Source organism: Rattus norvegicus, chromosome 1, assembly GCF_036323735.1.
Source record: "Rattus norvegicus strain BN/NHsdMcwi chromosome 1, GRCr8, whole genome shotgun sequence".
Classification (NCBI taxonomy): Eukaryota; Metazoa; Chordata; class Mammalia; order Rodentia; family Muridae; genus Rattus; species Rattus norvegicus.
In genome coordinates this window covers 105,076,090-105,626,782 of record NC_086019.1, presented here as the reverse complement: position 1 = coordinate 105,626,782, position 550,693 = coordinate 105,076,090, and the positions used below count along the sequence as shown (strand labels likewise).

Below are 550,693 nucleotides of genomic sequence, written 5' to 3'. Positions count from 1 at the left end.
AGAGAGAGACTCTGGACTTGGCATGAACTTTTGAAACCTCAAAGCCCAGCCCCAGTGACACACTTCCTCCAATAAGACCACGCATTTTAATCCTTCTAATCCTTTCAAATAGTGCCACTCCCTGGTGACTACCCTTCCGAGTATGTGAGCCCATGGGGGCCATTCTTGTTCAAACCACCACAGGGCTAGAAAGGAGAAAGGAAGAAAACTCAGCGCCCTTTGTGTTCTTGTCCCAGGGACTGTGGCTCACCCAGTCACATATTGTGAGCCCAAAGGACCAGGCTTTCATGCGCCAGGGCTTGGCTCCCAACTAGAAATTGTCCAGGCCTCAGAACTATGCCCAGCCTCAGCCCAGACCTTGGAACCCCTTCACTGTTTCTGACCACCACTCTTGGGCTCAGTGGGGCTTCTCTGTCACCCACAGAGCTTCCGCCAGGAGCCCCTCCACCACCTGGCCACCTACCTGTGCTTGTCCCTGGTGGTGGCAGAGCTGGTGCTGTCTTGTCTGGTAGACCAGCCACCCTTCTTCTCGGAAGACTCCAAGCCATTGGTAAGTCGGTCCTGAACTCAGTGCATCCTCCCCTCCCCTCAAACCCTTCCTGCCAATGCAACAACAGCAATGTGGCCTAGAACACGAGTCGCATTTCCCTGTTGTTATTCATTTAGTCATTTGGCAAAATCTGAACCACAGGGGTCCAGCATGGTCTTAGCACTGGGAAGGCAGGAGGACTGCTAAGTCACAGAATACATCATTCTTATGACTGGTAGATTGATTACTGTCTCGTCACTGTGACAAAGTATCTGTCAGGAGCAACGGAAGAAGGTGGAGCTTAACCTGGATCACACTTGGAGAGATTGTCAGTCCATCAGGATATGGGAACAGCTTAGTTTGGGGGATGGGAGGTGGATTGGTGTAGAGGGAATTCCTCACACTAAAGGGGGGACTAACGGGAAGCTCTAGTCCTCAGTACCCCCTCCCTTTAACACACACACACACACACACACACACACACACACAGGCACGCACGCACACACACACTATATACACTCCGTCACTAGGCCCCATAATATGGTCCCCCTGCTTTGAGTTGTCATTTTGTGTTGTTTTAAGGTAGGCTTTCATATTGAGGTCCAGAGTGGCCTGGAACTCACTAGTTTAGTCCAGGCTAGCCTTAAACCCACATCGATCTTCCTACCTTCAGAGAGCTGGGGTTAAAGGCCTGAGCTACTACCATATCCAACTATTTGAAAACTTCTTGGTCTCTGTAAAATAATGGCCACTCTTCTGAGTAACTCTTGTTTTGAGTTATTGTCTCCATTAGCCCTCTAGCCCTTTCGGTCTCACTATGTCTGTGTGGAGGACCTGGAACTTAACATGGAAACCAGGTTGACCTTGAGCTCATAGAGATCTGCTGGAAGCAAAGATATGAATCGCCATGCCTGGCCTTCCAGCCCTTTTTGCCTTAACTACCAGGAAGTTCTCTGTTCACTGATGTCTCTCTGGTAAAGAGGCATCAAACTTTACCATTTTTTTTTTTAGCACTAAACTCATGTTCACTCTGTCTTTCTAACCTTGGCCACCTACTCACTATAGACTGTGAGACCCAGGCCAGCTGTCTTTTCTTCTCCTGGGATGGGGCCTTGCTATGTACCCAGGGTGGCCTTAAGCTCTCTTTCTTGCTGCCTCGGCGGAAGTGCTGAGACATTGGTAGACACCATCACATTGGGTTCCTCCTGGCCTTTTGTCTTTTCCAGAATCCATGTCCAGAGGCCGAGGCCTCTTTTCCCTCCAAGGCCATGTTCTGGTGGGCCTCTGGGTGAGTGAGGTGTAGGGCTGGGGTGGTGCCCTATGTGCTTTCTGTTTTGTGTCCTTCTCTGTCCTACCTAGACTCCGTGTCACATTGCTTGTCCCCCCAGGACTCCAAGGCAATTAACTATTTGCAGAGTGGCCTGTTGCTTGCTTGCTTGTTGTCTCATGAGGACACTTGGCAGGACCTAGAGAGACAGCCCAGCACCAAACGAGAGCTTCCCCTTCAAGTTGTTAAAAAGATCAAAGATCTGAAACAACTTTTGGACCCCGAACTTCTGACTCCAGAGAGGGTCTGTTTCCCTAGTATGCCAGTTGTTCCTTAAGTATTCAATCATTTTTATTTCCCATGTCTTTAAAAAGTAGCTGGGGGGGCTAGGGATTTAGCTCAGTGGTAGAGCGCTTACCTAGGAAGCGCAAGGCCCTGGGTTCGGTCCCCAGCTCCGAAAAAAAGAACCAAAAAAAAAAAAAAATAGCTGGGTTCTCCAGGGGAGCCTACTGCCTTCAAGACCCAACAGAGGTGGCTTCCCAGGTGTCACACAGCTACCTGCAGGGAGCAAGAAGGAGCATGGGGAAGGCAGGAAGAACTTACTCTGGTGACCCCTCTTTCACAGACTGCTATGGAAGGGCTACAGGAAACTGCTGGGGCCAAAAGACCTCTGGTCACTTGAGAGAGAAAACTCTTCAGAAGAACTTGTTTCCCAGCTGGAAAGAGAATGGAGGAGGAACTTCAGTGAGCTGCCGGGGTGAGTGGGAGGTGAGCCAGACCTTGAGCTGGAGCCTGGCAAAGAGCACTCATCGGCTGGTCTCTAGAGCCCTCATCAGCAGCTGACCTCTAGTACACCTGGTCCTGCTTCCGTTCCCCCAGCATGCGCCCAATCTGTCATTTGTTCCCACCAACCTCTAACTGATCACTGAACTCAAGGAACACTTCTTCCCAGAGTGCTTTGTTTGATCTAAACAGAGATTTTAATGGGGGATTCTCTTCAACACCCTAAAATGAGGGATCATGGAGGAAGGGCCCCAAGCAGTCCCCATCTGAGACCCTGCAGTGCTCACCTGGCATCCAGGGCCTCTATGTCACCCCCACATCCTACCAGAGCTCCTAGCAGTGCTCTGAGTTCAAGGCCAACCAGGGCCGCAGAGTGACCTCGTCTCAAAACATCAACAATCATCATATTTGGCAGAATTTGATTGTCTGCTGCAGCCACCGAGTGTAACTCAGGCCCCGTGCCCACATTTCCTCTCTACCAGGCACAAAGGGCACAGTGGTATGGGGACCCCCGAGACAGAGGCCTTCCTGCAGCCAGAGAGGAGCCAGCGGGGCCCGCTGCTCAGGGCTATCTGGCGTGTGTTCCGGTCCACTTTCCTGCTGGGGACCCTCAGCCTGGTCATTAGCGATGCCTTCAGGTTTGCTGTTCCCAAGCTCCTCAGGTAGGTCCTGGCTCCCGCTGAGTTGCTTCAAAGACATCTTGGGAGGAAGAATTCTGCCTCTGTGTGTACATCTGGGACTCAGGACTACAGCGCATGCACAATAAGTCTGCGGAGGTGGAGGACACATGGGGCGGGGGTGTGAATGATCCCAGGAGGGCAGAGAACTGTATGGTCCCCGAGGTTAGAGCTTAAAGTCACAGGTCAGTCACACTCAGCTGGTCAGGATGTATGGATCAGCCCCCTCAAGTGTTTGTGGCCAGTGGCTGAGAAGGCCAGAGACATCTGAAGTAGTCTCGCCTGGGCTTTGCTCCATGAAATTTCCATCCTCGAAGAGACTAGGACAGGCCTGTTCAAGCACTATTGGCCCTGGGAGACAGGACAAAATAACACACCACACACACACACACACACACACACACACACAAACACACACACAGACACACACACAGACACACACTTACACACAGACACACACACACAGACACAAACACACACACAGACACACACACACAGACACAGACACACTCACACAGACACACACAGACACAAAGACACACTCACACAGACACACACAGACACAAAGACACACACAGACACAGACACAAACAAACACAGACACAGACACAGACACACTCACACAGACCCACACACACACACAAACCCTGGTGTTGGCAAAATACTACCTTCTATGTCTGAACAGCCAAAACTGGTAGCCAGTCCAGGTTCAAGAGGTGGATTGTAGAGCCAGGCTTGGCAGGTGAAGAGCCGTCATTCTTACTCAAGAGGTTAAAGGAGGAAGATTGCAAGTTCTAGGCCAGCCTGGGCTACACCATGGGCTCTAGGTCAGCCTATGTCACTTACTAAAACCTTGTCTCAAAATAGAAAGTAAAGCCAGGCCTCATGTGGGTATGTGTGATGACAGCACCCAAGAGCCTGAGGCAGGAGGATCACAGCTTAAGACCTGAAGCACAAAATGAGTCCAACCCCCAACTAGTGCTAAACCAGGAGAGGGTTTCAGCTTGGTTTGTTGGTCAGTTGGTAAAGCGTTTGTCAACCAAGCTGTGGGTTTGATCCCCTAGCCCCTACATGCCTGTATCCTTAGCACTCAGAAAGGAGGATCATGGGGTTCATAGTGAGTTTGAGGCCAGCCTGGGCTACGTGGTCCTCACCCCCACCCTGTTTCAAAAAGAAAAAAAAGTCACATGGAAAAGAACCGTGGACAGAAGTGTTTGCAGCCATTCGTCCAGTCAGTCGCCACCCCCAATGACCCTGCACCCAGATGACTTAGGCCTCACTGCCTGCCCCTCTTTCTGCACCCCAGTCTGTTTCTGGAGTTCATGGGCGACCTCGAGTCCTCGGCTTGGACGGGCTGGCTCCTGGCTGTGCTGATGTTCTTGTCGGCCTGCCTACAGACACTGTTTGAACAGCAGTACATGTACAGAGTCAAGGTCCTGCAGATGAGGCTGCGAACAGCCATCACTGGCCTGGTGTACAGAAAGGTGAGCGCCAAGGGCAGGCGTGTGAGCATCCTGGGCTGTCTCCTGTCCTCCTACCTCCCTGCTTAACCCTCTGTGTGATCTGGCCCTGAGACTTCTCCAACCATATCTCTTCCATCTCTCATCCCATAGTGAGACCTCCGAGTGATGTCTGATGACTGTGGCTCCTTGGCCTCACTGAGAACAAATTGTTACTAGAATTATTAGGGTCAGAGCCTGGCCCCAGGCCCTAACCCCGGGCTGAGTACCTTCCCTAATCCGTCGATTAAACAGGCAAGGGACAGTGATTCCCCCTAAGTTCTTCTCTGGAATCCTGACTGTGGGGTTTAGATTTAAGTAGAGGCTAAGAGGTACTCATAGCTGTGCAGTTCTAGCTGGGGGTGCCCCTGTCTCTGGCAGGTTGTCAGGGCACTGTGAGATCACTCCCAAAGACAAGTTCCTCTCTGGCACCAGGCTACAACGTTTTCCTTCTCCCTGCATAAGGCTCCTAGGGAAATGGCAGTTTCCAGATATCCATTGTTTCTGTAGCCTGTTAGTACAAGGGAGGAGACACAGGATAATCTGCATTCCCACCAGGATGCTTATATCCCCCGCGAGTCTCTGTGACTGACTTCCTTTGAGCACCAGAGGAAACAAGGCAGCCTTTGATCCTCAGAAGAGGTCTGACTAGCCTGACCCCCAGGGAGACACCTTCTTGGCACTTGGCATGGCTGTCATTGAAATGAACTATAAACATCTTTGAACTCAGCTTCTGTCACTCAGACTCCAACTGTGCCAGCAATCTCTGAAGTTCTCAGGAGGCAGCATGGGCGGGGAGTCCCCGTGGGTGGGGCTGCAGCCAGCCCTCTGTGAAGACTTGCTGAGTGGCGAGTCCTACACATTGGGTCACACTAACTCTCACACAGTACAGAGCAGCAAGAAGAGCCAGGGTCCATCGTGCTTAGGGGTCCTGTGACCTCAGCAGCAGACAAATTAGAAGCCACCAGGGAAAGGCACTGGAGCCAGGGATGCTCAGGAAGCTCTGGCTGGGAGAATCTAACACCCTGTCCCACCTGTGTCGTGCCTTAGGGATCCTGAATTCCTAGCCTATGGGTCTCTGGCTCTGGCTCTGACTCAGGGCAAGTCAGTTCTCTGGGCCTCAGTTTTCTTAGCTGTAAAATAGGTACAGCATTGATTCCGGGATCACTTTTCACCTTTTAACAACTGTTACCATGCAACATACCACAGGCCTAGTTGCAGTCACCCCAGCATCCAGGGGAGAGCTCAGCGCAGTGTAGCCTGTATCTGCCCCTGATATCTGGGGAGAGGAGGCCGCTCTCAGCACAGACAGGGGCATCCCTAGCACTGGACAAATGAGCCCAGATCACCCAGGATCTAGCTTTTTGTAATTTTCACTAACGTGTCTCCCCAGATCCTCATGCCCAACCCCGGGAGGTTAGCTTGGGAAAGTTTACAGGTTCCCTGCATAGGTGGTAAACTGAGGTTGGGCCTGCACTCAGTGCCTACTCCCATTCCTCCCTCCTCTCGTGTCCCTCCTCCTCTCACCTGCCCAGGTCCTGGTCCTGTCCAGTGGTTCCAGAAAGTCCAGTGCAGCAGGGGACGTGGTCAACCTGGTGTCAGTGGACGTACAGCGGCTGGTCGAGAGCATCCTCCACCTCAACGGGCTGTGGCTGCTCTTCCTGTGGATCATTGTGTGCTTTGTCTACCTGTGGCAGGTATGGAGTAGGAGAAGTGGGTCTGGGCTTATGTATCCTCTTCCTTCTGGCTCTTCTGGTCCTTTCTTCCTTTCTTTCCTCCTCTTCCTCCTCCTCCTCCTCTTCCTCCTCCTCCTTCTCCTCCTCCTCCTCCTTCTCCTCCTCTCCCTCCTCCTCTTCCTCCTCCTCCTCTTCCTCCTCCTCCTCCTCCTTCTCCTCCTCCTCCTTCTCTTCCTGCTCCTCCTGCTCCTCCCTAAACCCAGTCTCCATCTGCACAGTGCAAGTTGACATAAAATGAAGAGTCTTAGAGAGGCCTTGACTGAAGTTCAAGCCCAGGCTAGCCCCCTCCAGCACTTAGTTCTCTCTCTTTCTCAAAATGCTAATGTCGATGGATTCACTCTGGAGTTTTAGTTTGGTTCAGTTTGGGGGTTTGGATTTTTTTTTTTTTTTTGAGGCAAGACCTTGTGTAACCCTGGCTATAGCCTCAAACTCACGCCATAGCCGAGGCTAGCCTTGAGCTTCTATCCTAATGCCTCCACCTTCTGAGTGCCAGAATTACAGGGGTGTGCCCATCCAGATGTGATCCTTACTACTGCCAAGTGTCAGTGGGTTCTCGGGGAACTCAGTAGGTGAATCCATTATGTTTTGGAGTGATTGATGTCACTGAAGCATGCTCACCAATGAAAGGCTAAAACATAGTGCTGGGGAAGAATCACCACCACGCGCAGAAAGCATAGCCGGGACGCTTTCCTTCCTTTTGCTTCACGGTACAAAAGCATCTGCTATTACTATTACCACTACTACTACTACTACTACTACTACTACTACTACTACTACTACTACTTCTACTACTACTACTACTACTATTATCACTATCATTATTATCATAGGCTCTGGCTGTGTATGGACTGCTGCCTGGGTTTAAATCTTGCTCTTACCATTTACTTGCTGTTAAACTTCACACTGCTAACTCACCTTCTCTGTGCTACAATTCCTTAGTTCCAAGAACAGAGGATAACTAGAAGCAGGCTCCTGGTCCTACAGGGGTGAGCCCCAGACAAGCTGACAGAGGTTGCGTAGCCTCTGTCTGGTCACGTGGGTCCAGTGGGGCTTTGGATTTGGATTCTGGAATGGTAGAAGTGCATTTGAGAGCTTGAGGATACAACCTGAGTCTAACAAGAAAATCATATGTGGTTTGTGGGCACCTTATTGGGGTAGCCCAGAGGGCATTTTGAGCAACGTTTTTAACAGCCCTGCATTGTGCCCTTGGCCCAGGGTGAGAGGAGGCATGAATTCCCCACTGTGGCATCGTGTTGGTGCTCAAAGCCTCTCAGAGTCTGGAGCACTTAGTTTCCAACTTAGGGATGCCCAGGCTGTGTGTCTAAGACACTGTGAACGGTACCCCGCACCCACTTGCTATAGCGCTGTTCGTCTGATGTGTGAGGGGAGCCATCGCCATGATCACTGACCACCATTGAATGCTTCCTTATTTACCTCTGTGGTGCCTCGTATATGCCACGCAGGCAGTTTTCCACTGAGCTACATCTTTGGTCCTTAAAAAAAATTATATTTATATATATTATATATTTATATTATATAAATATGTTTATATATGATGTTTATATATAAATATTTATTTAATATATATTTTTAATTTCAAGGCAAGGTCTCACTAAGAAGCTGGCCTTGCTGTACAGACAGGATGGTGTTTGTGATTCTCCTGCCTCAGCCGCAGGAGTACCTGCCATCATTACAGTGAGCTGTCCCACCCAGCTAGAGTTCTATTTGTGAACACTGACATTTGGATATTCCAAGGCTTACGCACAGTAGGTGGTCAGCAAGCATACACAGGCATCCAGCAGTGCCTGTGTGCAGTGTTGAAAAGCTGCCTGTTACCACAGAAGAGACAGGGAAGGAAGAAGGGCCTGATGAAAAACTGAGCAGGCCGAGGCTGATAGCAGTCAGAGACCTCAGTAGCTGCAGGTAACGCCCTGCACACTGCCTCTGCCCTGGCACCAGAGGACCACCATGCTGCCCCAGGCTTACTAAGATGGTGGGTTGGAGGTGCTATGGCTAAATGAAAATATTTGAGATGATGAGCGGGCCCTGGAGGGTGACCTTATTTTCCTTAAGAGTGTTCTCAAGGCTGCCAGTGGCTTTCAGGGCAGTTCTCCATTGAGCCACTAGGTGGCGGAATAGTCGCATGAATAAACCAAACTGGCCCACTTTAGTCCCGAGACCAGAGTTCCTACGGGCCTAGAGAGAAACTGGAGTTGGGGTGGAGGAAATCTCAGAAAAGCAGGATAGGACTTTACTTTAGAAAGCATTTAGCCTGTCCCCACCACCATATCTTGCAGGTAACTAGACCAAAGGCTGGTGTTTTGAAGCTGGTGGGAGAGAGTAACAAAACACAGGTGTCCAGTTAAATGTGACATTTTAAATAAACCGAATAACCGTTCAGTGTAACCATGTCTCCAATATTGCAGCAGACATTCTTACACTAAACACGCACACACACACACACACACACACACACACACACACACACACACCCCTCGGAAACCTCAACTGTGTGGATTTGTTTGGGTTTGTTTGTTTTATTTGTTTGTTTACATTTCAAATGTTATTCCCTTTCCCAGTTTCCTATCCATAAGCCCCTATCCCTATCTCCTCCCCCTTCCCCATAGGGTGTTTCCACCCCCTTATCTCCCCGAAACATTCTTCTACACTGGGAGTCCAACCTTGGCAGGACCAAGGGCCTCCCCTTCCACTGGTGCTCTTACTAGGCTATTCATTGCTACCTATGAGGTTGGAGCCCAGAGTCAGTCCATGTATAGTCTTTGGGTAGTGGTTTAATCCCTGGAAATTCTGGTTGGTTGGCATTGTTGTTCATATGGGGTCTCAAGCCCCTTCAGCTCTTTCAGCCCTTTCTCTGATTCCTCCAACGGGGGTCCCGTTGTCAGATCAGTGGTTTGCTGCTAGCATTCGCCTCTATATTTGACATGCTCTGGATGTGTCTCTCAGTGGATTTGTTTGTTAATCTGGTGACGCCCTACTGAGAGATGAGATGAAGGCTAGATTCATAGTGAGCCCTGAGAGGTGGGTGTGGCAGCACGTGCCTGTAATAGATGAATTTAGGAGGTGGGGGGCAGAGGATCGGGGTTTTCAGGTCAGTCTCAGCAACATAGAGTGTGCTGGCAAAATGGCTCAGGGGGCAAATTACAGTGCTTGCAGTCGGAGGACGCAATACTGAGGACCAAGCTGTGTCCTGGGGTCCATAGAAAAGTGAAAGGGAGAACTGACCCTGCAGCATCATCTCCTGACCTCCACATGCGTGCTGTGACCATGTCACCTCAATAAATAATCATTTTAAAGGAGCAGGGATAGGGAGCCAACGAAGTGCTTACTTAGCAGACAAGAGGACCCAAGTGGAGACCCCCGTGAGCTATAGAAAAAGCCAGGCACAGTGGCACACAGGGAAGTGGGGCGACCAAAACACGCGGGGTCTTATGACACCCTGCCTTCTGTCCCCAGCTCCTTGGGCCCTCTGCCCTCACAGCCGTTGCTGTCTTCCTGAGCCTTCTCCCCCTGAACTTCTTCATTACCAAGAAGAGGAGCTTCCATCAGGTTTGGCATTTGGGAATGCAGACGCCCTGGGCAGAGGAACGACCAGTGTCTGGTCAGTGACAGAGACAGGGACAGGCAAGAAGGGACTATAGGTCTGTCCTTGTGCTTCTGTGGTATCACCATGCCCCTTGGACAAGCCTCTGTTCCTTCTAGAATGTCCCCAAGCTATTGTCCTTCAGTGACTCCTGTCTCTGCCCCCCTCCACACTCAGCCAGAGGGACCTGTGGCAGCCAAGGAAACCAAACCTCCTTTGCTGATGTGGCTCAGTGTCGAAGCCTAAGACCCCACCATGGCCTCTGTCACTTTACCATGCTGCCTTCCTCTCTCCCTCACCAAACTCTGCTTCCTCACACAGCCACACTCAGTCTTTCGAGCGCAGTCTCCTTTGTCGGCAGATTTTATTTCTATAACACTTCCAGTAGAGAGCTCACAGCCATAAGACTAGAAGCCTCGAAGCACTGAGAATAGAGGCAGGCTCAGCGTCTGGGGCAGTAGATGGCATTTGTGCACCATAGGGACTGGTGAGATGGCTCAGCAGAGAGAGACGCTTGCTCACAAGCCTGACCACCTGAATTTGATACCACGACCCACATGGTGGACAGAGAGAACCAACTCTGGAAAGTGGTCCCTTGACCTCTTAATGCCACTGTGGCACGCACATGCTTATGCGTGTACAAAAATAAATAAATAAATAAATAAATAAATAAATAAATAAATAAATAAATAAATAAATGTGAAAACAAAAGCCATTGAGCAGGGTGTGGTGGTGCACACCTTTAACCCCACATGCAGCAGGCAGATATGGGGGATCTTTGTGAGTTCGAGGCTAGCCTGGTTTACATAGCAAGTTCCAGGCCAGCCAGGACTACTAGTGAGAAACAATCTCAAAGATAGATGATAGACAGACAGATAGATAGATAGACAGACAGATAGATAATAGATAGATAGATAGATAGATAGATAGATAGATAGATAGATAGACAGACAGATAGATAGATAGATAGATATAGTATAGATCCATCATCCCAGTATTATAGAGGCTGAGACAGGAGGATAGTTAGTTTGGGGCCAACCTGGACTGTGTAGCAGACTGATGAAAGGTGAGTAGAGTGTTCAGGAAAATGGAGGTAAATGAACTTGCCCTTCTTCACTGTCTCAACCATCCTCCCTGTCACCCACCCGCCCTGTCACCCAGCCTCCACTGTCACCCAGCCTCCACTGGCACCCACCCTCCCTGTCACCCACCCTCCACTGTCACCCAGCCTCCACTGTCACCCACCCTCCACTGTCACCCAGCCTCCCTGTCACCCACCCTCCCTGTCACCCACCCTCCACTGTCACCCACCCTCCCTGTCACCCACCCTCCCTGTCACCCAGCCTCCCTGTCACCCAGCCTCCACTGGCACCCACCCTCCACTGTCACCCACCCTCCACTGTCACCCACCCTCCCTGTCACCCAGCCTCTCTGTCACCCACCCACCCTGTCACCCAGCCTCCACTGGCACCCAGCCTCCACTGGCACCCACCCTCCCTGTCACCCACCCTCCCTGGCACCCACCCTCCCTGGCACCCAGCCTCCACTGTCACCCAGCCTCCCTCTCACCCACCCTCCCTGTCACCCACCCTCTCTGTCACCCACCCTCCCTCTCACCCACCTTCCACTGTCACCCACCCTCCCTGTCACCCACCCTCCCTGTCACCCACCCTCCCTGTCACCCACCCTCCACTGTCACCCACCCTCCCTCTCACCCACCCTCCCTGTCACCCACCCTCTCTGTCACCCACCCTCCACTGTCACTCACCCTCCACTGTCACCCACCCTCCCTCTCACCCACCCTCCACTGTCACCCACCCTCCCTGTCACCCACCCTCCCTGTCACCCACCCTCCCTGTCACCCACCCTCCCTGTCACCCACCCTCCACTGTCACCCACCCTCCCTCTCACCCACCCTCCCTCTCACCCACCCTCCCTCTCACCCACCCTCCCTCTCACCCACCCTCCCTCTCACCCACCCTCCCTCTCACCCACCCTCCCTGTCACCCACCCTCCCTGTCACTCACCCTCCACTGTCACCCACCCTCCCTCTCACCCACCCTCCACTGTCACCCACCCTCCCTGTCACCCACCCTCCCTGTCACCCACCCTCCCTGTCACCCACCCTCCCTGTCACCCACCCTCCACTGTCACCCACCTTCCACTGTCACGCAGCTCCTTAAGCACCTCACTCCACTCTGCGACCTCACCAGCCCTCCTGCCCTCTTCATATGCAAGTATGAAGCACTCCACCTCCCCATTTTTGCTTCTGCAGGTCCCTGGATACCTTCCCAGCAGACGTCCATGCTGTCTTTCCCCTTGCTGACCAGGTTGGCCACTCTCTGAGTGACCTCAAAGACTCTGTCCACAGCTGCCCCATAGACTCTTGCATGGAACTTGAAACCCTAAACTTTTCCGCCTGACCTCAAAGCCCTGCCTGCTGCAGTCTCCCCTCTCCTGAAGAACCCAGTTCTCTGTGTCCCTTTCCTGCGGTCTCCCTGGATTTCTTTTGAGTCCTACTGTTCCCTCTCTGAAGGTCCCCCTCGTATATCTACCTACTCCAGCTGCCTGTAGCTTCCTGTTCTCCTCATTAAGATCTAGTTCAAGTACACCCATCCCTCCAGAAAACCTTCCTGGTAACACCATCACTCCCATGGGGGCTTCTGATTGGCACAGGGATAGTGGGCTCAGGGGGCTGGGACAGCTCTGGGAGGAGTGAAGGCCCAGGGTGTGGGTGGTGTAGCTCAGGACCCTGGCAGAGATGCTGGGCTAGTGTGTGGCTTGGAGAAAGAATCTGCAGGGTTTGTGGCAGAGCAACCGCAGGGTCCACAGAGATGGAGAATTCCAGGCTGGTCTCTCTCTTGCCTCCTCTTCCCTGTCTCAGGAAGAACAGATGAGGCAGAAGGCCTCCCGAGCACGGCTCACCAGCTCCATGCTCAGAACTGTGAGAACCATCAAGTCCCACGGCTGGGAGTGTGCCTTCCTGGAGCGACTCCTGCATATCCGGGGCCAGGAGCTAGGTGCCCTGAAGACCTCCGCCTTCCTCTTCTCTGTGTCTCTCGTGTCCTTCCAAGTGTCTACATTTCTGGTGACGTCATTCTGGGCTCACTGCAGATGCCAGAGGGTTGGGAGAGGACGTGCCTGGGGTGGAGAGCGGGTGCCAGCAGCATCGCATCTCATGGACCGCAGAGACACCTCAGTGGGCTCTGCCCACCCGGAACGGGCAGCAGGCTCAGTGCCACCCTTGTGCCTCAACAGGTGGCGCTGGTTGTGTTTGCTGTCCACACCCTGGTGGCAGAGGACAACGCCATGGATGCGGAGAAGGCGTTTGTGACGCTCACGGTGCTCAGCATCCTTAACAAAGCCCAGGCCTTCCTCCCCTTCTCTGTGCACTGCCTCGTTCAGGTGAGGGTCCAGGAGGGTCCAGGAGTCATCACGCCTGCCCACTGTCAGCAACGACGGGGAGGGAGAGGGCTAGAGGACAGCCCGACGTCAGAAGTGAGGGAAACCTCAGCAAACATCCTGGAGAATGTGTCACTTTTACAGTCAGGAACTCATCCTGGGCCCCTCCTTGAGAGGGGAGGGACTTTTTTTTCTCTGCCTTTTGTCTTTGCCGACTCATATCCTGGGACTTGCTGAAAAGGAGGAAGAGTGAATGATTGAACTGTTTCCTCCTCCTCGAACCCTCTTCCTCCTCCCCTCCTCTTTCTCTTCCTCTTCTTTCTCCTCCTCTGTCTTCTGGCATGTGTGTTTGTGTGTGAGTGTGTGTGTTGTGTGTTGTATGAGTGTGTTGTATGAGTGTAGTACATATGTGTGCGAGTGTGGTATGTATGTGTATATCTGTGTGCATGAGTGTGCACATGTGTGTTATATGAGTGTGGTATGTGTGAGAGTGTGGTATGTATGTGTGTGTATTTGTGTGTATGAGTGTGTATGTGTGTGTTGTATGAGTGTAGGGTGTGTGTGCTATGTGAAGACAGTATTGTGTATGTGAGTGTGAGTATGTATGTGTGTGTTGTGTGTGTATGAGTGTGTGTGAATGTGTATCTGTGTGAGTGTGTATGTATATGTGAGTGTTTATGAGTGTATGTGTTTGTGTATTGTGTGGTAGTGTGTATATGTGTGTGTGTGTGAGTATGTATGTCTGTATGAGTGTTATGTTGTAAGACTGTGTATGTGTGTGAGTGTGTGTATCTGTGTGTGTGAGTGTGTATGTGTTGTGTGAGTGTGGGGTGTGTGTAGTGTGAGTATGGTGTGTGTGTATGTGTGTGCAGGTTGTGTGTGGGGTGAGTGTGGTGTGTATGTGCGTGTGAGTGTGTGTAAGTGTATATGTATGTGTATGTGTGTGAGTGTATATGCGTGTGAGTGTGTATGAGTGTTGTGTGAGTATGATGTGTGTGGAGTGTGTGTGTGTGTGTACGTGTGTGAGTACATATTGTGCTGTGTGAGTGTGTTATGTGAGTGTGGTGTGTATATATGTATGTGTGCATGTGTGTGTGTGAGAAAGTGTGAGATGTGTATGTGTGTGTGTTATATGTGTGGAGTATGTGTGTGTTGTGTGAGTGAATGTGTGTATGTATATATGTATGTGGAGTATGTGTGAGTGTGTGTATGTATGTGTGTGCTGTGTGAGTGTGGTGTGTGTTGTATGTGTGTGTTGTTTGAGTGTGGTGTGTGTGAAACACTGGCCAGAGGTCGATGTCCGATGTCTTCCTCTCCTACTCTCCGCCTTACTTTTTAGTATTAACTTTTTTATTCTTTGAGAATCTCAGTGTGTTTTGATCGTGTTCACGCCCACTCTCCCCCTAACTCCTCTCAAATCCACTCCCTATCCACTCCCAACTTTGTGGTTTCTCTCTTTTTTTTTTTTTTTTTTTTTTGGTTCTTTTTTTTGGAGCTGGGGACCGAACCCAGGGCCTTGCGCTTCCTAGGTAAGCGCTCTACCACTGAGCTAAATCCCCAGCCCCGGTTTCTCTCTTTTTATAACCCACTGGGTCTGATTTGCACTGAGCATGTGCTGCTGAGTGTGGGGCCATCCTCGGACCTACCTGAAGCCACACCCTTGAGTAAACTGTGTTAGTCAGGGTTTCTGTGGCTGTGATAAAACACCACAACCAAAAGCAACTTGGGGAGGAAACTGTTTATTTCACCTGACAGCTTGTGAGTCCTTATCTTGAGAAGGCAGGACAGGAACTCAAGGCAGGAAGTGCTGCAGAGCTGTGGGGAAGTGCTGTCTGGTTTGCTCAGCCTCTTTTCCTGTTACCTGGCTCGGAATTACCTGGCTGGGGCGGCTCCACCCTCAATGGACAGGGCTCTCCCACATTAACCATTAATCAACAAAATGTTCTGCAGATTTGCCTGCAGGCCTACAGTTTCATGATGTTTTCACAATTGAGAGTCCCTCTTCCCAAATGACTCTAGCTTATGGCAAGGTGACATAAACTAACCAACACACCTGCCTTCCCTCAGAAGTTATTAATCATCCATAGCTCCTTGGCTAGACATGGGGGCTCACAAGTCCCTTCCTTGGCCATGTTAGGTTGACCAACTAGGTCTTGAGCAGGCAGCCACGGCTGCTGTGAGTTCACAAGCAGCAGTCATGCGGCGTCCCCCAGACACTGTCTCCCTTGAGTCCTTCCTGACCTCTAGCTCTTACAGTCTTCCTGCTCCCTCTTCCATGACGTTGGCTGAGCCTTGGAGAAAGGGGGTGTGGGACGCAAGTCGCATCTGTAGGCGAGCTCTTTGCAGACAATTCTTATCCGCACTCCGACTAGGTGCAAGTCTCTGCATGAACCAAGGTCTGAGATTTCCGCTAACGTAAGGCATGGAGTCACACACTTAGAAGACAGTTTAATATGAAGTCCATTGGTAACACAATAATAGTAGGTTCACTCCCACAGCCTGTAAGCTCCCCAACCATGGGTTATTGGCCAGACTTATAGTACCAGATGTGCATTTCCGCCAGTGGAGCAGGCCTGAAATCCAACAGAAAACCTTACCCAATAACGTGCACACCACGACTGCGCATGGGCACATCCTTCCATGACAGTCATCGGAGCTCACAGGGTTCATAGCTAGGTAAGAGAGTCGGTAACTTTCCACACTAGCAGCCTGCGGAGCACCTCTCTGGTACACCAGCAGGGAGGAAGCTGCCCAATCAGCACCGACTTGGTTTCTCCGTGCCCTGTGACCAAAGTATGCTGTGCCTTCAGGTCTTACCATCAAACTCTGGTGGGCACTGAGAGCAACTGTTGTTTTAGGGATCTCTCTAGGTCAGAGGTGTGGTATCCCACATCTGACACTAGGCATCTTACTAATGGTTTATGACAGAAGCATTATCCCTTGTGCAGGGTAACTCCAATTAAATCGTATACACATGTACCTTTATGCATACATGCATGGAAGCTTCTAAAATAGCAGGGTTTTTTTTTTTTCATTAAAAAAATCCTTAGTGCTAGTTATCCTTCTCTCTACCCCACTTTAGTTTTTGAGACAGAGTCTCTCACTGAACCCAGAGTTTACCATTTGACCAGACTGCCTGGCCAGAAAGCTCGGGGAGTCTCCACTCTCCAAATGTCGGGATGACAGACATGAACTGCCATGACCAGATTTTACATGGGCTCTGGGGATTTGAACCCAGGACATTATACTTGCACAGCGAGCACTTCGTCCCACTGAGCTATCTCCTCAGTTCCAGGCTACTGTATTGCAATGATCACCTCCAGTCACCAAGTGTAGGTGTGCAATGGGTGCTCAAGAGCACCCCTAGTGGACAGAGTTGGAAGTTACTCCACATGGTTGCTGGGTGCTGCTACAGGACTTAGTTGGAGGTAGCTGGTTTGTTCCAGTCTCTCTGTTTGGGATTGAGAAGCAGAGAAGCCCCCACCCATGTCGAGGTCATTGTTTTCTATGACCTACAGACATCCCAGCACCTAACAAATGCAAAGTTTGAGCTAGGTGCTCAGAAAGCCCTTCTAATCTGGTGACTAGCCCACTCTCGTATCTCCAGGCTCGGGTGTCCTTTGACCGCCTAGCTGCTTTCCTGTGCCTGGAAGAAGTAGACCCCAATGGCATGGTCTTGAGTCCCTCCAGATGCTGTGAGTGCTGAGATGGGCAGGGGGAGGGGGACGAAGACATCATATGCAATGTAGATCTCACCGTCATGTCACCCAACATCTTCTGCTTCTGCTAGTGTACAGTGATGACTAGTGGAGCACTGTGGGGTGCCACCTAGGTGCTCGGAAGTAGGTACCCCATCAAGAACTTACCCTTATGCAGAAGTCTAGACCGAGAACCATGCACATATTGTTAAGCTAAAGACTTGAATCAGAGCGTCAGTGTGGGGATTCACAAACTCTAGTTAGTCAGCTCTCTCCTCCCCTACTCATTCACCCCATCCCCCACTCACCCCCCAATCCTCCACTCTTCACCCTACCTCACCCCCACACCCCCACCCCACTAAATCCTGCCACCTCCGGCCACTGCCTATGTGACTTTGATTGCCTCAGGGAAGAAGAGCAGAGAATGGCCTGTCACCAGATGAGCATTTCCCACTCAGTTAATATAATTGAGGCATCTGGTCAACCTGCTTATCTGGAAATTGTCCACTGGTACTTAAAATCCTGCCCTTGGGATGGATGCCCCACCCTAGAGACCTATCTGAATCCCAGCTCTGACATGTTAACCTCTTAGAGCCTCAGTGCCCATCTTCAGGGTCCAAGCACTCTGGAGGGTTGGGGGAGGCTGTCTTGGAGATCACATTAATTCAAGTAACACAGTCAGACTATAAACGTTTGCAAAATTAATACATGTATTTACTTATTTAAATTTTTGGCTTAAAAATTAGAAGGGGTAATTTATTTTTATTTTACATGTATAAGGGTTTTATTCACATAGATGTCTGTGTACTAGTGAGTGTCTGATGCCCAGGGAGGCCATAAGAGGGTGCCAGATCCCCTGGAATGGGAGTTACAGATGGTTGTGAACTGCCATGTGTATATATTAGGAATTCAGCCTGGGTCCTCTACAAGAGCAGCCAGTGCCCTGAGCTACTAACTCATCTCTCTGACAACCACCCCCCGCCCCCCATATTTTGGCTTTTGGAGACAGGATATTGTAAACCAGACTGGCCTTGAACTTGATATGAAGCTAAGGTTGGACTTGAACTCATGATCTTTCTGCCTTCACCTCCCAAATACTGGGATTACAGGCACAAACCACCACACTGAGATTACTTATTTATTTACCCAAATGCATAAATAAATAACTTTATTGATGATCTTCATATATAGCCCAAGCTGGCATCACACTTACTCTATAGCCCAGGCTAGCCTCCAACTCATTACCCTCCTGTCTCAACCTCCCAGGTGCCAGGATGACAGGCATGAGCCACCATATCCAGTTCAAACCTTATTTATTTAAGAAAAGAAAAGGTCAGCAGACAGGATCTGAACCCCTGGCTGAGGCCACTTGTCCCTGAATTACAGTGTTATTGAGGTAGGATTGCTGTTATGTCAGTAGGTAGCAGGACCACGGCCTTGCAATGAATGCTTCTAGCTGAAATGATGTTTTTCTAGCTGAAATGATGTTTTGGGGATGGAGCCTCTGAGGCCTTAAACACTGAACACTGGAATGCTGGGAGGGCAGTACCAGCCCCTGTAACTGTTTTCTTATGTCCTGTAGCCTCGAAGGATCGAATTTCTATACACAATGGCACCTTCGCTTGGTCCCAGGAGAGCCCGCCCTGCCTGCACGGGTATGAAACCCCACAGAGATGCCCTTGGCTTATGAGAAAGTGTTCCACCTAGGTCTGGAAGATAAGCCGGACCAGGGTTCTGTGCAGGGAGGCAAGGGTTCCTGCGTGCCACAGCCCTGTAGTGGGAACACAGGGTACCTGAGCTCCCCTATCAGGCAGGAGACACCCCTGTTTCCCACCTGACCAAAAGGAGCCTTGAGGCCCAGCCTCATCAGCTATGACCTTCTTCTGTGCCTCTTCTATCAGTTTCAAGGTCATTGTCACCCAGCCCCAAGATACCTCACAAAGAGAAAGAAAATCTGGCCATGTGTGTCCACCTCATCCGTAGTCTCGGGGTGTTTACTGAGCACTCCCTTGCTGTGCAAGGCTCTGTTCTGTATGCTGGGGACAGAGGGAAGGCTGGGGCTCTACTCTCTCGGGGTAACATTTGGATGGACATGGGACGCAAGTAGAAAGTCTGGGGAAGGGACAAAAGCTGGCGGTGTAGGTAGGTTGGCATTCCAGCAGAGGGCACAGCAGAGGTCAGGGGGAGGCTCTTTGAACAGCAGGAAGACCAAAAGCAAAGACAGTGAGGCAGAAGCATGTGAGGCCCAGGCTCTCTCTCTCTCAGTCTCACCCTGTGACATTTGGGCTGAGAATTCCTTATGGTGGGCTGTCCTGGTTCATGTAGTATGTTTGGCAGAACTAAGAGCTACTGAACTCCGTCCCCAATCAGCTGTGGGAATCCACCCAACTAAGGTAAAATCACCCCTGATGAAAGCCACTGGGCTATGCTTAAGAAGCACTAAGGGGTTGGGGATTTAGCTCAGTGGTAGAGCGCTTGCCTAGCAAGTGCAAGGCCCTGGGTTCGGTCCCCAGCTCCGAAAAAAAAAAAAAAAAAAAAAAAAAGAAGCACTAAGCTTAAGGTGGTGGTGCACACCTTCAATCACTGCACTCAGGAGGCAGAGGCAGGTGGATCTCTGAGTTGGTCAACTTGGTCTACAGAGTGAGTTTCGGGACAGCCAGGGTGACACAGAGAAACCCTGTCTTGAGAGAGAGAGAGAGAGAGAGAGAGAGAGGAAAAAGAAGGAAGAGGACAAAGGGGAAGGAGCAGGAGCAGAAGCAGAAGCACTAAGAGCATGACTGGGTATAACTCATGTTCACCAGAACTTTCCTTTTGAACCTCAGTCAAAGCTTGGAAGGGTTATGAACTGATTTGGTCTTTAGAAACAGTCTCGCTGTGTAGTCTTGACTAGCCTGACGCTCACTTTGTAGACCAGGCTGGCTTCAACTCAGAGATCCACCTGCTCTGGCTCCCTAGTGCTGGGACTAGAGGTGGACATCACCAAGCCCAGCCCTGACGTGCTCTTAAACAGGTCCCTGTGGCTTTGCTGGATCAGGGCTGACTGCAGAAGATGGGCAGGAGTAGCCTGGGGCAGAGGCAGGGAGAGCAGCCAGTCCTGTATTGCAAAGGCCTGAGCAAGAGATGACAACAGCCAAACCCTCACACCACGATCCCAAATGCGTGTGTGCATACGTGCCTGGATATGCATACAGTGGCATACGTGTAGGCACGCACATGTATACTGGCTGTACATGTGACTGTGTACACTGTCTGCGGCATGACTGTACTGTGGCAAGTACATCTGATGAAAGGCAGTTCAGATAGTCAAACAAAGATCAGGGAGGAAAAGCCTTGTGTATCCTCTTCATGGTCTCCCCAGTGCCTGGGCAGCAGGATGGGGTGGGTGTGTCTGGAGTTCCCCGCTTCTTCTGTACACACCCAGGCTGGACCTTCAGGGCTGCATCTCCCCTGGGTTGTCAGGATCAACCTCACCGTGCCCCAGGGCTGTCTGCTGGCTGTTGTGGGTCCAGTGGGGGCTGGAAAGTCCTCCCTGCTGTCTGCCCTGCTTGGGGAGCTGTTGAAGGTAGAAGGGTCTGTGAGCATTGAGGTAAGGCCATCCCCATTCCCCCCTGCCCTGGCTGCTAAGGTGTTATCTTCAGAGATGCTGCACCACCCATGTCTTCCCCTCACAGCCAAGAGCCCTCCATTCACTGGCTCTGCCTCCCTCCCTCTGAACACCGGTTTCCCCACTCTCATATGACCTACCAACAGTAAGGAGTGTTTCAGGGTTCCGTGGCCTACGTGCCTCAGGAGGCTTGGGTCCAGAATACCTCTGTGGTGGAGAATGTGTGCTTCAGGCAGGAGCTGGATCTGCCATGGTTGCAGGAAGTTCTAGAAGCCTGTGCCTTGGGGTCTGATGTGGCCAGCTTCCCTGCAGGAGTTCACACCCCAGTAGGGGAGCAGGTGAGGAGACCCTGGGATCATATGCCTCCCTGACCTGAGGGTAGGAAGATGGGGGACAGTAGGGACAGAAAGAGGGGAGGGAAGGAGACCCCAGGTCAGGGCCAAACATATGGCACTGTTCATTTATTGAGGAGAAACTAATTTTAAAAAATAAAGCAAAGACGAAGGGAGAGCAGAATGGCTGCTGAGTAATGATAATCAAACTGCTTCCCCTCTCCTGGCCTCACCAATGTATATGAGCAGAGATGGTCCCCACACGGGACACAGGCATCTGAAGCTATAGAACCAACAGAATCAGAAAACTATGTGCTAAGGATCAAGTCTGGCCCACTACTTGTTTTTGTAAATAAAGTTTTATTGGGACACAACACCTATCCAGTGACTTATGGTCTATGACAACTTTTGCTCTCAGAGGTCAGAGTTGGGCAACTGAGACAGACATCAGATGGCCCTCAAAGTTTACAAGAATTACTCCCTGGCCCATCCTAGAAAATGCGGTCTGACCCTGGATTAAGGAACTGGGAATCAATGCTGGGGATCAAACCTAGGTCTCTGCAGATTCTGAGCAACTGCTTTACTTCTGAGCTACAGCCCCTACTTTGCTTTTGTTTGAGATGGGGTCTAGGACTTTTGGGGGTATTCTGTTTTTGGACAGTGTCTCTTTGCATAATAGTTCTGACTGTCCTGGAACTTACTATGTAGACCAGGTTGACCTCAAATTCAAAGATATCCACCTGCCTCTGCTCCTGAGTTCTGGGATTACGTACCACCATGCCTGCCTGGGGTCTAGAACTTTTGATCATTTTGCCTCAGCCTCCTGAGTGCTGAGAGGACAAGCATGTGCCAGCACAGCTGACTCAGACCCACATTTTCTATCCCTTCTCCCTTTAGACCAATCCCAGTCCTGCAGGTAGAAAGCACTGGGCCAACGGGTCCTTACTCCCTCTCTCTTCCCAGAACCCTCAGGTTTCCTTTCTCTCAGAATCAGAGCCACAGTTTTGACCATCCCCATAAAAGCGTCCACGTGAGCCCATTTCTCTCTCTACATCCTCTCTGGTCATACATCCCCGTTCCTGCTCTCTCCAGCTACAGGGACCCTGCCATGCACACTCATAGTTCAGGGCCTGAGTACATCCTCGTTCCCAGCGAGAAAGCCATCTCCCTGGGGCACACAAGGCTATGCCCCTCCCACCTCCTGTCACCTTGAAGGCCAGGCCTGCCCTGTCAGCTTGACCAGTGCATACTCATTAGAAAGGGTCAGAAGGAAGGAACGTGGTTGCTCACTGCTAGAGCCCCACTGCCAGGTACATCCCAGCAGAGCAGCCATGGTGAGCATTGGCTGAATGAATGGATGAATGAAAATTAGGACTGGATGTGTAGGCGACAGGGAGCAAGCGATGTCCTCAGTGCACGTCGGCAATGGAGAAGAGGGAAGAAACTCTGGGCTGAGAGGGAGGAAGCCATAACCTGGAAGAGAGGGGAGATGGAGCAGTGCACACGGTGTCTCCAGAAGGGAGGCTGGGAAGTGGGGAAGCAGGCTCAGGCCAGCAAGGGCTCAGTGTTTACAGACAAGTGTGACCCAGGGCACCTTGAGCTGCCCCCTGACTGAATGAGCAGGGCCATCTCTTGCCTATGCCATTCTGCTTTGTTGCTGTCCTACTTTTGTTTTTTGAGACAGGGTTTCACCCTGTAGCCCTGGCTGTCCTGCAACTCAGAGACCCACTTGCCTCTGCCTGCCAAGCAGTGGGATTAGAGGTGTGCAACACCACTGCCCCGCCAACCGGTCATTCCGATGTCACCAGCAGATGTGCATCTGAGTCCCTGTCTCACTCATGTCCCCAGGGCATGAATCTTTCTGGGGGCCAGAAGCAGCGGCTGAGCTTGGCTCGGGCTGTGTACAGAAGGGCTGCTGTGTACCTGATGGATGACCCCCTAGCAGCCCTGGATGCGCATGTCAGCCAGGAAGTCTTCAAACAGGTCATTGGCCCCAGTGGACTTCTCCAAGGTACGGTAAGTGAAGTAGAGGAAGTCCTGGGAGTTCTGTCCTCACCAAGGACCGTCTCATGAGCCCTTCTTGAGTCCAGCTTTCTTCTTTGTATCAGTCAGTTTTTCCTGCAACAGTGCTGTGTAACAAACACCTCCCCAAATCTCCTTGGCTTTTGTAATGTATTTCCACTTGTTATATTTTGAACCAAAGGTGAGTTTCTCTGATGACCCCATAGCCCCATTACAATGAGAAGCTCTCAAAGATTGGCCTTAATCTCACATCCTCTGAATTTGAGATACCCCCACTATTCTCTTTGGGTGTGGTATTCTCTAGAAGAAGTGTGGTTGGAGGCATTGGAAGGAACATTCCCACTCCCTGACCTGGGGACACTCCAGCATGTGTAACTTCTGCCCTACCCTGTCCAGACTCGGATCCTTGTAACACACACGCTGCATGTCCTGCCCCAAGCTGACCAGATCCTGGTGCTGGCCAATGGGACCATCGCAGAGATGGGCTCCTACCAAGACCTTCTGCATAGGAACGGAGCCCTGGTGGGTCTTCTGGATGGAGCCAGACAGCCTGCAGGCGAAGGAGAAGGAGGTATTGGCTGGGCGCCACTCAGTCTCTGCCAGGCTCCCTCTGGGAGAAGGCTGCAACGGTCCCACTGGTGGGTGGAGTACCTTAACCATACCCATCTCGAGGGCCCACCCGGCACTGTAGCCCTGCAAACAGGCCACCCCTCCCCCACAAGGAGCCAAGGACACCTCCTGGGGCTCCCAGTGTCTCTCATCATCATGGTTCTCGTTGCGTGTTTACGTGTGTAGGTGCACATATATGTTCCAGTGTGCATACATATATGGTTGGAGGCCAGAGCTGAATCTCAGCTGTCAATCTCAGAAGTACTCCATCTTGCTTTCAGGGTCTTTTATTGGGATCTAAGGCTCCCTGATTCTGCTGGATTGGCTGTCCAGTGAGCTCCAGGGACCCTTCTGTTCCCATCTTCCTAGGGGTGGAGTTACAGGCATGCACTACCATGCCTGGCATTTTCTGTGGGTTCAGGATCAAGTGCTTTACCAACTTGGCCATCTCTTCGGCCCTAATTGTACAATGTTTCACTTGATCCTCACAAGAGCCCTCTGAGGTGGGGGCGGCCACTACTGCCCTTGGATGGATGAGGAAAATGAGAGCTACACCTGTGGCCCCAGAGTAGCATCCAGTGTCTATGCTAAGACGTTAAGAAGACACTTCAGGGAGCCTTTGCTCCTAGGTCCCTCTGTAAACACCAAACTTCCAGAAGTAACATTGCCCACAAGTACAGTGAGTAATACTGAACTAAGACACTTCACTCATTTCTGTTCACTGAGTCAGCATGGGGCCTAATTGTCTCTGTTTCACCAATGAAGAAACTCAGACCTGCAAGTTAAGAAATTAGCCCAAGGCTACATACATGTGTGTCTTGCTGGCAACAGGGTTAGGCCACAAAACCAAACTGCTAGGTGCCAGAGAACATGTTTTTGAATTGGTAGGACATGCTGTTCCCCATGTCCCCCATGTCCTCAACTCCTGCTTTAATGTTACCTCCGGTCTTGGTCTTACCTTGTCTAGAAACATCTGCTCAGCATTGGCCATAAATGATAGGCTCGGGAGAGTCTCAGGTGTCAAAGAGCCTTGCAACAGAAGGACCTGAGTTCAGTCCTCTGCACCCATGTGAAATGCTGGGCATGGTAGCATACACACATAGTCCCAGCTTTGGGGAGACTGATACAGGAGGACTCATGGGACTTGCTGCCGGGTCAGCCTAGCCTCATGATTTCTAGGCCAGTGAGGGACTCTGTCTCACAAAACAAGGTAGACAACACTCAAGATTGTCCTCTAGCCTTTGCATACATGTATACATATATATACATACATGCACACATGTGTACTCACACACACACACACACACACTTATACAAAAAAAGAAAACACCTGTCTTAGTTACTTTTCTATTGCTGTAATAAGACATCAGGACCAAGACAATTCATAGAAGGAAGAGTCTATTTAGGGCTTACAGTTCAAAGGCTTACAGAACATGACAATCATGGTGGGGAGGCATGGCAGCAGTCAGGCATGGTAGCTGAGAGCTAACATCTTGAGACACAAATCACAAAGCAGAGAGAGAGAGAGAGAGAGAGAGAGAGAGAGAGAGAGAGACTGGGAATGGCTTGGTCTTTGAAAGTTCTCAAAGCCTGCTGCCAGTGACACACCTCCTCCAATAAGGCCACACCTCCTAATCCTTCTCAAACAGTTCTAACAACTGGGGCCGAGTGTTCAAATGTTTGCATCTCAGGGAGTCATTCTCCTTCAAACCACCACAGCACTTAACGGTTGGCTCGCAGTGTCATTGTTTTTTAGCTTAAAGACGGTACCTTGAGTGCAGAGCTCGCCCATTTGGACAGCTTTTGCTGTGACAAGGCTGCAGCACAAACATTACCATATTTCGGTGGTCTGCAATAACAGTTCTTGTTCAGAGGTCTGGAGCCAAGCTATTGTATTTCTGCTCAGATCTCTGGGCCAACCTGGGAAACATCGTATGGGAGAGTATTCCTGGGGGATCTAGCCCCCCATGTGAGTTAGCTAGGAAGGAACATTCTAGGCACAATGCACTACTCGCGAGCATGGGGAAGAGAGGCGAGTTGACCCTTTGCAGTATTCATGCTATTTTCCAGCTCCATAGCATGCGTTCAGGGTTTTCTGAATGAGATGAAAGAGGGTGAACCAATAATGCTTCTGAGTGACCCTGGGGGAAGGAAGGGCTGAGAGCAGAGAAAGCTTGCTAGAGCAGCAGCAGGAGCCCTGCTAGGAAATGTTTGCTCAGAGAGATTAAAAGCACCACAACCGTGAGTGTCAGAGCCAACAACGGCACCCTACAGTGTGGCTGCATTGACATCCTTGATCCTTGCAGAAGCACATGCTGCAGCCACCAGTGATGACCTTGGAGGCTTTTCTGGAGGTGGGACGCCCACGCGCAGACCAGAGAGGTGCGTTCCCTGACGCTGAGCAAGGGGCGGCCAGGCTGAGGCCAAAATAAGATCTGCTTGTGGCTACTATACCTCAGGCAGAAGGGACAGCCACAATCATTTATAGAGTACCGGTTTAGTACCCCTATGGGCTCAGGGATGGATAATTCATTCTCCCCAAGTGATCCATCAGTCAACTGACAGTGATAAACCTCCAATTGTCACTTCTAAGACCAGTACCTTGGCGGGGGCCAATGCCAGTCATTAGAGCAGAATGTGATGTTGGCTGCCAGGAAAGCGCCTCAGCGTGACTGGAAATGTCTGTGCTAGACTGCACTGCTCCCATTTTGCCAGGCAGGCTGGGCTGGAGTCTGGCCAGCGCACACAGCTAGGGGACACCCAGAGGGAGTCCACTGTTCCCCTATTGCCAGTCCTCTGCACCCTGGACTTTGACAACAGGTCACTGTGTGCCAGGCTTCCATACCAGCTGTGGGGGAGCACACAAGGGAAGCTGGGCCTGGGGATAGCAAGGATGGGGACAGATTCTCTGATGTCGTGGCCACCCCGAGAGTGCTCCTGGGAAGCAGGGCAGTGCACAGGGACCTGAGAAAGATCAGGTAGAGGTGCACATGTGGAGGTGGGCGTGGATGTGTGATGGGGAGGGAGGGAGAGGGAGGGAGGGAGGGAATATGTTCATGCATCAACTGACAGGTTGGGATGGGTATGTCGAGAGCACGAAGGGAGTGTGGAAGAGCAGATGGTGGATGCATGGAAGGACAGAAAGATGAAAGGAGGCATGGATGGATGGATGGACAGATGGAAGGATGCTGGGCTGGATGGTGCAGGGAAGGAAAGAAGCAGAGATGGATGGATAGGAAAACGGATGGGTGGGGAGGTGATTCTTGAGAGATAATAAGTGATGGGTAGGTGCTAGGAAGACAGTAAACAGGTAATAAACGTAGAGAGCTCTATCTAGGGGAGAGAAGCACAGAACAGTTAAATCAGTCCACTGCTCCACAGATGACAGGAACGCGAATGTCTTTAGCATCAAAAAGTGAAACATGGACATTCAGGTGAGCTGGACCGACGGGTCTGAGGGTAAAGAGCAGGGGCAAACAATAGAATGGGAGCTAAGGCCAGAGTGAAACTTCAGAGGACGGAGTTCCCTGTGTGGACAACTGTTTTCATCTGGTGAAATGGCATCAGGGGACAGACTTGCTTGACTCTAGAGAGATGGAGCTGAGTACCATGTAGGAGGAAGGAGATGGAAGTACCATCCATTTACCCATGTATCTGTCCATGCACCTACCCACCCATGCGTTCACACCCACCCATGCATTCACACCCAGCCATGCATTCACACCCAGCCATGCATTCAACCCACCCATGCGTTCACACCCACCCATGCATTCACACCCAGCCATGCATTCAACCCACCCATGCGTTCACACCCACCCATGCATTCACACCCACCCATGCATTCACACCCAGCCATGCATTCAACCCACCCATGCGTTCACACCCACCCATGCATTCACACCCACCCATGCATTCACACCCAGCCATGCATTCAACCCACCCATGCGTTCACACCCACCCATGCATTCACACCCAGCCATGCATTCACACCCAGCCATGCATTCACACCCACCCATGCATTCACACCCACCCATGCATTCACACCCAGCCATGCATTCACACCCACCCATGCATTCACACCCAGCCATGCATTCACACCTACCCATGAATTCACACCCAGCCATGCATTCAACCCACCCATGCGTTCACACCCAGCCATGCATTCACACCCACCCATGCGTTCACACCCAGCCATGCGTTCACACCCAGCCATGCATTCACACCCAACCATGCATTCACACCCACCCATGCATTCACACCCAGCCATGCATTCACACCCAGCCATGCATTCACACCCAACCATGCATTCACACCCACCCATGCATTCACACCAACTCATACATTCACACCTACCCATGAATTCACACTCAGTCATACATTCACACCCACCCATGCATTCACACCCACCCATGCATTCACACCCACCCATGCATTTACACCCACCCATGCATTTACACCCAGCCATGCATTCACACCCACCCATGCATTCACACCCACCCATGCATTCACACCCACCCATGCATTCACACCCACCCATGCATTCACACCCACCCATGCATTCACACCCACCCATGCATTTACACCAACTCATACATTCACACCTACCCATGAATTCACACTCAGTCATACATTCACACCCAGTCACGCATTCACACCCACCCATGCATTCATACCCACCTATGCATTTATAACCAGTAATTCATTCATACCCAGCTATGCATTTATATCCACCCATGCATTCACACACACATGCATTCGCACCCACCCATGTGTTCATACCCAGCAGTGCATTCATACCCACCCATGTCTTCACACCCACCCATGCATTCACACCCACCCATGCCTTCACACCCACCCATGCCTTCACACCCACCCATGCATTCACACCCAACCATGCATTCACACCCACCCATGCCTTCACACACACCCATGTCTTCACACCCACCCATGCATTCACACCCACCCATGTCTTCATAGCCCTCCATGCATTCACACCCACCCATGCATGCACACACCCTTCTTTTTATCATCCATGCGACCACATCTCCCTTTTTCTATCCATCCACCTTGCACCTATCTTCCTTCTTCCATCCATGTATGCTTTCTAGCCATGCATCCATGTAGCCATCCTTTTTCTATCCATCCACCCATGTGTCCATGAATGCATAATCCCTCCCTCCTTCCTGAGCGAATGAATGAAGAGCTAGAAAGAATCCTGCAGAGCTCACTGGCTACCATCGGAGGGAGCTCACAGTCCCCCGTGGGAAGAGACACTAACATGCACTAACACGTCCTGATTTCCTCTCAACGATAGGCCCAGACCCAGTGACGCAGCCCCTGTGAAGGGCAGTACTTCAGAGGCACAGATGGAGCCTTCTCTGGATGACGTTGAGGTCACTGGACTGACAGCAGGAGAGGACAGTGTGCAGTATGGCCGGGTAACGACCAGTGCTTTTGCTTCATCTCTAACAGACCAGGGAGGACGCTCACCTTTCTCAAGTACCCATTGTGAGCCAAATGAGACTGTAACCTCCCTGATTCTTAATCCTCCTCATCTCAGTCCCTCAGAAAAGCCAGCCAGCAATAACCTCCTTTTAAAGATGAAGGAACCAGGGTCTTGTCTCTATGACCAACACCCAAGACTAGGGAAGCCCAAATCTGAAATCCATAGAATCGTTTCTCTCCTTCCATACTGCCTCGCTCTGTCCCTCAGACCATCTTATCCTGAACCCCTATGTGCACCCCTCAGCCAACCTTCATTCACCCACCCACCCAGACATGGCTTCCCGTGACCCCCATGGGTCTCTAGCAGGAGGATCCTGAGGCAGGGCTGTGGGGGAGATGGCATGCCCAGTGAGGCTCTGCTGAAGTTGCCTTTGGGACTCTGACCTGACCTACACCCAACTCACTCTCCCCTCATCCCCTCCTCTGCCACCCCTCCCTACATGTCTCACAGGTGAAGAGCGCCACATACCTGAGCTACCTGCGGGCGGTGGGCACACCGCTCTGCACCTACACCCTGTTCCTCTTCCTCTGCCAGCAAGTGGCGTCCTTCTGCCAAGGCTACTGGCTGAGCCTCTGGGCCGACGACCCGGTCGTGGATGGGAAGCAGATGCATTCAGCCCTGCGTGGCTCCATCTTTGGACTCCTTGGCTGTCTGCAAGGTACCCCGTGTCAGTGAGCATTGCTCAAACCCGGCCTCCCACCCCACCTCTTCTGTCCTTCAATGTCTGCTCAGAACATCCTAGGACCAACCATCCCTGTGTCCTTAAGGTGTGGCTGGAGGGAAGCGAGGCCTGGGGACAGTGTCTCCCTGCTAAGGTGTCTGTGAAGTTCACCAGCGAATGACCTCGATCTCCTGCCAATCCTCCCGGCACAGCACAGTCACCCTGCCTCCGCGCAGACCACACTCCTTCCCCAGTGCTCGCTCCACCTCTTTCACTGCCCGCACATGACCCCCTCTCTCGTTTTTCTGTCCCCTTAAAACAGCACCTGTTCCTTTACTTGCTAATTTTTGGGGTGTGTGTGTGTGTGTGTGTGTGTGTGTACGCATAGACACCGCAGCACATGCATGTTCAGGCCTGCCAGAGTGGGTTTTCTCTGTCTACCATGTTAGCCCAGGGTGGACATGCTCAGGCCACCAGACATGGCAGCAAGTCCTTTTCCTGTTGAGCCTTCTCACCAGCCCAGCTTAACTCACTATCTCAGTCAGAGGCAGTCTTTCCTTCCAGTCCAGGCTGGCCTCAGACTCAAGGTCCCCCTGCTTCAACCCCCTACATACTAGGGTTACAGGTCTGTACCACCACTCAACTCCTATAAAATAATGATGATAATTAATATGTTATTACTAAATAATAAAGTATATAATATTATATAACAAATCTAGAATATAAAATATATAATATATGACATAATATGTCATATATTGCATATTTTATACTTTATATTATATAATGTAATAATTAATATTATATAATTATTGTTATATTATTATAATTATATTAAAATTGATTTATATAATAATATATCATGATAATCATATGGTAGTATAATATATAATATAGTAATATATTATAATGATAAATATATAATTATAATTATGACTATATAATAATATTATTATTATTCCTTAAGTGATTGCAGGTTTACTTCTGCTGCAAAGCAAGGTGCAAAGAGTGCCCACGTGGCCTCTGCAGGGACACCAGGCTGCAAAGTGATATTGTCACATTGCAACACGAATATCGACTAAGCCAATCATCCTGTGACCTTATGTGGCATGGCATGGTTTATGGCTTATGTAGATGTCCCACAGCCTCCCCACTCAGGCTATTGAGCAGCCATGTCCCTGCAAGGACCGGCTGTGGTGCCCTTGCAGCGTCTGTCCTCCCTATTCCAGTGCCCATTTCCCTGCATTTCAAACATGGCCACAGTAAAAAGAAAGTGTTGCTGGGCACGTGGGTTTGGCCCCATCCTGAAAGTTGTTTGAGTTAGCCAGAGACAGTGACACACTCCTGTAACCCCAGCTACTCGGGAGGCTGAAGATAGGACCCATGCAAGTTAAGACTATCCTGGGCTCAAGGACAGCCTAGGTAACTTGGTGACATCCATCGCAAAATAAGCAAAATGGGGGGCTGGGGAAGATGGCTCAGTGTAAAGGCTCCTGCCAGCAAACCTGTTGACTAGAGTTCAACTCTTGTGAGTCATGTGGTACAAAGAGAGATCAGACTCCCACAGGTTGTCTTCTGACTTCTACACACATGCTACGGCAGGAAACACACACACACACACACACACACACACACACATGCACGCACACAAGTTCATACGCACACATACACAAGTACGAAATAAATTCGACTTTTAAGTGAAAAAGGGGGACTCTCTGAGGATATAGCTTAGTGTAGAGTGCTTGCCTAACGTGTGAAGCCCCGGGTTCAGTCTCCAGCACCACAGATAAAAAGCAGCTTCAACACGATCCACTAGGACAGTAGCCACATCAGCGAGATGCCGTGAGCCTCTGTCTCCCTTGTAAATAGGCATGCCAGCCCCGACTTTAGGGACCCTTACAGTTTGTACACCTGTCTGCCACAGCTCAGAGCGGTTGCTTGAATGCAGATGGTCGCTTAATCCAGCCAGACTATGAGCTATGTCAGACTATGTCAGTCAGCCATGCTGGAATGAACCATTTGGGCGGCACGTGGCTGCATGCTGGCTACCGAGCTAGGGCTAGCCTGCGCCGGTGGCATGCCCCTAAAGTCTCATCACTCCAGAGGTGGAGGTAGAAAGATTAGACATTCAACTTATCCTCTGCTACATCCAAAGCCAGCTTGGGCTACATATGACCTTGTCTCAAAAGAAACAAAATCTGTGACCGATACAGTATCTAGAATCACAGAAACGGATTCTCTCACAATACTTAGGTGGACCATTTTAAACCCAGCCAGCATCAGAGCTGGTTCCTGGAGGAATCTGGGGAAGACCTTGGGAACAGGTGCAAAGACTCAGACGCACCTTGTTCGAAACAGGGCACACCTGCATCCCCAACACTCCGCACTTCACTCCCAGCTCAGGCTTCATCCACAGGGAAGGTTCTGATTGGTCCCTTTATGAGTCAGGAGACCACCACAAACCAATCACAGTAATCGCCATGGCTAGTGTGCTCTGACTGGCTACTTGAGTCATGTGACTGCCTACACTGCACTGTGGGCTTTGATTGACAGTAGGGTTCCCCTGACAGTGACTCCCCTTGCCTCTCCTTTTCCAGTTTCTGGTGGCTTTTGGATCCTTTGTTTACCTTAGCTGTTACTGCTACTCCGGTCTCTATCTGTGTCTGTTATCTGTGTCCTGCCTGTGCCCAGTTCTTAAAAGGATACAAAGAACAGGTGTAGGCCACACCCTAAATCTAGAATATTCTTTTGTTGTATCTGTGAAACTTGTATTTCTAAATAAATTGTATTTAGAGGTCAAGGTAGGTATGAGTTTGGGGAGACACTATTCAACCCTCCAGCAGCGGGTCTATCACATCATAGCATGGCCATCCGGGTGCTGGGAGACCCGCCCCAGCCCAGCAGCGGGTTCCACTCCAACTCTCCCTCTGCAGCCATCGGACTGTTTGCCTCCATGGCTGCGGTGTTCCTGGGTGGAGCCCGAGCTTCATGCCTGCTTTTCCGGAGCCTCCTCTGGGACGTGGCTCGCTCTCCCATTGGCTTCTTTGAGCGCACACCAGTCGGGAACCTGCTGAACCGTTTTTCCAAGGAGACGGACATAGTGGATGTGGACATCCCAGACAAGATGAGGACCCTGCTGACCTATGCCTTTGGACTCCTGGAGGTTGGCCTGGCAGTGTCGATGGCCACACCACTGGCTATTGTGGCCATCCTACCTCTTATGCTCCTTTATGCTGGGTTTCAGGTATGGAGAGCCCAGGTCTAGCTGAGGTCCCTTCTGTCAGTCCCCTCACTGCCTCTGGGCAAGGTTCGATGGGAGAGTCACAGATCGCCGTGGGATGGAGAGATTAGAAGCCCCACCACCCCTCACACCCTAGGAGCAGACAGTACCCTGTAGAATCTACACAAGTCTCTGTCTCTCAGTCACTCCTCATGTCTAACTTTGGGTCCTACTGCTGCAGTGTCTCCTCCCATTTGCATGCGGCTGGGCACAGCACTGCATCGGAGAGGATTATACTGTGTTAAAATGTCTGTTTTCCTCTGCCTGGGCCAGAGGCCCTCTGAAATTGGCTTAACAAAAAGACCAGCATCTGAGCCAGGAATGCTGGGGCATGTCTGTAATACCAGCTCTTTGGGAAGCAGATATGGTCTCATTCTGGGTTGCATGAGACACCCAACCAGCTGGTCTTTGAGAAGCTCAGGCTAGCTCAGCCAGGCCTCAATTTCTACATGCTTTTGCCAGGGGACAAACAGACCTCAGCTGCCCTCTGCTCTGCCTCTCCCCAGTTTCCCCAACACCAAGGAAGTCTTTCATCAGTGCAACCAGGAACGATTTTTTTTTTTTTTTGGTTCATTTTTTGGAACCGGGGACCGAACCCAGGGCCTTGCGCTTGCTAGGCAAGCGCTCTACCACTGAGCTAAATCCCCAACCCCCCAGGAACGATTTTGATTGGCCTGTGATGAGCCCTGTGCCTGTCCAAAACCAATCTTAGGCTAGGCCATGTGACCATCTATATGTCCAGGACAATCACCATGATTGTTGGTGGCCCCAGCTGCCCAGGTCATCTCTCAGGCCACCTGATTTGGGGCGAATGCTTTGGCATCAGACAGAGATGGTTTGGAGCTGGTCCCATTGCTAGATTCAGCAGCTGTCGAATCCCCCTGCTACTGAGAAGGCAAGCAAGCGGTGCCTGCTGCTCCTTGTGTGCTCAGAGCTCCCCTCTGTCTCTCGCCTCCTCCCCTCTCCCACCACAGAGCCTCTACGTGGCCACATGTTGCCAGCTGAGACGCCTGGAGTCGGCCAGTTACTCCTCAGTGTGTTCCCATCTGGCTGAGACCTTCCAGGGCAGTCAGGTGGTCAGGGCCTTCCAGGCCCAGGGGCCCTTCACAGCTCAGCACGATGCCCTCATGGATGAGAACCAGAGGATCAGTTTCCCGAGGCTGGTGGCTGACAGGTAGGACCTGGGATCCCCCTCCCCAAAAGAGTTATACTGGGTAGTCACACAGCTAGGGACTATCTGAGGCAGAGTGCCACTCGGAGCGTCTGAACACAGAACAGCCAAGTCCCTGGTCTCCGATGGGTTCCAAGGTTCAGAAAGAATGGTTGCCAGGCAATCACGCCAACCGCTGTTTCCTTGATGGCAGGAAGCTGGTATCCTTAATCCTCCATCACCTTTTGGGACTAAGAAAGAGTAAGACAACTCCCAGTTCTTCCAGTTTCAAGCTGGTAGACCCTGACCAAGTTACATGACCTCTCTGAGCCTCATTAACTCAACTGCTGTCACACTCAAGGTGACTTTAAGGATTTGTTACAGGGAGTGCTGGCCCCATGCCTGGCACTGCTCCAGCCCTCCTTGAGCCTCAGTTTCATCAGCTATCAAATGGGAACAGTATCTTCTCCCCTCCCAGGGACACGAGAGGCACTTGTCCAGCTCTGTGAACATGCCCCGCTCAGAATACATTCTCACTCGCTATTAAAGGAATTAATGGTAGAACAGAACTCAGTGAGGCAGATACACTGTACCTATCCTTTGAGAATGCATTAGTTAAGCACATTCTTCATGCTGAAGTATGGACTGAAGCTAGAGCCAGGGATGAGAAAACAAGATCTTTGTCACCATGGAGCCCAGGACTCATAATGGTGACAGTAGTTGCCGACATTAAATGATTTGGCTGGGAAGAAATGCATGGGATGGAGGTCAGAGATGAAGAGAAGGAGAAACACAGTCAGGTTGGGCTCCCAGGAGAGGTCAAGGTGGCGCTGAGTGCATGCGAAGATGTGATCGTGGCTTAATAAGGAGGCAGGCCAGGGCTGGGAGACACTCGAGGGGTAAAGGCTTGCCTTGCAGTAAGAGATGTGCTCATCAGAGCTCACTGTATAAAGAATCCAGGGGGGTGGCATAAGCTTGTTGTCTCAGCACTTGGGAAGGGGGGCTTGGGATGGAGGCATCTCAGTTCCTGAGGCTCACTGGCAAGCCAGCCTAGCTCTCTTGACAAGTTCCAAACCAGTGAAAGACCCTGTCTCACTGGTAGAGCCATGTGGTATCAGTGCACACCTTTAGTTCCAGCAGTCAGGAGGCAGAGGCAGGTGAATCTCTGAGTTTGAGGCCAGCCTGGTCTACAGAGTGAGTTCCAGGATAGCCAGGGCTACACAAAGAAACCCTGTCAAATGAATGAATGAATGAATGAATGAATAAATAAATAAATGACATATGATACCTGAGGAAGGACAGTTGAGATTGTCCTCTAGCTTGCACACACGTGTACATGTAGCCACAAGCACACCAGGGAGGTGACTGGTGGGGTATAGGGTAGACCAGGGATAGAAAATACACATCTCTAAAACAGGAGCTCTATGGAACATACAGCATGTGTCAGGCCTGCAGCTAAATCACTGGGCAAGACAGAATAGTGTTACCTTTCCTCCTGCAGTTAGGTCCCATTGTAGGGCCCCCAGTGGGTGGTGAGCATTTACCACGACCAGGCCACACCACGCCCATTGAAGCAGGCCCTGCTGGTCCTGAGGAACCCTGTTTCCCTTTACAGGTGGCTGGCTGCCAACCTGGAGCTCCTGGGGAATGGCCTGGTGTTTGTGGCCGCTACATGTGCTGTGCTGAGCAAGGCTCACCTGAGTGCTGGCCTCGCGGGCTTCTCGGTTTCTGCTGCCCTCCAGGTACTCCAGCATCTTACCCCTGACTGGAGGTGGGTCAGATCAGAGAGGCACGGACCCCTGCTGGAGTAGTTCCAAGGACTCCTGAGTCTCTTCTCCAGAACTAAGCCGTACAGTTCTCAGGGAACTTTGACTGACCTCAAGCAAGTAGCTCAAGTCCCTCTGTGTGTCCATCCAAATAATGGGCCAACACTGCTGTTTCAGACACCCTGTAGATTAGCTGAGACGAGCGAAGACTGTTGAGAACCAGTTTCCAGCGGTGTGTTTGTTGTTAGCTCTTAGTCATATGTAATGTTGGTCACAATATCTGTGTCCACATACACACACATACACACGCTCTCATATACACATTATACACACATTCTCCTCTCTCTTACTCACTCTCACAGACACACTCATACATCCTCTCTTCTCCCTTACACATATACTCTCTTTCTCTCTCTCATATCTACACAGGCAATATCAGATAAATAAGTTGTTGTCCCAAGAGCTTCATAAATTTATGTTCAGATCACCTTTAGGGGTCAGTAGCAGAACCAGCAGCAGGAAAAGCCATGGTGGGTGGGGCACGTGGCTGCTGCCCCTGCTGTGTTAAGCCAGCACAGCTGGAGTAGAGAGGAGGCAGGGACTGCTCATAGGTCCTGAATGGAACCCACAGACCCAGGTCTTGCTGTGTGTTCTGCGAAGGCCAGGCACACTCTCTGATCCCCTCTCTCTGTTTTGTGCCAGTAGACTTGCTAGGGTGTCACCTGCTTGCTCTATGCAATGTCTTTATTAGCCAAGCCCCACCTCTGTGGTCCCAGGCCCCCAACTTCCCTTTTCCTACAGCCCCTCTTTCTTTGCCTCCCCTGGCACCTGGTAGGGAGGAGGGCTTATGGGAACCCAAGGAACCCAGCTGAGGTCTCGTCTCAAACCAGGTAACACAGACTCTGCAGTGGGTGGTCCGCAGCTGGACAGATCTGGAGAACAGCATGGTGGCCGTGGAGCGAGTACAGGACTACGTTCACACCCCCAAGGAGGTGAGATGGGGAGATGGAATGAGGGACTGTGGGTCCAGGGTGGTGCTTGCCCCTTCCTTTCCCACAAAGCAACATCCCTGTGTGCTGGAGTCACAGCCAAGACAGCAGGGATGGTGAAAAGTTAAAACCCTGCTTTCTGCTCGGCTGGGCTGGTCACTCATCGGAGTGCCAAACAGTAGTGACAGTGTCCCTGCAACAGCAGGAGGCAGGAGTGAGGACCTCAAAGTGGCAGCCACACTCCAGCCATGCAGCAGAGCATAAGACAGGACAAGACTGTCACTCAGGCAGAGAACAATGCTGCCCAGTGACATTTTAACCAAGCAGCAAGCCAGGGAGGGACAGGTCAGCCTCATGGCTGCAGTGTGCCAAAACAGACCAGTGGCGCATGACACCTCAGGAATATGGCAGCATTGCCACAGGAACAGAGCATCGATGTAAATGACATGGCGGCAAGCTGGCTGCAATAGCTCAGAACTAAACCCCGGCATCTGAAGGTGAGGCAGGAGGATTGCTGCTAGCTTGAAGCTAGCCTGATCTATGTAGTGAGTTTCAGGCTAGTCTGAGCTAAATAGTTAGAAACTATGCTGGGTAGAAAATTTGAAGTTAGCTTGGGAGACATAGCAAGTTAGAGGCTAGCCTGGGCTATATGGTAAGTTAGAAGCCAGTCTTAGCTATATAAAGCAAGCAGTCGCTACTTCACAAGTTAGAAGTTAGTCTAGGCTATATAGAGAGTTGGAGTGTAACTTGGAAAAATCATGATTTGGAGGACAGCCTGGGTTATATAGAGAGTTGGAGGTTAGTCTGTGTTAAAGGAATGTTAGAAGCTAGCCTGGGCTATATAAAGAGACTTTGTCCCAAAACAACAAAAAAGAGTGCTAGGATGACCTGGGGTGATTTCCAAATGAAAGGTTTGTGGAAAGCTGAGGTTCTGAGAAGCAGAACACCTGTGAAGTTGCAGGGTCCGCTCCTCTGACCTGTGCCCATCCTGTTCCTTGACCCAGGCTCCCTGGAGGCTGCCCTCCTCTGCAGCCCAGCCTCTCTGGCCCTGTGGGGGACAGATTGAGTTCCGAGACTTTGGGCTCAGACACCGACCAGAGCTGCCCATGGCTGTGCAGGGTGTGTCCCTGAAGATCCATGCAGGGGAGAAGGTGGGCAGCCCTCCTGTTCCCTCCTTGTGGGCACCAGACTCCAAGTCTGAAACCTTGCCCAGGTTTCTTAGATTCCATCTCACAGGCCCTGGTCTAGGGGTGGCTCCCTGATCTCCCTTGATCTCTCTGTACAAGGAGGGGCGTGTTGGGCTGCATGGAAGGATGGATAAGGGACAGGTGAGAGAGGATGCTCTGTAGGAAAGACTGTCAGGAATGACCTGAAGGAAAGATGGGGAGTAAGTGAAAGCAAACATGGACAGACTGATGGACAGGAGGAAGAAAGACCAGGGAGAAGCAGAAGGCTCAGGTAGGGGAGGATGCAGGGGAGGGTGCAAGGAAGTGGGAGGGGTTGCCTGGAGGGAGGGGAGTAACACAGAGAGGGGGGATGGGAGGTGGGATTCGAGGATGGGTGTTGTGGGAGCATGCCCAGCGGGAGGTGAGCCCAGAGACAAGTCCTATGAGGGAAAGAATCTTTCAGATAGGTCTCCATGAACCCCAGGGCTGGGACAGACCTGTTCTGTGTGGGTCTCTTCTGTTTCCTGGCAGGTGGGCATCGTGGGCAGGACAGGGGCCGGGAAGTCCTCCCTGACTTGGGGCCTGCTGCGGCTTCAGGAGGCCACTGAGGGTGGTATTTGGATCGATGGGGTCCCCATCACCGACATGGGGCTGCACACACTGCGGTCCAGAATCACCATCATCCCTCAGGTGAGGCCTAGCAGGCTGGGAGAGAGGCGGTGGAGGAGGGAGCTGTGGTATGTCCTGGTTCTGACCCAGCATCCCTCCGGCCAGGACCCTGTCCTGTTCCCGGGCTCGCTGCGGATGAACCTGGACCTGCTTCAGGAGAACACAGATGAGGGCATCTGGGCAGCGCTGGAGACGGTGCAGCTCAAGGCCTTCGTGACCAGCCTGCCTGGCCAGCTGCAGTATGAGTGCTCAGGCCAGGGAGATGACCTGAGGTATGGCCGTCCACCAATGGCAGGGCCAGAAAGAAGTGGGCAAGGGCAGGGACAGTCTGGGCCCTGCACAGACTCCAGGGAACAGCCTTCTTTTGCTAATACAGGCCCCAGTCCTTTCCTGCAGTTCCAGCTCTCAGGATTCCTACACCATGATCATTTTCCCATGGTGGAACCCAGCCTAGACTTTTGATCCTACACATTCATTTTTGAAAGGAAAACTATTGGCCCAGGACCCCAAGACCAAGTCCTCAACACAAAGGAGACTTATATGCCCCAGAGGGACAGAGTGAGTGCAGTGATGAGGGGCTAAATAAGGAAGAAGGGGAAGGAAACAGGGAGAGGAGAAGGGGTATTCGTCCCAGAGTGACAAAGGACTGCCTCCGGGTAGAGAGGGAACAGACTTGGCCCATAGGTAAATGGTGGTCCATAAAGGTTTCTAAACGCCCCTGTGTTGGGATGAGGTGTTTAATTGTGATTGGGCATGTTAATTAGGATGGCCAAAGGGGGATTTTGATTGCCCACTTCAATATTTTAATAGCTGGATCAGGAAGAGGAAGCAACCAAATAAGAGAATAGACCGTGGCTAGCTTAGGGAATATAGATTATGGTTTTTGGTGAGGCAGGGGGAGTGGGAGGGAAAGGTAAGGCCTGAGAGAGCCACACTCCCTTCACCTTCACTACACAAATACTATGCTTGATGTTTGGCCCTGATCTCGGATTAGTTGTGGCTGAGTGATAGTGTGTGTTCTTTCCATAAAGCGTGTGTGTGTGTGTGTGTGTGTGTGTGTGTGTGTGTGTGTGTGATAGCTCTCTACCTTATTTCAAGACAGGGTCCCTCACTGAACCCGGTGCTCATTGCTTCTCCTAGGCTGGGGGTACCAAAGGGCTCCCAGGGTTCTTCTGCCTCTGCATTCCCAGAGCTGGATTACGGATGTGCCATCGTGATCAGCTTCTATGTGCCTGCTGGGGATCTGATCTTAGGTCCTCATGTTTGCATGGCTGGCATATTCCTGCCTGAGCCATCAATTCTCTAGTAACGCCTTCTGCCACAGTATTTTAAGGATGAAATACTTATGACGTAAACAGAGGCTGAGAGATACGCTGTGCTGTTGGGGGTTTTCCTAGTGTGAGGCCGTTAATGAGGGCCTTGTTCAGCTGAGGAAATGCTGTAGCGCTGGGCTCCTCTCCAGCCCCAGCCTTTCCTGAGTGTGAGGTTAGACAGTGAAACATCCTTAGGCATATCTGGCCCTGTAGTGCAGGCCTGTGATCCCAGCTGAGCCAGGAAGATGTCACAGTTGAGTCCAGCCTGGGCTACATAGTAAGGTGAGACACACACACACAAAAAAAAAAAAAACAAAACCAAGTAAGGCTGTGTTCCACACCTTTAATCCCAGCCTTTGGAAAGCAGAGGCAGGCAGATCTCTGTGTGTGTGAGGACCAGTCTACACAGTGAGGTTCAGGCCCTCCAGAAGATCCTGTTTCAAACAAAGAAAACACAAAAGGGACAATAGTCACCTTCTATGGCTGGTATCCACTTAAACACTTAGCATGTTATGATGGGGGCTGGGAGATAGATGCTCGGTGGGTTGTGCTTGCTGAGCAAGTGGGAGGACCAGAGTTCGAATCCCCTGAACGCATGGAAGAGCCAGGCGGGCTAAGCAGCTGCCTATCATCTCAGTACTCAGGGTGCAGAGATGGAGGCCCCCAGAATGAGCTAGCTAGGCAGACTAGCTACGCCAGCCTGGGTTCAAGGAGAGACCACCTCTGTTGATAACGCTGAGAGTGACTGAGAAAGACACTCAATGTCAGCCTCTGGCCTCCACACGCGTGCACACATACATGCACCTTTTCATAGGCGGAGCCCCCGAGGCCCAGAAGGTGTGAATGACTTGCCACAGTCAACCTACCCCCGAGACAACAGGAATGGAATTGTCCCACCCCTGCAGACCTGGGTCCTCATGGTGGGATGGGGACAATCCATGCAGGCTCCATCCGCAGCTGTCCCCAGGGCCAGCCTGCAGACAGGCCTATTCTAGCTCATGACACCTACTCAGCCTAACCGCAAAGCTTATCCACAGTGTGGGTCAGAAGCAGCTCCTGTGTCTGGCACGTGCCCTTCTCCGGAAAACCCAGATCCTCATCCTGGATGAAGCCACTGCCTCCGTGGACCCAGGGACGGAGATACAGATGCAGGCGGCCCTCGAGCGCTGGTTTGCACAGTGTACAGTGCTGCTCATTGCTCACCGCCTGCGCTCCGTGATGAACTGCGCCAGGTAAGATGGCCCTCCTGACAGTGGTGCACAGGGCCAGGGAGATAGGGGAAGACGTGATGTGTTCATCTGCACGTGCCCTGGGATGGATCTCGAAGTGCCCGCTGTGCAGGGGGCATGACCGATCCCCCAGGGAAAGGCATTTGGCCCAGGTCCTGTGCATCCCGGAAGCTGGGAGCGGGGGAGGGGTGTCAGGTAGTGGCTTGGGAAGTCAGACATCTGGGGGAGGGAAAGTAGAGCTGGGCTCTCTCTCTCAGTGACAAAGGCCTCAGCTACTGTCACAAGAACTGCCCCATGTCTTCCTTGCAGGGTTCTAGTCATGGATGAGGGGCAGGTGGCAGAGAGTGGCAGTCCAGCACAGCTGCTGGCCCAGAAAGGCCTGTTTTACAGGCTAGCCCAGGAGTCGGGCCTAGCCTGAGTCAGGACTCTTCCCAAACCTCCTGGAGCCAGCCACAGAGCCTGCAGTAGCTGGAGATGCCAGAGACTCAGGGGCCACATGATGCCCAATCTAAACTCCTTTTTGGGAGGAAGATAGCAGAGAGAGTGACAGAGTATTGGAATACCAGACCCAGAAGAACCCAGCATGCCCAGGTTGGCTTGAGCAAGGCCACACCCACCCCAGGCCAAAAAGAACAGTGACTCTCAGCCCAAGCTGTCTACTTCAAGGCCATACCCACCCCAGGCCATTCAGGTTGGATGCCCTGGACCGGGGTGATGGCGTGCACATATCCCCTAACTCCTTATTTTGAGGTCATTGTAGAGTTCACTCACAGTTTTAAGAAGCCACATGGAGAGAAGCCGCAAACCCTCTGCCCTGTTTATTCCGGGGGTGACACCTTGTCCAACCCTAGGACAAGATGAAGCATCACACTGACTCCGACTGACTTGTCTTTACCTCTGCTGCGTGTGCATCAGTGTTTGGACTCCGTGCTTTGTGCTCTCATTGGTTTTTGAGACAGGATTTCACATAGCCCAGGCTGGCCCTGAACTCACTTTGTTGCTGAGGATGGCCTTGAACATCTGATGCTCCTGCCTTCCCTCCCAAGTGCTGGGATTATGGCCTGTGTCACCACGCCCTGTGTGGGGGTCTCAAACAAGGCTTTGTGTGTGCTTGACAGGCACTCACTCTAAAAACTGTGTTACAGCCCCGGCTCTGGATTCGGTTCTACTCCTGTTTAAAATTGTAGTGGTGAAGGGTCTCTTGCTCAAACTGGCCTCAAACTCGAGATGCTCCTGTCTCGGTCTCCAGAGTGCTGGAATGACAGACGTGTGCCACTACACCTGCCTTGACTCACCACAGCTAAGTAGTGACATCCCCATGGGCCAGGGCTGGTGAGTCCCGTGCGTGACAGTGTGCTGAGCAGTACCCTTCGCTTCTGCTCAGAGATGCCCTTCTAAAGCTGTGGCAAAGAGATTTCCACACACTGCCGTGCCCCCCCAGGACTGCATCATGAATTGATCCGCCCTAATAGCACCCATGACTCCCTGAGCAGTGATATGTTGGGTTCAGGAGAGGATTCCTGCTTGCTTCTTGGACAGGGCTTGCTCTTCCCTCGACCCTGAGGCTTCTCTGATTGGCTACCCTTAATAAAGGATTTACGGGATTTCCTTTCAGCTCAGAGGATTCCCCTTTGCTTGTACAGCCTGCAGCTCATTCTTAGGGTTTCTACCAAGCGAGGAGCTAACCTTAGTACCATGGCTACTTTTCTTGTGCAAAAGAGGAAACTGAAGCCAAAAAAATGGTGACACAGGGTATCGTATCTAGCGCCCAAGTGGAAACTTGCTCCTGGGCCTCTAGTCACCAAGTTCCAGTGGTCCTGTGGGCACTTCTGCCCTGGAGGAGCTAGACATGGGGCTGCCGTTCAGCAGCCTGGCCTGGACCAGAGGCTGCTCTGTGTCTGCAAATCCAGCAGGAGAGACTCTGTGGAGGCCCTACCTTGGTCTGGGAATAGAGCCTGACCCACAGAGTGTCCATCACACAGGAGCTCCAGGAAGGAAGGCAGGGTAATCCAGGCCATTAATCCCTAAGCCAAGGTCTCCTGCCTGCAGGGCCCAGCCTGTGGAAGGATCAGGAATCAGCCCCAGCAGGCCACAGGGCACACATTCTCAGGCTCTGGCTGTCCCTGTAGGCCTTGTTCTTTCCTGTGGTGTTGGGGATGGAACCCATGCCTGGTAAGCATTATCCCTGATCCACCTCCCCGTGACTCTGAAAGTGTCTGAGCTATGCCAGAGTCTCCCTCCACACTGCAGGTACAGCTGTGCACCAGGCCTGGCTGTAAATGCAGGTGACTCTGAGGAGGCAGGCACCATCATCCGACCCCTTCCATCCTGTGGATGTATTGAGTCACTAAGTCCTTTTAACAGAAGAGAAAACAGAGACCAGGGTGTTGGGGGCCAGTGTGTGCCCAGCAGGCCAGCTTCCCAGCCACCAGGCCTTCCCACATCCTCACCATGTGCCCGGAAATGACTTCCACCCTGGACTCCTGCTCCAGGGGCCAAAGCTGAGGGCATGCTTCCTTCAAGAGATTTGCTTGAGAAGTTGTAGGTTTGTCTAGTCCACCGTGTGTCTCCAGAGCATGCAGCATGGGCACATGGTACGTTCTGATTGGGTAAGCCAAGGGCAGGAAGGCGGAACCAGTGAATACAACCCACCTGTGGGCAAGTGGGCTCGGGGTCCAGGCACGAATCAGGTGCTGCACCTGTTACAAACTCATTAAACCCCAGCCACACCACCACCATACCAGTGCAGGATCTGCAGTACCTAAAGGGTTAAGTTCTAGAGGCCCTGGTGACAACAGGCCTAGGCTCTGTGCCATCAGAGAACCATGGCTCTGTGTGGGAGCTGTGTGGGGCACTGCAGAGAAGGAAACGGTCTGGAGTAAACACAGTTAGCAGAGACCAAAGGACCAAAGCCAGTTTAGACAGGACCTAGGGAAGGACACTGGAGGATTGTGACAGAATTACACCATTGACCCCTGTATTCATGGGGTCAGTGTGGCTGCTGTGCAAAAGACAGACTGTGTGACTGAGTGGGGTTGCTAAGGACAGACGTCAGGAGAGCCCTGAGGAAGAGCCCTTTTCCTGTGCTCTGAAGCCCTGATTTGATTAATACTTCCCTCCGTTGCCTCTTCACAGAACAGATTAAAATTGACCCTGGCACCCACTGCCCCATCCCAGCTAGTTCCTCAGTGAGCTCTTGGAGGCTGGAAGTGGAGTCCAGAAACATGTCCCACATGACTGTGAACAGGGTCAACCACAGGGCCGCAGCTCTACCACAGGGGCCTCACCTTGTATAGTACGTGATGGTATTGAGCTGGGGGGCAACAGCAGGCACGGTACAGTCTTCAAACTGTGTCTGAATGATGGACTGAATGGGGACATCTATCTCTAAATCACTGTGGCCCCATCAAACACTGGAATGTTTGTCTTCCTCAGTAGGGCCTGGGGTCAGCCACACAAGTTGGCACTGCCTGATGTGAGGAAGGGAAAAAAGTCAGTGACAGGAGTTCACACTACCCTGTACTGAACCAGGCCTAGGGTGGAAGAAAGATAGCAGACAGTTTGGTCGGCTTGTAGGCAGGGAACAAACCCACCTCTCATGTCCGCACCCATGGCAGACATTACTAATCAATCATACCACACCTTCTGGGGAGCAGAAAATGAGCTTAGAATCATTCCCAGTACCAGGCCCAGAGGTGATATTCAAAGTATTAGCCCAGTTTGGTATGGATGACATAATGGATAGCAAAAGTGTCTCAGTACCCATGCATCTCATTGAGCTGCAGGGGCCGCAGCACTGGCTGAGCTCAGACATGTGCCTGGACTTAGCTAATGGGATGCTAGTAGAATCCTGATGAGAGAATGAACACTGAGCATGCTCACTCTTGCATATCTCCCATCACCATGACAACTTGTTGTGGCCAGTCTGGGGAGGGGGCTAGTAAAATATATAGGCATTGATCTCATTGAGGCCAAGTAGTTCACTTTTACATATCTCCTATCACCATGACAACTCGCTGTGATGGAGAGGGGGGTGGTAAAATATATAGGCATTGGTCTCATTGAGGCCAAGCAGATCAAGCCAATAGCTAGCTGTCCTTCCCATCCCTACCTCCTGCCCCATGATTGAGCCCAGCCAAGATCAGCACAGCCACAGGCTGAGTACCCCAGCATGAGACCGGAATGGAGGCTGTTTGCCCAGTGATGAATGACTGAAGCTAGCACAGAGGCAAGAGGGCAGAATGTTCAAACGCTCAGCCCCTGCCTGCCTACCTATCTCGGGTTCTCCCTGCCTTCCCCACACTTGTGATTCAGCTTCTCTAAGCAAGGCAGAAATGAAACTCTTCAGATGAGGAAGCTCTGAGACCATGCAGACGCCATCAGAACCCCAGCTGAATGGATCCAAATTCATGCGGAGGGACCTGGAAACAAAACAGGGTCCTGTGCCAGGACAGTAGACAGCATGTGTGAAGGCTAAATCTAGAAGGTCCCCCACAGACCCTTGCCCCTTACCTGGTGGTGTTATTTGGGGGATTCTGAGGACCCCTTAGGAGGTGTGTCCTAGCTGGAGGAAGTAGGCTGCTAGGGCCAGACCTGATTCTGTTTTGGTTCCTACTGCCTGTTTGCCTGACATACAAAGTTGTCACCACACACCCCTAAACTATGACCATGCTCTCCCCGCTGTGATGGACAGCAACCCTGTGGCACTATAAACCAAAATAAACCCATTGTCTTACTTAGGGTTTTACTACTGTGAACAGACACCATGACCAAGGCAACTCTGATAAGTACAAGATTTAACTGGGGCTGGCTTACAGGTTCAGAGGTTCAGTCCATTATCATCCAGGTGGGAGCATGGCAGCATCCAGGCAGACATGGTGCAGGAGGAGCTGAGAGTTCATCTGAAGGCTGCTAGCAGAATACTGACTTCCATGCAGCTAGGAGGAGGGTCTTAAAGCTCACACCCATAGTGACACATCTACTCCAACAGGGCCACAACTTCTAATAGTGCCACTCCCTGGGCCGAGCATATATAAACCATCACACTCTCTTCCCTGCAGATGATTCTATCACAACTACCAGAGAAGTAATGAACAAGATGTAACAGTTACACCACATTGAACAAAGGTGGCCCACAGAGGTAAGGCACGAGATGCTCATACGAGAATAGAAAGGGGCCTGAGTCCCCCCAAAGCATAAACTTTGAGGGACAGTCGAAATATCTGGAAACCCTGAGTTAACTGGACTAAAACTGGTATTTTTGTAAAACTTCACCAATCGTTCAAAGGCAAATGTGCTGTTCTAGAAGGGAACTATGGCCTGGGTAATCCCTAAAGTACTGAGGATACCTCCTGCCATGGTTTAAATGCGAAATGACCCTCACAGTGTAAGGGTCCATGGTTTGACAAAGAATGATAGCCTGGACTCAAATAGCATGTAAAAGCAAAGAGTGTTTTATTCTGCAGAAGTCCAGCATGCTGGGGTCTCCCATTCCAAGGCAGAGACACCAAGTGAGCTGACAGGGGGTTTAAACACACAGTAGGGGAATTCTGAGGAGAGGTAGGTGACCTCTATCATCGGCTCTATCTCTAGGGAAAACTGCCGGGGAAGTCTGGAAACTGCTGCTTACTCATTGTCCTTGCCTCAGGCCAGGTGGAAGGGCAGCTTCTGAGACCTGGACTTGCCTGGATGTGCCCAGTTCTTGAAAACAGAGATTTAGGCCTAGTCTCCTGAACTACCAATATGAAGCCTGTCATGGAGCCAGCCTGTCTCAACAAACCCCAGGTGTCTGAATAATTGGTCCCACATGGTCATGCTGTTTCAGAAGGTTGTGGAACCTTTAGGAGGTGTGGCCTCACTTGAGGAATTGCGTCACTAGGGGGCAGGGTTTGAGGGCGTACAGCCCCATCCCACTTCCTGTTCTTCTGTGTGGATGGAAGGTGGTGGCTTTGCTTCCTGCTCCTGCTTTCATGCCTTCCCTGCCATTACAGACTCCGGAACTGTGATGCACCCCTTCTCAGAGTTGCTTCTGGTGCTGGTATTTCATCACAGCAGCAGAAGAGTAACTGACGTACGCACCCAACCCCTCCTCCAGAATAGACTCTCAGAGAAGCCGGAGGAAAACCACAGCCAGATCAATGCATTAGGGAACTGCCGCCCACAGGGATCAGCCTAGAAAAGTCTTCTTTGCGGCTTAGCTGTAGGAAATGCTAGAGAAAATACACTGACTCCTGTAACGGGCAGAGAAGACAGTGTCTGACCGAGCCCCTCACTACCCAAATCCACAAATGCTCTGCGCCCTTGAATGAAATGGTACACGTGTGTATGTTTATGTGTGTGTATCCCCATGTGTATGTGAATGTGTACATTTGTGTATACATATGTTAATGTGTACATTTTTGTGTTCACATGTATATATTTGCTGTGTGTAAATTTATATCTGTGTACATGTATGAATATATATGTATGTACATATGTATATTTGAGTGTGTATATGTATATAATTTTGTTTGAAACTATATTTATATGTACCTGCAGGTATTTATATGTATACATTATATATGGTTGTGAATGTATATTTATGTGTGAGTACATGGATACTTTATGTGTGTACGTGTGTATATTTATGTGGGTGCATGTGCTTCTGTTTTTGTGCATACATGTTTATGCTTATGTGTGTATATGTGTATATTTATGTGTATACATGGGTATATTTATGTTTATTTGTACATGTGTGTATTTGAATGTGTGTACATGTATAGTTTGTGTGTATATTTATGTGTCTGCATGTGTATCTTTCTGTTTGTGTACATATACGTGTATGCTTATCTGTGTGTATATGTGCATGTTTATATATGCATGTATACATGAGTATATTTATGTTTGTGCATGTTTGAGGGTACACATGTCTATTTGTATATGTGTATGTTTATGTGTGTGCATGTGTATACTTATGTCAGTTGACTACCACTTGCTCTGCCTCATTCTTCATCCCAATGCACTGATCTACTCCTAAAAGTAAGGGCTCGGCTATTCCAGCTTAAGCATAGGTGCAGCTGTACATGCATCATCTGCTCTGTTGTCAATGCACAGCACTTCACTACGGCAGTAGCAATCGGGTGTTGCATGATCCCTGCAGTGCTGTAATAAGGGGTGCCTGTGAACCGCCCTCACAGTACATCCTTGTTCATCCATCTACTAGCATATCCTTCTGTGCTCCTGTCTAGAACTTCAGTGAGCACCGACAGTCACATCCATGAGTCCTGCAGACGTATTACACTTGGGTACACTTCCCTAATAGCATTTGCACTCAGAAATCCTTAACTGCAGCTATAGGGGAACATGGAGAATAGTCCTGTTATACTGAATCCATGTGTTGGATTTCCACATGTGCTGGACGAGTATCCATTGTAGCCTGCTGTTCATGGACATCCATAACTATCCAAGTGCACCCCTCTACTCCCGCACAAGAGCCTCAGTGTCCAGGTGCAGTGCTGCATTCCGATAAATGAGCCGTCACTCCCGCTGCAGGCATTTGCGGTGCGTTAGTGGCGTAACTGTTCTTGCAGTTGTATGGTAAATCCCATTTGCATGATGCTCTGCTCCATCCCGGTTCACCGCTCTCACGTTATAACATGTGTGCTACTGCGCTCGTTCAGGCTTGCGTGGAGTTGCACATGTCCGTCCCTTGCTGTGTTGTAAACGCACATCAGTTGACACTGCAGCAGGAATACACTGGCTTTTGCAAAGACGCCATTGTGTAGAGATTTGGTGGTAGACACCTGTGTGCTGCCTGACCAGTGCACTCATGTGCAGTGGTGTACTAGTGTGTCCTCATGAGCTCCTGTCTAGTAACTCCATGAGTGTGGATGTCCAAGACCCAGTAGTCCTGCTTATTTTATTTGTGTGTTTTCCACTAATGGTACGGACAGTACTGTGTGCAGATGAATTCATTTATGCACGAGGACTGCTTTACAGGAACATTGTCATCACTTCTCCAATATGAAATCCATGCACGTGCCTTTGCTTGTACTTTCATGATCTACAACAGCTGGGCTGGGCTGGCTCAGCGGTTAGAGCACTGACTGCTCTTCCAGAGATCCTGAGTTCAATTCCCAGCAACCACATGGTGGCTCAGGACCATCTGTAATGGGATCCAATGCCTTCTTCTGGTGTGTCTGGAGACAGCTACAGTGTACTCACATACATGAAATAAATAAATCTTTTTTGAAAAAAAAAGAAGAAAGAACAGTCTACAATGGAGTACAGGTACAGGAGCTTGTATGAATATAAAGTCAAAGAGTGTTTGTGGATTCACAGTAAGAGACTTGATCACACATGCTCTCTGCACATAAATTATATTAGTAAAGCACTAGTAGTATCTTCTGTGCATGAATTATATTAGTAGAGCATCACACACACACGCACATGCACACACACACACGTGCACACACATCTAAAGCACCACACACAGCACCTTTGGTAAAAGCCTGTAGGAGACACAGCTGTCTCTGTGCTCACAGATAAAGCAGCACACCTGGATGCCCGAGTGCAGCCATATGCAGAAGTCTTATTTCAGAAAAGCACATGAATTTAATAACCCAGCAGGACTCCTGGATTTAGGGGATCAACATTCATGAAAGGACTCGACAGGAAGCCACAAAGGAGCATTAGTATTTTCTGCACATGACTCCTATTTTAGAGCCCCACGAGTGCATCTGTTACTAATGCACTACACAATGGCATCTGTGTAAAAACCTGTAGGAGGTACAGAGGTCCTTGCACCCACAGATTAGCACTAGGAAAGCCTGGAATGTTAGACACACAGGGTGCTGCAAAAAAAGACGGAGGAGGAGGAGGAAGAGGAGGAGGAGGAGGAGGAGGAGGAGGAGGAGGAGGAGGAGGAGGAGGAGGAGGAGGAGGAGGCGGAGGAAGAATGCACGACCAGGGGTGATTTACACAGAAGGCTGGGAGTGGATATGGTAACAGCCTGGGAACCTTTGCACTGTGTGGCTGAGACCACAGCGGGTCTACCCCAGAGCCTTTTCATAAGCTTCCTTTTCTCAGTCAATCTATAGAGCTCATCATTATGGGTTGCACAGTCTCGATAGAGTCACATCTGCTCCGTAGTTAGCTTACTTTGCTCCTCAAAGAGGCGTATGTATGTTTGGCTGTGCATGTGGGCTTAAGATAATTAACACCAGAATAAGTTTTCATGAAATCGTGCCGTGCTTAAATGTGCCTAAGTTAAACTACTCCAGAAGTTTGAACCAACCCTGGCTACTTACCTGTCATTGCAGCAGGACTAGTGTGCACTCATAGCAGAGCAGGCAGACATGACTGCCCAGCTCTGAAGACGTCGGCAATAGAACCACACCATGCACATTATCAGGGATTCATGGGCGGGCAGCGTACGTGAAAGTGCACAGCAGCAAAACTGGCTGCACCGCTGACGCACTTTGTGCAGGCGTCCTGCACCAGGGGTGAGATTGGGTTTCCTAGAAGTGCAGAGGAAATGTGGTCATGGCAACGCCCTGTGCCTTGAAAGCAGATGTCCTAACATCTGCACGCACATGTATCCAACAGTGCATCGAAGTTGCTAAGCACCAGTCCGTTTTGCACGCCAGTACACCCCGCACACCGGAAAGACAGCTAAAGCGGTGTCCGTGGGGGCGTGAATACAGCCGTGTGCAGCTGTACCGTTACAGGAACAAAAAAAGCATGCGCGATAGCTCTCCTGTTGAATTCATCTCTTGTGTTTAAATGTGGGCTGCTGTGTGAGTAACACCACTGGGGACTGCTGTTCGCCGATTTCCATCGGATTTGTTAAATGCTCATCAGTTTGAGCAGCGGTGGCAGCAAATAAGTTTAGGGAAAGAGGCCACTGTGTAATGCCTTACTGATACATCGGTGTGTGTGGCGACTACGACATCGTGTGCACCGAGGCACTACCGTACCTTTCAGTGTGCCTACGTATTACTTTCACTGACGCTTACAACTGACATCCATGAGTCCCGCTGTAAATACCACATTCATGTGCCTTTCAGTAATGCCACATCTGTGTATGGCTACACTCAGACATCCACATGTGCTGCTTTACAAGGACACGTGGTCTCATGCCTGTGACTTGGAACCCGTGCCCACTCCTTTGCGTGTATTGGCACGGATGCCGGATGCTGCTGTGTTAGTGGTATCCTTGTGTGGACTAAAGGTCCCCGACGGCTGGCTGTTTTGATATACTACTCCATGCGTGCAAACACTGATCCCGGGACTCGGTGTGCGTTGCTGTACGCCTGCATTAGCTCTGCGGTGTCCTGGTGGAGCATCGTAATGATATTCTCACATGCGCTGCTTTCTAGGCAATCTTCTATCTCTTCTGTTACAGCTCTGGTAAAGAGAGTCCCGAGGATGAAATCAAGGCTTCGCAGTCACAGAGAGAAACAGCCTCTGTGGACTGAACTGTTGCAGGAAATACTAAAAAAAGGGCACCATCTCACACCACACCCGCATATGGCACCGGGCAGACTCTGGACAGGAGCTCCCGAAAAGTCTCCATTTGATTCGCTAAGTTCCCATGGCGGGTCGCTACCACGCCAACCTCACGTATCCAAATGGTTGGGGTGCCCGTACCTTTCTCTTGAACTTAATTGAGTAGCCAGAGGAAAATACCACACAATTTAGAATCGACAGGCAACTCAACCGCTGGGCACAAATACCAGCATCCAATTAGTAGTAAGTCATACTAAATTAAATCCTCCGGTGGCAGTCCCTGCCGGATTTGCCTTCTAACCGGGAGCCCCTAGTTCATTATATCTTCTATCCCAAGCTCTCTCCCTGTCCAACAAACCCCAAGTCCCTTTTCTCTTCCACTCTTCCCCCCCCCCCCCCCCGCAGTCCGACCTGGAAGTCCCGCCTACTCCCTGCCCAGTGATTGGTCCCCTGAAATCTTTATTCATTAGGGGAAGGTCCGTGCCACACTGAACCCTGGACAGCCTTGCAGAAGGATATTTATTGATGGTTACACAAAACTTATTTTTTGAAGTAAAACAGATTCCTCATACCAAAACCCAGATCTAATCTGCGTGTTTCTTGAAGGAACACCTCACCCTTGCAATTTTGGTCCTCACCGTGGGTGCCGTTTGCAGTACTCAACAATGCAGCACGTTCCTGGCTTGCCAGGAGTGCCTTGTGACTAAAGTCATGCAAAGCTCCTTCAGAAAAACAATTCTATAAATCACAGAGAGCAATCACAATGATTTCTTCAAGGTCTAGGTATTCTTGGAAAACAACTACTTCATTCTGAGGTTCAGAGCAGACACAATGACTACTAAATCTCTCACCACATCACAGTTCATCTGTGCATGGTGCATCAGGACAACCATTCCTGCTGCCTTAGTTATTTTTATTGTACTGGGTGACTGGCCATCCCGGTGCACACCTCCATTCCTAAAAACGTGCGCACTGCAGGTCTAGTTCGGGCATGGTCATAGCCGTAGAGTAAATCCATCCGCTTTATGGTAAAAGCACACCAGCTCACACTACCGCAGTGCTAGTGTGTCGGGTTTGCCAAGACACCATTGCACGGCGCTTGCTTGATAAAGGTGTGTGCTACGGTCTCTGAGTATATTCATTGGCTGTGACGCACGGGATTAGCCTTGTGTGCTCCTCTAGCTCCACCATGAGTGCAAATGTCGTTGAAATTCGTGACCATTGAACATCGAATCCACGTACAGATCTTCACTTCTCTTTCCATCTCTGCTACTGTAATAGTAAACCTGTATGGACCGATGTTCGTGAACATCCGTGTGCTCTGATGTGCTGGTAAATGCATGGACACAGGCACTAGGACATTGGGTTACGTCTAGACTAGTGTTTCAACCCCAGCTGTGCTGCTATAATAATCCGTTCGTGTGCACTGCTTTCGAGGAAATCTGTGATCACTGCTATTACAGTGGATCTGTGTCCAGGGCATCGGTATTGAACTGTCAATGCTACTGTACCCAGACACTGATCGTCTCTGAATTCACAGCAGTTCTGTTCAGGCTGTGCAGAGCAGGACATGGTCACCCATCCGCTTGGTTGTAAGCTCACATTGGTTTACACTGCAGGAGTGGTGCATCAGTTGTTGAAAACAGGCCACCGTGTAGGGCTTTCGGACTAGATGTGTGCGCGACGCTCTGCAGACACATCCGTGCACGCAATGTGCCTGAAGGTTTTGTGCTGTATAGAGGTGACTGGCTAGAAGTCGATTACTTCAAGTCTCAGGGGACTTCAAAACTCCATATATGGTCAGCAAAACCCACGAGAGTCAAGCATCTGCGTGAGGTCTACATTACATCCCTGGAGGAAAGACATGGAATAATAAAACACTCCATCTATTTCACCTTGGATACACTGAAGCTTCCTCCTGGATATGAACCTAAAATGTGTAATGTTGTGAATGTGACCATAGTGGAAAGTGTTCAGCTTTTCTCTGTTTGGAGAGCAATCTCTATGACCCCAGTGGAAAGATCCTAGTGTGAATGAGGGTGACATTCAACTTCTGGTCCTCTCTCCCTCCACCTATCCAGCGCTAAGATTATAAAATGGTGGAGGTAGAACTCAGGGCCTCATAGATGCCAGGCAAATGCTACATCAGTGGACAGCCCCCTCAGCTCACGTTGTTTTCGTATGTGCAAGAAAATGTTTTAATAAAAAAATATAAGTGAAAAAAATAGTAAGTCCTTGCATGCTCCTTCACCCACATTTCCATGTGTGCTGCTATAATTATACACCCATGGGAGTGCTATTCACAGACCTCCATGTGTCCTGACGTAAATACGTGGACACACCAGTATTGGGGCATCAGTGAGTGTGTTGACTCCTGTAGTATTGGATCCATGTGCACTTCTTACTTGTATTTCCATGTCGCCACTGTAGTAACACCCTCGTGAAGTCTCCTGCTCGTGGACATCGATGTCCTCAGATTGCTAGGAAGCACTTAGACACAGTGAATAATACTCCTTGCTCTATTTTTGCACAGCGCCACTCCAAGTGCCTTGCCATGCCAGTGTTCTCATCCACACTGCTTTCGGCGACTCTGTGATGGTGTCTGTTGCCGTACAACAGTGCCCGGAGCTTTAATAAAACCGGGCTTGATTTTGCTGAGCAGACACGTGCATTTGTACTGAGCCCTTGTCCAGCCAGGTACACTGCTCCCCTAAAACTTCCATTTAAAATCAGAAGCCCACAGAGCAGCTCACCCGTCTACTAAGCTGTGAATGCCATCTGTTTACACTGCAGAGGTCAAACATCTGCAAAGACACCATCGGGTAATGCTTAAGAAATAAATGCATCGGGGCTGGGGATTTAGCTCAGTGGTAGAGCGCTTACCTAGGAAGCACAAGGCCCTGGGTTCGGTCCCCAGCTCCGAAAAAAAAAGAACCAAAAAAAAAAAAAAGAAATAAATGCATCACTGGGCAGTGGTAGCGCACAGCTTTAGTCCCAGCACTCGGGAAGCAGAGGTTCAAGGCCAGCCTGGTCCAGGACAGCCTTGGCTTCAGAAAAACAGAGGGAAGGAGGGACAGAGGAAGAGAGAATTCACGCGCAGGGATGTTCTAGGGCATCCTTTTTTTTTTTTAGATTTATTCATTTATTAAATATAAGTACACTGTAGCTGTCTTCAGACACACCAGAAGAGGGCATCGGATCTCCTTACAGATGGTTGTGAGCCACCACGTGGTTGCTGGGAATTGAACTCATGACCTCTGGAAGAACAGCCGGGTGTTCTTAACCGCTGAGCCATCTCTCCAGCCCTAGGGCATCCTTTTATGCTCCTGTGTAGTACGTCTGTGAGCACTGAGGTTGGAGATCTATGATTCCCACTGTACTTTTGCATCTCTGTGTTTTTGGTCTCTCTGTGCTCACCTGTACTTGGACATCCATGGGTGCTGCTTTGTGAGAATACGCATGATCTCCCCTACAACCCGTGTACGCTCCTCTACCTGTATTTTCGTGCGTGTGGTTGTACTAACACACCTGTGTTTGACCGCTGTGTGCAAACATCTACGTGCTCTGATGTGCCAGCAAACACATTTACACACCGATACTCGGCCATGCGTGTGCATTTGTCTGCTTCTGCACTAGCTCGGTGTCCAAGTGTTCTGCTGTAAGAACATTCTTCTGCACACCGCTTTACGGTGCGTGGTCGCTTTCGTTACAGCACATCTGGGTGTGGCGAGTTCCTAGTGAAATGCTTCCCACTGTGCTCTCATATGTCCTGCTGTGCCGCTTTACTGTTAACACCTTGTGTACTGCCATACTGCTTAGTTAAAGTTCAGAGCTATTCAAGTAGCTCCATCAGGTTGGCTGTCAGTACACGCCGGCGTGTGCTGCAGTAACAGTACGCTGACTGCAAAGACGCTGTCGTGCAGTGTTTTCATAATAGATGTGTCTGCAGCGCTCTCCAGGGATATCCGTGTGCAGTGATGTATTAGCATATTGCGTATTCCCCTGTCTACTAGCTTCATGGACGCCGACTTCATACATGCCTCCTTCTGTAGTTCTGCCACACTCCTGTGTGTTTCTGTCATAGTACACCTATGCATGGTGTCCTCTAACATCCATGGGCTGCTTTACAAGGACTTGCGTGCTCACTCCTGGAATAATGAATCAGTGTGCACTCTTTATTTGTGTTTCCATGTGTGCCGTGCACTGGTAGACCCATGGACATGTATGTGCTCTTATGTGGGTGTAGATACACTGACACCCTGATACAAGGACATCAGTGCGCATTGGTACTGGCCTGGCACTTCAGTTGGCTGGTACGCCGAGATGACGTTCTCGTATACGCTGCTTTCTGCTAAATCTGTGCTCACATCTCTCACAGAACGGCTTGCGTGTCTGCCTGAAGGATGTTAGTAGTTCTCGCTGTTTCCTGTTACTTCTGCCTGCCCTGTGAACGTGTCTCTGGTCCTCTGACGTTCTGGTGTGCATGCCGTGATGCTTTCTATAAATGCACTTTGGTTTATGGGTTTTTCCCCCAAAGACCCCATTGTATAGTGTTTTAGGTGGAGGTGCTCTGCGGTTACTAGGACACGTGGTTGCAGTGCCATCTTCGCTGTGTGTTTTCTCGTCTGGTGCACTCATCTATGGCTACCAGCTCCGTGCTGTTGTGACATCATGGTGTACTACTGTCCAGCACTTCCATAAGTGCCGGCGCTGTACATCCTCGAGTCCTGCTGTAGTGTTACATTTGGGTGCACTTCTGTAATAGTACATCCGTGTGTGTCTGTACTTGCACATCCTTGTGATTGATGTACAAAAACGTGTGCAATCGCTCCTGTCATACTGAATTTGTGTATGCTCCTTACTTACTTGTATTTCCATGTTTGCTCATGTGCTAGTACACTCATTTGAAATGCTGCTCATAGACATACATGTTTTCTGATGTCCTAGAAATGCATGGACAAACAGGCTAGGATATCAGCGTGTACCACTCTGCTTCTGCGGTCGTACTTCAGCATCCAGGTGCACTGCTAAACAATGCTCTCATGCACTGTCGTCTAGTAAATGTGTGATCACATCTGTTACAGTGCCTCTGTGTGTGCGATGCTTCAGTAGTGCGGCCTTGCTTTTGTTTTGTTTTGGTTTGTTTTGGTTTGGTTTGGTTTGGTTTGTTTTGTTTTGGTTTGGTTTTGTGACAGAAGCTCTCTACATAGCCCTGGCAGCCCTGAACTCACTATTGTAGACCAGGCTGGCCTCGAACTCACAGAGCAATGCTTGCCTCTGCCACCATGCCCAGACTGCCATTTTCTCTGTGTGCTTTTTCATGTAGTGCGCTCATCTATGGCTAACCGTGTGCTCTGTGCTGTTGTTGGTCAGGAGTGTGCAGAGCTGTACAAGTTTATCCGTCTGTATTGCTGTAAATGCACATCTCTTTATCCTGCAGAAGGAGTGGATCGTCTTTGGCAAGGGCACCTTTGTATGGCACTTCAGAATGAGTTGTATGTGTGTGGCGGTCACAGGTATACTGATGTGCAGGGCTGTCCCTTTGTACACTTCCATGATGCTGACTTTTGTGCATCAGTGAGTCCTGCTGTAGGGTTCTGTAATAGCACATGTCTGTCCCGCTGACCACCCATGTGGGCTGCTTTCAGAGAACATAGTGAGTTCTAGGGCAGCAGCGTGTCTTAGTTAGGGTTACCATTGCTGAGATAAAACACCATAAAACACCGTAACCAAAAGCAACTAGAGGAGGAAAGGCCTTATTTCACTTGCAGTTCCACACAACAATTCATCCTCAGAAGCAGTGAGGACAGGAACTGAAGCAGGGCAGGAACCTGGAGACAGGAGCTGAGGCAGAGGCCACAGAGGGATGCTGCGTACTGGCTTGCTCATCATGACTGCTTTCTTATAGAACCCAGGATGACCAACCCAGGGGTGACACCACCCACAATGGGCTGGACCCTTTGCCATCAATAACTAATCAAGAAGATGCCTACAGGCTTGCCTGCACCCAGATCTTAGGGAGGCATTTTCTTAACTGAGACTCCCTCCTCTCTGATAGCTCTAGCCTATGTCAAGTTGACATGAAACTAGCCAGAACTCAGGGATATGCAGAGAGCTCCTGTCTCAAAACAACAACAAAAGTGTGTCTGTGTGTTTTTTTAAGAAAGCATACAAGGGGTTGGGGATTTAGCTCAGTGGTAGAACGCTTGCCTAGGAAGCGCAAGGCCCTGGGTTCGGTCTCCAGCTCCGGAAAAAAAAAAAAGAACCAAAAAAAAAAAAAAAAGCATACAAAAGGAGTTGGGGATTTAGCTCAGCGGTAGAGCGCTTGCCTAGCGAGCACAAGGCCCTGGGTTCGGTCCTCAGCTCCAAAAAAAAAGAAAAAAGAAAAAAAAGAAAAAGAAAAAGAAAATTAAAAATTAAAAAAGCATACAAAATATGTTTATTTGGAGCCAGAGAGATGACTCAGCAGTTAAGAGCACTGACTGCTCTTCCAGAGGACCTGACTTTAACTCCTAGCACCCACATGGCAGCTCAGAACTGTCTGTAACTGTAGGATCCAACACCCACACACCAACATATATGCAGGCAAAACACCAACACACAAAAAATGAAAATACAGATTTAAAACATGCTTACTTGCTAGGTCCCACTGCCTCAAGAGGAGGGGTTAAAGCTTTAGGTGGTTTGTGAGCAGGTCTATGACTAATATGGTCAGAATTTATTTATTCATTTGTTTACTTACCATAAGCTATATAGGAAATAATTCCTGTTTATACTGTCCTGTAGATAATCTTGTTGAAGATCTGCGCTTAGCTTAAAATTCAGTAATAACAAGAAAACGTCACACCCACCATGACACTAGTGACAGAGTCCCAGTATACCCATAGTCACAGTTATCTTTAACCATCAATAGGGTTGTCTGCTGTGACTCCCAAACCCTGCCTCGCCCTGCCTGGCACTGTGCTGCCTTGCCCTCATAGCACTGCCTATCTTGCCTTGAATGGTTGTCTTCGTTAGGGGTTCATGGCTGTGACGGGACCACGTGACCTAGGCAACTCTTATAAAGGAAAATATTTCATTGGGGCTGGCTTACTGTGTCAGAGGATCGGTCCATTATTATCATGTCAGTTGTATGCAGGCAGACATGGCGCTGGAGGAGCAAAAGGTACTACTGTCGTGATCCAAGACGCCCAGGAGGAGGTTGTCTTCCACAGGCAGCCAGGAGGGGGACTAACACTCCATACTAGGCGGAACCCAGATCTAAGGCTTTGAGTCGGCCCGCCCAGCACCCACCCTAACTAGGAACTGCTACAGCGTGTGAAGGGGCTGGACTGCAGAACCAAAGCTGCAGGGTCCCCATCACACAGGGCAGCAATGGGATAGGGAGAGGAGTCCCAGTGAGGAGCCAGAGGCCTCGGACCAGACCAATGACTCACACAATGAACATTTGCAAGTAAAGATGCGTGGACCAAAGGGTTTATACTGTGGGACCCTCTATGGTTTCTACCACAGGTAGGTTTTGATATATTCACTTTGTCAATTCTTTTCTCTCTCTCTCTCTCTTTTTTTTTTTTTTTGGTTTTGGTTTTGTTTATGTTTTTGTTTATGTTTTCTCTTAGGTTGCAAGAGCAGAAGGCACCTATGGAGGGATGGGGGATGAGTGGGATTAGATGCATAATGTGAAATTCATAAAGAATCAGTAAAAAAAAATTAAAAAACCACTGCTTTCTAGAAATCTTGATACAATGTATCCTACCTCACCTCTAAACAATTACACTCAGTGTGACCAATACTCTGAATTATAAGCTATGAGGTACAACTCACGTTCCAGGATCTATATAGACTCATGATACATTCACTTTGTCAATTCTTTTCTTCCGCAGAACAGCTGCTGAGATGTACCTAGGCCAGTACAAGTGCGAGAACGTGATTCCACACTACAGCTGGAGCTGGTGGAAGAATCTGGCAGAAGACAGAGGCAGGTGGATCTCGATGAGTTCAAAGCCAGCCAGAGCTAGATAGTGAGACCCTGTCTCAAAGATAGATAGATAGATAGACAGACAGACAGACAGACAGACAGACAGACAGATAAACTTGACAGTCACCCGCTTAGTGCCATCTTGCAGGAGCTAAAAGGACAGGAGATATGGGTCATGGAGGCTTAAGCCTGGGCTGCAGAAAGCTGTGAGGCCAAGTAATATGTGGCAGAGTTAGATCCCTGTGGCGGCCCTGGGAGTCACTGAATGAAGGCTGTGAAGGAAGTGAAACCTCAGTTGCAGTGAAACCCAAGGATGCTAGAGATGCCAGGAGTGCGGGACATTGCCAAGAATGGCTGCAGGTATGAAGTGAAGCCAGCCCAAGAGAAAGGTCACTTGTAGGTGACAGAGATGGAGGGGTGGGGCTACTTGGAGCCAAGATAAAGAATGGAGTTGCAGGGTTCAGTATTCACTCCACTGGGTTTTGATCCGATAGTTCCTTGCTCTGTCCCTTTTGGGCTGTGAACGGTTACATTATGGCATTGCATATGGAAAACGTTAGCTTTACTGTAGAGAGGCTAAAGCTAAGAGCCTGCCTAATGTCTAAGCGCAGACATTTGAAGCGCTAGAACGGCTGAGACACTGGAGACTTCTGCAGACCGGCTAGACGCCCTTTTGCATTATGAGATGAACACGAGGCTGCAGTCCCTGAGGTGCGTTGTGAGGATTTACAGTGACGTACATGGGTGTCAACTCTCGATGGATGGATCCATGCGCCACCCCAGGCTGGTGGTCCTGGGCCAAGCAAGCCAAGGGGAGCAAGTCAGTCAGCAACATCCATCCATGGCCTCTGCCTCAGCTCCTGCCTCCAGGTTCCTGTCCTGTGTGAGTTCCTGTCCTGACTTCCTTCAGTGATGAACAGCAGTGTGGAAGCTGAATAAACCCTTCCCTCCCCAACCTGCTCTTTGGTCATAGTGTCTTGTCACAGCAACAGCAACTGTAAGATAAACACGGTGCCTGCCACTCTAACCGCGTGAAAGTGTGCTGCCCCACAGCTTCTGTTTCATTTTTTTTTTCCAGGCTCCTTGTCCAGTTCCAGAACCTTCTCAGTACCTTATCGCAGTATAATTTTAAAAGGCACACAACCAGTTCCCGCGAGTTCCCACTCCGCGCGGGTCCATGCGCTCTAGCCGTTTTTCTGTACCACCTTCACACACTGTCCCCTTGGCAGGTTGCTACCACTCCTGTTACCAGTGCATTCTGAGGGCCGTGTTAGCATGGTCCCACACCGTGCTAGCTCAAGCATTCTATAGCCTAGCACGGCTTCCAGTCACGCACTCTGCTCACACTCCCAACAATGCAGTTAGGTCGTGACTCAACAAACTGGGACCCAACAACCAGATTTACATGTTAAATGCTCAATGTACAATACATCCACACAATTAACCTACAACCAGTTGATAAGGATATAAACCGCCCACCTAGATAAGATCTAATTTGTTCATCTAGACATACAAAACCCTGTACCCATCCATCCCTTAAGAATAGTCATAACAACCTGTAAATGTGCAGAGAGGAATCTTAACATCCGCCTCCATGTTCTCCCGGCTGCTCCCTCTCTGGTCTTCCACTCTCTAAAACTTTTCTCCTGCCCATCCTTCCTTCTCATCCAATGGCAGGCCTCGTTCTATCCTGTACCTGCCTTCGCCTGCATAATGACATCAACCTACAGTACCTCACAGGAGATACCACACGCAGTAATCAACCACTACCCCTGGCCCCAGATTCGGCCAACCAAGAATTTGCCTCTGGATTTGCTACTCTGGATTGAACAGAGAAGACGACTTAACATTGCATGGCCTCAGGCACTTGCTCTCTGGTGGGGCCGAGGCCGCCGAGGCGTAACCATGCTGTAGTCTGGTTCAATGTTTCACACCTTTTTAACCACTGTGGAGTGCTCGCCTCTGTCAATGGCCACCTGGGGTTTTATCCGCCAGTTGCCTGGGGATGCTCCGCCCGTTTCCACGTTTGTCACTGCCAGTGCTGGTGCTCTGAACATTCATGTACAGGTTTTGGGTGGAACACTGCTTTTCAACTCCATGGGGTCTGCGTAGACTTACAGTAGTAACTGTTAGCTTACAGAGAAAGTGTGGTGCGTCTAGAAAGCTGACCTTCATCTCAGCCCCAGAGATTGTAAACCAGGCTGGGGAACTGCCTGAAGCCTCCTCAGTGGTTGCCATGAGAGGACACAGCTAAGGACCAGGGCAGTACTGGGAAACACCTAAGAGCTCACCGCAGACGCATGGTGGGACTAGGGTAGAACTTAATTTTTTCAGAACCTACTTTTAAATGATGGTTCTTAAACGTTTTGACCGACCTTTTAGCCCACCGCTTACCAGAGGTAATGGAAAAGAAAGGATACTGGGGAAGTGGACCTGTTTAGAAATGGTTCTTTGGCGCAACTCCCATCGGCACTGTCAGAAAATCAACAGTTCAGTTCCCAGGTCAGCAGCGGCAGCTCGATCCACTCAAACACACTTCACAGACACACCAGCAGTCCAGTTCAGTAGTGTCAGGGTAGCAAACACGAATCAGCAGTGGTGACATTACCTAGCAGAGACAGCCAGGCCTCAGCCTTGGCACAAGTCAGCAGGAGCGACCAGGAGACATGCGAGGAGAAGTTCTCCACTCTGCCCCTCTTGACAGAGAGAAGATCAGCGAAGACTCGAGACCAACAAGCATTTAGCTAATGCAAACAAGCCAAGCTCAGCCTCCATCACAGCCCGTCAGACCTATTTATACTCCCTCCAAACATCACGTGTCCTCCACAGGTCTCGCCTCAGCATGTGCATCTGCCTCAGCTGACATCACTCTGCCAATCAGCCTGAGTCCTCAAAAACGGCAAGAAGCCACAGCACAGCACCAAAAAGTTTTTGGTGCATTTCTTTCTCTGGAGTCTTGACAAATGCAGCTCAACTATGCGATGTAAGGCGAACCAATACATGCATGTGGCTAGCAAAGAATCCTTGATCCTTTCACAGGCTTGCATTAGCAGAACATCCTCTCTCTTGTGTCTGCTTCAGCAAAATGTTTCTTCATGAGTCTGCCTTAGCCTTTCACTGTGTCCACTTCAGGAAAACACTCCACATGTTTGCCCCAGCAAAACACCATCCAACACAACTGACGCTCAAAGAACCCTTAAGTTTCCACTTCACTAGGCTCATAAGAAAGATTACTTTTCAACATAGGATCTCCTATATTGCCTATGCTGACCTAGAACTCCTAAGCTCAAGTGAGCCTCCCACCTTAGCCTCCCATGTCCTGGGACATCGGCCACCCTACCAGGTAAAGGGGGCATTGTAAACACATATCCCTGAAGTTATATGCAGGCCAAACCTGAGGGAGACTGTGAGTCTTTTTTGTATGGAAGGGCTTTGGCTGCCAGCACCTCGCTCACCATACACAATGAGTGTGAAATGAAACTCCGTGCAGCCTTTCAATCGTGCTATGCGAACCTGCAAGTCTCCTCCCGTGCATGCAGCGGCCTCCCTTCCAGGTGACACCCCCTTGCTCCAGATACATTTTTGTCGGTTCAGTGCAAAGGGCAAATGGACGGCACTGTGTGTTCAAGCTCTGGGCTCTGCAGCACTGACTACCGGTACTCTTCCTGGCTTTTATTCTGGGCTGATGTGGCTGGTCCTTTCTGTGGCACTGTCCTTGTCCCTTCATGCCGTTTATTTCCTATAGACTCATGCATATGTCTCAGCACTGCCTAACATTTGTAAACGAATTTCCCAGTGTGTCCCCCAACAGTGGGGGGAGGGGGTTGGAGCTTACGACCCTCGCTAACCGCTAACCGAGAGTACAGAATTTGCAAGTCTCTGAGACCTGTCAGAAACAGACAACTGTCCTTCCTTTTCTTTCTGTCCTTGCTGCATTCTGGGGATGGATGAGACGCATTGACTTGAGTAACATGGGGAGTAATAGCAAGATGGTCCCAACAACTCCCTCAAAACCCAAAAGTTTTGCTCCCTGAGTGCCGGAGGCTAGCCCCAGCAGGGTTCAGGTCCCAAAGAGGAGGTGTGGAGTCAGCCGGGAAAGGAGATCAACACGATCTGAGGGTGAATCGGGATGGCTGTGTGTATCTGGGAAAAAAGGCTGCACCTTTTATGTTCCATATTTACATAGTGGCTTAATCACAGGCAATGCCAAAAGCAGGTATATCATCTTTTCTCAGACCATTTTTAACCCATTTCAGCCCGATCTTTCAACATCCAGAATGAGAGAGGTCGTCAACTGTATTACAGTATTTTTCCTTGAAGCAAAAGCAAAATGTCCAGCAAGCTTCTAAGCATTTTTTCCTAAGGTTCAACAACCCCCCTGGCTGCCCCTCCTGCATGCTCTCAGCCTCTGTGGTCAGGAGGTACCAGACACTGAGTCCTGAGAAACAAACCCAGGAGAGCAACTGTCATCCCTCGAGGGGCAGGCACGGTGCAGCGTTTGCACCGGGTAGCATCAGAAGCATTGAGCTGTCTCCCCACTGTGTTCTTCCTGTGTGCCTTGGCCTTCAGTGTGAGCCTGGTCTCCTCATGCGCTCCCCAGAGGGAAGTGTCCTGATATCTTTCTCTCCTTCCGTTCTGCCATTACATCCTAGTTCCCTCAAGGTATGATCCTGCCCACGGCAGAGGGGATCAAGCAGTCTAATTTCTTAACAGAATCTGCCTCTCGTGGGGCATTCCAGGTCTTCATCCCGTACGTCACATACCCAAGGAAACCATGGTGGGCAATGTTCTTTAGTCATTAAACTTTTGCCCTCAACTGCCATGGCCTCACACTCTGGGCCTGGGCCCATTGTTTCTCTCGATTGTGTGCGTTTGTCCTTGGGACCAGGTATAAGTGCCTAAGAGTTCCCAAACCATCTTTCAGTTAAGAGATCTTTAAGTTCTCTGTTCTTGGTACAAACAGGGAGGCACAAAAGGGATTTTTGTGTAGGGTAGGGGGAGAGTTATCATGGTATATGTTTCCACAGAGCTGGAGTTTTTCTTTTTTCCAAAGAAAGCTTTTGTTTAGAAAGATTGTGCATCCTCTACCAAAGCTCATTTACAATTCCCCAGAGGTTAAAGCAGAAGGAAACTCCCACAATGCATAGTGAGGATCATCAGAGATGAGAGGAAAAGGATGCTGGAGAACTGTGAGCCTCCATGCTGATGCGCTGGAACCTTGTCGAGCAGCCATGTCGCTATGTGGTCCACACCACCTGAGTGTGATGGTTTGAGTAAGAACGGTCCCCACAGACTCATATATTTGAATGACTAGTCATCAAAGAGTGAGGTTCAGCCTTGCTGAAATGATGTGTTACTGGGAGTAGGTTTTGAGGTTTCAAAAACCCAAGCCAGGCCCAGTGTCCAGCTTGTCCTTGCTCTTTGTCTCTCTCCCATCTCTTTGTGTTTCTCTGTCTCTCTGTGTGTCTATGTCTCTGTCTGTCTCTGTCTTTCTGTGTTTCTCTCTGACTCTGTGTCTGTGTCTCTATGTCTGTCTGTCTTTCTGTGTTTCTCTCTGACTCTGTGTCTCTGTGTGTCTCTGTCTCTCTCTCTGTCTCTGTGTCTCTCTGTCTCTGTCTCGGTCTGTCTCTGTCTTTCAGTGTTTCTGACTCTGTGTCTCTGTGTGTCTCTGTCTCTCCCTGTGTGTGTCTCTGTGTCTCTGTCTCTGTGTGTGTGTCTCTGTCTCTCTCTGTGTCTCTCTGTGTCTCTGTCTCTCTCTGTGTTTCTGTGTCTCTCCGTCTCTGTCTCCCCCTGACCCCCGATTCAGACCAGGATGTAGAGCTCTCAGTTCCTTCTCCAGCACCACACCTGCCTGCCACCATGCTCCCCACCATGACGACAATGGACTCACCTCTGAAACTGTAAGCAAGCCCCCCACCCACCCAGTTAAATGCTTTCTTTCATATGAGTTGCCTTGGTCATGGTGTCTCCTCACAGGATAGAACAGTGACTAAGGCACTGGGTCTGGGCTGCCGTGGTTTGCATTTCTGCTCTTGCTATAGAAGAAAGGCCCTTGCTTAGGTTAGTAAACACCGAGGGATAAGCCTGGCATGTGCTCAGGCTTTTCATAATCTTGTGTGCTTCCACACTGCTTTCTTCAGCAGTGAGAGCTTCAACTTCATCACATGTCCAAATGGTCCCTCCAAACAACAACAAAAACAAACAAATAAACAACAAATAAACAAAAACCTCTTGACTTTTTGCCTCTCACTGAGCAAGTTTATAGTAAAACCACGCTACAAGTGGATAATCAAAATTTTGCTGTCCTACTTTTGTATTACTGTGATAAAAGCCATAACCAAAAGCAAAGGAAGGCAAGGCTTTGTCTTACAACTATTAGGTCCCGCTCCATCACTGAGAGAAGTCAAGGCAGGAACTCAAGGGAGGAACCTGCCAGGAGGATCTGAAGCAGAGTCCACAGAGGAATGCTGCTTACTGCCCTGACCCCGATGCCTGCTTTCTTACACAATTCAGGACCACCTGCCCAGGGGTGGCACCATGTGCCCACAGAGAGCTGAACGCTTCCATATCAGCCGTTAATCAATACTACAGGACAGTCTTATAGAAGCATTTTCTCTAGCAAGATTCCTTCTTCCCAGGGATGTCTAGGTTTGTGTCAAGTTTACAAAAACAAGTGCGTTTATAGTTTTCTAATTCTTAATGTATTTGTAGACAACATGAGAAGCACGCGGGTTTAGATCCTTTCTTGTGCTTTTGTTTTGTTCTTATTCTATTGAAATATGGTTAAGAAATTAAAACTCGCCAGGCAGTGGTGGCACATGCCTTTTTTTTTTTTCTTTTTTTCTTTTTTTCGGAGCTGGGGACCAAACCCAGGGCTTTGCGCTTGCTAGGCAAGCGCTCTACCACTGAGCTAAATCCCCAACCCCGGCATATGCCTTTAACACTCGGGAGAAAGAGGCAGGTTTATCTCCAAGTTCAAGGCCAGCCTGGTCCAGGACAGCCTGGGATACACAGAGAGACCTTGTCTCAAAAGACAAAGGGGGAGGGAAGGGGAGAGAAGGAGGGGAGGGGAAGGGAGGGGGAGGGGGAAGAAATGATCAGTAAAGACAGGTCTAGTGAAGGGTGAACTTGAGAGCCCTGAGCCACCCAAACACCTGTGACACAATCACCTAATACAACGATTCATAAGAAAAGGCTTACTTTGATCCACAGTGTCAGCCCACAATCACCTGACACTGTTGCCTTTGGTCTTACGAGGAGGAACACAGGGGGAGCCTGTGTAGAGTGAGACAGATCACAGAGAGTCCAGGACATAGAGAGAGGGAATCACTGGAGCCCCAATATCTCCTTCAAAGGCACATCCCTGTCATCCGCTGTACATCTGGAGAGCAAAGTGGAGCCATGACAAATAGGTTCCACGGAGCTCTGGTCCATTCAGGAATGCTGGTAGTGTTACAGCACTTGGAAGTGAGGAGGTTTGGGTGGCCTTCACAGGGCAGGTGGCCAAGATCCCAGGTCTCTCATCAGCGACTGCAGCAGGGACAGTGCCAGCAACAGAGGGGCGGTGGCGGCAGCAGCTGACAGTCCTCTCGTGTGCTTGACTCCGTGTGGACAGAGATGATAGAAACACTGAGGAGTGGGGTGGAATTTGGGGGGAAGTGTTTGCTATCGGCTCAGTTTGAAAGGCTAGTGATGCCCTATCTGCACAGGGAAGGACTCTCGGTGTTCAATGCGTGACGGAGTGCCCGTGGTCCTCTCAGCGGGGTGTCATGGTGACATATTCCAGAGCAGGTACAGAAATGGGTAGGGAAGGGCTCCACCCCTACCAATCTCAAGTCTGAGATTCCTGGAGTCTGAGCTCACGCAGCCTCACCAGTTCTCCTGTCTGGTGGCACAGCCCACTTGCCTATACCCCGTACCCCCCAAGTAATCTCACTTCCCCCCATCCCCAAGGTCCCAGCTTCTCCTAATGTAGCCATAGGCTGATAACCAAACCTTCAACTTACAAACCCACACGCCAGACACAGAATCAACAGCCCTATCACTCAGTTGGTGGGGTGTGCCTGTCTAGCGTGCATGAAGTGATGGGTTAGGACCCCAGCACTGCAGGAACCAGACGTGCTGGTAACCATCTGTAACCCCAGCACTTGGGAGGTGGAAGCAGGAGGATAATCATAACGTCAAGGTCAACTTCTGCCATATGTCAAACTCAAGGCCAGTCAGGGTTGTCTGCAAAGCCCCATAGCTTCCCCAGCCAAGGCCTGTTCAGCTAGTCAATGTGCATGATAGGACCACTGGGTCCATGAAAAGCTCCAAGAGTTGCCGTTTTTGTTTTTTTTTTTTTGTTTTGTTTTGTTTTGTTTTTTGTTTTTTTTTTCTTTTCCAGGACTGCATCTCCAGGTTGAGGTTGTCCTGTCAGCCTGGGGCAAGAGCATGATGTGGAGTGGAGGCCTTAACGAACCCACAAAGAAGCAAGAATGTCAGAGCAAGAGAAACCTAGCCACAGAAGCGTCGGATGCGGAAGACGTTTGCCACTGCAGCATAACCCAGCCTGTCCTGATACAGATGCCGGTAGAGCCATAAAAGGGAAAACGCAGAAGATGGCTAGGTGTGTTAAGGCCTGGGTAACTGTTGCCTGTCTAGCCAGCCCTTTCGTGTGGTTACTAATGTTACAAGAAAACTTCCCCATGTGCTGACGCTCCTGCCTGAGTTGATTGCAGATTCTGTTACAGTTCTGTGTGTTGGTGTTCTTAGAGACCAATCACAATGGAGGTCAGTTAGAACTGCTTTGTATAGTAAGCCACAATAAGCTAGAACTGGAACCCACGGCCCAGCATCACTTCTCGCACTTCCATATGAGCTTTTTATGATGTTTGCTTCTATAAGCTGCCCCTGGGATGGACCCCGAGATTAGAGAGACACCTGCACCAATATAAGAAGCCATTTGGAGTAAAACTTCCGTTTTGAGTAGAAGTCAAAGAAAGTTTAAATTCCCAAGGCCTCCCTAGGAATTGACATTCTACTTGACAGAAAGAGGCATGGACATCCTGGTTGGCAAAGTTGAGACATGAACGTTAGGGAAGCCAAGTCCCGCACCACAGTTGAAGAACCCATCCAATGAGAACAGGATAAATGTAAAACAAAGACTTGTTCCTAAGAAGTCCTCTATTCCTATGTCCTGATTGGTGGAATAGCTTGGCACAGATATTTGTGGACCTCAGGCTTCAGAGCTCTGTAGAATTCAGGCTGGGGGTCGCAGTTTAGCTCCCGAGCCTGAACTTGGGCCGTGCCTTCAGTAAACCAGCCAGCCCTATTTGACTGAGATTGGTATCCGGGCAGTTCGTGCAGTGATTCCCAGACCCCGACAGATGGATTAATGCATGCATGCAGGGGTAGGCAGACATAGGGAGGGGCTCACAATTTTTTCTCTCTAAGCTGGAAACAGAAGGCATGAGGTCTGAACACACTTGTAGGAGCCGGGCTTGGAAAAACGGGGCTCTGACCTTTATTTCCTATTGTCACGGTTCACCTAAGTCAATGGAGGGAAATCCAGTTAGGAGACAGAGACATCAGATGAAGGGAAGCTTCGGGGAGAGGTTGAGGAGGGCAGAGACGGGAAGCAAGGAGGAGGAGGAGGGCAACAGAGAGTCAAGGCCAAGGCAGGGTAACGATGGGAGCAGATGGGAAGAGACGGAGGGAAGCTCAAGAGGCCTGGGCTTACAGGGATTGGAAAGGAGTCTCTGGGGAAGAGCAGGGCACAAATTAGAAAACCTGCCAAGGGTTGAGACAGAAGGGGACCTGCAACCCTAGTTATAGCCCCTCGAGTCCTTGCTGGTAGCAGAGCTGGGCCTGGAGGCGGGGGCAGCACTGGATGTCTGGCCACTGCCGGAGCTGAAGCCTCTACTCATCTCGGATCCCATGCTTTGGCTGTGACCGCCTCCTGTCCCGCTCTCGCGGCCTCTGCTGGTCTCTAGATACCCAGTAGACCCCAGGTAGCTGCTGGAGCTAGTGTGTTTGAAGGCCCCACGCCCCCCCTGAGAGCCCCGGCCGGACACAGGTAGTCCACTGGCACTGGTGGAAGCCAAGGTCACAGGGCCTGGAGCAGAAGCAGAGTCACCAAAGGTGACATGGCTTATGGAGCCAGTGCCACGGCCTCGGCCTGTCTTGTGGCTCAGGATAGACTCAGGGACTACGCTGGCCTTTCTAGCGTGCACAGAGGCAGCTGCTAAGGAGATGCGTGGGCTGGAAAGAGTCAAACTTGGGCTGCTGTCCCGCTTCTTTGGAGACCCCTCCTCATCCTGGAGCTGCACCTGGAAGTGGGCAATATTAGGGGGTCAACGGGTTTAGAAATCCTTCCTACCGCCCCCTGGCCCGAGAGCCCCTCTCTCACCAACTTCATGACTTGACTCAGCAGTTCCTCCTTGCTCATAGGGTAATCGTCTTTGATTACAACCCCTGAGGAGTCCTCCCTCAGGTGGGAGAAAGGTAGAAAGTCTGGTTTCATAGGTCTGCCTCATACATAGATCCCAGCCGTCCTGTTCCTGCCCCCTCCCCTTGGAGCATCAGCACCCCATCTTCGCACTCTATCCCGACCTCCCTCCAAGCTCTCATTGCACCCGTTGTGCCTGAGAAAGCCATATCCGAAAGCCATACCCATGCCCTCCACCCCACCCCTTTTGTCTGCCCCCTGTGGTCAGCCCCTTCCCTGCTGGGCCCAAGCCTCACATGGTGTCAGGAGGCTTGAGTGGGGTAGTCTTCTTTGGGGGTTCCTGTATGCTCTGACCCAGTGCCAGAAGCGCAGCATCAGCCAAAGGGACATTGTTCTGAGAGTGTGGGAGTCTAGAGTTAGTGCAGGCCTGGCCAAGCCTGATGCCAACACCCAAGTCCCTGCCTACTCACCTGGACCTCAAGGAAGGCCTGCACCGTGAGAAGCTGCACCAGCCGCTTCTCAATGGTACTCAGGAAGAGACCTATGTCCCTATCCCGCATGTAGGTCTTGACCCCAAGGAGATCCTTGATGACACTGTTGTCACACTGAGCCTTGTCGAAGAGAACCTGGATATCTGGGATCAAAGAGGAATATTTGTCAGGGCCCCTGTGCTCCCCTCACACGGTACATAACCACAGCCTCCCTGCAAAGGCAAGTTTCAAAGAGCGAATGACTCTGTGCAGCCCAGACAGCCAGGCACAACGTCCATTGGCCTAGCCTCAGGTTCAAGAGGGTAAAGGGAGAGTTACCATGACGCTGCCTTGGTGGTACACGTTGGCTGAAAACAAACCTCATTCCCACCAGCTCAATAATGCCAGGGCTCAGATCCCACCTGGAACACATGCATCCCAGAAGCCACCAGGTTACCACCCCTTGCCCTAAGCCCCATGTTTCCAGTTGTATTTAATTGGTGAACAGACTGATGGTAATGACAGAAACACCATAGCTGAGTCCTGTCTCCCCTCACAAGTGAGCCTGTCCCTCCAGCTGCCCTCCTTAGAAGCCTTGTGACATCCCTGGATATTCTTTAAACATATATCGTGATTGATTCTGGTTCATGTTTAACTTCCTAAAGGATGTCTTGGCTACTCTGCTAAGAGGAAATAACAGAAAGAGGGACAACTTTGTAACAGCCACTATTATAGGTGGAAGTGCATCCCTCTAGGTTCCTCCTTTGGAAGTCTAAACGTCCCCAGTGCCTCGGGATGTGATTTCTTAGGAGACAAGGCCCCTTGGAGTACGGTAACTGCTAACGCAAGAGGACACACTATGTGCTTCAGACACACCTAACCTTGTAAAACAGATAGGAAAACAAGCACACATATACACATACACAAACACACACATCTGTACCTATGTGCACACCTGTATAGCAGAGCACACACATGGACACCTACATGCAAAAACAAGGGAGACAGAATGGACCCACGGTGTAGACATTCAATGCGTCAAGTTGCAAGATGGAGGAAATTAAGCCATTCAGAATCAAAGAGGCACACAGGAGCACACCCGCCCTCACGCCCTCTGAAGGACCAGCTCTTCTGACCTCCAGACTGTAAGAAATGCCTACGCTTGAAGCTATGCAGCCCTTGGTTTTGATGGACAGCCCACAAGATGATGCTCACGCCAAGAAGTGGAGTATTCAGGAACCAAGATCGAGACAGCACTAGACATCCCCCAGTGCATTACCACCCTGCCGTGATATGATGTTGCTGACACCCTCCGAGACATTGACAAACAAAAATCAAATAAACGTGGCACAGCAGCTAATGTGCCACCATCCCGCTAGGTGTCAAAATGAAAGGCCAGCAGCAAAAGGTCAAAGTTTCCAGTGAGACAACGAAGTTACAGGCACATTCGTGCGTCAGAGAGAAGGGCCACCTGCTGAGCTCTGCTAGGAGCCACAGCACCCCAAACCTTTCTGTCCCTCTCCATCTTTACCCTCCACCATCACCCTACCCAAGCCCTGTAGACTAGACACAGTCATTTCCAGAGACTCAGAAGAGTTCAAGAGCAGGTGGCCCTGGGACCCACAGGCTATGTGGCCGGTCTCCTGAAACTCACTCAGCTGCACTGACACTAAGAAAGGGAGACAAAGGGGTTGGGGATTTAGCTCAGTGGTAGAGCACTTGCCTAGCAAGCACAAGGTCCTGGGTTTGGTCCCCAGCTCCGAAAAAAAGAATAAAAAAAAAAAAGAAAAAAAAAGAAAGAAAGAAAGAAAGAAAGAAAGAAAGAAAGAAAGAAAGAAAGGGAGACAAAACCAGATAACAGCACCAGTTCCTACACATGTGACTTCATCTGGGGCAGACCCAGACTCTCACATGGGGGTTGTACTGGCTGGTGCGTGTCAACGACACTAGCTAGACTCCTCGGAGAGGGAGGAGCCTCCATTGAGGACATGCCTCCATTGAGATCCAGCTGTAAGGCATATCCTCAACTGGCGGAAGGGGGTGGGGGGAGCCCTTTGTGAGTGGTGCCATCCCTAGGCCGATGGTCCTAGGTTCTGTAAGAAAGCGGGCTGAGCAGGCAGGCCGTGGGGAAGCAAGCCAGCAAGCAGCACTCTCCCATGGCCTCTGCATCAGCTCCTGCCTCCAGGTTCCTGCCCTGGCTTCCTTCGGTGATGAGCAGTGATGTGGAAGTGCAAGCTGAACAAACCCTTTCCTCCCTAACTTGCTTTTCGTCATCATGGTGTTTCGACACAGCAATAAAAACCGTAAGACAGAAGCCAAGCAAAATTCTAGTTAAAACCAGGAGAATACCTTTGCAACCTCAAATAGGTGCAGACTTCTTACACCACAAAGCCACTAATTGTACTGACAATTTTGGAGTTCTGGTTTCTTTTTAAAAAAAAAAAAAGAGCACAGAAATATTATAAGAATGTTTTCATTGTTATCCCAGGTGTGAGATATAGGGCTGCTTCAGACTCTGCCCAGCTGCTGATTTTCCAGCTGGGATCGTTTCTATGATTGTGTGACATTTAGAATGCTGGGGTCTTTCTGAGGGTCTATAAATGCTAGGGGCCACATTGTGGGTGGGTCTGAATATTCTTTAAACATATATCTCGATTAATGTTTGTTTTGTGGGTTGTGGTTTGTTGGTGGGTTCTTGGTTGATGGTTGGTTGCTGTTGGTCACGGTTTGTTAAGTAGCCATGCACCAAGAAGAAACAAGAGAAGATAAGCTAGCTACCCTGCAGGCAAAGATCAGACGTGCCCGAGGTTACCCAATGCACCTAATCAGCAGGAAGCAGTCTAAGATAACGGCGCCCCTTTCTGAGCCCTGACTTTACTCAGGGACCTCCTTCCTTCCCTACAAAAGGGAGTTGAGTCCATCGTACCAAGTGTTAGATAGAACAGTTCAGTTCATGCAGGAAAGTGAGAGAGTACACAACCATACAAAAAATTATTTCCAGAATCAAAAACAATCCCTATACTTAGAACAAGAAAAGCAATTTAATTCAATACTCAAACATAGTTGGAGAGATGACAGTTAAGAGCACTTGCTGCTCTTGCAGAGGACCCAGGTTCAAATCCCAGCACCTACATGGTTGTTCCCAACCATCTGTATCTCCAGTTCCAGGGGATTTCAATGCCCTCTTTTGATGTCTTCAAGCATTAAACATATATATGATATACATACATACATACATACATACATACATACATACATACATGTAGGCACACCATTCTTACATAAAATATATAAATCTAATGTTTAAAATGTTCAACTATTTAAGTAGCTATGTGTTAGCCAGGTGGCTCAGTGGGTGGAGGTCCTTACTGTCAAGGCTGACAACTTGAATTTGATTACAAGAGCCCATTTGGGGGAAGGAAAGAACCAACTACGGAAGTTGCCCTCTGACCTCCACATACGTGCCATGGCACATTTGTGCACAGAGAGAGAGAGAGAGAGAGAGAGAGAGAGAGAGAGAGAGAGAACAAAGCCAAACAGGAATGTCACGAGACAACAATAGGGCGACAGTCTTGGTAAACCCTGACAGCTCGAGAACCACATTGAGTGCTGTAGTTATAATGATGTGATGGGGAGACAGTAGGGGAGTGGACACATCTACATCTGTGACACACAATGTGCACACAAAGGCATAGAAGGAGAAATTGCCATCGTGACCCACAGCTTTAATCCCAGCACTTGAGAGGCAGAGGCAGGCCAATCTCTGTGAGTTCGAGGCCAACCTGGTCTACAGAGTGAATTCCAGCACAGCCAGCGCTACACAGTAAGACCCTGTCTCAAACAAACAAACAAGTAAATAAATAAATAAATCTAAAAGAAAGGGGAAGAAAGAAAAGAAAAGAAGAAAAGGAAAGGAAAGGAAAAGAAAAGAGAGAAAATGAGAGATTGGGGGCTGGAGAGATGGCTCAGAGATTAAGAGCACTGGCTGCTCTTCCAGAGAGTTCCAAGTTCAATTCCCAGCAACAACATGGTGACTCATAACCCTCTATAATGGGATCTGCCGCCCTCTTCTGGCCTGCGGGTGTACATGCAAATAGAGCACTCATAAAATCAATAAATCGTTTTTTAAGAAAAGGCAGAATTGCTCTGGAGAACTGATTTTCCAGTAAATATAAAAGTATTCTGGCCTATGATTCAACAGTCACACACCTGACATTCATGAACAGACAGATGGAAGAATGGATGGATGGACAGATGCACCCCTGATGGGCTGACCAAAGACATGGGATGGACAGAGAAACAAATGCACAACTGGCAGTGGAATGCCTCTTAACGACCAGCTCCCCACAGACTCATTGTATCCTTCCTAATGAAGAGCTTGGGGCTGGGAGAGGGAACTTGGGGGGTGGGGGGACTTACCAGTCTTGATCTTTTCCAGCTGAACTCGGAGAACCTGGAAGCGAGCCTCCAGCCGCTCCGACTCAGAGCACACTTTTTCCACATCCTGCTGCAACACTTTGCACTGCTGCTCTCGCTCCAGGCTCTGCTTATCCTGACTGGCATGCTCGCTGACTAAGGCTTCCTGCATCTGCAGCGACAGGGGTTGGAGCTGGATCCGCTCAGGGCTTGGGGAGAGGGTTTGGGAGTCTGGGCGGAAGGGCAGTGTGAGGAGGGTTGGGCCTTGCTCACCTCTTTAATCTCCTCCTGAAGATGGTATAGTTCCGAGTTCTGCTCATTGATGAAGTTAAACTCAGCAAAGTTGCGTTCCTCCACTGGGGGAGTGCAGGGGGGTCCAGAGGGATGGAGTTAGAAACAAAAGGATCACTAAGGGCTGAAAGACGACAGAAACAAAGGCAGAAAAACAGAGACAGATGAAACAGGAACAGCCACAGAGGGCACCCACCAACACACTGAGAAAGACAGGGACGGTAAAAGGAGATTTGGGAAGGCCCCAGGAAACAGACAGAGAGGGTTGAGAGACAGATATGAAGAGAGGGAAGAAACAGAGACGCAGATGCAAGGCAGGGACAGCCAAGCAACAGGATGAAAACTGGAGACAAGGTAGGGTCCCCAGGGCAAGGCAAGTGCGCCTTGCTGCGGGTGGTGCTGGGTAGCCCCGCCTCCTCGTCCACTGTGCCCACTCACACTCCAGGTATTTCTCCACCAAAAGGTCCGGGTCGCTCTCGCCGGTCAGCTGGGCCAGTTTGTTCAGAGTATCCTCGTAACGCAGCACTAGCTTCTCTTGGGAAGTCTTTCTGAGTCCTTCTGAGGTCTCCCATGCTATGGGTAACACAGGGAAGTTGAAGGCTTGTATCCTGGACAACACTCCATCCCCACCCCGCCCCCGCCCCCTCCACCGCCACTGCCACCCAACAGGCTCTGCTATCCTTTGGCCCACCTTCTCCCAATGGGCTTCGCCCTCTCCGAGGGCCTAGGGATTATAACTGTAGTGGCCCTGGGTTTGGTGCTAGGTGCAAGCATTGGCCTCACCTCGCTGTTCCTCCTTTTGCACCACACCGGGATCCGGCTGTCGGTCATGGTTCTTGAGCTTGAGGAATCGGTGCAGCTGCTCCAGATGCGATATCTGTCGCAGTAGGATCTGTGCCTCTGTGTCACTCTGAGCCAGCTCCTTCTCTGCACGCTCCTGCAGCATGCCCATCTTGGTCTTGGCCTCTTCCCTGGGGCAGGAGGGGCACGTCAGTCAAAAAAAGATGGCTGCCTGAGCTGGGGTCAGCCTGGGCCTACGGAACGACGGTACCAGCTGGCTTCACGAGGATGCTCAGAGAAAAAGCAGAGAAAGTTCTAGGCTGGAAGAGCTGGGTCAGGATTGGGGCTAGATATGACAAGACTGGTGGACACACAGGGGACACAGAGGCCAGGAATCATGTGATCACTTACTCAGAGGGTCAAAGGATGCAGGCAGGCCCTGCCAGAGAGTATTCCCAGACTCAGCAAAGGCGGTCTGGGTGACACCGAAGTCTGGGTGTTCTGTAGCTAGAAATGAGTAAGGCTGGGCAGTTGGGTCTTTACCACACTCTAGTAGGTCCTATTCCCGCAGGAAGACTCTTGTGGATGCCCCTGCCCTAGGCCATTCTAGTTCTGATCTCATCTCTGCCATCCTTGATGGGGGGAGGTCCTCCCAGAGCCAACCCTGAGGGCTAGTTAGTCACTCTCTAACATACATGGCCTCCCCTGACAACAGCAAGCCCCAATCCCAAGAACCTGTTGGTTGTTCAAGCCATAACTTCCCAGAACTGAAACCAGCCTGCCCCTGTGCCCCCTTGACGGTCCACTGCAGGTGGCTCAATGAACTACGTCACCGGGCAGAGAATTACTAGCCAGTCAGATTCCCTTCCTCGAAGTTAGAACTGAGAGAGCAAGTTGAGAACAAGACACCAAAGACAGAAGGACATCTAAATAGAAGGTCAGAGGTCAAAAGCCACCCAAGGTGTGGAGAAGCTGGACCTGGATGGCAGGGGTTGAGGGGTGGAGGGTGACCAAGGTAAGAGATCACAGACTTTGGTCAGGGAATTTGCCATCAAACCTGACAACCTGAGTCAGATCCCACAGGGTGACAGGAGAATGCTGAGCTCTGCAGATCATCCCAGCCTCCGCATGCACATCGTGAGCAGGCATGCGGGCATGCAGACACAGAAGCACAAAGTAAATAAGTGTAAAAAGATCAAAAAGAGAAAGAAAGTGCAGAACAACCAGCAGAAAGTGTATGTGCTCTGGATAAGAATGCACACACTCAGGCTGGAGAGATGGCTCAGAGGTTAAGAGCACCAACTGCTCTTCCAGAGGCCCTGAGTTCAATTCCCAGCAGCCACATGGTGGCTCACAACCATCTGTAATAGGATCTGGTGCCCTCTTCTGACCTGCAGGCATAGACGCAGTACAGAATGCTATATATATAATAAAATAAAAAAAGAATTGTTTTTTAAAAAAAAGAATGCATACACGCTGTTAGAGGTGGAACTATGTTTGTGTGGCTCTCTTCTTTTGGGTTTGTTTTTTTTTTTTCTTTTTTTTTTTTTTTTCGGAGCTGGGGATCGAACTCAGGGCCTTGCACATGCTAGGCAAGCGCTCTACCACTGAGCTAAATCCCCAACCCCCTCTTTTGGGTTTGTTGAAAGATTACTTTCTTGCTTTTTCCAGGGTGTAGTTTCCCTCCTTGTGTTGGAGTTTTCCATCTATTATCCTTTATAGGGCTGGATTTGTGGGAAGATATTGTGTAAATTTGGTTTTGTCATGGAATGTCTTGGTTTCTCCATCTATGTTAATTGAGAGTTTTGCTGTATATAGTAGCCTGAGCTGGCATTTGTGTTCTCTTAGGGTCTGTATGACATCTGTCCAGGATCTTCTGGCTTTCACAGTCTCTGGTGAGAAGTTTAGAGTAATTCTGAGAGGTCTGCCTTTATATGTCACTTGACCTTTGTCCCTTACTGCTTTTAATATTCTCTTTGTTTTGTGCATTTGGTGTTTTGACAATTATGTGACAGGAGGAATTTCTCTTCTGGTTCCCCCTATTTGGAGTTCTGTAGGCTTCTTGTATGTTCATGGGCATCTCTTTCTTTAGGTTAGGGAAGTTTTCTTCTATGATTTTGTTGAAGATATTTACTGGTCCTTTAAGTTGGGAGTCTTCACTCTCTTCTATACCTATTATCCTTAGGTTTGATCTTGTCATTGAGTCCTGGATTTCCTGGATGTTTTAGGTAGGAACTTTTTGCGTTTTGCATTTTCTTTGACCATCGTGCCAATGTTTTCTTTTTTTTTTTTTTTTCTTTTTTTCCGAGCTGGGGACCGAACCCAGGGTCTTGCGCTTGCTAGGCAAGCGCTCTACCACTGAGCTAAATCCCCAACCCCGTGCCAATGTTTTCTATGGTATCTTCTGCCCCTGGGAGTCTCCTATCTCTTGTATTCCGTTGGTGATGCTTGCATCTATGACTGCTGATCTCTTCCCTAGGTTTTCTATCTCCAGGATTGTCTCTCTCTGTGATTTCTTTATTGTTTCTATTTCCATTTTTAGATCCTGGATGGTTTTGTTCAATTCCTTCACCTGTTTGGTTGTGTTTTCCTGTAACTCTTTAAGGGGCTTTTTTGTATTTCCTCTTTAAGGGCTTCTACTTGTTTACCTGTGTTCCAGGGAGTTTAAGGGAGTTATTCATGAGGGACCAAAACACCAATCAATGAATACACATGGAGGGACCCATGGCTCCAGCTGCATATGCAGCAGTGGATGGCATTATCTGGCATCAATAGGAGAAGAAGCCCTTGGTTCTGTGAAGGCTCATTTCCCAAGTATAGGGGAATGCCAGGGCGATGAGGTGGGACTGGATGGGTGGAAGTGGGAGCATCTTCATAAAAGCAGGGGGAGGAGGAATGGGAGAGGGAGGAAAGGGGGTAACATTTGAAATGTAAATATATAAAATATCCAAGAAAAAATGTTGTGGGGGAAAAAAAAAGAAAGCACACACACGGGCTGGAGAGATGGCTCAGCGGTTAAGAGCACTGACTGCTCTTCCAGAGGTCCTGAGTTCAAATCCCAGCAACCACATGGTGGCTCACAACCATCTGTAATGAAATCTGATGCCCTCTTCTGGTGTGTTTGAAGACAACTACAGTGTACTCATAAGTGAATAAATCTTTAAAAAAAAAAAAGAAAGAAAGAAAGAAAGCACACACACTTCCCATGCCATCTGTGTGGCGCATTCAGGATACCGGAGACAGAGAGGAAATGTGAGGTCTGTGGAGGCCTTGGAAAAGGAGAGCTGCTGCTCAAGGTTCTGGATAGAGCGATGGCTGTCCACAATGGCAAATGTTCCGGGCATTTTTGTTGTCTGACATGGGGTCTCATGCAGCCCAAGCTGGCCTCATACTGCGTTTGTAGCTAAGGCTGGCCTTGAACTCCTACCCCTCCCTCCTGAGTGCTGGAATGGCAAGTGTGGGTGCACGCACCATCACAGCAGGCTGGCTGGACACTTTTAAATGCTGACTATTGTGAGCATTAGAAAAACGAAGAAGAGACAGGAGAGGGAGGGAGGTTGGGAGGGAAAGAGGGAGGGAGAGAGGGAGGGAGAGAGGAAGGGAGAGAGGGAGGGAGAGAGGGAGGGAGAGAGGGGTGGGAGGGAGGGAGAGAGGCCTTAAGGTGGATGTGCAAATGCTCCAGGACCAAAGGTCCTGAGAGAGAAAGCCGGCACTGAGCAGAAGGAAGAATAGGTGCAGAAGGGCTGAGAGCCAGCACCTGAGCAGCTTCCACCTGCCAATCCGACCTGGCACAGCTGTGCCTGCAGGCTGTGTGTCTGCTCCGGCAGCCACGGCTACAGAGTAACCTAACCTAGCCATTCTCCACTGCCTCCTGGGCTCCCAGCCCCTGGGACCCAGGCCTGAAGCTGTCACAGATGGAATTCCCCATTCCCCACCACCCCCCAAGGAACAGGGTGTGGCAGAAAAGTTGGGGATATCTTTTAGGTTCCTCCCTTCTTTATGAGTCTCCAGGCTTCCAAGCCTCTACCCTGCTACCTAAGTGCCCTGGGGGTTGGGGGCGCTTACCTGGCAGTATAAGCAGAAGTAGAGGATGTGCTGAGAGCTCCAACCATCTCCTGAAGTAGGTGGATCTCCTACAGGGACACAAGGAACTTGCTCCCTCCAGCTTCCTACCACTCCTATGCAGACCCTCCTACGTCCAGGAAAGGAATTTTTATTTCTGGTTGTGTTGGTGGGGATTGTTTTTGTTTGGAGTTATCTCTGGCTATCCTGAGCCTATGTAGACCAGACTGACCTTGAATCAGAAAAGGGGTTGCACTGAGGTCCCAAATGGGGATAATCAGGAGGACAGGTGGGAGAGGTAACTTGGGAATCATTAACCCAGGAACAAAGCACCAGCCCAACTTGCCCCTCCGGGTTTGGAAACCTGCTTAGGTGTCATTTCTATGCTGGGATTTGGTATGGGGTATCCACCAAAGGTCTTGAGATGGGAGCTTGGTCCCTGGGTGGCCATAGTGGGAACTACTGGGACTAGAAGGTAGTGCCTACTGTAAGGTTGCTAAAAAACACTGACCTCAAAAACGACTGAGGTCCAGGTGCAGCCCTCTGCTTCTCCCTTGATTTGACCTCTCCTCCATGCCTGTCTTCCACCCACATCTGCCATGATGTGCTGGACCAAGAAGGCCCTAGGCAAAGCAGTCCTGTGCGGTTTGGATTCTTCACCTCCACCACTGTGAGCTCAATGATCTCCTTTCTCTATAAAATCCCCCACCTCCGATACTTTGTTAAATTCACAGAGTAACATATACCATGACCTGCTGTTCTGTTTTCTAGCTCCTTGGAAGTAGCTACATATTTTCAATAAAGAGAGATGATTCAGCAGTTAAGAGCACTGACTGCTCTTCCAGAGTTCCTGAGTTCAATTCCCAGCAACCACATGGTGGCTCACAGCCATCTGTAATGGGATCCAATGCCCTCTTCTGGTGTGTCTGAAGAGAGCTACAGTGTACTCACATACGTAAACTTTTTTTTTTTTTGAGAGAGAGAGAGAGAGAGAGAGAGAGAGAGAGAGAGAGAGAAGTAACAGATGGAGAGAAGCAAACACACATGCATGTGGACACACACACAACTTTGCAAAAAGAATCTAGAGGTGGATACCCCCAGAAATTAGGGAAATAAGTAACACAAGGCATTGAATGCAACATAGAAGGGGAAGGAATGGTTCCTGGGATAGGTTTTGGATGTTTGGTTTAGTTTGGTTTGGTGTGGTTTGGTTTGGGTTTGGTATGGTGTGGTGTGGTTTGGTTTGGGTTTGGTGTGGTTTGGTTTGGGTTTGGTTTGGTGTGGTGTGGTTTGGTGTGGTTTGGTTTGGTGTGGTGTGGTGTGGTTTGGGTTTGGTGTGGTGTGGTGTGGTTTGGGTTTGGTGTGGTGTGGTGTGGTTTGGGTTTGGTGTGGTGTGGTGTGGTGTGGTTTGGGTTTGGTGTGGTTTGGTTTGGGTTTGGTTTGGTGTGGTGTGGTTTGGTGTGGTTTGGTTTGGGTTTGGTGTGGTGTGGTTTGGTATGGTGTGGTTTGGTTTGGGTTTGGTGTGGTGTGGTGTATGGTTTGGTTTGGTATGGTGTGGTTTGGTTTGGGTTTGGTTTGGTGTGGTGTGGTTTGGTGTGGTGTGGTTTGGTTTGGGTTTGGGTTTGGTGTGGTGTGGTTTGGTTTGGGTTTGGTTTGGTGTGGTGTGGTTTGGTTTGGGTTTGGTGTGGTGTGTGGTTTGGTTTGGGTGGTGTGGTTTGGTTTTGTGTGGTGTGGTTTGGTTTGGGTTTGGTGTGGTGTGTGGTTTGGTTTGGGTGGTGTGGTTTGGTTTGGTGTGGTGTGGTTTGGTGTGGTTTGGTTTGGGTTTGGTGTGGTTTGGTTTTGTGTGGTGTGGTTTGGTGTGGTTTGGTGTGGTTTGGTTTGGTTTGGTGTGGTATGGTTTGGTTTGGTTTGGTTTAATGGGCTGAGGGTCTGGGCAGGAGCTTGGGCATGAACTCCACAAAGCTTTTTCTTCTGAGACAGGGTGTAGATCTGTAGCCCAGGCTGCCCTGCACCGACCTTGCTGCCTCTACTGCAGAGAGACGGGAAGACAAGTGTGCACAGATGTGCCCGGATTTTTGGAACTGTTTTTGTTTGGCTTGTTAATGTTTTACAAATTTATAAGAAAAGTTAGGTCAACAAAGACAAGACAGAAAAGTAAAACTAAACCCAGGTGGGGCCGCAACTCATGGGAGAGTCAGTCAACCACCAAAATCAGAATAAAAAAAAAAACAACCTCAAACAGAGGTAAATGAAGTGAGCTGTGTTCTATATGAGAAATAGAACCATGTAGAAGACAGAAACAAGAACTGAGCCAGGAAGGTTCTGAACAGATGAGCACACCAAAACCCTCCTAGGGGAAGGAGGGACTGATAGCAAGGGTGGGCCATGCTAACAGGATACAGCCTGTCTGTAATGTTCTGACAGTCTGGGTGCTCTGTAGGGAGGAAAGGGCAGGAAAGGAAAACCCAACAACACAGACACAATGGGCCCCCTCGGGACCTAGATCTTGATTTTTTTTTCCAACCCTACTCCCTACCAGGGGTGGAGGGGCGTGGGGGGTAGGACTTGGGAGAGATAGCTCAAACGTTAAGGTTAAGAGGTCACTTCCAAACACCCACCCTGGGCCGCTTCCAACCACCTACCGCCAGCTCCAGAGGACCTCTATGTGCACATGTACAAACCCACAAGTAGACAGACATGCACATAATTAAATATTAAAAGATGAGTTTTTTTTTAAGAGAAAGAAAACGGAACTTGTTGGAGAAATAGTACCAGGAGAGGAGAGAGCAGGAGAGGGTGCAGGAAGGGGACAGTGAAGTGGCACCCAGAACCAGAGGGCCATGGCTGGTAACTGTGGACATTCACCCGGAAGTCACAATGCTGAACCTAGTAAGAATGTGACATCATAGTGGGCGTTATTCAGGCAAAGGTGGAGACTCCATCCCAGAGCATCTCCTCCTTGGCTGTGACGCCTGAACACCAGATCCCAAGGCCAGCTTCTTCCTAACGCACCCTGCCTCCAACAGAGTACTAAGCACAGCAATGGTCCACACAAGGGACCTCCTCTCCAAAACACAGCTGACCACAACACCAAGGTCATGGTGGGGAGGGGGTTGGGCAAGACTAACCAAGGTACAGGCAGAGCCAGAAAGAGCCAAGTATGATGGCTCAGATCCATCGCCCAGCAAGGGGGAGCCTGAGGCAGGAGGATGGGCAGAAGTTCAAGTCCAGCTTGGACTATAAAATAAGAGTCTCAACAAACCTATCCAAATGTACATACACATAGGACCTGAGCAGTTACATATATCCTTGTGAAGGATATATACGAGTTCTATGTACAGTTATAAGTTTAAAGTTGTTTTGAAAAAGATTTTTAAGGGGGGGTGAAAGGAGGGAGGGAAGGAGGGACAGAATGTTAGCTCTTCAAAGTGCTTTGAAGGTGCTCAGGTCCTGGGGGATGTGAATGGCTTGGTGGGCCTACAGGTTGCCCCAGATGACAGAGTCTAAAGTGAAGCTGGTGTTTGTGCATGGGAGTGAGATAAGGGGAGGTGTGTTCTTCCTTCTCTCCCACTGAGGAGGTGGACCTGGGCCTAGGAGCCCTGCCTGTGGACACAGAGAAGGAAAGGAGCACCAGGGTGGAGCCTCGAGCCCCCACCTTCTTCAGCTTGCGGTCCATATTCAGGTAGCGGCCCCTCTCGATGCGCAGCAACTCCAGCTCTTCCCGCAGGGCTGCATTCCTCACCAGATGGATGTCAAAGTGACAGGTGACCTGGGGTGGGTGTCGGAGCTCTTATGAGACCTGGTGCCTGTCAGAGGTGGGGACCACCCTCCTCCCTCCAGGGGAACCTGAAACCTACCCATCCCAGGATCCTTTTGCTCTCCGTCTAAGGGGACCCTCAAGCCCACAGTGCCTGTCCTCCCAACGCCCTTTGATCCGAGCCTAAGATCTATCCTGGAGAGCTGGAGGCCACACACCCTGTCCAACTGGTCCTCTAGGATCCTGATCCTTCTCTGGATCTTCATCTTCTGATCCAAGATGACATCAGGAGTTGAGATATCCTTACTCTGCGTGAGGATATGGGTCTCCCAGTCCTGGATCTGGAGGGAACGCAGCATCCGTCACATGCCTGGGAGAGATGCATCAAGGACATCTGCTGTCCCGGCAGCTCCAGCATCCTTCCTCCTTTCTGTAGCACCTAGCTCAGCCAAAATGCTCCTGCAGCCACCAGACACCCAAGTCTGGGCAACCACAAGAACTGTGGCCCATGATTAGCCAGCTCTACTTCTCTTCTGGTGGCCTTTTTTTTTGTTTGTTTTTGATTGGTTTGGTTTAGTTTGGTTTTTTTTTTTTTTTTTTTTTTGAGACAGCTTTATGTCCCTGGCTGTCCCTGAATTCGATATGAAGACCAGGCTGGCCTTAAACTCGGAGATCTACCAGTCTCTACCTCTCCTGGTGTTCTTGAAGATGCCCATGAGATGGAAGGGTTGGGTTGCTGCTATCATGTTCCCCAGAAAGAGGAGGATGCTGGGAGACTAAGGCCAGCAGTTAAAAGGGGTCTGAGATACTGAGGTTGCCTAGAGGCCCCGCCAGCTTCCCACATGACCTGGTTTCTGAGCTCTTGCTGTGTCTGGACTTACTCAGCAGCGTGTAGACTGAATGAACCATCTGACTGCTTCCCAGTCTGGCTGATATAGGCTAGATAGTACACCCAGAAACTCCTGTCAAACACCCTGAGGCCCAGTACCTCAGAATGTGACTGAGAGACAGATTATCAACAGAGACAGACAGAACTGCATAGTGAGATCCTGTCTAATACAAAAACAAAAACAATCCAACCAACTGAACAGAAATGGTGGGCAAAAAACCAGGAGCAGGGGACAGGTGCCTGCTGAGCACTGGGGAAACGACCCAGCCTGTACCTTGATCTTGGCCAGTGGTCTCCAGGGCTGAGAATCGATTTCAAGTGTACCGCTCCCTGAGGAGACCTCTGGCAAAAATAAACAGGCACCAACAACAAAACAGATGCCAACTCCAGACTCATCCATGAGGGCACATGGGCATAGGTCGGTTGTGGCCTACCGCATGCTCCTGGTGGCTTGAGGGATTACCACAAGGTGGCAGTATTTGCCTTTCAGTGAGGTGACATTCCCTCAAACCAGTTTTCAGCAGCAGCTATGATAGAAATCAAATGAAAAAAAGACCCAAATTGGGGGATCCTGAGTAAAGTGTACAGAGCAGACTCTCTTCACCACTCTTAAAACTCCATGTGGATCCACAATCACCCCCAATTAAATTTTCAATCACAGCAGCCGGGAGGTAGCAGCGGCAGTGCACACCTTTGATCCCAGCACTCAGGAGACAGAAGCAGGCAGATCTCTGAGTTCGAGGGCAACTTGATCTACAGAGTGAGTTCCAGGACAGCCAAGGCTACACAGAGAAACCCTGTCTCAACAGGAAAAAAAGTAAGAATGAAATACAGAGCCAGAGCAATGCCCCAGTGGTTAAGAGCACTTGTTGCACTTGCAGAAGACCAGGGTTCAGGTCCCAGCACCCACCTGACCTAACGCCCAAGTACCCATAACTCCAGCTCTAGGGGAGTCTGACGCCCTCTTCTGGCCTCCATGGGTACCTCTGTGCACATACTTCATACGGGCCCACACAAATAAGAGATAAAAAGAAAACGTAAAAAGAATTTAATGTGAACTTTTTCTAATCTATGCATATTATTTTTTACAAATGGCTCCTGAGTTCTTATTACACAAACACTTGGTGGACTGCTTGAACCATGCTGGGTAAAGCATAGCCATCAAAGGCGCACTGGGGTCAGCTGGGACAACTCAAAACCCACAGGACTACCGGAACTCTACGTCAGTGCTGCGGGCTGCTGCTGTGGGAACTGGCCGTTCTCACAGTTCTCTGCCAGCATTCCCCTTGCCTTGTATGCCTGCAGAAGGCTCTAGATAGGAATGGTGGGGAGCCAGCTTCAGAACAAACCCCCTCCCAAGGAGCCCAGATGCAGAGCCAGAGACTGAAAGACGGGATCCTGCTACTTCTTTCAAGGGTACATCCCCAGTAACCTCGCCACTTCCTACAAAGTCTCCTTTCTCAAGCCTCTGGAAATTGTCCTTTGGGTGCTCTATATTTAAAGTTATTTGTTTGGTTTTTTTTTTTAACGTTTATTTATTCTACGTATCTAAGTACACTGTAGTTGTCTCCAGACTCACCAGAAGAGGGCATCAGATCCCATTACAGATGGTTGTGAGCAGTCAGTGCTCTTAACCACTAAGCCATGTCTCTAGCACCAAGAGTTGGAATTTTTAAAGCCTGGGACTTTTAAAGTTTGGAATATGTTATGCCGTGATGATATAGTGGTTAGTACTCTGCGTTGTGGAATATGTTATATATTGTGATGTTGCTATTATTAACATGCATCTTAGGGGCAACAGGAAAGGGGAGGCTATGGTTTAACAAATGATATGTTTGTGTGTTAAACTGACCAGGGGTCAGTTGTGTATCAGTACCACATTGATTTCATAGTTCTTGGGCCTCTAGGCTCAGTATCTCCCGAAGCGGCCCAGTGTGAGATCTCTTGAACCTCATCAAATAACTACTGGCAGATATCTTAGTTAGAACTTTTATTACTGTGATAAAACACCATGAGCAAAAGACAACTTGGGGAAGAAAGAGTTTATTTTAGCTTACAAATCCTGAACACAGTCCATTGTGAAAGGAAGCTAGGGAAGAACCTGCTTACTGGCTTTGTCATGGCATCCTCAGCCTGATTTCTAATAGCTCCTGGAACCACTTGCCGAGGGTGGTACCACCCACAATAGACTGGGCCTGCCCACATCAACCATCAATCAAGAAATACACTGTAGGGCTGGAGAGATGGCTCAGCGGTTAAGAGCACCCGACTGCTCTTTCAGAGGTCATGAGTTCAATTCCCAGCAACCACATGGTGGCTCACAACCATCTGTAAAGAGATCCGATTCCCTCTTCTGGTGTATCTGAAGACAGCTACAGTGTACTTATATATAATAAATAAATAAATCTTTAAAAAAAATACACTGTAGACTTGCCTATGCGCCAATCTTTTTTTCTTTTCTTTTCTTTTTTTTTTTTTTTTTTCGGAGCTGGGGACCGAACCCAGGGCCTTGCACTTGCTAGGCAAGTGCTCTACCACTGAGCCAAATCCCCAGCCCCCCTATGCGCCAATCTTATGGAGGTATTTTCTCTATTGGGATTGGGATTCCTTTTTCCCAAATATGTCTCTAGTTGTGACAAGTTGACATAAAACCAACCAGCATAACTGACCCCTTGTCAACTTGAGCTCTCTCTGGACCACAGCTTCTGTGTGCTGACCCTGAGGAAATACTTCCAAATTTCACCTCAATGATTCTGGTCTCTTAATCACAGTGGAGTCTTCAGTCCCAGAAGACCAAAATCAATTGTCCCAGTAAAGTGAAGGTTTTGCTTCAGCAGTTCTTAATTCAAAATATCACAAAAGTGACCCTGGTAGAGTCTTTGAAAAATGCTCTGAAGCCAGACCTCCATCATCTGCATGGCTCTCAGGTTTATCTTTTTAGTGTCTACAAAAGATCACACAGCCTGAGCAGCCAATGGCATTTCCAGTCCAAAGTCCCAAAGTCCTTTCACAATCCTCCCCAAAACAGACTGTCAGGTCTGTCATGGCAATACCCGACTCCTGGTCCCAATTTCTATCTTAGTTAGGGTTTCTATTGCAATACCCCACTCCTAGTACCAATTTCTATCTTAGTTAAGGTTTCTTTCTTTTTTTTTTTTTTTAAGATTTTATTTATTTTATGTTTGTGAGTACACACTGTTGCTGTCTTCAGACACACCAGAAGAGGGCATCAGATCTCATTACAGATGGTTGTGAGCCACCATGTAGTTGCTGGGAATTGAACTCAGGACCTCTGGAAGTGCAGTTGGTGCTCTTAACCACTGAGCCATCCCTCCAGCCCCTTAGTTAAGGTTTCTATTGCTATGATAAAACACTATGGCCAAAGGCAAATTGTGGAGGGAAGAGTTCAATTTCCATCACAGTCCATCATGAAGGGAAGGCAGGACAGCAGCTCGAGGCTGCTGAAGCAGAGGCCATGGAGAACCACTACTTACTGGCTGGTCTCTCATAGGCTTGCTCAGCCTGCTTTATTATAACACCTAGGACCACAGTGGGCTGGGCCCATCCACATCAATCATTGTCTAAGTTGAGGTTTCACTGCTGAGAAGAGACAGCATGACTGAGGCAACTCTTATAAAGGAAAACATTCAGTTGGGGCTGGCTTACAGGTTCAGAGGTTCAGTCCATTGTCATCATGGCAGGAAACATGGCATCATGGTGCTGGAGACAGAGCTGAGAGAGTTCTACTTCTTGGCTGGCAGGCAGCAGGAGGGGACTGTCACTGGGCATAGCTTGAACATAGGAGACCTCAAGGCCCACCCCCACAGTGACACACTTCTTCCAACATGGCCACACCTACTCCAACAAGACCACACCTCCTAATAGTTCCCTAAGGGCCATGCATTCAAACCTACAAGTCTATGGTGGCCATACCTATTCAAACCACCACAATCATCAATCAAGAAAATGCACCACAGACTTGCCTACAAGCCAATCTTTTTTTTTTTTTCCTACAGGCCAATCTTAAGGAGGGATTTCTCAATTAAGATTCCCTCTTCCCAAAGAGGTCTAGCTTGTGACAAGATGACATAAAACCAGTCAGCACAGCAGCTTACTACACAGGGTCTCTGCCGTCCCCACCATATGGCTCTTTTCAACGTGGCACATGGTGGTGAATGGCTTCCCTTCTGTCTAGTAAAAGGGGGTCTTACTGACATAACCAATCAAGGGAGTGACTGCCACCATCCTGTCACATTCTGTGAGCTTAGCAGCTCACCGTGGGTATGACTCGGCTAGATCACCTTCAGACCATTCACCACCGCCAGGATAAGTGTCAGCGAGTACAAAAATCAGCCAAGCTGCAAATCAAGGCTTTGAGCTCTCAGAGCTGTCTTTCATCATGGCCCTGACTTCTTGAGTTTTCTGTCACATTAAAAACAAAACAAAAGGGGCTGGGGATTTAGCTCAGTGGTAGAGCGCTTACCTAGGAAGCGCAAGGCCCTGGGTTCGGTCCCCAGCTCCGAAAAAAAAGAAAAGAAAAAAAAAAACAAAACAAAACAAACAAAACAATAACAACAAAACCAACAAGGGCTGTAGAGATGGCTCAGCAGTTAAGAGCACTGATTGCTCTTTCAGAGGTCCTGAGTTCAATTTCCTGCACACAACCATCTGTAATGGGATCCAATGCTCTCTTCTTATTCCAAAAAATAGAGATTTTTGTTTTAATTCACCAAGGGGTTGGAGAAATGGCTCAGCGATTAAGAGCATTGGCTGCTCTTCCAGGGGACCCAAGTTCAATTCCCAGTACCCACGTCTGTCTGTAACTCAAGTCCCAGTGGACCTGACTCCTTCACACAGACATACAGGGAAAATGCCAGTGTACATAAAAATAAAAAATAAGTAAATAAAATCTAAAAGGGCTATAGACATGTCTCAGACATTAAGAGCACCAACTGCTCTTCTAGAGGTCCTGAGATCAACTCTCATCAACCACATTGTGGCTCACAACTATCTATAATGAGATCTGGTGCCCTCTTCTGGCCTGCAGGCATACATGCAGGCAGAACATTGTACACGTAAAAGAGTTTTAAAAAAAAAAAAAAAAAAAAAAACTTACTTAGAAATTAAGAGCTCCAAGACAAAGTTTAGGTATCATTAGTTCAAAAATACCTCTTGGGAAGTTGGGGATTTAGCTCAGTGGTAGAGCGCTTGCCTAGCAAGCGCAAGGACTTGGGTTCGGTCCCCAGCTCCGGGAAAAAAAAAAATACCTCTTGGGGTCCAGCGTGGTAGCCCATGCCTTTAATCCCAACACACTCGGAAGGCAGACTCAGACAGATTTCTATGAGTTTAAGGATAGCTTGGTCTAAACAGTGAGTTACAAGACACTATAGTAAGACGTTATTTCAAAAAACGAAACGAGAAACATTCTTTTCCAGTGGTTAAAAGTATTCAAATAGGTCTATGGTCCAGCTAAAATTTTAGTGTGAATTTGGGAGTATTTTCTTTTGTTTGGCACACATTGCAGGGGATGTGAATTGGGATTCAACGCCTGTACCCTTGAACCTTCCTGCCTCAGTTTCCCAGGGTGTCGGCTTTACAGGAGTACACGCTACCCCTAGCTCTGGATGGAGCTCTGGGTGGATGCTTTTGGTAGCTCCATTTTTTCAGATAAGATCCCAAGACTCAGGACAGTTACTGCAAGGTCTGATGGGATGGCAGCCAACTAGGAGAACCCACCTGTTTTTCCAGGGCCCGGTTCTGCTCTTGCAACGCCTCGATTTCGATCTGCACCTGGGCCCGGCACTTGAGAAGATGGTCCATGTCCGCCAAACGCTTCTTGTCTCCCAGTCGCTTGACCTGGGTCTGCGCTACGTTAATCTGCATCTGGAGCTTGGCTCGAAGCATCTCCAGCTGCCGAATCTCCTCGCTGTCCATGCGGGAGGAGCGGGCGGTCCACACAAGCAAGTGGCAGCTCCCGACAACCAGCTCCAGCCGGCGCCCCTCATTGAGTGAGCCCCGAGCCTCCCCGTGACCCTGTGCTTCTCGCAACCCCATCCTCCAAGGATTCCTCTCTTTTCTCTACCCTAGCACCTGACTCTCCAGAGATTCCCACAACTCTCAGACCCTGCACCTGCTCCGATGTTCCTACCTTTTATCCTGTCCCTTTCATGACCACTCCCCCTGTTCCCCAGCTCTTTCCCCACCCCTGCACTTGCCCTAGCCTTCTTCCTTTCTCCCCTCCTCCCAGGGCTCGGAAGTCCCTTTTAGGTTCTTTTCCCCAGCTTACACTTGCTTCCTGATGCGCTGGTGAACTTCCCTGCTGTATGCCCGCCTTTCCAACTCCATCACCTTGCGTTGTCGGTGCAGGCGGCTGAGTTCTCCATCCACTGTGGATGAGACCAGGCAAAGGACCCAAAGGGATCAGGACTGTCCATTCTCCACAGAGGGTCCCTTTAGGATCTCAAAAACTGCAACTGTACCCGAGTCCCAGCCCTGGCATCCTATGGGACCTCATCTCTGTCCCTGTGTCCCCAGTAGCCAAACTGACCCATTCCCTTCACAACCATTCTGGCTTAAGGATGCTCCTAAGAGGCCTCCGGGTCTAAAGCACCTGGGACTGGAGAAAATGGCTCCCTCCTGGCCTTCTGTGGGACTGTAGTGGCCTCTCTCCTACTCTCCTCTGGGCTCCATCCAGTCTCACACTCATCTCCCTACAAGGTCCTCAAGGAGTTCCTACACCCAGAATGGATTCCTCCTGCCTCTTGGATGCCTCAGCCCAGCATCCAAGGCCGAAGGAGCCTGTCATACCCATCTGTCTTAGACAGGTTTCCACTGCTGTGAAGAGACACCATGACCAAGGCAACTCTTATAAAGGACAACATTTAACTGGGGCTGGCTTACAGGTTCAGAGGTTCAGCTCATTATCATCAGGGTGGGGGCATGGCAGCATCTAAGCAGGCACGGGGTGGGAGGAGCTGAGAGTTCTATCTCTCGATCCAAAGGTAAACAGGAGAAGATTGACTCCCAGGCAGCTAGAAGGAAAGTCTCAAAGCCCAACCCTGCAGTGACACACTTTTTCCAACAAGGCCACACCTCCTAATAGTGCCACTCTCTGGGCCAAGCATATTCAAACCGCCACATTCCACTCTCTGGCCCCCACAGGCGTGTTCAAAACATGAGTCTGTGGGGGCCTTGCCTAGACATAGCATGACACTAAAACATTTAGTCCGACTAGAAAGGTCCCCATAGTCTATAACAGTCTCAACAATGGTAAAAGTCCAAAGTTCAAGGTCTCTTCTGATGTTCATCCAATCACTTAACTGTAATCCCCAAAGCAAGACCAAAAGCCAGCTGGGCAAACTCCAAACTCTGCATCTCCATGTCAAAGCCCTCTTCAGATCTCCAACCTTTCTCTGCTTTGTTGACTGCAGCACAGATCTTGCTCTTTGACTGGCTCCACTCCCTGTTAGCAGCTTTCTTCAGTGGGTATCCCACGACTCTGACATCGCAAACAACTTGGGGTATCCAAGGCAACTTAAACTTCGCGGCTTCTTCCCAAGTCTGGGATCCACACATGATCTTCTGGGCTCCTCCAAAGAGCTTGGATCACATCTCTAGCACTGCCCTCTGTAACACTCTAAGCTCTGGTTGACTCCACTCCACTGATGCTGCTGTTCTTGGTAAGCATCCCACGGCACTGACATCTCCAATTCGATGGAGTCTTGTATTGCAACTAGGCTTCACCAATAGCCTCTCGTAGGTTCCCTTCATGGTGCCAAGCCTCAACTTCTTTGCATGACCCCTTCAGTCCTAAGCTGTCACCTGCAGCTGAGGCTGCACCCTGACCAATGACCTTCTCTGGCCTCACACAGTGCCAACCCTCAGCTGTTCTCCATGACCTCTTCATGCCTTCAAAACCAGTACCACTTGGGTGATTCTTACACATCACCATGTACCAGCTAAGCACAAGGTACAACCTCAGCTACCTTTGGAACACAGCTTCTTTGTGCTCTCAGAAAACACTTCCCAGAAATTATCCCTTCAGTGATCCTGGTCTCAATACACCGCTAATTCCCTAGCTCTAGCTAACCAGGTCCAGTAACCCCTTCTAGACTCTGAAATCAGAGCCACAGGTCCAAAGCTGCCCAGTTCTACTGCTTGCAGAGGCTGAAACATGTCCCCTGTCCTATTATATTATCACCAGCCTTCTGTTTTCCAACTCCTTCACTGCTGTTTGGAAACTTGCTCTGTAGACTGACCATGAACTAGACCTGCATGGCTTTGTCTCCTGAATGCTGGGATTAAAGGCCAATACCACCAGGCCTAGACTTAAGCTTTTCTTTATCTGGAACTTGCTGTGTACCAGGCTGGCCTTGAACTCAGAGATCTGTTTTCCTCTGTCTCCTGGGATTGAAGGCAGATACCACCAACCCTGGGCCTAAGATTTCATGGTCACTATGCCTCAAGATCTGGATCCACAAGTATGTTCTCAATTTCTGGATTGTAGTTCGTGCCAGATTAAAAGTCCAAATGAGAACAATAACCAGGTAATAACACCTAACATAGCATAACTATTCCTTATTCAACTGCAAACAGAAACAGTAAGTTTAGTTAAGTGGGATCTTGCCCTGAGGTTACCACTTCCTTAATCTGTTTACCTCCTTGAGCACAAGATTCAGTTCCATTTCACTTCCTGGTGTCCCTTTATTCTTGAATACATATTTTGTATTTTTTTCTTTTTAAACTTGCTATGCTTGATCGAAATGTTCTTCATGAGAGTAAACCAGAGGACAAAGTCTGTGCTGGGCTTTTCTGAGACTTCCTTTGTCAATGTAATCTGATTCTCTTCACTTTAGCCTTAGCCTCAGGGAGACTCTTCAGAAAGGGGTTAATAGCAGTCACATTGTTCACCAATATATATAAGCAATCTCTAGGCCACATACTAGCATTCTTCTATGAAACCCTTGAGCCAGGCCCCCACAGTTCAACTCACCCTCAGCAACTATGTCTTCTATATTCCTACCAGGATGGCCCATTAAGCCCCACTTAAAGCATTCCATTGCTTTCCAAAGTCCCAAAATCCACATTCCTCCAAACAAAAGCATGATCAGACCTATCACAGCAATACCCCACTCCTGGTACCAATTTCTATCTTAGTTAGGGTTTCCATTCCTGTGAAAAGACACCATGACCAAGGGAACGCTTATAAAAAACAACATTTAATTGGGGCTGGCTTACAAGTTCAGAGATTCATGAAGTCCATTATCATCATGGCAGGAAGCATGGGAGCATCCAGACAGACATGGTGCTGGAGGAGCTGAGTTCTACGTACATTTTATTCCAAAGGCAAACAGGAAGACTGATTCCCAAGCGGTAAGAATGAAGGTCTCAAAGCCCACCCCCACAGTGACACACTTCTTCCAACAAAGCCACACCTACTCCAACAAGGCCACACCTCCTAATAGTGCCATTCTTTGGGCCAAGCATATACAAACCACCACACCATCCCTTCAATCTTTCCCACCAGCTTCCCACCCTCAGCTGAGGACTGACCCAAACCAGTGTCCACACTCCTACCCTAGCCACCCCTGCCATAAGCTGTATATGCAGTTCTCTCTCCTCCAGCGTTTTTTTTTTTTTAAAGACAAGGTTTTTCTATATAGCCCTGGTTAGCCTGAAACTCAAACTACCTCTGCCTCCCCAGCAGAGATGAAAGATGTACGCTGTCATACCGGTCCTTTATCTATTTCTGTTTTAAATTACACTTAGGTAGTATAGGAGGGGCCCAGGGGAATTAGTTGGTTTTCTTCTCCCACCACCTGGGTTCCTGAGAGGAACTCAGGCCATCAGTTTGATGCCAAAAGTCTTTGCTAGCTAAGCCACCTCACGGGTCCTCCCCTAGCTATTTTCTGGATGTCCTGGACCCCATTCAAACCTCTCCTGAAGTCCGATGTCTTCCGGGCCACCCCATTGCCAGGCCTGACCTCACCACATGCCAGAAGCCCCCTCTGTTCGGGCTCGAATCTGCCCCCAGGAGAGGGCGCTCCTGGGAGGCCTCCCACCCCGGCTCTGGAACTTGAAGAAGCTGAGGACAGAAAAGGAACTTCGGAGGAGACGAGGGAATCATGAATTACCTGGTCCCTCCAGGAAGATCTCGCTTCCTTCTTCGGAGCGGGCGCTCCTGGAGGACAGACCCAAACGCATCTTGGATGTAGTGGTGGCGTCCCTGCAGGGGACACTAGCCTCAGAGTGCGCAAGTCAGCGCACACAGCGACCAACAGCACCGCAGCCTCTCTGAGCCTCGACCCTTCAAGGACTACATCGCTCACCCCAAACACACACAATCTGGGTCCTGCGGCTTGACTCTGACTCGGTCCCTGGGCCGCCTCTCCGCACCTCTGAACCCCGGCCGGATTGGGATGGGGTGGGGACCAGGTCTCGGCTCTACCGGCTCAAGTGCCTGACCAGCCTTTGCAGCTCCACTCTCACTGTTGTAGTCTGGTTACTGGGGAGACAAGGGGCCAATAAGACCTGAGAACAGCGGAAGAGGCGGGCAGGAGAGATCAGTGGGAGACTCAGTAGACTCCAGTCTTGGACTGAGAGGGGGCCAGGCCAGAGAGGGAGCAGGCCAGAAGACTGGCTTGAGGGGACGGGGGCGGGGCTGAAAAGACCCTAGAGAACAGCGGTTCTCCACCAGTGGGTCGCGACCCCGTTGCGGAATCCAACGACCTTTTCACAGGGGTCACCAAAGACCTTCGGAGAACACAGATATCTATATTACGATTCATAACTGTAGCAAAACTACAGTTACTTATGAAGTAGCAACGAAAATAACTTTATGGTAGGGCGGGTCACCACAGCATGAAGAATTGTATTAAAGGGACGCAGCATTAGAAAGGTTGAGAATCCTCGCCCTAGGAGACAGGAGTCTAGAGAGCCGAGGCTGAGCGGGGGGAAGGGGAGGAGCATAGGTAAAATCAAGGGCGGGGCCACGGGAGATCTTCTTGTGAAAGGGGAGGGGAGAAAGTGTAGTACTGAGAAGAGGCGGAGCCAGAGGCTGTTAATAGCAAGGAGAAGGGGCTTGGATGCTTAAGGGGCAGGACTGCAGGCAGAATAGCCTGTAAGGGGCGGGGACTAGAAGGGAGCGGTCGGAGGGTTTAGGAAGAAGGCCGGGCTTTGGGCTTGCGGGCCGGCCCTGATATTTAAAAAGAGTCAAGTGAGGTGCCGGGGGATTGACTTGGATGCCTCAGAGGGACACTTTCCGGACGTCAATGTGGGTTGCGTGGAGCGCGGTACTATGGGCAGCGCAGCATGTATCCGGGGAAGCAGAATCTGAAGGAAAACGTTTAGAAGACTTTGGGACTAGGCGGGGTCCTTGGTGCTGATCCAAGAAGAGCGTGCCTTGGACTGGTTATTTGGGGGATTCATGGTTTAGAGGAACGCTCACCACTATCTCAGATCCTACACAGGTTCACTACGCGTGCGCAACCAACGGTTTGGGGACACGTAGGGCAGAGCCGGAAGTGGGCGTGGGCGGAACCTCCAGCGGTCCCATCTGACCAAGCTCTTCATCCCACGTGTTCGTCGTGCATGCGGGTTGTAGACGCCACTGCCTGAAGGCTGGGTGTGCCCAACGCCTGCGGTTTCCTGTGGGAGGAAGTGGCTGCGATGCAGCGCTCCTCCGAGGCTTGGGCAGGGGAGATCCCACCACCACCCTTTGACTCTAGATACTTCCACTTCTACTGGACACTATTGTTAGGGATTCCCTAAACGTCTCCCCTAGGTACCCCAAGTACTGAACTTTTGCAACTCTCAAGGAGTGTTAAAACTGTTCCCAGCTGGCTTCCTCAGCCCATTAGCATTTTCCTTGCTCCTGGTTCCAACACTCCTCTCAGGCCTGGGATGCAGCCTCCTGTCCCTGCAATCATAGACTCCATCCCAGCGCCCCCCCCCCAATTTTGTCCTCGGTGACCCTCTCTCTACTTCCCCTCCTCCAATCATCCTCATTTAGGATTCCAAACTTGAGATTCGGGACCCACTGGACCCACCCAAGTCTTTGCCCTTTCTCCAATTACTAGAGACTCTAAACCAGAGTTCCCCTGACTCCACTCGGGGCTCCAAAACCTGCTATAAGTTGTACAGAACTGCCAAGCACTGCTCTAGATCTAAGCTACCCAGTATGCCATCCCTCTTTTACAGATGAAGAAAAGCACGGAGAAGTCATCAGTAATACCCATGATCACATAGCCAATGAGTGGCTGCAAAATCTGTGCTGTGTGGTACCCAGCTCCCCATCTAATCACCAGTCTAGCTAGTCCTCACCTCTGCAGGCTTAGGTCATGACACCCATCAGCTCTGGCCCCATTGGATGCTCACACTTCTCATCATCCAGGTCCCCACTCCTAACTTCATCAGAACTAAGATTTGGTCCGCTACCAAGGGATGCAGATATACTCGTCATCACCCACACCCGCTAACTCAGTGCCCTGAGAATAAATTATAATAGTTCACACTATAACCCTGGGACTAGAGTGCTGTGAAAATTCTAATGGCCTCCCACAGCACTTACAGTAAAATCCTGATTCCTCCATGAATTTCCAAGTGAATCCTCTGATGTCCCACTCACCACACCCTAGGCTCCCTGTGCTCCAGCCACACTGGCCCTTTTGTCTGTTCTCCAAATAGCACAGGTTTCTTCTCTGAGCCTGGGACATTTTCTTTTCTCCCTAGTGTCCAAACAACTCAGGTCAAATATCACCTCCTCCAAGAGGCTTTCCAGGATTATCCTTTTTTATTAGCATCTGCCCACCTAGTCATTATTGCTATCACTCTATTTTCTTTACTGTGTGTGTGTGTGTTATACCCACTACACAGATTAGCAAACTTGAGGCCCAAGTGAGTGAAATAATCTATCCCAGGTCACACGACCTACAAATAGCAACATTGGCATTCTTAAAGGCATTCATTAAAATCCTGCCCCTTTCCATAGATGTATACTTTTTGTCCTGCCATGAGTCGGCCCAAAGTTTGATCTATGTCACAGGGATCTGGTCTTCTCCAGATTGCTTGTGTCATCTACTCTGCTCCAAACTTCATCAAAGAGAGCAGGCATCCAGTTCAAGGAGGTAACATGTCCCACCCCAGAGCCCCAAGGACTTCTCATCTGAGTCCTGAAAGGAGGTCCCAGAACATGCCTACTGTGTGACTGGGTGGGCAGAGAATAAGGAACCAAGAATTTGTGCCCTCCCCTGACTGGAGACCTCAGCTGGGCGAGGCTAAAGTGGATATAAAAGGGTTGGGATATATTGAGATCGAGAGAAGCAGAAAACCACCAGAGGAGAGAGAGAAAGGGAGGGAGGGGGAAAGCAGAGGGAGAAGGGTGGGTATTAAGGGGTGGAAGGAAGGCGGTGAGGGAGGCGGGGGCCTCAGAGTGGAAGGAGGGAGCAGAAGGGCGGGGCAAGAGGCCCAATCGAGGACAGACTCCAACTCTGACTTCTTCAGCGACTCTCGGTAAGTTTTCAATCCGTTATTCAGATGGGACTTTATTTACTGGGCAGCATGGCACCATGGGTGGGGCACCTCAGGCAGGAAGAAGCCCTCTGCTCTTAGCTCCAGAGGAGAAGTCTGGTAATTGAAGAAGTGATCTTGGCAGCCTTTGTGATAGGAATACAGGAAGGGGTAGGGCCGCCCATGAGACTTGTGGTCCCAGCAGAGCCCACCATGAAGAATGCCCTGTGGCTTCTCCCTGAGGTCTTCCACTCCCGCCTGAGGTTAAGGGGTGCAGGAGGGCTCCCAGGGCTGGCTGAGTTCTCTGGACACTGAAGGGTGGTAGGAGGTGGTCTCTCCACTCAGACCTCACCCTCCCTACTTCAAATCCATCTCCCTGAGTGTCCGGAGCCTCGGGTCTGCAGTCGGGTTGGGTGAGGACCACAGAGACTCAGCCAGGGGCTGGCATTTCCCTGGTGCTGGAGGGAGGAGGGGATGAGTCACCCATGACTCACCCCAGGAGAAGAGAGTGAGTGAGTGAGTCAAGGATGCCTGTCCTGGGGGCAATTCCTGCTCCTGATGGATTGGAAAGGGTGTCAGTTTCAACTTTCATACGGCGACCCACATGGTCTAGAGACAGAGCTCTGAAGATGCCCCAACTCATTGTTAGTCCTGTTCATTCCCCTGTCTCCCAAAAGTCCATCTAGGATGCTCTCCAGTAGCACAGGAGTCCCGGGGCTTACCCTTCTCCCCAGGGAGGAACTGCTCAGCCTACTCCCTTTCTCCCTCACACAGAGACTTCCCGAACCAAGCCGTCTTTCCTCAGACCTTACAGTCCTCCCCAGCCTTCCTCTCTGACTTAGAGAGCCAGACCCCAGCCCTCTTCCCCCAGGATTGAGTGCTCCGACCCTTCGAAGGCTTGCCTCTCCTGCTCTGAGCCAGCATCTGGCAGCCATGTCACTCCTCCTGTTGGTGGTCTCTGCCCTTCACATCCTCATTCTTGTCTTGCTTTTCGTGGCCACTCTGGACAAGGTAAGCTTCCAGCTCACTGGGAACCCCAGCTGCAGCCCATCTCTAAGCCCCCACCTCCCTTCTCCTCCTCTTCCCTACTTCTCCATTGCCTGGGTCCTTTGCCCTCGCCTTGCCCATGCATTTGGCCCATCAGGTGCCTCCAATCCCCACTCTCCCTGACATCTTTCTGTCCTGCTTCTCACCTCACCCTCCCCGGTCTCTGTCCCCTCCAGTCCTGGTGGACTCTCCCAGAGAAGGAGTCCCTGAACCTGTGGTATGACTGCACGTGGAACACCACCGCTAAAACGTGGGCCTGCAGTAACGTCAGTGAGAACGGTGAGCATATAGTGGAGGGCAGGGAGAGGCCAGCCAGGACCAGGGTTGGGAGCCTAACCTAGGCAGTGAGAACCTGGGGCAGCCATAGGCAGCTTGTCTGAGTGGAGAGGCACTGCCTCTATTCTGATCAATCCAGAGAGGGTGGAGGCCACATGCTGTAGCTTAAGGAACGGGGAGAAAGCTCCCCAAGTTCTGAGAAGTGGAGCTAGCGGTATGAATGTGGGAGCCATTCATTGAACCTGCGGGAGAGTAGGGGAAGGCCAGAGTTCTAAGAGATGGAGTTGCCTCCCTCCAGGATTCTAAGTGACAGCCAGGGGTGGGGGGGATGCAGCTCGTCAGTAGGATGTTTGCCTGGTAAACCTCGTAATCCTTGTAACATGTTCATGCCTGAAGCTTGCCTGGCTGAACCTGGAGTGGGTAGAGTCTAGCCAGCTCCTGACCTCCCCTGTGTCGCCCCCTGTAGGCTGGCTGAAGGCAGTGCAGGCGCTCATGGTGCTGTCTCTCATCCTCTGCTGTCTGTCCTTCATCCTCTTCATGATCCAACTCTACACCATGCGGAGAGGAGGGCTCTTCTACGCCACCGGCCTCTGCCAGCTCTGCACCAGTAAGCACTTCCCCCCAGCGTGGGGGATGGAGGCAAGGAATGGGAGTAGACCACTCAAGGCTCAAAACGCAAAGCATCCTCAGGACCCCAGCCCTCTCCTGAGAGCAGCCTCTGTGACCCTCACCGGCTAGTGCAGCTACGGTTCTGAGAGGTTCTGTGGCAAGCCAGTGCTTGAGAAGTAGGATCTGGCAAATGATTTGGGTTCCAGGGATGGAGTCAGCTAAAGGACCCGCACACAAGGGGTTGGGGATTTAGCTCAGCGCTTGCCTAGCAAGCGCAAGGCCCTGGGTTCGGTCCCCAGCTCCGAAAAAAAAAAAAAAAAAAAGAACAACAACAACAAAAAAAAAGGACCCGCACATGAAATATTCTGAATCTTATCAGCCAACTGCAGTTTCTTGGGTACTTGTTCAAGGAGTTGATTTTTTTCTCTCTCTCTCTCTTCTCTCAATACTGGGGCTACAACAAAAGGCCTACAGCATGCCAGATGGGCTCTCATCTCTGAGGCGTGTGCCCAGCTCCACAGTGGTGTGTCCTGGGCATGGGTTCTCAAGCCTCTTTATTTTTTAATTGGAAATAAGTTTTGATAAATAGTCCTAGCTGGCCTTGAATGTTTTGTCCTCTTGCCTCAGCACCCTGGGTCCCACTTTTTTTTTTAAGGTCAAATAAATTGAAGCTTGAGGCAGTGGGTGGATGAAGAGGTCAAGAAGACCTGAAAGCACAACTCTATTGTTTTTGTTTTTTTTAATTTTTTGGCTCCAGGCTGCAAAGGGCTGAGTTAATCATGGTGGTTTTGGGAACATCTTCCTGGATTCCCAGAGAACCCCCCTCATTTTACTTATCTCATGTTTGGCTCATGGATGCACAGCCATCATGGCCTTATTTCTCAGATGAGTGTTAGGGACCAGAGGTGGTGGTGGTTCTGAGAGACCACTGAGGACCTAGGGCAGTGCGGCCTCCTGTGCGGCCAGCCCCAGCACCCACCCTGCTGTTGGTGGTTCCACAGGTGCGGCTGTGTTCTCCGGGGCACTGATCTATGCCATCCATGCTAAGGAGATCCTGGCAAAGCACCCGAGTGGAGGCAGCTTCGGCTACTGCTTCGCCCTGGCCTGGGTGGCCTTTCCACTCGCCCTGGTCAGTGGCATCATCTACATCCACCTGCGGAAACGAGAATGAGCGCTGTGTCCCCCTAGAAAATAAAGCCCTGTAACCACGAGGCTGACTGGGTTCCTCTTCTTCACAATACCACGAGGCTGACTCTGTTCTCACTCCTCCTAACACCACCTGCGCTCCTTGGTCTCATCCAGAGCTCAACCCCCAGGCTCTGTGACCTGGGACACTGGCTGGAGCCAGCTTCCCCAGGGCACCCTACTTAGGTAAGAAAAGGATCCACCCCATTCCTCCCTGAAGACCTCAGTAGAGGTTCATGTCGGTCCCCTCTCCCTGATCTATGTGGTGTCACTCTCAGGAACCCAGGCTGCTGTGCATTTCTGAGTTGATGATCTCTTCTCTACCTCCTCTCTGGCCCAGGCACTGTGTGACTGGTTGTTTCCCGTTGCAAACCGTCCTCCCCTCCCTTCTACAACCCAACCCTTCCCTCGCCAACAAAGGCCACGTCTGCAGCCAATATGACACCCTCCTCTACTCTCAGGCAATGGGTACCAGCTGGATTTCCCAGCCATCTACTTTCTGGCTGTGTGACACTGAGAGTGGAGCAGTCTGCACCCCTGAGCCCTGTCTTCCTGTTTGATACCCAGACCGTTGCAGGCAAAACTCTCCTCGGGCATGAGTGCTTCTAAGAGTCCAGTCCCAGACCCAGCCACACACTCTTTCCAGGATTCTGATCCCAAACCTCCCTTTACCTGCAGCACACTAATCCAGATTTATTAAGCATGATTTATTCCTTTGGAAGAGGGTGAAGTGACACACAGTGTACAGATAGGGAGACCCAGGCTAACGTGATTTCTACAGCAAGGCAGAGCAGGCCTAGGAGCCTGCTGGGGCCTGAGCTGGAGTAATCCTGGGGTGGAATCCTGAAAGTCTTTTTTGGGGCCAGAAGTTTCCAGTGCCTCCAACCAGAACAGATCAGCTGCAGAACAGATGGCTCATCTCATGGATTCTGAGGAGGTTCCTCCACACATTCTGATTGGCTGCCTGTGGCTGAGGTGCCCTGTGTCTGTCACTCACTGTGTACCGGAACCAAACAGCTCTTGGGTTGCAGTGGGCCCTGCTCAGGTGCATGTGGCGGGCCATTCTGTGCAGGCTAAACAGATGACGAAGCAGGGCCTCCCAGTGCAGCTTTCACAGCCTGGCCCATCTCAGTGTGGCCAAGGCTGGCAGCTGCAATCCAGCAGCTGCGTCCAGCCTCTCCCCCGCTCCCCCCAGGCCCCGCCTCTTCCACCGACCTTGGTGAGGTTCCCGCCAGGGACGGGTCTAAGAAATAAAATAACAAGCCGAAATAAATGGCTTTGATTGGCTGGCCTCAGGAGGCTGCCTAGCAACTGCCAGCAGCCCTGATTGGCTACTCTTAACTCTATAGCATAGCAAAATTAATGGCCTAGCAGAAATAATAGCCTGTAAACAACTGAAAGTCCAGGAAGGAGATGCAGTTGCCACGATTGACAGCTTGCCACGGAGGAGGCGGAGCTTGGCACCCTGGCTGTGCAGGGCCTGGTAGTAAGTGGTCAGGGTGAAGGGTAGCTACTACCCAGTGCAGCCTGCGGGGCCTCTGGAGTGCCTAGGACCAGCGGGTCCAGTTGTGGCAATTCAGGTGGTGGGAACAATCCAAAGCTGGGGGTCAGGGCTTGCAGATGGGCCAGGGCCCGAGGTCCATTGAAGGTTACATCACAGCCTGACTGGGCCAGAAGCCAGCTTTCCACTTCAGACTGCAGCCACCTGGAGGTCTCTGAAGGGAGAGACTGTGTCCAAGCTGGAGCTAGAGGAAACCTGGGCCTGGGGGACAGCAGGGAGGGCCTGGGGGGACAGCAGGGAGTGCCTGGGGGACAACAGGGAGGGCCTGGGGGGACAGCAGGGAGTGCCTGGGGGACAACAGGGAGGGCCTGAGAGGTAACAGAGAAGGCCTATCAACAGCAGGAAGAACCTAGAAGACAGGGAAGACTTACCTTCAGGTGTGCCTTGGGGGCCCCCTGGCTGGCGACCTAGGAAGCTGTGAGCCAGTAGGGCTTCCTTGATGTGTTCCTCCTGTGCTCGGAGAGCCAGGGCACTGAGCAGTTCTGAGTTGTTGGATGTGCTTCGATAGTACAGCATGTGTGCCAGCTCCAGGGCCTGGGCGCTACGGCGCTGCCCAAACACCTGTGGGCATGCAGGCTTAGACACACTGATGCAGGGCCATGAACCAGAGTGCCCTAGCAGCGCCAGAGTGCCCCAGCAGCACCAGAGTGCCCTAGCAGCACCAGAGTGCCCTAGCAGCATGGCTTCTTAAGCTCAACTCGGGGGCTGAAGCTGGATTTAGGCTGAATCAGACTCCTTCTGCCAGTGGCCCACGGCTCTGCTTTCTGGCCACATGTTAATGGGTTTGTGCAAAAATTTCAAACATGAGTTTTTGCCTAGGAAATTCCTTGTGTGTGTGTGTGTGTGTGTGTGTGTGTGTGTGTGTGTGTTAGAATATTTTTATTATTTTTACTTATTCACTTTATGTTCTGCTCACTGCCCTGCTCCTTCTCACCCCCTCCCACAATCCTTCCCCCCTCTCTTTTTCTCCTCCACCCTGGCTATCTCCCCACGCTGGCACATCAAATCTCTGAGGCGAGGCTGTGAGGTTAGGTGCATCCTCTTCCACTGAGGCTAGAAGAACACATCCCATGTACAGGAAACAGCTTTTCGAACAAGCCCCGCTCCATGTGGTCTCCACGCAGAGACCAAGCTGCACGTCTGCTATGTATGTGCAGGAGGCCTAGGTCCAGCCCATGTATGTTCTTTGGTTGGGGGGGGGGGCTAGGAAATTCTAATCCCAGTATATCCCTGTCAAGTATTCTTCCATATTCCCAAATAGCACCTAAATTTGCTTCATAGAGACCTAGTACAGACAGATGGTGGGGTTACAGTGCAATCAGATTGTTGTGAACCGAACACTGGGTGCAGGTGACCCTATTTCTGTGTCTATTTGAACCTTCCCATTATTGAAAAAGAAACATCTAAGCTACTATGCTGTAAAGAAAACTGCAGGTAAAGGGTTCTGGGAGCAGCCTGGCCCCTCTGCCCCTTGGCCTGGCCCCTTTGCCCCTCGGCCTGGCCCTAGCCCACACTGCAAACCCACTGTTATCCAGGTTGGATGAGCTCCCAGCAGTCCTGTACCCTTGGGCTGCTTCTACCGGCTCCTACCAGCTCCACTCTTGAGAGTGGTCTAGAGCAGCACTGTCCCTTTGCAAGGGTCATACAGGAGGACCCAGACATCAGGATACACAATGGATAATGTAAGGACAGAGCTGCAAGGCCCATCCTAGCATGCCAAAATCCAGCCTGAACTGACACATCCGGGGGCCTCACAACATGGCTGTGTGGCTGGATGACCTCTTCTTCCTCCTCCTCCTCCTCTTCCTCTTCCTCCTCCTCCTCCTCTTCTTCTTCCTCCTCCTCCTCCTCCTCTTCCTCCTCCTCTCCTTCTCCTTCTTCTTCTCCTTCTTCTTTCTTTTTTTTAAAGATTTATTTATTTTATGTATACGAGTACACTGTAGTTGTCTTCAGACACACCAGAAGAGGGCATCGGATCCCATTACAGATGGTTGTGAGCCACCATGTGGTTGCTGGGAACTGAACTCAGGACCTCTGGAAGAGCAGTGAGTGCTCCTAACCACTGAGCCATCTCTGCAGCCCCTGTACCTTCTTCTTAAGAGCCCACACCATGGATTCTATCCCTGCCTTGGAGCCAATTGCCATAGAGGCAGGAATCTTTTGCTAGGGACCATCCTGCATGGGACAGCTGGGTCCCCTGTCTTCATTTGTCAGGACTGTAGTGCAGAGTCCTCAGGGCGGAGGGAGCAAGCCACACTGGCATGCAAGCATACTCCCCATTCTGGTAGGCCTACCTTCTGTGGGTCACAGGCCACAGCCTGTCATCATCCTCCTCCCTCCTGGCCAGCTTGTCTGTCCCTAACCCATCCTGATGCCTGCCTCTTCCCTGGCCCCATCTCCCCACCCCTGCTCATAGCCTCCCTAGCTCAAAATTTGAAGCACTAAACCCCATCCCTGGTGCAGCCCACATAGTAAACACTGCTGTGCCCAAATGCCTCCCTCCCCATCCCCTCAGATCATGGGTCTTTAACTGAGCAACACACCCCAGTCTGTTCTCAGAAAACACTGCCTCATCCTCAAGGCTGTTGGGAGAGCAGATGCACCCTCAGGCTCCCACAGCCCATGCCACCCAGCCTGTGTCCGCCGGCCTCCGCCCCCTAACAGGGCCTACATTCCCAGACTCCAGCTCCACACCCTCCAAGCTGCCCGGCCTGCTCTGCAGAAAGAGGGCAGGCTGTGGTGTCCAGAGACCCATCCCAGCCTCTATGATCCAGGAAGGTCTCAGAGCTGATGGCCTCTGGCCAAAAGATGAGGAATGATGAGGGGTGACCAGCCCAGTGAGAGAGAAGCAGCCAGAGGGGACAGCACATGCAAATGCAGAGTCTAGGGAAGCAGGAGAGGCGGTTAGGGGTCACAAACACACAAAGAGCAGAAACTGAGGGTCAGGTGGCATAGTGGTGGTAAAGAATGTGACTAACCACAAGGCAAGCTGAACAGGGACCCCACAAGGTAGTAAGAAGGCAGGGTAGGGCCTGCCCTGGTTGGGGTTGGGAATGGGCTATAGAAGCCACCTGGAGGCTGGAAACAAGGCAGGCACCATGGCTATGCCCCCACAAAGAGCAGATATGGAAGATGTTGGCTGTAGCAGCCAGTGAAAGCCACGGTTCCAGGCCCAGCTGGCCACAGAGAGTCAAGGCACAAGGGCTCCAGCAGAGTTCTACGAATCTGCTCCAAGACAGCAGCTGAGAAGCCAGGCAGAGAGGATATGGCTGTACACAGGGAGACAGGAAAGGCCCAGGAGAGGGACCTGTGGCACAGCAAACCCAGGGGCACTGGACACGGAAGCAATGAAGACTTAGAGATGTGGATGGCCGGGAGTTGACTGAGTGGGAGGTGGTCAGGACTGAGCTGCAGCTGGAGTATGAATGAATGAGTAATCAGAACACCAGAGAGGGATGAATGGGGCCTTCCACTCTGTCGGGCTCCACAGCCTGCTAGGGCCCCTGAGATGTGAGAGGAGGGCTCTCCTTGGTCAGTGTCCCCTCCCCAGAAGTCTGGTGCCACCCTCTAGACTCCCTGCTTTCGGTCCTGCCCTCCACAGTGCCTACGACCCAGCGGCTCCTCCCCTTTTAACTTCCTCCCTGCTACCCTGAGAAGCCCAGAATGATGTGTGGGCACGGAGCTACCACCCTGGTCCCTGCTGCTCTCCTCTCCCCACTCCTTGTGCTGGCCCTGGGTATCCAATCTCCCTGTGGCCAGTATGGCCTGGCCAACACTTGTAGGATTTACCACAGCGCTTCCTGAGAGAAAGCCTGTCAAGACTGCTGAAAGCAGGGAATGATGGGATACCACACAAGGCTCATGTCGGCCTACACTCCTGATGTAGTGCAACCACAGAAGAATTGAGAAAGGCCACCCTTCCCAACCACCTCAGCCAACAGGGCACGCAAGGGCAAGGGGCACACAAGTTGGGTGTCAGCATCACCTGACCTCTTGACCCTGAGTCCTAGCTGGTGAGCAACGCCAGTCTGAGGAGGCCCTGAGCTGCCACTCAGAAAGGGAGCTTATTAAACATACAACTTCCTGGCCCAGGCCCTGAGTTTCTAAACCTGTCCCTTGGGGCTAGGGCTGGCTCTGTTAGTGATCATAATACCCTCTAGGAAGGAAAAGTAGGGAACAAAGAGTCCCACTGTAGCAACCATCATCACCTCAACAGTGAGTTCACATGGTACTTCCTGTACTGTGCCAGGCTCACACTGACTTGTTTAATCCCTGTGTACGGCTCTACTTCCGGTCTCCTCATCATTATCACGTTGCAGCGTAGGAGCTGGGCTACAGAGACGTTAAGCAACTTGGTTTAGACGGAACAGTAGAACCATACTCAGATCCCGTCAGTCAAGCTCCAAAGTATGCAACCTTCGTTGTGTTCTTAAAATGCAAGTGAAGAAACTGAGGCACGAAGAGTGAGAGCCCTGTCCAGGGTAAAGGTGCTGATTAAGGGATTAAAAGGACGTTAGGGCACTGTGCGCCAGGGGCAGTGCAGGGAAAAACTGAACGTACAGGGGCCCTGGCTGCTCAGCCCACGAAGCGAGGTGCCGAGGGTGCTCACCTTGGAGGCCCTGATGCCCATGAAGGCAGCGAAGAGCAGCAGCAGCAGGGAGGTGGCCATCTTGAGGTCAGACAGTATCACCATGCCCACGTTGACGAAGAACACAACGCCCGAGACCACCAGCATCAGGTTGAGCAGGGCGCGCTGCATCATGGGCGTGCGCACCTTCAGCTCCGGCAGCAGCTGCTCTAAGCCCTCCAGTGGGGTGTCCTTGAAGCTCTTCAGGACCAGGTGCCCTCCTTTCGTCCGGGCTGCCAGCACCACACGCTTGAAATATCTCCTGAGGGTCAGAAAGGAGGGTGTGAGAGCAGGGCAGCCAGAGCCCTCTCACCTCGTGATGGCTAACCCTGGCTGTCACACTGACTGGAACCATCTTAAAACCCAAGCTTCTGGGCACTCCTGTGAGGAGATTTCTTGACCGGATTTTTGAGTTGGGAAGACCCGTTCTAAAACATGGCAACCCCCTTTCTAGTGATAGCTCAGATAAAAGGTCTGGTGAGATACACCTTGATTCTAGCATTCAGGAGGCAGAGGCAGGTAGATCTTCCTGAGTTTGAGGCCAGCCTGGTGTACACAGTGAGTTCCAGGCTAGTCAAGGCAACATAAGGAAGACCATGTCTCAAGATTAATAAGCGGACAAGAAGAAGGGAACTTCTGGGTTTTGCCTACTTGCTCTCACTCTCACTGGCAAATTTATCCTGCTTCTGAGGTTGTCCTCCTCCTGTATTAGCATGAACTTCAGGGTTCCAATCAGCAGCTCTCCAGAAACTTCCAGGACTGAACAACTACCGAGTCTTAACCTTTCCATCATGAGGCAGCCATTGGACTATCCTGACCACAGCCTGAAAGCCAGTCTAATAAATAAATCCAGTGTGTGTGTGTGTGTGTGTGTGTGAGAGAGAGAGAGAGAGAGAGAGAGAGATCGAGATCTGTTCCTTTAAAGAATTCTGACTAACACACATCTAAAAACTCCATATCTCCATGCTGCATGGTCTTTTAGAACACTATTTAATCACAAGACACTGGAAGTAAGTCACATGTGCAGCCATGGGCCTGGGGTTGGTTAATTATATAACCTCTTAATGGATGCTGTTCATCAGAATCATGGCTGTGCCACTTCTTCAGGGTATGTCCCTTCTCTGAGTCTCAATTTTCCTCAGTCAGAAAGTGGAGGGCTGACCCTCCCTCTCTTCCTCTGAAAACAGTAGTTCTTACTTTCTCTTGGGAAGAAAAGGCTGCATTTGAACAGTCTGTACCTCCCATCTCTGAACTTCCCCCAGGGGGCCCAAGACACCAAAGCCAGACACTGACCTGTCCGTCCCCTCTCAACTCAAACCTTGCTCTCTTCTGCTGCAACTGGGGAACAAGGGCCTCCTCACCTCTCCACAGGGGGCAACTTTCTGAAGAAGCCACGCTTGGAGCCCACACTGGACTTGTGGGGCATCTGCCCAACTCTCTGGCCCAAGGCCCAGAACTGTATGTAGATATACTGATCCAAATTTATTGTCACCTGCCAAGGGCGAAAAGGAAGCAGAGGTAGCTGAATGTGAGCCCAGTGTTACGGGCGAGGAGCCATAATACTTGACCCAGCCAGAAACGGTCCCTGCCTTTTGTTGCTCAGCATGCAGTGTGGATGGGTGGGTAGGTAGGCAATCACCCGTGGTCGGTTGTGTTGAGCACTGCAGAAGGGCACAGCCTCTAGGGTGGCCCTGTATGTAAGAATCTTCTTAGAGCCTAAGGTAGCATTGGTTTTAAGAGTCTCCGTTCATGAAGCAACTACAAGGACAAGACATTGTCACTTAGACTGTGTCTTACCACTACTGGCAGGACACACCACAAAACATGACAAAGTACATCTAAGAAAAATAGATCTTGGGGGTTGGGGATTTAGCTCAGTGGTAGAGCGTTTGCCTAGTAATCACAAGGCCCTGGGTTCGGTCCCCAGCTCAAAAGAAAAAAAAATATATATATATACATACATATATATATATGTATATATATACATATATATATATATATATCTTAAAGTTCATGAAGATGTAAAACCAGAAGATTTTAGTATTTCTTCCCCATTTTGATGACTTTAAGGAAGAGGGAATCGAGAGGGTTTTTTTGTTATTTCTCGGTGGAATCTTTGTAGACAAAAACTCTTCAGGGAATACTGAGACAGTGTCTCACTATGTAGTCCTGACTGGCTCTGTAGACCAGGCTGACCTTGAACTCACAGAGATCCACCTGCCTCTGCCTCCCGAGTGCTGGGATTAAAGGCCTGTGCTACCATGCCCAGACTTTGGATTATTTGTTTTTAAGATTTATTTTATTTTATGTGTATAGGGGTTGGGTCTTCATGTATGTAAGGGTATTGCACGCATGCCTGGTGCCCACCTGTAAAAGCCAGAAGGGGCAGTGGATCTCCTGGAATGGGAATCACAGACTGCTGTGAGTGACCATGTGGGTGCTGGCCTCTATAATCGCAGCAAGTGTCCTCAACCATGGAGCCATCCATGCAACCCCATGGAATGATTCTACACTGTTCATCACAAAATCCTCCTAGGTGCCAGTCCCAGCACAGGCCCTGAGACCCTCATCTGATGACCCTTGCCTGCCGGGTAAGGGAATGTGTGCTTCCTCTAGGCTAGCAAATATGGCTTCTCTGGGGACAGGTACCTGGACCTCATCCTGAGGGTGATGGACGACAAGTGCATAGGCCAGGGCATCTTCAGAGAGTGGAGAGAAGTTGGCCTGGGCCAGCAGGGGCTTCAGAGCCTGGAGCACTTCCTTCTCACTGGACAGGCGCTCAGGGTCAGTAAGGGACGGCTGGTCCAGGGTTTCCCTGTCAGGGTTAATGGGGTCATACAAGGCCTGAGGAGAGACGGTGGTAAAAAGAGAGGTCACAACATGGGTAGTGTGGGTCCCTAAGGACTGGGAAAGCCCAGAGCTCACTTCTCCTCTACTCTCCTCCAAGTGACTCTGTGTTAATTACCCTCACGCACGCACACACACACACACACACACACACACACACACACACACCTTAAAACATTGGCCAGCTGGATATGGTGGCACACAGCTTTAATCCCAGCACTCAGGAGGTAGAGGCAGGGGGATCTCTGTTGAGTTAAGAGGCCAGCCTGGTCTACATAAGAAGTTCCAGGTTGGGGCTGGGGATTTAGCTCAGTGGTAGAGCGCTTACCTAGGAAGCGCAAGGCCCTGGGTTCGGTCCCCAGCTCCAAAAAAAAAAAAAAAAAAAAAAAGAAGAAGAAGTTCCAGGTTAGCCAGAGCAACATAGTGTTTCAAAAAGGAAAAAAAAAAAATGGGGCTAGAACGATGACTGTTCTTCCAAGGGTTCAATTCCCAGCACCTACATGGCAGCTCACAGCTGTCTGTTACTTCTAAGGATCTGATAACCTCACACGGACATACATATAGTCAAAACACCAATATACATAAAATAAAAATTAATAAATTATTAAAAAGAAAAAACTGGGGCTGGAGAGATGGCTCAGTGGTTAGGAGCACTGATTGCTCTTTCAGAGGTCCTGAGTTCAATTTCCAGCAACCACATGGTGGCTCCCAATGATCTGTAATGGAACCAGATGCCCTCTTTTGGTGTATCTGAAGGTAGCAACAGTGTTCCTACATACTTAAAATAAAAATAAATAATTTTTAAAAATCTTTAAAAGAAAGAAAGAAAGAGAGAAAGAAAGGAAGAAAGAAAGAAACAGTGTTCCCACATACTTAAAATAAAAATAAATAATTTTTAAAAATCTTTAAAAGAAAGAAAGAAAGAGAGAAAGAAAGAAAGAAAGAAAGAAAGAAAGAAAGAAAGAAAACCAAAACACCATACAGACAACCTTAGCAGCACATCCAGCTTCCCTCTGAGGTCTGTGCTGAGCAATGACCTCTCCTTCTGCAAAGAGGCTGCAGAAGATGAGAGCCCAGAAGGCCCTGGGGGAGACTAAGATCAGGGTACTAGGAGATGGGTCCATGCAGGGACTGAGTGGAGATGACAACCACACCCCTGAACTCCTACTGCAACTTGTGCAAGCCTCGAACCCCACCTGGCCTGCTGAGCCTGAGAGCTTTAAAATCTCCCGTAGATTAGGGCACCCTGGGCTGGCCAAAACAAAACCTTTCAGACTGTTGAAGACATGGTCCTCGAAGGAGCATCATGGCCCAGCCAGAGCATGTCTGAGCAGTGCAAAGTGATCAATCAAAGCTGTCCCATGCCTCCAGCCCCTCCCGATAGAGAGTCATTTCCTCTGAGGCTTCATCCCAGAGCCAGGTGCCAGACCACCAGAGGCCACACCATACTCAGCCCACAGCTCCAAGCCTGCAGAAGCTCTCATCCTGTACAATCCTGAGTCCTGGCTGACCCAGGAACCCTAAAAGAGCTCCCACAATGCTGTGCCTACCTCAGGTAGCCCAACACAATGGGGTATGACACCTTCCTCTAGAATAGTGAGAAAAGTAAATGTCTTTTTCCTGGTCTCCTCTGTGTCCCCTGTTGTGGCTGTACCTGACTAACCTCCTCATATATGAAGATATAGCAGGGCTGGAGAGATGGCTCAGTGGTTAAGAGCACTGACTGCTCTTCCAGAGGTTCTGAGTTCAATTCCCAGCAACCACATGGTGGCTCACAACCATCTGCAATGGGATCTGATGCCCTCTTCTGGTGTGTCTGAAGACTTACATACACATAAAATAAATTAAAAAGAAAAAAATAAAGCAAAAAAAACATGTGGATAGGCATGTCTTCCCATCTTCTAAAGACACTGAAGCAAGAATGAAAGTCAAAACCAAAGTGAATGAATGAGTGAGTGAATAAGTGAATGAGTGAGTGAATAAGTGAATGAGTGAATGGATGAGTGAGTGAATAAGTGAATGAGTGAGGCATCTGATGAAGTTCGGTAGTAGAACATTTGTCTAGATTCCCCTGTGGAGGGCTTGGGGGCACGTCTCAGCAGGTAGAGCACTTGTATGTGTAAGATCCTGGAAAAGGTAAAACAGATAGACCCAGCAGGTCACCGCAGGGCAGAGGAGGAGCATCATGGAATGAACTGTATTCCCAGGGCCCTACGGGACATCCTGCCTCGAAACCTTTGTGTGAGATCCGTGTGGACAACCAAGTCTGAGCATTAATTCCACCCAACCATGCTCTCACGTGTGCTTCAATTCACTGCGGTCCAATATTTCATCAAAGTACTCTCCCCTTCCTTGCCAAACCTGCTGCCTTAGGTGTCCTTAGGTGTCAGTCTCTGAGGGCTTCTCCTACCAGCCTGTAACTCCCAGTCTCCTCAAGTTCTTCCCTTCCAAGATATTCCATCTGCAGATTCCTTCCTATGATCACCCCATACTCAACTCCTGAGGTCACAATCTGAACCCCCTTATCTCTCCTGATACCCCCACCTCCATGGGAGGGAACTTTTCCTACCTGCTTGACTTTTCCCACTTAAAACTCTCCCACAAAGCCATGCCCCAGAGCTTTCTACTGAATTTGGAATGAAGTGTGAATCTTTTCAGGACCTTAAAAGCCCCTCAAAAGCGGCCCTAGCTCCCTCATCTTCTGTACTGACAACCGCCCTCAAGGCTCTGGGAGAGAGGGAAGGAGTAGCAAGAATCCCAGCTGCAACCCTTTCCAGGTATGATGTGTAATTTGTCCTAGACGTTGTGACACGCCTTGGAGGCACCACAGAACAGCAGAAGGTAAACCATATGGAAGAGCCTGAGCAAAGGCTGATGGCTAGACATCCGATGCCAATGAGCAGGGAGATGCTGGGACCAGGATAAGACTCAAAGTCAGCCATAGACCACACCCACCGCCATAGGCCACACCCACAGCCGTAGGCCACACCCACAGTCACCATAGACCACATCCAGTCAGTCATAGACCACACCCACAGTCAGCCATAGACCACACCCACAGCCATAGGCCACATCCAGTCAGCCATAGACCACACCTACAGTCAGCCATAGACCACACCCATAGACCACATCCACAGTCAGCCATAGACCACACCCAAAGCCATAGGCCACACCCACAGTCAGTCATAGATCACACCCAGTCAGCCATAGACCAAACCTAGTCAGCCATAGACCACACCCATAGACCACTCCACAGTCAGCCATAGACCACCCACAGCCATAGGCCACACCCACTGTCAGCCATAGACCACATCCACAGCCATAGACCACACCCACAGTCAGCCATAGACCACACCCACAACTGCCCAGATTGACCTTGAAAAATTGCATGCCTGGGACTAAAGCTGGAGCCTTCAGGGCCACCAGCCAGGTTCTCTGAGAACTTCAAGCTAGAAACTTAAACATGGCATATGGTCTGATGCTCCCCCCCCCCCATGCTCCTCCTCCCTTCCCTCCCTTCTCCCTGCTTACCCCTCCTCATGTGTCTGTTGCTCCGGCACAGATGGATGCTTTTCCCGGTTCATCGTTCCCCACCAGCAATACAAATCTAGCCACCATAAGCTTCTCATTTGTGTTTGCTTGTTTATTTTATGTGTATGAATGTTTTGCCTGCATATGTGTGTGTGTGTGTGTGTGTGTGTGTGTGTGTGTGCCACAGAAGCCCACAGAAGTCAGAAAAAGACATCAGATACCCTGGAACCAGGGTTGTCGACAGTTGTAAACCACCATGTGGGTGCTGGAAACTGAACTCACGTCCTCTTCAAGAGCAATGAGCCTTAACTGCTGAGACTTCTCCCTGATTTGCACCCCCCACACCCAATTTGGATGGGCTCAAGACCTCACCTGCACCCTCAAGTCCCTTGGGCCTTGCAGCCAGCCCATTCTTTAGACAGTGCCATGAAATCTCCACAGAGGATAGAAAGAACGGGTAAATATCCTGTACATTTTCCTGTTATGCTTGAAGCAAGTTAGAGGCACGTTCCTAGCATGTAAAAATAGGACCATTGTGATCCCTACTTACAGATGTGAAAACTGAGGTGTGGGCATACCCAGATCTGCCAATTACTTACGAAAATCCTTTAGTGCTCGGGAGGCAGGAGGATTGTGCATTTGTGGATTTGAGGCCAGTGAGATCACAGGTCAATAAATAAATAAACAAAACCCTGCCAAGGTTGCCATTGCTCTCAGGAAGCAGAAACATATACCTGCGAGGCCCTATAAAACTTCTATGTAATTAATACGGTGTTTGTACAGGATGGAGGGACGCACATGCACCACACAGCAGTGGTCAGAGGCTAACATTGTGTCACTGACTCTTTCTACCTTTACATGGGGCTGGCAGCAGCCTAGAGGACTGCCAGACACAAAGTGCACACAGGGCTCTGAAGGGTTGTTACTGTTCAAGGCAAGGCAGGGAGGGCGGCAAGAGGATGGAGTGTGGCGTCAGCTCAGAAGTCTGAGAGGTCCCAACCTTATACATTTCAAGAGGGTCCAACCCCTGAGCAGCTGGGGAGAGGAAACCCTAACCTAGGGATATCCTTCATGGGGAGCATCTGGTTGACCTGCAGCCCTAACTACTTCAGGTGGCCTCCACTGTCACTGTAACCTAGGGCTGTGCCTAGACCACTTAGTTTCTGTCTCATCTATGGAAGGGCTAGAGAAAAAGATCAGCCTCCAGGCCAAGATGTGATATTAACAGAGTAGACTCAGGTGAAGATGAGCCAGCCCTTGTGTAGATCAGCATCCTTATAAGAAACCCCAGAGCTCGTGCTCACCCCTCCCACCTGTGAGGACAAGGCTGTGAGCATCCACTCTGAATGAGGAAGCAACCCTCACTAAACCCCAGATCGTGGACACTTGGAGCTTAAACTTAGAGCCTGATGTCCCTGAGGAGAAACGTCAGTCCCCAACCGACAGCCTTTTTGTTACAATATCCTAGTCTGAAAACCCTAATTCCCTTGACAGTCTCAGCATCAAGATCCTTCCAAAGCTTCTCCCTCATGACAGACCCGAGTCTTCCAGTCTCCCTCAGCTGTCCAACAAGCACTCAAATAACTAACTTCCTCCAGACACACATTGGCACATTCTGGTGCACACCTAATCGCAGCACAGAGGAGGCAAAAGCGTGTGTGTCTCTGTGAGTTCAAGGACATCCCAGTCCCTTCTCCCTGCAGATCCCTCAGCCAGACGTATTTTACATTCGTTTTAGTTCCTGTCTCCCCACCATCTCTATGTCAGCTCCATGAGGATGCAAGTATAACTGCCCTGGCCACCGCAGAGTCCTCAGAACTTAAAGCAGAGCCAGGCTCCAAGCAGGTATAGGCCACGGCATACTGAACAGACAACGGCAAACATGCATGGCAGGAAAAGAGCCGTCCTCACCTGCAGCCTGGCCAGGAGCTGATGGTAGTGAGACAGGGTACAGAAGTCCACATGAGCTGAGAATGCCTCCAAAGCTGCTCTCTCTGCTGGGCTGGAGTGGAACTCCTGGTGCCCAGAAAGAAAACCCAGTTAGGCCTCTCTCCTCATCCTCCAGAGGAACACTCTTAAGGTAACCCACCTTCAGGGTGGGAATTCTGAGCTTTTAAATTTGTATTTAAAAACTGATTGGGTCGATTGTACTGAGCCAGCATAGCACAGGAAAAGGAGCCGTCTTCAGGATCCAGGGGCTCGGCACCTGCTCTGCCGCTAACTGCATCTCCACAGAATCTGTGCTCTGTGGCCGCTGCTCTTCCTCAGCAGAACATCATCCTCCAGAGAAGGGCAGAGGTGAAAGGAATCAGAACCTCAGTTTTTCAAAAGGTTCAGTGAAGCCATTTCTGAGGGTCATGATGGACCCTTCTGACTGCAGGGAGAATTTATTTACCACCTACACGTGCTTTGATTGCGTGTATGTGTACCACATGTGTGCCTAGTGCCAGCAGAGGTCAGGAGACGGCACTGGATCCCCTGTAACTAGAGCTATGGGTGATTGTGAGTTCATATGTACGTTGCTAGAAACAGATTCTGGGTCACCTGCAAGAGTAACAAGTGCTCCCAACTGCATCTTCTCAGACTAACTAGAGAAAATTTTTTTTAAATATTTATTTTTTATTTATACGAGTACACTGTAGCTGTCTTCAGACACATCAGAAGAGGGCATCAGATCTCATTGCAGATGGTTGTGAGCCACCATGTGGTTGCTGGGAATTGAACCCAGGACCTCTGGAAGAGCAGTCAGTGCTCTTAACCGCTGAACCATCTCTCCAGCCACTAGGGGAAATTTTTGACGAGATTGTTTGTGCTAATATGTACACAGGTATAGATAAAAGCTAGCACAGGAGTTGGTATACACAGCAGGTGTTCAATAAGTAACTATTATATTAAGGAATGATCATCTTCTGACAGTAATGATGGGCTGAGAATTCAAGCTCTGGAATAGATCAGGGTGAGGTCAAGGGTGCACTCTGGAGTCAAGCAAGCATGCGTCACTCACTGTCTGTAGCTTCGGGTGAGTCCCTCCGCTTTTACACCTGTAAAATGGGATGATGGTGGCCTCTTTCTTACTGGGTTGTTCTTATGGTTCTATACATTACAAACATGCAGCACAATGTCACAGACTAAGATAATAATTATCATTATCGCTTTGCAGGTACAAATTTATTACGTAGTAGAAAGTAATGTTGAGGATGATAGTTATATCTATTTCAAGGGAAAAACTCATGTCCCGGAGTGCCTGTTCAAGGCCCCCAGAAGAAGCTCAAATCCAGAGCTCATTAGGTATCTCATATTTGAGCTCTTTCTTGCCCCTGCATTCCAACTCTCTCGCACCCACTAGGAATGCTAAGGAGACTAGAAACTACAACTCCCAGGAGGCGCTAGAGCTGTTCTCAAAAGCAGGTATAGTGGTGCAGTCGCAAGGTCAGCTGGAAATTGTAGTCACTAGGCTCTTAGACCACGGATGGGCGGTACCTGTATCAGGAGGCGGAGCAGCTGCTCCCTGGAGAATGGAATGAAGCGCTCGCGGTACTGCTGGGCCCAGTTGCAGGGCTCCTTGGGGTTCCACATCTTGCGGTACGCCCCCATCCTGTTCTCCAGGGACGACAGAGCCCGGGGAGTCCCGAGGAGAGCAGGCACCAGGGACCATACTCGGACCCTGGACCCCCAGGTCACATGCAACATGGCCTGCCCCTTTTCCCAGAGCCTAAACATAAGCAAATGAAGGGGGTTGTCAAAAGTCAATTGGAGGTAGTACCTCCACACACCCCTCCTTTCTGGGACAGTTCCTGTGCAGTCTCCCTCCCTCTAATCCTTTTCCGTTTCCTTCCACACTGCACATTTAGATTGGCTCCCGTGTAGGGTCAGAGGTCGTAGTTTGGAGTGTCTTGCAGGCCCAGGGGCTCTGTAGCGGTACAGATGGTCTCTGAGAACCTTAAACAACGAGGTGGATCTCAAGAGTGTTGGAAAAACTCGGAAAAGTTAATAGCGGGTGCTGGATCGTCATTCCTGGGTCATGCAATCCCCCACCCTGCCCTCACCTTAGCCAGCGCGCGACTGTCATTGAGCCTTCTGCGCATGTGCAAAAAGAGGTTCTGGGCCAGAGGATTGGCTTCAGCAAATAATAAGACGCATGCGCACAGCCTGGGTTTTTGAAACCATTTAGTAGCCTCTATGTCCACTGCGCATGCCTCACCTCTTTACCTCTTTTTTTTTTTTTTTTTTTTTTAGGTGATGCGCGCGCACGCGCCAAAGAATTGTCTCCCCGGGTCCGCTATTTGGATCTGGGTCCGGCCCTCGCGCGCTCCGGGCCAACGGCGACCCGCCCAACGGCTACCGAGACCACGCCCTTTCTCTGATCAATTCGGATAGGCGGAAAGGAAAGGGGCCGGACTTGGCTGCAGCCAATCATCTAATAGAAAACAGAAAAGGCGGGAAAAAGAGGAACCAAAAGGAGGCTAGAAGTGGCTCCCGGGAGCAGAAGAGGAAGCCAGGCAGACAGAAGAGTCTACCCTCCCAGAGAGGAGCACTGGTCCTCGGCCCTCGGAGAATAGGTGGTTCTCTTCAGACAGCGTCCCCCTGGGGTCTCAACACTTCCGCCCCCACGTCCTTAGAAGGGAAGCCCCTAGTCTAAGAAGGTTGCCATGACTCTCATACTGAGTGGCAGCTGGTTTCTTGAGGCTTCAGTCTGAGACAATATGTCATCCTGAGACAGAGCTGAAGCCTAAGCAAGGCTCGTGTAATGGAAAATGACCCAAGTTAAGGAACACCTCAAATATCCCTGGGCTCTTCATGGTCTTCTATACCTAGGGGCAGCTGCATTCCCTCAAGGACCAGTCTACAGCCCCCTCACTAGTGCCCCATGTCCTGAGGTCCCTAATTCCACTGCCTCAAGCCTCCATGCTGAGGGCCCAGCAGATTTGCCACCCCTTATCACCCTCACCCTGTATTCCCAAAATCCAGGACCCTCAGAACCCTCTGGCCCTTTATCGGCACCTGAGAACTCCAATAGCCCTGCAGCCTACATTTCCAACCTCTAGGGCCCGAAGCAGCCTTTCAGCTGTGCTCCCATTTCCAGACCCTCCCTCATGCCCTATCTCTCCAGCACCTAGGACCACCCGGCAGTTTCTCATTCCATATTCCTGACAACTGAAAACTGGAGCAGCCAGCCCCTTCATCTCATTCCCTCTGTTCCTAGGGCTCCTAACAGCCTCTCAGCCCATCCATTCCCACCCAAGCCTGGGCCAGCACTCCCTGCTCCCAGGACTTTGACCTTGACATTCCCATTCCTGTTGTCTTGCAGCAGCTGAACCCTGAGGTGGGCCTGAGGCACACAGGCAGTGGCACCCAGAAAGCAGCACCCAACAGCCCTGCTCCTTCTTCCCAGGACACTCAAAGAAGAGCAGCCACTATGCACCTCCCCGAAAGCCTGCAGGACCTGGCAGACAGTGAGACTGTGCGCTTTCTGAGGAGACCAAAGAGCGTCTCAAGGATCTTCGGAGGGGTGAGATCCTAGGGTTCAGGACACAGGAGACATCCAGGAATGGGGTGGAGGGGGGGGGGTTGGTGTGGTCAGTTAGGGAGACAAACAGACAGGAGCCCAAAGCTGATACCACCTTTTACTGAGTATCTGGTCACTAACCATTGTCAGCATCAAATGAGTCGTCACAAGAAAGAACCCCCTCATGCCTGGGCACAGTCTGTAACACCAGCATATGAAAGACTGAGATGAGAGGGTTGTAACAGGTTTGAGGCCAGCCTTGGCTACTGTGTAAGAAAACAAAAAAAGTGAAAGAACCCTTCAAAGGAGAAGAAAAGTAAAGCCCCCCCCAAAAAAAACCCCATAATTTTGATAAATGGCATCAGTGTTTGAAGACTGCTTGTCCAGTGGGGTAGCCACAAGCCACAGAAGCAACTCCACTTCCAACCCATTCAATTCAAATCATTAAATTGCAATCATGGTGGCCATATTTCAGATGCATGGTGGCCACAGGTGCCTTGCAACCCTCCAGTAGGACAGCATAGATTGAGGACATTTCATCATACCAGGAAGTTCCAGTGTACAACATCCATTAAAGTTACCACAGACAGGGGGCAGAGCCACTCAGTTCTCGGAGATGCTAGGACCCATCCATTCTCTACTTCTGAGGTCTCAGCACAGAGCCAGGAAGACCATGCACCAGACCCAGGCACCAGATGTGAGCAGTCACTGTGCCAGGCCTGATGTGGGTGCTCTCTGTGCATCCACTCCTGACCACCACATTCCCACTCATCCAGCCCACTCACGCTGTGTCACCTTGAAATGGAACCAGCCACTGCCCGTCTCTGAACATCAGTACAGGAGTGTCTATGGGCTTCGACCTACACTGCTTCCTTCTCCTTTGAAAGATTTTAAAAGTATATGTATGTGGCTTCATGAGTTTACGTGCGCCACATGCAAGCAGGTGCTGGTGAAGGCCTGAGGGGCTCAGGTCACCTGGAACTGGAGTTGGAGCCGGTTGTGAGCAGCCTGCTGTGGGTCTTAGTTACGTTTCTATTGCTGTGAAGAACGTAACCAAGGCAACTCAAAAAACGAAGGCATTTAATTGGGGGCGTGTTTGTAGTTTCAAAGGGAGAGTCCATGACCACCATGGCAGGGAGCAAGGCAGCAGCAGGCAGGCATGGCGCTGGAGCAGTAGCTGAGAGCTTACCTCTTACCTGCAAGTTGTGGGGGAAGGGGGAGAGAGAGAGGGAGAGGGAGGGAGGGAGGAGAGGGAGACGCACAAACTGGAATGGCACTTGAAACCTCAAAGGTGCTTAATGACATCCCTCCTCCAAAAGGCCACATCCCCTAATCTTTACCAAACAATTTCACCAACTAGAGACCAACCATTCAAACATATGAGTCTGGCCAAGGTGTGGTGGCTACACCATCAATCCTAACACTACAGAAGCAGAGGGAGAAGGATCTGCCTGCATTTGAGACCAGCCTGGTCTGTATAGCAGGCTCCAAAACTACATAGAGAGGCCCCGACTCAAAACCAACAAAAGAACAAAACAAACCCAAAAACTCAAACACACGAGCCTGTGGGGGCCATTCTCATCCAGACACCACACACAGTAAACACTCGTAACCACAGAACCATCTCTCACACACACCCGCTTCTACATCCGGGTGTCTTTTGTTTGTTTTTGTTGTTTGAGACAGGGTCTTATTTTGTAGCCTAGCCCAGGCCAGCCTTGAATGCACAATAGTCCTCCTGTGTCAGCCTCCCTGGGTGCTGGGGCTATAGGAATGAGCCACCATGTTCAGCCAGCCTGTACTAGTTGTGTTGCTACCCCTGGACAGAACTGACAACTCAGGCAATGATCAGATGGGACAGGGCTATGGGAGCAGGAGCAACCCTCTGACCTGGTTCTCCAGGGAGAGTCTCCAGGAAGTCGGCATTCTCTTCCTCCATATGTTAAACTCCAAAGTCTTTCCTCAGTTCCCAGGCCAGAGAGTCTTCTCTCCATCCTCTGGAACAGAGCCCAGACAGGGCTGGCTTTGAGGCCTGGCCTAGCCATGAGTCCATTTGAGGGACATAGTACCCTGTTAGCTGGGCTGTCTCAGGCATAACCAGCAGCAACAGCAGCAGCAGCAGCAGCAGCAGCAGCAGCAGCAGCAGCACCTTTCATTCCCAGACATGCCCTTTGGCTCAGTAGTTTACATGGTCAGACTCTACCTGTGTGGCCTGAAACAGCTTCTCTGAACTTTCGTGTCCTCATCTGGACCCTGAGAGTCCTCAACCCGCCTCCTGGGCAGGACTGCTGTGAAGATGAAACAAGGCAATACAGAGACAGGCTGACTAGTGGGGGGCTGGCATGTGCCAAGCTCTCCTTAAATAGCAAGCATTGTCACTGGAATAACTCTCAACTGTGAGGGAGGGGAGGGTTGGAGGAACCTGGCATGGCAGGAACCAGTGCCACACTGCCTTTCTTCCTTGTGAAAAAGGAGGAATTGTGACTGCCACACACCACTCCCTGGTGCCTTCTGTCCTCACCACGACCTGTAGCAAGGACATATTTGTATAATCCCAGAGGAAACTGAGACTCCTAGAGGTGGAGTGACTTGTCAAGGTGACCCATTTGATGAAGGAGTCAAATGCACTCACTGTTTCCAGTGCCTGGAAAGTAGAGGCAAGAATAAGGGAGCGGGGAGCCCAGGTGGGGATGGCCCAGTGCAAGCTAGGAGAGAGGCAGCCAGCCGTGCCAGACCATATGGTCACAGACATGGCCCATGCCACCATCTCCCTCTGCCATAGTCCTTCTCCTTCCCCTAGCCTGGTTCCTCAATGGGAGTCTCTGGGCAGCTGGTGCTTATGTCCTCCAGCCGCCTGCCAACCGGCGCCTTAACTCAGGAATCTTTGCTCTCTCCCTGGAGACAAGACAGGGGAGGTGCAGAAAAGAGACTGGACACTGGCTTCAAAGAAATGGTATCCACAGGGGCTGGAGAGATGGCTCAGTGGTTAAGAGCACTGACTGCTCTTCCAGAGGTCCTGAGTTCAAATCCCAGCACCCACATGGTGGCTCACAACCATCTTAATGAGAGCTGATGCCCTCTTCTGGTGGGTCTGAAGACAGCTACAGTGTATTATAAATAAACATTTTTAAAAAAGAAAAAGAAAAGAAATGGTATCCACAGACAGCTGACACCCTTCCCCACATTTCCAGTGCCCTAGGCTTTACCATAGACAACAGCCCCTGGGGCCTGGAAGTCAGGAGTGCAGACTCAAGCCCCACTCTAGAGCACTTAACGTTAAGGGTCTGCTTCTTCTTCTTCCTAGGTGAGTTCTGAGAACCATCGTTGTCCTGAGCACTTACTTACTAGGCCTGGGCCCCCACTGCCCTTCTTCACAATATAGACACTGAGAAACTGAGGTTCCGAGGTCTGAATAACTTGCTCAAGCCCACACAGCTTGGCTGAATCAGGCACATGTGGCTTTTCCTACTGCACTGTGATGTAGATTTATCAAAAATAGAAGTGAAGTCATAACACTCCCTCTGTGGACTGGTGCACAGTTGCAGGGAGGTAGCACAGGTGAAAAGAATATGAACTGAGGAATAATTGAGGTGCCTCCTCTCCTCGACTGAATTGTTCACTCCCAGACCAGTGGTTGTCACTCTTCCCAATGCTGCGATCCTGTAGCACAGTTCCTCATGTTGTGATGACTCCAACCATAAAATTATCTCCATTGCTACTTCATAACTGTAATTTTGCTACTGTTATGAATCGTAATATAAGAATCTGATATGCAGGATATCTGATATGTGACCCACAGGTCTGTCCCAGACTATCTTACAGCCTTCCTTCATAGATTAACCATAAAGTTCTTGGCAAGAAGAGAGACTAATTACTGTGCTTATAAAGCAATTAGAGCAAAGAAGAGAGGGGCAGGACAAAGGCAGGTAAATTAAGGTCAGCCTTCATCTCATACCCCCACCAAAGGACGCGAAAAGAACAAGGAGCCAGAGCTGCTGTTCACACTCATTTGCCGAGGCCTTGCTTACACTTGTTCGTGCAGACATACACAGACTCCTGCAGAGCCTGTCCCCGGGATACGGATTTATCCACATTTCCATTCTTCCTTCTGCACAACTTCATTGCTTATAGTCAATCCCATCAATCACCGGATCCAGTTTTACATCCAAAACGTCTCTGAATTGCTCAGGGCTCTGATTCCCCCTACCAACCTGCTCTGTGAACTTCTGCCTCACCCTTACCCCTTATCCAGGCCACTGGCCACATAACCCCAGAGAACTTTAATTCTTGGGTCTGTTCCTGGCTATCTTCTTAGAACATTCGATGCATGAGGAAATTCAAATGAAGGGCTAGAGAGATAGCTCTTGCTCTTCTAGGGGACCCAAGTTCAACTCTGAGCACCCACATTTTAATTTTCACATATCCGTAGATCTGTTGAGGTCTTTTGAGGACCAGCCCTTGCCAACATGTGAGCCTCACTTCACCTCTCAAGATCTCTTGTCTCTTTCTGATTCTTGAGGCAGAGTCTCATAAAGTCCAAGGTGGCCTGGAACTGGATATGTAGCTGAGGCTAGCTCCTAGCTCCTGCTTCCACTTTCTGAGTGCAGGTCCTCAATCTGTGAGTCACACCTTTGGAGGCTGATGACCCTTTCACAGGGGTCACATATCAGATATTTTGCTTATTTAGAGTTTTTACTGCTGTGACCAGACACCATGACCAAGACAACTCTTATAAAGACATTTAATTGGAGCTGGCTTACAGGTTCAGAGGTTCAGTCCATTATCATCAAGGCAGGAGCATGGCAGCATCCAGGCAGACATGGTGTAGGAGGAGCTGAGAGTTCTACATCTTCATCTGAAGGAAGCCAGGAACAGACTGGGCATCCTCAGGCAGCTAGGCGGAGGGTCTCCGAGCCCACCCACACAGTGACACACTTCCTCAAACATGGCCACACCTTCTCAATAGTGCCACTCCCTGGGACTAGCACATGCAAACTATCACAGACATTTACATTACAATTCAATACAGTAGCAAAATTAGTTACGAAGTAACAATGAAACTAATTTTATGGTCAAGGCCACAACACAGGAACTGTGTCAAGGGTTGCAGCACAGAAAATTGAGAAGCACTGGATTATAGGCACACAGCACTATATCCTGCAAAACTCCTTTAAGGTCCAGATCTTAACTTACGCCAAAATTCAGCCGAAGGACTTTGGATTCCACCCAAAGTTCAACTCCTGTCCACTCACTCCCCAGCCATGCAGACTTACCCCTCCAGCCAATTCTACACCATGTGAAGGCTGTTTCCGCACTAAGAACTGATCCCGTCCTGCCCTGCCCTGCCCTGCCCTGCCCTGCCCTGCCCTGCCCTGCCCTGCCCTGCCCTGCCCACAGCCCTCCCACACTATAGTCCCACTACTCAGCCCTTTTCGTCCTGGAACACCCATGTAGAAAGACCCTGAACCACTCCACTCTCCATCCAGTCGACTCACATGGATGGGTTCCTTCTATGCCTAACAGGGACATAACAGGACATAACAGTGTGACATAACTTGTCACACTGCAGTATGACAGGCTTCAGCCTTTCACAGATTTGTGCTGGTAGAAGGAACCACTGCTCCCAAGGCAGGATCAAGTTTGAGGCAGAGTCCAAGTCAGGCTCTGCAGCTTACTAGCTGATAAATTCATCTAGTTCTCCATCCTCTGTATCTTAGTTATTGTCAGAAAAGTGCCTGTGTCTCAGTGTGGCTTTAGGCTAGTGTCACAGAAGGCAGGTGCACAGATGGGGTGCAGGGCAGTGCTGTGTTGCTTATTTAGAATTCTAAAGCAAAAACTAGATGTAGTCCTACACCTGTAATCCCAGAACTTGGGAGGCTGAGGCAGGAAGATGATTGTGCGCTCAAGGCCAGACAGGAAATCCTGTGAAGTAAAAAAGCAAAATGTTGACATTTTAATCCTGTAATCAATACTGCATCTTTGTTTTGTCTTTGCACATTTTCCTGTATATTTTGACAATTTCAAACATTTCAAAAAAGTGAATTGAGGAGGGAGCTGAAGAGATGGCTTGACAGCTAGACGTCCAGCACCTACCGCACAACCTGTTAGCTCTAGCTCCAAGCAGTCCAATGTCCTCCCTCCCTTCCTGTGGCTTACACACACACACACACACACACACACACACACACACACACACACCACACACTCACACACTCACACACACACCACACACACACATATACCACACACACTCACACACCACATACACACACACCACACACACACTCACACACACCACACATGCACTCACACACACTCACACTCACACCACACTCACACACATACTCACACACACACACACCACACATGCACTCACACTCACACACACACACCACACATGCACTCACACTCACACACACACATACACACACACCACACACACTCACACACACATACACACACACCACACACACACACACACACATGACATAGATGTGTACAAACATGGGTAATTCAAAATCTTTTTAAAATGGGGGCCAGAATGCCAGGCAATGGTGGTGCACACTTACGATCCCAGCGCTTGAGAGATGGAGACAGGTGGTTCTATGAGTTTGAGACCAGCCTGGTCTACAGAGTGAGTTCCAAGACAGAGAATCCCTGTCTCAAAAAAAAAAAAAAAAAAAAAAAAAAAAAAGCAATGGGGGCTGGAGAGATGGCTCAGCTGTGAAAGCATTGGCTGCTGCTCTTCTAGAGGTAACAGGTTCAATTCCTAGCACCCAAAGAGTGGCCCACAAACTATCTGTAACTCCCCCCCCCCCCAAATACTGCATTTGTATAGTTAGTGCAAAATACCCATACATATTAAATGAATAAATTTTAAAACTAAGAAACAAGTTGGGTGGTGGTGGCACATGCCTTTATTCCCAACATTTGAGAGGAAAAAGCAAACAGATCTCTGAGTTCTTGGCCAGCCTGGTCTACAGAGAGAGCTCTAGGACACCAGGGCTATACAAAGAAACCCTGTCTCCAAAAACAAATGTTTTTTAAAAAAAATTAAAATGAATTGGGGCTGAACACAGAGTAGAGTGTTTGTGTGGAGTTTGGGTTTGTGAGCCAGGAAGGGAGAAGAGGGGGACACAGAGAGCTATGTATGAGAGCGGGGTTGGGGTACCTCTTATTAGCTTTTAGAAGAGCAGGGTGGGGACCTCTTTTATGCTTTGAATAAGAGTGGTGGCAGGAAAGTCTGGAGCAAAGCAAGGATGAGTGGACAAAGCTTAAGTTAGCAGGAGAGCTTCGGATGCCACCATGATGGGCTAGGACTGCCCTGCAGCACTGGGAGCCTTGAGGGACTGTGGTCAGGAAGAACAGAGGGGACTGGGGTTTCAGTCAGAGCCCAGAGGGAGGAAAGGAGGTGAAAGGCAGAGATGGGGCTCTGAGGCTGGAACAGGAAGGGCAGCTGCAGAATGGCCCATCCCCAGGGCGCCCACCCAAAGGGAAGGACATCTTGGAGGGGCACTGAGGCCAACCCTGTCTGTTGTGGTTCGCAGGTCTTTTCCCTGGTCATCTTTTCCTCTCTACTAACTGATGGTTACCAGAATAGGACGGAGTCTCCTCAGCTCCGCTGCGTACTCAACAGCAACCACATGGCCTGTAGCTTTGCAGTGGGAGCTGGCTTCCTGTCCTTTCTTAGCTGCTTGGTCTTCCTTGCCGTAGACGCCCATGAGAGCCGCATGGTAGGCACCCGCTTTAAGACAGCCTTCCAGCTCCTGGACTTCATTCTGGCTGGTGAGTTCCCTTCTTCAGCTCTCTCAGGCTCTTCCCTAGTTCCTACAGGTCACAGTCCTGGGCCACCCACCAACCTGTGCCTGATGGTCCTCCCACTGTAACAGTCTGACTATGGCTCCTCCCAGAAGCATCTTCTAGTCCTTGTCCCTTCCAGCCCCCTCTCTGCCTCTAGCCAGAGTTGCTTTTCCCTCACATTCATTTCTGTGGCCCACTAAACATAGCCTGAAAAGCCCACCCTGTGGCAGGAATTTGATTTAGAGTACCGAACTGTACCGGGTACTGTAGTCATGTGGACACCTACTGGGCACTTCCAGTGTTAGGCCTGTGCCTCCTCTCCTCTAAAGGGTAAGTCCTGCCCATCTTCTCATTTTACAAGAAAAGCTGAGGCTGAGGTGGTCATGTGACTGAACCACTGCTTCCTTGTAAGTGGCAAACCCTATGCCTCAAAGCACAGCACAGCCTCCATAGCCATGTCCCACTGTTCAGAAAGCGTGGTGAGCATTATTTTATGTAGGAGTGCTCTGTCTGCATGTACACCTGCCTGCCAGAGGAGGGCATCAGATCCCATTACAGATGGTTGTGAGCCACCATGTGGTTGCTAGGGATTAAACTCAGGACCTCTGGAAGAGCAGCCAGTGCTCTTAAGCACGGAGCCATCTCTCCAGTCCCACAAGCCCACTCTTTATACCCAGATTCCGGATCCTCTTCACTGCCCCTCTGTCCCTCCCCAGGAGCCATTCCTGGCACCTCAGGGCCAGAGGCTGCTTCTGTCAGAGAACCTCTGCAGTGGGAAGGTGCTGTCCTCAGGGTGAAGGACCCCTTCACATATCTATAGCTCGTGAGCATATGAGGTGTGGCTGGCCCACAGGGAACTGGGTTCCTTTGTGATTCTGATGAGGTTGAAGCTGAAAGGGTGCCATGTTAGACTTGGGAGCTCCACTCCAGAAGTTGGATTTTGGGGATACCAAGGGATTTGGGTTGGCACCAGGGGTGTCCCAGGACTCTGTAGCCCACCCCAGCACACTTTGCCCCTGCCCCAGCATGCGTTCTCAGGTCTCTTCTTTCCTTGCCCCTCCAGTCCTCTGGGCAGGTGTCTGGTTTGTGGCCTTCTGCTTCCTAGCCAGCCAGTGGCAGCATTCGAAGTCCAAGCACTTCCTCTTGGGGAGCAGCAGCGCCAAGGCAGCCATTGCCTTTTCTTTCTTCTCCGTCCCCGTCTGGGTGAGGACAAGCCCTGGCCCCACCCAGGGTGGGTTGGGAGGGCTGTACATCTAGTGACTACGGCCAGGACTCTCCCCGGGCCTCTGCTGTCATCTCTAAGCCTGCCTTCCTCAGGCATCCCCATCCCAGGCACCTCTGGGCAGTGAGCAGACAGCTATCCACTGCATCCCCCAGGCCAGTCCCAAGGCCTCCCTCCCATCCTAGCCAACTTAAACCCTGCCCTTTCCTGCCCACAGATACTCCAGGCCTACCTAGCCTTCCAGGACCTCCGAGAAGAGGCTCCAGTCCCCTACAAGCGCTCCCTGGAGGAGGGTAGTGTGGTGCTGAACACCCTCTCTCCATCATCCACCACTAGCCCCGCCAACCCTACCGTCACAGGCCCCAACAGTCTGAGTTACAGCAGCTCAGCCCTGTCCCCCTACATGACTGCTCCAAAGGCCCCACGCCTGGCCATGATGCCAGACAGCTAAACAGCCTGAGTACACGAGTAAACGGCCCCTCCCAGGGGTTTCTGAACAACCCTGTCCTGTCTGTTCCTCTCTCACCCTTGAGTGGCAGGAGGAGGAGGGAGACCCCTGCCACAGGTACATTTCTACTCCCAAGTAGTCACCCTGTTGAGACAGGACACCCTGCCATGTCACCTGCGCCTTGAGCCCACACTGGCCTTGAGGAGGGGGCACAAAGGCTTCATGCTACATCTGAGGCTGAGGCTGAGGGAGAAAAGACTGTCTCCTCAGAGTACCAGTGAGAAAGAGTGCAGCCCTGGCCCAGCAGCCCACGGTCTTCACCCCCATAGAGATGAAGGCAGTCAACAGCAATGTAAGGGCTCAGTCAGGGCGCCGAGGCCATGGATGAGACCAACTCAGGGGAGAATCAAATACATCCAAGGCTATCATGGGAGACAGGCAAGTGTTCTAGACCCCCCCAGGTCACCAGGCCACACACCTGCTGAGAGGGATCAGCAATGGCTCCTTGTACCAGAGAGATGATCTTTACCCACCACCCAGCCAAGGGGCTGAGGACACAGAAACTCTCAAGGTTTCATTGAGAAAAGAAACAAGTTAGTTTTTAATATATTTCATTTAACTTAATATATCCAATGTGTTAACTGTTGTAACAAATAATCAATATGAAAATTCAACTTTCCTTTTTCTCTTTGTAAAACAGGGTCTCATTGTGTAGCTCGGGCTGGCCTGGAACTTACTGTCCCCAGTCTCGTACTGGGATTACAGGCAGGTGCCACCATTCCCAGCAGGGACAGTTCCCAGGCAGCATTTTATATCCATTCTAACTATTAAAGTCCACTGTGCGCCTTCCCTCACCACACGGCTCACTCGGATCAGCCATGCCAAGTGTCATGGATGAGCGACCGACTGGCAGTGCCTCTCCTGATCCTTCTGGCGGTTTCTCTAGAACAACTTAAACATCTTTTTTGGTTGTTGTGGTTGTATTTGGTTTTGTATGTGAAATTAGTGGGTGACAGACTTTTAAAGGGAGCGAGGACTAGCTCAGTGGAGGGCTTGCTCAGCACGCACACCCCCGGGTTCATTTAATCTCCAGCATCACATAAACCAAATCGACAGTGACATCTATGATCCAGTCTCTCAGGACAGAGGCAGGAAGGTCATAAGTTCAAGTTCAGGACTAAGGGATTTGAGGCCAGTCTAGGATGTGTGAGACCCTGACACACAGTGAAACCTGTACAAGGGGTGGCATGACCTGCAGAGCATTTACAGAGTAAATGGACAGAGTATACACGTTATGAGATCACATTTAGGCTCCAGCATGTCCTTTTTGAGGGCCTCCTGTGTGTTAGGCACAGAAACCACAGAGCATTGGCCCAATGCAGAGGAGAGGATAGGAGAGTGACAGAGGCCCTCTGCCCTGGGAAATGGGCCCGAGCCTTCTATGCTGTCATGAGTAAAAAGCCTTCAACGTTTAATGTGATTTGTTAGATGGATACTCAAAGAGGCATCCAAGGATGAGCAGCCAGGGACCTGCCTACACCATGCTTTGTGTTCTACCAGACTTCTGGGCAAAACTTGTGAACAAGAGGACCGCTAAACACCACACAGTAGTTAAACACGAGGGCCAGAGGCAGGAAGCCCAGGAACAAGCCCTGTCCCCCGTCTTTGCCACTTATCCTCCCATGCCTCCTCACTTTTCTCATTGACGAAATGGGGCTGAGGACCAAATGGGAGCACCATGTGCTATGGAGCTTGGCAAGTCCACTGGAAGTTAGCCCCAGTCCCCTAAGCTTGTCCAGACTTGGAACAGATAGAACTAAGAACTGGGAGTTCTCAAAGGACAAATAGAAAAATCCAGAGGATGACTGGGGCCGAGCTCAGTGGAGGACCGCTTGCCCAGGATGCACACAAGGCCCAGACATTGATCCCCAGCATTGTAACAAACAAAAGATTATCCTGCCAGATAGAGCCAGGGAGAGCCACAAGTCAGAGATGGCCAGTGGGCAGCCCATCATTTATGGGGTTTGGGGTTTGGTTTTGTTTTGGGGGGGGTTGTTGTTTGTTTGTTTTTGTTCTGTTGTTTTGGTTTTCTGAGACAGGGTTTCTCTGTGTAGCCCTGGCTGTCCTGGAACTTGCTCTGTAGACCAGGCTGGCCTCAAACTTACAGACACCCGTCTGCCTCTGCTTCTCAAGTGCATGCCTGGCTTTCATTTCACCCAATAATAAATGGTTATTAAAGCTCATGGGCAAGATAGCGACATGGCAAATGCAGGTGTCCTATCTCCTCAGCTTCAGCCATCTGCTGCCATGTGAATGACGACCACCACTCTTGAATGGACTACCTTCTTTTAAAGGAGCCAGATATATAGACTGTGGTATAAAGATCTCATTTTTAAAAGTTAGCAACCTTTTCTTTGTTTCATTTTTATTAAACAGTATCAAAATGTCATGTTTGGAGTCTGGCTGGATAGGTGGCCCAGCCCTTAGGAGTACTTACTAGCTGCTCATGAAGAGAACCTGAGTTCAATTCCCAGCACCTACATAGCGGCTCACAACTGTCTTACTTCAGTTCCAGGAGATCTGACAACCACTCCTGGCCTCAGTGGGCACCAGACACACAAATAGTATACACACATACATGCAGGCAAAATACTCATACACATGAAACAATTTTTTTTTAAAGCCAATTGGGGGAAGGATGGGGGCTGTCCCATCCACAGGCTAGGATATGCACTGGTCTTCAAGGTCCTCTGTGGTAGTTTGGTCTGGACAGTCATCAGGTAAGTTTCTGTACTAAACAGAGCATCAGATTCTCCCAACCTCTTCCCTGCAGAACCTCAAGGCATCAAGGTGCACAGGAGAGTCCTGGGAACCCCATTTCTCATCTTCCTACTACCTCCAGATGATTATCCCCAGAAGGTCCATGATGCAAAAGTGGAACAGGCCCAATACAAACCAAAGCAGGCAGTGAGCAGCAAAGAGGACAGTTTTCCTTGGTTTATTTCAAGAGAACAAAGAGTCAGCCATCAAATTCTGTACAAAAACATGGTGTCAGAGTGTAGTTAGGTCACCACCTGGGTCAGCCAACCTCTTTCCCTTGCCTAAGCCCATAGCGTCCCCTTATTTATCAAAAACAGGACAAGCCTACCCTTCCCTCCCCCCACACAAAAAGCTAACAAATTCTGGGGGGGAAATCATGAAAAATTAGGAGACCCTCCTTAACTTTCTTCCTTCTTACCACCGATCCAGGAACTTGAAGGGAACATCGTGGTCACAGCCAAGGTGGGCAGGCAGACATTGGCAGACGTAGTGTTTGGCAACCATGGGGCTGGGGTGGGACCTTGGAGAAGGGGACAGACCTCCACCGGCCCTGGTCCAGAGAACACTCAAAACACAGTTTATAAAAAATCAGGGCCAGGTAGAAGAGAAAAAAGTCATCAGAATCAAAAACTAAATAGTGGAAAGATTTGTTTTTTGTTTTTCTTCTCTAAAAGGCAAAAGGCTACAAACAGCTCAGGTCCTGAGCTCCCCAGGAGAAGGGTCTTCCATGGACCCAAAACCCAGCTGGAGGGGCAGGGAGCCAGGAGAGGTGAGCTCTTCACAAAGTCAACTCTGGATGGGAAGGCTCTTGGTCTCCACAGCCTTTCTCTTCTCTGCCTCCTGCCCTGCCTCGGAGAAGGCTGGTGAGGCCAGGGTTACGCCGGCAAGCTCAGCTTCTTCCCCTTTAGGACTGTGGAGAGAGAGACAAGGTAGGCCTTACCTTCCACCTCCCACCCTGAGCAAGGGCCGCTGTGAGTTGTTCCAGGAAAGGGAAGCCCCAGAACTCTGCATCCTGAACTACTAGGTTGAGTCTAGATCAACCAGGAGTGGAACAAGAATCATGACCTTGTCACACGGCCTGAGCAGAGGAGGTCATAAGCACGCTTTGTTTTGCTATAGAAAGGGGTAGACAGACTGGCAGGGTTGACAAGATTCCCTACCCCTTCCAATGCGCCAAGCCTTAATTCTTGGGCCTGAGTACAACCTGACCTCCAAGCTCTTGTCTTGCTTGTCCCAGACTCTTTGTATTTTTGTGATGCTTAGGCTAGCCTGAAACTCAGCACAACCCTGCCTTAGCCTCCACGGTGCTGGGATAACAGACTGGGCCTTACTGCCTCTTTCCTTCACATACTGATTCCCGGCCTTTAGGTTTTTGCTTAATCATCACTTTAAGATGCCCACAGGCCGTGGTTAAGGCAGGTCCCACCCTGGTACCTCATCCCCTCAAGAATGCATGCCTGCCTTCACCCATTCAGTGCTCCTCTCATCGCTAGAGTCTTCCCATACGGCTCATGCACCACCATCCTCAGCAGGACCTAAGAGAGGATGGGCCTCGGCTACCGTCTCCACTACAGCTGACACGACAGAGACTCAAGAGTTCATACAATGAGATGAATGAATCTCACTGGACAAGAGTCCCTGCTCTGCCTGTTCTCCACTTGTAGTAATCCAGCCTGAGAGTCAAAATTTGAGCCTCAGGGACACAGGGTTTGGAGTCTAAATAGGGGATAGTGAAACCCCCAAAGCCAGAAAAAGAAGCCCCATCCCTCAAGTGATATTTAGGCATAAACAGACCCTGGGCCCATGGAATATAGGAGTGGGGAGGGAGCAGACCTTCCAGCCAGCCCTGCACCCCAGCTACCTTTGGTGATGTAGAGGTAGAAGAAATCGCAGTAGAGGACTGTCTGGACCAGGCCAGCAACAATGGCGATGAGGTCAAAGAAGCCCTCGAAGTGGTAGCGCCAGATCCAGTTGAAGAGATAGAGTGTACGGTAGACACCCAGTGCGAACAGGTAATGGCTGGTGATGGTCTCTGCCTCGCCCGTCTTGCTCACCATGAACAGCTGTGGCAAGATAGCCACTGACTCCAGGTAGATGGAGAAAGTCCAGAGGATCTGCAGAGGTAAGGGACAGGATGAGGCTCTGCCAGCAGCATCACAGGACAAGAACTCAAGATGTGCCCCTCCCGAGTGAGCCCATACTGCCAGGCCACCATCCTGACCTCATCCCAGCCTCTAACTGAAGCCTGAGGTGATCAGACCCTTTCCCATGACCACAGAGCTCAGCAGCAGGGCCAGGGGCCGGGCCAGAGCTCATGCGCACTTTCTACATCTCCACCTCCATGTCTCTGCCTCGTGAGGCAGAGGTAGGTGGATCCCTGAGTTCACTGGTCTACAGGCAAGGATACACAGAGGGACCCCTCCAAAAACTCCAAAATGACATACAGACTGTTATTCCCTTGCTTAAAATTCCTTGATGGCTTGTTACTAGTCAGAATAAAATCTAGACTGAAGACCTTTCCCTCTCTTCCCTCTCTGGGCAGCACAGACCAAGTTTCCTCCTGCCTCAAGGCCTTTGCACTCGCTCTTCCCCAGCTTATCATCCCACTGAGCCCTGCCAACCTCAGCAGCCAGTCACTTCCTGGAAAAGGCCCACCTTGGACATTCTTCCTCCAAGAATCATGACAATTTGCCTTTTTGGATTGTTTTATTTAAAATTAAAGTATGGGGCTGGTGTGATGGCTCAGTGATTAAGCATACTGGCTGCATATCTAGAGGACCTGGTTTTAGTTCCCAGCATCCACATGGCCCTCACAACTGTAACTCCAGTCTCAGGAAATCCAATACCCTCTTCTGGCCTGTGGGGTGAGGTGTATATGCACTACACAGACATACACGCAGGTAAAACACCCCCTATAGTGCTTTGAATATGCTTGGCCCAGGGAGTGGCACTATTAGGAGGTATGCCTTGTTGGAGGAAGTGTGTCACTGTGGGGGTGGCCTTTGAGACCTTCCTGCTAGCTGCCTGGGAGACAGTCCTCCCCTAGCTGCAGTTGGATCAAGATGGAGAACTCTCAACTCATCCCCCATCACGCCTGTCTGGACGCTGCCATGCTCCCACCTTGATGATAATGGACTAAACCTCTGAACCTGTAAGCCAGCCCCAATTAAATGGTGTCCTTTATAAGAGTTGCCTTGGTCATGATTGTCACAGCAGTAAAACTCTAAGAAGTTGGTACCAGGGACTGGGGTATTGCTATGATAGGCCTGACCATGTTTTTGTTTGAAAGAATATGGATTTTAGGACTTTAGATTTGAAAAGCCATGGAATGCTTTAAGTGGGACATAATGGGCCATGCTAGTAGGAATATGGGGGTTAAAGAGATGGCTCAGCAGTTAAGAGCACTGACTGCACTTCCAGAGGTCCTGAGTTCAATTCCCAGCAACTTCTCTGGTGTGTGTGATGACAGCTACAGTGTACTCAGATACCTAAAATAAATAATTCTTTAAAAAAAAAAGAGAGAGGCCATGTTCCAGCCCCAACAAGCAGAACTCCACAGCTTTGGCCATGTGGCTCTGGCTTTAGAGTTCAGAGTAAAAGGGACTGGTGGGACAGTTGATGCTGGTTAGCTGGAGCTCAGAAATTATCAGTGATAGAAAGAGACCAACATCAGTGAGGAGAAATCTGGTAAGTGTTTTCTGAAAGCACAAAGAAGCTGTATCCCAGAGGCAGCCAAAGTTGTACCTGGTGCTGGTAGCTAGACTTGATAATGTGTAAGAATCACCAGGTGTTAGTACTTTTGAAGGTCTGAAGGAGTCATAAAGAGGGGCTGGGGCTTGGCACTGTGAGAGGCCCTGGAAGGCCATTGGTAAAGGTTGAGTCACAGCTGCAGTTGACAGCTCAGGACTGAAGTTGTCATGAAAAGGAACTGAGGCTTGGCACCAGGAAGAGAGTCTATGAGAGGTTATTGGTGAAGCCTAGTTGCTATGGAAGACCCCAGTGTATTGGAGATGCCAGTACCATGGGATGATCACCAAGAACAGCAGCAGCCGTGGAATGGATCAGCCTGAAGTTAGAGTGCTACAGAGGGCAGAGCTGGAGAAGTGACCCAAGCCCTTCGGAGGAGCCCAGAAAATCATGTGTGGATCCCAGACATTGGAACAGAAGCTGCCAGGTTGAAGTTGTCTTGGAGACCCCAACATGTTCAAGATGCCAGAGCCATGGGACGCCTGCTGAGGAAAGCTGCTAACAGGAGTGGAAACAGCCAGGGAAAGTAGTTTGTTGCAGTCAACAAAGCTGAAAGGAGCTAGAGCTCCGAAGAGCGGTTTTACATCAGGCATGGAGATGCAGCGTTTGGAGTTTGCCCAGCTGGGTTTTTGGTCTTCCTTCAGTCTAGTATTTCCTCACTATGACATTTTGTAAAGGTAATGTATACCCTGTGATGTTGGAGGTATGTGATCTGCTTTTTAATTTTTACTTTATAGGGGATTAGAGAAGTGACTGGCTGACTCTCAGAGGAGACTTTGAACCTTTAACATTGTCAAGACTGTTATATGGAGTATGGACTTCTGAAGTTGGACTAAGTGTACTTTGCATTATGCTATGGGTAGGCATGGCCCCCAAAGATTCATATGTTTGAACAAGCCTATGGGGCCAGGGAGTGGAATATAGTGGTTTGAATGTGCTAGGCCCAGGAAGTGGCAACTATTAGGAAGTGTGGCCTTGTTGGAGGAAGTGTGTCACTGTAGGGGTGGCCTCTGAGACCCTCCTCTTAGCTGCCTGGGAGACAGTCTTCTCCTGGCTGCAGTTGGACCAAGACACAGAACTCTTAGCTCCTTTCCAGCACCATGCTTCCTGCCTTGATGATAAAGGAAGGGCTGAACCTCAGAACCTGTAAGCCAGCCCCAATTAAATGTTTGTCCTTTGTAAGAGTTGGCTTGGTCACGGTGTCTCTTCACAGCAATGAAAACTCTAAGGCACCCACACACATAAAAATGTTTAAGAAAAAGTTTATGTGGGGCTGGAGAGATGGCTCAGTGGTTAAGAGCACTGACTGCTCTTCCAGAGATCCTGAGTTCAATTCCCAGCAACTACATGGTGACTCACAACTATCTGTAATGGGATCTGATGCCCTCTTCTTGTGTGCCTGAAGACAGCAACAGTGTACTCATACATAAAGTAAAATAATTAAAAAAGAAAAAAGTTTATGTGTATGTATGTTTAGCTTGCATATGTATCTGTGCCCAACATGGTGCCTGGAGAGACCAGAAGAGAGTGGGTGCTGGGAATCAAACCCCCAGCACTGGAATATCAGCAAGTGCTTATAATGACTGAGCCGTCTTTCCAGCCCTATTTATGTGCATGTGTGTGTGCACCAGAGTATATGTGTGTGTACCACAATACAAGACAATACACTCAGTACAAGAGCATATCAGATTCCCTGACTTTCAGGCAGTTGTTAGCTACAATGTGCTGGATGCTGAAGTCAACCAAGTCTTCTGCAAAAATCAACACATGAAGAGGCATGTGCTCGGGAGGCAGAGCTGGCCACATTTGAGGCCAGCCTGGTCTACAGAGCGAGTTGCAAGACAGCCAGGGATACACAGAAAGACCTTGTCTTGAAATACCAAACCAAACCAAACCAAACCAAACCCGAAACAAGTGATCAACCACTGAACCACCTCTCCTGCACCCTTGTTTTGTTCTGGGGTGTTTGAGACAGGTGGTACTACCCAGCCTGTCAGGCCTGGACCTCACAGAGCACCTCCAGCTTCTCCAGTGCAATGCTCTGTCAAACTTGGCCTCTTTGTTTACTTTCTCAAAGAATCTTGGTCTAAAGCCTGGGCTGTCGTGGAGCCAGCACTGGACCCAGGAACCCGTTATCACTACATACGAGTTAGTCTACTGCACGTGGCATGCCATCCAGTCACGGCTCCTTTCTGTGAATCCTATGAGGCCTGGAACCTGTGTCTTGTTCACCTCAGGGTCCTCAGCACCAGGCACAGCTCCTGAACCAGGGCAATGAGTCACCTAGAGTGAGCAGCTGCAAAGGGTGCCCATGTACAACAGAAGCCCCCCTAAGGGAGCATGGCCAGCCACCCTGATGACCAGGTCATCACAGCCTCTGAAAGTCTCTCTCTGAAAGTCCCACCTGGGGCACACGGTCAGCTACATACCCGAAACCTCCCCTCAGAGAACAAAGGCAGGTGGCAGCTGTGGCTTCTCCCTGGTTGTTTTGGTTTGCAGGAAGGAAGTGAGAAAGACAGGACATGCTGGTAACAACGTCTGGTACACCATGGGACACCAAGTGGCCTCTGCCTTAACATTTCAAGGTGGGTCCAGCTGTGATCCTCATTATACAAATGAGCAAACTGAGGACCCAAGGACTAAGAACCCCACTCCTGGCAGGTGGACTCCAGGCCTGTCCCCTTCCCTGGCTACCCAGACTCCTCCGGGAGGTCTTTCAAGGGATAAATAGACCCATTAGGCTGCACAGCACTCAGCTCTTATCCCTGGGGGACCCTCGGGGACTGAAGCACAGCATTAAAAAAACCACTAAAGTTTGATGTCTGAATTATTTTTTAATTTTTTTTTTTTTTTGGTTTACTTCATGTGTGTTACTGTGGGGGTTTTTTCCCCCTTATTTTGTGTGTATGTATATGTGTGAAAAAGAGACAGACAGACAGACAGACAGACAGACAGACAGACAGACACTGACTCACATAGGCCAGGCTGTCCTTTAACCTGGAGATCCACCTGCTGGATTAAAAGCATGACCCACCATGCTCAGCTACATTTTTCTTTTTAAACGTGTAGCCCAGGCTGGCCTCGAACTCGTGATCCTTCTGCCTCTGCCTCCTTCAGTAAATCCTACCAGTGTGCACCACCACAACCAGCTCAGCCACATTTTTAAATTAATGTATATGAATGTTATGTTCATGCCTGGGGCCACAGAGGTCAGAAAAGGGTACCGGGTCCCCTGGAACTTGAGTTAGAAGGTTGGGATCAAACGGGTAAGCGTGTGAAAACTGGGCTACACCCTTCTGAAGATGCCCTTAGTCACGTCTCTCCAGACCCAGGAATGCTTTTTAAGATTTGTTTTTATTTTTATTTATGTGTATGTCTGTATATCTATAGAAGTGAATGCCACATATACATTGGGTGCCTGTGGAGGACAGAGAAAAAGCATAGGACCCCTGGACCTAAAGTGACAGTAGTTGTGAACGCCTGATCCAGGTCAGATTCTGGGGACCAAATCCTGCAAGAGCCGGGAATACTCTTAACCACCAAGCCTCTCTAGCCTGGAATCTGAACTTCGTTTTGTTTTATTTATTTATTTATTTATTTATTTTCTTTTTTTCGGAGCTGGGGACCGAACCCAGGGCCTTGCACTTGCTAGGCAAGCGCTCTACCACTGAGCTAAATCCCCAACCCGTTTTATTTATTTTTTTATTATTCTTCATTCATTCATTCATTCTTTTGGGGGCAGGATCTCACTATGTATTCTTGGCTGGCCTGGAGCTCACTGAGATCTACCTGCGTCTGCCCCAGATTAAAGAAAGGCACCTGGAGAGCTATGGTGGTACAGGCTTGTAACCGCAGCTCTTGGGAGGCTGAAGCACAAGTATTAAACTGATGGCCATTCTGGCGGGCACAACAAAATCTTGTCCTAGAAGTTATTTCCCCTCTTAAAGTGTACTACTTACTAGCATAGGCTCAGAAAACAGTCACCCTCTCTGCTTACCCCACCTCAGTCAGTCCCCCAACCTGGAAAGTAAGTCCTGTAACCCAGCTCAGCTGTGGCAGGGAATAAATCAACGGTTTAGTAATGCCCTGTGCAGCTCAGTGATAGTGGCGCGTTTGTACAGTCAGGGTCTAGCTGGGCTCCCACCACAACAGCCACCTTGCCTCTGCTACTTCTGGAGCCCATGGGCCAATGTTGACTTTAGCCCGCACAGTGCTCTTACTAATATATTTTGAGCTTTGCACAGTGGCAGTATCACAGCCAATGAAGTTTATCCAAGGTGCAATTATTGCTAATTGAAAACTCTTCTCCTGGTGTGGTATTGAAAACTCTTCTCCTGGTGTGGTAGTGGCACACGCCCTTTGATCCCAGCACTCAAACGTAGGAGACAGAGGCAGGCAGCTCTCTAGAGTTCCAGGGCAGCCTGGTCTACAGAGCAGCCAGGGCTACAGAGAAATCTCTTCTCAAAAAAACAAAAACAAAAACAAAAAAATAACAACAAAAAATAATTTTTTCCCAATATTCCACCATGACCATTGGCACTGGTAATTTTTATCAATCACTATGGAGACATAAAAATAAGAGAGAAGGGGGGCTGGAGAGGTGGCTCAGCGGTTAAGAGCACTGACTGCTCTTCCAGAGGTCCTGAGTTCAAATCCCAGCAACCACATGGTGGCTCACAGCCATCTGTAATGAGATCTGATGCCCTCTTCTGGTGTGTCTGAAGTGTACTCATAAAAATAAATAAATCTTAAAAAAAAAAAAAAAAAAAAAAAAAAAGAGAGAAGGAAAAAGAAATATATCTTGAATATGTGGCTAAAACTTTAAAGCTAGATCTTGTCCGAGGACTCCCAAATTTCAGCTTGTGTTGAAAACCTATCTGACCAGCCAGGGCTGGCTTCCCATAAGACAGGAGTGAGCTGCAAAGGAAGGAGTTCCAGTTGATGGAGGCCAGAGTTGGACACATACAGACCCAACCCTAACACCAAAGGGTTAAAAATCAACAGCTACCACCTGGCGGTGGAAGTGCCATAGAGTGCTAGCCAGTCCCTCAACAAATGCTGACTTTCTCATCTCAAACCAGACCGCTCCAAAAACACTAACCTCCCTCACAGCTGAGAGAGCTGGAGTGCTCAGGGGTGCACAGGACCTAGACTCCATCCCGCACATTACACAAGGGTGCTAAGTGGTAGGGACTAACTTCCTTTTATGGTTGTGTATCCTTTTAGCTGCTGTTAGCTTTTGATGGCTGAGCCATCCCTCCAGCCCCTCATTTCCCCATTTTACAAAAAACCCAAGTGTACATGGGTCCATAGTCCCACTGCTGTCCAGTTGAAGAAGCTTCCAGTCCCTGTACCTCAGCTGAGTCTCTGCATATAACCAACAGGCAACCCTGAACTCAGTAACCCTCTCATGGCCCATCTTACAATGGGGAAACTGAGGCAAAGACAAGACAAGCCACAGGCTGAAGTCATTAAAGTAGAAATAGGAGCTCCCAGCCAGGGGATACGACATACAGCTATCATCCAGGCAATAAAGCAAGAGGATTGCAAGTTCTAGGCCAGCCTTTGAACCAGAGTAAGCCCCTATCTCAAAACACCAATGACTGACAGTGGCTCGAGGACAAAGCACTGGCCTCTCATGCACAAGGCCCTAGACTTTATCTCTAACACTTCCTGAGAGGAAAAAAACAACTAAAATTCTGATGTGGATCTGAGACTTAAATTCAGGTGGCCTCACCTCAGAGCTCGTATTGCCATCCCTAACCCTATCAGCCCAGTTCTTACTGGACATTCGGATGACACAAGGACCGGTTTCCTCATCTGAAAACGGGGTGCTACTCGATGCAGAGCAGCACAAAGTATGCAGTGTTGTGACTGTCTTCACAATGTCTGCCACCATGAACCTAGGCTGGGCATGTAGCTCCTAAATGAGGAAGCCTCAGCAAACTGTGTAGAGGAAAACACCTGACAGAGCCTGCTGTCAGACACTCTGCCCCTGCCCAACCACTACACAGTCCCAGCAGAAACTTACCTCCAGAGGGGTGAAGTCATGGTTAACCAGGAACGCCAAAACAGCAGTAGGAACAACGAGGAACTCCACCCGGAAAGTGTCGTGGTTCCCATCATACGTAGCTTTGAACTTGCTGTAGATCATCCACACCGTGGTAAAGGAACAAGCTATGTAGACCACCTGATAAGAGGATAACAGAGCACCTCAGCTCACAGGTAAGGCCTCAGGTAGTGAGTGAGAAATCATGCTCCCAGCCACCTCCCCTCAGACCATATGTCTAGGCCCAAGCCTCTTTAGTGGCTCCTCCCTGATCCCTGGCCTGGAACCCTGCCACAGGGGGCTGACTGCAACTCTACCTTCATGCAGGTATTGTAGAGTGAAATGTAGTTGGTGAACAGGTCCAGATATCGGGCAGTGAACACCACAGCAAACAGGACTTGGCTCTTCCCTGAAATGCCTGGTTGAGACAGAGAACGAGGGGCAGGGTGGGGGGAGCTGGAGGTGGGCTACTTGGGCAATAATAAACTAGCATGCAGCGCCTGGGCCAGCCGGCTGGAGCTCTAGAAAACAGCGGTCCCCAAAGGCCTTTAAGCCTGAGCACGGCCCTTTCCCACCATCCACAGCCAGGGGGCAGCCGGCCCCAAAAATACTACAGACCGAGGCTCCATCCCAGGCTAGGCCTCGCCGGTACTTCTGTCTCCTTCAGGCTCCCCTGACAGTCTGGACCTACATTGGGACTTAGGAAAAGCCCTGCCTGACTTCAGCCTCCCAGTCGATCACCTTCCTCCGGCTCCCTTCCTGGCCTTCCACAGTCCACGTCACCAACTCCCAGCCACCTCCCCGCCTGCCATGGCTCCTGGTTCCCAGCCCCGGAACACCCATAGCTGTCCCAAAGGGTGCTGCAGAAGGTTGAACTCAGCGCCCGAAGCCACCCCCACCAAAGTATGTGTACCCCTTAGTCTAGGGAAAGGAGTTGACCCCCTGGTGACCCTAGAACTAGAAGAGTGATCCCCAGCAGGCAGTCCGGGAGGACTCTGACCTGCCGAGCTCCAACCTTCCCTGTTCCCCAGGGCGGCCCGCTCCCGCCCCCTCTCCGCGGGGGGAGCTCTCACCCGCACACGATCGGGACTTCCAGATTTTGAGCAGTAACAAGATGATAGCTAGGAGGTGGGAGAGGTCTCCCAGGAATCGGAAGAGGTTCATGACTGGAGGACTCGGGCAGGGCTGAGCTGGGGGGGAGGCTGGCCGGCCGGGCTGCCCCGGAGCTGTGGTGCTGCTGGGCTGAGGGCGGGAGAGAAGCCCTTTGGTAGCTCAGCTCCGGGGAAGGGGCTCTGGAAGGTGAGCCGAGGCCGGAGCTGGTGGTAAAAGCTGGCTGGGAGAAAAAGGAGGAGGGCCGAGGTGGGAAGGGAGGAGTCTGGGCTGGAGCGCCACCCCAAGGGCGGGTTGACTCTCTGGCGCCCTCTGGCGCCTGCCACCTGCCTTGCAGAGTCGTATGCAATAAGCTTTCCTCAGCCTTCTACAATTGCTGGAAGGGTCTTTAGGGCCCCACATTCCCAGGTGCCTTCTCTTTAGTAAAGAACTGTAGAGAGTCCGCCTAACCTCTGCCCTTAAGCAGGAATCCTGGAGTCTGAATTCTGAATCTAAAGATTCTAGCGCTGCCTTGTGTGATGGTGCAACCCAAATCTAAGTACTGGGAGGATGAAGCAGAGGGACTCGAAGTTTCAGGCCCAGGGCTTCACAGTGACCGTCTCTATTCCTGAACAAATTATTAATTCTAATATTAGTAGTAACAACAACTACAGTCTTGGAGATTAAGAGGGTAGACTTCTGGCTTTGTCTGTGATCTCTAGTCCCAGTTCAGTGAGAAGACCCAGGCCTCACTGCCACACACCCACAGGGATCCAAACCGAGACTACTGTCTCTACAATCCTATCCCTGACAATCACTTTATTGCTCAACATTCTAACCTGGGAATCCACATCCGTAATCCTATCCTCCTTGTAAGACCAAAATGTCAGGCCCTGGCTCTTTCAGAAACAGTCAGCATGACCTGTATCCTCCCAGATCTTAGGGCACAAGAAGCCACTCCAACAGTGGGCACGAGGGCAGAAGTCTGATACGATTGCTATAAACCTAGGTCCCAGGCCCTGCTCCAGAATTCTTCCCTCTACACATTCATACTCTCCTGTCTCTTCCCCTCCTCCCCCTCCCTCCCCCACCTCCAGCTTCCATTTACAGTGACCCAGGAAACCTGAAGCACACTCCTCCCATGTTACAGATACTAAGGACTGTCCTACCAGGGGCAAGATGGACAGCACTCAGAGACCTCAAAGGCAGGGCTGTGGTATAGGCTGTTTTCCTCCAAGGAACTGAGTACTCATGGCTGTGAGAGCCCAGTCCTTCACCGATCAAGTGATCCCTCAGTGAAGAACTCACGCAAGATTTGGTCTGACAGAAAAGGACTAAGGGGAGCCTGTGGTCTGAGAAAGGAAGGCTGGGACCTAAGATTCTGGCTCTGAGAGAACAGGGCCGGCATTGGTCCCTAGATCTGAGACAGGAGATCCAAAGCTTGGAGTCCAGGGAGAATCTGAACCCCTGGTTTGGAGGAAGAATGGCTGGGATCTAAACCCTAGGTTACAAAAAATAATAGTGCCAGAGTCTGGGTACCTAGGCCTGAGAGAGAAGGGCTGAGTGTGGACATCTGGGTCTGGGGGAGGAGGGAACTTGGATCCAGCCCTATCAGCCTAGGGGGAAGAACTAGGGTCTAGCCCCTTGGGTATGAAGGAGGTGGACTGGCATCTGGATATCTGGGTCCAAGGGATAAGGGACTTGAAGTCTAGACTCCTGGCTCCAAGATAGACAGTCAGCTTGCATCCTGCCTCTGGGACCATAAAACTCACAGGATGGGTCTCAGTATGGCGGATGTTGAAGTGCAGAAGAGGGAAGGGGCAAGTGGCAGTGACTCCAGCCCTCTCTCTAGGTCTCAAACTGTCTGTACCAGACAGTGTCCTTCCTTGTCCATCCACCTCTGCTTCCTCCCATTTCATCGCAGCCCCTCGGTCCCATGTCCCATGAGAAAAACAGAGGTTTCAAAAAGGGGTAAGGGCTGGCCCCCTCCCTCAGACCTAATGGGAGGAGGGGTCCCTAGGGAAGCCAAGAGGGGGGTGGCTGTGGGTCTCCTGGCAGGGAGGGACGGGGACTGAATGTTAATCGCATCCTGAGTGAGTGTGCGAGAACAGCGAGTGTGCGAGTCCCTCCCGCTCTGGCTCCTGCAAGCCGCGGCCGCTGCCGTTGCCACCAGCCACCCTCCGCCTGCGCCCGCAGCCTCCTCGGCCAGCAGCGCCCTGTTGAGGGGTATCAGCCTGGGTGGGTCCGCCTGGCCCCCAGGGGTCTCTCGCGCTACAGCCATTTGCTAGGTGAGGATGTGTGTCTTGGAGTGAGGCTGGCTGGTGGGGGGGGTGTGTCTGTAAGGGCTGCAGCGGCGGTAGCTGAGGGAGGAGGGGTCTGTCTGTCTGGACCGACCCTGAGCCTCCTACCTGCATCTCGAGGGGCCCCCAATCGGTTCCTTGAGCTCCCAAACCTGAATGGATGGTGTGCACCTGGGTTCTGTGCCTCCTGCCTGCATCCAGCCGAGTGTCTGTGTGTCCCCGGATGCCTGTGTCCTCCTGTCTGTCCAAACAGCCACTGAGAGCAGCGACAACACGCCCATGTTGGGGCCCTGCGCAAGCGTGTGTGTGTGTGTGTGTGTGTGTGTCTCCCTCATCAAGCTCCGGGGGTGTTGAGGGGGAATCCCGGGGAAGTGAGATTGTATGTGTGAGCATCTGCATGTGTGTTTCTGCCTGTGCTTGAGAGTGGGGGAACTAACGGGGGGGGGGGGTCTGGAGGTGGCCAAGCAAGGAATGGACAAGCAGTTCCCCTGACAGGCAGCCTCACACTCCTTATAAAACATACACACGAGCCATTGGCTTCAGAGGTGACCCAGACAGACAGACAGAGACAAGGGAGGGGGTGCTGTGAGCACAAAGGGGGTGCCAATAAGCTAGGGAGAAGTAATGGGACATGCCAGCCAGGGGAGGAGCCCAGACTGAAGCCGGCAGAGGGGGGCACCCCAGGTGGGTGGAGGGGGATCCCCATGGGGTCAGGCCGCAAGAGGACACCCCGACAGCCTCCGCAATGTCCGGGGCCCAACTTCCAGCGCAACATGTGTAGCCTCATCCTTGCCTAGTCTGGTGGCCGCAACCTTGGGGGACAGGGCAGGGCAGGATCAAGAAGAGGAGGGACAGAGCCGGGACAGGCAAAAGGTCCCCGCCACTGCTGCCTGCACTGCTGCTGCTGCTGCTGCTGCCTCCGCTGCCGCCCTGGGCCTGGCCCCCAACCAGCTCCCCAACACTCTACGGAATCTTTGGGTCTCTGGACGCTGGTTCCGGTCCTGGCCCCCCAGCAATTTCCTCCAAAGAACAGGGTCATGAAAAGGTAAGGCTGGGCAGGGGATGCAGGGGTGGGGGTGGGGACATGGCCCCCTCCAATCTAGGGCAGGGAAAGTTGGCCAGGGACCTCAAGGAGGGAAGGGGTTTGAATGCAAGCAAACCAAATGTCTCTGCCCCCTTGTCCCTCAGGGGCTGTCTTCCATCTGCTTGTGCTTGCTCTCTCTTTCTCACTGCCCCTTTCCTGGATTTCTACACCTCAAAACCACCCAAGCCTTCTATTCCTCCCACAGGCGTTACCCTGTCCCCGGCTTCCCATAGCTGAATCCCACCTCTGTCAGTCTCTCCACCTCACCTTCTCTATACCCCTCCCTGCATCAGTCTCCCCATGCCTGGCTATCCCTCTCTCCTCTCGCTTTCCCCTCCCACCTCGGAGCTATGAGTCTGCTATTAATACCCCTGCCAAGGACCTTGAGGGCGTCCAGTGACCGGCACCCAGCCCCAAGCAGCCACCCCTTCCTCAAGGTTCTGGAATGCCCTTCCAGAATTGGGATGGGGACGTGTGTGTGTGTGTGTGTGTGTGTGTGTGTGTGTGTGTGTGAGAGAGAGAGAGAGAGAGAGAGAGAGAGAGAGAGAGAGAGAGAGAAGTGGAGGGACAGGAAGCTCTCTGCAGCACAATAAGGAGAAGCTGTTGATCAAAGCTTCTCCCCATTCCCATGATGGATTAGGGGGCAATGGAGACACTGAGACCCTCTTCCTCCTTATACCATGGATAAGATATGAGGGGAACAACTGGGAAGGCCAGAGCTAGTGAGCTGCAAGGGTGTTGGGACTGATGGGGTCTGAGGCAAAGGGGGGGCTCCTTAAAGGAGAACAAGACAGGAACTAAGACTCTCAGGTGTTGGGACGGGATGATGCCAGGATGCCTGGGCCCTAAGAAAGATGAGTGGGCTGCAGTGCTGAGTGATTTGGGGTACCTGTCCGTCAAGTTCAGTCAGGAATTTAGGAAGGGCAAGCACTCCTTACAGAGCAGGCTGGGGGCTGGGGTGGGGGTTTCTTAGGCCCCTCTAGGATGGAAATAAAAGGCTAAACTCACAAGGTGGAGGTTGGTATGGACTTTGCCAACCCTGATGTGAGCTCTGAGGACTTTGCTTTCAGAGAACTGATAATAGGGTATGAGGGCTGGGTAGAAAGGTTGCCCTCAAGAGCCCTTTATGTGAAAACACTGCCTCCCAACAGGGGTGGGGCTGAGGCTGCCCTCCTAGGCCTCACAGTGACAAGGACCTTGGACCCCCCAAAAAGCAGAGGCCAGGGTCTGAGAAGTGGAGGAGGGGGCTGATGGCTGAGCAGCCACTAGGAAGGGAGAGAACCAGTATTAACCCCGCGGGGGCCAGGCCACAGCTGTGTGTTATTTTGGGGAGAAAGGGGGGCTATTCTGAGCAGGGACTGAGCCAGCTGCTTGGGAAGGGAAGGCAATGGGGAGGAGGACAGGGGGAGGTATGGCCTGCAGGAGGGGGCACTCCTTCCCCTGGGGAGACAGGAGTCCAGGACCTCCAGAAAGGTGGGGTGCTGATTTGGAAGATGAGGTCTCCAGCCAGGGCAGGGGTTGTGGGCCTTTGCCCCAACCCTTGCTGTCTAGAGTGGACTGGCCTGTGCTACCATGGCAACCAGACAGGAGACTGACAGCCAAGAAAGAACCCTTCTGTATCTGGACCCTGGCCCATTCAGGAAGCCCCCAGTGCAGGCCCTCGGAGCTTTATGGAGCAGAGATCAGGTCCCCAGAGCCCTCCTCAGGTCTCATACCCAGGAGCCTGGGATACTAGCCCACCCACTCCAGGCAACTAGTATTCAACAGGGGCCACCAGAGGCAACACTCTTCTTCCTTTAATTTACTAAATTGCTCTGGGCTGGAAGCCAGGGACCCCCCCCAGCTCTCCACAGCTGTGCCCCCAACCCCAAGACTGGCCTGTGACTCAGTTTCATCAAGAATGAAAATGAGGGGGCAGGGACAGGAGGAGGGGGCTAATGGCTTGGGGCGGTGGGTATTTTCTCTCCTTGGATACCCAACTAATTTCTCCCCTCTCTCTCCCCCCCCACACCTGGCCCCCTTTCCCTCTCCGGTGCCCCCTTTCTTTCGCCCTTTTATTCTCATTCCCTCACCACCTGGCTCTGCCTGGCTTTCATGTATGCTGGGCACCTCCCGGGTGGGGGTCCGGGCTTTGCCTTGCCTCGCTATTTCTGTCTTCTCTGTCTTCCATTTGCTCTGCTTGCCTTTCTCCCTCTCCACTCCTTCTTCCTGAGGTTGGTGTGTGCCTGACTCTGGGTGTCTGTGGGTCCCTGACTTGCCTTCCATACCCCCCAACTTTCTCATCTCTCCGCCTCCCTGTATTTCCCTCCGCATCTCTCCTCGCCTCACTACCATCCTCTGCCGTGCTCCCTCTCCTGGGTCTGTGTCCCTGTGAGCCTTGCCTTCCCATCTCTCTTCACTCTTTCCCCTCTCCTTGACCATCCTTCGCTGTCCCCCTCTCCTTTGCTCTCACTCTGGTTCTGTTCCTGGGTTTTTGTCCCATCTCTGGGTCTCTTTCCAATCTGTACGATCACTGTCCATTCCATCCCCGCGTTCTCCCCCCACCCCTTACCTCTGTATCTTCCCTGACCCCATTACTCACCCCCTCCCGCCTTTGTGCCTCCTGGTTCCCACATTCCATCCCTCCATCTCACCCCCCCCCCACCCTTCCCTCTATTTGGGTTCCATCTTTCCCTTCCACTCCCTCCACTGCCTTTCCCGCTGTCTCTTCTTGTCTCTGGTCTGTGTCTCTCTCTTGCCTCTTTCCTTCTATCTCTCCATTTCTTCCTGTCTCTCGCTCTTCATTTGTTTCTCTCTATGCTTCTGCCGCCGCTCCTTCTCTCACCCAACTTTCCCCTCTCATCCTGACTCTGCGTCTCCCTCACTATCTGGGTCTCACTGTCTCTGTCACCTTCCCATCTCTGTTTCTGGAGCTCTGTCTCCTCCCTCTGTCTCGCTCTCCCTTATCTCTGTCCCTTATCTCCGTTTCCCTCCGTGTCGGCCCCTCCCTCTCTCCATCACCCAACCTTCCCTTCTCGCCCCGTCTCTCCTGTGCCTCCCCTCGGGCTCTGCCCTCGCCTCCCGTCCACGCAAGAGGCCGCCCGGCGGGGCCCGCAGGCGATGCGCGGCGCCGGTGGCCCCCGCGGCCCTCGGGGCCCCGCTAAGATGCTGCTGCTGCTGGCGCTGGCGTGCGCCAGCCCGTTCCCGGAGGAGGTGCCGGGGCCGGGCGCGGTCGGCGGGGGCACGGGCGGGGCGCGGCCACTCAACGTGGCGCTTGTCTTCTCCGGCCCGGCATATGCGGCAGAGGCGGCGCGCTTGGGCCCGGCCGTGGCAGCGGCAGTGCGCAGCCCCGGCCTGGACGTACGGCCCGTGGCGCTGGTGCTCAACGGCTCCGACCCTCGCAGCCTTGTGCTGCAGCTCTGCGACCTGCTGTCGGGGCTGCGCGTGCACGGCGTGGTGTTCGAGGACGACTCGCGCGCGCCCGCCGTCGCGCCCATTCTCGACTTCCTGTCCGCGCAGACCTCGCTGCCCATCGTAGCCGTGCACGGCGGCGCCGCGCTCGTGCTCACACCCAAGGTGCGCGCGACCGCGGGGGGGGGCGGGCCGGCCTCGGAGTGGGGCCTTGCAGCTCGGAGGCGGGTCTTGCGGCTCGGGGGCGGGGTCTTGCGGCTCGGGGCGGGGCCTTGTGGCTCGGGGTCCGGGATCAGACGTAGTTTTGATTAACTTGGGGCGGGTGGTTCGTCGAGGGGCAGTGCCTGCGTAGGCTGAAGGGGAAGACTCTGAGAGGCGGACTTTGAGAGACGGGACCTACTAGGGGGTGGAGCTGTCCGTTGGTCAGTTTCCAGGTTGGTGGTTAAGACTCAAGTCTATATAGTGAGGAGTCTGACTTGAACAGATGTGCTCTATAGGATTCACAGAACCTTTCAGGGGTCACCTACAAGGGTCAGACCAATAATCAGGAAGGAAATGGGTTACAGTGAGTACTGAGAAAAGAAAACAATGGCAGAAGAGATAGATTTTAATGAGTGACCACAGGGTCAGAAACTAGAGTTATGGATCTTGGACCAATGAAGGGAAGAGTCAGTGTGAAGGGAATGGGGTTCAGAAAGAGGTGGGGTCTAGTGAAGAAGCTGTGTCCAGGAAGGCAGAAAGGTGAACCATGGGAGAAAAGAATCAGGTACTGAAGAAGCACATGGTGGGTGGCTCAGGTGGAGACTGGAGCCTAGAGGTCTAGGAATGAGAGCAGAGCCATGCATTCTGAGAGGTGACCGATGAAAGGCAGGCTAGACCCAAGGACCTGGCTAATGCTCAAGGGAGGAGACAGGAGGAATCCAGTGAAGGCTGAGGGAAGGCCCACTCCAAGCAATGTAATGAAAGGACTTTGCCGAGCGAGGAAGTCAGCCCTTGGAGTGGGGTTTGAGAAGAAGCTTGTCAAACGGTAAACATGTGGAAATGAGGATCTTGAACTCAGAGAAAACCAGAAACTTAAAGTGGAGTGGAGAGAAACTGGCCCTGATAGGTTAGAGAGAGGCTTTGGTGGGGCCCATGGGTTGTGGTAGACATTTGGTACCAAAGAAGAGCCGTGGACTAGCCTAATTTGCAGACTAAGATGAAGGCTGAGAAGGGGTGTACTAGATGCAGAGCAAGTGAAACCTAGAAGTAGGATTTGCTGAAGGATGGAGCCGCCTAGGTGGATGGAACCTAAACCAGCCAGTTGCCAGCTAGGAAGGCCTGTGGCCTTGTTCCCAGAGCACCATTGCATCCCAGGGCCCTCAGGTCTGTCCAAAGCATTCTGGGAAAGACCTCCATCTGGCTTATTTGTTCTTGGCTAGATTTGTAGGCCTGACTGCTACCTCCATAGAAGGCCGGCATACATGCTTCCATTGCTGGTGACTGTGCCCCCACTGAAAACTGCCATCCACTTCACCCATGTACAGCCTGTCACCTCCAGGGACACGTAGAGTTCCTTCATTACCCTTGGGTGGGAGAGCATTATCTTTGCTGCTCCAGCTGTGCTACAAGGAATGGCAAGACCTTCATTTCCCTTCATACCTGCTGAGGGGTGAGGTCTTCCATGAGTCTCCACTGCATGCTGGGAAGCTCCCTCTTTTCAGGACAGCTGTCTTGAACCCAGCACAAGGAGAAATCCCGATTGGACTGTTGTTTGCATGGAGTTGCAGGAAGGCCTGTGAGGCCTGGGACCTGTTTAGTTAGGTTTGGGATTATAAAACTGAGTTGGGGAAGGTCTGGCTATATGGAACTTGTGCTCTAATGAGAGAGACAAACTAGGCAACAGATAGTGAAATCTGCCCGAAGGGAAAGCAGGAACGACTGAGGCTAAGGCTCCAATAGATGGTAATCAAGAGAGGTCTCCTGAGGAGGTGGTGTCTGCACCGGCCCTGAGGGATAACGAAGGGGAGCTAGGCAGGGAGGAGCTGGGGAGTATGTCCCCACCACCACCCCCAAGAGGGACAACTGCTAAGGGCAAAGCTTAGAAGCCTTATGTGTGCACACAGAACAGGGCAGAGTGGCCACAGCCAGTGAGAGCCAGGACAGCAGATGAGCTCAGACTGAGGCTTGGTTCACGTAGGGCCCTGTGCATGGTTTCGATTCTAAAGCAGACTCATTGGAAGGTTTTCAATTGAGAAGAGATGTGTTCCAGTTAATATCCCCGAAATGGTCCCTTCGGTTGCTGTTTGGAGAACAAACTCAAAGACGTGAGCGGGATAAAGAACCCCCAGAGAGCTGCAAATGTCTAGGCAAGAACAACCATCATGGCAACAGGGGGGGGGGTGCGGGCGGGGCCATGGATCAGGTTAGAGCACCTAGCCTAGAGGTCTTGGAGCTGGCTTGCATGGAAGTGTGAGGGAAACAGAAAAGGACGGAGCTGGGGCTGTGTTCTTGCTGCTATAGTGCTTGCCTAGCACGAATGAGATCCTGGGTCCCACGTCCATGTGCATACCTGTAAGCCCAGCACTCTAGAAGGGACAAGAGAGCAAAAATTCAGGGTCATCTTCTGTCTTATTTGATGATATATGAGATCTTAAGGGGAGGGAGGGAGAGAAGGAGGAGGTTGGCTGGTTCTGCTGTAAAGGGGAGAAGGGTTGAAGAGAGTCAGGAAATTGCTTTTGACATGCTGGTTCCTGAGATTCTTGTGGAAACCCTGGGCTGGGGATGGAGATGAGAAAGTGGGGTTAGTTTGTCTGAAGCTTGCAGGAGTGGTTGTAACCAAAGATAAGAGCCTTGGGTACACTCCACTGAACGCCTGCTGGGATGAAGATGGCCAGGGCCTGCTCCATCCAGCAGGCCTCTGCAAAGCCACAGGTGGCTGTCAAGCACGTGCATGGTGCAGCTGAGGAACTATTTTTTTTTTCAGTTTTATTTCATTTTAATTTGAATAGCTACACGGGGCTAGTGGCTACCATGCTGGATAGTGCTGGAGGCAATATTTAAGCTCACAGATCTAAGTGACAGAGAGGGGACAGAAAAGGAAAGAGAACATCATTCAAACACTCTTATATTTCTTTAGGGTCCTGACTGAGGAACAGAGGCCAGTAAGAGAGACAGAAATGGGGGACATGGGGTCAGGAGGGAAGGAAGAGTACCCTTCAGCATCCTCACTGCATGCTGGGAATTGTAGTCTTGCTCTTTGCAACTGTGCATCAGGGATGCTGGGAAGACACGGGATGAATTCATGGTGGTGATATCACATGCAGCCACAGATAAACACTCAAACCTCAGCAGCTCACCCTGTATGTGTGAAGTTTCTCATTCATACAAATCCAAATAGGAAGTCCTGACTGGAGGTAGGCTCCTTCCATATGCTGAGTAGCACAGGCTGCATTCCCCCTTTAACTGTGAGACCCTACGTCTTCTGGGTCTCTACAGCTGCCCTCAGACAGGAGATAAGGTTCAGGGTGAGCTTTTTTTAGGTGAACCTGAAAGAACTCAGTTATGTGGCTAAACGTGACCTAGAGGAAGCCAGTGCCGCAGAAGGAAAAGGTGCCAGGCCTGGTGAGCAGCCATAGTGGAAGTTGTGGTGGCACTGGCTCAGGCAACTATGGTTCGCTCACTAGTCCTCCCTGTTCCCACAGGAGAAGGGCTCCACCTTCCTGCAGCTTGGCTCCTCCACAGAGCAACAGTTGCAGGTCATTTTTGAGGTGCTGGAGGAGTACGACTGGACATCCTTTGTGGCAGTGACCACGCGTGCCCCAGGCCATCGGGCCTTCTTGTCATACATCGAGGTGCTGACTGATGGCAGCCTGGTGGGCTGGGAGCATCGAGGAGCGCTGACACTGGACCCCGGGGCGGGTGAGGCTGTACTGGGCGCACAGCTCCGTAGTGTCAGTGCGCAGATCCGCCTGCTCTTCTGCGCCCGCGAGGAGGCAGAGCCTGTTTTCCGGGCAGCGGAAGAGGCCGGCCTCACTGGGCCTGGCTACGTCTGGTTCATGGTGGGACCCCAGCTGGCTGGAGGCGGGGGCTCCGGGGTCCCTGGGGAGCCCCTTCTTCTGCCAGGAGGTTCCCCACTGCCTGCCGGGCTGTTTGCAGTGCGCTCTGCTGGCTGGCGTGACGACTTGGCACGTCGAGTGGCTGCTGGTGTGGCGGTGGTGGCCAGAGGTGCCCAGGCCCTGCTGCGAGACTATGGCTTCCTGCCTGAGCTGGGTCATGACTGCCGCACCCAGAATCGCACCCACCGCGGGGAGAGTCTGCACAGGTGATTGGCGGGAATACTTGGAGTTAGCATGTTTTAAATAGGCAGAGCTTCTGAGTTTGTTTGCTTGTTTGTTTTGTACGTAAAAAACAGTGACAGTTGAGAGCTTCTTAGGCTGGATAAAACAAATCACTGTGAGGTGAGTCTCAGGGATAGCAAGACCCAATAATTGAGATCGAGCAGCCAGTGCAAGGCAGAAGTTTGTTCCTCTGTCACATAACAGCCCAGAGATAAGTGTCTGGCAGTCCTGATTGTCAGGAAAGTGGGGCTCCATGTAGTAATTCAGTGCCTCCCTACTCTCCATAATAGAAACAGGGTTGTAGGCGTGGCAGAATGAGCCTAGTCTAGGGAAGAGGGAAAGCCGTGGCAGAGAGCAAGCACATAACGTGGAGGACACAGGGCTCACATAAGTGAAGTCATTGTCACATGGTCAGGACTGACATACTGGTTGTACAAGGCACATTCTTTTTGGTTAAATATCTTCACTGATTGGGTAGGCTCCCAGCCTGGTTGGATAGTACCTGTGCTGTGCTGACTGTTAGATATTTTAGTGCCACCCCTGAATGTGGCCTGGATGGGTGGCCAAGGAGGCTGGCACCCTTGTTGTGGCCATAGGTCCAACTTACACCCTGTGATGTTGGAAGGAAACTCAGTGTCACAGCATCTGTAGCCCGTGAAGCTTTGGGAGTGGGGACACAGCGCATGAAGAGCAGAAGGAACGAGTCTGGGAGGGGGCAGTGGGTGCAGAAGAGGACCTAAGGGGTGGGGGAAGGACAGACAACCAAGCTGGGACCCCAGAACAAGAGGGTGAGATAAAGCATCCCGTGTTCATAAATACCGAGCGCCTGCCAGGAACTAGGGCTCACGCTGGGCCCCGGGAACACAGGGATGAATAAGACCACAGATTTCTTCAAAGAATGCAAGGACCTAAAGAGGTGACATACAGGGACGGGAATAATGGCCACACAGTGTGAGGCTTGCAGTAATGGAGATAGCAGCAGCCTTGGGGAAGGTGGGGGAGGAATCCTGCCCAACCAGGACAGTTTTTGGTCACAGAAAAGCAGTCTCGTTTAAATTTTCCCAAGAGAAAGAGGCTTCATTGGGAAGATAAACATACACTGAACAGACTCCTGAAATCGAGGCCAAGTGCCGGCCACCAACTCTTTCATCTCCCAGTCCCGTCTTCCTGACTCTATTCTCCCTCCCCTCAGGCTCACTTTCCCCGGCCACTGTTCAGACTTAATCCATGCTTTCTCCCTCCTCATAATTTAGAGCCTACAGGTCTCACTGTAAAAGAGCATCCCAGGGGGAGACTGGCGGGTGACTCCCAATCCAGGCTGCATAACTGGGGGTTCTTGGAGGCAGGATCCTCACTGAGACCTAAGAATGAACTACTCCTGGCCAAGTGCCCCTCCTCTGAAAAACCTGTTACTGAGAATCTATGTGCCACGCCCTGCTTTAGGCACAAAAGAATCAAAGCTGGGTGTGGTAGTATACTCCTCAAATCCCAGCGCTCAGACGGAACTCTATGAGTTCAAGACCAGCCTGGTGTACATAGTGAGTTCCAGCTTAGCCAAAGCTATATAATGAGACCCTAAATCAAAAAACCGAAATAAAGAAAGAAAGAAATTCCCTGTTCTCACAGAGCTGACAGTCTAATGAAGGGAGTGGGGGAAGGGAACAAGCAGTGAACAGGCCAGAAAAGAAAGAACTGTCCATGCCCACAGGTGGCAGCCTCCGAGGTGATGATAAAATGGGGGGGGGGGGAGCGGTGTGAGACAAAAAAGCCCAGGGGGTTAGGTGACACCAGGTAGGTACCACTTAGAGGCTAAGGGGAGAGCTGGAGACATGGCTCAGCACTTAGGAGCACTTGCTGTTCTTGCAGAGGGCCCAGGCTGGGTTTCTAACACCCATATTCCCATATTGCCATATTGGGTAGCTCACACACACACACACACATACACACACACACACACACTCACACAGACACACACACACTCACATACACACAGACACACACTCACACACATACATACACACACACACTCACACACACCAAACACACAGACACACACAGACACACATACACACACACACAGACACATAGACACACATACTCACACAGACACACACAGACACAGACACACTCACATACACATAGACACACACACACTCACACAGACACACACACACTCACATACACACAGACACACACACACACTCACACACACACTCACACAGACACACATACACACACAGACACACACACACACACACACATGCGCGCACGCATATATGTTTAGTATTCTCTTCTGGCCTCCATAGACTACTGTACATATGAGGTACACATAAACATACACTCAAATGCATACACACATATATATACATACATACACACATATACATACATAACACATATATACATACACATATACATATTTATCACCACTCTCTTCTGTCTTCCATGAACCCCTGCACACTTGGGTGCACATAAATACACACACACATACATACATACATACGCATATTTCTTTTAAATCAATATACATAGATGGATCTGAGCGCTGGAAGATCTGAGTAAAGAGAGAGAGTAGCAAGGCCTTGGAGCCATGGGGCTTCAGCCATCTTTGTGGATGGGAGTAGCCCAAAGGGGACGCAGGCAGGGCCTTCAGGCCAGCTTCAATCTAAGGGTGCTCTGCAGGTTCTCCAGACATGGAGAACATTCCAGGCGTAATTGAAGCATACCGAAAGACTCAAGGATTAAAACAAACAAAAAACATGGGCAAACACAGGGCCTCCATAGCTCAGACCAGATAAGAGGCTGAGAAGATGATGCCAGGAGGGTGGGTGGGATCAAAGCTTGGCCTTGAGGAAGGGAGGCAGACTCAGAGTCAGCTCTCAGTGTAGAGAGACTCCTCTGGGGTAGGATACAGATGGTAAGGCCAGGCAGGAGGCCCAGGGGATGGTGTGGAAGGACTGTAGCCTATGGAGGAGAAGCGGGGAAGAAGAATGGGGCCCTGCAGACTGGTAGCCAGATGGAGGGACAGAGAGCGCAGCTGGCTAGAGAGATGGTATGAGAGGACACTTACACTCTACAATGAAGATAATTAGGAACCCAGAGTTTCCCAGAGAACCTCATCCCAGGAGAAACTTACCCAAACTGGCCAAGACGAGAGACAGGGTTTTTTAGGTACAGCACAGCTCTTCAAAGGCCTGGTAGCATGGCACCTTTCCCACGAATAGGGGGTTTCAGAAATAGGCAAAACATGGCATACGATGACTCTACGGTATTAACACCAAGCTGAGAACATGGGACCTCGTCCTGGGGGTTCTGGCAACTAAGGGAAAAACTTGTGAAGACTGGGGATGGTCAATAGAAAAGAGGCCAAGCTCTCAGCAACCCAGGTCCTCACATGACCCCTCCCTTTCTCCTGGGCAGGTACTTCATGAACATCACCTGGGATAACCGAGACTACTCCTTCAATGAGGATGGCTTTCTGGTGAACCCTTCACTGGTGGTCATCTCCCTCACCAGAGACAGGACATGGGAAGTGGTGAGTGGCCAACCAGACCTTAGGCATCTGTGGGAGAGCACCTGACCCCTGGGTCTAAGGGAGGAGGGCTGGGGGGGGGTCTGATCCCCCGTGTCTGAAGGACGGGAGACAGGTCTAGACTCCCATGTGCTATGGAAAGTCATAACTGAAAGCACAGGTTCTGGTCTGAAGGAGGAAGGAGCAAGGTTCTGGAGGAAGACGGGACACAACCATCCTTAGTTCGAGGGACACCATGGAGTGCTCCCAGGAAGCATGGCAGTATGACTGTTTTGTTTGTTTGGTTTTGGTTTTTTGTTTTGTTTTTTGCCAAGGTGGGCAGCTGGGAACAGCAGACCCTCCGCCTCAAGTACCCTCTATGGTCCCGCTATGGCCGCTTCCTGCAGCCAGTGGATGACACACAGCACCTCACTGTGGCCACGCTGGAGGAGAGACCCTTTGTCATTGTAGAGCCTGCAGACCCCATCAGCGGCACTTGCATCAGAGACTCGGTCCCCTGCCGGAGCCAGCTCAACCGTACCCACAGGTGACAGCCCCGGGTCCTGCTGGTCCGGCCTCAGACTCCTCTTTATTTTCCCAGAAGCGCAGCGGGTCAGGCCCCAGCCCCTCAGCCTTCCCCCTGGGTGACCTGGGGAAGCCAAGAAATTCTTAAGCTTCATCTCCCAAAGAAAGCACTATCCATAGTTTTAACAGCTGCTTGTCCCTGACCTCATGGGAAAACCTAACAGTGGTCCCCAACCCCTTCAAGCCTGGTCGCTCCCCGCAGCCCTCCGCCTGACGCTCCCCGCCCGGAGAAGAGATGCTGCAAGGGTTTCTGCATTGATATTCTGAAGAGGCTGGCGCACACCATCGGTTTCAGCTATGACCTCTACCTGGTTACCAACGGCAAGCATGGCAAGAAGATCGATGGCGTCTGGAATGGCATGATTGGTGAGGTAAGACAGGCGGGGATGGAACCTGTGGGAGAGGAGTCTTGAGGATCCTAGGGATATAGGCCAAGAGGAGGGCGGGGTTTTTTGAGCAGGGGCGTGGCCAAAGGAGAGGGCTAAGGGCACCTTCAGGGATAGGACCAGAGCTTGGGGAAGGGCCAAGAGAATTGCCAGTTTATGGGAGGCGGCCCGAGGAAAGGACCTTAGAGGACAGTGGAGGGGACGGCTAAGAGGCCGGTTGTCATCCGGGAGGGATGGGACTAAGGGGTAGAACTCTCATAGGTAAGGGTTTTGGAGGGTGGAATTCCTAGAAGGGGGCGGGGCAGGAAGTCTGGATCCCTGGGCCTTAGCAAGTGATGTTGGGACAGTGGGTGGGGTAGAGGAGACCTCTTCTGCTCCTGCTTCTGCTCTCTCTCTCCCTTACTTCCCTTGCTCCTCTGTTCCCCTCCTCACTCAACCAGACCTCCTAGCCTGTCTCCCACACCATCACTGTCTCCCAGGGCCAGGCTTTGCCCAGCGCTGGCCTCTGTCCTCTGAGCTGCTCCCTTTGCCAACTCCTCGATCCACCCCAGGTGTTCTATCAGCGTGCGGACATGGCCATCGGCTCTCTCACCATCAATGAGGAGCGGTCAGAGATCGTGGACTTCTCCGTCCCCTTTGTAGAGACAGGCATCAGCGTCATGGTGGCACGCAGCAATGGCACTGTGTCCCCCTCTGCCTTCCTCGGTGAGCCAGCCAAAACAGAAAGCCATAGTTAGACAAGGCTGGAACAGCTGTCTCTAACACTGTATGGCCCAGGAGGTGACATCACTTCCAAGCTTCAGGTTCCTGACCTGTAAAATGGGAGAAATACTGTGCCTGGCAGGAATTTCAACAGATATTTGCGGCAAGCTTGAGCTCAGAGCTCAGGAACTTTTTCTCGAAGTGCCTTCCACAGCTCTGATGCTGGGTTTGCACCCACAGTTGTTTGGGGTGCTGTTGTTGTCATTTGTTTGTTTGTTTTTAAGAGAGGCCTCTCTATGTAGTCTGGCTGTCCTGAAACTCAGAACTCAGAGTGATCTGCCTGCCTCTGTCTCCCAAGTACCGGAACTAAAGGTGTGCCCTACCATACCCAGATTTTTGGTTTTGGTTTGTTTAAAGATTTTATTTCCTTTTATTTTCTGTGCATTGCTATTTTACCTGAACTGGAGTTACAGAGAGCTGTGAGCTGCCATGTGGGTGCAGGGAATTGAACCTGGGCGCTCTGGAAGAATACCCAGTGTTCTTAACCATTTACCATTAACCATGAGACATCACTCCATCCCAACAGTTTTGTTTTGTTTGGGGGGGGGTGAGGGAGGATTCCAGACAGGGTTTCTCTGTGCAACCCTTCCTGTCCTGGAACTAGCTCTGTAGACCAGGCTGGTCTCCAACTCAGAGATCCGTCTGCCCCTGACTCCTAAGTGCTAGGATTAAAGATGTGGGCCACCACTTCCCAGCTGATTTTTGGTTGTTTTGTTCTGTTTCAAGATATAGACTTAATTCATAGCTTAGGTTGGCCTTCAACATCCAAACACTCTTTTATGTCTCCGTCTCTTCCTGTCTCTAGAGTTCAAGGATTTGTATTTTTTTTCTTAAAGAGGACCCCAAGGCCAGGTGTACCCCAGCTAAAAATGTGTAGGGTTTTCTTTGTTTGTTTAGTTTGTTTATTTTTTTCCAGTGCTGGGGATTAAACCCAAGACCCAGAAGACCATAGTGACTAAGACAGACAAATTCTTGTCTCCTAGGAGCTGCCTACCTTTGAGAGATACAGACTAGACCACCCCCAATAGCTATCCTGGGAAATTAGGCTAAGGTGAAGAGAGAGAGGCACAGGGTGGCTGTTGGTGTGGATAGGAGAGGTTTTATTTGTTTTTTGTCTTGTGTTTTTTGTTTGTTTTTTGTTTTTTAGACAGGGTTTCTCTGTGTAGCCCTGGCTGTCCTGGAACTCTGTAGACCAGGCTGGCCTTAAACACAAAGGGATCTGCCTGCCTTTGCCTCCCAGGTGCTGGATTAAAGGCTGGCAAGGGGGCTGCGGCAAAGGTCTATGACACAAAGGAGAGAGGTGTGCAGAGCACATCAGCAAGGGCAAACTGTATACGGATCTGGGTGTGATCAGGAAACCACTTTGTGGTCCATCAGGTAGAAACACCAACTCCTGACCTGGGGACTACAGAAGTGGGCACAAGGACAAGGCCAGCAAGTCATGTCAGTCTGAGCAAGGCTCCTCAGAGAGAGAGAGAGAAGACAGAAGGAGAAAGATCCTTCCCCTGAGGGCCATGAGAGAAGACCACGCTTGTTCCTTGCTGGCCGTGGGGATGGGGAGGACAGGCCCACAGACCTTGAGGGACAGGATCAAAGAGCAGGGGCACCTTGATCCTGTCATCTGTGAGCAAGGGCAAGGAGTGCCATCTGGGGCTGCGGGTCATGGCTGCCAAAATACAGAACCTAGGATGGGATGGATGACCCCAAGGGAAAGCTGGTGAAGTGGAGACTCTGGTTTTGAGCTCAGGAAACATAGGAGACAGCTGAACTGGGGTTGGGGGGGTGAGAAGCACAGAAATGGTTATGGTAGCTCTCTTTGAGGAAGACTGCCAGGAGTCTAGGTGCTACTAGGCTGTCCCTGAAGTAGGGACCAGGAGAGGGAACAGGATAGGATGGAGTCAACTGGGCTCTCTCTGGTCCCCCAAGCCTTTGCTTGGCTGACGCCTCCCATGTCCCCAGAGCCCTACAGCCCTGCTGTCTGGGTGATGATGTTCGTCATGTGCCTCACCGTGGTCGCCGTCACAGTTTTCATCTTTGAGTACCTCAGTCCTGTGGGCTATAACCGAAGCCTGGCCACGGGCAAACGTGAGTCCCCTTCCTTAGCTGACCCTACACAGGACTATATCCCGGTAGCCCTGGGGTAGAGAGGTCCATGCCCTGTCCTGGTTCCCCACAGGCCCTGGTGGCTCTACCTTCACCATTGGGAAATCCATCTGGCTGCTGTGGGCCCTGGTCTTCAACAACTCCGTGCCAGTGGAGAATCCTCGGGGCACCACCAGCAAGATCATGGTGCTGGTGTGGGCCTTCTTCGCGGTCATCTTTCTTGCCAGCTACACAGCCAATCTGGCCGCCTTCATGATCCAGGAGGAGTACGTGGACACCGTGTCTGGGCTCAGCGACCGGAAGGTGTGTGCAGGGGTCAGTCTCAGCTGGCTTATAACTTGTCCCAGGGCAGAAGGGGCTCCTGGGAGATAGCCCAGGGAGAGTCAACTCGACTGCCCCCTCGTCCCCAGAGGAGTAAAGATGGAAGGCTCTGAAAGGAGCCGAATGATTTAAACATTCTTGGGGATAGAGGCTGTTCCCCAGTGTCCCAGGAGCACTAATGCCAAATGGGACGTTCTAGACAAGTGTATCCCTCCCACCATATGAAGATCAAGTTTCTGACACAGCTAATCCACTGGAGATCACGCTTGGATAAAATAAATCAGCAATGAATGACTAGTAATGTAGAAATAACACTGAATACCAGAACACACAGGAGTCACTCTCAGGCTAGTGTTGCATGTCTACAATCGCAGTCTTCCAGAGACTGAGGCAGGAGGATCATAAGTTCAAGGACAGGCTGGCTACATAGTAAGTCCCTGTCTAGAATGAGAACAGCAATAAAGTCAAGTCCAAATTCTGATTCAACTCGCATAAAATTATCCCATCAAGACACTCCAAATGCCCACCCTCTCGGTTTGTACTCTTGCCCACGGTGCCCATCCATAGCAGGTAGGGATGGCAGCCATAAGGGCCACTGGGAGACTACAGTGACCTCAAACTGTTAGCGGATTGCGGGATAGATGCAATGCGTTGCATTGGGCGTTGTCTTCAGTGGAATGGAGGTAGACTTATCAGCAAACAGTAAGTCGGTCTCACCTTATACAGCAAAGGAAATGTGGTTCTGCTGACACCCTGAGCCGGACCCTTACTTTGCAGGCTCCCCGCAACGCGGCATTCGGTTTGGGTGTCTCCCAGAGGGTACATTAATAACTCCCGCTTCCATTCCAGTTCCAGCGACCCCAGGAGCAATACCCACCTCTGAAGTTTGGCACGGTGCCCAATGGGTCCACGGAAAAGAACATCCGGAGCAACTACCCTGACATGCACAGCTACATGGTGCGATACAACCAGCCGAGAGTGGAGGAGGCACTCACACAGCTCAAGGCAGGGTCAGCGCAGACTCGGGCAGTGGGATCCCCAGAGCCTTTGGGGAGGGTGGGGACTCATGTCTGAGGTCATCCTGGGGCGGTTCCCTAAGGGGGCCTGGAATAGTCAGGACTGTGACTAGACCCCTTCTTGGCTTTGTAACTTTAGACACTTGACTCAGTGCTCTGAACCGGTTTCTTGTGTGCACAGTGAGGATCACAGAGACATCTCCTTGCTATAAGAACAAAGTTTGGTAGGGAGTGGTGGGTGGTATGCACGTTTAATTCCACCACTTGGAAGGGAGGCAGCTCTTGGTGAGTTCCAGGCCAGCCAGGGTTACATACTGAGACCCTGTCTCAAATTAAACCAACAGAAAGCTTAGTTAATGCACACAGAGCAGCGGCCAAGCACTTCCGGTCTTTGTGAGTTCTTATGTCGTTTGCATCGGCTCCGAACTCCACAATGAAGACTTGGATTATGGGAGGTGGTTTGTTTTTTTTTAAATGTTACCTCCCTAAATCTTAGGGCTGAAGTTAAAGTCAGTCCCCAAAATGCAGCTCTCAGAATGGCAAACCTAGTACGGGGCCTGGTTTGCGGCTCGGCAGTAGAGGGCTGGCCTGGTCTATCCCAAGTGCTGGATTCATCCTCCAGAACTGCAGTTTCCTCTGCTGCTCTCTTGCCACCTTCAGCATGTGATTCTTTTCTTATCCCCTCTTTGTGCTGGGCAGTGGGTAGCCATTTCCTCTTCTCAGTTACTGAGGATCAGAGATGAGCACAAAACTGGCAGGGTCACCAGGGTGTTAGAGTGGGCTTCTGGGAAGAGATAGCCTGCGTGAGCTCATGGGGTAGATTCAGAGACTTGCAGACAGAGGACATAGAGAGGCCCTGAAGTTGGCGTGGAGGGACATCTGGAAGACCAGGTGGATGAAGGGCATGGACCTAGAGTGAAAGGACAGAGGAGAGAAGGATAAACGGTGGCCCCCGAGACCATCAGGGTTTGCTTTGTGCAAAAGTGGCAAGACACCTTGGCAGGAGATTAAGCAAAGAAGACTTCACTTCTTGTTCCTGAGTGTTCTCCACTCAGAGGCTATAGGGGAGCAGGAGCAGTATGGAGGACATTATGTTATCTAGAACCTTCCTCAGGCCCCACTTTCTTGGTCATCCCTCAAGCAGCCATCCTGGCTGGATCTGTTACCCCTTTCTCTCGAGTGGATTGTTGAGCCACAAGAGAAGGAACGCAGTCATCTGGCACGGTATAGGGTCAGCCTGAGGATACAGTTCTGTAGCAAAAAGTATTCACCCACCTAAGCGTGGTACAAGAACAGTTCTGGGGGATCTGTGGTTCCTGTACGTAGAAACATGGTCAACAGCAAAGCAGTTACGCCTGGAGGTTGGGTAGAATGTAAACACACTGCTTTCTGTATCTTGTAAGATAACAAGTCCAGGGAGCCAATCATGGTGGTCCATGCCCATCATCACAGCACTTGGGTGGGGAGGAGGTGGGAAGGCAAAAGGATGGAGGGCTTACAGCCATTCTGAACTATGTAGTGAGGCCCTGTCTCAAAAGGAAAACAACATAGTGCTTGGCTAGTGGGACAGTTCAAAGATGCTATTAAGGATCCAAACTCTGTACACATTTCTGTTCTACCAAACTCGCGGTATAGACCTTCACGCTTGTTCAGTTGCCTCACAGTCGCAGGAAAGCTGTGGGGGCTCCATGGAGCATGACCTGGAGGAGGAAGAGTGACAGAGGGCAGGCTCTTCCCTTTGCCAGCCTTTGCCCTCTTGGGGACTTGTGCGTTCTTCTAAGAACCTATCAAGCGAGCACTTGTAACTGTCAGGGCGGCTGGGAAGACGATTCTCTGAGCTGAGAAGGAGGCTGTGGACTGAGATGTAGTCCCGCCATCGGCTGGAGCCTTGCCCTGTGTCTTGTGGGTTTGTGTTTTGTTTGTTTGCTTGCTCATTTGTTTGTGCCAAGCCCAGCAAAGTTCTCTCTTGTAGTTCTCCATCTCTGCCTCTCTATCCTCTTTCTGGGGTCACATGGACTCCGAATCCAAACTCTCAATGAGCCAGCGAGCCTCCCCTTGGGGTCTGAGCTTCAGCACTTCCTTATCAGCCAGCTCCGATTTGTCTCCTGCAGTCCTGTGCCCTGGCCACCAACCCTTGCTGAGACATCTCCTTCTCCTTCACCCTCTCCCTAAACCCATCTGTCATACTCATATGACAGATGTTACTGATGCTCTAGGCAGGCACCCTGAAAACCTTCCAGGGCTCCATGCAATGAGAAACTTCATACTTTAAGCTAGAAGCCACCAGCATGGTGGCCATCCTACATCCTACATCTTGACGCATATATATATATATATATATATATATATATATATGTATATGTATATATATGTGTGTGTGTGTGCGTGTGTGTGTGTGTGTGTGTGTGTGTGTGTGTGTGTGTGTGTGTGTGTGACTGCATGGTTCCATCCATCTCCTATAGCTACAAGGACTGACCGTCCTGTCTTTCCCTAAAGCGGAATCCTTGCTTGGAGAATGCCTACCTTCCTCCCCTCATGGCTCCCAATTGCTCAGGCCTCTCCTTGTTGACATGAATTGGAGTGAGTGTGGAGATTTTCCAAATTGCAAGGATTCCCAGAGCAGAAACTAAAAGGGAGTATTCTAGTGGGTATAACCCTTGGTCCCAGGGATTCTACTCTCTGCGGAAGACCCAGAAAAAGACCTCCTTCCCCCAAGGTCAGGACACAGCATACACTCCTCTGATTGTTTGTTTTGTTGTTTAGTTTGGTTCTTTTGATCCGGTCTCACTATGTAGCTCTGGCTGTCCTGGAGCTTGCTCTGTAAACCAGGTTGACCTTGAACTTGCAGAGCTCTGCCTGCCTCTGCCTCCCAGGTGTGGGGGGACTAAAGGCGGGACTCCTGACCTATTCATCAGTTGTTCAGCAAATATTCATTGAGTACCCTAATGTGTTAGTTCCTCTGCAAGATGCCCAAGACGCCATTCACTTGTAATTTCCATTGGAGAAAGGGAGACAGGAACCACAGGTGTTGGAGAAAGTTGTCATTTGCAGGGCTAGTAGGGCTGGAGAGATGGCTCATTAAGTAATGTGCTTGTTGTGCAAGCATGAAGACTTGTGTTAAATCCTGGACCTCTGCCCTGCCAGAGCAAAGATACGATGATCAGGTGCTCCCGGGCTAGCCAAACTAAACTCTCTGATAGACAAGCTCCCGACTCTCTCCTGATTGGAGAGATAACTTAGGTAGAAGCAATTTACTAAGCAAGCATGAGGACCTCTGATCCCCAGCATTAGCCAAACAAGCGTGGTGTGCCCATGTGCCCGCCTGGAACTCCGGCACTGTGTGAGGCACACAGGCAGGAAGGACAGCTGTGGAGTGCTAGCCACCAGCCCAGCTCTAGGTTCAGTGAGAGACTCTGTCTCAAGGGAATAAAGTGGAGTGTGCTAATGCAGATTATACTCAGCGTCTTCCTCGGGCCTCTGTGCACTTGCGCAGGCACACATACACCATGCCCGCTAACACACACACACACACACACACACACACACACACACACACACACACACACACACAAGGCAGACAGCAATAGAAGACATCCAGTGTTGACCTCTAGTTTCTACACATATACATGTGCACACACAGGTATATAAACATGTGCATATAAAACACACATACAGAAGGAAAGAAGGAAGGAGGGAAGGAAGGAAGGAAGGAAGGAAGGAAGGAAGGAAGGAAAAGATGTCCTTTGAAGTTATCTCAGCTCTCGGGCATCTGGCCAGAGAGACTTGGTCCAGAGAGACCTTGCCATTTGCCTCCATGCCGAGACCCTTTGGTTCTGGTTCCCCAATGTCCCCTATTCATTAGTCTTCAGGAATGCCAGCAGCAGGGGGTTCAGAACCAGCTGTCGGGGTCTGACTGGAGCTTGCTGGAGCTCCTGATGCACCTCACTTAAGATGAAGTGCTTTTCCCATGAGTTTAGCCAGGGGCTCGGGGGAAACAGGTTCTGTCTAAGAACTCTTCTTCTCCTGCCTCCTTTCCACCTCAAAGCTGGCAGCCCCCAGCCCTGCCCACTGCTCCTGTATTCTCAGCAACCCAAGTTTCATGGTCTCCTTTCTAAACTGCTTTCTTCTGCCATGAAATGGTCTGTTTGCTGAGCACAGGGCTTGGGTCTCAGTACAGCCTCCCTGGTCCTTACAGCGGTTTGTGCTGTTCCCTCCCATCCTTCTGGAATAGAGCTGGGAACTTCAGGTGTGTTCTAGTAGCATGAAAAGCGAGGTGAGGATAAGTTCATGTTTGTTACTCTGACAACTCCAAACTGTTACTACTCTTAACATATAACTAATTAATATGAACATTGATACAATACCCTATTATTACGGCTTTTTAACACAGGGTCTCACTGTGTAGCCCTGGCTGGTCCAGAATTCACTTTGTAAACCAGACTAGGCTGGTCTTGAACTCACAGAGATCCAACTGTCTCTACCTCTGGAGCGCTGGGATTAAAGGTGTGCACCCTCACAACCAGCTGAGCCCATCACATCCGACTCTCTCATTCTTACACTCCCCACCTCATCTTTTAAAGCCACATTAAAATTTTGATTTTTATTTTGTCAAGATTTTTACTTTTTAACTTCCATGAAACCTTCCCTCAGGGCTGGGGCTGTAGCACAGTGGTAGCACACTCCCTAACATGAGCTAGGCTCTGAGTCCAACTCCCAGTACCGCGTAATAAATAAATAAGCCATATAGGCGAAAGAGAGAGAGAGAGAGAGAGAGAGAGAGAGAGAGAGAGAGAGAGAGAGAGAGAGAGAGAGAGAGAGAGAGAGAGAGAGAGAGAGAGAGAGAGAGAGAGAGAGAGAGAGAGAGAGAGAGAGAGAGAGACCCTCCTCATTTTTTGTCTTCTTTTTTCATCCCCCTCCTTCCTTCCTTCTCCCGGCTCCTCCTTCCTCCATTTTCCTACTTGCCCCTCCCCTTCCGGTTCTCCCTGCTTCCGCTCCTCCTTCCCAAGTCACCCAGAGTCTCTGATCCGCTTTGAGCTCTAGATGCCTGATGCTTATAGAGCCCGACACTCTCCGTCCACCCTGGGGACCCACCTTTGTTGATTTAACTCACTTTTTGGACCATCTCATCAGCTGAAATGTAACTTGCAGCCCAGACGCCTAGGAACCCACGAAATTATTTGCGTAGGGGGACGGGCACTCCACAGCACTGTCTAGTAGGAGTGGCCACCATTCACGACCAGCAGCCACCTGGGAGATAAAAATAAGCAAGGGAAGGGTTTTTTTTGTTTGTTTGTTCCCAAAACAAAAAAGTAAAAAAATACTACTTGAACACATCAGTACAAACATGGTTTATTAGAGTTATTCATCCAGAGTTTAGAGGATGAAATACAGGAAGTTTTTTTCTTTTAGACATGGTTTCAGGTGGCCTGGAGTTAGCCTCTTTCTGAACATGGAGCTGAGGTTGGATTTGAACTCTTGCTTCTCCTGGTTTCTCCTCTGTAGTGCTGGGATTACAGGCCCCTGTCACTAAGTCAACACAAGACTTTTCTTTCCTAATGAAAAACATCTGTCTGCTCTGTAGTTCTCCCACCTGGAAAAAAGCACCCTTCCCCTCATTTGCTGTACAGTTTTGCTATTTATTTCCTTGTCTCCAAATACCACATGTGTAAAGCTAATCAAGTTTTGTTTTTAATGACTTTTATTTCATGGACTAACAGACAGTTCTGAGATGCCATGTGGGTGTTAGGAATTGAACCTAGGTCCTCTGGAAGAGCAGTTGGTGTTCTTAACCACTGAGCTACCTCTCCAGCCCCTGCTAATCTTGATTTTTTTTTTATTCTTTTACCTTTATTTTCTGTGCATGGTGTTTGCTTGCATGTATGTCTATGTGAGAATGTCAGATCTTGGGGGTTACAGGAAGCTGTGAGTTGCCATGTGGGTGCTGGGATTTGAACCTTGGTCCTCTGGAAGAACAGTCAGTGCCCTCAACCACTGAGCCACCTCCCCAGCCCCCTAACCTTGATTTTTTTTTTTTTCATAGCTGGGGACCGAACCCAGGGCCTTATGCTCGCTAGGCAAGCGCTCTACCACTGAGCTAAATCCCCAACCCCGCCTAACCTTGATTTTTTAATTTCACCATTTTACACTCACTTCTCACAATGGAATTGTTTGTTCTCATATTTAAGTCACAACTGTGATTCTAATTCCACATTTGTGTTAGGATCACGTAGTGCCTCACAGCTGTTAAGAGTAGAAAGTGATTACTTCCCCCGCCTATGGTTCTATGGTTCTTTGTTTTTCCTGGAGTTGATAATTGTCCCCACCCGCAGTTTTTTGTTGTGAGTGAAGCCTTGATTTTAAAGATTTATTTATTTATTATATATAAGTACACTGTAGCTGTCTTCAGATACACCAGAAGAGGGCATCAGATCTCTTTACAGATGGTTGTGAGCCACCATGTGGTTGCTGGGAATTGAACTCATGACCTCTGGAAGAGCAGTCGGGTGCTCTTAACCGCTGAGCCATCTCTCCAGCCCGTGAGTGAAGCCTTGAAATGTGGTTGGTGTCACCCGAGACACAGATTTCTTAAATCTTAAGATGCGAGTACAAACAGCCACACATGGTCACCACAGTGTCCTTTCTTCATTGTTGAGACAGGGCCTCCCTATGTAGCCCTAGCTGGCCTTGAACTCACAGAGATCCCACCTGCCTCTACTACCCAAGTGCTGGGATTAAAGGTGTTGGCCAACCAGCACCCATCACCTACAGTTATGGAGGCATTTTCTAGCTTGTGTCACGTTGACAAAACAAAAAACCAAACCAGGAGAGTCCTTCATGGAGCTTAAAGTCCAATGGTGGGACCAGAATACAAGCTGGGTAAAATGTTAGGGTATGCTGCCAGTGAGGCATGCTTACGTTATAAAAAAGCCAAGTTTGGGAAGCCTGTGGAGAGGCCTTCGGTGTTTAATAAGGGCTCCAGAATTTTCTTTGGAACAAACACTCGGAGGGAGTGAGAGGCCGAGTTGGGCTGCCGTCTGGGGGAATTTCCACAGAGGGAACAGGCAGTACAAAGAGGTGAAGGCCAGTGTGGCTGGAACAGGGTGGAAGTGTCCCATGGCACAGGACCTCTAAGCAACAGCTGACTGGTGGCACAAGGAAGCAGGACAAGAGGGAGCTGAAGAGAGAAAAGGCTGAGGAGAGATGGACGCTGCTTAGAAGGTTGAGCTCCTTTTGCCCCCAGGCTAGGAACAAACACTCAGGAAAGCAAGGGTAAAGGCAGGGAGCCTTAGTTATCAATATATACTCTATATACTCTAGCAAATGGTGGGGGGGCGGGGGGTCCTGTTTGTTTATTCTATTTTAGACAGGGTTGCTGTGTGACAAGATTTCTCCTAGGGAGATGTAACACACACATCTACTCACCACAGATAGTCAGCCAATGGCAAAGTACACACACCACCAAAGTCTAACTTGGTGAACCAGTGAGCCCCACAGAAGTCTGACTGAGGAGTTGCTTCCAAGGACAGACATGACTCAAAGACAGCTGCGTCACCAAGGCCCACTCCAGCACGGGTGACAGCTCACAAATGGTAGGAACCCGGAGCACACTGCACACCCTGCAGGCAGTCCCACGGGTTGGAGAGTGACCTTCCAGGTGCCTCAGTTGGTCCAAACCTCTCTTGGCAGCTCAATTTGCTATTCTTCCTGGCCGCCAGTCTCCTCTCAGTCTTCTTGGCAGCTCAGGGCCATCTTCCTGAGAGGAACTCTCAGCTTTTATTGCTTACTCTGACAGGCAGATGCCGAATGATCTACTCAGTTTCTGGGACTTCCTGAAGCTGATTTGAGTTGTTCACCTTCCTGGAATGTTCCAATCTTTGAGAAATTTGTTATATCGCACTCCACCCCTCCATACCCACCACCACACCCCCTCTTCATTCTTTCTGCCTCATCATCCACGATGACCCTTGAGCCTTAGAGGGGGAGATTATAGATGTCTACCTGTGGCTAAGAATCAGCCCACTGTGCCACATACGTGGTGTCTTGTTCTCAAGAGTGTCACCAATTGTTTTGAGTTGAGTATGCTCCCGTGTTTAGACAGCACACCCCGTCCACTTAGTAAAACCATATTCGTTGTTTCCCCACTGGAAACTATGTCCTCTCCAGTCACAGGTTTTTGTCCTGGCTTTCAGTACCAGATGTGAGTCCCCCCACCCCTTGTAGAGCAGGCCTTAACTCGAACTGGAAAGCCATTGGTGTTAGCCAATGGCTGTGCCACTATGGCGCAAGCAGGCACATCTTGCCTGGCATAACGGTATCTCAGTACTCAGGGTCCGTGGCCAAGCAGGAATGTTGGTGATAGTTCTCCACCAGCAGCCTACATGACCCTCTCTGGCAATGTGAAAGCCAGAGAGCGCAGCAGGGTGGGAGTTTCCAGTTCAGTCCCGGCGTAATTTCTCCATGTTCTGAAGCCCCTGCTTACGTATGCGATATCTTCAGGGATATGCTCTTACTGGCTAGTTCTGGCTTAACAGCCAGCAGCATTAGCAGTAAGTAGCCTTTATAGTCCCTGGGGCCTCAGGGGCTTTCCTGGCCAATAGCTCACAGAAGGCACTGGGGTTTTCATTCAATAACCTTATGACCTGTGGGCTGTCCTTTCCCAACTGTGTGAGGAGGCCTTTGGATTTAAACTCTCTAGCTATTGTTTTAACAACCCATTTTTCCTTTCACTTAACCCAGCCTTAGTAGGACTGTAAGGTAGGTGGAAGTAACATTGCACCTGTTTGTCATTCCAGTGGCTTTTCCAAATCTGCAAAACACTCAGAGGTCAGCGCCATGTCTGTCTGTCTATCTGTCTGTCTATGTATGTATGTGTGTCTATCAGTCTGTCTGTCTATGTATGTATGTATGTATCTGTCTGTCTACCCATCCATCCATCCATCCGTCTGTCCGTCCGTCCATCCATCCATCTGTCCATCCGTCCATCCATCCATCCGTCTGTCCGTCCATGAATAGGCAGGACAAGGAACATACTTAGCTACCATCCCATAACCCACAACAAATAGTGGGTTACAAAGATGACCTTGGTGAAGCTCTCAGAAAGTCTGTGGTCATCTGTCCTCAGACGTGTCAGGTGACACATCACAACCAGGAAAAACAAACACAAGCAGGGTCTAATACAGCAGCAGAGAAGGGTTCCATCCACTTGTATCAATTGCTCCTCCTCAGAGCAGGTTGGGTACGCCTTACGAACAGGAAGCGCTAACTTAATTAGCTCCCGAGATCCTCAGTCATTCTCGCTGAACCATGACATTTACATATCCTGCAGCTTTCTAGGAGCCTCCCGACATTTCTCTACACCTCAGAAACTCAGTGGGCATGACATGACCTGGTCAGACCTACTCAGAGCCAAAAGTGAATGTGTTCCCCCCCTGCTGCACCTGCTGCCTCCCTGGGTCAGAGTGCCCTGGGTTGGACCCCCATCCACCATACCTGGCTTTTGGGGGATGCTCTGGCTGGGAAAACCATCTCCATCCCAAGTATAATGTTTTCCTGGAGGGAAATGTACTCTCCTTAGCCTGGACTTACAATTCCCCAACCCTGTCTTGGTCATCTTCATCCATATTCTGTATTCTGGGAACTGTTCCTCAGGCTTTAAAGTCCCCCAGGAGCTCCTTAGACACAGTTGGTTTTCTCTCAACTTTTCCCCTTAGGAAGTCCACAGTCTCCCCACGTTTGTCTTCAAGCAACCCAGACGGACCTCTTTCCTCTGCTTGACCATCTCTCGCCTCCTTGACTGCACTCTCGCTTAAGAACACATTCCTTCTGTGTTCATCTAAGTCTCTGGGTTCAGACAAATCTTGCCCTACTTTTTAAAGAGCTTGCCCCCACCAAAGCTGCTAAGGCTCCGTACCAGCCTTGAGGTCCTGTCTGGATCAACCTTTTCCTTAACTCCTCTGTCAACACAGTTCTAACTGAGTGAACTGCAGTTCGAGCAAGCTCTCCCTTTCCCTATTCCCAGTTCCCCCAACAGCATCTTGCCCTCTGCTATGATTCTCCAGCCCCTAATATTTACAGGGACTCCAGATGGTGATAACCAAGTGTTCCCAATGGCTTTCCGACACCAGGCCATCAGGGACTGATTTCCCTCACACACTCTCAGGCTACACAGCCTTTGCCTTAAGGAGGGATGGGGAGTTTCGGGATTCAGTTTCTCTGCCCCCACAGCAGCCAGACTGACCCCACCAACTGCCATGGCCCACAGCCTGGCTGTAATTGGCTCTCTCATTGCTTAAGTCTTCCCTAATTTCCCTTAGCAGTTCATGTACTGAGCATTTCCTGCTCACCCTAGTTTCTCATGCTGGGAGAAGATGTTCCCTCTTCTCCTATTAAAGGTCGGACCCTCAGGGTACCTTCTATTGCTTTTACATGTTCTCTTCCTCACTCCCTAAATCTCCCCACGGATTCCACGTTCTTGGATCCCAGGAAGGGCTTCTGAGCACAGACCTAACTTGTTCTTTCTCTCTTTCCTTCTTGGCCCCCCAAGCTCTAAGGCAGCGGCAAGCCTGAACCACTACCACCACCCCCTTATCTAATTTACTTGCCGAATCAGAGGGTAACATGGAGGATGCTAGACACATCTCCTTTTCTGTTGCAATTGCTCCTTTGCAGCAATAAATCCCTGCTTGGCACTATCTGGGCCTCAGGTGCATTTCTAACTACAGGACGGGCGTAGCCAGGCAACTTCTGAGGCTGCTTGGCGACATCGACATGGGTGTCAACCCTGTGCACTAATCATGAAGACTGCCAGGTTTCCTCTACCCGTTTAACGTTTTCTTAGGGCATCTCCATGTTCACATGGTTAGACTCCACTCATCAAGCAGTCATGCATGCCACCACGTGCCGCACCGATGAAGGCTTCCTCCTGGGACTCTTCCTACAGAGCCTCCCGATACTGATGATGGCTCAACCTTAGTGGCACGTCTCACTGTAAGACCCTCGAAACCACAGTCATAGCACAAAGGCACACTACCACACAAAAGATGAGTTGTACATGGTCCTGGCTGTGAATAGTGAGGCACGCAGCTGAAACCGAGCGGCCTGAGGGAGCAGCACCCTCGGAGGACACTCCAGGGGAGTTGTCCTTTCTTGTGTGGTGTGGTTTTTGTTCCTGAGGAGGCAGAACACAAGTCTACTCACCCCAGAGAGGGATCCCTATGACAAAGAAAGTATGGATACCACCAGAGTTCAGCTTAGTGAACCAATGAGCTTTATTGGGGTTTACAGAAGTATGGGTGAAGAGTAGAAATGACTCAAAGACAGCTGCATCGCTAAGGCCCACCCCAGCAAGAATGATGGCTCACAAAGCTGGGAGCTTGGCACACACTGCACAGCCTGCAGGCAGCTTGTCAGGTTGGAAAGTGTCCTGGCCATGTGCCTCAGTTGCTCTAACCTTCTTCCGGCAGCTCAGGTGTTTTCTGTTTCTTCCAGGCAGCTGATCTGGTTTCAGAGTCTTCTTTGCAGCTTGGCTCCTCTGAAAGGGACTCTCCAATTTTATCTATTACTCTGGCTGAGAGGAGCCCAGTGAACCTAGTCAGTTTCAGGGACTTCCTGAAGCTGTTTTGGGTTGCTTTGTGTTTACCTTCCACATAGAATGGAGTATTTCAACCTCAGAGAAATCTGTTACACAAAGGTACCCTCATACCTCAGACTCTTACCTCAGCCTTACTGCAATCCTCCCGTCTCACCTTTCCAAGTGATAACAGAAGTGAGGCACCTGACTTAAATATGAATTTGTTTTTGCAATGCTGTGGATTGGCTTTGCACACTGGGAGGCGCTTTGCTGTTCTATTGCTGTGAAGAGACACCATAAGCAAGGAAATTCTTACAAAAGAAAGCATTTAATTGAGGGGTTTGCTTACAGATTTTGAGAATTAGTCCATGATAAGCATGACACGGGTTCGCCACCAGAACAGTAGCTGAACTCTTATATCCTGGTCCACAGGCAGCAAGAAGAGAGACTGAGGCTGGCCTGGGCTTTTGAAGCCTGAGAACCCACTGCCACTTGACCTAAGTGCTCTACCATTGAGACATGCCCCCAAGGACTTCACAGTGGGGTTCTAGGCAGACCCCCTACCTACTGAGCTACAGTTCCAGCGCAAGGATGAATTAAATAAGGATTTAGGGGAGAGGGATTGCAAATAGTAACTGAAGGAGGGGAACAGGCATTAGGTCAGAACTGAGCAAATAATTAAAATGAGTGCTGGGGGTGCGTGGGGAGTTGGCCTGTGGTCTTGCACAAGGCCCAGGTTCTGTTCCCAGCACCCACACAATGGTGTTTACCTGTAACACCAGTTCCAGATTCTGTAAAGGAGATCTTCTACAGGAACTGCATGCATGTATGTGCTGCACAAACATGCAGGCAAAACACTCATACACATATAATAATAAAAAGTAAATAAATCTTTAAAAAAATAGCAACTGGGGTTGGGGATTTAGCTCAGTGGTAGAGTGCTTGCCTAGCAAGCGCAAGGCCCTGGGTTCGGTCCCCACCTCCGAAAAAAAGAAAAGAAAAAAAAATAGCAACTGCTAGGCTTGACATGCAGCTCAGTGGGGGTGGGGGGATTTATTTCGCTCCAAGCTCTTGCTTCCATTAAGATGAAAAACTAGAAAGTAGGTGCTGTCTGATCCCAGCCCCTGAGACTCCTCCACTCTTTCCGTCTTGGAAGCTCTGCCTTGTTGCTCTCTCTGAAAGGCTCCTTGAGTCCATCCCACGCATTCCTCCAAGAAGACACCACATTATTTCCACTTAAATGTGGAGAGCAATTCACTTTTTTTTTGCCCTCAAGGGCATTTTCCTAAACAAAGAAAAACCTAGAGAGAAATTTCAGTTCACCTACAAGGCAGGAGTACCTAGAGGCAGCGGAAGCGGAGAATTGTGTGCCTGTGGAGATGGGCTCTCAGCTGGGATCCCTCTGCCCGGAAAGGAAGACCCTGTAACACTAAGGCTACAGTGGGCCTCTCAGTCACCCCTCCAAAGCAGAAGGTAATTCCTGGAGCTTCCCAAGTCTTCCCCCTCACCCAAGTCCTTCTCTGCTTTGGCTGTATCACTGCCATTCCAGGAGTCTGCTTTAGTCGGTCTCCCCAACAGAGGTGAATGCATGGCCAGATCCAGTCCTTTATTCACACACACACTGCATTTATGCATGAGAGTCTCTGAAGCTTAGTATAGGATTCCTATCAGTTGACAGACTAGGGAGGGTGATACAGTTCATGGGCTAGGAGAGGCTCTGAGTGGAACACACGCATACACACACACACACACACACACACACACACTCACACACACATATACACCATATAAAAGTCAAAGTTATATACTTCTTCCTAGAGGACCCTTCCTCTGTGACCAGCATCTAGTCTTGCCTTCTCACAGGTCTGTTCTATCCAGTAAGTAGTATTTTCGTTTTAAACAAAATCTAGAGAATAATATCTAAAATTCTATCTTTTCCTTGTCACACCAGCCACATTTCAAGGACTCAAGAGCTGTAAGTGGACAGCAGTTGCCATGTCTACGCACAGGCTTTATCTTGTCATGGCAGAGTTCTTTTGGACAACACTAGAGAAGGTGAAGCCCCTCTCTCTTAGAAGTTATCTGGGGGCTGTAAGAAATGTGACCAGAGTTTCGCCCCAGTATCTACGCATGCCATTGAAAGAATAGACATCGAGGGCGAGTCTGAGAGTCATCTCTGATACTTAAGAGGCTGAGGCAGGAGGATGTGAAGTTTAAAGCCAATGTCAGCAATTTTGCAAGACCCATCTTCAAATAACGTAATACTGGGTCTGAGCTCACGGCTCAGTCAGGAAAGTTCTTGCCTTGGACACACAAGGACCCGAGTTGAATCCTCAGAACCATGTAGAAAACCTGGAATGGTGACCCTGGTGCCAGGACATTTGAGATAGGCAGGTCTCTGAAGCTTTCTAGCCAGCCAGTCTGGCCTCCTTGGTGAGCTCTAGAACAATAAAATCATATGCCTCATTGGGTATGGAGGTGCACGTGTCCAATCTCAGCACTCAGGAGGCAGAAGCAAGTGGATCTCTGACTTTCAGGCTGGCCGGGTCTACAGTGGGAGTTCTAGACCAGCTAGAGGTATATAATGAGACCTTGTCTCAGAAAACAAACAACAAAAAAGACCTCAGGACTCAAAGAAGGTGACTGGTCCTTTAGCCACCACGCATATCACTTATGCACCTACAAACAACTGAACATGCTCACATGCATTACCAAAAAAAAAAAAAAAAAAAAAAAAAAAAAAAAAAAGCAGTGAAGGCCACAGATAGCTCAGCAGGTAGGACTTGCTGCTGAGAGAGTGGGGAAGGACCAGCTCCTGCAGGTTGTCCCCCGACCTCCATGTGCCTGCCATGGCCTCCCACATATAAGAGAAAATCTAAATGAATTAATTTTAATATAGGTCTATAGGTTGCTTACCTATCATATATAGGCACTGTATTCAATCCCCAGTAGCACAAAAATAAAGAGGGCTAGAGATGTAAATATGGCCTTTATTCATCTGATAAAATTGTCGTCTTCAAGGCTTACTGCCTTCATCTGCTAACCGAGGCCCAGTCCTGGAAGCTTCTAAGCTCTGTACTTCTCATCTAGGCCTAGAATGTTTTCAGCCTCTGGGACTTACTGTGAATGAGCTCACCCTTTCTAGTTCTCTGTGAACTCTGGCTGACTGATTTAACTCAGCTGTTATAACTCAAACTCCTCTCTAGGCCGACTGCTTCAATACGGCCACTCTCTGTTTTCTCCTGAATTGCTATGCATGGTCTCAAACTAACTCTAGTGATATGTTCTGTCTTCTGGCTCCTTCTCATTCTCTGGTTTGTTCTGTTGTCATCGGTGTCTAGCTTCTTCTCTCTCTGCAAAATGTCTCCCTGCCAGTGTCCCAGTGAGGCTGCCTTTCCCCCCTTCTCACTCTGCTCTCAAATAGCTTCCCTCTCCTGAGTTCTTGAGACTTGGGCATATCCTGCTCTGTCGAATCTTTCTCTGACTCGTTACTTTGTCTGCCATTCAACTAGACACCACTTGCAAACACCTGCGCTTCCTTCTATGAACTAACTCTACCTTCATTGTTTGGGATTAAAGGTGTGTATCACAGCCGTATATTCTAGCCAGAGGGGTTAAAGGTGTGTGCTAATGGCCGAGCCACACAACTGAAAACTGGTTATTTTCAGTAAGTAACACAGGGGGTTCATAGTGTGATCAGATATTCTGCAACAGAGAGATGTCTCAACAGTTCCAAGCGTGTACTTGGATTTGAGGATTTGAGTTCAGTTCCAAATGCCTTCTTCTGGTCTCCCCAGGCACCTGCATAAACAGGAAATGTACCTCTCACATATGCAAGTGAAAATAAAATCCTTAATAAAACCTAAAATAATTAAACATGGAGTTACAGTATCACTGGGATTCCACGACCAGTTTTATTAATGCACTCTGGACTTCTCTGCCTGTCAGGTCAGGAATATCATACACTGCACAGTGTTATGCCTCTTTACTGATGTGGACTGTTCATTCACACAACCTATTCTGTAAAAATATCACTGTGTGTGCCGTGGCTGGGCCAGGGATGAGAACAAACAGGTGCCAGCTCCCTGGGGCTGGCAGCCTTCAGAAGAAGCTGAGATTAAGAGGGAAGGGCAGTAGTGCTTTCCACACCTAGGGATGACTTTACTTCCCGATCCCCTCCCCACTACCCCCCCACCCCGGTCTGGAAAGAAAAGGAGGCACAAAGGTTTCAGTCTTACAACTCTTGCTGTGAGGGTTAAGTGACTCAGAGGGTCTGATGGAACAGTGAGCGATGCTCAAATGTAAGTGCTCACTGGTGTGTCTGTCATCCCCCCCCCCAAGTGTCAAACAAAGACACTAAGTGTCACACCTCTTTGTACTGCAAGATTGTGGACTGTGGGTAGCCTGCCTAGCACCCCAGTGAGGTCTCAGGGCCTGGCTCAGTCAGAGTGATGGCCTGGCTTGATGGCCTAGCATAGACAGGGGCTGGGTTCCACCTCCAGCATCACAACCAATGAAGTGAAAGGCCTTTTAAAACTGTGCTTTAATGTATGTGTCTATGTGAGGGTGTCACATGGGTGCAGTAACTGCAGAAGCCAGAATTGTAAGTGACTATGAACTCTCATGTTACCAAGTGCTGGGCCACCAAGCTACACCCCCAGTCCCTAGGACCTTTTAAAAGTGAATTTTCCATTAAAAACAAAACCCACAGGGTGGTGGTGGCACAGGCCTTTAATCCCAGCACTTGGGAGGCAGAAACAGGTGGATTTCTATAAATTCGAGGCCAGCCATGGTCTACAGAATGAGTTCCAGGATAACCAAGGCTACAGAGAGGAAAAGAAAATAAACCAGTATCTTCTTTGGAAAGAGATAATGAGGATTAAGAGCCTGTTCCCTTGATAGTTACAATGGCTGTCATTGCTCCAGCACTGATTTCCTACCAGGCTCTATCACTTCTGCAGAAGCTTGGCCTCGGTGGTATTTAGAACAATGCTTGTTTTACCAATGTTCAAAAGAGGCACGAGGAATATGTGCTCAGGGGCTCCTGGGCAGTTGCAGGTTATAGGTGTTCCTGGAGTGCTGTGAGGTTATCAAAATGGGACTGAACCTATCTTCCATGTCCCTGTCCACAGGAAACTGGACGCCTTCATCTATGACGCAGCAGTGCTCAACTACATGGCCCGCAAGGATGAGGGCTGCAAGCTGGTCACCATCGGCTCCGGCAAGGTCTTCGCCACCACTGGTTATGGCATCGCCCTACACAAGGGCTCCCGCTGGAAGAGGCCCATCGACCTGGCGCTGCTGCAGTTCCTGGGGGACGGTGCGGCTATGCTGGGCATGAGGTCCTACTCTGGAGAGGGGAGGGCTGGCCCTCGGTCCTGGGGAGGAGGGTTTTCAAGAATGGACGGGGCTGGGGCCTGCACTCCGTATCAGAGGAGGATGTGCTCATAAGTGACTCTGACTCCATCCTCAGATGAGATTGAGATGCTGGAGCGGCTGTGGCTTTCAGGGATCTGCCACAATGACAAAATCGAAGTGATGAGTAGCAAGCTGGATATCGACAACATGGCAGGTGTCTTCTACATGCTCCTTGTGGCCATGGGCCTCTCCTTGCTGGTCTTCGCCTGGGAACATCTGGTGTACTGGCGCCTGCGGCATTGCCTGGGTCCCACCCACCGCATGGATTTCCTACTGGCCTTCTCCAGGGTAGGAAAGGAAGCCGGGAGGCACCTGCAGAAAAGGGGAGTGGGAAAGCAAAAGGAGGCGTCAGACATAACAAACGGGGTCGCGGTAGGTCCCAGTGCACAGGGAAGAGGTAGTGGGTGCAGGCAACCCGCTGACCCCTCCCCATCCCTCACAGGGTATGTACAGCTGCTGCAGCGCCGAGGCTGCTCCACCGCCGGCCAAGCCTCCGCCACCGCCTCAGCCGCTGCCCAGTCCCGCATATCCCGCCGCTCGCCCGCCCCCTGGCCCCGCACCCTTCGTGCCCCGAGAGCGCGCAGCTGCCGACCGCTGGCGCCGAGCCAAGGGCACAGGGCCCCCGGGGGGCGCAGCGATAGCCGACGGCTTCCACCGATACTACGGCCCCATCGAGCCACAGGGGCTGGGCCTCGGCGAGGCACGCGCGGCACCGAGAGGCGCAGCCGGACGCCCACTGTCCCCACCCACCACACAGCCCCCGCAGAAGCCACCACCTTCCTACTTCGCCATCGTGCGCGAGCAGGAGCCGACCGAGCCCCCGGCCGGCGCCTTCCCCGGCTTCCCATCTCCGCCTGCGCCGCCCGCTGCGGCTGCCGCTGCCGTCGGGCCGCCACTGTGTCGCCTGGCTTTCGAGGACGAAAGCCCGCCCGCACCCTCGCGCTGGCCGCGTTCAGATCCCGAGAGCCAGCCTCTGTTGGGTGGGGGCGCGGGCGGCCCGAGCGCGGGGGCCCCAACCGCACCACCGCCGCGCCGTGCCGCGCCACCACCGTGCGCCTACCTGGACCTCGAGCCTTCGCCTTCGGACTCCGAGGACTCGGAGAGCCTGGGCGGAGCATCGCTCGGTGGCCTGGAGCCCTGGTGGTTCGCCGACTTCCCCTACCCGTATGCCGAGCGCCTCGGGCCGCCGCCCGGCCGCTACTGGTCGGTCGACAAGCTCGGGGGCTGGCGCGCTGGTAGCTGGGACTACCTGCCCCCGCGCGGAGGCCCCGCGTGGCACTGCCGCCACTGCGCCAGCCTGGAGCTGCTACCGCCACCGCGCCACCTCAGCTGCTCGCACGACGGCTTAGACGGCGGCTGGTGGGCGCCTCCGCCTCCACCCTGGGCCGCGGGGCCACCTCCCCGGCGCCGGGCGCGCTGTGGTTGTCCGCGACCTCACCCACACCGCCCCCGGGCCTCGCACCGTGCGCCCGCCGCCGCGCCGCACCACCACCGACACAGGCGCGCGGCCGGTGGCTGGGACTTCCCGCCGCCCGCGCCCACCTCGCGTTCGCTGGAGGACCTGAGCTCCTGCCCGCGGGCGGCCCCCACGCGCAGGCTCACCGGGCCATCCCGCCACGCGCGCCGCTGCCCGCACGCTGCGCACTGGGGGCCGCCCCTGCCCACCGCATCGCACCGGAGACACCGGGGCGGGGACCTGGGCACACGCAGGGGCTCTGCGCATTTCTCCAGCCTGGAGTCCGAGGTATGACGCGGCTCCGGCCCCCACCCCCACCCCCGCCGCCCCCTCGGTCAGCGCAGGCCACGGCCCGAGGGGGCGCGCTAAGTGGACAGGACCCTCATGGGTTGGGAAGGACAGAAACGGACCTGGCCGGACCCCGCCTGGAGCAGCGTCCTGCGCCCCCACCCCCTTCGCCTTGGGGGAACTATGAGCCAGAGGGGACTTGGTCGCCCAAATCTCACCCATCCTGAGAGCAAGGGGGCGGGGTTCTTGGAGCCCACCGACTCTTTTTTTTTTAAACCCGAAAAGGGCTTTTTAACGTCACCTGATTGGCGGGAGGTGTGGGGGAGTCACGCCGCGCCCCACCCCTACGCTCCGGGCCATGGCCCTCACATCACTGTGCAGCTCCCTAGCCCCAGACACACCTCTCGGGGAGCCTGTTTTTAACCTTTCATTCATCAGGACTCAAAACTGTGAGACGCGTATGCCAAACTGTGACTCCAGACCTTGGCCCCGCCACACAGAAACCCCTGACCCCAGACTGTGACTTCCAACACCTAAAATGATCATCTGACCCCAGACTGTGCCCCGACCAGACTGTGACCCTTCATGTCAGACCTCGATGACCCCTTCTTTTAGATCCTTGTTGGCTCTGACCTATGACCTCTCCTCCACGAAAGTCCTACCCTCACCTGTCTCCCCCACTTACCTACCACCCCAGATGCCATCAATCACATCTTCAAGTCCAGCCCTTATTTGTGACCCTTCAGTGATGATCCAGCAGACACTCCACCCCCAGGTCTCCTTTCCCAGATTTCAGCAGGGTCTGAGGCTGGGCTCAAAGGAGGGTCTGGGAGCCCACACTTGACCTTTCCTTCCCTCTCCCACTCCTACACTGCAGTGTTTGGAATAAAACCATGTTTTTACACCTCCTCAGTCCAAGCCTGAGTTCTGTGTCTGTCTCTTAGGTCCCTTCAACTTCTCTGGAGAAAAAATGGAAGCTGAACTAAGTCCATAGGGAAGACAGTCAAACAACAGAAACTGGGCTGGTGGTGTAGCCGAGGCAGAGTGTTGTACACTCAACCCCCTGAGTTCCATCCCCAGTCCTAGAAAACTGGAGATTGGGGAAGCATAATCAACCCCCAGGAAGTGGCAAGAGACCAAGGGGGAGCGGTTGAGAGGTGACAGGGCAGAGAAACACCCCCAAGAATAGTGGTAAAGATTAGGACCAAATCTAGAGAGCTATCCCTAAGGCTACTGGCAAGAATAGTTTGATTGGTTGTTTTATGCAAATGGAGAGTAGCCAACCCACATCTTGAATACCCTTAATCTCACCAGTGAGGATCTGTTTCCAATATTTCATTACTCCAATTAACCAAAACTCGGGTGTACATGGGTAGATAAAGAGAGCTGACTCAGTTGTAGCAGCAGCCTCAAGAGAGACTTTCTGATTAAGTGCCTGCTGACCAGAGCTGCCATGGGAACGCCTGGCTGGCAAATGGACTTCCCCTGGAGGATAGATCCAATCCACTAACTTATACATAATGTCCAGCCTGTCTACCCTAAAGCATTTTGAAATAATTTAAAGCCATCATAACAAGGAAAGGAGAAGAAATCGGCCTTAAAGGTCCTCGGGGAACAGAAACCCAGTCTCCTTGCCAGTAAGTGCTCGTTTACATACATGAATAATTAACTAAATGGAAGGGCAGCCCTGGGAATGAAAGGTGGAAGATGGAGAGGTCTCTGGATTCGAGAACTCCTATAGAACTACAACTCCCAGAAGGTCTTGCCACTGCTGCGCGGAAGAATTTCCAAGATCACACGAAAGACAAAACTGCTCCTAATACAAGTTTTCTCACTGAGCTAGGACCGTTACTTGGGTCGGCCATCTCTCTGCGCATCACCTTCTTATTGCTGGTTCACAGGTTTCCAAGGCAACAGTACAGTGGGACGGGTCTTAGACTGTGGGAGGCGGATCCCGGAAGTGACGCTAGTACTTCGCGTCCGAAGCAAGAAGGTTCGAAGATGGCGGCGCGCAAGGGCCGGAGGCACACATGTGAAACCGGGGAGCCCATGGAGGCTGAAACCTACGATCTAGGATCCGAAGGCCCATCCCAGGTCTACCTGCCCGGCAGAGGGCCGCCACTAGGAGAAGGGGAGGAGCTGGTAATGGATGAAGAGGCCTACGTGCTATACCATCGTGCGCAAACTGGTAGGCAGAGGGCCCTGACTCTTCGGTCCAGTGAAATGAAAGGCCTGACTTGGAGTCTGGGGGATTAAGGTCTGGAATCTAAGGATTGTGACCCTGAAGATTCCCGCCCTTTGTTGGAGGTAGAGGCCGAGTTCCCAGTATCTCGTCCCTACTCTGCAACTCTATGGTCTCATCTCCCCGTCCATCCCTAGGCGCCCCTTGTCTCAGCTTTGACATAGTCCGAGATCACCTGGGCGACAACCGGACAGAGCTCCCTCTCAGTCTTTACCTGTGTGCGGGAACCCAGGCGGAGAGCGCCCAGAGCAATAGGTGAGCCAAGGACCTTTTCAAGACACCCTCAAGACCCACGGGTTAGGGATCTGTGCTAATGCCAAACCTTAAAGTCTGGGTCCCCCACCTCCTTCATCCCTCAACAACCCGGCGGCACTGTTTCTTTTTTTCTCTTTCTTTCTTTTTTTTTTCTTTTCTTTTTTTCGGAGCTGGGGACCGAACCCAGGGCCTTGCGCTTGGCACTCAGTTTCTAACTCATTCTTTGCTTCCCTTTGTAGACTGATGATGCTTCGGATGCACAATCTCCATGGGACCAGGCCGCCACCCTCAGAGGGCAGTGATGATGAGGATGATGAAGATGAAGAGGATGAAGAGGAGCGGAAACCTCAACTGGAGCTGGCCATGGTTCCCCACTATGGTGGCATCAACCGAGTTCGGGTACAGCCTTCTCAGGGGCTTGTTCAGCATTCTTTGCAGCGTACCCCAATACTCAAATGTCTCTTAGCATCTCCTGCTCCTTGGCATCTTCTCTCTCTCTCTCTCTCTCTCTCTCTCTCTCTCTCTCTCTCTCTCCTGATTGTGGTGTGAAATGTAAGGGTTTTTACTTAGCTACTGTTTAGGAACTGAGGCAGGACAGAAGGAGTTCAAAGGCAGCTCAGTGGTAGAGCCCTCACCTCAAGCATGTAAAGCCCCAGGTTTGATAAATAAAGCACTTTATGATAGGGTAGATGAATAAAAAAAAACAAAATAAAGCAAAAAAGCGGAGATGGTGTACAAGGAGCTTGTAGAGCAAAATTTGGCCCTCAGCTGGGCCTGTGTCCGTTACATTATTACTTTGCCTCAGGTAAGGTCCTAATCCCAGAAAATTTAGCCTGCAGGCAGAAAGCTCTGGGTCCATGAACATAGGGAACAAGAGAAAACTTGTAAATATGTAGTTTGTTGCAAGATGCTAAGTGTAGTGGAAAAAAAAAACAAAGGCCAGTAAGGGTGTTCCTAGGGCAGAGTTGCTTTTGTAAATGGTGATTTGAAGGGGATTGGATAAGTCAGTGTTCTTGGTCTAGAGACCCACAGCCAGTGGGGGAGCTAGGGTGTTTGTGGAAACAGATTTGCAGAGAAGGAAAACGAAAACACCAAGACCCCGTGGTGACCGTACGCATGGTTCAGAAGTCTCAAGGAAAACTGGACAGACCACTGTGTGTAGCGCAGAATAGACAAAGGGGACAGTGACAGATGGTAGAGGGCAAGCACCTGGGAGACTGGTTGTTTTGCCCTTGTGGGCTAATGTAAGTCTTAGGTGTCTACTTCAGGGGAAACTAGGAATAAGTGGAAGACAAAGTAGAGGAATGGTCGATCTGGTACTTGTTTTAAGAGGCTTCCTCTGGTTTCTGTGTGGAAAATTGGCTGCAGGGGCCCAAAGTGTTTGATTACATAAGGAGCAACTCATAGGAAGAATGGCATTTCAATGGCCACAATACAGGTGGTTAGAAAGGTTTGAGGGGTGCTTCAGTGTAGGTGGGTGTGAGGAAGAAGACACAGCCACACATGGGTCTCAACGTTTTAGATCTAAGGTGAATGTCGTAGTTAGGGTCACTATTGCTGTGATGAGATGCTGTGATCAAAATTACTTGGACAGGAAAGGGTTTGCTTGGCTTACACTTCCGCATCACTGTTCATCACCAAAGGAAGTCAGAACAGGAGTTCACACAACAGGAATTTGGTGGCAGGCGCTGATGCAGAGGCTATGAAAGGCTGCTGCTTACTGGATTGCTCATCATGGCTTGCCCAGCCTACTTTGTCATTCTTTTTCGTGTTTTTTATATTTTGTTTTGTTTGTTTTGTTTTGTTTGAGACAGGTTTCTTTGTATGTTCTGGCTGTCCTGAAACTAGCCCTGTAGACCAGGCTGGCCTCCAACTCAGAGATCCTCTTACCTCTGATTCCCAAAGGTGTGTTCCACCACTGCCTAGCTAACCTGTTTTCTTATAGAATCCAGGACCAGTGCCCAGGGCTGGCACCACCCACAATGGTGTGGGGCATCCTACATTGATCACTAGTTAATAAAATGCTCTACTGCCTGTAGCCCTATGTCATTGAGGCATTTTCCCAATTGACGCTAGGTTCTCTCAGATTGACATAAACTAGCCAGCACAGTGGAGATCATCAGAGGGATGTGCTGTCTATGGTAATAAGGTAGCTCAAGTATCTTGTAGGGATTGTAGAGGTGAAAGGACTTGAGAACTAAGCCCTGGGACCCACAGTGTTTCAGAGACCATTTTCTAGAGCACCACCAAGCGCAGGGCTTCATCTTCTTGCTACTTCTGTTCCCATACCAGGAGGTGTGGCCATCAGCTGGTCTATGAGGTTGCAGTTTCCTCTCACAACACCATTTGGGAACTATAGTGTGTCTGTGGACATGCCAAGGTTATGGTTCTGAGGGGTCTATTGTCCAACCTTAGATCTCTCCCCTCTTTGTTTTGTGTACCCCTCTGGCAGGTATCTTGGCTGGGAGAGGAGCCCGTGGCTGGAGTATGGTCAGAGAAGGGCCAGGTGGAGGTGTTTGCACTGCGACGGCTCCTGCAGGTGGTGGATGACCCGCAGGCCCTGGCCATCTTCCTCCGCGATGAGCAGGCCCGAGTAAAGCCCATCTTCTCCTTTGCTGGCCACATGGGTGAGGGCTTTGCTCTTGACTGGTCCCCTCGGGTACCCGGTGAGTTTTGATTTTCTCATGGTTCAGGGAGGATGGGTCCTAGGACTCCTGGAAAGGCAGGAAGTACCTTTCCCACAGGGTGGGTAAGGTGGTTTCCTAACCCTTGTCCAGGCCGCTTGTTGACTGGTGACTGTCAGAAGAACATCCATCTCTGGACACCCACGGATGGTGGTTCCTGGAATGTGGACCAGAGGCCATTTGTGGGCCATACACGCTCTGTGGAGGATCTGCAGTGGTCGCCAACAGAGGACACGGTGAGGAAAGGCTGGAGGCCTAGACATATAGGTCTGATGGGGATGAGGGCAGGTTAGGAACCTGAACCCTGGCTTTGAAGAGGAGGAGGCCCAAGTTGGGCCCTGATCCAGACACGGAGACAATGGACGGTAGTGTGTTCTGTGGGTTGGGCATCTTTCCAATTCAGACCAATTCGACCCTGCCTAGGTGTTTGCCTCGTGCTCTGCGGATGCCTCCATTCGCATCTGGGACATCCGAGCAGCCCCAGGCAAGGCCTGCATGCTCACCACAGCCGCTGCCCATGATGGGGATGTCAACGTCATCAGTTGGAGCCGCAGGGAACCCTTCCTGCTCAGTGGTGGGGATGATGGGACCCTCAAAGTCTGGGACCTGCGACAGTTCAAGGTATCTTCCCAGCTGGGTTCCTAAGGGCTGTGGAAGCTCTGGGCATTAAATCCTGGTGAGGAGGCAGGTGTAGCAGGATGTGGGTGTGAGCAGAGGGGTTCCCCCCTCAACTCTGCGCATCCCTCCCCTTCTCTGTTTCTGTTCCTGAGTTTCTTGAGCACCCCATACATCTGTCTTCCTTTCGCACTTGGTCCTGCCTGCTTTCTTGCTGTCTGCACGGGGAGGTAACTACGCAGTGTTTTTGCTCCCATACCAGCCGGGCAGTACAGAGACTGTCATTTGTCTGCTTGGCACAGATACAGCTGGCCACATGGCCCATGGTCTTGGGCTGCTGGGAATTGTAGTATATTTTAGTCTGCTTTAGCATTAGTTGGTATTGTGAGCCCCATTCATTCCTTATAGGAGCAGAGGTGACATCACAGCTAAGTTAAGAGTTGTCTGTAGAACTGAGCGGTATTCTAGGCAGGTGGAAAAGGCATTTCCGGTCTCTAGAGGAAGCCAGGACCTGTCCTGGCTCCAGGCCTTCCTGCATCATCATGATGTCAGCCTCCAATTTCATCAGTTCTATAGATCATCCTGGGGAAGCTTCCAGAGGGAGGTGCAGTCCTCTGTGCCAAAGAGTCCCAGGGACTTCTGTTCCTAGACCACTTCTAACGTAAGTGCTGTCTTTTGGTAGCGTCAGGAAGCTCAAGGGAACTGTTACTGTCCTGTTAAGGCTTCATCCTTAGAGAACAGCCAGGCGTGTGCTGAAGAACCGCCTCTCTGCCCTGGTCATAGGCAAGGAGTGCTGAGGCGAGCTCAGGGACATGCAGGGCAGGCTCCTGTCACCTCGTTAGGCTAGTTTGTAGGTGAGAGCTCCCAGGAGCCCATAGACTGTCATCTTACCTCTGTCCTCTCCCTGTGTTTCTTTCTTGGGCTCTGGCTTTGTATGAGTGTATGAGGGGCTTCTGAGACTCGGTGTCTGGTTTCATGCTGAGGCCTGACTCCTCCACTCTCTCGTAGTCTGGCTCCCCTGTGGCCACCTTCAAGCAACACGTGGCCCCCGTGACCTCCGTTGAATGGCACCCTCAGGACAGTGGGGTCTTTGCAGCCTCAGGTGCTGACAACCAGATCACACAGTGGGACCTGGCAGTTGAGCGGGACCCAGAGTCAGGTGAGACAGAGACAGACCCTGGGCTGGCGGCACTGCCCCAGCAGTTGCTGTTCGTGCATCAAGGTGAGACTGACCTGAAGGAGCTACACTGGCACCCACAGTGCCCTGGGGTCCTGATCAGCACCGCCCTGTCAGGCTTCACCGTCTTCAGGACCATCAGTGTTTGAGATGGCCAACACTGGGCCTCAGGCCTTGGCTCTTCAGGGGAACCGGATCAGTTAACTTGGCAAGGATCATTAGGCCTGTAGACTGCACCTCAGAAAGGAAGACTTGTTCAGCTGGCCTCTGTGGAACAGAAGGAATGGATTCTACTGACCTACTATCTCTAATGATTTGGACTGAGCCTTGGCTCTGCCTTACACCAAAGACTAGGTTCAGGCAAAGACCCTTGCCTGTCCCAGATGTAGCCTCAGGATGAGACTGTCGGTGTCGACCCCAAGGACCTCTGACTGGGAACCCAGTTCTGACTGTTGATCGACTTCAGGAACTTTAAGGCTTTTGCCATGGCTGGGCCAAGTCTGGGTCTGGGTCCCAGTGGAATTTCTCTCTTTGCCTTCTTCTATCCATTTAGATTTGTTTGAGATCCAAGTTGGGAGCCATCTGGGGTGCCCTCCTGTGCTCACCACTGTTGTACTGGAGGATGGCCTGGGGCTTCTGCTACAGTAAAGGACCACAATAAGGCCCCAAACACTGAGACACCAGTCCTTGGAGCTTCTTTTCTGTGAGAAACCTAATGGTAGTAAGGAGGGAAATGGTACAGCTCTTATCCCGTGGGACTGCAGCCTTCTGGGCTTTTCCTTGTTGTTTCTGAGTCAGTAACTGCAGTTTCTTTTGGGACCACTGGCTTATTAAGGCATCATCCTAGGAGAAATGGGGACCTACAATTCTTCCCCTTTATTACTTCCTCAGTATTTCCTGCTAAGTTCCCTAAGCCATCAGCGCCCTTCACATGCCTCTATTTCCCATGTTCCTTATCCCTACTGTCCCTCCCTGCCTCCCACCCATTATCTGCACTGTCCTTTCCAGTCTGCCTGGGCCGCAGCCCAGTGCCCTGCCTGGCCAGCCTCCCTGGCTCCCCCTCTGCAGTGCTGAGCCGGCTCCACCCCCACCCCCCTCTGTTCATGCCCTGATCCGCTGGAGCTCAGAGGTTGAGTGTCCGGCTCAGGCCCCCAGGGGCCGAGGACAGACCTGAATACATTAGCACCCACAGAGGCCCCTCTCCAGCCTGAGCAGAGGAACCCCCAGTGCAGGGAATGGGGGTGGGCGGCCCCCCCAGGTAAGTACAGACATGAGCCAACCCACCTCATCTTCCCTCTTCCCGAAACACCTTCCCTGATGTTCCATCCAGAAGCCTTCCCGCTCTAGCACCCCAGGCTTCTATCTCTGGTCGTTACTGGGTTCATAAATTTTCTCACTGCCCATTCTCCCTTTGAAAGGCAGCCCCTCACTCTCCCTATCTGTCTACATTTTCTAAGCCATGAACTTCATTTCTCGTCTCATTCTTATTCAGACTTTGTCTGCTGACGTTTCTGGCTCTTGGCTGCCCCACCAACCTCCCGGTCTTTGTCTCTCTTTGTCTCTTTTTCTCTGTGTGTCTTTACCCCCCTCTCTAAGTCTCTTATTCTCTGGTTGGTCTTTGTCTGTCTGTCTGTCTTTTTCTCTGGGTTTCTGTTTGTTTCCACCTCTGGGTCTTTGTCCTCTCTCTAGGTCTCTGTACCACCACCCCACCCCACCCCCAACCACCTTGGGTCTGTCTCCTGGATCATGCCACTGAGACCTTTGGCTTCCGTCTGAATCTCTCTGCCTCCCCCTGTCTCTGTTTTTCTGTCTTTGTCACTTTCTGGGTCTTTATCCATGTACAACACTGACTTTGCATCTTCTTTGGGCCTAGTTACCCCAGTGTGGCTGGGTTATCTGGCTGCCTTGGAGACCAGGAAAGGACAGGGGTCCCTGCCCCCTACGGTGCCTCCTTTGGGGCTCTCAGCACCCCCTCTGTAGGGGTGGCACTTTGTGTGAATGGGAGGGCGGGGTTTTGGCCCCAGATTATGTAGTGACTTTGACATGGAGTTGAAGTGCCTTAAGCCCTGGGGCTCCTTTATATGGAAACAGTAAGCTGCTCTTGTAGGTCAGGTGGAAGATGGGGTGTGGGTCAGTATCCTCCACCCCATCTTGTGCTGGAGCCGCCTAGTGCTGGGCCGTGTGGGGTGCAGGCGGCTCTCTAAAGGTGTAAATCCCACCTAGTCCAAGGTGGATATAGGTCTACCTCAGGGCAGTAGCAGAGGGGGTCAGAAGTTTGGGACCCAAGCCAGCTTTCCACCCTAGCACGGGAGCCCCAGTGTGAGATGGGGTAAGGCCTTTGGCCCCTGGCACCCTGAGCAATCAATGCAAGGTGACCCCTGGAGACTGGTAGGTACCATGGGCAACTGTAAGTCTTCCATAGACACATTTGGCTTGTCCCACTGCCAGCACTGTGGTCATCACTGGGGTTTGGCATCCAAGGACTCATTGGTGTTTAAACTTGCCATCTTTCTCCAGCTAAGGGACTTGAAGGTGGGTGATTGCACTTTTACTCTCTCGCTGGCTAGCTCCTGGAAACCATTGCAAAGTAGGAATCCTGCCTCAAAGGCATGAAAGTTAATTTACACATTCCAACTATATACCCGCTCTTGGGAGACCGCTTACTTCCCCTCCCAAGAATGACCTTCAGCTCGGTTCAACTCGGTCCCTTCAGCCTCAGGTTAGCACCTGTCAGGTGGGCCTAGTGAGCCCTGGCTGGACTTCCTGGATACCACAGAGACCAGGGAAGGAGGCAGTCTTGGGCCATAAGTGCTGAACTTCACACGGCCTTCTTACATGGACCACTCAGATCCTCCCACCAAAGCCCGTGAGGGCCCTTAGGTCCAGTATGTCTCCAGAGTACAGAGCTCTGGATAACACTAGCAGCTCTTGGACCTCATCAGCCCTGCAGTGGTGGAGGGGAGCCTGAAGGCTCAGACCCGGCCTCCACTCTAGGCTCAGGAAGGTCCATAAACACCCATTGTACCCTCTGTCAGAACTGTGTTAGCCTGGGTTAGATCGGGCCCTGAGGGATTTTTTGTTTTGTTATGTTTTTTTCCTTTTTTAGATAAGGTCTTGATGTATAGGCTGGCTGGGCATTCTGAGCTCCACCTTCCTCCACAATGACCAGCATGGCCTGGGTCTTTATGACCAGAAGTGGCCTAATGGGACGTTCTTAATGGGACGATGACGTCCCTATCCTTGTTAAGGAAATGAGGACTAGTAGGAGTGGCCTCGGGTAGATGGTCAAGGCTGAACTTACTTATTAGTAGCTTCATTTGAAAGTAATTCCTCCAACAGCAGATCTGCTGTTTTTGTTGGAATGCTGGGCCTAAACCCCAGGGGCCTGAGGCGCGGAGCCACACGGCCTAACCCATCCAATGATCTGTAGTGTGTTCAGTTAAGCAGCCACCACTGCGGTCATGCTAGGACTTTGATCAGCTTAGAAAGAAACCCCGCATTCTCTCCTCAGATGGGGGTAACTGCCACACGCTGTCCTGTGTCCTTAGAGTCTCCTCCACAGCCGAGTGTAGTGCTTTAGGCCTATGATCCTTGCCCTCAAGATGTGGAGGCAGGGGGATCCCATCCGGGCCAGTCGGGGGTATGTGCAAACATTGTCTCAAAAACAAACACCTCTGGATTCCAATACCAAACAGTGCCATGCTATATACCAGGGGTTTGTTGGTTTGGTTTTACAAGACAGTTCCTCTGTAACCCTGGCTGTCCCGGAACTTAGACCAGGCTGGCCTTAAGTTCTCGGGGATCTGCCTGCCTCTGCCTCTCAAGTGTTGAGATTGAAGGTGTGTGCCACCACCACCCAGTTTTGCTATGTAGCTTTACTGTATTGTGCAGGGAATACAGATGTATAAAAGGGTCTGCGTGTTCAGTACCGAGGACATTGCTTTCCGTCTGAGTCTGGCGAATTCAGTGGGTACAAATGATGTGGAAGATACAGGGAACTGACCAATGCCTGGAATTGGCTGCTCCCACTTAAAATGTTTTAAGGTACACAGCCTGTGTTCTCACATTGTCCAGGGGCTAAGGAGCAAAGATCACTGGAGCTCATAAGGTAGCCTCAACAAAGAAATTGTTCATATTGTTTGATGTTTGTCCCTCATTTCTTTTTCTCTGCTGGATAGAATCCTCGTTACTTGTGTGAGTCATGGCCTTTTGTAGCTCTAGCTGACCTCATTCTCCATGCTTCTATATCAGTCTCAGGAGTTCTGGAACTCCAGAATGCACACCACACACCGGGCCTGTGGCTACAGTCACCTACAGGGACTCAGGAGCTAAACTGCTGGGCATTCAAACCCTAGCTTGAGTAGCTGTGGTCTTAAGCAGTTTATATCTATAAAATTATATTGTCTCAAAACTCTGTTCTTGGTGCTAGAAGCATGACACAATGGTAGCACTGCCTTGCATTCAGGAGTCCCTTCGTGTTCCACATCACACGCCAGTACCATATCAAAACCAAAAACCCCACGAATGTGTAAATTCATAAACGGTGCCTACAGCAGTGAGAGCCACCAATTTGACATACTTGACAATATCACTTGGACTGGAAACCTTTACTACAGTTGTACCTATACCAAGTTTCTTTTTTTTTTTAAATATTTATTTAATATTTATGAGTACAATGTAGCTGTCTTCAAACACACTAGAAGAGGACATCAGATCCCATTACAGATGGATGTGAGCCACCATGTGGTTGCTGGGAATTGAACTCAGGACCTCTGGAAGAGCAGTCAGAGCTCTTAACCCCTGAGCCATCTCTCCAGCTCCTATACCAAGTTTCTTATGACAGGCAGGATACTCTTGTCCCATGAGTACTGCTCTACCCTTTTCGTTAGATGAGGGTGCAGAACACATTATTGTGGCCGGTGGGTCCTCCAGTTCCTGGTACCCCTGACATTCCTACCTATCTTTTGTTCCTGCAGGTTTGGGGCGCCTGCCCCCCGCTAGGACAAATCTAGAGGGGGTCTCCCCACCTAATGGGCTTGGCCAGGGCCCTGCGCCGCCTGAGCGGCGCGCTGGAGCCAGGAAACAGTCGAGCTGGTGATGAGGAGGAGGCGGGGGCCGGGCTGTGCCGCAATGGGTGGGCGCCTGGGCCAGTAGCTGGGAACCGGCGCCGTGGACGCTTCGTCAAAAAAGATGGGCACTGCAATGTGCGCTTCGTGAATCTGGGTGGCCAGGGCGCGCGCTACCTAAGTGACCTGTTCACCACATGTGTGGACGTGCGCTGGCGCTGGATGTGCCTGCTCTTCTCCTGTTCCTTCCTCGCCTCCTGGTTGCTCTTCGGCCTGACCTTCTGGCTCATCGCCTCGCTGCACGGCGACCTGGCTGCCCCGCCACCACCGGCTCCCTGTTTCTCGCAAGTGGCCAGCTTCCTGGCTGCCTTCCTCTTTGCACTGGAGACACAGACGTCCATAGGCTATGGTGTGCGCAGCGTCACCGAAGAGTGTCCAGCTGCTGTGGCCGCTGTGGTGCTGCAGTGCATCGCAGGCTGTGTGCTCGACGCCTTCGTCGTGGGTGCAGTTATGGCCAAGATGGCCAAGCCCAAGAAACGCAACGAGACACTGGTCTTCAGTGAGAACGCAGTGGTGGCTCTGCGAGACCGCCGGCTCTGTCTCATGTGGCGGGTGGGCAACCTGCGCCGAAGTCACCTGGTGGAGGCGCACGTGCGGGCCCAGCTGCTGCAGGTGAGGAGGGGCGTGTGGGGTCTGGGGAGGGGACACTGTTGCTACAGGTGTGTGTGTGTGTGTGTGTGTGTGTGTGTGTGTGTGTGTGTGTGTGTGTGTGTGTGTGTTTAGAAGAAGACAGCAGGAGATGTAAACCCACGAGGCAAGTACCTAGAAACCTGGGCTTGACAAGAGTAGAACAACAACTGAGGAGCTTCCTGACCTGGAGGCTTCCTGATAGTTTACCCAGTGGTCTAGTCACAGGTAACCATACCTGCCCTCCCGTGCTGCTTCTGTAGCTCCCACCAGGATTAAGGTAGGGAAATACCTGTGTAGCAGCCTGAGTGTGGCAGGTGGGTGTTGGGGAGTGTGAGGCCTTGCTACTATCCCAGGAGAAAGGAAGACAGAAGCTCAGGACTTGGGTCCCAGGCTCTTCTACCAATCTTCCGCCCAATGAGTAGAGCAGTTAGGCTGGAAATAGTCGCAGCAAAAGGCCATTCTCCCCGGCCACTGGGACAGCAACCTCCAAGCCCTGCTGTAGAAACCTTGATGCTCCTGGATTTGGGGCCACATTGCTCAAGCATCTGGGTTCCCAACGAACCATTGAGCTGCAGTCAGCACTGGTCTGATAGAGGTTGCACTTGAGGTCAGAGGAGAGGGTGACTAACTGTGGGAAATAAAGCTTCCAGAATCCTCTGGGGCACAGAGAAAAGAGCCCCAATCATATTTGATATTTGAGCTCCTAGTCCTTTGAAACTCCCAAGATGACCCAGAAGGACACTTCTTCCAGATGTCTGTGGGGCAGTGACACAGCCAGTCATAGGGTAGGAAGTAGGAGGTGAAATTATCAGTACTGCACACACCTCTCCATGTGCTCACTCAGTGATGGAGAGAGAGGCATAGCCACCCGAAGCAGCCGTAGCATAGTCCATGTTGGAGCCAGATGTACCTCCTATATCCTCCTGTCACTCTGGGTCCCTAGCTCTCTAAGTCTTTATCCCTCCCTCTGCAGGTCTTTTCTGTCTTCCCTTGCTCCTGGGTTTTGGTCCTCCTGGCGGTGGGTTGGGGTGTGTGTGGGCAGTGTCTGCGTCCCCTTCTCTCTTTAGGGTTTGTGTTCTGCTTTCCCTGGGTTTGGGTCTATGTGCCTTTCCTTGGACTCTGTCTCTGCCTCTCTCTGGATCTCTGCCTCTCTCCGGGCCCCTGGATCCATCTCCTGGTTGCTCTTTGCTCTTTCTTTGTATCTCTGCTCCTCTCTTTCTGTAACCTCTGTTCACTTCTCTGACTCTGTCCTCTTGCTCCTGCACAGCCCCGTGTGACCCCAGAGGGCGAGTACATCCCACTGGACCACCAGGATGTGGATGTTGGTTTTGACGGAGGCACCGATCGCATCTTCCTCGTATCCCCCATTACCATTGTGCATGAGATTGACTCTGCCAGTCCACTGTATGAGCTGGGGCGGGCCGAGCTGGCCCGGGCTGACTTCGAGCTGGTGGTCATTCTTGAAGGTATGGTTGAGGCCACAGCCATGACTACACAATGCCGCTCATCTTACCTCCCAGGTGAGCTGCTCTGGGGACATCGCTTTGAGCCAGTCCTCTTCCAGCGTGGCTCCCAGTATGAGGTTGACTATCGACACTTCCACCGAACGTATGAGGTCCCGGGGACGCCAGTCTGCAGTGCCAAGGAGCTGGATGAGCGGGCAGAGCAGGCTTCTCACAGCCCTAAGTCAAGTTTTCCTGGCTCCCTTGCTGCATTTTGTTATGAGAATGAACTAGCGCTGAGCTGCTGCCAGGAGGAAGATGAAGAAGAGGACACTAAGGAGGGGACTTCAGCAGAGACCCCAGATAGGGCTGCCAGCCCCCAAGCTCTTACACCAACCCTGGCACTGACCCTGCCTCCATGACATAGCTGAGGCCCACTTCCCCATGTGACACCCCTTCCCAAAGATGACAGGGATGGAGAGCTTCCGGCCTCTGATGGGAGTGGGACAGGGGTTTCTCAGGACCAGTGGCCTGCTGAGATAACCATTAACCATGAGAATGTCTACCACAGATATACTACACCTTTACTTCTCTGCTCCAGTCTCACTCCCGAGACCCCCTTATGAGCTGGATTCCCACGTCTTACCAGAGCTGAGGGATCAGATTTCTGGACCATACAAGAGACAAGGTGTGGAGGCTGGATTTTGGTTGGACATCAGTGAGAGCCTCAGGGAGGAAGGTGTCAATTTATACAGATCGAGGAACAGAGATTCAAGCAATGATAGAATACTCCAAGGATTCAGGATCATCATAATTGACCAAAGATAGAACAGTGACTGGACTGCATGTGGAGAAAAGGCCCGGTGGCTCCAAAGAGCCCAAGAGTTGAGATTCTCTTGAGTCTGGGTTGACACTGGGGATTCTAAAACATGTTGGCTAGAGGAGAGTGGAGCTGCTCTAGAAACCACAAAGCTATGTTTCTAGAATACACAGAACATTGGTAGGTTTCTCAGTTTGGAAGGACTAAGGTTCCAGATGCTGGAGGACTCTGGAGTATTGGCTGTTTAGGGTCCGACTGAGGGGGTGGTTCTGGCTTCACCACGATCCACAGGGTGAATTTTGTTTTTGCTTGAAGTGCCATTCTTAGAACATCCAAAGGAATCAAGATTCTATGGTTCGGGGTTGGTCAGAGTCCAGGTAGGATTCTAAATGATTTGCTGGCTCCACTTTGCCCATCAGGGTTGAGGATCTCTATGATCGTGGGTAGCTTTCTGTGGTTCTGTAATGCCAAAAGGAATCGAAACTCCAGGGACCAGAGCTGTCCTTCCCCAAAGCTTAGAAGTCTAGTCACCTTCAGATGGGCAGCCTGATAAACTCTAGGAGGCAGACACTGTTCCCCGTGGAGCTTGCAAGCAAGAGCCTAGACAATCACGGGGCTAGCTAACGGAAAAGGGAAGGAAGAGGCTGAGGCTGGCAAGCCTAAAATATTCTGGATGACGATACCTAGTGATGTGTGTCTATTTCTCAGATGCTATGCGTACGTGTATTATATATGATATGAATACAGATCTCTATCTTTTCTGCTTGTTCCTGTAGTAAGATGTGAAAGATCCAAGCTGATCAGAGCCCTTTGCAGAGATCCAGGAAGGCTCTTTATTTAACTCCCAGCAGCTCCTAGGAACTTCAGGATGTTAGGCAAATCTTTCCTTGCGTTGCTTCCGTTTTTCCTGCAACAATAGCCACCAGAACTTCTCCGAGGGTCCTCTTAGCAGCCTCCTTCACCTAATGGAGGCTGAGATGCAGTGCAGGTCCTGGGATTTCCTCTCCCTACCCTCATGCTGAACTAGCCTTCCAGGGTAGAGGAGGGGACACTGACTTGACAGCTGGACCCATGCTGTATGCAGATTCAGAACCAGCGAAAAGCATGGGCTATCACCAGGGGCCAGTGTCACCACCTCCCTGCTCCAGCTTAGGGGCTGGAAATGGAAGAGGTGGCTATTGTCTCCAGGGTGTATCCACGGTGAGAGGAGTGGAGGAATTCATGGCGGACCCTGTCACTGCATTAAAGGCTCAGGAGCTCTGGCGCTGTGCCTGCATTTCTGAAATTGTGGGTCCTTGTTCTTGGCCTTCACCCATGGTGCAGCCACCTAAGTGCCCAGCAGGCTGACGGCCAGCCTCAGGGGAGCTGCCAGAAAGAGGAGGTGTCCTCGCTCATGTTCCCGACCAAAAGCCAGTACCATCACTGGCATTGGCTTGCCTGAGTGTTGAATCCACCCATGCCCTCTTTGGGTTCTCATCTTGCTTTATCCTTCAGAATCCCTAGGTAATAACCGGACAGGATTAATTAACTGGCCGCTCTCCCACCTCCAGGTCTAGGGCAGGGACTAAGAACAAAGGAGACCATGATGGAGAAAGATGCTCAGTTGGGCTGGACAGGCAGGGGCAGGCAATTCTAATGAACAGGAGAGAACTGGGTAGGACTGGTGTACCCAGGGTCTCCATGAGGGAGGGCATGGGTCAGGCCACTCACTCATAAAGGTCACAGAGGGGATTAGGAGGCTCCATGACTAATCCAAAGGCTTAACCAAGTCCTGGCCCAGAATCCACCCCCACCTGAGCAGTCCAGGGACACAAATGAGGGCAAGACCTGGAAGCCCCACCCATCATGGGCCTGGGATTTACAAGTATGCCAGAGTCCCCACCATGCAGGCTCCTCACCGCTTCCCCTGCAAAGGGGAAGAGAATTCTGGGAGGAGAGATGAGTTTAAGGGCAGGAGTGTGGGGACTGAAAAGGTTGGGTCGAAGGAAGACTTTAAGTACCGACTCTTGGAGAACTGCCAAACTTGACAGTGCAAAGCGGAAGATTCTGAGGGAAAAGGGGTGCCTTGGGAGAATGCCTGGGGAAGGCAGAGTTTTCGGAAGAGGAAGCTAAGAGGGAGAGTTTAGAAGAGAGGAAGAGCCTGAAAAACAGACAAAGCGCTGGGAAGGTAGAGCCCTTGCATTCACGGTACCCAATACCGTAACATTTGGAAGACAGAATGCTTTTATTTACCATCCTTTGAGTCTGAGATTTCAGGTGTGTAGGAAAGTCTAATGTGGTGGTACGAAAGGGGTTCAAAGATTGCGACCTGCTAAGAAGTACCCTGAAAAGGGGGCAGAAAGACGGGCCTGTGAGGCTCCCAGTTGCTTGGCAACCACTGCGGTCAAAAGCTAGCATGGAGGGCCAGGAGGTGTGGCTGGAGCAACAACCCAAGGTTGAGACCCGCCCTTGACAACAAAACTAATAAGGCACCGCCCCCTAACAACGAATGCCTGCGGAGGGGTTGGTGGAGGAGGGTTAGGTAGCCCTAGTCTGGCTTGTGCGCAGGCGCAATCTCCCCTCTCCATGAAGTCACACCTCCTGGTCACTTCTTTTTCAGTTTTCTTATTGGAGGGTAAAACTGCCAAGGATTTTCCTTTGTCTTGGAGGCGGGACTGAACAAACTACCCATAGTCCGATTGGTCAGCCTAGCAGTCTATTGCCAGCTGTACGTTCCTGCATCTGCTTCTCGTGTGCCTATTGGTCCTGGAGATGATCCTGTGGTGTCGGGGGGCGGAGCAGTCGGGGAGACCCGCAGCGGATTGGGTGGTGTCAAAGCGAGGGGCGGGCCCCACCGGCCGGGCGGTTGGGCCGTGAAGGGAGAGTCTTTTCGGCGCTGAGGACGGGCGCTGAGGAGGCGGCGGTGGCTCCTGGGGCGTTTGAGCGGGCTCACTCGAGCCCGCGGGCCGACGCGGACGCAGGCCCAGCCGGCGGAAACGCCCCGGACTCCCCGCGGGCCTTCCTAGCCGCCATGGAGGACGGTGTCTACGGTAGGCCGGGCGAGGCGGGCGGGCGGGCGGAGCGGTTCCCAAGCCCCGCCGCGGACAGCAGAGCAGTGGCGAGGCGCCTTTCAGCGCGCGGGACGGGCTTCCGGCGCGGTCGAGAGCCGGGGGTCCCGGGCCATTGTTTGGGCCGAGCCCGCTTCCGGCGGCGGCGGCGGGCGGGGCGCGGAGCGGGGCGGGGCGGGGCGTACACCCGCGGGAGCAGCGGCCTGGCTTTCTTCCTGCAGACCTAGGCTTAACGCCGTCCCTACCGACCCTGACCCAGGATCCTGCTGCCCTATCCTGACTCTACTGTGTACCCAAGATCCAGACCACAGTGTCCGCTATGGCGGAACCAGAACCTCGGGTTCTTTCCAAGAAATGCACCCAAGATTCAGGACCCCCAACTTTCCCACCATGATGGAGCCAGAATCGGGCCCCCTTACAAGAAATGCACCAAAGGTCCATATTGTGGTGGATCCAGAAGCCAGAGTCCTGATTTCTTTCTAAGATTTGCACCCAAGATGCAGGATTCCCAGGTCCTCAACCACGAAGGGACCTACTCCCTTCCAAGATCTAGGGTTCCAAAGCCCTTTCGATGATGGAGCCATGAGCCCAAGGCCTTCCAAGTAATGTTTCCAGTATCCAAGCACCCTGTTCTACTGTGTTGGAACCAAGGAGCCAGGGCATCCAAATAAAGCATTTAAAATTCAGACTTAGAGTTTCTGACTGTGGTGGGACCAGGATCCCAGGGAGTGGTTCCCTTCCGAGTAATGGGCCCAGAAATGCATCCTCAGACCTATGAGATGGGATTCTCAGGGACTTCAGCCCCAAACTAAGGACTTCCGGGCCTTACTCCCCAGAACTAATCTCTTGACCCTGGTCCCCAGAGCCCCCAGACTTGACTCCAGAGGAGCGCATGGAGCTGGAGAACATCCGTCGGCGAAAGCAGGAGCTGCTGGTGGAGATCCAGCGCCTCCGGGAAGAGCTAAGTGAAGCTATGAGCGAAGTGGAGGGTCTGGAGGCCAATGAGGGCAGGTGAGGACCGTGGGAGTTCATGGGACATGGGGCGTAGCCAGGGCTCTGGGTGCTGAAGCATCGACCCTTGGCTGCTCACCACCCTGCTCTTGCAGTAAGACCTTGCAGCGGAACCGGAAGATGGCAATGGGCCGGAAGAAATTCAACATGGACCCCAAAAAGGTTAGCAGGGAAGATACTCAGGCACGGTTTTGACATCTCTGGTTCTAGAAGTGTTAAGACAGTAGGTTTCCTCTAGGCAGCAGGCTGGATCCCTAGACATCTGTCCAATGATTGTGTACTGAGGCCTTTGGGAGCCTGGCTCTGTGCTTTGCAATGCTGAGAACCCTAAGACCCTGCCATATTCTGGGGGACCCCTCGATATAAGTGCTTACAGTTCAGGATGAGATAGGTAGTAAGAGAGGGGCTTTCATGCCACAGGAAGAGCCAGGTAAGGGATTCCATGTTCCTGTCTACGTGGGCAGGTATGTGGTGTCAGCGTCATTTCTTTATTGTAATGTGTAGTAGTGTATCCAGTTATTCTTCAGACCCATTCCTCGACAGGCCCAGTTGTTCATGCTGGAATTAGCCGGAGAGGCTGAGGGAGTAGGCTAGGGATGGCACGTGGGGGGCTATGTGAAGGTGGTCGTGCTTTGTTAGGGTGAGGAAGCTTCGGTGCAGGAACCTCTGCCCTGAGCACAAATCTGGCCCCCTCCCTCCAGGGGATCCAATTCTTGGTGGAGCATGAACTTCTACAGAACACACCTGAGGAAATTGCCCGCTTCCTGTACAAGGGCGAGGGGCTGAACAAGACAGCCATTGGGGACTACCTAGGGGAAAGGTGAGCTGCCAGGCCTGCACAGTGCTTCCACCCTCTTTAGCGTCTCATGGGGTACAGCAGGTTTGTGGCCTCCACTGGGTCATGATACAATGGACTGACTAGCTCTGCAGGGGCAGGGTTTGAGTCTTGGGAGGTGGCACCTGTAGGCATCCAGTGAGTAAGGGCACCCGTTATGTTTGAGGGACTACTGAAGTCTGAATGTTAGCACCTTAACCGTGGATACACAACTGGGTTGTCTGGAAGTCTTGAGCCATGGGCCAGAGCCCCACGTGTGTAGAAACCTCTGTAGATGCGTGAGTGCATAGGAACTGGGAATTGCTCGTGGGTTCTTAGATAAAGGCCAGCTCTTGAGATAAGGCTTGTAGGGAGCACAAGAACAGTTGAGAGAAGTGACATCAGGTCCTTTGTGTGCTCAAAGCTTCGACGGGCTACAAGAGCAAAGTGTCCTCCTATTCCAGGACCCGACCTGTGCTTAAAGCCAGGGGACAGGCTGAGCCACTGTGGAGGCAGCACAGTGAACAAGATGTGACATTGTTATCTGTCCTATCACTCTCCTGATGTGACTGTATCTCCCTCCAGGGAAGAGCTGAACCTGTCTGTGCTCCATGCTTTTGTGGATCTACATGAGTTCACCGACCTCAATCTGGTTCAGGCCCTCCGGTGAGGATGGGGCAGAAATGCACCTGCCAGGGCCTTCTCAGCTGTGAGGGTCGAGCCATACCAACCAAAACAAGCCACACTCACTTCAGGAAATGATTCTCAAATAAGACAAGTCCAGGGTGGGGCCTCCTTTTTCTACTGCTCTCAGTGGATCCTCCTATATGACAGCAAATCACCTGCAACCCCCAGTCCAATTTAGTAAATTTAGTGAATGGGCAAAAGGTTGCTTCTATATAGACCCACTGGAATCCATGGCCAGAGCGTACAGATTTGATCAAATTGCATGCCTCCTACTAAAGCTACCGCTGGAGAGATTTGGAGTCTTATTGTTTGGGGGTTAGGATTGAGACAGCATTTCATTGTGTAGCCCTGGTTGGCCTGGAATTCTGTAGACCAGGCTATCCTTGAATTCACATTCATCTGCATCTCCTTCTTGGGTACTGGGATTAAAGGTGTGCATTACCACACCAGACAAGGTTTGCATAATGATTTGCCTGCTTTTAACAGAGACTAAGATGTGAGTGTTTTCCAGCCCTGAAACCTATGCTGACCCTGTCTCTCTCCAAACCAGGCAATTCCTGTGGAGCTTTCGCCTCCCTGGAGAGGCTCAGAAAATTGACCGAATGATGGAGGCCTTTGCCCAGAGATATTGCTTATGTAATCCCGGGGTCTTCCAGTCCACAGGTAGGACCAGAAGACAGGGCGTGGACATAGTCTGAGAAAGAAGTGCTAGAACCTGAATCACCAAACGAGAGAGGAATAGATGAAGGGTCCAGGGGGGTCATGGTCATCACCCACTGCTGCCTTATTTTACCTGGTACAGACACCTGCTACGTGTTGTCCTTCGCTGTGATCATGCTGAACACCAGCCTTCACAATCCCAATGTCAGGGACAAGCCGGGCCTGGAGCGCTTTGTGGCCATGAACCGAGGCATCAATGAGGGTGGGGACCTGCCTGAGGACCTTCTCAGGGTCAGTGCTGTACCTAGCCCCACCCCTCTTCTAACCTTACCACCTTGTGCCCCAGTGGTCTCCCAGTGCCTGAACTGGTATGGCTGTTGACATGGTGTATGGACATGACTGTTGTTGTGCCTCCCTCTTCTGCTTCCGATTTTCTGGTCTGGCCCTTGGCTCTTGTTTGTGTCTCTTCTCAGGCTTTGCGGGCTCTTTCTCCCATCATCTCTGAGAACCTAGCAGGCTTTCCTACTGTTATCCCTTCATCTTTTTCTTCCTCCCTTCTCCCATCTCTTCCGTTTTGTTTCCCTTTCTCCCCTGGTAAGTGAGCAGTTGATTTTCCTGACCCTTGAACAGAAGGCTCAGGGGCCAAGAGTTGTTAACTTGTTTTTTTACCCCTCAGAACCTCTATGACAGCATCCGAAACGAGCCCTTCAAAATCCCTGAGGATGATGGGAATGATCTCACCCACACCTTCTTCAACCCAGACCGAGAGGGCTGGCTCCTAAAGCTGGGTACGTCCCTTCCTGAGCCTGCTGGCAACCTTGCAGTGACACTAGTGGCCCGGGTCAGAACTAGGCATCCTCAGTTTTTGCACCTTTGAGAACCTCAAGTTTCCAGGACGAAAAAATAGGGCTGAAACCAAGAGCAAACTTGCCTATGTGCTAGGCCTGTATAAAGTGGTCCTGGCCTCTCCTACTCATATGCTTGGAGCCCTCAATGTCAGGGCCTGATGAGCCAGGCTCTTAACCTCCCTCAGTAAAAATCTCCAAAGCCCAGGACAGGGTCAGATGCTTGGCGGACTGCTCTAGACTTGGCCTTGTTGTCAGCCAGTGAATGTCAGCCCAAGGTGAGCCAGCATAGGGATAATGTTGGGCTTCAGGCCTGGTTGATGAGGGAACAGGACAGAGGTAGGCAGATGGTTTTAGAAGACTCTTGAGTTCCCGGTTGGAGGGGAAGTCACAGGCTGTCCTTGTTGAGAAGTATGATATGGCACATGTGCCGTAACCAGCTGCTCAGTTACCCAGGGCCAGAGGGTCACCGGGAGAGTTGTTCTCAGCTGCGAGTGCTGTGTGAACCCTGAGGCTCACGCAGGCAGGATTTGGGTACGGGCCAGCCATTAGTAACTACAGCTCTGCAGACACTTGCAGTACAGCTACGTGTGTCTGTACTGAACTGGAGGGAAGTGATGAGGCTGCCTGGACACTGCCCAGACAGCGTGAGAGCTGCAGTGGGACACTAGGCACTTCATGCACAGTGAGGCTGGAAATGGGCCTCACTTTCCTTGGGCGTCAGCAGTGGCTTTGGCATCCGCCAGGTCTTAGGTCCCGTCCTGCCCTGTTGATGTGTGCTCTTGGAGCCAGGCACTCTGTCTTAACAGCCAGTGTACGATCCTGGCAGCTACACATGGCCCTGACCCCTTTGTAGGGTGCAGGGGAGCTGGTAGGATCACAAAAGATCAGGATCCCCAGCACACAGTAGTTTAGAGGGGGGAGCAAGAAGGCAACTGCCCCACAGGATGGGGTCGAGCTGCTCTGCCAACAGTATTTCCCATTTCTCATCTGAAGAACCTGAGGCTCAAAGGTGCCTTGCCTGTGAGATGCAGGGGTCTGTCATGGGCTTGATCCTGACCATCACAGCTCATGGAAACATCTCTATCCCCACTGGTTCATCCAGAGGCCACAGTAGGCCATCTTGTTACAGACAAGATATGGGTGGGTGGGTTGACATAGATGGCCAGGGGTTTTCTAAGACCACCTGTACTCCTTAGCTCGGAGTTGAAGGTCTCAGGGAACATGTATTTTCTAGAGCCATCCTGGCCAGGCTGAGCACTGTGGGCAGGGGGAGGTGGTGGCTCCACCCCATGTAGATGTAACTGGTTTTCTTCCTCTCTCCCCCTCCCCTTTGCCTGTTCTCTCGCTGTGGCTCTGGCTCCCTGTGCATCCCTTCCCCGACTCCCTATTTCTGTCGCTGCCGGTTCTTGGGGCACCCCATCCCTCCGCCTTCCCTTCCACACCTGGTCCTGCCTGCTTTCTCGCTGTCTGCCCCAGGAGGTAGGTACCTGGTTTTCTTGCCCCCACCCCCCCCCATCAGATAGGGAGAGGCTGCCTTGGCCCAGGGGGAGGGGCTTGGGCCTCTGCCAATAGAATAGCCAGACCCTTTGGCCCAAGCAGGGGGAACCAACTCCTGGGCGCCCCCCCCCAACCCCATCCCGCAGCTTGTCCTTGCCTGCCTGTCTTCCCTCACTGCCTCTGTCCTAGACCTAAGAACCCTACCTTTCCTGCTCTGCTCCCCCCTCCCTAGCGGTTCCCCGCTGAGCCCGGCCCCTCCCACCCCTTCCCTTGCAGGGGGCCGGGTGAAGACTTGGAAGCGTCGCTGGTTCATCCTCACAGACAACTGCCTCTACTACTTTGAGTACACTACGGTGAGGTGGAGCTTGCAGACACAGGCCAGGATGCGGGGGCAGGGTCCCCAGCTCTCATGTAAACCTGAACTCTTGACTTTGCCTCTTAGGACAAGGAGCCCAGAGGGATCATCCCCCTAGAGAACCTGAGCATTCGTGAGGTGGATGATCCTCGGAAGCCGGTGAGACTCATGAGGTGCCCTGTATCTCCATGTACTGACCCAGGGCTGCTCTGACCTGTCCCCTCCCCTGTATTCTAGAACTGCTTTGAGCTTTACATTCCCAACAATAAGGGACAGCTCATCAAAGCCTGCAAAACGGAGGCTGATGGTCGGGTAGTAGAGGGGAACCACATGGTGTACCGAATCTCAGCACCCACACAGGAGGAGAAAGACGAGTGGATCAAGTCCATCCAGTAAGCCTCATTGGGCTGGAGTCTGAGCCAGGAGGGCTGGGCCTGGGCTCGGGCCTGGGCCTGGTCCCCATCACACCTCTTTTTGCAGGGCTGCTGTAAGCGTGGACCCCTTCTACGAGATGTTGGCAGCAAGAAAGAAGCGGATTTCTGTGAAGAAGAAGCAAGAACAACCCTGACCCTGTCCCCAACTCCATTATTTATTTTGGAGCTGCCCCGCCTGGGTGGCAGGACCCCTGGGCCCTGGGGCTGTGGATCCTGGTTCCCTGTTTGGAAAATCACCACCTCTAGCTCCTGACTCCTTATTTGTAATTAACATGTTGGTAATCTTATTAATTATTTAACCCCTCGCGCCTGCAGATGCCCTCATTTCTTGGGTTTGGGAGAGCTGAGAACCCATCCTCCTGACATTAACCAGGACACTGGGCTTCATACAGCATGGAAGGCAGGCACATCCCAGACGGTGACTCCAGCCCTGGGGGTGCCGAGTGGAGGGAGAATCTAATGTCTTAGTGTGGTTTTAGACTCGGCCTACTCTCCATGTGCTCTACCCCACTGGCCTGGCCGCTATGTTCATGTTGGACCTGTGGTCCTTGGGGGACTTAGTCCAGGAGACTAAGACTAGAACAACAGGAGGCTCAGGAGGAGCGAGTCCCAAGAAAACCTGTGTCAGTCCCTAGGAACTGGCTGTGCTGGCCACTGAGTACCCCATGGTGGCCTGGAGGGGCAAGTGGTGTGTGTCATGAGGTACGCGGGATGCCATTGTGACAGTGGCTTCTGACCCCACGTCCAGCCACTTGTGGAGGTGTTTGTTTTTAACTGAAAGGCCTGGGCATGTGTCTCCTGACTCGTGGGAGGGGATCTCAGTGAAGGGATACTGCTGAGTCCCCAAGTGGTCCTGTCCTCTTGTGCTTCTGGTGGAGGAGAGGATAAAGGACCAAATGCCTGCTGCCCACCTCTAGTGGCAGGAAGCTTTTTGTTACTGTTAAGAGTCAAGCCTTGCCACCTCCTTCCAGTGCCAGCATGCTAGACTGCTAGCTGCCCTGCCAGACAGGAAGTAGTAGTTGTAAAGGAATTTGCCTCTTCCCAGCATGCTTTAGCATGCAGGCCTGACTGGGAAGAAAGGATTCTGCCCCAGGGCCTTCTGGGACTTGAGAGTCAGAAGGTGTGTGTGGATCTGCAACCCTGTGGGTGTATGCCCCAACAGCACTGATCTGGATAAATGTGAGCATCCAGGTTCTAATTTAGGTGGGCTTTGGCTCAGACTACTGTCAATAGGCTGTAGTCTCCGGGGTATCAGCTTTTCTGAAGCTTACCTTGACATTGGGAAAGGAGCATGAATTACCTCTCCCCCTCCCTCCAGGGGCTGGTGTGAAATGGAGATTCCCAAATAAAACAACTAAAGTGTCACCCAAAGGGCCAGGAAAGTGCTGGGCAGTGAGTATCAGGTTCTTAGCCGCCCTCTCACCTGTCTTGTTTGCCTCTGGGGTGAACCCAGGACGAGGGAATGGTGGCTGGGAGGTGCTGCCTGGGATATGGATTCCAGTTTCCCATTCGTGGGTGTCCTGAGCTTGGATGCTTGTCTTTCATACTTTACGACCAAGTTGTCTTGGCACAGGAGCTTGCACTGATTGCCAGGATAAGGGGTGGGTTTGAGCTGGACAGTATGTTCTGGCTTACAAGTTAAGGTGACAAAGACATGAGAGCAAAGGAAAACCCAGTGGCAGGGCTCCTCCTCACCCCAGGATCATTGCCTGCCAACTGGTGACTAACATCGGCCAAGGTAAGCTGTGGCTACAGGAGGCAAGAACAGGTTATACAGGCCTGGCTGTGGAAGCTAAGATGTGAGGCAGGAGAATAGTGTGTTTAAATGAAGTGGTGGCTGGGGTGATCTGAGAGTGAATAGAGGGGAAGGTGGAAAGGGAGGAGGTCTCCAGTCCTTGGGGACCCAGTGACTAAAGCAGGAAGCAGTGGAAGAGCCACCACCATGTGCCCAGGGCTGTGACAATCCACCATGCTTGATTAAGGATCTAAAGGGAACACTGCCCAAAGTTTGTGGAACATTCAAGTCATAGCAAAATGCTTAAGCCACCCTTCAGGCCAAGTGTGGAGGGAAAGGGACTCATTTCAATCCATGTGCTAGGTGAGGCAGAAGAATCAAGGTGTTCAAAGCCAGACGGAGTTATGTGAGACCATGCCTTTCCCAGTGCCCACCAACATACCCACATAAGTCCCCAAAGTGTGTGTTTGGACAGGAGGCCACAGAGGGTGCCACGTAGAGATGAATGCAGAGTAGGGGCAAAGCACAGACAAGCCAAGGAGTGCCGACAGTTACCTGAGGCCAGGCTTGCAAAACCACGGAAGAGATTTTTCCAAATACTGATGTCGATGGTCTTGGTCTTGTAGCCTCCACACTGTGAAGCAGTAAGTTTCTGCGGTTGAAGATAACTGAATATGAGTTTGTGGGTGAGGACTAGTGCGATAGTATACCCTCCTTCAGACCAGTGGTCCTGATCCCGGTTCCTCCCTCAGGTGCAGGGGTCCTGGCCTCTGCCCTCCCCCGCAGCCTGGGGAATTGGACCTCTAGCCCTGCTCCCTGAACTGGGTAGGATAATAGCATCTCAGACCTTGGATTGGCCTGGCTCTCACCAGGGGTCTGGCCCTCACTACTCAGGCTGAGGCATGGCGGTCCTGTCCCTCCCTCATATCCACCAGTTCAGGCCACAGCCTTCCTCCTCAGACCTAAAAAATCCTGACCCTTGCCAGGTGTGGTGAGGCCATTAGTCCCAGCACTCAGGAGGCAGAGGCAGGCTAATCTCCGAATTGGAGGCCAGCCTGGTCTACACAGTGGGTTACAGGACAACCAGGGTCACAGATCTTGTCTCACACACGGTACACATACAGAGTGAGACAGGCAGACAGCACATGGTCCTAGCCCACCTCTCTGGCACGGCATTAGGGCTCTAACCCTCATTCTTTGAACTAGGATGCCAAGACCTGGCCCACCCTACTACCATGGTTCCCTCCCCAACCTATGCGGCAGGCCTGCCTCTCAATCATGTCACAGCTTAGTAGGCAGCAATCCAATCCTATGATGAAAGAAAACCCTATGGTTGGGTTCTCCTGACCTCCTCCCCCCATGTCCTGTTACCCCTCTATACTATCCTGCTCAAACCCACCCTTGCTTGGGCTCTTCCACTGTGTAAGTTCACTCCCTTCATGTACCAGTAAATTTGATCCCCAAGTGTAGGGGATGAGGGACCCAAGTGCAGAGACACCAACAGCCTAGCCACTGAGAAGCTAAGAAACAGGCAGCCACGAGAGGGGGGAGGAGGAGACAGGGACAAAACCCAACATATAACTGAGGCAGAGAGAAAAGGGAGATGCATGGGAGACCACAGAAACAGGAAGAAACCAGAGCAGCAGTCATAGGTCACTGCGAGGAAGACTGGACAAAGACAGAAGCGTTTGGGCAGGTGGGAGAACATCTGTCTAGGGTCGGAAGTGGGTGGGGTGTGTGCATGCGTGGTCATATAGACACTATTTGTGTGCCTGCCCAGAAGGTGGGCAGTAACGGAGAAATGAGTAGATGGAGACAGGCCAGGGTGGGCAGGCAGGCCAGGCAGTGGCTAGCAGATGGCTTAGTTGAGTTTCAGCAGATCAGTTCTGAGTCCCTTCCCACCACCTGGTCACCCTGTAACAGCTTCAGATCCTGCAGGAACATGGTTACCCAAACTGCCCGGACCCAAGCCAGGGTTGCCACCAACAGCAAGGACCGGAAGGGAGAAGCAGGCAAACTCCACTGCTGCATGGGTGCCTTGCCTCAGGGCTATGAGGAAAGCACAGTGACTTTGATGCAGTGTCTACTCCTGGCATCTCCCTCCCACCTCCCCAAATACACACAGGCCCCATTTTCCTCCAAAAGTTGTTTTTGTCTTTTTTTTAAATAATGTGAAAATGTCACGCGAAGGTTTGAATTAGAGGCCCCCTCTAGGGGCCAGGCTTGGGGGAAGGGGAGACGCAAGATGGGGGCCCAGGTTCCTGAAGCCAGTGACCCTCATGAGGCCAGGAGGGGCCTCTGCTGTGCCAGGGGCTCTGGGCCCAAGAGTTCAGTTCAGTTCCAAGAAGTGTGGCTGTCCAGCGATGGGGCTTCCTGCCTCATGTGGCTCCGAGGGGGTCGGGGGGATCAGGGGGATCAGGGGACTCATCTGGGGGACTTGGGGGAGGGCCTGGGCCTCCCATTTGGCACATGGTGGAGGAGAGGGAGGGCCCAGCCTCAGGCACCTCCCCAGAGGCTGTGTCAGTGTCGGGGGCAATGGCTCCATCGTCCACACAAGATTCTGCTCGCAAACCCTCTTCTTGGGGTGCAAAAGGGCTGGGTCTTTGGGGAGTCAGTTCTCCACGGGGCCTGAGAACAGAGAGTAGAGAAAGGATGGGAATCAGGGGAGAGAGACAGGCTTATGGAAACCAACTCATTCAAGGCAAAGGCCCAGTAAGCGGCACCATCCCTTCCTCTCTGTCCTCATCCAACTCTGCTCCAGACACACTGCCCTCAAATGGTCCAGATACCATTCTACTCCAGGGTCTTTGCATCTGCCATTCCCAGGGTCTGACATGCTCTTCCTAGGGAGTTCAGGCCTCCTCTTTAGTGGTCTTCCACAACTACTCCGGTTTACCTTGTTACCCTGGGACAGCCTGGGTTACCACTTGCTTCCTCTTAACTTTTTCTCCAGCATCCCTTCCTGGTATTGAGTGTTAACTAAATATACCAGTTAGTGAGGAGGAACGTGGTGTCTGCATGCACCATTACTGCATAGGCTGACTATGGGGCCTGCGCTCAGGTCTGGGTCCTGGCATCCAGTCTGTCACACAGTACCTTCAACAAAATGTCGCAGGTCCATCCCCCAGCCTTCCCGGAGATGACAACCTGACTCGTTCTCTGGACCTAGAGCACCAAGGCCAGTGGGGTAAGGGGTCAGCCCCTCCCCCGTTTACACCTCTGTGCTGACAGCTCGGGTCTGGCCATGTTGAGGCACCAGAGACCATTTCCCTCCTTGAGTGGAAAATGTAGCCCTGCTCCTTCTCAAAGTACATGGGATGAGTCCCTCACTCAGGACCCAGCGTGAGGATGCAGCATGTGGAGTGCCAAGGGGCAGCCACTGTGCTCTGGGGAGATAGACATGTTCAGAAGCTGCCCTACCCATGCCTAGCGGGAGTATCTGTGAGAGTAGGCAAGGATTTGGGGCTTCATACCACTGGGCTCTCCATCTCCACTCCTGGTGACTAAGAGTGAGGTCACCTTGCCAGCAGCCTGGATCCTGACTCACTATCTAGCTGATGTTCCCACACCCTGGACCCACCCTGCCCTGTGCTCGTAGGGGTCCTGAGGTTAGATGGGGATTCAGTCCCAATCCTGCCTTTACTGCCCTGGACTCTGCTTTGCCCTCCTCTCTCCCTGTGCCTAGAGCATAAGCCTCCCCTCCTTAGACTCCTGTCCAGCCTCTCCTCAGGCACCCGCCTCCATTTGATTCCATTCTTAGGCCCTTCCCTGCTTACAGTCCTTCATGGCTCCCTAGCACCCTGTGGGCAAAGTTCTAAGTCCTTTACTCTTTATTTACTTATTTCTATAGTAGTATTATATATTTTGGTTTTCCAAGACATTGTTTCTCTGTGTGGCCCTGGCTGTCCAGGAACTCGCTCTATAGACCACGCTGGCCTCGAACTCAGAGATCTGTCTGCCTCTGCCTTCCAAGTGTTGGGATTAAAGGCGTCCACCATGCCCCCAAGTCCTCTGTAACTTGTCCCATTTATTCCCACAGCCCAACTCTGAACCCTGAGGAGCCCCAGGCCTGCCTTCTGCTTCTCAAACTAGCTAAACCCTCTGCCTCCATCTGTTTTGCAGGGTGTTCACAGCCCTGGGTCAGTAACACCATCGCATGACCACCAGGCGGCATGCCCAGGGGGGATTAGGCCATTTACACCCTCATAACACTCAGGAGCAGGATCCAATCTCATCCCCATTCTATGGATGAGGACGCTAAGGCAGAGAGAGGCTGGCCAACATCACACAGATGAAAAAGGAAGGGTTAATTCTAGAACTCAGAGGATTTGGGGAAGAGGGATAGAGATGTTCCTAACCGCTCCTTCCTCACAAACCTGGGCGTTCAACATAGTGGCCAGCAGGGGGCAGGAGAGAACTGACTTTCCATCAACAAAAACACCCAGCAGACGCTTACCCCGAAAGGGCAACAACACTCAGGACCAGCAGCTGGGGCGCAATTCCGGCTCTACCCTCCTTTCTAGGAAGTGCCTCAGTTCTTTCTGTAAAAACCGTGGAACTAAAATCCACCGCCAGGATCCCAGTGAAAATTAAGCGGGTAGCAATATGGCAGGTCGCTGTGAGTTCGCTGATACTATAGTGACTCCTGTCTCTGGGTGTCTGCCATATCCTCCTCTGGCTTTAAGTGCCCTGGGAGAGGGTATGGAGATCCATCAAGGTATCTGAGCTCAGAAATGGGGAAGATAGGCAAGGGAGTGTGTACGTAAGGATCCTTAAAGCAACAGAGATGGGTGTAACGGTCCAAGGATGTGACTGGGAACCAACTGGTCTGAGCTAGGAGATGCCAATGTGACTGAGAGGGTGAACCGAAGAGAGAGAAGCAAGGCAAGGGAGGGTAGGGAGGTTGGGGAGGGGTGGGACAGAGTCTTCTGGAAGCACTGTACCTGCGGGCCGGGCGTCGGGAGCCCGGGCGGGAGGCCCCGGGGTCTCCAGCGCAGGTGAGACGGAGAAGCGGGAGAAGCACAGGGGGGGGCCTGGTGGGGGGAGGAGGGGGAAATCCTCCGCCCACTCGAAACTGCCGCCTAGGAAGAAAGTGAACTAGACTTATACACCAGCTTTGCACACCAGCCCAAGGCCTTTAGCCCTACCCTTCAGCGAGGTCCCATCCCTCCCATTTCAGATATCCCCCATCCTGCCCTCCTCGCTCTACCAGCCCCTGCCTTCCTGAGCTCTTCCCAGCTCTAGCCTAGGAGTGGATAGACTCCTAGATCCAATCCTCTTCTTCCAGGTCCTCCTTAGCCCTGCCCTGCCCACAGGACACGCCCATTGCATAATAAGGCCACTCCCTCCATTCGCAAGCCCCGCCCTCTCGCCACCCAAATCTTGGGTTCCGCCCCTCACCAAAGCCGCTGTCGTTGTTGGGAAACCCATCTCCTGGGGTGGTGGGGTGGGGAGGCGTCGGGGGCGCTGGGGGCGTTGATGGCTCCGTGTCCCCCTCGGGGGTGCCCTGGACGCTCAACTCGTTGGTTGGAGTCTCCTGTGAAAACAAGTGAAAGGACGATAGGGAACCTATTGTCACACCCCAACCACCGCATCACCTAAGAGAAGTAAAACACAACGTTATTGCTGGGGCTTTTGGCACCCCAGTTTGTAATTGCTGACATTGTATTGTTTGGAGAAGTAAATGGAACCTTCTCCTGCCTTCCAAGGTTCCTACAAGCCCTAATCTCACTCTGGTCTTTGTTCCTTAACCTGGCTATAAAGCCCCGCCCAGCTCAGGAATTCCTAAATTCAGGGAGCACTTAACCCAAGACGCAGTTCTAAACCCCGCAGTGCCACCTCCAAGATCTGGGCTGCAGAGATCCAAACCTATGTCTTGGAGCTAACAGCCTGCTCCTGTAGCCTCCCAACCAATCGCTCCAGCCAAGCGATCGAGCACCAAGGGACAATTACCCCAGTCCCCACTCAAACTCTCAAGTTCCACCTTGAGCCCGGCAAGGTGGGGATCGCCTTAATTCCAGCACTCAGGAGACAGAGACAGGTGAATCTCTAAGTCTGAGACCAGCCTGGTGTACAAAGTGAGTTAGTTCCAGAACAGTCAGGGTTACACAGAGAAATCAAGATGCATATGAATCCCTGAGTTCCAGGCCACCCTTCTCTAGAAATTCCAGGACAGCCAGAACTATACAAAGAGACCTGTCTCAAACAAACAGACAAATAAAATGTAAAATGTAAAATGTAAAAGTCTTTTGGTCTCAGTGACTGAACCCAGAACCTGACTCTGTTTTCAATTATGGCCTCAAACTATGGAGTCTCACCGCCAGGTTTATCTAGCGAGGCTCAGGCAATAAACCCCTTTTTTCCGTTCAGGCAATAAACCCTTTTTAGAATATATAATATGGAGATTTCAGGTCCAGGTTACTTTGGCATTCTTATTTATTTGAGACAGGATTTCAGTATGTAGCCCTAGCTGTCCTGAACTATTCAGATTACATTAATTATAGATTGTCTCGCCTCTGCCTCCTGAGAGCAGAGACTACTGATCTGGGCGACCAAGCAAACTCACTCCATTTTAAAACTCCACGTGATAAGGTCCGCCCCACTTAAAGCCCAGCCTCAAGAGGCTGGAGATGCAGAGAGGCTAAGGTGTGGTCCTCTTCCTGACTACCAGAGTTTGTTGTCCAGCACCCACATCAAACACCTCTTTTCAGTCTCCACCCACTGAGCTTGCTACTTGCACTAGAAGATGCAAATCCCTCTGGGCCCGCCCCATTTACCTGGACCACCAGGAGGTCCACCTCCCTCCAGTTCTGACGCTACCTGCCCTAAGTGTCCCCCCCTCACCTGGTCGAAGAGGTAGACGGTCACGTCCCCGTGGAAGGAGACCATCTTGCGCTTCCTCTCCAGTTCGCTGTCCTCTGGCTCGTCGGCCGCGCGTGGAGACTTGAGCAGCCCCCGCAGCGGGCGGGCCGTGTCCCCGTCGGCGCTGCTCACCACGACGGGCACTGGGGCTTCCCGCGTCCTCCCGGGTCCCCGAGAGCCCGCTGCCTCCTCGTCCTCCTCGTCCTCGTCCTCGTCCTCCCCGTCCTCCTCCGCTGGCCCCGGCGCCCCCGCCCCGCCGGCCTCCCCGCCAGCTGCCCCTGCGTCCGCGCCCTCCCAAGGTGGCCGCCGCGGGCCCGGGCCCGGGAACGGCGTGAGCGTGAGCGGTGGGAGCGCCAGCGAGAGCCGGGAGAGTTTGGCTGCAAGGGGAGAAGACAGGTGAGCTCCTGCCCGGGACAATGAGTCAGGCTCTGCCCACAGCTCTATGCAGAGGGGCTCCCGAGGGCCTTTCTGTGTGCAGAGTGAGAGATTCCTCCCCACTGCAAGGCATGATCTCAGCACTCAGAGCAAGAAGCTTCTTCCTCAGCATCTGAGCCTCAGGCCCCTTGTTCTCTCCATTCTGAACCAGGCTCTTTAAGGACTCCCTATTTTCACACACCCCGACCCCACTCAACATTTATATATGCCATTCCCTCTGCCTGAAACTGGGTCTCTCCCGTTCTTCAGCTCTAGGGGTCCCCAGATCTGAGCCACCTCTAAGAGTCAGTCATCCATGCTCTGGCCACACATCTGCAAAGGACAGCAGCAGTTCAGCCCTGGTTAGTGTGCCTGGCCTCGGAACACAATGGCCCTGGCCCTCATGCAGCTTTAGGTCTGTGCTCGGAAGTGCTCACAATCCCTGGGGTTAACGAACCAGTTTTTCCCTGCAGAAGGGGAGTTTCCTTCTTCTTTTTTTTTTTTTCTTTTTTTTTCTTTTTTCTTTTTTTCGGAGCTGGGGACCGAACCCAGGGCCTTGCGCTCGCTAAACAAGCGCTCTACCGCTGAGCTAAATCCCCAACCCCGGGAGTTTCCTTCTAGGCCCTTGGTTGTCATCTTCTAGCACTTTCTCTGTCCCCAAGGCCACTTTCTTTTCTTCCAGTCCCACCTCACTGTTGCACTGTGTCCCTCAACAAGCACATCCACCTCTCTGGGCCACTGTTTCTCCCAGGGAAATGAAAAGGCCACTCCTTCCTCCACCCATGGGAAAGTAAACCACCCGCAGGCACTATGGTGGGTGACAGACAGTAGGGGGCAGAGAAGGACGGTGTAGGTGAGACCCATTGCAGCTCTCCAAATACACCATCTAGTGCCCACCTCCATCCTCCCCTGCCATCCACGTGCTCCTAGCTCCTTTACTGCTGGCTCAGAAGGTGGTGGGATTAGGAGCGCTGTGGCACCATGCTGTCAAGACGCATGGATGCCCACAATAAGGATGCAGTGACAGCCTCTAGTAACACGAAGGCTTCCCAGGGAGCGGAAATTTGTGTGGGATTTTTTCCCTGGGTGGAAGACCTAAGCCATTCCTAGCCTCTTTTCAGCCAGTAGCCCTAAGGCAACCCAGACTCTCTGAGGCATTTTAGTTCACCTAGTAGTGCCATGTGACCCGGTGTCATCTGAGACACCTGAGTGGGGTGCCAGTGCAGAATAGAAACAGGGCAGTATGCTCTGTAATGTTTCAGGAACTTGGGAGGACACTATCTCCCATGAGGGAGGCGTCACCATGTGACTCACCTTTCTGCCCTTAGCCTCTCAGGGGCTCCTCACCCTGTGCTACCCTAACACTTGCCTACTACAGGGGCCAGCACAAGGCCTGAGGCCCCCTGGGGTCCAGCCATGGATACCCCAGGGCCTGACACATTGGAGAGACTCTTTAGTTTACTGCTTCCTTTAAATTTTTTTCAATTAACATCTTGTTATTTATTTATTTTGGTTTTTTGATTGTTTGGTTGGGTGTTTGTTTGTTTGTTTTTGAGACAGTTTCTCTGTGTAGCCCTGGATTTCCTGGAGCTTACTCTGTAGACCAGGCTGCCTCTGCTTCCTGCTGCTAGGATCGAATATGTGTGTGCGCTGCCACATCCAGCCTTTTAATTAAAAATTTTTAAGTTTTGCTCATTTATGTCTGTGTGCATGTATTTATGTATGTGTGTAGGCACACATGGACCACAGCATGTGTGTGGTGTACAGGTAACAACTATGGGACTTACTTAGTTCTTTCCTTCCTCCATGTAGGCCCTGGGTATCAAACTCAGGACAAGTGCCTTCACCAGCTGAGCCATCCTGCCTGCCTTCAAAAATGTGTGTGTGTGTGTGTGTGTGTGTGCGTGTGCGTGTGTGTATAGGACAGAAGACAACCTCAGGATTCCTCCACACCATCCACCTCTTTTGAGAAAGGATCACTCACTGGCCTTGAGTAGCTGGGCTGGAGTTCTGAGCCCATCACCACACCTGCTTTATGTGGCTTTAGGATCAATATTTCACCTACTGAACCATCTCCCCAGCCTTTCTGTTTTGTCTGAGTCTAGCTCTCACTATATATCTTTGACTGGCTTGGAACTTGAAATGTAGCCCAGGCTGACAACTATCTTTTTGCTTCACTCTCCCAAGTGCTGTCACAGAGATGTGTGACACACTCTTGGTTACTCTCAACTTCTTAGAGCCCTCACATGGCCCTGATTGGCATCACCAGACCTCTGAGCTGGCTACAACCATTCAAACATCCAGAACTCGATCTAAATAAATAAATAAATAAATAAATAAATAAATAAATAAATAAATAGCAGCCAATGCGACAAAGAGCACCTGTGGCCTTCCTGGGAGTGGCTGTTCCTAGACAAGGGGCCTCCCCTGCCTGTTTTCCTAGCCCTCCCCAATTCTGGGTACCTCCTAGTTCCTGACTTGGAGACCCCCACCTATACAAGCTTAAATAATAAAGACAGGGCTCCATTACATCCCAGAGCTCAATGGTGACAATTTGGCAGTAACTAAGGACTTTGTCAAGGCCTGCCCCTCACAACCACCTAGCCAGGTGGTGGGAGAGGGGGGTTCCCTGTCATTCATTCTTGGCAGGTGGAAGAAAGTGAGACCCAGAGCAGTAAACACTGCAGATGGGAACACAGCCAAGGCCCAAGGTACAGTGACCCTTGGGTAGGCATTCAGTATCAGCCCATCCACTTTCCTTCCCGACCTCCTCACCTTTGATCTGCTCGCTGTTCCCCTGAGGTGGTCCCAAGTCCAAGAACAAGCGTGGCATCTCCGGGCCCTTCCTCTCCGGCTTGGGGGGGTCCTCGTCTACGTTGGGGGCCATGTCTCCGCCGAGCCTGTTGTCTGGGACCCCTGGCTCTTCCTCTGGGGCCACCTCCGGCCTGGCCTTCAGGGGCACTGGCTCCGGCCTCCTCTGCTGGGCCCCCAGTGGCTGAGGCGGAGGTGGCAGTGGTCTCGAGTTGTCTACCCATCCGGCCTTTGCGTCCACGGCGCTTGCGGGGCCGCCGGCGGGGACCGTCCCCGCGCCCCCCGGGGCTCGGCCCCCACTCCCGAGGTCCAGCTTCCCAGCCCCGGGGGCTCTCGGTGCCCCCCCACTCTCGGGGACTCTCCACTCGGTCCCGGGGTCCGGGTTCCCGCTCTTGGGGACTGGGCCAAGCTGGCCAGGGGCCATCTCCAAGCCGTTCTGGGGCAAGACTGCCTCGCAGGGCGCAGGGGCTCGATCCAGCAGCGTCTCGGGAGCTAGACCCCCAGTCTCGGGCATCTTCTCCCAGGGTCCTGGGACTCTCCGAAGTCCAGTCTCTGGCGGCCTCTCCGTGTTCCTGGGCAGCCTCAGGACCCCATTCTCTGCCACCTTCTCCTCGATCTTTGGGGACATCAGAACCCCATTCGCCAGCACCTTCTCCCCGGCCTCTGGGGACATCGGCTCCCCATTCACCAGGGCTCTCTCTCCTCTCTCCGGAGATTCCAGGCCATTCTCCGCCACCTTCTCCTTCATGTCCGGGACTCCTGGCTTCCCGTTCTCCAACACTGTCACCCCGTTCACTGGAAGGCTCCTGCTGGGGACTTTCTTCCTGCTGACCAGGGATGTCAGGTCCCTGTTCGGGCCTGGGCCCTTCTCTCTGTTCGCGGGGCTTCTCCCCGCCTTCCTGGGTCCTGTCTCCCCGGGTGTCGACCCCTTGTCCCCTAGGAGGTTCTTTGTCACATCCTCCCGTAGGGACATCAGCAGCTGCTCGGTGCTCACCTGAACTACAAAGGTTGGCTTCTCCTGGGACCCTGGGAGTGGGAGGGGACCCGGGTCTGGGGGTGGCCGGGGCGCTCCTGGGTCGGGTGGCTCGGGGGGAGCCCGTGGCCGAGGGACCCCTTCCTCCTCGGCCGGCCCCCCACCTGGGAAGGCTCCCTCGGGGGAAAAAGGGGTCTCGGTCTCGTAGCCGCTGTCCCCCGGCTTGGGGCCCGGAGACGAGAGGCCTGAGCCTGGACTGGCCAGGGCCGACGGGGGGTCGGGGGACGCGGCCGGTTCCGCGGAGGCCCGGGGAGGGGGCGGTGGAGGGGGGGGAGCGGGAGGTGGCCCCCGCCCGGGGTACTGGGGCGCTGCGGCCCCCATGAGGGGGTCCAGAAACTCGAGAGGGGCTGAGGTAGGGGGGACCAGAGGCAGGTCGGCCAGGGAGCCCCGCTCTGCACGCAGAGAAGAGTCGTCCTCTGGGGGGTGGGGACAACCAAGGGCAGGGTGGCCCCCCCAGCCGGCCACAGCGTCCCCCCGTTCCAATGGCAGGCAGGAGCAGGGACCCTCGCGGCTGCATAAGGGACAGGGCAGGGGTCCCCGGCGGCTGGGTCCCCCTCCAAGGCTGCTGCTGTCCTCGCCTGGGGAGCTCTCTTCCTCCTCCTCTTCCGCCCAGGGTGCGGTACCCTGTTCCCCAAGCACCTCGGCAGGATCTCCTGCCAGGGTCTCTCCTGCGCCCCGACCCTCGGGGTCCCAGCCACTCAGGAGGAAACCACCTGATCCCGAGGACTGGGCCGGGAAGGGTCGGGGCGCAGGGAAGAGGGGGGAGGCCCAGGTCTCGGACACCAGCTGGGGGACCTCGGAGGGAGCCTGGGCGGCCTGAGAACCGGGTACTCCTGGGTCCAGCGGGTCCCAGTCGTTGGGGAAGAGGGGCTCTGGTGGAGAACCATGCTCCTCCAGGCGGATATAGTACTCACTGCTCACCGAGGGACTGCGTGCGCTGATGACCGGCAGCACGCTAGGGGTGGACAGTGCCTCATAGAAGGGATTGGATGGATTGGTGTGGGGTGCAGGAGGCGCAGAAGCGGGCTGCCAGGGAGGTGCTCCCCCACCCCGGCCTGCACCACGGCGGGCCTTCTCCCACAGGCACTCAAGGTTGAGGCCACGGCTGCTCTCGGTGACTGTGAGTACATCATCTGGGTCAGCCCCGGGGAAGCCATCCAGAAGGGGGAACTGCGAGGACAGGGTCCCCGGGCGTGGCGCACTATGGGAGGGGGGCCAGGGCCAGGGGAAAGGCCCATCTCGGGGAGGGGGTGGTGGAGGAGGGGGTCTGGGAGGCCGCTCAGACAGCAGGTAAGTGAGTTGCAGCTGCAGATCAGAGGCCGAGGGGCGCTGGGCTGGTGGCCGCCAGCAAGACTGCAGGATGTCATACCTGGGGACCAGTGAGAGGATAATGAAGAGGGGAAACGTCCAGACGAGTGGGACAGAGGCCAATAGAGATAGCTAAAGACCAAGACCCGAGGCAGATGGAGTCCGAGATGCAGAGAAAAACAGAGGGGCGGGGTTGGCCTCGGGGAGGAGAGGGAATGAAGCAGAGCTTCGATGTGCCACTCCCCTGCCTCAGTTTGCCCACTTCAGGCATCAGGTAATGGGGAAAGGTGAATTCATGGATGCTCAGTTGCTGGGATACAAAGTTTGGGAGTCAAGTGCCTCACCAATAGTCAGCATAGGGCAGCTTGAGCCTGGGTCGGGCCAGCTTGACGTGCTGCTGGCGGACAACAAAGGCCAGGACCTCCTCATCGGATAGGTGACGATAGGGCTGTGCCCCAAACTCGAATAACTCCCAGAGTGTCACCCCCAGGGACCTGTGTGGAGGTCAGAAGTCAGAGGTCAGGGAGAAGTGGAGCCCCATCCCCCCCAGGCAACAACCATAGCCTCACCAGACGTTACTCTCACGGCTTTGATCCACTAGCACAAAGCTGCCGTGCAGCTCGCCCAGCAGCTCGGGCGCTGCCCAGCGCAGCGGCACCCATAGGCGCTCGGGTGTCAGGTAGTAGTCTTCCTAGGGGTGGGCGGGGTCAGCAGGTCAGCAGGTGACACACACTGATCCATACGCATAGACACATTCACAAGCTCTGCCCACCTTGTAGTTGCTATGCGCCAGCCCATAGTCTCCAATACGCACAGTCAGGTCTGAAGTTAGCAGGCAGTTGCGCAGCGCCAGATCGCTGCGGAGTAGGGATGGGGGAGGCGGAGTGAGGAGAAAGCCCTGCCCACAGTGCGATGTCTCTCCTTCCCTTTCACAACTCTGCACATCTTGTGCGTGCGTGCGTGCGTGCGTGCAGGTACCTCCTCTCCTAACCCCTTCCTCCCCCACCTTCCCCACCCGCCCCCCGCCCCTGCCATGTTCCTCCTCTTCTTCTGGGTCCTTCCTCTCCTGACCCCTCATCTCCTCTGGCTGCTCCTGTCCTGACTCCTCCCCTGAATCCCGCTTTCCTCTACTAGTTCCTCCCCCTCTCTCCTCACTCCTCCACCTTCTTTACTGACACCTCAGTCTTCCCTCTCTCTTCCTCTGTTAGCACTGCCCACCTTTCTCCGGTTTCTTCCCTCCCTAGACTCCCTTCTTTCTCTCTCCTGACTCCTCCCTACCTTTCAAAGCTCCTTTCCTCCTGACTCCTCTCTCTCCTCTCCCCCTCCCCATCAGGGTCTCACTTTGTATCCTCGGCTGTTCTGGAACTCGCTATGTAGACCAGGCTGGCCCCAACTCTGCTGGGATCGTCCTGCCTCGGCCTTCTGAGTGCTGAGATTATAGGCCAGAGCCACCACAGCCGGTCTCCTCCTCTTTCAGCTCTTCTCCTTTCCTGAAATCCCGCTCTACTTTCCTGCTCCTCCCCCTTTCCTGACTCCTCCCCTCCCCTGACTCCTCCCCTCCTCTGACCCCTCCCCTTCCTTTCCTTCAAAACTTCAGAGTGCCTGCCACTTTAGAGTCCTTGCTTGCTCAGTTCTTCCCCGTGTCTCCTGCTGTGGGTGCACCCAGCTCACCTGTGCACGTAGTTGTGGGAGTGCAGGTGTGCCAGTCCTCGGGCAATCTCTAGGCCCATCCTCTGTAATGTCCGAAGGTCTCGTGGGGGAAGTTCAGGGGACATGCCTTCAGGTGGCCGCTGGGCCCGAAGGTATCGCTTCAGGTCCCCCTGGGAGGGAAACAAGGGCACTTCAGCACATTTTGAAGAGAGCACAAAGCACCCCCTGCCCCACATTAGACAGCCAGCCCCTCCAAGCCTCAGTCTCCTCTGCTGCGTGCGTCACTTACACAGCCTGGATATGTAGCTTAGTTGGGTCAGATGCTCACCACTCATGCATGATGCCCGGGATTCAACCCCCAGCCCCCAAAATATAAAAAGTCAAAAAGGAATGCTAACACAGTCACACAGGTGACTGACTGCAGGGATCTGAGACCCTGGAGTCCTGAGACCAAAGCTGACTTGTAGCTCCCAGCAGCCACTCCCCCTCCCCAGACCCCTCACCAGCTGGCAGAACTCCATGATCAACAGGAAGGGCAAGGTCTCCACACAGACACCCAGGCACTGGAGGACGTTGGGATGCTGCAGGCTCCTTTAAGGGACAGGAAAGAAGCCTGTGTCTATCATACAGAGCCTTGCCTTGCCAAACCCTCTCCCAGACATGTAGACCTGACCTGAGTACTACACCTTCCCTTCAGATTGTCCCTGACCTCCCACTGGCATGTTTCCAGCTCTCTATGGCTTCCCAGTGGCCCCACGAGATGCTCACTGGTGTTCCAGTTACTCACTGGCCAGAATCTACTTTACCCAGGCTCTGCTCGGGGCCTCTGTACTTCGAGCCCTTCTCTATGGAGGGGGGGCGCCTCTCTCTCTCCCTCTCAACTCTGGGTCTCCCTACATAGCCCTGGCTGTCCTGAACCTACCTACGTAGACCAGGCTGGCACCACACTCACAGACATCCACTTGCCTCTGCATCCTAAGTGCTGGGATTAAAGGTGTGAATCACCACACCTGCCTGGCCTTCACTGTTTTTTTTTTTCCCCTTTATTTTATAATCGTATAGAATTATGTCTACATAGGTGTGTTTATGTATGGGTGTGTGCCTGCGAGTGCAGGTACCCATGAAGGCCAGGAGAGGGCATCAGATCTTCTGGAGCTGGAGCAAAGGGCACTTGTGAGCCATCTGACTACTTACAAGGTTCCCAGAACTAAACTCAGGTTCTCTGAAAGAGCAGTGCACAGTCTTAACCCCTGCACCATCTCTCCATGGCTTAGGCCCCAGCTGCAATCGGTCCCCCCAAACGGCTTCACTGCCTCTTCATTCACCCTTGCACCCGAATTCTTCCCCAGTCTCCCAGGGAAGTCACCCTGACTCCTTTGCTTATGTCCTCTGATGGATGGCAGTGGCTCCTGTACCTGTACGAGGCTCTGGACGCGCTGGGAGAGGGGCTATTTGTCGTACAGGTGGGTCGGCTACTCTATGTTATGGAGGCTGCTTGGGAACACACCATCCTCCCGCCTCGGCCTTCGGTGCTGAGATACATGGTAGGTGGACCAGGCAGGCCTGCTGCTTTTACTCCAACACTTAGACATATGCTTGACTAGGCTTTCACCCTCTATCCCAGCTGTGACTTCCAGCCACAGCCCAACCCTTACTCTCCGTTCCCTCTTACTGTAACCAGCTTCCCACAGTGCTTTGCTAGACTGCCAGCTCCTACAGAACCCAGACTCCTCAGTCTTTCAAAGTGACTCCTACAGACCTTTCCCCTCCTCATGACCCGCCTTGTTCTCATACTCCAAACTGCGTGGGGCTGGTAAAGATGAGTTCTATCTCTAACACTGCCCAGTAGATGCCAAGGGTTACTTTGGCACCAGGGCCAGCAGGGCTAGTATCTGTGTTACAACCACAGCCTGGCTGAGGCCTCAGCCCTTCCCCTCCTAGGATGAGTCTGCTGACATCCTGCTTGGGGGACAGTGCCTGTCACATGCTGGAACCTGAGGAATGACAGGAAGCAGCGATCTAGGGCAATGAGGAGAGAAAGCCTGGGATTCACCACAACTCTGTGAGGCAGAATATAGACCAGGGTGATCCAGAAGGGGACAGAGGATCGGAGAAGTGAAGCAACTTGCCTAGTGCCACATAGCTGGGATTTAAGTTCAAGGTCTATGTCTGGATCAGTCTGCTGAGGACTGATGGAACTTGTAAAACTCAGAGGTGGGAAAGACACTGAGCAGCCAGTCAGCCTGTGCTGTCCCAAGAGATTTCTGACATGGGTCAGCTATGAAGCACCTGAAATGTGGCAAGTGTCACTCAGGAAGTGAATATTTAAAGTCATTTGTTTGTAGCCTAAGTTGGCTTCAAATTCCTAGAGATCCTCCAGCCTCAGTCTCCTTCAAGTTCTGATTGCAGGGGTGAACCACTGACTACATCTGGTGTTCTGGACTGATTTCATTTTATTTAGCCTAAATTTAAATAGTCATGGTCTAGAGAAAGGCCTAGACAATACGCAAATAGTAAGGCAAAATTAAGACCCCAGCAAGCGTATACACACACACACACACACACACACACACACACACACACACACACACACCTTTTAAGACAGGGTTTCCTTCTGCAGCCCAGGCTGGCCTCAAGCTTACAATCCTCCTGCCTCAGCATTCTAAATACAGTTGAAGGTAACACCCACCATACCTGTAGAAGGCCCTCCTAACCTGGGCCTGGGACAAGGGCAGGCCTCTGAGCGAAGACTACAGGGAGCATGAACCCCCAGTTCTGCATTAGACAGGGCAGGTAAGATGTGGTAGTCTACAGAGCGGGAGAAGCAATAACGAAGGCCTTGGGGCAGGAAAGCAACTGTGGTATGTGTGGGGGCTGGAGGGAAGGGGTGGGAAGCGGGGGTCAGAAGGACAGAGGCAAGAAGATTGTAGTGTTCGACTGTGCAGGGCCAGTAGGCTCGAGGGAAATGAGACCGCACCCTGGGAGCACGAGGAACCATGGGAGGTCTTGCTTGGAACTATGCTGGGCCAGACTCTAAAGTTTGTGTCTTGATGGGTGAGCCGTATACACTTCCTAAGATTGGAAGCTCACTACATCCAAGTACAACAATGTGTGTTAAGAACAGATGCCTAACCAGGGTGCTTGTAAGTCTTTCCTCACAGTGGGTAAGGGAGGTAGGGCAGGCTCGGGGATAGCTTTGTCTTAACTGTGGCTGGGATGAAGATACCAGGTTCAGAATCCTGGAACCACTTCCCCATGCCGTCTCCAGCTTTCTCTAGGGAAGACCCAAGACTCCAGGAGGGAGATCCCAGCACCAGAGTCACACAGCCAGAAAGAAATCTAAGACCAGAAGCCTGATTTGACACCACACTGGCTTCCCTCTACTTCCGAAACTCACCTCCTCCACCTGGTATTTTGTTTTTAGAACCCCTGTCCATGGACATACCTGTAGGGCTGAGCCTCTGAGATGAACTTGCGCTGCTCCAGGGGCCCTGCACTAGCCCGGAGTTCCTTCACCACCACCTGCGCTGGCGAGTAGTCTGAGAAAACCTCCCCGAGGATCACCTGATCAAGGAGTCCTACGATCAATGCCGACCTGTGCCTAGCCGGTCCCCGGGGCAGCTCCCCATGTTTCAAACTCCCAACCACTCCCAGGCCTTCCCTTAATGTCCCACCTCCCTGTTCCCCTACCAGACACGGAGTGAGAGACTCACAGGCCCAGAATCCGATGCACGCAGGACGGATGGAAGGATGGACAGACTGACGGACGCGTGGAGAGCCGGGTGGCGAGGCGGAGTGGTCAATGGAGTGAGGAGGGAGGCGCTGACCGACAGATGTGGGGGTAGGTGGGTGGGAGTGGGTGCGAGGTGGAGGTGGAGGGGCAGGCTGAAGGGCATGGGACTGGGGAGGCCAAGAGCAGATGACAAATGGGGTAGACACAGAACAGGAGCACATGCCAGAGATGTATGGATAACCCCTCTGCCTCCCACCCAGGCCCCTCACCTTCCCAAACCAGCCGCTGCCAATCTCCTGCAGGTAGCTGAGGTGCTGGCGGCTCAGGCCCAGGGGGGTGCTGATGTCTGAGGAGGGGGCGGGAGGGGAGGCCCTGAGCTTCTCTCCTATCAAGGATGCCCCACACCACCACAGTGGGAGGGGTCTGAAGTCAGAGTAGACAACATTCTCCTTTTATTGGCTGTCTCCAACATTCCATAGCAGGGTCCAGCCTCCTCATTGGTTGCCCATGAGATCCCAGAGCCCAATCAGCCCTTCCCTTTGGCAACCCTAGCTCCAAGCCTGGTTAGTTGGCTTATAGACTGGCTCTCAGGTTAGGGCCATCCTGCAGGATTCTCTCGGATCTGGTGTTTTCTACAAGATGGTGTGTGTGGTTTCCCTATAAGTTACTTCCACGAATCTAGGACTCTGCCCTCTGCCCTCTACCCTCCCTGAGCCACGAAAGAAAACCCTCAGTGTTGGGATCGAAGGATCCTGGGGTGTAAGGGGCAGTACCTGAGTGTGCAGGCTGCGGGGCAGGCATTGGCAGTGAGACCTCTGCCAGCGGCAGAATATAGACATCAGGCAGCGACTGTGAGGAGGAGGTCTCCTCCGCAGGGGGGGTGTACTCCCCAGAGCAGTCCTCCCCTTCCGGATTCTCAAACTCCTGGGGTGCGAGAGGTGAAGAATGGGAGCATCGGGAGGAGGGTGCTGAGACGCCACCATCCTGCCTCCCTTCAGTTCACAGGCCTGTCCCTCAAATCCCAGCCCCATCCCTGCTGGTGTGCGGATCCCAAAGCCCTAGGTCTTAGGAGTGCTCTGGGACCTCCGGTCTCTTTGCTGCCTGGGGTCTTTCTCCCAGGTTAGTCCTAGGGCACCTCACCTTGAAACGAACATCACCCCGTTTGCAACACAGACAGGTAAGGAGGAGGAAGATGAAGGCCAGCAGACCCGAACAGGAAATGAGGACCACAGCGTAGGGCGGAGCCAAAGGGGCCCGGCTTAGAGCGAATCCATCTGTGGGCACAAGGCTGGGCTGGGGTCTGGGCTTCAAGACACTGGCTACCGGACTCCATGCCCCTCCCATCCTGGGCTAGTCTCGGACTACAACCCCCATGATGCTCCGAATCCAGGGGCCCCTTGGCAGAGGAGCCAGGTGGTCTAATGTATTGTGGGAGTTGTAGTTTAAGGCCTTCCCAGGTGGTTGGGGGTGGGGTCCCTTCTCTGGTTCCAATCTGGGACCCACCCCCCCACCCCAAACGCATCCCGTAACCCGGATACATTCCGGTGACTAGCAATAGTGAGGCCTGGAGCTCTGAGAATTTACAATATGCTACCATAGACAGCTTCATGACCACCATCCCCAAATTGCAGGCTGTTGGAAGGTATTTGCCCCGAGCTGAACCCACTGCCCACCCCACACCTGAAGAGTGACTGAGAACTGTTCCCTTTACAGACACTGGGAACACAGACTTGTCCTCTAGCCTCAGTCTCAGGCCTGAGGGAGGGGTCTCTGCAAAGCCTCAGAGCTGTGTTCCCCTTAGAAATAGGGTCTCTCTTCCCCAAAGGCCGCGGCCTTCCATCTCCCCGCGCACCCGTGTGCACTCGCGTGCACATGAGCTCACATGCACGCTCACAAGCACGCACTCGGCCCGCAGCCCACTCCCCACCCGCCCTGGCTGGTCTCCCTAGCCCTGCAGACCCGCTTGTCCCCAGGGACTGCGCACAGGTGCCGGGCGGGCCCGGTGGGGGTGGGGCGCGAGCCATGGACCGCTGGACATACTCACCCGGGTGCGCTGGGGACGCCAGGCAGCCGGAGGCGGAGACGGCCGCCAGGAGGATGAGTGCGCCGGGTGCAGGCATCTTGTCCAGGATGGAAGGGAGGTGGAGGAATCGGCGGCTGGGGAGGAGGGGGGGCGGGCCCTCAGCCCCCAGCCATGGGGACCTGCTCAACCCTGGCCTCCCCCAGCCCAGGAGAGGGGCGGGAGATGCAGGACAGGGGGAGGGAGGGGTTGCTTACTGTTTCAGATACCCCCCTCCCCCTCCTCGAAAGGACAGACGGATGAAGGGATGGAGAGGCGGACGGAGAAGAGAAGCTGGGGAGCCGGGGTTGCTGGGGTAGGGGGGAGGGGAAGATGGGGGGGGAGAGAACGAGGGCCCCGCCCCCGAGGACAATCGGGATTGGGGGAGCAGAGAGCCTGTCAGAGGAAGGGTGGGAGGAGGAAGGAGGGAGCGTTGTCATGGCAACTGGTTCCCGGTTGCATTGGCTGCCAGGCGGGAGGGGAGAATAGGGAGGGGGAGGAGGGACAGAGACCAACAGACCCTTGGAGGGGGGCAGGGTCCACAGTGCGTGGCCCTGACACCACTGTGACACAACACTGGTGCCCACACGTGTGCTACATGCTAAGATGCAGATATCAAGCCCACACAGCCTACACACAGCTGACACATGTCACAGGAACCTTCACAAGCGCATCTCATACAAAGGTGGACAGCCATCAGCAAACGGAGACACAGACACGTCACACACAAAGACACAGGGACAGACCACACTGAGAAGGCATAGGCAGTCCAGACTCTGGTTGGTACAGATTCACCCAGCCACACAGGAATACCCCAGCATCACATGCACGCACACGCACACGCACACATGCAACATAGAGCTCCAAACACAGGGAGCTATCACAAAGATCCATTCAGACCCTTTGGGACACGAGGAGGCATGCAGTCACTAACTGATATTCCACACAGGCAACAAAGAACACACAGAAATCACTAACTCAACACGTAACGACAGCTGCATGCACACAGATACAGGCTAATCAGTCACATATGTGAACACACAGAAACAACACATGCATGTATTCAGGCACTAGGTATTCACACTGCTCACCTTCAGGGACAAACGCATATCACATACATGCACACGGGAACACACACTTCATACATGCAAAGCCACATAGCTTATGCAAAATCACAAATACAGAACAGGGACACAAACACACCCTGTGCAAAAGTACAGTCACACGTATTACACACAAAGGCACACCACCTACCTAAACAGACAGCACGAATGGACACTCTTTAGACGTGATTACGAGGACTCCTTATCCACTGCAGCCTCACATCACATACACCAACACACATGGGCACAAAAGATGCATAAGCGTAGTTTATTTCATGTATTTATTCTTAGCAGGATTTACTTTGCGCCAGCGTTTCCCAAGATTTACGGTATTACCTTCCAATCATTACAACAGCCCCCGAGACAGAGGCTTTGATCATGCCCAATGTATAGGTAAGGAAACTGAGGCACAGAGGGAGACAGTCAACTGCCCCATGCACGGTACAGGGGATTGGCAAAGGTAAGGCTGGAACCTGGTCGGCAGGGACACCGACACATCAGACAAGACACACGCACACAAACACACAGACACACACACACATCACGTGCCAGGCTGCAGTCTCGGGGTCCCACCCTACGCGGCGGCACACAGAGCTGCAGACACACCCGGAAGCGCGGACTGCCGCTCTCGGCGAGGATGTCTCCATGGTCCAGGAATACCTGCTACTCGTCCCCCTCAATGAGGCTGGACCGGAGCTGCGCGCGCAACACTGCTCGCTGGGGGCACTGGAAGGAGGGGAAGCCTCACGGTGGGCTCACTGGAGAAACTGAGGCAGGATCATCGTGGAATGGAGGATCAGAAAGGTACAGGGAATGGGATTGGAGTGACCGGGAAGTGAGCAAGCAAAGCGGACCCCCTGACTGAAGAACCAGAACCTGGAGAAAGGGAGGCTTACAGGGAGTTGTGGGCCTGCGCAGGGTCTTCTGGGAAATGCAGTCCTTGTTGGTCCAGCTGGAGGCTCAGGTTGTGGGTTGTTCCACCTGCAGGGGTTTTAGCCTGAGGGTGACAGGCCGGGCATTGGCTACCAGTAATAAGGTCGGATAGCTTGCTGTTAGTTCATAAGTTCACTCAACAAATGTTTAAGTACTCTCAGTGTGATTAGTTCAGCTGTGTGCCAGAAGTCAGGACTGCCGGAAGAAGCCGGCTTTGATGCCCAGTTCCTCAACCACCAGCTAAGTTTTGTGTGTATTTGCTTTGTGGAGACAGGGTCTCACTGTACCCAAGCGCTACTGGAACTTCTCTGTAGCTCTAGACGTCCACGAACTAACAACAATCTTCTGGCCTTAGTCTCTTGAGTGCTTGGATCACAGGTGTGGGCCAAGCCACATTTTAACAATTATTATTTAATAATAATATGTATCGGTAACATATTACTGATATATTTTGTCTTTGTTTATTATTATTATTGTTATTATCATCATCATCATTATTATTAAAGTAAGGTAGAGCCGGCAGAGTGCACCTCCTGAAGAGACCATGTCAAGGATTTTCTCAAGGCTTTGTTCAGTATCGAAACCCCAGGACCAGTATGTCTGTGCCTGCCCAGAGCTCTGTCATGGGCATCTAGACTAACGAAAGCATTTGGAGACTGTTAAGACCACTCCTGTGGACTGTTCAACTGTGTGCTTAGGGCATATTTTGTTCCCAAATTTATAACAAAATTTAGCTTAGTGGTAGAGCGTTTGCCTAGCAAGCACAAGGCCCTGGGTTCGGTCCCCAGCTCTGAAAAAAAGAAAAAGAAAAAAAAACTTTGTCAAAGAATGTGATCCACCTGCTTGTGGATCCTGGATGCTGGGATCAAAGGCATGGATCAACACACAAGTGCTCTTAGCCACTGAACCATCTGCCCAACCCCAGCCTGGAAGGTTCACTTTTTAAGCTGGCCTCAAACTCTCAACAATCTTTTTGTTGCCTCAGCTTCCAAAGTCCTGGGACTGCAAATGTCAGCCGCTCCACTGAGTCTCTGCAGTCATGGCAAGGCACCAGCCTCCACACTTCACAAGACCCAGAGAGATCACCCTCAGGCCAGCTGTCACATCTCTCCAAGGAAGCTGGATTTATGTGGGGCAGGCGTCTCTGGGAAGGAGACTGATGGGAGAGGGGAGGGAAGGGGTAACCCAGAAGCAGGTCAAAGAATGTTGTCAGAGGGCACAACCCTGTGGGCAGACTTGGCACATCCTGAGGTCAGTGGGAGGCTGTTTAGCCAAACTGCTGGGGAATAGGAAGCAAGTGTCGTCACAGGATACACTGGGTGGAAGGCATTCGGGTTGATTCTCAGCCTCCTGGCAACTACTGAAGGATACTGAGCTGTGGTGTGCAGGACCAGACAACTGCAGTGAGAAATGGGGCTCAGGGAAGAGAGACAGCAGCTCCACTAGCTGTGGCCAGCAGGGCAGAAGAGCTTGAAGGGTCGACAAGAGGAATGGGGCGTAGCCCCCACCTCTGATGTTGGGGCCTGCGAGGCAGCCTTAGGAAGCAGCGTGGCAGTTACTCAAAGTGCTAAACACAGGCACCATGAGACCCAGCTAGTTCACATAAAAACTTGTACTTGCGATCCGTGGTAATGCATGCTCAGAGTCGTCAAGCTCGAGAGGCAGAAGCAGGAGGATCGGGAGTTCAAGGCCGGCCGGAGCTTCTGGAGGACTTGGTCTGTGCTTGCTTTCAGTTTTGTTTTGTTTCTTTTCTTTTCTTTTCTTTTCTTTTTTCTTTTTTCTTTTTTTTTTTTTTTTTTTTTTTCAGAGCTGGGGACCGAACCCAGGGCCTTGTGCTTGGTAGGCAAGCGCTCTACCACTGAGCTAAATCCCCAACCCGTTTTGTTTCTTTTTGAGACAAGTCTCACTATGTGGCCCGGCCTAACCTCAAATTCACAGAGATCTGCCTGCCTGTTCTTCTTGGGCACTGGGTTTTGTTAAAAGTAGGCACTACAGATTTGCTCCGCCTTTTGATTTGGTATCGCTCAAGCAAACGCAAAGAAACAAAGCTAAAAATCCCAAACCCTGCTCAGAAACGTCAGACCAGGGGCCTGTCTGCAGATGGGTGGACGGACATGATGTCCTAGTCTCGCAATGGATGGGGAAACAATGGAACACTGATCCCTGCTTAGTGTGAGCAGGCCTTGAAGCTATTACCAGGAGGGAAAGTCCCCAGCACAACAGCCCACACAGAACCCTACTTTCTCTGTCACCATCTGACACACTACGTCTCTCCCTCCTCCAGTTTGGTTTGGCATTTTTATCTATCCCTAGTTTCCCATTTTATTCCTGGTGCCTAACAGCGAGTCCAGCACACACTGAGTGTTTGATGGATGTTTGCTAAAGTGAAGAATTTGTCATCATTTGCTGTGTGGGCCAATTTGTTGCCTGATCCAGGCCACAGCCCTCCTGTGGCTCAATGACTTGATATCTTGACTGTTCATTCCAAGGATGGGCAAAGGGTCTGGGGACATGAGGCTATATTGGGTCAGGGTCCTTTGGGAAGGGGCTTTTAGTGAGGATAGCATTTGGGCTGCTGGAACGGGGTGAAGCTGGAACAGGATAAGAAGGAAGTCCAGGGGCTGGGGATTTAGCTCAGTGGTAGAGCGCTTGCCCTAGCAAACGCAAGGCCCTGGGTTCGGTCCCACTGAAAAAAAGAAAAAAAAAAGAAGAAGAAGAAGGAGGTCCAACTCATAACTCCAGGAAGTGTGGGACAGCTAGAGGCACTCAGGAAACACCCACTGTCCCTAAACCTCACAGTGCTGTGGGGTAGTCACCAGACAAGACTGCCCAGATACGGGTTTAAGACAATGGGAAGTCTTGATTATCTACTGGTGACCGCGCTGGGTGTTCGGGATCCCAGTACAGCCCCAAGCCTTTCTCGGGGTGAGCTTTTAAGAACAGAAACCATGTCCTAAGCTGACATACATCAGTTAACAGGAGCAGGTAGCCAGCAGCAAAACCACAGACGTGAAAAGGCAAGGCTAGTGCACTCACACTGGTCTTGCTTTTGTCTTTTGCAGACAATGCAGTCTTCGTGCTGAGTTTTACAACCTGAATGATACTCCCATCGTGGACTCGGTCCTGCTAAGGCTTAGGGCCCCAACACCACAGGGCGTGCGAGGGGCTGGGGATTTAGCTCAGTGGTAGAGCGCTTGCCTAGGAAGCGCAAGGCCCTGGGTTCGATTCCCAGCTCCGAAAAAAAAGAACCAAAAAAAAAAAAAAAAAAAAAAAAAAAAACAACAGGGCGCGCGATATGGCCCCATAGTCTCAAGTATCTGTGAATCTGTAAGTCAGTCTGTCCTCCCAGCTCCCAATCTACCCATGCTTCTCTTGTCTCCCAAAAACCCAAAGACATCCTTCCATCCACAGAGCACTTAACCTCTTCATATTTCTCTTTTTAAAGGATTTACGTGTTTGTTTGTTTGTTTGTTTGTTTGTTTAACGTGAATACACTGTTGCTGTCTTCAGACACACCAGAAGAGGGCATCAGATCTCATCGTACATGGTTGTGAGCCACCATGTGGTTGCTGGGTGGGAATTGAACTCAGGATCTCTGGAAGAGCAGTCAGTGCTCTTAACAGCTGACCATCTCTCCAGCTCTCTTCATATTTCAGTGCCCCACATCTGGTCTTCTCCCTCCCAATCCCATTCCAGCCACTTCCTTTTTCTGAATACTTTGAGCCAGTAGTGAGCTTCCCCCCAATGACTGCACTCTCCACGGCTGACGGCCATTTCCCGGTGGCACTACAACAACCTCTGCTCGCATCTGAGATGGCAGCCTCCACCCCTCCCTTCTGTTGCCCTTTGTTCTTTCTGTTCACTGGGGTCAGCTCACCTGACTTTGCTCCTGGCAGTGCGTTGTCTATATCGTGTCCAGCGAATGGTTCAGTCACTTGGGGTTGCACAGTTCCCTTATAAAATCTGAGGAACTCTGAGTCAAGGGGAGAAGAGGTACTGTGTCTCAGATCATCATTAACTCACTCACTCATTCATTCACCGTGCCCTTAGGTGTTGCATATGTATAAGTCTTGTAATGATTAGGTCAGGGGAGTCGGCCTATCCCCCACCTCAGACACCCCACACCACTCTGTAGTGAGAGCACTCTTTCCTGATGCTTTGACAGATACTGTGTGAGGTTCTGACCACAGTCTCCCCATTGTACACAGTGCACCCAAACCCGATCCTCCTGTCGGCTCTCCATGCTCACACCCACCCGAGCAGCCACTGTCAGTAATCCTCTTCACAGTGAGCGCGTCTGTGAGGTCATGCTTGCCTCTACACCCGGCTTGTCCCAGGACACACGCAAGGATGGCCTCTGGGCTGTGCCACCTTGCTGCAGATGACAGCATTTCCTGTTTGTGTCAGGGCTGAATAGTGCTCTGTTGTTTATGTCCTTCAAGGTCTCTGGGTGTCTTTCTCCGCCTCCCTCCCCACCACCACCCCCCTAGGGTGCCTAGGCTTCCTGTGGAAGCTTCTGGAGAGCAGAGCCACAGTGAGCAGGGGCTGCGGATGCTCCCACCTCCTCCCAGCACTCTGAGTTCACAGCCTGTGGCCCTGGACTCAGGAGCTGAGGTCTGTGCACCTGACTTTTATCTCACTAGAGAAGGAATGTCTGTGAAGAATTGGCTGCAGGTCTGAGGGTCAAACCTGCAGCCCCCACTCAGGTACTCCCTGTTAGTCATTCACTTCTTTTTTTTTTTTTTTTTTTTTTTCTTTTTTTTCGGAGCTGGGGACCGAACCCAGGGCCTTGCGCTTGCTAGGCAAGCGCTCTACCACTGAGCTAAATCCCCAACCCCTAGTCATTCACTTCTTATTTTTTTTTTTCAGCAGTGGGGCGGAACCCAGGACCTTGTCCCCTACTGATGGGTTACAGGCCACACTTCCAGACTACTTTTAAGTCTTTACTTTGAGAGACCAACTCATCAAGTTTCCCCAGCTGCCTGCTCCTTCTGCCTCTGTCTCCCAGTGGGTGTATTTTGGCAGCAACTGCACAGGGGTCAACAGCCGTGAACCTGAGCTGCTGGTAGTAAACGTCAGCTCTCATTTAGGACCTATCGTCTGCCCAGTGAGATGTGCTCTGGAGTTGTGGTTTAAAAAATAAAAACTGGCCAGAGCGGTGGAGCGTGCACCTGTAACTCCAGCATTCAGGAGGAAGAGTAGGAGGATCAGGAGTTCAAGACCATCCTCAACCGTATAAGACTTTTCCCAAAGTTTCAAGCTCAGTGGGATCCCCCATCTCCAAGGGGGCCCAGCGTTAGAGATAGTTATATTCACCAAGCAGACTGCAGATTCCAGGGCAGGTAGAGTAGGTACTGACATGGCTATGGCAGTGGACAGTACTTGGTGCTCAGTCCTGGGTACTTGGTGGCTACCCCACAGTCACAAATAAACGAGGGGCCACGGGCTGGTATTGGTCACATGATCAATACTAGTGATGGTTTGTTCTGCAATGTGTTACAGCAACGACTGAAGCCTGCGGTGTTGCCAGTCCCATCTGGCTGTTCCAGTTATTAGAAGTCTTGTTTAGCAACACCCCCATTTTGAAACAGCGGTTGTGGGTAAAACCCTATGTACATGTTTAATATTAATGAAGAAATTCATTATATATATCTTGAAAATATATCCTGTATATGTTTTTGTTCTGTTTTTTTCTTTTATTGGATATTTTTTATTTACATTTCAAATGCTATTTCCTTTTCCAGTTTCCCCAAACATAAGCGCTCTATCCCATCCCCCTCTCCTTTTTCTATAAGGGTGTTCCCCCTACCCATCCAGCCCCTCTTCCCATCCCCCTTTTGCTCTGTTTTTAAAGGTTTATTTTTATTACTTTAAAATTAAGTATATGTGTGACTTGGAGGACACATGCACATGTGGACAGTGCCCAGCGAAGCCAGTAGAGGACATCAGATCCCCTAGAACTGAGCTTACAAGAAACTATGAGCTGCTCAGTATGGATGCTGGGAACTGAACTTGGGTCCTCTGAAACAGTAGTGCATGTTCTTAACCTCTGGGCCATCTCTTTACCCCTGTGTGTATTTTAATAACTTTGTTTCCTAAGGTTTACTTTGCAAATCTACAAGCGATTTTTATTTATTTCCCTCTGTAGTGATGAGAATGGACTCCGGGATTCAGGCTGTTGACAGGTGCTCCACTACTGAGCCCTGCCCCAGCCCCTCACTGAGGATTCCTGCCAGATTCTCCACTCCTTAGCCACACCCTCAGCTCCTGTAGTTTAACAGTTTGTTGGGGTGTAGTTTAAGCAGTATAGGGAATCATTTTGTCCTGAGCCTGGCGTATCAAGTGGCATGCTCCTGCTACGGAAGGCTCTAGAGCTGTCCTTTTGTCTTTGTTTTGGGTCTTGCTATGACACCCTGACTGGCCTGGGACTTGTGGCAACCTTCCTGGCTCTAACTCCCATGTGTTGGAATCACAGGTGCACCCCCATAACCAGCTCTCATATCTGTCTTTAAGCTTAAAGTTCTTGAGGTGAAGGACCAGCAGGTGGCCCTGTGGGTAAAGCACTCGCTGAACACATGTGAGTGTCTGAGTTCTGGTCCTTTGTACCTGGGTAAAAGCTGGTCATGGCGACCTTTAACTCCACTGCGGAAAGGTGGAAAGGCAGGTTCCGAGAAGACCCTGGCCATCCAGCCAAGCTGAAATGGGTCAGAGAGGCTGGAGAGATGGCCCAGAGGACTAGGGAAGGAGAGAACTAACTCCTGATGTGTGTGTGTGTGTGTGTGTGTGTGTGTTCATGCACGCACACACACATGAGGGCGCACACACACACATTAAAAAAGTCAGCATCTGTCTTCCACACAAGCACACACAGATCAGCATACCTGTACATACATGTGCACACACGCAACCACCATACAATATACACACCAAAATAAAGAAATACATAAATACACAAATAATAAAGTAATGAAAACAAGATGAACTTCAGTCCCTCTGTTGCCCTCCCTGTGTTTCAAGGGCCCAGCAGCCATGTGGTGCCAGAGGCCTCCCCACAGTGCATGCAGATGTTTGCGTCATTGCAAAGGTATCTGCGGCCTGGCTAACAGAAGGTAGGATTTGTATGTATACACTACTCACTTGACTTCCAAGTTCTGACAACTGTGTTTCCAAACTGGCCCTACAGGCCTGCCAAGGAATCTCTTCTGATGGTGTCCCAAACGTAGTGGTTCACACGGTGGTGACTCATCACTCTCGGGACACCTGTGCAGACCAGGATCTGTAAGGTGCTCCTTCCCTGCCCTCATTTCATCATGCATCTCTGTGGTCAGGGTGGAGTTGGGTGGGCAGAGGACTCTTTGCTCACCTAGTGAGTGAGCTGGCAGAGGTGTCAATGGCAGCTGTCCTTGTGTCTTTTTTTTTTTTTTTTTTTTGGTTCTTTTTTTCGGAGCTGGGGACTGAACCCAGGGCCTTGCGCTTCCTAGGCAAGCGCTCTACCACTGAGCTAAATCCCCAACCCCTCTGTCCTTGTGTCTGAATCCAGCCAGTAGAACCCCAGGGAGGAATGTTCTGAAGAGTAGCCTCTGTGCACACAGATTGTATCCAGCTTCTGCTTGTCTCCTGCTTAAAGCATATCCCATGAGGCAAGCCCAGCATCTCATGGGGGGACCCCACAGGCCCAAGGTTCTGTGGATGTGGGTGCAGAGAGAGAGGACCAGAATCCACGGGACCTAATGTTATGCCCAGTTTGAGAGACCCCCAAGAGACCACCAGGGACCACAACTCCGATGCAAACACACTCGAGTCTTTTATTCAAGTTTGGACTTGGGATGCAACCCTCCCTGTACAACAGGGTGGGAATGTGATGCTCATGTCTAGGGGCTTAGGGTTTATAGGGGTAAAATGCACAAGCTGGGGCTCTCAAGCCTTGGTGATACATGAAGGGGTAAGGGGTAAAGGAATGCTGTCCTTCAAACTGATAACGTTTATTCAGACAACAAGGAGGGACCACACATCTGGAAAGGGGCATCTTTGACCTGGGAAGGAATGACCTGTCCCATTATCAGTGACCAGTGCAGGGAGAACCCTCTTTACACTAACATGCAGAACCCTCAAGTCTTGATAGAGACACCACCCTGTCACAAGGATGGGGACACTCTGGACATGGCTCCAGGACTCCATCAAAGACATAGCATGACCTAGGCTGATGATCCAAGTGGGATCTCATGCAGCCCAGGCTGGCTTCCATCCCACGTGCAGCCAAGGATGACCATGAACTGCTGATCCTCTTGTTCCCACTTCCTGAGAGCCAAGACTACAAATGTGCACTACCACAGCCACTGTAGAGTCTTCTAAACTCATTTTCTGGGACCGGGAAATAAAAAAAAAACTTAGTGGGTACCTGGCACCACACCTGACAAACTGAGCTCAGTCTCTGGAGCCCAGGTGGTGGAAGGAAAACTCCACAGGCAAGCCATGGCGCTGTTGCATTCACACAAAGTAAATAAACCCATAAATTAACATAAACTGATTTTCCATGACCATACTAACATTTGAAATCTAGAAGCCAGATCGGGCTGTAACTCACTCAGTAGAGTGCTGACCCAGTGTACAGAAAGCCTTAATTAAATATATATACATGTGCATGCATGCAAGCAAGCAATCGAGCAAGCCAGCTGGGGCATTGCGACACACGCCTTTAATCCCAGCATCTGGGAGGCAGAAGCAGGAGGATCTCCATGAATTCGAGGTCAGCCTGATTTACAGAGTTCCAGGACAGCCAAAGCTACACAGAAAAAACCCCGTGTCAAAAAACAAACAAATACATAAACTAGGAGTGAGACCCTGCATGATGATACACACCTCTGATTCCAGCACTCAAGAGGCAGAGGCAGGTGGATCTCTATGAATTTGAGGCCAGCCTGGTCTGCAGTAATTTCTAGACCAGCGAGGGCCATATAGTAAGACTCTGTCTCAAAAAAAAAAAAAAAAAGTAATGAGCACTGGATGGTATGGTGGCACACCCTAGCACTGGAGAGGCAGAGACTGGCAAGATCTCTGAGTTCAAGACCAGCCTCGTCTATTTAGCAAGTTCTAGCCCCCCAAAAAGAACAAAATAAACCTGGGCAAAGCTGGTTATGATGGCTGCACCTGTGACCCTGGCCCATGTGAGGTGGACCTGGGAGGAGCACTTCACAGGAAGTCTGAGGCCAGCTTAGCTGACAGCTCTACCCTGTCAGAAAGGACACGGGCAGGAAGGAAGAAGCTAAAACCTGGCCTGTTCCAGCCACTGTCTTTCTCTGAGGTGCCCCCTCAGAACTTTAGACGGTGGCTCAGGGAACACTGGGAAACCCCTGAGGCTTGGCTACTTCTTTCTTGGCACCAAACAAACATTCCCAACCCCAGGCAATCACCATTTATGATGCCACCATTTCTTAGGTGATGGCTGGGAGTGACTCTTCCCCATGATTAAGAGTTGAACCTAGGACCTCATATGTGTCCTGACCAGATGTTCTATCAGTGGTTCAAAGTCTTTTGATAGGCGAATGTTGGTTGGGGTCCCATGACCTGAAGAATTTGGTCTAGGCAGGAGGAGACCTCTGTACCATCTAGGCTTAAGCATAGCCCTCCCTGGAGCTGCTGGAGCAGCCCCATATATGGTGGCTGCTTCCCCAAAGGAAGACACAAGAAAGTGATTTGCCTTTTTAAATTTTTTTGAATTGTCCTTTCCTTCACTCCCTCTTTTCATGTGTGCGCGTCTGTGTGTGTACATGTGTGTGTGCGTGCATGTGTGTGTGTGTGTGTATGTATTTGTGTGTGTGTGTGTACATGAGTTCATCACAACACATGTATGGAGTTTCCCCAGTCAGCTCTCTCTCTTTTTTTTTTTTTTCTTTTTTTCGGAGCTGGGGACCGAACCCAGGGTCTTGCGCTTGCTAGGCAAGCGCTCTACCACTGAGCTAAATCCCCAACCCCACCGGTCAGCTCTCTTGTTCCACCATGTACATTCTGGAGCTTGAGCTCAGGTTCTCAGTCTTGGCGGCAAGCACTCTCACCTACTAAAAAATCCTCTCACCAGCCCGTGAGACGCTTTCAAAAAAAAGATGTATTTATTTACTATATATAAGAATACACTGTAGCTGTCTTCAGACACACCAGAAGAGGGCATTAGATCTCATTACAAATGGTTGTGAGCCACCACATGGTTGCTGGGAATTGAACTCAGGACCTCTGGAAGAGCAGTCAGTGCTCTTAACCACTGAGCCATCTCTCCAGCCCAAGATGCCTTTTACAATATAAGCAAGACTCCAAAATCCTTTGTGACATGTGGTATTTTCTAGGCTCTGCTGGTCAGCCCTGATGTCGTAGGGAGAGGGACAAACGAAAGACATGACCACTAGGTGTAGAGGTCATTACTCACCCCAGAAGGTGGTAGCACACCAGTTAGTCACCATGAACGCCACCAGTTTTCCTGCAGAGGCCGAAGGGCTCCCTGCTGATGGTGGCCACTCTGACAGCTCCTGAGGGCTGAGGCAGCTCTGTCCCAGCAGCCATGTTGTCTGCTTCCTTCTTGTATCACAGCGTCAAGTTTCCCTCTTGCTTGTCTGCTGCTGAATTGGATGAGACCCATACTGAACGTGTAAGGATGGATTCAAGAGTGTGCACTGTGTTTCAGGTTCCGCTTGAATGGAGCGAGGGGACACACGGAGATTCCCATTCTCTTCACAAGAGTCTTGAGGGAGGGAAGAGCCCAGTGGAATTGGAAGGAAGAAACTAGGAAGTCCCTCTCTGTGGGAATAAAGGTCAAGGTGACCTTGGCAGGCTAGGACCAGGGCCCAGCTTCTGTGGTAAGAACTGAAACTTGCTTGCTTGCTTTTCCCTTTTTCTTTCCATTTTCACGTTTGTTCATGGTTTGCATGTATGCGGTCACATGTGCTGGTAACATGAACGTGTGGAAGTGTAGGACCCAATCAGTCCTACATCCGGGAGGTCCCACTCACAGAGACACAGAGATGGAGATTGATGCAATAAGCAAGAGGTTTAATGATCCAGTGCACTGGGGTGACCCTGGCGACCCCGAAGAACAAAGGCCCACACCCTTTATACTGTTTCAGGGTGTAGGCTTTAGGTTACAGCATGAGTTGGTTATTTCTCATTGGTGGGGCCTATTACCTTTTGAATTCATTGCCTCCTATTGTCCTTTGAATTCATTGGAGGCCCTTGGTGGGGAAATACCTTTGGCATACAGAGGGGGTGGTGAAGGACCCCTGCTAAGGGCAGCTAGCTCATTTCCTGGAACAGGGTGTTATCCTAAATTCTACCTGGTGTTTGCCTAAGGCAGCCTTTGTCCTTAGGTTTGAATCTTACATTCCCCCCTTTCTCTTGTACAAGCTCCAATCCTGGAGCTGCGCTCAGGGGTCTCTGGTGACTAACTCATAATCTTCAGGTCCTGTCCTCAGGGTCTCACATGGTTGGCACAGGACCATCAGCTGTACCGCACCTAACTATTCTCTCTTCTATGAAGGCTCTAAGCTTGTTCAGTATGCAGGGTCCAAAGAGCAACAGTAGGAGAACAAATAGGGGTCTTAACAAGGTGGATATAAGGGTGGTTATTCAAGGGGATGAGTTAAACCAGCCTCTCGGGTGGGGGGGCCAGGGCGACCCAGCGAACACCAAGGGAGTTGGGGTACCAAACAGGATCTCAAAAGGGTTCAGGTTAAAATGGTAGGGGGTGTTCCGGGCTTGGAACAGGGCCAGGGGAAAGAGCACCACCCAGTCAGCACAGGTCTCCAAGGTCAATTTAATTAAGGTCTGTTTTAGGGTTCTGTTCATTCTCTCTACCTGCCCTGAGCTCTGGGGACAGTACGCACAAGGAAGCTTCCAATTAGTCCCCAATATCTTTGCCAATTCCTGACTTACCTTAGAAGTAAAAGCAGGACCGTTGTCTGATCCAATTACCTTGGGGACCCCAGATCTCCAAAAGATTTCTTCTAATATCTTCTTGGCTGCCATGGTAGCTGTTTCTTGCTTGGTGGGGAAAGCCTCAACTCATCCAGAGAAAGTATCTACAAACACTAGAAGGTATTTGTAACCATATTTTCCTGGCTTAACTTCTGTTCGACTTTCCAACAAACCCCCTAGGTCTCTTTGCCCTGTTTGCTTGCTAAGCACTCACTTGCTGACATACCTTACACTGTTCTTCTGTCTCTCTGGCTAAGCTTCTTGTCCTCTAAAAGAGTCCATTTGTGTATTTGGCAAAGTGAGTCTTTTGTTTGTTCTCTGGGGAGTATTGCTTTCCCCTTGAGTGTGCCACTGTTCTTCCTCTTCTAAGCAATTTGGGCCTCTTCTTCTGTTGTACATTCTAAGTGAGGCCATCCCTTAGTCCAATCCCAGTTCCCAGTGGCTGTCTCTTGCATGCCTGCAACCAGGATAGGCTCCTGCATAGCCAGTTCTTGAGCCACTTGATCTGCTTTGTTATTGCCCCATGCCACTGAATCTCTTCCCTCCTGATGTCCTGGGCAAAGAATAATACTCACAGTTGCTGGCTTCATCAGGGCATCCAAGAGATGGCAAAGACACTTGTGCTGCTGTGCTGGGGGTAGACGTTCAGCCATTCCAGATGACATTTGTGTTGTCCACCACAGCAGCACCCAATCATCTCTGACCTTCATGAAGAGAACTGTTCCTGTCTGTAAACAAGGTAGCCTTAGCATTCAGGAGGGTCAAACGCTCAGGTGGAGAGGTCTTCCCTCCACCCATGGGCTTCTGCCAGTACTTGACACTCGTGTTGTGGTGGCTCCAGGCCAGGATTGGGCAACAAAGTGACCAGATTGCCCCCAACCGGTGGAGAATCTAGTCCCTGTCAGCTGATCAGTGGTCCCATCTTCTGGGTCCTTCCATTCAAAGGCAAAGCATTTTTGACTTTGGGGTACCCAGTTCAGGCAGAAGAAAGCACCTTTCAAGTCTAAAATGGTGTACCAAATTCTGGAAGGCGGCGAAGAACTCAGAGTGTAGGGTTTAGGCACAGTAGTGCAGAAGTCAGCCATTCTACCACCGTTTATCTTTCTAAAGTTCTGGGCTGGGTGATAATTGTTAGTGCCCAACCTGGCAGGAGCAGTGTGGTGTGTTCCAGGCACAATGACACTAAGACCACCTCAAGCTGGAGGAGCCGAAGGATGTGTGGCTTACTTCCTTCTCATGCCTCCCACAACATCAGGTACTGGTGCACTGAGACAGGGTCAGCCTGGGTCTTACGCTCCACATACACAGCCTGCAGATATGCATACACATGGCCTTGCCCAGCCATTTCAGCCCACGTAAACCATTTTGGAGAGCAAATCTCTCCTGAGCAAGGGCTAGGGGCAGTCAGGGATGACCATGAATGAGTGGGATACCCGGCCCATGCTCAGGTCTACAATTCTTCGGGTAGTCCATGAATTTTTTTTTTCCTGGAAACTGGCCTGTCAGCTTGGAGGACTGAGTGTTGGGCTCCAGTATTCTGTCTTCCCCCAAGACTAACACCTTTGTGGGTTTTGGGAGTGCTTTTCCCAAGACCTGGGGTTTCCTGCCCCTCCCCACCCCCAGCTTCTGTTTGTTAAGGCTCTCTTGAGCCCAGTGGTCCCTCTCCTCGCAATAGGCACTCTTGTTCTTTTCTGCACTCTTGTTCTTTTCGATAGGTTCTGTCTCTCTCCTTTGTCTTCCCTAACTACTGTAGCCAGGACCCTACAGCAAATTCCTTTCCTATCACCTTTTTTTCTTGTATCTCCCTTTCATCTTCTTCCTTTCTTCTCCTCTGTCTCCCTGTTATGGTAGACTCGCTCATCAGCTTGCACTAAATCCCTCAATGACTTATCGTGTAGTCGCTCTAGCCTCTGAAGTTTTTCCTGATAGCTCTTCTAGCCTAGGCTATAAAAGCCACAGTCACAGTAGCTTTGGGTTCCTCGCTGCTGGGGTCATAGTGTGTATATCGGCGGAATGGAACCTCCATGAGCCACTCTAGAAAGGCTGAGGGTGACTTGTCTGGTCCCTGGTTAACCTCACATACCTTGATCAAATTGGTGGGTCATCCTGCAACCCCGTTGAGACCTGCCAACAGGGTCTGGCGGTAGACCTCAGGTGCTCTTTACTTCCTGCTGTGTTAGTAGTCCCAGTCAGGTCTAATCAGGGAAAATCCGCTGTCAATGACAGCCTGGTCAATCGGTGGTGCCCCCCCCCCCCCGTGTCTGAGGGGACATTCTTTCCTGATTGCCATCCTCATCCAGGTCCCCATGGCCTGTCCCAGTTCTGAGCCTCCCTCCCCATGCTCCCCCCTTGCTGGGGCCTGAGGAAGGGCCGTGGGAACTGGGACCATGGTAATCCATCAGCAGCAGATCTGCAGTGGAAGACTCCTGGGGGATGTTCTTTACAGACTCGTTGGTCTCTGTAGGGTTCTTTTTCATGGCCAGGACCTGTAAGAGTCTTGGAGACAAAAAAAAGCTTTTATACAAGAAGCGGGTAGGAGTTCCTCCACTTCGGCCTTCAAAGTTCTTGTTTGAATATTTGCTACTACCACCAAGATCTGCACTTGTGGTGGCTCTACCTGCGCCCCGGGCCCTAGTATTCAAGACCGGACCCAACACCACAAGGGGAGGGGCACGGGGGTCGGCTGGCCAAAGCCGATGCTCGACCCCAGGGTCGCACACCGGCAGCAGCTCCCATCCGGTTCCGACTGCTGGCGACGGCCAGGTACCGGCCGGACACTCCAGCGACATCCACTTTCAGGGCTAGTTGTTCTCCACTAGATCCTTCCAGGTCTTGGTCTGAGTACCCAAGGGATTCTGGCCTAAAGACCCTTTCCTCTAGTGGTTAACTAAGATGCTTAACAGGATAGATTCGGTCTGTCCCGTGTCCAAAAATAGCGTCAGTCACAGTCCAAGTCCAAGAATACAAAGACAATCCACACACAGTTTCACCCCTGCCACCGGTACAGAACAGGACTGAAGTCAAAAACAAAGAGAAAGACAACACACGGACAGCTGGCTCCTCTCATGGGCACAGAATCCAGGTTCAGGTGACCCACCAGCTTACGTTAGAATCAGTCCAACAGGCCAAACCAGGCCAGAGACTCTCTAAGACTTACAGACACTTGTGAGCAAAGCAAAAGCAAGCCAGAGAGCGCAGATATCTGTCCGAGTCTACATGCAAACAGACAAACAGCAAGACCAATGCGCTCCTCCCACAAGTGTTACAGAATTCAGGTGACCCGCCAACTTACGCTGGGATCGAGTCCACAGCCAACAAGTTCCAAAAGGAGTACAGTCCTCTCGACTCCCTCCAGACCTGACGAATGAAGTGGGACCCTCCTGGTCCCAGCTCCTCAAACGGGAGTCTAGAGCATCCTCCAGGACCCCGGTAGCCCATGACGTTCAGGCACCTCTACCCGCCACTTACAGCTACCTCTGGTTGACAACTCCTGCTCAATTACAACCCGAAATCAAATTTCCCAGCAGCTGCACAGACTGAGAGAACCAAGAGAAACTAAACAGACGTTTAGACAAGACACAGACAGAGACAACAGAAACAACTGTGGTACGTGCTGGAGCTTTCCTCCGATCTCCAATCACCAGTTCCTTGAGTGGGACGATTTCCCGGCCAATGCACCATATGTAGGGCCCGATCAGCCCTATGTCCAGGAGGTCCCACTCGCAAAAACATGGAGATGGAGATCGATGCAATAAGCAAGAGGTACAATGATCCAGTGCACTGGGGTGACCCTGCACTTGGGACAGAGGCGACCCCAAAGAACAACGGCCCACACCCTTTATACTGTTTCAGGGTGTAGGCTTTAGGTTACAGCATGAGTTGGTTATTTCTCATTGGTGGGGCCTATTACCTTTTGAATTCATTGTTGCCTATTGTCCTTTGAATTCATTGGAGGCCCTTGGTGGGGAAATATCTTTGGCATGCAGAGGGGTTGGTGAAGGACCCCTGCTAAGGGCAGCTAGCTCATTTCCTGGAACAGGGTGTTATCCTAAATTGTTTGCCTAAGGCAGCCTTTGTTCTTAAGTTTGAATTTTACAGAAGCCCAAAGTTGTTGCCAGGAATTACCCCCACTATCAATCAGTTTCCCTCCTTTCTTACCTCAGGCTCTCTCAATCAAACCTAGATCTCACGATCAGGTTTAGCTTGCTAGTCTAGCTTGCTTTGGGAATCCTGTCTCAGCCTTCCAAAGCTGGAATTACAAATTGGCCACCATGCCCACCTGGCATTTTATGTGGGCTTCAGTCCTCATGCTTGGGTGGTGAGAGCTTTAACCTCAAAGCCATCTCTCTAGCTACATGTCCTCTCTTTAAAACCAAAGTGTGGCCAGGCCTGTGGCTCAGGCCTTTAAACCTGGTAGTCAGGGGTCAAGCATGTTTGCCACTATTTCAAGGTATGACTGGGCTATATAACAAGACTCTATCTCAGACACACACGAACACACACACACACACATACACACACACATACACATACACACATACACACACACATACACACATACACATACACACACATAAACACACATACACATACACACACATATACACACATACACACACATACACATACACACATACACACACACATACACACACATACACACACATACACATATACACATACATACACACACACACATACACCGAGAGAGAGAGGAGAGAGAGAGAGAGAGAGAGAGAGAGAGAGAGAGAGAGAGAGAGCAAAAATATAAGGAATTAATTGATAAAGCTTTAAGTTTCTGAAATATCTTCTCAGGGCTGGCAGAACGGCTCAGCCCCAACGCAGACAGCCTGAATTTGGTCCCTAGAATCCACAAGATGGAGAGAGCCGAGTCCTGCATGTTGTACTATGACCTCCACCCTCGTATCTCGATTAAGTGTGCACACGCACGCGAACCATAAAATATAGTGTAAAATCCAGGCATGCTAGTGTACACTAATCCCAGCACTCAAGGGGCGGAGGCAGGCAGATCTCTGAGTCTGAGGCCAGCCTGGTCTACGGAGTGAGTTCCAGGATAGCCAGGGCTACCCAGAGAAACCCTGTCTCCAAAATGAAAACAAGTGTAATTTAAAAATAAAATAAATGTGAAGTATGTTCTGATGTATGTGTGCTACATCTCAATAGGAACCCTCAAAACCTTATAATGAGAAAAATGTCAAAGATAGCTGGTAGAGACGCCATTGGCAGATCTCTTTCCCAGCATGCACCAGGCACTGGGTTGCACCCTCTGCATTACATACACCAGGTTTGGTCGTAGTGCTTGGGAGATGGAAGCAGGAGGCACAGGAATTGAAGACCATTCTTCATCACATAGCAAATCTGAGGCCAGTGTGTCTAGCCTGGACTTCAGGAGACTTTGGAATGAGAGAAAGAGAAAAGAACTAGAGTATTCTGAGTGACTCTAGGGCTGTCTCTATTTGAACCACAGCTGTGTCATCAAAGCTGTGTGACTTTGAGTAACTTCATCAGCCTCTCTGACACCAGAGTTTTATTGTTTGTCTGTCGTCCCCCATTCCCCATCCTGTGCCCCTCCCCCGATCCTGGGCTCTCCACCCATCTACTGGTCCCAGCGTGCCCCCTTCCTGTCCTCATTCCCTCCTCCGCATTCCCTTCGCTCTTCCAGTGTCCTCTCCCTCCCTTCGCTCTTCCAGTGTCCTCTCCCTCCCTGTGCCTTCCCATCCCTGTCCGCCCACCCTGCCTCCCCATTCCCAGGCCCTCCCCTATCCCCCATCCCTTGGCCCCCACCCTTCCTGTCCCCCCAACCCTCACCCCAGTTCCTAAAATCTCTCAGTTTTATATCATCTGTGAAATGATTAGCAGCAGGTCCCAGGCGGGGGTTCCAGTGACCACAGGAATTAAGCAGCCTGCAGCCATCCCCAAGCAGAGGGGACTGAGTGAATACTACAGGGGCTGTAATGGGCGGAGAGGTAGAAAATGCAGCTAGGACACCGGCTCACACCTGTAATTCCAGCACCGAGGCAGTGAGGCTGCTTCAAGTTTGAAGGCAACCTGGGCTACAAAGTGAGTCCCTGTTTATTTCTCTTGTTGATTTTGTTTGTTTGTTCATTTGTTTTGGAGACAGCATTTCTCTGTGTAGCCCTGGCAGTCCTAGAATTCACCCTGTAGGCCAGGCTAGCCTCCAGCTTAGAGAGCCACCTGCCTCTGCCTCCTGAGTGCTGGGATTAAAGGTGTATATCACCACCAATTGGCTTCCATTCTTCTTTTTAATATCTATTTTTTTCTTTCTTTCTTTTTTTCGGAGCTGAGGACTGAACCCAGGGCCTTGTGCTTTCTAGGCAAGCGCTCTACCACTGAGCTAAATCCCCAACCCCTTAATATCTGTTTTAGGTGACGGTGCTGAGGGTTAGACCATGCACGTCAGGTTTAACATGCTCCTCTACCAAGCCATGCCCCCAGCCCTCTTTTACTGTCCCTTCTCAAGACAGAATCTGTTTCCTAGCCTGGCTTTGAAGTCATTCTGTAGTTGAGCTTAGCTTTGAACTTGCGGTCTTCTGCCTCAGTTTACAGCACTGGAATCAAATGTGGGAGCCACTAGACCCAGCCGTGCACAACAGTTTTAGTGTAAAATCTCTCCAGTTTGTTCAAGTACCATGGGTTCCTGCAAGTGAAGGGACTGGATTCGGTCGTCTGTTAGGGAGTCATGCTGCTGGGTGCAGGGCATGAGGGGGACGTAAGGAGTGGGAACAACACTCCTGCAGTCTCTAGCCACCTCGGCCTGGGAACCGGCCTCTCTCCAAACAGCCACATATTCTTTCTTCCTTTCTTCCTTTCGGGTTTTAGAGATTTTTCTACACGGTCCTAGCTGTTCTGGGACCTATTATGCAGATGCCTCGAACTTGCAGAGATCTGCCTGCTTCTGCTTCCCGAGTATGGGGATTACTTTTGTTTGCTTTCTTTTCTTTTAAGATTTGTTTATCGTTGCTTTATGTGCATTGGTGGTTTTCCTGCATGTGCGTCTGTGTGAAGGTGCCAGATCCTGGAACTTGAGTTGCAGAGAGGTGTGAGCTGCCACGTGGGTACTGGGAATTGAACCCACGTCCTCTGGAAGAGCAGCCAGCTCTCCTAACCACTGAGCTGTCTCCCCAGCCTCATTTATTTGCTTTCATTATTATTATTATTATTATTATTATTATTATTATTATTATTATTATATAAGTACACTGTCACTGTCTTCAGACACACCAGAAGAGGACATCAGATCCCATTACAGATGGCTGTGAGCCACCATGTGGTTGCTGGAATTTGAACTCAGGACCTCTGGAAGAGCAGTCCGTGCTCTTAACCCCCTGACCTATCTCTCCAGCCCCTTATTTGCTTTTGTAATGCTGCAGGGGAACTCAGGACCTCCTGCAAACGAGGGCAGCATGCACCCCTGAAACATACATCCTTCTTGCTTCTTTCTTTGTTTGTGTGGAGCCCTGACTGCCTTGGAACTTGCTCTATAGACTAGGCTGACCTCAAACTCAGAGGTCCTCTTGCCTCTGCCTCCCAAGTGCTGGGATTAAAGCTGTGTACCTCCATTCCCCATACCATACACCATTTAAAAAAGCCTTTTCCTTAAAATAAAAAAAAAGGAGAGATGGCTCAGTGGTTAAGAGCACTGACTGCTCTTCCAGAGGTCCTGAGTTCAATTCCCAGCAACCACATGTTGGCTCACAACCATCTGTAAAGGGATATTGTGCACTCTTCTGGTGTGTGTCTGCAGTGTACTCATATAAATAAAAATAAATAAATCTTTTTAAAAAAAAAAAAGCCTTCCCAGAGCTGTCCTGCCAGTAGAGAGCTGGTTGGGCATGTGGCTCAGTAGAGATGACTTGCCTAAAACCTTGGGTCCCACACTTAACTCCTTAATAACACTTAATAAATATAAATAATTTGTCAAATTTAAAAAGAAGCCTTGGGGGATTGGGGATTTAGCTCAGTGGTAGAGCGCTTGCCTAGGAAGCTCAAGGCCCTGGGTTAGGTCCCCAGCTCCGAAAAAAAGAACCAAAAAAAAAAAAAAAAAAAAGAAGCCTTGGGAAACACAATTATCAAAACACACATAAGAGGGCTGGGGATTTAGCTCAGTGGTAGAGCGCTTGCCTAGCAAGCGCAAGGCCCTCGGTTCGGTACCCAGCCTCAAAAAAAGAAAAAAGAAAAAAAAAAAAAAAACCACATAAGACACGTTTTTTCCTAGTGTTTCAACGTCCATACACTTCTAAACAGGAAAAGCTCTTCTGCAGAGGTCTGATTTAAAACGAGGGTGAGAATAAGCAGGATTTCAAACATCTGCAGCAGCCAGGACAGGACTGGACAGGTCAGGGGTTTGGTGATTACAGTAAGAGAGTCCAGGATAGAGTCACTGGTATTGGTCACGTGACTGGGGTCTGCCTTTGTGGCTGTGCTTTGGTACCAAGGAGCACGTGCAGATCTGACCACGACCACAGTTACTCATTCTGCCCTGTACCCTGTGGCCTGGATGGGGCTTGGTGGATACAGCTCGTCTCCCGCACCTCTGGGAGCCGGGAACCCATTCATCCTTTGCTCACAGCTCCAGGGCTTGGGCGGGGCCTCACTCCTCTCCCTGGGCGCTTCCTCTCTCAGGGATTTCAAGTGTTTCCTCAGAGCCCAGAGACTGAGTAGTAAGACTGGTCCCCAGAGAACAAGGCACGGCTTGGCATCACGTTGCCCACAATAACCTCAAACTTACTACGTAGGAGAGGGCGACGCTGAACTCATTAATCCTCCCACCTCTGATTCCTGTGTTGAGATTACAGGCGTGTGCCTCACAGCCCAGTCTCGACTTTTTATTACTTCCACTGAATCCTACGGGAGCCTTGGGTTCAAGGTGCCAATTTGTAATGCTCACCTCTAGGAAGGGCCAGGTCTCAAGGACATGTAGAAGAGGCTACTCGGACTGTACAACCTGCCTTAGAGCTTAGTAAGGCTTTCCAGGCAAGAGACTGCCTCACTTGTCAGGAACGAGTCTGCATTTTTGCCTTATGCCCAATCCATTGCTCTCATCGGAGGCCTAGAACAGCCTGACACCGGCTAGAATTAGAGCAGGTGGCACCCTTGTGTAGGGGTGGGAGGGGGCGGCTCTGCCTCCGTGAACTAGGGGTGGGGGTGGGGGGCTGGGGAGAGAGAGCTTCCAGGCAGTTAATAAGTAGCTATGTCAGTCTCTTGGCCAGGACTGAAGGAGAATGTCCCAGCTGTGTTTGACCAATGAATCTGACCATTTTGTTGTTGCAGTAGGGAACTGCGTTTCTGGGTGTTTCTGTGCCGGTGTTTCTGTGCCAGTGTTCCTGGGTATGTGTCCTTGTGCTGGTGCTGGCCTGGACAAAGACAAACTTTCAGTTTCCTTCTGTTGGGACAAAGTCCCAGCATCTGACAGGGGTTGGGGAGTGGGAGGGTGGGGGTGAGGGCTGGCTGCCTAGGGGCTCACCCTTACAATACTGTCTCCCTCTGCTACTCCACCTTCTTGAGCTGCCCCATCCTGTTTTCTTCCTCACCACCTGAAAAGCTGGTGACTTTTAGAGATTTTATTATATCATTTGTTTGTGTGTCCATCTGCACGGGGGTACACCCCAGTGTACTAGAGGCCAGAAGAGCGTCAGATCCCCTGGAGCTAGAATTACAGGTGGATGTGAACATCAGGTTGTGGATGCTGGGAACCAAACTCCACTCCCTCTGAAAGAACAGCATGGGCTTGTGACCACTGGACCATCTCTGCAGACCCCACTCTCGGATTTTAATGGAAAAGTAGCAGCCCCCCAGCTCCAAAAGACCCTCTGTCTTCCACCGGCCTTATTTTTTTCCCTATGATTCGGTATTTTCAGTCACAAGCAGCAGACTCCCATACCTGCTGCCTTTTCCATCAAGTCCAGCCCAGGCTGGCCTTGATCTTTTTTTTTTTTTTTAACATTAATTTATTATGTATACATCATACAGCTTTCTGCCTGCATGTATGCAACTACAGGCCAGAAGAGGGCACCAGACCTGATTATAGGTGGTTGTGAACCACCATGTGGTTGCTGGGAATTGAACTCAGGACCTCTGGAAGAGCAGACAGTGCTCTTAACCTCAGAGCCATCTCTCCAGCCCCTGGCCTTGATCTTAAGATATCCTGGCTTCAGCCTCCCGGGTGCTCCAGTCACCGGCATGCTCCACCATGCATCACTATTACAGGATCTGGGGAGATGGCTCAAGGGATAAGAGCGTGTATCGTGTGTGCACTGCTCTCGCAGAGAACCTAAGCTTGGTTCCCAGCACCCATGTTTCGCACTGGTCTGTAACTCCAGCTCCAGGGGACCCAACAATCACTGACTTCTGGCTTCCGAAGGCACCTGTGCTCACATGCACATACACGGATGCATAATTTAGAAAATAAAAATGTCTTTTAAAACATTATCATTAAGGAGCTCACTGTGTGGCCCTGGCTGGCCTTGAACCTGAGGAGATCCTCTGCCTCTGCGTTACAAGGCACGAGACACCCAGCCGAAGTAAAATCTTTACTTTTCTCTTTTTCATTTGAGAAATGGATGTCATCTGTAACGGACACACAGCTCTGTGTGGAGTCGCAACTTCTCCATTTGTCCTCAGCCACACCCCACGCCAACACCCATTTTCCTTCAGTTCTCTGGGTCCCTCTGACCACAGGCCCTCCACACTGGTCGTCCCCTCTATACCTGTATCATGTCTCCAGTCAGCCACAGTCTATGTTCTGACTCCAAAAGTTACCTTTTCCCAGATGCCCCCGCCTAAAATTGTCTGGGTGCACAGCCCAGCCCACTCAGTCACCCTACGTCTTCTTCTACTATTGTCACATGGTGTCAGTTTGTGTGACTGTCAGGTGTCATCTTTATCACCACTGCATCAGTAATGTGTGGCTGCCATAACAGAAGACGTTTAAATTTAGTGAGGGTGGGTCTTTGGTTCTTTGGTGGGGGGAGGTTTGTTTACTTGCATCTGTGTTAGGTTATGTGCACATGAGTGCAGGTGTTCAAGAGGCCAGAAGAGGGCGCCAGACTCTTGTGGCTGGAGTCATGAGCAGCTAAGAGACACCTTACCCTTGCATGGACACTGGGAACTGAACTTGGTTCCTCTGCTTTTAACTGTGGAGCCATCTCTCCAGCCTCACGGGTGGGACTTTTGTTTTAAAGCAGGGTCTCATGTAGCTCAGACAGGCCTAGAAGTTTATGGAGCAGAGGATGACCTTGAACTCCTGATCCTTCTGCCTCTACCTCCTAGCTGGAAGTGTTTGAGTTTTTGAGATCAAGTCCTACTCCAGAGCTCTAAGTCACCCAGGGTGGCCTAGAATTTGCAGGGATCCTCCTGCCTCGGCCTTTCTGGGCCATCGTCCAATTCATTTTCATTTCTTTCCCAGTCTGTCCAAGGGCCCTGGGCCAAGCACATAGCAGGTGCTCTGCAGAGCGTGCACTGAGTGCACAGTGAACAGGGAGAAGGAGGGAGGTGGAAGTTTAGTATAACAGGTTTTGGGGAACCAAGGGCCAAGGAAGAAGGGGGGCTGCTGAAGGCATGGGGGGTTGATCAGGGATGGGCAGCCTAGGAGGCAAGAGGTGGAAGGCTGAGCCAGGAATTGGGGTGTCCTGTTCTCCCACTTGAGTCGCCTACGCACCCTTTTCTTTTGGGCTGGGCCTTGCTGGAGATACTGTAGGGAAAGAGAGGAGGAGGGGAAGGGGGAGGGGGAGGGGGACAAAGGGAGGGGGACAGAGGGAGGGGTGCGCCTAACTGGCAGGGCGGGTTTGGCTGGTCCCTCCATTTGGCAGAAGACAGGGCCAGGGAGAGGCAAGAATGGTACTGAGACAATTCCTGGGCCACAGAGTGGAGGAAGAATTAGCACCTTGATCACTTGTCCTGCTCGCAAACCCGAGTCCTCCCCCTACCCACCCCTGCGAAAATGCCACACCCACATCTGGAACAGGCTGAGCCAGTGTCATCTCTGGCACACAGGAAATTCCTCTCCCTCAGGCCTATGGATCTAGACCTGGCCTTTCCTGGTCAGATTCAGGAGTTCAAACCCTAGACCTCCTCCCTCAGACTAGACCCAGGCTCCGCCCTCTGGCTCACACACTCACCTTTCAGTTAATCCTCACCTCTCCTGCTTTTGGCCTACCCGCCCACCTCTACCCATCTGCTCTGTGGCCAGGCAGCCTCTTGGGACCCAGGTTCTCTTGTTCTGAGACTCTCAGGGTCCACCAGCCCCGGTCCAAGCCATCCCTCTTGAGTAGTGACTCATGTGGGACTCCTATGTGGCCTTGAGCCCTGTGCCTCAGTGCTCAGGGAAGCAGAGCTGGGTGTGATCACTATGGAGCAATCAGGGTGGAGAGCAGGTGGGGTTTCTGCCATACCCCAAGATGGACTGGCTGATTAGAGGAAGGACAGGAGGAAGAGGTGGGGAGGCCTAGCTTAGGGTGTCAGCTGCCTCCTCTTTCCCCACACGATGGATGTGAGGTCGTCATTTCCTCCCGTGAGGGACTGTGCAGTAGCTGTGGAGACAGTGGAATTCCCCCTTCCAGAGCTTGCCCTCTTCCCATCCATCTCCGTCCGGGATTGGGATGTTAAATGTCCCTTCTCCTAGGCAAGTGCTCTACCACTGAGCCAAATCCCCAACCCCTAAATGTCCCTTCTCATCTGTCTGAGTCCTGGGGCTTCAGATGCATCCCTCAGATTCAGGACCCAGACTCATTCCTGCCCTGTCCCACCCCCCCCCCACACACACACTCCATTCAGATTCCTCCTCCCTGACTCAGGATTGGAGCCCCAGCCTCGCCCTCTGGGGAGCCCCGCCTCTCATAGACTGAGCTCTCCTGGTATTTTTGGCAATTACTGGATTTTAATGGAAAGGCTGGGCTCTCTGAAGGTGACAATGGCCTGATTCTTTGGATACATGACCTCATGACCCAGTGACCTCCCTCTCCCACGTGTGAACTCCATCAGCAAAGTGGCACAATGGAGTGCTGGGGGAAGGGTCTGATGGCTCAACCAGAGGAGGTTAAGAAATAACACTGAGGTCTGTGCCAGGGCTGCCAACCCCACTGTCACTAGGGATGATCTGAGATGGATACCCAGGGCCCAGAATGACATCCCTCCCCAAGGCTCCCCTCTGTGGCTGGAGGGACACCCCCTTCCCAGCCTTCACCTCAGCAGGTCTCACTCTGCTAAGCCAGTCAGTCTGTTCGAAGTTTCCCTCTACAGGCTGACTGTCCACACTGCTACCATCCTCAGTTGGTAAAAATAGCAGGGACACGGTGCGTGCTTGTACAGGCGTCTACCCAACTTTACAGCCATGCATCTCCAGTGTTCACACTCACACGTGCACGTGTGTGTATGTGTGTGTGTGTGTGTGTGTGTGTGTGTGTGTGTGTGTGTGTGAGCTGTCTTCTCTCAGGAGCATCCACCTTTGTTTGGAGACAATCTCTGTCCCTATGACCTGGAGCTCACAGGTAAGAAGACTTGGCTGGCTGACCAGCAAGTCCAGCATCTTATCTCTGTGTTGGGGTACACACCACCAACCCTGACTTTTTACCTGGGTTCTGAGGGTCCAAATTCAGGTCTTCATATGTGCCTAGCAGAAATGCTTTACACACTGAGCTGATCCATCACACAGCTTCCTCCTCCTCCATCTCCTCCTCCTCCCCCTCCTCCCCCTCCTCCTCCTCCCCCCCTCCTCCTCCATCTCCTCCTCCTCCCCCTCCTCCCCCTCCTCCTCCTCCCTCCCCTCCTCCTCCATCTCCTCCTCCTCCATCTCCTCCTCCTCCCCCTCCTCCCCCTCCTCCTCCTCCCTCCCCTCCTCCTCCATCTCCTCCTCCCCCTCCTCCATCTCCTCCTCCCCCTCCTCCCCCTCCCCCTCCTCCATCTCCTCCTCCCCCTCCATCTCCTCCTCCTCCATCTCCTCCTCCATCTCCTCTTCCTCCATCTCCTCTTCCTCCATCTCCTCCTCCTCCTCCATCTCCTCCTCCTCCCCCTCCATCTCCTCCTCCTCCTCCTCCATCTCCTCCTCCTCCCCCTCCTCCTCCTCCATCTCCTCCTCTTCCTCCTCCTCCTCCTTCTCCTCCTCCCCCTCCTCCTTCTCCTCCTCCCCCTCCTCCTTCTCCTCCTCCCCCTCCTCCCCCTCCTCCTCTTCCTCCTCCTCCCCCTCCTCCTCTTCCTCCTCCTCCTCATCTTTTAAAGATGTATTTATTAGGGGTTGGGGATTTAGCTCAGTGGTAGAGCGCTTGCCTAGCAAGCACAAGGCCCTGGGTTCAGTCCCCAGCTCCGAAAAAAAAAAAAAGAAAAGAAAAGAAAAGAAAAGAAAAAACAAACAAACAAACAAACAAACAAAAAAGATGTATTTATTAGCTGGGCAGTTGTGGCCCACACTTTTAAAGCTAGGATTCCAAGGCAGAGGCAGGTAGATCTCTGTGGGTTCGAGGCCAGCCTGATCCCAGGACAGCCAGGGCTACACAGAGAAACCCTGTCATGAAAATGTCTTATTTTATTTTCTGTATATGAGTATTTTACCTGCATGTGAGTCTGTGTACCCCAATGTACCTGATGCCCACGGAAGTGCAAACAGGAGGGGAATCCCCAGAACTAGAGCTGCTGGTGGTTGTGAACGACCATGTCAGTGCTGAAGACTGAGTGAGCGGCTGGCTCCTCTTCAAGAGCAGCTTTTAACTGCGGAGCCATTTCTCTTCAGCTTGTCATATAACATTTAAAGCTCTGTGACCTTTTCGGAGACAGAGCCTCGCTCTGTACAGCCAAGACTGACTTCAAAGTCAAGAGGCTCCTGCTCCTGCCTCTGGAGTGTTAAATCACAAATGTGCAGCACTACGCCATGCTTCTAATTCCTTTTAAAAATTATTTTATTTCTAAGCTTAGTTAGTTGTATTTGTGTGGCTTTGGACACATTCGTGCTTACCTCTGGAGGCCAGAAGAGGGTGTCAGATCCCCTAGAACTAGAGATAAAGGTAGTTGTGAACCACCTGACAGGTGTTGAGACCTGCACTCAGGTCCTCTGCAAGACCAGTTCCTTTCTTCCTTCCTCCCTCCCTCCCTCCCTCCCTCCCTCCCTCCCTCCCTCCCTCCCTTCCTTCCTCCCTCCTTCCCTCCTTCCCTCCTTCCTTCCCTCCTTCTTCCTTCTTCAATGCAGGGTTTCTGTGTGTAGTCCTGGAACTGGCTGTGGAGACAGTAGACAGGCTGATCCTGAACTCACAGTGATCCACCGGTCTCTGCCCTCTGAACACTGGATTGAAGGTGCACACCACCATACCTGCTGTCTGTGCTTTGACCAGTGAGCAGCCTCAGCAGCACCATCACATCTGCTTTCTTAAAGAGGGGAGAGGTTGGAGGGAAAGCTCAGCAGTTAGGAGTCCATGCTGCTCTCACTGAGGACTGGGCGTCAGTCCCCAGCACTGGAGCCACTCACCATAGTGACTGTGTTCTAGAGGATCCAATGCTCTCTCCTGTCGCCCCCTTGATACTCCTGCACTCTGCACATATGGAATACCGGACATAGACGTACACATATAACTTAAAAATAAAATAAAAGTCTTAAAAAGTACTTCTGAAAATTGAAAGAAGATGGGTGGGGTTGGGGATTTAGCTCAGTGGTAGAGGGCTTGCCTAGCCATGGGTTCGGTCCCCAGCTCCGGAAAAAAAGAAAAAAAAAAAGAAAGAAAGAAGAAAGATAAAAGAAAAAAGATGGGTGAGGTTAATTTTGGAAACATAATCTATTTAATCCAAAGTATCTTGGATTAAGTCATCTCAACATGCAATCCATTTCAAATTTATCGAAGTAGCTTACAAGTCTTGTATTTTCAATTCCATTACCCAATTTTCAGTAGTTTAACCAGCATATAATCTCACCAAGGTGTTCTGTTTTTTAAGTTACTTGAAAGGAATACGATGGAATGTTTTTACTTTCTTAGTGCATGAACTTCGGACCCAGGCTTAAACAGTCAGACTGGCTCAAAGCCATGTCTCTCACCTGACTTGCTGTGGGCCTCTCCAACGATGAGCTGGAGTGGGGAGCAGTGACTGAATAAGGGATGGATCAATTTGGGTAACAGGTGGGTGATTAAGTGGATGAGATGAGCTGACGGATAGATGGATGGATAAGTCATGGAGATGGATGGATAGCTGTATGCATGTGGGTGGTTGAACTGATACATTGAAAGATAGATATCTCGGCCGGAGAGATGGCTCATCAGCAAAGAGCACTTGTTGCTCTTCCAAAGGACCCAGGTTCAATTCCCAGCACCCACATGATGGTTCACAAGCACCCGTAATCCCAGATCCAGGGAGTCCGATGCTTTCTTCTGGTTTCCTTGGATACCAGGCATAGATGTGATGCCCAGACATACATGTAGGCAAAACACCAATGCACATAAAAAAATTTAAAGATCAACCTCTGAATGAATGGTGGTAGATCAATGATTAGGTGAATTAGTGCCCAGATGGGCAGGTAGATGGATGGATGGCAGGGGAGTGGATATGTGGATGGATGAGTGAAGGGGTAGATGATGGATAGGTGAATGATGTATAAGTGGATGGATAGATGGAAGGCGTGTGTGAATGGATGAATGAAGTGGTAGGTGTGTACATGGTGGGTGGGTGTGTAAGTGAGTAGATAGGTGGACCATGAGTGGCGAATGGATGTATGGATGGGTAGATGGATGGGTCAAAATATGTGGTTATCAGATGAATGGGTTGATGGATAAATAGATTATTAGATAGGTGGGTGGGTTCACTGGTTTATAAATAATTAGGTGGGTGGATGGATGGATGAGTGGGAGGATAGATGGGTGGGTAAGTCAGTGAGTAGATGATTTTTTGATAGGTGGTTTAGTAAATGAATGGATGAATGGGCTTGGTAGGTATATTGGTGGGTAGATGAATGGGCACATGAGTAGACAGATGCATCAAGGTAGGTAGGTAGATGAAGGGGTGAATAAATGGCTGCATTGGTCGGTGGCTGCATGGGTGGGTGGATGGGTAGATGGATGGGTAGGTGGATGGGTGGGTAGGTGGATGGGTGGATGGATGGATGGGTGGGTGGATGGGTGGATGGATGGGTGGGTGGGTGGATGGATGGATGGGTGGGTGGATGGGTGGATGGATGGGTGGGTGGGTGGATGGGTGGATGGGTGGATGGGTGGATGGGTGGATGGATGGGTAGGTGGATGGATGGGTGGGTGGATGGGTGGATGGGTGGGTGGGTGGATGGGTGGGTGGGTGGATGGGTGGATGGGTGGGTGGATGGATGGGTGGGTGGGTGGATGGGTGGGTGGGTGGATGGATGGGTGGATGGGTGGGTGGGTGGATGGATGGATGGATGGGTGGATGGGTGGGTGGATGGGTGGATGGATGGGTGGATGGGTGGGTGGGTGGATGGGTGGGTGGGTGGGTAGGTGGATGGGTGGGTAGGTGGATGGGTGGATGGATGGATGGATGGGTGGGTGGATGGGTGGATGGATGGGTGGGTGGATGGATGGATGGATGGGTGGGTGGATGGATGGGTGGATGGGTGGATGGGTGGGTGGATGGATGGGTGGGTGGGTGGGTAGGTGGGTCATGGATGAGTGGATGGATGGGTAGATGAGTGAGTATGAGGGGGTGGGCGCTTATGTGGATGTAATGTGCAGATAATGATGGATGGACAGATGAGTAGGGGGTGGTTGTGTGGGTAGATGAGTGGATCCATATATGGACAGATGTGTGTACATAAATGAATGTGTGGATGGGTCAGGTGGGTTGATGAGTGGGAGGAATAAATGAGTAGGTGAATGGGTGTGTGTGAACGGGTGGATCGTGAATAGATGAATGGATGGTTAGATGGATGGATATTAGTCAGCTTCCATTAATATAAGAAAATACTGGAGGCAGGCAATTAAAAAAAAATAAATAAAAAAAAAAAAAAAAAAAAGGTTGGTTTGAGCTCCCAGATCTGGAAGGGTCAGGTCTAAACAGAATCATGCATGTGGTTTCATGCCTGCATCTCTCACTTCAGGTGTGTGTGCAGAATTCTTTGTCCTGTTGATGTGTCTTCCTGTCCCAAAGCCACCTGGATGGGGAGGGGGGGCTCCACCTCGGTGACCTAATCATTTCCCAAAGGCCCCACCTCTCTACACATTGAGGTTGGATTAAGTTTCCAGCCTCCTAATACCAATGACAAAAGACTTTGGGGCTTGAACTCTTCAAGAGAAGAAATTGTATTCGCACTGTTCGTTGGGGGTGCTCCTCCAACCAGGTGCTACTGTCTTCCCTGTGTCCAGATGCCCTCAACTGCCACTATGTCTGCGGCATAGTGGCCTCCCTCAGTGACCCTCCCACCTGTCACTGCTTGGCAAGTTCCTCTGTGTCCCTCTTGTAAGCTCCGACTCTGCCTACTGCCTTTCACTTGCTTAGACCCCTGCACCCAGGCCCTGCCACTTGGCAGTGGGTGACTGCCCATCAGCAGGCCCACAACACTCTAATCCCTTCCTTGGGAAGCTAGTCAGAGCTGACATCCATGGGGCAGGCCTGTCCTTGTGAGGTAGGTGATAGACAAAGCATTTAGAAAAAGTGTCTCTGCCTTCGGGTTCCCACTGTCTCTTTGTCTCTCCCTGTTTCTCCGTGTCTCTGTGGGCTTCTATCTGTCTCTATCTCACTATGTATCTTTGTATCCCTGACTCTCCCTGTCTCTGTGAGCTTCTGCCTCTCTCTCTCTCTCTCTTACCACGTGCATACCTCTATTTTTTTTTTCCCCCGGAGCTGGGGACCAAACCCAGGGCCTTGTGCTTGCTAGGCAAGCGCTCTACCACTGAGCTAAATCCCCAACCCCACATACCTCTATCTTTCTCGCTGTTCTCTCTCTCCCTGTCTTTGACTATCTCTGTGTGTCTGTGTTTCTCTCTCTCTCTCCCTCTCTCCTTCTCTCTCTCTGTCTCTCTCTCTGTCTCTCTCTCTCTGTCTCTCTCTCTCTGTCTCTCTCTCTGTCTCTGTCTCTCTCTCTCTGTCTCTCTCCCTGTCTCCCTGTCTCTCTGTCTCTCTGTCTCTCTCTCTGTCTCTCTGTCTCTCTCTCTGTCTCTCTCTGTCTCTCTCTCTCTGCCTCTCTCTCTCTCTCTCTCTCCCTGTCTCTTTTCTTATCTCTGACCCTAATCCCTTCGTCCTGCCCTGGCTGCATCTCTATGTCTGTCTTTTGTCTCTCCCTCTTACAAAATCAACCCACGAGGTGGATCCCGCTCTTCCCCAGCATGGCCAGTGCTCAACACAGGGGCACCGGGACAGGAGTTACTTGGCAAAAATTGCAAAAGAGAAGGAAGGAATGTGTGAGCCGCTGCCCTGAGGCGGACAGCCAAGCTGGGCTGTGGTGGCCACTCGGGGTACAACCGGAAGTCCCCACTGCTGGCCCTGGACTCTGGTCGTATGGAGCCTCCACCCTCGCCCTGGGAGGGCACCAGCCTCTCCCTCCCTGCCGCCGGCAGGAGGCGTGGGCAGCAGCTGGGAGAACCGGCTGTGCCCCTCCCCTGGGCCGGCCTGGTAGGCACCTGGCACTGGCGGGCGCGGCAGACGCTGCGCACCTGGCCCCGACGCCCGGCTAGCTCCTGCCCTGCCCGCCATGGACGGGCCACAGCCCCCGGCCCTATGGGGCTCATTGGAGAACAGGGTCTCCGAACTTAGGTGAGGTGGCCTGCTTGCCAGGACCTGGGGAGGGTGGGGACAGGCTCTGGCTGTGAAGGGACTCTCATTGGATATAGTGACGGGGATGCCTCTTTCATGCTCTGGTTCTTCTGTCTTGGGATGGGGGGCAGGGCCTTTGCTCACCTAAATTGGGTAAGGGTACCCGGGAAGTCTGGTCCAGAGAAGCTGCAAAAGGCTAAGGTTGCTGAGTCAGCTGAATCTCGTATGGCAACTCCACCTGGGAGACAGCAGGGAGCATGGGATGCTCAAAGACCAGAAAGTGACTCTTGGCCGCTGAGAGAGATTAGGGCCAACCTCTTTCCTCATGTAGCCAATGTGCATAGTTCCTCTGTTTCTGGAGATGAGTCACTCAGAATACCCACTTATCAGATGGAGAAACTGAGGCTGGGTAGGAAAGTGTCCTGATCACAGAGCTCTGTCTTCTGGCATCTTTGGGCCTTTCCACACCCCACTCCTTGACTTCACTTCTCAGCTGAACAAGCAGAAACCCAGAAGGGAATGTAGCTCTCTCCTGTCTCACAGTTAGCTGCTGACCTCAACATCAGCCCTGGTATCTTACACTCTCACCCTGCCCTCCCATGACCTTCTGATACCCTGAGCTGTAAGGAGGGGGACAGCTAGGTCCTGTCCCCACCCGGGTTGCTTCATTCCAGTACTGTTCCAAGTCCTCCCTTCCCCTGCCTCAGCCAAGAGCCAGGGTGTGGAGAGGCACCCTGGAACTCAGACTCCAGGGACCAGTAGTTGAATCCCAATTGCTGTGTGACCTAGTCAAGCTTCCCAGGATCTCTGGGCCTCTCTGTAACCCTCATCCGACCTGACACCCTTCTCTGCCTAGTTGTGCCACCAAGTCCCTGGAATGCCCTCTGCAAGTGACAGTCACTTGCTCTCTCTGCATCTCAGTATTGCCACCCAGGATTTAGGCTTAAGTTCTTCCTCCTGTGACCCCCACAGTCCTGCTCGCCACTTTCCCTCGTATCTCTGCGGCCTGTCAGTCCCCACACGGACCTTCCCTATGCCAGACCTTCTCATGGCCGGCATCCCCTCTAGAGCCACTCCCCTACCTCCCTGACCCCAGAGGTCCCAGAGCTGCCCCACCCATCCTGACAGCCATGCTGTGACTTCGTAGCATCCAGGCGCCTCCAGGCCCCACCCCTTTCCCCAGCATTCTCCTCCCCACTGGCATTCCATTCACCCCAGGACTTCAGGGTCACACCCCGCTCTTCCCTGCCCCAGTGCCTTCTGCCTTCGCACGTACAGTTTTTTGATTCTGTAGAGACTTAAGTAAGGTTCACTTCTTTTTTTTTTTCTTTTTTCTTTTTTTTTCGGAGCTGGGGACCGAACCCAGGGCCTTGCGGTTGCTAGGCAAGTGCTCTACCACTGAGCCAAATCCCCAACCACGTAAGGTTCACTTCTAAACCCCAAACACCACTGTCCCCAGCTGGAGCATCTTCTGTGGCTCCCCAGCACCCAGGGCAATGGCCCCCGAAGCTGTTTTAAGGTTCAGAAGGGTTTTGTTCAGAAGGAACGAATAAGTAATAGAAATTGGAACAGGATGGATCTGGTTTGAGGTAGAAGCAGGTCTGGGCTCCCCCTCAGTCCTCTTTTGATGCATTTGAGCAATCTGAGCCCCTTGTGTCTCTCCTCGCCCTGCAGTGGGGCGTCCTCCTGTTTCTTCCTCTACCCGTGCCCACTACCCACCTCAGGCAGGACCTGTGTGCTTTGCCCTTCCCCTTCCCTGGCAACCTCTGTCCTCTCTTTTATTGGCCAAATGTTTCTTGGGGCTGAAGATGTAAATGTGAATTTCAGACCTCAGTTGTTTATGGTTTCTGGATAGGATTGGGAGTGACGGCCCTTTGAGCCCAGATTGGTATGGTCCCTCTTCAGATCTAGTCTGTCCTGGGCTCCATGACATCCTGTCATGGACAGGGGCCGGCATAGGAAACTCATTAGAGCAACGGCCAGGAATGAATGGAGAGAGATTAGGAAACCTTTGATCTTGGTGTGAGTCAGGTCTGCAGGTGGGGCGAGGTGTGGTGGGCAGAGGGCATCAGCAGAACCCCACAGGGCAAAGAACAGCACCTCATCCTACCACACCCCAGAGGCAACATGTGATTCCATTTTAAGTCTCCTAAACAAGAACAGGTGAGCCATTATCTGTTCCAGATTATGGGTCATGTGATGCAAACTGTCCAGGATTTAATTTGGGCTAAAGGACTGTCAGCAAGATTCAGCCCTTGGAATGTTCTAGATAATGGGGTTGGTTATGCAGCAGTGTGCTTTAAGTGAAGGTATCTCTCTCAGCCTCACGTGGACCTGGAGGACAGAATGGGCTGGGGCCATGGCTCAGTGCTGAGTGCACGAGGCCCTTGAACCACAGCAGCCAGGCATCCCAGAACTCTGAGATAGAGGTGGGATGGAGAACATGGTCATCCTTGTCATAGTGAGGTCAAGGCCAGACTAGGTTACATGAGGACTTTATCATTAAAAAACTAAAACAAGGTGGCTGGGCTGGGTGGTGGTAGTGGTGGATGCCTTTAATCCCAGCACCCAGGAGGCAGAGGCAGGCAGATCTCTGTGAGTTCAAGGTCAGCTTGGTCTACATAGGGAGTTCCAGGTTAGACAGGACTACACAGAGAAAGCCAGTTTCGGAGGTGGGGGTGGGGGTGGGAGAGACAGACAGAGAGACAGAGAGAGAGAAGGAGGAGGAGGAGGGTTGCCTAAGGTCATTCAAATGTAATTAGTGTGAAGTCAAGATCTCAGTCACAGAAAGCAAAATGTCTCCTGCCCTAGATTTGGGTATGAAGAAGGCTGGAAGGACAAAGGCCTCTCTGGCCAGGAGGCTCAGTGAGCATTCCACTGGGAAGATCCATACATGTTGTGGAAAAGAACTGAGACAAGAACCAGAGAAGCCACTGGCTTGTGTGCCTGAGCGCAGAGAAAGCTTCCCGCCCAGTAATCTCTGTTGGCTGCTTTGGTTTTTTCTGGTGCTGGGTATTGAACACACAAGCTACACAAGTGCCCTACCGCTGAGCCACACCCCCAGGCTGGGGGATTCTAGGTGGGGGCTCTGCCACTGAGCCACATCCCCTAGCCTTCTCTTTACAAAATTTGTACCATGTCTGTTTGTGCTCTTGTATGGGCTTGTGAATGTCACACCCATGTGAAGGTCAGAGGATGACTTTCTGGGTTGGTTCTCTCCTGTTATGCTGGTCCCAGGGATGGGACTCAGGTCATCAGATCGTGCCCCAAGGACCTTATCCCCATAGCCACTCCACTGTCTTTTTTTTTTTTTTTTTTTTTTTTGGTTCTTTTTTTCGGAGCTGGGGAACTCCACTGTCTTTTTACTTCTTAGTTTGGAACATAGTCTTAAGCTATTCAGGCTGGCCTTGTACATGGAATCCTCTTACCCCTACCCCTAGAACAGTTGGAATGTCAGGCCTTCTGGCTAGTTTTTATTATTGTTTTTTTCCTGGAGCTGAGGACTGAACCCAGGGCCTTGCGCTTGCTAGGCAAGCGCTCTACCACTGAGCTAAATCCCCAGCCCCTAGTTTTTTAATCTCCAGTTTTACATCTCAACATTGGGGAGATCTCACAGACCACATAGAACTGGGCTCTCTGCTCAAGGAGCTGTTAGAAAAGTTTTAAGCAATAAACACATGTCAGAGGTACCTACCTAGGGGTCGAGAGGCAAGTAGAGGCCCCTTGTTACCAAGGGTAAGAAGCAGGAGATGCTCATAGCCCAGATACCCAAGCCAGTCTCCTCTGTCATGCTTTATTGTCTCTCAGGGGACAGGGGCTGGAGAGTGGGACATCCCAGTGTGAGGGCTCATGCTAGGAGGAAATGTGGGATCCAGCAGACATTAGTAATCAAATGCTGAGCCAACAAGGGGTATCCTGGTAGCAATGAGATCTGAACCAGAAGCCTTAAAGAAGGGACCAGGGCCTAGGCACTAAGGACTGGGTGCTCTGAGCTCTGACCAGACTCCAGGGATAGATGGCTCAGAGAAGCTGCAACTGCTGTTAAGTGGGTGACACATGCACGCGCACACACACAAGAATGTGGGTGCCCACAGAGGTCAGAAGACTTAGATTCCTCATCTGTAGCCATAGGAGGTTGTGATCTGCCCAGTGTGGATGCCCAGAGCTAAACTTGAATCCTCTGGGCGAGCAGTGTACTTCCAAGCACCGAGCCATCTCTCCATTCCCAGTTTGGGTTTTTTCCAACAGGGTCTCACTCTGTAGCCCAGGCTGGCCTTGAACTATGGCAATCCTCCTGCCTCAACCTCCCAAGTGTTTGGAAATAACAGCAGTGAGTTGCCATTCTTAGCTGGTTTTTCCTACTTCCTTTTCCAAATGCCGGTAAGCCCACTTGAGCCCAGAAATAGGGGGCAAGAGGAGAGAGAGAGAACCAGGAGCTGATTCGGAGCACACCCCAACCAGGCCTGCTCACAGGTTCACTCTGTCTGTGCAGGGCCAACAGGACCTTCCTCCACCTTTCCTTCTTCTGTTTCTTTCTTTCTTTCTCTTTTGTGTGCATTTCTGGATGTGATGTAGGCACATGTGTGCACATGTGTGCTGGCATGCCCACCTGTGCGTGTGAAGACTTGGAGACTGCATCTTGGTAATAAGACTTTCCACGTGTCTATCTAAGCATGTGTGTGTGTGTGTCTGTGAGTGTATGTGCATGTGTTTGTGCAGGTGACATTGGATACCAGAAGAGGGCGCCAGGTCCCTTGTAGCTGAGTTATAAGAGGTAGCATCTGCCTGCTATAGGTTCTGGAATCCAAATTTATGTCCTTTTGCAAAAGCACTAAGTACTTTTTATTACTGAGCCATCTCTCTAACTCCACTATTTTTTTTTCGAGACAGAGTCTCTCTTACAGAAACTGGAGCTCTCCATGTCGATTAGATTGGTTGGTCAGAGAGTCCCAGGGATCTGCTTTTCTCTGCCCTACCACAGCAATGAGATAAGGACACACACCACAGTGATTGAGATACAGACACACACCACAGCTCTGAGAGAAAGATACAAACCACAGCTCTGAGAGAAAGACACACCACAGCTCTGAGATACGGACACACCACAGCAATGAGATACGAACACACACCACAGCTCTGAGATACGAACACACACCACAGCTCTGAGATACGGACACACACCACAGCTCTGAGATAAAGACACACACCACAGCAATGAGATACAGACACACACCACAGTGGCTGAGATACAGACACACCACAGCTCTGAGATACGGACACACACCACAGCTCTGAGAGAAAGACACACACCACAGCTCTGAGATATAGACACACCACAGCTCTGAGATATGGACACACACCACAGTGCCTGACTCATGGGCACTGAGGATCTGAACTTAGATACTCATGCTTGGACACAAGCATGTTAGCCGGTGGGCCGTCTCCTTAGCTCCAACCGTCTTCCTCCCCTTTGCTGTGTTAGGTGAGATGAAACCCGAGGCTTCCTGCACATCACTACCGTTGAACCACACCCAGCCCCACACTGACGGATTTGAGGCAGGGGCATTGCCACTGAGCATCCTCCGCAGTCCCTCACTGTGAAATTCTGGTCAGTGCCTTTATCAACACCTTGCTCATTTAAACTCAGCTAACTGTCTCTTTGACACCAGGACTAAAAACGAGCTCTGAGAGCTCCCAGCTGTCATCGCAGCATATAGGAAGTGTAGGCAGAAGGAGCGCTGTAAGCGGAGGCTAGCCTGGGCTACAGAGACCCTGTCTTTAAAACAAACAAACTAAAATATAAATTAGGTAGAGTTACTCCTTCCCACACTGAGCCCGAGCTCTGTAGTGTGTGCTTTCTCTGTCTAGTGACCTCTCAGGCATCTGCTCTGCATGGGGAGAGGTGCCATTTGCATTTTGATCTCATTGAGGTCACGGCTGACAAGTCGGCTAGGCCTTGGCTGTTCCCAGGCTGCTGCTAGAGCTTCCCACTGTCAAAACTTTTGCTAAGTCAGTAAGGGGACGGGAAAGTCAGAGCCTCTGTCCCCTGTCCCTGTGGTCACATTTCCAATGCTCAGGAGTCACATGTGGCTGGCAGCTGTGGCTTTCGATGGTGTGCTGTGCCTGTGTGATGCTCTGTACAATCAAGGCACACAGTAGGGGTTGACATGGGGGAGCATATCAGAGAGAAGTGGAAAGAGCCCCGGGCAAGAGGCCACTAGGAGATCTGGGGAGGTAGAGCGTGGAGCATTAGGGAACAGACTGAGCCCGACAAAAGAGGGTGGGTAGGAGGCCTTGCAGGCCCTTCAAGGAGACCGAAGGTCTGAAAGGACAGAGCTGGGAGAACTTTGGACCAAAGGTATGTCTCTGTCATTTGTCACTCCGTATCTCGCAGCCTCTGTCCTCCTCTCTCAAATGGACCAACAATGTGAGGGTTGTACGTCAATCTAAAGGAAGTGTTCCGTGCGGCCAATCAGCTGCTGGAATTTAAAACACCATTTATAAATTTTTGTTTTGCTTTGTTTTATTTTGAGGCAGGTTCTATAGCCCTGGCTGTCCTCAAGTTCAAACAATCCTCCTGCCTCAGTCTCCCGAGAACTGGGATTGAAGGCCTGTGTGACCCGGCCTATGACTATTCCCTTTTGTGTCTTTTTTTTTTTTTTTTTTTTTTTTTTTTTTGGAGCTGGGGACCGAGCCCAGGGCCTTGCGCTTGCTAGGCAAGCGCTTTACCTCTACCACTGAGCTAAATCCCCAACCCCCCCTTTTGTGTCTTTAACTAGAGGACCCTCACATTCTGGAATCTATACAGAGCCCTTCTACAGGTAAGGGCTCTTACAAATTTAGGAATTTCAATTACAAATTTACACCTTTCCCTGAGTAAAACCAGCCAGACACCAAGAAGTAGCTCTTAGGATGACATTCTATAAAGTCAGGGCCAGTCTCATTCACCCTGGAATGGAGAATAGAAAAACAGCAGGGACCGTCAGGACTGGTGGGTAGGGAACCTACATGTTGCCTGGAACGTCCTGTCTCCTGACCCCGGCTGGCACAAGAGCTTCTGCTTGTTAAATTTACTTTGATGGGTACCATTCTTCAAAATGAAAATGCTCTGTGTGTGTGTGTGTGTGTGTGTGTGTGTGTGTGTGTGTATGTATGTATTTATTTTTATTTCATATGTATGGTGTTTTGCATGTATGTATGCCTATGTACCATATGTGCCTGGTACCTACAGGGGGCATCAGATCCCATGGAACTGAAGTTATAGATGGTTGTGAGCCACCATGTGCTTCCTGGGAATTGGACCTGGGTCCTCTGGAAGAGCAGCCACTGCTCTTAACCCCTGAGCCACCTCTCTAGCCTGGAGGAAAACTTTTAATTAAAAAAAGAAAATGACAGATGTGAATGGGGTATACGTTGCCCGGCTCAGTGGAAGAGCCCTGCTTAGAATCCCCCAGTGAGGCTGGAGCGTGACTCAGTGGTAGAGCTCTGGCAAAGAGCCCCGGGTCCAATCCCACTATTGCTTGCCAGTGGCACACACAAAACATACAATAAACATACACACAATACACACATGTACACATGCAAGTACCTACAAGCATGCATACACACAAGACACATGCATGAACACACACAACACAGGCACATGTATGTACTTCACACACATGTATGCATGCACATGTGCACGCATGCATATAACACAAGCCCGTGCACACATAGCACACATGTGCACATATATACACACACACATATACCATGTATACACACAACACATACAGGTTTCTGTCCTGAAGCTCACGTGACGATGACCTTGGCAGTTGCTCGCTTATGAATACATGGCTGTGGGCACGTGTGCGATCTGCAGTTAGATGTGTTTTACAACTTAAAGAGATTTGTCTATTTTGGGTAACACTGGGGATTGAACCCAGGACCCTGGCATGTCTGGCCAGTGCTTTACCATCAGCCATGCCCTGCCCTTCTTTTACTTTATGTTTTGTGTTTTGAGGCAGGGTCTCTCTATGTAGAGCAGGCTGTCCTAGAACTCTCAGGGATCTACCTGTCTCTGCCAGCCTGGAACTGGGATTAAATGTGAGTGCCACCGTGCTGGGTACACCATGCTGGCTCCTCTTCCTTCTTTTTGTTTTGCATCAGGGTCTCTCTAAATTTCACAGGCTGGCCTTGAAATCAAGCTCCTCCTGCCTCGATCTCTCATGAGACTGCTGTGGTAACAGGCTCCTCCCACCAGACTCAGCCTCATGCATTTTAACCTGAGGCACATGGGCCAAGACCTTTGAGCCCCACACATTCCTGGCTGCGGGTGACTAAGGTCAGTTTGTTTCCCAGCTTCTTTACAGCAGACATTTATGTAGTGAATTTCAGAAATGGAAAGGGTGTCATCTGAGGATACTGACAAGATGGAAACACACCAGGAATGGTGGCACATGCCTTTAATCCCAGCACTCAGAAGTCAGATCTCTCAGTTCCAGACCAGCCTGGTCTACAGAGCTAGCCCCAGGCCAACCAAAGCTACACAGAAAAAGTTATGTCTGGAAAACTAACGCACAAACAAACAAGATGAAAACCGGTTTCTGTGATGGACTGGCTGCAAGCGCTTTGCTGGGCGCTCATTTCCTCCTCTTGGCTCTGGCTGTTCCCTGCTGCAGTCTAGATCTTGTGTGCTTCACTGGGTTCTTGCTCAAGGTCATCCGTGTGTCCCTACATTTCAGGGGTGGGGCCATGGTTGTTTGTTCATGTAACAAACACTACTGCCCCTCACCCGACTCTCCACTCTCCCTGTCTGGAAGGTAGCACAGGTTCCCAGCTCCTTTACTATTGTGGAAGGTTCACTGAAAGAAGGAAAACACACAAAGAAAAAAGATACTAAGTGTCAAGTGGTGGCCAAAGAGTAAACAAGGTGGAGAACAGCCGGGTGGTACTGTCTGAGCCGGCCATGCATCATAGAAAAACTGGGACTGAATCTCCCAGCGAGGGTAAGCCAATGTCGCTTCAGTAGATTTGCTCTGGCTCTGGCTAAGTGTGAGTCATCCTGCCGAGTGGAGTTGGGGACGCTGGCACAGATGCACTGGATGCAGAAGGCAGCGTGGAGGTGAGCAGGGATGTGAGGAAGGACGTCTGGCAGGCAAAGGCTGGGCGGCTGGACTTTGCTGTAAACACTGGCCATGATGTAACTGGAGCTGGCTCAGGCTGGGGGACTCTGCTGAGCTAACCCCAAGGTGAATCAGCAGAACAGCCTGGCAGCTGTGACAGTGGGGGCTGGCTGAGCTAGGGCTACAGTCTTCCCAGCCATCAGATGCCACACATGGGTCCTTCTGAGACCCCACAGCTTCTTCCTCATCCTCTTAGGAGTTTCTATACATCACCGCCTCAGAGGGGTGCCTCTGACCTCCTGTGACCAAAATGAAAATGTTCTGTTGCAGAGCTCCCTGTCTGAGATTAATCCTATCTCTGCTCCCTCCTCCTCTCGTCCTCCTCCTCCTCCTCTCCCTCCTCCTCCTCCCCTGCCTCCTCTCCTGCCTCCTCTCCCTCCTCCCCTTCCTCCTCTATTCCCTCCTCCCCTCCTCATCTTCTCCCTCTTCCTCTCCTTCCTCCCCTTCCCCCTCACTCCTCCTCTCTCTTCTGTCTCCTCCTCTTTCTCATTTTCCTTCTTCTCTTCTTCCACTTCCTTTATTATGAGACTGGGTCTGGATTTGTACCTCAGGCTGTTCTTAAACTTGCAAAATTCTCCTGTCTCAGACCCACATCACTTTCTGCTCTTTTTAGTGACATCGTTTGGAGCTTTGGAGCTGTCTGAATCAATCCCAAGGACAGAAGGTGCCACTGGGATTTTCAGTGTTCTTAGAGCCCCTGACCTTTGGCCAGGGCTCGTGATATATCAGTAGGTGACTGGCCACCCTCTGGTGCAGGAGCCTGACATATCTTTGGCTATTGCTCACATGAGGGGAGGTAGTGAGGTAGTGGTATGGTGAGGTCCCTTCTCAAGTATCCTGAATAGACAAGAGAGTCACAGGCAAGCACTGACCATCATTGTAGTAATGGATGTCGGGTGTCTTAATAGAGAGAGCCACAGGCTTGGGATTTGGCTTGGTTGCCTAGCGTACATGAGGCCTGGGTTCCATGTCCAGCAGCACATAGACCTGGTGTGCACCCCTGTAATCCCTGCACTAAGGAGCCAACAGCAGAAGGATTGCCAGGGATTTGAGTGGAACCTGGGCTACTTAGTGAGGCCTTGCCTCAAGAAACAAAACAGCCATATAGTACAATCAATGTCGGAGGAAGTGTGTCATACCTCAGGAGATGTGACACACTCCTAAAGCCCTTCAAAGGCCTCGGACTTACCCATCTTCTCCCAACTGCCTGCACTGTCCCATTGTGCCCTGCTTACCCGAGAATGTGGGTGCATTTGCCTCCTGTCCCTAGTGGTTCAGCCATTGGCTAGAAATCCTATGGAAATGGGTGTGCTCTGGTGGGAGCCGGCTCTGGCAGAGCCATCTCACTCTGTGATTTCCAGAGCTGCTGTCTGTGGTTCACTGTTGCCTCCCCCAACACCTTAGCAGCACAGAGGCACCTTCTCATCTCCTGTTGTCCACTGCTGCTTCACTGTGAGTTCATGCACGTGTGTTTGTGTGTGTGTGTGTGTGTGTGCATGTGCCTGTACCTGTGTGTGTCTCTGTGTCTCTGTGTGTGTATATATATCTGTGTATGTGTATCTGTGTCTGTGTGTGTATGTGTGTATCTATGTGTGTATCTGTGTGTGTGTATGTACATGTGTGTGTCTGTGTGTCTGTGTGTCTGTGTGTGTATTTGTGTGTGTGTATGTACATGTGTGTGTCTCTGTGTCTCTGTGTGTGTGTGTATCTGTGTGTGTGTCTGTGTGTGTATCTGTGTCTGTGTGTGTATGTGTGTATCTGTGTGTGTATTTGTGTGTGTGTATGTGTGTATCTGTGTGTGTATTTGTGTGTGTGTGTGTGTGTGTGTGTGTGTGTGTGTCTGTGTGTATGTGTGTGTTCAGGCATGCAGATGCATGGACAAATGTGAAAGCCAGAGGTTAAGCGTGACTGTCAGAGGAGTCACCCACCATTTACATATGTATTCATGTGTGTGCCTGTGCGTGCAGTAGCATGTGCTCATAGGTCAGAAGACAGCTTACAAGAGTCCATACTCTCCTCCACAAGAGGTTCTGGGGATTAGACTCAGGTCCTTAGGCCTGGCAGGCGGTGGCTTTACCTCTGAGCCATTTTGCCAGGTGCATCTACCTTCTTTTGAGACAGGTTCTCTCACTGAACTGAAATACTGCTGATTAGAGTAGGTTGGTTGGCCAGTGAACTCCAGGGACTCCCCCTTCCAGTGCTGGGATTACACTACATGTGGCAACTGTCCCAGTTGGGGCTCTTATGGCAACGCTGGGGGTCAAATCCAAGTCCACATGCTTCTGAGGCAAGCTCTTTACTGGATGTTTTGTTTCTCGTGGTTAAACACCCAAGAAGAGACGGTGTTTTACAAGCTTTGCTTATGTTATACTTCATTATAACGTAAGTTATAGTGCATTATTATAGTGCATTAACTAGGAGATAATTATATTGATCCTTACATTGACCAGCTTGTGGCACTGACATTGTGGTGGGGCTGGATACAGTATGACCAGGGCTTCTCTGGACAGACTCGGTCAATTTTGTGCCATCCTAATCTGTTGGGTTCACATCCGCTCTGCCCTCCATAGCTATGTGATGTTAGCCAGGTGGCTCAGCCTCTCTGAACCTCTGTTGTCTCCTCTATAGGTCAGGGGGTCATCAGAAACCTCACAACATCGCTGAGTAAATCCACTAGGTCGGGGAGGACCATGCACAGAAATTCCCTCCCTTCAGCGGACACTGATGTGCGGGTGGAATTTTTCTCTCCCTAGTGCAGGCAGTGCTGGGAGCATTTTGGAGACATTAACAAAAGAGACAGAACCTAAATAAATAATTGAGTCTGGAGAGATGGCTCAGTGGGTTAGAACACGGCTGCTTTTACCGAGGACCGGGGTTCAGTTCTCAGCGCATGCGCACGCGCGCGCGCGCGCCCCCCCCCCACAGAGTAGTTCACAATCTTCTGTGATTTCAGCCCCAGGGGATCTGACGCCCTCTTGTGGCCTCTGCAGACACTGCAAGTGGTGCTCAGCTAACACAGGAAGGCAAAACATCCATACATGTATATCAATTAATATAAAGAAAAAGGTTCTTCACTGTAAAGCCCCTGGACAGAGAAGACATCCAGAATATATGGCTTGATTACCTCCACTTGGGAGCTCTGAAGCCCTAAGCACTCCAGAATCCAAACCTCTCGTAGAGCTGGCATGACACCACAGGTAGACCTGACCTCGTGGAACCTGTCAGAGCCAAAACATGGAGAAGTGATGATGTTGGATGTGACGTCTCTGAGGCTGTGGAAGGTGTGTGGGAAGTGTCTGTAACCGGAGTTTAGACTCAGGACCCTTTCCCAAGGCACCCGATGTGTGCTTTAGCAGGAAATACAAAAGCCTTAAAGTAAAGCCTCCGTGAGCCCCATCCATGTTTTGGGTGAGGTAAGACAATATTCAGCTTGAGCTATGTGAACAGAAACAAATCAGAAGGGGACAAATGTGTGTGTTAGTGGGGTGCAGCTGTGGAGCACATGTGGCCAGCCCGTTGTCCATCCGGTGGCCTCCATAATATGTGTAAAACCCTACAGCAGGATTGACCCAGCGCAGGAGGGGAAACAAGGCCAGTGGGCTGGGCTGACAGAGATGGTGGCACAGAGGGACAGAGCAGATGGGGGTGCCTCGTGGGTTCTTGTAATAGCATGGTTACCTCCTGTCGGTAACCTGAGGTTTTGAACATGGGGAGAGCAGAAGCACCTGGTCCTGGACGGTCCCTCCAGGTGGGAAGGACCATCCCTGGCCTGCAGGTGGGAAGAGCTGACTGTGGGAGCCTTGGCGGAGGCAGGATTATAACATGATGACGGCAGCAGACTAGGCCATAGGCCATGGTGGCTTTCCTTCCTTCCATCTGTCTCCTGACATGGAACCCTGTCCAAATTCAGCCCTTTCCCTTCTCTACCATAGGAACTGAGTTGCCTTCAGAGGATACCAGGGGAGACAGACACATCTGTGGCTGTTGGCACAGAGAATCAGGAAGGCACAAGACATGAAACCCAGAGGCTGTGTGACCCTAGGGGCGAGAGGTGTTAGAGAAATGGACACAGCAGGGGGAGAGGCCAGGTGGGGGGGCAGAGCTGGCCTTAAGGAGGGGATGGGGGGCGTCTACAGGAGGCTCGAGAGTGCCACATCCTGGCTGGTGAAGTCCCCACAGTACCCAGGGTTGAGAGCACAGGAAAGGGAGGGGACACAAGCACTCAGGGACATTTCTCAACTCTGTCATTCATTTAGACATTCCTCTATCCATTCTCAAATGTGTCTGTGTGCGATTCATCCATTCCCTTGTTCTTTCATCTGCTCGTTCGCACATTCAGCCGTCACTCCCTCTTGCATTCATCGCCTCACATCTGACTTTGAGTGCCAGCAGCCCTGATTCCTTGCCGCTTGGCCTCTCAGGACCTGAGCTGCATTCAGAGATTTTTTTTTGGAGTTGGGGAGTTAGCTCAGCGGTAGAGCGCTTGCCTAGCGAGCGCAAGGCCCTGGGTTCGGTCCCCAGCTCTGAAAGAAAAAAAAAAAAAAAGAAATGTATTTTTAAACTGGTGGAACAGTGGGCCAGGTGTCCATAGTCATTTACTTACTTATCCAGGAATGATTTCAGGGTGCCTAAGGGCACAAGATCCTTCTGTGGAAGGTGACTCAGTTTCCCACTCCTGTAATGAGAAAGAAATAGCTCTCTCAAGGAGTTGGTGAGATCAAAGACTAAACCATACCTGGGGCTAACCACCGAGTATCTCTTAAAAGCCCAGCACTTAAGATGTACAAGCTCTTATAATCCTCATAGCACTGAAGGCTTGAAGTAGTAATTATTGCTGTCTACTTGTGATAGGTGAGGAAACTGAGGCTCAAGGAGGCAAGGCACCATAGGCTTTGCCATGGGCAGACCTTCTGCATCTAATCTGCCTGGTAACCGTTGACCTCACTGCTCCTGTCTGTTCAGCCAAACTGCCTGGTAACTGGTGATGTCACAAATTCTACCTCGGGATTCAACCTATGGAGAAAGAAACCTGATAACGTCACTGAAGAAATGTAGTATCTAGAGAATTTACAACTTACAAGACACACTGCCCTGCAGTCTGGTCTGAATAGGGCCTTGCTAATACTGGTCCACTGCTGTACAAAATGGCTATTTCTTAGATATCTCAAGTTTATGGGATATGAGCTTCTAACCAGACTGTATGCTGACCACTTACAGCCAGCCTCCTGCCTTTCTTCTCCATGAAATTTAACCAACTTTGATACAATGCTTTCTCCATATTAGAAAATGCTATGAGGTGGAAGGAATTATACCCATATATACACCAAAAAAAAAAGCCAAACGAAACAAACAAACAAACAAAAAAAAAAAAAACCCCAAAACCAAAACAAAACAAGAAAAGCAAGGCATAGAGAGTGTCCCACGGTGAATATTCCTGAATGCTTATCCTCCATGTGTCTGAGTTTTACCTCAGAACCAAACTCTCATCACCAACATAGTTATTATTGCTGCTCTAGGGTCTAGTGACACACCACACAGTCATGCCCATCCCTCACTGGGGAGTCTAGGCAGGGGCTCTACCACTGAGCCACACCCCCAGCCCCTCACTGGGGGATTTTACACTGCAAACATTCCTGCTTTCTTTCTTTTTTTTTTTTGGAGCTAGGGACCGAACCCAGGGCCTTGCGCTCTACCACTGAGCTAAATCCCCAACCCCCCTGCTTTCTTTTTAAGATGCATCTTAATGTATTTATGTGCATGTATGTCTGTGTGTGTGTCTGTATGTCTGTGTGTGTGTCTGCATCTGTGTGTGTCTGTGTGTGTCTGTATGTCTTTGTGTGTCTGCATCTGTGTGTGTCTGTGTGTGTCTGTATGTCTGTGTGTCTGCATCTCTGTGTGTCTGTATGGGTGCTCACAAAGACTAGAAGAGAGCATCAGATCCCCTGGAACTATAATTAAAGGCATTTGTGCCTTATATAGGTATTGTAATCAGAACTTGGGTTCTCTAAAATAACTGTAAGTGCTCTTAACTGCTGAGCCATCTCTCCAGCCCCTCCTTTTTGGGGGATGGGGTCAAGACAGGGTTTCTCTCTGTAGCCCTGGAACTCTGCAGACTGGCCTTAAACTCAGAGATCTGCCTTGCCTCTGCCTCACAAATCCTGGGACAAACGGCGTGCAATGCCACCACTTACTTCCCAGGGTCTCCCTGTACTTTTGGAGTTGGCCTTTAGCTTTCTGTCCTCCCGTCTCAGCCTTCTGAGTCTTGGGAATGACCAGCGTGACCCACTGGTCTCACTCATAGCAAGGTGTTTTAAGAGCAGTTGGTGACAACCACAGTTCTGTCCATCTTAACCTCCCTGGGAGATGAGGGACCTGAGAAGGCCACATGCAGAGGGCTTTAGCGGGACACTGATGCCATTCAGTTACTACACAGTGGAGCAGTGTGGGAGTTGCTCCCCAAGATAAAGTGACATGCATCCAGGGACAGAAGCCAGGACACTAACCCATGTCTGAGAACACTCGTCCCACCCGTCAAGGGAGTGAAGCAGATGCAGCACCCAGAAGCCAGGCTGTTCTTAGGGGCTTCAGTGAGTGCTACTTCTTTGAAATGAAGCAATGTGCTGTGGTTTCTTTTGCCCTCAAAACTTGAAAGCAAGGGTTGTAGCTTGGTGGCAGGGCGATGGCCTAATGTGTCAGCACTAAGACTCAAGCTCTGTCACTGAAGAAAAAAAATCATTAGATAAAAATGTGTCCTAGATGAGCCTGGTGGCCCAAATCTGTTATCCTAGTTACTTAGGAGGCTGAGACACAAGAATCAAAAGTTCAAGACCAGCCAGAACAACTTAGCGAGACCCTGTCGCCAACAAATTAATAGAGGGTTGTGGGCGTGGCTCAGTGGTAGACCCCCTGCCTAGAATCCCCCAGTGAGGGGCTGGGGCATGGCTCACTGGTAGGACATTTCCTGCACCATTCTGAAAGGTCTCGTTCAGCCTTCTCTTCGGAAACTCAGTTCCGTGGCTGCGTAAATGCGTCATGGCTTTGGGACAAGCAGCTAGATCGTTTTAGCTTCTCAGTGAGTCATCGTGGGCTCTCACATGGGCTCTGCAGCGTGCAGCGTTGGCGGGGCACCTGCCACCTTTGGCTTGGGTTCCTCATTCGGAAAATGGCCTGAAGACGTGGTGTCGCCCTCCAGGGTCGGGATGTGGAATAACACAAGGAGGAGAGTTAGCTCCACTTTGCGGACACGGACACGTAGTATCCTTCCTCCTACCAGCTGCGTGGCTTTGGGCCTCCCGCTGCTGCGCTCAGCTTCTACACCCATAGCGTGGGGGATAGCAGACATGACATCATGGGATTGTTGTGGCGGAGTCGAAGCGGGTCCACTTTTCCAGTGGGCACATGAGGCTCAGAGAAAGGACACTCCTCCCTGGGGTGGGACTCTTGCCGACCTCCTTGTTCTTCCTTACACCTGCCCTTCCCTCTCTTACAGCCAGAAGCTGCAAGGTGAATACTTCAGGTACAAAGGCATTCCCTTTCCAGTCGGCATGTATACACCAGAGAGCCTCAGTCTGGCCGAGAACACTAGCAATGTGCGGGACGACGACATCTTCATCGTCACCTACCCCAAATCAGGTACCTGTGGTGCTAGCCTGGGCTCAGGGAAGAAGGGAGGAGGGAAGGGAGGAGCCTGCTTTGCAGAACCTGGGAGCTTGTCCTCTGCTGGGAGCACCTTCCTTTGCACTGCGCCCTAAGTCCCTCATCCATGGAGACTCTGAAGGTCTGCTAATCTAGGGCTGCAATAGTGTCCCCAGACCTTCTAGGTCCCCTAAGCCTTCTTAGCATTGTGTGCCATCAGCTACGTGTGGTTTGGTGGGTAATTTGTTCGTTTTTTTTTTTTTAAAGATTTATTTATTTATTATATATAAGTACACTGTAGCTGTCTTCAGATACACCAGAAGAGGGCATCGGATCTCTTTACAGATGGTTGTGAGCCACCATGTGGTTGCTGGGAATTGAACTCATGACCTCTGAAAGAGCAGTCGGGTGCTCTTAACCGCTGAGCCATCTCTCCAGCCCAGTTTGTTCGTTTTTGTCAAGACAGGTTTTCATGTAGCCTCGAACCTCTGGTCCTGCTGCCTCAGTGTCTCAGGTTCTGGGATGGCAGTGTGTGCTGCCAGGCACAGCCTCATTGATTAAATCTCTGCTTGCCCACTGGAAGCTTGATCTGGCTCTCTCTCAGAGCTTTGTCTGCCTTGGCTATTGCTTGTTCTCTGAGCCTAGAACCATGCCCGCTGTGTAGCACGTTTGTGGAGGATGCCCCGCCTCTCCATTTCCTTCTGAACTCACACGCAGAACGCTACTCAGTCTTCACAGATAAGGAACGCAAGTGAGCTTCCTGCTTTTCTTTTTTGTTACTATAATAGATCACCCGACCAAAAGCAACTCAAAGAAGAAAGGCCTGGTGTGGTTCGCACTTCCAGACCACAGCCTATCATAGAGTGAAGTCAGGCCAGGAACTCAATGAGGAATTGAAACGGAAGTCAAACAGGATCCTGCTGTGACTGCCTTGCTCCCTATAGCTTGCTCAGCTAACTGTTTATAAAACCCAGGCCCCCTGCCCAGGAGAGGCACTGCCCAGAGTGGGCTGGGACTTCTTATACCAATTAGCAATCAAGAATATGCCTATAGCAGCATATGTCTTTATTCTAAGCACTAAGGAGGCAGGGGCGAGCCAGGTGAGTTTGATCTACATAGGAAATTCCAGGCCAGCCAGGGCTACATAGTGAGACAAATAGTAAATAAACAAGAAACATAGTTAAGGGGGCTGGAGAGATGGCTCAGTGGTTAAGAGCACTGACTGCTCTTCCAGAGGTCCTGAGTTCAAATCCCAGCAACTACATGGTGGCTCACAACCATCTGTAATGGAATCTGATGCCCACTTGAAAGCTGTATGATGATACATAATAAATAAATATTCAAAACAAAAACAAAACCCTGACTCATCCTACCTGCCCCAAGTGTGAACCTTACAGACATCAGGCTGAGAGAAAAGGAATTACATGGGGCCCTTAAAATAGCCATGCTTGGAGGAAAAAGCCACTAGGGAGGGTAAGTTAACAGGGGCTGCCTGAGGAGAGAAAGGAGGGCATTTGTTTAAGGATTACAGTTTCTGTTGGAAAAATGACAAGCTTTGGGGGGTGATTATTGCAAAACGATGTGGTTGTATTTAAATTAAATTTAGTGAAGTCACCACTAAAGGGCTCCAACTATAAACTGGTCCCAAGAGCATAGAGAGGCAATAGACACAGGAGTAACCCCCACCCTCTATAGGGAAAAATACGCACATGTACACGCACACACAGTCATGAATTGGGGAGCGGGACTTCTTTGCCTTGTCTCCAGATTCCGCTTCACTGAGATGTCTTAGTGGAGGGTTCTTGTCATTGTGTATCCCCTAAAAGGCTCACAGATCGCCAGTGGTGACACATGCAGAACAAAGCAGAAGAATTATATTCCTTTGGCGCCCTCTCCTGGTCATTGATAACTGAGAACCGTAGCTAGAGCTAGGGAGAGCCCCACTGAGGCTGAGCCTCTGACTCCAACTCCTTTGCTGAAAGGAGGATTCAAGGGATTCAGACACAAGGCAGTGACATAGGCCTACTGTCTTTCCTAGGCCAGAGTCTGAGGAAGGAGGACCCCCAAGGCCAGTCTAGACAGTTTAATGTGAATATGTTGTTGGCGGTGGGTTTTTGAGACAGGGTTTCTCTGTGTTTAGCCCTGGCTGTCCTGGAATTCATTCTATAGACCAGGCTGGCCTCGAACTCAGAGATCTGCCTGCCTCTGCTTGCGGAGTGCTGGGCCATCACCACCCAGCTACTTAATGTAATTTTAATGTTTCATGACAAAAAAGTCAAAAGAAATAAGATGTAGCTCAGCAGTACAGGCCCCTGCCTAGAATCCCCCAGTGAGGGGCTGGGGCATGGCTCAGTGGTTGAGTACCTGCCTAGTATTTCTGAAATTCTCAACTCAATCCCTCTTAATATAGTCAGACAGATAAAAGACAAAACAAAACAAAATCCCCAAAAATAATTGGTCAGGTGTACTGCATTTAATCTCAGGGCACAGGAGGCAAAAGCAGGGCGATTTCTATGAATTTGAGGCCAGCCCAGTTTGCATAGTGAGTTCCAGGACAGCCAAAGCTACATAGTAAGACCCTGTCTGGAAAAGAACAATGACAAAAATAACTAAATAAGGGCAGTTAAGTGTCTTACCAGGGAAATGCACTTGCTGCCACGGCCGACAACTCGAATTTGAGTCCCCAAACTCACAAAACGGTCAGGCATGGCAGATAGCGTGTGCCTATAATCCCAGGGCTGAGGGGTAGAGACAAGTAGACCCTGGCGACTTTATGGCCAGCCAGTTTAACAGAAATGGTAAGGTCCATGATCACTAGGAGACCCTTTCTTTAAAAAGAAAGTAGAGAGTTATAGAAGATAGTGTTTCCTTCTGACCCCCACACACTCAGAAGTGGGTAAATCTTAGAAAAGCATGCAGGTACCAGAAGCACAACACCTTCTCCCCCCCCCTTTTTTTTTTTTGGAGCTGGGGACCAAACCCAGGGCCTTCTGCTTGCTAGGCAAGCGCTCTACCACTGAGCTAAATCCCCAACCAGCACAATACCTTCAAAGGCTGCAGCCTGTCTTTTGCTAGTTTGTGGGATCTTCTTTCTCCCACCCTTCTCCACTCCTTTACTTCCACTCTTTCAACCCCTGACACTAGATAGGAGAGAGAAAAGGACAGAGAAGAAAGGAAAGAGCTCCCTGTATAAAGTCAGGGATCCGAAAGCAGTTATTAGTGTTAGACTACTTCCTGCTGATATGTAACATTCCTTGGGGCGAGTTAGATCTTTGCCATCAGAATATCTAATTTCTTCTTGTTTCTAATTTGCACATGACTACTTAACAAACCACAAGTAGCAACCAGCAACCCAAACTGCCTCTCGCAGCTCTAGAATTTATATACCCTCTAAAAAAGTCCACAGAATTCCAAATGTCACACAGTCTCAGAAACTATCTGCAGCTGGCAAAATCACACCCCTGCTAGAGCACGAGGCAAATCACAGTCAGCTGCTGTGAAGCAGCCCCACCCATGTCCTACACCAGGGATTAAAACAAAAACTCTCTCTCTCTCTCTCTCTCTCTCTCTCTCTCTCTCTCTCTCTCTCTCTCTGTGTGTGTGTGTGTGTGTGTGTGTCTGTGTGTCTGTGTGTGTCTGTGTGTGTAAGAAACCAAAATTCCAAAGTTGTCATTATGAAAGGTGGTGGCTGTGTTACAGAGCCTTTGGGGCTCTGTGACTGAATGATGGGTTACCACCTGCTCATTGGGCTGCAGTCTGTCATGCAGATGAGCAGAGATAAGCAATAGGCAATACACAGGGCTAATACAGCAGTGTCTACTCTGCACATGCCCAGGGGCCCCACAGCCAGCCAGCACTGGTAAGCAGAGTTATAGTTCTCCCAGAACTGGAGTTCCTGGTGGTTATATTTTTTAATTTTATGCATATGGGTGTTTTACTGCCATGGATGTCTGAGCATTATGTGCGCGTGCACGTTACCTGCAGAGGCCAGAAAAGGGCCAGAACATAGCCCGCCCTCTGCTCCCCCTGCCATAGTGTGTGTGTGTGTGTGTGTGTGTGTGTGTGTACCACAAAGCGTGCACGGGTCAGAGGACAACCTGTAGGAGTTGATTCTCTCCTTCCGCTATGTGAATCCTAGGACTGGAATTCAGGTCATCACGCTTGGCCGCAAGTGCCTTTATCCTCTGTGCCATCTTGATGGCCCTAAACCTTCTTTCTTTTTAAAGAATTTATGTGGGAGATGGCTCGTTGGTTAAGAGAATTGACTGCTCTTCCAGAGGTCATCCTGAGTTAAACTCCAGCAACCACATGGTGCTCACAACCATCTGTAATGAGATCTGATGCCCTCTTCTGGTGTGTCTGAAGACAACTCAGTATATTTATATACATAAAATAAATAAATCTTTTTTTTTTAAGTTTTTTTTCCCCCTTCGGAGCTGGGGTCTGAACCCAGGGCCTTGAGCTTGCTAGGCAAGCGCTCTACCACTGAGCTAAATCCCCAACCTCAAAAAAGAAGTTTTTTAAAAAAATAGAATTTATTTAAGGGATGCTAGAGAGATGGCTCAGTGCTTTAGAGCACTGACTGCTCTTCCACAGGTCCTGAGTTCAATTCTGAGCAACCACATGGTGGCTCATAAGTATCTGTGATGGGATCCGATGCCTTCTTTTGGTGTGTCTGAAGAGAGCTACAGTGTACAGTGTACAGTGTACAGTGTACTGCATAAATTTTTTATTTTATTTTTTATATGGATGGGTGTTTCACATGCATCATGTCTATGCACTGTGTGTATGCATTGCCAACAGAGGCCATAAGAGGACGTCACATCCTCTGGAGCTGGAGTTACAGATGGTTTTGAGCTGCCGTGTGGGTGCTGGGAATTGAACCTGGGTCCTCTACAAGTGTGGTCAGGTCTCTCATCCACGAAGCCATTTCTCCAGCTCCCTTTGTCTTCGTCAGTGTTCTGTTGCTGTGAAGAGACAGCCTGACCAAGGCAACTCTGATGAAAGAAAGCATTCATTGGGGTTTGGTCCATTATCCTCATAGCACGGAGCACGGAGCACGGTAGCACGGAGGCCAACATGCTTGAGAGAGTTCTACAGCCAAGTCCTCAGGCAGCAAGGAGAGAAAGACACCGTGACACACTTCCTCCAGCTTCTCCTAACCCTTTCGAATAGTGCCTTCAACTCTGTGAACCTATTGGGGGCCTTTCTTATTCAATCACCACACTCCTGGTCTTTTGCTTTCTGAGATAGGGTTTCAAACTGTATTTCAGACAGGCCCGGAATTCCAAGTGGTCCTCCTGCCTTAGCCTCCAGGGTGCTGGAATGACACTCATGACCACCACACCTGGCATGTCCCCTGCCTCGGGTCCTGCTCTCCTAGCTGGCTTCAGATTGCCACCCCCTCCCCGCCCCATCCCCTCTTTGCTCCCACCTAACCTTCCTGTTCTCCTGGTAGGCACCAACTGGATGATTGAGATCATCTGCTTAATCCTGAAAGATGGGGACCCCTCGTGGATCCGTTCGGAGCCCATCTGGCAACGTGCACCCTGGTGCGAGACCACCATAAGTGCCTTCAGCCTTCCAGAGCGGCCCAGTCCCCGCCTCATGTGCTCCCACCTCCCTATTGAACTGTTCACGAAGGCCGCCTTCAGCTCCAAGGCCAAGGTGAGGTGGGTGGGCTGTGGGTAGAGGTGTAGAATTAGCATGTGCCCCTTGGTAGGCCACCTTTTATTTTTTTTATTTTTTTTTTTTTTTGGTTCTTTTTTTTCGGAGCTGGGGACCGAACCCAGGGCCTTGCGCTTCCTAGGTAAGCGCTCTACCACTGAGCCAGATCCCCAGCCCAGTAGGCCACCTTTTAAAAGGGAGTGGACTCTAGGCTAGGTGTGGTCATGCGTGCCTGTCCTTCTAGTATTTGCAAAGTGGAGGCAGGAGAGTGGCCATGATTTCCAGGTCCTCCTGGGTTACAAAACAATACCCTGTCAGACAAACAAATTAAGCTGGCCAGTGGTGGCTCACCTTTAATCCCAGTGCTTCGGAGGCAGAGGCGGGGGATGTCTGAGTTTTAGGCCAACCTGAGCTTACAGAGCGAGTTCCAGGACAGCCAGGACTACACTGAGAAACCCTGTCTCAAAAAATAAAAAAGCAAAACCACAACCAAAAACTTGACAGAGGGAAACAAACTGCTAAATCGATGATACAAGAGCAAAGTCCCGGGCTGCAGCCCAGTGCTGCATGCGCTGGGCATGGCTGTTTGCGTGTCTGGTTGGTTGGTTTGGGAATTTTTCTGTTTGCTGTTGTTTTCCTGTTTTGGGTTTTTTTGTTTTTGTTTTTGTTTTGTTTGTGTTTTTGTTTTCGTTTGTTTGTTTTGTTTTTTTCAAGACAGGGTTTCTTTCTCTGTGTAGCCCTCCCTGGCTGTCCTGGAATTCATTTTATAGACCAGGCTGTCCTCAAACTCCCAGAGATTCCCCCTGCCTCTGTCCCCCCCAATGCTGAGCTTAAATGTGTGCACCACCGCTGGCGCCAGGTTGATGCACACCTGCGATCTGAGTACTCAGGAGATAGAAGCAAGAAGATCATCCTTAGGGGGCTGGAGAGATGGCTCAGAGGTTAAGAGCACTGGCTGCTCTTCCAGAGGTCCTGAGTTCAAATCCCAGCAACCACATGGTGGCTCACAACCATCTGTAATGGGATCCGATGCCCTCTTCTGGTGTGTCTGAAGACAGCTACAGTGTACTCATTAAATAAATCTTTAAAAAAAAAAAAAAAAAAGAAGATCATCCTTGGCTAAGTAGTAAGTTCAAGGCCAGCCTGGGATAATACAGCAGTGGTTTTTTTTTTGTTGTTGTTTGTTTGTTTGTATGTTTGTTTTTGTTTTTTTTTTCGGAGCTGGGGACCGAACCCAGGGCCTTGCTCTTGCTAGGCAAGCGCTCTACCACTGAGCTAAATCCCCAACCCCTACAGCAGTGTTTTAAAAAAACAACACAAAAGAGTATGTTCTGCCTGCAGTCTCAGAAGAAGGGGGCGAGGCAGGCCGCCTCAGGGGCAGGATCCTGCTGTATATGACATCTCCTCCACTCTCTGTCTGTATACAGGTGATTTACTTGGGCCGGAACCCCCGGGACGTCGTGGTCTCCCTCTATTATTACTCTAAGATTGCTGTACAATTAAAGGACCCTGGTACACCTGAACAGTTCCTTCAGAATTTCCTCAAAGGAGAAGGTGAGGACGAGGAAGGGAAGAGTCAGAAGAAACAAAGCTGGGGAGAGATTGGGCGAGCAGAGGTGGATGCAGAGACCAGGAGACCAAGACAGAGACCAGGAGGCAGAAGAGCTATGGTCCCTTCTCTGCTCGGGGATGGACGGGACAGGGGTGGACTGCACAGACAGGAGCTGACTAGGGTGGGTCTCTAGCCCTGGCTGAAAGGCTCCAGGCAGCCAGGACAGAGTGGCCTGCGCAGCCTGGTCCTGAGAGCCATGTGGTCCTCACACACCCTCCACTGCCTGCAGTGCAGTTTGGCTCCTGGTTTGACCACATCAAGGGCTGGATCCGGATGCGGGGCCGAGAGAACTTCCTGTTTATCACCTACGAGGAGCTGCAGCAGGTTTGTCTGGTGTCTGCCCTTGGCCCTCCTCCCTTACCGCAAGCTCCCGGATCCCTGCCAACTTCCTACCAGTCCATGTACCGGGGGGAAACAAAACTTGTAGAGGTCTGGGGATGGCAAAGGCAGTGACAATAGACAGATGGAGCAAATCCACTCAAGATCAGATGGGATGGCCACAGAGACAGCAATAGTGGAAAAGCAAGCAGCCAGGAGAGTCTGCAGCCAGAGCAGCCAGTACAAAGGCACTGAGGAAGCTGCCTCCCCCTCCTCCTCCTCCCCCTTCCTCTTCCTGCTCCTCCTCATCATCCTTCCTTCCTTCTCTCTTCCATCATGCTAAGTCTCATGTAGCCCAAGTATCTGAAGATGACCTGTTTCCAACTCCTGAGATGGCATCAAACCCCGGCCTCCCTGACTGCTAAGCACTGTCTCAAGTGTGCTGTGCCCATCTACCCGACTCAGCCTCCCCAAGTGCCCAAGTGCTGGTATTCCAGGTGTATTCTGTAGATGTCACCCATTTACCCTTTTCAGTTTGGGGGACTGAACCCACATTAGGCAAATGCTCTACAAATGAGCCTTAACTCCAGGTCCTCACTGGGAGATTCTTGGCAAGACCTCTCCGTCCTTAGCCCTTGTTTTATTACCTTAGGGTCTTACTACGTCTCCCAGCTGACTTTGAACTGTCAACCTCCAGGGACTAAGGTGACAGGCTTGTGTCACCAAGTCTGACTTCTAGAGACCTGCATTTTGTAGTCTTGGAATTACAAACCGGTCACCACTTTAGACTCTCAGTGTATAGGGCGTCTCCTCCTCAGAACCAGTGAAGAGGGTGGCCCTGAGCAGAGCGGTGAGGAGTGTGCCTAGCCCTGAGTATTGTGCCCACGCCAAGCCCGACCCGGCCTTGTCTCAGTGGGAATAACTAGCTGGGGTCTGAGTAAGGGCATATCACATTAGGAACAAGGAGAGCCAATACCTGGCATCTGCAGCTGAGTACCGGTGAGGGCCTGCAGGCCGCTGCTCCCAGAGGAGGGGAAGGAAGGGACCAGAGGCAGAAAGAGGCAGGTGGCACGTTCATAGCCAGCCAGAGCTACATCGAGAGTCCCTGCCTCAAACATATAAAAGACAAGACAAAACAAAAGGCAATAACAAAAACCCAACAGTAAAAGAAAAAGGCCCGAGAGAGGGCCCCGCAGGCAAGAGCACAGCTGCTGTTGCAGAGGACTGGGCTAAGGTTCCAGGCACCTGCACGGTGGCTCACAGCTGCCTGTAACTCCAGTTCCCGGGGATTTGGTGACCTTCTGTGGCCTCTGTAGGCCACATGGCATACATACATACTGGCAGGTAAAACACTCGAACCTGTAGTTCTTTTTAAAGATTAAAAGAGTTACACATTGGGTTGGGGATTTAGCTCAGTGGTAGAGCGCTTGCCTAGGAAGCGCAAGGCCCTGGGTTCGGTCCCCAGCTCCGAAAAAAAGAACCAAAAAAAAAAAAAAAAAGAGTTACACATTGACTCATGGTGAAGTCGCTTTGTACCAAGCCCGACAACCTCAGTTCAATCCCCAGGTGTGGAAGGAGGGAACTGACCCCTGCCGGTTGTCCTCTGACCCCCACACGCACACATAAACAGAGGGTACACACACACACACACACACACACACACACACACACACGTAATATTTTTTTCAAAAGTATATAAACATATATATTAAAGTGGCAGCAGATCACCCACTCTGAGCTGTGCAAATTGTAACTTTTTTTAAGTTTACCCTGGTAAACTTGTTACCAGCAATGTTCAGAGGGGAGACTGGAACTTTAGCACTCTAGAGTGGACTGGTTGTTTGCCTAAGACAAGCACAGCCTGCAGCCCCCCCATTCTATCCTGATAAAGTTCTTCTGACGGCACGGTCTAGAAAAGGCTTCAGCGCCATGTCTCCCTCCCTACAGTTTCTCAGGTTTTATTCTCCAAACCAAAAACTGGGCCATGGAGCCAAGCACGGCTTCTGGGCCACTCCTGGGGTGCGCGGCACCGCCCACACGTGTGTTTCTGGGACAGGCCTGTGGCTCAGAGAATAAAGGGTTATGAAACCAGGAATGGCCTGGAAAGGCAGGCTATGGGACTGTGCCGTGACCCGCTATGCAGGGCGCGGGATGCCGTGACCGGCTAAGAGCTGGATGCCGTGGATGGCTGTGAGGTTGAGGGGACCTGTGGGGCTCGGGGGTCAAACCTTCCAGTCTGAGCGATGAGGCTTTGAACCTTGCTGTCTCTGGACCTCTCTGTTCTCTGATTAGGGTGGGACGTTTCTTTCTTTCTTTCTTTCTTTCTTTCTTTCTTTCTTTCTTTCTTTCTTTTTTTTTTTTTCTTTTTCTTTTTTTCGGAGCTGGGGACTGAACCCAGGGCCTTGTGCTTGCTAGGCAAGCGCTCTATCACTGAGCTAAATCCCCAACCCCTGTGTGGGACTTTTCTTACAGATGTGAATGAAGACTTAGGTCCAGGGACTCGAGCCAAGTGTCATGAGGAAAGCAGCAATTGAGTTTATCAGTGACAAAGGGCAAATCAAGAAATCTTGTGCCAAGACCTGAAGGGAGGACAGCATGGGAACAGTGGTACGGGAGGAAGGGGTTCATACCAAACCACTCTTGAAACCCAGGCCTGGGGTTGGGGATTTAGCTCAGTGGTAGAGTGCTTGCCTAGCAAGTGCAAGGCCCTGGGTTCAGTCTCCAGCTCCTGAAAAAAAAAAAAAAAAGAAAGAAAGCCAGGCCTGGGGCCACTCTGTCCCATGTCCTGGGAAGCCACTGGCTCGTTAGAGCCAGGGAAGACTTGGTGGAACCAAGGAGGCAGAGGCAGATGGGCTAGGAAAGGGGCTGCAGAGGTGAGGGTCTGGCAAGGGAGAGCGTGATCGGTGGACCAGGATGGGGATGCTGGGGACACAGAGATGAGGACATACACAAGAAGACAGGCAGGTGGGAAGGACAATGATGATGATGGACAGGCATCTTGACTGAGGCAGACAGGGAAGGCTAGACTCCAGAGACCAGTGCTGGGCGTACGGGAGGAGCAGAGCAGGTCTATCCACGGTGTCTGCTTCAGACACAGCAGTGTTCTCTGTAAGCTGATTCTGCCAACCTACACTCCCCTACCTCCTGCAGAACCCTCTAGAACTCTGGGGAACAGGGAGACCCAACACTTTGGCTTCAAGGTGGGGAAACTGAGGCAGAGTTGGGAACCACTCCAGGCCAAACAAAGTGGTTCCCACTCCACTGACAACCGCTCTTCCTACCCCAGGACCTGCGAGGCTCCGTGCAACTCATCTGTGAGTTCCTGGGCCGGCCACTGGGTGAAGAGGCCCTGAGCTCTGTGGTGGCCCATTCAGCTTTTGCTGCCATGAAGGCCAATAACATGTCCAACTACACGCTGCTGCCGGCCAGCCTGCTAGACCACCGCCAGGGGGCGTTCCTGCGCAAAGGTACCACTGTGTGCTTCTAGCCAACCTCACGGCTTCTCTGGGCCTCCATTTCCCCAGAAGCCATGTGGAACGTATAGGGCCACCTAGACCTGTCTTCACTCTTAGCAGGAGGTCTGGCACCGCCCACCGACCTGCCTCCATCTGGACTTCTCCCTGGAACAAAGCAGGGCTCCAACAACACGAGGTTCAAGTCCCCAGAAACTTTTTTATTAGCTAATGCCCAATGCAGAATAATTCAGTCTTGCCTCTCAGTGCTAGACTTGAGGTCAGCCTGGGATACTAGAGACCCTGGCTCTAAACAGAACAGGACAACTACCACACAGGATCTCCAGGTGATTCAAGTCAGTCCCTCGTCCCCAGATCCTTCTGCTAGGTGATTTCATGTTCAAAATTCCAAGACTTGACAAGAGGTGACACAGCTAAAATCTAACAAGCTATTCGAAAGAGTCTTTGCCACACAGGCAAGAGGTGGAGCCCTAGTAGTCACGAGACGTGAGGGACCAGTACTCAGGATTGTGTGCTGTGGGGCGGGGGTACCTTGCTGAGGCAGCTCTCTGGCTATGAGGAACTCAGACTGGTCTGTTCATGAGAAGAATCTAGATCGCCTGGCTGGGGTGGACTGGCCATCAAGTCAGAAGAGTGCTGAGACCATGTTGGGTATCTGAAGGGAACTAGGGTGGAAGAGACTTGTGCTGGCAGAGGCAGCTCCCAGAGGAGTCGATGAAGGTTGTTGAATGGGTGCTTGGGTGTCAAGAGGGAGGGGAGTTCTGAGAAAATATCTGGGAGGTCAGAGGTCAAAGGACAGGGCTGGCATGGGGTCACCTAGGTGTAAGGGAAAGAGGCGGTAAGCATGGGGGACTCTGGTCAGCTGGCACAGGAAGTGTGGTTGGTCCTGATGAGGGAGGCTGAGGGAACATCCGACAAGGCTGGGAGGGGAGTAAGAAGGTACCCCAGCAGCTCCTTACTGGTCTCTTCCTATGTCCCCTCCAGGGATCAGTGGCGACTGGAAGAACCACTTCACTGTGGCGCAGAGTGAGACTTTTGACCAGGTCTACCGAGAGCAAATGCACGGGCTGCCGAGCTTCCCCTGGGACAGGTCCGCAGAGGACGGCAGCCCTGATGGCGAGACTGAGCCCAGCCCTAGCCCCAGCCCTGGCCTAGCCTCTGATGACCCCAACCCAGGATCCTCACAATAAACTTGTCACTCCAGCCACCCCTTCCTCTGGGCTGCACTTTCAGGGGCAGGCCGGGGATCCAGCAGGCAGAGCAGCCAGCCACACACCATGCAGACAGAAAGCATTTGTGCTGCGGGAGACTCACAGTGACTCCATGCTTGGGAGGGAGAGGCCGTAGGATTGCAAATTCACATCTAGCCTGGGCTACTCAGCGACCGCAAGAACATGACACGATACAAGCGGCTGGGGACCCAGCCCTGAGCTTGAATTCAGCAGGGTGCCAGGTCCACTGTCCCACAGGCCTGGGTCCCTAAACCTGAGGGGAGCCCTGGGTCTGAAGAGAGCTTGGGAGGATGCTGGGGTCTGGACTCTGGAGCAGAGTGGGCAGGGAAGGTAACGGTTGGGGATGGGAAGGCTGTGGAGGTACATGTCTGTGCTCTTGGAGTTTAATCTGAGCAGAAATACAGGAAAGCACTCTGAGGTCCTCCCTTAACTCCCACAGAAAACTCCAGACATATTCTAGTGTCCCCAGGACTTTGCAGACTTTTTTTTTTTTCAGCTTTGCCCATATCCCCCCTTAGCCTCCATTCCCATAATTCTCCTCTCCTGGACTCACTTTATCTATGTCTTCTCTGTCGTAGGCTTGCCCCACTATGTCTTTACACAATACATGGTGAGGCAGCTGTGCCTGTCTTTGCATCAATCTTGTCTGCTGCTCTGAAACTCTCTGCCCATTGTCCAGATGCTAACACTGAGCCCTTAGCTCTGATGAGCTCACCCAATTCTAGAGCAATAAAGGCCAATCCCTTCTGCTGCCAAGATCCTAGACTAGAGGCCGTAGACACAGCCAGCGTCTGGTTGGGGCTATAAACTGACCCATGGCTGGCCAGCCACATCTGGCCAGGGTTCCTGTCAGCGTCGCCTTCCAGAACCTGAGCCAGAGGCCCAGTCTGATGTGGTGGCATTGTCTCCCAGTCTCCTTTGGGCTGGGGAAAGGTAACGCAGGCGGCGTTGGGCTGGAATCGGTAGGGGACCAACCCAGGGCTGTGACCGGAGATCCATCTCAGCTCTGGGCCCACCTCCAGTGCCCCGCTGCCTCATCAGGGCCCTGGCTGGAGTGTCCTTGGAGCCCCAAGACTTCTTGGGCTGTGAAGAGAAAAAAAGGTGAGGAGTTGCTGGGGCTCAGCTGGTGGAGTGCCAGTCTCGAATGCACAGGCCCTGGGTTTAATCCTCAGCACTGCAGAGACCAGTCATCGTGGACACCCTTAACTGCAGCACTTAGGAGCGGGGACCACATAAAACCCCCTCTCAAAATAGGGGGGAAAGAGACTAAGAGATGGCTCAGTAGCTTTGGTGTTGAGACCATCAGTAAGAGTCTGTGCTTGGAGGCACAGACAAGGGAATCCCGAGGCTCCTGAGGCTCCCTGGCAGCCAGGCTGCAACAGCCAGCTCTAAGAACAGAGATGTTTAAAAAAAAACAAGGTTGGAGAGTGACAGGAAGAACCCCAGGATTGACATCTGGCCTCAACAGGCCCACACCAGCAAACACCTACATACACAGGAGCACACATACATAAGAGGAGGAGCCAATATCTTGGGGCCCAGAGACAAGGGAAAAGGGATAAGGGGTGAGAGACAAGGAAGAAGTAAGAGAGAGGAAGATGGGCGGGGAAGGAGGAGATTTGGAGGTAGAGACATAGAAGTCAGAGGTGGAGGAGGGAGGTGTTGGAAATGGAAGGAGAGAGAAGGTAAGGGAGGAGGTGGATGGAGGTACCTGGGAGGAGACAGAAGAGGGGAGGGGAGGAGGGGGTGACAGGTAGAGAGAGGCAGGAGAGACGACAGTAGAGATGAGGAAGACAAGGGAAGCCAGAAGGACCCAGAGACTCTAGAGCCAGGGGGATATAAGTGGGAGGCCTGGAAGCCCAGACCCATGTGAGACGCCTTTCCTCTTGCCTTGCAGCTGTGGAAGAGCAGGAAGCAGCTGCAGCCATCCAGGGAACAAATATTTGCTGAGGGAGGAGAACCTTGAGGCGGCGAGGTGGGGACCTTGACCGGGTCACCCCACTCCTTTTCCTTTAGGTCTAACTTCATTGACAGACATGATAGAAGTGATTCTGCTCCAGTTACCAAGGAACAGATTGGGAAACTGAGGCCAGCAGGGGTTAGCTCACTGAGGGGTGTAATCCCATCTGCCGGCATCCTGGCTAAGACTGCCTGTCTCTCCCACATGGCTCTGCTTCTTCTCATACAATATGCCTCACAGTGAGAGAAACTGAGGCGCAGAGACAGCCATTTCCAGCCCAGGACTATCCAAGCAGCTAAGCTGGACTCAGCCAGACCTTCATTCTCCATACAAGAGCAGACAAGATTCTCAGTACCCCTGACCCCCTCCATTTCCCCCAACACCCTAAAGACAGTCAGATGTAGGAAGTCAACAAGTCCTATGGGGAACAGAGCTAAGTTCCAACCCCTCTCAGGAGCCTCAGTTCCCACATCTGTAAAATAGGTTAAGTTTAATGGGCCTAGTCAGGCACGGTGGTGCACACATGTCATCCCAATACAAGGAATGTGGAGGCAGGAGAATCAGTTAAAGGCCAGCCTCAGCTATACAACTGTCTTTCAAAATGAGAACTACTTCCTGCTTCAGATGTCCCAGCAGAGCCTTCCTATCACTTGGCTTCTGTGCCTCAGTCCTCATCAGGGGGGCTCTCACCTCATTTTCACCATCACTGGATCCAGAGAGCTGTGACAGGCGGCTGAGGTCCCATAAGGAGCGGCTGGGTCGGGTTGGGGGACCACTGGTGGTCCTGGTGCGCTGTACACTCCTCAAGATGTCACTGAGAGCTGGCCCTGTGGTGGTGGGGGTCTCCCGTCTGTCCCCTTCGAGGATGTGACAGGCAGCCAGGCGGTGAGCCAAAGGCCCGTCAGACAGCAGTGGGGCCACAGGGGCCACAGGACAGCGTAGGGCCACACGGTGTGGGCTTCGGGGCAACTGTGGGCCCTCAGGAGGACTGAACAAAGGGCTTCGAGCTGGTGCTGGTGGGAGCGGCCTGGAGGCTGCGTACAGAACTCGGAACTCCTGACTGAAGGCATCTGCAATTTCTCCTGTGAGCAGGGTCACCAGGCCCCGGTGCAGGCGTGAGTCACTCCATGTGAAGCTAGGGATGTAAGGTGACAGTTAGGAGCTGTACAGGGTGGTACCCACCTTAGGCCCCAGGCCCCCGTGGTCTTAGGACATGATCTCCCAGGCCTCAGCTCCTCTGGTGAATAGAACAGTAAGTATCTACCTTGCTGCTAGTCACCAACCTGGGAACAGCATGGTAATAGAAGCTGTAATCCTAGCACTCAGGAGGTTGAGGCAGGAGGATTAGGAGTTCAAACACAGCCTCAGCTACATTGTTCCAGAAAAGCCTAGACTACATGAGACCGCCTCAAAACAAACCACAAAACAAAACCCAGGAAACCCTTATGCTGATCACCTCAGGTTAGATGAGCGTAAGCATGGGCTCTGCTCTGTCCCACTGAGAACATCTCAGAGCCCCAGTTTCTCATGCAGTTGATCTTCTAATGCCCACAGGACCGTTTCCACAGACTCGTCAGAAAGGCTGCATTTCCTAAGCGCGCACACTGCATACCAGGATCCAAGAAGCACATTTGCCACACAGAGCAAGTGCCCTGCATGGGGCCCACTGGCTGCCAAGGGTGGTACCTGCCCTCAATGTCACATGACCATGACTTTAACTCCTCCAGTGCAAATTTGAACATATGGGGGTCTTTCGTGCATCAAACATTATCCTGTGGCCTCAGCGGGCCATTGGTAAAGTGAGATTGCCGAGGGCAGGTTGAGCTTGTCATAGCAGCAGCGAGTTGGCATTATGGGAGTGTCCTTCAAGTACCCTTACCTTGCCAGGTGACAGTTCTGGTCCCTTCAGCCCGTGGTGGGTCAGGCTACAACCCCTCCCCCACCCCTAGCCATCAAGGAACCCTGAGTGTCTGTGAGGTCACTGAGTTCCATGGCCCAAAGGCTTGTGGGCAGGGGTGCTGGCCCATCTCCAACCCAAGGACTCAAGAGCTCCTGAGAAGGACACATTGAACCAGAAACACTCCAGGACGAGGGGCAGGAGGTGTTCCAGGAGGTCACACTCGGCTATCCAGGAGGTCGAGGAAGCTCCCGGCCTGGCTCGGGTGCTATTCCCGCCGCCAGGCCACCATGGTCTTTGGCTGGCTGCTGCTTCTGGTGTTGGTTCTTTGCCCTGGTGGGACAGGCATCAAGGACTGTGTCTTCTGTGAGCTGACTGATTCCGCTCGGTGCCCGGGCACACACATGCGCTGTGGGGATGATGAAGATTGCTTCATCGGCCACGGAGTAGCCCAGGGCGTGGGGCCCATCATCAACAAAGGTTGCGTGCACTCCACCAACTGCGGTCGTGAGGAGCCCATCAGCTACATGGGCCTGACATACAGCCTCACCACCACCTGCTGTTCTGGCCACCTTTGCAATGGGGGTGCTGGCCTTGCCACGGGGGCTACCAGCCTGTCACTGGGCCTGCAGCTGCTCCGGGGCCTGTTGCTGCTGCTTCAATACTGGCCGTAATCCACAGGAACTGCAGGGCCTGGGGCTGTGCCCCGTGGCCCTATCTCCATCCCTTTTCCCCATTAAACGACCAGAGGTGCAGTCTACCTCCTGTGGCCCTAGCTTCCTCCATTCTAGGACCCGTGGTTGGCAGGGTGGCAAAGCCCCTGGCATGCCATCGTGTGGGGTGCGGTCCGTGGCTCTCACCACTCAGCTGTGCCCCATTGGTCCTAAGAGGCACATCTTTTCAAGTTAATGCAGATGCTTCTTTATGTTGGCATCACCTTAGGGTTGGTGAAATTCGGTAAAAAGCAGTAACACCAGATGGGGTTTCAGAGGACTTTTTTTTTTTGCCGGCAGGAACGATTTTTGAGGCAGAGTCCCCTGTATGCCAGGATGGCCTCCAATTCTCTACATAGCTAAGGATGGCTTTGACCTTTGTGATCTTCCTTTCGTTGTGTGTCACCACATCCAGCCCTGAAGCACTTAGGTCATGTGTTGGCTACCGCTGTGCCCTCTGGCAATGCCAAGATGAGAGTGTCACTCCAAAGCACCGTGGTTTCGGGGGCTGGAGGCAGTGTCAGTGCCTAGAGGGAATTTGCCAGGCATGCATGTTCCCACCAATGGCCAGGTGAACGCAGGCAGCTGCATCCACACATTTGCTGAGTATGGCCTTCCGTACCCTTCGAGAATAGTGCTTCCTAGTTGGCACCTCTTACCCTGGGCACCTGGCCATGTCTGGAGGATTCTAGCACTGCCGTGCTGTTGAGAATGGGTAAGGGACATACCACTGATATCTGCTGGCTGGAGGCAGGGATGAGGCTCAGTATGCACAATGGATGGGAGCCCACAATAGTCTGATCCCTACTGTCTCTTTCTGAGGGCAGCACAGAGAAGGGAAGGGAGTTGCCTGAAGTCACACAGCAAGTAGCTGGCTGTGGTTAGGATCTGAATCCAGCTCTCTGGCACCCAGAGTCCAGCCTCAGTTTACCAAGTTGGGATTCACAAGGCCACTCACCTGGCCAACAGCAGAGACAGCCCTAAGTGTTCACTGTGGCAGAGCGCCTCCTCCCGGATGAGTGTGTGAGCCCGTTTTAGAGCTGAGTATGGAGCACAGAGGCCCAGAAAGGATGCTCCACCATCACGACTCCTCCCCCATCATCTGAGCATGTCAAGAGTGTGCTGAGCACAGGGTGTCATGAGGGGACACACCTGTAGGATCCCGAGATGACCCTGTCACCGTCCAGCAGCAGGAACTTCTCCCGCACATGGCCGCTCACCTGCCGTCGCCTTCGGCTCTGGAAGGTGTGGCCCTGTACGGTCCGGATATCCAGGTTCTGGGAAAGGGCATATTCTATGATACCATGGATAATGTCCCAGCATCCCCAGGGCCACTCACCGATACCAAATCTTAGGAGTTCCGGGGATAACTAGCTATGGCTCAAGGATACCTACAGAGCAACCCCCCACCCCCACCCCAGAGACATGGGTTTCAGATCTCAGGGAACCCCAGTGACCTAGCCACCCATGGAAATGTCCCCCTCTGAGGAAAAGGGGCGTTTAGATGGCTCTGGCCTGGCTCCTACCTCAGTGGTCCACAGGTTCACCCCTAACTGCTGGGCTAGTGCCAGGAAGGCTGGCAGATGTTGGTGGTCAAGCAGTAAGTAGACAGGAATCCATCGGCGGGTAGCAGCATCCACCATGTCTCTGAGCAGGTCGGGGTCGGTGAAGATGTCCATGACTACGGCCACCAGCTAGGGTGAAGGAAGGGTAGACAGAGGATGAGGGACTGCGGTACTGTGGGTAGGGTGCTCTGGAAACATTGGCTTCAAGGTCTGACTTCCATGGGATGCTCAGGGGCGGCAGGGAAACACCCACCCTGAGTCTTTGTGGAGTACGAACCAGGCTGCCCTTTAGAAGACCCATTTCCAGCTGCTCAAAATTCATCTTTAATCCCCATAGATTGTCCTTCAGAATGCCAAAGGTCCCTGACTCCAGGTTAGGGCTGGGTGCTGGGGACCAGGAAGCCTAGGCTATTAAGGTGTGCCTTACAGGCAGACGGTTATGGTGGCATGACTCATCAACCAGGTCACTCAGAACAGTAAGGTTCAGCTGCATCGTGCCTGTTTCGCCATGGCCTCTAGTCTTAGAAGGCTGTACATATTAACCCCTGTAGACTACTTGGCATTGGAGCCACGGAAACCCCAAGAAATAGGACTTGGGGAAGGAGGCAGGGGGCTACATGGCAGGGAACTACCCCTGGGGCTTTCCTGGAGGAAGCTAGGTGTCTGGTTTGGTGTGAAAGGGGCATACTGACACAAATGGTCACAATTTAGCTCCAGAAGCATGGATACCAGGTCTCAGGGAGTGAGAGGCCTCTAGGTCTGAAGGGGAAAGGAGAAAGCCTGGGTTCCAGACCCAGAGGAGCAGGAGTCCAGCCTTGCAAATTCCGGGAGGGTATAGGGAGAAGCCTAGTACTAGTCACGGGGTGGCACCCACCTTGCGAGCAGCCTGGATTTCCTGGCGTACCAACTCTTTAACTGGTGGCTGGCCCTCGCCTGGTGGCTGGGTGTAGAGTTGTGCTCTGGTGATTCCCTTCCAGGCAATGTCTTCAGGCCAGCCCAGCCGCAGCGAGGGTGCGGGCTCCTCAGACTGTCTAGGCCAGTAGGTCAGGCTGCCAAAGTCCCCATCAGCGATGCCTGCCCCTGTGCCTGTTGCACCAGGCTCCTGACTCGGTACTATCCAGTCTTCAGCAGCTGTAGCCAGGGCCTGAGCCTCATCTGCACTCAGAAACGGGGGCAGCCTCTCCTGCTGCACGCAGGCCCAGAAAGCCTCCTCACCACTGCTCAGCAGTGCTTCCAGGGCTAGCCTCTGGCCCTCCGAGTACAAGGAGGCAGGGCAGGCCTTGGTCGGGGCTGGCTCGACAGCCCCCAACTCCTCTCCTTCCAGTGCGGCCAGCTGGGAGGCTGCCATTGGAGCCACACAAGGCCTCAAGAGGCCAGGTCCTGGATTGTCTAGATTGCTTTTGGAGATTGACCATCTGGGGTCCTGTGATATTATATGGCTACCCAAAGCCCTCGGGGTAGGTCTGTAAACATCCACACAGCTCCCTGAAGTTGTCCCTGATTCAGTCCCTACAGACTAACCACACCCTTACACCATCCATCTGATCACATGTGCCTACTGACCACCTATCAGTCAGCCATGTCTCCCATTTTGCCTCTGCCAAACCACAGGACCACCTTCAACTCGAAGGCACAGCAGCTTCAGGTGACTCCTGGCGGCTCGGGGGCAGTCAGGCAGGTCTGGCTACCAGTCTAACCATTTTCAGGTAAATGGCTGCTTGCCTGTCCTTGGTCACCCTGCTTGTAACCAATGGCTGTGGCCTGCCACTTTGCTTATCTATGCTATCTGACCCACTCTTTCCTCCTCCATTGCCGCATGGTAATTTCACTTCAGGTTTGAGTCTGAGTTTTTCTTGCCCACTGCCCCAGCTTTCACAGATCTACTCTCACCCCTCCCCCAAGGCACTCACCAGTCCTTTAGTGAGGGAAGTCAACCTTGGCCGTGACCCTCAAAACCAGTCTGAGACTGGCCTCTGACTGAGAGCCTAGCCTGGGTTTCTTACCAGTCCGACTCCTGCCTGTGCTCTACTTCCTGGACAGGAACCATGCACCCGTGAAGCCTGAAGTAGGTTCCAGCCAACTGGCACCACATAACCCAGAGGGGCTGGAATGAGGCCAGGTCTCCTCCATCTGCAGACTCCAGGCCCCACCGGGTCTGAGGCCCAGAGCTGCTGACAAGCTTCCTCTAGAGCTGCTCTCCACCCAACAGGGAGCAATTGTCAGGACACAGCCCCTTGGGCAAACATAGGGGAGGGACTACTCGGCATCTTGCTCAGAGACTGGCCAAGGCAGGGCCTCACCTGTTCCCACGCCCGCCCCCACATCCCCCAGAACCAAGTTCTAGGGAAAAACTAGTCCTAGGAGGAAGCAGGTGAACACAATACCCAGAGGCGGGGCTGTAATCACAGGCGAAGGCTGCACAGGTGCAGGACAGCTTGCAGACAGGCACACCACCCATTCCCCAAGACTGTACTGACTTCCAATCAAGTGCTGTCACCATTGGTGGCCCCATCCCACCCTCATAAACAAACACAGAGGACCATCAACATCCAAAGCTTTTTTATTAACAGTAAGAGCCAGGGTTAGTTTTTGTAGCCTCGGCTGGCCCTTCGGCCTCTGGCACGCTCGAACTTCCGGCCCTTGGAACGGACATAGGGTCTGTGGGGAAAGGAGGAAGGTGAGAGCTCAGCTCAGTGGCCACTGGGACCTGTTCCTCTAACACTGAGAAGCTCTTCTGAGCTGAGTCTTCCCAGTAACCACCCGCCCCTCGGAAATGGTACAGGCCCTGGTTAGCCCAGTCGTGACCACCCCCCACCAAGTAAACAACACGCTGGTGGCCACCAGGGCTAACAGCTACCGAAGGACAAGGCCCCACTACTCACTTGGTGTGGCTGTGTGGAGTTCCTGGGGCCTTGCCAAAGTGTCGGTACACCTCTCGGCCCTTCCGAGGACCAGACAAGAGCACAGTGCCCCTGCCCTTGGGAGACTCCAGGGCCAGCTGGTCGAAGGTCAGGATCTTACCCCCAGCCTTGAGGATCCGACTTCGGGCCCGGCTGCTCACCCTCAGTGCACACACCTGAGGGTACACACCAGAAATAGGGGGATTGTCACACCACTCAGGTAGCGGACTCTGATAAACTGCCACCAAAATCTTTCCAGTGGATGGCAAGCACCCTCAATACTTCCTGTCTAAAAGGATTCCAAAGCACCACTCCACAAAACAAAGAGCAGAGCAGCTCTGACTACAGCTCACATGAAGGGAGCCACCCGCACACAGCAAGGCCAGAGACATGTACCCTGGGCCCATGCTGGCCACTTACCTTCAGCTTGGGCACTTCCAGAATCCGCACATCATCTGTGATCGTCCCCACAACCACAGCAGTTTTGTTCTCCCGACCAGGAAGCTTCATCTTCCGGATCTGTCAGGGGCAAGCTGGTTACATCACTCTGTGTCCATACCAGTCACCCAGAAGACCAAAACAGCCAAGACTTCTAGTGGCTGAGGCCAACCTCCCTTCTCCCCAGTGACAGGCCCCTGAGGGCCTGGCAGCCATGGAATCAATCTCTCTCCAATCCCAGGAGTAAACCAAGTCAGAGAAATCCCCAGGTAAAAGACACCGAGGGGTTGTCACCTGGGGAGGCCAAAGCACAGAGGTCTGTATTCCCTGCTGGTGTCAACACCCCAGAACACATGAACTGACCCCTGCCCAACTACTAACCATTCGGGACAGGGACAGAGGTGGCCGGTTAGTTCGGCTCATAAATAACCTTTTCAGCACAACCTGGTTGAAGGTGGAGTTGGTCCGTCTGGCCAGAAACCTGTACAGCTGGAAGGGAAAGGGAAGATTGAACATGTGAGAGTCTTCCTTCCCTAAAAGCCAGGACCCTTCCACAGCTCTCTCCCATCTGCCTGAACTCCTGGTGATGGATGTGTTAGGGGCACTGCTCACATGTCCGGGTCCCTCCTCTCCCCACCCCACTTGCTGTGGGAGTTGTAAAAGGATGCAATAGCCCAGGCTTACCTTGACTAGCAGCCGCAGGTAGATATCCTGGCTCTTGGGCTCCTTGCGCCGAACCTTTCGGTCCTTGTTGTGGCGAATGTCAACACCCTGCATAAGGTGAACTAGGATGGAACCAATTCCCAAACAAGTGTCCCCTATCTTTGATGACTTTTTATACCTTCAATTGTTATTTATCTTTCAGGGTACTTATTTTCCACCCATTGACAAATTCATTTACCACACACAAGTGAGATTTTTGTCTGGGCTTGGAACCATCCTCCCAGACTCCACTCACTGAAACCCAGGCTCAGGATAAAAACTAAGACACACAAGACATGCTGCTGGCTCAGCGCCTTAGAGCACTTGCTAATATGTGAAGGCCCTGGGTTCTGGGCCCAGGATGGGTGGGAATTCAAATCCCTGCAAAAATGTTAGGCTCTACTTATTTAGTCTAAACTGGCCCCCAATCCAGAAAGCAGCCAAAAGTACATTATCCACATGGAACTATGTTTAGGACAAAGCCAGACTTTTGCACTATCTACTTCAACCCTAGGAAGTGCTCAGGTTTATTTTATCCCCACTCACTTTCAAAGCTGTTAGCATCCAGAAGTAATTACCGAAATACTAACAGCAGTTTCTTTGCACCTTCAAGACCCTACGGCAGGCATCTTCGCAACTCACAAAACAGACGGGATTACTACACACCCTTCCGACCAAAGACACTGGGAGCACAGTTCCGGTAAGTACGGAGGGGAGGACTGACGTCCGCTTGTCCCCAAACCCAGCAATGTGGCGCTTCACTCCCCGTAGGACTCAACTTCCCAAATGCAAGTTAAGAACCACGGAAATCGGGCATAGTGGTCCCGCCTGGAATCCTGGCACTGGAAAGATTGAGGCAAGGGAGCTGCCGTGGGTTCGAGGCCAGACTAGAGTCATTGAGAGTTGCAATTTGCTGGTTATCACGGAGTCAAACTTTGTAAAGAAAACGACGGGCCTCCGGAGGCTCCTGGGGCCGGCTATCGGTTCCGATAAGTCCCGGCTGAAGGCCCCAGACTATCCTCCAGTCTCCCATAGCACCACCCGCACCCCTCCGTCGCGCTGCGATCCGGTCTCGCTGAGGATGGCAACGGATGGGACACTCGCAGACGCTACTAAGCGCGCTTACCATGATGGCGCCTCCTGCTAGACCAGGTCCAGAAAGACGGAACCGCGCCGGAATGGGCGGGGAAAGAGCAGCCTGCGAGACGCACTCGTGACGCAACACAGGACGTTCTATCCTGAACTGAGTGTCTCTATGGTACACTGGTGACGCCTCATGAGCGCGACGCGACGCTCTACCACAATTTGGGTTTCTCTATGGTCTGTTGGATGACCGACTAAACCAGGGCTTCTAGAATCAAAGAGAAACCAGCCAGAGGAAAGGGACGGGTCGCTGGGAGCCTCTCTAGCCTTTCCCAGTCCTTGTTCTCTATATTCTTCAGGGATATAGGAACCTGAGAACGAGAGACATGCTTGGAGTCAGCTGGAGGAATCGCGTGGTGACTCTCTGGCCGCACACCGACCGCTTCTCGGTGGTCGCGGAGGACCCGGTGGGCTGTGAGTTGGAGGTGAGGCTTGTCCGGGCCTGAAGAAAAAGCTAATCTCACACTTCCGGCACTTCCTTAAATTCACGGCTGCCTTTTCCTTATTCTCAGTTTACTAGACGGAACTGAAATTCAGGAAGTCCTACTAGATCTCTTACCCGAGACTTTCTTGTTGCGGTTCAACCCATAGTATCATTTTTTCCCAATATTTTGTGTTCAGCTTTTTCCCCTGCCCCTAAATGATCTCTTCCCGGATCTCTCCTTAGTTTTCTTCATTAGAGACGGCTCCTCCCTCCCCCCCCAAACCAGACTGGTTGAACCGGCCCAACATTTTCGATGTACTTATTGATGTGCAGAGAAGGCACTCAGAGCTCCCGTGGCTGGAAAGCGGATAGATAGCAAGCTCTAGAGAGAATGAAGTAGAGACCATGACGGTGGTTGGAGGTGTGGAGGCCTGAGGGTGAGAAGGAAAAATGGTGAGGGAAACCCAGGCAGAAGGAGAGACAAAGATACAAAACCGGGCAGTTGGCACCTAGCCAGATAGTAAGCTACTTCTGGTGCCAGCTCTACCCACCCCCCACCCACCCCCCTTTAAGTCAAGGTTTCACAAAGTTGCCCAGCCTGGCTTTGACCCAGTCTTCCTGCCTCAGCTTCGGAAGTAACTGGGATCACAGTCTTTCAACACTTGGCCTGGCTCTGCCATTTAAAATTGTGATCTTGGGTAAGTCATTTTCTATGGTTTTTTTTTTCCCTTGTTTGGAAAAAGAGAGTGATGAAAAGATACCCTGTTTGGGTGTCTTCCCTGATGGTACAGGTCTGTAAGAGTCTTCAGTCAACACTTGGTACAGAGTGTTAGGTAGAATTACTTGAACTTGAGTATTACAAGACAGGCCAGCTGGATGGGAGATGCTGGCTCTGGGACACTGAGCCTGCAATATGCCCTCCTCTTCAGAGCCCCTACCTGAGACTGTACAGTGAGTAAGCAAGACTCTTTACCCGGGGTTGGGGATTTAGTTCAGTGGTAGAGCGCTTGCGCAAGGCCCTGGATTTGGTCCCCAGCTCCAGAGGGGGGGGGGAAAAACAAAGACTCTTTACCCAAGCCACCTCTATATCCAGTTTGGTGCTCAGGCCCTACTGTGACAGAGCAGAGGTATGGGTGCCCACCAGACCCCTGAATCCAAGGGGCAGTGGAGCCTGGTAAGACTCTATCTACAGCTGTGGTTCTCAACCTGTGGGTGGGGGCCCTTCCACAGGGTTGCATGTCAGCTGTCCTGTATATTTCATTGCGATTCATAACAGCAAAATTACAGTTATAGCAATGAAATAATTTATGTTGGGGGGTCACCACAACATGAGGAACTATATTAAAGGGTCACAGCATCACGAAGGTTGAGAACCACTGCTCTAGAGGATTGTCAGACCATGGGTGAGAACATCTGCCAAGGCCCTTCAGCTGCTGGCCTCAGACTTCCCCCGGAGGCAGGATAAGTAGTCCTTTCTCTCACAGGCAGGCTGCTGAGGCTATCCAGGGCGAGGTCACTTGTCTTGGGTGAGTGAGCATTTCTCCTTTCCTGTTCCCCTTTCTCTGCTGAAAACTCCTTTGGTCGGGGTTTTCTTGGAGCTCAGCAGCTCTATCGCGCACGGGTTTCTGCATTTCACATGATCCTCCTCTTGTCATGGCTTGGCACCTTATCTAGGGCGGTTGCTGATTGGATCGGATGCAAGGTGTATTTGGGAATAAGCAGACTACCTTCTCCACTTATTTTTTTTCTAAGAAGTTTCATCCCTGCCTTATGAGAGTGTAACTTGGTGTGTGCATGCTTTGTCTAGCATGTGGGAGGTGCATTTAGACACCTGTACATTCCCGGTGCACACAAACCACGCCCAATTGTGTCTCAAGTTCTTCAGGTCTCCTGCCACCCTTTCCTCGCCTGTCTATGTCAACATTTTTTTTTCCCCTGGGCTCAGTTCCTTTCCAACTCTGGGTTTCCAACCTTTTCCCTTCTCTATGCTTTTTCCTGGAGCTGTTTTGTCACATGGTGGTTTCCTGGGATATTAATCACATTCCTCTCGAAGGCTATAGTCCAACGCAGTTCGTAAATCAATGAGCCTCCCAGACCTGGTTAGCGCTCCAGAATGGTCTCCACCTGTGTTGGTCATTTTCTGGGGTTTGTTTGTTTGGTACAGGGTGTCACATAACTGGTTAGAAGCAGCAGAGGCAGATCCTGCACTTCCCGATGCTTCTGCCTCAGCCTCCCAAGTTTTAAGATTACAAGATACCGCCACACTCACCTCAGTTTCTATCTCTGCCTTGCTCTGTTACCACTGTTACCAATGTTGGAGAGTTGGTTGAAGAACTCCTCCACACCCCTTTTTTTATTGACTCTGTTGGGGAGGGCCTGTTTTGACCTCACCAAAGATGGCGGGCTAAGCTTTGCCTTCGACTACGTCCTTCCCTCTGCTGCGTGTGTGCCCTCACTTATGATGGGGGCTGAAGCCCCGCCCAGTTTCCGTCGTCATCCGTCATCCGTCCGGCCCTGGCGCGTAGTTATGAAGGCGTATGCCTCCGCCCCTCTACTCTCTCATTGGTACGGTTTGGACTCAGTGCAGCCATTGGCTGGCAGATGCACACCCTTCCCCCACCCCTGATGGGGGGGTGGTAGTGCAGACTCTGGAGGGGCTGCCGGGACGTCGCAGCGTGCACGCAGGTTGTGGGGTTTGGGGTGACCCCAGAGGGGCGGACACTCAGGCCCAGTGTGGAATACTGGGTGAAATCTGGAAACTGCAACCAGGTCCGGCCCTGGGATAGAGACTCAGACCTGGTGTTGCGTTGCAGCCCTGGAGTGGGTTGTACAGGCTAGGGATACGGGGACAAACGGTGCTCGGTCCGCAACCTGTGGGTGGAGCCAAGATCTGGGGCCTTGGGAGTCCGAGACCCAGACTAAGATGGAGCATTTATAAGGCTCTGTGTTGTCTGATTTGAGGGCCTCATACGGGTCCCTACAGCTTTTAAGGGTGGGGCAGATACATGGGCGTTAAAGGAGCGGCCAAGAGCAGCGGGCAGAGGTAGCTCCTGAGGGACAGTATTCATGGGGGCGTGTCCCAGGCTGCTGTGGGCCTGGGAAAGGTGACAAACTAGTCAGGCGACTGGGTTGAACTGCCAAAGGTGAGCAATTAGGAGGTTGGAACCTTTCGCTGAGCGGGAGAAGGGGCTCAGTCCTGGCTCACCTTCTTCCTGGAGAGAACTTGGCCAGACACCCAGGTTAGTGCTTCCAGTCAGATAGGCTGGTGACCACTCCCTTGGGCTCCCACAGGTGGCTCCCTCTCTGACCTCTCAGTGTCACGTTCTTTTTCTTTATTGGAGTGAGAAACTTAAGTTCCTCTCCCCGGTTAAGTTCTTCTCCCCCCGCCCCACGGTGTTTAGATAAAAGGGCATAGTCCTGACTGTCCTGGAACTCACTCTGTACACTAGGCTGTCCTCCAACTCAGAGATCCGCCTGCCTCTCCCTCCGGGGCAGGGATTAAAGGCGTGAACCACCACTGCTCAGCTCCTTTTAAGTATTTTAGCAGCCTGTACTTCCACAGTTGCTGTCTTCGATCAGTGTTCCTCTGCTTTCCAGAGCTGTCCCTTTCTTCCTTGTGGCTGTGTGTCTATATGGCACTCCCCTCTCCACTGGGCAATGACTCAGTGTGTGGGAGGGGACAGCCTCTTCCTGTCTCAGCCTTTTTTTCTTCTGCCCCTGTCATCCAGTCTTTCCCCGAAGCCTTTGCCATCATCAGTTTTACCCTTTGGTCCCTTTTTCTGTCTTCTGATTGACATGGGTTTTGTTGCTGTTTTTAAACAAGGTATCACCTGGCTGTCCTCAAACCTGTGTTTTGACTCCTTGGTGCTGCCCGTATGCGCTACTCTGCCTAACCTTCAGGGGGTATTAACTAGTCATTGCAACAGAGTTAAAGTGTCCTTTCCCACACTCTGACTGTCCCCTTTTCAAGGCCTCTCTTGTTCCCCAACTACTATGGGGATCCTGGATTCTGACTGTTGTCTTCCTCCCCACAGAGGCTGGACCAGGAGCTGACCACAAGCCAAGAGTCTAGAAGTGCTTGGGACTGAACCAAGGTCGTCATGGCCCCACCACCACTACTGCCAGTGGCTGCCAGCACTCCGATCCTGCACGGCGAGTTTGGTTCCTACCCAGCCCATGGCCCCAGGTTTGCCCTCACCCTCACGACACAAGCCCTACACATACAGCGACTGCGCCCAAAGCCAGAAGCCCGGCCCCGAGATGGTCTAGTCCCTCTGGACGAGGTCTCAGGCTGTGGCACTCTGCAGAGCCGTAGCCCCGAAGACACTGCAGCCTACTTCTGCATCTACACCTACCCACGTGGCCGGCGTGGGGGCCGGCGCAGAGCTACTCGTACCTTCCGGGCCGACGGGGCCGCCACTTATGTGGAGAATCGTGCAGAGGCCCAGCGTTGGGCAACTGCTCTCATGTGTCTCCTCCGAGGAGTGCCTCTGTCTGGGGACCAGGGTAAGACGGTGGGCCAGAGCCATGTGGTGTTCCTGTGTGTTCCTGTGTGTTGTACTTTGTGTCTCTTTGGGTCTCTCAGAAGAATGAGAGACAGCAGAAAGAAGCCCAGTGAGTTCTCTGCTGTTGGCTCCATTGTCTGTCCCTCCCTTGACAATATAGCGTCTGGACAACAGCTGAGTAAGACTCCCAGGCATGTGGCAGCAGGCCACTGAGAATGCTGAGAAGTACAATATAGGTCTCAAGGACCTTCAAGCAGCTCAGAGGTGTCCTGTGGCTCCACTCTACACAGAGAGGAGGCTTCCCAGCACAGCCTCCCTCACCCAGGTTGCCTGCTTCCCACAGGAGCCTCACTGCTTAGGGGCTCACAGTTGTTCAGGGATCGTGCCTTCTTTCCCCACTGCTACACACAGGTTCAAAGGGCACATATTTTCGTTCACAACCAACCCTTTGTCTTAGCACCTGTGAGAAAAAACTGGTCTGACCTTACTAGCCAGGTGACAGCAGGGAGGCAGAAGCTCCCAGCAGGCCCTGGGTTCCTGCCCTTTACTTATCAAGTTGCCCTGGGACCCATTTACAGATACTGTTGCTAGGGAGGAGGCCAGGTCTCCAACCTCTCCAAGATTCATCCCTTCCTTTCTCTCTCCTCCCATCTACTTCAGAAATCACCCCTGAATTGCTGCCCCGGAAGCCCAGGCTGCTCCTATTGGTCAATCCTTTTGGGGGGCGGGGCCTGGCCTGGCAGCGCTGTATGGACCACGTGGTGCCCATGATCTCTGAAGCTGGGCTGTCCTTCAACCTCATACAGACAGGTAGGGGACCGCTGGTGGTAGGGGAAGGAGGGATACTCCTGGGTCTTCTGGAGGGTGTGATAGCATGAGACCGCTTCCTGACTAACCTTTCAATTTGCCCCCTTAGAACGACAAAACCATGCACGTGAGCTGGTGCAGGGGTTGAGCCTGAGTGAGTGGGAAGGCATTGTCACTGTGTCCGGAGATGGGCTGCTTTATGAGGTAGAGCTACAGACACCCTAACCCTGCCCTGGGGGAACTGAAGAGGGAGGCCAGGACTCAGGCAGCCCTATCCCAACTGCAGGTGCTGAATGGGCTCCTCGACCGCCCAGATTGGGAAGACGCTGTGCGGATGCCCATTGGTGTCCTCCCCTGTGGTTCGGGCAATGCACTAGCTGGGGCAGTTAACCATCATGGCGGGTATGTTGACTGCTGCTGAGACAGCTAGGGATACCTGCTAAAGAGAGGGATGAGTCTTTGGGACTTCAGGGTCTGATATCTTATTATCCAGCACCCACTACCCCTTACCCAAGAGCAAGTTCTGTGGCTGGCCTGTAGAATATCTTCAGTCAGGGATGCTTATGGGGGGCTCCAGGTTATGACTCCTGGTGGCAGGCATTGCTGCGCCTGCCACCCTTTCCCCTCTGTGTCTCACTCCTCATTGCCCTTTCCCATTGTGACACCTCTCTCTGATTGTGAAGGTTTGAGCAAACTGTTGGTGTTGACCTGTTGCTCAACTGCTCGCTTCTTCTCTGCCGGGGTGGCAGCCATCCTCTGGACCTGCTCTCTGTGACGCTAGCCTCAGGATCCCGCTGTTTTTCCTTCCTGTCAGTTGCCTGGGGATTCTTGTCAGATGTGGACATTCACAGCGAGCGCTTCAGAGCCCTGGGCAGTGCTCGATTCACACTGGGTGCAGTGCTAGGCCTGGCCACATTGCATACCTACCGTGGACGTCTCTCCTACCTCCCTGCTACCACAGAACCAGCCTTGCCCATCCCAGGCCATGGTCTGCCAAGAGCCAAGTCAGAACTAGCCTTGGCCCCAGCCCCAGCCCCAGCCGCCACCCACTCACCTCTTCATCGATCTGTGTCTGACCTGCCCCTGCCTCTTCCCCAGCCTGCCCTGGCCTCCCCTGGCTCCCCTGAGCCCCTGCCTGACCTGTCCCTCAATGGTGGTGGTCCAGAGCTGACTGGAGACTGGGGGGGAGCTGGGGATGCACCTTTGTCCCCAGACCCATTGCTGCCTTCATCCCCCAACGCTTTCAAAACAGCTCAGCTTTCACCCATCGCCGAAGGGCCCTCAGAAATGCCAGCATCAGGGCTGCTGCCTCCCATCCACAATGCTCCAGAAGCCTCTACCTGGGGCCCAGCGGACCACCTGCTCCCTCCCCTGGGCTCTCCACTGCCCCAAGACTGGGTGACAATAGAGGGGGAGTTTGTACTCATGTTGGCCATCTTGCCAAGCCACCTCTGCGCAGACCTGATGGCAGCCCCACACGCGCGTTTTGACGATGGTGTGGTGCACCTGTGCTGGGTGCGGAGCGGCATCTCACGGGCCGCACTTCTACGAATTTTGCTGGCCATGGAACATGGAAACCACTTCAGCCTGGGCTGCCCACATCTGGGCTATGCTGCAGCACGTGCCTTCCGCCTTGAGCCACTCACGCCTCGTGGGGTGCTCACTGTAGATGGGGAATTAGTAGAGTATGGGCCAATACAGGCACAGGTGCATCCAAGTCTCGCCACACTGCTCACTGGGCCTGCAGGTCAAAAGCCTCGAGCCTGAATGAGCCCAAAGCATGCCAAGTTGATGGGACCAGAGCCCCATAGGCTAAGGTCTACCTTTTATAGGTAGAAGTGGGGCCTGAACTCAGAACTGCAAGGGTAGAGAGTGCTCCAGACCCTCAGTTCCCAGAGGACCCTAGAGGCTCGAGGGTGGGATCTGCCTTTCTTGATGTCCAATGATGGGGCCTGGAATGTATGAGCTAGCAAGGCTTCTTCAGCTTACTGTCCAGTCAGGGTTTCTTCTTGCCTATTTCGGTGCCTCTACTTGACTGGCCAATCAGCCCTTGAGGGGCAGGTTCCCCCAGGTGGTCCCTAGATTTGCACTAATGTTCCCCTGGCCAGTTAGGGGTGGGATGTTCTGTGTCTTGTGTGTCCCTGTCCCTAGTCTAAAAAGCAATTGAAAAGGTCTATGCAATAAAGGTGTTGCTTTCTCTGGACCTGCACCCTTCCCTCTGACACCCCTTTCAGTTATTGTGGTCCTATAAGGAGAGCAGTAGCATCCCCCATTCGGATGCAGCCTTGAGTCAGAGCCAGTAGCTGCTTTGTCCGCCACAACAGCTGGCTCCTGGGTTCTCAAGATTTATTCAGGATTGTGTTGATGGAGGCGGTTGGATGGATGGGTTCCTCGACGTGCTAAAAGTGCACACAGGACCCTCCCCACCCCCACAAGGGAGGTGGGGGAAGGCTAGCTTTTTCTTAAAAATATAAATGTATTTGTCTGCATCATGACGTTCCTGGGCACCTAGCTGGCCAGACCATTGGCCATGGGACAAGGAGGAAGGGGGGTGTCAGGTGTAAGTCTGAACAAGGAACAGGACTCTGCCCTGGCAGGGTGGAAGTGGCCTCACAGTGTCCCGTGTTGGGCCTGGTAGCGTGAAAGCACAGCACGGTAGTGGGACAGCTCCTGCCGCACAGCCACCACCTCCTGCCGCAATAGGGCGTTTTCCTTCTCCAGGAAGGCTGCCCGCACAGATATCTGGTTCTCCTTGAGTCTTCTTGCGTCTCTCGACCTCTTGGCTGCTTCATTGTTCTTGTACCTCCGGCTCCAGTACTTCTCATCCTGGGGATGAGGGACGGAAGGGTCACTGACATACAGCAAAAGGAACCTCTGGATCCGACTCTGCATAGCAGGGAGGCCTAAGGGCTACTGCTTCTTGCTGGGATGGATACCCAGATTTCTGCTGCCCTGGTTGCTAAGAACAGGTCTCTGGCAGAAAGCTAGAGATAGGTAGATTCCAGGTACACATATGGAAAAAGCTGGTCTTCAAGTTCTCCACTGTACAGAGCAAGACTCCCCACTTGACAAGGACCTATGGAAAGCTGGTTGCTATGGATGTGTTACTTAGCAACAAGGCCTTCAGGGTCTGAGGGCTTATTGAAAAGCACATTGCCCTAGACATCACCTTTCCAGATCCTGGTTGCTAAGGATAGCTCCCCTAGTGATGGGGTTTGGTGTCCTGGTTGCCAAGGCAACCTCATCTCATCAGAAAGTAAACACGAGCTGTAAGTAGATGCAGTCTCTTTCCTTCCACCCTTGAACTGAGGTCAGGGAGCTGTCTGCATCCCTTCCCTCCGGTACCTGACTGATGGAAGAACTAGGGGCTGTAGCTTGTGAGGATTAGACCGTGGGTCCTTCACCCAGGTGGAAAAGGTCCTTCCCTAGGCTTCCTCTTAATTAAGGGCTCCAGCTTGCTAGGACACATTCACTCCCTAGCAACAGCTGAGCTCTGCAGCAGGAAAACCACTCATGGAATAGGTTTCTCAGGTGGAACTAGATGCTGGAATGGCAATGTTGCACACAAGGCCATGGCACAGATATGAGAGACCTCAGTAACAGGAAAAGCAGAACTCTGGAAAAATGCATTTGCCGTTAAAATTGCCACACGTCAGAAGATGGCTGGTAGAGGATGGCTTCCAGGCCCAAGGGTGGCCATGTCCACACCCAGGCAGAAGCAGTTCTGCGGATGTTTCAGGCCGAAAGCCAAAGACCAGGCCAGCTGCTGAGAAGCAGGCTGATGGGGCAACCACTGAAAGCTGGAATTGGTGACAGAGCCTCTTGAAACTTGAGCCCTTGTCCACAGGAGGACTGGTTTATGGGTCCAAGTGACTGAAGGTCACAATGAATGACACCATCTTTGTGACTCTCAGGATAAAATCTGTCCCCAGAAGCCTCGTGAACGAAGGCCACGAAGCTCTGAGACCTCCCAGAGAGAGAAGCTTCCCACAGCTTTGAGCAGGGCCAAGCCCACACCTGGTCATGCTCACCTTCTGTTCCTCGGGCACCTGGACTTTCCTTGCCTTCTTCATGATTGGCTGAGGCTTCAATTCCTCCTCTGAGAAGCGGTGCCTCCGAGGGTCAAAAGTCTCATGGCCTGGAATGCTTGACAGGGCAAGATCAGCCGGATCAGGTTCAAAGGTCATTAGCACCTCCACGGTGTCTGGGTCCACAGGACTGGGTGTGTCCCTAGAGGTCAAGCCTAGAGAAATATGTATCACTTGAATGGGTGAGTATTTAGTTTGGGGACTGCGTCCTCAGAGCCCCCCCCCCCCATCTTATCCACCACAGGGCAGGCTTTTCTGCTGTCTTAACACAAATCCTGTCAGCATTAATCCTGTGACAAAGAACCACCGAAGGCAATTCTATCCTTATGAGTAAGGCAGAAATGACTGGCCTTAAACATCCCGTGAGTCTTCTAAAACCTCAAAACTTAAAATTCAGCGTTATTTTTGTTCCCACTGCCTTGTCTGAGTCCTACTTACTGAATCCTTGCTCTGAGCTTAGACTTGTTAGACTCACTGCTAAGAGTGATGGAGGTTCCAGGAGCTTGGCTAAAAAAGGTTGACTCCTGTGTCTTTAAGAACAAAAAAGACAGGGCCAGCCGAGGACACCAGTTCAGGGCCGCGTCACGTGTGGCCTACAGCTTCCCCTTTCCCCTCCTCCCCACCAAGCACCCGCACGTTCCCGGGCCCCCGCCTCCTCGCGCGTGAGAGCGCGTGCGCGCAGTAAGGAGGGAGGACTCACGTGGCGAGGGAATGTGCAGCACTGGTTTTGCCTGGAGGTCGGATCAGGGACAGGTGTACCCAGGCGTCCCACATCGAGACTCCTTGTCTTGATAGGGATCGCCTCCCTTCTTGTTCCTTTTGGTCTCAGCTCCAACAGCTACAATGATTCTACCCACCCACCCCGCGCTATTGGGGGGGGGGGGGCGGATCGTGGTAGAACCGGCCTGTCAAGCTCTTGGCCATCCAGATTCCCACAGTTCTGAGATCCTAGGTCCCCAACGCAGGAATATGGGGAGCTCCTCTGGAGAATCCAGAATCGGGATCCCGACATTCTCTGCTGCAAGACTCTGGGAGGCAGGATGCAACACCCTCCACTTGGGGGTGGGGGGCAGAATCCGGGAACCTAGTACCCCGCTCTGGCCTGCTCGCTCCCATTTTAGGTGTCCTTGAAGTCCAGTCCTATCTGGTTTCCCAAAATTCTGGACCCAGACTCTGGAGTTAGTACTTTCCAGTTAACTAAGGTGTTCTGAGTTTCTAGTCTTGGCTCCAGGAAAATGAGGAAACTTTTGTATTAGAGAAAAATATATCCTCTCACTGAATAATCCTCTCGCATTTGGGGACCCAAGTCCCCTAAAGGATCGCAGCATCTCATTGGGCAGACTTCCAAAAGTGTCGCGAGGCCCCTCCCTGCCCGCCAGCCCCGCCCCTTCGCCGCACCTGCGCGGTGGCCGCCGGCGGCTCCCAGAGTGGCCCGCGCGGGGGCGTGCCCGGGCGAGGAGCGGGGGGAAGAGGAGCTGCAAGAGCCGGGCCCGGGGGAGGGCGCGGGAGTGCGCGCTGGAGAGGGTGCCGGCGACAGGCCCCCGGGGGGCGGCGGGCTCGGCGGTAGCCCGTGCTCCAGCAAGAAGGCGTCCAGGTCCACGTATTCCACGTCCCCGAAAGGCAAAGTGCGTTCCCACAGCAGCGGCGCAAAAAGACTCGGGCCAGCCACAGGCCCTGAGCGCCCCCGAGGGGACCCACCGCCACTAACCGCCCCAGTTGGGGCATCCGCTGGGCCCGCCGTTTCCAGGACGGGTCCCGGGACGGGGGCTGAGGGCAGAGTTGCCTTGCGCTCCTTTTCCTTCAGGAGACCTGTAGGCCAGGGAGAGACCGGATGGGGTGGAGGGACACAGGAGGGACCCCAAGTCAGAGATATGGCGGAGATACAGAGAAGTGAGACGGGAGACGTAGGGTAAAGACCCAGGGAGGCGGGTACAGGCAGGGAGAAAACACAGAAAAAGAAGACAGGGATGAAGATGGGGCTTGGGGAGACCCAGAGAGAGAAGAGGAAGAAGGCCCCAGCAATAGAGACGGTCAGGAAGACGGGGACCCAGAGAGGGGTAAAATACAAAAGTATACAGAAGGATAGGGTTAGAGACCCGGGAGGGGATTAAGGGATACAAGAAAGCGACCCAGAGAGCGAGGATGGAAGTTTAGAAAGAAGGGTTTAGTGACAAGGTGGGTGAAAGGTTGGGCAGGTGAGAGAGAAAAAAAGTGACAGCTCAGTAATTCCCCCACCCCCAGTATCCTCATCCCCTCCCCCACAATCTGTTAGCGCTGGAAGGGGCTCCATTGCTCAGGCACATTCCTCACCCTTACTTTCCATGTGACCCTGTGAGGCCCCGCCCAAGCCCGTGTCTGCACCGTGTGAGCATCCGACACACCCCCTCCCTTCCCCTAGGACTCCAGGGGTCCAGATTCGGAGGCCAAAGGGAAGAAAGAGGGGTCTGGCACCTAAACTCTGTCCTCATGGAGGAACACTCCGGGACTTGACTCTTAGGCCCTCCAAGCGTCATATTTGGTCCTGGACCCTGAGGGACTGGAAGATCTAAGTGACCAAATAAAGACTAGCAAAGATGGGACACCTAGCTGATAGGTGCCGTATACCACCACCCCAACAGTAGAGTCTCTAACACAGTGGGACTAGAACTCACAGCTGGCCGGTTCTTTGGGCTTGCTGTTTCCCTGCAGAAGGCTCCTCAGCCCAAGCAGCGCTCCCCCGCCAGGGGGGGCCCCAGCCGGGCCACCCAGCAGCAGGGGGCCCGGGGTCCTGTCGCTCAGAGGCCGCGCCATTTCCGGGCACCTGCTCCCAGGTTCATGAGCTCATGGAGAGTCGAAGAGATGATATGTCAGTCACCCGCACACTCCTGTGGCTCGGACGAATGTGTCCCAGAGTCGGGCGAGCGCGGCGAGCAAGCCTCCAGTATCAGAACGCTTCAAATCCTACGAGCACTGCGGGGGCTCAAACAGTCTGCTCTGCAGAAAGGTGCAACTCAAGAGTGTCCCGGGAGGCTCCTATAGTCTGGGCGAGTGGGTGACCAAATCAAGCAGCTGTCTCTTTGCAACTGTGGGTCCCCAAGGGACACAGGCGCGCGCTCCTTCTGTACCAGGTGGGCGAGACTCTGGCTCTAGCCAATTTTGCACTTCTCGCAAAGAAAGGAGCTTTGCAATCTGCACCCAGAGGTGTGCACCCAGGGACGGAGGAGGGGGCAGGAGGAGGCGGCAGCCTTGAGGCGTGGCCAAAGCAAACTTCTTTCGCGGAAAAAAAAAAAATCCAAACCAAAACACCCGACGCCAGAGCGCGCGCCCCTCCTCCGGGCCCCCTCCCTTCTCTTGGGCCATGCACCCCAGCCGCGTGCCTCCCTCCGGCTGCTAGCAAAAGCCAATCGTTTCTCGAGCCCTTGAGACGCTCAGCCAATGAAATTAAGGGATCTGCCAAGGCCCTGGAGGCGCGTGAGGGGCTGAACTTGTGGAATTGCCTCGCCTTTGGAAGAAGGCGGGACACTGACCTACATATGGCCAATGGGATGAGGCGCTGGAGGCGGGACCGTGACCCACTTCGAGCCAATGAGACAGGAAGAAGGGGGAAGCACATGGCTCTGCGCGTGCTACCGGATGCGGGTGTTGGGCAAGAGGGGTGCCCCTTAAAGGAGCCGCGTGTTCACAGACTCATTGTTTGAGGAAAAAAGCTTAACACCAATTAGAGCAGGTTAAGGCAGAAAGACCTGGGCTTCGGGAAGGATTATTTTTTAATATCTAGATATTTCTCAATCGCAGCTGATAATCAAACCACCGAGAAACTGGAAACATTCAGTCCCTTTAATAGCTTTGTTTTGGGGTGAATTCCCCTCCCCTGGTGAGGAAACTCAGAACAGGCGGGCGTAATCCTCGTTGGGGAGTCTCAGCGACCATGAGGACCACCATCCACTGCAAAAGAAAGCACCGGCTTGAGGGGTGTGGGAGTTGAGCGCATAGGGCTGTACTACAGTCAGGCTGCTAAGGGGGAATGGAATATACCAAGTTGGTGAAAATGGTCAGCTCCTGGACCGGACCATATAGAGAGGGAAGAAGGCCACGTGGGACGTGCAGATTAGGCTGGTTTGCATAAGGGTAGTAATACAGGAAGGGGATATGGTCATTTGAGCCGTACCATGTTGAGAAACCAGACAAGAGGCCAACAGATTTCCCCAGGGCACAACCACCTTCAGGAAGACAGAGGGATTGTACCACACTGATTCTCAGAAAGGGGATAGTTGTCAAGACTATAGCCCTTAAGTAGGGTCATACCATTTGTAAGCAGGTGACTTGGACCGTACCATCTTGGAAAGTGACAATATTGCAGAGGGCATGGACCAGTATGTAATTGTACCACAAGGAAATCAGAGGGTGTCAGGCCTTAGCACTAAGCTGCGAAGAGGGGTGGGCTGCACTACTGTTTCATACTGAGAGGTGAGAAAGTACGAGGGGCATGTCACACTGAGACACAACTGGGAATGAGTGCAGACTGTCAAGACATGGAGAAGGGGGGTACACACGAAGCATACCATGCAGGCGGTAGTTGGGGCCTCGGCAGCGCCTCTCGGGGTGCCGGGGGTCCCTGTTGCCCCTCAAGGCTCTGTGGGCCAGGGGCTGCAAGGGCCGGCCATTACCACTGAGGCTCTGGAAGATCTGGGAGGGGGGATTCTGGCTCAGGAGTCTCAGGGAGTGCATCTGCCTCAAGAGAAACCACCGGTGAGTGGAAAGGGACGGTGCTCAGGCTAGGGGTAGCATGCACACCTGGAGGTCAGTCACCTGGAGGGAGGTAATATTGAGAGCCCTGTCGATGAGGATCCAGGTGACAGTCTCAGAGCAGGGAGGAGTGCTGAGAGATCCCTGATAGGTGATGAAGCCAAAGGATTCCGGGAACAGGAGCTCCAGGCTCAGGTCTTGAAGAAAGTAGGCATCATCTGTGTAGATATCAAGCCAATGTGAAAGGGGGTCCCTTGGGAGCCCACATGTACAACCAATACATAGGGACTTAGTTATTTTTGTTGCCATGTGGAGACTGAACCCAAGGCTTCAGACATGTTAAGCAGGTACCACTGAACCAGGACCCCAGCCCCTCACTGGGTGATTCTAACCAGGCCCTCATCACCGAGCTGCATCTCCAGCCACTCCTCCCTTTCTGTCTTCACACTGGATCTTGCTAAGTAGCCCAGGCTGGCCTTGTCACTCTCCTTCCTCAGCCTCCCTCGTAGCTGGGACTCCACCCCCAGCTTGGAGACTTACTTTTGTAGGAGATTCGGGTAATAGTGTCCCGGTTGAGGAGGCGACTAAGGAACGGGTTGGAGCTGCCAGCCACCTATGCAGGAGGCACGAGGCGAGGAAGACAGCAGCCCAGGGCTCCACAGAGACCCACCACCCCAGGTTAGCCTCCCAGCCTCCCTTGTCCCTCACACCCTGGAAGCCAGTTGCCCATCATGCCTCCCTCACGTTGACAAAGAGGCTGAGAATGGCCAGGCCATTGGGGCCCCTTGAGGCAGCACTGAGATTCCCATAGAGTTCTTGGTTGAAGTGGATTAGCTGCACCTGGGGAGGAAGAGGAAGCACAGAGAAGGGCTCCTTAGCGGAAGGGCCAGAGAGGATGGATGGTTTCAACTCTCAGGCCTTCGGTGTCCAGGACTGCACCAGGGATTAGTACATAGGGTAGGGAGAGGCAGCCCTGTGTAGAAGGATGGGGCGAACCGTAAGCTAAGAAACCAGGGTGATCTAGTGTGGAGGGTCAGGTTAGGGGTCGCCACCTCAGCAGAGAAGCCTTGATGGTTGATCTGGTGTTCGGAGCCAGCACCATCTCGAGCTCCAAACAGCAGCCGCAGTTCACTGAGTCGGTGGCTATAGAGAAGGGGACCCCCAGACACGTTGACCACAGGCCGGGATGCAGGTAGGAAGGAGACATGGCGGCCAGTGTTGTATAAGGTTCCCCGGAGCTGTGGGAGAAGTGTAAGCTATTGGAGGACACAGGGAGATGAACCTCTCCCATCCTCCACTCATCTCGTTCCCCGAGTCTGATTATCTAATACAGCGTGGACATGAGCTGCTCTCCAGGCTCAGTATCTTCTGAGGTGCTCAACAATGATGACTTAATTCAGTGAACAAGTACTGAACCATGACTGCTGTTTCAGGCTTGTAATCCCAGCCCCGAGGAAGCTGAGGCAGGAGGCTTGCCCTAAGTTCAAGTCCAAACAGGGCTATAGAGTGAGTTTTTCCAAAAAACAGAACAAGGAAAACGCATAGAGGCTTTCGATATAGCTCAGTGCGTGAAGTGCTTGCTGTGTAAACCTAATGGCCTGAACGCGACCCCTGGGACCCACATAAAGGCAGAAGGAGAAAACATATGACAAAATTACCCCCTGACCTTCATAGGCCTCTCCCCCCTAACATACGCAAGGGTATTTTGAGGCTTTTTTAAAAAATAAAATAAAATAAAAATATTGAGTTGCTACAATCTGCAGTGAACACTAAAAATAAAGCACTGGGCGAAGAGAGAGGAGACGTGGGGATGGGGAACTACAAAACTGGCTGCTTGGTGGTGACACCTGCACTCAACTGGGAGGAATAGAGACTGGTGACACGGTCTAATGGGGCACCAGCTTAGTTGGAGAAGTCAGGGAAGTCATCCCTGAGGAGGTAACACTTGGACGATGGAAGGATAAACAGTGGGGAAAGGTATTCCAGGAAGAGGGAAGAGCACGGGCCAAGGCCAGGAGCCGACCTGTGGAACTGGACGGAATCTAGTGAACAACGAAAGAATAGGTAAATGCTCCCGGGGCCTGATGCAAGGTCCTGCAGGCAGTCACGGGGATTCACCACAGTTTATTTTTTGTTGGCTTTTTTTTTTTTTGGTTCTTTTTTTCGGAGCTGGGGACCAAACCCAGGGTAAGCGCTCTACCACTGAGCTAAATCCCCAGCCCCTTTTGTTGGCTTTTTTGAGACAGGCTGGCTTTGAACTGTCCCGGCCCCTGCTTCAGCTTCCTGGGTATACTCCACATGGGGGTGGGGGCTTTGGTCTGACAGACTGCAGAGCTGAAGGCCTGGCAGGCAGGAGGACTGGATGAGGGCGACCCCTCGAGCCTAGTGAGAAAGCGCGTCCGAGGCACCGAGGTAACGCCTAGAAAATGAGTCTGAGGCTTTTGGCTCACGGTGCCAGCGCTACTACAGAAAAGGTGCAGCAGAGTCCTTAGTACAGACACTGAGACCAGGGCACTTGGTGAGATGGCTGTGTGACCCCAGGCGAGTAACATCAACTCTCTGGGCCATAAAACGAGGCTACTAATATAGTAGCTACTTTGGAGGTCATTGTGAAGATTAGTGGGTTTGTTCAGCCTTTTCAAATCCTTGGCATGAGTTATCTTCTGTTTTCACTGCTTGGGTAAACATGGGAGGTCGAGGAAAGGAGTGGGAAAAGGCAGGGCGGGTGATCTTCAGAGACTAAGGAGCATTCTCTCCATCTTGCCAGTATCTTTTATTCCCCATAATTCACCATCCAACTCAGCACACACGTCCCTCTGCTTAGACCCACTCTATTCAAAGCTCCTTACCTTCTCTCCCCCGGTGCTGAGCCTGAGCGGGGGCAGAAAAGGGTCATAAAGAACCCGCTTCAGCTCCACATCCACAGGGCTCTGCCGCTTCCCCACAGCGCACAGACTCCAGGCAGCGTTCACCAGGCCCCAGAAGGGAGGCCCTGTGGGAACAAAAATAGGCTGGATTCCAGGCAGGACCTGCTGTGTGGATCAGGGCAGGGATAACCCCAGCTGAAGGAAGTAAGAGGGAGGAAATCTGGAGCTTTGGGTCTAAGAGAGAAAGGACATGAGAGCCAGAATCCTGATTCCTAGAAGAATTTTTGGAATCCTTTCCTAGGAACTCATAATACCTCCAAGCCTTTCCTATATTGTTCTCATCTTTAAAAGGGCTATGTAAAAACAGAACTACAACTCCCAGTAGGCCTCGGAGGTGAAAACATCTCATCAATCTCCGGTCTGCCCCGTAGCCCCATGGGACTTGTAGTTCTTTTAGTCTCCCAGGTCCCACAGCTGGATAAGAATATTAGGGGAGAAGAGTTATAAAAGAGGACTTCGAAGCCCCGGGCGAGGGGGCGGGGCAGGGACCTGAGCTACAAAGTCTGTGCCTTCCAGCAGGAATAGGGCCTGTCTATGGCTGCAAACACACACATTTCTCCACCCCCACACTTTCCTTGCACTCACTCCCACTCACTACTTGAAATGCGCATGTATAATGTCCCATGGTGAGCCGCTGAGGTTCAGAGGCTGGGCCCCACTCCTGAGGGAAGAAGGCAGGGGCTGGGAGCATTGGTCCGGTGGAAGATGAGAGGATTGAGGACCCAGGCTCCCGAAACTGGGGAAAACGGCGCCTAGGGATATGGGGTCGGACTCTGGGTCTCCACCCTGTTTGCACCTGGCACGAAGTTTCCCTGGAGATTCTCCTTGTAGCTCCACCAGTCCTCGGGATCAGGTGCGGGTCCGATGTGAGCTGGGAAGAGAGCAGCTGCATCCCTCTCTTAGGCACCCCACCCGCCCCTCCCTCAGAGGATGCTGCCAGCACCCCCAGGTCTTACCTGCCGCTCCCAGTGCGGCCCAGAGTACCAGCGCTTGAGGGGCGCTCAGGCGAGCCGCACCCCCCATCCAAGAGGCCTCGGAGCGACCCTTTCCCAGCGCCCGACCCCCTAGCTCTTCCCTCCCCTTCTCCTGGGACTTCCAGCCTGGCTGTCCCCAGAACGGGAGCCCCAGCTCCCGAGATGCAAGGGCTGGGACCGTGCACCCCAGAGCCCGTTTGACGCTCACTCCTCCGCCCGCCTGGGCCCGCGCCCTGCACTCTTTCTACCTCCCGAAGCTGCGATCGCCCTCGCCGGCCCCGGGTCCCTCTCGGTGCCAATGCACACCCCCTCTTCGCTCTCAACCAGCGAACCCGGCCGCGCACTCGCCGCGTGCGCTCCTCTCCCTCCGCCTCCTCCCTCACCCTGCCTTCTCTTCTTCCCTCTGTCCTATTCCTCCTCCCTATTCGGCTCTGCCTTCCCTTCTTCCTTCTCTTTCACCTCCTCCCTCGCCCTGCACTGCCTCTCCCTCTTTCCATCTCCACCTCCCCTCTTCCTCCCCACCCCCTCCTCCATCACCTCTGGTCCTGCTTCCCTCTTACCCACCCACTTGCTCCCACTGGTTTGATGTTTGGCTGGGGGGTCTCAGCGCTAGAAAGAGCGGCACCCCTGGGCCCAGCCCTGGAAAGGGAGGTGCAGTGCAGCCGACGGAGCCGAGGCCCCCAGCTCTATGTGCCAAGGCTAGAAAGGACCAGGGGCTGGGGACCTGGTGGGCAGAAAGCCTGCTGGGCAGGACTGGGAGGAAGAGGCTTGGGGGGCTGGAGGGTGAGGAGAAGGCTGGAGGTGAGCTGATGCTGGGAAGGAGGGACAGGGTGCACTGAAGGGGGAGGGGGGAGCAAGATGTCAAAAAGCAGGGAAAGACAGAGAGATAGACACAGGTCAGAACCAGGCAAGGAGAGACAAATAAAGAGGCATATACAGAGTTACAGAGACACAGAGAGATGTGCTTAGAAGCAAGTGTGCAAGATGCTATGCAGAAAGGAAAGAGAGACAGAGAGACTAGAAGGCATGATGTCAGGTCATAGGAAAAGAGACAAAGACATATACATTCATAGACCAGGCATGGTGGCTCACACTTTCCATCCCAGTATTCGGGAGACTGATTTGAAGCCATCTTATGCTACAGAGAAAGACCCTGTCTAAACAAAACAGCTCACAGAAAACAAGAATGACTAAGTCACAGAAGAACAGAGAGGTGGAGAGAGATAAGCACTGAGAAATACATTAGAGACAGAAGCAGGGAGACCCGCCTATGAGATTAGAGGAGCCAGGTGGGCCAGCAGGGATGGATGCAGATACAGAGACAGAGAGAGAGAGCGCATTCAGGCAGGAAATGGAGGACAGACAGGATCCAAAGAGACAGACACCAAGTATAAAAGGTCAGAGAAAGAGACCTGGAGTCTCACACCAGGGGCCCTATATACAGGGTCACTTGTGCACAGAGCAAAACCAAAGGATAGAAACCCAGGCAGGGGAGAGGGCTCAGTCATAGACCAAGTGACTTGAGGAGAGCACCTAGGAGAGGGAGGGACGGAGGGAGGGAGGGAGGGAGGCAGGCAGGCAGGCAGGCAGGCAGGCAGGCAGGCAGATGTGGTGACTTGGAGAAGCTCATGTTGGAGACCACCATGTTTCCAAACGCAAGACAACACAGACAAGGAGAGTAGGGAGTGGGGAAAACGCAGGGAAGAGAGAGAAAACACAGTCATGAGGGTATTGGCAGAAAGATCTGGCTATGTGGGCTTCTCTCGGCCCTGAAGCTGTCCATACTGCAGGGTCAGCCTCAGTCCTGTTCCACAGAGTTAGGGAGCAACACCTACTGTAGTGGACTGACTAGTGTTCACTCTGCTGCGAAAATAAGACATCCCCTGGAACCCAGGAATGGGCTTTATTTGACAAAGGAGTCTTAGCTTATGTAATTAAGGTGTTGTTTGTTTCCCCCCATTATTGAGGATGAACCCAAGACACTATATGTTAGGCAAGCATTTTATAGCTGAGCCACATCCCAGCCCCTCACTGGGTGAGTCTAGGCAGGGGCTCTACCACTGAGCCACGCCCCCAGCCCCTCACTGGGGGATTCTAGGCAGGGGCTCTACCACTGAGCCACGCCCCAGCCCCTCACTGGGGGATTCTAGGCAGGGGCTCTACCACTGAGCCACGCCCCCAGCCCCTCACTGGGGGATTCTAGGCATGTCAAGGATTCTACTGTCAAGTCAGGTCTCCAGGCCCTGTTCAGGGGATTCTAGAGTGGCAGTCTTCAGAGAACGTACATCACCAGACTTTCTGTAACTTTTCCTTTTGACAGTTCCTCACTGTGTGACAGAAATGGAGCTTGAACTCATTCTAGTTCAGGGGAGCTGTGAACTTTCCATCCTCCATGTTCCATGTAGATGGTATGTCAATCCACCATACTGAGGTATCATTTGAGATGAAATCACTCTCATTATTAGGATGTATCTACATCAAAGAACAAGTACCCTTAACAGCCAGGGCAGGAAGATTCAAGACAGAAAACAGGGCTGCAGAGATGGCTCAGTGGTTAAGGGCACTGACTGCTCTTCCAGAGGTCCTGAGTTCAATTCCCAGCAACCACATGGTGGCTCACAACCATCTGTAAAGGAATCTGATGTCCTCTTCTGGTGTGTCTGAAGACAGCTACAGTGTACTCATAGAAAATAAATAAATAAATCTTAAAAAGAAAAAAAGAAGAAGAAGAAGACAGAAGCCTGTGAGGAAGAGGCAGATACTGGAATTAGAGGGCCACAAGCCAGGAAGCTCCAAATTCTGGAAGAGGAGGGATGATCCTTTCTAACACCTCAGTGTGATCCTACCAACATCCTGATTCTCAATTTTAAATTCTAAAATGTGAGGTGGCTCGCCTCTTTAATCTCAGCACCCCAGAGGTAGAGGCAAGCAGTCTGTGAGTTTAAGATTAGCCTGGTCTACAGAGTGAATTCTGGGATAACCAGAGCTAAACAGAGAAATTCTGTCTCAAAAAACCCAAAGCCAACAATATATATATATATATATATATATATATATATATATATTAACAATTCTAGAATGTGGGACAAGTGTCTGTTTTCTTAAGCCATATAGTGCAGTGTTTTGAGACAAGGTCTCCCTATATAGTCCAGGACGGCCTTGAGCTCCAACTATAGCCGTTCCTGTCTCACCGTCCCAAGTGCTGAGATAACAAGTGTGCAACAGACCTTGCTTGACTCTCTCTGCTACACCAGGCCTTTAACCACTGTTCGTTTTGAGATAGGGTGTCTGGTAGACTGGGCTAGCCTCTAACTCATTATGTGGCTGAAAATCAGCTTCCGATCCTCCTGCTTTGTAACTCTTCAACGCTGGGTTGATAGACATTTACCACCACACCTGTTTTACAGTGGGCTTGCAGGGGACCGAACCCAGAGCCACATGCACACTAGACAAGCACTGTATGAGTTAGGCTCCAGCCCATCCTGTTTCTGGATCTTTCCAAAAACTTTCCACTCCATCTGGAGTTTCCTGTCTCCTCTTTCTTGTAGGCAAATTCCTACTAGAACAAATATAGACTTCAGGAGGTGCGCCACCACCACCACCACCATGAAGTCATTTGGTTATGCTAGTGAGGTGGACAGAATCTGTCTCCTTTGAGGTCTGCTGGCCACCTGTGCCACCCCCACTACTGTGCACAGACAGGCATGGCTGATGACTGGAGGGAGGGAAGGGAAGGGCCTGGTCGGCAAGTGGTACAGATGTGGATTTCACACCAATTTGCTTCGGTCCCAAGAAACAAAGTTTGAGTCACAAGGAACACATGAGGCTTGCCCTGCTCTGGGCTTTCAACTCCTACATGCAGGCTCTTGGGTGGGAGGAGGCAAAGCCAGAGCCCTAGAAGCTAGGGTAGTTCCCACAACCCCTGTGAACTTCCTTAACCCTCTCTCCCTGCCCTCAACACCCACTTCCTTGGGATCTTAGCAAGGTCCTCCCCATCAGAGTACTCACAGACAGACGGAGGCCTCTGGGTATTCAAATAGTAACAGGAAACTCAGAGGGTGCTTGCTCTGGGCCGGGCCTGTTCCAAAGCCTTAATGTAGATTGAGAGGTTTTAGCTTCAGACTCCACTTGTTAGGTAAGTCCCGGACTCCTGATCCTTCACCTCCTAAGTGCTGAGAAGTGGGCCACCAAGGCTCTAGACTGTATTTCAAGACTAGGTGGTGGGGTTGGGGATTTAGCTCAGTGGTAGAGCGCTTGCCTAGCAAGCGCAAGACCCTGGGTTCGGTCCCCAGCTCCGAAAAAAAGAAAAAAGAAAAAAAAAAAAAAAAAAAGACTAGGTGGTATTCAAAGCCTCCCCCTCCCCCATCGGAATAAGAAAGTATTTAAGTGCTAGACTTTCTGGATCTGAGACTACTGGGCACCTTTTTCAAATTTCTTGCCTTTCGCAGCCATACCTAGTCTATTGTCTTTTGGCTAATCATCAAGCCGCACAAATCTAATTAGAACCCAGTGACTCCACTGGAGTCCTTTCACTTCCAAGTACATTGGCCACTTTCTCCCAGGCAACTTATTTAGAACCTAAGCTTGGCATATCAAGGCCTTTTTCGGTTGCCTTCGAAAGACTCTCCCAACATGGATGGGAGGTCTGTTGACACAATTCCACAAGACACGAGACTTTATTGTGACAAATAACCTTTAAGGCTCACAGGCCAAAGCAGTAACTTCCGGTCCCAAAGGTCTGCTTGTGGCTTCCAGCCTTTTGCTCAATATCGCTCGCGTCCACGTGGCAGAGGCGCATGCGGAGTCACGAGCGCTGCTGCTTCTGATTGGCTCTGCTGACTCACACCTTACAGAGTAGCTCACTTTAGTTCCTAGGCCCAGGGCTCCGAGTGGGTGGCAGCAGGCCTCGGCAGGCGCCACCGCGCTCCTTCTGTTGCAGCCGCCGCAGCGGCCCGGCCCAACGTGGCCTCCAGGGCAGCGCGAGGCTGTGGCGGTTCAGGATGAGGTGCGCGGGGTCAGTGTGGTTCTCCGCAGCTCTGCCCAGGAGGAGGTAGTCAGCGCCAGGGCGCAGGCGCAGGCAGCCGCAGGACAGGTCAGCGCGGGGCACCCAGGCCTCCTGGCTGCCGCGGCGCACGGGCCACGCACGCTGCTTGAACACAGCCAGCACGTGCACGGCCAGCCGCCACCATTCGGGTCCTACCGCCTCGGACAACGAGGACAACGACGATGATGCTGAAACCTGTGCGGACTCTGCAACCCGGGCGTGCAGAACTGAGGGAAGACACCGTGTCAGGCAAGTGGGAGGCTGGCCCTGAGGAGTGAGGGCAGGCCTGATGGAGATGACACCACCATGTGGCAGTGGGAAGGGGCAGGCAAGGGCCTAGATCGGTGGTTAGATCGGTGATTCTCAACGTGTGAGTCGCGACCCCCTTGTGGTACTACCGATCTTTTCGCAGTGGCCTCCTTAGACCAGCATAGATACTTGCATTGCGATTCGTAACAGTAGTAAAATTACAGTTATGAAGTAACAACGACCAGCTCCGAAAAAAAAGAAAAGAAAAAAAAAAAGTAACAACGAGAACTATTTCATGGACAAGGGGTCACCACATTTGGAAGGTTGACAACCACTGGTCTAGATGTATGAAAGGGAGGCCAGGTTCGAAGTTGGGAAGAACATACGCTGTGGTCTAGGGTGGTGGATGTCAATGGTATGTGAGGTGGGGAGGGGAGAAATTCAGGATCATGGCTGTAAGGGCCCTGTGAGTTGCAGAACCTGGGGGTGAGGCTGGGGGTGAGGGTGGGGGTAGTGAGGATAGGGTGTGCCCAAAAATGGAATCAGGAAGAGTATATGAAGCAGGGTTTCAGGGTTGTGGTTAAGAAGGATGAGGGAAGAGGAGGTTCAGAGTGATGCTCACTAGAGATCAGGGAGAACATTCTAGGAGCTTCAGATAATGCTGGCAGGAACTATTGGAGTCATGTTACTACTAACAGTAGCCTCAAGAGTCCAGGGTTCCTTTTTGGGCAACAAGGTCTCACTAAAATGTTGAGGCTGGTCTAGAACTTACTCTTTAGCCCAAGCCGATATCCAGAACTCACTGCAGTCTTTCTGCCTCAGCTTCTCGGGAACTGGAGATTTTGAGCCTGTACCAGCATGCTAAGCTAAGTCCAGAGCATTAGTGTAACAGAGTGAGAAGATTCCCAGGACTGGGGGCCTCAGGAGAGGTGGGTCTTGCCAGAAAGGCTTTGGGGGTGAACTGGTGGTCCAAAGAATGAATTGAGTGCTAAGGCCTGAGACTTGACGGATGCCATGCTACCATGAATCAGTGCTGTGGTCGGGGAGGGTCAGGAAGACCTGGGGGCTAGGCTCTGGCTGGCAAGGCAGATCTGTGGGATCAATGCCCCTGAGAAGAGGGTGGGAGAAGCCCCACCTCACGTGTGACACTTAAGCAAGTGATGATACTTCAGGCAAGGGGGCCCATGCTCCGGGACAGGAGGAGGGGACCAGGAGTGGTTTGTACTTTTCTGGCTAGGCCTGGTCCCTGAGATGTGAGAGCTGAGCTCATAGGCCTCAGGATTGGGCGCTGCTGTGCATGGGTGGGGAGGGAAGCAAGGGCTCAGATGTGAGACTGGGGGGGGGGACAGCAAATGACAAGGCCTTCGCTTCATCCCCATCCCTCTTCTCCTTCCAGCTCTCAGAGGAGGTAAGGCAAAAGGGCAGGATGCACAGCAAGTGGGAGAGTATGAGGGACAAAAAGGCACAGGAAGCAGGGGCATTCCTCCCACTGTCTCCCACCATTGTCTTCTGTTGTGTCTCATCCTGGTGGAGAGCAGTCCCTTAGGGTCTAACATCCTTTCCCTTTTACAGTGAGGATGGGGGAGAGGGCAGGCCTGTTCTCCTCTCACTTACCGTAGTCCTGCTGACAGTACTTCTGAAGGTTCATGTGCACACTGCTGACGGAGACATTGCAGTAGCCTTGACACTGTGGGTCTGGAGAGGGCCATGCTCTCTGCAGTGGGCTCCCACGGTCTGGGTCGTAGCCCATTTCCCCACCCCATTTCCACAGACAGCTGGACTGTCTGCACCCTCAAGAAGGCCTGGAGGCCAGCTATAGTGGCGCATGTCTTTGATCCCAGCACTTGGGAGGCAAAGGCAGGCCAGTCTCTGAGTTCAAAGCCAGCCTGGTCTACAGACCAAGTTCCACCAGGGCTGCCCAGAAAAACCCTGTCTATAAAAAAATAAATAAATAAATAAATAAATAAATAAATAAATAAATAAAATAAAGCAAACCAAAACCAACAGAGATGGGCTTGGTGCCCTCCCCAGTCATCCCACCCTGAACACCCTTTGCTGCTGGGAATGTCTCTGCCAACCTCTTACCTGATCGCGATGCAACAGGAGTAGTAGCAAGGGCAGTTGTTGCTTCTGGAATTCCTGTCAGAGGAGAGGAGAAACACATCTTAAACTCTAGGAATCACCACTAGGAATCCAGGCAAACAACTCTCAAGGGTACAACCATCCTTCATCCTCACCAGGACCCTCCCCTCCCCTCATAAGAACAGGAGTCCAGAACCTCAGCCTTCTTCCCAAGACTGAAGAGTCTGTAGTTCCCAGCCCGAATTCTTGGAGGATTCAGGGTTCATCCATTGCCACCCCCAAACCAAAGCCACACACTGCAGTTGTCCCCTGAGACCTGGACTGTCATTCCCCCACCCCAGTTCAGGACTGACGGCTTTACGTGCTATAGGACTCACGTTGACAGGGCATCCTGGGTGAGCGGCTCTGCTGGTACCCAGGACCACAGTGATTGCATGTCAGGCCCGTGACCCCTAACTTGCAGGAGCACTGGCCACTGGTCTGGTTGCACATCCCTCCTGTTGCTCCAATTGGGTGACACTGGCAGGCTTCATGACAAAGTGAATGAGTTACTTGGGGCCAATAGGCTCCTTACAAAATCCATGTCCCCTTCCCCAAACCTGACATTCTAAATTCCTTCGCTCCCACCTCTGTACCTGCCGTTTCAGAATGCCAGCTTTGCCCTTTCCCTTTTGGCTTGGCTTCAGGCCACACTCACCCCTGCATGCCTTGGGACTAGTGATGGGCTGGCTTGGGTCCCTCCAGAACCCCGGCTGGCAGTAGTGACAGTGCCGCCCGGCTGTGTGGTGGCGGCACCGCTCGCACACACCCCCGCTGCGGCCACCTGACAACCTGAATAGCTCGGAGTTGAACCGGCAGCGCCTGGCATGCTGATTGCAGGAGCATGCTGGGAACAAGACGAGGTCAGAAGCTGTCACACAGGCACGTTAGGGCCAGGTCCATCTCCCGTCCCCAGCTTTCGTCCTGCCACCCTGTCCTCAGGAAAGGATGGAGCTCTGTGGTTTTAGAGACTGCCTGTGGCTCATTCCTGGGATATCTTAATTCTCACGATAAACTGTGGTATCCCAAGGGTCACCAGTTAGCGGGTGACCCTCCCGAGAGGTCACGGTGCTGAAAGAATGGGCTGGGTTGGGGCAGTCCCTGCCTCTGCCCAAAGGGGACTACTCTGTCCTATAGCTCTGTGCCCTAGACTGCAGGGCAAGGAGGTAAGATGACCCGGTAGCTGGTGCTGGTTCAAACATGGAGAGTCTGACCCCCAATTAGCTTATTTCAGGCAGAGTTAATAAAGCACAGCGCAGTCTGGTGACATTTCCTAATGACAATGAACCTAATCCTGTGTGCAAAACAGCTTAGGACATTGAAACTCCTTTTAAAGTACGTGACATCTTTCGTAAAGATTGAACAGAGAAAAAAAAGCCCAAGATGTAGGGGAGGATCTGGTGTGGTCTGAGCCACAGGGATAGTGCGAAGGTCACCAAGATATTAAACATGTCCATTCCCAACCTTCTGAGTGGGAACCACGTGACATCTCAAGAGACAACCCCGTGTTTTAAACATTCCTGGCTCCCCTCGTGCTCATCCATGAGCACAAGGACCTCTGTGCCTCCCACACACTGCTTATCAGAAACACTAGGAAACATCATACATCTGTTTGTTTGATCCGGGGGAGAACCAGGTCAGGAAAGATCTCCTTCCTCGGGAAGCCCCGACTGAGCTAGACCTTTCGGTCTTCTTGCTTCTGTTTCCTGAGTGCTGACAGATAGGAGAGCCTACCATGCCTGGCGAGTTCTTGAAAACCACATAAACTGCTGGGCATGGTGGGCACACTTTTAATCCCAGCACTCAGGCGGCAACTCTATGCTATGTAGGCTAGCCTGGTCTACATAGCAAGTTCCAGGCAGTGAAGACTGCATAGTGAGACATTGTCAGAAAAGAAAGGAAGGAAGGAAGGAAGGAAGGAAGGAAGAAAGAAAGAAAGGAAGAAAGAAAGAAAGCTAAAACAACAGAACCCATCCACATAAATCAAGGGCTCATCCAGCATCCCCAGGCCCGAGGTCCTGTACTTCTACCAGGAATTCCAGAGAGAGGTTAGAGCAGAGGACCCGGTCACTCTCTGAAAGGACTTGACTTAGAGGCTGAGAGCCTGGCCTGTAGCTCCCTGGAGCCGAACCGAGCAGAGGAGTCATGCAGTAAGGGTAGAGGCGGCTCTGTGTTCTTGAGAATATGAGTCCTTTCTTGGGCCCCTGTTGCTCCCTGTCCAGGGAGGCTCTCTGCTGTCTCCCAGGGGTTTGGGTGGTTCTAAGTGGCAGGGTTGCTCCAGTGCCTCTGTGCAGATGCAGACTTTAGCTCCTTTCTGACCCAGAGTAGCTTTGCCTCACGTCAGCTTCTCAAGCAACATGGCGGACAGAGGACAGTCAAGCTACCTCTCTGTAAAGCCCCAGGAATGTGTCATTGCCTCTCATCCAGGTCCCCAGGGCCACATTTCTCTTAGCTGTGGTCATACTCATGGATACAGCCTCCCTAACACCCACGCCCTGTCCAAGCCCTGCGTGAAGCCTGCCCAGCATCAGGACAGGTGAGTCTCCCCTGCTGGTCCCTGAGGTAGGGTTGGGGGTGGGGCAGAAGACCAGGACACTGCTTTCCCTGAAAGCTGAGGAATGTGTATCCGTCTGCATCTGTCTGTCAGTAGATCGATTGTCCACGGGCCTGAAGGTATTCAGGCCTCCTTCTGAGGTCATAGACAGAGGTGGGAATGGAGCGGATGGTGTGACTGGAGGAAGAGAGGCCAGAGCGCGTTCTGGGGGTGGCTGCATCTAGGAAGACAAACCCCTAAGAATCACCTCAGCTCTGTGTCCTTTCTACCTGGCAGTGTCATCATAGTGGGTGCTCAGTGGAGGGACAGAGCTCTGCTCCCAGGGCTCCAGCTCACTGGCTTCTCTGTAGCCTTAGGGACAGTGTCACTGTCCACACTTTATTGAATAAGAAAACAGGCACAGAGAGATCAGATCCCTTGCCTGAGACCACATAACTGTGAGCAGAGGAGCTGAAACTGGGCCAGGCCATCTGCTGAAGCTGCTCATAATTGTGTTTGGGGTCGCCTAGTATGGCAGCACCTACTGGGAGCTGGGCAGATGGTCATAGCAGGTCACGCAATGTGGCTTTGTGTTAGTGAATGATGGCTGCAGTCTTCTCATCCAGACAGTAGGTGGTCCATCAGAATGTTTCTTCATTTACTCTCCCCTGTGCCGTGTCTCCCGGGAGTCAGGAAGTATGTCTGCCTATCCCCTTGCCCAAACCCAGTGCCATACCAGACGCTGGGATATGATCTGCCCAGGACTTCATTGGTGTGCCCACTGGTTAAAACTGGTGGGTCAAGGTCCCTGACAGAGGGCTCTCTCTCTCTCTCTCTCTCTCTCTCTCTCTCTCTCTCTCTGTGTGTGTGTGTGTGTGTGTTTGCATGTGTGTGTGTGTGTGTGTGTGTGTCTGTGTGTGTGTTTCTGTGTGTGTCTGTGTGTCTGGCAAACAAAGAGAACCAGGCTACAGCACAGTGTGACAGCAAGCAAGTAAAAGCATTTCTGAAGGGAAGAGAGCATGCTGCATGCTTTGGAACAAGGGGCCAATGCATGTTGGCATGTTTCCCAGGGGTCCAAGTGGTGGCAAGGATTGGGGGCAAGACCCATGACTTACGCAAGCACGGGTGAGGGTGCTGGGGTGTGGCAGGTCTCCAGGGCCAGTCTCGATGGGATGGGCGACAGCTCTCACACCCTGGGCCAGTGGTGTGGTGGCGGCAGCGGCAGCGTGGGGGCTGGGCCCGAGCGGCACAGCGGGCAGCGTGGCCATGGCACTGGCAGCGGCCTCTTACTCCAGTGGTCACCAGCCCTGCTTTCCCCCCGAGCTCCACACGGAGGTAGCTGGCCACTATCCTGGTCTTGGGGCCTGGTGGGGAGTGAAAGGTTACCTTCTTGGGACCCCCCAAAACCCCAGGCCAGGCAGGCCTGCGCCATAGTGGCCTCCAGGGGCCTCCAATGGCCCAGGCAGCAGAAAGAACCAGGGCTGGAGGTCCTGCGGTGCAGAAACGCAGGGTGACAGACGTCAAGAGGAAGGAGCCGTCCAGGTCCAGGGTCAGAGTGCCATTGCAGACAGGGTCAGGGCTGTCTGCAGGAAGAGCACAGGTCTGAGAGCAGGGGGCTGCTGCCTTGCCAACCAACTGGGTCACTGGTGGGAGGCAAAAGCGAGGACGCCCTCCTGGGTCATAACATGGGTCTGAGGTGGCCTGGCTAAGGAGGAGCAAGAGGCTGAGGGCAACGAGCACGGTCACAGCAGAGCCGGTACCTGTAGACAGAGGTGGCAGATGGGATCAGTCGGTCTCCACCCTGCTGAGGATCCTTGTGGACCCTGCATTCCTCCCAGTCCTTCCTGAGCCCCCTCCCCAGCTGCCCTGAAGCGAGGAAAATAGTTCCATCTGGGGAGAATTACTGTTTACATAACCCACAGGGAAAGAACGCAGGCAAAATCGAGAATTTTGCCTGAACTAATCCAGAGCTTAACACCCCAAAGTTATCCATCAGTGTCGAGGGGTAGAGGCCCCAGGGAGAGGGTGAGGGTAGATGAGGAGCCAGCAGGGCCAACAGATGTGAAAGCCTAGGAGAGCAAGTCAAGGAGGAGATCGAGGAGCCTGGCCGAGGGAAGAAACAGAAGAGGAACAGAGACCAACGGAGGTGGGGGGGGGGGAGCCAGAGGGCTAGGGAGGGTGGAGGATGTCTGGGATGGATGGCATGAAGCTAGGAGCTTCAGGGGCTTGGAGGGAAGAGCAGGTAGGCTCAGAGACACTCATGACACCCAAGGACTAGACAGGAAGCAACAGCCTTTGCCCACGTGGGTCAGAGTGGAAACCTTTCCCACATGGGGCTCTAACCCTGTTCTCCACACCCGGGGCACGGAGGGGGATTATTGCCAAAAGTGTGGACTCTCTGCCACCTACCCCAACCCTCCATCCTTAACCCTTTCCCCTCCAGGCGTATAGCCAGAAAACAGAGCTGAGGGAAGGTCGTGGTGAGGGAGCTGGAAACGAACAATGCCTTGGAGTTGAAGAGCAGACCCCTCAGGTACTGGGAAGGCAGAGCCTGGCCTGCCTTTCCCGCTCAGGGTGTTGGGACCCTGCACTTGCATTTCTGGGACTTGCTGGGAGGTGGCCCCACTTGCCACCCCAAATCTCAGACCTAGATCCAAATCCCTATAGGCCCCCGGAGCAGATGGGGGAGCTGATGCTGGGGTATAGATAATATGAGAGGAAAGAAAGAAAGCAGGAGGTGACATAAGGTGTGTGCCCAATGCCAAAACACTTAGAAACCAGAAATCCAGAGCCTAGGGAGTGTTAGAAGCCACAGGACTAAGGTTCTCAACTTCCCCTTCATAGCACTGGGATTTTGGGACCTCCTGAGCCCCCTGCATGTGCCCTTAGCTCTGAATCTCACAGCCCTGTGCTCCACTCACATTTCCCATACAGGGTGCCTGTCTCGCCCAATTCATGGACCCCGGTCCCTGCCCCCAGGAGTCTGGAGCCATTATGCACCCATAACGTAGCATTAACGAACCCCCCACCTCCAGCCCCAGCCCCAGCCCCAGCCATTCCTGTAAACACATTTCTTGCTTAGGTAATTTCAAGGTCCCACCTTCCGGCTCTAAACACTGTGAAGCACCAGGCTGTAAGTTCTCTGTGCCCTTGGGGGGCCGGCGGGAACTGGCCCCTGCCCATTTGGGCCTACAGCCTTCCTACATCTCAGCAGCAGGCCCAGCCAAAGTCGGTAGCTCATAGCCTTGCTGGGCCAGTGGGGGCATAAGGGACTCCCCTGCCTGCCCCGAGTCGGCATGCACCTCCTACCTGGCTGTTAGGGCCCAGCCATTGGTCAAACCTGCCTGAAGGCGAGAAGAGTGTCCTGTAGTCTGCCATCCCCACCCTCTTCTGTAGCCGCAGCACTTGGTAGGCAATCAGGAGGAATGAGAGTGGCTGTCCTCAGGCCCAGGCCAGTGGGGGTTCTGGGCGGGAGCTGAAAACAGAGCCCGCAGAATCCCACACTACCTCCCGCCTGCCCGCCCCAAACCCTAGCCAGCAGCAGCCATGCCTTCCCACAGAGGCCCCTGCCAGCCATGCCACCCGAGACTGCGTGGGACAGGAGCACTGTCGCCCCCAGCAGGCTTGCAGCCTGGTGGTCCCGGACAAACTGGCCTAGAAGGATCCAAGCAGGTAGGGGGACAGCTGCCGCTGGGGTTCCTGGGATGGGGGGCCCAGCCTGTTCCCACTTGCTCCACTTCCTCTTACCTTAAGAATTTAGCTTGCCAGCCCCTGCTTCTGGCTGACCCCAAGCCAGCCAGCCCCTCCCCATCCTTGCAAGCTCCTGCCACGAGTGAGTGTGTTAATTCAGTGTTAAGGTCAGTTGCTTTCAAGCTCTAAAATTCCAAGCCTCCCGACCAGCTGCAGGGGAAACCAGAGGCCAGTGCTGTCTGCAAGGAGGGCAACGGAGAATACTTAAAGCCTGGTTGAACTTGGGGAGGAAAAGAAGGTAGCCAAGGCCAAAGGCAGCTTCCCCCACCCCCTCCGCCTACCAGTGATTGGTAGTTAAGGCCCCAAGGCTTTTAGCCTGAAACACTTACCCAACTGTTGTATTCTGAACATCTGAGTGTTGTGGCTTCCCTCTGAGCAAGGCAAGAGTATGTGGGGTTTGTTCTTGAGCACCCGTCCCATTCATAGCTACCATCTTGCCAGTGTGTAGAACTGGCCCAGGACAAGACTCAAGGACCTTGTTGCCCTGGGAATAAGAGATCCCTCTAGACTGCCAGGTGATCCTCGAGGCTAGGATCTTAGAGGAGCAAGGACAGAGACGAATGAGAGCTACAAGACCCATGGAGGCAGGAGGAGTAAGCTTTAAGAGAAGGTTCAGGCCAGCAGACCTCACATCGGAGAACCATGTCCCAGCAAGGGCTGTGTGAGCATTAGGGTGACACATGGGGTTCGTGGATCCAGCAAGTCTTCCCAGGTCTCTGCTCTAGCCTCAGCACCATCAGGCTACTGTCAGACAGAGGCGGGAAGCTGGTCTGTTCTGTAGCTGGTTGGGAGTGACTTGCTATGGAGCAGGGACAGGTGGGCTTTGGAAGGGTGGCTGCTGGGACACCCAGAGAGGGTCTGGGTCTGTTGTAGGACACTGCCTGCCCAGCATCATAAGTCCCTAAATTGTTTCCGAGGGACCTCTCTTCCTTACTTTGTTTTGGGCGTCTGAACTACCCCCAGAAGGCATCCACTGTGGGACTGCCAAGCCCGTCCAGGGAATGGCTTGTCCTCAATTCAGAGGTGGTATGTGTTCCCCAAGTATCGAGACCTTAACCCTTACAGGACCTGACTTCAGGAGAGCTCAAGCCTCTTTGCTCTCCACAGTAACTCTGGTGGAGGGTCTCTGTCAGCAGCCTCAGTTTGGAAAGGAGGTGGGTAGCACAGCCACCACCCTTGCTGTGGAACAACCTCAAGAGGGCACTCTTGGCATAGCCTGATGAAGTCTGGGCTTTTCCTCAAGATGGCAGCAGTAGGGCACATCCCAAAGCAGCTGTTTATCGGGAAGTCCGTCCACTCCCTCTCCTGAAGCTGCACACTGTCTTGAACCCTTTCTCCTCTCTGGCCCAGGTTGTCTGGCCCAGCTCTCCTCCATGGTGCTCTGGCTGGGCTGGGCTGAGCTATCCGCTTCGAGTTGGGTGGAGAGCCAGAGACAAGAGAGAAAATGACTGGGATGAAATGAGAGAAAATGGGCTGGGGTGGGGGAGAGGATGGATTTGCTTTTCAGCAAGTGAAGCAGAGCCAGGAGGTGTATTTCTGTCAGACCTGGTGTGTGTGTGATGTCCTGTGTGTGATCAGAGCTGGGCCTGACCTTTCTGGGAACCTGAGTTAAACTTGAATGTCTAGACTTCCAGAAATGATCCGGTTACTAATAAAGTTAGGCTCTGGGATCCAGGAGTAGCGGAGCTGAGGGAGCCTGCCCGACACTGAGGCTTGTCCAGAGAGTAAGCAGGAGCGAGCAGATGTCAGGATGGTGGAGCAGAGGTGACACAGCCCGTGGTGAGGTCTTACCTCCCATACTAATTCATCAGGAAAATGCCCCCGTAAGCTTCTCTACAGGCCACCTGAAGGTGTCTGCTCAGGCGAAAAGGTCCCAGGTAACTTGTGTCAAGTTGATGAGAAAAACTAACCAGCATAGCTGAGCTGCGTATCAGAGTCCACACAAGCCCAGCGGTGCCAAGGCAGAGCTTGCAGGTTAAAACACGCGGTCTCCTCGGTGAGGGCCCACTGCACTTTGCCCACCATAGCCAGTCAACAGCAAAGAAAAGCAGATGGAGAAATGGAACTCTAACTGCTGGTGGTTCCTGAAACCAGCGACCACAGGGCCACATTCGACCCAGCAGTGCCCCCCAGACAGGTGCTCAAGGGAACCAAAGAGCATCCACGTGGATACCTTGTGAATCATGACAACAGTGCCCATCACAGGTGGGAAATGAAAATAACCATACAAGGTGGTGGTGACAGGCCAAAGACCAATGCTGTACACGTCCACTTACTAACCATGTGGCTCAGCAAGCCGTGGGGACAAAACCAGCTTAGCTAAATAAGGTAGCCGGTGGGACCCGAGCCAGGGCTATAGACGCACAGTCTTTGGGATGAGGCGGGTATTAGGCAGCTCTGAGCGCACTAGAAGCCACACTAGTGGAACTCGGGGAACACTGACCTGGGTGGATTCTTAGGTATGCAAATTCTATCCCAGCGAAGTGAGGCTAAACACAGACCTACGTGTAAAGGTCGAATGATAAGACTACATTATAGAATGCTTCAGAAACAGGAAGTTGGCACTGCCCATCCCCCGAGCCCTGGCCCAGGAGCAGGTGCTTGCCTCACTTGCTATATTTGACTGGTCTTGGCAGGCACAGGTCTACCCAGAGCTGCAGAGTCAGGAACTCTGCACAGCCTGACTCTGACACAGACAGAGAGAACGCAGTGCTCATGGGTCTGCCAGTCTCATCTTATCTCACAGGAGGAGAAACCGAGGCGGAGATTAAGCTGAACACTGAGCCCGAGCCCACAGAAAGCAAAACCACATAGGGCTCATCTGGTTTGTGCAGCCACAGCCTGCTCCGGCCTCTGTAATGCCCACGTGGAGAATTCTCTCTGCCCCTCTCGTGTCGTCCTAGCCCACTAGCAGCTGGCATGTAGTAGAAGCAACCATTCCTTGTGGGCTGGGCATGACGGGAAGGTATTAGAAGCACAGCCATTAGGGGTGTGGGTATACTGCAGGGCCACAGTGGCCCTGAAACCGGAGACTGTGCACAGCCCTGTACGCTTCCCATGTCCATAATTCCTGTAGAGCTTATGAGTCCCACACAGTAAGAAACAGCGCAAGCAGGGTAACCGTGGCAGTGCTGCCAAGAGCTCTGTGGGTGGGAGTGTGAGCACCCCGTACCTGATGTACCCTGACAGTTGCTCTGTTTGTGTTTTCTCAAGGCAGGGTTTCTCTGTGTAGCTCTGGCCATCCTAGAACTCTCTCTGACTGGCCTCTGACTCAGAGATCCACCTGTTTCTGCCTCCCAAGTGCTGGGATTAAAGGATTAAAGGATTAAAGGATTAAAACACTGCTCAGGCCCCTGTTAGTCGTTTTATTTAAAGGAGCCTTTTATAGAGCCTCTCTGACGGATCAAATCTCCGTGATTATTATTCTTGCCCTTTGGAGCCATTATGAAGTGAAGTAAGGGTTACTTGAGCATAGCACTGCAAATCTCTTCAGAGGAAAGTCAACTTTCAGGAGCTGATTGTCCCCTGCCACTTTGTGGCATCTAAGCAGTGAGCACAGGACATCAGGGCTGCCTGGAGGCCTCTACTGGCTGAGTCATCTCGCTAGCGCTAGCCGGAGCACAATGGGCCGGATAACAGCTAAGTGACCCAGGCATGCAGAGCACTGGGCCTGGTACCCCGGACAAGGATGGGTCACCAGAACTGGGGGCGGGGTGGGGCAGGGTGGGCGGTAAAAGAGTTCATCACCCTCAGCATAAAACTTAGAACTTACAGGTTATTTACTTCTGGAAATTTCCACTTATATTTTCAAGCCGCACTTGACCCTGAGTAATTGAAACTCTAGGTCAGACTGTGAATGATGAGGGGCTTCTGTATCACACCAGATTTCCATGTCCTCCCTGAAGTAACTGTTGGATCATACAGTGGCTGCAGTCAGGTAAGAGATGGCTATCCGGTTGTTTTCAGTGATTACACCTAGTCGTGCTCATTGAACAGAAGATGAAAAGATTCAGAGAGGTACAGTGAGACCCAGCACACTGCTAGGAAAGGGTGGGGCTGGCCTCAGAGCCAGGCAGAAACACTTCCTGAATGACTGCTGGATAAGAGACTCCCACCCCCTACTCCGACCCTCCTGACTCCAGTCTTCTCTTACAGCTCTCCAAGGACTCAAGGCCATCTGCCCACCTCTCTCCACCTTTTACCTCTTCTTTGTGATCTTCGTGTTGTCTACCATTTTCCACTGCCACCGGCGCCTCAGTCTAGTGCCTGCCCCCTGGGCCTCGTCAGCCCTTGTGGTCTTATCCCCAAGACACCTGCCCCGGGAAGGCATGTTCACCATCAATGTCAGAGGCCGGCTGGGGAACCAGATGGGCGAATACGCCACATTGTTTGCACTGGCCAGGATGAACGGACGGCTTGCTTTTATCCCCGCATCCATGCACAGCACTCTAGCGCCCATCTTCAGGATCAGCCTCCCGGTGTTACACAGTGACACAGCCAGAAGGATACCATGGCAGAAATACCATCTCAACGACTGGATGGAGGAGCGTTACCGCCACATTCCGGGACACTATGTGCGCTTCACGGGATACCCGTGCTCCTGGACCTTCTACCACCACCTGCGCCCAGAGATCCTGAAGGAGTTCACTCTGCATGACCACGTGCGGGAGGAGGCCCAGGCCTTCCTGCGTGGTCTGCGGGTGAATGGGAGCCAGCCGAGTACTTTTGTGGGTGTCCATGTGCGTCGAGGGGACTATGTGCATGTCATGCCCAAGGTGTGGAAGGGCGTGGTGGCTGACCGGGGTTACCTGGAAAAGGCCCTGGATATGTTCCGGGCACGCTATTCATCTCCAGTCTTCGTGGTCACCAGTGATGACATGTCCTGGTGCCGGAAGAGCATCGTTGCTTCCCGAGGGGACGTGGCATTTGCTGGCAATGGCCTTCAAGGATCGCCTGCCAAGGACATTGCATTACTCATGCAGTGCAACCATACCGTCATCACCTTGGGTACCTTTGGTATCTGGGCTGCCTATCTCACAGGTGGGGATACTGTTTACCTGGCTAACTTTACCCAGCCCAGCTCCCCTTTCCATAAGGTTTTCAAGCCAGAAGCAGCTTATCTGCCTGAGTGGGTGGGCATTGCTGCTGATCTGGAACAGCCAAACAGAGGAGCCCCTGGCCATGCCTCAGCAAGAGCCCCCAAGAGTCACCAGAGGACCTTGCTGTAGTGCACATGCTCAGAGGGGCGGTGGGGGGGAGGGTATGTTGTTGTCGTGCTCGTGCTCGTGCTCGGGACCTCACAGGGATTCCCAGTTCTGTTTTGCATGCTTCTCAGCTGAGTGATTGCAGGTCAATGATGTCACCTCACTGCCTTCCTGAAACTCTGAGCACAGCCTGGACTTAGCTCAGCAGCAACAGCACAGGTACTTTGAGCTCCTCCATGCCCACACTGTTAGCCATCATAGGCCTAACATTGGCTGCATCTGGAGTGCTGTGTCACGGAGGCCAGTGTGTAGTTAGGGTTTCTGCGGCTCTGATAAAACACCATGGCCATGGACAAGTTGAGGAGTGAAGAGCCTACTTCAGCTCATACTTCCACATCACAGCACATCACTGAGGGAAGTCACGGCAGGAACCTGGAGACAGGAGCTGGTACAGGGGCTATGGAGGGTGCTGCTTACTGGTTTGCTCTTTGTGCCTTGCTCAGCCGGCTGCCTCATACCACCCAGAGGGTGTAGGAGGACATTTCCAGGACACTTTCCTGGAGCACAAAGCCTCTGAGGCTATCTCAGCCCTGGCTGGGGACTTGGTTACTGTTCCCTGCTCTGGTCTCCTCAGGTGTGATGGGACGCAGAGGCTCTTTAGGAGGTGAGCAGATGGCAGTGGGAGCCGTGAGATGAAGGGCGCCCTGCCCAGCTTCGTGTTTGCTCGGCCTTGCTTGAACAAAGATACAAACGGCCTTTTCTTTGCAAAAGCCCCAGGAAAGGCTGGTAATATGCCAGTGGCAATAAATGGCACATCCATCAGCAAATATTTACTCAGCTCTTGAGTGGGTTGAAGATGCCCCAGTCCCTCAACAGTGGCGAGGAAGAGGAAGCCAAGTAAGCAGACACTCACTGCCTAGGCTAAAGGTGGCTTAGCCCATAGCGTCTGCTCCTCAGACTCAGATATGAAATAATGTCACCATGACTGTAACTGGTTAGGATGGGGAGGTCCTTGACACATTAGAGCTAGTGACTACAGACGCACGCACACAAAAGGTGACATAATGGCAGAGTGGAGACTGAGTTCTAAGAGTAGGCAATGTTCTGCAGCGCTGACTACCCCATTGGCCTTGCCCCATCCCATCACACAGGCACTAAGGGAAAACACAGTGGAGTACACACCACATGAATGACAGGCGCACAGAGCAAACACCTATTGTGCTCTGGCTGACAGGCTGGGTACGTCTGCCATATGTTTAGCTCTTAGAGGCCTTGGCTTCCATTCTCAGTAATACGCGCGCGCACACACACACACACACACACACACACACACACACACACACACACAAAGTTAATTTCCTGTTGACCTTGGCAGAAGTTTTTCAATCAGTGTGAGTGTCAAGTGATAGGGGAATATTGGGGTGAGTCAGGCAGGGTGTGATCCTCACTATACCGGGAAGCAGTCAGCGCCTGACAAGAAATGCCAAGAAGGACCCAAGAACTTTTGCTTATGTGTAAGTGACCTCAATCTTTGTGCCCATGCACTCAGGATTGTGAGCCTTCTGGAAGAAAGATGTCCACCTCTCACTGCATCTGAGTATCATGTAGGTGAGAAAGTACCTGATGGCTCAGCCCAAGTGAGCTCAATCAGAAGTAGGCTCATGACTGAACAGCCCTCTCCACCCTCCTCAGCCAGAGAGCAGAGGCTGTGGCTGGATCGATCCTGAGTTGTGCTGCGCAGTACACAAGCTCTGCATACCAGCTGTCACGTCCGGCTGCACCCTTCTTAGCTGTGTGCTTCTGGGAAAATGGCTGCACTGAGGAGCATGGATATGACCCAGGCAAAGAGACATGAATTAGATGCTCCAGTAGAGCGGATTCATAGGGGCAGAAAGGTCTGTGGGCTTTGAGCAGGTCAGGGAGGAGTTGTTTCTTGGGCACAGGGTTTTGGTTTTTATAAGACGGTTCTAGAGGGCTGGTTGGACCACGGTGTGAACACCACCCCCAGTGAATGGCACGCTTAAAAAATGTTCCAGAACACCAGACCTGGTGGAACATGCCTACACTCTCAGGAACTGGTTAGAAGAAGCGGGAAGATGGTCAAGAATTCAGGGACTAAAAAGTGAGACCCTTGGGCCAGTGAGGCGACTCAGTGGAAAAGATGCTTGCCACTAAGCTTATCAACCTGGGGTCCATTCGACAACAGAACTGGGGCTTTTTCCTATGGCTTTCACTCACACCTTGTGAGGCATGCACATGCACATGTGCACACACACACACACACACACACACACACACACACACACACACACACAGCCGTGAGACTGGTTCAAGAAAAGAATGGCTAAGATTTGCAACAATCGGAAACTACAGACTGGGCCCAGAGTTTGACTCCCACTTCACTGTTACTGACTTAGGCAGGTAACAAATCTCTCTGGGCCTCAGCTTCCTTCTCTGTTTGGTGTTAGAATTTTTTAGTGCTTTTATTCAAGGTACAGTGTAGGTATGAAACAGTTCTGGAGAAAGAATTGCAGGACTATGGTCTCTGGAGAAGTCTCCAGAGGCACCAGGAGCAGGGGAACAGGGTATCGAGAGTGAACAAGTTAGCTTTCCCTCCCTCCCTGCCTCTGTGTTCTCAGCTTCTCAGTGGCCTTCAGTGGCTTCCCTGCCTTGATGCCTAGAGAAGGCACAGGCAGTGAGCAGCTCACATCACTGGGGTCTGGGGTGAAGGAATGGCGAACACATTTCCAAAAGGAAACTAGACCATGACTTCCATGTCTGTGCCAGGTTGGTGCTTCTAGGCTGCGCTGGGGACGCAGTGGGTTCCTAGGAGCCAGAATCTGGAGGGAGGAGCCAGATTTGGGAACAGAGCTTTCAGCAGGAAGATGCCAAGGGTCAACCTCGTGGAATCAAAGCTAGGCAGGGCCTGAGACTTTGAGAGCCCTAGGAAGGCTCCTGGGGGCCACAGGAGCCATGGGGATGCATGATAGAGGGAGGACAGGGAAGGGGCTTGGGTCCAGGTGGGAGACGAGGCCAGGAGATCCCAGGTGGGACCGGGGACAGATCAGGTGATAAAGGACACGCTGTTGGGGCCAGACTCAAATTTACCCAGACCCAGCAATAACTCAGGGTGGCTTAGAACCAAGGCTTTCATCTCCAGGAGCTCCAATACCCTTCTCTGGCTTTGGCAGGCATCTTCACACTCAAGTGCGCAGACCCACACATGTACAGACACCTAAAATCTATAAAGTTACCTTTATCATACACATTTTTCCTGAGATAAAACTCACATATTATAAAGTTCATTACCTTGAAATGCTAAGTACAGCCATTTCTATTACATTCATATTAGGCAAACATTATTTTCAAGTTCCAGAACTTTGCCATTTTACACATCCCAAGGAAACCTCCAGGTTTTCCCTCCCTGCCCCTCTCTGCCCTTGCACCGAGATATGTTTCTATGGATTTGCCTGGCTGGGATTTCTGCTTCAGTGGAATCCGACAATAGCATCTTTTTGTGTCAGACTCTGTTCCAAGGTTCATCACCCAGGAGTGCATGTGTTTCACGTCCTTGTATTGCACAGTATCCGATGGTCATGTGCAAAACCACAGTACCACCCACACTCATTATTACCAGGTCATTACACATAGAAGTGGAATGGGTATGGTGCTGCGTCCTGGGAAGCAGAGTCATCAGGCTCCCCCATTCAACAAAGACAAGAGAAAGCACTCAAGCTGGGCACTGTGTTTCCTAAATCAGAGGTCCCCGGCGCTGCTCCCATGACACCCAGCACACAGTAAATGCTATTGAGTGACCAGAGGAGCCACTCAGGGAAGCAGAGGCTGAGGACAGTGGGACCTGTGGGCAGAGAGAGTGACAGAGCTGTCCCTCCCCTTCTGTGAGCCTTTGTCTGGGGCCTGAGAACAGAGCCCCAGCTGGGACACTTGGCATCAGCATTGTGGTGTTGGAAGCTGTGGTTTAATCATAACCAAGATCTACATGAAATGTTACACGGCCCAATCTGATCCCAGCACTTTAGAGACAGGCAGGAGGACTCCAAGTCTAAGGTCAGCCTGGACTCCCTAAGGTGATTACAGAGGACTACGCTATTACATATATAATGTGATATGTATGTAATACATATGGGATATGTATGTGTCTGAGATGTACATATATTCATATCCCAAACCAAGGAGTCTGGGGTGGTTCCGTGCCCTGGTTAGTATCTGCACCCTGGTTATTGTCTCTCTCACACCAAGGCAGCTCCAGGTTGTTTAGCTCTGCCCTCAGGCTCTTTTTTGTTTTCATGTTTTTTTAAGAGACAGGGTTTCTCTGTGTAGCCCTGGCTGTCTAAGACTTGTTCTGTATACCAAGCTGTTCTTGAGCTCAGAGTTCTGCCTCTGAGAGCTGGGATTAAATGCATGGGCCATGCCTGGCATGTCCTTGGGCTCCTTAGGTACTCTGTGCAGCTCTTGTCCCTCCCATGTTCTCTGATCCGAGGTCTGTGGTTTTGGGTGAGCCACACAGGGTGTGCTCCTAAAGTCAGACGTGGCTCACAGGTTCCGTGTCTGTGGAGAAGCATTTCTTGGTGTTTACCAGCTCAGCCCTGGTTTGAACACAGAAGAACAAAGGAGTTGGACAAGAACTCTAGACCAGAGCATTGGCCCATGGGGCACAGTGGGTCATTTTGTTTTCATAACCCTAACCAAGCATTCTGGTGGATGGAAGCAGGATGCCCAACACCACACCATAGGCACATATTTTTCTCAACCAACTTTTTTTTTTCTTTTCTATTTTTTGGAGCTGGGGACCGAACCCAGGGCCTTGCGCTTGCTAGGCAAGCGCTCTACCACTGAGCTAAATCCCCAACCCCTCAACCAACTTTTAATAAGGGTTCAACCTCCCCTCTAGCCTACCACCTACCAAAAGGTAGTGGAAAAGAACGGTTATTAGGATATGGGGGAAGTGGACCTGTTTAGAAATAGTTATTTGGGGACAATTCCTGTCTTCGTTATTTGTGTAGGGAAGTTGTGATACTAATGTCCTGTTCCTCAATTGGTTCTTGATTTGTCAGTAAAGAAACTCGGGGGCCAATTGCTGGGTGGAAGGTACAGGTGGGACTTCCAGGTCCGAGGAAGAAAAGGCAGATGCAAGGAAGGAGGGAGGAGTTTCTGCCATGCTTCGGAGAAAGAAGAATGCAGCAATGGTGTGAAGCCTCAGGGGGAGCTGGAGCCTGAGGCCTCCACTACAGGGGGCTGGCCAAGGATGTTTGGCAGAGGCTAGGTGGGGCTAGCCACTGAAGTTTAGGGCAAGTGGAGAGACAGAGGTAATAGATTGTTAAGAGGCGCCCAGGCGGGAGATAGTAACACCCAGCAATTGTGCCAAGAAGGCACATTGTAAAGGAATTAACTGTGTCTTTAATCCATGAATTCCAGGGGCTCAGGTGGGTGGGCACTCCTGGGGCTAAAGATGGGTAGAACAAAAGGAAAGACGGGAGGGGCTGGGCTGCTAACAAGGCCAATCCAGGCAAAGGTTGTAGCACATAGAACTACACGCAACAGTTGTTCTCAGTTCAGTCCACTAGCAAAGGCCGAACACAAATCAGCAGCTTCAGTTCAGCCCACTCGGCAGGCACCACACAGGAACCAGCAAGGCAGTTCAATCCAGAAGAAACCCTGAGGCTCACCAACTGACCCAAGTCTACAGAAGATGCAAGAAGCCGCAGGAACCTCACAGGAAGTTCTTTGGTGAGTTTCTCTCCATGGAGTCACCACAAGCGGAGCTCAGCACTGCAGGGTAAGGCGAACCATGCGAAGTCAACGATGACTAGTGAGGCAGAGCAAGGCAACCCCAAGCTCCAGCTCCCGCTGTCTGTGAGGTCATAATTGCATCCCTTCCGAATATCATGCATCCTAAGCATCCTCTCACATGCGTCTGCTTCAGCCAAACATCGTTCAACATAACTGACTTGCTAAAGAAATCAGATGTTTTCAGTTCATTACACAGTGAAGAAGAGTTCCGAACCTCGATGGCTTTGCATTTGGGAGTCTTGTTTGTTTTCTTCTGCACAGCCCAGGCAGGCCTTCAACTCCCAGCAATCCTGCCCCTGCCTCCTCACTGGGATTGCAGACAAAACCGCCACACCTGGCTTTCCCCGTGCCTTTGAGCAGTCGGTGTATGGCAGCACAAGGCAAACCCTGCTGGTCTCTCAGCCCAGAATCAGGTTTGCACACCTGCTAAGTACCTGTTTCTCTTCTCCATGACGTGAATGGATGAGGGAAAATGGCCTTTTGTACTTCCACTGCCTCACATTCTGGACTTGGCAGATGCCATGATGTCCACTCACCCTTCCGTTGTTCCAAACTGAGGAGCCAGGGTGGAAAGGCAGCTCTGATGGGAACTTTTTATGTTTGGGTTTTATTTGTTTGTTTGCAATGTGGTGGCATGGACCCGAGGCCTCTGGCATTGTAGGCAGGCACTTTGCAACGGAGCCATGCCTGATGCCCTATCTTTTAGGTATTACTGTTGTACGTTTACTTTTGAGATTGTTGTGAACGCATGTGTACGTGTTCCTGTTTGTGTGTGCACAGGCACATATGGAGCCAGAGCGATTAATGTTTAGTGTCAGTTGTCAACTGTGTTGGCCCAAGTTCAGAGTAATTTTGGAAGACTGCACCTCCATTGGGAAAATGTCCCACCAGATTAGCCTGTGTGCAAACCTGTGGTAAATTTTCTTGATGTAAGAGGGCCCACATCCCTGGGGTGGTGCTGACACTTCTGGGCAGTCGGGCCTGGAGGGCATAAGAAAGTAGGCTGAGCAAGCCATAGGGAGCAAGACAGTCAGCAGCATTCCTCCATGGCCTCTGCTTCCAGGGTCCTGCCTTGAGTTTCTGCCCAAACTGCCCTGGATAATGAACTATAAGCTATAAAGTGAAATACACTCTTTCCTCACCAGCTCGCTTTTGGTCATGGTAGTTTTCATAGTAATGGCTAGTGTCGGGAGTCATCTAGGAAACACAAGTGACATTCTGGAGATGACACATTGTATCGAATTGTCTGGAATGAATAATTCTGAATTGTAAAGCTTTCAGAAATCTCAACTCAGGATTGATTATTGCAGCTAATATGCCTTTCCTGTCCTTATAAAATTAATCTAACGATCCCTGGGCATATTGGGCATATTTTCTGCAGATCACCAAAGATGTACTGTTTGTAGTGATGCTATATAGACAGATGAATTCTTAATTCCTACTAATTACTCTGTAGAATTTCTAAATTTATACTAGTAATTATTGAATCCTTTATAGAAAGGGCAGCGATTAAGGCCCCGCAAAACTTCATGTGTCTCAAGCTAATTGCACTAGGATAGAAATCGAGAGTGTAATGGATTTACAATCAAACATCCCTTTAGGCAAACTGTGAAGCCATTATCTGGTAACTAAAGTTTGTAAAAGGGAATGAAAATTTTATTGTAGGTCCAAGGACAGAAGATAAAATATTGTTTATCTCTACAAAACTTAAATACTAATGAGAAACAAGGATTTGCCTCATGAAAAAAAAATACTTAGACTTAAGAGTTATTGTTTTAAACTTTTTTTTTTCGGAGCTGGGGACCGAACCCAGGGCCTTGTGCTTGTTAGGCAGGTGCTCTACCACTGAGCTAAATCCCCAACCCCTGTTTTAAACTTTTAATAAACCCGTGGAGCTGGTGGCAGCTAAGGAAGTTTAGTGATAACCAGTCTTACTGGGAACACGTGAGCATCTCTGTTGAATTCCTTATTCAATTTATGATTTAATTTATGTCTGAACTTGTTACGAACTTTTGAAAAAAGGTGCTTAGATTACCATGTGATCATGTATCCTGAGGAAATACGAGAACCAGGAACAATGACAATAAGAAAGCAGAGAGAGCAGAGGAAGAGCGGGCAAGGTTTTTCTTACCACGAGACAGGATTTCTCTTAGTAGCAGGTTTCTTTTTACTGACAAGAACAGGGCTTTTTCATACTCAATAAAAAGCTGGACTTTTTTTTCCTTTCTCTGAGTAATAAAGGTTGGAGCTTAGTGTTCATCCAGAATGAGTGAGTTCCCTCTGCACAGGCGCTTGCACAAAGAAACCTGCTCATGGGGTTGGGGGGTGGGGTTGCTCCATCCACCAAACTGTGTGTGTGTGTGTGTGTGTGTGTGTGTGTGTACATGTAAGTATGCATGAATACTTGTGCAATGGATGAGACCAGTGGTTGGGCCCCACAAAAATGTCAGTGTGTTAATGTGTAAGTGAGAATGCAAACAAAAGTGTGAGTGTGCGTATGAAGGGATGTGTGTCTATATATATTTGCTTGTGTAAAAGTTTTTTATCCTGTGGGAGTGACTTTCTTTTCCTGGTTCACTAAAAGTTAATTGCTCCAGTCCTCCCTCACGCCTGGCCAGTGAGAGGCGAGGCTTCCGGGCAAGAGAGATAGGATTAGCAATATCCTTTACCGGGTTCCTCGATGCTTTACAGCCAGTGTTCATAGCCAGGGGGTTATAAAGGAAGAGTTAAGTTTTCCAGCGCTATTCAAACAGAATTATAAAGTAGATAAGAAAGATAAAGAGTTAACTTTCCCCAGCACTTAATAACTCACATAACATAATAGTTATAAAGATACAGTGTTAAAGCACAGAGATAAAAGAGTTAATAAAGAGTTAAGTCTTCAGTGTTTAATAAAGCACAGAGATTTATAAAGTAAAGATAAAGCACAGAGAGGTAAAAAGAAAAAAGGCAGTTTTCAGCCACAGAATAAACGTGTGTGTGTGTGTGTGTGTGTGTGTGTGTGTGTGTGCGCGCGCGCGCACATTCCATACAGTTAGAGAAAGTCGCAGGGCCAGAGATCATCAGTCTTCTGACCTGCATCCGAAGCTGTGTTCCACTTCAACCCATTCCAGCTGGGGCAGGCGCCCCCAACCCCCGGCAGCCAGTTAGGCTTAGCAGCTGGGCAGTGAGCCCCAAGGATCTTCCCAATTCTGTCTCTGCCCAGCTCTAGGACTACAAGCACACACTGCCATGCCTGGCTTTTACGTGGGTGCTAAGGACTGAACTAGGCCTCTATGTTTGTGCAGTGAACTCTTTACCAACTGAGCTCTCTCCCCAGGCCGGACTTTCAAAAAAGAAAGATTTATTTTTATTATTTTTAAGTATGTGTCTGTCATGGATATGTGTGTGAGTGCAGATGCACATAGAGGTCTGAGGATTTGGATTCCCTGGAAGCTGGAGTTACAGAGTTGTGGACACCTGAAGTAGGTGCTAGGAATCAAACCCTGGTCCCCTATAAGAGCAATGAGTGCACTTACTGCTCTCCAATCCCTAGTTTTATTATTTTAGGTTACATGTTTGTGTGTATGTTGTGTGCACATGAGTGCAGGTGCCTGTGAGGGCCAGCAGAGGGCACTAGATCCTCTGTATCTGGAGTTACAGTTGGGAGCAGCCCAAGGTAAAAGCTGGTTACTGAACCGTGGTCATGCTCTTATCCCTTGAGCCATCTTTTCAGGCCCTCCAAACATATTTTAAAATTAATTTTTTAGGTTATCATTTAAATAGTTTCATACCTATATATAATTGCATTTGTTCCTGAGAGGTTTTTTGTTTTATTTTTTAATTTTGCTTTGAATTTGGTGTTAATTAATTTTGTTTTGTTTTTTGTTTTTTTGAGCTAGGGTTTCTCTGTGTATCCCTGGCTGTCCTAGAACTTGCTGTCCATCACCAGGCTAGCCTCATCTAGAGATCGTCCTGTGTCTGCTTCCCCAGAGCTGGGATTAAAGGCATATGTCACCACTGCTGGGCTAGTTTTTGTTGTTTTAAATTTGTTTTGTGGGGCTGGGGATTTAGCTCAGTGGTAGAGCGCTTACCTAGGAAGCGCAAGGCCCTGGGTTCGGTCCCCAGCTCCGAAAAAAAGAACCAAAAAAAAAATTTGTTTTGTTTATGTGTATGGAGCTAGAGTTACAGTTAACTCTGAGGCTGCCCTTCCCCACCCCCAACCCACAAAATACATGCTGGGGACTGCATGCAGGTCCTCTGCACGAGCAGCCTGAACTCTCAAACGCTGAGCCATCTCTCCATCACAGACTCACAGGTTTTTGAGACAGAGTCTCCCTCCGTAGCCCTGGTTTGCCTGGAACTCAGTATGGAAGGCCAGCCTCAAACTTGGGGGTGTCACTGCTTCTGCCACCTGAGTCTGTGCTTACAGAACGGACCATTCATTATGTAACTCAGTGGACAGAAATTTAAAAAACAAATAAATAAAGGAAACTAGGATTGGTGATGTGGGTAACCTGGTAATACAACCGATCAGCACAAACGGGTCCCATTCAACCCCTTGTAGCAAAAATAAAAATTACAAGTAGCAACACAATTGCTGGGTGTGGTTGTTGGAAATCTGGCAGCCTGCCAGCCTGGCTCTGAGTAACTCAGTGGCAGCAGCTTGTGTCGTCACCTGCCAAAGACAGGTGCAGCACATCTCCCATGATGCAGCACGGAGAGTTGCATAGCAACAAGCGCCCCTTTCAAAGAGCTCTCTCTCTCTTTCTCTCTCTTTCTCTCTCTGTCTCTCTCTGTGTCTCTCTCTGTCTCTCTCTCTGTCTCTCTCTCTCTCTCTGTCTTGTTAGTTCTCTTTGTTTCTCTCTGCCTCTATCTCTTTCATGCCCTCCCCTCCAAGTTGGCCTTTCACTCAGAGCTGAGAGTGACCCTTTTTGTCACTTTGTCCTAATATTAGTGGCACTCTTTAATGCCAGCACTCAGGAGGCAGAGGCAGATGGAACTCTGGGAGCTTGAGGTCAGCCTGGCCTACATACATAATGACTTCTGGCTCTAGAGAGACCCGGGCTCAAAACAAACAAACAAACAAACAAACAAACAATAGCGAGTTCATGAACGGAAGTGACAATTGTTTCTTGTGTGACCTTTGCCAAGCCTCAGCTTGCCTGGCTTCAGATGGCTGTGTGACTTCAGGAAAGTTACTTTCACTCTCCGTACTTTGCTTGCTCCTGTGCACAGAGATCAATTGAGGGAGCATAGTATTAGGGCGCATACTGCAGTCATCTTAGTACTCGGGAGGCAGAAACAGGTAGATCTTTAATTTCAAGGCCATCCAGGGTTACATAAGGTCCAGTGCCTTTCCAGGCACTGAACACAAAAGACACACATAAATAAAAATAAAATATTTCTTTTTTTTTTTTAAGAAAAAAGCTTCAAAACTAAAAAAACTGAAGAGAACATTCAGTTGGAATAAGCCCGAGGGCCCCAGTTCAATTCCCAACACACGCACAAAAGGAGGTGAAGAAGAGAGACAGTAAAATGGCTTCGCCGATGAAAGCACCTTCCGCCCAAACCTGACTCGGGTGACACTGCAATACTAGCTCTCGTACAGTGAGGGAGGAGGCAGAGAGAGGAGACTCATGCAAAAGCTCTCAAGTCATCCAGCTGGAGGCACACAGCGTGGCAGGAACAGAGGAGAGCCCGACCAAGTCGGATGTGAGGACTTCCAAATGTCGTCCTCGGAACTCCACGCATGCGCACTTTTTTCTTTTTAAGTTGAGAATCAACTGCTAACAGGGCTGAATGGCCCTCTACACACACGTGTGCACTCACACGCGCACGCGTACAAAAGCAAAAAGTCTTTGTTGAACGAGGTTGGGGCTCTCGGGGGTCTGCAGTATTGCAGGGGGAGGCAGGCTGAACTTGGCCAACTTCTTCAGACTGCCCCTCTTGGCTGTCATCCTGGCAGGCACCTGAGAGGAAGCTAACCTTTGACCTCCCTCCTCTAGGCCCAGCCTCTCTGGTTCTAGGATGTCAGCAGGTACACCCTGGGTGGAGTTTCTATCCAGGGCTGTAGACTCAGGAAGCTTCCTTGGTTCTGAATGAAGAGCCAAGCTGGAAGGTACCCTGAGCCACCAGTCTGCAGAGCCACCCTGCCGTCCATTCGAAGGTCATTTCCCTGTTACCACAGCCAGAAGAGGTGCGTACAGGTGAGGAGGGATCCAGGAACGGGACCCCACCCCAGGGCTCTCTGGAAAGATGTCATTTCGAGAAGCAGGACGCAGACCCCGATTCTCCCAGACTCTGGGTTCCCATCCTGAGTCCCAGCCTCAAGTCCCTTCAGCTCTTGAGTCCTCCAGATCCTGAGTTCCCAGACGTTAGTTTTTCCAATCCCTGGGTCTCCCAAGCTCCTGGTTCACCAGCCCTGTGTTCCCCCAGCAAGGCCGTAGCCCGACTTCCTGCATACCGTCTGCCACCTGGCCTGCTGGTTGGATTCTTAGTCCCAATCTCCCCTTCACCTCTCGGGTCCTCAGCTCTCTCCCTGCTGCTGACTCCAGTAACAAACGTGGATAGAAGGCAGAATTGGGCTGGATGCAACCGGATTTTCCTGTTCCCATAGCCTTGGCTTTCACATCAGCCTAGGGGCTCTCAGAAACCGCAGCTGCCCCCTGTCGTGTGGAGAGGTTTAGATCCCGGCTCCATCCATCACAGAACCCCATCCTCTGTTGGAGATTTCAATGTGGCAGCTACTCTGATAAAGTACCCCGAGACTCCTACTGCCGGTGTTCCTTGGCACAGCAACAGAACAGGGTGAAAGCAGTGCCAGTCACAGGAATGGCACTGATGGGGTGGAGCTAGCCTTGGGCCTGACTCCTGTCTCTGAGCTGATGTAAAGGGATGGGGGGGGGGCGCGGGGGGGGGCGCGGGGGGAGGCGGGAGAGGCGGTGACAAGGCGCTCTCTAGATGGGAAAGGGAAGGTGAGGACGCTGAGCCGGCTGAGCCAAAGGGCACGGGGTAGAAAGAGGCAAGCGAAGCAGCTTCTGCCTGTCACACTAGTACTCAGGAGGCTGAGGCAGGAGGATTGCTGTAAGTTAGATGTCAGCCTGGACTACATCTAGAGAGCTTATCCCCCTGCTTCTAGGAAACTGGGGAAGGGTTCCTCCTTCAAAGCTGGGACCTCTTTCTGGCATAGGACACTCCTCAAACGGAAGGCAAACTGAGGCTGGGGCACGTGATGATTGGTCTTCCTGATCAGGAGAACAAAGAGTCTAGGCTCCTCCCATTGCCACCTCAACCTCCCAAACTGCTGCTCTTCAGTCATCCCTGGCTTCAGCTTCCGGTCCTCCCTCCCACAGTCGTTGGTCTTCCCAAACTCACCCAAGCTCCTCCCCTAGCTTTTGGATCACGAGTCTTGTGAATCCAGCTCCCTTTCTTAGCTGTCTGATGTCCCCGTGAGAAGACAGCAAAGGCGACATGAGCATGAGTTTGTGATACAGGTCGGAGCAGCTCTGGGTATCAGTGCTGTGGTCCTACCGTTCTAGGAACTGTGCAGTTCTACAAACTGTCTGAAGCAAAGGTCAAGGCCACCCTTTTTTGCTTTTCTAGCCAGGGTTTCCCTGTGTAACCCTGGCTGTCCTAGAACTCACTCTGTAGACCAGGCTGGTCTTGAACTCTGAGATCCACCTGCCTCCTGAGTGCTGGGATTAAAGGTGTGAACCTGTGAGCCCCCACCCCCCCACCCACCCCCACCCCCCCACCCACCCCCACCCCCGTCTTCTTCCCAAAGCTAGACGTTCCTTCACAGCAGGCTCCGGGCCTTTCTTTGCCCCTTGGTCTCTATGCCAATGCTTCCCTTCTTGAGGAATGGGAAGCGGCAGGGAGGCAGCCTGAAATCATTATTCCGAAACGCCCTACTTTCCTTTCTCTCACAAACCAAACAAGCCTTCCTGTGTTCCTGTTTGCAGTAGGAGACTCCGAGCCCTCAGATCAAAAGCCCACAGATTAACAGGTTTGATTTCAAAGTGTGTTTTTTCAGTATTTTCCCACAGTAGGATTGGTGCCAAAATGAACCTAGTGGAGCAGGCCTGACATCCTAGTTACCTCAGAGACTGAAAAGAAAAGGCAAATGTCCAAGGCCAGGCTGGGTAAGTGAATGAACTCAGCCTGGGCAACTTAGTGAGACCTTGTCTATAAAGCGAGGGCATGAGAACTCCAAGGTATGGTTAAGTGGAAGGTTTTTATTGTAAATATGAGGCAGAACAGCCAAAGAAAGGCATGTGGAAGAGTCCAGGACAGGGAGAGAAAGTAGATAGGAAAGGTGGCCGAGAGGACGAGGCCGGGAGAAGAGAGGGTGTAGGGGGCAGAGCGAAGATCAAGGAGACTGAGAGAAAAGCCAAAGAGGAATGTGATGAACAGAATAAAGTGTCTTCTAGGCAGATAAAATAGCTCAGCTGGGAACCCCACTGCAGCAAAGCTGCCTGGAGACCAGAACCCAGTTGGATTAAAAACGAGAGCATAACCACGTCAAGGTGTGGTTGAGACAGTTTTAGATACAAGGGCTAAAACAGCCAGGGGAATCTGGAAGGGTCCGGACCGAACGTAGTCATGGGGGAAGGGGGCATGGAGAGCAAGAGGGGAGGAGAAATGGGAGGGAAAAAAAATGGCAAAGGGACAGAGAGAGGTCTAGGAGCAGCAGCGAGAGCCAAGCTGTGTATATACAGGAGTCGAAGGGGCTGGGGGAAGGGAAGGGAAGGAAGGAAGCTGGGGCTGGAGAGCTTTAGGGCCAGGGGTGGGGTATGCCAACCAGGATGACTGTAGCAAGTGCTTGCAATGCTCAGAGCCAGGGTCCACTTTGATACATTCACCAGACCCTTCAGCCATTGGTCCCGGGTTCCTCTGAGACTTAACATTTCAGCCTCTGTTGATGATGGGGTGGTGGGGGGAGTTAATCTCCTCCATAACTACTTCCTGCTGAAACTGGGGTGTTTCAGGCTCCAGGAAGGCGGGGATGATATTCAAAAGACAAGAAGAGAAAGAAGTGGAGGCTGGGGTCATCTGTTGTGCTCCCTGCCCAGGTTCTGTGGGACTACCTGGGGCTATTGTAGCACAGATTCCTTTCCTGCAGCCTAGGATGCAGGGGCTCAGGCTGGTCAGAAATTCCAGTCAGAAGCATCTCTGGCTAACATGGTTGGAAATCTGCTGGGACAGATAGACAAGGGACAGAAAATAAAGTTAAAGAGTTTATGGGGAAAATTTTTATCTTGAGTGTACATTTGAAACTTCCAGGCCTGTCATCAGGGAGAGGGGAGGCCCAAGACCAGGGAATGGGAGTGGGGGAGTGGGGGTGAGGTTCCACATTGAGGACCATGCAGGTGTGGAAACTTAGGAGCATTTATCTGGAGTCTATTTGACCTGTGATGGGTGGATACAAGTTAGGACTTCCTGAAGCTTACAAAAATTTTGTAAGTTTACAGAAAGAGATATAAGGACCTCACCAAGGTTTATAATCTGTAGTGAAGTCCACATTAAGTGGACATAGCAACAGCTTGGGGACCCAAAAATGATTCTGAGGTAAAAGCATTAACACGCTTCCGTCTGTCCAGAGGGTTCGGAAAACAGACTGGACACACATGTTTTTAGCATGTTTGAGACACACTTTTTGTTATGAAATATAATGTGGCACAGGGTGAGGGGGTATCTTTAGGGGGACCATGCCAAGGTGTACCCCCTGAGAAATTATGCCATGTAACAGATCTGGGGCACAGGAGGTTTATTGGGGGGAGGGGAGAGGAGTGAAGACCTAGGGGAGGGATAGAGGCAGATGATTGAACATGTGGACAGATGGAGGAGGGCAGAGATGAGGGGGGCGTGTACAGAGAACGGGGAGAACTGGGATGGCTGGAGGGGGAGAAGAGAGGAGGGGAGGGGGAATGGGAGGGGAAGGAGGAGGGGAGGGGAATGAGAGGGGGAAGGAAGAGGGGAGGGGAAAGCGGAAGGGGAGGGGAAGGGGGAGGAGTCTTTAATTGGCTCCACACACCTGATGGCAGTTATCATACTAGTGGCTGGTATAGTAGAAAGCTTTACCAGAGTTGAGACCAATTACTTAACACAACTCATATTGATTAACCCTGGACTTTTAAAGTCTTAATACAACAGCAGCATAGCAAGGGGGAAGCCATCTGAAGCATTTCCCATTCCTTTTATGCTCCTTAAATCACTTTCCTATCACCATTTAAGCATTCACGTCCTCCAACCTTCATCACTTGATTCACCAACCTTAAAACACCTCAGACCCTCAACTTCCTTAGCTCCTCACAATTTATGCTTCTGTATCCCCAGACTCCATATAAACTTTACATTTTTTCCTATCCAGTTATTCACCTTGAGACAAGGTGGTTGGTTACTGGGAGCAGCCATTGTAGAGCAAGTTTCTTTAGAAGGAAAAGTCAAAAGTTACTTTGAAACCCATCTCCTGAGTCTGGTAACAAGGTAGACTGTGGCTCTTTGAGAGTAAGGGCTGTGGCCTGACTTTTACCATGAAGACAGCTAAGAAGGCATCTGAAACCTTGGTCTCTGCTGCAAAACGGATAAATTGTTCACTGGTCTAGTCTTCAAATCCATCAGAGACCTGAGAAGGACAAATCCTGAGAAGCAGGAAGTACAGACTAAGCAGCTTCCAAGTCTATAAAAATGACAGGGACTACTGGCAACCTGGATAGTCACCCAGGGGTCCTCTGTGGTTGGTGGGGCATACATACATCACCAGGCCCACCAGGCCCAGGAGAGTTGACAGACTCTCCTGGGAAGCAGGAAGTTTTTGGAGGGTTGTCCTACGTTGGTCCAGGCAGTGAAGCAGTCAACTTCCCAGTGTCCTGCCTGTCCACAGTGTGCTGTTAGCAGTTGAAACAAAAGGCAGTTTGTAACCCAGTGGCCAGCTTTGCCACATTTAAAGCAAGTTCCAAGTTCTTCTGGGCCTTTGGGGAAGGTTTGAGGTGATCTCAGGAGCTGGCACATATCACAAAAAGCTTTTTCTATTAGACATTTTAATCGCGATGCTCTGCAGATCTCTGAAGAGCTTCAGGACAACATGTCTATCTAAAGTAAATCTAACTAGACAAACTTGGCTTGTTTCTACTGACTTTAAAAGCGTACACAGGAAGCTTAATAAAGCTTGTTTCGGGGGCTGGGGATTTAGCTCAGTGGTAGAGCGCTTACCTAGGAAGTGCAAGGCCCTGGGTTAGGTCCCCAGCTCCAAAAAAAAGAACCAAAAAAAAAAAAAAAAAAAAAAAAAAAAAGCTTGTTTCGGAATTAATTGCACCAGTTCTTAGCATGACTACAAATATAGTCCTGAACGCATTGAAGAATTCAGTTATTTATAAGGTGACTGACTACCAACTTCTACTTCTTAATTATCCTTTACAGTTTGTAATAATTTAGTAGCTTTTATAAGACCAGGACTTTATGTTCCTCCCCCCTATTAATTTTGAGCCTTAAAAATTATGATTTTGGGGCTAGAGATGATAGCTCAGATGTTAAGAGCACTGTGTGCTCTTCCAGAGGTCCTGAGTTCAATTCCCAGCAACCACATGGTGGCTCACAACTTTCTGTAATGGGATCTGATGCCCTCTTCTGGTGTGCTTTATCACAATAAATAAATAAATAAATAAATAAATAAATCAATCAATCAATCTTTAAAAAAGGAAGCCCAATGCTGCCCTTGTTTTTTTGCTTTTTTTTTTTCAATTATAATTTTGACCTGATGCTCTTCTAGTATCAAAACAAAACTTTTAACTCATACAGTCCACAGAGACTGGCAACTTTGCTGAGCCTACTGTATGGCATCATTACGGAATATTGAAGATTTCTGTATGGCTTAGTTTATCTAAACAGCTAAAACTTAAAAGACAAAGAAGCTAGACAAATATTACTGTGAAACTGAGTAGACCTTAGGAGTTTATAAACCTTGATCAAAGACATAGAATCTTGGTAAATGTTGTTGTGGACCTGACTAGACCTTAGGAGTTTATAAACCCTGGTTATCAAATATATCTTATTTATTAAACATGTGGTTACTTATCTACATTTCCTAGCAGCCCATTGTTGAGCCATTAGCAAAGACATAAAGATTACACAGACATTTAAATTAACTTTTGTTAATCTGAATTGAACTTTGTAACCTCAAAATATTATCATATACAAAATATTTTAAGCCGGAGTTGAATCACATATACAGAATGTTGTAGCAAATATAATCTTGAGTTTCTATCATCATACAAAAATCCAGATCAATTTAAAATATTTGAGGCTTGTTGCTGCTTTCTTGGTCTAAAAGGAGAGACAGTGATAAACTATGGGCTCAGTAGGACTGAGAAGTTTTATGATTGTTGCTTAAGTTGGTGAAATCACACGGCAGGTTGCAAGCCATGTGGCCAAGTTCACATGCACACACACGGCCAACATTTGTTTTCCTAATTACATGGATTTTTTTTAGACCATACCCAATGAGCAACTTACAAATCCTTCCTTCGATAAGAGTTTACAGTATGATATTAATATTTTTTAGAGAAGATTGCAAAGTAAGCCCAGATAAAGAGTTTTAAGAATGAGGAAGGAGAACCTAAGGTCTAGAGCAGAGCAAGTTTAGACATACGACACCTGGGAACCATTTGTCCATGGCAGTGAGAATTAGGAAATCAGGTGTGGTAATTTGTGGCCTTTGAATGGGCCAAGTTGTAACGAAATCTGAGTCCTTGAAGGAAGAGAGAGCACTCTTAGCTTAGCGCAGGCTGGCCTCAGAAAGCCAGGAGCAAGGAGGGGCCCGTGGTCCAGGCTGGCAGGCTCGTAGGAGCCAGAGGCCTGGGGCGGACACAGGTGGATTCTGCAGTTTGGATTCAGAGTCACAGACAAATGATCCTCACATACCTTAGGAGTGGTTCTGAGCAGATACTGCAGGGGCAAAGAGTGTGTTACAGTTTCTGCTCCTATCTGTCTCCAACTCCCAGTTGTTACAAACTTAAAGGCAGGACATTTACTCAATCAGGGAAGGGACACCAGCCAGAAGCAAGTAGGGCTTGGAGCAAGGAAAAGGGAATATGGAGAAGAGGAAATTGTCTCACACCCCCCCATACACACCCCATTGCTTGGGCAATATATTAGGCAGGTTTGATTAGAAAAGCAACGTGTAAGAGGAAGCAGTTCCCACAGATGAGAAGAGGAGTCCCCCAGGCCTGGGTCTGCAGCGAGACGCAAAGGACCCAAGGGAGACCAAACTGAGAAGGCAAAAGCTGCCCACTGAATTGTCATTCAGTGGACAGGGCTAGGGCTAAGCCCAAGCAGACCCGGTTTACCTGATCTCAGGATTTTCAAGAGAAACCAAGAAGGCAAGAGAAACCGTGCTGGAGAAAGGAAGCCTTCTCCAGGGAAATGGTCAGACTCAGAGAAGCATTTAAGGCAAGTTAAAGAGAGAACTCGCCAATTGCTGGTGTTGGATGGCGGGCCTGACGATCTGTGGACCAGAAAGCAGACCTATTACAGGTGTAGCAGGCCGGTGGGATCCCAGTGTGCCAGACACCAGGAGAGTCCCTTCAAGGTCATGGCACCAATGTTATAAAATATAACGTGCTGGGGGGTCTGCGGGTGGCTGGGGTATTTTTGGTGAGGCCATGCCAAGGCCTGAGAAATTACACCATGCAACAGATTTGGTGCAAAAGAGATGTATCGGGGGAGGGGAAAGGAGTGCAAATTTAAGGAAGGAACAGTGCCAGACCAGTGGACACATAGACGGGCAGCCATAAGGGCAGAGAGAGGGGGCAGGGAGGGGACAGATACGGGGACCAGAGACAGGGAACGCAAGGCACAGAGAGATAGCTGGGGTGGCAGGAGGCTTCTTTTATCTGCCACACACATCTGGCACGGCTGGCAGTGGCAGTGATGTCGTGAGCAACTGCAGGTCCCCGAGAGCAGGTCAGTGAAGTTGCCTGTACACCCACACTTCTGAGTCTGCACTTACAAGACGACCAAAGGAAATTCAATGAGCTTATGACTATGGTAGTTAGTGGCAGTAGATTTCCTGCCTTACCAGAGTTAGATTAGCAGCTTATCAGACCTTCACTGACTGACGTTAAGACTCTGAACTTTCGAAGTCTTCGTATAGCAATAAATAGCACAGAGTGGGAACGAAATACGAAACATTTTTTATTTTATTTTATTTTTTTACATGCCTTGAATCACTCACTTAGCCCTTTGGAACTTGGCGTTTGCACGCCTTACTTAAAACACTGTCTTAGACACTCACGGCTTGTTCAAACGTTTTTCGAAATAAAGCTTGTCGCTGTAAACATTTAAACGTTTTTCTTCTATCCAGTGGTTTACCACAAGACACAAGTGGTTGATTCCTGAACCAGTCAATGTAAAGCAAGTTTCTTCAAATAAAAGAAGAGTTTTTTTTTTTTTTTAAAGCTGTATTGAAATCTATCTTGTGAGTTTATCCCTAGCAGGGTGAAGTCTGTTCGCAAGATAAACTGTCTGTGTTCGTCTTTCTCGGCAGCAGACCCAGAACTCTGGAAAAGTAAGACCCTGACTTTCCGTATGGAATGAACTCACCAGGCAGCGGCAGCCCTGAGGTGGGAGCTGGCTTGCTGCTCTCAGCATAAAGGTACAGTCAGTCAGTGTCCTCAGAGGCTTCAGAGGATGGATTAGAGCGGAAGTATAATCCAGATGGCCTCTGTGTCAGTTAAAATGACGAAACGGCTACCCTAGATGGCTACCCTAGCACCCCATGGTCTCCATGCCTTTGTTGGGTCAGAGAAGTCAGTCTCTGGCCGCCACAACATCCAGCATTTCATCTGTTGCACAGGACAGCACTGGCCTTTTTCTGCCACACCCAGAAGGTCTGAGAGATCTTCCTAGAGAGAAGGTACTTGGGAAAATGGACTTTACTAAGAGGAGGTAGAGTCCGCAGTTTGGGCAGAGTCCCCACGGTGGGAGAGGCGCGGGGCAGTTCCTTCTTGTGGTTAGAGTCACCACGATCCAGGCAGCATTTGGGTTCTTTGGAGACCTTAGGGTGGTCTGTAGAAGCTGGCACCTCTGTCTGTTGTGGGAAGGTTTTTTAAAATTAAGCATTTTAAATTTAAATTCAGCAGATCTCTGAAGAGTTTGATGACCATCTATCTATTAAGGTTAGCTGAATTAAAATCATTTGTTTTTAGTTACTTGCTTTAGACTTAACCTTGAAAAACACATACAGGAGGCTAAATAAAGCTCGTCCCTGTGGATGACTTGCACTTAGCATGACTACAAACATACTTCTGAGCACATTTAAACATGTGATCTTGTATAAGGTGATTGGACATAACTTTCGTGTCTTCATTATCTTTAAGAGTTTACAACAAGGGGCTGGAGAGATGGCTCAGCGGTTAAGAGCACTGACTGCTCTTCCCGAGGTCCTGAGTTCAAATTCCAGCAACCACATGGTGGCTCACAACCATCTGAAATGAGATCTGATGCCCTCTTCTGGTGTGTCTGAAGATAGTGACAGTGTAATCATAATATATAATAAATAAATAAAATATTAAAAAAAAGTTTACAACAAGGAAAAGGTTTGCCGCAAAGATTTAGCAAAGCCACATGGTTTTTCTTTCCATCCTGATTAAGTCATCAGCCAAGATGGAGGTTAGTCATGTGGTGTAAATAGATTTTAAAATATCTATATCATCAATATATTATACATATATATGTATATATAGATATATACATATAAATGTATAATATATGCATATATACATATGTGTATATATGTATATGTGTGTATGTATGTGTGTGTACGTATATATAATATATCTATATATATGTTTTGGTTTTTCAAAACAGGGTTTCTATATGTTGCCCTGGCTATCCTGGGTTTTTGGCTCTTTTTATTTTTTTTTTTCAAGAAAAAGTTTCTTTGTATAGCCCTGGGTGTCCTGGAATTCTCTTTGAAGACCAGGCTGCCCCAGAACTCACAGAGATCTGTCTGCCTCCCGAGTGCTGGGACTAAAAGTGTGTGCTACCACGCCAGATGGTAAAGGGCTTTTATGGGAGTGGAAAGTAGAGAATGTGGAGATGAGAGACCTTTGGAAATGTAGTGCAGTTTAGCTGTATGAAATGTGGGGGTCACCTTAGTCAGGGTTTCTACTGCTGTGACAAAACACCGTGACCAAAAGCAAGCTGGAGAGGAAAGGGTTTATTTGGCTAACACGTCCACATCACTGCTCATTATTGAAGGAAGTCAGGCAGGAACAGGGCAGGGCAGATCCCGGAGGCAGGAGCTGATGGAGAGGCCTTATAGGGTGCTGCTCACTGGCTTGCATCCCAAAGCTTCACTCACTGAGAAAAGGCCCTACAACTAGGTTTCATGGAGGCATTTCTCCAAGTGAGACTTCCTCCTGATGACTCTAGCATGTGTCAAGATGACACGTAAAACCAGTTGGTACAGGGATCATGTGTGGGTTACGAATTTATTTACTTATTTATTTTAAATGCATGAGTGCTCTATCTGCTTGTATACCTGCATGCCAGAAGTAAACATCAGATGCCTTTACAGATGGTTGTGAGCCACCCTGTGGTTCCTGGGAATTGAACACAGGACCTCTGGAAGAGCAGTCAGTGTTCCTAACCACTGAGCCATCCCTCCAGCCTAGGATCATTTGCTTGTGCAGTGGCAGAGATTGTTACCATATGAGAGACTTTAGAAATCAAGTGTGTTGTCTTTGGCCAAGCAGTTTGCAGGAAGACAATGAGGCTCTGATAACATCTCTGTGTCTGAGTAAGAAAGAGAAAAGGTTCTGTGTGGTTCAGGAGGATGTAAGGAAGCTAAAGGAGAGGACAGAACGCCCCAGGGAGGAACGTCAAACATGTCTGAGTGAGAGGCTAGGAAAGGTACAGGACAGTTTAAGGTACAGGAGCTGAGGGACAAGTAGGCGGTTCCAAGAGGGACTCAGAGAAGAGCTAGGAAGGCCGCCAAAGAGGCAAACTTGGGAAGGCTTTGGGGAAAAGGAAGTGTTCTTTTTTTTTTTTTTTTTTTTTTTTTTTTTTTTTTTGGTTCTTTTTTTCGGAGCTGGGGACCGAACCCATGGCCTTGCGCTTCCTAGGTAAGCGCTCTACCACTGAGCTAAATCCCCAGCCCCAGGAAATGTTCTGATAGAGGAAGAAGGGCGTCTGTAGTAGAGAAGCTCACATGGGTGCAGCAGGTCAGAGAGAGGCCAAGATGGCATCTGGAGGGCATGGTAGATTGTGCTCCAAGAGGCACATTGAGGGGCCAGGAGGCACTGCAGGCTGCAGGAGCCAGAGAGACCTTTATGGAATAGACAAGGAGAGGGGGATAGTGAGGGTAAGTGGAGGGAAGAAGCATCTGGAGAATCAGACTCCCGAATTTACAGTCAAGTGTGCTAAGCAACAGAAGCCAGCAGAAACAAATGACCTGGATATACTTTAGACGAACCAAGTCAGTGGCTTGGTTTGGAGAATTGGAGTCCCTTGGAAAGGAAGTCATATGTCCCCTCCCGCGGTTTCAGCTCAAGATAAAGGGAATCCTGAGAATGCAGAACCTCCCAGGTATGGCTGAGAAGGTCTGTTGTAGATCTGAGACAAACAGCCTGAGGCATCGAGAAGATGCAGAGCAAGCGAGGAAGAAAGGAGAGAGGGAAGAGGAGAAAGGACAAATGGAGGAGAGGTCCAGGAGCAGAGCCAAGAGGACTGGTAGCCAAAATGGCTGCGTCGTATAGGAATCAGCGAAGCTGTGGGCAGGGGGTGGACGGTCAGAGCTGGAGAGGTTCAGGGGAGATAAGCCAGCCAGAATGACTGTGTAATAAGTACTTACAGCGCTGAGAGCCTGCCAGTCTACTTTGATATGTTAAAGAGGCACCTCAACCATTTGTCCCAGATTTGTTTTCTTTTTTTTGAAACCTAATACCAGCGATACACTTACTTGAGACAACAGACACACAGCTTCTAGCGAGTCCACAATGCTTACCGGACGGTGTAGAAACAGAGACCAAGAGTAATGCATTGCTCCTCATGTCTTCAGGACTGCTGGAGACCCTGGAGAGAGGCCACCTTGATCTCCCCCGAGACTGGAGAGTCTCGCCGGAATCCTTACCTGCGAACTCTCAGCTAAGTTAAATCCAGCAGGTGAGCAGCCTTGGGGTGACAGGCTTAGGACTCTAGTTAGGATAACTTTTATTATGCCAACTGTGGGCACCTACCTTCTTGCTCATGACAAGGACCAAGGGAACCATGGCTGAAAATGCAGGGGTTTTATGGGAATGAGAAGCTGGCAGAAGGAAAACCCACGAGCTGGAGAGGTTTAGGGGAGGGGTGGGGTGAGAGGAGTTGAGAGGAGCCCAGGTACTGAGTGAGCCTGGAGACAGGATGCACTTTGATGGGCTAAAAGATGACACCTATAGCCTGTGTCCCTTTAAGACATTGGTAAGTAAAGCTCCTGTGGTAGAGAGAAGGGGGCCACCAGAATCTGCGGGAGTTTCCTTTGGACCTGACAAAAGGCAAAAGCAAAAAGACCAGAAGTATTGACTCAGCCTAATATAATGACAGCAGCCTATGATCTCAGTACTCCAGAGCTGAAGCACCTTACCTTGGGAATGAATTCAAGGTCAGCCTAAGCAACTCTGTGAGACTCTCTCAAAGTTAAAACAACAACAAAGCAACAAATAAGGCTGGGGGCGTGGCTCAGTGGTAGAGCACATGCCTAGAATCCTCCAGTGAGGGGCTGGGGGCGTGGCTCAGTGGTAGAGCCCCTGCCTAGAATCCTCCAGTGAGGGGCTGGGGGCGTGGCTCAGTGGTAGAGCCCCTGCCTAGAATCCTCCAGTGAGGGGCTGGGGGCGTGGCTCAGTGGTAGAGCCCCTGCCTCAAATCCCCCAGTGAGGGGATGGGGTGTGGCTCAGTGGTAGAACCCCTGCCTCAAATCCCCCATGAGGGGCTGGGGTGTGGCTCAGTGGTAGAGCCCCTGCCTAGAATCCCCCAGTGAGGGGCTGGGGGTGTGACTCAGTGGTAAAGCCCCTGTCTGGAATCCCCCAGTGAGGGGCTGGGGTGTGGCTCAATAGCAAAGTGTTTGCTAAGCATGATGGGCACCCTGAATTCCATCTCCAGTAGCATAGAAGAAAAGGAAAAAGAAAAAGACTAATCCTGCAAGGAGACAGAGTCGGTAGGATGAAGCCATCACCACTTGTCCCCTCCACCCCTGCTCTGTCCTTCCCTTTTGCTCTCTGGTGACCTGCCTCTGATCTCATGCACACTATGGCCCAGGCTTGTGGGATCCTCCTGCCTCAGCCTTTCAAGTGCTGGCATTAGGGACCTCCACTCTTGCTACCAGCAGGCTCTGTAGCTGTGGGGAATTTCCCATGTGCTTACCTCCAGAGGTTGGAAACCTGTCCTAGATTTTCTATGGCTCACACCTGTCACCCTAGCACTCGAGGGGCGGGGCGGGGCAGGGCGGGGCAGGTGCTGAGACAGGAGGATTGCTATGAATTTAAGGCCAGCCTTGGCAACATAGTGTGTTATAAAGGCCAGTCTGGGCTATGGAGTGAGACTCAGTCTAATAAAAGCAAAAATAAATAATATCAAGAGTCTGGCTGAGCTGGGAAGCAAACACGATCGAGCAAGGCCTTTTGGTGAATCTTAGGGGACTGGACAGGCACGTCCGGACGGGGCGGGCGGGTGTTGATTTGACACCTGGAAATGACCTGGTTAGCCAACATTCTAGACTCACGCAGTTCACGTCCAAGCATTGAGTCAACAGGCCTGAGTGTGTGTGTGTGTGTGTGTGTGTGTGTGTGTGCGCGCGCGCGCGCGCACGCGCACTCCTGTGTTAACACATGCATGTATGCCTCTACAAGCACTTACCTGTGCATGTGGAGACCAGATCAGCAATCATTGTCTTCTATGTGATGTCAGGTGTCTTCCTGTATCGTCGTTTTCTGCCTTAGTTTGAGAAAGAGTCTTTCAGGGTTGGTGATTTAGCTCAGTGGTAGAGCGCTTGCCTAGCAAGCACAAGGCCCTGGGTTCAGTCCTCAGGTTCAGTCCTCAGCTCTGGAAAAGAGAGAGAGAGAGAGAGAGAGAGAGAGAGAGAGAGAGAGAGAGAGAGAGAGAGAGAGAGAGTCTTTCATTGAACCCAGAGCTCACAGTCAGGCTGCACTGGCTGGCTGGCAGGCTCTGAGGATGTTCCGGTTCTGACCCAGCCCCCAATGCTGGGATTACAGACCCCCTGCCAGGCTTCTCCATGGTGCTGGGTGGGACTGAGGAGCTAACGCATGTGCTGCAGGTACGTTACCCACTGAGCCATCTGCTTAGAGCTTCCTTAATTTTATTTTTAATCCGTGTGCCTGAGTCTGAGCCTGAGTCTGAGTCTGAGTCTGTGTGATGTGCACCACATTTGTGCAGGTACCCACGGAGGACAGACAGAGGGTGTCAGGATTTCCCAGAACTGGAGATGCAGGTATTTGTGAGCCGCCTATTGTAGGTGGTCTTCTACAAGAGCAGCTAGTGCTCTTAACCGCTGAACCAGCCATCAGTTCCTCTATCTTATTTTTGAGGCAAGGTCTCTCACTGAACCTACAGCTCACTGGTTAGTCTAGACTGGCTAGCAATTCCCCAATATCTCCTTATCTCTGCACCAGCTGTTGGGGTACAGAGACAGGTTGCCCTGTGGTCTGCCAAGCTATTGTGTGGGTGCTGGTGATTCAAGTGCAAGTGCTCACGTTTATACGGCAAGACCTTTAACTGCTGGGTTATGTCTCCAATCCGTATTTATGAAGCACTTCACACAGTGCAGACTAGCTCCAAACTCACAGCCATTCCACTGCCTCAGCCTCCTGAGTACTGAGAGAGCAGAAAAGTGTGCCCTGCCTGAGGACTGTATTTCTGCCTGCAGTTCTATGCTAAGTTGACTTTGTAAGCATACGCCCGTGCAGCATTCAGCCTCTAAGCTTTGATCTGTTTACAAGCTGCTTGATTTAATGCCCAAATCCTCTTGACTCAGAGTCTCTGAGCCTAAACCTGTGGTCAGGGTTACAGGCCTGGAGCCAAGGAAGCCAGAACTTTTGTCTCTTACCTGGAGGTGCACAATGCCTCCTTTGGAGACCGGTAGCAGAGCATACTCAGTGTTCCCAACCACACATCCTCCAGGATGAGGTGACGTAAGACTTCTGAAGAACTTGGGGAACCTGAAGACCTTGAGCCCCCCAAAATTTTCTTTCCCGTCACTCAGGTCTGGATCTGAAGTTGCTGGTCTCACCTGGACTTTGTTTAACTAATTCTTGGCATGCATGTTGGTCCCACCCTGGCTGCAAGTGACAAGGTTCACCTTCCTCTAGAATCTGTGGGTGGCAACCCCTTTGGGGTCTAATGACCTTTTCACAGGGGTCACCTAAGACCACAGAAAACACAGATATTTATTTACATTACAATTCATACCAGGAGCAAAATTACATGAAATAGCAATGAAGATAATTTTATGGTGTGTGTGGGGGTTGGAGGGGGGTCCCCACATAAGAATCTTTATTTTATTAAAAGATTTATTAAAGGATCACGGCATTAGGAAGGTTGAGAAGTACTGCTCTAGACATAGCCTTCAGTGTACAGAGGCTCCTGAACCTGATTGGAAGCACATGACAGTACCAGAGTCCAATCAAACCCCACTTAGAGTTTCCTATTTTGTTTTGTAGTGTTTTCTTCGTTTTTGTTGTTTTATTCTGAGACTGGTTTTTACCCTGTAGGCCAGGCTGGCCTTGAACCCATGCAGATCTGTCAGCCTCCAGAGACCTCAGATCGAAGGTGTCCCACTGTATACAGATTGGTTTTGGGTTTATTTGTTTGTGTGTGTGTGTGTGTGTGTGTGTGTGTGTGTGTGTGTGCATGCATGTTTGTGCAGTTTGCAAAGGCCAATGAAACATCTAATCTTGACTGGAGTTACAGGGAGCTCTGAGCTCCCAAATATGGGTGCCGGAAACTAAACTCCAGTCCTCTGAAAAGCAGCAGCAAGGGCTTTTTTTTCTTTTTTCTTTTTTTTTTTTATTAACTTGAGTATTTCTTAATTACATTTCGAATGTTGTTCCCTTTCCCAGTTTCCGGGTCAACATCCCCCTAACTCCTCCCCCTCCCCTTCTATATGGGTGTTCCCCTCCCCATCCTCTCCCCATTACCGCCCTCCCCCCAACAATCACGTTCACTCAGGGTTCAGTCTTGGCAGGACCAAGGGATTCCCCTTCCACTGGTGCTCTTACTAGGCTATTCATTGCTACCTATGGGGTCAGAGTCCAGGGTCAGTCCATGTATATAGTCTTTGGGTAGGGGCTTAGTCCCTGGAAGCTCTGGTTGGTGGGCATTGTTGTTCATATGGGGTCTCGAGCCCCTTCAAGCTCTTCCAGTCCTTTCTCTGATTCCTTCAACGGGGGTCCTATTCTCAGTTCAGTGGTTCGCTGCTGGCATTCGCCTCTGTATTTGCTGTATTCTGGCTGTATCTCTCAGGAGAGATCTACATCCAGTTCCTGTTCGCCTGCACTTCTTGGCAGCAAGGGCTTTTAAGCACTGGATCATCTCCCCAACCATTCTGTTACTTTTGTTTCGTTTTTTGTTTGTAAGTTTCTCTTTGTAGCATTGGTTGGCTTGGAACTCACTTTGTAGACCAGGCTGGACTCCAACTGTAGTCCTCCGGCCTCAGTCTTCCCAGTAGCTGGGATCTCAGGCCTGTACCACTATGCCAAGCTGGAACTAATTTCTATCAACTAGTGGAGAAAAGAGGGATCTGTGATAAAGTAGAAGATGCCCTGGGATATTTTCAGGCAATGTGGAATGAAGTCAGCCACTGACCATATACATTCAGGCCTTAAGCTTGGTGTACTGTTACTTAGGCTAAAATATGTATATATAAAAGGGCTATTATTACCTATAGACCCTCAGCACAGGGTACTAATTACGCTGGAATTCTTCTGAGATTGTGAGAGGCTTTGGACTCTGGAATGAGGACCTCCCTCCCTTTCCTATGTCTCCCATAATGCTTCTGATTTTTCTATTGTTGTGGGGTTTTTTTCCCATCATTCCTCATTTGAGAACTTAAAACACATTTTCCCTCTAAAGGAACATCAAGTAAGGCATATTGGCTCACTCCGTAATCCCAACACCAAAACAGAAAGATTGGGCCACACAGTTTCTGGCTAGATTGAACTATAGGGTGAAATCATGTATCAAACAAACCCGAAAGAACCCGATGGGTGTTAGTTATTTATGCATACATGGTTGCAAGCATGCACCTAAGCTGCCCTCCGGGTAACCTGTTGTGCTTTCTTTCCTGGTAGCCATGGCCAGCGCCCAGGTTCCTTTCTCCTTTCCTCTGGCCCACTTCCTCATCTTTGTCTTCGTGACTTCCACCATCATCCACCTCCAGCAGCGAATAGTGAAGCTCCAACCCCTGTCAGAGAAGGAATTACCGATGACGACTCAAATGTCCTCGGGAAACACAGAAAGCCCAGAGATGCGACGGGACAGCGAGCAGCATGGGAATGGAGAGCTGCGGGGCATGTTCACGATCAATTCCATTGGCCGGCTGGGGAACCAGATGGGCGAATACGCCACACTCTTTGCACTGGCCAGGATGAACGGACGGCTTGCGTTCATCCCCGCATCCATGCACAACGCTCTAGCGCCCATCTTCAGGATCAGCCTCCCGGTGTTACACAGCGACACGGCCAAAAAGATCCCATGGCAGAATTACCATCTCAACGACTGGATGGAGGAGCGTTACCGCCACATTCCGGGACACTTTGTGCGCTTCACGGGATACCCGTGCTCCTGGACCTTCTACCACCACCTGCGCCCAGAGATCCTGAAGGAGTTCACCCTGCATGACCACGTGCGGGAGGAGGCCCAGGCCTTCCTGCGTGGTCTGCGGGTGAATGGGAGCCAGCCGAGTACTTTTGTGGGTGTCCATGTGCGCCGAGGGGACTATGTGCATGTCATGCCTAATGTGTGGAAGGGCGTGGTGGCTGACCGGGGTTACCTGGAAAAGGCCCTGGATATGTTCCGGGCACGCTATTCATCTCCAGTCTTCGTGGTTACAAGCAACGGTATGGCCTGGTGCCGGGAGAACATTAATGCTTCCCGAGGAGACGTGGTGTTCGCGGGCAATGGTATTGAGGGGTCGCCAGCCAAGGACTTCGCGCTGCTCACCCAGTGCAACCACACCATCATGACTATTGGGACCTTTGGGATTTGGGCTGCCTACCTGGCAGGTGGTGATACCATCTACTTAGCCAACTACACCCTTCCGGATTCTCCGTTCCTCAAAGTCTTTAAGCCAGAGGCAGCCTTCCTACCCGAATGGGTGGGCATCCCTGCCGATCTGTCCCCACTCCTTAAGCACTAACACCAGCCTGTCCTCGGTCCCACTTCCACCTCAAGGCAAAAGGAGTCACTTGTTACGTCGCAGGAAGAGCCTTCTGATGGGAAGAAGTGTGCCTTGGGCTGCCAACGAGAAGTACTAACATGTTCAGAAAGCATATTTACATGTTAGATGCGGCCAGCTCAGCTCCAACATTTGTTAACAGCTCAGACATCATCAGTGGCCCCTGTTCCTGAAGACTCCTAGCAGTGCCATCACCGTTTTTCAGCACAGCTGACCCATGGCGCCAGACGGGCTGCTACCCGCAGACAGCCACTTCCAGAGGCAGCAAGAAAAGGCACGCTATGGTCTTTTCTTTAGGTTCCTTTTGAAGGGTGAGACAAACTTGAGTCTGCCTACTTTTTTTTTTTTTTCCACGGTGGGGCAGCATGTGACAGGCAAGAGTCAGATAGGGAGCCTGAGCAAGGAGAGGAGGCCAGCTTGTCTTTTTATAGCAACTGCCTTCCCCCGACTGACTGGAGTCTGCTAAGAACCTTTGAAGGTGGTGACCTAGGAACTTCTCATAGTCTCTTAAGATTCTTTCTCTTTTTAAATTATGGGTGTATGTGTGGACGTGTGGAGTACCTTCAGAGGCCAGAGCTGGGTGTCGGATCCCTGGAAGTGGAGTCATAGGCAGCTGGCACTGCGAGAGGCAGGTCTCACCAGCAGCACACAGAGGACCAAAGGCAAGTCCAGTGAAAGCCACCCCTCTACAAGCATCCAGCTAGCTCCTCTGTCCCCTTGACAAGAGTTGTGTCACTGTGTGCCTACATGGCTCGTTATGAGTCAAGGGGAGGAAGAATGCTGGGATTGGTTTACCCTGGGATCCAAAGTAGGAGTTATTCACTGCACAAAGGCACTTGATCAAAAGGGATGTGGGAGCTACCATGAGCCCACAGTCCCCTCACCCAGTTGCTTGCCCTTGGGACTGGGTCCGCCAAGGACTCCTTCTTTACCTACTCTGTCCATCTGAGAAGACCTGTGTGGGCGGAATTCAGATGCACCGGTTGCATGTCTGCCTCTGCAGCCCTGGTAGGACACCTCCAATCCTAGGGAACCCCTCCAGATGTTTCAGAGTTATCTTACCATCTTGTTACACTTCAAGTGTGAGCACACACGATGCATCCCTCTCACAATTAAAAAATACAACCTATGCAGCTACCATTATGAAAACAGCCAGGGTGATCTGGGGGGAAGAGGCCTCGGAAAGGTGTTCTTTTTGGACAGCAGAAACCCAAGGTGTCTCTCCAGAACCCCTGCTAAGTTGGTAGTGCTGATCCTGTGCATAAGAAGTAGCCTGGAGTGGCCATGGTAGCACCTGACTTTCACCTTTGTACTGTGAAGGCTAAGGCAGGAGGCCCTACATCCTCAGGCCCTCTCTCAACAAAGAAAATTCTCAAACTGGGTATAGCAATGCACACCTGTGATCCTAGCATCAGGATCAGGAGTTGGAAGTCATCCCCAGCCACACAGGGAATGCAGATCAGTCTGAGCTGCATGAGACCCCCATCTCAGAAGTAGAAAGAAAATTGCAAAAATCTAGGCTCAACAGTGGTGGCATACACTTAAGGAGACAGAGGCCAATAGATCTCTGAGTTTGAGGCTAGCCTGGGCTACACAGAAATCTTATTTTTAAAAAATATATATTTTTTCAAAAATCCAAAACAAATAAAAATGTGCCTTTCCATCACAATTTCATGGTGTTTGTTTGTTTGTTTGGTCTTTTGAAACAGTATCTCTACAAAGCCCTGGCTGTCCTGAAACCTACAATGTAGACCAGGCTGGTCTTGATAAAATCAACGATGTATGCCAGTCATGCCCAGCCCAAGTTTACATTCTTGAAAGTGATAAGAGTGGGTTTGAGTCATTCCTCATGTGCCTAGGTGAGATGTGAGTGCCTCACCTGCTTAAGCCCAGTGCTCTGGAGGTAGGCAGGCAGATCTCTGTGAATTCTGGGGTAGCCTGGTCTACATAGTGAATTCCAGGGCAGCCAGTGTTATAAAGAAACCCTGCCTCAAAACAAATAAAAAAAATAACAACAACAACAACACACACACATACCCCAGAAAATGAATTAAAATTTTTAAATTTTTAAATTGACCACCTGGTAGATGAACTGAGTTTGTGGAAAGCAATGAGCTCTGCCTATCAACGGGTGGTTCATTTGGAATGTGAATTCTATCTCCAAATGATGTTGGCACAGACCATCTCTATATCCACTGATTTTTGACAGCCATCTACATTTAAGATTTAAAAAAAGGTCGTGCGTAGTAGCCTGTGCATCCAATTTGAGCACACTAGAAACTGAAGCCTGACGATGTCCCATTTGAGGGAAGCCTGGGCTGCATAGGGAGATTTTTGTCCTGGAGGAGGAGGAAGTAAGGGAGAAGGAAGAGGAGGAAGAAGTAAGGGAGAAGGAAGAGGAGGAGGATGTAGAGGAGGAGGAGGAAGTAAGGGGAGGAGGAGGCGAAGGGAAATGAAAGGAAACGAGACACCTCCACCTCTATGAAGTTCAAGGGTGGCATGTGGATAAAAGCGGAGGCCCCCAGGGACACTGAAGCCACCAGAGGGACTGAACACATGTGAAGTTGGGGTCGCAGTGATGAGGAGTACACCACACTCAAGTCAACACCCATGCCAAACCCGCACCAGCCTTCCAAATGTCCACCTTCTAGAGAATTCCTTGGCCATCCAACCCTACCTCTCCCAGGGCTGTCAGGGCTCCTCACTGCTCTCCCTCGCCCCAAGGCTGATTGGCTGAGGATAGATGGGGACAGTGTGCAGGAGACAGGAATAAGACTTGGTTGGAAATTGGTATCCTGGGGCCCAAGATACCAGGGCCAGAGAGATGGCAGAGAGATAGGTGGAGATTAGGTAGGCAAAGGCCACAGAGGGCTAGGGATAGGGAGAGACGGACATGGCAGTGAGCACAGTCAGATGCTGTCTCAAAAACAAAACAAAAAACAATAAAACAAACAAACAAAAAAAAACAGAACAAACAAACCGAGAACAACAGACTGGAGATGGCTTGCTGCTCTTACAGGCACTGTTGCAGTACCTAGCATTCATGTCAGGTTAGACTAACAGGTTCCTCTGACTTCCAAGGACCTCAGTACATACATATGTGGTGTGCCATATGTAAAAATACAAGAAATAAAAAGGACAATGTCGGGCTGGAGAGATGGCTCAGCGGTTAAGAGCACTGACTGCTCTTCCAGAGGTCCTGAGTTCAAATCCCAGCAACCACATGGTGGTTCACAACCATCTGTAATGAGATCCGATGCCTTCCTCTGGTGTGTCTGAAGACAGCTACAGTGCACTCATATATAATAAATAAATAAATCTTAAAAAAAAAAAAAGAAGGACAATGTCGCACCCGAAGAGGCACCCACTACACCCTGTTGACCCTCCAGGCCCGGGAACCCCTGTGTTAGCTTCCAGCTCATCCCCGGACAGCTCTGTGCACCTCTAGCCTGGGCCAGGCACCCTCTTTCTGTTATCTTGCTCAGAGCACGGAGCCTCACCGGCTTCCTGAGAGCAGCTTCTTCACACGTCCCCTTTCCTCTTCCAGGACGCTATCTTCCAGAGAGTTCTCGACCAGCGCCCCCGACCCCTGGAGGCTCAGCCATTTCTCTGACCTCTGTTCCACGCCTGAGAGTTTCTGTCTGTTTCAGCTCCATGACCCCACGTAGCATAGTCACAGCAGTGCCAGTGTGCACTTGTTTTTTTTTTGTTTTGTTTTGTTTTGTTTTGTTTTTGTTTTTTTTTCCCAGGGCCTTGCGCTTCCTAGGCAAGCGCTCTACCACTGAGCTAAATCCCTAACCCCTCAGTGTGCACTTGGATTGTGACCTGAGCCTTACCACAGTAGAAACTCAGTCTTGTTCTTCCTTAACTCTGAGGGCCCAGGCTGTGCACGGATACATCTGATTGACATCCCACATATGGACTCCTGTCCCTTTAACACTAGTCCCATCTTTCCCAATAACCTGACCTCAACGGAAAAGGGAAATGAGACAAAATTTACTGTCAGGCCCAAAGACATAGGAAATGGCCCCGTGTCTGGTGTGTTCAGCTCCAGCGCCCCAACCCCACCCCAGGTTTGTTGGTATACCGGTTCATTCTTGTTTGTGACACAGGGTCTCATGTAGCCCAGGCTGGTCTTGGACTTTCTATCTAGTTGAAATTGATCTTGGGCTTCTGATTCTCCTGCCTCAGCTCTTCATGCCTACTGCCCTAAGTGTTAGGATTACAGGTGTGCACTACCACTTCGAGCTGAACTTTCACACTTGAATGTCCCAGGCTACCACACAAGAAGTCCAGTGAGCCTAGCAGAGAGAGCACGTGGAGAACAAGACATGTCCCGACATCCAGGGACCCAGCTGGGGTCAGCCTTCCGCCATCTCCATCACTGTACCAACACAGCTGAATGAGCTCTATTGGATATGCTCGCCCATCTGGGCTTAGGAGTGAGCACATCTCCACCCCCACCCCACCCCCACCCCCACCATCTTGTGGGGCTGAATAACTGCCCTGCAGAGGCCAGGAAACCATAGCCACTTATGGTTACGCTTTGAATATACACTGTCCCGCACTGGCTCACGTGTAGCTGGTTGTGGTGCTATTGGAGAGGTCAGGAAACTGCAGGACTAGTAGGTCATTGGTGGATAGGTCTTAGGGGTATCGCATTCCTAGCTCCTTTCCCTCTCTACTCCCCCCTCCCCACCATGCTCATCCACCATGAGGTAAAGAATCTGCTCCATATATTTGGCCACCACGGTGTCCCCTCAAGGCACATGAAGCCAATCAGGTTCTGAAAACCTGGGCAAATTAAGTCCCTCTCCCTCCCTACTCTCTCTGGAGTACGTTGGTCACAGCCAGCTCGGTGACAGTAACTAATATAGCTGTGTTTTGTGGGTTTGTTAATAAAGCGCAAACAGAGATGCAGATGCCAGTCTCGTGAGCCTCAGACCACGTGAGAGAGCCACAGTTTAATTCACCAGCCAGACACGGTCCCAGCATGAGGGAGGGAGGCAGAGGCTCACCTGAGAAGCGTTCTATCTCCTCTCCCTACCTCATGGCTCCTGGAAGCCCTCCAATAAACCATGAGAGCTGGGTAAAATGGCTCACATCTGTAATCTCGGCACCCAGGAGGATGAAGCAGAAGGATTGTCACAAGTCTCAGGCCAGCTTGACACTACACAGCAAGACTTGCTCTCCAAACAAAACAAAACAAAACAAAACAACAACCAAGAAAGCTAGTTTTGAGCACAGCACTGGGGTGGGGGCGGAGTCATAAGTTCAAGGTCACAGGGAGGTTATAATCACCTCCCACTAGTAGCTTCTGGTCCTCTCATCTCTAACTAGAACTTGGGGTACCTTTCTTCTACCCTCACCTGGTCCTTTCCTGAACCCAAACAGCACAAAGACCCAGATCCCCGGATGGCAGGCAGCCTCCAGTGTCCAGAGGAAGGGGCACACACAACCCGCAGGTCTCTGAAGGAGACAGCAAGCTTCTTTGCACCGGCCAGCAGCAAATGAACCCCAAACCCCAATTACAGGGCTTGGGGAGGGGTCAGACAGAGGCTGGGTAGGCAGGTCCAGGTGCATAACATGTCAGCAGCAGTGAGCCGGGAGGGGATGAGGGCATCTAGAGTCCTCTGTAGTTGGAGGGTCTCTGTGGGTGCAGATGACCTCTCCTTAGAAACCCAAGGGTCTGTCACCATGGATCTGGCAGCAGTTCCCAGAGCCGACTGCCACTGGGGTCAGATAGGTCCGCGGAGAAGATGCTGGGGCCTGGAGGCCCAGAGCCCAGTGGTGGACCCCCACTCAAGGCTTCCAGCCAGTCCAAAGAATCAGTGAGGGCCCTTGGAGAAGGGGACAGGGAGCTTGTGGGGGACGGTAGTGAGGAAGAGAAGACGGAAGAGAAGCCTTCCGAGTCCGGGGAGGGAGACAGCAGGTCAAATGAGCCAGGGAAGTCCAAGGGCATGGGAGGCAGCAGTTCTGCAGGAGGAGTGTGAGCTTTAGGGGGATGGGTTCTGCTTACTGTGCTCTTCCCAACCCACTTTGCTTGCCCTCAACCCAGGAGTTCCCAAGTTCAGTTCCTCCCCTAAATGCTGGAACTAATCTCCTACCATCTGGCTCCACTTGGTCTTCCAAGATGTCATCGATGTCGCGGTTTGGAAGCAGCTGTGGATAAGCACAGGCCATGTGACCCTAGGTCCTGCTTAGGTCTACCGCCCAGTCCCTGAGCACTCCCCAGTCACACATCCCTTTCCACCTGTGCCCTACGGATCGCTTCCTGCAGCTCCTCCTCCAGAGTCAGGCTAGCTGGAGAAGGTGTTGGGAAGGGAGCTGGAGCTGGAACTGGAGCTGGAGACGGAGCTGGAGCCAAAGCTGGAGAGGGAGCGGGATCGGGAACAGGAGTGGGAGCTGCCACTAGGGGCTCCGCAGCTCCAGAAAACTTCAGCTTACGATTTGTCGCGCTTGCCTTCACCTAGAACCAGGGAAGGTGGGAGTTCAATAAGCCCGGCACACCAGACAAGGCTCTGCTCCCTGGCCCTGACCCGGCCCTTCCTGGCTTTACCCAATTCTTTAAAAAACAGACAAACAAAAAACACTTTATTTACTCTCTCTCTCTCTCTCTCTCTCTCTCTCTCTCTCTCTCTCTCTCTCTCTCTGTGTGTGTGTGTGTGCGTGTGTGTGTGTGTGTGTGTGTGCGTGTGTGTGCATGAGGAGGATAGCTTTCAGAGTCAGCCCTCACCTTTCAACTTATATTGCAGAAAGACCTCAAGAAGCAGGTGCTCTTACTACTTAAGTAAGATTACAGGCCCCGCCCCTATCCTTTCATTGGTTTTTCTCCCTTAAACCACGCCCTCCTTGTTCTCAACTACATCCTCGGACCAATGATTGGCCACACCCCCAAGCTTTAGGGGGCCTCTCTTATTGAGACCCTCCCCTTAAGTGCAAATCACGCTTCCTTTCCAACATTTCATTGACTATTTTTCCCAAGGTCTCTCCCTATTTGTCTTTCTCGTCTCTTTATTGGTCTATGTGTACTCAGCCCCCCCTCACCGTGCCGGGCAGCCGGGTAGTTCCCAGCGCCTTGGGCCTGAGGCGCGGCCAGGGAGCCGCGGCCTCTTTGTCCTCGCGCCTTGGCTTCTGCCGTTCTCTGGGCGGGGTGCCACCACGCATGCGCTCCAGAAGCATCGCTTTGGTCCCGGATACCGGGAGTCCCCGCAGGCGCAGCTGCTGCCTAAGCTCTGAGACCTGAGTAGGGGGCAGGGAGAGGAGGTGCTGAGCTAGCTCTGGGAAGGGATGACTAGGAAATCAAGAGGAGGAACCACAATCTGAACCGACAGAGGCCTTGAGTTTACGAGATCTGGGGCCAGCTCTGAAGAAGAGGGCCAGCCCTGGGACACTGTACCCTAAACTCACCGTCAGCTCTTCCAGTTTAAGGGTCTGAAGTTCCAGCTTGTGTGAAGGGGGCGAGGGACTGGAGACTCTTGGTGAGGAAGGCTTCATCCTAGCGACAGGCATGAGGGAGTGGGGTAAAAATAGGACAGAGAGAGAAAGGCATTTAGGGACCTTAAAACGGGCTTTGGAGAATGCAGGAAAACGAGGAATTCTGGACTTCCACTGGAGCAAGCACAGGGCTGATTTTGTGGGTGTGGAAGATAAGCAACTGGGGTATCTCCGCAGATGACTGGGAGCACGCACAGCCTGGGTTCTGGGGGAGGAGGTTCCAGTGCAAGCTCCTCTCCTTTGCACTTTGGGTTTGAGGGAGGAGGATGGGGCCTGAGTTTCTGGTCTGCTGGAGAATAGAAATGAGAATCCTACCGAGGGTGTGGTCTCTGTGAGTTTTTCTTTTCCCATAGAGGTGGTTCCGGGGGACCCAGAGTTGACCTCTCCACTTGGAGATCTGCCCTGGGCCCTTGTCTCTGTTCTGGAGGCATGTACAGGTGATATGTCAAGTTCCCCCTGACCTTAGGCTCCTTCCAGTGTTGGGAGTTCTTAGGGGATTCCTGAAAGAGCAAGTAAAGCCAGGTTTGGTGATTTGGTGGTTTGGTGGCTTACCACACCTGTCATCCTAGCTCCAGGGAGTCTGGGGCAGGATGGGGAGTTCAAAGACAGCCTTGGCATATAGGGTGAATTTGCTCAACAAACAAAGAGAAAAGGATGATGCTTCAGGGTGGTCACCACTTTCCTGGCCCGTGAAATGTGTAATGTCAGCTTGGCGACGCCAGAAAGACAAGGGAGCGGCTAGGAGAGCAGCTACACAGTCTTGGGCACTTGTCCTTCTGTCTAAACTTACCTTCTTTGGAGATCTCCAAGGACAATATGCTGGCTCAGGGGACAAGACGCCAGGGCCGACAAGGAAAGAGGCAGGAACAGGGGGCAAAGCTGGAGCCAGAGCTGGGCCCGAGGCTGAGATCCACGGATCTGAATCAGAGGCTGAGGAGATAGTGGAGGAGCTTGAAGGGGCCAACAGACAGCTGGCACTTGCTAGAGTGCCAGGGACAAAGGGGCTGGCCTGAAGCATAACCCCAGCTCTCAGCTGGCTCCTGGGTACCCAGATTTTCACATTTTTGAGAAAGGAAGAGAGTTGTCTACGTAGTCAGCAAAGCGCCTGTTTGTTTAGGACCAAAGATATCTGGCTTATTCCTGGGACAGGACCAGGTGGTGTCTGTATCTCCTGACTCCAGGGAAATGGACAAGTCAAAAGGCTCTACTCAGACACTGCGCATGGAAGAGGCCGGGATACCTGACTCCACCCAGGAAACATTAGGGTATCTGGGGAGAGATAGCTGAGCAATAGGAAACAGCTCAAGGGGTGGGGTGGCTCCACTGACTCCTGCGTCCTGTGAAAAATGACAGGCTGGGCTTTCGCTCCTGTGGGGTAGGCATGCATGCTCCTCGGGGACTGAGGCCACAATCCCGTCCCTTTGGGGGCCCACACTTACTGCAGTCTTGATTCCGTCTGTGGATCCGAAGCTGCAGGACTGAGGAAGGAAAAGGGAGGTGGGACAGGGAAGGCGGGAAGGGAGTGTCCAAAGCCCGACTTGGCTGGTGGGTGGGAGCTGCAGTTGTTGGCGGGACACACACGTGCCCAGCCCCTTCACACTCCCTGGGCGGGTGGGCAGGCAGCCTGCTCCCTCTCCCTTCCCAGGGCCTCTTGCCTGCTCCTGCCAGCTAAGCATCTTGGGCCAGAGCCACTCCTGAGACCGTAAGCTAGCCAGCCTGCAGCGGAGAGGCAGTCATGCTCCTGGCTCCACCTGCCACTTCGGGAGTCTGTGACTACCCTGGTATAGTCGCCATCTTGCCTAACTGACTCCACACCTCACTTCCTTTTATCCATAATACCCCTTTCTGTCTTGCCCCTGGCATTCCCCACTGCCAGCATCCTGCCAACCGAACCCTGAAGCTCAGATCTCTCTGGACTCTAGTTTGCACATACACTGCTTTTGTTTTCACAAGGCTTTATGTGACTTCTCACTCCAACTTACTCTTGCTTGCATGCACCCACGTGAGTGCCATTCACATTCAAGACTTGACCCTCAGTTTGGGGGCAAAGATTTCCCAGTGCACATTTCCACTCCTCTCTGAGTGTGCAGACACCTCTTTGTATTCAGTCAACAAATCATGACTAATGACACTTTGAAGGCTTGTTAGCTCTTGGTCCCCCTGCCACACACACACGCAACTCAGGTCCCATTTTGATCTTCTGCTTTGCCTAGCAGTCAGTTTAAGTCCTTTGCAACAGATGCACCCTTGGGCATCCCCACCTATGGCTCAGCAAGGCATCTGAACGTTCATCTACTACTTCACTTTTAGCACAAATGGCATTGCGTGTGGGCATCACCGGTCGATTCATGCACTCATGCCAGAGAATAGTGTTACTAGGACCCTGGGCCCTGGCTCCAGGACCCCTTCCCACATGCACAGAGACAAGCAACCTCTCACCAGAGCGGAACTTGGAACGGATGATTTGTGAGCGCTGGGAGGAGGCTGCCAGGGTCATTGCCAAGGCTGGGGTGGAGACCTGGACAGAGGAAGTCAGAGCCACCAGAGCGCGGGGTCAAAGTGGATAACAGGAGGCTGCCATTCGGGGGAAATTTGGGGACAGCGTGAAAGATTAGAGACAAAGGTACTGGGCCAGATCAGATCTTTTGGGGGGTGACTGGTCTCTGGGCCCCTGGGTCTGAGAAAGGAGAGCTGGGGCTGGACCCCTAGGACTGAGGAAAGCCTGGGGCCTGGAGTTCTGGCTTGAGGGAGAAGTACTTGGGTATGAACTACTGTGCCTGAAGAAGGCTTTGGGCCTGAAGTTCTGAGTCTGAAGCAGAGGGCTGGGTCTCAATCCCTGGACCTTGGTGGTACAGGAAGGACCTGAGTCATGGGCTCCTGCATCCTAAGGGGGAGAGCATTGGAATCTGGAGCTCTGGGTCTTTGAAAATGCAGGAGGCAGTAGTCTGGATTCTGAACCCTGAAGGAGAAAGAGATTAAGGACTAGAGCTGCATGCTGTTAGGGACTAGAATCCAAGATTCTGGGTCAGAAGGGAATCAGGGAATATGACAGGTGTCTGGGAAACACAGAGGTCCCTGAAACAGAATAGGTTGACTGTCATGCACCAGGCTCTGTGGGAAAGATATTGGGACCAGAAAGGGGAACCAGAGCGGAGAACGAAGGGTAATAAAGAGGATCCCCGTATCTACCCCAGGGGCTTCTCACCAGGTAGGCTCCGCTCAGCTACTCAGCAGTGCCTTGAAGCGGGTGGAGTCTCGCGGACTAGGCTGGAGACCTTAGGCTCCACCCCGCAAGCCTAGGGCCGCCCTCGACTCCCCTCTCTAGGGTGAGTGGGAGCCAAGAGAGCGAGCTTTGGATCAGAAACCCTGCTAGGACCCAGAAAAGGGGCGGGGAACACGCTCCTGGAGGACCTGCCAGGCTCACTTCGAGGGTTCCCTTTCTATCTCCTCCCCCGCGTCCTGAACTGTGGGTTGGGTGGAGCGGTCACTGGCGACAGACAGGAGCAGGTGCAGAGAGAGGGACCCGGGTGAGCAACAGCGGCAGGTGGTCGTGTTCAGACCCTGGCGGCAGGTGCCACCTGTTGGTTCTTTTTTCCTGACACAGCAGTAGGAGTCAAGTTCAGAGGAGGGGAAAGTTCAAACATGAGGCCCAGACCCCTAGTTCTAAGAAAGGAAGGGGGCAAAAATCAGGACTCTAGGCTGAGGGAAGAGAATTGAGGCTTAGACCTCTGGTATAGGGGGAGGAGAGCCGAGGTTTGTGTTCTTGGATCTGATGGAACAGGACTAATACCCGAGGGTTTCTGAGTGTAAGAGCTGCTGGATGTTGGAATTCAGCGGTGTACACAGTAGGCAGACAGCATCGGAAGGATTGGGGGAGAAGGCTAGAATTTGGACTTTATGAATAGGAGGGAGATGGTGGTGACCTGTTCCCACTGGTAGTACACGGGGTCTGATACTCAGAAGAACACGGTCCGGGCTGTGTTCCGAGTCGTGTGGCAGTGCTCAGTACTCCAGCGTCACATTTCGTGCTAGAGGGCAAGCTGAGGCCATGGCTAGAAATATCTCCCCAAACTTGGCAGACGCCCAACGTTCCAAACACAGTCCCTGGCACCTTAAAAAACAATCTTTGCTAAGGCCCCAAGTCTTGACAAGCGAGGTCAATACCACAGATACTTTTATTACTTCTTGGAATTCACATCCCAAGCCCATCTTCCCATTGTCCGATCATCTACCAACCCAACAAGTCAAACTCTCAGCGGTCTGCTCGGGGAAAACTACAACTCCCAAAATGCTCTACACCCAGGCGGGCTCCCTTAAAAACCGGTGCAATTTCAAGTTGCGCGCGTTTCTTTGTCATTGGTTTTCAAGGTGTCGCAGCCACCGGCGGTCCATGGCGATGATTGGCTGGCAGCTCCTGCTGCTCAAGATCCCAGAGGAGGCGACGGAGCCTGCGTAGTTCTCGGTGTAATGCATCATCTGTCACTGGGCCCGTGAGGCGCAGGCGTGAGCTACCCAGGGGTAGGATGAGAGGAGGATGCGAGGAAAAACTTTCAAAGATATCCCCTGTGAGTACGAGGAAAATCGAGTTAAAGACTCAGCAAGAGGGTGAGGCGGCTTGTCGCCGTAAGAAAAAACTACAAATCCCAGCATGAAACGTGGTTCTCTGCGTTCCAAGGCATGATGGGAATTTTAGTTAAAACTAGGGGGTTAAAAAGGTCAAGGAGGTGACGCATGATCCCAGCACTCAGGAGGAAGAGGCAGGCAGATCTCTTTGAGTTCGAGGCCAGCCTGATCTACAGAGTGAATTACATGACAGCCAGGGCTACAGAGAGAATTTCTCGAAAACCCCAAAAGACTAGGGCAAAAAGGCCCATTACCAGGAAAATAGTGTCCCAGGTTCCCCAGATCCTTGAGGATGGGCTGGGCTAATCTTGGGAGATTACTGAGGATGGAGAAACCTATTCCTATGTTAATTGGGTTAGAGTTAAGGTTAAAGTTGTGGAGAGAAGAGGTTAGGGGATTAAGTCTAAGCAAAAACACAAATGTTTGAACTCTTCTTAGCTCACTGAAGGGGACCCCAAAGTAAGCCAGCTCTACTATTGTTATAATTGCAGCCATTCTTTAAACCCTGTGGGAGAGGGTGTCTGAATCCGGCCACATCAAAGGGTCCAGATTCTCATCCAGAATTCCAGGTAGGAAAGAGGGGAGGTCTGGGAACAGGGACTCTTGGGTCTCAAGTAAAAAAGACATCTCAATTGTTTGTTGACCCATTTTTGCACACCTGTGTCCACAGCATCTCGCTCTGCAGGTGGTGGGTCCCAAGCTGGTGGTGGTCCGCGGCCAGGACCCAACTGGTAGTGGCTGAGGAGATGGTGGAGTTGAGCAGGAGTCAAGGTGGGGTAGTCAGTCCGTAAGCTGCTCCATGAAGCCTAGAGAAAACCCTCAAGTTAGACATCTATCACGACAGCTGGGTCTCACCGGGCAAGCTAGCCATCCCGGTTTCTTAGGAGGCTGACACAAGAAGATTCAAAGTACAAGGCCAGGGTTAGGAAACACGGTGAAATTCTATCTCAAGATTAAAAAGCAGGGCTAGAGAGATGGCTCAGTGGTTAAGAGCACTGACTGCTCTTCCGGAGATCTTGAGTTCAAATCCCATCAACCACATGGTGGCTCACAACCATGTGTAATGGGATCTGATGCCCCTCTTCTGGTGCTGTCTGAGGACAGCTACAGTGTATTCATACATAAAATAAAAGAAGTAAACCTTTTAAAAAAAAAAAAAAGATTGGGGGCTGGAGAGATGGCTCAGCGGTTAAGAGCATCCGACTGCTCTTTCAGAGGTCCTGAGTTCAATTCCCAGCAACCACATGGTGGCTCACAACCATCTATAAAGAGATCCAATGCCCTCTTCTGGTGTATCTGAAGACAGCTACAGTGTACTTATATATATAATAAAATGAATAAATCTTTTAAAAAAAAAGATTAAAAAGTAAAAAGAGGTCTGGAGATGCAGGTTGGCAGCAGTGTTTGCCTGATGTGCAACTCCCTGGGCTCAATCCCCAGTACTGTAATAAGCTAGACATAAGTGAAATTAAGGATCTGGAGTGAAGACTCAGCAGGAGGGAACAACTGCTGCTCTTGCAGAGGACCCAGCTGGGAACTGGGTGTGGTTGTGACCACCTTTAATCCCAGCATCTCAGACAGGGCCAGGTGAATCATTTGTGAGCTCAAGGCCAGACTAGTGGATTCCAGGTCAACCAAAGCCACATAGCAAGATCTCAAAAAAAAAAAAAAAAAAAAAAAAGGGTAAGATTATGTGATCTACCCGATTCCCTTTTCAATCTACTTTGAATGGGATATTTGTTGACATGATTGTCACAGTTCCCAGCATGCAGCTTATGTTCAACAAATGCTTAACCATCATTTCCCTCTGTCTCAAACTAGAATTTCTGACTCAACCTGTCTAAGACATGGGGCATAGAAAACTATTTCTAGCAAGTTCCACCAGCATTCAGAAGCATCAAGACATCCATGTTCAGTCACTCTTGACACTGACTTCTGTACCTGCCAGTGGACCATCATGGTGTCTAAGTCATCTCCCGGGCTGGAGATGACTTGGGGTCACAGAGAGGCTGAATACAGAGGATGGCTGAGCTGGGCTATCAACATTCAAAGCCACACAAAGCTGACCAGGAGTCACCTTGAGCAGGGAGGTACGGGGTACACACAGCAGGTTCACGGCAATGGAGAGCTTCCGGAAGAACTCAGTGGCAATGTCACCCAGCCCGGCCCCCTGCAGCCAATCCAAAACGAGATCCAAGTTGGTTCTGATTTGGACGGCTCGAGACCACTGATAGAAAGGTCGGCCTTGACCTGTGTAGGAAGAGATGGGAGGCGATGAGTCAACCTCCTTCCAAAGCTGAAGTCTGAGCCTCAGTATGTCTGCCTAGGTTAGGTGTGGGTAGCTCCTGGCTGTTCCCAGCACAACCCTCACCTCGTTCCATCAGCGAGTTGAGAAGGGATGCATTGGAGAAGAAGAACAAGTAGCCAAAAGTCTGGGACACGAGGTCGGGATGCAGCTCACACTGACTGGTCAGTTCTAGAGCTGCCTGGAACACACCCAGGGTAGGCCTGAGTCCAGGTGGCATGGCCTCCAGCTCTGCACCAGGCCCCGGCAACTCTGCCCCGGCAGTGAAAGGGTTACTGTCCAGGAGAGCTGGCAGTGTCGAATAGAGAGTCTGGGGAGGAAACAGAAGCAACAACTTGAGAAGAGTGACAGTCAAGGAAGATAATGGGGAATTCCGTGAAGGGCTTCTGGGAATTGTAGTCCATTCTATCTTCACCATTCCCAGGGTACTCTGTGATCAAATTTCTATTTCATAGATGGGTTTCTAGCAGGAATTAGGCTCCCTGAAAGGACCTGTCTTAAGAAATGTCTTGGGGAAGTATCTTAGATATTTTAAGAGCATCTCTCCTGCATTATGTAATTTGTAGTTCTCACAGAGAGTTAGTTCATGTAGGACAGGACACTGGACAAAAAGGGGACCTTCTTCAGTTAAGGAAACGTTTGAACAGAATTTCCAAAGGAAATTAAAAGAATGGAGAGTCCATAAGTAGGAGTTGGGTAGCAGCCAGCCATTGGGAGGTTCGAGCAAGCCAAGGACAGGAAATGAAGGCAATGACAAAGAAAACAGAAGAGTGTACTTGTCAAGAACATACAAGAAAGGAACCCTCAGAGGAAAGGGTTTCACAGTCAAGGCTACTCCCAGAGCATACAGGTTGCATATTTTGGGAGATTCCCTCTTATTTCACCGATAAGAGAACCCAGTATTATTCCATGACCAAAACCCGATCAGCAATAGTAAGGTCAAAGGTGGTAGAAGGGGAAATCAAGCCCCACAAGAATACTTCAGTGCCAAAAAGGACCAAGGCTCAGATAAGGGAAGTGAAGTCAGATGCAGGAAGTGATGTCAGCAAACACACACACAACAGTAAACTTCACAAGTGTGAGCTTTTAAAAAAAAAGTGATTGAAACAGAGGAAACCAGCTCAGTTGGATAAGACATAAGGAGAGCAAAGACAGGAAATGAACCAGAAAGGCAGTGATGTCAGAGGGTAAAATGGGAAGTGACTCCAAGGAGCTAGAATTCTTAGGTCGAGAAGGAAGTGACGTCAGTCAGAGCAACGCTGTCAGTTAAATGGAAAGCGAGAGTATTTCAGAGGGGAGCAGCACCTTGGTGAGGTAGTAGACGGACTGCTGGAAGGTACACATGATGACCTCATCCAGGAGGGCCAAGGCCTCGTCACACAATTCCAAATCATTGCAGAGCTGAGGGTCGGAGGACAGGCCTGGGGGGGGGGGGTGAGAGGGGGAACAGGATGGCTGCTAGAGCCTAGCTCTCCAGGTTCAGGGCATGACGGCAGGACAAAGCAGGCCCCCGGCCTCAGCTCACCCTCCTGGTCAGCCTCTTTCTCCATCTCTAGCACTTTCTCCTGAACAAAGCTCAGAAGCTCTGTGGTATTGGCCATCCACAGTATGAGCGGTCTCAGCTCCACAGACACAGCCTCTGGGGTCAGAGGCACCTCAGGAACTCCCTCTGGGTGGCTACGGGAAGAAGAGGAGGAGGCTCAACACAAAGACCAAACTCCAAGGCCTGCGTTTTCCCCCACCCAAGGAGTCACAGGACTTGCTCTAAGGCACCATGGGAGAGCTGAGCTCTAGACCCAACCCCGTGGCTCTCCAGACCTGTGCACCCCAGCTTTCTCTTACTTCTCTGGCTGGCGGTCTCCAATTTCTTTAATTTTTTCCTGTAGAACAGTAAGATAAGAATCAATGTAAGGGGCTGGATTGAGGGGATCGAGACTATGCAAATTAGTTCGCCTAAATGGACCTTTCTTGAGCACAAGCACACGTATGCTCACACATGTGTCTCTCTGTGTGTGCATGTATGGTGCAGAGCTGACTCTGTGTTTGCATACGTATGGGTACACACGTGTGTGGAGGCCTAAAAGTTGATGTTGATGTCTCCCTTGGCGACTCTCCACTTTAATGAGGTAGGAGTTGTCTCTGAATTTGGAACCCATTAATCCAGCTAATCCAGCCAGTTTGCTCCAGGGAACGCTGTCACTGCTCCCTGGGTGCTGGGGTGGCAGGTGGTCACCATGTCTGCCCAGCTTTTACATTTCCGTGGACCTCCGGCATATAAGACAAGCACTTTACTCCGTGAGTCATCTTCCCAGTTCCACACACACCCCACCCACTCACGCACACACCTCTTTGTTGGTAAGACTTCCATTAGCATTGACTGGCTTCCAGTTTAGTGCAATCCTTCTAGCCTTGTGCTGGAATTACAAAAATATGCCACACACATCCGGCTTCAGGCCGTTTAACTTTTTGTTTTTAAGGTTTTTGTTTGGTTGACTTTTGTTGTTTTTGTTTGTTTTGAGACACAGCTTCTCTGTGTGGCCCTGGCTGTCCTGGAATTCACTCTGTAGACCAGGCTGGTCTTGAACTCACAGAGATCCACCTGCCTCTGTCTCCTGAGTGCTGGGATTAAAAGTGATGGAGCCACTACCGCCTGGTGGCTTTCCACGTTTTATTTCGAGACAGTGTCTGACTAAGTTGCCCAGGCACAGGTCTTAAACTTTCTCTGTAACTCAGCCAGGCCTTGAGCTTGTAATCCTCCTGCCTCAGCCGCTTTTGTAGATGGGATGACAGGTCTGTGCCACCAGGCGTGTTCCTCCCGTTCTAACCCTGATCACCCTAACAAGCGATCTGTTTGCTTCCTTCCCTCCAGCTCAAATGGAGTTTCTTCTTACTACCATGAAGGTCTCTGGCCCCTCTAGGACCTCACTCCATGAGACTGGCCCCCCTCATCCTGAATTATCCCTTCCAGTCACTTCTACAGTGTTGGTCCCACTGATGGATCCACCGGGGATTTTTGATGATTTTACTGTTCCCTGCCCCATGCCCAAAGGGCTGACCAACTCAATCCCCACAATGACTTCTTCTGGCTTCTCACGCTTCTCATCCTATGGTGCCTCCTCCCACATTCTAGAGTGGTTTTCCTCCATGAATCCACAGTTCTAAAGACAGAGGCAGGAAGATCTCAAGTTCAAGGTCAGCCTAGGCAACTTAGTGAAACCTTTCCTCCAAAATAAAAACTAAAAAGAGGGCTGGGGTGTGGCTCCGCAATGCAGTGCCGAGAATCCTCAGGGACAGGTCATGTATAAAGCTCTACTCAGCACTAGAGCACCTGCCCAGAATCCATCAGTGAGGGACTGGGGAGATGTCTCTGCAGTAGAGCACCTGTCTGGCATACTAAGAGATCCGGGTTCCATCCCAAGCACTACTAAACAAACCTAAAAATTTAAAAGTAGTCACTTCTTGGGGCACAGTGGATGGACCCACCATTCCCAGGACCCTACGTGTATCCTTAGCTCAGCCCATCTCAAAGCATCATGGGAAAAGTAGTTTCCTCTTGCCTGAGGCTTGAACAGGGAGCTAGCTGGTAGAGGTAGAAGAGATACTGTGGGAAACTTATAGGGGACCGCAGGAATGTGGCAGAAATGACTCAGATGGGTGGCTATTGATGGAAAAGAGAGGGGGCAACCGAAAGACTTGTGGGACAAGGGGGCGCTCACCCAAACGGCCTCTTTGATGAGCCGGGCCAGGCGGCCCAGCAAGCGAGGCAGGTGGCCCAGCTCTAGCTCCCTCGCCGAATGCTGCACACACAGTGCCAGCAGAGTGGCGGGCCCGAGTGGTGGCAGGTCTCCTGCGCCCGAGGCTGCAGCGCGCACGATCTCTCCCAACAGCGCCTCTTCCTCTCGTGGTCTAAAGCGCAGCACCGGCTCGCGGCCGTCCAGGTAGGCAGCCAGTGCCTCGCCGCGCTCCTGCAGGCCACGGCCACACAGGCGACAAGAAAAGGCCCAGCCCGGACCCGGTGGCGCGGCCCCGGGGCGCGCAGGCAGCCAGGGTGGCCGAGCGGGACCAGAGCCCCCGGCGCGGGGGTCCTTATACATGAACAGGAAATGCTCTCCCAGGCCTAGCAGGTCTCCGGGATGCAACTCTGCCTCGCGCAGCAAAAGGCAGCCATTGTGTGTGACCGGGGCGCCCCGGGATGGGCGCACCATAGCTGGGGGCTCAGGACCCGCGCGCACCGTGCAATGTCGAGGCAGGATGTCTGGGGCGTTGAGGAAGGTGTCCACATATGGGGCAGGGGATCCGCCGCGGGACGACGAGGGCCCACCTCGGCCGAACACGTGCTGCTCTCGTGTCATCACATACACCACGAAGTCCTAAAGCAAAGCAGAAGTTGCTATTGTGGGGATGGATGTGTCCAAACAGCATCCTTCACCCACACTATATTCTTTCACCCCACATCCCCTTTAAATGATGATAACCTCCGGGATGTCTCCTGGGTTCTCAAAGGATTCTTTGAGCAGTCTTTGCCCATGAATACCCTCTTCCAAAAACACTTTGTCGTTCCTTCCCTTTTTTTTGGGGGGGGGGTGGTAATGGGGAAGAGGGTACCAGCACCATGGCATTTATGTAGAGGTCAAAGGAAACTTGTGAATTGGTTCTCTCCTTCCACCATGTGAGATCTGGGTGTAGAATTCGGGTCTTTTACCTGCAGAGGCATCTCTCTAGCCCCGGGTCCACCCTTTAATAAATATCATTTGCATGGCCTCTACTGGCCCCCCAAAAAAGAGAGATTTCCAAACAGTGTTCTCCAGCGAATCGCCTTCTCGACTCTTCTGAATGAACAGTGCGGTTCCTTTAGTGAACGCTTCTGTACCACCCAGCCCCGGGAACGGGGGCTTCCACAGACATCCTACCGCCTTCCTAAAACGGTCTGTCAGTACCATCACTCTGGAACCCTACTTGTCAATTCTCCAGTGTGTTTTCCTGTCGAGTAACAGTTTCTCTTGCAATCATCCCAAAGCAAGCAATGAACAGACATCTTTCTGGAGACACCCCATGAACCACGGGGATTCTATTAGCTCCACCCAACAAAGTGCCCTTACAAGAAGAGCCCCCTCCTCTACAACAGACTTTCATTTCTTTCCACCCAGTGACGGACTCGTTCCCAAGAAAACATGTCTACAATGCACTCATCCATGACTCAGGATGGGGGTTCAAAGATTCTCCCCATCAATTAATGGAAGGTCTCGATAGCCCCATCCCAAAGTAGACACCCAGAGACCTCCACTGAGACAGCAGCCCTTTTAGAAATGCTCGTAGATGGGGCTGGGGATTTAGCTCAGTAGTAGAGCGCTTGCCTAGGAAGCGCAGGACCCTGGGTTCAGTCCCCAGCTCCGAGAAAAAAAAAAAAAAAAAAAGAAAGAAATGCTCGTAGATGTTTCAAAGGGGCCCCTTCTTTCACGCCCTATTCGATCCACTGAGTGGAAGGATAAACTGCAGTAGACCCTGGTCTGAAAGTGGACTCGCCTCCATCTTTAAAAATGGATGCGCCGGGCTGGAGAGATGGCTCAGTGGTTAAGAGCACTGACTGCCCTTCCAGAGGTCCTGAGTTCAAATCCCAGCAACCACATAGTGACTCACAACCATCTGTAATATACATTAAATAAATAAATATTTTTAAAAAATGGATGCGCCATCTGATCCCCTTCTGAACATAAACCTACCACTCATGTTCTGGGGACACTCGAATATGTAATACACGGAAACATGGCCTGATGGTGGAGGTATGTCGTGCCAGCATTCAGGAGGCTGATGCAGGAGGATCTGCCTGGAGCGCCTGTCCCTAATTAAACGGCTGCGAGAATGGTTCACAAGTCCACTGCCTGTCTAGAACCCACCAATGAGGATTAGGAGCTTTTTTCAGGGATAAAGCCTTGTCTAAGCTCCGCCCCACAGTTACCTGGCAACAGCCAGGAATGCCTGACTCACTGTGGAAGGGGCTGCTTGCTATCTCTGCTCTCTCTTGCTCCTACTCTTGCCTTCTTCCACTCTTCCCTTCCCCCCCCTCTCTCCCCACTCCTTTCCCCTCTCTCTCTCTCTCCACATGCTCATGGCCAGCCTCTACTCCTCTGCTCTCTCTGCCTTTCTCTGTCCCTGCTACCCTGTCAACCCCATACCCTAAATATACTCTATTCTATATTATACCGTCGTGTGGCTGGTCCCTCAGGGGGAAGGGATGCCTCGGCACACATCCACCAAAACATATACCCCTTCTCTTTATCTTTTTATAAACACATCATGGAGCACCTGCTTAGCTGGTGCAAGGATTTGGGTTCAATCCTCAAAACTACAGACATGAAAATATATCCGGGCTTCACTGCCTCCATAAACAAGAGGTCAGGTGGTTTCCATGTGAACCTTTATAAGTGGATTAGCCTATTTCTCCAATCGAGAAAGCTGCCATTCCCAGAACAAGTATCTAGGTACCAAACAAAGATTTCCCTGACCCAGGACACAGACTTTCCTTCAAGAAACGGATGTTTGCTAGGGCTGTCCTTTTGACAATGGACTGGCCTTTGACCAAGATCATGTTTTCTTCCAACTCTGAATGGAAGGAAACATTCACTATACCCCTCAAATGGGATCTTTGTATCTGCCCTCCACCTCAGCTCCCACCGTGCTGTTTCCTACTTGGGAACCCTGTGGGAGCTGCCATTATACTGGAGAGGGGCCTCAACCCAAGGCGTTCCTGGCGTTGTGTTTCTTCTGGTGTGGCTCTATGAGTAGGGGAGATGGTGCTAACCTGAGCATCCTGGTAGCCCTGGAGCAGAAGGAAGTAAGGACGGTTGCTGGGTGCCTGAATGAGGCACTGAGTCAACTGGTCAAAGTCTCCAGGGTCCGTTGGCACCATCTGAGCATCAGCCGCCCCTGGGGCCATGCTAAGTGCCTGCTGCCTGCGTTCCTGCTGCCTCCGCCTCCGCCCCTGTAGACTCAGCTCAGACACACTTCGACGCAGCGACAGATTTTCAGATCGCTCCTTGCCCCCGGACCCAGTGGGGGTCCCGGATCCTGATCCTGGACCAGGACTGGCCAAAGCTGCCCCGCCAGATGCTGCCCGAGACCTATTCTTCTGGGTCCGCCAAGATGGGGCGTTTGTGCCTGTGGAGAAATAAAGGCTCTTAACTCTGGACATTGTTTTGCCCGACTCCAACTTGGAGTTGTCAGTTTAGAAATTCATTCTTTCAACATGCAGGGTTTTTTTTTTTTTTGTGCATTTAAACTTAAAAAACATTTAAACATTTTTTAAAATTTTATGTGCATTGGTGTTTAGCCTGAATGTGTGTCTATGGGAAGATGTCAGATCCCCTGGAACTGGAGTTAAGGACGGTTGTGAGCTGTCATGTTGGTGCTAAGAACTAAACCGGGGTCCTCTGAAAGAGTAGGCCAATGCTCTAATCGGCTGGACCAACTCTTTCCCCCTCCCTATTCTTTATTAAGCCTGTGCTACGCCCTTTATATACGTTATTCCATTGAACCTTCACCTAGTTCGTTGAGATTCAAACTGAAAGAATGTTGTAGGCGTGGTGGTGCACCTATAATTACAGCACTTGAGAGGCTCGGGTAAGAAAATCAAGGGTTCAAGGGCTACACGGCAGAACCCTGTCTTGGTTAAAATAAAATAAACTATACCCCAAAGGTAAAGTAATAAGAGATATATCATGTAGGGTATACTCCTTAACCATGCTATTGCCCTTATCAGACCCCGTCTGTAAGTCCCGCCCCACAGTAGCACCACCAGTTTTGTCCTGCTGGCTCCACCTCCCCTGTGTACACCTCACTCCAGCACGTCCAGTCCAATCTTCCTACTCTGTGCCCGTCCCTCCCCTAGCCCCCGCCAACAGCACCTCCTAGAACCCGAGCACCTTTCACCCAGGTCCCTGCCTTTTATACTGCAGGCCCCGCCTCTTCTCTGTAAGCCACGCCCCCAGCACCTCCTGTCCAAGACTCAGTCATCCCACTGTCCCCTAGGTCCCGCCCCAAGTCTCTATGCCCTTCCCCGGCTGACCGTCTGCATCCGCAGCACCGAAGGCCTCCTGCTCCAGCCGACGGGCCTCCTCGCGGCCGCGCAGCTCAAAGCGCCGCGCCCAGCCCGGCCGCGCGCGCCACAGGTCCTGCACCAGCAGGGGGCGCTCGGCGTCGGCCAGCACCCGCAGGTGCTCCGCGCGCCACTCGCCACCGCCCACGCCAGCGGCGGGTCGGCCCAGAGCGTCGCAAAGCGCGTAGGCGTCCACGCAGCCGCTGTCGCCCGCTCCGCGGCCGCCCGTCAACCCGTAGCGCTCCAGCGCCTCCGCCACCAGCTCGCGCGCGGTAGATCGCTCCGTAGCCAGCACGCTCTTGTAGTTGGCGCCCGACGCCAGCCCGGCCGCGAAGATCTTGAGCACTCCCGGGGGCACCGCGGCGCGCGTGGGCAACGGGGGCTCCGGAGCAACACCCGCCGCCAGTTCAGGCAGCTTCTTCTCGCTGGCCCAGCGCTGCGCGCCCCCGGGCGTGCCAGGACCCCCGGCGCCGCCGGCCCCCGAGCCCCGAAACAGCTGCGAGATGCGCTTGGCTCGGCTGCCCGAGGCGCCCCCCGCCGCCTTCACCGCACCAACGCGCCGCAGCTCCACGTGCGGCGGCGGCGGTGGCGGCAGGGGCTCGCTGCTGCGGCTCCCCGTGTCGGAGGACGAGGACCTGAGGAGGAAGTGGGCAGAGAGGACGCAGAAGAGAGAATCAGAGACAGAGACACACACTGAGAGACAGACACACACACACAGGGAGACACCCAGAGAAAAAGTGACCCCGAGAGATGTGCCGAAGACACAGAAAAACCGGGAGAGGGAGAGGGACAGAAACTCAAAGAGTCAGGGACAAAGAACCAAAGAGAGGGACACAGACAGGGGTGGGGGCAGAAAACCAAGATGGTGGTGTGAGGTGGGAAGAATGGAGGTAAGATAAGTAATATAATAAAGATAGAACCCTTGGTAAGAAATAAAGTGAACAGAGAGATATCTACTGTGTTCCATCCCAGTGCCCATCCAGCCTGATGCACTCCTCTGTGCCTCATTGTCACCTTGTTCCACTGCCACCCCCCCACCCCCACCCCCCGTCACTTGTCTATTTAGGACAGAAATCACTGCCCACTTTTGTAGGGTCCCTGGCATGGCTCAGAGATAAATAGGGACAGATGCAGGCACACCATAGAGGTTGGTCACTTACTTGACAGAGGCAGCGCTAGGCCAGCGCCGCCCCAGTTTGGCGAGCTGTTTCCTTGGGGAATTGATCCACAGGCCCACAGGGAGATGGAGCTTCCCAAAGCGGGGGCTTCCGCCCTCCTTTCGTTCACCAGATAGCATGGCCCTAAGGAAAGAGGGTAAGGCCCCAAGCCCTAAGGCCACAGTGGGTGGGGTGGGGTGGGAAGCTACGGAAGAGAGATTCAGTTCTGGTTCCTGAATCCCAGGGAGTTAGAGGGGCAAAGCAATGAACTCCTAGGTCCCAGGATGGGTGAGTCATTGCTGTGGCTCTTACCCTGCTTCGGGTCCTGTAGCACCCGGAGGCCCTGGTGCCGTTGGCCTCCGTTAAGTCCCAATCCCTCTGTAAAGTGTTTTCCTCTGCCCAAGCTCCCAGCACTGGGTGGAGGACAGGAAAAGGCAAGAGGAAACCCGGCAGGAAGAGCGGGGAGGGGGCGTCCTGTGAGGAGACCAGGCCTGGGGGAGGAGATGAGGCAGGGCTGGCCTGTGCTTTGATTCTGGGCCCACCACTCATGGCCTACAAAGGGAGGCTCCATGTTCCAGCTACAGCCCCCTCAGTTGGGGTTTCGGGAGGTGCATCCAGAAGTCAGGACCAGGCCTTGAGAGTAAGTCAAATACTGAGACAACACATCAAATCTTTATTAGTTATCTGCTTCCTCAACCTTATCCGAAGAGTCAGTGTGAAACTCTGCCTGAGAGAGCTTCCTCGATCCCATCTTTTGGGGTGATTCCGCCTCTGACTTGAATTCTGCCGCAGAGGTTTTGTTTTCCACATTTGAGTTCTTCGATTTAACTCTGGTTTTTCTAAAGTGAAGTACCCTGGGGCAGACATAGGTGCACAGAACCACATGAGGTCATGGGTTGAGTGAAGTACACACTTCCCTAAACCCCCACAAGCCTAACTTCACAGTTTATTAAGCCTTGTCTTCCTAAGTGAGCCCCAAAGGAAGGTGCCCAGTAGCTTCCTGTCCTGTGCCAGCACTAGATTGTAGGAAGCCCCTCCCTCCACCCAAGCCCAGCCCCCTCCAAATCACTCCCTCCACCAGGCCCTGCCCTTTCACTGAAGCCTCGTCTGTCTGTCCATCTATCCATCCAAGCCCTTGTCTGCATCCTTCTATTAAATCTCTCCGTATCCAAAACTACACTCTCCATCAAGCCCCTTCCTGCCATCAAGCACCTCCCCTCCACCAAGCCCCTCCCCTCCATCAAGCCTGCCTCTGTCCTCACACCAGGCTCTTACCCAGGCCTCCAACCCCTCTATCAAGCCATGCTCCTTTCAAAAGCCCATCTCGTTGTCCATGCCTTTGCCCCACTGCACCCACGCTTCTTCCCTCCCTCCGTGTAAGCCCACTTTATCTAAGGCCCACCCTCCCTCCAAATTTCCCACTGAACAGCTCACGAGGCAATGACGCTGGCCACAAGAACCACGAAGCCAAGGATCAACAGTATTAAGAGGCGGCTTTTCAATTTTTTTTCTGGACGATGGGTAACTGTAGGTATGGGCTCTGGCTCCGGCTCTGGCTCCAGCGTCGGTACAATCACCTGGACAGGGGTCTCTTCCTCCTCCTGGGTTACGATGTTCGGCGGTGGTTTTTCCTCTACAGACCTTGGGGGCAATACTGACAGAGGAAAGCCAGAGGGTAGTCCTGGCAGCGGCCGGAAACAGCAACCCCAAAATCCTCTCTAGAGCGTGGGTACCGCAGTAAGTCCAACTGAGGCCTAAGGCAACCTGGTTAGGCAGGAACCCATACCTCCACGACCGGGAAACAGACCTTCTAAGAGAAGCCACACCCCTCAGCACAGACCCTGGTTATATAGCCAACAACAAGGCCATGCCCAAAGTAAATCAGGTCCCACAGATGAGGCCACACCTCCAGAGCTTCTCCCATCCTGAATGTCTCTTTTCCAACCCCCAGACTGACCTGTGACATGGTAGTAGATGATGGTGGCGGGACCAGCGTTGACGGTGTCCAGCTCACAGCGGTAGTTGCCAGCATCCTCTGGACCCACCATCGTCTTGGTCAGGTAAGGTTCTTTTCCCTTGGACATCAAGGTCTCAGAACTGTTCCCCCAAACCTAGACCCAAGCTCAAGGGGTCACAGAGGCCTGGGGAATTGGGAACTGGGGGGAGTACAGGGTGAGAAGGTCATGGGGCCTCAGTGCAGGGGAAGAAGGAATTAGGACTGCTGACCTCCCTAATCCTGACAGGAGGCATCAGACTGGCTGCCGTCCACGGGATTGTGGCTGGGAGCTGCAAGTCCCTGGTCAGGGCATGGGATCTCTCTGGGGATCAGTAGAGGATACCTCTAACAGGCCATGAGGGCCTGGTTCAGGGCAGGGCACCCAGGGGCTCCTACAGGTCTAACAGACTTAGGGTCAAGGGTCACCGGAGTCGGCTGTCCCCACCCTGTAGAAACTGTAATCCGTAAGTCCCTCAGAAGCGTGATGCCAACTGAGCTGGCAGTCCAAGACCATGTCTTCCAAGCGATGCACCTCTATCTGGCGCTCTGTGCAGAAGGAGGGGGTTGCAGCTACTTCTGGGAGAGCCCTGCTACAGCTGCCTCTTTTCCAGGCCTCTCCCCCTCTCCCCCACTGGGATCTTACGCTGGGTTGCATCCTCACCTCCACAATCCATGGATTTCCGACAGAAGTGCATCTGCTTCTCACACTTATTACACCAGATCAGAGTCTGCGACATCGTGCCTGAAGGGCAAAGGTTAAAGTTGTATTCTCCCACTAAGAGGTAGTGCTAAACAGAATGTGGCAAGGTGTAGGCCTTGGGCATCTGTTTGCAGTGTCTAGATTGTTAGTGCTCCCCACCAAAAGGATGCAACCCCAACACTGCCCACTACCTAAGAAACCCAAGCTGGAGAGAGTGTTGGAGGTCCAGGGATCGGTCAGAGGGGAGGCTCATGGGGCAATAGGAGCAAGTTATGCATATTGGACTCACCACATTGGTTAGGACAATAAACTGCCTCCGAAGGGAGAAAGGAGGGAGGGAAAGAGAAAGAAAATCAGATTTATTCTTGTTTTTAGAAAGGAGTCTCGGGGCTGGGGATTTAGCTCAGTGGTAGAGCGCTTACCTAGGAAGCGCAAGGCCCTGGGTTCGGTCCCCAGCTCCGAAAAAAAGAACCAAAAAAAAAAAAAAAAAGAAAAAAAAGAAAAAAGAAAGGAGTCTCATGTAGCCCAGGCTAGTCTCAAACTTGCTATGTCAATGAGGATGACCTGTAACATTTAACTTCCTGCCTCCACCCATCAAGTCACAAGAGTTAAGTTACAGAAAGGCCTTCTATCTCAGCATCTCAGCACTAAGCCCAAGGTGGCCTCAAACTTGCAATCCTCCTGGAAGTACAGGCTTTACTACCATGCCCCAAAGGGAGGAGTGCATGCTGAACAGAGAGGTCTGAGATTTAGGAGCTGTGGGGCAGGTAGGGAAGGACCTGGGCAAGGTGTTCTTGGGAGTGGAGGCAGAGTTAAGGAACCCAAGGGTGTGTGTGGTGTGTGTGTGTGTGTGCGTGTGCGTGTGCATGTGTGTGTGTGTGTGTGTGTGTGTGTGTGTGTGTCCTGGCCCTCCATCTTCCCTCACCTTCCTTTTGGAAACGTGCAACAAGGGTGGCAAAGATGTCCTTTTGCAAACGAAGCATCCAAAATAGCTCCTTTACAAAGAGCTCTCCTAGGAGAAAGCAGAGCCAGAGAAGAGCCCCCCAAACTCAGGGATGAGGTACAGCTTAGCATCCCCTATACTGTGGCTACCACGACAAGTGACCTCAGACTCACCGTGTAGCTGGGGGCTATCTTGAACACCTCATCCTTCTGCCTCCATCTTCAAGGGTACACCACCACATCCAACATCCCGACCCCTCATTTTTTTTCTCTCTCTCTCTTTTCTGGGGTCTTACCATGTAGTCCTGGCTGGCCTAGAACTTTCTGTGTAGACCAGGCTGCCCTCAAACTCAGAGATCTGACAGCTTCTGCCTCCCCAGGGCTGGGATTAATGGTGTGTCCCACCACAACCAGCGCCACTCTCTTATTTGCTCAGAAAGGATGTCATTCTGTTGTCCTAGCTGTTCTGGAGCTCTAGGCTTAATCAGCCCTCCTGCTTTAACCTCCTGAGTAGCTAGGAGCGCACGCATGCCCCCCCTGTCTGGGCTGGCATTTCATAGTCTAGCCCTTCAGGGGAGAACAACAAGACCAAGCACTGAACACAGAGCTTGCCATTGGGTTATGAAATGCACACGCGTTACTTCACTCAATCCTCACGGCCAGTGAGAGAGGAAGACGCTCACCTCCACGCTGAGGCTGAGGAAGTTGCCAGACCCCAGGCTCAAGGTCACCTGGCTAAGAAGTTGCAGAGCCAGAGTGGCTCTCAAGCAGAGACACGGATCTTCGCATCTGCTTTAAGTTATCACCAGCCATGATTTCTCTAAGGGTCTGCCCATATCCTTGGGTACATTTACCTTTTACGTCACTGTCCGTGATACGTTTCAGATCCTTCAGAAAACTCCAGGATGCTTGTTCCAGTGTGTCCTCATCTGTGTGTGGAGGGCAGATATAGAACCCCAGACTCCAGCTTTTCTAGCTCATTGGCTTGCTACCTCACAGAAAGTACAATACCCGTGAAGCCCTCGGCCAAAGAGAGACCTGGTTAAAGGCCTAACAATTTGCCTTCTGGGAGTTGTAGTTTTGTCATACGAACTTGCTAGACCCTGTACTTGTGAGCTATGGAGAAAGACTTCATGATTCTATATCCGGAGACTTTTCTAATATCTATTAGATAGATAGATAGATAGATAGATAGATAGATAGATAGATACATAGATACATAGATACATAGATAGATACATAGATACATGATAGATAGATAGATAGATAGATAGATAGATAGATAGATAGATAGATAGATAGAGATTTAGAGAGTATGTATCTCTGCCTGTCCTGGAACTCACTCTGTAGACCAGGCTGACCTGGAACTCAGAGATTTGCCTGCCTCTGCCTCCCAAGTACTGGGAATAAAGGCGTGAACCACTACACCCAGCCACTTTTTCATTCTACCTACAGTCCCTGTCACCTGTAGAGGAGGACTTCTGGACCCAGCCCTTCTCCCAGGCTGCCGAGGTCTGCATCATGGCCTGCCCTCCTTACCTACAACCCCCAGAAAGGTATTCTGATTCAAGGGCAGATCAGCGAAGTTCCTCACTTCCTGCTCTACCCTCTTCATTACATCTTCGTGATGCTCGGGCGCCAGGTGGGTAGGCAGGTAATTCTGCTCCAAAGTCTTTATTGCAGCCACCACAAACGGGTCACATATGATGCAGAGCCTTGCTGGACACAGGCAGTTGGCAAGAGCTGCCAGCAAGAGTGTAAAATGTAGCCCCATGGAGGCCAGAACGCACAGCTTGCCAGCACCGCCGGAGGAGGATTCTCTCACCCCAAACCAAGGGCAGGGAGGAGGGTGCTAAACAGAAGCCAAAATCAGTCTTAGAGGATTCCAAAGCTCAATATGAGGATCTTTGAGATATTCCCAAGTAAAAGGAGATATCGTTAATCAAAGACCCAAAGTTGTGAACTCGGACTCCTGGACCTCAAACTTTAGGATCCTCATTGCATCCCTGAAAACTATTAAGCCAGATCCCAAACTCAGGACCACCTCCATCCTCACCCCATTCAGACTTCCAATCCAGGGGCTCACTCCCCAGCTACCCCGAACTCTTATATAACTCTGAACCCAAGAATAGATCAACATTCAGACTTTCAAGCCCGGAAAACATGTGACACCGCAAACTAAACATTCAATAGTCAAACCAGAGAAACAAAAAAAAAAAAAAAAAAAAAAAAACAGGTAGCAGCACTTGGGAGGCTAAGTCAATACCACCGTGGCCTACTTGAGACTGTCTCCAAATTAATTAATTAAATATATAATTAAATAATTTATCTAACAAGTAACCAACGTGGATATTACCAACTTGGATAAACTATTCAGGACAAAAAATTTTAAACCCCAAATCCTTAAAGCTGACACTTGAACCTACAAAAGCTTCATCATGCCTCCAAAGCCATCCTCCAGTCTCTGGGGCACCTGTTTACTTATTCTCAAGGTTGAGACCCCTAGCTTTCAGGACAGACTCTTTTCAGGCCCCCCCCCCAGTACCTTAAACAACACCCTTTAATAGCTGTTCTCCAACTCCGAGCCTTCAAGCGCTGCTTCGCCCAGCTCAGGTTCTGAGGACTTTTTAAAATACTTTCTCACGACTAAGAGTTGTTCCTGGGAGACTGGGAGAGGAAATTAGTGTTTTTCTACTGACTCCAAGAGTCATTTGTCGTCCCCTCTTCACAAAACACTCGGGCCACATCCCACATGTGGGACCCCAATTCCCTTAGAAGTAATTCTCAGGCCTCCGGCTAGAAATCCAACTCTTAAGTTTGATTGGATTGCAACAAAGCAGGCCCCGCCCATCCTACCATGACGTCATAGGGTGGCAGTCCCTTCGTAGAACTTTCCCAGCACCTACGGACCGGAACGGAAGCCGGTAACCTGCTCTAGCCTCCTTTCGTGTCTTCAGAGACCCCAGGTTTCTCGCAAGGTGCCCGCTGGTTGACTAGAAACCTTGGTGTCCAGATAAAGAGATGCGGGAGTCTCTAAACGAGTCTTCTAAACTAGGACTACAACTCCCAGAAGGCACTGGAGCGTCTCTTTATGATCTGTCCCAAAGCATGGAAACCATAGTTGATAGTGATATTCTTCCCTTCTTGCCTCAAGCCCAGATAAGGAGGGGCCTGGATCCAAGCATGGTGACCCACACATGTAGTCCTGGCACTTGGAAGACTGAAGCAGGAAGACTGCCACGAATTCCAGGCCAGCTTGGTCTACAGAGCGAGTTCTAGGCCAGCATGGACTACAGAGACCATCTCAAAATAAGACAAAACATAGGACAGGTCTGGTGACCAGTACCGAAGTTTTCAGAGAAAGGAAAGTGAACCACAAGTCCTGCAGAAAGGGTTACCAGATCTGACTAGCTACTGTATCCGTGAGTCATGAACATGAATGTCCCCGGTAGACACACACACACACACTCACACACACACACAGTTTTATTGTGTTGCACACTCACACATGCATTACACGGTCAGCTCCAAAAAACATCAGATACATGTATTGGCGATGTGGCCCTTTAATTCACAGCCCCCTTCTCTAGCTTGTACAGGCCAAGTTGGGGGAAAGGCACAGAAACTCCCTGAGAAGAATAGAAGTTGGTCTTGGAAGGGAATACAATTAGATTAAATGCTATCTGAGGAAACTTTCTCCGTTCTTGAAAAAGCATCAAGTATACCTGATGTCAGCCAAATGTCCCATCTTTGCTTCCAGCCCGTGTTTTATAGGGACTTAGGCTGAGCTCACAGTTCTGGAACACCTTCTGATCCTTCACCCTTGACCTTCTCAAAGCCGGATTTAAGATTTTGTGAGCCCAGGGGTATACCCTTCTTTTCTGGAGGCCTGGTTACCTCCAGAACACAGATCCCAGATCCCTTATAGCATCTTCAGAAGAAGAAACCTTCTCGATCCTAAATTCAGGACTAATTTGTATAATTCTTTAACTTTTAAGCTCTCTTTTTTAAAAAAGTTTCTAGAATTTTTTTTTTAAAGAGCACCTTAAACATTGCTCCTTAAGGAGCATTTCAACAGCGGTTCTCTCCTCTAGCCCACTTTTAGCCCACCCTAAATAAAAGTCTTTGAAGTTTCTCTGGGGCCAAGGAGTTGGACAGACTTCATATGTGCTCAAATTATTCTCATCTCCCTAACAAGAATCTGGCTCCTGAAAGGTTTGCATCACTCCGTGTTTCCAGCAGGAGGTGGCACTGAGCTTTTCCATCCACCGTCATTAAATTCTTCACTGTCTAGAGTCTTGGAAGGGCCCTGCAGGGTGCTGCATGGGGACCAGACCAGGCTCTCAGGAACATTCTAGAAGGACTCCAAGAATTCAGGAGGCCCAGCTGGTAAGTCTGGATTTTCTTTAGCCTCCCTAACCCAGAAGCAGCTGTCCAGAGATTCTAAGGTGAGCCAGGAAAGTCAGAAGAGACTGTGACTTACAGTGCTGACTTGGGCTTCCCCTGCCGTCAGAAAATGCTACCCTGTTGAAATGTCTGTAAAGCACTCCAGCACTCCAAAAGGCTCATCTGCAAGTCCAGCCATGAGTGCCCCCAGCTCCAGGATGATGGCAGACATACTCCAAAGCAGAGAGACACAGATGGCTGACCCTTGATGAGTCAAGCCAGTCTAAAAAGACTGTCTGTCTCCCAGGGGTCAAACTGAGCCTGCAGCGGGGACAAGTCTGCGTTAATGCCCACCCACTCGGGCAGGAAGGCAGCCTTAGGCCTGAAGATCTTCAGAAACTCTGAATCTGGAAGGGTGAAGTTAGCAAGGTAGACAGTGTCTCCACCAGCCAGGTAGGCAGCCCAGAAGCCAAAGGTCCCAATAGTCATGATGGTGTGATTACACTGGGTGAGCAGTGCGAAGTCCTTCCCCGGCGTACCCTCCTGTCCATTGCCAGCGAAGACCACATCACCGTGGGATGTGTCAATGTTCTCCAAACACCATCTCATGCCATTGCTGGTGACCACAAAGATGGGGTCTTTGTGCCGGGCCCGGAACCAGTCCATGGCTTTCTGGAGGTAAGCTCGGTCACCCACCACTCCCTTCCAGCGGTTAGGCATCACCTCCAAATAGTCTCCACGACGCACGTGAACACCCACATAGGTACGAGGACGGATGCCTGCAGGGCCTATCCGGAGCCCACTCAACAGGCGCTGTGCGTCTTCCCGTAGGTGGTCATGCAGGGTGAATTCCCGGCGAATCTGTTCCCGGAGGTGATGGAAAAAGGTCCAAGAGCAGGGGAAACCAGACAGCTTGAGAAACGGGTCCTCCAGGTGGGAGTACTCCTCTGACATCCAGTCATGTAGGACTAAGTGCTGCCAAGGCGTGAGACTGTCCACCTCAGGGTCCAGCACTGGCAGGGAGATTCGGAACACAGGGGCCAGGGTGGTATGCATCTCAGGCTGGATGAAAGCCCGGCGGCCATTGAGCTGGGCTAGGGCCAGCAATGTGGCATACTGTCCCATCTGGTTACCAAACCTGCCTCCGGGGGTGATTGTCCAAGTCCCAGAGAGCAAGGACTGCTCGGGACAGGAAGGGGAGCCACTGGATGCGTTCGACGGATAAGGTAGGCATACCATGGCCACTGGGGACTTCAGCAGGTGATAGTCTGGACACAGGACAGAGAAAGTTAGAGCATTTTGAAAGAAGTTTCCTCCATTCAGGTGGAAGAAGAAGGAGCCGGCAGAGAGCACACAGACCGACAGAAATGCCAGGCAGAGCTGCTTCCGGCTGGGAGTCCACATAGCTACGGGGAGGAGAGGTGAGTTAGTAGGCGCACGCGCGGTATGAGCCACCGAGTCTGGGACTCCTAGTCTGGGACTCCTCAAGCTCTAGAAACTACAGTGGGGTCAGGAGCTATGCAAATGAGCGGCTGCAAGACAGGGAGATCTGGAGGCCTTCTGGGAACCTCACACCTCAGGCTTCTGGGGTGCACCTCTATGTTAAGGGTACATTCGGCCTCCCAGGCAGTAGTTGGGAGCCAGGGGAAGCCCAGGTAAAGAGGAGGGACGTTAGAACCGTCAAACCAAGGCCCTGGATGTCGTAAAACTTTTCCCGTGAGACGGGAACAAACATCTGTCTACCCCACAGAGGGACCAGTTACATACTAAAGAATGATTCAACCCATGTCTGGCTTGGTGAACCTATTGAGGGGTCACTTACAAAAGCTTGGATGACTCCAAGGCAGCTACATAGTTAAAAAGCCTCCTGCAAGCACAGATGAGAGCTCACAAAAGCCGCATCCCGGAAAGAGGCCTATGGATCTTTTAACTTTCCATGAGCTGGTTTAGTTTCCTGAGATCCTTGCTCTGTCAGGAGGGAAGGGACTCTTAATGGGGAGAGGTTTGGGGTAGCTTCCATGTTTTGAGGAAGACGGGGGTTAGGGTTAGAGGGGCCTGGATACTCTCGTCATCCCTGGGGGGATGACATCCCCAGTGCCAACTAACCTGAGCTTCTTGCTGGTGGTGCAAACGAATTCTTTTTGTCTGAGCTTCCAGTTCCAAAATGTAGCCTTCATCGGCCGCGCTTGGAGGTGGGGAGCCCTGGCTCCGTAGCCCTCCGCTTCAAGCTTCCTTCCTGAAACTGACTGAAGGCTGGGGCTCAGAGACCCGTGGGGAGAGAGAGAGGGAGAGGCAGGGTTCCAAGGTGCACAGCCTCCGCCCTTCGGGTAGGGCTGGTAGCAGGAGGCGGAGCCGCATCCTACCTGGCCCTGCGCCCTCTCCTCCGCCCAGGTGGATGGGCGCTGCGGCCCTGTCTCTTCTTCTGGGTTCTCTGACTCCACGATGGACAACCCAGTTCGTATCCAGAAGCTGCCGTATCCTCTGTATGGACCAGGGGACTAGCGCCCGGGCGGCAAGGCTGAAGCCAGGAGCTCAGGTCCCATGTGCGTTTCCCTCTCCGGTGCCGGGACTTCTGCTTCCCTTAGCTGGATGCTCTGGGAGTAGCCACGCCCCAACGGAGCGAAGCCTGGGCACCTGCTCCTTCTTCCAACCCCGCCCGCCGCACCTCCCCAGGAGGATGGAGAACCTGTTTGCCAGCTGCCACAACCCAAGTCTGAGCCTCTACTTGTAGCCGCCTACATATCACACTCCACACACTGTCTATGCTCCAAGTCCGTCCATTGTGGTAATTCTAAAGTCTGGGGTCCAGCTGTTACTTTCTAGACTGGCAAACACAGCAGGTAGCTTTTTCTGGCCAAAAGGAGAGAAAAAGTTGTTCAACATTCTTTTTAGACAGGCATCTAGTGAAGCTAGGGACAAAGGCCCTCCCGTTGTCTTGAGCCCTTTAATTAATTGCAGAGTCGGGCCTGCAACCTCGCCTTGACACCTTACAAAAACTCAGAAGTTCCATTGGGTTGGCCCAAGATTAGATCATTTCTTCACGCTGCGGAGTCCCATGGCCACCTCACACCTAAAGGTCCATTCTCCAGTCTCCTCCCCTAGATGCTCCCTGGGGCTTAGGAGTCAGTGCCCAGCCTCCTGTCTCACTCCCAAGAGTCCTTGCTCAGGGTTTCTCCTACAGACCCAGCAATCTGCCCCAGCATGCCTTTGCCTGCAAGCAACCATCCAGCTCTTCCCCCTCACAGAACCTGATCCTACCCATCCCCCAAGGCATCTGGGGAGCACCTGTGCAGGACAGTGTCTGGTGAAAGAAGCAATAGGATTGCATCAGGGAGGACAGCAGCTGAGCACAGGACCTGAATGCTAAACAGGGGTTGGTGAGGGTGACTGGCCTGTGGCCAGCTGGGAGGCTTCCACCTGCTGAGCTGAGGACTCCTCTTACAGGAGGCTGATGCAGCTCTCCTGATGATTAAAGAAAGCCTCAGATCCCCAAAGCACCTTGAACCTTGAAATTCAAAAAGGATGAACTACACAAGCTCCGTTGCTTACACAGAAAGTCTGAGGCCCCTGGTTCCTTCATAGTACCCAAGAGCCAGACCCCAGCCTCCTCCCTCAGACCCAGGAGTGCAGACCCCAGCCACCTTCAGACCCAGGAGTGCAGACCCCAGCCACCTCCCTCAGATCCAGGAGTACCGACCCCGGCTTCCTCCCTCAGACCCAGGAGTGCAGACCCAGCTTCTTCCCTCAGACCCAGGAATGCAGACCCCAGCTTCCTCCCTCAGATCCAGGAGTACAGACCCCAGCCTCCTCCCTTACACCCAGGAGTGCAGACCCCAGCCACTTTCAGACCCAGGAGTATAGACTTTAGCCTCCTTCCTCAGATCTAAGAGTGCAGACCCCAGCTACCTTCAGACCCAGGAATGTAGACTTCAGCTACCTCCCTCAGACCCAGGAGTACAGAACCCAGCCTCCTCCCTCAGATCCAGGAGTGAAGACCCCAGCCACCTTCAGGCCCAGGAGTATAGACTTCAGCCTCCTTCCTCAGATCCAAGAGTATAGACTTTAGCCTCCTTCCTCAGATCCAGGAGTGCAGACCCTAGCCACCTCCCTCAGACCCAGGGGTGTAGACTATGCCTCCTCCCTCAGACCCAGGAGTGCAGACCCTAGCTACCTCCCTCAGACCCAGGAATGCAGACCCCAGCCTCCTCCCTCAGACTCAGGAGTGCAGACAAGTACCCTTCCTTAGATCCAAGACCCCAAAATCCCATCTTTCCTCCCCTCAGATGCTGAGGTGAAGATCCCAGCCTCCTCCAGACTCCAACCTTCCTCCCTCAGACCAAGGAGCACAGACCCCAGACTCCTCCCTTAGATTTAGGAGTACAGACCCCCCAGCACTCTTTCCCCAAACCCAGGGATCTATGCCTAGCCCTTTTCCCTCAGACCCCTGTTGGAAAGACCCCCCCATTGCATCATTCGTCCAGGCCGCCCTGGCCACGGTGGAATTCAGGTCCCTGCCAAGTGTGTCAAATATCACGCGTCAGGAGTGGGGAGGGCACGTGGGCGGGCCTGTCTGGGTATAAATTCTGGTATTTCTGCGTTCACTAGACAGCCTTAGTGTCTTGTCAGCTGGGCATTCAACGCAGGAGAAACAGGCATTCACTTTGCCTGAGCCCCAGTCTGAACCTGAACCTGTTCTGCTGGGCCACCGGAGTCAGAAGCCAATTCCAGCTGACTCGCCTTCTCAGACGCTGGCCAGGGGTTCTCACAGAGCGCGGCATTGATGGACTGGATGAAATCTAGAGTTGGGGCCCCGGGACTGTGGGTCTGTCTCCTGCTGCCTGTCTTCCTGCTGGGGGTGTGCGAGGCATACCCCATCTCTGACTCCAGCCCCCTCCTCCAGTTTGGGGGTCAAGTCCGACAGAGGTATCTCTACACAGATGACGACCAGGACACCGAAGCCCACCTGGAGATCAGGGAGGACGGAACAGTGGTGGGCACAGCACACCGCAGTCCAGAAAGTGAGTATGGGACAGGGCCTCACGGAGGCGAGAGGGCTAGACTTCTGGGTTCTCGCCGCTGTGGACAGACCCTGAGTGTCTTTGTTTTGCCTCACAGGTCTCCTGGAGCTCAAAGCCTTGAAGCCAGGGGTCATTCAAATCCTGGGTGTCAAAGCCTCTAGGTTTCTTTGCCAACAACCAGATGGAACTCTCTATGGATCGGTGAGTCTCTTTCTGTGGTCCTTTCTCAGAGGTGTATGTGTAACGCATTCCCCCTTGGCTATGGGCCCATTGTCTGTTTGCAAGAGAACACTGGCTATAAGTCTTGACATATATGAAGGGCAAACTGGTCCTCAGAGAGACCAAGTGTCAGGACTGTAACCCTGTACCTGACCTAACCTCTCACAAGTTCTGTTCCTGATGACAGTGAGACACTCTGGTACCCAGGACCAATAAATGACATGAATGGCAGAATGCCAACCTAAGCAGAGAAAAAATGAGGGAGGAGGCTGGGCCTGAACCTGCTCCTCTGCAGATAGAGAGGGTTGGGGCTTGAACTTCTGATGTGAATGGAATTGGTCCGGGTCTGGACTCCAGGCCTGAGGGAGGAGGCTGGGGCTTGATCCTGGGTCTGAGAGAAGAGGCTGAGGCTGGACCTGAATCTGGAGGAGGAAACCATTCAGTCAGGGGTTGGCAAATAGAAATGTACTGCCTGTCTCTGAGTGTTTTCTCTGCCCCTCAGCCTCACTTTGATCCTGAGGCCTGCAGTTTCAGAGAGCTGCTGCTTAAGGACGGATACAATGTGTACCAGTCTGAGGCCCATGGCCTGCCCCTGCGTCTGCCCCAGAAGGACTCCCAGGATCCAGCAACCCGGGGACCTGTGCGCTTCCTGCCCATGCCAGGCCTGCCCCACGAGCCCCAAGAGCAACCAGGAGTCCTTCCCCCAGAGCCCCCAGATGTGGGTTCCTCCGACCCCCTGAGCATGGTAGAGCCTTTGCAAGGCCGAAGCCCCAGCTATGCATCTTGAATCTTCCCGATTCTAGGCATGTTTCTCTTTAGGTTTCCTCTTATTTATTATGGGTATTTATCTTATTTATTTATTTTAAAGTTTTTTTTCTTACTTGGAATAATAAAGAGTCTGAAAGAAAATTTTGTTTGTTAAGAACGGAAATATGTTTCCTGTGTTTGAACCTGAGACCCTCCCTTAACCTGCCATTCCCCACTGTCCATCATTTTGGGCTCTGATAAAGCATCCCTGGAACCACAGGTTGTTTAGTGTTTGGAAACTGTTCTGTTCTGGTGGGGTTTTTTGTTTGTTTGTTTGTTTGTTTGTTTGTTTGTTTTGCTTCGTTTTGTTTTGATACAGGGTCTCACTATGTAGCCCCAGATAGCTTGTACCTTTGTAGACCAGGCTGGCTTGGAAATCACATTCATCTGCTTGCCTCTGCCTCCCTGGTGCTGGAATTAGTAGTGTGCAACACCACGCCTGACTCCTATTTCTAGATAAAGTTGCATCTCTAGGAGCTGTCAACCCTGGGACAAGCTGCTGAGGGCCCTATTTGACATATCAAAGAGGACCTGGCCACCAGGTTTTCTCCCAGCATCCCTCAGTCCTTAACTGTTACAGGGTCCTCCTGGCTGGCATACCCTGAACTCGGCCCTGACTCTCAAACCCAGGGGCTCTGCTGCTCTTCCCTATCCAATCCAACAATCGTGGTTACCCGCTCTCTGTCCCTTTGGCCTCCCGACTGCTACACCTGGTACCCCTCCCCTTTCCCCTCCCCTTCTCCTCGCATGCACAGCTCAGTCTGTTCTGGTCACATTCACTCTGAACTCTCCCAAATGCCCCTACATACACACACACACACACACACACTCACACACACATACACACACACACACACACACACACACACACACCCTCCTCTATCATACCCAGGACCTTCACATTCCTTTCCTCTTTTTTTTCCCATCCAATTAAGAAAGTAATATATCTTTTTAAAGGGACACATCCCTTTTTTGTTTCCAGTACTAAGAATGGAACCATGGGCCCTGTTCCTGAAAGGGCTCAATCACTGCACTGCATCCAGCCCCTCACTGGGGGATTCTAGGCAGGGGCTCTACCACTGAGCCACGCCCCCAGCCCCTCACTGGGGGATTCTAGGCAGGGGCTCTACCACTGAGCCACGCCCCCAGCCCCTCACTGGGGGATTCTAGGCAGAGGCTCTACCACTGAGCCACACCCCATCCCCTCACTGGAGGATTCTAGGCAGGGGCTCTACCACTGAGCCACGCCCCCAGCCCCTCACTGGAGGATTCTAGGCAGGGGCTCTACCACTGAGCCACACTCCCAGCCCCTCACTGGGGGAATTCTAGGCATGTGCTCTACCACTGAGCCACGCCCCCAGCCCCTCACTGGGGGGTTCTAGGCAGGGGATGTACCGATGGGCTACACCCCTGCCCCTCACTGGGACTCTACTGTTCTGTCACACCTCAGCTTTCTGGTTTTGCTTTTTATTTTGAGACAATCTCACCAAGCTAGCCTTGAGCTTGTGACCATCCTGCCTCTGCCTCTTCAGTGAATGAAATAATAAACTTGGACCGTTAGGCTTTTCTCTCCCCCCCCCCCAGTCTTGACTGAGCTTCGTGTGATGTCATAAAAAAAAATAAGTACATAAGTACATAGACAATACGACAGTGTCATAAAAATACAGTGGCCCTGGGTTCGGTCCCCAGCTCCGAAAAAAAAAAAAAAGAAGAAAGAAAAAGAAAATACAGTGGCGGGCAGGCAGCCATGTGTCACGTAACAACTGGTGCACAGACAAGCAAGGGTATAATCCTCACCCCATGGTGAGGCTGTGGACCCAATAGAACCCAACAGTGGCACGAAAAGAACGATTAAACTATCCTGGGAGATTTTCTTAAGGTTGTGATTAAATGCACTTCACATACCTGGGCATGGTGGTGCATGATCTTAATCCCAGCACTCAGGAGGTAGAGACAGTTATGTCGCCGTGAACTTGAGTCCATCCTGGTCTACATACTGAATTCCAGGTTGCACAGTGCTACCGTGCTACATAGTAAGATCTGTATCCAAAACAAAACAAAAAACAACAACAAAAAAAAAAAACCCCTAACACTTCACATTAAATTTACCATGCTAACCGCAAGTGTACTCACTCAGAAACACGGAGTGAATTCCGTGTAATCTAACTAAATTGTTGTGTAATCTAACTCTTTATTTGGCTGTGAGAAAGGTTCTCAGTGTGTGGTTCACTGCCTGGAACCCTAGATCCCCCTGCCTCAGCCTCCTGAGTGCTGGGATTACAGGTGGACAAACCTCCCATCTTCAGAACTTTCAAATAGCCCAAGCAAGTCTTAAACTCACAGAAATCCTCCTGCCTCAGTGCTTTAGAGTGCTAAGGTTACAGATACGTGTGCCACCACGGAAGGCAAGAAATTGGCCCATTTGGAAAATGGAAACTCAGTTTGCAATGCACTCCTTCAGCTTCCGGGCCAGTTTTCCCAGCACCGTTTGTTGGAAAGATTGTGGTGAAACTTTTTCACATCTGACTAATGTTTTCTGTGTAGACAAGAAAAAGGCATGACTATTTGGGTTTTTGTTAATGATCAATTAATTTTTAAAGAATTAACTTTTCCGTTAACAGTCCACTGCCAAACTTCCACATCCAAAAATAGCCAGGCAAGAATTTCACAATTTTTATTTTCTTCAAATATTTGAACATTGTAAGTATAATCAAGAGTCTTCTAGGCCGGGACTTGGCTCAGTCTGAAGTGCTCACCTAGTATGAGCTGAGTGTCTTTAGTGCTACTTAAACTGGGAGTGGTGGCTTCTGATAGGCGGACACAAGGTAAAAGGTCCATGAATTCATGGTCATCCTCTGCTGTGTAAATTCAGGGCCAACCTTGGGAAGAGAGTGCCATGTTCTTTCACAGTGTATATTTAAAGGTCAGAGGACAACTCGGAGGAGTCAGCCCTCTCCTTCTACCGTGAGTCCCGATGATCAAATTCAGTTTGTCAGGCTTAGCAGCAAGTGCCTCTTCCCACTGAGCCCTATCACCAGCCCCGGGATGTCTTTTAATGTTTTTTGAAAAGTTGTTTTTTTTAAAGATTTATTTATTTATTATATATGAGTACGCTGGGGTTGGGGGATTTAGCTCAGTGGTAGAGCCCTTGCCTAGCAAGCACAAGGCCCTGGGTTCGGTCCTCAGCTCAAAAAAAAAAAAAAAAAAAATATATATATATATATATATATATATATATATATATATATATATATATATGCTGTAGCTGTCATCAGACACACCAGAAGAGGGCACCAGATCTCATTACAGATGGTTGTGAGCCACCATGTAGTTGCTGGGATTTGAACTCAGGACCTCTGGAAGAGCAGTCAGTGCTCTTAACCACTGAGCCATCTCTCCAGTCTCTCTCTCTCTCTCTCTTTTTTTCTTTTTTTTCGGAGCTGGGGACCAAACCCAGGGCCTTGCGCTTGCTAGGCAAGTGCTCTACCACTGAGCTAAATCCCCAACCCCATGTGTGTGTCTTTATTTGGCTTTGTACTCATTTGTACAGGTACCTCTGAGGCCAGAAAAGGGTATCAGATCTCCTAAAAACAAAGCTACCGGGGATTGGGACACTGGTGGGGAACTGGACTGAGGTAGAAATTTCTGGATGCAGACTCATGGAGGCACACTCCCTGGAAAGTGTAGCAAGTGCTGTGCACCACTTAGCCCTGCTCTTTTTATTTTATTTATTTTTTACTGGTTTTTTTTTTGTTTTTTGTTTTTTTTTTTGTTTGTTTTTTTTTTTTTTTTTGAGGCAAGGACTCATGCAGCCCAGGCTAACCTTGAACTTGTTATATAGCTGAGGATGGCCTTAAATTCCAGAGCGTCCTGTGCCCAAAATGTAAATACTGAGACAGGTGTGCATAACACAGGGTTTCTATAGTGCTGGAGAAGGAACGGAGGGTTTCACACATGACAGACGAATACTCTATCACTTAAACTACATCTTCAGGACAAAAGAGACTGTGGCAAGCTCTGTAACTCTTGGACCACATGAGACCAAGATAAGGTAGCCGACTGAACTAAGAAGCCGGCTCACCAGACTCTACCACTCTCTGGGTCCTTGAAACAGTTGGAGGTCTTCAGGGTCTGTGAGGCACTGAGCAATTAGGAGGTCCACACAAATTTGCCTTTTGAATATGCTCACTTTATCCAATCATTTCAATACAGCTCCTTGTGTTACATAGTATCATACAGAGCTGGTCTCAGGTTCAGATCAGCTGCTTTGTCATGTATCAGGGCTTTATGACTGGATCCTTTTGGGTGGGCCTGGAGGCTGACCTGAAAGCATCCTACTGGAGGTCAGCCTGGATGACTTATCAAGACCAAGCAAGCAAGGAACGAAAGAACCAGCCGGCTCCCACAAGCCATGCGGCCATGTTGTGTTTATCTCCCCTTATTGCCGTGTCCTGGACCTGACCTTAATATTGATTTTGTTAGTTACACACATCATAATTGGATGCACCCGTTTCCTCTGATTTCTACTTGCTCTATTTCCATCTCTTGTCCTACCACAAAATACTACAATGAATAAATATACAATATTTACTGTGTGTCATAGTGGCACATGTCTTTAATCCCAGGACTGGGAAAAGAAAGAGAGAGAGAGAGAGAGAGAGAGAGAGAGAGAGAGAGAGAGAGAGAGAACTCTGTACATGGGTTAGCTGGGACAAAGGCTAAATTAATTTTCAGCACTCTTTTTTTTTCTTTTCTTTTTTTTTGGAGCTGGGGACCGAACCTAGGGCCTTGCGCTTGCTAGGCAAGCGCTCTACCACTGAGCTAAATCCCCAACCCCAATTTTCAGCACTCTTATCTGCCATCCAAGCACTCATTTCCAAACAAATCATGTCCTAAGAAGTTTGGGATCTTTGCCTATCTAACAAGCTGACAGCAACAAGGAGTGTGGTCTCAGTATTCATTTCTGTTTATAATAAATTAGGTGGCAAAGTTATGTGCAGATTTATAAAACATATGGGCCTGGGGCTGTAGCTCAGAAGTAGGGTCCCTGCCTAGAATACTCACCCCAAGTTGGGATCTGGGGGTGTCCATCAGTGCTAAAAAGCTGCAAATAAGGGGCTAGGACATTGCTCAGTAGTTGGGGGTTTAAGGGCTTGATTTTCTTTTTTTTTTTTTTTTTTGGTTCTTTTTTTCGGAGCTGGGGACCGAACCCAGGGCCTTGCGCTTCCTAGGCAAGCGCTCTGCCACTGAGCCAAATCCCCAACCCCAAGGGCTTGATTTTCAATCCCAACAAACACAAAAACAAAAGCAAGCAGTATGAATGCTGTGGTGGTTTGAAAGAGAATTGTTTGTATATAATCATGTGTTTGAACTCTTGGCTTCCAGTTCACTGGTGTTCCTATTTAGGAAGGGTGTGTGAGCCTTTAGGAAACAGAGCATTTTTGTATGTCCCTGGTACAGGTTTTGAGTTTATACCTCCACTACTTCCTGTTCTCTCTCTCTCTCTCTCTCTCTCTCTCTCTCTCTCTCTCTCTCTCTCTCCCTCCCTCCCTCCCTCCCTCTTTCTCTTCCTCCCTCCCTTTTCCTCTTCCTCCTTCCCTCTTTCTCTTCCTCCCTTTCCTTCTCTCTCCCTCTCTTCCCCTCTCTCTCCCTCTCTCTCTCTCCCTGTCTCCCTGTCCCCCTCCTTCTCGCTCTCCCCCTCTCTCTCTCTCCCTCCATATTTTCCTTCTCCCTCTTCCTCCCTCTCCCTCCCTCACTCACTCCCTTCTTCCCTCTCTCTCTCTCCCTCCCTCTCTCTGTCTCCCTGTCCTCCTCCTTCTTGCTCTCTCCCTCCCTCTCTCTCCCTTCATATCTCCCTCCCTCCCTCTCCCTCCCTGTCTCCCCGTCTCCCTCCTCTCTCTCCCCATCCCTATCTCTCTCTCAGCTAACTACATGTGGAGGCCTTCCTTAACATGATGTACCTCATCCTTCTGGAACAGTAAGCCAAAATAAATTCTTTCAACCCCAGGTTGTTTTTGGTAATGGTATTTTATCATAGAAATGGAAAACAAATACAGTTGTTTATACATATACATTAATATCTCACATATGTGTGAACTCTGTTCCCTTGTCATATTCATATGATGTCTGGACACCCAGCACTCACAGCCTCACTCTGGTGTGAGGTGACGCAGGAGGAACGTATTCATGAATCCAAAAATCACCTTCCACATGATGTGTGCAGTTCCGGGCTGCCTGGTCTTCACATCTATGTGATTTTGGGAAAGGAAAAGAGTAACGATGGAAGAGAACATGGGCAGCTGTCACCAAATCTTTTTTTTTTTTAAAGAATTATTTTATTTATATGTGTACACTGTAGCTATCTTCAGACACACCAGAAGAGGGCATCAGATCTCATTACATACAGATGGCTGTGAGCCACCATGTGGTTGCTGGGATTTGAACTCAGGACCTCTGGAAGAGCAGTCAGTGCTCTTAACCACTGAGCCATCTCTCCAGCCTACCAAATCTTATGACGAAGTCAAATTTGGCTGGGAGGAATGGATGCAGAGGTTTACTGTGTCCCAAGATAAGCGAAATGTCACTCTGGCGATTCTGTTGCGGTGAAGGAAGTCTCTGACTATGAAGGAATACCGAGACCACACATACCTGGAGACCTGAGCAGGCCTTTGAGCTTAAGGTTCATGTATCGAGATCCAGAGAGAAAAGATGGTGGTTGGTATAGAAGCGCACATTGTCCTCCTCTGAGTAAACACTCAGAGTACAGACTCCACTATGTAGATATTGCTGAGTAAGTGATGTATATTGTGCTTTAAGGTCTCCACAGGCATACAGCTAATGGGCTGGGGCTGAGAGGTTCAGCAACAGGAAAGGTGCTGACGGGGAAAATCGCACAGTGGGAGTTTGATTTCTGGCCACTGGTCTCTTTATAGTGCACTACATAAACTTTTCTTAGAACTCTAAAGCAAGTTGGAATAAAATGCACCCGACGCACACAGACGTTTTTCCCTAAACAAGTTCAAGAACTATTTATACACCATGTATATGGAGGCGGTGTCACCAGCGCTCCAGAGTGGGGAATAAAGAAAATAGGACACAAGAGCTGAGCGTGGGGTGGGGGTGCACACTGTTAGTTCCAGCTGGAAGAGAGAGAGGCAAGTGGATCTCTGTGTGTTTGAAGCCAGCCTAGTCTACATAGTAAATCTTAGACCAGCAGGGCTGTTTGTGTGTGTGTGTGTATGTGTGTGCACCATGGCACAAGTGGGGAGGTCAGAAGACATCTTTACAGAGCTAGTTCTCAGCTTCACTAGATTCCAGGGTCAAGCTTGGGTGACCATACTTTCCCAAGTGCTGTACTATGACATTTCACTAGGCCTTTGCTATGAATGTTAGCCTAAAATTAGTTATCCCCCTGTCTCAGTGATCTGAGTGCTAGGACTAGAAGTATAATATGCCCCTGTGATTTGTTATACTATCTTATTTGTGTGTGTGTGTGTGTGTGTGTGTGTGTGTGTGTGTGTGTGTGTGTGGTAGGCCCACATGTGAGTACATGTGAGGCAGAAGAAGGGGTCAGTGGCCAGGGTAGTAACAGACAGATCCAAATATCTACAAAAGAGAACCTGGGGGTATGCCTCAGGGGTAGGGTTCCTTCTTAGAATCCACCAGTGAGAGAATCTGGGGTGAAGCAACCATTACTGCTTATATAAGTCTGGGGGGGGGGGAAGTGGGTAGTGAATTTGGTCAGTTTCAAGTACTTCCTGAGCCTTTTGAGTTGTTGGGTTTTTTTTTCTCTGAATCTTAAGAAGCCTCCCTTTGAAGTTTATGAGTCTTACTGTTTTCCTTTCAAGATGAAAATTTTGTTGTCTTTTTTTTTCCTTTTTTGTTAGTGATTTTATTTAAATTTTTTTTAATTCTTTTTTTCGGAGCTGGGGACTGAACCCAGGGCCTTGCGCTTGCTAGGCAAGCGCTCTACCACTGAGCTAAATCCCCAACCCCATTTAATTTTATTATTTTTATTTATTTATATGTATTGATGTTTTGCTTGCATATATGTCTTGTAAAAGAGCCAGATTCCCTGGTACTGGAGTTACAGACAGTTGTGAAACGCCATGTGGGTGCTGGGGATTGAACCCAGGTCATTTGAAAAAGCAGCCAGTGCTCTTAACTGCTAGGCCATCTTTTCAAGACAGGGTTTCTCTGTGTAGCGCCAGCTGTCCTGGAACTCACTCTGTAGATCAGGCTGGCCTCAAACTCAGAGATCCTCTGCGTCCTGAGTTGCTGGAATTAACTGTGTGTCACCACACTTGGCTTCAATATGGAATGTTTTAACTCTGGGGAATTTGCTACATAACACGTCTGAAGATAACTTAATAAACTTAATAGTTTATGGCCATGAAGGACTATATTCTGATTAGGTTAACTGAAGTAGGAAGACTCCGACTAAAATGAGCAGCACCAATCCCTGTCCCCGGATACTGAACCAGAAGCAGAATATCTGAACACCGGCGTCCACCGCCCTCCTCTTCCTGACCGGGGATGTGGTGATGGCTGCTTCAGTCTCCTTCTCTGGGACCCGTCTGTAATGATGGACTATCATTGGACTTTGAACTGTCAGCTAAAATAAATCCTTTTCCCACTGGGCTGCTTTTGCCTCAGCAATCGAAAGGGTAACTGATCCACACGGGTTGGCTCGGGACTCACTGTATATCCAAGAATGACCTTTTAACCTTTCCCGCCACCCCAGCGCTCAGATGACAGGATTAAGTCACCACATCAGGTTTTAGCAGTGATGGAGATGGATCTAGTTCTCCATGCACGCTAGACAAACACTGCACCAAACTGAGCCACATTCCCAGACCGGAAACATTGTCTTTAATACCGACACCAGCGAGGCAGAGAAGGCTCTGGAAGGGCATCTACAGACAGTGTGCTCTTGGGGTTCTCCTTCTGGACGCTTGCAGGGCTACCAACTGTGAGACACACTCTTGAGGACCTTTTGCATAAAACATTTCGGGACACATCCCAGCCTCTGCACGCCCACGTGGTGTCTGCACAGCTGCCGGAGTGGCCAGCCACTGCCTGTCCTACGCACTACGTGTGGCACCAGAGGTGCTGCCTTTGACACCAACCTGAGTCGAGGAAGTGTGGAAGGAATCTTTAGAGCATGGCGAGGTGTCTGTGGTTTGGTTTTAAGAAAGAAAAATTTGAGGGGGTGGGGGTGGGCTGGAGAGATGGCTCAGTGGTTAAGAGCACTGGCAGCTCTTCCAGAGGACCCGAGCTCAATTCCCAGCAACCATGTGGTGACTCACAGCTGTCTATAACTTCAGCTCCAGGGGTTCCAACACCTCACACAGACGTACATACAGGCAAAACAACAATGCACATAAAATAAAAGTACGTAAATCTTTATTTTTAATTGGGCATAGTATTCATGGGGTCGGAGCGCTACGTAGATGAGCACAAGTACTGCAAAAGCCTGAGATACCAGAACAGCCTGATGTGGGTGCTGAGACCTGATCTCAAGTCCTCTACTCTACAATGCAAACTGATTTCTTAACCACTGAGCTTTCTCCCCCGGCCCAAACACTCTCTAAATGAGGATGGAGAAATCAGACACTAAAAAACACAGAGCCTTTAAAAAAAAAAAAATCTCAGCCCTTGGGAGGCAGAGACAGGCAGATCTCTGTGAGTTCAAGGCCAGCCTGGTCTACATAATGAGTTCCAGGATAGTCAGGATGACATATAAGATCTTGTCTTGAAGAAAACCCACAGTGAGGTTGTTGCTCTGAGTGACTGAGCCACAACCCCAGCTACATCCTACTTCTGTTTTGAAACAAAGTTTCACTAAGGTACCCAGGCTGACCTTGACTCTGGAGCACAGGCCTGCCTTGATTCCAAATCTTCCCTGCCTAACCTCCCAAGAAGGTGAGATAAAAAACGATGATAAAGGGCTGGAGGGATGGCTTAGTGGTTAAGAGCACCGACTGCTCTTCCTGAGGTCCTGAGTTCAAATCCCAGCAACCACATGGTGGCTTACAACCATCTGTAATGAGATCTGATGTCCTCTTCTGGTGTGTCTGAAGATAGCTACCGTGTACTCATATACAATAAATAAAATCTTTTAAAAAAATAAAAAAAAGAAACACTGATAAAAACAAACATTTGATACCTATTTGGAAATCAAAAGATTATTCAACCAAAAAGAACCTGCTCTACTGTCCGGGGCCACCCAGACTGCTTATACCTTTCTTTGCCTGAACTAGGTGTTTTCCACTCCACGGGCCCTCATTTCCTAGTAGCATACATGGGGGTTAGCACCAGCCAAGAATACTGGGGACTTCCTTGTAGCTTGCTTCTCCACAAGAATGAGTTTCACTCTATTGTTAGTTAGAAACTTCAGGAAATTGAAGTTTATTGTACGTAAGAAGTTTTTGGGAAATCAAAATTTATGCCATTGGTTTCTGATGTGACTACCAGTTTGTGTTGTGAGATATTTCTGCTTATAAGCAAGTGCTTTTTGCTTGATTAAATGAGACTTGATCAGAATACTGTCTTGTCTCCATTTCTCGTGTCTCTTGTCCCATCCATCCCACTCCCCTCTCCAGGGTCTCCATTGATGTTCCTGTGGGCCAGGACACTCTACTGCACACTTCACTCTCTGCTTTGGAAATGCTTTTGTGTCTATTGTAAACATTTCTCAGTCTATGTTGACCTCCGACCCAATGAGAGTCTGTGCATTAACAGCATGGTGGGGTGGGGTTTGGGGGGACTCCACTAGTGGGCCAGAGGTCGGTGAGGAGCTGGAGAGCTAAGAGCACTTGTTGCTCTTGCAGAGGACCTGAGTTCAGTTCCTAGAAGCCAGATCTGGCTGCTCACAACTGCCCGGAACTCCAGGTCCTGGGGGGATCTGTTGCCTTCCTGAAGCTTCAGAATGTGCCTGTACTTACGTGCACACACCCACACAGACACACAAAATGTCTTTTAAAAAATCGTTTTAATAAAGATAAATCAGTAAGCTTTTTACTAAAGATACCTTTTAATAAAAATAAATCTTTTTAATAAAGATAAATCAGAAACCCAGGACAATGGCTGACTTAGGTACCTGTTAACATATTAAAGTGGATGCTGGCCAGTTCTCCCAGCATCCCTCAGTACCTGTAGCTCCTCCCAGCTATTCTCCCCTTCATACCCTAAATTTCTCCCTCCCAGGGGCTTCCACAACTTTCACCCAGCCTGTTCACTATATAACTCAGCCGTTTTGACTAAGCTGCTCTCTTGGTCTCTTGGCCCAGACCATATCTCTTGGTCAATGGCTCCTCTCTTGCCCTCCCTCCCTGTCTCCATTCTCATGGTCCAGTTTAGTCTGCAGACTATGTGTGAGACTAAACAGGAAAAATATACCTTGAAAGTTAATGGGAGACTAAAATGGGAAAAATATACCTTGCAGGTTAGGATTCTGTTTGCAGTTAAGACACTTATAAAGTTTGCAATCCCACAAGCAATGGAGGAGTGTTCCTTTTTCCCCACCTCCTCGCCAGCATCTGCTGTCACCCGAGTTTTTGATCTTAGCTATTCTGATGGGCACAAGATGGAATTTCAGGGTCCTTTTAATTGGCAGTTCCCTGATCACTAAGGACTTTGAACATTTTTTAAGTGCTTTTCAGCCCTTCGCGATTCCTCTGTTGTGAATTCTCTGTTTAGTTCTGTACCCCAAGTGGAAGGATGGGATTGCCATTCCACAGTCAAAAGCTCTGACCCAGAATTGTTCCTGTCTGAAGGAACTGCAGGGACAAAAATGGAGAAGAGCATGAGAGAAAGGAGTTCCAGTGACAAGCCCAAATTGGGATCCAGCTCAAAGGGGGGGGGGGGGAGGTTGTGCAGGGTCCTGACACTGTTACTGATACTATGGTGTGCTTGGAGACAAGAGCCTAGCCTGGCTACCCTCTGAGAAGCCCAACAAGCAGCTGAGTCAGATGCAAATACTGGCACCCAACCAATGGACAGGAAGACCAGCAGTCTTAACTGACCGGGACCCCCAAGATCTCTCAAATACTGAGCCACAAACCAGGCAGCATACACCAGCTGATATGAGGCCCCTAACACGTATAGCAGAGGTCTGGCCTCCGTGAGAGAAGATGCACTTAATCCTCGAGGGACTTGAGGCCCCAGAGAGTGGGGAGGCCCAGTAAGGTGGGGGATGAGGACATCCTTTTGGAGACTGCTGGGTGGGAGGAGGTATGGGATGAGGAGCGGTGGGGGGAGAGCAGACTGGGAGGGGAATGGAGTCTGGACTGTAAAAAGGGATTAAAGAATAAGAATAAAATTTTTTTAAAGACACTTATAAAGAAATTTGTTTACCCTGTGTTAACTCCTTTCAAGTTAAGGTTTCTAACTGCAATTAAGAACTTCCTGTTTCTTAGATCTGCTACAACCCCGTTCCCATGATGTATCAATCCTTACCCTTGTTCCTTCCCTTCCCGGGTATCTCTGTAACAATGTATAACAATGTATAACAGCCAAGTCCCTCCCTCACTCAGGGAACACCTTATCTCTCCTAGAAGAGGAAGTTCCAGAGACCACATCGCAGTTTAGGATGAGGTAGCCGTCTGGCCAGTCTGGGGTGCATCCCAAATACAGCTTGCTTTAATTAAACAATGGAGGACTCTCGGTTTTCTTTCGATTCTCACTCGGGCTCCACACGTGTTCAGCCTGGGCGCTTGCCTCTGCCTGCTTCCTCTCTTATATCTACAATAAAAATCCTCTCCCTACTTGAGTAGACACGTCCTCCACCTTTAATCTTATTTTTCTCATTCGCATATCAAGGCTTTTGGGGTTCACTGTTTGATCCACATCTCACTCTCTAGCCAGGTCTGGCCTAGAGCTCCCAGTGCAAGTCTTGCCTCAGCAGCAAACCACTCCCTGCCCAGAAGCAGAGCAATCTCCAGTGCCTCAGTTTCTAATCCTCAGGGGCCTTTCTCCTATCTCTGCTTCCCAGATGTCCGAGTGAACCCCAGCAGCGGCATACAAGGTGTAACTGGTGCGCAGATTTATCAGCACAGTACACCATAGCTGTGCCTGTCATCCTGTGTCCAAAGACCTGCTCAGTCTACCCGGGGCCGGCAGTGTTACCTGGGGGGTGTGGGAGAGGCCGCCCTGGTCCTATTTGTGATGTCTAGTTTTACTATTAAAGTTTCTTTTTTTTTTTTTTCTTTTCTTTTTTTTCAGAGCTGGGGACCGAACCCAGGGCCTTGCGCTTGCTAGACAAGCGTTCTACCACTGAGCTAAATCCCCAACCCCTTAAAGTTTCTTCTTGTTATGACCATAAAGAATTTGAAGGGGCTGGAGAGATGGCTTAGTGGTTAAGAGCACTGACTGCTCTTCCAGAGGTCCTGAGTTCAAATCCCAGCAACCACATAACTCATAACTATCTGTAATGAGATCTGATGCCCTCTTCTGGTGTGTCTGAAGACAGCTACAGTGTACTTATATATAATAAATAAATAAATCTTTAAAAAATAAAAAGAATTTGAGGAACCCTCACAGACATTGCTAAGAACTGCCTGTATGCAGCCACAAATAACTGGAAGATTTATTTCTTTTTGTATTTCTTTTTTATTCATTTATTTATTTTTAAGTGAGCTCCTCTGTAACCCAGGCTGGCCTCAAGCTTATGATCCTCCTGCCTCAACCTCCTCCTGAATATTGAGATGACGTACTTATGTTATGAAATATAATGCCACCATGGCAGGGGTACCTGGCAGGCTCGTGCCAAGGTGCGCCCCTGAGAAATCACGTCATGAGACAGATCTGATGAAGGGGGATTTATTTGGAAGGGTGGGGAGTGAGGACCTGGAGAAGGGGTGGGTAGAAGCAGACAGAGCCACGAGGGCAGAGAAAGTGAGGACAGAGAAGGACAGAAAGAAGCTGGCCAGGAACACGTGTGAAGGGGGTACAGGACGAGGAGGGGGGAGGAGGAGGAGGAGGAGGAGGAGGAGGAGGAGGAGGAGGAGGAGGAGGAGGAGGAGGAGGAGGAAGAGGAGGAAGGGTTGAGGTATGGCAGCAATGCAGGTGATGATGCCTATGCCTAGGTCCCTGTGAGGAGTCTAGCTGAATTGTCTGTAAGCCGACAGGGTATGAACCCTGCCACGGGGCCCAGGTCACAGTTTATTACAGTTTAATACACTGATGAACACCTCCCAAGGTCAGATTATGGGGCAGAGTCAGGAAAGACAAGGCCTTCCCTGCCTCTCTGCCTCCTCAAAGCTCAGTTCAGCAATGACTGCTGCTATCCTTAGAATCTGGCGGAAGCTTCCTGCGCTGCTTCTGCAGAGATCCTTCCCGTAGGCCGCCAGGCTGCCCTGGAAAAAGAGGTCAGAGGTCACGTGACAGGATGATAGTCAGGTTTACCTGGATTGGCCTGAGGCTCAGAGAAACACAGTCACTTCGGTTTAATCTTTTGATTATCACCTGAGCATTTTTCCATCAAAGCACGCCCCCCTTCACTTGGGGATTCTAAGAAGGGACTCTCTGAACCACCCCACCCATTCACCGAAGTAGCTGGCAGAGCTACAAAGTTGGGCTTGGATCATGAGGACTAAATGGACCTTGAATAGGTCCCAGAGACCTGCTGCTAGGAGGCGGGCCTCGAAGCAATGCTCTCAGAGACATAGGCAGCTCTGCTGCCAGAAGGTTCTGTTTTCCCAGGCCCAGAAAACATCGTAGGGGATAGCCATGGCCAGAGGCTTCTGAAGCCCTGTACCCAGGTACATTTACCTTCTTCCCTAAGCCCCTTAGCAATCCTCCTGCACTGGGAAGCTGCTGTACACAGGCGGGCTTGGGATTCCGGGCTGTGAACCCCGTCTTCTCTAACACTGTATTCCACTTTTTTTTTTAGTTGTTAAAGACAACGTCTGTAAACACAATTTACGGACTGGAGAGATGGCTCGGTGGTTAAGAACACTGACTGCTCTTCCAGAGGTCCGGAGTTCAAATCCCAGCAACCACATGGTGGCTCACAACCATCTGTAATGAGATCTGATGTCCTCTTCTGGTGTGTCTGAAGATAGCTACGGTGTACTCATATATAATAAATCAATAAATCTTTAAAAAAAACACAATTTAAAACTAAATTCTCTAGTTTCATTTCTCTTGCTGTTGGAAAATACAGAGGGGGTTCAGCTAACAGCACCAGGTCACGGTTGTTCTTCGTGGGGAAGTCAAGACAGGAACTTGGACATCTGGACACATGGCATCCAGTCAAGAGCAAAGAGCAATAAATACAGGCATGCTCCCTTGTATGTTTGCTTGTACTCAGCCTGACCGACACAGTTCAGGACCCCATGCCTAGAGAATGGCGCCCCCCATAGTGCACAGGGTCTCTTCATGTCTCTTAATTAAGACAGTGCCCTCATGGAGGAGGGGATGGGGGGGCTTATGGACAGGAAACCGAATGGAAAGGGAATAACATTTAAAATGTAAATAAAGAAATTTATCTAATAAAAAAAATTTTAAAAAGGGGGGGTTGGGGATTTAGCTCAGTGGTAGAGCGCTTGCCTAGCAAGCGCAAGGCCCTGGGTTCGCCCCTGGCTAGGCCCATGCCCTAGCCCCTCAATAGAGGGTTCTAGCAAATGCTCACCCAGCCCTGCACTGGGGGATTCTACACATGGGCCTTATTACTGAGCTATTTTTTCACGTTCTACGTATGTGGAACATGCACATCTTTTTTTTTTTTTTTTTTTTTTTTTTGGTTCTTTTTTTTTCGGAGCTGGGGACCGAACCCAGGGCCTTGTGCTTCCCAGGCAAGCGCTCTACCACTGAGCTAAACCCCCAACCCCGGAACATGCACATCTTATTGTGTGCAAAGGTACGTTCCTGCGGAGGTGAGCAGTCAGCACTGGGGGTCTTTCTCAATAGCTCTCCGCCTTTCATACACACCCCGCCCCAGATTTAAACAGTCGTAAACTTTTTTTAAAAGTTCCATTATTGGTGTTTATGTGTATGTGCATGTGTATGTATATGTTTCTGTGTCTGCACATGTCTATGTGTGAGTGTGGACACGGCTGTGCCACTGCATAGGCCTAGACATCAGAGGACAACCTTTGGGATTCGTTTCCACCACGGTGTTTGGAGATTGGATTCGTTTCGCCAGGCTTACACAGCAAGTGCTGCTATGTGCTGAGTCATTGCTCACAATGGTTTCTCTAGGCTGTCAATGGCCTCCCAGACACTGCTAGTTTCCGTCCCCTGCAGTGCTGGGGTGACAGATTCTTGCCTCTGGGCCCTGTGTTCTATGGTGCGGTGGGGCTCAAACTCAAGCATGCAAAGCACCTTACTCACTGGGCTGTGCCTCCAGCCCTGTCCTTTCTTCAAACAGGGTCTCATCTCACTGAGAGGCCCAGACTGGCCGTAGACTTGTGATCCTCCTGGCCACCTGACCAAATCTCTTCTCCGCCCAGCAGGTCATGTGAACATTGTCTTTTGCCTGTGAATTCAAGGCTAGTGAGGCTTGCATGGCTTCTTTCTCCCCGACCCCAGGTGTGGACTCTGCCGTAGGCTCACCACCACCAGCTCCGATACACGTTAAAACGCGTAAAGACTTTTGCCCTAAACTGTGTCTGTCCGGTCTCTGGCACCCACCTCTCCTCTGTATAGAGGACCTCGGATTTGCTCACAAAGCCAGTCTGTAGTCAGATCCCACCCCGACGATCACGATCACTGTGGACCTCAGTCACACCTCCAGGAGACCTTTACACTGATCCTCAGGACCTACTTCAACTGAGTCACATGAGGGACTGTCTGGCCATGCTGATGTGCAAAACTGACCATTGCTCTCTACCTGGTAAATGTCACCAGGATTCTGGCCTCAAAGTCCATGTTCTCCAACACTCAGCCAGGTTTGCCACAGCTGAAAATGCCAGTCACTCTGATTTGTTTGGTTTCTTGGACAGCACGTGTCCTGCCCATTGGAAGAGATGGGGTGCATGTATGGAGTGTGTGTGTGTGATGTGTATATGTGTGTATGTGTATGCGTGCGCGTGCGTGTGCACGTACACACATTTGTACACGTGGAGCTTGTTCATGTAGGGTGTGTGTTCCTGTGTAGGGTTTGGGTGTATGTATATATGGAAGCATGCCCTCACCGTACAGTAATGAATACCTTTTTTTTTTTTTTTTTTTTGGTCTTTTTTTCGGAGCTGGGGACCGAACCCAGGGCCTTGTGCTTCCTAGGCAAGCGCTCTACCACTGAGCTAAATCCCCAGCCCCATGAATACCTTTTACAGGCTGTCTCTCTGTCCTTTGCATGGAAGTCGGTGGGGAGGGAGGGGCCACGTCCATCCACCCCTGCAGGCTTCTGCAGCATTCCATTCAGAGAACAGCTGCTTGCTTCAGGGTCTGTAACTGCCTCGTGATCAGCTGCGTCACGCACAGTCAGCAGTCGGATTGGGTGGAGCTCTCAAACTGTTTCTCTGAAGAAATGGACAAGGTGGAGGAGCAGGGAACCCCAAGTAGCCGCCATCTGAGGAATAGGACAGGCAAGAGGGATTAAGGGATTTAACCAAGGATGCTCAAGGGCTTTAATTTTTTATCTCAGGAGTTGACGTTTAAGGTCAGCCCTGCATATAATTTCCAGGTCAGCCTACAAGAGACTCTGTCTCAAAGAAAGAAATACACACACACACACACACACACACACACACACACACACGAAGATGGGGGCTGGAAACGGTGGGCTTATGAGTTATCTACAAGGACACAGGCCAAACCTGAGCTTCCTCAGTTGCCTGTCACCAGAACCTCAGAGTTCTTATCTGTACCTAGAGATGAAAGGAGTCCCACAGTGGTTAGCACAGCCACAAAGTCAAGCTGCTCTCATGTCTGGCTACTTCCCAAATATTTTCAGCCCCATTATATGGTCACGTCCCATTGTCTCCTCCTTGCCAGAAGAGCCAAAAAACTTCATAAACTTATATACTTGGGATATTTCATGTAAACAATCATACAGTGGCCTTTTGTGCCTGGTGGCCTCCACTTAGTGTTCTCAAGATTCGTCCATGCTGTAGCATGTGTCGTGGTGGTGGAAAGACCAGTGCTTGCTGGAAGAAACAGGAGGATCATCGGGTGCTTAGCATTACCCTTCGCTACCTAGTGAGTTTGGGGCAAGCTTGGAATGTGACATTCCAAAAACTGAAACAGGGGCTGAAGAGGTGTTCAGTGGTAAGAGCACTTGATGTTCAAGCGTAAGGACATGAGCTAGAATCCCCTACATCCATGGAAGAAGCCCAGCATGGTTGCGCATGCGTGTAACTCTAGTGTTGTATGGAGAGAGGCTCATCCCAGTTCTCTAGACAGTCAGCCAAACAACGAGCATCCAGTTCAGCGAGAGACACTGGCTCGAGTGAGCAGGATAGAAAGTGATAGTGGCGGACTCCTCAGCTCATGTTCTGCTCCTGCATGAATACACACTCACACTCTGGCCTGAATGCACACAGAAGATGCACACTTAAGTGCATACAATACACACACACACACACACACACACACACACACCATCTCTGTGCTGGAACTCACTCTGTAGAGAGGAATGGCCTCAAACTCAAAGAGATTTGCCTACCTCTGCCTCCCAGGAGTTAGGATTATGGGTGTGGCTTGAATATGGTTGGCACAGGGAGTGGCACTGTTAGGAGGTGTGGCCTTGTGGGAGGAAGTGTGTCACCATGGGGTGGGCTTTGAGACCCTTCTAGCTGCCTGGAAGCCAGTCTTCTCCTGCTTGCATTCAAAGAAGACGCAGCACTCTGAGCTCCTGTAGCAGAGTGTCTGCCTGGCATGCTGTTAATGGACTGAACCTCTGAAACTGTAAGCCAGCCCCAGCTCCGGAAAAAAAAGAACCAAAAAAAAAAAAAAAAAAAAAAAAAAGTTGCCGTGATCATGGTGTCTCTTCATAGCAATGGAAACCCTAACTAAGACAACCGGTTAATACAACTTTTTTTGATTGTGACATTTGTTGGTGGACATGTGAGTTGTTTACAGATTTTGTCTATTAGCTGCTGTGTACTTTAACACACAACTTTCGGTCTGACCCCTGCTTTTAATTCTCTGTGGTGTATATTTGAGTGTGGGTGTATGCCTGTGCGTGTGTGTGGAGGGGGTGAGTGCACATCACTTGTCTCTTCCTCCCCTGGGATCAAATTCACTTTGTCAGTCTTAGCAGCCCCTGTACTTTCTGATGTTAACATTAAAAATATGCATAAGTAAACTTAAAAGGAAAACAAAACTATTAATGTCAGATGCCAGTAAGAGCCTAGCTGATCATTTTCTTTATCATTGTTGTTTTGAAACATGAACTCCCTACATAGCCCAGAAAAGCTTTGAACTTCTGATCCTCCAGCCTCCATACCCAGAACTTTGGGATTACCATCATGGACTGCACGCCTAAAGTTGCCGCAGACAATCAGGGCTACACAGAGAAATCCTGTCTCAAAAGACAAAAGGTTGCTTGCTAAGAAAAATCACTTAAAGCTATTCATCCTCTCTTTTTCGGAGCTGGGGACCGAACTCAGGGCCTTGCACTTGCTAGGCAAGCGCTCTACCACTGAGCTAAGTCCCCAACCCCAAAGCTATTCTTCCAACAATCCCTCATGTGGTTGTTATACAGACGTTTTAATAGTTAGCACATAGACAGTTGTTTTTGGAAGCTCGTTTCTTTCCAGCAGACACTGTGCCCCACACTGGCCTCCAGGTGGCACCAGGCCGCTGCTTCTGACCGAGTGCTTCCCCAGGGCTCAGTTACACAGACTTACTGGTGTTTTGAATCTTTGGTTTGTGGCCAGTGAGATGACTCAGCAAGTAAAGGCTCTTGTCCAACCTGACGATCTCAATTCTGTCTCCTGACCCACACAGTCAAAGGAGAAAATCTTCCCTGAAAGGCGTCATCTGATCGCAGCAGAAACAGGTACACGCACAAAATGGATAAATTAAGATAATAAATTAAGAAAAGTTTTCATTTTCTTTTTTTTTTTTTTTTTTTTTTGGTTCTTTTTTTCGGAGCTGGGGACCGAACCCAGGGCCTTGCGCTCCCTAGGTAAGCGCTCTACCACTGAGCTAAATCCCCAGCCCAAGTTTTCATTTTCTATGTGTGTGTGTGCGCGTGAGTGTATTTTATATATATATATATATATATATATATATATAATCTCTCTACACATACATATATGTTGGGGATTTAGCTCAGTGGTAGAGCGCTTGCCTAGCAAGCGCAAGGCCCTGGGTTCGGTCCCCAGCTCCGAAAAAAAGAAAAAAAAAATACATATATATATATATATATCTGGCTGTTGTATACATACATACACACTCACTCATGTATGAGGCCTGTCCTGCTACATAGCAAAACACTGATTTAAACAAACAAACAGACAGACAGACATTGGGCTGGAGAGATGGCTCAGCGGTGAAGAGCACCGACTGCTTTTCCAGAGGACCCAGGTTCAATTCCAAGCACATTCACAACTACATGTAACTCCAATTGCAGAGACTCTTAATAGGCTCTTGACTTCCTTCGAGGCACCAGGCACACATGTAGTGCAAACGTCCATGCAGGTAAAACAGACATACACATAAAAGAATAAAAGTTTTTTTTTTTTAATTGAAGATCCCCTCAAGAACGTTTCTTTTATTTTTTTTTATTTATTATATATAAGTACACCACTGTAGCTGTCTTCAGACACACCAGAAGAGGGCACCAGATCTCATTCTAGATGGTTGTGAGCCATCATGTGGTTGCTGAGATTTGAACTCAGGACCTCTGGAAGAGCTGTCAGTGCTCTTAACCACTGAGCCATCCCTCCAGCCCCTCAAAAACATTTCTTTGTGTGGGATGTATCTATGAATGCTTACTAAATCACAATTAAAAGACAAAAATGGGGGTTGGGGATTTAGCTCAGTGGTAGAGCACTTGCCTAGGAAGCGCAAGGCCCTGGGTTCGGTCCCCAGCTCCGAAAAAAAGAACAACAACAACAACAACAAAAAAAAAAAAGACAAAAATGAAGAAAATATCAATGCGTTTAAAAATCAATATTTAACCCATTACATGTTTACGTAGCCATACGTTTGGTCAACCTTACTTGGTGCCATGACAAAGAAGAAACCTTCAAAACCCAAGTTTAAGAGCCAAGTTTATGGTTGAGTTGGTAAGGCCTCATGCCTTTTCTAGGTCATACCAAAAGGGAGATGACCAGACTCTGCATAGAGAATGAATGACCCACTTTTGAATCATCTCTGGGCACGGGAAAGTTACAAAGAAGCCACATCTGGGCACAGGAAAGTTACAAAGAAACCAAGTGGCTTCTGCTGGGAACAAGCAAAAGAAACTTCTCAGTGCTACCATTCATTTTTAGACTCCATCTAATCCTAGGGAGGAACCAAATTCAAGGTCCCAGGCCCGAGGGCAGCTGGGGACTTCCCAACAGCTGAATGGCTTCTGTTGTAAACAGCTAAGTCCAGACATCTCAGGGACAACTTCTCCATCCCTCTGACAGGATCAAACTAAGTTCATGTTCCCAGACCTAAGAACCAACTCCTATCCTGATTGATGGAAACTCCCTTGTTCAATTTCATACAGACTTGATTACAATAAGGTTTTTTTAAAGATGTATTTATTTAATCTTATATATATGAGCACACTGTCTTCAGACACACCAGAAGAGGGCATCGGATCCCATTACAGATGGTTGTGAGCCACCATCTGGTTGTGGGTGCTGGGAATTGATCCCAGGACTTCTGAAAGAGCAGCCTGTGCCCTTACCTCTGAGCCATCTCTCCAGCCTAGAGTCACACTGGATTTAAGCGGACCCTCTAACAGTTTTGGCAACAGCTCATCACACAAACTGCAAATGCCTTAACAAAAATGGTTTAAGAAGGTTTTTATTTTCTTTTTAAAATCCAGAAATGAGGGGTTGGGGATTTAGCTCAGTGGTAGAGCGCTTGCCTAGCAAGCACAAGGCCCTGCGTTCGGTCCCCCAGCTCCGAAAAAAAGAAAAAAAAATCCAGAAATGAGTTTTTACAAAAAGATGTATTCATTTTATGTAGGAGTGCTCTATCTGCATGAACACCTACACGCCAGAAGAGGGCAGCAGATCCCGTTATAGACGGTTGTGGACCACTGTGTTGTTACTGGAATTGAACTCAGGACCTGGAAGAGCAGACAGTGCTCTTAACCACTGAACCATCTCTCCAGCCTGAAATGACTTATTTTTATGTTACATGAACAAACACCCATGGCCTCACCCCTGAAATGTAGGGACACACAGATGACCTTGAGAAAGAACCCAGTGAAGGACATACGATCTAGACTGCAGCAGGGAACAGCCAGAGCCAAGAGGAGGAAATGAGCAAAGGACTTGCAGCTGGCCCGTCACAAAAAAGGGTTTCGGGGTTTTTTGTTTGTTTGTTTGGTTGGTTGGGTTTTTGTTTGTTTTGTTTTCTGAAACTGTGTTGCCTGGCTGTCTTGGAGCTCTAGAGACCAGGCTGGCTTCGAACTCATGAGATTCACCTACCTCTGCCTCCCGAGTGCCCCATGGGATTAAAGTCATGTGCCAACACTGCCTGGGCAAAAGTGAGGATTTTTACAGGAAGATTGAATCGATGGAGGGAAGAAAGTGTCCCAGGGGCCTGTAGACTTTCCCCTGGGTCCCCTTGGCCCCTGACCTTTCCTTGAGCAATAACTTGACAAAAGGGAATGAGTTGTGGCAATGGGTCAGTTGGGGCCCAAGAAACTGGAATTCCTATCCCAAGGCTGGCTGCCTTGCTCTGATAACATCTGCCAGATAGACCTGCAGACTCTCGCTCCAGCTAATTTGATCAGCAATGACATGGCAAGTCCAAAATAAAAGCAGGCAGGAAACAGAGGCAGGACTTGAATCCAGATCTGTAGCCGGGTCTTAATCACCTCTCTCTAGAGGCCCATGTGGGCCTTATTCAAGTGTGTGTGCCAGGGATTGGGACCATTGAATCACAGATATGGACACAGTGCTGTGATCTTTCTAACTCCTGCAACAGTCAGAAAAAATTAGGGACTCGCTTCAGTAGGTGGCCCGCCCTGTCGGAGGAGCTGATGTCCCTGAAAGACACAATTATAGAAGCCCTTTGATGTCAGATGGATGGGAGCAGATGAAGGCCAGGAGGCCAGAGAGGAAGCTAGGATAGAGACCGGCAGAAGACCAGGTCAGAAGTCAGGCCGAGGGGGGACACAAGGAGCGACAGGGCAGTCGGGGGCCTCGAGAACAGGGCTTGGGCACCAATGAAATGTAAGAAGGGAAGAGAGCCTGAGAAATCTGGTGTGTCCAACTGCAGTAAATGGGGTTCAATACTAAATTACAGAAGGAACCCTCAGGTCAGAAAAGTCCTCAGGCAGGGTCCCTGATAATAAATGCCCCCAGCATCTCAGAGTGGCGCTTAGAATATGACAACGAATGTCTTGTTCTTTGGCATTTTATTTCAAAATTGCAGCAAGGAGAGAGAGACGGAAAAAAAAAAAAAAAAGACATGAAGAGCACCGGGGATCCGGCCTGAGAACGGAGATCGAGAAGAAGCCAAGGTTCTCTCTTGAACACCAGGACGCGGAGCAGCTGAACTGAGGTGGGGTCCAAATTACATGGGTCCCGCCCTTAAGGCTTTGGAGTGTAACTTCCACGTGAGGGTGCCAGAGAGCCAGCAGTCTGGAACGACCTTTCCCTATTGCACTTCTCTTGAGTCTCTGGGAGGCGAGGACGCTGAACTGGATGCTGCACGTCAGCGGATCCAACCAGGTAGGGCACAACCTCCCTAACGTCACACACGAAGCATCCAATCGTGGGCACTGGTTCCGTACTGCGGGACAACGAAGGTGCCTTAAAGATACAGCTGCACTACAACTCCCAGTAGGCCCTGGAGCATCGCAAGCTGGCCGCTCTCAGAGCTGCGCCCCAGTGCCTTATGGGAAGTGTAGTCCTTGACCTGGAGACCCGCCAACAATTCCAAGGGATCAAGAGAGTTGCAAAAGCTTTGAAGGCTCTTGGGAAAAGGCACTTTAAGCTCAGATGTTTAGTGCTAGGTGCCAACATGGGGCCAGGATACCAGTTACCTCAGGTCCTGCTCAGGGAAATGAGCCCAGAGGTTCTCTAGAAGCCCTCTTGGCTCACAAGAGGAAACGCACCAGAGGCTTGTAAGAGGAATCATTCAAGGCCAGGGAGGGGCAAGGGAAAAAGGTTTGCCATGCCAAAGGGACATCCCAGAACTTCAGGAGTCGTGGAAGGCCCATTTTATTTTATTTTATTTTATTTTATTTTATTTTATTTATTTATTTATTTATTTATTTATTTATTTATTTATTTTTGTGGCCAACATCCCAGAGTCTTTATGACCTAAAACCTCAGAGACTTGTGGAAGGGGGTATTTCCCGTGCTTCTGGCCACAAGTATTCAGAGGAAAGGAGGAGTTAATCAGTTGTTGGTCCCAAATTCATGAGCTTACCTGAATAGCCTTCAACTCCTTCTGGAAGCGCAGGATGAGTTCCGGCCCATTTTCCATGGTAGGAATGTGGAGTTGCTAGGGAAAGGCAGCCATGAGGATGGGGCACTTCCCTTCTTTCTCTCCCACCCACCCCGGCAGCTCTGTCTCACCTTGCCTTCATATAGGATTTGGTGCACTGGGCAGACCTGACAAGCAGTGCCTGAGCCGAAGACTTCTCGCACCCGGCCCTCCTCCAGTGCCCGCTTCAATTCCTTCATAGTGACCTTGCGTTCTGCCACCCGGAACTCACCCTGCAGAACAAGGGCACAGAAGCACTCCAGGACCCAGACTCCTGTCCTACTGCAGACCACCATCACTCCCTCCCTAAGGCTACTGGAAAAGACAGAGGCCCAGGGATGGGAGATGGACCCAGAAACGAGGGCATGGCAGTGGGCCAGGCTTCCACCACCGTGCCACAACTCAAGACACTGGTCCAAAGATTCAGATGCCATGCAGGCCCTACCCAAGTCCTGGCCAGATCCAGCAGGCTTTGTCGAACCACTCCGGGGAGGATGATGCCATCCAGTGGGGGGGTTGCCAGCTCCAGTTCTAAGTCAGGGAGGACAGACGGGTGTCACTGCTTCCCACCCTTAAATGGTCTCCCCTTTCTTTTTAGAAGTCACCTGCCCAGGATTCCGAGACCTCGCAGCCCAGAAGGAATCAGACAGGATATACAGGGTGTGGGTTAGGACATGAGTAGGCTCACCTCCGTCTTCATGAGTCCAGTAGACAAAGATGTTCATGGTTCCCACCTCGGTGAGCTGGTGGTCCGGCCCGTACAGCCAGAGGACCTGCTCGCAGCCTTTCTTCTGGGCTTCTTGTTGCACAGCCACAGTGGGGCCGTAATTCCTGGGGGGGCAGCCTGGTCAGACTGGGCAGAGAATTCCCCATCCTCCCCACAGTACAGTCAAGGAGGAGTCTCCTTCCCCAACTCACAGCACAGCTGTGGTGCTCTAAATCTGCAGGACAGACTCCGTCACCTAATAGCTGAGGTCAAAGTTGGGGCCCAGCGTGGTGGGCCCCATTCCCTGCCCCCAGCTCCTCCTTTCTCAAGCGTCTGGGATTAAGGTCACGGGTGTAGTGACACCAAGCAGATTTCCTCACTCTACTTTTTGGTTTTTTTTTTTTTTTTTTTAAAGATTTATTCATTTATTATATATAAGTACACTGTAGCTGTCTTCAGATACACCAGAAGAGGGCACCGGATCTCTTTACAAATGGTTGTGAGCCACCATGTGGTTGCTGGGAATTGAACTCAGGACCTCTGGAAGAGTAGTTGGGTGCTCTTAACCGCTGAGCCATCTCTCCAGCCCGGGGTTTTATTTTTTGAAACAGGGTTTCTCTGTGTGTCCCTGGGATCAAACGCTTATGTGGGGGCTAGAGAGATGGCTCAATGGTTAAGAGCACTGACTACTCTTCCAGAGGTCCTGAGTTCAAATCCTAGCAACCATCTGTAATGGGATCTGATACCCTCTTCTGGTGTGTTTGAGGACAGTGTACTCATTTACATAAGATAAATACATCTTTAAAAAGGGGGTGGGGCGGCTTGTGTTGCCTTGCACTGCTGGTTCTTCTTTTTGTCTTTGAGGCAGGGTCTCTAGAAATAGAGGTTGGCCTCAGAGTCACCATGCAGCTGAAGTTAGTGTGGAACTCCTGACCCTCTTGACCACTCCTCCCAAGTGCTGGGAAGACAGCCATGCACTCCTTCAGCAGCTCTCATCCTGTTTTAACCAGTAGTGTGTGAGCCACACCAGATTTTTCTTACTCATACAAAGTTCCCAGTGTTCAAGGCCAGGATCCCAGTCCATGTTCTGAGCCTTGTGAAAAAAAACTGGCCCTGTGCCAAATGTGGTCGAAACGTATCCGCCATGTTTTTCCTTTTCTTTCTTTGAACTCAGGATCTTCATATGTTTAGTAAATATTCTTATCACTGAGCTCCACCCTACCCCCTCTTTGGGGGATTCTAGGCAGGGGTTTGACCACTACACCACCCCCAAAGTCCCTCACTGGGGGATCCTAGGCATAAGCTCTACTGCTGATCCACAGCCTTCAGCTTTCTTTCTCTCTTTCTTTCTCTCTTTCTTTCTTTCTTTCTTTCTTTCTTTCTTTCTTTCTTTCTTCCAAGATTTAGTTATTTTATATATGTGAGTACTGTCTCTGTCTTGAGAGGGCATCTGATCCCATTACAGATGGTTGTGAGCCACCATGTGGTTGCTGGGAATTGAACTCAGGACCCCTGGAAGAGCAGTCAGTGCTCTTAACCACTGAGCCATCTCTCCAGGCACCCCACAGCTCTCTCTGTAGCCCTCCTGCCTCAGCCTACTGAGCAGCCAGGACTATGACCTACATGGCTGTATGCCACCACGCCTGGCTTCTCTTACTGCTTTTGTAGCCAAGAAACCACAGGTGAAGTGTCACCTCTTAAATAGAACTTTCGCAAGATCTGAACCTTGTAATTGAGATTGCAGATCTGGACACTAGGGTGCCACCAGTCCAACTGCCCTCAGGGGGTTCAGCTGGCTTGGCCTTGTCTGTGTCTCCAGCTGCAGCCAACAGATGGCCTGACCCCCAGAAGACCTCATAGATGTGTTCTGAAGTGACCTGAATACCTTCCTGTGTGTCCACACTTCCTTGTTCCAGCATGACAGTAGTTTATACCCAATCTGATCCCAGGAGACTTAGCCACCTCCTGACAATATATTGTGTCAGGGCCTTTGGCAACACAGAATGTTGGGAAGTTCATAGGGTCAGAATGGAGACGAGGCCCAAGTCATGTTGTGGGGAGCTATGCAGAGAGTGCAGCACAGGTGACCCGGAAGACCTAATGGTCATCTGGCTTTCTAGAGGCTTCCAGGGGGCTCAGTTCTGGTCTTCCCATTGACCCATCTCTATTCAAATAAAAGACACCCCATTCTCCTTTGGCCTTTAGTGTCAGGCACCAGGGATGACAAAGGACACAAGAAAGCCAAGATCCCAACTGCAGAGCCAGTGACAATAGCTTTTCATCCCAGCACCCAGGCGCAGGCCCTACCAAAAAGCACATGGAACACTATAGCTCGCCCTCTCACAGCATCTCCAGCTCCAAGGCACAACTCCCTGGGCATGTGGGAAGCTACTTACCCCCCCAACTTGCAGTCACCGACCCCACCAATCCAGGCTCTGACGAATGAGGGGTCCGCCAGGAGGGAGACAGGTGTCATGGAGTCTCCGGGGAAGTAGGAGCCCACAGGGCACAGAATGACGAACAGGAGGGCTTGTGTGACCATTCCAACACCCAGGGAGGGCTATGATAGGCAGAGGGGCAGCATCAGACCAAGGAGTCCTCACTTTAGCCTCCTCTTCCCTTAGACCCAGGGTCCAGGCCCAGCCTGTGTGTTCCCCAGACAGAGATGGGCGTGTCCTCAGCTCCCACTGCAGCGCCTACCTCATTTCCAATAAGCACCGGCCGCACATAGAGGCTTGTTCCATTGCCATCGGGAACCCAGTCTTTGTCTACTTCAATGAGCTGGCGGATGCACTCCAGCAGTTCCTGCTTGTCAAAGTCCTGGGTGGATTCCATAGGATTCAGGGTCCAGATTCTCTCTACCACCCTCTGCCCTCTCTCCTAGGACGAACTGGCCACTTACTGGCAGGCAGAGGCGCCTTGCAGAACGTAGCATCCTGTCCATGTTGAGCCAGGGCCGGAAGAGGCGTACCTGCTTGTCTCTGCCTTTATAAGCTTTCAAGCCTTCAAAGAGCTGCAGGGGCAGGGAGAGGAAGGGTGCTCATGAATGGGCCCCACGGCATGGAGATAGCAAGAGATACATTGATGCACACGGAGACAGAGAAGGGCAGAGTGATGGAGGGAGAGACATGGAGATGCCAGGAAGCACAGTACAAGGCAGGCATGTAACACAAGCCCCTTATCTCAACTCAAGGGCAGAAGAAGACCATGCCCACTTAAGGCCATCTCAAGGGAAGCCAGGTCTATAGGGGGAGATCCAGTCTTGAAAACATGCAAGGGAAAAAAATATTCACTTAATATACAATATTCTCCTACATAGTTTTAAAAAGCTGTCCTAAGGAGCTAAAGAGATGGCCTAGTGTGGTTAAGAGCACTGACTGCTCTTCCAAAGGACCCAAGTTAGATTCCCAGCACCTACATGATGACTCACAACCATCTGTAACTCCAGCTCCAAGGAAACTGATGTCCTGCTCTGGCCTCTGCAGGAACTGCTTACACAGTGTGGTGTGTGTGTGTGTGTGTGTGTGTGTGTGTGTGTGTGTGTGTGTGTGCACGCATAAACTAAACTAAAAATACTAAAATAAAATACTAAACTAAAAATTTTAAATCTTTTAAAACAAATTCCAAGTTGGTAGAAAACAGCCTGAGAGACAGTTTACAAAAAAGGAAGTATCAATGAGTCTTTTTTTTCAATTATTTTGTTGTACTTCTTTGGGAATTTCATATGTATGTACATCAATGGGTTATATACATGTCACAGGGCCAGCATCATTTACTTTATTCAAAATATATTTTTTTTCTTTTTTTCGGAGCTGGGGACCGAACCCAGGGCCTTGCGCTTGCTAGGCAAGCGCTCTACCACTGAGCTAAATCCCCAACCCCTATTCAAAATATTTTTTTTTTTCCGGAGCTGGGGACCGAACCCAGGGCCTTGGGCTTCCTAGGCAAGCACTCTACCACTGAGCTAAATCCCCAATCCCTCAAAATATTTTTAAGGTTTATTTGATTTTTAATTTTGTGTACAAGCGTGTGTCTGTGTATGGTGTATGAATACGAATGCAGTGCTCACAGAGATCAGGGGCGTCTGGTCCCCTGGAGTTGAAATTACAAGGTGCAAACTACTTAATATGCTGGCAACTGAACTCTCCAGTCTTCTGCAAGAGCAATACCTGCTCTTAACTACAGGGCCCCAACATAATTGGGGAGGGGGGATGTAAATTTAAATGAATTTGAGGCTCCCGAGATGGTTGTTAGTAAAGTGCTTGCTGTACAGTCCTGAGGTCCTGAGTTCAGTATCCAGCAACCACATTAAAAAATCAATCAGAGGGGCTGGGGATTTAGCTCAGTGGTAGAGCGCTTGCCTAGCAAGCGCAAGGCCCTAGGTTCAGTCCCCAGCTCCGAAAAAAAAAAAAGAAAAAAAGAAAAAAAAATCAATCAGGGCTGGAGAGATGGCTGAATGGTTAAGAGCATTGGCTGCTCTTCCAGAGGTCCTGAGTTCAATTCCCCAGCAGCCACATAGTGGCTCACAACCATTTGTAATGGGATCTAATGCCCTCTTCTGGAACTCAGGTGTACATGCAGATAGAGCACACATATACAATAAATAAATAATTAAAAGAAAATAATCAAACAAACAACAGAGCAAGATGGACAGTAACTGACAAAGACACCCCACTGGCTGTCACCCTCTGCCAACACACACACACACACACACACACACACACACACACACACACACACACACAGTTGTAGCCCCAGTTGTCCTGGAACTTGATTTGTAGACAAAACTGGCTGCAGAGAGCTGCCTGCCTCTGCCTCTGCCTCTGTCTCTGCCTCCTTAGTCTGGGGTTAAAGGTGAGTACTGTACCTGCCATTGTGAGAACTTTTAAAGACTCTGTGGCTATTCAGCAAGACTTCTTTCTGGGGAACAGGCTTGGGCAAGTCGGTATGGGAAATGGATACAAGTTCTAAAGAGAATATTGTAGCAACCCTGTTCAAAATGGCATACTTGCCCTTTCACTTAGCTTAGAACTTGGGCAGAGAGATACACTTGCATTCAGAGGAAAAGATAGGAATACTGGTCTTCACTGCAACATTTTTTTTTTTTCTGTCTCAAGGCTACAAAGAACCCAAATGGCCAAAAATGGGTGACTATCTAATGAACAGTACTGTCGATGTTTTGTAATCTGTAAAAATGTCTCTGTCCTTCCTTGTCTGCCTAAGGCACCTTCTGATTGACTAAAGCAAAAACCCTAAGACCTATAGCAAAAGGCAGAATAGTAAGGTGGGACTTCCAGAGAGAGAGAGAGGGCTGGAGAGATGGCTCAGTGGTTAAGAGTACTGATTGCTCTTCCAGAGGTTCTGAGTTCAAATCCCAGAAACCACATGGTGGCTCACAACCATCTGTAATATACATTAGATAAATAAAAATTAAAAAAAAAAAAGTTTTGTCCCAGAGAGAGAGAGAGAGAGAGAGAGAGAGAGAGAGAGAGCGCCTCCAGCTTCGCTTGGCCCGGCTGTTGTAGTGCCCACATCTTTCCTTTTGTCATAGGCCACTGTTGTGCTCAAACATGTCAGTTTGCCATTTTAGTGGCAGGGCAGCTGGCAACCCATCAGCAGTGGCTCCCCCATGTAGCATCAGCCCCTGCTGCCCTGCTAATGGACAGACTGGACTGCCCCTGCCTAATTCCTTTATTAGGAATTTCTCCTCTTCTATAGCCTGTGTCTAATACTGGAGAAATGCTAAGCTGTGCTTCCCCATGTGGACATAGATCTCATCCCCATAGATTTATGGCTATATTAGCTTCTATATGACGTTAATTTTCCTATCTACCTTCACAAGCATCCAGTTCACTTTAGACCTCATTTTACCTGAGACAATGTCCCAATTTTTAAGAGTTCTGAACCCTTTGAAGTGGCCAGGCTGCATTGCAGGAATCTTGTAAAGTTCTTGTTACATCCGCCCTGTATCCACTGAGTCTGCAATCTCACTTCCATATAAATGTAGTTTTAACCTTGGTCTCCTATCATTTATAGTAGTTTGCTTTTGGCATCTTTAGAATCTCTTGCTTTATCCATAGGAGCTGCTCTATGTCTCTGGTAAATGGTAAGTTTTGAGCAGTGGTTTGTCCTATCCGGCTTTGATTTTTCTACCTGTTTTTCAGAACAGTCTTTCCTTGGTGGGCAAGAAATGAACAGCTCATGTTGGGTTTTGTCCAGCCTTACACTGAAGATACTCCAGCGTACGTCTCCAGTGAACGAAGCGGTTTTGTTTGCATATTAGAATATAAGGCAGGGCTGGGGATTTAGCTCAGTGGTAGAGCGCTTACCTAGGAAGCGCAAGGCCCTGGGTTCGGTCCCCAGCTCCAAAAAAAAAGAATCAAAAAAAAAATATATATATATAAGGCATATCACAGTACACTACATGATCCTAAGGACAAGAGTTGTAGAAAGATCAAATCGGACTTTAAAAGAGAGGCTGGATAAACAGAAAGGTGTAACACCGGCCCCAGAAGTAGATTACACAGAGCTTATAAACTCCATACTCTTAAAAACCAATGAGCGAAGAAAGAAAGAAAGAAAGAAAGAAAGAGAGAGAGAGAGAGAGAGAGAGAGAGAGAGAGAGAGAGAAAGAAAGAAAGACAGCTGAGAGACACTGGATTTTGGAAAAACCTGCTGATTTTAGGGATGTCGTAAATTCAGAATGGAAGGCAGGAAATGTATTATACATTGGGGAGAGGTTTTGTCTATTTCAAAAGAAGAAAAGCTATGGATTCCTTCAAAATTAATAAAGTTAGATTTGACTAGGGGAAACCTCCCGAAAATCTTGGCTATAGACATGAAGAAAAAACCAAGAACAACCCAACAGGTAAAATATAGGCTGATCCCTCTACGTGAGAGCAGCTCTGAGACTCTCTGAGACTGGCTGAGACTGGCTGAGACATGTGGGACGTCAGCTAAACATGGCCAGGAAATCTTGTTGCTACAGAGTCTTCGGGACCAATCATGCCGTCCTTTCTAATGGCATGGATGGAGGTTTATAGAGCAGCTTGGTTATACAGTTCAAATACACTTGTAAAGTTTGGTCCCTTTGATACCTTTCACCTGCGCAAACAAAGAACAGAGAGTCATCTTTAACTGAGCTGTACACACTGCATATTCCATATACACGTTGATGCAGAAATGTATATTACCTCTAGAAGTTTTTTATGTTAACGGAGCAAAAGAACTAGACACAAGAGAAGACAAAACAAACAGCCCAGGTGATCCAAACTTAGCCTGCTTCAAACACTGTTCCCTCAAAAACCTACATCCAAGGCAGTTTCAAAGCTGCTGACCCCAGTGGGCCAGCCTTACAGTCTGTACCAAGAAGGACTTCAGCTGAGCCCTGCACTTCCCTGTCAGAAAGAGGGAGATTGGACAGCAAATCATACAGCTAGCATTCGTAGGACTTAGCCCATATCCCAATTTTCTTAGGACCCAAAAAAGAGACATTACCCCCAGACAGCAGGAAGTAATTTTAGGGAATGAAGCTCCATTCCCAAGAGTTGGGTTGGGTGTTTTTTGGTCTTTAGGAGGGTGATAAATGTTTGTTGTTATCTAAGGGGGGGTTGGTTACAAGTTGCTAATGGTCTTGGTCAGGGAGGAAACAAAGTAAAGAGATTGGATTCAGGGTTTCTTTCTCTTTCTTTCCTCTATCCTTCTTTCTGTCTTATGTGTTAGGGAGAAAAGAGGGAAGAGGGAAATGGGATGAAAAGAACAGAGGGGGAATATAAGAATAATAGGTTAAAAAAGGTAGATTATTGAGCTGGAGAGATGGCTCAGTGGTTAAGAGCACTGACTGCTCTTCCAGAGGTCTTAAGTTCAAATCCCAGCAACCACATGATGGCTCACAACCATCTGTAATGAAATCTGGTGCCCTCTTCTAGTGTGTCTGAGGACAGCTACAGTGTACTTATATGTAATAAATAAATCTAACAAAATAAGGCAAATTATTGAATCTAGTTCTAGGCTAAACAGCATTAATAAGCCAAATATTTTACATTTGGCATGGGTTTTGCATATTCATACGCAAGGAAGATTATATTTTGCTACATCATACTGTATGTTATGTTTCAACCCTTGTTTTAGGTATTGTACCTATGCAACTCATTTAAAAACATAATGTAAAGTTCTAATCTTTGAAAGTTACTATTACAAACTGTTTAGGATAAATAAAAAATGTAGGGGTTGGGGATTTAGCTCAGTGGTAGAGCGCTTGCCTAGGAAGCGCAAGGCCCTGGGTTTGCCAGGAGCCCCAGCTCCGAAAAAAAGAACCAAAAAAATAAATAAATAAATAAAAAATAATAAAAAATGTAAACTGGGGGCTGGAGAGATGGCTCAGTGGTTAAGAGCACTGACTGCTCTTCCAGAGGTCCTGAGTTCAATTCCCAGCAACCACATGGTGGCTCACAACCATCTGTAATGGGATCTGATGCCCTCCTCTGGTGTGTCTGAAGACAGCTACAGTGTACATAAAATGAACCTTAAAAAAAAAAAAAAAGAAAGAAAGTGAATTAGGTACAGAACTTTGGACTCATCAAGATAGGGTAGATCGGGGCTGGGGATTTAGCTCAGTGGTAGAGCGCTTACCTAGGAAGCGCAAGGCCCTGGGTTCGATCCCCAGCTCCGAAAAAAAAGAACCAAAAAAAAAAAAAAAAAAAAAAAAAAAAAAAAAAAAAAAGATAGGGTAGATCATATAGTACTTTCTCCAAGTTTGCTAAATGCTGGACTGGACACTGTGAATGTAACTTTTATCTGATCATTTTCGTAATTGTTCTTATTATATATAGCGTATTGATCTTAGAGAAAGAGCCTTTTGTTGGACTAAAAAGGGGAGATGATGGCGTGGCGATTTTTGCACACTGTGTAAAGCTGTGTCTCTGTCCTTCCTTGTCTCCCTAAGGCACCTTCTGATCGGTTAAAATAAAACCACTAAGGTGAAGCAAAAGGCAGAATAGTAAGATGGAGCTTCCAGAAAAAGAGAAAGGCAAGGGAGATTTGCCATCAGACTCAGAGGAAGCCAGACAGAGGGAACTAACCAGCCACATGACAAGCAGAATAGTACAAGCAGGTTAATTTAAGGTGAATGCTCGTTGGGGAGCAGACCTCAGCTAAGGTAAAAGCGCTGTAGACAGATACAAGCCTCCACGTCATTCTTTGGAGCTAGGGTGGGCATAGAGAGGTTCATGGTTACAACTGTGAGATGGAAGTCATGCTGCAGCAATGACGATGACAAGACTCCTTAAGGGTTGTCACAGGAAAATCAGATTGCTAGACTCCAAGACTCCAGCTCCAGCTTAGGGTCTCATTCCCTAGCCCCGGCTAGCCTCAAAACTGAAGTCCTCCTGCCTCGACCTGCTGGGTGCTATAGTATACCACCTCCCACAGGTCCTGAGAGCCTCACTACATCCAGGCTGGTCCTGCCCCTGTTCAGACTCCTGAGTTCCTCATCTCCTGTGGCCCTGTTGACACCCTAAGCCTCCGCTGCCACACCGAGAGCCCCACAGGCAGCCAACCTAGCTCTCCTGTCACCCTGAGCTGTCCCTTCTATGATTTTATCTTTGCTGGGAGAGCCCCACTTTCTTTCAGGACACAGAGTTCCGACAAAGCCGGATCTGCTCATCGTGGGTGGGAACTGGCTGTCACTTCATCTGTGTCCCAGAACACAGGTGATCTCAGGGAGAGAAGACAGATCCACAGAGGAAGAAACGCACAAAGCGCCTAGAGAGCTGAACTCAGTCGGGCGAGTCAGTGCACGCAGCAGGGCTGGTTGGGGCAGAGGCAGCCCGTCCCACCTGCAATGAGTAGTGCAGGCCGGAGCAGGCTGGGTGCAGTGTGAGGTTCTGGAAGGGCTGGATCCTTGGAGGGCCCCAGCCTGTCTTGCTGTTCCACTCCACCATCAGCATGTGGTCCGTGAATGTCTTCCCAAACAGCAGAGGCTGGCTAGGGGCTGGCTTCTTCTGTGGCTCTCTGGTCACCTGAACCTGGAGGTCTGCCGCCTGAGAGAAAACAAAGCAAAACAAAAAAACCAACAAGATAAAAACGGCATCTCAGGGGCTGGAGGGATGGCTCAGCGGTTAAGAGCACTGTCTGCTCTTCCAGAGGTCCTGAGTTCAAATCCCAGCAACCACATGGTGGCTCACAGCCATCTGTAATGGGATCCAAGGCTCTCTTCTGGTGTGTCTGAAGAGAGCAACAGTGTAGTCACATACAATAAATCTTTAAAAAAAGAAACAAAACAAAAAACAAAAAAAATCACCTCAGGCACCCGGAGTCATCAACCTAAGAGACTACAGCTTCCAGAAAGGGGGCAGATACCCAAGAAATACAGTGCTAGCTCTTCACAGCACCCAACAGCAGACAGCTAGATGACCTCTAAGAGATGCCTACATGCAGATGAGACCTGTCCTCCCTCAGACACAAGGGTACAGACCCCAGGCTTCCTCCCTCCTTTTACCTTGAAGTTGGAGGACACACATCTTCCGGGCACACATAGACGCCAGGGAATAGGCAGAAGCTTCCGGGCCCAGACCTAGGATGGAGAGAGAAATCAATATGACTGAGGAGAGGGCCAGAAAGAACAGAGGTTCTGGGCTGGAGAGATGACTCAGCGGTTAAGAGCACCCGACTGCTCTTCCAGAGGTCATGAGTTCAATTCCCAGCAACCACATGGTGGCTCACAGCCATCTGTGATGAGGTCTGATGCCCTCTTCTGGTGTGTCTGAAGACAGCTGCAGTGTACTTATATATAATAAATGAATAAATCTTTAAAAAAAAAAAAAGAACAGAGGTTCTGACACCCGCCTGCCACCTCTTGCTTGGGAGGCCCCTGAGGTTGGCTCTGTCACAGTCTCGGTGCATTCTAGACAGCCTGTGCTCTGCCCAAGTCCCCATCAGGATGCCTAGCCCAGGAAGACTAAAGTCAGCTCGGCCCCTCCACCATGCAGGGCAAAGTCGACAGAGGCGTGCCTTCTACTAGAGAACTTTGGCCACAGCTAGTAGACAGCTCAGACATGACTACGACCAGGGACAGTGAGCAGGTAAGGGAACACTCCTGGCTTGGGGGAGGGGGGTTTTGGGGGGGAAGACCTAATGAGAGTTAGAAAAGAATAGGTCATTTTTATCCCAGAATTCAGCAGCCCAGACCTCAGACCTCCTCCCCCAGACCCCAGTTCCTTTACCTCCTCCCTCGAACCCGGGGAATCCAGTTCCTTGACCTCCTCCCTCAGACCCTGGAAACCCAGTCCCTTGACCTCCTCCCTCAGACCCAGGAACCTGGTTCCTTGACCTCCTCCCTCAGACCCAGGAGTAATGGCCCATGTATTTCTCTATCAAACCAGAGCTCCAGATTCCAGCCCTCCTCCTTCCTACCCAGTGATCCTCCTTAACCTTCCTCCCTTAAACCCACAACTACAAGACTCCAACCCTCTTCCCTCAGACAGAGGAGTCCTAATGCTTACTCTTTAGGAATACCAGTTAGCTGGCTGTCCCTGCTACAGCCACCCCAGCCACACAGCTGGAATACTTTCACACTCGGGAGTTTTCACTGTCAGCGGCTGAAGGACAGCCACGTGCTAGCTCACTGCACATACTGTACACATCCGTGCTGACCTTCCCCGGGGTTAGCATGGAATTCAGGACTGGTTGTGTACAGGATGGTGGCCCCTTCCTGATATTTGGGCATCATGCTTTTCTCTGCAGACCAAGGAGAGGCAGGCAGCTGAGTCCCAAGTTTGAGGAAGACAGGATAACAGTATTTTCCTGCTGGGAGAGCTGAAAAGTGGCCAGTGAGGGGAGAGTCTTGCAGAAGTCATTGATCAATGGGTGAGTCTCAATGTCATATGGGTAAGTCTGGGCCAGGACACAGATTTCCTTTCTTTCTTCCTTCCTCCCTTCCTTCCTTTCTTTTTTGGAGGGGAGAGGGCTTGAGGCAAGGTCTTACTAAGTTGCCCACTGACCTCAAACCCACTCTAAAACCCAGTGCATGAAACTAGGATCTTCCTGTCTCCGATTCTGCACCAGACGGAATGACAGGCATGTGTGCCACCACAGCTGGCTCAGATAAGATCTTATCTATGTGTGTGTGTGCATTGTACATGTGTCTGTGGAGGTCACACTCAGATGGCTTCCTCGGGTGACTTCCACCATGTTTTTTGTTTGTTCGTTCGTTTTGAGACAGGGTCTTACTATGTAGTCCTGGCTATACTGGAACTTACTGTGTAGACCAAGCTGGCCTTGAACCTAGAGATCCTCCTGTCTCTGCCTCCCTAGTGCTGGAGTTAAAGGCATGTGAGCACAGCCCCAGCCCATCCTGTCTTTTGAGACAGGGACTCTGACTGGGTCCTGGAGTTTGCCAGTTTGGTTCAGATATCTACAGACTCCAGCTCACCAACAACAGCATTTAAGGACGAGTCACAATGGGCAGTGGTGGTGCACACCTCTAGTCCCAGCTCTCAGGAGGCAGGGGAAGATGAGTCTCTGAGTCCGAGGTCAGCCTGGTCTAGAGAGTAGTCCCAGGACAGCCAGGGCTACACAGAGAAACCCTGTCTAAAAAACCAAAACAAAACAAAACAACAAACGAACAACACCGGGTCAGCCATTGCGGTTCAGCCTTGTCTGGCCGGCACTTCGCCAGTGATGTCCATAGATGTGGTCTTAATGGTGTGGACCCCAGGGGCTTCTGGGGTGATCTAAGAGTGACGACCCCTCATTGTCTCTGTGTGTGGTGACATAAAGCTTGCTCAACACTGCCACCCTGCATCAGATACTCACAGTACCAGGGCAAGACAACAACCCTAGGTAGGGTAGCCAGCATGGAGGCAGGAGAGCGGAGGGAACCAAGAATATTTGTTTCATTTTAGTGGAGTAAGCCAGAAACGCTGGACAATGCAGAAAAGAGATGCTGAGATGAAGAAAAGATGGCGCTGGGGTTGCACTCAGTTGTAGAATGCTTGCCTGGCACGCAGGACTCCCTGGGCTTATTTTTTCCCCAGCAGCACACAAACCCTGCCATCCCAACACTTGGGAGATAAAGGCAGGAGGATCAGGACTCCGAGGCCATCCTTGACTACGCAGCAAGTTTAAGGCCAGCCTGGCCAATATAAGACCCTGTCATAAGATGGTGATGATGATGAAATGAGGGACCCGAGGGTGGTGGCACACACCCTTAATCCTAGCACTCAAGAGGCATGGGCATGCAGATCTCTGAGTTCAAGGCCAGCCTGGTCTACATTGTGAGACCCTGTCTCAAAGAAAAAAAAAAAAAAAAAAGAACCAGAGGCCAAGAGATGTCCAAAGAGTTATATGATTATAAAGAGGGGACCACTGAGATGACTTATTAGGTAAGGATTCCCATCAGCAAGCCTGAGGATCTGAGTCTGATACCCAGGACCCACAGACAATAAAAATGTAATGGTGCAAGGAGCAGGGATGGGCAATACTAGGAGAGGAGGGAAAAGCAGAGAGTCAGAAAAGTTCTCAACTGGGTTTGGTAGCACAAACCTATCGTCACAGAACTCAGGAGGCCAAAGTAGGAGGATTGCAAGTTCAAGCTCAGCTGCAGCTAAAGAGATCCAGGGGAAAGGAGGGAGAAAAGATCACATGGATTTGAGGCACAGAAAAGGCATTGTGCCAAGGTCCAGGGATGATGAGTGTGGTGACCTCAGAAGTGCTACCTTTGTCTTCCTGGAACAATTCTATAAGGCCAACAAGTCTTCTCTTGGCTCAAAGAACACCCCTCCCCCATCCCAGAGACTAGGATTTAAGTCTGAAGAAGGAGGGCAGATTGCAGGGGGGCTGCAGGAAGGAAGTATTAAAGGGTGGAAGCAGAATTTGGAAGCTAAAGGGGAGCGTGCTGGGCAGGGTCCCACATGATTTGGCCCTGAACCTTTCAGATCCCAGCAGCCCTAAACTACATTACAGTGTCCATCAAAGATCAGGATGGTCTTGTCAAAGCTCCACTCTCAAGTAATTCTAACAGAAAGGTGTTGTCCTTTCTCAGATAACAGTCGAACACCACCAGGCTATCTCATCAAATTTCAGGGCTCCTCCCATAGCCCCAAGCTGTCCTCATCACAGGACAAACTCTCCCTCAGACTTGTAGAAGTTCAAGGCTCTATTACAACCCTCAGGACCAACCCCTTACAGAGCCATGAGGAATCCTAACACAGCCCAGGGCTGTCTCCTGACCCATCCCAAATACATACTCCCCTCTACAGCCTAGGACTGTCCTTGGTAAGTCGTAAGGCTGTTTCTTTCAGACTCAAGCATCCCAAAGGCAGTCTAGGCTAGTCCTTGCAAGGATAGTCTTTGTCAAACCCCAGCCAGCAGGCTCCTGTTTACTCCAGAATTTTACTGTGTGGGCACTCACTACTAGGTATTCATAGCTCTAGGGAGGCTCATGTTCAGAGAGTCTCCATTACAGGGTAAAACTGTCTTCCTCAGAACCCAGATCTGTCCCATTAGAATTGAAGATTGGTCCAGTATGGCAAAGCTGTACCCATCCGAGACCACCACACTGTCAGAGCCTAGATTCTTGTCCCTGTCTTATCTCAAGACTGTCTGCATAGAACATTTTATTATTTCTGTCTGTCCCTAAGGCTTAAAGGCTTGTTCAGGAATTCACCAGCCTGGAGTAAGAACTTCTGGTAATCAGATACAAGGTAACAGCAAACATTTTTTCCCAAGGTTGTGACCAGCTGTTTGCACCCTTATTTATCATGTTCTCTTCAGATCACAGACTCTCAAGCAAGGCGGTGGTGGCCCAGGAGTTTAATTCCAGGACTCAGAAGGCTGAAGCTGCAGAGCTGTGAGTTCGAGGCCAACCTGGTCTACAGAGCAACAGGTATGCAGAGAAACCCTGCCTCGAAAAGAAAAACAAACAAACGAACAAACAAACAAAAGACGATAGATTCTCCAAAACTCAGCTGCTTGACCCTTGGTGAGCACTGACTGAAGTACTCTGGTCTGGAGAATCTTTATCATTTTGATGGACAATTTGGCTTGGATTACAAACCCAGGTCAGAGAGCCTCAGACATTCCAAGAAATAAGATCTTGGGTCCATTTCCCACCCAAGACCCTGTGCCAGGTCATACACAAAGTCCCAGAGCTCCTGGGCCCCTTGTCTAAAGGAACCCAAGTGCACGACACGCCCCAGCCACATCTTCCCCACACCCACTCCCCCCTGTACTTCTCCCATTACAGCTCTCCTCCATGGCTCCCCACTTCTGACCTCGCTCGCGGTTCAGATACCTCTCGCACCCGACTCGTGTCTACCCATTTTGCCGCTCGTTAAAGCCCGGTACTCCTTTCCAAGGGGCCCATCCGCCTCTGTGTGGGGCAGCGGAACCCCAGGGCACAGAGGAATGACGCCAACCCGGAAAGGCTGCACGCCAGTGGTCCACCCGGAAGTGCGCCCCCCATCAGGTTCCCCAGAGCCCCCAGCACCGATCGGCCACGCACCCACCTGTCCTAGTATAGCTGCAGCCATGATCCCGTGCGGCCGGTAACTGTGCCGGCCTGGGGCGCGGCCTGGTGAAAGGCATTCCGGCCCCGCCCTGCTCACGCCCCCTCCCGCAGATGGCTGCTTCTGCAAGCCTCACTTCTGCCAGGCGGTTCTTAGTGATAGGACCTCAGGGACCCAGACTCTGCTGTGAAAAACATGCGCTGGAACAGTCCAGATCTGTCATACACTCTCTCCCTCCTTGCCTTCACCCTGCCCTGCTCCATCCCAGCCACACTCAAGCCCAGCTAGGCATTTACCTTGGCTTTTGTTTTGCATTTGAGTACTTGGGGACTGAACCCACGGCCTTATAAGTGTTTGGGAAGCGCTCTAAGCACTGAAAACGGATCCCAGACCTTTAAATTTTTTATATATTGCCGGGCATAGTGGGACACGCCTTAATCTCAGCGTTTGGGAGACAGAAGTGGAGGATCTCTTGAGTTGAAAGTCATTCTGATCTACCTAATTAGTTCCAGGCCAGCCGGGGCTGTATGGTGAAACCCTGTCTTCAAACAAAAGGAGGTTGGAAAGGGCTGAACAGTTAAAACTACTGGGCTGCTCATCCAGAGGACTGGGCTCGGTCCTAGCACCCACATAGCTCATAACTGCCTGTAACTCCGGTTCCAAGGGATCCTAAGCTCTCTTCTGAATTCCACAGGCACTAGTCATGCACACGACACACTTACATACATACAAGCAATGCACACACAAAAAAACTTTTTACATTTTTCTTTCATTGATTGATTGATTTACAGACAGGGTTTCTCTGTGTAGCTCTGGCTGTCCTGGAACTAGCTCTGTAAACCAGGCTGTCCTCAAACTCACAGAGATCCTCCTGTCTCTCCCTCCCAAGCTGGAATTAAAGATGTGCCACTACTGCTTGCTATAAAAAGATTTTCTAAAATTAAAGCAGCAACAACAACAAAAACAATGCATCTTCACAGGAACTATCATTAGTGGCAAAGCCAGAGTGAGCAGCTTTGATAAAAAGGAACAGCTCGGGCTGGAGAGATGGCTCAGTGGTCCAGAAGTCCTGAGTTCAATTCCCAGCAACCACGTGGTGGCTCACAACCATCTGTAATGAGATCTGAAGCCCTCTTCTGGTGTGTCTGAAGATAGCTACAGCGTACTCACATACATTAAATAAAGAAAAGAAAGGTTTAATAATAATAATAATAATAATAATAATAATAATAATAATAATAAAGGAATAGCTCACTTTAAATGCCAGTGATAGGAGAAAGTGTACTTTAAGCCACGCCTGGTGTACCTGCTTGTGACCTAGCACCCGGAAAGCTGAGGCAGGAGGTTTGCTGCAAATGTAAAAAGCATCCTAAGTGAGAAAATTAGACTCTTGTCTCAAATAAATGAGACAAAAAGAATAGGACTTTGGAGAGAGAGGACAATGGGTAGGAGCTAAAACTTCTCACTCTGCACAAGGAGATAACATGTTCTTTGTAATCCTGAGATAAGCGCTTGAGTAAACACACACACACACACACACACACACACACACACACACACACAGAGTTCATGGGCCCATGGTTCATTGTGCCTCAAAGTTTCCTAAGACAGTAAAGCTCAAAAAAAAATTCATACATCAACCACAGGACCTCAGACTACAGCTTAGGTGCATGAACCACACCCCTTCATCCATATTAGGCTTCAGAGGTAGTGAGACGATCAGTGCCAGAAATCATATAAACACACACACACACACACAAATTAAGCTGCTGTGTCTATCTATGTAACTCTGCAGAATGTTCTCAGACTCAACAACAACAAGTGCTCTCAAATCCCAACACCGAATCACTGTTCTACAAACTGCCCAGGGCACAGTAACCAAACTACATCACACACTCTCCCCGGTAGACATTACCCGCCCCGCCCCCACCTCCCACTCTCCATTTCTAAACCTGCCCTCTTCCCTAACTCCTCCAAACTGCAGGGTGAAACGCACAGCAGCAAACGCCCCCGCCGCGGCCAATCAGAGATTGCCGCACACCTCTGCCATGGCCAATCCACAGCAGCCTTGCAGTTCCACCCCCTTACCTGGGGTGTGGGGAAGTTGCTGCGCCCCGCGCCCAACCTGGGGAGTGTCCAGAGCCTGCTCCTCCCCATCACACCCCCGCGGTGTCCTTCAGCCCCAAAACAAGCAATACAAATGCCAGCCTCCTCCCTCTGACCCACTTGTCTCAACTCTAAGACGCCGCATGGCGCTCAGGATTCTTCTGCCAGCCACTGTCACTACCGCACTGGCAAAGAGAGCAAAACTCCTCTCCCCTAAGGGCCAAGATTAAACGCAGGCGTATTATCTGCCAGTTACCTCTTTATTTAATTCTTCCCTGTGAGCCTTTTAATTAGTACAAAGGTGAAGCGGAACTATGTTCCCTGGAGACAGAAGTTGGTGCTTCTCCCGCCTGCTGAGAGGTCTCTGGGAGATACAGTTCTTTGGAGTCAAGAATGCACGTGGACTAAATGTAGCCAGAGAGGAAGTAATGTTAGTGTGGACAGACTTGTGTAAAGAACAGGAAACAAAAGTCTCCTTTCTGAATGCCAGCTGTTTTTATTTTTTATTTTTTGCTATTATATTTATTTATCTTTTTTTTTTTTCAAGACAGGGGTTTTTCTTTGTGTAGCCTTGGCTGTCGTGGAACTCACTCTGTAGACCAGGCTGGCTTCAAACTCACAGACACCCATCTGCCTCTGCTTCCGTAGTGCTGGGGTGAAAGGTGCAAGTTGTTTTCATGAGTGATGGATGAACCGTAAGTGGATTGAGAGCCTAAGGTGTTGGGGCTGAAGCTGGGAGAAAAACGGTACAGGTTGGAATTTGGGGTGGGAAATGCTACAGGAGGAGCTGGCAACATGTAGGTAGGGCCCCTTGTAAGAGGTGAGGTGGGGCCCCTTGTAAGAGGTGAGGTGGGGCTCAGTGGTAGAGCCCCTGCCTAGAAAACCCCAGTGAGGGGCTGGGGTGTGGCTCAGTGGTAGAGCCCCTGCCTAGAATCCACCCCCCACCCCCCACCCCCACCCCTGTGAGGGTTTGGGGGTGTGGCTCATGAATGAAATGAGGACATGACCACTCCAAGGTATGGCTGGGAGGTTTTATTGTTGCAATAAGGGAGAGCACAGAGGCGTCTGGAAGAGTCCATGAGAGCAGAGAGGGGGTTGGGGGGAAGAAAGTGAAAGAAGAGGAGAGAGAGAGGGCAAGTGGGACCAAGAGAGGAGCCAAGGACCAGGAATGGACATGGACAAAGTGGCAGGTTTTTATAGGAACCAGAAGCTGGGGGAAGGGACACTAAGTCCTTGGGGTAGAGAGGGGAGGACAGGGGCAAGTGAGTGAGGAAAGCAGCAGGTACTGAGAGGGCTGGGCTGCCAGCGACTAGTTTATCCTGACTTTCTTTGGAACCTGAGAGTTAAGTGGTAAAGCCCTTGCCCAGAATCCTCCAGTGTGGCACTGGGGTGTGACTCAGTGGTAAAGCCCCAGCCTAGAACACAAGAGGTCCTAGGTTTAATCTCCAGTACTGCAGAAAAAGAAAGGAAGGAAGGAAGACGGATGAGTAGGACATGTTAGTGTGAATTATGGTGGGAGAATGGGGACTTCCACGAGAGTGCTGCTACTAGCCTTGCGTCCATAGCCCAGTTCTGCACCCCCAGTCATAAAAAGCTCAAGCCCTGTGCAGAAGGTGGCTTCAGAGGCCAGAAACACGGCTGCGGCCCCCACCTCGGCTGGCTGGCCCATGCGGCCCAGGGGCTGGGAAAAGAAAGGAGGGAGAAAATTAAGAGCAGTCCCTGAATAGGCATGTTGGTTCACACCTGTCATCTCAGCAAACAAGAAACATGAGTAAGAACTCTGCCCTGAGTGCAAAGCCAGCCTAGGCTAGAGAGTGAGACCCAGTCACCCAAGTGCACACATAAACACACACACACACACACACACACACACACACATGTACAGGCACATACACATACATACACACATGTACAGGCATACAAACACACACATAAACACACAGACACAGACATGTACAAGCACACAAATACACACATACACACACACATACACATGTATACACACCCGCTCACACAGACACACACACAGACATACACACACATACAGGTACATAAACACACATATATACACATACACACATATACACACATATACAGGCACACACACACACACACACACACACACACACAGAATGGTGGTACATGCCTGTAACTCCAGTACTCAGGAAATGGAAACAGAAAAATCAGAAGTTTGAGGATGTCCCTCCCCAGCTACATAGCAAGGCCAAGCCAGCCTAGATTATGTGAAGCTGAGAGAGATACGAAGGCATACAGAGAGACAGAGAGAAGAAGAAGGAGGGGAGGAGAGAGGCCCCAGCCAGATCGATCTCCCTCCCAGCTACCTCTATCCCAAGCCCTCAGCACCTCCTACCTGGGCCAAGGTGCCTTCTAGAATGGTGGCCCTGGGGTCTGAAGTTGCAGCCGCAAGCTCTTGCCACAGTGGAGTCCAGATGTTTCCTGGGGAGATGCTAGGGGACGGAGAGAAGAAATGGGAGCCATGTGTGCTAACTATGTCCAGGCATCCCCAGCTCTATGAGCCTCTATGTCACTTTGATCAGCTCACCAGTTGACACGGACACCATATCGACTCTCATCCAAGGCCAAAGCTTTGGTCATGGCAGTCACTGCCCCCTGCAGAGGCAGAGACCAAAGAGGGTTTAGTCTCTGAGAATGAAGTCCCTCTCAGCCTCTTCTTCTAGGCAACAGCAGCATTGGCTTCGACCACCTGGAAGATACTACCTATGCATGGACTCTGTGTAGCTCAGTTTGTGACGGGTTGCCACAATTCAAGACTAGATGAGGAATACAGTGGAAGACACTCTTGGGACATCTGTGACCCCAGACTTGGGAGCTAAGACAGGTGGATTGCCATGCAAGCAGTGCTAACCTAGCTAAGCTACAGGCTGGGATGCTCACACGAAAGCTAGAAGGTCCTCGCAAGGTGGTCCAGCATTAAAGGGGCTTGCTGCCAAGCGGGACAACCCGGGTTTAGGCCCTGGGATCCACTAAGCTGTCCTTGGAGCTACATGTGTGCACATAAAGAGATACATGTAGACACATATTAAATAAATAAAAATGTAATAAAAATCAGTGCTGGAGAGATGGTTCAGCAGTCAAGAGCACTGGCTGCTCTTCCAAGGGAAGCAGGTTTCATTCCCAGCACCCCAGGATGGCCCAGTTCTCAGTACCCCAGGATGGCCCAGTTCTCAGTACCCCAGGATAGCCCAGTTCTCAGTACCCCAAGATGGCCCAGTACCAGGGAATCAGATTCCCTCTTCTGAAATCAGCATGAACCAGAAAGGCACCCATATGTCAGGCAAAACACTCACACACTTAAAATAAACATAAATACATACACTTTTTTAAATGACTTTACTGCTCTGAGTTCAAGGCCAGCCTGGTCTACATAGAGAGTTCCAGGACAGCCAGAGCTATGCAGAGAAACTCTGTCTCAAAGATTATAAAATAAAATAAATAAAATTGACTGGTAAGGATAAGGGGGTTTGGGCTGGAGAGATGGCCCAGTGGGTGAGAGCACTGACTGCTCTTCCAGAGGTCCTGAGTTCAGTTCCCAGCAACCACATGGTGGCTCATAACCATCTGTAATGGGACCCGATGCTTTCTTCTGGTGTGTCTGAAGACAGTGACAGTGTATTTACACATAAAATAAACAAATCTTTAAAAAAAAAAAGGATAAGGGTGTTTTTTGCTGCTAAGCCCAGGTTCCTGATTTGGTTCCTGAGACTCATGTCTTAGGAGAGAGTTAACTCCTGAAAGTTGTTCTATGACCACTATCACACACACACACACACCACACACACACACACACACACACACCACACACACACACACACACACACACACACACAGAGAGAGAGAGAGAGAGAGAGAGAGAGAGAGAGTAAAAAAAAATTAATTAAAAAAGTGGAGGCAGATTACAGGCTCAAAGCCGAGACCTTTCTGAGCAGCTCAGAAAGATGGAGCCCCCTAGAGGCAGGAGGCAGGTGAGCGGTCAGATGCCTCCCCTGAGGACCTCCAAATGCCAGGTTCCACCCACAGCGGGACCTAGCCCAGCTCCTGCCCTACAGAGTAAAAAAGTCCAAACTCTGGACTTGAAATCCACCAATCCCCACCCCGGAAAGTGCCATAACCACCACCACCCCCCAAGCACTGCAAGGAATCCTATCAAAAGCCTGCTTCTGCCCAGTTCTCTCCTGCCAGAGCAGAGGCAGACTCCTGACTGTCAGGATAGCTCACCATCCAAGCTGTAACACACCGACTGCCAGGACACCTTCCCCTCAGAGCTGGGACACTCACAAAAGGACAGGAGGAAGGAGAGGGGCTGGCCTACCTTGGTGGCCACATAGGTTAGTGCCTGGGACTGGCCGATGGCCCCGACCAGGCTGGAGATGTTGATGATATTTCCTTTACTCTTCCGAAGGTGGGGGAGGGCAAGCTGTGGAGAGGACAGGTCAGTCACCGGCAGCTGGTCCTGGAGGGCGGCCACCAGCATCCTAAAGTGTGGGACTGCAACCTCTGCCCAGTGGGTCTCAATGGGCACAGGCATAGTAGTGGCACATCTATGGTATGCCCCCTCCGCAAGGGATAGCGCTCTCTCGCTCTCTCTCTCTCTCTCTCTCTCTCTCTCTCTCTCTCTCTCTCTCTCTCTCTCATGCAATTACACATGCATCTGTCTGTCTGCCTGTGTCTTTTCTCTCCCTTCATCTGTTATTCCGTTTCCAAGCCTGTCAAGCTAGGGAAACCTAAGCATCACACAGAACCCTGCCTCTCTCGCCCAACTAGGAGGAAGGGTTTTATTCAGCAGAGGGAGATGGTATGTCTGTATTGTACGAAGAACTCTGTGGTCATGACGTGATGTGGGAAGCCTCGGGATGTGTCCCACTTTCACCACCTTCTGCAGCTCTCCAGGGCCCCTCCTCCACAGGTGTGTTCATTCCCGGCGTGACCTTCATCAGCTCAGTCTGTTCTCCATGGCTGTGGGCTCTAGAGCTAAGGAGGCACAGCCTAGTCTTCCCACGACACGTGACTGAGCACAAACTCGCTCCTGAGGAGGCTCCTAGAGCAGGAACCTGAGAGGATCCCTACTGTAGCCACCCCGAAGCCTTCCACCCCAAATGCAGCCTTCTCCCTTTTCTCCATGTGGTCCGCGACCTCAGAGCCTCTTGCCTGGACCACCCCATCCTGAGAAAGCCACACCGGTCACACAGTGCCCTCAGTTTGCCTTGGAGTAAGAGATCCCTGGGGACTGTCATGGGTTGTCACGTGCCCTCCAGTTCTGTAACTGATATTGCAATAGTGAGAACATCCCAGGTACAAGGGCGCCCTGCCCATCGGGGCCCCTCTTCGCCTCTTAAGGGGGCTGGTGACAATAAGTGTGACTGGATCTCAGGAGGTCAAAAGCCATAAACCCATGAGAGGTTCAGAGGGCTGTGAAGTCTCTGAACCCAGCCCTGTAAGGGAGGGAGGCCCTCTGCTCTCCTCAGGGGATGGGCTCACCCTTTCCCGCTTCACACACAGCCTTCCTTACACCCTGGAGCCCCGTTCCCACCCTCTACCTAATGCCACCTGGCCTCATGTCCTTGCCACCTTCCATAATGGCAGTCCCTCATAGGCTCTGATATCTTCCTTGGCTATTCTCTTCCCTGTACCAGGTGCAGAGCTCTCACTCAATAAATATTTGCCCCTCTCCCCCGCCCCTTTCTGGGATATGTCCCTGGCTGACAGTCTCCCTGTGTGCCTCTAGGCAGCTCCAGAGGGCCCCAGCTTTTACCACCTACCCCAGCTGTCTGTCCTGTCTTATTTATTACTTGGTCGTTTATCTACTTCTCACTCTGTTTTGTTCTGTTCTTGCTTACTTGCCTTCATATCTTTATGTTAGTTTATGTGCACCAGTGTTTTCCTTGCATGTCTGTCTGTGAACCACATGTGTGCAGTGCCTGTGCAGGGTAGAAGAGGGCATCAGATTCCCCAGAAACTAGGATTCTGGGACTTGAACCCGGTTCCTCCTAAAGAGCAGCCAATGCTGGGGCTGGGGATTTAGCTCAGTGGTAGAGCGCTTACCTAGGAAGCGCAAGGCCCTGGGTTCGGTCCACAGCTCCGGAAAAAAAAGAACAAAAAAAAAAAAAAAAAGAGCAGCCAATGCTCTCAACAGGTGGGCCATCAGTCCAGCCTGTCTGCTTCTTAAAGATAAGGTCTCTCACTGACTCTCTGAAGCCCATCGACTCTCGTAGGCTGACTGTCGAGTCAGCTACTGGAACCCACCAGTCCCTGCTTTTCCAGCGCTGGCTGAGATTACAAGCACAGACGCTGGGGTTCCAAACTCAAGCTCACACAGCCAGCACTTCGACCAACTGAATGAGCTTCCAGCCCTTCAGGTAGGGGACACTCGGGCCATTCCAACCAGCAGATTCTCTCTTGATTCCCACTTATGAGCATCTACTTCACTGTCTTCCTGAGGTAGAAAACAGGCACATGAAAGATCTCTGTGTCCCCACCCTCACCCCCAGGGCATTCACTGTACCAATCTGCTGAGGAGAACCCCCTCCTTCACTGCCTCAGCATCCTTTTCTAAGGACCTTGTACATGCTAGGGACACAGCCAGAGTGGTCAGCAATCGCATTCCTAGACAAGCCCAAGTGCTGGGATTTAAGGAGTGAGCCCCCCCCATCCAAACTCCATGGTTCCTATTGCTGACAGAAACAAGTCAGAGGGAAAGATGTCTATTTTCATGGGGCTGAACTTCTAGGGAGAGGCTGGTCAGTGAGTGCAGCATGGAACATTCTAGAATATGATTAGGAAGCTCCCATCACTTTCTTGCTCAACCATCTTCCTCAGCTCTCTATTGTTCCTTTAGACACTGTAATACCATCTCCACCCAATCCACACATGCACACCTATTGGCAGCAGCAACTATTCTGTCTGTCTCATAAGCCATGACCGTCACACCGGCTTCCTTTCCTTTCTCTCTGTGTAGCCAAGGTTGACCTTGAGCTCCTGATCTCCCTCCACTTCCTGAGTGCCGGGATCACAGGTTGCACCATCATGCTTACTTAGTGCTGGAACTCCAGCTGCATCCTGCTGAGCCCTAGCCACGACTTCCGGTTCTTTCTTCCTTTTTCTTTTTTTTTTTTTTTTAAGGCAGGGTTTCTCTGCGTGACCCTGGTTGTCCCGAAACTCTCTCTGTAGACCAAGCTAGCCTGGGACTCAGAGATCTGCCTGCCTCCTGAGTGCTGGGGTTAAAGGCCTGTGCCACCACAGCCTAGTTCACTTTGGATTCTCTTAGCATCCTCTTTGCTACCTCCAAGCAGGCTGGAAAGCTCTGGAAGATTGCGAGGAGGGTGTAACTTCCCAGGTGGATGAAGACTGGCAGTGTCCTTCTAGATCCTGATTCTCCACCTTCCTGATGCTGCCACCCTCCTGTCGTGGTGGTGACCCCCACCCCCAACCATAAACTTATCTCTGTCGCTACTTCACAACTGCAGGTATGGATCTCAGCGTAGATAACCATGCTTTCCGGTTGTCTTAGGCAAGCCCTGTGAAGGGATCTTCAATTCCCAAAGGGAAATTGAACCTCGGATTGAGAACCGCTATACTGTAATAAGGACAGGAAGCCAAGGGGCACAAAGCGATGTGCTCCGGATGAACTGAAGGGCACACAGCAACTGCAGCTCTGCCTGTCTCACCTTGATCAAGGTGTATGCCCCCAGGAGGTTCTCCTCCAGCAGCTGGCGGAAGCCCTGGGCAGAGGTCTCCTCTGGCAACTGTGCAGGTGGGTCTAAAGAGAAGAAGAGGATGAGGCCGGGGCAGGAAGGTGGGAGGGAGGAAGGGAGGGAGGGCAGGGACGATGGGGTCGGAGAGGAGGCCAAGGGTGAGGGAGAAAGCTAAGGATGGCGGCCACACAGTGCTGAGTGCAGCTGAATGCTGACTGCAGAACGGGGTAAGCTAGCCAGTGCCTGTCATTCTAGGGCTCATGGGGGATTGTGGGTAAGTGCTCTGCAGCCAGACCTCAGCTGGTCTCTGTTCTCCTCACTGTGGAATGCGAATTTCCCTGCTTAGATACCACTCCCCACAAGGGAATTTGGTAGGTGTTGTCAACATCAGCCTAAGGAAAGAAGGACCCAGGTAAGGATGAGCGACCAGCAACCCTGAGTCCTTACTGTGATGTGAAGTAAAGCAGCTAAGACTGGGAGCCCAGCTGGCCGGGGACAGTCCTCTGACCCCAACTTTGGAAGATATTCAAGAGGGCCCCGGTGGGTGTTCCCTGAGCCCTTGTTGCCATGGGGACACATTGTTCTCTGGTGCAGCTGTTGGGCTGATGAAAATTTCCCAGAGTGCCACACTACCTAGTGTCTGATAAAGCGTGTCTGGGTTGTCCTTGTCACCAACAAGGCCCAGGGCCACCAGCCATCAGCAAGGCAGGAGCTCCCCCAGGCTCTGGGACTATCGTGAAGGACAGTATAACCTCCTGTGACAAGCACACAGCAAAGAAAGTGAGACTGAGGCCGGGCTGAGCTCTGTGTTAAGGAAGGCTGCAGAGAGATGGTTCAGTGGTTTAGAGCATGGCTGCTGGTCCAGAGAACTAGGTTCAACTCCCAGCACCCACATGGTGGCTCAGAACTGCCTGTAACTCCAGTTGCAGGGGATCCAACTCCTTCTGGTCTCTGTGGGCACCAGTCATGCAAGGGGAGAACAGACATACATGCAAGTGTAAACACACACACACACACACACACACACACATGTGCGCGCACGCGGGAGGCAGAGGGCTATGTGTCCTGAGGAAGGGGTAAACTGAGGTTCAGAGGAAGGATTGGGCTGTTGAAATGGCTCAACTGTACCTTTACACTTGTGCCAAGCCTGATAACCTGAACTCAATCCCACATGGCCGAAGGAGAGAACTGATTCCCTCTTGTTGCACTGAACACCAGAGAAGTACTTACTGTGCATGAGAGTGCGAGTGCTTGTGCAAGCACACGCTTACACACATGCACATCGATAGACAGATAGATAATAGATAGACAGATAGATAAATAATAGATAGATAATAGATAGATAGATAGATAGATAGATAGATAGATAGATAGGGCAATAATTTTTAAGAGAGGAATGGGGAAGAGGGTATAAGTAGATGTCAGGGACACTGGCCTCCAAACCACACAACTTACGGTAGCCGGCATTATTCACCACACAATCCAGGTGACCAAATCGAGAGACAGTCTCAGAAATCAGAGTCTGAGGAGAGAAGAAAGAGCAGGTGATGAGCTGAGAGGTGACAGCCTTGGAAAAGCCAGGAGGCCCAAGGCAAGGATGGGCTCAGCTAAGGAAGACAGGGTAGGGTGAGGTGGAAGGGGACCAGGGCCACAGAATAGGTCTAGAAAGAGAGGAGGATGCAGGAAGTCGAGGACCCAGACTAAAAGGACTGATCCACACAGCACAGTTGCCACTTGTCACAGCGTTCCTATTGCTGTGATAAGCACCATGACCAAAAGCAACCTGGAGAGGAGATGATTAATGTCTGCCTACAGCTCCCAGGTCATATCTATCACTGAGGGAAGCCAGGACAGGGACTCAGAGCAGAAGCTCAAGGCTGGGACTGAAGCAGAGGCTGTGGACGAACACTGTTCGCTGGCTTGTTCCCATGCCTCGTCCAGCCCCTTTTCTTAGACTATCCAGGACCACCTGCCCTGCAATGTCACAACCCCCAGGGAGCTGGGGAAACTCCCACATCAACCACTAATTAATTAAGTGACCAACAGGCTTGCCCACATGCCAATTTGGTGGGGCCATTTTCTAGTGAGATTCCCTCTTCCCAATGACTCTAGCTTGTGTCCAGTCGATTTAACACTAACCAGCACACCATTTTAGAAGACTTCGGAGGGGTGTGTGTGCAGAAGACAGAGCCTCAGAAGGAGAGTCTACAGACCCGAGTGCAGTGGGGAGCAGAGAGACAAAGAAAGACAGAGGCCCAGATAGGAGCTAGACCTGGAAACACATAAGAGATTCTGAGTGCCAGGAAGTCAGAAACTTGTTACAGGAGCCAAGAGTTCAAGTCCTGATCATTCCTAAAGACCTGAGAGAGAAGAGGGCAGAAGGACGGAGGTGACAAGGGCATGGATACCCAGAGGGACTGGCGATGGAGTGTGGGACAGAAAACACTGACCTGTAAATCTCCTTCCTGAGTCACGTCACCGGGGATGAAGACAGTGCCCAAGAGTTCCTGCTCCACAGCCCGGCCCCCAGCCTCTGCAAGAGAAAGATTCTGGGTCCGAGGGAGGAGGCTTAGGAATGTGGGTCTGAGGGAGGAGAGCTATGCAGAGATCATTGATGAGGCAAGGGAGAGATGAACACTGATTCACTCACCATCCTTGTCACAGAAAACCACTTGAGCCCCACTGTCCACTGCCAACAGAAAGAGAACGATGTTACCTGCCCTGCAGACTTGCGTCACTGCCTCTGCTGCCCTCTTGTGGCCACCAGAGCACCTGCCTCTCTGGCGGCTCTCGTGATTGTCTCTCTCACAAGATTGTCTCCACTCACAAGAGCAACAAATTACCCTTCCTCATTAAGCCACTGCTTGGCCCCCATCCTGGATTCTAGAAAAATCCAAAACCTACAAACAATAAAACACACAAAGCTATCATTTGCAGCTAGGGACCCATCTGGGGAAGAACTTTTTTTTTTTTTTTTTTTTTTTTTTGGATTTTTGAGATAGAGTTGCTCTGTGTAGCCCTGGCTGTCCTGGAACTCACTCTCCTGGCTGGCCTCAAACTCAGAGATCCACCTGCCTCTGCCTCCCAAGTGCTGGGATTGTAGGCATATACCACCACTGCCAGGCCAGTGGAAGAACTTTTAATGACCGACCTATCAACAAAGACCCAACAATCCAAATGGATTCATGTAAGAATGAAACGGAGGGACCAGAGAAATGGCTCAGCGGTTAAGAGCACTGGCTGCTTTTCCAAAGGACACAGGTTCAGTTCCCACCGTCCACATGGCAGCTCACAACTGTTTATAACTCCGGTTAGGAGGGATCTGACAACCTCACCCAGGTACAACGACAACGCACAGAGAAAATTAAAAACAAACAAATCATTAAAGAAATGAACCTGAGTCTCCTCCTCCCACTGTGGGAGCCTCTGCCAGCCGCTCTTTCTCTCCTACAATTCAGGCAGCAGGCGGGAAGACCCTTACTCACCGAAGGCTCTCACGATCGCAGCCCCGATGCCCCGACTGCCCCCAGTCACCACCACCACCTTCCCAGAATATCGGCCTACTGCAGCCATTCCCAGCTATCTCGCTCGTGTCCCACACCCTCTGGGCCTCTTCCCACCTTTAAAGTCCAGAGAAGCGGGGGAGTGGAACCAGATATACAGGCTGGGTCACTGAAGGCTGACCCTGGCAGGGGGAGTTCCCAGGAAGGCACACCTAGGAGAACTGAGGACTCTCCTTCCTAGCCCTCTTTCTCAGACCCAGGGTCCCCACCCGTGATGATCCTCCTTCAGACCCAGGGATCCCCATCCTGACACTCCTCTTCCAGGCTCAGGGACCCCCACCCCAGCTCTGCCCCCTCAGACTGACTCTAGCCCTGCTCCCTTTGACTTGTAAGACCAGCACCACTTCTGCCTTGACTCAGGATCCAGACTCCAACCTCCTCCCTCAGACCCATATTTTAAGATGTAGCCCCCCAATGTCCTGTGAATCCAAGGCCCTGACGCTTGTTTGTCAGAACACAATGTCACAACCACAGAGAGAATAAAGCTATTTATTGACTAGTTCAAAGTTTTAATCCAAGTTCGGACAGTGTTGGGATAATCAATCTTTGACCATCATAGCCCCGGCCCTCCTAGAACACAGGCTGAAATGAACCTCTCCCCTGTGGTCCTGAATGGTCCCACACCTCAAGGTTGTGCTTCCAGCCTTTAGCACCCAGTGCAAAGGCAGGAGTCAAAAGCTGGACTGCAGCAGAGTGACTCTCAGGGGCCATGCCCCCTCTTCCTGGGCCAGAGCTGGAGGGGCCTTCCCAGGGTCCCACCTGGGCTCCCACGGAGCCAGGCCTCTCCCACTCCCTTGGCATGAGAACCCTGTGGTAGCCGAGTTAGCCTTGTGAGAAGTTGGGGACGAGGTGACCTGGGGCAGCTCTTCACTGGGAGGCTGTGGACTTGGCTGGAGACAGTCTCCCCTGGTGTCCAAATTTCTCTCTGGAGAGGCTAAACGGAGAATGAGAAAAGTGTTAACTTAAACGTGTAAAGTCCAAACTTCCAGGCCTCCTTCCTCAGATGCGGGGGTTCAGAGCCTGGGCACCTCACCTGTCATCAGCCTGTGCCACTGGGAAGCCTCTGTAGCAAGAGCTTGGGAGAGGCTGAGCACTCGTTCCCGGTGGCCTCCAGACACGGGTGAGTAGGTTGTGGAGTGCCTAGGACTACAGAAAATAAGCCACGTGTCAAACAGGCCACCGAGGCTCCCGGGGAGTTCTTCCTAGCTTTTATCTAGAGGACGTTAAGCACAGGCTTTGTTACCAGTAGACCAGCAGGGAGGTCACCATTACTGGATGAACAGCTGGATCTGATTCAGGCCACAAGAGCTCTGCAGTCTCTGACCCACCACCAGGGGCTTCCTGGCTTTTTTGTAGTTACCTCGGGAACTCAAGGGACTCAGAAGTTCTGGGGACTTGTTTGGTACACAGGAAACTATAATAACACCACTGCTCCCCTGTCTGCATCAAGAATTGACCCCCCCACCCCATTGCAGCTCCCACTCTAGATCCATACCTACTCCATGACCCGGAACTCCTGAGCCATTTCGCAGCTCCTACAATAGGCTGGAAAGGAATTATTGGTTACAATTCTTGTCATGGAGAATGGTCACAAGTTCAAGGGCAGCCTTGATGGAAAGAACAGAGGAGAGCGGGGTAGGGAAAGGAAGGGAGAGGGCAAGAAAAGAAAGAAAGGGGCTATGGGTGGGGAGGATAGATTTTGCCATTGAAGCCCGTTTTCTCTCCATCCCTTTCTCCTTGGCCCCCTTCTCCCCACCAACCTACATGCAGATACTAGGAAGTTCAGAGGACAACAGGAAGTGCCCCCCACCAATCCTCTGCTCTCAGCAAGTCGGCCAGACTAGCTGACCCCTGAGCTTCCAGGGATTCACTATCTCCATTCTCTGACTCAGTGCCTTGGGGATCACAGACATTCACTGACAGCCGAGTCTTTATACATGGGTTCTGAAACCCCCAAGCCTATCCCTGAGCACCTCCTGGGTCCCCCCACTGCTCCCAGCCAGGTTCTTATGACATTCAGATTGCCTTCTGACTCGTTATATGGGTGCAGATGGCCTCCGTCTCCTCAGTATCAGGAGCTGGGCAGCAGCTCCACTGGCCTCCTACTTATGTTTATGGTGATGTTAGGGGGACTGGGAGTGAAGTAGCCTTGGAGAACATCAGGCTCGCAAAGTCAAGTCCACGTCTACAGCTTGTTGTCTACTTCCCTACAAAGGCTTCTCTGACTTGGATATAAATATCTCCCAAAGGTTTATGTGTCACAAGGTTTGGTCGCCAGCCCTTGATGCTGCCGAGATGTGACTGGACTGTGACGGTGTTTGTCTGACCAATGAATTAACCAACAGGTGAGTGACAGGACACTGGCCTGGACTATTAGGCCTGACTCCCAGGTCTGAGTCAGGCTACGTCTCCCTGAAGTTCATGATTCAGTAGTCAGTGCAGTGTCTTGACAGCTTACAACGCATGGTACCTGGCTTCCCCATCCTCCTTGTCACATGGGCTACACGGATCTAAATCACTCTGCCCAATCTGAAATTTTCCATCTGAAATTTTCCATAGGCTCTCCACAGCCATAACATGTCAGACCTTTGCTTTGTTGGGGAAAAAAAAAAAAAAGAGTCTGAGATTCCTCAATGGGACCCACTCTGAGAGGTGCTCTGAGGCTGCTCTCGGAAGGGCTCCTCTGGCCAGCCTCCCGTCATTCCTCTCAGGGTGCCTCTCTCCCTCCCTTTCTCTCTCTCTTAATGAAGTCTTGCCTTCCCTCTAAGGCCCCACCATGGTTAGGTCCACACATGGCCTCGAGGCTCTTTCCCTATCAACTTCATTGATGAGGTTATTAATAGACGTTTTCTCTCCCTCAGTCATGTGGATACAGGCCAGATTAGACCAGATTAAAAGCAGGCAAAGTGAGTTCAAATCCCAGAAACCACATGGTGGCTCACAACCATCTGTAATGGGACCCGATGCCCTCTTCCGGTGTGTCTGAAGGCAGCTACAGTGTACTCATAACAAATAAATAAATAAATAAATAAATAAATAAATAAATAAATAAATAAATCTTTAAAAAAAAAAAGTAGGCAAAGGCAGGTTTATGAGGAGGCAGCTCTGGGGATGGGTTCAGCGACCTCACGGTGAAGGTCAGTGACATCACACATCCAGGTTAAAGCAATGGGAGTTTTATAGAGCTTAGGCAAGGAGTGAGACGTGCCAGCTTGGAGCTGGGATTGTGCCCATACATGGTCAAAAACTGAGCCCCTGGGCGGGCGCTCGTGGGTGTGTGGCCAGAAACGTGGCAAGGAGAAGTGAGGATATGTTAGCCCGGAGTTTTCTCTGCATGGGTGGGGTTGGGGGAGAGGAGGGCAATTCGGGTTTCCCAACTTGTGCAGGGGAACAATTGTCCAGCCTAACAATTAATGTCAGCTTCCTCCAGGACCAGGCAGCCCTCTCTCTGATGTCATTACAACAAGAGTTCACAGGTCACTGTGCCGTTAGGAAGCAGGGCCTAGCTGGAGAAGAGGGTGTGGTCAGGAAAGGTTTTATATACATATTCAGTCTGTCTGTCTCCCCCCCCCTCCCCCCTAGATCTCAGGCTTTCGTTTGGCAAAGCAGGTTCGACGGGGAGCTTGGAAGAGAGAGCTTCAGGGAGGCACGGCCTCTTTCAAGTACAACTAAGAAAGCCTAAGTTCCAACGGGAAACAGGGAGATGCCTGTTCCCTCCTGGTTGGTGGCCGAACGGAAACATTCCTGGAAGAGAGGGGAGAAGCCTGAGACTGAGGCGAAACACAGACTTCCCCCACTGAACACTGCGGAAGCAGCAAACACAGCTGCAAGAATGGACTGACAGGCCAAGCTACAGAGGGCTCTCTCCGAACCACTGAGCTGCAGTTCTGCAGACAGCTACACCACCGCAGCCTCCATGAGCTGCCACTCATCCCAGGAAGGGCTTCTTGGTGGTGCAGCTACTTTTAGGTCATCCCTGGAAGTAACCTCTCACACAGAGCCCTGTTAGTGACTCCCCAAAAACCTCACTGGTTCGCCAAGGTGGACTTGGGCGCAATCATTTTTGTAGTCCGTAGTGTGCTGTATCTCCTCAGGAAAAGTTTCTCACACAATACCTCCTTGCCTAATTCTGTCCCGTAACTGCAGGAGGAACAGGGCCAGCGGACATAAGTTTGCAACAAGGAAGTGGGACACAATTCCATTTCAGAAAGGAGGGCAGGGATTGGGGCTGAGGCTGAAGAATAGAGAGCTTGCCAGGCATGCGCAAAGCTCTAGGTCCCACCCACCAGCACTGTTTAAACCAGGTGAGAGACAAGCTTGTAATCACGACACAGTCCTTCTGGAAGATCCGGAGTCCAAGCCCAGCCTTGACTCTGTAGCTAGGTCAGGGCTAGCCTGGGATACATGAAACCTGGCCTCAAAAAGAAAGAGAGAGAGAGAGAGAGAGAGAGAGAGAGAGAGAGAGAGAGAGAGAGAGCGAGCGCAAGCAGGCAGAACATCCCCTCCCATCGTGCTCCCCAACCCAAGACCCCACTCTCCTCACCCTCTGCTCCATGTCAGGCTGGCGTGGAACTGGGGATAGTGTCCTTCCCAGGGTCAGGAGCCTTGGGGAGGTAGGGCGAGGAAGAGAGAGCCCACATGCTTGGTTTCTACGCATGCGCTCCAGCTGCTCCTGAGCGCTCATCCTAGGCCGCGCCAGCGGGGCCTGCGAAGAGACAGACCAAAAGTCTAATCCAACAGCCTGGCACTTTACAGAGCATTTGTCACAGAGGGGACCTCTGTACACCAGGGGTCTGCTGCATCCCCTCCCTGGCCCTGAGGACAAAGACTTCCAAACTGTTAATGGCCTGATTTCTACTCCAGTCTCTGGTTTCCTTCCATCATCGCGCTTTATGGAGAAGGAAGTATCAACAATTCCTGGGCATGCCGGCTTCTCCCAAAAATTTGACATTTAGTGAAAAACACTAGCTCTTTTATCTGGATAAGTGCTGCAGAATGACCCCAATGCCTCCTGTGCCCGGCAGTGACGTCACTGACGAGCCACGCACCCACCCCCTCACTGGGAGAGTCTATGCAGGACTGAGCCATGCCCCTGACTATTTTATTTTAAATCTCATGCCACTGTGGTAAGAAGCCTATTAGTGTGTTACACAGATGAGAAACACGGAGGCTCAGAGGAGCTCAGTAACTACCCGAAATCGCGCAACTTCAAATACTTGAGATAAAATCCTGTCTGCTCTGGTGTAGCCTTTGAATTGGTCTCTCCTAGTGTAGGGAGGCCGGAGGTGATCAGAGCACGGTTACAAGGCAGCCTTAAGGTGTCTCAGAAATGGTCTACCTTAGTTCTCAGCAGCGGAGATGACTGTTGGCGACATTCAGGGCTGGATGCCCGGGAGACTCTTGGAGACCCGACACCTTGAAGGACAGATGGGGACTTAGTCAGAACAAGAACACACACACACACACACACACACACACAGAGAGAGAGAGAGAGAGAGAGAGAGAGAGAGAGAGAGAGAGAGAGAGAGACCCACCCTACCAGGGTACTCACCTGACTGAGAGCTGCTGAGGGCTCTGTCACCTCCTGGGGGTTGACCCCAGTCCACCTCAGGGGACTGAGGGGAGCTGAGCTCCAGTGACTCTGAAAGGCTCTGGAAGGGTAGAATAGGGATCAAATACTGTCATTAACTGAGGCACAGCTTGGAAAAGATTACAAACCCAGAGCCAGATATGCTGGCTTCAAATCCCATCTCTGCCACTTATTAGCTGTGTGACTTTGAACAAGTTGCTTAACCTCTCTTAACCTCTCAACTTGAACATGTTGCTTAACATGGAAATTATTCCACCTTTGCTATGTGAGGCAGTTAAAGCAGCGTGGGAACATTTTTTCCCACGAGCACAGCAGGCACCACGCTCTGCTGTAGACCTGGTTGATGTGGTGGTCTCTGAGGGACTTCCCAGCAGCAGCTGCCTTAGAGTCACACAGGCTTGCTCCTGTAATTAGCCCCTAAAAACTCAGTACTTTACCAAAGCGGGCTTGAGGTTTCCTTCGCTGTCGGTGCCTATTCTGCCTGAGGTGGATGGAAAAGTTAAGGCACCGATGGAATAATAAAGAATGTATTTACTAGATAAGGGGTTGGTGAGATCTCTCCATAGATGGGAGCACTTGCCACCAAGTCTGACGATTCAAGTTCCATCCCAGGGTCTACATAGTGGAAGGAGAAAACCAAAACCATTCTCACGGATTATCCCTGACCTCCACGTGACATTAGTACACACACACACACACACACACACACACACAACACGCACATGTGTTCGCGCACACACACACACACACACACATACATACATACATATATATACACACATGCACACACACACACAAGAGTGATTGATGGTAGGGGGACTGTGTAGAGTACATTCATTGTTATGGGAAAACCCCGCCTGGCACCGTTGCCTGGAGTTGGGTCCTTGGAGCAAACAGAAGAGATGGTCCAGTGGTTAGAGTGCTTGTTCTTGAATAGGACCCAGGTTCAAGTCCCAGTATCTGTATGATGGTTGAAAAGCATCCTAACCAGTTCCAGAAGATTGATCACCTCTTCTGACTTCAGTGGGATTGAGTAGTGATCAAGGGGAAGGAACAGCACTTGGGGGGCAGGGGGAGGGGCTTAGGACAGTTGATGGAGGAGCTGGAAATCTTACCTCCCGCTCTGAGGACTCCTCTCGTTGGGGTGCAGGGGATGGAGACTTGGGCTCAGTATGTGGGGGCTGTTTCTGGGGGCCACCTAGACCTGCCAATGTGTCCTCCACCATCCACAGCTGCTGCTGGGCAGACGCACGGTCCTGGGGAAAGAAAAGGTGAGAAAATAAACAATGGAAATGGTCGATGGCCTCAGCCAGGAAGCCATCACATCCAACCAGCTTGAGGCTTTCTTGGCTGGCTCTGGCCTTTCAAACTCCTTGTTCAACTTGCTGTCCCAATGTCAATTTGCACAGGAAACACCTTCTAAATGTCTACGGGCTTGTTGTTGGGTTTTGTTGTTTGTTTGTTTGAGACAGGATTTCTCTGTGTAGCCCAGTCAGATCTCGAGTGCTACCTCCTGAGTGCGTGTGCCAAAACCGCCTGGCCCCTTCCAAGGTTTAATTACATGTGCGTGTGTATGTGTGTGTATGTGGGAGTGGGAGTGTGTGTGTGAGAGTGTGTAAGAGAGTATGTGTATGTGAGAGTGTATGTATGTCAGATTGTAAGTAAGAGTGTATATGTGTGTATATAAGAGTGAATATATGAGAGTGTGTGTATAAGTGTGTGTGTGAGAGTGTGTAAGAGAGTATGTGTATGTGAGAGTGTGAGTGTTTGTGTGTGACCCCTTCCAAGGTTTAATTACATGTGCGTGTGTATGTGTGTGTATGTGGGAGTGGGAGTGTGTGTGTGAGAGTGTGTAAGAGAGTATGTGTGTGTGAGAGTGTGAGTGTTTGTGTGTGAGAGGATGTTTGTCTCTGTATGTGAGAGTGTATGTATGTCAGATTGTAAGTAAGAGTGTATATGTGTGTATATAAGAGTGAATATATGAGAGTGTGTGTATAAGTGTGTGTGTGTGAGTGTGTGTATGAGAGTGTATGTGTGTGCGTGTGTGTGTGTGTGAGTGTGTGTATGAGAGTGTATGTGTGTGCGTGTGTGTGTCTGTGTGTATATGAGAGTGTGTGTATATGAGAGTGTGTGTATAAGTGTGTGTGTGTGAGTGTGTGTGTGAGAGTGTATGTGTGTGAGAATGTGTCTGTGTGTCTGTGTGTATATGAGAGTGTGTATGAGAGTGTGTGTGAGTGTGTGTGTGAGTGTGTGTCTGTGTGTATATATGAGTGTTTTTTGAGAGTGTGTGTGTGTATGTGTGAGTGTGCGCACACACACATGCATGAATGAAGGTCAAAATACTGGGGGTGTGTTTCTCCTCCCATTACATAGCTCTCAAGGATTAAGTGTGGCTGTCAGACTTGGCATCGGTGCCTTTATCTACTGAGCTGTCTCTCCAGCCCCAAATTTTTAAAGGATTATTATATTTTCATTCATGTGTATGTATGGCATATGCCATTGTGCCTGGCCTCACAATTTTTTTTTTCTTTTCTTTCTTTTTTTTCGGAGCTGGGGACCGAACCCAGGGCCTTGCGCTTGCTAGGCAAGCGCTCTACCACTGAGCTAAATCCCCAACCCCCACAATTTTTTTAAATTAAAAAATGTATTATGAACAGGACATGTCAAAATAAAAATAATTAACGGTTTGCTGGACTTTGTCATGACAGGACATCTCTTAAAACAAACAAACAGGGTTTGGGGATTTAGCTCAGTGGTAGAGCGCTTGCCTAGCAAGCACAAGGCCCTGGGTTCGGTCCCCAGCTCTGAAAAAAAGAAAAAAACAAAAAACAAAAAACAAACAAACAAACAAACAAAACCCAGTGGGCTTCCTGATGAAATGAGAAACCCAACACCCAGGGTGAACTCTAGAGACTGAGAGGCCAGACATTGCTAGAAATGCACCATGGTCCTGGATAGGGAGAGCAGTGTGCGTGTAGGTGTGTGTTTCTCTGTGTAGGTGATAATGAGTGTGTAGAAGCTCACAGAGGTCAGGAAGGGACACGCTCACCCTTGAAGCCGGAGTTATAGGCTTGTGAGCCATCCCGTGTGGGTGTTGACCTCAGAACCTGAGACCTCTGACAGAGCAGTAAGTGACTGTAACCAGTGAGTCACGGCCCAGCCCTGTGCTTTCAAGTTTATGCAAGAGATGCAGGTCCCACTGGGGAAACCAACGCGGGGAGCCCACATCTCATTTCATTATAAAGCTCCCTGGGGTTTTTCGTTTGTTTTGTTTTGTTTTTGAGAGATGTCCTATTATGACAGGTCCAGCAAGTCTTTAATTAATTTATTTTTATTTTGACACATCCTGGTCATAATTCATTTTTTAACTTAAAAAATTTTTGTGAGGCCAGGCACAATGGCATATGCCTTTAATCCCAGCACTTCGGAGGCAGAAGCAAGAGGATCACTGTGAGTTTGAGGCCAGCCTGATCTACAAAGCGAATTCTAGGGCAGCCTGAGCTACACATGGAGATATCCTGTCTTGAAAAAAACAAAACAAAAGAACAATGTAATAGACAACAATAGACAATGCATTCTAGACTTGCTTAAAGAGAGCACATGAGCTAGAGGGATGCCCATCTTCTCCCCATTCCACTTCTTTTTTGTTTAAAGATGTATTTATTTATTATCTGTGAGTACACTGTTGCTGCCTTCAAACACACCAGAAGAGGGCATCAGATCCCACTACAGATGGTTGTGAGCCACCATGTGGTTGCTGGGAGTTGAACTCAGGATCTCTGGAAGAACAGTCAGTGCTCTTAACCACTGAGCCATCTTTCCAGCCCTCCCTCCGCTTCTTTTCTAAGAATGTTTTTATTGTTTTAAATGCGTGTAGATATATGTGTCTATATGTATGTGTACATGAGTTGCAGGTGCATGTAGCGGCCACAAGGGGGCATCAGATCCCCTGGAGTTGGAGTTACAGATGGTTGTGAGCCACCATGTGGATGCTGGGAACTGAACTCAGGTCCTCTGCAAGAGCAGCAGTGCTCTTAACCACCAAGCCATCTCTCTAGTCCCAACTCTGCATCTCAATCCACTGAGATGTGAGACGTCCCAGCGGCTGCCAACCTTAACTCTACCTTACCTTCTGCACAGAGAAGAACTGTACGCTCAATCCATATACCAAAGTACAACCTAACACAACACGTTTTGCTTCCTGTCAAATCACATCAAGAAAAAAATCACTAATCCAATGGGTGGGACTCTGGCTCCCCGGGCAGCGCTGGAGCGTCCACAGCTCCCAGGTGAACTCAGAGTTTATGGCTCTGATGCTGTGGGCGGGGATGACAAGGGTGAGCGTGTACCTGGGGAGACCCGAGGTGCAGCAGGTACTCGAGAGTCTCTCTTAACGTGCCGAGATCCTGCTCCAGGCCGCTGTACGTGTCCCAAACCCGCTCTCGCTCCTAAAGTGCCAGAGAAGATGGAGATATACGAGGTTAGTCTCTCGAACTACCAGATCTTGCTGCAGCTGAGCGGAAGGGAGGCATCCCCCAGATAGTCTCAGTCCAGACAGGCATCGAGTCCTACGATCTTCTTTGCATGAACTACTGGGAACCCCAGTCCAAACGCTCCATGGGATCCTGTGCACAGGAACCGGTCCTTAGATCCATGGAGTCTACGGATTACACTTTAAGTATCTATTTCTTAATGGCTGTGCTTTAGCATGATCCTCACAAGGACAATATGAAATAAGTACAATTCTTCTTCCTATTGAATGTCTTTATATATATGCTGTGCCTGCATACATGTATGTGCATGTACGCGGAGGCCAGTAGAGGGCGCCAGATCCCCTGGAACTGGAGTTGTGGCGCCAACATGTGGGTGCTGGAAATTGAACCTAGGTTCTTTGGAAGAGCAACAAGTGCTCTAACCACTGGGCCATCTCTCCAGTACCATTTTTCTTTTCTTTTCTTTCTTTCTTTTTTTTTTTTTTTTGTTCTTGTGTTGTTTTGTTTTGTGAGACAGGGTCTCAGTATGTAACTCTAGCTGTCCTGGAACTCACTATGTAAACCAGGCAGGCTGAGGTCGAACTCACAGGGATCCCCTGCCTCTGCCTCTTCCAATACTATTTTTCTTATCTAGAGAACTTTTTCTGAGGTCACATGGTAACCTTGAGGGAAAGCATATTCAAAGCCAGTGAAACTCACCTAAGGAGAACTGCGAAAAGGCTTAGCAGGAAGTGGCACTTAGAAGCCTGAAGACCTGGATCCCGTTCCCAGAACCCACGCAAAAGGATGTAAGTAACTTGCCTATAAGTTGTCCTCTGACCTCCACCAGCACGCACACACATGCTAACACACAATTTATTTTTAAGCATTCATTCTTGTGTGTGCAAATGTTCCTGCATGCTTGGCCGAGTGGGAGTGGGAAAAAGTGGCCTGTACGAGTTGTTGTTGTTGTTTTGTTTTGTTTTGTTTACTTTTTTTTTGGAGCTGGGGACCGAACCCAGGGCCTTGCGCTTGCTAGGCAAGCGCTCTACCACTGAGCTAAATCCCCAACCCTTGTTTTTTTTTAAGATTTAAAAACTTATTATTGGGGGCTGGTGAGATGGCTCAGTGGTTTAGAGCACTGACTGTTCTTCCAGAGGTCCTGAGTTCAATTCCCAGCAACCACATGGTGACTCACGACCATCTGTAAAGAGATCCTATGCCCTCTTTTGGTGTGTCTGATGTCAGCTACAGTGTCCTTATATATAATAAATGAATAAAATCTTTTTAACAAAAAAAATAAAAAAATAAAAATCATCCTCTAGGCCAGGTGTGGTAGCACATGCCTTTAATCCCAGCCCTAGGGAAGCAGAGGCAGGTGGATCTCTGTGAGTTTGAGACCAGTTTGATCTACAGGGTGAGCTCCAGGACAACTGGGGCTACACAGAGAAACTGTGTAGAAAAAACAAAAACAAAAAACAAAAGACCAGGGGTTGGGGATTTAGCTCAGTGGTAGAGCGCTTGCCTAGCAAGCTCAAGGCCCTGGGTTCAGTCCCCAGCTCCGAAAAAAAAAGAAAAAAAGAAAAAAAAAAAAAAAAAAGACCAGGGGTTGGGGATTTAGCTCAGTGGTAGAGCGCTTGCCTAGCAAGCTCAAGGCCCTGGGTTCGGTCCCCAGCTCCGAAAAAAAGAAAAAAAAAAAAAAAACAACAAAAGACCAATGATGACGATAACGATGATGACGACAATGATGACAGCAGTAACGACCATCATCCTAAGCTACTAAATTAAGCTTTGCTACAACTGGGCTACTTGTCCCTGGGCCTCTATAATAATCAAGATTATAGATTTAAGGAGCCAATAAGATAGCTCAGTTATTAAAGGGACTTGCTCAAGTCTGATGACCTGAGCTTGGTCCCCAGAACCAACAGAATAGAAGAGACTGACTCCTTCACGTTGTCCTCTGGCCCCCACATGAGTGCGCGGGATGCATACATGTGCGTGCACACGCACACACACAATAAGAACACATGTTTAAAAGAGTATAGATTTAGAGTTATGCGTGGGTTTTTCGAGTGGGCTGACGTTTCAAGAACGACCCACAAGCCTGCAGAATCTCCACAGCGACCTGCGCAAGCCTGAGAATCTCTTCTCAGACACTCACCTGAGTCAGGTGACACAGAGCAGCCCTCACATTCACCAGCCGGTCCTGCAGGAGGCGTTGGCGACCCCAGGCCTTCCCAGAAGCTGCAGCCTCCCGGGTAGCCTGACCCAGCTGCTGCCGGGTCAGCTCCAAGGCTGCCTCTAGCTGCTCCTGCACAGACCACAGCGATCACAGACCACAGCGATTAGATTTCTGAAGCCAAGAGGGCAACTGGGCTCCCCAAGCCCCCCACGGGGAAGCATCATGACCCCGGTGCCTGAGGAGGGATCACGGGCGTGAACGGCTAAGGCACACCCCTTCTGCACCTTCTCTTCCTGCCTCTTGTCCAGATCCTCTTGTAGCTGCCTCAGGAGCCGGTCCTGCCCACACAGCTTGGTCAACAAAGTCTGGGGAAGTTCAAAAGCGTTTATCAATCTCGTTGCATCTAGACCGGTGGTTCTCAACCTTCCTAATACTGCGGCCCTAACACAGTTCCTCATGTTCTGGTGACCCCCAACCAAAAGGTTATTTTGTTGCTACTTCATAACTGTACTTTTGCTGCTGTTGGGAGTCCAACTGTAAATATCTGATATGCCACCTCAAAGGGCTCGAGACTGGTGACCCGTAAGTTGAGAACTGCTAGAACCCTTTCAACTCCGAGAATTCAGCAGGGTTTAGATGTGGGAGAACTTACATCTGTCTCCAAGCTCTGATGCAAAGTTGAGTCCACAGGGGGTCCTGGCTAAAGAGGAGAAAATCCCAGAGTCAAAAGTGACTGGCAGGTTCACACTGTCAGTGCTGAGGCAAACCATGGACAGACACAGTAACAGACAGCCATCCCCCTGATTGGCACCCTTCCAAGCCTTAGAAACCTCTGGCACCAACAGCAGGAATCTTGGCTTCAGAACGATTCCAGTAGGCTCAGTACTCAAATTACCACAGAAAATACAGTTGATGGGAAACAGTGTCTGACAGCCTATAGGCTCTTACACGTTGAAAACTGGCTATCAGGGTGTGGAGGTACACACTTTCTATCCCAGCACTCAGGAGGATCAGAACTTCAGGTCAGGGCTAGAGAGATGGCTCAGCCATTAAGGGCACTGGCTGGTCTTTCAGAGGACCTGGGTTCAATTCCCAGACCCCAAGTGGTGGCTCACAACCATCTGTAATACCAGTTCTAGGAGACCCAGTGCCCTCACACAGACATACATGAAGGCAAAACACCAATGTACAAGGTCCAGGGGAGCCAGTGCCTCTTCTGATTTCCCTGAACACTAGGCACGCTGAGGTTACACTAACACACACACAGGTAAAACATTTAAATATGTCTGTTTAGCCTAGCAAATGGCACTAGCTGCCAGACTCGGCATTACAAAGAGTCCTGGCTCTGCTCAGCATGTCTCACCCAGTCCCCCGACCTGAACCCATCCAGGCCCTGAACTTCACTTTCTGGTTCTCTCCCCAATATCTACAGTAATAAACCTTCTCCACTGTACCTAGGAGCAGTCATGTCCTCAATTTTCTGTTCAGTACCTTGTTCCATCAGCCATGGGGAAATAACAAAAACACCCACACAGGGACCTCAGTGACCCCATCAAGGCTCTCTGGCCAGGAGATACCTATCCTGGGGATCGGGAAGGTCCAGCAAGAGACGGATTCTAATGGATTCCTGGTGCTGCAGGAAACAAACCTACCAGCAAAATCATGGAAGCCTGGGTGCCAGGGGGTCTTGGGGGCAGCTGGAGGTAGGTGGATGAACCAGAGGAGACCTGGGTAGACTGAAATGTGTAGAGACATCTGGTCAGGCCTAGTGGCACTCACTGGCTATTGTCTGAGCTACTCTGGAGGTCTGGGTTACAGAGTGAGTTTAAGGCCTACCTGGGCATCTTAGAGAGACCCTGTCTCAAAATAAGTTAAAAAGAGGACTGCAGTCAGTGGTAGAGTACTTGCCTAGAACATACGCACATACACACACTCTTATCCTTGCCTAGATTAGCCAGTCTGGAGCACATGCACACATCCTCAACTATACTGGCTACACATACAGAGTATTAATAAATGGACTAGCATGGCAAAACCACCAGGGGCTGCTGGAAGTTAGCTACAGATATTCTGGGCTATAAACCCGTGATTCTTAGAGAGATTATGTGGAGGCTGGCTATCATTTAACAATAACTGGAAACCAAACTATGGAGAGTATTCTGGACTACAATACCCACAAGACACAGGAGCAATGGCAATGGCACACACACACACACACACACACACACACACACACACACACACCCCAAACTATGGAGAGTATTCTGGACTACAATACCCACAAGACACAGGAGCAATGGCAATGGCACACACACACACACACACACACACACACACACACACACCCCAAACTATGGAGAGTATTCTGGACTACAATACACACACACACACACACACACACACACACACACACACACACACACACATCTGAGACCTGACAGGACATGGAATCATTAGTGGGTCGGGGTGGGAGGGGAGGCGGAGGCGAACTACAATCCCCATATTCCTGGGAGGCATAACTCGATCACTGGCCTGGAAAGCGAGCATTGAAGCCTAATGGGAAATGTAGTCCGCTCGCTCCCTCCAGCACACCTGTGTTCTATGCTCTGGTGTCCGGAGCTGGGGGCTCCTGGGTGGCCGTCCTCCGCCTGCTTCAGAGAAAGGTCCTCGGCGTGGAATGGGAGGTCGGGAGAGGGTCTGTCTTTGGGGTCCCCAATCCAGAGGAGGTCGGACATCGATGCGACTCAAGGGAGTGTGCGGTCGAGCAGGAAATGAAATGTCTCCTGCTGAGAGAGGTGGTCGCCTGACCGGAGCAGAACGAGGACGGGGAAGGCTCAGAGGGGAGGGAGGCCGGGAGAGGGGTGAGAACGGCCTGTGGAAAGGAAAGAATCGAGAACTGAGTCAGTCTGAATCCCTGCTCCCAAGTCCACCTCACTACCCAACAAGGTGTATGGCTTCCCTGAGTCGCACTGCCCTTCTCCGCTAGGCGGAGTGGGTGAGTCCCTTTGGGAATACATGCATCCATTTACCTACAAAGGACCACGCCTCGACCCAGGCCTCTTGGGGTCCCATTCTTCCCTTAAGCCACGCCTCCAGTTAGCTCCCTCTTTCCTTAGACCTCCAACCTACCCTCACTGGTCCAACCAGTCCTTCCTCTGCCCTACCATTAGGCCAAGCTCCCAAAGGGTTCCTTCTTACTCTGGGCTCCTGGTTCTCCGACTCCAGGTGTCAGGCTGCAGATCAGCTGAAGAGCCGGGAGCGTGCATTTCATGTCTGCCAGGACCTCTGGAGAGCGGAGCTACCTCTGGTGATTCTGAGGTTCGCCCCTCTTCCCTTCTGTTCACCTCGGGGGGTCCTCCGGGACCCCCGGGACCTTCCCCAGGCCTGGGACGTGCAGGGGACCTCGGTAGTCCACTAGTAAGTGGACATGAAGAGGGATATGTCCTCATTCTTGCTCCTAACAGGACACTGGGTCTACTGGCACAGGACCCAGTGCCCTGAGTCTAGGAATTGGGACAGGATGGGAAAGTGCTTGAGATAGGCTGACATTTGGGGGGAAAATTGAGGGTGATGGTGATGTTGGGTCTTTTGTTTGGTTGGTTGGCTGGTTTTGGTTTTTGTTGTTGTTTGGCTTTTGTTTGCTTGCTTTTTGAAATAGCGTTTCTGTAGCCCAGGCTGTCCCTGAGTCCTTACCTAGCATTAGTCTCCCAAGATCTGTTGTGACCACATTTTTAAAAAAAAAAAAAAAAAATTGCTCACAGGGGCTGGAGAAGATGGCTCAAAGGTTAAGAGCACTGACTGCTCTTCCAGAGGTCCTGAGTTCAAATCCCAACAACCACATGGTGGCTCACAGCCATCTGGAATGAGATCTGGTGCCCTCTTCTGGCCTGCAGGTGTACATGGAGTTAGAGCACACATACACAATAAAGAAACAAACAAACCTTTTTTAAAAAATTGGCCCACAACTCAAGGCCATCCTGGATTTGTACAAATGGAACCCTTGTCCCCAAAACAGCAATAAACCAGGGCAAGGTGATGCACACTTTTAATCCCTGTCCCAGGGAGGCAGAGACAGGTGGATCTGAGTTCCAGTCCAATCTGCTCATATAGTGAAAACCTGTCTTAAAAACAAACCAACCAGGAGGTTAGGAATTTAGCTCAGTGGTAGAGCGCTTGCCTAGCAAGCGCAAGGCCCTGGGTTCGGCCCCCAGCTCCGAAAAAAAGAAAAAAAGAATCTCACCACCATTAAAAAAAAACAAAAAAAAAACCAAAAAAAAACAAAAAAACAAAAAAACAGAAACCAACCAACCAAACAGCTAGGCATGGTTCCGTGGGTCAATACCCTAGGAAACTGTCGAGCTGAGATAGTTAGATGTGGGCTGCTCAGCCTGACCAATATGGCAAGCCTCCAGCTCAATGAAAGACAATGAGAGCTCAGTGTCTTGTAACAAGGTGGACAGCAGGAGAGAAATTCACCTGATGCCCAGCTCTGGTTTCCACATGCACCGACCCTGGCATATGCACTTGAACAGTCGCATGCATTTGACAGTTTGACATGTTCTCTCTCTGTCTCTCTCTCTGCCTCTCTCTGTCTCTCTCTCGTCTCTCTCTCTCTCTGCCTCTCTGCCTCTCTCTGTCTCTCTGTCTCTGCCTCTGTCTCTCTCTCTCCCTCTTATTTTAAATGTAGGGCTGGAGAGGTAGCTCATTGCTAAACAGCTAGCTTAAATAAAGTATGAAAACTTGGCTTCAGCCCTCGGTAAGTAAACAGGAACTGAAGAGGTAGCTCAGCGGTTAAGGGTGCTCTTTAGAGGACCCAGGTTCAGCTCTAAGCACCTACACTGGGCAGCTCACAATCACCTGTAACTGCTTTAGTTCCAGAGGGATCCAACACCTCCGGCATCCACCAGCACCCAAACCCACGTGTACATACACACATAGACATACAACTAACCAAGGACAACATCACCCAGGGCTGGGGCTGGAGCTCAGTTGGCAGAATACCTATCAAGTGCTAGATGAGAAGTCCCGAGGGCAAGTCTACACACCACTGGGTGTGGCAGCCCACACCTGGAATTCCAGCACTGGGAAAGCTGAGCCAGTGTGATCAGAAGTTCAAGGTCATCCACTACACAGCCAGTCCTAGGCTGGTCTGAGTAACGTGAGACCTTGTTTAAGAAATTAAAAAAAGGGGGGTTGGGGATTTAGCTCAGTGGTAGAGCGCTTGCCTAGAAAGCGCAAGGTCCTGGGTTCGATCCCCAGCTCCGAAAAAAAGAAAAAGAAAAAAAAAAAAGAAATTAAAAAAGGGGGGCGGGAGAGATGGCTCAGTGGCTAAGAGCACTGACTGCTCTTTCAGAGGTCCTGAGTTCAAATCCCAGCAACCACATGGTGGCTCACAACCATCTGTAATAAAGTCTTAAAAAAAATTAAAAAAAAAAAAAAGAAATTAAAAAAAGGGTTGGAGGGTTGGGGATTTGGCTTAGTAGTAGAGCACTTGCCTAGCAACCGCAGGGCCCTGGGTTCGGTCCCCAGCTCCGGAAAAAAAAGAAGAAAAAAAAAAAAAAAAGAAATGTGCATCAAAAAAAGGGTTGGGGATTTGGCTCAGTGGTAGAGCGCTTGCCTATCGAGCCCAAGGCCCTGGGTTCCGTCCCCAGCTCTGAAAAAAAGAAAAAAAAAAAAAAAGCAACCCAAAACAAAGGAAAACACCAGGTGGTTGTACATTCCTGCCTTTAATTCAGAAACTGGCAGATCTCTGGAAATCTGAGGCCAGCCTGGTCTAGAACAGCCAGGGCTACATAGATCCCTTCTCAAAAAAAATCCCAAAAAGTAAAAAATAAATAAATTTATGAAGTTTTAAATGTGGCCTGGCCCTTGTAGCTGGAGAGAGGGCTCAGGTTAAGAGCACTTACTTCCAGATCTGGCTTCAATCTCTAGCACCCTCAAGGCAACTAACAACTGAGTTACCATCCCAGGGGACCCGACACCCTCGTCTGACCTCTGAGAGCACCAGGCACATATAGGGCACACATATATACATGCTAGTAAACACTCATATAAGTAAAATAAAAATAAATCTTTCTTTAACAATGCGGCATGGTCTCAAAGCTAACTTTGTTTAGAGGGCGCTAGCCAAGAACATCAGAGTTTCTAACTCCTGGGGAAGAGTTGAGAATGTCCTTGGGATACTGAAAGATCCCAGTTGGGAGTCTCCCCTGGATAAGAAGGTAGACAGACAGATCTTAAACGAGAACCCCTTTTTGCTATTGGAGGAAGTTCCTTGTGCGGAGGGGTCTTTGAGGGTAGGGTCTACTTAGGAGATAGATAGTAACTGCATATTTAAATCTGTCTTGCAAAGGGAGGAGCTTACAGGGTGGGGCGCATGTCCAGTTTGCACTCACCAATCTTCCCCCTCTGCACGAGAGGCCTTTCCCAGTGCTCGAAGCCAACCTCTCAGGTCTTCCAATGTGTCAGCTGCAAGGACATAGGTCCTCATGCCCGGGTGCTCTGCCTGCAAGGGACAGAGGCTTGGGACCAGAACTCAGGGGAAGCATGGTAACTTCTTATCAAGTTCCCACCTACCACCTAACTATTATTTCACAAATATACTCACCGTGAAGGTGAATCGCCGGCCTCGTGGGGCTCCTGGCCCATCCGGCCTGACACTGTAGCTGGGTAACAGTACACTGCCCAGGACACTCTCTTCTCTGCTGTCTGCAGACAGGACTTAGGTCAGAGGTCAGGAAGGGGTCATGGTACCCAGAAGCCCCAGGGCGGAAAAATACCAGCCAGGACACTGACCCTTGTAGTAGAAGAGGCAATGGCCTGAAAGGACGAACCAACGGCGTTTCCACAGCCGGAGGCCTGAGCTATCCTAGGGAGAGAGACAAGAAGAGGCCAAATAGAGGGCACAGAAGAAACCAGACGGAGGAAGTGAACCAGGGGGACAGAGGGATAGAGACTGGGGAGGGGTGGAGAGAAAGAGAAAGAAATGGAACAAAGGCCCAGAGAAACCTGAGGAGAGAGGGATTGGGAGGGTGGGGGGTAGAGACCTAGAGAGAGGCACTCAAGTGGGGGGAGGCAAAGGAAAGAGATAGGGGCAGAGACCCAGAAAGGGGGAACGGGGAAGAAAGATGGGGGGGGGGATGGCAGAGACCCAGAAAGAGGCATGCACAGAACGGGGGTGGGGTGGAGGGGGTGGGAGGTGTTGTGACTGGGGTGGCCAATAGTATGTGTTGGCGTGATGGACTCCTGTGGAGCTGAAAGCTCTGTGCTTTATTGATGATAGCACATCTTTTTTTCATCCCTGGAGTCAGGGTTTCTCTGTAGCCCTGGAACTCACTCTGAAGACCAGGCTGGCCTCAAACCAGAGATCCACCCACCTCTGTCTCCTTACTTCGGGGACCACCATCCAGCTTGAATTTGGCCATTTTTTTTTTTTTTTTTTTTTGGTTCTTTTTTTCGGAGCTGGGCCTTGCGCTTCCTAGGTAAGCGCTCTACCACTGAGCTAAATCCCCAGCCCAAATTTGGCCACTTTTAAACCATGCCTTAGAACATCATGACTCCTCTAGGAGCCTCGAGACCTCCCGTCTGCTCTCTGGGGTTTGAGAAAGTTCGGTGGCAGTGACTTTATATACAGGGACTTGGTGCAGATGTTCAAAGCCTGAAATGGTGGAGGTTCCTCGCCTGTGTTTCTTCTCCACAACCCCCCCCCCCAGCCTATTCAAAGTCGTGTGGGTTTTCTTTGCTTGGCTACACGGTCTCATGCAGCCAAGGCTGGCTTTGAACTTGTTCTGTAGCTGAGGCTTGCCTTGAAGAGCCTCTACCTCCTTATCGGTGAGATTATAGGCCCGTCTACTTATTTATTTATCCGTCCGTCACACGTCACACAATTCCACCTTGATGGTCATCTTGTTTTCCTTCGATTTGGTGTAGTATTTTGAGACAGGGTCTCTCTGTGTTACCCTGGCTGTCCCGGAACATTATAGACCATGCTTACCTCACCGAGATCTGCCTGCCTCTGCCTCAGGAGTGGTGGCATTAAAGGCATGTGCCACCTCGCTCTGGATTTAACCTTAAAGATCTTAAATATGGCTTAGGGGCTGGAGAGATGGCTCAGAGGTTAAGAGCACTGTCTGCTCTTTCAGAGGTCCCGAGTTCAATTCCCAGCAACCACATGGTGACTCACGACCATCTAAAATCAGATCTAATGCCCTCTTCTGACCTGTAGGCATAAATGCAGGCAGAAAGCTGTATGATATATACATAATAAATAAATAAATAAATAAATAAATAAATAAATAAATAAATAAATTGTCTTAAATATGGCTTAGGAACTTGTTCATCTTATATATATAACCTGTGTCCTAGAACATAGAACTTTCAAACCACAGGGAATGAATGGTTCAGGTATGGCGGAAACACTAACAGGACCACAGCCCTCTAGTCCAACCTTACCTGTTTATGCAGCCAGCCACGAATGTGCACAGGCAGGTTGGGGTCTCGCCGAAGTGCATTGTTCCTTTTCCCAAAGGCATGGACCTTGTGTACCACACGAGTAGGCTTCTGAGGTGCAGTAGGAACAGAAATGAATGAGGGCTTCTCCTGGGACTGGCTCCCGAGTGGTTTCTCTTAGAAAGCAGGCAAGGAGGCTGAGGAGAGCTGCACATGCCTGTGAAACAAGCACTTGGGAGATACAGGAGGACCAGGGTCCCAAGGTCATCCTAGCAACACAGTGGAGTGCCAGGACAGTCAGTGCTGCTTGAGACCAGATCTCAAAAGAAATAAAAAAGTATCGGGGGAATTTAGTCATCTCGGTTGGTAAGGTGCTTCCTAACACATACGAAGCGTGTGTTCAAATCCTAGCACTGCAAAAACCAAGGGTTTACACTAGTCCTGTAATCCCATCATTTTGGAGGTGGAGGCAGAATTACAAGTTCAAGGCTGTTGAGTGGTGGTATGGACCTTTAAACCCAGCACTTGAGTGGCAGAGGCAGGACTCTGAGTTCAAGGCTGGGCTACAGAGGGAGTTCCAGGACGGCCAGGGAGACATAGTGTCCCAAAACCAACACAAAGTTTTAGGTCATTTTTGGCTACGTAATGAGTTCAAGTATGATGTGGGTTCTTGAGACCCTGAAGCCTTGTCCCTGGCAGGAAAGGCTCTTTGGTTCCACAGCCAGACTTGCCAGAGAACCTCTACAATCCACACCGGGAGGTTCCCCACAGAAGACATTTCTAGATGGAAACCGTGGTAAATGAAAGGACACAAGGATGCCTTTGATGCCAGGGGTGGGGAGAAGGGGGTTCCTCATGCTTCACTTCCCTTAGAGGGGTCAACCGCGGACACAGTGACTGCACACACCCCATGTCCAAGCTGCCTTGGATCACCCCTCCTTGGGAGTAGGCTGGAAACTAATCTGTTTTGGTCTCCGAACTTAAAGGAGTAAGGCCAATTTTGTCCTAGGTGATACATATAGCCCAGGCTATCCTCAGATAGCTCTGTAGGCAAAGCTGACCTTGAATCTCTGATCCTCCTCCTGCTCTACTTCTGGAATGCTGGAATGTGAGTTATGTATCACCCTATGCGGCCTGGCTTTTGTGTTTTGTTTGTTTGCTTGCTTTGTTTTCTATGTAGCCCTAGCTGTCCCGGAACTCACTAAGTAGACATGGCTGGGCTCAAACTCACCAAGGTCGGCCTGCTTCCGCACTCAGATTAAAGGTACGTCTCACCACTGCTGGTTCCGGCTTGGGTTCTTGTTGCATGAGACGGGGTCTCACCTAGCCTCTAACCTGACATGTAGCCAAAGAGAACCTTAAACTTGGGATGTTCCTGCCTTTGCCTACCCAGTACTGGATTATGGTTGTGAACCACCACGTCTGGTTCTAAGTGGGTGGGCTCCATGGTTATAGACTGGAGAGGAAATCCCCCAGTCCAGTCAGGCATAGTCATCTCCTCTCGGCCTGGGTTTAGTTGTTCTTCTGGCTTAGAATTAGGAAGACTGAGAGGGGTGGGGACAGAGCTGGGACTGTCTCCAAATTCCCGGCTGCAGCTGATGCTCAACTCGGGACCAGTCTGGCAGACCCCATCACTAAGGATTCTCACCCTTGACCGATGCAGTCTCTGTTGAAGGCACAGAACCCACAGCTAGGAAATGGGACAGCACAGCCCAAAGCCTCCCTCCTCCCTATCCCACCGAGAAGCGTGGAAGGACCTTGGCGCTCAGGCTGCTCAGGGAGGATACAGTGGAAGCACTGCTGGTCAGGCTGAGGCTGCTCCTGGGTCGGCCCTGCTCCATCGAGAGCTTGGGGGAGAAAGAAAAGGGGGCTGTGTCTCTCCACTGATGGGGGCTGAGGAGAGAGTTGGGTCAGAGCTCGAAGGTCAGAGGAGGCTGAGGAGAAAGAAACTGTTGTTTGGGGACTGAGGGGCTGGGGAGGCCATGGCCAGGGATCACATACCAAGAGCAGTGCCAAGGGAGGTGGGCGGCTCTCTGGCAGCTGCGGGGAGGGGGCAGCTGTCTGCAGCCAGGCCATAAGAATAGGGGCTCCTTTATTCTTGCCCACTGAATACTAGCCAAGAATGTGACCCCCTTTATGCACAGGAATTCCAATCCCTGCCTCCTTCAGGGTGCCCGGGCTACCTGTCCCTGTCTTCCCTCATGAACCCCCAAACCGTCTTTGCCCAACTCCCTAGGACAAGTCCTAAGACACCAGGAATGGTCATCCAGGCACGTCCCTCCCAGCCCAGCCAGGGACTTACCCAGCTCTGGTGTCCCGGTGACAGGATGTCACCTCTTTTTGTGTCTTAGACACTGCCTCTCAGAGTTGGTCTCCTCACCTGATACTTGCTTTCTTTTCTTCTCTGTTTTGTGAGCTCTCTGTCTCCCCCCTCTCTGTCTCTTTCTGTCTCTCCCACTGTGTCTCTCGGTGTCTCTGTCTCTTCCTCTCTCTCTCTCTCTCTCCCCTCCCCTCTGCCTATGTCACCTCTCCCAGTCCCTCTCCCTACCTGACTGCTGCTGTCTAATCACTTCCCCGTCCCCTCCCCCACTCCATCCCACTCATCTACTTCCGTTCTCCTCAGTCTCTTCCTCTATCTCCCTGATCAGACACATCTGTTTCCTTTCCTTTTCAAGTTCTCTTCCTCACTTTCTCTCTTCCTCCCTCTCCCAGTTTCTCTTTCCTCTCTGCCGGGCTCTCCCTCTCTCCAGCAGCCGCCCACGCTGCCGTCTCCCCTCCCAATCCTGGCTGTCCCCGCCTCTTCTGGCCTCCCCACTACAACTTGACCCCTGGCTCAGCTGCCCCCACAACTAAGGGGAAGGATTGGGCTCCCCCAACTCCTGGGTCTCCTAAACTGTGCCTGGGACTCCTCTATGTTTGGAGAGGGGCTGGAACTCCAGGGCAAAATGGTTTTGTTGTTCCTGGAGTTCTGGGCTTCTGACAACCTTCAAGAGAGCTGTCCTAGGTCTTTCGAAGAATGGCATCTCCAACTCCCAGAACCTTGGAAAGCTGGGATAGAGTGTGGCTGGTGGGTGCCTGGGAAGGTATGAGCTACAAGTAGGGATTCATGGACTATTCATTCACCCACAGTCCCCAAGAGTGGCCTTGACCAAATAGGGCAGTGATGGTGACTGGAAGGAGAAGAAGACAGTCCTAGACCTGCTAGATTCTGGTAAGGATAGAGTTAAGTGGCCAGTTTGAAATTTCTCCCTCAGATCAGACTGTTAGCCCATTTATAAGGGAGGTATGGAATCTCAGTACATTTTGAGGAAGAAGGCTATAGACCGGAGCTCAGAGAGTAGCTCCAGGAGAGCATTGCTCAGTGTGTGTGAGGTGTGAGGCTCTGGGATCCACATACAGGCTACACACACTCTCTTTCTCTGTCTGTCTCTGAGACACACACACCAGGAGGGAAGGCTGGAATTGGATCTCTGGATCTATATCTGGGATTTGAACAGAGCCCCACCCCCATGAGAATGCAGGCCAATCAGAAATTCAAATTATATAAGCCAAACCTTTGTATAAATTCAAAAAACATGGACACCTGTGTGTGAAGACAAAGAGTCTGTTTAGCGGTGTTCTCCACACACTATCTGTTGAGATCACACTTGTACCCTCCATACTGGGTAGGACTGCCGAGAGTACCAGGGCAGCTGGGGCAACACGGGTTCAGCCCAGGTTTCATAGTAAGTTCCAGACACTCCTGGAAAAACAATACAGGTCCCTGACAAAAGAAAAAACAAAACAAAGGAAACAGAAACATGCGTTTTTAAAAAAGAAGGAGGAGACTCCATGAAGGCAGGCCTTGGGTGGGGTCACTGCTTCTCTGTACACAGGAGGAGAATTGCCCAAAGATTCTTTGGCCTTCTTCCCCTGTGAGTCCCCGGACAGTGTGGACTATACTGTAAGACCCTGCTCAATACAGACAGACTGGACAGGCATAGTGACACATGCCTTTAATCTCAGTACTCAGGAGGAAGTGGCAGGTGGACTTCTGTTCTTTGAGTTCAAGACCAGCGTGGACTACAGAGTGAGTTCCAGGACAGGCAGGGCTACACAGAAAAATCCTGTCTGAAAACAAAACAAAACCCAGACAGACACACCAAAAACAGCCAAGGGACCAGAGAGATGGGTCAGGGCCTAATCACTTGCTACTCTTTGCAGAGGACCCAAATTTAGTTCCTATAACCCTCCATGAGAAGCTTCACAATTGTCTCTAACTCCAATTCCACCCGTGTTCCGACCTCCATATGCACCAGACATGATATACTCACACATACGCACAAACACACACACACACACACACACACACACACACACACACACACACACACACACACGGAAAACATATAAAATAAAGATTTAAAAAATCTTTTTCTTTTGGCCGGGGTGTGTGGGAGAGCATCTGAGCCATCTCACCAGCCCAGGGTGCACGTCTTTTTCTTTTTTTCGGAGCTGGGGACCGAACCCAGAGCCTTGTGCTTGCTAGGCAAGTGCTCTACCACTGAGCTAAATCCCCAACCCCGGTGCACGTCTTTAATCCCAGAATCAGGAGGTAGAGGTAATGAGATCCCAGTGAGCCCAAGGTCAGCCGAGTCTACAAAGTGAGTTCCAGGACAGCCAGAACTAATCTTGGAAAAACAAACAAGGGCTGGTGAGGTGGTTCAGTAGTTAAGAACACTGGCTGCTCTTCCAGAGGTCCTGAGTTCATTCTCAGTAACCACATGGTGGGGATCTGATGCCCTGTTCTGGCATGCAGATATACATGCAGATAGTGCACTCCTACATTTAAAAAAAAAAAGACATAAATAATATTTTAAAACATTGGGTGTTTTGTCTTCTAATAAAACTTCACTGCTATCTTCTAATAAAAATTCACTGCTAGCCGCGGGGTGTGGTGGCCCCATACCTTTAATCCCAACACTTGAGAGGCAGAGGCAGGCGGACCTTTGAGTTTGAAGCTAGCCTGGTCTACAGAGTGAGTTCAAGATAGCCACGGATAGTCAGAAAGTCCTGTTTCGAACCTCTCCCCAACCAAATCACTCCTGTAATCCCAGCACTCTGGAGGCAGTAGCAGGTTAGTCCCTGCTTCTCAGAGAGAGGAGAGAGAGAGAGAGAGAGAGAGAGAGGAGACACACACACACAGAGACAGAGAGGGAGAGAGAAAGAGAAAGAGAATGGGACGGCATGTGACTGCCTGATGAAGTTGGCGTGCTTGCTCAAAAGTTCTGCGAGATTGACGGCTCTCTGGATTTGAGCCAAGGACACGCCTGGGAAGCCACGGTGACCTCACAAGGCCCGGAATCTCCGCGAGAATTTCAGTGTTGTTTTCCTCTCTCCACCTTTCTCAGGGACTTCCGAAACTCCGCCTCTCCGGTGACGTCAGCATAGCGCTGCGTCAGACTATAAACTCCCGGGTGATCGTGTTGGCGCAGATTGACTCAGTTCGCAGCTTGTGGAAGATTACATGCGAGACCCCGCGCGACTCCGCATCCCTTTGCCGGGACAGCCTTTGCGACAGCCCGTGAGACATCACGTCCCCGAGCCCCACGCCTGAGGGCGACATGAACGCGCTGGCCTTGAGAGCAATCCGGACCCACGACCGCTTTTGGCAAACCGAACCGGACCTCCAGCCCCCGGGGTGACGCGCAGCCCGCCGGTGAGTGGGGGATGGGGCGGCCTTTGGGGGAGTGCTGGGGAGGACTTTCTTCGGCGAGGAGGCTAGGAGAGTGTTGTGGGATCTGAGGGGCAGACTGGGGAGGAACCCAGATTTGAGGAAACGGCACTGAAAGCCGGATGCTTTATTTGGTCCGAGAGAGGAGAGCCCAGGTCTAGTCTCTACATTGAAGGGCAGGGGTCCTGAACTAGAACTGCAGTACTTGTACATTGCTAAATAAAGAGAGGGACTCCAGGAGGAGCAGCCTGGGTCTAAGAGGTAGGCAGGAGGAGGTTTTAGGGGCCTGAGCACAAGCTTGAGGAGAGAAAGGTTATTAAAAAGCCAGACGCTTACAGGTCTCAGAAGGGCTAGCCAGAAACTGTGGCTGGGGTTAAGGAAAGGGTTTAAGAGTGTGGGCTTTTGGTTCTGAGGATGTAGAACGTGAATGTTGAGAGAAGAACCAAGTGGCGGAGTTGGGTGTGAGCAATGCTATTAGGAATTTGAGGCAGGGATTCACGCGCTGCTGTGACTATTTTTTAACAATGACTCAGTGCTGTGACCTGATACTGTTTCCAGAGCGACTTCTAAACAAATTCCCCCTTTCTAGGCCAGACACATGGCCCCAAGCCCAAGACCCCAGCATGTCCTGCACTGGAAGGAAGCCCACTCTTTCTACCTCCTGTCTCCACTGATGGGCTTCCTCAGCCGGGCCTGGAGCCGCCTGAGGGGGCCCGAGGTCTCAGAGGCCTGGTTGGCAGAAACAGTAGCAGGAGCAAACCAGATAGAGGCTGATGCTCTGTTGACGCCTCCCCCGGTCTCTGAAAATCACCTACCTCTCCGAGAGACTGAAGGAAATGGAACTCCTGAATGGAGTAAAGCAGCCCAGAGGCTCTGCCTTGATGTGGAAGCCCAAAGTTCCCCTCCTAAAACTTGGGGACTTTCAGATATTGATGAACATAATGGGAAGCCAGGACAAGATGGCCTTAGAGAGCAAGAAGTGGAGCACACAGCTGGCCTGCCTACACTACAGCCCCTTCACCTGCAAGGGGCAGATAAGAAAGTTGGGGAGGTGGTGGCTAGAGAAGAGGGTGTGTCCGAGCTGGCTTATCCCACATCACACTGGGAGGGTGGTCCAGCTGAGGATGAAGAGGATACAGAAACCGTGAAGAAGGCTCACCAGGCCTCTGCTGCTTCCATAGCTCCAGGATATAAACCCAGCACTTCTGTGTATTGCCCAGGGGAGGCAGAACATCGAGCCACGGAGGAAAAAGGAACAGACAATAAGGCTGAACCCTCAGGCTCCCACTCCAGAGTCTGGGAGTACCACACTAGAGAGAGGCCTAAGCAGGAGGGAGAAACTAAGCCAGAGCAACACAGGGCAGGGCAGAGTCACCCTTGTCAGAATGCAGAGGCTGAGGAAGGAGGACCTGAGACTTCTGTCTGTTCTGGCAGTGCCTTCCTGAAGGCCTGGGTGTATCGCCCAGGAGAGGACACAGAGGAGGAAGAAGACAGTGATTTGGATTCAGCTGAGGAAGACACAGCTCATACCTGTACCACCCCCCATACAAGTGCCTTCCTGAAGGCCTGGGTCTATCGCCCAGGAGAGGACACAGAAGAGGAAGATGACGGTGATTGGGATTCAGCTGAGGAAGACACAGCTCAGAGCTGTACCACCCCCCATACAAGTGCCTTCCTGAAGGCCTGGGTCTATCGCCCAGGAGAGGACACAGAAGAGGAAGACGACAGTGAGAATGTGGCCCCAGTTGACTCAGAAACAGTTGACTCTTGCCAGAGTACCCAGCATTGTCTACCAGTAGAGAAGACCAAGGGATGTGGAGAAGCAGAGCCCCCTCCCTTCCAGGTGGCCTTCTATTTACCTGGACAGAAGCCAGCACCACCTTGGGCTGCCCCTAAGCTGCCCCTTCGACTGCAGAAGCGGCTCAGATCTTTCAAAGCCCCCGCCCGGAATCAGGACCCTGAGATTCCTCTGAAGGGTAGAAAGGTGAGTGCTAGCAGCTTAGATCCTAAAGTGGCTTACTTTGTGGCTAAGGAGTTTATAGTCCTAGTGCTGGGATTACAATAGGATTCATACTGCCCTTTTTTCTTAAATATATAATTTATTCAAAGGACCTAGATTCTGAGTCAGGAGGAGGAAGAGGAGTGGGGGGGTGTGGTCTGGAAAAATCCCTAAGGAAGTGTGCTGGGGGTGGAGACTCCAGGGAGCCATGTGTTGCAACTTGTTGCATAGGAACTCTGCCAGGAAGGCTGTGTTCACTCTCTTGCAATCTCCTGTAAGAGGGAGGAAGAATGATAGCTGTAGCTCATGTGGCCCTGAACATGTGTCTTGAGTGAGTCAGAGGGGCAGGCAGGCAGGTGACTATTAAAATACCAAGCACTTTTTGCGTGACAGATTTTTATTTCTTGCCGCTGTCCATCTGTCCCCAGGTGCACTTCTCTGAGAAAGTTACAGTCCATTTCCTTGCTGTCTGGGCAGGACCAGCCCAGGCTGCTCGTCGAGGCCCCTGGGAGCAGTTTGCACGAGATCGAAGCCGCTTTGCTCGACGCATTGCCCAGGCAGAGGAGCAGCTGGGTCCTTACCTTACCCCTGCTTTCAGGGCCAGAGCATGGACACGCCTTAGAAACCTACCCCTTCCTCTGTCGTCCTCGTCTCTTCCACTGCCTGAGCCTTGCTCTTCCACTGAGGCCACACCCCTCAGCCAAGATGTGACCACTCCCTCTCCCCTTCCCAGTGAAATCCCTCCTCCCAGCCTGGACTTGGGAGGAAGGCGGGGCTAAGCCTGAGTAGTTTTTTGTTATTTATTTATTTTAATACGAAATAAAGCCTTTTGATTTGTAGTGATAAGCTCTAAGTGTGTACTTATTGATAGCTTAAGGGAGGCTAAATATGTGTGTACTTATTGATAGCTTAAGGGAGGCTAAATATGAATTGTGTCCAAACACAAGTCACCACTGGGAAGCTGAGGCAGTAGGATTGACTTGAGTTCCAAGACAAGGATAACGTAAGGAGTAAGGCTGTCTCAAAAAATAAGAGGGACAAGGAAGGGTGTTAAATACAAGCAAGGTACAACGACGACATGTATGAAACTGTTATAACGAAGCCCATTATTTTGTACACTAACTAAAAAAATTAATCAAAAGATTTATTGTTAAAAGACAAGGCCAGGCACAAAGGTGCATGCTTGTCATCCCAGCACTTCAGAGAGCAGGAGGATCGGAGGTTCAAGGCAAGCCTCAGCTACATAGTTGTTGGAGACCAGACTGAGTATCAAAAAACTAAAAAAGAGAGGAGGAGGCATGGCGTGAAGCTTTCTCCAAACGCACAGAACAGAGTTGGTGAGGGATGGTATTTTATTCAGTTACTCACACGCCAGTTTCCCATCGAAACTGGATAAGCAGATGGCGAAGGCTTGGAGCGGGCAAAGAGGATATCGGAAATCCATCGTGAATATGTTTGGTGCTACACGGCCAAACTGGAGCACCAGGTGGTCCGCTGAGGAGCAAACCAGAAACTAGTCAAATTCCTTACTTTTACCAAACTAGGAAATTCAAGGAGCCCGATAAACTACATCTCCCAAAATGCATTGCGACGAGGCACCCGCCCTACTTAGTTGTACTTGAGTGAGTGCCCGCTTCCGCCCTATCCCCATCTTCCGGTTGCTAGGAGCTCACGTTCATCCGGGTGCACTATCTGGAAGTTCTTGACAGAAGCCCGCGTGACGCGACCATGAAAATTGAGTACGTATGCGCCGCTTTCGTCGCTCCACGATGGGGCCTTGTTCTGCAGTAGGAGCAGCCCATGTCTAGCGCCTTTCTGTACGCGACTCAGTATTGAATCCTGATCCTTAAAGATACAGAGGGCATCGTTTGTTATCCCACCAGGAGCCCGATTTTTTAGTCCAGATGCATATATTATTTGTTTGAGAATCAGTGTTTCTAGATTGCCAGGTTTACTTTTTTTAAAAAGATTTATTTATTCATATATATATATATATATATATATATATACACTGTAGCTGTCTTCAGATACACCAAAAGGGGGCATCGGATCTCTTTACAGATGGTTGTGAGCCACCATGTGGTTGGTGAGAATTGAACTCAGGACCTCTGGAAGAGCAGTCAGTGCTCTTAACCACTGAAGCACTGAGCCATCTCTCCAGCCCTTACTTTTTGATTCTTTTTCTTTCTTTTTTTTTTTTTTTTTAAAATATTTATAGAGGTGGGGATTTAGCTCAGTGGTAGAGCGCTTGCCTAGCAAGCTCAAGGCCCTGGGTTCGTCCCCAGCTCCAAAAAAAGAAAGAAAGAAAGAAAGAAAGAAAGAAAGAAAGAAAGAAAGAAAGAAAGAGAGAGAGAAAGAAAAGATTATATACAAGTACACTGTAGTAGCTGTCTTCAGACACACCAGAAGAAGGCATCAGATCTCATTACAGATGTCTGTGAGCCACCATGTGGTTGCTGGGACTTGAACTCATGACCTCTGGAAGAGCAGTTCAGTGCTCTTAACCACTGAGCCATCTCCAGTCCTACTTTTTGTTTCTTGAGACAGGACTTTTTTTCTGTGCAGCCCTGTTTCCTGGAACTCACTTGTAGACAAGGCTAACCTCAAAATCAGAGATCTGCCTGCCTCTGCCTCCCGAGTCCTGGGATTTTTTTATTTTAAGACAAGGTCTCACTGTATAGTCCTAGCTGGCCTGGAACTTGATATTTAGACAGGGCTAGCCTTTCCTCTCCAACTGGGAGAGTAATATATGCTATGTTAACCACTGAGCCATCTCTCCAGCATTAGACCCAGACTTTTTGAGTCTCGGGAAGTTTCTGAGATGGGACTCTGGGAAAGCCATGAAGTTTCACATGTGACCTGTGAACCATTGCCCCACCTTGAGATCTCTGATTGGATTCTCCCATCACTGAGATTTCCGATCTTAAAAACTCACATTTTGTGGTTGTACTTTCATCCTCTGCTTCCGGCTGTCCATTCCTGGGAGGATCACGGTCATTTTCCGAGGCCCCCTGAATCCCAAGACATTGGTCTCCTGGGAAGATAGATTAAATTCCAGTTGGTCTGGCTCCTGACGCTTTCTTACCTCTTGGCACCCCCATCCTGCCTCTGCCAGAATACTTACATAACATACAACTCCCAACTCCTCTCTGATCCGGGCACTGTCTGGAATCCAGTAGTTACGCTCAGGGTTCACCCCATTATCAAAGATGGTGAATTTCGTGCCCAAGACATTAGATCTGCTCCAGGAGGGTGTGGACAGAGTAATTGTGACTGTGATTATTCTTTAAGTGCTTTCCCAAACCCATCCTCTAAGAAAAGCCACAGTTCCAGCTCCCTGTTCCAAGAACCCTCTTCCACCTAGGAGGTAAGAACTCACACACTCTAGGTCTCTTTCCCCACAGGGACTGAGGGGTCCCAGCCGCCTGCCTATCAAAAGTAAAACAATACATCTTAAATGCTAGCCTGTATTCATGGCATCCAAAACTTTCATCTTTTTCCTTCCCAACAGTGGAGATACAATCTGCAGAACTACAAAACCCATCAGGCTTAAGTGCAGGTTCTGTGTTGTGGTTTGAGGCCTGTTGGGAAATGTAGTCCATTTACCTGTCTTTCTCCTGGCTTCTTGCCACCTGCCTCCTCACAGACCAAAAAGGCTTTACCTACCTAACTTTGCCTACAAAGTTGTTCCCATTGCGAGACATGTCTTTGGGGTCCAGGGAGATGAGGTAATTTGAAGTTTTGCTTCGTTTCCTTTTCCGCCCAGCCAGAAGGAAATGCTGTAGATCAGAGGAACAGGCTTTCAGGATTGATTTCTGACACCTGTCTAGAACCAGGGTCCTGAACATAGTTCTGAACATACAGGATAGGCTTTTTCTAGAGGAGATGGAGGCCACACTGGGAAGGAGACTGGTCAGATAGAGAAGGGTGTGGCTTAGCCTTAGACTAGACCACTTTGAGGAGCCTGGTTTATAACAGGATTGGGTGGGCTTGACTGCCACAGAGACTCATGGGAGGCCAAAGGGACCTATATGTTCCAAGGGGGAGGGAGGTGTGGCAGATAACAGACTAGCTCTGGAATGGTTAAGGCTTGGCTATAGAGTGGGGAAGACCTAAGCCAGGACGTTTTAAAAGTTTGAAGTTCTGAAGTGGGCAGGGAGCTGACAAGTCCTGTGTGACACAGACCAGAAAAATCGTTTTGTTTAAAGGATCTCATGTCGCTGCCTGACTGACCTGGAGCTTGTTGTTTAGACAGGGCTGGCTTCCAACTCAGAGGTCTGCCTTCCTCTGCTTAACTAGTGTGTGTGTGTGTGTGTGGGGGGGGGGGTTATGGGCATGCGTCACCACACCCTCTGGCCCTTCTTGTAGTCTTGTTTTGAAACAGGGTGTCCTGTTATCTCAGGAGCGTGGCTTTGAGCTCCTCTATAGCCCAGGCTTGACCTTCTCTCCTGATCCTCCTCTGCCTCTATTTCCTAAGTATTAGGATTGCCCTTGTATACCACCACATCTGGCTCCAGAAACCTTTAACCTTGTCCTAAAAGGGGACCTGTTCCTACAGTTTGGGGTTTGTTTCTCTTCGTATCTGTCCCCTCCAGTGTCAGGCCTACCCACCCCCAAAGGGCTGGAGCGTACTGCTACACCATCCTCTGCCTCCAGGTAGAGGTAGTAGGAAGGGAACATGCCCTTGTCCACTCCATGCTTGTTTCGGACGATGCGGCACTGCACCATGTGTTCTCGGGGTGCAGGGAGCAACACGTAAGCTTCCATGTCCTCCCCGAGCCGAGGACCTGGAGTGCGAGGCATGGGGCAGGTCATGTTCCAAGCACTGTGGTTACTGGTGTCACCATCTCCTTGCAAGACCTTGGATGCCACTAGGGCATTGTTTGTCTCTGTAGACTCTGTGGCCTCTTTCTTCTCCGGGTCTTCATCCTAATTCAGGTGCAAATCAAAAGTTGAGAAGTAGGCTGATTGGCTATTCCAGCTCAGAGATGACCCCGAGGACACAAGGTTAGTTGTGCCTAAGATGTGTTAGTCAAGCACATCAGCTAGCCCACCCAACCCAGTTGGTACATCTGTTGATTGGTCAAGCTTGCCACCTCATGGACTCCACAGATCCATTGGATAATCTGTGTGAGACCGTCCCTCTGGAATGTACAAACATTCCTGGCGAAACACGCTGATGAGATTGCTGGGGCATTGCTAGGCAGTAGCACCTCTGGCCTAGAATCCCCTGGTGGGGCTCGGGTATTGCCCAGTGGTAAGAACACTTGCTTAGCAACCATGACATCATATTGACTACAAAACGAGCCTTCCAAATCATACCTTGTAGTCTCTATGAGTCAGTATCTGACTGAGGTTTTTTTTTGTTTTGTTTTGTTTTGTTTTTTTTTTGGGGGGGGGGAGTCTCCTTATGTAGCCCAGGTTGGCCTTGAACTCCAGTCCCTCTGTCAGCCTCCTGACTGCTAGAAATACTAGCCTGTGCCACCATGCCGCAGGCTTTCACCTTGCTTGTTGCTCCCTCACCCAAAATGCCCTGCAGATTGGGCTGTAGATGTTTAGTACCACCCTACCCCAATGCCAGAGGCTGTTTCTATATTCTTTTTGGCTGTGTTTTCCTCCATATTGCAGGATGCCGAGTCTCCATGAACTCTATCAGAGTTTTCTGTAGGGTCTGGGTCTGGGCTGGGTGTCTTGTCTTCAACTCTGGCATCCTTGGGTTCAACCTCTTCCTCTTCACTGATCCCTAAAGGGTAGAAGCAGCTACAGGTCAGGACATCCAGGTCCTGGTTAGGAGAGGATCATTCGTCGGCTAGATAAGACAGGAACTCGAGTTCTCAGCTGCCTCGCTTGTTTCTTTCACTGACCACATTCTCTGTACTTCATACGTACATGGAGTCCACAAGGACTCGGACCTACCTCCTGATCTCCCTGAGGACCCATAGGGAGAGGCCAGAGTCAGAGTCACCGTGGAGCCCTGGCCGGCCTGAAACTAGCTTTGTAGACTGGGCTTGCTTTGAACTCAAGAGATTACCTGCCTTTGCCTCCCCAGTGCTGGGATTAAAGGTATGTGTCACAACTCCTGCCCCCTCCAAAAGAAAAAAAAAGCTTTCACAAAACCAATCTATAGAGGGGCTGGAGAGATAGATTAACAGTCAAGGGCATGTATTGCTCTTGTGGAGAACTCAAGTTTGGTTCCAGGTACTCAAATCTGATGGCTCATAGATGCCTACAGTGGGTCTGAATTCCTCTTTTGGCCTTCTTGGGAACTGCATTGACATTCACAAATACGCAGATGCACATACATAGAACTCAAAAGAATTATAATAATCTGGATGTGGTACCACGCACTGTTAATCCCAGCACGCAAGGAGGCAGAGGCCAGTGATCTCTGTGAGTTCAGGATGTGCCACAGCCACAGAGAGAGAAGACCCTTTCCTTCTCCAAATTAATTAAACACATTTGATGTACTGATGCTTTTACATCCGAATCCACTAAACCAGGCCAGATACCCTGACCAATAGATGAAATATGAGACCCAGGAGTTAAGGTGTCCCATATAAACCTATTGCCAAGTCAAGGATGACAACCTGTTATGTGAACCAGGGGCCAGATTTTATTCCCTTTCCCCACATTACCGGGTCCTGGGGAGGCTAACCAGCCCCTGCGTCGGTTTGCCAGGTGCGTCTTGGGAGGTCGGGAGATGACAGGAATGTCTTCCATGGTCACTTCCTCCACATCTGAATCGGAGCTGTCTGGGAGCCAGCAGAGATGGCGGACCGCAGGCCCATTGCCCCGAGTGTATACTGGGGAAAGAAGAGTTTCGGCTTTAGGATCCTATGGTGCAAGAGGCGGCAGCTTGGGATCTGCTGTGGAATCCTGAACTTCCAAGGGTACATGTTCTAAATACCAGTGGTCCAAGGTTACCTGCTCCTCTGGGTGACAGTAGAGGGGCCCGCTCACCACTCCCATCTCCGACATAGCTCATGGTGACAAGGGCACTGTGTGCCCCTGAGGGCAGATGTGCCTGTGGTACGTTCTCCTGGAGGAAAGGGCTCCCAACACCTGGGAGCAAATACAGAGAGGCCCATTTGAAAGGGATCTACCGAATGAGGCAGAAAGATTGCCCCGAATCCTGCAATACATAACAAATTCCAGGATAGCCTGTGCTAGCACCAGATACATTCCCAACCCTAGCCAAAAACTCAGTGGTAAGGCATTTGAACTGCCTGGGTGTCACACTAGGTTCAATCCTTATTACTACAGAAAGAAAAGAATGTGAGGTCCCTGCTTTACTAGAAGGACTTCTGTCTCTGGGTAGTCCCGGGTCCCTCAGACTCTACTGGGTTCTGACAAACCCAGTCACCAGAAACTCTTGAGATTTGTTCCTCCAGTTTCTCTATGCTCTACCTGGGTACTCCACAGGACTGGATGTTCTCAATAGCTTTTAAGAAACCCACAACCCAATCAATCCTCTGCAGAAGGATCCACAAGGCTCCCCCTATGTTCCCTCATAAAGGCCCACACTCAAGTAAGCCACGCCCCTATGCTCTACCGCGTGCCCCACTACCACCACGATGCATTAGGGTCCTCCCCAACACTGAAATATTATAAGCCAGTCTAACAGCCCCTCCCTTAACCTACTCCTGGTCCTAAGCTCCACCCCTATGAATCCATTAGGCCCCGCCCTGATACGTTTTAGGCCCGACCCACAGCCCCACCCCTATCCAAAGAGGACCTCATAGGTTCTCCACCACTTATGCTCATTAGAACACTCTCCTACAGCCAGCACCGTCCGCCAAGTTCCCGCCCTGGGGCTCACTGAGCTCCACCCTCTAGGCTCTGCCCTCAAGCGCCCCTACACCCCTTCCACCAGACCAAGGCCCCAGCTGCTGTCACTCTGGAAGCGCTCCTCCCCACGCCTTGGTCGCCGGTGCCTCAGGGAAGCATCAGGATTGGCCTGAACCATGAGGGGCTCCTGGCGTTTCCGGCGCTGCTTCTTCTCAAATAGCTGTCGCTGAGGAAGCAAGAAGGGGTGTGTACAGAAACCAGACAGATAGACGGGTGAGGTTGGCCTGGGTCAGTCCCTTCCTCCTACGGGGTCCTAGGTATCCAGTCCCTCCAGTTTTTTCCTGTCAGAGTTCATCTACTTCCGCCTCCTCCAAAAGCTCTAGAAATTTTTGTTCCTTAAAACTTTTCCTCAGCCATCCTGACAAGAGGCAGGAGGGTTGCAATTTCCATATTAACAACTTAGTGAGTCCCTGTTTCAAAATACAGAGGCAGGTATGAAGGCTCAGCACAGGCTACAGAGTGAGGGCGTCTCAGAAAATGACTAATTAGGCCCTGAGAGATGGCTTGGTTGGGTAAATGTGTGCAACTTCCCATCAAGCCTGACCACCTGAGTTCAAGTCCTAATGTCAAAGGAAAGACCCGGCTCCGGATAATCTCCATGGCTTGCAGGTTGTCTCCACATACATACCGTGGTGTTCATGTACCCTTCCCCAAATGAATGTAAATTAAAAAAAATAATAAAAAACAGGAAGGCTCACTAACTCCAGCACCCAAGCTCTGCAAGTTTGAGACCAGCCAGGGCGAGGCAGCAAGGTCCTGTCTCAAAATAAAGTGGAATTCACATTTTCTCATTTCCTAATGAGAGAATCCGAAGTTCAGAGAAAATGAACATGGGGGTGGGGGCTCTGAGCAACCTTCCAGAAAGGCTGGAAAGAGGAAGCATGGGATTCCAGGCTGTACCTGTTGTTCCAGCTTCTGCAGCCTCACACCAGAGAATTCATCCTCCAAGGTCCTGAGAGAAACACAAGCTGGTGGCCAAAACCATCAAGGACAGCTGGCCTATTCGAGAGCCCCTCCCCTTGACCAATTTGGGTTCTGAGCGCCTGTGATGTCGCGCCTGTGATGTCACAGTAGGCACGGGACCTGAGCTTTCTAGGTCCCTTATCTGCTCTTTCTCCCAGGGCTCCCCATTTTAGGACCCAAGGAGAGAATCTAGGTTTTTGCTCTCACAAGAGACTCAGAGGTCCAGTCCCGAACTCATTCCTCTCACAAACCCATATCTATTTCAAAGGGACACGGGAATCCAGACCCTCCCCCCCTCCCCCGCCCCGCGCGCCCGCACATTTCTAAAGTCAATGGTGGTGAGCCTGAAGAGCCCAAAGTTAAGCGCATCCCTATGGTGCGCATCTAAGTTCTCCCTCTCCCAACCCACTGCTCCTTAGGTTTCCCCACTCACTCTTTCTTCCACTGTTCATTCTCTTGAGACGTTCTAGAGGATTAGGAAGGCATAGTCAAGATCTAGATCCCACATCTCAAAAAAGACCACCCTCTAATACCTGACCTCCGCCTTCGTTGGCCTTAGCAACCCAGATTCTCAACTCCTCTCTGAGAATTAGTAGCTTGTGTCGAGCTTTAAGCACTACTGGAAGCGCAAAAATCCAATTCTCTACCCAATACCTAAGGCTTGTCCTGCCCCTGAGTACTGGGACTGAAGGTTTAAGGCCACAAATCCCAAACCCTCGGAATCCACCTGCCTGTAATCTTAGGAGCGCCCACCCCTCCCAAGCGCCACGTTGGCGATCTCACGGCCTAGCAGCGAAGCTGAAACTCTAAACTTATCCGGACTCTTTCTCAGAAGGGAATTCCCACAGGCACTTGCCCTCTTCTTGGCCCTCTAGGCCCCTCACGGTCCATGTCCAACAGAGTAATGCCCCCAGGCCACTGGGGCAGGCAGATCCCTTGTTCTGGGGGTTCTGAATTGGAACCAAGAGTCAACGTTCCTTAAAGGGACCCAAGAGTAGCTACCTACCAATACATTAATTCTTCATACAGCGTGTTTAAGAAATGTATACGGTCAACCAACGCCCAGTGGCCAATGCCTGTCATTGCTGCCCTTGGAAGGTAGAGAGCTGGGAGTTTAGAGCTCAGAATCTATACATGGAGGTCGGCTTGGAATCTAGAGAAGCATTTCAGAAAATAAATAAGTTATAAGGGTGGGGCTTGGAGTCTTGGTATCTACTTTTTTTTAATAGTTTAATGTATTTTTGTAAATGTTTTCTTTTTTTTTAAAATTTATTTATTATATATAAGTACACTGTAGCTGTCTTCAGACACACCAGAAGAGGGCATCAGATCTCATTACAGATGGTTGTGAGCCACCATGTGGTTGCTGGGATTTGAACTCAGGACCTCTGGAAGAGCAGTCAGTGCTCTTAACCGCTGAGCCATCTCTCCAGCCCAGTTTAATGTATTTTAACAGAAAACTTACAGGAACAGCACAGAAGACACGTAACATTATAAACGTACTTCCATGCAAGACAACTCAGAAAAGTATAGTGAATGGATGTTATCTACTGTGTGATAAAAAAAAGTTACCCACACCATTTACTTGCCATCAATAAGAGATTTAGGGTCTGGAGAGATGGCTCAGAGGTTAAGAGCACTGACTGCTCTTCCAGAGGTCCTGAGTTCAAATCCCAGCAACCACATCGTGTCTCGCAACCATCTGAAATGAGATCTGATGCCCTCTTCTGGTGTGTCTGAGGACAGCTACAGTGTACTCATATAAATAAATCTTTAAAAAAAAAAATCCAATGCTGGCATTATCCAGAAATTTTTTTCTTTTTCTTTTTTTTTTTTTTTTTTTTGGAGCTGGGGACCTAACCCAGGGCCTTGTGCTTGCTAGGCAAGTGCTCTACCACTGAGCTAAATCCCCAACCCCTGTCCAGAAATTTTTAACATGTTAATTTATAATTATTATAAAGTTGAGGTGTTGAAATGTGTTCACTGAAACATTTCGCCTGCATTAATGGTTTACACCTTGCATTTATTTTAAAAATTCACACACAAATGAAAGTGGAGAACTGCCAATATGCTCCTTCCAGAGTCAAGGGGGAGAAATTGCTCAGGACTTCAAAACAGACCTGTACTTCCAGAGCTCATGTATTAGTACTTTGCAAGAGGCTAGTGAAGTCTATCTGCTCGGCCTTTTTGAAAATACCAGCGTGTGCACTATCCATGCCAAGCGTGTAACAATTATACCAGAAGAGCCAGCTAGCACACCTCATGCTCGGAGAACATGCTTAAGAGTCCACTATGTGGGAGAAACTTCATTTTCAAAAAATTTCCCTTCTTCCTGTCATCAGTAGTTTTGAATGTTAGTTATCTTTTCCACGGGGTCAAAAGATAACTAAATAGGGGCTGGAGAGATGGCTCAGTGGTTAAGAGCATCAGTTGCTCTTCCAGTGGTCTTAAGGTCAATTCCTAGAAACCACATAGTGGCCACAACTGCCTGTAATGGGATGTGATGCCCTCTTCTTGTGTGTCTGGAGACAGCTACTGTGTACTTATATACTTAAAATAAGTAAATAAATCTTAAAAAAAAAATAAAGATAGCAGCTCAGTATGAAATATCCTAAAGTTCTCCACTTTCATTTGTGCGTGGTATCTACTTTTAATCTGTGCACAAGGATCTCCGTGATCTCTGGGCCAACCTGGTCTACATAGAGTTCCATCTAGGGATACATAGTGAGATTCTGTTTAAGAAATAATGATCATATACTATGTAGTTTCCTATCGCTAAAGCTCTAACTTGCAGGAACTTGTGGAGCGAAGATAAATGAGAAAACTACAACTCCCAGGAGACACCACGGCAAGATGTCCGCAAAGTTGTCCCATTTCCCGCTCTCCAACCCTCCACCGTAGTCCCTGGGCATTCAAGGTTTTGAGTTTTATTTGAAAACGACGCAGGAAATGTTGTGTTGAAGAATGTGAGCTTCCCAGAAAGCAGGAAAGATTTTCAAAAATAAGGAAACCTTATCTGAAAGAGGCGGGGGGGGGGCGCTAACACGAGCGGAAGCTCAGAGCCAGCGTGGACCAATCAGTATTCTGGAGGCGGGCCCTCTGCGGTGGAAAAGTGGGCGTGACTTAGGAGGGAAATCACCAGAAACCTGGCGGAGGTCGCGGGCTGGGAAAACGCCCTCTGCGCTAGGAGAGGTGAGGGGCGTTCAGAAGTGGAGGGCAGAGGGGCTGGAGCGGGTGATACTTGTCCGGTGTCAGGCCTTCGCGGTCCCGTGGTAAGGGGAGGTCAGGGGCCTGGAATCTCGGTTCTGGGGAGGATTCCCTACTCTGAGGGAGCCGGAATGAAGGTCTGCGGATTGCGCTCCAGGAAAGGGAGGCTGGAGGCCTGGCATCCTGGGTTCCAAGTGACTAAACGCTTGGAGTCTTCATTTTTGCAAATAGGGTGGCGTGCGCACTCGTTTACCCAACCGGATACGGGGTTGGGACATCCTTAGCCAGGGACAATACTACATGCCGTAATTGCAGCACCTGAAAGGGAGAGTCAGGAGGGTCAGGAACTCAAGGCCAACCTGGGCTACTTAATACACATCTCGGAAAAACCATAGCAAAACAAAAAAAACCCAATTCTTCATCTCTCCTCACAGACCAGCTACGATGCCTACCTCTGTGCCCCGCGGGGCGCCTTTCCTTCTCCTACCACCTTTACTGATGCTGTCTGCTGTGCTGGCAGTGCCTGTGGACCGCGCAGCACCTCATCAGGAGGACAACCAGGCCACTGAGACCCCGGTGAGTAACTCTGCCCTGTTCTCTGGTGTTTCTTGCAGTAGTGCAGTGGCGTTTGCCATCCCCAGGGCTCTGGGGAAAACTCCAGGGATCCCGTTTAACACTCTGAGGCTTGTGGTTTACCTGCCGCCTTCCTTTGGTGAAGCAAACAAGCAGACCTGAGGGCACTGGCCTTTGAGATGTGGAAACCAAGACAGATTCCCAAATGAAAACCTGTGTCACACCCTCGTCTAAACCTCTCTGATTCTTAAGATCCTTCTTAACAAGGAATGAAGAAAACCAAAAGGAAAGGAAAACCACATTTCCCAGTAGCACCATCGGCAGTTGGATGCCTACTACCTAGCAGGGCATTCCTACTTAACAGCTCATGGGAGGTGTAGTTTAAATGGGAAAAGGACACGGGATCTGCTGACTTACTCATTCCAACAAATATTATTGAACTCTGTGAAACCTTTGCTCCTAGAGAGTTGGAACTTTCAAACTCCAGGTACCTGATTTATGGCCTGGTTCTTCCCAAAGCTCTCCTTAGCAATGCAAGCCGTGGTTGCCTCCTGAGACAGGTCGTTCCAAACTCCTGTGTAGCAGGCCCTCCTACAAGGTGTTAGTACTCTACTCTGTGAGATTTTTTTTTTTTTTCCCGGAGCTGGGGACCGAACCCAGGGCCTTGTGCTTGCTAGGCAAGCGCTCTACCACTGAGCTAAATCCCCAACCCCTCTGTGAGATCTTGAAGTCTGAAAACCACTGTATAGGAGAAAAATAATAGAGCAGAGAAGTTGTGAGTCTTTGCAGGTTCCAGGAGGGAGATGGAAGAGAAAGCCAGGGCTGTTGAGATATGGAAGGAGACAGCTATATATCCTGGGGGCTTCTGAGGAATTGAGTGTCTTGGGTGTTGGGAAAAGCATGCTTAGGACTTTGGCTGATACTCAGAGGAGGGAGGGAAGGAAGCATCATGCTTTTGAAATGAGAATTCTGAAAAAGTGGCAGTTTCAGCAATGAGGATCTGCCAGCAGCTACACCTAGGGAGGGGCTCTGGCCTGGAAGTACCTTATCTCATTAAGAAGACGCCTACCACCCTGTCCCTCAGCACGGCTTGAGGTGAATCAGCTTCCTGGAGCAGTGGATTCTTAGTTACGGCTACCACCCTGTCCCTCAGCACGGCTTGAGGTGAATCAGCTTCCTGGAGCAGTGGATTCTTAGTTACGGCTACCACCCTGTCCCTCAGCACGGCTTGAGGTGAATCAGCTTCCTGGAGCAGTGGATTCTTAGTTACGTGACTGAAGAGCTAGTTGGAAGGCTCTTGAGAGAGGGGACAAGAATGGTATTTACTATTTGGAGATGTTTAGAACAAATCCAGATTCTATACTTCCAACTGGGAGGAAGTAGCTCCCGTTTAGTGGACCTGGACAAAGCTCTGACATCTTCACCCTCCTCCCTTTCGAATGGCATTTTAAATTTTAAGGAGATGCAAAGCCGATGAAGAGGGAGGAGTTAATCCTCAGTGACCCTCAGGCCTGCCTTACTGTCTAACATCCCCCCCCAGGAGAGCTGAGACCCTAAAACTGTTGAGGAGGTTTTAGTGTTTGTGTTGAGTTGATCTGACTGCTCAGAGCTGAAGTAGGGGTTCCACTCACAGTGACTTTCAGGCCTTGCAGTAAGACCAAAGGGAACCAGTTAGATGGAATTAGACTGCTATCCTGTCATCTGAAGGTGGCCCAACTAAAAAGGACGGAAGATAAAATTAAGATAGCAGCTCAGTGGGCTGGAGAGATGGCTCAGTGGTTTAGAGCATTGACTGCTCTTCCAGAGGTCCTGAGTTCAAATCCCAGCAACCACATGGCCGTCTATAATGAGATCTGATGCCCTCTTCTGGTGTGTCTGAAGACAGCTACAGTTTATATATATATATACTAAATAAATAAATCTTTAAAAAAAAAAAAAAGATAGCAGCTCAGTATGAAATAGCCAAAGGTTAATGGGACTGCTCCCCAGCGGTTGTAATAGACACAACCATCTTTACCATGAAGATCCATAGATTTCATTCCAAAGCTCTTTGCCAAAACCACGGAGGTGCCAATGAGACGGCTCAGTTGGTTAAAGCTATTGGCTTGCCAAGCCTGGCTGTGTTCAATCCCTGGAACCCACGTGGGGAAAAGAGAAAACCACTACCACCTGACCTCCGTGCAGGCACTGACACATACATACACTCTGGGAGTCAGAAGCAGGAGGATCTCTGAGTTCAAAGCCAGCCTGGTCTACATAGGAAGTCCCAGGTCACCCAGCGATACATACTGAGCCCTCCTCTCAAGAAAAACAAAAGAAAGGCATGGTGTTATTGAGCCAGCTCTCAGTCTGATTTTGTAGATTTTGTAAAGCAAAGCAGAGGTTAGCAGAATTATCCAAAACCGTCTTGCTAATGGTTAGGAAAAGCGCACTACTTAGGGACTCCGACTGTCCTGCCTGGCATGTCAGTAGCCTATGCTTAATGCAGAGGCCTGTGAGACATGGCTCCTTCTCTGTCCTGTTCGCTAGTCTTCTCTGGCTTATTGCCAGACATTTTATGCCTTGGCTGTAATTTCCCACTGGGTGTTTAAGATTGTGTGGTTTTACTTATGACTGAGGAGGCCATCTGAGGCGCCTTCAGCCTTTCTTTACCATTTGCCATCTGCTGGGATGGGCCAGGGTCTGGCTGGATGGGGCTTTCCTTCATAGCATGTAGGCCATTTCCTTCTGTGTCTGCCTCTTTCCAGTCTCTCTGTTCAAGAAGATGGCCTGGCCATGCACTAGATCTGAAGAACCCTTTGAGATATGTCCTGTCACACTCTAGGACCTAGCTGACCTTCGAACAGAGACCAAAATATTGTCCTCTTAGCCCTGTTCTAGTTTTGTTTCTGTTGCTGGAACAAATACTCTGACCAAAAGCAACATATCAGAGGAGTTACTTCAGCTTAGAGTTCTAGATCTCACAGGAGAGGGGACAGGAATCTGAAGGCAAGTGTGGTGGTTTGTATATGCTTGACCCAGGGAGTGGCACTATTAGAAGGTGTGGCCCTGTTGGAGTAGGTGTCACCTTGTTAGAGTAGGTATGTCACTAGGGTGTGGGCTTTAAGACCCTCATCCTAGCTGCCTGGAAGTCAGTATTCTGCTAGTAGCCTCCAGATGAAGATGTAGAACTCTCAGCTCCTCATGTACCATGCCTGCCTGAATGCTGCCATGTTCCTGCCTTAATGATAATGGACTGAACCTCTGAACCTATAAGCCAGCCTGGATTAAATGCTGTCCTTATAAGAGTGGCCTTGGTTGTGGTGTCTGTTCACAGCAATGAAACCCTCACTAGGACAGCAAGCCTGCTTGCTATTCTACACAGTGTTACCTCCAACCCAGGGACTCCCTTTACAGTCAAGAGCGCAGCAGTAGAGGATGCTACTTGCTGGCTGGCAGCCAGGCTCATGCTCAACTAGCTTTCTCATGCAGTCCAGGATGCCTGCTCAAGTAATGATGCCTCCCATAGTGGGCTAGGCCCTTCTAAGTCAGTTAACAATCAAGACATGACCCTCAGGTCAGCCTGATGACCCTCAGGTCAGCCTGACCTACATGGTTCCTCAGTTGAGGTAATGCTAGGCTGTCAGTTTGACAGTTGAAGTTTAGCAGGGTGTCCCTGTATCCTCCTTGGCTCTGCTCCCAAGTTTGGTTATTAAACAACCAGAAAGTCAGTTGCATCAGACTGGACATAGTGCACATATGACTGGGTTTTGCCTTTTACAAAACAGATCTAGTTGAGAGATGCTATTAAAACTTAAATTGGGAGCCGGGCACACCTTTAATCCCAATACTTGGGAGGCAGAGGCAGATGGATCTCTGAGTTCAAGGCCAGCCTGGTCTACAGAACCAGTTCCAGGACACCCAGGGCTACACAAAGAGACCCTGTCTTGGAGGGAAAAAAGAAACTCCAAACTAACCAACAAGCAAACAAAACAAAGCTTAAATTGATCTGGAGAGAGATGCTCTGTGCTTAAGAGCCCTGAGTTTGATCACTAGAGCTCACAACCATCTGTAACTTCTTTTCCAGGCAGGTGACAGTACACGCCTTCAATCCTAGCACTCATTAGGCACAGGCAAGCAGATCTCTGAGCTATTTCAAGGCCAGGCTGCTCTACAGAGTGAATTCCAGGACAACTTAGGGCCACATAGAGAAACCCTGCCTCAAAAAATTAAGAATAAAGAATTAAAGGAGACCATCTGGCGAGGAGAGCAATTAGAAAGAGAAGCCCTGTCTGGGAAAACAAAACAGAGTTCCAGGTCCGTCTTAGTCAGGGTTTCTATTGCTCTGACAAAACATCATGGCCAAAAAAGCAAGTTGGAGAGGAAGGGGTTTATTTGGGTCACACTTCCACAGCACTATTACCACTGAAGGAAGCCAGGACAGGAACTCACAGGGCAGGAACTTGGAGGCAGGAGCCGATGTGGAGGCCATGCTGGTGTGCTTCTGACTGGCTTACTTCCTCTGAATCACTCAACCTCCTGTCTTATAGTACCCAGGACCACCACCTCAGGGATGACACCACCCACAAAGAGCTGGGCCCCCCTCCATTGATCACTAATTGAGGAAATGTCTTACAGGTGGATCTCACTGAGGCATTTCCTCACCTGAGGCGCCTTCCTCTGATGACCCTAGCTTAGGTTAGGTTGATACATGAACCCAGCCAGTACAATGTTCTCAACCCTGCGGAGGGCAGCCCCAGGCTTACTAGAGAAAATGAAGAAACTCCATTTGTAACCAGGAATGCCAAAGGCTGGGTCTTTGACCTTCCCTCGGATCCTCTGCCTTGGTTTTATGTGGTGCTGACTGACTGGGTGAGACAGTGGGCTCAGGGCTGGAGAGGTAGCTCAGTGTCAAGAGCGCTACTGCTCTTCCAGAAGAATAGTTTAGTTCCCACCACCCTGACTGGACTGCTGACAACTGCCTGAAAGTCCAGCTTCAGGGAATCCGATGGCGTCTTCTGGCCTCCATTGGCACCTGCGCACACATATGACATATACCAGGCACACACAAATAAACGTAATTTTTTTTTTCTGGAGCTGAGGACCGAACCCAGGGCCTTAGCAAGTGCTCTACCACTGAGCTAAATCCCCAACCCTGTTTGTTTTTTGAGACAGGCTTTCTCTGAGTATCCCTAGCTGTCCTGGAACTTATTCTATAGAGCAGGCTGGCGTCAAACACACACTCAGAGATCTGCCTCTGCCTCCTCAGTGCTGAGATTACAGTGTGAGTGTGCCGTCACCACCAGCAAAATAAATCTTTAAGAAAATAAAATAAAAAGGGCCCAATATGTGTCAGTACTGCTGCTGTGGGACCACATGGAAGACCTGGGCGGGACGTGTGCTCCCTGGTGTGGACTGAGTAGCCCTGTGCCCTGATGTGAGGGCAGCATGGGTGACGAGAGGGTCAGTTAGTCAAGGCCCTCAGAGCGAGTGTAAGTTGCTGAAAACAAGTTAATCCTGATTTGAAGCCTCAGCAGCCTTGTGTGGCATCTCCACTACATGTAGAATAAAGCAACTGCTGTGGACCCTGGGATCACATACCAGGGCACACATGGTACAAGGCAGAGCCAGTGCGGGCATTTTACATTCGTTTACATATCTGTGCGCATATATGGAGGTACACCTGTGTGTGTGAAGGTCAGAGGGCGACTTTCAGGAATCATGTCTTCCTCTTCCCCTCTTCCACCTTCCTCATCAGAGTTGACCCAGTCACCCTTTCTTGCTGAGCCATCCTGCTGCCCCACACACCTTGCATTCTGGTCAGAGACTTGGCCCCTCCCATGGCCATGAGCCCTAGTGCCACATAGTGAAGAACATTAAAAAGGAAGCTCATGCCTTGTCCCATCCTACCCCTCAGACAAAGAGGCCAGGGAGGAGTGGGAAAGAAGTTCTTCATTCCAGGGAGGCGGAGGACTAGAGCCAGGGGCTCATGGACCTGAGACTAAACACAAAGACGACGCCTGGGTATCAGATCATCCAAATGGGAACCTTAGCAATGGCGGGGGGGTTGGGGGGGTGTCCTGTGAGCTGCCAGAAGGACCTCACCTGAAAAGCGGATGTTGTCCCCCCTCAGACAAGCTTAAGAGTCCCTTTCATGTTGTCAGATATGTTTCTGAGTATCAGGGCTTTCTTTTGAGTGTTCTTAGTCTTGTTGATAAAGGTAACTTCTTTACCCCAGAGGGCTGAAGGGATGATGGCTGCCTTTGAAAAGACACCATTTGTTTCCCAGCACCAACACTGCAGCTCACAACCATCTACCACTCCAGTTCCAGGATCTGATGCCTTCTGACTGCTGTGGGTCCACATACATGTGGGCACAACACTTCTACATGTAAAGTAAATCTAAAAAAAAAACAGACTCAGGAGGAAGCCTAGCTTCAGGAGGAAGCTGTGTTAGCAGCTGCTAGGTGAAGGGAGAAAAAAGGAAGAGAACATTGACACCATTACTGTTATTTAATTCCTATCAGGTACTGTAGGAGGCCAGAGTGGGCATCTGGTCCCCTGGAACTAGAGTTACAGCTGGAACTGGGAACTGGACTCGGCCTCTGGAATAGCAGTGCATGCTCTGAACCAAAGAGCCTGCTCCAGCCCTATTTTATTTCGTTGAATTAAAAAAAGTGTGTGTGTATGTATGAGAGCGGGAGACAAAGACAGGGTCCCTCTGTCCTCTGCCTGTCCTGGAACCCACTTTGTGGACCACACTGATCTTTAACTCAGAGATCTGAGATCTGTCTGACTCCGGCTCCTGTGTGCAGAGATTAAAGGCATGTGTCAGCACACATGGCTGTGTTTTCAAATTTTGTATGTGTGTGGGAGTATGTGCATGTGAGTGCAGGCACTCAGGGGAGCCCAAAAAGGCATCGTGTCCCCTGGAGCTGGAGTTACAGGCAGTCATGTGGCTCCTTTGCTGTGGGTCCTTTGCCAGAGCAGTGTGTTTCTTCGTCATTGAGCCATCTCTCCACCCCAAAAGTTAATGTTCTGAAAACCCAGAAACATCGGCACACAACAGTGAGGGTCTATCAGCACCTGATACTCTGGGGAGTCTTTGCAGCCAAGCCCCCTTTCCATCCAGTCCAGTCTTGAGGATCGTCATTGTTTTACTTGGAATTTTGTGATTGTTTTAAAGGTGCCGTCTCACCCTTTAGCCCAGGCTGGGTTTGAACCTGAGGCAGTCCTCCTGCCTCAGCCCTCTAGTGCTAAGATCACAGGCATGTCCCACCAAACATGGTTTCTCCTCATGATCTTTTTCATCGTTGTGGAAGTGCATATGTTCAGGTTTATGCATGTTCATGTGTGCACAGGTGCACATGCGTAAAGGCCAGAGGTGGACCTCTGATATCCTTGCTCAGGAGCCATCTATGTTGTTTTTTTGTTTTTGTTTTTTTGTTTTTGTTTTTGTTTTTTTTTTTTTTGGTTCTTTTTTTTTCAGAGCTGGGGACCAAACCCAGGGCCTTGCGCTTCCTAGGCAAGTGCTCTACCACTGAGCTAAATCCCCAGCCCCCATCTATATTGTTTTAATGCAGGGTGTTTTCTTAGGACCACATAGTAGGTTCGTCAGGCTGTGGGTCCAGTGAGCCCTGAGAGATGCGCCCGTCTCTGCTCTGCCGCTGGCATTGCAAGCATGCACTGTCATATGTGGTTTTCCTTACAAGATTTATTTTTACTCTTTTCTAAAACTTTTATTTAAAAAGTTATTCATGGGGGTTGGGGATTTAGCTCAGTGGTAGAGCGCTTGCCTAGCAAACAAAAGGCCCTGGGTTCGGTCCCCAGCTCCAAAAAAAAGAAAAAGGGAAAAAAAAGTTATTCATGGGTATGTGTGGTGTGTGTGTGTGTGTGTGTGTGTGTGTGTGTGTGTGTGTGTGTGTGTGTGTGTGTTGCAGAAGCCAGGAGAGGGCATCAGATCCCCTGTAGCCAGCATTGCAGATGGTTGTGAACCACTGGATTTGGGTGCCAGGAACTGAACTGAGCAGTAAGGGCTCTTCTCTCCTGAGCCCTGTCTCCAGTTTGCCTGACTCCAACTCAGGCCCTCATACTTATGCAGGGAACATTCACCCCTCACCATCTTTTCGGCTCCCCCATAGAATTGTCATTTATTGAGTGCCATAGAACCTTCCAGGAGGTGGGCACTAGCAGAAGGTCAGGGGTTGGAGCCTGGACTAGCTGGCTCTGGTTGGCTCTTGAGTACTCAGCCAGTAAGTAACGCAGGCCTCCTGTGGTGTGGGGAAGGTATAGCAGCTGTAAGCTGGAGCTGAGCTGTGGCCCTGGCTGGGGCAAACTTAGAAGATAAGGCAGGTGTCATGTCCTCCCTTTCCCCTCAGGACACAGGCCTGTACTACCATCGGTACCTCCAGGAGGTCATCAACGTGCTAGAGACAGATGGGCACTTCCGGGAGAAGCTGCAAGCTGCCAACGCTGAGGACATTAAGGTGCGCTAAGCATGGGCTGTGAAGGGATATGCTCTAGGGGGGTCAGAGCTGGGAAGGAGTCTCGGGACTCCTGAAGATGTGTTTAAACATGGACATGAAGTCTCAGCTCTACCATCTATCAGCTATGGGACCTCAGTTTGCTGTGCCTCAGTTTCCCGTCTGTTAAGATGTAGCCCTGTTCCCTCCTTGAGTTCTTATCTGCCTCATCTGATTGGCTTATGATTTAGTTATTTTTTGCTGTGAGGAAATAGTCAACAAAAGCAACTTAAGGGAGGATCTGTCCCTGTTCACAGTTCCAGAGCACCATAGACAGAGTTTGCAGCAGGAGTGTGAGGCGGCTGCCTGTGTCATCTCCACAGTCAAGGAGATGGACTAGTGCTGGTGCTCAGCTATCCTCTCCTTTCCATTCAGTTCTGGAGCCCAGCTTCTGGGACAGTGCCGCCAACACATAGGGAGAGTCGCCATACCTTAATTAAACTCCCTCTCAGATATGCTTAGATGCTTGTCCTGTAGATGATTCTAGAGCTTGTCAAGCTTACATTCTTCACCATCCCAGGAAGTGGGCACTAGCAGAAGGTCAGGGGTCCATGATGGGAGTGTGTGCAGGGGTCAGCATCCCACATGACAGATCTGGGCTGCAGAAGAAGCTCTCCTGTGGCTGCAGGTGTCTGCTGGCAGCCCCTTGGGGCTGATGGGCAGGCAGTGTTGCAGGGACTTGTACCCAGCAGAGGTGCTGGTGAGCCCTGGAGTGCTGCGAGCAGGAGAGGCCATGGTCAGCTCTGATAGTGGAACAGATAGGAACAGGCATGACCCAGAGAAAGCATCCAGCTCAGCACCCTGGGTGGGGGGTGAAGGTGACATCTGGAAATGCATCCTAAGGTGGATGTCCTGTCTCTGTTGAGTATTGAAAGACAGAATTGATTGGAAAGGGTATCAGGAGAGTTAGTGGCCCCCATGATGAGAACAGACTTCTGAGTGTGAGCGCTCCCAGGCAGTACTGCTGGGTGAGTGGGGCCTCTCAGCAAAGCTCAGCCCCCATCCTCCTCATTCGGGCTCCCAGGTGCTGGGGCAGGCTGCAGGCAGGAAAGACATGAGCATAATGGTGCTCGGTGGTTTGGGGTACAGGGTGTGGGGTAGGGTTGCCCAGCACACCCTTCTGTCACCAGCCTGATGGGGGTGCCCTCCTCTGTCCTTGAAGAGTGGAAAGCTGAGTCAAGAGCTGGACTTCGTCAGCCACAACGTCCGCACCAAGCTGGATGAGCTCAAGCGACAGGAGGTATCAAGGCTTCGGATGCTGCTCAAGGCCAAGATGGATGCAAAGCAGGAGCCTAGTGAGCATGGGTGAATGGACAGTACCTGAGGGGCTTTGCACTGGGTGGATGGATGGTACCCGGGAGGCTTTGCACTGGGTGGATGGAAAATACCCAGGGGACTTTGCACTGGGCAGCTGGTGCTGTGGGCTCTCAGGAAAGCAGGTGCAAGTTACTCAGGATGTTTTTCTTTCTGGCACATTTTCACATTGACATCTTTCTCTCTGCTTCTCTCACTTTTTTGTTTATTGGGGAGGGGTGGGGGTGGAGAGTCTGCCTTTCTGAAACAGGGTCTAATATGCTAGGCTAGCCTCAGACTTACCACGTAGCCATGATGACTTTAGACTCCTGGTCCTTCTGCATCTACCTCCCGAGTGCTAGTGTAGGCCACCGCATGTTTCTGCCTTTTCCTTTAGTATCTTTCTTGAGGGATAAGGGTCTGTGAGATGGGTAGAGGCCCTTGCCCCCAAGTCTGATGACCTGAGCTCATATCCACATATGCTGGGGAGGAGACAACCTGCGCCACAGAGTTGACCTCTGACCTCCACATCAGTCTGTGTATCTGCATGCCCATGTGCACGCAAGCATGCACATGCACAGACACACACATATAATATAAACCAAGTAACAACAGTGTGCTGCTGAATTACACCACCAGCCTCTCATGAGTGGACCTACACAGGCGCTCCACTGCAGCCCTTTTAAACTTACTCTGGACCCAGAGCAGCCCAGAACATACAATCCACCTGTCTCAGCCTCCCAAGTAGCTGGATGACAAGCCTGTACCATGCCCACCTACATCCTACTACATGGGGCATGTTTTCTCTGCTGCATCTCTTTTTTTTTTTTTCTTTTGTTTTTTTTTTGGAGCTGGGGACCGAACCCAGGGCCTTGCGCTTGCCACACAAGCGCTCTACCACTGAGCCAAATCCCCAACCCATGGGGCATGTTTTCATGCCTGGTATTGGAGAAGACCTGTTTAAGCAGATACCGTAGTATAACAAAGCTATAATGGAAACTGCAGTCGCTAAGGAACCAGTAGCGTGAATGTCTGCCAGCTGTGGCTTGGAGAAATAAAATGTGCTCTATCTGCACCATGAAACATTAGTCAGCCCTAAAAACGGTCTGAGAAACTGGCGTGCAGAACAGTGGAAATAAACCTCAGAAATAGGATGCTGCCAGAAGCTGGGCAACAAGCCGTAAGGCACATGAAATGTCCCCAGTAGGCAAGTACACAGACAGGGGATGCGGGTAAGTGCCTGCCCGCAGCTGGGAAACCAAAGGGAATGATTCTTTGGCGGATGGCAACAGTACTGTAAAAGTCATGGTGGTGGAGTTTGTGTGTCCCTGTGAATGTTCTAAAAACCCATCAAATGAGTGGCTTAGTGCTTGGCAAGATGGCTCAGCCAGTGAGGCACTGCTGCCCAGGCTTGGTAGCAGCTTGATTAGAGAGATGAACACACTCACCACCATTGCTACAACAAACCAATCAGGGCTGGTCATGGAGCCCGTGTTATTGGGCTGTAGTGATGAGGCAGGGACTTCTATTAACTGTTCTATTAAGAACAGGGCCTGGGGGGCTGGAGAGATGGCTCAGCGGTTAAGAGCACCCGACTGCTCTTCCAGAGGTCCTGAGTTCAATTCCCAGCAACCACATGGTGGCTCACAACCATCTGTAAAGAGATCCCATGCCCTCTTCTGGTGTGTCTGAAGACAGCTACAGTGTACTCGTATATAATAAATGAATAAATCTTTAAAAAAAAAAAAAAAAGAACAGGGCCTGGCATTGCTGTCATCGTGGTTACTGTTATTTTTAGCACCAGAGACAGTGGAGGGCTCATGTCCTCAGGCATTGTCCAGGCCCATGTGCCATCCTTTGCCTGTGTGGCCTCTGTGGCTTTCCTCTCTGCACTCCCGCTCTCAGTCAGGGGCTCTGACAGAAAGGCTGTGATGGGTGATGCTGGTTTGCCTTTCCCATAAGCAGACTTGCAGGTGGACCACATGAACCTTCTGAAGCAGTTTGAACACCTGGACCCTCAGAACCAGCACACGTTTGAGGCTCGGGACCTAGAGCTGCTGATCCAGACGGTGGGTGAGAGTGAGGCTGAGGCTGAGATGCTCAGCAGGGCAGGAAGAGGGCAAGAACTGGGTCCTGGTGGAGGGCAGTGGTGCTGGGCTGGGCTAGCCCATCGTGCCCTGCTTTTCTACAGGACAACAGGGTGGCTAGGGCTATGTGATGGAACCTGTTCTCTGCGTTGTAGGGTGCTTAGAGCAGTCCTGGGCTTTACCCACTAATGCCTAAGATTTCCTCCTGATATAACAAGAAAAACTAGTCTGGCATTGACAACTGTCCCTCAGCGAATAGCCACCTGGGTAGTGCAGCTGTCCCCATAGCAACTGTGTTAGTCCCTTGTTGCTGCAATGATAATTACAAACTGAGTAGCTTGCAAAAGTATGAATTCATTGTCTTACAAGAGTTGTTCTGAGGTCCTATGAGCACTGACTGCTCTTCCAGAGGTCCTGAGTTCAATTCCCAGCAACCACATGGTGGCTCACAACCATCTGTAATGGGATCCGATGCCCTGTTTTAGTGTGCCTGAAGAGGGCAGCAGTGTACTAATATATATAAAATAAATAAGGGCTGGAGAGATGGTTCAGTGGTTAAGAGCACTGACTGCTCTTCCAGAGGTCCTGAGTTCAATTCCCAGGAACCACATGGTGGCTCACAACCATCTGTAAAGAGATCCGATGCCTTCTTCTGGTGTGTCTGAAGATGGCAACAGTATGCTCATTTATAATAAATAAATCTTTAAAAGAAAAAAAAAAGAGTTGTTCTGAGCCAGCATCTTGATATGTAGTCTAGGCTGGCCTGCCATACTCAGAGCCCAAGAGATGACTCAGTGGTTAGGCTCTTCCAGAGGACCCAGGTTTAGTTCCCAGCAAGCACAGGGCAGTTCTCATTTGTCTCTAACTGATGTGACACCTCCACACAAACATACACGCAGGCAAAACACAAACGCATAGGAAGTAAAAATCTCAAAAATTATTTTAAAAAACGATTTTGCCATTCTCCTGCCTCAGCCTCCCAAGTGCTGGGACTGTCCTTGGCTACCTAAGCTGTGCCGCTTTCCACATTAAGCCTCCCTCATGTGCCACCCCTGCTCATTCTCGAAATGCTGAGCTCGTGGAGAACTTTGAGATTCCCACCCAAGCTGCTACAGCACAAACATCATCAGTTTGGGAAAGCACCCCAGGGTCGGCTGTGGACCTAGAAAGTGAGATCATGCCAGGTGTCTTATCCACAGGAGGAATATGACCCTCTTGCCTCTCCGTAGGCCACCCGAGACCTCGCCCAGTATGACGCTGCACACCATGAAGAGTTCAAACGCTACGAGATGCTCAAGGAACATGAGCGAAGACGTTACCTGGAGTCTCTGGGAGAGGAGCAGCGGAAGGAGGCTGAGAGGAAGCTACAAGAGCAGCAGCGCAGACACCGGGAACACCCCAAAGTCAATGTTCCTGTAAGGACCCCCGTGTATGTTTTACAGAAAAAATGAATGCAGATACAGAACTAGAACTCCCAAGAGTCCTTGAGACAAAATGTCCACCTACCTATATTCTGGGAATTATAGTTCTGGCTTGAGGAGACTAAGGTTTATTGGATGGACACATAGGGCTATTTAACCTGATATTGTGGCGCTCAGACTCATTGTTCACAAGCTCCTGCTGCTCTCTTCTACAGGGCAGCCAAGCCCAGTTGAAGGAGGTGTGGGAGGAGCTAGATGGATTGGACCCCAACAGGTTCAACCCCAAGACCTTCTTCATACTGCATGGTAAGGTGGGGAGGGTGTCCAGATCCAGGCTGATGTGAAGGCTCTGATGGTTCTGGGCCTGAATGACATGGGAAGTCTCCCTCCCAGTGGGGCTTTGTGAACCCAACCAGGCCTCCTCATATCTTGACTGGCCAAATACCCTGCCCTCCATGTTACAGGCCTGGGACTTCCATGGCCAAATCTTTTTCTTCAATATTTTTTCCTCTGTATTCTAAGGAATGGCCATGTCCTCTAACTGAGCAGCCCAGGCTTGAGGAGTACATAAAGAACTACAACTCCCAAGAGCCATGGAGACAAAAAGTCTTGGTACCTATGTGAAACTGCCGTGGGAGGTAGGGGCCTGGAAAGATGGCTACTCTTCCAGAGGACCCTAGCACTCATTTGGTGCTCACAACTATCTAATTCCAGTTCAAGGGGTTCCAGTGCCCTCTTGGCCTCTGAGGGCACTAAGCACACATACGACACACATAATACATGCACACACGTGCACCCGCACACGTTTACCTGCACACATGCGGACACACACACACACACACACACACACACACACACACACTTTTTTTTTTTAAATAAAATTGCCTCAGGGCTTTGGGATTGAAGTTTTTAGGCTTGAGAGGATGAAGTTTGTTGGCTGCTATCGTAGCCAGAAGCCTGGGCCACTCAGGAGCCCTGCCTGGCAACCTGAGGTTGCTATGTGGAACATGCATGACTGAAGGAGGGAGAGAACCAACTCCCTTGTTGACCTGTGACCTCTATGCTTGAATCGTGTCCCAGATATACCCACACCCAGGCACATATATGCACTCAAGTTAAACAAAATGTAATGTTCTGGTTTGTTTGGGGGTTTTGTTTTTGTTGTTGTTGGTTTGTTTTTTTGATGCAGGGTTTCTCTGTGTAGCCCTGGCTGTCCTAGAACTCACTCCATAGATCAAGCTGGCCTTGAACTTGCAGAGATCTGTCTGTCTCTGGCTCCCCAGGGCTGGAATTAAAGTTGTGTGCCACTACACCCAAACCAAGTAAGATAGTGTCTCCCTGTTCTCCCAGTGACAGGGAAGCCGAAGGCAGAGGCAGGCAGATCCCTCAAAACTCACAGGCCAGCTACTGGCCCACTTGCTGCAGTTCCGGGCCAGTGAGAGACCCTCTCTGAAAGAAAACAAGGGCAGGGCCGTGTGAGGCTGTCTTCTGACCACAGTGCTGTGCGGTGCATGCTTGCATCTGCCCCCACACAAGTGCACATGTAGCACCCACACCCAGCAGTTCACAGGCACCTGTAACGCACCAGCTCCAAGGGATCCCATGCCTCTGCCCTGAAGGCACCTGGACTTCTATGCACGTACCTCTGTGCAGACACATACACATAGTTTAATTTTTTTAATTAAAAAAAAAATGTATTGGGGCTGGAGAGATGGCTCAGTGGTTAAGAGCACTGACTGCTCTTCCAGAGGTCCTGAGTTCAAATCCCAGCAATCACATGGTGGCTCACAGCCATCTGTAATAAAGTCTTTAAAAAAAAAAGTTTGAAAAAAATGTATTGAGGAAGACAAAGGTATGCTATGCCAAGAGTGGAAGTGAGCCAAGATCTGGGGTATCTAACCTCAGATGCCCACAGTACTAATTTTAAAGTGTGAATTTCTGAAGAAGTTAGAGGATTTGGCTTGGTCTCTTGCTGGAAATGGAACCCAGGGCTTCTTTATAATGCATAGCACTGACCTTTTACTCCAGACCCCCTTAACTCTGCTGTACAGCCAATTCCTGAGTGCCTTTTAATCTTGCAAAGCTGAAACTTTGTTTTTTTTTGTTTTTGTTTTTGTTTTTGTTTTTTTCGGAGCTGGGGACTGAACCCAGGGCCTTGCGCTTGCTAGGCAAGCGCTCTACCACTGAGCTAAATCCCCAACCCCAAAGCTGGAACTTTGAGCCATGTACAGTGAGCACCTGAGCAACCCAGGTCCTGGCTTAAGAGTTCACTCTCGGGTTGGGGATTTAGCTCAGTGGTAGAGCGCTTGCCTAGGAAGCGCAAGGCCCTGGGTTCGGTCCCCAGCTCCGAAAAAAAGAACAAAAAAAAAAAAAAAAAAAAAAAAAGAGTTCACTCTCGGGGTTGGGGATTTAGCTCAGCGGTAGAGCACTTCCTAGCAAGCGCAAGGCCCTGGGTTCGGTCCCCAGCTCCGGGGGAAAAAAAAAAAAAAGAGTTCACCCTCATCCACGTGGGCAGTCGGAGGCCACTCTGAGCTGCAAGAGACCCATCTTCAAAAAACATAGGCATTGTGGCACATACCTTTAATCCCAGCCTGGTCTACAGAGTGAGTTCCAAGAAAACCAGGGATACACAGAAAAACCCTGTCTCAAAAAGTTTAAAAAAAAAAGGCTGGAGAGATGGCTCAGCGGTTAAGAGCACTGACTGCTCCAGAGGTCCTGAGTTCAATTCCCAGCAACCACATGGTGGATAACAGCCATCTGTAATGAGATCTGATGCCTTCTTCTGGTGTGTCTGATGATGGTAACAGTGTACTCACATACCTACATACAATAATAAATAAGTCTTTAAAAAAAAAAGTTAAAATAATAGTAAACTAGACTTCTGTGCTCCCAAACAGCTCCTAGCTCAGCCCTCCTCTCAACCCCTCGCTTGCACATCGGCACCCGCCATTGTGCCTCCTGTCTGTGGTTTGGGCTCCAGGTGCTCTGGGTAAATGCAGTCTGTGCCACTGAGGTTGGTGTCATTGCAACTTCAGTCACCCCATGTGACCAGTGGCTGCTCAGTTGGACCGTAACATCCCAGAAAGGACAGTGAGAGTAAAGAGTGGTGACACAGCTGTGCGGTGGAGCTGTGGCCCGCAGAAGGCCCCCGGTGCACACTTCAGTGCCGGTGGGAAAACAAAAACAGATTCCAGAGTGATGGGCGGAGCCTTGCTGCCACACCAGCAAGAATTTTCTAGGTGAGTGAAAAGTAGGCACATGGAGAATGCGCCACAGGCTTCCCGGGCTGCGGCGCACAGAGACCATTAAGAGCAGACAGTCCTCACCTTGAAGGGTTGACAGGACCTCTCTGGACTGTTCCAGTCAGGCAAAGGCCAGACCCAGGGGCCTTGTGAATGGCAAGAAATGCCGGTGGCTGGTTTGTCAGCAGGAGACTGAAGTGGGTCTAATTCTGCCCTCACTTTGAGGGCAAGGCCTATATCCCATGATGCATGGCCTCCCTAGCTACTGGAACTGATTTGGACCTGGTTCTCTGAGGTGTGAGGTCACAAGGCCCCTGGAGTTTATTCTTAGGTCCCTGTTTGCTACAGAATGGTTTTGGGTTGTTTGATTTTTTGGGTTGTTTATGGTTTTGGTTTTGAGACAGAGACTGAAATTCACCTGTAGACCAGGCTAGCCTCAGACTCAAAATTTCTGCCTGGCTGTAACTCGGATGCTGGGATTAAAGGTGTGCACCACCATACCCAGCCAGAATGGGTACTTAGAACAACAGGTCCTGCTGACCTACGGGCCATGGCCACTATCCTGTTTGTCCTCTGCTAAGAGACTTCACACCTGGGGCTGGGGATTTAGCTCAGTGGTAGAGCGCTTACCTAGGAAGCGCAAGGCCCTGGGTTCAGTCCCCAGCTCCGAAAAAAAGAACCAAAAAAAAAAAAAAAAAAGAGAGAGAGAGAGAGAGACTTCACACCTACCCACATTCCCTCCCCTAGCTTTTCCCTTTGGACCAGACTCATTCAGCCCTCTGTTTCTAACATACCTCGTCTCCCCCAGACATCAACAGCGATGGTGTCCTAGATGAGCAAGAACTGGAAGCTCTGTTTACCAAGGAGGTAAGAGGAATGGAAGCTTTTGAGGACCGCACACTTCAGCCTCGTACACCCTCACCTGTCCCCTGGTTTCCTGTCAGTGAGGGCGGGGGCTACAGCTCTCAGCAGCCTCTAGCGACAGAGAGGCTGTAAACAGTGAAGCAAGCCCCACGGGTCCTCGGAGAGGTGGGTGTCCCCACGGCGTGTTCCCACCCTCTCAGCGCTTCTCACTTCTCCCTTCACCCTGCAGCTGGAGAAGGTGTACGACCCGAAGAACGAGGAGGACGACATGAGGGAGATGGAGGAGGAGCGGCTGCGCATGCGGGAGCATGTGATGAAGAACGTGAGAGAAGCCATGCTGCGAGGGCGGGGGCGGCAGGCTCAGCACAGTCGCTAACCTTGGTCTGGCTCCCCAGGTGGACACCAACCAGGACCGACTTGTGACCCTGGAGGAATTCCTGGCATCCACACAGAGGAAGGAGTTTGGGGAAACTGCGGAGGGATGGAAGGTGAGGCCGTGGGAAAGGCTCAGACCTCAGTGTCCTCCAGGTCCAGCCTTCAGCACCTCCGTCTGTTTGCTGTCCCTCTGTTTCCCCCATTCCCTAGCTAGACTCCTGTCCTTCCTTCTGTAGTCTTTAGACTCTACTTCCAGTCAGGTAGCACGCACATGCATCCCAGCCCCTCACCCTCTCCCACCTCAGTGAGGCTGCAGTCGCCCTAAATGACTGCCTGACCCTGTCCTGTGCCCCGCAGACAGTGGAAATGTATCCAGCCTACACAGAGGAAGAGCTGAAGCGTTTTGAAGAGGAGCTTGCTGCCCGGGAGGCTGAGCTAAATGCCAGAGCCCAGCGCCTCAGCCAGGAGACAGAGGCCCTGGGGCGCTCCCAGGACCGCCTAGAGGCTCAGAAGAGAGAGCTGCAGCAGGTGACCCTAGGACCTTTTTCTTTATCCAAATGGGTGTCTTCAGGGTGCGATGGCCTGTAGCCTCCATGTTAATTTTAGACACATAAATGCAGGAAGTAGCTGCCTTCATTAAAGCAGCAGAGGAGAGTCCATGCCTGACTGCTATGGCAGCCATTTTACCTGAGGGCAGTGAGAGATGTGAGGCCCTGGAGGAGAATGTAAGGGTTCAGTGTGGGTGTACCCGAGCCTCAACAGGAGAGAATGCAATCTTATCCAGTGTGAATCCCAGCTCAGTGACAGAGGAGCCAAGGTCATGAGGAAGAAAGAGCACTGTGGCCACTTAGCAGTGGGCCGCTCTTTCAGGGCCGTAACTTGCTGTCTCCACAGGCCGTTCTGCAGATGGAGCAAAGGAAGCAGCAACAGCAAGAGCAGAGCGCTCCGCCTTCCCAACCTGATGGGCAGCTGCAGTTCCGTGCAGACACAGGTACTTGCTCTGCACCTGGGAACCTGGGTCTAAAGGAGGAAGACCAGGGCCCTGGCCCCTAAATCAGAAGCAGGAGTGATGGTGACTGGTTCTGAGTCTGAGGGAGGAGGCCTGGGAACCCTGTTTCCCATGTTTAGGAAATTTTCCTAACATCACTCTCCTGTTTCCTACACAGGGGATGCTCCTGTCCCAGCTCCAGCAGGTGACCAGAAAGACGTGCCTGCTTCTGAAAAGAAGGTTCCAGAGCAGCCCCCTGTGCTGCCACAGCTGGATTCTCAGCATTTATAAGCCCTCAGAGATCCCGGCCCTCAAGTTCCCACAGACAGTGATGGAAGCTGGATGAAGTGTCCTTGCAGCCTTTCTGGAGACCAAAGCCTTCATGGCCTCCAGGGGAGAACAGGGCCACCCTGTTCCTCAGATGCGCTTCTGCCCATGTCTACCAGTCTGTTCTCACAGCCTCTGGGTCCCAGTCCTGCCTTCCTCCCTCCCTTCCTTGGCAGGGACTCAACTGCAGGAGCCCCTCACCCCACCTGAGTGCACACCCCAGGCCTGCCTGCCTTCCTGCTTTGCTCTTACCTGTCCCAGGCTCAACCTTTCTGCTTCCTGTACCTGTCAGTGGGTCACAGGAGCTTGACTTGGTCTCTCCAACTCTTTGCCTTGTGAGAGGCCAATGATCTCAATTCCTTTTGGTGGCTAGAGGCCGCCACAATGTGGGGTGTCCTATCAGCTCTGCCTGGGACTCCTGAACTCCACCACCACCCCACCAGCCTTACCCTAACCACCTGGGCCCAATACCTACCTGAGGGTCCCAGAAGGGGCCCAGATATGGCTACACCCCTTACTGAGGTCCAGCCTCACTCAGCCCCCTATGGGGGCTCCTGAAAATTGGTTCACCCACTTCCCTGGCTTCAGGCCACACTGCTGTGTCCTGCTCTGTGTCCCAGTCTCATCCAACTATAGCCTGGCACAAATAAACATTAGCATATCTGTGTGAATGTACTGCCCTCTTGCAAGTCCCCCTGCATGCCACCTGCTCGACTCCCTGGTGTCCTGTGGCACATACTTCCACTGCCAGGAGGCTTGCCGGGGGCTTTCTGTGTGCTCTTGCCAGAATGGCCTCCTTGCTTCATTTTTGCCATGGAAACAGAAAACCCAAACCTGAGCTTGAAAAAAAATTAATATCTTAAATAATTAAAATATATATATGTATTCTGGGGCTGTGGATCAGTTGGAATGATGCTTGCCTAGCATGAACGAGGCCCTGTATCCCACAGGCCATGTAACTGGGGTATAGAGGTAAATGCCTATAATCCTAGTACTGGGAGGTAGAGGCAGGAAGATCAGGAGTTCATTGTCATCCTAGGCTGTGTAACAAGTTGAAAACTAGACTATACGAAGCCCTGTGCCCAAAGACAAAAAACTGAAACCCAAGAGCTGGGCAGGGAGGCAGAAAGGTAGGCGGGTCCCTTAGTTCAAGCCAGCCAAGACTACACAGTGAGATCCTGTCTTAAACAAAACAAGGGGCCACAGAAACGACTCAGTTCAGAAAGTGCTTGTGCAAGCATGAGCAGCTCAGTTTGGATTCTTGTGACCCATTATAAAACATCTATGATCCCACAATGGGGAGGCAGAAGCATGTGGCTTCTGGGATCACTGGTCCACTGGAGCCAATTCAACAAGGCTGTGCCACTAAAGGTAGAGAGTTGAGTATGCCTAACACGGCTCTCGGTCCCACACACCAATGTCTACAGCACAACAGTTCCAGTGTTAGGAGGAAATCTCCCAGTCTTCCGTCTGCTGTGTCAGTTACTGGGACATTGTACGCCCTTCATGGTCCCACAAGACTGACAACTCCAGATATCACATACATCTGCACCAACATCCAGACTGGATCTTGTCAATATGAAACTCTGCTCCCCAAAGCACATGTCCACGTAGCTTCCCACTCATGTCCCATTGGTCTTGAGGTCCTCGGTAGCCATGAGAACACCAGGATGGCTACCTGTGAGACATTCTCAGAAGAAATTAGGAGGCCTTCATTTACATAAGGGCATTGGTTCCCAAATGGCTGTGTCCAGACCAAGTCCCCCCACATTACAGAAGATGATGTCACAGGAGCTGTACTACAAAGCTGTTAACATTAGCTTCCACCCTCCACATTATCTCGATCTATCAAGATCACCTGAGGCTGTGCTTTCACAGAAAGGAGTAATGGCTGGAGTCTTGTGACTCTTCTATCTACCAGGAAGTGCCAGTAGTCCCAATACCTTAGACCTGGCTACCACTGGTTAGCAGCCATGGTTCTGGGTAAATGTATTCTATTACCCAAGATGGCACCACATATGTGATGCACACAGAAAAGCAACAACAAAAAAAAAACACTACACGACACAGTAGAGATCCTCAGAGAGGGTGGGGCTTTGTGGGGCCCCTCCCACACCAAGGCCCATTCTGGGGCAGGCTGTCACTATGCAACTCTGGCTACCTTGGAACTCTGGACCAGGCTGGCCTTCAACTCACTGAAATCTACCTTCTTCTGCATCCTATGATTAAAAGTGTGTGCCACCAAGTCCTGCCTGCATCAAGCCTTTTTAAAAAGGTTTATTTTTAGTTCTGAGTACATGTTTGTCCTTGTGTGTATGCCATAAGAATGCAGGGGCAGCAGAATTCAGAGAGGCTATCAGATCCCCAGGAGCTGGAGTTACAGTTGATTGTGAGCAATGTGGATACATGCTGGGAACCAAATGCAGGTCCTCTGTAAGAGCAACACATGTTCTTAACCAGAGCCATCTCTCTAGCCTCCAGCTACCAATCTCTTACAGGTGAGAGAAATTGGATGTTGTCTTGGTGAAGGTAGACTTTGCCAACCAGTTGAGAATATTTACATAATAGGCCATAATCCTTGTAAGACTTTCTTGTAAGTAGAAACTGTAGGGGTGGGGGTGGGGTGTGGATCAGTGGTTAAGAGCACTGACTGCTCTTCCAGTGGTCCTGAGTTCAAATCCCAGCAACCACATGGTGGCTCACAACCATCTGTAATGGGGATCTGAAGACAGCTACAGTGTACTTATATATAATAAATAAATCTTTTTTTTTTAAGTAGAAACTGGGGACTTCAGTTTTCCAGAACAGAAAAGTGATCCCTGGAAGGTCCAGCCCTAAGCCAGGAAAGGAACACAGAGGGACACTGAAGACAACTCTGTCCCTACTCCAGCAGTTATAAAAAGGCTAGCTGCTTTGAAAGCTGAGGCAGGAGGATTGTTTTCTTAAGCATGTGTACCTGTGGCACCTGTGTCAGGGAAGGCTCTTTCCTGTCAAAGGCTGTGTGGAGATGGGACGGGAAAGTGACCTCAGCCATGGCTTCCCTTGCTCTAGTCCTGAAATCACTGTTACATAACCAGTTAGTTCAATGATTAATTAAAAGCAATGATAACTGATAAAACTCCCATGTCTTACTAAATGCGTGACTTGTGAACACCTGGGCACAGTCAGACAGTGTTCAGGGGATTTGAAGAAAGAATGAAATTGTGTTATAAATGAAGAACTATTACCAATGAGATGCACATACTTTCTAAACGTTAAGTGAGATAAATCAAGTTCCATCAATAAAGAGACTTGCAAAGACATAATCCAAGGGTGGAGAGAGGGCTCAGATAATGAACTACTCACAACCATCTGTAAGTCTGGTTCCAAGGATTCCTCCTCCTCCATCACCACCTTTTCTTTCTCTTTAATTTATTCTACCTGTTTAAGAGTTTTGTTTGTATGCATGCATGTGTACCATGTGCATGCCTGGGGTCCACAGAGGACAGAAGGTATTGGATCTCCTGGAAGATAATACACAGACACACACACACACACACACACACACACAGACACACACAGACACACACACACACACACACACACACACACACACACACACACACACACACACACAAAGCAACAAAAACAAAGTGGGTCCCTATTGGCTGTGTCTAGCTGGATTTGACAAGGCTGTGCACCCTTCTGCAGAAGTAAAACTTTCTGCCTTGTCAGAAATACTTTGGATCCTGTGGTCATTTTCTTGAGATCACAGACGAATTTATAACAACTATCAAAACCCTGTCTCAAAATAAAAGACAGGCAAGGTGGTGTATGCATGTATCACTACACTACAAGAAGCTGAGGCAAGAGGATTGCCTTGGCTATACTGTGAATTGCCTGGGCAAGAGCTAGGCACTGAGAAGGAGGGTAGGAGGGGGAGGGACGGAGGGAAGAGGGGTAGGAGGAGAAGGGAGCGAGAGGGTGAGAGAGCTCGAGTGAGCCAGAGCTCAAAGCATTGGAGAATGACTGTTTCTCTCACACACAACTCCTCAGTCCTGTCCCTAAGGGTCAAAGTGTCAGCCAAGGCCTGTGCTTGGAGAGCAGAGCGCTGCTCCTCCGGAAGAAGAGGCAGCGGCGAGTAGCGCGAGGTTGCATTGGCCCCGCCTCCAGCCCCTGCAGGCAGAAGAGGTCCAAAATGGCGCTGCGCTGGGGTATCGTGTCGGCTGGCTTAATTGCCAGCGACTTTACCACCGTGCTGAGCTCACTGCCTCCTTCGGAGCACCAGGTGCACCTCCCTCGGAAGCCACTGGGTCTGAGGGAGGAGTGGAGCCGTGGGTCTAAGGGAGAGTCTCTAGTCCGAGGAACGGGGGAGCCCCCAGTGTGAGGGAGTAGAGTCCCTAGGTCTGAGACGGAAGGTGACTCTGCGAAGAGGAGACCCTTTTTCTGCTCCCCTCCCCGACCATAAGAGACTTGTTTTTAGTTCACTCCTCCTCTTCACCTAGTCTTGTAAACCTGAGGTGCTTGAGGTTTGCGGGGGGGGGGGGGGTTAGGTGTCGGCTACTGGGATGAGGCGCCATTGTGCAGTTGGAGACTGGATCCTGGGCTCACGTAGAGACTCCCTTTCCTCTTTATTCAGTCTTGCCATGTACCAAGCACAGCCTAAGTCTGGCTTTTCACCGTCCGTCTGCTTCTCCTCCTCGACAGTACTATCTTCCCTAGCCATCTTGGAGGAGGCCAGAGGCTCCCCATTGCAGCCTCCTCCGTTGCTTGTGTCTTGTCTGCTTTTATCTTCTTCATCTCAACCCTTTGAACCCAATACTAGGTGGTAGCGGTAGCTGCAAGGGACCTGAACCGGGCGGAGGAGTTTGCACAGAAATACAACATCCCTAAGGCCTATGGCTCCTATGAGGAACTGGCCAAATGTGGGTGAGTGGCCTGGATGATGGAGGTGGAAGCAGAGATAGGCTTTTCGCCTGTGCTGTGGTAAAGGTCTGACTGCGGATGCGCCTGACTCCAGGGATGGGCTTTGAAAAGGCTCAGGTTCAACCGGGCTAGGAGGCAGCGTCAATAGGAATTTACGTGACCAGAGACTAGAGACTAGCCAAACAATAGTAAATTGTGTTTAGATGCCAGGTCTCAGAGCCAAGGTTGTTTTAAAGTTTTTTTACAGGGCTAGAAAATCTGGTAAGGATTTATTTATTTTGCAGTACTGGGCATGGAACCCAGGGCCTCTCATCCTTTAGGCAAAAGCCCTACCGAGCTGTATTCCAACACTTTTGTTTTATTTTGAGAAAGGGTCTCGCTGTATAGCCCTGGCTGGCCTGAAATTTTATTATGTAGACCAGGCTAGCCTCAGATTCACGGAGATCCACCTGCCTTGGTTTCCAGTTTCTAAGTGCTGGGATTAAAGGTGTGGGCTAGCATGCCTGACCCCTTGGGTTTTTAAGATAGATCTCACTATGTAGCCCAGGCTGGTCTCCAATTGATTGTCCTCCTGCCTCAGCATCCCCAAAATGTATCTGCCTTTTGTTACTTTGTGAGTTCTTTCTTTCACCCTTCTCCACCTCTTTCCTTCTCCACACTAGATAAGAGAGGGAAAAAAAGACAGAGAGGGAAGAAAAATCCTTGAATAAAGTCAGGGCTCAGAAGGGGGCAGGGGAGGATGTTATCAGTAGACTACTTCCTGCTGATTATGGGCAAGTTTGATCTTCCCTGTCAGAATATCTAATTTCTTCTTGTTGTTTCTTCTTTATGCATGACTACTTAACAAACCTCAAGCAACAATACCTCTTCGGGCTTAGCATTTATAAACCCTCTGAAAAGTCGACAGAATTCCAAGTGTCACACAATCACAGACACTCTCTGCAGCTGGCAGAACCACAGCTCCACTAGAGCGCGAGGCAAACCATAGTCAGCCGCTGTGGACAACCTGAAGCAGCCCCACGTCCCAACATTTACAAATTGCCGCTGCACAAGAGCTTGGTAGTTTCTTCCCAACGAGAGGACTAGGGCTGCATTCACAGCCTTGTCCCTGAACCTTGGCGGCCAGGCCTCCCAATGGCAGTGCTGTTGACCTCCCCCCTTCTTTCCTCCTACCCTAGAGGTGGCCTACATCGCCACCCAGCACCCCCAGCATAAGCCAGCGGTACTCCTCTGCCTGGCAGCAGGCAAGGCTGTTCTTTGTGAGAAACCCATGGGCGTGAACACAGCAGAAGTTCGGGAGATGGTTGCCAAAGCCCGTTCTCAGGGCATCTTCCTTATGGAGGTAAGCCTGGAGAGGCCCCTGTCACATCCACATAGCACCACCTACCAGTACTAAACATGGTTGCCCAGGTTTGCCCAGTCAAAATACCCCACTATACCCACAGACCCACAGACCCACACACACAGACACACACACACACACACACACACATATATATATATACACACACAGACACACACACAAAAGGATCAGAGTCTGTGTGTTGGCCAGGATATAATCGAATCTAGCACTAGTCACAAACTTGATTTCTCCCCACTTGAAGGAAAAGTATTTATTTAGAAAGCAAGAAAACCAAAGAAAGACAGAGGTTTCAAAGTTCAGGGGTTGTGGGGGGCCAGACTTACCTAGGGAGTCATGGGGAGGTGTGTTAGGCATAGCAGCAGCTCAGGATAGTCCCATGACATGCAGGAGCTCAGCTTTTCAGATGCACCCACACTGTTCTGCAGGGTGCTACTGCTCTGTGGACCTTAGGAACCCACAGATAAGAACGGAGACTCAGCCTTTAAGGCCTCTACTCCCAGGAAGAGTTTAGACAATGAAAGCTTCCTTCTCTGGGAGAACAGGAGATACCAGGAGATAACGGAAGGCTACTTCCGCAGAACTCCACCCCCAGTACAGGGGAGGGAACATCCGAGGCAAGGGAGTCTATAACTCCTTACCTGGCTCCAGTCATCTACGGCAAAGCTGACGGGAGACTCAAAATTTGCCATCAAGGGTTGGGGATTTAGCTCAGTGGTAGAGCGCTTGCCTAGGAAGCGCAAGGCCCTGGGTTCGGTCCCCAGCTCAAAAAAAAAAAAAACAAAAAAATTTGCCATCAAACTGTACGACTTTCAAAATAGTGATTAAAAGAAAAACCTTTCTATTAGTTATTAATTTGATTTAATTTGCCTTGTATACATTTGGTGCCCGAAGAAGTTAGAAGTTGGTGTCAGATCCCCCAGAACTGAAGGAGTTGTGAGTACCCTATGGCTGCCTGGTAGGAGGCAAACCTGGGTCCTCTACAAGAACAAGTGCCCTTAAGTACTGAGCTGTTCTCCAGCCCCTGAAACCAGTGACTGTTTCTAAAGTCAACCAAGAAGAGATCAGGTGTTCAACTCGAGCACTCAGGAGGTAGAGGCAGGCGGGTGGGTCTCTCTGGATTTGAGTCCAGCCTTGTCTACACAGCAAATGTCTGGCTAGCTAGAGCTACACAATAAGACCTTGTCTCAAGAAAGGAAGGGGGAAGGAAAGAAGAAGGGAGGGAGAAAACCAACTAAGGGGTACTGAAGAGATGCCGGCATGTAATAATGCAGTGGACAGAGTGCGTTTCTGGCATACAGGAAGCCCAGGGTTCTGTCCCCAGCCCCTCGTGGAGCAGTGTGGTGCTTCCCTTCTGTCATCCTGGCACTGGGAAGGAGGCAGAGGCAGGAGGAGGAGAATTCAAGGCTGTCCAGCATGGTAGTGGACGCTTTTAATCTTAACACTTGGATCTTTCTGTTCCAAGGCAGCCTTCCAGAGTTACAAGATTGTGTCGTCTCAAAGAATGACGGAGGGAGGGAGGGAGGGAGACAGAGAGAGAGAGAGAGAGAAGAAAGAGAGGAGAGTGGCTTTAAGCCTGGAACTGGAGAGGTGGCTCAGGTGTTAGGAACACTGGCTGCTCTTCCAGAGGTCCAGAGTTCAGTTCTCAGTACCCACACAGCTCACAGTCATCTGTAACTCCAGTTTCAGGGGATTTGACATCCTCTTCTGACCTTTGGAAGCATGCACATATGTATACACAGATTCACAGAGAAAATAAAACTTGATTTAAAAGTACAAGGCTATCTTCAGCTCATAAAGAGCTGAACTACATGAATGCCTTTCTCAGAAGGAAAAGGAAGTCACCCCAAAGTGAAGTCAGCAGGGCTGTCTTAGGATGATACTGTCATAATCCCTAGCAAATGTGACAGAACTTGCTCAGACTGTGTGGGGCATGCTTTAGCCTCAAGGGGGTTTGGAGAGAGGGAGAGACTTCCTTCCTTCCTTCCTTCCTTCCTTCCTTCCATTTATTTATTTATTTATTTATTTATTTATTTATTTATTTATTTATTTTTGAGATAGTGTCTCTCTGCATAGCCCTTGTTCGCCTGGAACTCGCTATGTAGAAGACCAGGCTGGCTTCAAACCCCCAGTGGTCCCTCTGTCTCCTGAGTGCAGCAAGTAAAGCCATGCGCCGCTGTGCCCACCAATACAGTTTTTAAAGGGCTAGTCCACCTGCCCAAGGAATAGTGCTGCCTGCAGTGGGCTGGGCCCTCCTACAGCAATTAGAATCAAGGCGCTTCCCCCACCACACACACACACAGACACACTGACAGGGCAATCTGATCTAGACAGTTTCTCCATTGAGACTCACTTCTGCTACATAATATGTGTTACAGCCTGGATTGCATAATATCCTGTCTAAACAAACAAAAAAATAAAAAATGTGTATGTATGGGACAGAGACAGTTGATAAATGAAACCCGGGGTGATGGTCCCAGTGGGGAAGGTCAAGGAAGGACCTCGTATTGGGGGCTCTTGTTATGGAAAGATAACCGTGTTTTGGGTACGGGGAGCAGATATCCCTCAAGACTAGGATCCTAAGGGAGATCCTAGGCTGATTACCTTAGTACTGATGCCTCCGTTTCCTTGGGGTCGCCTCTCTGGTCTGCAGGCCATTTGGAGCCGGTTTTTTCCTGCCATGGAGGCTCTGCAGGAAGTTTTGGTCCAAGGAACTATCGGAGACCTACGAGTGGCCCGGGCAGAATTCGGAAGGGATTTAAGCTCTGTACCCCGGGCCACAGACTGGAACCAGGCTGGCGGTGGTCTGCTGGACCTAGGCATCTACTGTGTCCAGTTCTTCTCCATGGTCTTTGGTGCTCAGAAACCAGAGAAGATTTCAGCTGTGGGGAGGATTCATGAAACAGGTATTTCGTACTCTGGCTGATGGCGATAGGTGACGTTCTCTCTCTAATCTCCTGCTCCCCTCCCCCTCCCCCTCCTTCCCCTCCCCAGAGAAATCAAGTTAGGTAGCTGGAGAGATTCCTCAACCAGACACAAAGAAAGAACTACCCCCAGAATCGCTAGTGGCACAAATGCGCATGGTTTAAGCAAGTAGCTGCCCGTGGCATTCTGGGAAATGCAATTCAAAGAACTAACATTTCAGGAAATGTGGGCGGGACCCAACGTCTCTTTCAGAATCCTCTCAACTCCATCCTGCACACATTTACCCTTTCACACTGGTCTGCTCTTCACTGGGCTGTCATGTGATCTGAGACTGGACGGCTACTTGTCTGGTCAAATGTTAATAATGGGTGTGTTGTGTTAATGGAGAATTAAAATAACTATTAAGGCAAATGAGAAGCAGTTAAGAAATGTAAACAATTGATTCCTGGCAGTGGAGGTGCACACTTTTTTTTTTTTAAAGATTTATTCATTTATTATATATAAGTACACTGTAGCTGTCTTCAGATACACCAGAAGAGGGCATCAGATCTCTTTATAGATGGTTGTGAGCCACCATGTGGTTCCTGGGAATTGAACTCGAGGTCTCTGGAAGAGCAGTCGGGCGCTCTTAACCGCTGAGCCATCTCTCCAGCCCCGAGGTGCACACTTTTAATCCCAGTGCTGGGGAGGCAGAAGCAGGCAAATTAACATGAATTCAAGGCCAACCTGGTCTACAAAGCCAGTTCCAGGACAACCAGAGCTATACAGAGAGAAACCTTGTCTTCAACACAAAACACACAATTTTATGTTTTGTGTATGACTGGTTTGCTTTCATGCCCGGTACCCTCCAGCAGAGGTCACCAGATCTCTTGAAACTAGAGTTGCAGACTGGTGAGAGCTGCTAGTGGGTGCCGGGAACTTAACCTGGGTCCTCTGTGAGAGCAGCCAGTTCTCTCAACTCCAGAGCCATCTCTCCAGCCTCCTAGCTTTCTTTTGAAATAGTAAATAGAACCCAAGGCCTGAACATATACCATGAAAGAGACCTAATCTCTTCCTTTTTAGCACTCTTTGTTGGTTGGTTAATTAACTAATTAATTAATTATTTTATAAACAAAGCTTACCAGCCTCAGTCTCACAGAGATTTGCTTACCTCTGCCTCCTGAGTACTGGAATTAAAGGTCTGTGTCACCAGGTTGTTTTGTTTTGTTTTGTTTTGAGGGGAGTTCAAGACAAGCTTTCGCTGTGTGTAGCCCTGGCTGTCCTGGAACTTACTCTATAGACCAGGCTGGCCTTGAACCCAAATATCCTTCTGCCTCTCATGAGTGCTAGGATTAAAGGAGTGCATCACCACCCTGCCAGTTGTTTGTTTGTTTTTTAAGATTTATTTTATTTTCATGTGTGCGTGCGTGCGTGCGTGCGTGCGTGCGCGCGCGTGCACTGTATGACTGCTGCAGAGGTCAGAAGAGGAATTGGATCCCCTGAAATTGGAGTTACAGACAGTCGTGAGCTGCCCACTGTGGGTGCTGGGAGTTGAACCCACACCCTCTATAAAAGCAGCAAAGCCCCCCCCCCCCGAGATACCATAAAATTACTCATTCAAAGTACATAATTAATTCAGGGTATTGTGGTTCACAGTTACCCCAGCCTTTGGGAGGCTGAGAGGAAGACACCATGAGTTCAGAGCTGGCCCGGATTACAGAGTGGGGCCCTGATCCATAAAAACAAAACAGGCGGGGTTGGGGATTTGGCTCAGCGGTAGAGTGCTTGCCTAGCAACCGCAAGGCCCTGGGTTCGGTCCCCAGCTCCGAAAAAAAGAAAAAAAAAAAAAAAAAAAAAAACAGGCCAGGTGAGCAGGCTCAGCCGGTTAAAGGTGTCTACTAGGGAAGCCTCGAGACCAGAGTTTGGCCCCCAGAATTCAGGAAAAGATGGGAAGAGAGAATTTTCTGGAGTCTTCTGGCTTCTACATACGTGCAGTGGCACATGTCCTTCTGCATGCACAACATATGCACACTAATCACACGTTAGAGACTTAAAAACCAGCACTCGTCAGCCAAGCATGGTGGCATCTGCCTGTAATCCTTGTGAAATGAAGAGGATCAGTAGATAATTGTCAAATAAGCAGGAAGTTTGGGATGAGCCTGCGCTCCTGGAGACTCTGTCTCCAACAAGTAGAACCCAGCAACACCAACCAAAACGAAACAACAGCACATGAGCCATGTGTCTGACCCAGGACTCCGCCCCGGGCTCACTCGTGCCTTCTTCCCAGGAGTGGATGACACGGTCAGCGTACTACTTCAGTACCCGGGAGGGCTTCACGGCAGCTTCACCTGCAGCATCTCCTCCGACCTCCCCAACACAGCGTACGTGAATGGTACCAAGGGCATGGCCCAGGTGAGACGGCGCATGGCCAAGTGCCGGGGGCTGTGCGGCAACCGCAGAGGGGAGGCCTAGAGTTGAAGCAACGTTCTTCTTACCGTGCTTCTGGGGCGCTCGTGCTCAGGGTGGGGGCTGGGTCTCGGAAGCCACAGTCTCATGCCCTCAGGCCTTGGGACAAGTGAGTTCTGCTGTATGGGTTTGGTGTTAGGAATGGAAGCCTAGTCTTCCCGAGGGCTAAACGTCTGCCCCGACACCCAGTTACTCCCCAGCCCCACGCACTTTCTGGCCGGATGTGCTACTTCTCCTGTTCTGCTGCCAAATACCTGACTGAAGAGATGGTTTATTTGGCTCAGGGTTGCAGACCTGTGGGTTTCATGGGGAAGGCATGGAGGAGGAACCCTTTTGCTCTGTAACAACGGAAGCTTTCCATACAGCTTGTTTAGGCCGTGACGGTGAGGAAGCAGTGCAGTGAGAATTTGGGTTTCTTTAAAAAAAAGAAAAGAAAAGAAAAGAAAAGAAAAGGAAAGAAAGAAAGAAAGAAAGAAAGAAAGAAAGAAAGAAAGAGGAATGTCTTTTTGTTTTAATCCCAGATGTGGGACATGGGGCTGCTTCAGACTGTCCGAAGCAGCTGACTGTGATTTACCTCGTGCTTTGACGGGGACATGATTTTGCCAGGTGCAGATAGTTTCTGCGATTGTGTGACATTTGGTGTTCTGGGGACTTTTTAGAGGGTCTGTAAATGCTTGGGCCAAGAGCCGGAGTGGTCTGTTGTTCAGTTGCTGGTGATTTCGCTTGGTAAGTAGTCAGTCGTATGCAAAGAAGAAACAAGGAGACATTTAGATATCCTGACGGTGAAGATCACATTTGCCCCAAGGAACTCGATGGCCCTCATCAGCAGGAAGCAGTCTAACAATGCCATAGCCCCTTCCCCTCCATCCTTTTTCCTCTCCTATCTAGTGTTAGGGACTTGAAAGGATGGAAGAAAAAGGGCGGAAGAAAGAAAAAACCCACAACATAGCAAAAGACCTGCTACAAAGCTGTCTGATCCCAGTCTCAGAAACTCACAAGTTTGTGAAATAGCTCCGCCTGCTGGAAGACACGTGCACAAACATCTGATTCTGTGAACAGTTGAGGTCCAAACATGCCAGCCTAGCCTAGAACATTCCAGGTGTATGAGTGTATGAGCGGTCTTTCCCGTTGTTTCCAGCCATGCCTAGAACATTCCAGCTGTATTCGTGATCTTTCTTTCTAGTTGTTCCCAGACACTGTCAGTGTATCACCAGAGATCACGTTTTCCTAGATTTCTGGAATGCCATCATTAGAAATAAGTCCTGATTTTGGTCTGCAGGCGTGGCTCAGTGGGAGACTTTGATGGCATGTGTGGTAGCCTGCCCTTGATGCCTAGCTGTCAAAGAAAGGAAGTCCTGCTGGGTCTAGAGGTGCAGGGGAATGACAAGCTCCAGGCCATCCTGGGCTACAGAGGGATTTCAAGGGCAGTCTGCACTACTCAGCCAGCCCTCAAAGAGAAAAAAAAAAAAAAGCACAAAGGGGAACTGGAGACGGAGGGCCATGATCTGGCACCTGCTTAGAATCTTCCAGTGAGGGGCTGTAGGCAGGGCTCAGTAGTAGAGCTGTTTTTTGGTGTGTACCTGATAGTGTATTTGATCCCTAACACTTCATAAAAAATTTTTTTAATGAGAGAAATCATCTATATAACAAGTTAAGCTCCAGAATAGTTTGAACTTCCCCTGCATTTTGAGGGAGTGTAACCGTCCTGCGCTCGCTCCTGTCCCAGCTGCCGTCTCTGTGTTTCCATTCTCTCCTGCAGGTGGGCAGAGGGCTGGTTTAACTTCCAGGTCTCCTACCAGATAGGAAGGAAATCAGGTATGGTCTCACACACAGTTGTTACCTCAGGCAGAATCAAGTCCAGGGGCAACCTCAGCTTCACAGAGAGTTGGGGGTCCAGCCTGGGCTACAGGAGACCTTGCCTCAAAATTTAAAAAAAAATATCTGGGAGCCAAGAGTGACAACAGCCTGTAGTGCTAGCACCCAGGACACTGTGGTGGTTCATTACGTGGCAGAAGGAGCTGCTGGTCTTCAAGTCTAAGGTTGATCCTGGGGGGACAACAGACAGGTCTTAGTATGACAGGGACATCGCTAAGGACAAACTCTTCAATCCCAATCCAGGCAGAAGGCAGGCCTGAGCCTCACAAACTGAGTGGGAGTAAATGCTTCGCTCACAGGTGCCAGAGCCCTTGTTACCGGAGCTCAGGGTGTTGTCCAGAGTAAAGTCCCCGAGCCTTGTTGGTAAGGGCTGAGTAGTCACTTGTTACCTTTTTCCAGATTGACAAACTATGGTGCCCGACAGAGCTGGTGGTGAATGGAGAGAGTAAGGAGTTCCCTCCGCCTGTCCTTGGGAAAGAGTACAATTTTTTAAATGGGTCATGCATGCTCTATGAAGCCAACCACATCCGTGAGTGCCTGCGGAAAGGTGAGGAAGGGTGGACTGCACTGGGGCTAGGTCTGAGGGGAATAGTGTGTTCTAGCCTACCCTGAAGCACTAGCCCAGGATACAGAGGGCTATCCACCTTCTCAAACCACCCTGCCTATGCCGCAAAAACTTCTGAGAATTATACTCCTCTTACTGTCTGACGAAGTTTTAGACAAGTCTTCCTGTGGTCTCTCTTCCCAGGTCTTAAGGAAAGTCCTGTAGTTCCTCTGGCAGAGAGTGAGCTCTTGGCTGAAATCCTTGAGGAGGTGAGGAAGGCTATCGGAGTCACCTTCCCCCAGGATAAATGCTGATGCAGCTCCTGGGACGGATATGGCAAGCAATCGTTCTTCCTACTTGGAGCTCACTAAGCTGACCCTCATTGCTTTGGAGTTATGATGATGATGATGATGATGATGATGATGATGATGATTGCTTTGGAGTTATGATGATGATGATGATGATGATTGCTTTGGAGTTATGATGACGACGACGACGACGACGACAACGACGACGACGATGACGACGACGACGATGATGATGGTTTGCAGAGCAGCCCCTGTTCTCATGTTGGAGACCACTCCCTTTCTGGGTGTGGAAGGCCAGCTTTGTTGAGTCAGGGTCTGAAGAGGAACCGTGGAGTCAGTGGACTACATAGGCACAGGAGGCTTCTTTTTAGGCCAAACAGGTTCTCTCTTTACTTTAGGAGGACACACACACACACACACACACACACACACACACACACACTGACATGATGGATGAAGCAAGGCTCCAAACTCTATTTTTTCCTCCATATCCCCCAGCAAACTCATTGAAAAAAAGTTTAGAAATTACAATGTGGTTACATTCTATCTTTAAGTGAATGAACAAATTAAGTACAATGAGTTTAAGTAAAAACAACAACAAAGCCCACCGGGTCCCCAGTACCCTTACATGATTGAACTACATATAGTATGTAATACAGGTAGAGAGCAGATTATTAATTTTTTTTTTCAGAGCTGGGGACCGAACCCAAGGCCTGCGCTTGCTAGGCAAGCGCTCTACCACTGAGCTAAATCCCCAACCCCAGAGAGCAGATTATTTTTTTTTTAAAGATTTGTTCATTTATTATATACAAGTACACTGTAGCTGTCTTCAGACACACCAGAAGAGGGCATCGGATCTCTTTACAGATGGTTGTAAGCCACCATATGGTTGCTGGGAATTGAACTCAGGACCTCTGGAAGAGCAGTCAGTGCTCTTAACCGCTGAGCCTTCTCTCCAGCCCCAGAGAGCAGATTATTAACGTGAATCCACACACACTTGTGGCTAAGCAACTTGTTACAGACTAACAAACTGTAGGCATGAAAGGTTTCTTGGATTTTTTTTGTTTTTTGTTTTTTGTTTTTTGTTTTTTCCGGGGCTGGGGACCGAACCCAGGACCTTGCGCTTCCTAGGTAAGCGCTCTACCACTGAGCCAAATCCCCAACCCCTGTTTTTTTTTTTTTTTTAGTATAGAATAGAATTTATTCAGGGTATGGGGAGGGGCATTGCCAGGGTAGTGGAGACAGAAAGGCAGAGAGTCATTTTTGTTTTTTTTTTCTCAGCCAGTTCTTTGACTGGCAAGCTGTAAGTTGTGGTTACAAAGAAAAGATCAGGGGTTGGGGATTTAGCTCAGCGGTAGAGCGCTTGCCTAGCGAGCACAAGGCCCTGGGTTCGGTCCCCAGCTCCGAGAAAAAAAAAAAAAAAATCAATGACTTTGTTATTTATCTTGAAAAGTAATTTTTTTCATTATTCACTTCATATCCCAATATCAGCCCCCCTCTCCTCCCAGTTCTCCCCCTCACACAGATCAGCTCTCCCCCACTTCCCCCTCCTCCTCTGAGAAGGGGGAGACTCCCCTAGGAAGCAACACACACACACACACACAAATGGCATATGGAGTCATTGCAGGATTAAATTCATCCTCTCCTACTTACGCCAGACAAAACAGCCCAGTTAGGGGAATGGGATCCACAGCAGGCAACAGATTCAGGAACTAAAATAAAAAGTAATCATAAAAAAACTTAGAATTACAAATCTCAACTTCTACATTTAAAAAAAAAAAAAAAAACCCCAGTCATTTCTACTTTAATTCCTCAGGGTGCATCCCTACTCATTAACAATTTTTTATTAAATCGTATCTGTTGTGGGATATTTGATCACACTGTGAACCCCCATGATTTTGTTATTTACTGAAAAAAAAAAAAAAAAAACAAACTGTTTCTGGTTGTGGTGTGACTCTGCCCTTAGCATAGACACCTTTAATTCCAAACAATGAAGGTTAAGTTACTTTGTGAAGGGAAGCACCTATGTCTGAAAGTGATGTCTAGTTGAGTGGTGGGCAAAGTGACAAATCAGATTTGACAGAATAGGATGCGCCCACTCCCATGAGATCAGAGAGGAAAGAAAGACTGTTAAGAGAGAGCATGGCAGAGAGATAGTTAGAAAGAGGCAGTTTTACAGGGAGAGTTTTACAGAGACAGGCCGAAGAGAGGACGATGGAGGCACAGGTGAAGAGGGCAGAACAGGCCAGAGAATGAGGAGGACCCAGAAGATTAGAACAGATTGCCAGAGTTAGTTTGAGGCCAAGTAGAACAACTCAGTTAGACGCCAAGAGAAGCCAGATCGAATTGGTCAGCTTAGAAAGGAGTTTGAGCTAGAACAGCCAAGCCAGCCAGAGTTCAGAAAGAAAAGGGGTGAGCTTATTCAGCAGTGAGTCTCAGAGGCTGCAAACATTGTAGATAAGATTGCACAGAGGCTAGAAGCTTTCAGACCTAGACTCATCTATAAAGACTGTGCTTTTCTGAAATTTAGATTGTTCCCCAAGATTTTCTACATTAAAGCCATTAACAAAAACATCCTAACCTTACTATTCTGTTCTATACTATTATGCTATACTATACTAACAATTTATATCTCTTAAATTCTTCCTAAGGCTTGTGGTTGAATCATTAATCTGCCCCAGCAGCAATGTTTGAAGATCAGTCGTCATTATTGTAAGAACCAATGACATTTGCTGGGGTGGTCTTTTTTTTTTTTTTTTCTTTTTTTTTCCCCGGAGCTGGGGACGGAACCCAGGGCCTTGCGGTTGAGCTAAATCCCCAACCCCGCTGGGGTGGTCTTTCTGTGCACTGTGTAAAGACTGTCTTTGTGTTATTCAAATGCTGATTTCTGTGTCGGCAGGACAGACTTTGGTATTGTTGAGCATCTCTGGTCATGGTGTTTGTAAACATTCTTCCAGCACTGCCTTTGGTTTAATAAAGAGCTGAGGCAGGGGAAGATAGGCAAGACTTCTGGGGAGAGTTAAGAACTCAGGGAAAGAATCTGAGGAGGGAAATTGGCCTCCGAGACACAGAGGAAGTCAGATTCGTGAAAGTGAGGAGAGGTAACAAGCCACACGGCAGGACATAGATTAATGTAATGTGTTAGTTTATGTTATAAGAGCTCCTTGGGAACAAATAAACGAAGGCCTAAAGCTTTCATAACTAAGAAGAGATCTCTGTGTCGTCATTTGGGAGCTGGCCGGCCTAGAAAGTTCTAATGGTGACAGACACTACTGAGTAAGGGGCTGGAAACAACCCATAGACTATGGGTGAAGGGTGACCCCGAGGGCAACAAGCAGAGTGAAACTCCCCAATAGAGTCAAGTCCTCAGGACATATAATCTTTGGGACTCTGCCTCTCCCGCACACACCCATGGTGATTGTGCTAACCATTAGGCCATCTGCCATGAGTTCCAAGGCTGTTGGTTGTTCCCACACAGCCCCTGACATCTGAGCCCCTGAAAGTCACCTTGCCTCTGTTTTTACTGTAAACCCTCTCCGTTGTTCCCCAGCCACACCCTCGCCAGGGTGCTTCTTCGGAAGGGATGAATGAGTTTTCTGGTGCAAGGGTACCATACAACACTCCTCACACGAGAGATTCCACGGGAGAAACCCTTAATGGCAGCTACCTCTGACCCAGAACAGAGACAGACTGGGCCAGGCAGAGGGACAGGCTTTTATAGTCTTTGGAACATGCACTGTGTGCTAGTGGCTAGTGGCGAAGTGGAGTAGCCAGGATGATTGCCTGGCCATTCACCCTGAGTCATGGGAGTAGAGATTTCCAAGCTCCTGGTTTGGGGACAGGCCAGAGGCAGGGTGATTTTCCACTGTCCTGTCGCTCTACAATGAGAAGCCCAAACTGGTCTTGAAGAAAAGGGTTCTTCTGGAGAGATGGCTCAGCGGTTAAGAGCACCGACTGCTCTTCCAGAGGTCCTGAGTTCTATTCCCAGTGACCACATGGTGGCTCACAACCATCTGAAATGGGATCTGATGCCCTCTTCTGGTGTGTCTGAAGACAGCTACAATGTACTTATAATAAATAAATCAATAAATCAATCTTATTTAAAAAAGAAACATGGAATGCCTGGCGACTAACACCGATCACCAGGGTAGCGTTATCAAGCTTGCTCATCCCTGGAGATTGGTTTCCTTGTTGGGACTGATTAAGACTGGGGGTGATGCTGGGTGATGCTGGGTGATGCTGGGCGTGCTGTCACATACCTTTAATCCCAGAGGTAGGTGGATGTCTGGGCGTTTGAAGCCAGTCTGGTCTACAGAGGAAGTTCTAGGACAGCCAGGGCTACACAAAGAAACCCTGTCTCATATCTCAAACAACAAACAAATTGTGGGTGGGAGAGCTGGAGCTCCCAGCCTGTGTAAGTGCCCACAGCAGAAAGAGTGTGTGGGCCGCAGAGCCTAGACATTTTCCAATACCCTCTCAACTGGCTAATGTCCCCTTATCAGGAAGCAAGAGGCACTGAGTGTACTAAATCCTGCTTGGCAATGCTTCAGTGAGAAAATTTCAGCTTGAATAAAAGTACAGAGCTTTGGCCTGGAAAGATGTCTCAGCGGTTAAGAGCACTCACTGTTCTAATAGAGAACGCCATCAGTCTGGCTAACTCCAGTTCGGGAGACTCTGGCACCCTCTTCTGGCTTTCATGGGCACTGCACTCACGCGTACATGCCCATCAACTAAAGATAAAACAAACCGTTAACTAAAACCACGCCTTTCAATTCAATGTCTTGCCTTTTAACTTCTCTTATTATGGTGGCGAATAACCATTGTCTCCATGACAACTGTACTTTGGACTTCATATCTTCTTCCGGGTGAGGCGTGCGTGGCGTGCGTGGCAATGCGGTGCAATGCTAATTCAGTCAAGGCATCAAAATGGGAAACTTGGGGCTGAGATGAAGGTCAGAGCACCCACGGAGCCCCAGGTATGAGGACTGCCTCATAACCTTACAGACTATGCACAGAGGTATGTGCCTAAAGGCCTAGCACTTGGGCTGGAGAGATGGCTCAGTGGTTAAGAGCACTGACTGCTCTTCCAGAGGTCCTGAGTTCAATTCCCTGCAACCACATGGTGGCTCACAGAATCTGTAATGGGATCTGATGTCCTCTTCATGAAATAAATAAATCTTTTTTTTTCTTTTTTTTGGAGCTGGGGACCAAACCCAGGGCCTTGCGCTTGCTAGACAAGCACTCTACCACTGAGCTAAATCCCCAACCCCCGAAATAAATAAATCTTAAAAAAAATAGATCTTTAAAATAAAAAGCCTCACACTTGGGAGGTGGAGAGCACGGGATCAGAGACTCAAATTTGATCTGCAATGTTAGGATATCTAATTTCTTCTTGGTTCTTTTCTTGTGCCCAACTACTTAACAAACAACGACCACCAGCAACCAACAACAACCCACCCCTCCTCTCCGGCCTCGAGCATTTATAGACCCCAGTTTTAGAGACAGGGTTTCTCTGTAACAGCCTGGCTATCCTAGAACTCACTATGGAGACCGGTCTGGCCTTGAACTCATAGAGATATGCCTCCCTCTGCCTCCCGAGTGCTGGAATTGAAGGCCTGCACCACCATGCCTGGCTAGGGAAAAAGTATTAAGGAAAGAAAGTCTAGATTAGGTTGACTTGTAGGCGTGGTTGGGGGGATTATCTTTGTTGATTGAAGTGTCAAGATTCTGCCCACTGTGTATGGCCCCATTCCCTAGGGAGGGGCTTCTGGACTGTGTAAGAGTAGGGAAAATGAACTCGGCATAGACATGTACACATTCATCCACCATACTTTGCTATTGACTGTGGATGTAATGTGGCTGGGTCCCGCTGATGTGACTTTACTGTTCTGACTGTCCTTGAACTCACAGAGTTGGTCCTGCATATACCTCCTGAGTGCTAGGTTTAAAACCATGCACCACGATGCCCAGCTACATTGATTGCTTGATTTAAATTTTTGTTTATTCGTTTTTATTTCATGTGCATTTTTTGTCTTGCCTACATGCATGTCTGTGTGAGGGTGTCAGATCCTCTAGAACTGAAGTTACAGACGGCTGTGAGCTGCTATGTAAGTGCCAGGAAGTGAACCTGGGGCCACTGAAGAGCAGCCTGGCCATGTCTCCAGCCTCCTAGATTTATTTTTAATCCTATGAATGAGTGTGGGCATATGTGCAGGTATGTGTGTATGCACAGGTGCATGCAGTACTTGGAGAGGCCAAAAGACAGAGTTTGGTCCCTTGTAGCTGGAGTTAGAGGCAGTTAATTGTAAGCTGCTTAGCGTGAATGCTGGCAGGGGAATTTGGTCCTCTCTAGGAGCAGTGAGCACTCGTAACAGGCCATCTCTTTAGGGTTTCTTTGTCTTTTTGTTTGTTGAGATTGAATGTCATGTAATCCAGGCTGATCTCAAACTCTTTCTGTGTATCGGAACGCTTTATCTCTGTGCCTCCCCAACTCAACCACTGGGATTCGCTGTTGTGTCTTCATGTGTGGAGTACGCAATATTGGAGACCAAATCCAGGGACTTCTGCATGGTAGAAACTCTGCCAAGGGAGCTACAGCCACAGCCCAACAACCTGCTTGCTCTCTCTCTCTCTCTCTCTCTCTCTCTCTCTCTCTCTCTCTCTAAATTATTATTATTTTTTATTTTATGTAACCAGAAGAGAGCATCTGATCTCCTTACAGATGGTTGTGAGCCACCATGTGGTTGCTGAGAGTTGAACTCAGGACCTCTGGAAGAGCAGTCAGTGCTCTTAACCTCTGAGCCATCTCTACAGCCCAACAACCTGCTCTCTTAAAAAAAGAAAATAAGGGGTTGGGGATTTAGCTCAGTGGTAGAGCGCTTGCCTAGGAAGCGCAAGGCCCTGGGTTCGGTCCCCAGCTCCGAAAAAAAGAACCAAAAAAAAAAAAAAAAAAAAAAGAAAAGAAAAGAAAAAATAGAAACAGAAAGTTTCATCACTGGGCAAAGTGGTGCATGCCTTTAATCATAGCACTCCGGATGCAGAGAGCCCAACAGGGTTCCATGAGACCTTCTCTCGTTTGTAGACACTCCTCTTCCCATAGCCTCTTCACGTGACACTGGGGACCTACTTACCTTCTCCAGTATGTGAACCCAAGGGGAAGCAAATCCCAACTTTTCTTTTTACTTCAATTTTCATGTGAAACACCTCTCAGGCCCAGGGACAGACATGGCTTCTGAGACTTGAGTCTCAGAGGCAGTCACTGTCCCCTTCTGACACTCAGCCAGGCTGAATGATACATTTGGAGACAACCATGTGTCAGGCAGCGTGCTAGTTTCTAGGGAATGAGAACAAGCAAGTACAGTCTTCTTGGGAAGTCAAGGTAAGTGAGAGCCACCAACAATGAGCTAAAACACTGCACATGAAATTCATTACAGTGATGTGAACCATGATAAAACCCAACGCTTAAAAACAAAAAGAAAAGGGGTTGGGGATTTAGCTCAGTGGTAGAGCGCTTGCCTACCAAGCACAAGGCCCAGGGTTCGGTCCTCAGCTTCGGAAAAAAAAATACAAATAGTTAAAAAAAAAAAAAGATACAAATAGTTAAAGACAGAAAGAAGAGCTGCCCTCGGTGGCACACACCTTTACTCCCTGCACAGGAGCAGAGGCAGCAGATGGCAGATCTCTATGTTCCAGGCCAGCTTGGTCTACAGACTGAGATCCAGGAGAGCCAGGGCTACACAGAGAAGCTATTTCAAATAACAAACAAACACTCAGGGTGCTTTCAGGGCTTTTCAACAGAGGACTCAAGCCAAGAGACTTTCTGACTCCCAGAAACTCTACTCTTCCCTGCTCAACACTTCCCCCGGTCTTAGGTCTCAGCCACCCTCAGAAGACTCATAGACTCCTACTAGAATATTCCAGAATCTGTCCTGACCTGCTGCTACTTCACATTGTCCCTCTTTCTTCTCTTCTTCTTTTCTCCTCCTCCTTCTCTTCCTATTCTTTTTTCCTTCCTTCCTTCCTTCCTTCCTTCCTTCCTTCCTTCCTTCCTTCCTTCCTTCCTTCCTTCCTTTGAGACAGGGTTTCTCTAAGTAGCCATGGCTGTCGTGGATCTGGCTTTGTAGTCCAGATTGCCCTTAAACTCAGAGATCTACCTTCCTGCATCCTGAGAGCTGGGATTAAAAGTGTACACAACTACCACCCGACTCTTCTCCTCCTCCTCCTCCTCCTTTTCTTGAGGCTAAAGGTCTCTCTTGGTATCCTATGCTGGCTTCATAGGGCTTCCATGTTCCGGGATTACAGGTATGGGCCACAATACCAGGGTCTCCTTGCTCCTCTCATCTTCCTCTTTGTTTTATGCTTTGAGTGATGGTCTCAGTATCTAGTGTAATTGACCTGTCTCTTGCTATGTAGACTTGTTGTGTTTTATAAAAAAGAAATAGAGGCAGGATATGTTTTGGTAGAACATGGTATGGTGAGGTGGGAGGGGTGCCCCGGCAGGCCCATACTGAATCCCCCTGAAGTACCAGCCATGTAGTATGTAGTGCCAGATGTAGTACCACGTAGTGCCAAATGTAGTATGGAATAGAGTTTATTTAGGGCATGGGAAGTGGAGTTGGGAAGGGAGGAGGGGGGAAGGGGAGAGAAAAGGAGGGGAGAGGAGATGGCCAGGAACTCATGGAATGGGCTGGAGGGGTGCGGGGAAGAAGGGGCAGAAAGTAAGAGGATAAGAGAGTATGAGAGCTTGGACAGGGCAGATAGCCCCTTTTATAGTAGGTCAGGCATACTTGTCTGTTGCCAGGTAACTGTGTGTGTGTGGGGGAGACTAGAAGGAATGCTAAATAGCCTGGGTTGATCTTAATTTCAGAGACATCTGCTTGTTTGTAGCTCTGAAGGCTGGTATTAAAAGACATTGGAGCCACCACACACAGCCTGTTTTTGTTTTTTGAAATAGTTTCTTAGTAGTGCAGCTTGGACTCAAACTATGCAATCCAGGCTTGCCTCAAACTCCTTAGCAATCTTCTTGCTTCACTCTATCAGACCTATGGACCATCACTCTGGTCAAGTGTTTTGTTTTGTTATGTTTTTTTTCCAGATTGGGGCAATCTCGCTACAGTCCTGGCTGGCTTTGAGTTTGTGGCAGGCAATATTCCGTCCTGCCTCAGTCTCCCAATGCTGGGATGAGAAGCATATCCTAGGCAGGCTTTGAACTTGCGGCAATTCTGCTCTAACCTCCTTAGTACTCTCTACCATGAATCTAATGAAGGAGAAATAATAGAAAACAAAAACAAAAACAAAAACAAAAAACCAACCCTGGGAACCAGTCCAGGTTCGGGTAGCGCCGCGCATGCGTGAATTTAATGGCAGAGGCCCCGCCCCGAAAGCGCGCGACGATCACGTGACTAGTTCTGCGGGGCGGAGGCCATGTTGCGGGGCACCCACGTGAGGGCCGCACGTCTGCGGGGAGTCACGTGACCGGGGCGCGCCGCAGCCGCCGGGGCGCACCCGGCGAGAGGCAGCGGCAGTGATGGACGGGTCCGGGGATCATCTCGGAGGCGGCGGTGAGGCGGGAGGCGGAGAACTAGGCCGGGTCCAAGGACCCCAGGACCCCTCCGGCTGTGGGCTCGGGCGGGGGCTGGCTGGGGCGCGCGGATCCATTCCGACCGGCGCATCCGCACCCTGTGAGCGGACATCCGCGTGCGCGCCCCCGGGCAGGCCCGGGCTTGTCGCTGGCGCCACTTCCTGCTGGTGGCCTGGGATGGATCGGAAGGCCAGCGCCATCCCCCCAGCTGGGGGTCTGTTTGCTTTAGGGATTCCGCAGTCTGGGTTAGCAGAGGAGCTGGGATGCAGGTTGGGTCCCGCCCCCTGTCCATCAGAAGCAGTAGCCCTACTTGTCACTACTAGGGTCCCCAGCTCTGTCTCCCCTCAGGGTTATGAGCCTACTCAGCCCCCTGACTCTCCCTGGGACCCAGGAGTCCAGGCACCCCTTTCCTCCTCTCTCCACCAGGGCCCACCAGCTCTGAACAGATCATGAAGACAGGGGCCTTTTTGCTACAGGGGTGAGTGTGAGGCCCTATTGTGGTGGGATGGGCTTCAGGAACAACACTTGGTTCTCACTTTGTGCTCCTATCCCCGTGTCCATTCACATCTAGTTTCATCCAGGATCGAGCAGAGAGGATGGCTGGGGAGACACCTGAGCTGACCTTGGAGCAGCCGCCCCAGGACGCATCCACCAAGAAGCTGAGCGAGTGTCTCAGGCGAATTGGCGATGAACTGGACAACAACATGGAGCTGCAGAGGTGTGGTTCCTGGGACCTGGGGTACATCCAGGGGTTTCCTGTCACCTCAAGAACTCAGGCACTGGGCTAGCACTCTTGTCCTCCCAAGGGACTAGGTGTCCTCCACTCAACTCAGATAGTCTGTGCTGGGAATAGAACCCAGGGCCTGTTTACATGGTAGGCCAGCCCTTTACCCTTGAGCTGCACTCCTAGCCCCGTGCTTAGTGGTGTTAAGAAAGTTTTGTCTTCTGAGCCGTGCCTTCGGCCTCTTGCTGGTGGATGTTCGGCAGGTGCTCTGCAGTTCAGCCATACCTCCAAGCTGTGCTCACAGCCCCTCACTGGGGACGGCTAGGTGAAGCTCTACCTTTGAGCCACTCACTAGTAGATGCTGTGCAAAATACTGTACCATAAAGCCATGTCTCCAGCCCCTCGCTGGTGCCTGCAGGTGCTCTACCACTGAGCCATGCCTTTGGTACCCCAACATAGTCAGGAGCTTGACCATGAAGTCATACCTCAAGCCCCTCAGAGTAGGTTTTCCATTGCTGAGCCATGACCCGGGCGTGGATACTTAGGAAAGCACGTTTCTGCGAAGTTAAGCCCCTAGTCCACACAGTCCCCAGGACCCTGCGTTTCCAATCCAGATACCATTTATTTTCTTCGCTTTCTTATGTGTGTGTCTTGTGCCCTTTCCAGTTCGATAGCCTTTGTTTTAGCTTGGGTTGGTCTTTGTTTTCCTCAGTCTGGGGGAAATGTGGGAGCTCCCATACTGGTACTCAGCATCTGTTCATCCCTTTCCTGTAGGATGATTGCTGATGTGGATACAGACTCCCCCCGAGAGGTCTTCTTCCGTGTGGCAGCTGACATGTTTGCAGACGGCAACTTCAACTGGGGCCGGGTGGTTGCCCTTTTCTACTTTGCTAGCAAACTGGTGCTCAAGGTGGGTAGCCACAGTGTTGTAAGCCTAGAGGTGCACCCCTCTCCTGTCTGTGAGGATCTGGGGGTGGCGAGGTCCAGGGAATGGAGAGAGATGGCTGTGTAGTAAATGTCTATACCTTCATTTATTCATTCAACAAATGTATTGGCCCTAATGTGCAATGGGCTGTCTCCAGCACCTGACCTCTGCTTCAAGCAGAGCAGGCTAGCCCTTCCATGATGAAGTTCTGGTTGGCAGAGAGTTGTAAGGTAGACTATTGAGACGGATCAGAGAAGTCTAGAAAGATTTCACATGGGCTGAAGGGATGGCTCAGTGTTAAGAGCACTGGCTGCTCTTCCAGAGGTCCTGAGTTCAATTCCCAGCAACCACATGGTGGCTCACAACCATCTGTAGTGGGATCTGATGCCCTCTTCTGGTGTGTCTGAAGACAGTTACAGTGTACTCATATTAAATAAATAAATAAATCTTTTTGAAAAAAAAGTAAGATCTCTCAATGTAGGCGGGCTTAAAACTGATCTGGTGGCACAATGCCTATGATTCTGGTACTCTTGAGGCTGAGGTAGGAGAATCAGGAGTTGAAGGTTAAGAGCAGTTAAATGCGGAGTTTCAGGCTATCCTGGACTACCTAAGACCTAGGTTGTTTTTCTTAAACCAACAGAAATGGGCATGGCAATAGGTGTGGTAGAACCGCTGAGTGTTGAGCATAGCATGTATGAGCCTTAGGTTCTGTCTCCCACCACCATGCACACAAATACACAAGAGGGGCTGGGCCTGTAGCTCAGGAGACAGAGTGCTTGGCTAGCATGTGCAGTAGCCCCAGGTTCAGTACCACATAAACTAGCTGTGGTTGGGGCATGCCTGCAGTTCTAGCACTTGAAGGTGGAAGTAGAAGGATCACAAGTTCAAGATCATCTTTAGATATGGAGCAAGTTCAAGACCAGGCTGTGGTGGGTATGTTAGGGAGGAGCAGATACACTTGTTATCGTGAGTGCTGCTGTCACTTTTGGGACACTCTTGATCATCCTCCATGCTGTCCCCCATCTCCTTGATGTGGTTTCATGCCAGAGCTGATGGTCTTCAGTACTGGAAGCAAAAGGATAGCGGTTCCTACAGAATGCAGGCCAGGGAGAGAGCACTGTTTCAGTCAAGAGGTCAAGTCCTGAGTCTGCCAGGAGGTGGTCTTACCCGGTCTAGAAAACCACTCTAGAAAGTGACTTAGGGCCCTAGCTTTGAGTGAGAATGTCTGGATTAAGGCTTGTTCAGGCAGAGCTAGTCTGTATTAGAGAGTGACAGATATGAAGGAAGAGGTGGATTGCCTGCCCTGGTGCCGCTGTGCACATAGTCCCAGGTACGCTGATGACTGAGGCAAGAGAATCACTTTAGACGTCTGATGTAGATGTGGGCAGTGCTAGGCCACTGCAGCTCAAAACAACAGAACGGGGAGGTGGTCGTCAAACGGGCCTTGGGGGCTTTCAGGCCTTTCCAGATTGCCAGATGTTCCTAGGGACCCAGAATTACAGCTAGGTCCCCTTAGAGTCCTGGAACTCCATACTCTTGTCCTTCCAAAGGAACTAGGTGTCTGGGCCAGGAGTAGTAGTACTGAACTTTAATCCTAGCACTTCGGGCAGAGACAGTTGAATCTGAGTTCTAAGTCAGTTTGGTCTTCAGAGAGTTCAGGACAGCTAGGGCTATATAGAGAAATCTTGTTTCCAAAAATAAATTGATGATCCATAGATAGACAAATAGATTGATAGATAAATAAATAGATAGATTGATAGATCGATCGATTGATCCAACCAGCTAAAACTAGGTGTCAGTCCTGGCAGTCAACAGTACTCCTAGCTCTCTTCCTGGTGTTTGGTTTTGGAGCTGGGGGTGGAACCCAGGGGCACACAGAGGCTAGACCATCGCCTACTACTGAGCCTTACCTCTGAGCCTTTTGGTTTTTACCTAGAGGGCGCTGAGGAGTCAGGGTTCCTGAGCAGGTAAGTGAAGCTTCTAGTTTGTAATTAATGGCGCTGACTTAAACCACAGGGGAGAGACTGCTTAGTAAAGGCAGAGGACTGAAAGCAAAGGTTTAAGGTCACCTCTGGGCAGTGGGGTAAGATTCAGCCCCCAGTGTAACCTTCCTGCTCCCCGCAGGCCCTGTGCACTAAAGTGCCCGAGCTGATCAGAACCATCATGGGCTGGACACTGGACTTCCTCCGGGAGCGGCTGCTTGTCTGGATCCAAGACCAGGGTGGCTGGGTGAGACCTCTCAGGCCTAGCTGTACTTGAGATCAGTGGTTCCCATCCTTCCTGGGGCTACAACCCCTTAATACAGTTCCCCCTTGGCACCCCCTCCCCCCCGGCCATGAAGTTATTTCATTGCTGCTTCCTAACTGCAACTTTGCTGCTGTTATGAATCTAATGTAAATATTTGATATGTAACCCCTGTGGGGTCATGAACTACAGGTTGAGAGCCACTTTTTCAGACTAAGGGTCACCACAGAGGTGTCCCAGGTATTCAAGTAATGATCTAAGGTGCGTGACCTTAGGTGTACCCGCTTGGTGCCTCTGGTACCCACTGACTTCTCTGAGGCCTGACTTGATTGGTGCCTTCCTTTCTGGAATCTCAGGTGCACTGGTGATTTGATGCCCGGGTTCTTGTGTTTCTCATCTATTTATTTACTTAGTGAGATGGTCTTAGGTATCTGAGGCTGTCCTCAGGCTCGCTCTGTAGCTGAAGACGCCCTTGAGAGACTGAGCCCCTGCATCCACATGTCTGTCTATGAGCTGTTGGGATGGCCCCAGGCCTTCCACACGCAAGCACTCTGCAGCTGAGCTGCAGCCTTTGTCCTCTTTTTTTTTTTTTTTTTTTTTAATTGTGACAGCGTCATACATACATGGCTGGTCTGGAAGTTACTATGTAGCCCATACTGGTCCAAACCTGTGATCTCCAGTCTTACCTTCTGAAATGCTGGGATTACAGTGTGAGCCGTCCCTTCCAGATTATAATCGTGGTTTTATTTGTTTTGTTTTCCCATTTTGGGATCATGAGTTGAGTGAGGTACTTTTTACATTTATTTATTTTGTGTGTGTGTGGGTGCATGGGTGTCGGAGGATAATTATTTGCAGTAGTCTGTTCTCTCCTATCCTGTTGGTTCTAGAGATGGAATTTTCTGGCAACAAGCACCTTCCGTCCATGAGCTATCTTGCTAGCCCTAAGTTTTGTATTTTGAGTGAGGGTCTCAAGAGGCTTACCAGGTTGGCATTAGATTTACAACCCTCCTTCCTAGGGTTCCTGGAGCTCCTTAGCATCCCTGCATGTGAAGTCTCTTCCCCTGCAGTCTGTATTGAAGTAACACCATGTCTCTGTTCTCAGGATGGCCTCCTTTCCTACTTCGGGACCCCCACATGGCAGACAGTGACCATCTTTGTGGCTGGAGTCCTCACTGCCTCACTCACCATCTGGAAGAAGATGGGCTGAGGCTTCCTGCTGCCTTGGACTGTGTCTTTTCTTCATAAATTATGACATTTTTCCTGGGATGAATGGGGAACGGGGAAAGGCATTTTTCTTACTTTTGTAATTATTGGGAGGGGTGGGAATGGTGGCCTGGGGGAGGTGCCAATAAACCTCAGGTCCACTTTGGATGATATGGTCCAGTGTCCACACAGCTGGCAGCAAGCACAGGCACCAGGCCCACCTTCCACTGAGGCATGCAGACAGGGACCCACAACATACCTCTCCATAGACACACGGCAGCTGCAGGGCTGTCCTTAGCCCTGGGGACAGGATTCTGGAATTCCAGAGATCCTGCTGATTCTGAAAGAACAGAATGGAGGGAGGGAGGAGGCCACAGGAACTGGAGCAGACTCCTAGACGATGATTACCAGAGGCACCAGAGGTGAAGAGGAAGACATTTTAAGGGGACTTGGTCTTTGTTCCACCCTCACCCCCCACCTCCAGCCTATGAGACTGCCACCCACATTTGTGCACCCCTCTTCTCTCTGTATCCTTGTCCTCTATGAGTTC

At 50.7% G+C, this 550,693-nt stretch overlaps 34 protein-coding genes, 5 long non-coding RNA genes, 2 other non-coding genes and 1 pseudogene across 151 annotated transcripts in view; 21 read left to right on the top strand and 21 right to left on the bottom strand.

The window, feature by feature from the left end:
* The window catches only part of Abcc6 (ATP binding cassette subfamily C member 6), a 54,215-nt gene extending 11,113 nt beyond the window's left edge, over positions 1-43,102 (top strand). For 2 of the 6 annotated variants that reach the window (XM_039092100.2, XM_039092093.2), the window contains 27 exons: positions 425-550; positions 1,756-1,817; positions 2,422-2,553; positions 3,062-3,241; positions 4,563-4,740; positions 6,291-6,452; positions 9,966-10,058; positions 12,977-13,180; positions 13,351-13,497; positions 17,102-17,189; positions 18,775-18,847; positions 20,652-20,778; positions 20,958-21,134; positions 22,977-23,144; positions 23,547-23,721; positions 26,066-26,141; positions 29,074-29,197; positions 29,716-29,923; positions 32,860-33,170; positions 34,181-34,380; positions 35,972-36,098; positions 37,013-37,114; positions 38,116-38,262; positions 38,809-38,967; positions 39,052-39,218; positions 41,297-41,491; positions 41,798-43,102. In XM_039092100.2, coding sequence (XP_038948028.1) covers positions 425-550; positions 1,756-1,817; positions 2,422-2,553; positions 3,062-3,241; positions 4,563-4,740; positions 6,291-6,452; positions 9,966-10,058; positions 12,977-13,180; positions 13,351-13,497; positions 17,102-17,189; positions 18,775-18,847; positions 20,652-20,778; positions 20,958-21,134; positions 22,977-23,144; positions 23,547-23,721; positions 26,066-26,141; positions 29,074-29,197; positions 29,716-29,923; positions 32,860-33,170; positions 34,181-34,380; positions 35,972-36,098; positions 37,013-37,114; positions 38,116-38,262; positions 38,809-38,967; positions 39,052-39,218; positions 41,297-41,491; positions 41,798-41,906 — 4,017 coding nt within the window. In that variant the 3' untranslated portion in view covers positions 41,907-43,102. Of the gene's footprint in view, positions 1-424; positions 551-1,755; positions 1,818-1,858; positions 2,101-2,421; positions 2,565-3,061; positions 3,242-4,562; positions 4,741-6,290; positions 6,453-9,965; positions 10,059-12,976; positions 13,181-13,350; positions 13,498-17,101; positions 17,190-18,774; positions 18,848-20,613; positions 20,779-20,957; positions 21,135-22,976; positions 23,145-23,546; positions 23,722-26,065; positions 26,142-29,073; positions 29,198-29,715; positions 29,924-32,859; positions 33,171-34,180; positions 34,381-35,971; positions 36,099-37,012; positions 37,115-38,115; positions 38,263-38,808; positions 38,968-39,051; positions 39,219-41,296; positions 41,492-41,797 lie in introns of those variants that run through there. The other 4 variants (NM_031013.1, XM_063275135.1, XM_017589770.3 and 1 more) reach the window with 4 other exon arrangements.
* Positions 43,103-69,424: 26,322 nt separating this feature from the next.
* Positions 69,425-96,587, bottom strand: Odad1 (outer dynein arm docking complex subunit 1). Of its 8 annotated transcripts, XM_008759387.4 has the most exons (16): positions 96,495-96,587; positions 95,377-95,552; positions 95,182-95,273; positions 91,335-91,434; positions 90,785-90,974; positions 84,378-84,500; positions 84,058-84,171; positions 80,406-80,473; positions 76,344-76,531; positions 75,999-76,133; positions 75,543-75,625; positions 75,273-75,441; positions 70,854-71,017; positions 70,680-70,777; positions 70,345-70,423; positions 69,437-70,264 (listed from the first exon to the last, which is right to left on the bottom strand). In XM_008759387.4, exons 3-16 carry the CDS (start codon positions 95,249-95,251, stop codon positions 69,761-69,763), a joined length of 2,085 nt encoding a protein of 694 aa, XP_008757609.1. In that variant the 5' UTR covers positions 95,252-95,273; positions 95,377-95,552; positions 96,495-96,587; the 3' UTR covers positions 69,437-69,760. The 8 variants fall into 8 exon arrangements, with proteins under 8 accessions (NP_001119749.1, XP_008757609.1, XP_063118247.1 ...); NM_001126277.2 differs by lacking the exon at positions 96,495-96,587 and having other exon boundaries at positions 69,425-70,264; positions 95,377-95,523; XM_063262177.1 differs by lacking the exon at positions 96,495-96,587 and having other exon boundaries at positions 95,182-95,477.
* Positions 96,588-98,412: 1,825 nt separating this feature from the next.
* Positions 98,413-101,697, top strand: Emp3 (epithelial membrane protein 3). Of its 4 annotated transcripts, none has more exons than XM_008759418.3 (5): positions 98,413-98,557; positions 99,426-99,565; positions 99,778-99,880; positions 100,344-100,484; positions 101,488-101,697. In XM_008759418.3, exons 2-5 carry the CDS (start codon positions 99,488-99,490, stop codon positions 101,655-101,657), a joined length of 492 nt encoding a protein of 163 aa, XP_008757640.1. In that variant the 5' UTR covers positions 98,413-98,557; positions 99,426-99,487; the 3' UTR covers positions 101,658-101,697. The 4 variants fall into 4 exon arrangements, with proteins under 4 accessions (XP_008757640.1, NP_110474.1, XP_006229220.1 ...); NM_030847.2 differs by having other exon boundaries at positions 98,518-98,557; positions 99,329-99,565; positions 101,488-101,695; XM_006229158.5 differs by lacking the exon at positions 98,413-98,557 and adding an exon at positions 98,567-98,674 and having other exon boundaries at positions 99,329-99,565.
* Positions 101,698-102,363: 666 nt separating this feature from the next.
* Positions 102,364-118,413, bottom strand: Tmem143 (transmembrane protein 143). 9 transcript variants are annotated; one of them, XM_006229092.5, is made up of 8 exons: positions 118,284-118,413; positions 117,718-117,949; positions 116,149-116,253; positions 110,509-110,703; positions 109,221-109,351; positions 107,842-108,121; positions 103,604-103,793; positions 102,364-103,433 (listed from the first exon to the last, which is right to left on the bottom strand). In XM_006229092.5, the coding sequence occupies exons 1-8, from the start codon at positions 118,304-118,306 to the stop codon at positions 103,417-103,419; spliced, it is 1,173 nt and encodes a 390-aa protein (XP_006229154.1). In that variant the 5' UTR covers positions 118,307-118,413; the 3' UTR covers positions 102,364-103,416. The 9 variants fall into 9 exon arrangements, 8 of the variants coding, with proteins under 8 accessions (XP_006229154.1, XP_017444639.1, XP_038968251.1 ...); XM_017589150.3 differs by having other exon boundaries at positions 102,364-103,399; XM_039112323.2 differs by having other exon boundaries at positions 102,364-102,914.
* A 45-nt stretch (positions 118,414-118,458) lies between these two features.
* Positions 118,459-129,887, top strand: Syngr4 (synaptogyrin 4). Of its 3 annotated transcripts, none has more exons than XM_006229034.5 (5): positions 118,504-118,796; positions 119,549-119,746; positions 127,291-127,528; positions 128,607-128,746; positions 128,983-129,265. In XM_006229034.5, exons 2-5 carry the CDS (start codon positions 119,654-119,656, stop codon positions 129,214-129,216), a joined length of 705 nt encoding a protein of 234 aa, XP_006229096.1. In that variant the 5' UTR covers positions 118,504-118,796; positions 119,549-119,653; the 3' UTR covers positions 129,217-129,265. The 3 variants fall into 3 exon arrangements, with proteins under 3 accessions (XP_063140329.1, XP_006229096.1, NP_001020815.1); NM_001025644.1 differs by having other exon boundaries at positions 118,684-118,796; positions 119,546-119,746; positions 128,983-129,887; XM_063284259.1 differs by lacking the exon at positions 128,607-128,746 and having other exon boundaries at positions 118,459-118,796; positions 119,546-119,746.
* Positions 129,888-132,195: 2,308 nt separating this feature from the next.
* Kdelr1 (KDEL endoplasmic reticulum protein retention receptor 1) lies at positions 132,196-143,185 on the bottom strand. Of its 2 annotated transcripts, NM_001017385.1 has the most exons (5): positions 142,903-143,082; positions 142,147-142,247; positions 141,812-141,970; positions 133,895-134,147; positions 132,196-132,943 (listed from the first exon to the last, which is right to left on the bottom strand). In NM_001017385.1, exons 1-5 carry the CDS (start codon positions 142,991-142,993, stop codon positions 132,909-132,911), a joined length of 639 nt encoding a protein of 212 aa, NP_001017385.1. In that variant the 5' UTR covers positions 142,994-143,082; the 3' UTR covers positions 132,196-132,908. The 2 variants fall into 2 exon arrangements, with proteins under 2 accessions (NP_001017385.1, XP_063122889.1); XM_063266819.1 differs by having other exon boundaries at positions 132,196-134,147; positions 142,903-143,185.
* LOC134485295 (U4 spliceosomal RNA) lies at positions 140,013-140,091 on the top strand (annotated as a pseudogene).
* Positions 143,186-143,382: 197 nt separating the features above from the next.
* Positions 143,383-183,466, top strand: Grin2d (glutamate ionotropic receptor NMDA type subunit 2D). Of its 5 annotated transcripts, XM_063280701.1 has the most exons (14): positions 143,383-146,263; positions 149,376-149,857; positions 153,376-153,995; positions 157,432-157,546; positions 157,858-158,069; positions 158,310-158,478; positions 159,045-159,198; positions 161,215-161,340; positions 161,432-161,661; positions 162,529-162,689; positions 179,397-179,584; positions 179,738-179,970; positions 180,125-181,426; positions 183,328-183,466. In XM_063280701.1, the coding sequence occupies exons 2-14, from the start codon at positions 149,402-149,404 to the stop codon at positions 183,361-183,363; spliced, it is 4,002 nt and encodes a 1,333-aa protein (XP_063136771.1). In that variant the 5' UTR covers positions 143,383-146,263; positions 149,376-149,401; the 3' UTR covers positions 183,364-183,466.
* On the bottom strand, positions 178,978-180,881 carry LOC134483106 (uncharacterized). Its single transcript, XR_010060033.1, has 2 exons — positions 180,743-180,881; positions 178,978-179,994 (listed from the first exon to the last, which is right to left on the bottom strand). It is a non-coding gene; the product is annotated as an uncharacterized LOC134483106 (long non-coding RNA).
* Grwd1 (glutamate-rich WD repeat containing 1) lies at positions 183,373-189,075 on the top strand. The gene is made up of 7 exons (NM_001012067.1): positions 183,373-183,614; positions 183,806-183,923; positions 184,163-184,322; positions 186,376-186,589; positions 186,701-186,843; positions 187,031-187,228; positions 188,231-189,075. Exons 1-7 carry the CDS (start codon positions 183,428-183,430, stop codon positions 188,546-188,548), a joined length of 1,338 nt encoding a protein of 445 aa, NP_001012067.1. The 5' UTR covers positions 183,373-183,427; the 3' UTR covers positions 188,549-189,075.
* Positions 189,076-189,524: 449 nt separating this feature from the next.
* Positions 189,525-197,176, top strand: Kcnj14 (potassium inwardly-rectifying channel, subfamily J, member 14). The gene is made up of 3 exons (NM_170718.2): positions 189,525-189,657; positions 193,376-194,137; positions 195,423-197,176. Exons 2-3 carry the CDS (start codon positions 193,430-193,432, stop codon positions 196,017-196,019), a joined length of 1,305 nt encoding a protein of 434 aa, NP_733836.1. The 5' UTR covers positions 189,525-189,657; positions 193,376-193,429; the 3' UTR covers positions 196,020-197,176.
* A 2,064-nt stretch (positions 197,177-199,240) lies between these two features.
* Positions 199,241-207,152, top strand: Cyth2 (cytohesin 2). Of its 2 annotated transcripts, none has more exons than NM_001395066.1 (12): positions 199,241-199,446; positions 200,328-200,475; positions 200,571-200,637; positions 201,177-201,295; positions 201,875-201,955; positions 202,527-202,639; positions 202,779-202,927; positions 203,313-203,424; positions 205,258-205,334; positions 205,424-205,495; positions 205,574-205,728; positions 205,817-207,152. In NM_001395066.1, exons 1-12 carry the CDS (start codon positions 199,428-199,430, stop codon positions 205,902-205,904), a joined length of 1,200 nt encoding a protein of 399 aa, NP_001381995.1. In that variant the 5' UTR covers positions 199,241-199,427; the 3' UTR covers positions 205,905-207,152. The 2 variants fall into 2 exon arrangements, with proteins under 2 accessions (NP_001381995.1, NP_446363.1); NM_053911.3 differs by having other exon boundaries at positions 203,313-203,425; positions 205,256-205,334.
* Positions 207,153-209,636: 2,484 nt separating this feature from the next.
* Lmtk3 (lemur tyrosine kinase 3) lies at positions 209,637-229,279 on the bottom strand. Of its 5 annotated transcripts, none has more exons than XM_039100954.2 (16): positions 229,138-229,279; positions 227,360-227,472; positions 226,456-226,589; positions 226,089-226,239; positions 225,585-225,700; positions 225,028-225,146; positions 222,086-222,173; positions 221,604-221,752; positions 220,705-220,789; positions 220,502-220,623; positions 220,277-220,426; positions 217,556-219,993; positions 214,349-214,743; positions 212,906-213,041; positions 212,449-212,586; positions 209,637-210,133 (listed from the first exon to the last, which is right to left on the bottom strand). In XM_039100954.2, exons 2-16 carry the CDS (start codon positions 227,433-227,435, stop codon positions 210,117-210,119), a joined length of 4,314 nt encoding a protein of 1,437 aa, XP_038956882.1. In that variant the 5' UTR covers positions 227,436-227,472; positions 229,138-229,279; the 3' UTR covers positions 209,637-210,116. The 5 variants fall into 5 exon arrangements, with proteins under 5 accessions (XP_038956882.1, XP_038956879.1, XP_008757681.1 ...); XM_039100951.2 differs by having other exon boundaries at positions 229,084-229,219; XM_008759459.4 differs by having other exon boundaries at positions 225,585-225,661; positions 229,084-229,219.
* On the top strand, positions 229,039-290,169 carry Sult2b1 (sulfotransferase family 2B member 1). 4 transcript variants are annotated; one of them, NM_001039665.2, is made up of 7 exons: positions 229,039-229,281; positions 277,747-277,889; positions 283,351-283,559; positions 284,987-285,113; positions 285,401-285,495; positions 288,776-288,956; positions 289,947-290,169. In NM_001039665.2, the coding sequence occupies exons 1-7, from the start codon at positions 229,115-229,117 to the stop codon at positions 290,150-290,152; spliced, it is 1,128 nt and encodes a 375-aa protein (NP_001034754.1). In that variant the 5' UTR covers positions 229,039-229,114; the 3' UTR covers positions 290,153-290,169. The 4 variants fall into 4 exon arrangements, with proteins under 4 accessions (NP_001034754.1, XP_006229093.1, XP_063140316.1 ...); XM_006229031.5 differs by lacking the exon at positions 229,039-229,281 and adding an exon at positions 260,576-261,093; XM_063284237.1 differs by lacking the exon at positions 229,039-229,281 and having other exon boundaries at positions 277,273-277,889.
* LOC134483107 (uncharacterized) lies at positions 240,018-242,867 on the bottom strand. The gene is made up of 3 exons (XR_010060034.1): positions 241,944-242,867; positions 241,327-241,481; positions 240,018-240,195 (listed from the first exon to the last, which is right to left on the bottom strand). It is a non-coding gene; the product is annotated as an uncharacterized LOC134483107 (long non-coding RNA).
* On the bottom strand, positions 289,142-298,486 carry Fam83e (family with sequence similarity 83, member E). The gene is made up of 5 exons (NM_001427638.1): positions 297,204-298,486; positions 296,291-296,458; positions 295,917-296,041; positions 292,845-293,289; positions 289,142-291,277 (listed from the first exon to the last, which is right to left on the bottom strand). The coding sequence occupies exons 1-5, from the start codon at positions 297,675-297,677 to the stop codon at positions 291,044-291,046; spliced, it is 1,446 nt and encodes a 481-aa protein (NP_001414567.1). The 5' UTR covers positions 297,678-298,486; the 3' UTR covers positions 289,142-291,043.
* Spaca4 (sperm acrosome associated 4) lies at positions 294,137-294,810 on the top strand. Its single transcript, NM_001109623.1, has one exon. The coding sequence runs from the start codon at positions 294,342-294,344 to the stop codon at positions 294,723-294,725; it is 384 nt and encodes a 127-aa protein (NP_001103093.1). The 5' UTR covers positions 294,137-294,341; the 3' UTR covers positions 294,726-294,810.
* A 385-nt stretch (positions 298,487-298,871) lies between the features above and the next one.
* Rpl18 (ribosomal protein L18) lies at positions 298,872-301,514 on the bottom strand. 2 transcript variants are annotated; one of them, XM_006229161.5, is made up of 6 exons: positions 300,916-301,514; positions 300,352-300,438; positions 300,049-300,156; positions 299,650-299,748; positions 299,212-299,405; positions 298,872-298,987 (listed from the first exon to the last, which is right to left on the bottom strand). In XM_006229161.5, exons 1-6 carry the CDS (start codon positions 300,931-300,933, stop codon positions 298,912-298,914), a joined length of 582 nt encoding a protein of 193 aa, XP_006229223.1. In that variant the 5' UTR covers positions 300,934-301,514; the 3' UTR covers positions 298,872-298,911. The 2 variants fall into 2 exon arrangements, with proteins under 2 accessions (XP_006229223.1, NP_112364.1); NM_031102.2 differs by having other exon boundaries at positions 301,496-301,513.
* A 283-nt stretch (positions 301,515-301,797) lies between these two features.
* On the top strand, positions 301,798-309,451 carry Sphk2 (sphingosine kinase 2). 6 transcript variants are annotated; one of them, XM_008759383.3, is made up of 7 exons: positions 301,807-301,937; positions 302,564-302,634; positions 305,971-306,442; positions 307,102-307,251; positions 307,358-307,452; positions 307,535-307,650; positions 307,932-309,451. In XM_008759383.3, exons 3-7 carry the CDS (start codon positions 306,037-306,039, stop codon positions 309,013-309,015), a joined length of 1,851 nt encoding a protein of 616 aa, XP_008757605.1. In that variant the 5' UTR covers positions 301,807-301,937; positions 302,564-302,634; positions 305,971-306,036; the 3' UTR covers positions 309,016-309,451. The 6 variants fall into 6 exon arrangements, with proteins under 6 accessions (XP_006229147.1, XP_008757605.1, XP_038968232.1 ...); XM_006229085.4 differs by lacking the exon at positions 302,564-302,634 and having other exon boundaries at positions 301,798-301,937; XM_039112304.2 differs by lacking the exons at positions 301,807-301,937; positions 302,564-302,634 and adding an exon at positions 304,422-304,621.
* A 126-nt stretch (positions 309,452-309,577) lies between these two features.
* Dbp (D-box binding PAR bZIP transcription factor) lies at positions 309,578-314,527 on the bottom strand. Of its 6 annotated transcripts, none has more exons than NM_012543.3 (4): positions 313,988-314,527; positions 312,735-313,145; positions 311,280-311,491; positions 309,578-310,074 (listed from the first exon to the last, which is right to left on the bottom strand). In NM_012543.3, the coding sequence occupies exons 1-4, from the start codon at positions 314,124-314,126 to the stop codon at positions 309,859-309,861; spliced, it is 978 nt and encodes a 325-aa protein (NP_036675.1). In that variant the 5' UTR covers positions 314,127-314,527; the 3' UTR covers positions 309,578-309,858. The 6 variants fall into 6 exon arrangements, with proteins under 6 accessions (NP_036675.1, NP_001276911.1, NP_001276912.1 ...); NM_001289982.1 differs by having other exon boundaries at positions 313,035-313,145; NM_001289983.1 differs by lacking the exon at positions 312,735-313,145.
* Positions 314,528-315,131: 604 nt separating this feature from the next.
* Positions 315,132-320,436, bottom strand: Car11 (carbonic anhydrase 11). Of its 7 annotated transcripts, none has more exons than XM_063262112.1 (9): positions 319,945-320,436; positions 319,785-319,859; positions 318,911-319,053; positions 317,114-317,299; positions 316,806-316,934; positions 316,602-316,674; positions 316,125-316,279; positions 315,878-316,043; positions 315,132-315,260 (listed from the first exon to the last, which is right to left on the bottom strand). In XM_063262112.1, the coding sequence occupies exons 1-9, from the start codon at positions 320,009-320,011 to the stop codon at positions 315,235-315,237; spliced, it is 1,020 nt and encodes a 339-aa protein (XP_063118182.1). In that variant the 5' UTR covers positions 320,012-320,436; the 3' UTR covers positions 315,132-315,234. The 7 variants fall into 7 exon arrangements, with proteins under 7 accessions (XP_063118182.1, NP_783639.1, XP_063118183.1 ...); NM_175708.3 differs by having other exon boundaries at positions 316,806-316,901; positions 319,945-320,243; XM_063262113.1 differs by lacking the exon at positions 315,878-316,043 and having other exon boundaries at positions 316,110-316,279.
* Positions 320,437-324,619: 4,183 nt separating this feature from the next.
* Positions 324,620-333,375, bottom strand: Ntn5 (netrin 5; the record flags this gene model as incomplete). Of its 3 annotated transcripts, NM_001415884.1 has the most annotated exons (7): positions 324,620-325,233; positions 326,870-326,950; positions 327,341-327,394; positions 327,715-327,864; positions 328,035-328,223; positions 331,025-331,669; positions 333,254-333,375. In NM_001415884.1, the coding sequence occupies 7 exons, from the start codon at positions 333,285-333,287 to the stop codon at positions 324,827-324,829; spliced, it is 1,560 nt and encodes a 519-aa protein (NP_001402813.1). In that variant the 3' UTR covers positions 324,620-324,826. The 3 variants fall into 3 exon arrangements, with proteins under 3 accessions (NP_001402813.1, NP_001166997.1, XP_017444633.2); NM_001173526.2 differs by lacking the exon at positions 328,035-328,223; XM_017589144.3 differs by lacking the exon at positions 333,254-333,375 and having other exon boundaries at positions 324,625-325,233; positions 331,025-331,694.
* Positions 325,195-339,690, top strand: Sec1 (secretory blood group 1). Of its 14 annotated transcripts, XM_039112215.2 has the most exons (7): positions 325,226-326,184; positions 329,804-329,912; positions 332,353-332,442; positions 332,992-333,581; positions 334,725-334,813; positions 337,472-337,596; positions 337,815-339,690. In XM_039112215.2, the coding sequence occupies exon 7, from the start codon at positions 337,988-337,990 to the stop codon at positions 338,885-338,887; it is 900 nt and encodes a 299-aa protein (XP_038968143.1). In that variant the 5' UTR covers positions 325,226-326,184; positions 329,804-329,912; positions 332,353-332,442; positions 332,992-333,581; positions 334,725-334,813; positions 337,472-337,596; positions 337,815-337,987; the 3' UTR covers positions 338,888-339,690. The 14 variants fall into 14 exon arrangements, with proteins under 14 accessions (XP_017444630.1, XP_038968143.1, XP_038968163.1 ...); XM_017589141.3 differs by lacking the exons at positions 334,725-334,813; positions 337,472-337,596 and having other exon boundaries at positions 325,195-325,255; positions 326,078-326,184; positions 333,444-333,581; XM_039112235.2 differs by lacking the exon at positions 334,725-334,813 and having other exon boundaries at positions 333,470-333,581; positions 337,504-337,596.
* A 10,264-nt stretch (positions 339,691-349,954) lies between these two features.
* Fut2 (fucosyltransferase 2) lies at positions 349,955-370,770 on the top strand. Of its 4 annotated transcripts, none has more exons than XM_063272138.1 (4): positions 349,955-350,862; positions 359,199-359,306; positions 362,715-362,818; positions 367,996-370,770. In XM_063272138.1, the coding sequence occupies exon 4, from the start codon at positions 367,998-368,000 to the stop codon at positions 369,060-369,062; it is 1,065 nt and encodes a 354-aa protein (XP_063128208.1). In that variant the 5' UTR covers positions 349,955-350,862; positions 359,199-359,306; positions 362,715-362,818; positions 367,996-367,997; the 3' UTR covers positions 369,063-370,770.
* A 3,253-nt stretch (positions 370,771-374,023) lies between these two features.
* Mamstr (MEF2 activating motif and SAP domain containing transcriptional regulator) lies at positions 374,024-380,611 on the bottom strand. Of its 2 annotated transcripts, none has more exons than XM_001076631.8 (10): positions 379,804-380,611; positions 379,038-379,172; positions 378,038-378,076; positions 377,389-377,528; positions 376,914-377,098; positions 376,512-376,599; positions 376,149-376,343; positions 375,355-375,570; positions 375,209-375,263; positions 374,024-375,077 (listed from the first exon to the last, which is right to left on the bottom strand). In XM_001076631.8, the coding sequence occupies exons 2-10, from the start codon at positions 379,093-379,095 to the stop codon at positions 374,794-374,796; spliced, it is 1,260 nt and encodes a 419-aa protein (XP_001076631.2). In that variant the 5' UTR covers positions 379,096-379,172; positions 379,804-380,611; the 3' UTR covers positions 374,024-374,793. The 2 variants fall into 2 exon arrangements, with proteins under 2 accessions (XP_001076631.2, XP_006229273.1); XM_006229211.5 differs by having other exon boundaries at positions 379,038-379,116.
* Positions 380,612-380,754: 143 nt separating this feature from the next.
* Positions 380,755-393,184, bottom strand: Rasip1 (Ras interacting protein 1). Its single transcript, NM_001106261.3, has 12 exons — positions 393,088-393,184; positions 392,779-392,919; positions 391,589-392,253; positions 390,326-390,681; positions 387,243-387,896; positions 385,369-385,406; positions 385,052-385,203; positions 384,832-384,947; positions 383,593-383,836; positions 383,299-383,471; positions 381,880-382,027; positions 380,755-381,161 (listed from the first exon to the last, which is right to left on the bottom strand). The coding sequence occupies exons 2-12, from the start codon at positions 392,913-392,915 to the stop codon at positions 380,962-380,964; spliced, it is 2,883 nt and encodes a 960-aa protein (NP_001099731.2). The 5' UTR covers positions 392,916-392,919; positions 393,088-393,184; the 3' UTR covers positions 380,755-380,961.
* A 241-nt stretch (positions 393,185-393,425) lies between these two features.
* Positions 393,426-399,180, bottom strand: Izumo1 (izumo sperm-oocyte fusion 1). Of its 3 annotated transcripts, NM_001017514.1 has the most exons (10): positions 398,959-399,180; positions 397,953-398,265; positions 397,268-397,342; positions 396,397-396,483; positions 395,761-395,781; positions 395,433-395,513; positions 395,217-395,317; positions 394,733-394,886; positions 394,210-394,429; positions 393,426-393,629 (listed from the first exon to the last, which is right to left on the bottom strand). In NM_001017514.1, exons 2-10 carry the CDS (start codon positions 398,185-398,187, stop codon positions 393,452-393,454), a joined length of 1,152 nt encoding a protein of 383 aa, NP_001017514.1. In that variant the 5' UTR covers positions 398,188-398,265; positions 398,959-399,180; the 3' UTR covers positions 393,426-393,451. The 3 variants fall into 3 exon arrangements, with proteins under 3 accessions (NP_001017514.1, XP_038943426.1, XP_038943432.1); XM_039087498.1 differs by lacking the exons at positions 397,268-397,342; positions 397,953-398,265; positions 398,959-399,180 and having other exon boundaries at positions 395,761-395,785; XM_039087504.2 differs by lacking the exons at positions 393,426-393,629; positions 394,210-394,429; positions 398,959-399,180 and having other exon boundaries at positions 394,745-394,931; positions 397,953-398,187.
* A 785-nt stretch (positions 399,181-399,965) lies between these two features.
* Fut1 (fucosyltransferase 1) lies at positions 399,966-403,384 on the bottom strand. Its single transcript, NM_031236.2, has 2 exons — positions 402,906-403,384; positions 399,966-402,205 (listed from the first exon to the last, which is right to left on the bottom strand). The coding sequence occupies exon 2, from the start codon at positions 402,201-402,203 to the stop codon at positions 401,073-401,075; it is 1,131 nt and encodes a 376-aa protein (NP_112515.1). The 5' UTR covers positions 402,204-402,205; positions 402,906-403,384; the 3' UTR covers positions 399,966-401,072.
* Positions 403,385-405,406: 2,022 nt separating this feature from the next.
* Positions 405,407-406,958, top strand: Fgf21 (fibroblast growth factor 21). The gene is made up of 3 exons (NM_130752.2): positions 405,407-405,817; positions 405,915-406,018; positions 406,539-406,958. Exons 1-3 carry the CDS (start codon positions 405,580-405,582, stop codon positions 406,821-406,823), a joined length of 627 nt encoding a protein of 208 aa, NP_570108.1. The 5' UTR covers positions 405,407-405,579; the 3' UTR covers positions 406,824-406,958.
* Positions 406,959-420,430: 13,472 nt separating this feature from the next.
* LOC134485119 (uncharacterized) lies at positions 420,431-424,443 on the bottom strand. Its single transcript, XR_010063009.1, has 2 exons — positions 424,114-424,443; positions 420,431-421,200 (listed from the first exon to the last, which is right to left on the bottom strand). It is a non-coding gene; the product is annotated as an uncharacterized LOC134485119 (long non-coding RNA).
* Positions 422,599-422,679, bottom strand: Trnap-ggg (transfer RNA proline (anticodon GGG)). The gene has a single exon. It is a non-coding gene; the product is annotated as a tRNA-Pro (tRNA).
* Positions 424,444-430,308: 5,865 nt separating the features above from the next.
* On the bottom strand, positions 430,309-451,626 carry Bcat2 (branched chain amino acid transaminase 2). Of its 5 annotated transcripts, none has more exons than XM_039089504.2 (11): positions 449,702-451,626; positions 442,606-442,680; positions 441,944-442,147; positions 435,010-435,120; positions 434,808-434,927; positions 434,504-434,667; positions 432,090-432,232; positions 431,847-431,932; positions 431,494-431,634; positions 431,345-431,419; positions 430,309-430,702 (listed from the first exon to the last, which is right to left on the bottom strand). In XM_039089504.2, the coding sequence occupies exons 1-11, from the start codon at positions 449,768-449,770 to the stop codon at positions 430,664-430,666; spliced, it is 1,227 nt and encodes a 408-aa protein (XP_038945432.1). In that variant the 5' UTR covers positions 449,771-451,626; the 3' UTR covers positions 430,309-430,663. The 5 variants fall into 5 exon arrangements, with proteins under 5 accessions (XP_038945432.1, NP_071795.2, XP_006229211.1 ...); NM_022400.2 differs by lacking the exon at positions 449,702-451,626 and adding an exon at positions 447,614-447,644; XM_006229149.3 differs by lacking the exon at positions 449,702-451,626 and adding an exon at positions 447,400-447,502.
* Positions 442,667-447,486, top strand: LOC102556190 (uncharacterized). Of its 5 annotated transcripts, none has more exons than XR_010060029.1 (4): positions 442,667-443,188; positions 443,850-443,972; positions 446,747-446,991; positions 447,352-447,486. It is a non-coding gene; the product is annotated as an uncharacterized LOC102556190 (long non-coding RNA). The 5 variants fall into 5 exon arrangements; XR_010060030.1 differs by having other exon boundaries at positions 442,669-443,972; positions 446,747-446,809; positions 446,880-446,991; XR_590168.4 differs by having other exon boundaries at positions 442,677-443,188; positions 446,880-446,991.
* On the bottom strand, positions 450,738-461,088 carry Hsd17b14 (hydroxysteroid (17-beta) dehydrogenase 14). The gene is made up of 9 exons (NM_001191111.2): positions 460,935-461,088; positions 460,100-460,138; positions 459,900-459,982; positions 458,905-458,971; positions 457,423-457,514; positions 454,071-454,175; positions 452,283-452,350; positions 452,091-452,187; positions 450,738-451,400 (listed from the first exon to the last, which is right to left on the bottom strand). The coding sequence occupies exons 1-9, from the start codon at positions 461,020-461,022 to the stop codon at positions 451,227-451,229; spliced, it is 813 nt and encodes a 270-aa protein (NP_001178040.1). The 5' UTR covers positions 461,023-461,088; the 3' UTR covers positions 450,738-451,226.
* On the top strand, positions 451,747-465,585 carry LOC120097182 (uncharacterized). 2 transcript variants are annotated; one of them, XR_005494429.2, is made up of 3 exons: positions 451,747-457,508; positions 463,262-463,357; positions 464,595-465,585. It is a non-coding gene; the product is annotated as an uncharacterized LOC120097182 (long non-coding RNA). The 2 variants fall into 2 exon arrangements; XR_005494426.2 differs by lacking the exons at positions 463,262-463,357; positions 464,595-465,585 and adding an exon at positions 460,114-461,511.
* Plekha4 (pleckstrin homology domain containing A4) lies at positions 461,486-484,487 on the bottom strand. Of its 7 annotated transcripts, none has more exons than XM_063262037.1 (20): positions 484,007-484,478; positions 483,462-483,551; positions 481,708-481,921; positions 480,052-480,124; positions 479,864-479,964; positions 479,652-479,761; positions 476,455-476,670; positions 475,849-476,128; positions 474,909-474,992; positions 473,909-473,956; positions 473,541-473,621; positions 473,236-473,385; positions 470,952-471,050; positions 467,718-467,858; positions 466,564-466,663; positions 466,351-466,427; positions 465,556-465,717; positions 462,508-462,557; positions 462,046-462,158; positions 461,486-461,946 (listed from the first exon to the last, which is right to left on the bottom strand). In XM_063262037.1, the coding sequence occupies exons 6-20, from the start codon at positions 479,744-479,746 to the stop codon at positions 461,684-461,686; spliced, it is 1,959 nt and encodes a 652-aa protein (XP_063118107.1). In that variant the 5' UTR covers positions 479,747-479,761; positions 479,864-479,964; positions 480,052-480,124; positions 481,708-481,921; positions 483,462-483,551; positions 484,007-484,478; the 3' UTR covers positions 461,486-461,683. The 7 variants fall into 7 exon arrangements, with proteins under 7 accessions (XP_063118107.1, NP_954532.1, XP_006229133.1 ...); NM_199101.1 differs by having other exon boundaries at positions 481,708-481,815; positions 484,007-484,265; XM_006229071.4 differs by lacking the exon at positions 476,455-476,670 and having other exon boundaries at positions 481,708-481,815; positions 484,007-484,487.
* On the top strand, positions 478,449-478,523 carry Trnas-aga17 (transfer RNA serine (anticodon AGA) 17). The gene has a single exon. It is a non-coding gene; the product is annotated as a tRNA-Ser (tRNA).
* Positions 484,488-487,186: 2,699 nt separating the features above from the next.
* Positions 487,187-490,262, top strand: Ppp1r15a (protein phosphatase 1, regulatory subunit 15A). Its single transcript, NM_133546.3, has 3 exons — positions 487,187-487,402; positions 488,007-489,401; positions 489,845-490,262. Exons 2-3 carry the CDS (start codon positions 488,016-488,018, stop codon positions 490,193-490,195), a joined length of 1,737 nt encoding a protein of 578 aa, NP_598230.2. The 5' UTR covers positions 487,187-487,402; positions 488,007-488,015; the 3' UTR covers positions 490,196-490,262.
* A 277-nt stretch (positions 490,263-490,539) lies between these two features.
* On the bottom strand, positions 490,540-527,899 carry Tulp2 (TUB like protein 2). 12 transcript variants are annotated; one of them, XM_006229103.5, is made up of 14 exons: positions 499,084-499,175; positions 498,661-498,693; positions 498,165-498,216; positions 497,292-497,430; positions 496,341-496,478; positions 496,052-496,219; positions 494,987-495,159; positions 494,028-494,345; positions 493,083-493,195; positions 492,541-492,655; positions 492,352-492,450; positions 491,090-491,261; positions 490,785-490,910; positions 490,540-490,693 (listed from the first exon to the last, which is right to left on the bottom strand). In XM_006229103.5, exons 1-14 carry the CDS (start codon positions 499,116-499,118, stop codon positions 490,686-490,688), a joined length of 1,689 nt encoding a protein of 562 aa, XP_006229165.2. In that variant the 5' UTR covers positions 499,119-499,175; the 3' UTR covers positions 490,540-490,685. The 12 variants fall into 12 exon arrangements, with proteins under 12 accessions (XP_006229165.2, XP_063122823.1, XP_063122845.1 ...); XM_063266753.1 differs by having other exon boundaries at positions 494,049-494,345; positions 499,084-499,173; XM_063266775.1 differs by lacking the exon at positions 499,084-499,175 and having other exon boundaries at positions 498,165-498,232; positions 498,661-498,688.
* Nucb1 (nucleobindin 1) lies at positions 491,053-521,990 on the top strand. 4 transcript variants are annotated; one of them, XM_017589802.3, is made up of 13 exons: positions 491,053-491,155; positions 501,869-502,010; positions 510,365-510,472; positions 511,671-511,803; positions 513,767-513,870; positions 515,118-515,303; positions 515,525-515,615; positions 519,360-519,418; positions 519,645-519,737; positions 519,811-519,903; positions 520,148-520,318; positions 520,685-520,781; positions 520,957-521,990. In XM_017589802.3, the coding sequence occupies exons 1-13, from the start codon at positions 491,145-491,147 to the stop codon at positions 521,067-521,069; spliced, it is 1,401 nt and encodes a 466-aa protein (XP_017445291.1). In that variant the 5' UTR covers positions 491,053-491,144; the 3' UTR covers positions 521,070-521,990. The 4 variants fall into 4 exon arrangements, with proteins under 4 accessions (XP_017445291.1, XP_017445290.1, NP_445915.1 ...); XM_017589801.2 differs by having other exon boundaries at positions 491,058-491,155; positions 513,764-513,870; NM_053463.3 differs by lacking the exon at positions 491,053-491,155 and adding an exon at positions 501,353-501,419.
* On the top strand, positions 524,223-538,675 carry Dhdh (dihydrodiol dehydrogenase). 5 transcript variants are annotated; one of them, XM_039094072.2, is made up of 7 exons: positions 524,223-525,374; positions 525,910-526,013; positions 527,189-527,352; positions 530,024-530,276; positions 532,562-532,686; positions 535,015-535,162; positions 535,364-538,675. In XM_039094072.2, exons 2-7 carry the CDS (start codon positions 525,983-525,985, stop codon positions 535,471-535,473), a joined length of 831 nt encoding a protein of 276 aa, XP_038950000.1. In that variant the 5' UTR covers positions 524,223-525,374; positions 525,910-525,982; the 3' UTR covers positions 535,474-538,675. The 5 variants fall into 5 exon arrangements, with proteins under 5 accessions (XP_038950000.1, XP_001076463.2, XP_038950001.1 ...); XM_001076463.8 differs by having other exon boundaries at positions 525,051-525,372; positions 525,910-526,009; positions 527,177-527,352; XM_039094076.2 differs by lacking the exon at positions 525,910-526,013 and having other exon boundaries at positions 525,059-525,372.
* Positions 538,676-544,876: 6,201 nt separating this feature from the next.
* Positions 544,877-550,311, top strand: Bax (BCL2 associated X, apoptosis regulator). 2 transcript variants are annotated; one of them, XM_063281064.1, is made up of 7 exons: positions 544,877-545,027; positions 545,474-545,525; positions 545,619-545,765; positions 546,546-546,681; positions 548,821-548,939; positions 549,901-549,924; positions 550,020-550,309. In XM_063281064.1, the coding sequence occupies exons 1-7, from the start codon at positions 544,994-544,996 to the stop codon at positions 550,183-550,185; spliced, it is 678 nt and encodes a 225-aa protein (XP_063137134.1). In that variant the 5' UTR covers positions 544,877-544,993; the 3' UTR covers positions 550,186-550,309.
* The last annotated feature ends 382 nt before the right edge of the window (positions 550,312-550,693 follow it).

Bases quoted from the DNA above. Each gene is read 5' to 3' on its own strand.
- Dbp (NM_012543.3), bottom strand. From the start codon at position 314,126: ATGGCGCGGCCTCTGAGCGACAGGACCCCGGGCCCCCTGCTGCTGGGT. The intron at 311,492-312,734 runs GTGCGGCGAAGG...ATATTTCTCTAG, and splicing joins CGCCGGCGGCCACCGCGCAG to GCTTGACCTCTAGGGACACA. The intron at 310,075-311,279 runs GTGAGCATGACC...CCTCATCCCCAG, and splicing joins AGGTGCCCGAGGAACAGAAG to GATGAGAAGTACTGGAGCCG.
- Izumo1 (NM_001017514.1), bottom strand. From the start codon at position 398,187: ATGGGGCTACATTTTACACTCTTGCTGGCAGCTCTTGCCAACTGCCTG. The intron at 395,782-396,396 runs GTGAGGGAAGAT...CTTCGGAGGCAG, and splicing joins TGCACGTTTCCAAAAGGAAG to TTTATTGTCCTAACCAATGT. The intron at 395,318-395,432 runs GTGAGGATGCAA...CCTTCTGCACAG, and splicing joins GAAATCCATGGATTGTGGAG to AGCGCCAGATAGAGGTGCAT.
- Kdelr1 (XM_063266819.1), bottom strand. From the start codon at position 142,993: ATGAACCTCTTCCGATTCCTGGGAGACCTCTCCCACCTCCTAGCTATC. The intron at 142,248-142,902 runs GTGAGAGCTCCC...TGTCTCAACCAG, and splicing joins GAAGTCCCGATCGTGTGCGG to GCATTTCAGGGAAGAGCCAA. The intron at 141,971-142,146 runs GTAGAGTTGCAG...TCCTCTTATCAG, and splicing joins TCTACAATACCTGCATGAAG to GTGGTCTACATAGCTTGTTC.
- Grin2d (XM_063280711.1), top strand. From the start codon at position 149,402: ATGCGCGGCGCCGGTGGCCCCCGCGGCCCTCGGGGCCCCGCTAAGATG. The intron at 153,996-157,431 runs GTGATTGGCGGG...TCTCCTGGGCAG, and splicing joins CGCGGGGAGAGTCTGCACAG to GTACTTCATGAACATCACCT. The intron at 179,971-180,124 runs GTAGGAAAGGAA...CATCCCTCACAG, and splicing joins TCCTACTGGCCTTCTCCAGG to GGTATGTACAGCTGCTGCAG.
- Tulp2 (XM_006229103.5), bottom strand. From the start codon at position 499,118: ATGGACCGTGAGGGGCCTAGAGGGCCAAGAAGAGG. The intron at 497,431-498,164 runs GTACAGCCTGGA...TTGCTTCCTCAG, and splicing joins TGCAGAAGCTGGAACAACAG to CGACAGCTATTTGAGAAGAA. The intron at 493,196-494,027 runs GTGGGTAGGCCT...TCTGATCTACAG, and splicing joins TACGCTCCAGCCCTTTGGGG to CATTTCCTTCTGGCTGGGCG.
- Emp3 (XM_008759418.3), top strand. From the start codon at position 99,488: ATGTCACTCCTCCTGTTGGTGGTCTCTGCCCTTCACATCCTCATTCTT. The intron at 99,881-100,343 runs GTGAGCATATAG...CGCCCCCTGTAG, and splicing joins CAGTAACGTCAGTGAGAACG to GCTGGCTGAAGGCAGTGCAG. The intron at 100,485-101,487 runs GTAAGCACTTCC...GTGGTTCCACAG, and splicing joins CCTCTGCCAGCTCTGCACCA to GTGCGGCTGTGTTCTCCGGG.
- Bcat2 (XM_039089504.2), bottom strand. From the start codon at position 449,770: ATGGGGAGGAGCAGGCTCTGGACACTCCCCAGGTTGGGCGCGGGGCGC. The intron at 435,121-441,943 runs GTGGGACGGGCT...CTGCCCCTGCAG, and splicing joins GCCTGCACTACTCATTGCAG to CTCTTTGAAGGCTTGAAAGC. The intron at 432,233-434,503 runs GTAAGTAGCTTC...CTGCCCCCCCAG, and splicing joins GGTGACTGCAAGTTGGGGGG to GAATTACGGCCCCACTGTGG.
- Ppp1r15a (NM_133546.3), top strand. From the start codon at position 488,016: ATGGCCCCAAGCCCAAGACCCCAGCATGTCCTGCACTGGAAGGAAGCC. The intron at 489,402-489,844 runs GTGAGTGCTAGC...ATCTGTCCCCAG, and splicing joins TTCCTCTGAAGGGTAGAAAG to GTGCACTTCTCTGAGAAAGT.
- Plekha4 (NM_199101.1), bottom strand. From the start codon at position 483,545: ATGGAGCAGGGCCGACCCAGGAGCAGCCTCAGCCTGACCAGCAGTGCT. The intron at 476,129-476,454 runs GTAAGAAGGAAC...TCCTTTCCACAG, and splicing joins CGGAGAACCAGGAGCCCAGA to GCCGTTCTCACCCCTCTCCC. The intron at 467,859-470,951 runs GTACACGCTCAC...TTCTTTCCCCAG, and splicing joins TGCACCTCGGGTCTCCCCAG to GACCGTGCGTCTGCCCAGCA.
- Sec1 (XM_017589141.3), top strand. From the start codon at position 333,485: ATGCCACCCGAGACTGCGTGGGACAGGAGCACTGTCGCCCCCAGCAGG. The intron at 333,582-337,814 runs GTAGGGGGACAG...CTTCTCTTACAG, and splicing joins GCCTAGAAGGATCCAAGCAG to CTCTCCAAGGACTCAAGGCC.
- Hsd17b14 (NM_001191111.2), bottom strand. From the start codon at position 461,022: ATGGCTGCAGTAGGCCGATATTCTGGGAAGGTGGTGGTGGTGACTGGG. The intron at 458,972-459,899 runs GTCAGTGTTTTC...TTCTCTCCTCAG, and splicing joins CTCAGGAAGGAGATTTACAG to ACTCTGATTTCTGAGACTGT. The intron at 452,351-454,070 runs GTAGGCCAGCCC...CTGCCTCTGCAG, and splicing joins TAACCTATGTGGCCACCAAG to GGGGCAGTGACTGCCATGAC.
- Sphk2 (XM_006229085.4), top strand. From the start codon at position 306,037: ATGGCCCCACCACCACTACTGCCAGTGGCTGCCAGCACTCCGATCCTG. The intron at 306,443-307,101 runs GTAAGACGGTGG...CATCTACTTCAG, and splicing joins GCCTCTGTCTGGGGACCAGG to AAATCACCCCTGAATTGCTG. The intron at 307,453-307,534 runs GTAGAGCTACAG...TCCCAACTGCAG, and splicing joins GAGATGGGCTGCTTTATGAG to GTGCTGAATGGGCTCCTCGA.
- Grwd1 (NM_001012067.1), top strand. From the start codon at position 183,428: ATGGCGGCGCGCAAGGGCCGGAGGCACACATGTGAAACCGGGGAGCCC. The intron at 183,924-184,162 runs GTGAGCCAAGGA...TTCCCTTTGTAG, and splicing joins GAGAGCGCCCAGAGCAATAG to ACTGATGATGCTTCGGATGC. The intron at 187,229-188,230 runs GTATCTTCCCAG...ACTCTCTCGTAG, and splicing joins GGGACCTGCGACAGTTCAAG to TCTGGCTCCCCTGTGGCCAC.
- Tmem143 (NM_001107513.2), bottom strand. From the start codon at position 118,306: ATGACAGTCGCGCGCTGGCTAAG. The intron at 108,122-109,220 runs GTGAGGAGGCCC...TCTGACCCTCAG, and splicing joins AAGTTGCCCCCTGTGGAGAG to GAGATATTTCAAGCGTGTGG. The intron at 103,387-103,603 runs GTAAGTCTTCCC...CTCTCCCTTCAG, and splicing joins CCCCCAAGGCACACCTGAAG to AGACCTCCAGGTGGCTGCAG.
- Fut1 (NM_031236.2), bottom strand. From the start codon at position 402,203: ATGTGGACTCCCAGCCGGAAGCAGCTCTGCCTGGCATTTCTGTCGGTC.
- Sult2b1 (XM_063284237.1), top strand. From the start codon at position 277,352: ATGGGCTCTGCAGCGTGCAGCGTTGGCGGGGCACCTGCCACCTTTGGC. The intron at 285,496-288,775 runs GTTTGTCTGGTG...TTCCTACCCCAG, and splicing joins CCTACGAGGAGCTGCAGCAG to GACCTGCGAGGCTCCGTGCA. The intron at 288,957-289,946 runs GTACCACTGTGT...TGTCCCCTCCAG, and splicing joins GGGGGCGTTCCTGCGCAAAG to GGATCAGTGGCGACTGGAAG.
- Spaca4 (NM_001109623.1), top strand. From the start codon at position 294,342: ATGGTCTTTGGCTGGCTGCTGCTTCTGGTGTTGGTTCTTTGCCCTGGT.
- Nucb1 (XM_017589801.2), top strand. The intron at 513,871-515,117 runs GTGGGTGAGAGT...GCCTCTCCGTAG, and splicing joins TAGAGCTGCTGATCCAGACG to GCCACCCGAGACCTCGCCCA. The intron at 515,616-519,359 runs GTAAGGTGGGGA...CGTCTCCCCCAG, and splicing joins GACCTTCTTCATACTGCATG to ACATCAACAGCGATGGTGTC.
- Mamstr (XM_001076631.8), bottom strand. From the start codon at position 379,095: ATGACCCTGGCAGCCTCCTCCCAGCGCTCACAAATCATCCGTTCCAAG. The intron at 376,600-376,913 runs GTAGGATTCTCA...GCCTGTCGCTAG, and splicing joins TCACAGAGACCACACCCTCG to GATGAAGCCTTCCTCACCAA. The intron at 376,344-376,511 runs GTGAGTTTAGGG...CCCCCTACTCAG, and splicing joins TTAAACTGGAAGAGCTGACG to GTCTCAGAGCTTAGGCAGCA.
- Fut2 (XM_063272138.1), top strand. From the start codon at position 367,998: ATGGCCAGCGCCCAGGTTCCTTTCTCCTTTCCTCTGGCCCACTTCCTC.
- Car11 (XM_063262112.1), bottom strand. From the start codon at position 320,011: ATGGGGGGTGCGGCTCGCCTGAGCGCCCCTCAAGCGCTGGTACTCTGG. The intron at 319,860-319,944 runs GTAAGACCTGGG...CTCTCTTCCCAG, and splicing joins GGCCGCACTGGGAGCGGCAG to CTCACATCGGACCCGCACCT. The intron at 316,044-316,124 runs GTGACTGACCTC...CTCTTGAGGCAG, and splicing joins TCAATATTACCTCCCTCCAG to ATGCACTCCCTGAGACTCCT.
- Dhdh (XM_001076463.8), top strand. From the start codon at position 525,283: ATGGCGCTGCGCTGGGGTATCGTGTCGGCTGGCTTAATTGCCAGCGAC. The intron at 525,373-525,909 runs GTGCACCTCCCT...ACCCAATACTAG, and splicing joins TGCCTCCTTCGGAGCACCAG to GTGGTAGCGGTAGCTGCAAG. The intron at 527,353-530,023 runs GTAAGCCTGGAG...TCTGGTCTGCAG, and splicing joins AGGGCATCTTCCTTATGGAG to GCCATTTGGAGCCGGTTTTT.
- Fam83e (NM_001427638.1), bottom strand. From the start codon at position 297,677: ATGGCAGCCTCCCAGCTGGCCGCACTGGAAGGAGAGGAGTTGGGGGCT. The intron at 296,459-297,203 runs GTGGGTGCCACC...CCTTCACCCTAG, and splicing joins AAATCCAGGCTGCTCGCAAG to CTGGTGGCCGTAGTCATGGA. The intron at 293,290-295,916 runs GTGTGTCCCCTC...TTACATCCCTAG, and splicing joins GTCATCTCGGGATCCTACAG to CTTCACATGGAGTGACTCAC.
- Odad1 (XM_008759387.4), bottom strand. From the start codon at position 95,251: ATGCGTTTGGGTCTGTCCTCCAGGAGCGCCCGCTCCGAAGAAGGAAGC. The intron at 76,134-76,343 runs GTGAGGCCAATG...TGTTACCCATAG, and splicing joins GCAAAAGGAGGAACAGCGAG to CATGGGAGACCTCAGAAGGA. The intron at 75,626-75,998 runs GTGAGTGGGCAC...GCACTCCCCCAG, and splicing joins GGTGGAGAAATACCTGGAGT to TGGAGGAACGCAACTTTGCT.
- Rasip1 (NM_001106261.3), bottom strand. From the start codon at position 392,915: ATGCTATCTGGTGAACGAAAGGAGGGCGGAAGCCCCCGCTTTGGGAAG. The intron at 384,948-385,051 runs GTGAGCTGAGGC...CCCCCCCCCCAG, and splicing joins GAAAGAGGCTGACCAGGAGG to GCCTGTCCTCCGACCCTCAG. The intron at 381,162-381,879 runs GTGTGCAAAAAT...TCGTACTCACAG, and splicing joins GCGAGATGCTGTGGACACAG to GGGATATCTTTGAAAGTTTT.
- Rpl18 (XM_006229161.5), bottom strand. The intron at 299,749-300,048 runs GTTAGTAGTTGG...TGCCCCTGACAG, and splicing joins CTCTGTCCCTGTCCCGAATG to ATCCGGAAGATGAAGCTTCC. The intron at 299,406-299,649 runs GTAAGTGGCCAG...GTGTACCCTCAG, and splicing joins TGGAAGTGCCCAAGCTGAAG to GTGTGTGCACTGAGGGTGAG.
- Cyth2 (NM_053911.3), top strand. The intron at 201,956-202,526 runs GTGAGGATGGGG...TCTCCAAACCAG, and splicing joins AATCTGGTTCAGGCCCTCCG to GCAATTCCTGTGGAGCTTTC. The intron at 202,640-202,778 runs GTAGGACCAGAA...TACCTGGTACAG, and splicing joins CGGGGTCTTCCAGTCCACAG to ACACCTGCTACGTGTTGTCC.
- Bax (XM_063281064.1), top strand. From the start codon at position 544,994: ATGGACGGGTCCGGGGATCATCTCGGAGGCGGCG. The intron at 545,028-545,473 runs GTGAGGCGGGAG...TCTCTCCACCAG, and splicing joins GGATCATCTCGGAGGCGGCG to GGCCCACCAGCTCTGAACAG. The intron at 545,766-546,545 runs GTGTGGTTCCTG...CCTTTCCTGTAG, and splicing joins AACAACATGGAGCTGCAGAG to GATGATTGCTGATGTGGATA.
- Lmtk3 (XM_039100951.2), bottom strand. From the start codon at position 229,124: ATGGAGACATCCTCGCCGAGAGCGGCAGTCCGCGCTTCCGG. The intron at 226,590-227,359 runs GTGAGTATGTCC...TTGTGCCCACAG, and splicing joins GGCGTCCCCAGCGCACCCGG to ATGGATTCGCTCTAAGCCGG. The intron at 222,174-225,027 runs GTATGTCCATGG...TGTCCCTTAAAG, and splicing joins TCAGAGGCTCAGCCCTACAG to GAGCCTGCAGCATCCCAACG.
- Fgf21 (NM_130752.2), top strand. From the start codon at position 405,580: ATGGACTGGATGAAATCTAGAGTTGGGGCCCCGGGACTGTGGGTCTGT. The intron at 405,818-405,914 runs GTGAGTATGGGA...TTTGCCTCACAG, and splicing joins AGCACACCGCAGTCCAGAAA to GTCTCCTGGAGCTCAAAGCC. The intron at 406,019-406,538 runs GTGAGTCTCTTT...TCTGCCCCTCAG, and splicing joins ATGGAACTCTCTATGGATCG to CCTCACTTTGATCCTGAGGC.
- Kcnj14 (NM_170718.2), top strand. From the start codon at position 193,430: ATGGGCTTGGCCAGGGCCCTGCGCCGCCTGAGCGGCGCGCTGGAGCCA. The intron at 194,138-195,422 runs GTGAGGAGGGGC...GCTCCTGCACAG, and splicing joins TGCGGGCCCAGCTGCTGCAG to CCCCGTGTGACCCCAGAGGG.
- Syngr4 (NM_001025644.1), top strand. From the start codon at position 119,654: ATGCACCTCCCCGAAAGCCTGCAGGACCTGGCAGACAGTGAGACTGTG. The intron at 119,747-127,290 runs GTGAGATCCTAG...TGTGGTTCGCAG, and splicing joins TCTCAAGGATCTTCGGAGGG to GTCTTTTCCCTGGTCATCTT. The intron at 128,747-128,982 runs GTGAGGACAAGC...TCCTGCCCACAG, and splicing joins TCTTCTCCGTCCCCGTCTGG to ATACTCCAGGCCTACCTAGC.